The sequence below is a fragment of the Macaca mulatta genome, chromosome 10 (assembly GCF_049350105.2).
Source record: "Macaca mulatta isolate MMU2019108-1 chromosome 10, T2T-MMU8v2.0, whole genome shotgun sequence".
In the NCBI taxonomy this organism is placed as follows: Eukaryota; Metazoa; Chordata; class Mammalia; order Primates; family Cercopithecidae; genus Macaca; species Macaca mulatta.
Window position 1 is genome coordinate 73,996,876 of NC_133415.1, and position 487,587 is coordinate 74,484,462.

At 38.9% G+C, this 487,587-nt stretch overlaps 2 protein-coding genes and 1 long non-coding RNA gene across 3 annotated transcripts; 1 reads left to right on the plus strand and 2 right to left on the minus strand.

The window, feature by feature from the left end:
* Window positions 1-16,590: 16,590 nt before the first annotated feature.
* Window positions 16,591-40,923, minus strand: LOC107000470 (uncharacterized). Its single transcript, XR_001447595.3, has 2 exons — window positions 40,495-40,923; window positions 16,591-21,110 (listed from the first exon to the last, which is right to left on the minus strand). It is a non-coding gene; the product is annotated as an uncharacterized LOC107000470 (long non-coding RNA).
* A 121,625-nt stretch (window positions 40,924-162,548) lies between these two features.
* On the plus strand, window positions 162,549-464,111 carry PAK5 (p21 (RAC1) activated kinase 5). The gene is given in 10 exon segments (NM_001260987.1): window positions 162,549-162,698; window positions 294,291-294,440; window positions 357,156-357,370; window positions 419,197-419,982; window positions 434,321-434,812; window positions 437,676-437,809; window positions 443,524-443,650; window positions 456,787-456,912; window positions 458,544-458,678; window positions 461,888-464,111. Coding segments are annotated over 8 exon segments (2,160 nt in total). The 5' UTR covers window positions 162,549-162,698; window positions 294,291-294,440; window positions 357,156-357,166; the 3' UTR covers window positions 462,044-464,111.
* A 6,591-nt stretch (window positions 464,112-470,702) lies between these two features.
* LAMP5 (lysosomal associated membrane protein family member 5) lies at window positions 470,703-486,912 on the minus strand. Its single transcript, NM_001194698.2, is given in 6 exon segments — window positions 470,703-471,587; window positions 483,295-483,483; window positions 485,157-485,262; window positions 485,387-485,518; window positions 485,896-486,068; window positions 486,623-486,912. Coding segments are annotated over 6 exon segments (843 nt in total). The 5' UTR covers window positions 486,687-486,912; the 3' UTR covers window positions 470,703-471,408.
* Window positions 486,913-487,587: the final 675 nt, after the last annotated feature.

Here is a 487,587-nt window from a genome sequence, read left to right on the forward strand (position 1 = left end):
TTTCCTAATATTTGATTATATTTAAATTTACCGCATCAGCCTAATTTTTATAATATGTTAAATCCCTTGTAATAAGTATTTTAATCAAACTCTCCTTATATTTGTAGTAATTTTTAATTAATGTATTTTGTGGCCATACTCTTTGTGCATATAGATTTATGTCATCTGCTTCGTAACTTTTGCCACTGTAACACTATGTCATCCTTTTCCTTAGGGAATGCCCATAACCTTGAATTTCTCCTTGTTTAATATTTATTTCTTTTTACTTGCCTTGCCTCAAATCTCTTATTTTTAATCTTTCATTGTCAATTGGTTTATAAGAATATTTCTTATAAATAGTACATAGCTAGCTTTTTGTTCTTATTTAATCTAATTTGACTTTCTCTGTTTTTTAATGAGAGAATCTGGTGTATTAATATTTAGTGTAACAAGTGATATACTTGATTTTATTTTTTCAGTCTCATGTATTGTTTATTATCTAGATTATTCTATGACATCTTTTTTTTTTTTTTATTTTTATCAATTTGGTCTTCAAGTCCTTCCTTACTAATTTGAAGAATCTAATGAACTTTTTCATCCCATTAATAATCACCTGCTGTTTTCAGGCATTAATAGTCAAACATCTATTTTTTTTTAATAAAATAAAGTAACTCTTTGTGCCCATTTTAGATGCTTGATTCTCCCAGTCCTTTCCCAACCTAAAAAAACATTTTGTCTTCTACTTCCCCATTTTGTTTTCTTCTCCAAGATGAGATCCCGAGAATGACCTTACATCCCTCCAACCTTCTACCCAGCTGTAAGTCTGCAGTTTTGCCAAGATAAGTTAGAACTTCTAATTCCAGATAACTATGGTACTATCACTGGCAGTATGAAAGCTCCATGTGAATGCGTATGCCACATTTGAAGGGACTCTTTCTTTCTTTTTTCATTGAAAAACAGATTCACATTGTGGTTATGAGTTTGGGTGCTCGTATCAGACTATATGGATTTTTTTCTCAAAGATGTTGCCTGCTAACTGTGTACACTTGGACAAATTAAATTCTTTGTGCTTCAGTGAAAAGAAGAATTATATTGTGGTTGTTCAAAATATCCAAACGTTCTTCAACTCCCCCCAAAAAAACTGAAACCTCATTCTCCTTCACTTTTCTGTTTGGTGAATTTAGTCTCTCACTTCTGGTGAATAGGATACAGTGGAAGTGACAGCGTGTGACATATGAGATGAAGTCATAAAAGACATTGTACCTTCTAACTCTCTGTCTCAGAATGTTCACTCTGGGGGAAGCCAGCTGCCATGCCGTAAGGACACTCAGGCAGTCCTATGAAGAGGCCCATGAGGTGAGAAAGTGAGGCCTCCAGCCAACAGCCATGTGAGTGGGCCATTGAGGAAGCAGACCCTTCTAATGCCTGCAGCCCTGACTGGCATCCTGACTACCACCTTAAATGAGACCCTGAGCCAGAGCCACTACTTCCAAATTCTTGACCCACAGAAATTGTAAAATTATATTTGTTGTTTGAAGCCACTAAGTTTTGGGAGTAATTTGTTATATAGCGAAAGATAATTAATACATTCACTTCCTAAGATTATGGTGAGGAATTAAGGATACAGCATGAAAAGAACTTTGCTATTATTTTTATTATCTGATCCAATTTATGTTGAAGGGCCTTCAATACTTTCTTCTTTTACTCTCTCTATCTTGACATTTGTCCAAATCATTTTTGTTTGTTTGTTTGTTTGTTTTTTAGAGATGAGGTCTTGCTATGTTGCCCAGGTTGGAGTGCAGCAGTTACTCACAGGCACGATCCCACTACTGATCAGCACGGGAGTTTTCAACTGCTCCATTTTCCACCTGGGAGGTCATCATGTTGTTGGCGAACTTAGTGCGGGCACCTGATCAGCATAGCGCAGTACAGCCCAGAACCCCTTGGCTCCAGCGATCGTCTTACTTCAGCCTCTTGAGTAGCTGGAACTGCAGGCCCACACCACTGCACCCGGTTAGTTTGTTTTACTTAGAGTTTTGTCTCTAGGATTTTCCTCAGCTGAGTACTTGAAGGCTAATTTCTCCTTGTGAATCTGCAAATATCCTTATTTTACCCTTTATTTTACCATGTATCATTTATAGGTAAATGATATCTTAGCTGTGTATTGAATTTCTAGGTTTTTTTTTTTCTCTTCAGTACTCTATAAATGTTACTCCAATATCTTCTAGCTTCTCCCGTTTTCTCCTAGTGAATGGTTATTCTGCTCTTATCTAGCAGGTGATAAATCTGTCAACAGATAGTTTTTCCTTTTTATGTGTAAGTTGTTATTTCTTCCTTAAAGTTCGTAATCTTTTCCCATTTATTCTTTAAATTTTAGACTATAACCAGGAGGTGTTTAGGTTGATATCTTTGCTTATCAATTCTGCCTGTAAATCGGGAACCTCTTCCAATATTCAGACTATGTTTTCAGCTCAGAATAATTATTTTATCATTTGTTTGATTATTGCCTTTAGTTGTACTGGATCTTAGTTAAAATGCCCATTCTGATTCAAAGTATCTGGAAGACAAATATTTGTCAACTAAGGGAAAGGTGACCACGCATCAGTGGTTTTACTGAGACTACCTGGTTTACACCTTCAGGCTTTATACTTAGAAAATACTTCAGTCATCTTCTGGTCATGAAGTTACAAACTTCAGGACAAAAGCTAACCAGCTAAGACCAGCAGAACAAATTCCAAGAACTCGGGGCTTTAATTAACTTGAATTAATTTGGACTTGCCCTACCTTTAACTTCATACTAAGTGAGATAATAATTCCCCATATTTTCAAGCCATTTTTGAGATGAGTCTCTTATGGCCAAAGGCGTCTTAATTTATACAACATCCTTTTGGTACCTAACTAAATATTCACCAATATTTGGCACATTTGTTAAATCTTTTGGTGTCTACCTCCTCTATGTAATATAAATACAGTCTGAATATCCATTCAGAAATTATAGTTGATTTGTAAAAATAACTACTATATAGCCTATATTAACTGATAGTTATTCCTTCGCTACCTTCTTTCACTCTTCCATATATATGCAGAGTAAATCTACATCATTATGTTGATTAAACAAAATAGCAATGAAATCAGGAAGTTACTGCTCATTGTACACTTATTTCAATTATAGAAAAAGCCAAAACTTTACTCCCTTATTTAACACTTCTCTAGAAAAGCAGTTGAAATAACCTAGTGTCATTCTAAAATGATTTGTATATTATGTAGACCGGAATCTAGGGCTATATATAAATGAAATTATTTTAGAAGTTAAATCTTCATGAGAAAACAAATTAAATGGTTTACTAACCTCAAGCTGATTAAATGTTTTTATTAAATGCAGCCTCAGCCAGCACCTCTTTTCATGGCTGCAATAATTAAGTATAATAAATATTCAAATCAGTAATTGAATTTGTTAAAAAAACATGCTCAGCTCACTGAAGACTTTCTAATAAATAGAATTCAAGTACCATATTTTCATACTTCATGACACTTGCCTCATCTTAGTTTAATGACTGCCATTTCTTGCACTATAACAAGATTTTATTTTTCTTTTGTTTTATGCTATTCAAACAAATACATTCAAAATCATGGCTACACCTATGTATAACCATATTCTGGGAGTTGGTTTATGTGTTTCTTTATTTTCTCACAAGTAAAGATAGGTCAGATGTTGCCAAATTAGTAAATAACTAAACTTGAGATAGGAAATACTCTAGAGACACAATCTGCTTAGTTTTGCATACTTTTAGTCACTTCTCCCATTACTCTGTCCAGTTTTCCAGTAATACCCATAACATCGCCTTGATTTCATATGACCATGCAGTAAAGTGATTACTGCACTTAGAATTTGGTTGCTTTTCCTATGCTAACAGCTTAAAAGTTTAAAATAACTGATGTTCAAAACAGTGAAGATTTCCTTTTATAAACAAGTCGGAAAGGAAACTGTTTTTATGTTATTATCCTCAAGTATTTTAACTAATATAAAATGTCTTTCAGTCTTTTAGGCAAACCATTTAGACAAAAAGTACAAATAATAAATTTACATTGTGTTAAGCTGCGATCATATTTCTTTCTCTTGAATTACTTTTGACATTATCCTTATGCACCTGGTGATACTGAAGGATGAGTCCAATAGTGTAATACAATAGTTCAATATGAACTTCTGTTCTAGTTTCCATTAGTTGCATCAATTCAAATTGCACCTGAAAAAGATCTAAGCATGACCTAAAGCCAAGACAGCAGATGAGGGCAGACAATAATAGTATTTAGATCTTTTTTTTTTTTTTTTTTTTTGGAGATGGAGCCTCACTCTGTCACTGAGGCTGGAGTACAGTGGTGTGATCTCAGCTCACTGCAACCTCCACCTCCCAGGTTCAAGCGATTCTCCTGCCTCAGCCTCCTGAGTAGCTGGGACTACAGGTGCCTGCCACCACGCCCAGCTAATTTTGATATTTTTAGTAGAGACAGGGTTTCACCATATTGGCCAGAATGGTCTCAAACTCCTGACCTTGTGATCCACCCAATCTTCATTGCATCATTTAACTTTCATTGGTATCACAGTAATTCACTAACATTCATTCCTTACAGGCAGTTGTGAATAATTGAACAATTTTAAACATCATCTCATAGGCAAAAGAATATTTATTCATTGGCTTAGCTTAACAAATCAATATTAAACACCTACAGTGTGCCAGGCACTGTTCTAGACACTGGGGTTACAGCAGTGAACACAATAAATACGCTCTCCATTCTCGTGGAGTTCACATACTGGTGCAGGGAGAGAGATGCATACAAACAAAAATGCATATATAGTAATTCACAAATTGGTAGGCGCTATGAAGAAAAATAAACCGTGGTAAGGATGACACAGAGTGCTGGATGGACGTTTTAGTACATATAGGTTAGCCAGAGAAGTTGCCATTTAAGAAGAAAAGGGAGTAGGCTCAGTGGATTCGGAGGGAAGTATAAGTTCAAGATTCTGAGTCATTCATGTCTTTGGCCGATCAATGAAGAAGCAGATGCTATGGCTGGAACTCAGTGTGCATGTTGGGGCAGTGGAAGGAGGCTACAGTGGTAAGACAGGGCCACCTCCCATAGGGTCTTGAAGATCATGGTAAAGACTGTGGCATGTCCTCTCTAGTATTTTGAGCAGAGGAATGGTAGCATTCTACTTAGGATTTAAAAGGGTTGCTCTAGCTGATCTGTGGAGAATAGGTTTGTAAGGCAGCATAGTGAGTGAAAGGAGAAAAGTTAGGCGACTGCAAACATCCAGGTGAGAGTTGATATCAAACTGTATTGGTGTGGCAGATGCATTTCATGTGATGGGCTCAATTAATGGCCTCCCTATTTCAGCCTTCTCTTTCTTGGGACTGGCTCGCCTGCTGGAAGGTGAGGAAACAGCCTGTCATCCCAGCTGAGGCCATCCTAGATCAGCCAACTGTTGGTTGCTTGTGTGTGAGCGAACCCCAGCCAAGACCAGAAGACCCGCACAGCTGAGCTCAGCCAAGATCAGCAAAACCTCTCAGCTTATAATCATATAAACTTAACAGTTTAGGTGTGGTTGCGACACAGAATTATTGTATTATTGTATGCATTGTAAGCATTATATATTACACATGGGAATCATAGAAACAGTGAAAAGTCAGTAATTTCTGAAGTATGTATTGAAGTTAGAGCAAATTGTGTGAGGTAGAGAAGCCACATACTCCAAATTTCTGGTCTGAGAGATTGGAAGAATGAATATGGATGATGGAGGCAGACATTGAATCTGAAACAAATTTTTCATTTTGTGAAATTTTGTGAAATTTCATTTTGTGTTGAATATCTTGTGACTCACTGAAATGAAAATTGTAAAATAAAATTTGTCCCTAATGCATAAAATTTTATAATGTTGTTCTATTCTTTATGAAAAAATATTCTGACTGGGTGCGGTGGATTATGCCTGTAATCCCAACACTTTGGGAGGCCAAGGCGGGTGGGTGGATCACTTGAGGTCAGGAGTTCAAGACCAGCATGGCCAACATGGTGAAACCCTGTCTCTAAAAAAAAAAAAAAAAAACTATCAAACATCAGCATAGCTTTGGCTAGAGACACAACAGAAATAAAATTCCAGTTAAAAACCTGCTTCTCTTTAGTCACTCTGCTAGAGAAAAAGTATCAAAGTGATGTAGCCTAATTATTTTTTAAAATGATAAATTAGTGGAAAAAATATTTATCCACTAATTGTGGAACTGGACCTTGGTACATGCTGGCCCTTTACCTGATCAGTGCAGTGCATTTTCCCCCAGCTGCTGTGAGTGCTACTGCTAGCAGCTCACAGCCATCCACTCTCCTGGGAAATGTCCTTGGCCAGTGGGGCCCGCCTACCAGGAGATGCCTGGGAAGTTACAATCCACTCACCCATCAACTGAATAGTGCAGGGGTACAAAAGTCCAGCACCTTGCCTCATGGTTGGAGAACTCAATTTTGTCTATCATGCCCAGAGAAGTCAGCCTTGTCATTTCCTCCTAATTAATAAATATTTCACACTAGTTTTCCATTGCCCAGAAATTAAAACCCTATAGTATCTCATTGCTTCCTCTTACCTAAAAACATTTAAGTCACTGTGTTTAGTATCCTTGGTTCTTGTGCTGTTTTCTGTAACTATGCTGCCTCAAGTCACTTCTTGTTGAAGAGCTAGCAGTTATGGGACAGAATTTGCTGCGTGGAATGTCACTTGAGTTCAGTTTGTCAATAGAAAAGCACTTCACCATTCGCAGCCAGAGCTGCTCTGGTAATCAGCAAAGGCCAGATTCCAGTTGGATCCCCATCTCTGCTCAGCCCCCTTCTCCTGTCTTTTCCTGTTATCCTCAGCCTCTTACCGGTTCCTCTGAGAGCACTTCCTCAATAAATCACCGAGCAAGAAAGAATCCCTGCCTTGTGCTCTATTTCTAGGAAGCCTGAAGTAAGACAAGGCTTTATTAAAATTGCAAAGTACATCTAGGGTAGTGATGCCATAGGAAGATGAATATTGTTAAATGCCTCCAGTTTGGTGGCTTTTTACAAAAACGTTCACTTTATCTTTGAAAGGTATCACATTAGTAGCCTTTCATGACAATGCAGGTTTACACACTGATTTTTATAAAATTATTATTGTGAAATTTAGGGGGAAGATGAATATTAAATATACAGAACAGGGTTAATCTGGCTGGGGGAAGAGAGTCTTACATGTAACTAAATCCCATGTCAACTAAATTTAAGAAATCATGCATTTGTTTAGTTTGTTTCATTGTTTCCTAAAACCACATTGCAAGTTAAGAGAATATATTGTCATGACTATAAATGCTTTGTTGAATTTGATCTGTTTTTGTAACTATGTATGAAAAATGAGACCTAACAGCCTTTATTCAGAATCATACTTTATATTGCTTATAAGTGGCTCTGTAACAGTTCATAAAATTATATAGCATGTTTGGATATGATGAAAAGTTAGCATTATCTAATGTAAAGCCAAAAGAGAGAGATGTTGGAGAAATCTAGTCCAATTCTTTTATTATTCAGTTGAAAAAATTGTAAGTTACAAATATTAAGTGGTTTGTCCAAAATCAGAATGGTAATTGGTGTCAGATCTGGAACCAGAAAGTAGAACAGGGTTTAGGAAACATATTCATTATGAAGTTTAACTGTTGTAATTGTGGCTATTATTGAAAAAAGAATAAAAATGCATTGAAAATGAAATGGATAATTGACAATTATCAAAATAATTGTTTCAAATGACTCACTTATCTACATAATTCAGACAAAAGTCAGCATTGTAGTTTCTTCCTAATTAAATAGATATTTAATACTAGTTTTCCATTGCATGCAAATTAAAACAGAAAACCCTTTAGAATCTTATTGCTTCCTCTGATTTAAAAACATTTAATTCATTGTTTTAAGTAGTATCCTTGGGCTGCCTCAAGTCACTTCTTGTTGGAGAGCTAGCGGAGTTACGGGACAGAATTTGCCAGTGCTGTGTGGAATGTCACACGAGTACAGTTTGTCAATAGAGCAGCACTTCACAAACTTAATGTTCATAAGAATCATCTGGAAGTCTTGTTAAAAGGCAAGTTTTAAAGTGCATGGCCACAAAAATGAAATTAATAAGATTTCAGAATTTTATTATGAGAATTATATAATCAAGAATAAATATTTGGAAACAGTTTAACAAAAGAAGTGCAAGACTTGTAACTGAAAACAAAATAATTGAAACTGAAAGCAAATCATTATTGACAGAAATTGAAGAAGATCAAATAAATGGTAAACTAGTCCACATGCATGAATGGGAAGATGATGTTAACATGGTAGTACTCCCAAAATTGGACTACAGATTCAACACAATCCTATCAAAATCCTAGCTGTCTTTCTTGCAGAAGTTGACATCGCTGATTATAAAATCCATATGGAAATGCAAGGGAGGCAGTAAGAAGAGCCAAATCACTCTTGAAAAAGAACAAAATTAGAGAACTAACACTTTAGAGTTCAAAATTCACTACAAAGCTACAGTAAACAAAACAGTGCGGTACTGGCATAAGGATAGAGATATAGGTCAATGGAATCTAATGAGAGTACAGAAATAAACCAATACACTGATGATCAATTGAATTTTAGCAAGGTTGCAAGACGATTTAGTGGTAAAAAGAATAGTCTTTTCAGTCAATGATATGGAGACAACTGGATATCTACATGCAAAATAATAAAGTGGGACCTCTACCTCACATCTTATACAAAAAAAAAAAAAAAAAAATTAACTCAAAATGGACCAAAGACCTAAATATAAAAGGCAAAATTATAAAACTCTTAGCCAAAAACATAGCAGTAAGTCTTTGTGACCCTGGATTAGGTATAATACCTCTTAAATATAATACCTAAATACAAGTAATAAAAGAGAAAATAGATAAACAGGACATCATTCAGAAAAAACTTTTGTATTATGAAGAATACTATCAAGAAGTAAAAACCCGCAGATTGGGAGAAAATATTTGCAAATCATATATCTGATAAAGTTATAGTATCCAGGATATGTAAAGGACTCTTACAACTCATCAATAAAAGACAAGTGACTCAATTAAAAAATAAAAGATTTGAATAGACACTTAGCCAAAGAAATAAATAAATGACCAATAACACAAGAAAAAAATCTCAACATTATTAGTCATGAGGGAAATGCAAGTCAGAATTACATTGAAATACTACTTCACACTCATGAGAATGGCTCTAATCAAAAACATGGACAATACCAAGTGTTGGTGAGGATGTGGAAATGTTGGAACCCTTAGACATCGCTGATGGGAATGTGTAATAGTGCAGCCATTTTGGAAAACAGTCTTGCAGTTTCATTTTGAAAAACAGTCTTGTAGTTTCATTTTGAAAAACAGCCTTGCAGTTTCTCAAACGTTTAAACATAGAGCTATCATATTATCTAGCAATTCCCACTCCCAGGTGTATATATACCCAAGAAAATTGAAAACATATATTCACACAAAAACTTCTTTTTTTTTTTTTTTTTTTTTTTTTTTTTTTAATTTATTTATTATTATTATACTTTAAGTTGTAGGGTACATGTGCATAACGTGCAGGTTTGTTACATATGTATACTTGTGCCATGTTGCTGTGCTGCACCCATCAACTCGTCATTTACATCAGGTATAACTCCCAATGCAATCCCTCCCCCCTCCCCCCTCCCCATGATAGGCCCCGGTGTGTGATGTTCCCCTTCCTGAGTCCGAGTGATCTCATTGTTCAGTTCCCACCTATGAGTGAGAACATGCGGTGTTTGGTTTTCTGTTCTTGTGATAGTTTGCTAAGAATGATGGATTCCAGCTGCATCCAAGTCCCTACAAAGGACTCAAATGAGTGTTCATAGCAGCATTATTCATAATAGTCAAAAAAGGGAAAAAAGCCAAATGCCCATCAATTAATGAATGAACAAAATGTGGTATATCCATAAAATAGAATATTAGCTATAAAAAGGATTAAAGTAGTGATACATGCCACAGCATGAATAAATCATAGAAATACTAAACGCAATGAATTAAATGTTTTTAAATAAGAGGAAGCAATAAGATTCTAAAGGGTTTTCTGTTTTAATTTTCATGTGTAGAAAACTAGTATTAAATATCTATTTAATTAGGAAGAAACTACAATGCTGACTTTTGTCTGAATTATGTAGTTAAGTGAGTTATTTAAAACATTTATTTTGATAATTGTCAATTATCCATTTCATTTTCAATGCATTTTTATTCTTTTTTCAATAATAGCCACAATTACAACAGTTAAACTTCATAATGAATATGTTTCCTAAACCCTGTTCTACTTTCTGGTTCCAGATCTGACACCAATTACCATTCTGATTTTGGACAAACCACTTAATATTTGTAACTTACAATTTTTTCAACTGAATAATAAAAGAATTGGACTAGATTTCTCCAACATCTCTCTCTTTTGGCTTTACATTAGATAATGCTAACTTTTCATCATATCCAAACATGCTATATAATTTTATGAACTGTTACAGAGCCACTTATAAGCAATATAAAGTATGATTCTGAATAAAGGCTGTGAAGTCTCATTTTTTATACATAGTTACAAAAACAGATCAAATTCAATAAAGCTTTTATAGTCATGACAATATATTTCTTAACTTGCAATGTAGTTTTAGGAAACAATGAAACAAATTAAACAAGTGCATTGTATATACAGTCTGTTATTGAACCAAACTTTGTTATGCAACGCATGACCGTATTTAAAGTGTACAATGCAGTGGAGTTTCTTGTATATTCACCATATCATATGATCATCACACTACCTAATTCCAGAATATTTTCATCACTCCAAAAAATAAATCCTGGACCCATTAGCAGTCACTCCTCATTTGCTCCTTCCCTAATCCCTAGGCAACCGCCAATCTCCTGTCTCTATGAATTTGTGGATTTGCCTATTCTGAACATTTTATATACATTCATGTAAATTTCATATAGGTGAAATAATACTTGGCTTTTATCACTTTAAATAATATTTCCATGAAATTTACATGAATTTTAAAAATAGAAGAAAGCTTATAGAATAAGGGTATAAAGCATATGTAACAAACCTGCACATTATGCACACGTACCCTAGAACTTAAAGTATAATAATAATAATAAATTTTAAAAAATAAAATAAAATAAATAAATAAAAGAATAAGGGTATAAAGAAAATATGATGTGTTTATGTTTTAAGCTGTTATTGTGACAGAGTCAGAAAGTTTTAAAAAGTTAAAATATATAAAGTTTACACTAAGTTAAGGTTAATTTACTATTAAAGAAACAAAAACATGTTTCATAAGTTTAGTGCAGGCTTAGTGTACAGTGTTTATAAAGTCTACAGCAGAATATATATACAGGAATGTCATAGGTCTTCACATTCACTCACCACTCTCTTGTTGACTCACTCACACAAACTTCCAGTCCTGCAAACTTCATTCACAGTAAATGCCCTTTATAAGTGTACCATGTTTTGTTTATTGTACCATCTTTTTACTGTACCTTTTCTATATTTAGATTCACTAATACTTACCATTGTGTTATAATTGCCTACGGTATACGGTAAAGAGTATAGTAACATGTTGTACAGGTTTGTAGCTTAAGGGCAATAGGCTTATAGCCTTGGTATATAGGCTATGCCATCCAGGTTTGTGTGAGTATGTATCCGATATGGTTTTGCTGTGTCCCCACCCAAAGTCTCATGTTGAATTGTAGTAATCCCCATGTGTTAAGGGCAGGACCAGGTGAAGATAATTGAATCATGGGGGTGGTTTCCCCTATTCTGTTCTTGTAATAGGGAGTTGCCAAATGGAGTGGTGAGATACCCTAGAGTTTACATATAGGAGGAAACTACTAATAGCCCTTCACTGGAAATCAAAGGAAAGTGCTGTGTTAAGGAAGTCTGTGGGCCAGGTTATACCTAAGAAATTGAAGCCGCAGTGAGTCTGTCTGGCAGGAGCTGGAGACACAGGAGGACACAGCTAGAGGCACCACACAGAGAGGGGAAGAGACACCCTTTCTCCCACCCTCCAGGTTCCTGGAAGAGCCTCCCACTGGATATTGGGTGAAGCTCTTTGGGAACCAGCTATCTCGTGAGCCTAGGAAAGAACCTATGGGTATCTATCCCCCAAAATGCACTACCCACAGCAAGGAAAGAATAATGGTTTGGAGGGCAAATAGGCCAACACTGGCATAAGACCATTAAGGATAAGGTGCATTTGTAATTTACCATCATAAATGCCAAGGAATAACAAAATGGAAATGGCTACCTTGAAAAGCTATCAGCCTTCATGCTTCCCAACTTTGGTTGCACGTTAGAATCATCCAGGGAGGTTTTGAAAATTCCTTGCCCAGGCAGCACCCCGGACCAATTACATCAGAATCTCTGGGGATGGAACCCAAGCATTAGTATTTATTAGAGCTACCCATAATATTCCAACATCCAGCCTAGGTTAAGAACCACCACTTTAAAAAAAAGAGATTGTGCATATAATATTTCTATGTGACTTACTACCAGGAATTATAATAATAGAGGTCATCATTTTTCTATTAGCCTTGTATTTCAGTAGCAAAATAACTACAGCAAGAGGAAAAAGGAAGGAAATAAGGATAGACAAGGAATCTTTGCAAATTGAATCATTTTTATGGTGAATATAATATTGTAGAGAGACACATGTAAAAGGTAAGCAAAATGTTGGGGCAGCAGTCTATAGCAGAGGAGCAATTCAAAGGGAGAGTCTGATTAGGAGGATGGAAAACATCAGTCTAAGCTCATGGAAACAAGAGAAATTGAGGTAATACATTCAAGAGAAATTGGACAAATCAGCCAGACACTGGAAAGAGAGCCACAAAGAAGAGAAAGGGCAGAACTGGGGAAAGTGAGAGGACCCAAGCACATCATAGAAAAACTACAAGTAGGGTTGCAGTCAGTAGGCATGTGCATGTGCTAGTTCTGGTTGCTCAGGCAACAGAGGCCCTTTCCTCATGTTAATGGCAGTATAATGAGGAAAGCCACATGCAGATGTAGTAAAGAATAATTAGAGGTGAAGTCACACCTGGTCCAGGGAGCGTCTTCCTTTGGGGAATGCTAAGTAGGAATTTGGGTGAGATTTATGTGAGAGGTTGTGAAGGTGTAAAGGGGAAAAATTTGATTTTTGTGTGAAAGCAGGAAGCTGAACCTTCTGTAGAGTGTCTGGTAATGGGGTATGAACCATGTGTCTACTTCTCCATATTGTTTCCTGATGCACTGTGTAAGTTCACCTGGGGATGGGGAAATCCAGACATCTGGGGCTTGGTTGGCTTTTCATTCAGGTAGCAGAAACACGCTGATTTTAGATGCAAGAGGGAAAATTACAATCTACAAAGATCACCCTGGCGTTCTTAAGATACGTATTTTTTTTTTTTTAACTCAGTTGTCCTGCTTCCCAAGTTATGGGAAAAATTCTAATTTTGTGTTTAACATTTGAACATTTAAAACTATTGTTTAATATTGTGAAACGACTATCTCTACAAATTGTCTTTGGTATTTGAAGACATTTTCCAGTATTTTTTTGTGTATTATACAATAAATTTATGAGATATGTTACTTTTTAAGCAGTTTCTTTATCAGTGATTGAAGCAGAAGACAAAATGTTTAAAATCTTAGAGGAATGTTTCAGAAACTTGAATGTGCATAAGAATCACCTGGAAATATTATTAAATTTCAAATTCCGCTGGTCTGAGGTGCAACCTGTCATTCTGCATTTCTAAGTAGCCCCCAGGTAATGCTGTTGCTGCTAATCAAGGACCTCACTTTGAGTTGCAAGATTTTAATTGATTATGGTAGTTACTAGAATCTATAAATGGTAATTTGATAGTTAAATATTAATCAAACATAATATTTTTGTTTTATGAACTTTTTTCATTTGTGGAAACAATTTTTGTCTGATTTATTTTCCTTTTATAAATTATACAAGTAACTTTTTTTTAAATTCAAAAATTATAGAAATATATAGAGTAAAAGTAAAAGTCCATCTTTATTCTTCATTGAAACCTTTTCTCTTTTCTAATTTCTCTTCTCTGTGGATAATATTTTGGTACAATAAGCATACATATAAATGTGCACAAATACACACATATGAAAATAACTGAGAGTAGTATAATGAATACTTTGGTATTTATAGAGAACTTTTACAATGCATTTAGAAGTGGATACACACATGTGCACACATCCATGCATATAAAATAGAAAAGAGGATCACATTATGTGCAATTTTTTTCCATGTGCTTTTAAAAAACTTCAAATTGACATTTTTTCATGTCCATGTTTATTTAATTTTGTGACTGCATACTATTCCATTCTATTGATTAAGGTTATTTCCATTGGTCACTTTTAAAAATAACAATCATTTTTACATGTATTTTTGCACATATGTGAGTATTTTAGTAGGCTAATGGCTAAGTTAAATTTAATTTTTAATTTGACTAGCAATGCCAAATTGATTTCCAACATTGTGGAGTAGGAAGCTATTTTCCTACTTCCTCATGGAACATTGAATATCAGAACTCTTTAAGATTTTTGTAAACTTTATAAATGTTTGTTGTTATTTTTAAATTGCATTTCCCCAATGTGAGTTTGAACATTTTTTCATACATTTACTCACCATTTTTTCTTTTGAAAATTGCTTATAGACCCTATTCCCATTTTTACTTTTATTGAGTTGTTTGTTTTTAATATTGATTGGTGGGAACTTTGTATGTGATGGATGTCAATCTTTTGTCCAATATTTGTATACACACATGTATATTTTTGCCAGAGGCAGCATAGCATGCTGGTAAGTAAGTGAGGAGCATTGGCTCTGAGTTTGCATCTTGGTTTCACCACTTGGCAGCTATGCGATCTTTGACAGGCTATTTAACTTCCCTGTATTTCAGTTTCCTCAACTGTGTAAAGTGTAAATGGAATAATAATGGTATGTACCACATATTTAAATACCATTTATTTATTCCTTTTCTACTCACATGAATGCTATCTTTATTATAATATTTCTGGCTGTTCTTATGCACTTACTCTTAGAGATAGCATTTTGAATCAACTGGAATAGCTTCATTTAAAATTACCCTTAGAGTTTTAATAGGGATAATGCTGAATAGATAGATTAAGAAAAAATTTAAAACTTATAAATGTGAGACTTCCCATTTCAAGCCATGTTACTCACTTTCTTATGTTTAGGTTTATTTTTCTGACCTTAAATATGACTTTTTAGTAACTTTAAGGTTTTGTGGGGAAACGGGTATTATGCTTTTGTTGTATTTTGAATGGTATCTTTTTGTTGATGGCTCATTGTTGCTATATTGAGATGATGGTTTTTGTATGTTTTGTTATTCCTAGACATCTTGCAAATCTATTTCTTTAATGTGTTTTTATTTCATTATTTTAAATTTTAATGTGAAAGGATTTATTTTTTTCTAGTATTTATCAATGTTTTGGTCTCTTTTTATAGGACCCTCAGGAGTATTTTGAATAATGGGGATTTGTGGAATTATTGCCTTGCCTGTGATTTTAATGAGAATAAGTAACATTTTATCACTGGTTTGACAGTTTTCTTGAAGGCAATCTGTCAAACTTAGGAAATGTCCTCTTTTTCCCAACTCCCTGAGAGTTTTTAATTTTTTAGACAGCGGTGGCTAATATAGTCTGTCAAATACTTTTCCAACGACTGTTGAGATAGTATATGTTCAGCTCATTTATTCTGTTAATCCAGTGCTTTAAGCATGCATGCATTTCCTATTACTACAACATTCTTGCATTCCTAAAGTAAACCTTCCTTGATCGTCATGCGTTGTTAATACTTTAAGATGTTGTTACAATAAATTTGAAAATATTTTATTCATTATTTTTATTTGCATCGAGCTTAATGTTTATTCTCTTTACTGGTGCTCTCTTTATTGGGCATAATATTAGCATTTGTCAAGCCACATGTAATTATTTAGGAAGGTTTTCATCTTTTTAGTGTTCTGGAATAGATTATAAATGTCAAAGGGATTATTTATTCATTAAAATTTTTATAGAAATCCCTACCCATAAACCAGTAAGACTTGCTGTCAAATTAGGGAATATGGGGATGCAAAGACTAGATCTTTGATTTTCATCTCAAGTTCTTCAATAATGTTGATTTTCTAAGCTGGGCATGGTGGCTCATGCCTGTAATCCCAGCACTTTGAGGGGCCAAGGCCAGCGGATCACCTAAGGTCAGGAGTTTGAGACCAGCCTGGCTAACATGGCAAAACCCCATCTCTACTAAAAATACAAAAAAGTTAGCCAGGCATGGTGGCAGGCACCTGTAGTTCCAGCTCGTTGGGAGGCTGAGGCACAAAAATTGCTTGAACCCGGGTGGCGGAGGTTACAGTGAGCCGAGATCATGCCACTGCACTCCAGCCTGGGAGACAGAGTGAGACTCTGTCTCAAAATAATAATAATAATAATAATGTTGATTTTCTAATTTGAAGTATATTGAAATTCAATAAGCAAACATTCAAAACACTCGTATGACTCTCTTGAATCTTTATTATTTAAATAGTTTTCTATTGTACTTGAAAAGATTCGAGGTATATCCCTCTGTGTCCAAAAGGTCAGTATAATATTATGTACACATTATCTTCATAGCACAACTATTTGGAATAAGCTTTTCTTCAGAGATGTATTGGCATAAAGGAGCTCTGATTTGTTTAAATATTTTAAAAGGTATTAAAATATCTTTTCGTTTGAGAACCTCCCCTGTATACTCAGGAAAGCTCACCTTTTCAAAACCTGAGTGTTAACTATTTCCAAACATTCTGTAATGTTTATCAAAAACAAAAAATAATGAATACAGATGAACATTATTTTGGAGAGCCCCATTGTCTTCATCTACTCAGATCATCCACAATCACTGGTGAGGAGGCAGAATTTTGTCACTGGGACAGCAGTCACTTGACCCAGAATCCTCTACAGATTCCCTCCAGGGAGCCCTTCCCATTGGCTCTTTCCTAATCATTTCATGTTTTTTAGTTTCCTCAGTAAACCCTTGGTCTTAGCAAGAGTCTTTATTCCCCTATTATAATTATCACCCTAACTACAGGCAAGAAAAGAAAAATAATCTGCCACTTATATCAGTCAACTATTGCTGCTATAATGCTACGTTATAGATTCACCCACAAATTTGGTGGTTAAAATAGTAAGCATCTGCTCTCATGCTTAGGTTCTCGAGTTGACTGCTATTGACTCATTTAGAATACGCTTGATTGGGCAGCTCTATTTCTGTACTTAATGTTCCAAGACTGAAGCTCTTGGCTATGATGGGTTCAAGTTCGCTCCACGTTTCTTTCCAGGGCCTAGGCTAAAGGAGAAGACATAGCAGCCCATGGGACATGTTCGTTTCATGGATGATCACGATTGCCAAGAAGATAAGCCAACATACAGGTTATGCTATGGCTGCTAACAACTTCTTTTCCAAAGTAAGTTAGATGGCCAAATCTAGAATCAACGGTGGGGCAGTTCACTCAGTACACTAGACAGAGGTATGCATTTATAACTTAATTAAGAGGAAATGAAGAATTGGGGTGAATTTTAAAAATCTATGATACCACTGAGAGTATTTCCTTTCTAGTTTCTCTCTGCTCTGCCATGCTTCCAACCCTGGTGAAATCCACTGCGTTTAAGACCCATTTTCATATTTTGTCACCCAACTTTTCTATCAGAAAGCACTCATCTTTGAGTGGCTCCGTCTTAGTAATGAATCAGAACAATGACTAGTAAGAGAAAATTTAAAAATACCCATCAGTCCCCATGTGGTCTTCACAGAAACAGAGCCAAACTGTTGTTATTTAACCTAGTTCAGTGAGGTTCTTGGTTTATAGGTGAAAGCAATAAACATGTTGATTTCTTTTCTTTCCTCATTTGTTCTTCAGCAACAGCAAAGGGGATTTTCATTAAAGGGATCCAATTCCAGTTTAAAGATTTGGTCTGCAAAGTTTAACAAATAGTCTCAGTTTCAGAGTTCATTTTAACTGCCTCTAACCTTTTACTAATTAACTTATCTTCTTTCCTTCTAGATGCCAGAAGAAGGCTGTTGCTATTGTTTTTCTCCGTGCTTAAGGATTTTTGTCCTTCACAAAATAATCTCAGAGTGTATCATAGAAGCAACTGATGCCCCAATCTATGCCCCTCAGCCAAATGTGTGGATTCATTGCAGTTGCGCGACACATCCGTGTCTTTCTACCTCAACCATCCATGCCTCTCTGCCTGTGGGGCTTTCTTGGCACTAGAGGAGTTTGCTCTGCCTGTATGCAGGGCAGCCTAGAAGTGTAATGGGTTTAATTTCCCCAGCAGCAATTTTCAACCAGTGAGAAACTGGAACTGGTGCAAAAACAGTCCAGCTTCCCTATCCCTCTTTGGGCCACACTCCCAGAAAGCTTGAGATAGCAGTAACCTGCTCCCTTGTGCACACCTTTCATTGGCTGTCTTCCCTTTTCTACTTCACTCCTCACTCCCTTGTTGCACTTCCTGGGATCACCTCTCAAACTACCTGGGGCATTGTGACAAGCATCTGTAGTCCCAGCTACACAGGAGGTTGAGGTGAGAGGATCACTTGAACCCAGGAGTTCTAGTCCAGCCTGTGCAACATAGCAAGACTCCTGTCTCTTAAAAAATAAAATAAAATACATGTATCTACATCCTTTTCTCAGGATTGGCTTTTGGAGGAGCCTAAAGTAAGACTGTAAGCAGGAAACGCTGAGAGCTCTCCCTAAAATGTACAAAACTCAGAGAAGCTAAAGCAATAAAGCAACTTAATTTATGTGTAGATAAAAAGCAACTTAATTTATGTGTCTCAGAGATGGCATTGTTCTGTCAGAGCTGGCAAGTTAAAAAGCAGCCAAATACAAAAAATGTGCACAGAAGAAAAAGAAAAACACTCATCCAGGTGTTGGTCTGTGTTTAAAGCACAGAGAGGTGCAGTTTGGTCTTAGGCTTCTTCTGTACCCTGGTACATCAGTCTGTTCTCACTCTGCTATGAGGACATACCCGAGACTGAGTAATTTATAAAGTAAAGAGGTTTAGTTGGCTCACAGTTCAGCATGGCTGGGTAGGCCTCAGGAAACTTACGATCATGACAGAAGGGGAAGCAAACATGTCCTTCTTCACATGCCAGCAGCAAGGAGAAGTGCCATGCAAAATGGGGAAAAGCCTGTTATAAAACCATCAGATCTCGTGAGAACTCACTATCATAAGAACAGCATGAGGGTAACCACCCCCATGAATAAATTGCCTCCCACCAGTTCCCAGCTCCAACACATGGGAATTACAATTCAGATTACAATTCAAAATGAGAATCTGCGTGGGAACACAGCCAAACTATATCAACTGGCTTCTTCCACTCCCTAGCTAGTATTACCAGATCTTTTCTCTCTATGGGTGCCCCTTTCTCTGACTATTGCCCAAAAGGGATGAATATGGTCCTTTGCTCATTATTTCAAGAACAATAGATTTGCATGAGACTCATGTGCTTCTGAGAGTTGATGTTGAACCACTCTTGTGTTGTAGCTCACATCCTCTTGGCCACATTTTTACAGCAACCAGCTTTGTGATAGTGTCACCGCCAGCACCTTGCATCAGTTGCAGCACTTATCTCTTGCTTCTCTGTTACCATCTGTTAAGATGCCTTCTGCAAACTACTCAGCCATTCTGAAGCAGGTGCAACCTTTGAAGTCCAAGATTGTGAACACCTTCTGGGCCAACATGACCAATGGTAGAAGAGAGCCAATGGATCATCCTTCCTCTCATTTGTCCTTCTGGTGGACAATTTTGAAGTGTATTCTGTGTAGTTTCTCAGAGTGTCCCCTGGAGAACTGTGTCTCGTTTGCTCACAGCATTGTTCAGATTAACACATCTTCGTGGTTTTACTTTTTCCTGCATGTACACACTTGTGTCCAACCCAACTTTCTGGGGAACACTATGCTGCTTGGGTCCACATTTCCCTGTTTCTCCCTTCCTAGTGGCTCCTCACACACCCCTGGACCAATTGTTCTGACATCAACATGGTCTCCATCCTTAATGGTCTCCACCCTTAAAATGTAAAGTTTTAAAAATGAGAGTCGCTGCTGACTCACTGCTCTGAAGGTATTAACCATGTGTAAAATTTTGAACAAATGTTTATAACTCTAACTTGTTGAATACTTGTTGACATACTTGTTGAATTTGTTAAATTTTAAAAAACTTCCTGATTATACTTGTTAAAATTTTGAGAACTCTAATTCTTCCTCAAAATTGGTCCTTCATTCATTTTCACTTCTCTTTGGAATGTACAGTATTTACAACTATGGCTACAGATTTTTTTGGGGGGTGGTTATTGATTCAGAAAAAAATGCTTATTAATATGTCACTTGGGCAGGCACTATTAAGAATACAGAGTGACTAAAATGCAGTTGCTAAAATTTAAGGATAATCTAATGATGAAATAGGAAAAGCTTTACAAATAACCAGAGCAAGTGAAATACAGAGTATGATCAGCATAATGAATAAAGTGTTGACATAATACATAATACATGAAGTCCTAATACATAATGTTATGGTGACAAGAGAAGCCCATCTGGTCAGAAGCATAGACTGCACACTGTTTTTCGGTTGGCTCGAAAAACATGAAGGATGCTCCTCTTGGTCTGTGCTGAGACTAGCAAAGGCAATTGGCGAGTTGTTTTTTTTTTTTCCACAATGACAAAAATGTTTGTATTTGGTTGGCTAAGACATTTTGAAGAAACATTTTTCAATTTAATTGTTAAGAACATTTTGATGGCTCTCAACATCTCAAGCTCCAAGGATATTTCAACAAGTTTCAGTGCTATGTCATCAAACAGCATGTTTCTCCTTTCCAAGGTTGAGCTTTTAAGAGTTATGGGGTCTATTTTTCCTGAGGTCATGAAGTCCTAATACATGCACTTTTGAAGCATGATGACTCTTCATGCCTCCTGGGTATTTCTGCTTCTTTATGAGAATTTCATTGTTATTCATGTGTGGATGACAGTTTGAATGACCTAGAAAGAACAAAACATAAAAGTAATGATTACATAATTCATGCCTTCTCTAATTAACTATGTTTTATTTTCTAAGAGCTGCAGATGTTATATTACTCATAAAAGTCTGTTCATATATTATTTATGCCACACGAATAAAATGTTAGCTTGAAACACTTAAGCAAATTCTCTGGGTTTCTTTAAATTAAAAAAGCAGGTATGAGGGTATACTAACCTTGTGTCTTTTGATTTTCTGTATTCTGAAGGCTTGACATCCAGGGCCTTGCTCCTGCCTCACAGGATTCACTGATTTCTAGAGATAGTAAGTCAACAACTCTCCTGCTAGCAAACCTTTCAAACGCAAACCAACCAATTCAGAGCCCAATCACTTCCTTATCAGGTCCTTCTCATACACCAGTCTCTCCACCTGCCCAAATCTCCCCAGGTACCAGACAAGGAAGGATGAGCCCTGTGCTCAATATTATTTTTACAAGATAAGCCCATACACATTTCACAATAAGTCTAAGAAGAACATGGGAAGAACAAATATCAAGCTCTGAACAGTGGTGACCTCAAGGGCAGAGTATTAGAGAACAGATTTTTAAGTTCTCCCTTTCATAGGATTTTTTTTTTTAATGTGAGAATATAGCACATTTTTATTTTTATATTTTTTCACTATTTTCAAATTTTTAAAAATATAAAGAGAACTGGTGAAATTAGTTTACTTAAGCACATACTTCATAGCTTTGTAAATATTTTTATATCCTCCAAAGTTTCAGTCTCCTTTCTAAAATAAAATGAATACAATTAAATGAAATTTTCTCCTTGTAATTACGCCTGTAAGACTGATAAAAGGTATGAATTTGGTGGGCAGGAGGAGCGTGCGAATTATGGTACCAAGTTGGGAAGAAGGAAGAACACAGAATTCTATCCTATTTTTTCATTTTAAATTAATGCCATTTGGAAGGGGAGGGGGACAATCACATTGAGGGAAGAGACACCCTACTGTGTTTTCTTTGATTTGAGGTGCATAAATTGTAAGTAAATAAATACTGTCTTAAAAGTTTTTTATGACACTCTTTTGAAAGACATATTTGAGAGTTCTATATATTGTCTTTCTCCCCTGAGCCCCACCTGTCCCTCCAGGGATCTTTGACATTTAAGGTTTTAGGAAACAAGGCACTTGAAAATGAGAAACTAAGAATACTGAGCCAGGATCAAGATGCAAATAATTTAGTGAGAGCCTTAAACAAAATTAGGAAGTGACCAAAATGAAGAAAATAGAATGAAAAAATGACCAAACTCGGTCAAACATTTGGATATATTTTTAGTGTTTATTTTCAAGGATTCAAGTGGTATTATCTTTTAACCCTGCAACTTCTCGCTGTGGCTGCATGTGGAGATTACATCTGGAATAGGATGAGGCCTGCTATAAATGTGAGGCCTGAACCCTGCCTCTCACCCTCCCCATGGCAGGCACTGATGGACAGACCTCACTAACTCCTCCATCACTGAGAAACACAGAGTGGAAGCTGTGAGTCCACTGTACTATGCATGTGCTTAGAAAATGTCCAGTATTCATTTCCATATTTCTTATGATAATGAGGCAAATTTTATCTCACTTTCATGAAGTAATAAATTTAAAATGAAATTAAATGAAATAAAACGTTCTTATCTGTTGGGGAAGCTATGAGCAAAACCCAAGAGAAACTGTTGCACCTTTCTTATGTGGGGTCAAAGCAGTGCAGTGAGGAAGCGATGAATGTATAAAGTATTTTCACGTTTTAAAACACTCGTCTATGCTGTGTAAGTGTCTCTAGCTTAGTGTCTCCTAAATTGACATGCACCTGATAAATGACTATTGATTGAAAAGATAAATGAACAAATACATGATGCAATTTTGGGGAGGAGGGGACCATCTTGTAAGCCATCCAAGAGGACTGAAAATTCATGTTGAAGTAGGTTATTCAAATATTAGTTTAAGTACTATGTACTTGTAGGGAATTCCTTATTCCTACTGGTTATCAAAGACAGCCGCACTAGTTATCATGACAGACAAACAGATCAGCATGGCGATGGTACGATTCTTTCTTTTGGCAATATTAAATGCTTCTGTGTCTCTCACTACTTATTGGGAACCCAAATGTGGTCATATATATCCATGTTGTAGATAAAATGAGGGATGACCGTGCTATTTGAAACTGGCTTCCTTCAGCTGTGATCGTATAGTGGTTAGTAGTCTGCATTGTGAAACTGACGTTCTTCAAACTTAATGGGAAAATCTAATTACCACTCATAATAGAACCCTTACAAAGATATTAACCTTGATGCTTTGATCTAAAAATATTTAAGTATTTAATTTTTAATGCAATTCTCTTAACATTTAAAAATAATCTAGAACATGCTAGGTGCTACAGATTTCTAAAACAATGAAACATGGCCCTGACCTTGTGAAGCTTGGGGTTTAGTAGGGGAGTCAGGGCTATATATACTATCACAATACAAAATAATGCTATACTTAGGAGTGTCAACAAAACAATATTAACTCATAGAGGTGGTGATGATATAGGAGTTAAGAAAAAATTATTTAGGCAGATAGTGAGGGTATGGAAATCCTTGGTAAAGTTTTCCTTTTAATGAAAACTAGCCCCCAAATCATTTTCTTTTCTAACAAAGAGCAGCCTGTAAAATCGAGCTGCAGACATAGACAAGCAAGCTGGAAACTTGCACAAGTGAATGCCAGTAGTTGTGCCAAGAAGAAAAGTCTACCTGGGACTAGGCATGTTCAAAATGGTGACTCCATGTTCCCTTCTTTTGCCAGCTATGCGTACAGTAAGGAGCAGACAAGATGGCCCCAGCCAAATGAAAAGCTGATTTGCATAATAAGATTAGGGTGGGCTGGCCAGCCTTCCTTGTGCACTGTGTAAATGTCACACCTGGTCCAACCAATCTGTGGGCCCTAGTAAATCAGACACTGCCTCTTCAAGCCTGCCTATAAAATCTGGTGCAGTATGCCACAGGCTGGTTTTTCCCTTTCAGGAGCCCCTCTGTCTCACAAGAGAGAGAGAGCTATTCTCCTTTCTCTTTCTTTTAGCTAGTAAACCTCCACTCCTAAACTCCCTCCCCCTGTGTGTCCCCTTAATCTTCTTGGGGGAGAGACAAACCTTGCGTAGTTACCCTGGATAATGGCACAGCTTCAATGAGGTCACTAAAATGGAGAAATTTTAATTTGAACTTATTTATTTATTTATTTTTAGTTTCAATCTGTTTTCGAGTTCACTGGTTAAAAAAAGAGAAGAAATGAATAAGTGAATAAATAAACGTAATGCCTCTAAGAGACAACAAGGGCAAAGGCAGAGAGGAATTTAAAAACATGGTATCACAGCACACTCACTGTGCAGTAGCTGGAAATAGAATATAAATCATACATTGTTCTTCAATGTCAAATTACTGAAGGCCATATGGTATCTATTTGGCTTGTTTAAACTGCACTTTCAAATACAAGAAACAAAACAAATTGTATTTCAACTTACTTGCTTCTTTCTTAAGGAGGAACCTACCTACCCTTTCTAATCTCCTTGTCTAGAGGGAACAAACAGGTTTGCATCAGCAGCTATTCTGTTGGTGTAATATGCATGTCCAAAAATAGCACCAAATCAAATAGTTTTAATCCTCAATTTTGTTAAATAGCTGGATATACTGGATATTTTCCCAAAATAAATCTAAGTAAATATTGAAAAACAAATACATATACCAACATGGTATACTTTGGAACTCTGAGTGACAGTCCATGGGGTAGCCAGGCAGGTGTAGAAACAGATGTTGCCCAGCACAAAGTCTCTGGGTCTGTTTCTTCCAGCCTCCACCCATCATCACTCTGGCTGGACTGTTTGATCATCAGCCTTTGTGTTCTACTCATGATTGTACCTTTTATTCTTTATTTTTATTTATTTATTTATTATTTTTTTGAGACAGAGTCTCACTCTGTTGCCCAGGCTGGAGTGCAGTGGCACGATCTCAGCTCATGGCAACCTCCGCGTCCTCGAATCAAGCAATTTTCCTGCCTCAGCCTCCCAAGTAGCTGGGACTACAGGCACCCGCCACCACACCGGGCTAATATTTTTTTGTGTGTTTTTAGTAGAGACAGAGTTTCACTGTGTTAGCCAGGATGGTCTCTATCTCCTGACCTTGTGATCCACCCGTGTTGGCCTCTCAAAGTGCTGGAATTACAGGTGTGAGCCACTATTCTTTGTTTTTCTCCATTTGTCTTACTACAAATAAATATATAATCTAATTTCCCAATAAGCCCATATTTTTAAAAAAATCATATATGGACATACAGATAGTTCAGAAAGGAATGAAACGAAAAAGGAACTTCTCTCCTTCCCCTGCAAGTTTCTTTCCCAAAGAAGTAATTGGTATCAATTTCTTGTGATTGCTTCTAGGAAGCGAATGTGTAAATATGTGCTACATTCTGCGACTGGAGTCAATCCTGGGAATTCTGTTTTTCAATACAATCCTCAATATCAGGAAAAATTTCCAATTTATTTGTAGTGTGCACCATACTTTCTTTGGGTAGTTTTATGTTCCTCTCTGTTTTTGGTTATTCTTCATTTTCAAATTTTAATATTGTGTTTTTTCCTTTTGGTGACCAGGTTCATTAGCAAGTTACTTATAGACAACTTCACTCTTAGTTACTTATTTTCAATCTATTTACCCACTTTGTTTCCTAATTAATTAATTTTGCTTTTATCTTTATTATTTTCTTCCTTTTCTTAGGTTTATTTTGTTATTATTTTCTAACTTTTGGTCTTGAGTAGCTAAATTCTTTTGTTTTTATTCTTTCCTGCTAGTTATATAGATATGCAAGGGTAGGTATTTTTCTCTGCTTTTAATTTCTAATATTTATTGTTTTAATTATAATAATTTCTAAATACTTTGCAATTATAATTTTGATTATTTCTTTGATCTTAGACATTTATAGGAAGAAAATTACAAATTTCAGGGTGGTTGTAGTTTTTCTCCCTGATTTTCATTATTATCTTTTACGTTATCTTTTATGTTTTGTGTGTGGTTGTGTATGCGCATCAAGAACTATTTCTGCTTTTCCCCTAATATACAGCCAATTGCTTTATAAATATAAGTGATTAAAGTGAAGTATATTCTATAAGACTATAGAATTTAATATATTTTCATTATCTTACCTTCAATTATTTTGTGCAGAATTTCAAATTTTTTCTTATCTATATTTTTTTCCTAGCATTTCTTGAAATTTATGGTTTTGTCATTGTTTTTGCTACGTTATTTATTGTTATCTTATTATTTAGGTAAATGCGTGTTCTAAATGTTTCATCTTTATGTGTTTAAACTCTTTTAGACTCTTCCTTGAATTCAAACTTCTCTGACATTAGTATCATACTTTCAAATTTGTATTAATATTTTCCTGGTCTGGATTTGTTTAAGCTTTGAAAGTTTTTACCCTTTTAGAATTTCCCTATATTATCCATGTTTTATAGGATATGTGTTTGCTCCTTTTTTTTTTTTGAGATGGAGTCTCACTCTGTCGCCCAGACTGGAGTGCAGTGGCGTGATCTTGGCTCACTGCAAGCTCCACCTCCTAGGTTCACACCATTCTCCTGCCTCAGCCTCCTGAGCTACTTTTTAATTTAATTTGTGAAAATTTTTTATTCATTTTAATGTATATCTTGACATGTTTGAGAGCAAAGTTATATTTAGACTTAGTTCTGTCATCCTGACATCTTTTCTGCTTTCGATACTATATATTCAATTGAACTAGCTTTTGAATCTGCAAACTAATATTCATTTTAGTTTTGTTTTTATTTTTTCCTCATTTGGACTCCAGCTTTTGGTACTGGCAGTACTATTTGAACAAAGCATTTTGCTACTTTGTTTTTACTGCTTCTTACTTATACCTTCTTTCACTATTTACTTTTTACTATGTACAAATTTACTAGTTAGCTAGTCTAAGGTATAGGACAACGAGACAAGAAATTCATTTGCTTACTTAATTCAAACACATTTTACAGAGTTTCTATAAATGTGCTTAAGTCAATGAATTATCTCACAACTACAAAACCACTGTAAGTTTGATTAAATCTAGCATGAAAACAGCGGTTTCTGTGGGGGGAAAAATTAAAAGTTTCTTAGAAAGCACTGAGATATTCTAAAAAACACTGCACCCCCAGCATGAGTTGGCACAACTCAAAAGCAGTAGATGAGAATGATAAGTAGATATTACTGCTTATAAGCTTATGGGTCAGCTGGATGTTCTTGTGATCTCACCTGGACTCCCTCATGCATCTGTGGTTCACTGTGGGTCAAGTATGCAGCTCTGCTAAACTCGGGAGCCTCTCTCCATGTTTGGGAGACAGGTGGCTATAGCTGGTCCAGGCTGGCCTCCCCTGGGATGGTTGCGATCTGCTCTTCATGTGCTCCCATCCTCTAGCAATCTTCTGAAACTTGTTCCCAAGATGCTGGCAGGACTCCAACAGAAAGGGAGCAGAAGTGCCAGGTCCCTTGAGACCCAGGCCAATCTCAAGCTGGGTCTCTTGAGATGCAGGTTTAAATCTCTATTGGCCTCACCAAGTCCAGAGGCCAGCCCAGATTCAAAAATGGAGAAACATATGCCACCACCCTCTGCAGGGAGGAGTTTGTTGTAGTGTCACATTGTCAAGACCACAGATACTTGAGGAATTGAAATGCTTTGTCAATGGGCGCTCCATATACTGCTACTTGGAATTAGAATCCTTTTGTCTTCATGCTACCCTCACCCTGACTCATGCAGGCCAGGCCTTGTCAGGGCCTGGAGCATTTTTCATTAAAAGGAAGACTGTTTCATCACTTTAAAAAGATAGAATGAAGTCTGCTGTGTGGCAATTCATTTGGGGGCTCTTATTAATGTGTTGTTCTGTGACCTATGTCAGTATGTTCACTTTGAAGTTTCAAGATGATCTCCACCCTAGGATAACTGAAAATGTGTACATACCAATTTATGAACTTTGCAAAAGACTATGCTTTTCAAACTAAAGACAAAATTGTTGGAGAAAATTTATATTTATTCACATTTGTATTTTATATTAGTGTTTATAAAACATATATTTAGGAAAGTTGGATTTTATACATAACTGCTCATTGATTTTATTATAGTCATGTCTATTTTCAGGGATTGTATTTTTCACTGAATGATTAATTTATATCTCTGAGATCTGTGATATATAAACACAGTTCCATGATTCCACAGCAGTTATGTTTATATTATTTTTCTCGAGCATACTGTAAGTTCTCTCCAGTTAAATGAATCTAGCTCTAAGAAACATAACACCTAGGAATAAAAAGTCTTTCCAAATACATTGCCTAAATTTGGCAGGCTTACTTCAGAAACATAGTCTTGTTTGTGTGTGTGTGTGTGTGTGTGTGTGTGTGTGTGTGTGTGTGTGTGTTTTAAGACAGAATCTCGCTCTGTCACCCAGGCTGGAGCGCAATGGTGTGATCTCAGCTCACTGCAACCACCACCTCCTGGGTTCAAGTGATTCTCCTGCCTCAGCTTCCCAAGTAGCTGGGACTACAGGCATGGTGCCACCACACCCAGCTAATGTTTGCATTTATAGTGGAGATGGGATTTCACCATGTTGGCCAGGCTGGTCTTGAACTCCTGACCTCAAGTGATCTGCCTGCCTTGGCCTCCCAAAGTGCTGGGATTACAGGCATGAGCCATTGCTCCCGGCCTAAGTCTTGTTTTAAAATAAAAATGCACTTGGCTCTTTTGAACTTGTCAAAACTACCAATGACATGAAATCACTTATTATTATTTGTTATTATTATTAATTTGTTATTAAATAAAATCCCTAAAGATCAAAATTCAAAATGAAAAATAAATCCAGGATATATGTCTCAATCATTTATTTCTTTTCTTTTCAGCAAACCATTCACACATAAAGTGAAATGGAGAATTTTAGCAATCCTTAAGTAGTTTAACAGGACTACTTGACTGAATTTTAGTAAGTCTCAAGATATTTATGGAGATAATTATCACATATATTAAAAATGAGGAAAAAATTACTTGATTCAATGGGATATTTCCTTTGTGGTCAATATCTATTAGGTGGTATTATGCAATGGAAAATTTGAAACAATTATTGTGTACCAAATGATTCATTAAATGATTAGCTAATTGATCATATTTATTATAATCTATTTCAGTCAATGGTCTCTAAGGATGAGAATTAATATAGGAATGCCATTAGCCATTTATAAATGAAAATTTTTGCTTTATTCTTAATGGCAACTGACTACTAGCTAAAGGCAAAGTACATTAAGTAAGTAAACCCAGTAGAAAAAAACTAGAATCTATAGAGACTGTAGTCTAGACAAATTGCAGTTATGTAATTTCAAAACTACCTAACAATGTTTTAGTCAACAACCACATATATGACAGTGGTCCCATAAGATCAAAATGAAGCTTAAAAATTCCTATTGTCTAGTGAAATCGTAACCAACACAACATCACAGCACAATGCATTACTTAACGTTGTTTGTGGTGATGCTGGTGTAAACAAAGCTACTGTGCTGTCAGTTACATGAAAGCATAGCACATACAATTGTATGCAGTACATAATAATGTATAATAATAATAAATATGTCACTGATTTATGTATTTACTATACTACAGTTTTTTTTGTTGCCTTAAGGCACACTTCTTCTACTTATTAAACAAAAAGTTAATTGTAAAACACCTTCAGGCAAGTCCTTCAGGAAGTATCCAGAAGTAGGTAGGCATAGTTACCATAGAAAATGACAGCTCCATACGTGCTATTGCCCCTGAATATCTTCCAGTGTGCAGGCAGAAAACAGTGATCTTGATGATCCCGACCCTGTGTAGGCCTAGGTAAATGTATTGTTTATGTCTTAGTTTTCAACAACATAAAAATGAAAATAGAATTTTTTTCCAAAAATATGGATACAAAGAAAATATTTTTGTACGGTTGTATGCTGTGTTTGTATTTTGAGCAAAGTATTATTTTTAAAGAGTTGAAAAGTTTTAAAAATTAAAAATGTTTAAGTTATAACAAGCTAAGGCTATTATGGAAGAAAGAAAAATATTTTAAATGAATTTAGTGTAGCCTAAGTGTACAGTGTATATGACGTCTACAGTGTACAGTAAGGTTCCAGGCCTTCACATTCACTCACCACTCCCTCGCTGAGTCAGCCAGAGCAACTTCCAGTCCTGCAAGCAGCATTCATGGTAAGTGCTCTTTACTGGTATATACCATTTCTTATCTTTTATACCATATTTTTACTGTACCTTTTCTAGGTTTATTTATGTTTGATACCTCTGTGTTACAATTGCCTGCAGTGTTGAGTGTAGTAACTTGCTGTACCGGTTTACAGTCCAAGAGCAATAGACCATACCGTATAGCCTAGGCATGTAGTAGGCTACACCATCTAGGTTTGTGTAGTACACTCTATGATGTTTTCACACAATGATAAAATCACTGAACAATACATTTCTCAGAAATGTATCCCCCTCTTTAAGTGACATGTGACTTTGGTTGTATACATAAGGATATCTATTTTATAATTAATATTTCCAATTTTGTTTTCTGATAGTATCTCACGTAATGAACACAGCAACCCATTAGTCAGTTCAGGCAAGTTTTACTAAATAACTATATAGACTTGTGAGTTTACATGACTTGGCCTAAGTTCAGAGCCAGTCTGTGGTTGACTCATTTTCCTTGCACCAAAGCCCCTGTTCTCTCTACCAAGACAGTACTGCATTTGGCCTCATCTGTGTGCACTTCTGGGAGAGCTTAGCCATTATGAGGGTTGATGGAGGAAGAGAAAGAAACTCAAAGAACGTATCGTGGAACAATTTCCAGCCTTGAAAAATGGCATAGAAAGAACTCAGTTTCTTCTTTCCAGTAAGTGGACCTGATTTCTGTTCAATGGAAGTCATTAAAAAAACTCAAACATTTAAGAATATGGACTTCAAATCCTATATCAAACTTCACTCAGGCAATGTTAAGCCTGCATTTTATTTTACATAAAATAAGAACTATTTAATAATATTGGTAGTATTATTGATTATGAAAAATTTTATTCTGTTACATTTTATGGGTATATTATATTGTTGTTCAGCAGATATATATTCACCACCTCCCTCCATGACTTCTGTAGACAGCATGCACTTCTTTGCCCCACTGATGTTGAGCCCAGTCATGTGACTTTCTTCGACCCATGGAACATAACCCAAAGTGACAATGTGCCAACTCCAAGTCTGCACTGTAAAAGTCAACATGTGTCCCTATGTCCTTCTTGTGCTCCAGCCATCCATCACAAAGAGAAGATCATGCCTCATGTAGCTGCCAGTTCAAGAAGGAAGGGGGACCTGTGGACCAGGCATTGGGCCCAACCTGCAGCTTGGAGCCCAGACTAGCCACATTTAGTTTAGGTCAGCTGAATCTCAGCAATGCATAGTGAAATCATTGGTAATAAGGCTGGAAAGATAGTGTCTAGAAAACTAAGAATACCAGATAAAGTTATTCACAATTACTCTATTTTAGGTGAGTGAGAATTATTACAAGTCTTTGAGCACAAATTTTGCCAAGATTATTCTGGCAACAATGTGTAGGGCATAGGGCCAAGACTTCAAATGGAGTCTACGTCTATAGCTCCCAGAGAAGAAATAAACCATGCCGTTAGTTTGATGCTAGGATTTTGAGCATGCATGAGGCAATGTGAAGAATAAATGGGCTTTGGGAAGAAGTCATGCTTGGAAATTTACAGCATGATGGCTTAATACCCAACAGAAATAATGAACCTGAATCTCTGAGAATATGGTTGTCACCTAGTTCAGGAGTCTCCCTTAAGAACAATCACATAGTAAATATTCTGCAATTGTTTTATTTTGTCTTTACTTTGGTATCTCTTGATAAGAACCTTCAGGTTAGGCTTTCAGGTCATTGTTGTGTTTTTACATTTGAACAATCTTCTTAAGAATTAACTGCCATTAAGCATGAAGTGAATTGTTGACTCGCCTTGTTCAAGACTGAAAGCAAATCTGATAAATGTGCTACTGAATTGTTATGAATTGTTTTTAATTTATCTAAGAACATACCATACTTATTTGTAGGATTTCATGGTGTGGCTTACTAACATTGAATTCTTCATTACGAAAAGCTAGCTAATCAATGTAAATATACTATGGCTTGAGTGTGTCTCTCAAGATTCATGTGTTGGAAACTTAATCCCCCATGGTAACAGTGTTTGGAGGTGGGGCCTAACAAGAGGTGATTTGTTCATGAGGGCTCTGTTGTTATAAATGGATTAATGTCATTATTGTGGGAATAAATTAGTTATAAAAGCAAGTTTGGCCACATCTCTCTCTTGCTTTCATGTTCTTTTGTCCTTCTGCTTCTGCCGAGGAATGATGTAGCATGAAGGCCCTCACAAGATGCTGGCACCATGCTCTTGGACTTCTCAGCCTCCAGAACCATGAGCAAAATAATTTTTTATGAATTACTCAGTCTCAAGTATTCTGTCAGAGCAACACAAAACAAACAAAGATAAGATACTTCATGGTTATCAGTGCCAAGAACAAACCAAATGATCAGACTAATATAATTCAATGACTGAGAACATAGGGCAGTAGTTTTCAATTGTAGCCACAAATTACAATCACTTGGTGATGTTTTTAAAATCTCCATGTCAAGGCTTTACCCTAGAACCAAAAAACTATTATTTTTAAATACCTTGCTGGTGATTTTATTATGCAGCCATTGTTGAGACTGGGCATATATGTCCTATCCAGTTTTTAAAAGCCAAATAATCTGGAGAGTTTACCTATACAAAATACCCCTGTGAAGACCATCATTCCCCATAGCCTAGTTTTTATAATTAGGCAAAAAAATAAATTATATATACAATTCAATTACATAATTGAGTTATGCCTATATAGATAGATATCTGTTATATCTGTATATAGGTATCATTATATTATCTATATTATTATCTACAATTATATATCTATAATATAATTATATAGATAATTTAACATAATATAATTATCTATATACAGACAGATATAACAGATATCTATCTTTATAAGTAGATATATTTATATCTACATATATTATATACATATAATGAGATTAACCCAACACAAAAAATGGAAAAAATATGGGGAGGTGGACAAAACCACAATTATTGGGTGGAAATTGTGCTCTGAGTGCTTCAAGGTAACTGGTTTTGAAAAAAAGTCATTTTTTTTAAAGAAAAATAATTTTATAGATGTTGACACAGCTGGCTAGATTATTGGGATTTTGAAATGATCCTCTTTAAAGTCAATTTGGAGACTTGTCCTGTATTTAACAGCACTGCAGCAATAAATGTGACATTTTATAATTATAAAAAAAATGCCAGGGCCAGGTGCAGTGGCTCACACCTGTAATCTCAGCCCTTTGGGAGGCTGAGGCAGGCAGATCACTTGAGCTCAGGAGTTCAAGATTAGCTTGGGCAACACGGTGAAACCTTGTCTCTACAAAATAAAAAAATACAAAAATTAGCAGGGCATGGTGGTGCACACCTGTAATGCCAGCTACTGGGGCTGAGGCAGGAAGATAGCTTGAACCTGGGAGGGCAAGACTGCAGTGAGCCGAGATCACACCACTGCACTCCAGGCTGGGTAACAATGTGAGACCCTGTCTCAAATAATAATAATAATAATAAAAGCCAGAATATAATTGATCTAATTTCTTTTTTATTATTTTTTATTGTGTTCAAATATACAGAATGTAAAATTTCCGTCTTAGCCATTTTTCAAGTGTACGGTTCAGGGACATTAAGTTCATTCACATTGTTTTGCAACCACCACCACTGTCAATCCACAGAACTCTTTTTCTTCGGACAAAACTGAAATCCTGTACCCATCAAACAACAATGCCCCACGTCCCCCCTCCCCAATCTCTAGCAACCACTATTCTACTTTCTGTCTCTATGAATTTGACAACTCTGTATACCTCATATAACTGAAATTATATGGAAGTATTTGTCTTTTTGTGACTGGCTTATTTTATGTAACATAAAGTCTTCATCCGGGCACGGTGGCTCACACCTGTAATCCCAGCACTTTGAGAGTCCGAGTTTGTCAGATCATAAGGTCAGGAGATCAAGACCATCCTGGCTAACATGGTGAAACCCCGTCCCCATCTCTACTAAAAATAAAAATAAAATAAAATAAAATAAAAGTTAGCTGGGTGTGGTGGTGCATACCTGTAGTTCCAGCTACTTAGGAGGCTGAGGCAGGAGAATCTCTTGAAACCAGGAGGCCGAGGATTGCAATGAGCCAACATCGCACCACTGCACTCCAGCCTGGGTGACATAGTGAGACTCCATCTCAAAAAAAAAACAGTTTTCAAGATTTATCCATGTTGTGGCATGTGTAAGAATTTCCTTCTTTAATGCTGAATAATATTTCATTGAATGAATACACTACATTTTGTTCATACATTCATTCATCAATGGACACTTTAATTTCTTCTGCCTTTTGGTGTTGTGAGTAATGTTGCTATCAACTTTGGTGTACAATATGTACACCAATATGCTTTCAATTCTTTTTGGTATACGCCCAGAAGTGGAACTGCTGAATCACATACACTACTTTTTAATTTTTGTGGAACTGGCATGCTCTTTTCCACCGTGGCTGTACATAAAGTGGCTGCACCATTTTATGTACACAAGAGTTCCAATTTCTCCCATTCTCAACAAAACTTATTTTCTGCTGCTCTTTAAAAATAGTAATCACTCTAATGGGTATAAGGTAATATCTCACTGTGGTTTTTATTGAGCATCTTTTCACGTCATATTGGCCATTTGTATATCTTCTTTGAAGACATATCTATTGAAATCCTTTGCCCATTTTTTAACCAAGTTTTTATTTTTGTTGTTGTTGAGTTGTAGGAGTTCTTTATACATTTTGGATATTAATCCCTTGTTAGACACATGATTTGCAAATCTTTTCTCCTATAATGTGGGTTGCCTTTTTACTCTGTTACTTGTGTCCTTTGATAAAAAGTTTTTAATTTTGAAAAAAAATTCACTTTTTCCCTGTGTTTTTGGTGTCATACCCAAGAAACGAGTGACAAATAATTCATTTACTTTTAGCAAATTCTGTCTGATAAGTCAAAAAAGATTATTTACAATGCAAAACAATTAGATTGTCTGGCTTTTCACATTCAAAACACAGGATATTAAAAATAAACAAAATCGAAGTTGGCAAACTCTGGGACTTTATTGAAACTTTAACTTTTGAAAAAACATTACTTTTTTTTGTTTAGTTAATTACTTTACCTGAGGTTTATAGTTCATGTTTAGTTCATGGATGCTTTCAAATAGAAATAAAATGAGAACTCTTTTGAAGTCTATATCTATGTGTTATGTGTCTTTGTTTTGCCAAACCCCCTAGTAGAGTTAATAGCAAAGAATAGCTACTCAATATACCCTTAAAATAATATTAACCCAGGTGGTACTCTTTGATAGTATTTACACCATATATTCATTTTATAGTTGAACAAATTGATATCTTGGGAGGCAAAATAATCCAAGTGATTAATACTGAATATAAAACAGATACCTTGCTTGTACATAGAACAAAAATACTTGGGTTTAGATGTTTAGATAGCCTGTCTGAACACACAGGACAATGGATACCTGTGGGATGTAGGTGTGCATATCATGTTGCACTTTAATTGTGAGCAGGTGGTGCAAGGGGGACATGAAGATAAATGTCGGGCCCCCAAGAAAATTTATTCTAAGAATTTACCGTTAGTCCTATAAGTGCTCCTGAAAACTCTTACCCTGCCCCTTGAGGCTTCCCACAACTCATGCATTTCCCAGGTATTAGCAAAGTATAGTGACAGATGCTGAGAAACCATCTGTGTAAATTGCCCTCTTGGCCGACCAGGTGTCTTTTCTTCCCCCCTCCCCCCGCTCCAAGATGAAGTCTTGCTCTGTTGCCCAGGCTGGAGTGCAGTGGTGCAATCTCGGCTCACCGCAACCTCCCCCTCCCAAGCAATTCTCCTACCTCAGCCTCCTGAGTAGCTGGGATTACAGGTGCACATCACCATGGCCAGCTAATTTTTGTATTTTCAGTAGAGACGGGGTTTCACCATGTTGACCAGGATGGTCCTGCATTCCTAACCTTGTGATCTGCCCACCTCAGCCTCCCAAAGTGCTGGGATTATAGGTGTGAGCCACCGCGCCCGGCCAGCATCTGACTTTTAAACTCATTTTGTTTGATAACATTTATAGTAGTTTAGGCCTTAAGGGGACTTCCAAGGCATTAGTTTCATATGTCCTTCTTTTCAGATGGAGAAAAAGAGGCCAAAGGAGGCAGTCACTTGATACAAATAAACGGCCAGTAAGTGGTGTGGTCCAGATCCTAAAGGGACTCCCAGATCCAAATGCTTTTACTGTTATCCCTCTGTATTCATGGGGGATTGGCACCAGGATCCCCAGTGTTGCCAAAATCTAAGGATACTTTAGTTCTTTATATAAAATGGCATAGTATTTGCATTTAATCTATGCACATCCTCCTGTATACTTTAAGTAATCTCTAGATTACTTATAATAGCTAATACAGTGTAAATGCTATGTAAGTAGTTGTTATACTATATTTTTAAAATTTGTGTTATTTTTGTATTGTTCTTTTAAAATTTTTTTGAATATTTTTTCATACATGGTTGGTTGAATTAACAAATGTGGAATCCATACATAGAGAGAGCCAACTGTATATTGCTAGAAATGTCACCAGAGGCAGAAACAAAAAAGGGACTATAGATATGCATTCCAGGAACTGACTTTCTCCTTGTCTTCTAGAAGCTTGCTCACCCTCAGCCTTCCACAAAGGCAGAAAATCTTTGGCTTCTAGCACTCTGACTCTCCCAAACCTACTAATAAAGCCATGAGGATCCTGAACATGGGGACTTCCTTACTCCAGCCCCAGGGCCTCTTTAGCTGAATCCACTGCCACCAGAAATGTGATGGCTGCACTCTTTCCTAATTTTCTCCACTCTCAGCTACCTTTGATGAAGGGGGCTTCATTCTGTAAAGATTAGCATAGCTTGCTACTGGAGGTTTTCCTGTTGCCGTATTCACAAAAAATTGTATTGGCAAGATTGACAATTTTCTAAAATGCTCAAATTTATCTGACCTTACAAATAACATCCACTGGAAAATTATCAGACATCTGTGAGAGTCATTTTGGGTTGAATTAAATTTTTGATGTGCTGTGAAATTGGGTCAGTGCATTAGAATTACATTTTAATAGTTACGAATGCACTCATAAAATGTTGTTCTTCCGTGCAAATTGGCAACACTCCCAGACTTGAGGAAGCTTTGAAGAGATGAATTTCAAAATTCCTGATTAGCAAATATGTGCAAGAAGTCAAAAAAGACACATCAAGAATTTTTTAATAATGTACACAATACTTCTTGATTTATCTTACTATTATGATCTTAAATGGGGTATTTGCACTGAAAAAGGCAACATTATTCAACGCTTTGTGTAGAAAGCAGGAAATTTATAAAAGGAGAAGCTGATCTTTCTCCTTAGGGTTTGTGGTTCCTGTGAAGTCATTGTACTTAGTCAACTGTTTTCTGGATTGCTTAACAGAGTAAAAATAGGACAAAGCAATGAAAGTTGTGGAGACTCAGATTTCCACTGTATGTTATAAAGAACTTCTTAACAACACACTGCCTTGTGAGGGAAAAAATTGCAGCTCATGCAGAATGGCTAAGCAGAAGGTGGACAACTATCTTTCAGGGATATTATAGAGGAGGAGTTTCCAATCTTTTGGCTTCCCTGGGCCACATTGGAAAAATAAGAATTGTCTTGGGCCACACATAAAATACATTAACACTAATGCTAGCACATAAAATACACTAACATTAGCACATAAAATACACTAACACTAACGCTAGCTGATGAGCAAAAATTATTTAAAAAATTTCATAATGTTTTAAGAAAGTTTATGAATTTATGTTGGCCCACATTCAAAGTCATCCTGGGTCGCAGCCCCACAGACCGTGGGTTGGACAAGTGTCTCATAGAAGATACCGCATAATATTGGATGAGAAGTGGACTCAGTGACTCTCAAGACCCTTTTGAATTTTAAGAGTGGGCTGGCATAGTCTAAAAAATAGAGCCAAAAGGTTCCTAGGTTGCCTGGTGGAATCACTGATGAGTAATAAGTCTCAGAAATGAATTTTCACCTAACCGAATTTATAAGTTAGTAGTACTAAACTTACCTTTCTGGAACCCACATAGAAACTAAGGGACAGACAGCTTTGGATGCAAAAATAACTCAAGTGGAGCTGGAGGAACCTGGCAGGTTACACAAACTTAAACTCCTTGCAGGGTCAGCAGGTCCTCTGAAGCCAGGTATAAGACAGGAGTGTAGTGGATGTTGAGGACCAGCTTCAGAACATGTTCAAAACGTAAAGCATTTTTGATTTCCTTTCTTAACAAATCATTGCCATCAACCCTAATCCCTTACATTAGAAACACATAGGAGATAAACAAGAGAACTCTGGAGCAAATGGCCAAGACCACACAAGAAATCTTTGTTGGGGTCCAACCATGACCCATCCCCAGTGAATGTTAGCACAGTAGAGTGTAGAGTTTTCTTCAGTTTCTAAAAGCTTACACAAGGCAAAGGTGAATGTTCACCTCGGTGCCCTTCAATTTCATCACATCCTGCATTTACATCATGTCTCTTTTCCATACTCCTCTTCCTTACCCCTGCCCCTGAGTTCTTCCCCGTGATACCTGACTTCACCAGTGCCTCACATGCAGGACCTATTCTTCTGCCTCCTCTGAATCAACATTTACCTAAGTTATTACTCATCCCTCTAGTCCCTCTACATATGTTATGGAGTAAAATAATGGCAAGATTTAAAGACAAACAGAAACATACTCTGGGCGCCTCTTCCCAGATATTTGCATAGTAATCAAGTTTTCTTATAACTGAAAAACCATTTCATTAAGTACTGCTTCCATAATTGTAAATTCTATGCAGGTAATCAGCAGTTAAGGGTAATTTTTTTTTTTTTTTTTTTTTTTGAGACGGAGTCTTGCTCTGTTGCCTAGGTTGGAGTGTAGTGGCGCGATCTCCCGGGTTCATGCCATTCTCCTGTCTCAGCCTCCTGAGTAGCTGGGACTATAGGCGCCCACCACCACACTCGGCTAATTTTTTTGTATGTTTGGTAGAGATGGGGTTTCACCGTGTTAGCCATGATGGTCTCGATCTCCTGACTTCGTGATCTGCCCGCCTTGGCCTCCCAAAGTGCTGAGATTACAGGTGTGAGCCACTGAGCCTGGCCAGGGCAATTGTTTAAGGTATTCTTCGGTTGTGCATCCCCCATCCCACCAGGTAGGTCAGCCCCTCTACTTCTGTGCATAAACCTGGAAATGATGCAGTGGAGATGATTTTAAAATCCCTTACTACAATCTGTACTCATTCAACAAAATTTAATCAGTTTCTTCTGTGGAGGAGCTATTGTACTCTTCAACAAGCAGCATTACTGATCTATGGATAACATTATTATACTAAAGCACTTTATTTTTTTTCTAAAAGTTTATGCATTTATGGCCTCTGAGGTTAAGCCTATTGTTTTTCCTTCACTGAGTATGATTTTGCTATATTTTTAAAGGAATTCATTTAGGTGTTATTTGACATTTAGACTGAAATGATTTTTCAGTTTGTTTGGAAGAAATACTTTTAAAAAGTTAAGAAGTCAGAAGTCTACAAGTCAATGGAGATAAAATATGAAAACAAGGACTTGGTTTTAAGAAGTTGTAATCACAACTGCTAAAATTAAATCAACTTACTAGAACCTTCTGAAAACAAACATATATGCAAATACTGTAAAATATATGGATTTATACCACAAAAACTCAAACACAGGGAACCTATGGTAGCCATTTTTTCTATCAAAAACCAAGGCAAAACTGGTCTAATTTGCTTCCATTGAACCAAAGTTATGAAATAGAATAGGGATGATCAAAGCATCCATTTTCTCAAACTTTCTCTTACACCAAACCTTTTAGCCAAACTGCTAGAGAAGATTAAAACCGAAGTTTCATCCTCTTTTTCCCTTTGTCTAATCAGTGCTTGGGAGAGAAAATAACATAGGTAGGATTCCTTGGTTTGCTGGGTAATCGAGACTCTCAGCTAAAAACAAAAACTTTTGTAGTATTTATAGAGGATGACAACTCCAGTTTTGAAATCTAGAAGGCAGTGATTAAAAGAATTTGTTTTTCTCCTCTCAAGAATGTATCGTACTTGCATTAAGAAGGAAAATGAAGCTCGGTGTCTAACATGCTCACCTTAAAAAGTACCTCTCAGTCAGGTGGGTGCAGGGTTCTGGGAAGTCCTCACATGCCTCCTCCACCGCAGGGAGCTCCTCGCTCTTCAGAAGAGGGGACCACTCTCCTTGGGCAGGGAAGACCCTTCTCCTACAGCTGGAAAATGGACCGGAAGCAGCTTGGAGCTGACTTTCTTTGCGCCGCCTGCCAAAGGCTCCTCAGTAGCATTGCGAGAATCCAGCGCCCAGAATCAGGGCTGGTTGAAGTTACAGTTTTTTTCCATCTCCGCTTTGAAAATACAGAAAATGACCGAGATGAAAATACCAATGACAGCCATTAAATAAAAGATAGTAAAAATGGCCAAAGCAAGCATGAGATCCACAATGAAAATAATCAGTTTTGCCAACATGTTGGCATTTCTTCTCGTTCACAGAATGTATTTCAAAAGTCCCAAAGGCACCTACCATGTGATTATGTCTTTGTAAAATGTGGGCAGGAATAAGGACATTTCTAAACATGCTGAAGAGTGTTGTAATTCTTCTAAGTATCTACCAGGAAGGCTGGTTTAATGAAAGTTTTGATTTCCCAACTGGTACAAAACAGTGGCTAAAGGTAAAGTGTGGAATATTGATTCGCTGTGGGGACTCTAATGGGGAGAAGTCCAAGAATTTATTTCATCCTATAACTGTGTAATTACTGATTTTAATTTCCACAGGGTATAGACACCCTAATGTGCATTTATAGCATAAAAGGCTATTATAGATACCTGATGTTTCTTAGAAAATTAAAATGTGCCAGTCCAGTGTAAAGGGAAAATAAAGCCATTTTCAAACATGCAAAGCTTCAGAAAGTTTATTTCTTTTGTGTATTTTTTTTAAAGTTACTAGAGAATATAATTCAATAAATTATTTTGCTTGCTGAAAGAGAAATACTTGGCATGTAAGAAACTGCAAATTTAGCCAATAGAGCAATGAAATTAAATCCCAGAATCATAGCTCAGCAGCAGACATAAAGGCAATAAATTCAAATTAGGAAAGGAACTTAGTGAGCTACCAGAGATAGTCTTTAAGAAGACAGTCACTTTCGTATGTTAAGTGGTATGATGAAAAAGCATGATGATCTAAAAATAAAATGGCCAGTATATATCTTAGTTAACGAGGTAAATGAAAGGTAAGAAGAGAATTCAAGAAAAACCACAACGTTGAATAATGAGCCATGATCCTCATATGAAACAAACTAAACTGAAGCACAATTCTGAGAAATTGATAGAATACAGGAAATGAGACTTTATTTGTCCTTAATATTCAGAATGTTTCTTCTTTAAGTAGCACAGATTGAGAGTGGGAGATTGTACTTCCAAAGGGTTCAATCACACTGCTTGATTGTACAATGAAATTGCCAAACTCATAATATTTCAAATACTGTCACATGTTTTACATTTCTAAAGACCTAAAACAAGACAAGAAAATTAAACTTATTAAAGTGATAGAACAAAATAAAAAGGTTATGAACTTTAACAATTTAAAAGTAATGATATAGCTTGACAAAAGTTGGGAGGCATGTGGGAGAGGTTGAGAGAAGTGAGGGAATATTAGTTTCCACACCTTGCATAGCTGGAATTCAAAGGATATTGTCTAATACTAGTGTAAGAAAAGAAGAGTAGGTATAGTTTTCAAAATAATAAAGAAGACTGATGGGAGATCTAAAAATACATATTTAATGAGATTTGTAAGATAGAATGCGTTGCACAAGATGTTGAATTCTTCATCTTTTTGGCAGGAAATTAGCAAATACTGTTTAAAACTGCTAAACAAAAAATTTGATTTATTTAGCATATTATCTAGATCTTTACTGTCCAGTATGATAGCCACTAGCTACATGTGGCCATTGAACACTTGAAATGTAGCTAATCTGGGGCCGGGCGCGGTGGCTCAAGCCTGTAATCCCAGCACTTTGGGAGGCCGAGATGGGCGGATCACGAGGTCAGGAGATCGAGACCATCCTGGCTAACACGGTGAAACCCCGTCTCTACTAAGAAATACAAAAAAAAAAAAAAAACTAGCCGGGCGAGTTGGCGGGCGCCTGTAGTCCCAGCTACTCCGGAGGCTGAGGCCGGAGAATGGCGTGAACCCGGGAGGCGGAGCTTGCAGTGAGCTGAGATCCGGCCACTGCACTCCAGCCTGGGCTACAGAGCGAGACTCCATCTCAAAAAAAAAAAAAAAAAAAAAAAAAAAAAAAAGAAATGTAGCTAATCTGAATTAATATGTGCTATAAGTATAAATACAGTTAAGATAAAACATAAAATTTAAAATATTCATTTTTAAATTTGACTATGTCGACTATATGTGAAATAATAAAATTGTGGATAAATGAGATTACATAAAATGTATCATTAACATTATTTTCACCTGTTTCTTTTTACTTTTTAAAATATGGCTACTAGACAGATTAAACGTGGTTCACACTATGCTTCTATTGAACAGCAGTGATTTAGAATTTCCAAGCTAATCATCACAAGAACCAAAACCAAAAAATGTTAAACATAGTCCTCTTTGCAAAATAGGACAGTTGTAGGGATAGAGAAAGACTTCATATTTTTATTTTGTGCTCTTTTGCATAGCCTGAATTTTTATTATCAAGTCCATGCATTTATTGACTGAAATACACATAAAATATAATGTATAATGAATAAAAATTATAATACATTTTTAAAGAGTGTATTAGCGGGGTGAACTGAAAGCAAAAATCAAACAAATGAAATAAGAAGAGTAATTTAGACAAAATGTAAAAACAACACACCTATAGGAAAAGAACAAAAGGGAAGTGTAGATAATTATAATTATATTTTAGATACGTTTTAGATATTAAATTTAGATTTTAAAATGTATTATAGTAATCAATAGTGCATTTTTTTAAACTTACCATCCAGTTTTAGAAATCACTGGGTAGTTTTCTACATATTGGATTAAATAATAATTTTTAATAGCCAGTAGAAGATGGCAATGTAATGATTAATACAGTGTACTTAGCATTATGCTTAAGTAATACACACATGCTCCAATTTAACAAAGAGATAAATTTGGCAGTAATCGTTCTCACTAAGGAAGCTTGTCCTCAACTAAAAGAACCAATGAAGAATTTCAGAATTGAACACCCTCAAGTATTACCTCAGCTTCCACTCCCTAATTTCACAGAACTGCTAGAGAAGTAACAAAGGCAGGGAAAGGATCTAGATTTTTCTAGATCCTTTCTAGATCCTTAAAAATTGCAATTTTTAAGGATAGAATGAAAGTAAATTCACATGCAACATTTACTAAAATCAAATGTAGAGTCAACATTTCTCAGGAACATCAAGTAAAACTAAATAAATATTACTATTAATTGGAAAAAATACTGAGTTCAGTCTTTCATAATGAAGAGCAAATTTTTAGAGGTCACTGGGGAGAAAACTCTGTTCCTTTAAGAATTTGTTCCATCAAAAATGCCAGTAAAGTTGTGAGAGGAGCAGACAGAAATGTAACATCCATATGAATCAGTGGTCCTTTTGAATATTTGTTTTTAAATTTGCTTCACTGTGTGATTTTAAAAAGAGAGGAATATATCCCACTTTCACTTTCAGTTGTTTTAATTTCCCTTTAGATCATCCTTCCTTTGGCCAAAACTTTGTTTTCTACTGATACTTGCATATGATGGCCTATGCTAGTAGGTTAAATATCCTCAGCCTTTAAGGTATCTGACGGTGAATTTTAATTAAAAATAACTTCTTTTAAAGAATAGATTTTGAAAGAAAAGATAGAAAAAGATGAAAAGATAGGAAAAGAGAAAAGGGGAATTGAGGCATTAAGAAACATCATGAGGCCGGGCGCGGTGGCTCAAGCCTGTAATCCCAGCACTTTGGGAGGCCGAGACGGGCGGATCACAAGGGCAGGAGATCGAGACCATCCTGGCTAACACGGCGAAACCCCGTCTCTACTAAAAACACACACACAAAAAAATTAGCCGGGCGAGGTGGCGGCGCCTGTGGTCCCAGCTACTCGGGAGGCTGAGGCAGGAGAATGGCGGGAACCCGGGAGGCGGAGCTTGCAGTGAGCTGAGATCTGGCCACTGCACTCCAGCCTGGGCGACAGAGCGAGACTCCGTCTCAAAAAAAAAAAAAAAAAAAAAGAAACATCATGAAATTCAAGGCCGGGCCCGGTGTCGGAAGCCTGTAATCCCAGCACTTTGGGATGCCAAAGCTGGAGAACTGCTTGAGTCCAGTTTGAGACCAGCCTGGGAAACATAGTGAGATCCTGGTCTCTATAAAAAATAAAAAAATAAGCCAGGCATGGTGGCTTATGCTTGTAGTCCCAGCTACTTGGGAGGCTGAGGTGGGAAGATCACTGGAGTCCCCACTGCACTCCATCCTGGGAGACAGAGGGAGGCTCTGACTGAAAAAAAAAAAGAAAATAAAAGAAAGAAAAAAAGAAAAGAAAACGATACAGGAAGAGTTGGGCTCAGAGAAGATTATAGCAAACTTCACCCCCTCTACAGATTTGGAACTCCAGGTGCCTGGCTAGTGTGAGACCATGAGGGCATGAATTGGAATTGTGGCTTTTAATGTCCTTCCACATAAAAACTGGTGTGATTTCAATTGTAGATTGATTTGTGGCTCAAGACTAAAAGGATCACAGAAATTCTTTTCATCAAGTTCAAGAACTTTGGGTTCTTATCATAAAACAGATTTAAGAAAAAGTTTTTAGATCTAGGACTAAGTATGGTAGAGAACAACAGTGCTTTAAGATATAAAGAGGTTTGCTGACATGTATTTTATTGATGGATGAGTTTTTTCTGAATATAAATCAGATCTTATTTTTAACTGCCAAAAATCACGTTTAACTTGTCACCCTAAAGAGCTCCCAAAATATACTTCCAATTATTTAAAATGCATTTTAAACTAGTAGCAATGAAGGCTGCAGTCCATTTAAAACTACTGCAGTTGACTATTGCAGCTAAATCACCCATTTAATATCTCTTACTTTTCAGATCATCAAATGCCATAAGACTTACTATAAATCTTTTCACTTCCACCCCAAAATGATTTCGGCAGATACATTGTGAATTAAATGATGCTGTAACTTGATTTATGTACATCTGGACTTTCAACCCAATGGCTTCCCAGAACTCAATCAATCTTTATGAAGTCCTGGTAACGTACTCGAAAAGGACTGCAATGCAGTGAGTTATAAATGAAGCCTGGATTTTTGCCAATGTTACTAAATAAGGAGCTGTGCGACCTGGCCCGTGCTTTATAGCTGCTGATGGAGGAGCACTTCCACTTTGGGCTCAGCAGCTCCCTGGGCTATGTTTCCTGCCCTCTCAAGTCAACTACCATGCCCTGAAATGACTTTTTATTTTTTTCACTGTGCCACTGCTGAGAAAGGTTGAGAAGAGTTTCAATGCTTAGACTCCTTGAATTTTTATTTTATAGAGTTAGTTGAAGTTTCTACAGCTTGCTTGTATTTTCACCCTATTAATTTATTCAGATAGGAGCCTCCTTATGCCTAATATAATGTAATTCAGTAAGTCTGATCATTGCATTTTCATTCCCAATATTAGGGGACTCTCCATTCTTACAAAGGATTAAACTTTCCTTCCCCATTGACATCAGGCTTGGCCACATGACTTGCTTTGGCCAATGAAATGTGGTCAGAAATGTCAGAAGCCAGTTCTGAGCCAAAGCTCTAAGAACCACTCTGTGGTTTCACATTATTTTCTTCTCACAGCCAGTGGCCCGGTAGGTCCCAGGTAGGGGCTGCTCATTCAGCCTGCGTGGGTTCCAGATACAAGAGCCTAAGTCAATCTATGATTGACATGTAAAATGAGAATGAAAGAAAACTGTTTGTTGTAGGCTACCAAAATTTGGAGGTGGGGGTGTCTTTGGTGACTTTAGCATAACACAGCACAAGCTGACTCATACAATAAGCATCCCACATAGAAACTGTAAGAAACGCTTGAACAGGAATAAACCAAGAAAGCTCAGCAAAGCTTTAGCCAATGAGAGTGGTATCTTATTTTCTTAAGATTTGAGACTTCTATACTTCTGTCCTATCATCCTTACGTATCCTTGGGAAAATATTGGAGACTGCTCAAGTTGCTTTCAGGAATGCTATATTGCCTATACTTGAAGGCATCTAGTAATCTCCTTTTTCTTGCCAAAGTGAAGACAGGTCTGAAATCTTAAAGTCTGAAGACCACTCTCTTTCCCCTTTTTCCTTGAAGTCAGCATTAAACTGGCCACTATAGACTTCTCAGACAAGAACTTGTAACTGGGAAGAGTCTTGGAAGAGCAGGCTGACTCTATTTATTCTGAAACCTACAGAGATGGGTAGGCATGAAATTCCAGATAGCACAGTGGTCAAGTGCAGAGAAATATCTGTGGTAGACCAATCTACCACAGTCTGTGTGTAGATCAGTCTAGATGGCACTTATATTCAAGGGAGATGTAATTTCTGGCAAGTCAGGAATTATCCAAAGAAAAATGAAATGTGATTCAAGGAAGATCATCAGGCCACAAATCATTAATGCCTTGGTTCTAAATTCAGTTGCACCTTTAATAGCTTGTTATATAAACTTTAATGTCCATTTTTGCCTCTAAAAATGATATGCAATGATTGTGTGAGTTTTTCAGACGATCTGAGTTTTAATTCCAGCTAGCTTAGTTGTTGTATATCCTTGGGAAGCAACTTAACTTTTCTCTATTTTAGTCTCTTTTGTTGGAAAAGGGGGAAAATAATAGTACCTACCTCATATAGCCATTACAAGATTAAATAATTTAATAGGTATAAAGTGCTGGAAAAGTGCCTTAAGTATTCAAACTTAAGCTGGCGTTATTAGCGATCTTTCCTATCTTAAAAAGTTGCTTAGATTATCAGGTGCGTAGAAAGAACTTTATAAACTTTATGAAGCATTATTTTCATTTTTTGTATATATTTTTTAGAGAGAGAGTCTCACTGTGTCACCCAGTCTAGAGTACAGTGGTGCAGTCATAGCTCACTGCAACCTCGAACTTCTGGGCTCAAGCAATCCTCTTGCCTTAGCCTCCCCAGTAGCTGGGACTACAGTTGCACACTACCACACCCAGGTGTTTATTTATTTAAAAAAATTTTTTTAGAGATGGAGTCTTGCCATGTTACCCAGACTTGTCTCAGATTCTGACCTCAAGCAATCCTTCTGCCTCAGCCTCCAGAGCTGCTGGGATTAGAGGTGTGAGTACCATGCCCAGCTGAGGCATCATTTTTGTTGCTCCTTATTTCTCACTTTACTGTACAATGCAACTTCTTTTTCTTTGTTTGCAACTCTTCGAGGGGTAGCAATAATTGAAGATACTTAATGAATTAGTTTGAAGAGGCTGGTATCTTCTTGTATGTCCACTGGAATCAGAAACAATTTATCTCCACAAATCAGTCTGAAAATTCATGTCAAATATGGTAAAATATTCTTAATTTGGTTGATAATTTGTGTCAAATTTTAATCCCAAGGTGACTTCCTCTTCACAACTGGACATCTTTCCAAACCATGAAGACTGATTTGACTAAACTAACACTAGGATGATAAATACCATCACAGATAAAAAAAGAAACAAATCCATTCTCCATGCCTAAAGCAGTACTTTATTTTTTATTTATTTATTTATTTTTTTGAGATGGAGTCTAGCTCTGTTGCCCAGGCTGGAGTGCAGTGGCCGGATCTCAGCTCACTGCAAGCCCCGCCTCCCGGGTTCACGCCATTCTCCTGCCTCAGCCTCCCGAGTAGCTGGGAGTACAGGCGCCCGCCACCTCGCCCGGCTAATTTTTTTTTGTATTTTAGTAGAGACGGGGTTTCACCGTGTTAGCCAGGATGGTCTCGATCTCCTGAACTCGTGATCCGCCCGTCTCGGCCTCCCAAAGTGCTGGGATTACAGGCTTGAGCCACCGCGCCCGGCTAAAGCAGTACTTTAAAGAGACTTTGCTATTTATTAACTATTCATATTGCTGCTTTTTCCTGTACCATAGCTAATGCTTCTTTTGAAAACTATTTTTAATTTTATGGAAGTTTATTGCAAATTATCTTTTTATTTTATAAACTGTATTAGTCCATTTTCATGCTGCTATGAAGAAATACCTGAGACTGGGTAATTATATAAAGAAAAGAGGTTTAATTGACTCACAGTTCCACATGAATGGGGAGGCCTCAGAAAACTTACAATCATGGTGGAAGGGGAAGCAAACATGTTCTTCCTCACATGGTGGCAGGAGAGAGAAGTGCAGAGTGACAGGGAGAAAAGCCCCTTATAAAACCATCAGATCTTGTGAGAACTTGCTCATTATCACCAGAACAGCATGAGGGGACTGCCTCCATAATCTCCCTCCCACAAGGTCCCTCCCCCAACATGTGGGGATTACAATTAGGATTACAGTTCAAGATGAGATTTGAGTGGGGACACAGAGCCAGATCATGTAACAAACTTCAAGAACTATTTCCAAATAGTTCTCTTCCCCCCACCCCCAAAAGATAACTGTGGAATAATTCTACCAAATGTTATGGAAATCAAATGTATTCTGAGGAGCTTCTGAATATCCTCTATTTGCAAAGACTCCTATTCCAGTGGGTGTATTTATCTCCTCTGCATGTGGATGTCTTTTAGGATCAGCTGAGCAATATGAGAGATCTATTGAATCCTTGCAACCTTCATATAAAAACGACATGTTGGCCATAGCTTTGGCCTAGAACACAAAAATTGAGCACTTCAGTTCAACAAGACAGTGATAAGTGGTGGAGCTCAGACAAGAGAGACAAAGAAATGACACTGCCACCTTTTGGAGAATTCAGAAGTTAGGGAAATGTGTTTGTCTTGTGCTCTTTCTGGCAAATATTTTCCCCCTATGCGGCATCGTGTCTTTTGCTGGGCATTACACATAGCAATAGCACCACCTATTGCCTATTCTGTTGATTTGCTGTCAGGAGGATTTTCCTAACGACTCATATACAGATACAGAGGATGCAGCTTACAGTTTGGCATTTATCACCCTACCGTTGTTATCTTAATGAGCATCTTTGTTGTACAGCAGTTTTATGGTTAGCTCACCACTCTTAAAAAGACATTTTAAAATAAACCATTTCTTAGCTCCTAAACTCTCTCTTCTTCAAAATAACAAATTGTGTCAGTAGAGGGTGACTAAGTGATTCATCTCAGGAGGTATCTAAAGTTAACTTTAATAACACAAGCTAACTAACTAACCTAATTCTGTTTTATTTCCTTAACCTCAAGTACTGTTTCTGCTTTCAGGAATAGACATGCTAGAGTTATGAGTTGATGTTAGCTTCTTTTTTTTAAATGCAACTACTCTTTTTTTAAGTACAACTACAAGTTGTACTTGGTATTTGTATGCAGTGGAATCTTGGGAGAGTTTTATGAATATGTTATTTATTTAAAGATCCTTATTGGAGAAGGCATGGAAATTCTGTTTTATTCCTACTTTTGCTGAATTGTGAAACTGACTGGATGAAATATGAGTCAAGATGGTTTTGAAGTTGTGTGTAATGATCTTCAGATCCAGAATGACTTCTAAAGAAATAATTAAAGTGAGCATGAATAGTCTTACCTACAGCTTCGTGATGTTGGGCTATATTAAGGCAATGATGCACACACAGTAAGGGATGTGAAATGTTTGAAAAACCAGGGAAGGGAAGATGGAATTAGTACAGAGATTATCGAATCACAGCACATGAAGTGCAGGCTCAAAGCAGAGCCTAGGACAGGGATCCCTGTGTCTGTGTGATGTACTGAGAAATCACTCTTCAGGGTAAACCCCCAAGGGGATTAAAAGAGATGAGGAAGGATTGCAAGGATGTGGTCTCAGGCAAGGTCTAACCTCAGGCAGATCCCAACCTGAGGCAGATCCCATGGGGGGAGCTCTAAAACATAAGCCCCACCACAGATTTATGTCCCCATATCACTCAGTCATTGCTGTTTGTCCATGGTTATGTAGAGGGAAGACAAAACTTTCCTGGCAAGACACCCCTTTTGCGCTGAAAGTAGTCCTCTGGGGAAAGAGTGCCTGGAAGCCATTTGGCATCTAACCTTCACAGCAACTGGGTGATGGGCATATGGAATGCCTAGGAACTGAAGGTAGACTTCAGACAAGAGTGCAAGTGGAAAGAACCCAGGCTGTTGCTGATGAGCTACATGAGGCATTAAATGCAAAAGACAAAGAAAGGACTGATGGGAGAGACAACTGCTTTTTATTCTTACCTAACATGTGGACAAAGCAGGGGTTAGGGAGACTGACCCCTGCACAGTCTAAAATCTGTGTATGACTTTAGACTCCTTCAAAACTTAACTACTAATAGCCTACTATTGATTAGAAGCCTTTACTAATAACATAAACAGTTGATTAACACATTTTGTATGTTATGTGTATTATCTACTGTAGTCTTATAATAAAGTAAGCTAGAGAAAGGAAAATGTTATTAAGAAAATCCTAAGGAAGATAAAATATATTTACTATCCATTAAGTGGTACTGGGTCATTATAAAGGTTTTCAGTCTCATCATCTTCACATTGAATAGGCTGAAGAGGAGGAGAAAGACAAGAAATAGGTCTTGTTCTCTCAGGGGCGACAGAGGACGAAGAGATGAAGGAGATGAAAGGGGAAGCAGGAGAGGCAGGCACACTGAGTGTAACTTTTATTGAAAAAGCATGCATTTAAGTGGACCTGCACAGTTCAAATCCATGCTGTTCAAGCGTCAGCTGTGTATTATCAGCCAGTTACGTTTAAAATAAAATTTTGAAGCTGGATATATAATTCATTGCAAACTTATTTCTAATTTAACCAGACTAGTTAGAGTTATAACCCCTCACCCCAGAGATTAATTAGAACTTTTTCCTGCCAAAGGATCATGAGCAGGTGCCTCAACCATTTATTCTGTAGATAGCTCTGAACCAAGTTGAATCTTAGGCTAGGAAGCAAGACAATATAGAAGAATGACCCTTGTATCTAGAATCACATAACTTATTTCAGCCTTGACTAGCGCAATTTAAAATGGGTATAACAAAACTGTATTAATCAGTGTCCCAACATAAACCAAATGGAATTCTCACGATAGGATAATTCCAAGAAGTTTTAATAAAGGGGCTGTTTACAAAAGTTTGGGTATAGGGGAACCATAATAGAGGGTGAAGTTGGTTGCAGCCACAATGATGAAGGAAGTGAGTGGTTCCCAGAACACAGAAGGAGAGACTCCTGTAGAGTTTGCTGCCTTGCAAGGAATGGTGACTTTTAGTAGATGGATGGAGCTAGCCCAGGATAATCTGTCTCTTCCCTCCCTCCATTTTTTTGGGGCTCCCAATTGGCCCAGAGCAAACAAACAAAGTCAGAGGACACAGCAGTTCCACAAATGTAGCCAGCATAGGTCTGACTTCCGGGGAGGAGAGTAGGATGACAGAGGAAGAGAGAGGATCTTTATCTTAAGGGGCAAATGGAAGATGTCAGGCACAATTACTGAGGTGTCACAAGGTCCAAACTTCAATCATGAGCATCAAAGCATTTTGTAATCCACAGATGGCTATTGATACATGGGATAGTGGTTACTTGGTTGTTGTTTATTATTATTCTTGGCAAGCCCCTTCTGATTTAGGAAGCAGTTGTTTAATAGATAGGAGATTCTGTGGAACTTAAAAGAATAAGCATTTGTCATCAACAATTGAGAGAGTTGGCTTGAACATCTGTAGAACTTGCCTCAATAATGAGCCATATTTTTCCAACTTTTTCAGTATCTATTGATTCTTTGTTTTCAGAACTGAGCAAATTAGTGTAGAAAGCATGCATTTATCTCCAGAGTTTAGGAGATTACATTTCTAAATTTTGTATTTATAATCTATTTTGCAATCATAATGTCAATAGAGATTTCGTCTTAGTTTCATGTTTAAATGCATTTGAGATTTACTATCAATCATTTTATTTAACATTTCTATTCCTGAGTTCTTCATTTTTTTTCAACTCCAAATTGACTGGACTTGATCCTCAGGAATTTCTTTTTTTCCAAAAAGAATTCACGAGCATGATAGGTTGTATACTTGAAAGGTTTGTTTCATCTTTACATTTGAAGGGAAATTTAGGGGGTATAAAATTCTTGGGTCACACGTTTTTCTTCTCAGTGGTTTATAAATATTACTCTAATCCTGTGGTACTTATTATTTCTGGAGGGAGACAGAAGCTAACCTTTTTCCCATGTATGTCACTTACTTTTTCTGTCTATAATTCCCATATGATTTTTTATCTTTGAAACACTGTAATTTCAGCAGGATATATGTTGGTGTCTGTGTTAGTTTGTTTTCACGCTGCTCATAAAGACATAGCTGAGACTGGATAATTTATAAAGGAATGAGGTTTAATGGACTCACAGTTCCACATGGCTGGGAAGGCCTCGCAATCATGGAGGAAGGCAAAGGAGAAGCAAAGGCACATCTTACATGGTGGCAGCAACAGAGCTTGTGCAAGGGAACTCCATTTGTATAATCATCAGATCTTGTGAAACTTACGCACTACCATGAGAACAGTATGGGGGAACTGCTCCCATGATTCAATTATCTTCACCTGCCCCACCCTTGACATGTGGGGATTATTACAATTCTCAGTGAGATTTGGCTGGGGACACAACTGAACCATACTGGTGTCCATGGGAGGCTGACTGATGCCCCCTCTCCCCAAAGACAACCACATCTTAATCTCTAAAACTTCTGCACATGTAACCTTATATGGAAAAAGGACTTAGTAGATGCAATTAAGGATTTTGAAATAGTGAGATTGTCTTAGATTAATCTAGGATGTGTCATCACAGTGTCCTTGAAAAAAAAAAAAAACAGAAGGGGACATGAAGATGAGAGCAGGGCTAGGGAGAAATTTGAAGATGCTATACTGCTGGCCTTGAAGATGAAGGGGCCCCGAGGCAAACAATTCAGGCAGCCCCTAGAAACCAGAAAAGGCAAGGAAGTTATTCTCCCCCGTAGCCTCCAGGAGGAAAGCAGCCCTGCTGCCTCCTTGATTTTAGCCCAGTGAAAACCATTTTGGGTGTCCAACGTCCAGAACCACAAGATAATTAACTTGTATTGTTTTAAACTGTTAAGTTTGTAATAATTTATCACAGAAGCAATAGGAAGCCAACAGAGTCCACCAAAATGTATCTCCCTATAGTTCCCTTTGTATGTCTTCTGTAACTATCAATTCCTTTATAATTGTTTTCAATGCTCTTTTCCATTTTGTTTTGTGTGATGTTTTTCAAGCCTGTCCATCATGATTTTGATTACACTTTCCACAGTGATGTTTCAATACCTGTTGTTACTAGTGGGCCCTTTATCTCAGGAATGCTTTTATATTTTCATTCTGTTTTTTCTTTAGGCTCCACAAGTTGATTTTTCATCTACTTTGTCTTACAATTTTGTTGCTTGAACTCTTAGCTTTTGTTTGATGACATCCCTTAAAGGGGTGATGTTTTTTCTTTTTGTTTCTTTCTTTTGTAGTCATCATGGTACATGTCATTTTTTTGAAAATATGGGGACCTGTAAGTTTCTCTGGGACTCCTCTTGTTATACACCATATTTTCTTCATCTGCCTTTTACTTACATTATATCCTTTCCTTATTTTTATTTGGTGGTGTCTGTTAACAAGTCTCAAACTGGTACCTAATTGATATGCATTTTGACTGAGTACAGATATATGCTACATAATTTGTAAGGGAGTAAATCAGGGAGGTTCTGTGACAGTCTGGCTCTAATAAAATCTGTTGTTTCTGGCACCCTTTTAATACACATGATTTTCCTTTGGGCCTTTCATATATATCTCTACTTACAGCCTTCAAGAAATTGATATGGTTCACAACTAAATTTTTTAATTGCAAGCTGTCATTTGAAATTGACAATCACTTTCTCTTTTTTTCAGCATCGCAACCAGAGTTCTTGTATCTCACTTTAAGACTGGTAATGCAAAGCCATGTTTGTGCAGATTTCAGTTTGGGGCAACTACATTTCCATGGTTTGAGGTTGTAGCTCCCTTTTCCTTTCTTTCTTTTTTTTTGTACAGTTTTAAAAATTGAGACAATTAGCATAATATAAAATTCACCTTTTTAAAATGTACAATCCCAGAACATTTTTATCACCCCAAAAAGAAACGTTACACTTGTTGGCAATTACTTCCCATTCCCTCCTCCCCCTAGTTCCTGGCAACCACTAGTTTACCATCTCGATGTATTTACTTATACTGGACATTTTGTATAACTGGAATCACACTGTGTGTGTGTGTGTGTGTGTGTGTGTGTCTGGTTTTTTTCACTTAGCAGAATGTTTTCAAGGATCATCCACATTGTAGCATGTATCAGTACTTTATTTTTATTACCAAATAATCCTCCTTTGTGTGAATATACCACATTTTATTAATCTATTCATTTTTTGATGGACATTTGTGTTGTTTCCACTTTATGGCTAATTATAAAGAGTGATGCTACCGTGAACATTTGTGTACACATTTTTGTATGGATATATTTTTAGCTCTCTTGCATACTCCTTTCTCTTTTGAACATTTTCCATCTCTGTTTATTATTCTTTTTTGATACGTTTCAAGAGGGAATTGAAATAAAATGTTTTTACTTTTCCATCCTTTGTCAGAAATATCCTTATCTTATCTAAACCACAGTTATGAAAACCAAAATCCAAAAGCTTACGTAAATTGCTGAGGGGCATCAGTCAGTTAACAATAGAGCTGGGAATAGAGGGCTTTTTGACTTCAGGACAGAGCATTTTATTCTCAGTTTCCATTATGTTCCCATAATATCTTGATTATTTTCTCCAAATCCTTCAGTTAGCTATTGCTGCATAATAAAATATCTTTATGTTTAGCAACACAAAACATAAACCATTTATTATTTCTCTGGAGTTTTCAGGTCAACTGTGTGGTTCTGCTGATCTGAGCTAGGTCTGGTGGGTCTCACTCACTCATTTTGGTCAGCTCTGCTGGTTGGCCAGGTAGCTTCATTGATGGTTACTGTGCTCTTTGACATATCCAGGATCTTGGCTGGGATGACTTTATTGCTGTTTCTCATGACCTCTCATCTTCCAGCAAGCTAGCCTAGACTTGTTCTCATGGCAAAGGCAGGTTTCAAAAGAGAGAAGAAATATGCAAGTTCTTTGAAGGCCTGGACTCAGACCTGGCACACCATCCCTTCCTTACACTATGCTGGTTCAAACTAGTTACATGGCCGGGACCAAATTCAAAGGGTGGAGAAATAGACTCCACCTCCTCCTGATGGGAGGTGCTGCATCTTAGTCTGTGTGGGTGTTATAGCAAAGTACCATAGTCTAGGTGGCTTATAAACAGCAGAAATTTATTTTTCACAGGTCTGGAGGCTGAGAAGTCCAAGATCAAGGTACCAACAGATTCAGTGTCAGCTGAAGGCTCACCTTCTGGTTCATAGAGGCTGTCTTCTCACTGTGTCCTCCTATGATAAAAGGGGTTGAAACCACATTTGCAAAAGTTATATCAGTGAGAAAATTATAACAGTAAGCTAAGATAACCCAACCCCCATGTTGCCTTCCCTTAATTATTCCTGGGCTATTGGGCCAAGCTAAATTTGGAAGACATTTAGGCTGTAGTGTAAATGATAATTGGCCTTGCTTTATAAAGCTAACGGGAAGCCATCAAGCTGGGGGAAGGAGTGGAGCCTGAGTCCTGCTAAGGTGCAGACATAAACAATTGTCAGCCATTTTGCTGATGTTATAAGATATGCATCTTCTGCAATTACTCCTGTGAATATCACCGTTATTGTAGGTTGGCCTTTTGAGATAACTTTCCACTTTTTTTGCATGTCTGACATCTGTGGGTCCACTTGGACTGCCAACCCAGCTCCTATGGCCCTACTCAGAAGCCATTCAGCCATCAGGAGGACAGCTTCAACCTCCTGTGATTTCATCTCCTCCTCAACCAATCAGCAGCAAGCACCTGTTACCGGGCCAACTCCACCCCTTCCACCAAAATGCCTTTGAAAAACCCCTAACCTACGAACTTTGAACAAGATGCTTTGAGTACGAACTCCATCTCCCACATGGCATTGCCAGCCTCGTGTCTATTAAACTCTTTCTCTACTACAATGTCTGGCCTTTCTTTATGCAGTGGGCAGGAAGAACCCCTCGGGTGGTTACAGGGTGACTGAGCTCCCTAGGCCCGTTTTTAGAAGGCCACTAATCCCATTGCTGAGGGCTTTGCCCTTATACCCTAGTTACCCTCAAAGGCTTCCCCTCCTATTACCACCACTTTAGGGGTTAGAATTTCAACATATTAGTTCTGTGGGGACACAGATCATAGCAAGTTGCATGCTCCCATAATGTGGATACAGGAAGGGGTGAAAAATTGGGGTCATTTGGCAAGCAATCTACCATAGTGCTTGTACTAGGAATTATCTTGCCAATAATCATATGACAGTTGACAGGGAAATGGCAAAGAAAAAATAGTTTGAAGAAAAATAAAACTAGCACTGTGTATGGAGTTCTTATTGGAGTCAAATACCTATTTAGGGTTTTCTAGTAACACTTTATTCTAGATAGGCTGGTATGCAGGCTGTCCTTCAAATCTACTCCAATTCTCCTGGTCTCCACCATGGTTTTGATGGTGCTTCTTGTATGGCATGGTGTTCTGCCTTTCCAAATTCCACCAGCTCTGGACTCTCAGCAGCATCTAGAATGTTCCTCTTATAACACATGTGGAAGTTGATTATACAAATTGTGCCATTGTTGTCACACCCAACTAAATCAGAGTTGAGGGGCCAGGAATAAAAAGCACATGAGACACTTAGCACCTGATCCAAAAATTTTATTTTCCACAGGCCCAGCTGCTGAAACAGCCTGCTGTAGACCTAAGACCAGTTTTACCTCATAGCTACTGAAATGACCTGCTATGATTCTAATACTAGTTTCACCTACAACCCTCACTTACCATTAAGAACCTACCAGCTCCCAAAAGCTTCCCTAGTGCCAATGAGCTTTCCTTCAAAACAGCGTACAACATTTCCATTTCTAATAAATGCCCCAATCTTCAGGCATACTGAAGGCCACCCAGTCTGTGTGTATACCCCAAACTGCAATTCTGCGATTCCCAAATAAAACATTTAATTTAGAGATTTGTCTCTGTATTTTATTTTGACTTTGACACACATTCCTATAATAAATTTACATGTCTGCTCACCACATCCTGCCCCACTAGACCAAAACTCCTTGATGACAGAAGCATTGCCTAATACCATTTTGAATCATCTAGACTGTGGAAGCAGTTTAATAAATGTTTGTGAAATTAATAAATTAATGAATGAAGCCATAGCTGCCTTCTCTGACACATTGCGATTTTTCTCCTATGGCTTATTTTATCTGTATTACTCCATCTTTTTCCCGTTGTGATATATTGTACAATCTGTGTGTATACATACATATATGCACACATATATATACACACATGCACAAATACACACATTTGTGTATGTATACATCTTAATACATACGCCTACATTTTTGGTCTTGTATGGTTATTTAATTATTCCATTGTTGTTTGCTTTAATTAACTAATAATATGTAATATTCTTAACTCTAATTCTTAATTTATATTCTACATAATTTTAAAAAGAATTTGAGTTGACTTTTTTAAAGATATAAAATCGGTCATTATAGGTAAATATTTTTTGAAATGGAAGATCCTTTTAATGGTAGCAATGTTCTGCAAACTCAATTTCATATCATTGCTTTAGCAATTATAGTAAGTAGGGAAAAAAAACTAGAGATCATATTTACAGAGAAACTCTTCTAAGAGGAATTGACATGGCTGCTTATATAAGGAGTGTCATGGAATATAATCAATATCATCTATAAAAGTAGTTTTGTAACATAAGCAGAAAATTGCCTCACATGGCCATTTTTCACACTGACCTTCAATTAAACCCAAAGTATTAAACCATAGCTTAATGAAGGCTTTCTGTGGAGAGCCAAGCTCAAGTGGCCCGGGAGAGCTTTTTTCAGGTGTTCCAGCTCAATAATGGTAAGGCTTAAAGAATACAGGATAACAAGGAACTGTTACACTCCTGAAGAAATGCCCTCAAGAATCTGCAACCTTCCTTTCTAATGGAACGATTTCAAGATCAATGAGTTTAACATTGAACTCTCTAAAACATTCCAGAAATATAGGTTTTCCTTATTGATTGAAGTGTGATCCACAGTAAAGTTCAGATACAGGTTACTAGAATATATTACTGACATATTGATAAAAATTAGTTTCACAATAGAGGGCTTCTAGCAAAATACAAGAGGATCAAAGAAATGCTTCCAAGATATATTTAAGCAGGTATGCTTTCTCGCATATCTCAATGATCTGCTCTTTATGAGTAAAGCTTTTTCTTTTGTTTCCCCAAATTTAATAATGCAACCAATGAATCCATGCTGAATACATGAATGAAGACACTGGAAGCTAGGATTTTGCTACAGTGGGGCCATTATTGATGCTAAAGATGCAGGGAATAAGGAAGGCAGATGCACTGGCCATTTTCTTTTGCCCTCCTTCCATATCCATTCTCAGCCTTCTCTGCTCTGCTCTGTGCCCCGGGAGGCTCATGACTCTAAATGGCAATACCTGCCTCCCTTGCACCTTGGCTTTCTTTTGGATTTGAGCAATGGGAGGCCCTTCTGGAGATCCCATGGTGAGAAAAGAGCTCAGAGTCATTTCTTCCCCACTCCCTGTCAGCTTTGACTTTCCAGTTCTAGAAATGGCTGAGTCCTTGCATAACTATAGCATCTAACTGACAGTTCATCTTCCATGGCTCCAGCTCTCACTTGGCTGGATAACTTCATCACTGCCCTGCATCCTTTCAGATCTATGGATGATAGCCATGGATGCCTCATCTTTCCTCTTTTTGGTTCCTTTAACGCTGCCCATGCCTCTGTTAATAGATTCTTCATTTGATGTCTTTCACTAAATCATCTGAATAGAGTGCTGTTTCCTGCTAGAAATCCACTTACTAATTATCTATTGCAAATTTGTATTCAATTGTCATATCCTATCTCCTGTTTTAGTAGAGTTCTAGCAAGGAAACAGTGATGAGGAGTTTAATGTTATTTATAAAATTATATAACCTGATCATCTGTTTAGAAAATAAAGGTATATTTCAGAATATTTGCTAGGCCACCATAGAGTTAAAGTGTGAGTGGAAGGCAAGATTTAGGTATTGCAATTAAAAGAATAGTGGGAATAAAGATGCAAGTCAGCTCCAACCTGGGTATGATGCTGTAGATATGTGCAGGTGTGCGTGTGTGTGTGTGTGTGCGCGTGCACGCTCATGTGTGTATGTGCATATGTGTGTGGTGTCTTTGCATGAATCAGATTAGGTGAGGGGATGAGATAATCCAGATATATGTTTTCCTGCAACAAACACTTGGCTAAGTATTTTAAGGTAGATATCAGGAAAAGAAAGCATATGAATTCCTATTTTAATTTCATAACCATGACAAAGGATTAAGTGGTAAATAAAGACCCAATGAGAATTAACTGGCAAGACGGTGGCTTCAAGGGAGAAACCCGTATTTTTGGTTTTTCTAGGAGCCAGAATATACAGGCTTTTCTTTCTCTCCCAGGAGCTACCACTACCGTGCCTATCAGGACAAACTTTTCTTTATAAGCCTCCAACTTCATCTTTCACAGAGTGATGTAATCAACAGATGGAGTTAATTGAAGGCTGGAGAGGAGAAGGGACTTCAGCAGAAGCTACCAGTCACTCTTTGATAGAGTCTGGATCCTGTCTGTGTGCTCACTTTTGCCTCCTTATTGGACATTCTTTCCTTTCCAGGGTTACAGTTAAGATTCATTGAGACAATGTTACATGAAAGCCCTCAACACTGTGCTTCACCTGTAGAGGGCAAGCAGTAATTTTATTTTTCTCTTCTGTTGCGAAGGATGATGATGGTGTAGTGTCTGAGGACACAGATCTGAGCTTGAACCCGGCCTCTGTCTTTTTAGCCCTTGTTAGCTAAGAGATCTTGAGCAGATTATTTAACCTCTCAAACTTTCAGTTCCTCATTGGAAAAGTGAGAGATCAGAATACGACTGGATATGTAATTCATGTGCAGCAAACACCATGTCCGTCTAAGCCCGGGTTTTCTCATCACGATAATTATCCTGATTCCATTGGATTGTTGCTGGGAGTAAATGAGATGACACATGTGCCAAGAACCCTCAAGGTATGTTAGTCTTAACCCTTTCCTCAACCCTCATGACTTTGATTTATGAATGAATGATTCTATGCCACACAGAAGAGCCCAGTGGCAAGGCAGGTTTGTGTCCAGTTAACTTGAGTATAGGAGGCCCACCAGAGTATTTTAGGCATTTCATTTGGCCCTAAAATTTTTTTTAAAAAGGCAGAAATGGGTAAAGGCACAAAAATGGGAAAGCACAAGACCATAATCTAGTGTTTTTGCAGGGAGAGAGCAGGAGAAATATTGAGGAATGATGACTAAAGCCAAAATAGGAGGGATGACCTTGAATGCAAGGCCAAAAAATAGGTTTTTATTCATTAAATGGTACAGAGCCATGGAAAGTGCTTAGGACAGTCAAAGATCTGATCATACTGGATCCAGGAAGGAAGTCAGGCATGAAGAGGGATCATACATACTTCCACATTTTGAATGAAATCATTATTACTGTCTACTGAAATGTGAGAGTATAAGCGAGTCCCACTGAGTCTCATCAACGTGAGTGGGAAGAGAGGGGTGGGTGGTGGGAAGAGAAAAGATTATTTTGCTAACTGTTGTGTCCTCAAAACCAGCATGAAAAAGGACCTTGAGGTGACTTCCCCACGTGCCACAGCAAACATTCTATAGGTTACTTTGCAACTTATGTTCTATTTGCTCACCTTCCTCCCACCAACCAGACCCACTGTTTGCCCTTTCCTGCCCTGTTTTAGATACTGGGAGGGCATGCTGGTAATGGTGTCTATGTACTTCCTGGCCTAGACTCTTTTGTCCTCTGGTTTCTAGTTGGATTTGAGAGTCAGCAGCAAGAGACAGGATGGTAAAAGGAGAGAGGGAGGTCAGGGCATTTATTCCCTTGACTCCCTCTCTGTCTTTGCTGTTTTTGTGGCAGTGGTTGCCGTGAGGTCCCTACTCTTATTAGCTTCATTACCGCTGCTTCCTCCCCTTTCCCCTTCAGGCCTATGGTGGTAATAACCTCCTACCATGGCAAGTCCCTGGATGCCATAACAATCCTGTGGTTTCCCTTACCCTACACATACCTCCTAAGAAATCTTCTCATTAAAGTCTCTTGAGCAATCTTCATTAGGTCCTGTTTTCTGTTTTTTTTGTTTGTTTTATTTTGTTTTTGAGATGGAGTCTCCCTCTGTCGCCCAGGCTACAGTGAAGTGGTGCAATCTTGGCTCACTGCAACCTCCGCCTCCCAGGTTCAAATGATTCTCCTGCCTCAGCCTACCGAGTCAGTGGGACTACAGGCATGGGCCACCATGCCTGGCTAATTTTTGTATTTTTAGTAGAGATGGGATTTCACTGTGTTGGACTGGCTGGTCTCGAACTCCTGACCTCAAGTGATCCACCTGCCTCGGCCTCCCAAAGTGCTGGGATTACAGGAGTGAGGCACTGTGCCTGGGCTCAGGTCCTATTTTCCAACAGGATCTTGACTTACACAGTTGCTAAGCCCTGATACTGATATTAGTGCCAGGACATTCAAACATCCAAGAGGTTTTGCATTCATCTCTATTTATTTCCACTCACACTTCCTCTTGTCTTGACTATCTCAGTAAATGGTTCCACCACTCACTCACTTGTTCAAACCCAAAGGAACTATTATTCTGGTTCTCTCCACTTATATTGGCCAATCAATCTATTGCAAAGTACCGTAACCTCTTTCTGCAAGGTATATCCTAAATCTGCCCATTTCTCCTCATCTCCTCTGCTAACAACTTTGTCCAAGCCTCCATCATCTCTATCCTGGAACGTTTCAGTGGCCTCTTGACTGTTCTCTTTAATTCTTCCTTCCAATTCATTTTATACCCAGCAGCCAGAGGGACATTTCTAAAAAGTAAATCAGACTACATCATGCACCCCTGCTTCCTCCAAAGCCTTATGTTGCTCTTAGATTAACATCAGCATCTTGGCATGAAATAAAAGTCCCTGCATCATCTAAGTTCTTAAATAACCCCTTACCTCCCTGCCTTTTTCTTCCTGGGATGCAACTACCGAAGCCTTCATTCTATCTTTAGAACACATCACATTTGTGTTCTCAGGGCCTTTGCTCTTGCTGCTTCCTCTGCTGGCATCTCCACCCACAGCTTGTAGGTATCTGGCTCCTTCTTGTTATTCAAATCTCCACTTAAATGTATCCTCCTAGAAAGCCACTCCCTGATGGATCATCCACTGGAATTCACTGCCCTTCTCTGTTACTATCACATCACATGTTCATTTTCTTCATTGTCTCAAATTCTCATGGATGCTTTTTGAAATTTCCTTGTTTTTTTATTAGTTTATTTCTTGCCTCTCTCAGTTTCTCCAGAATACAAACTCTAAGGGAGCCATGGTGTTTGTCTGTCTTGTTCACCACCTGCACTCACAATGCACAGAAAAGGGCCTGGCCACAGTGAGTAATCTATACATATTGGTTGAATGTGCAAATGAGGAAACATCCTAAAAATTAAGAAAAAAGCAGAATATAAAACTCAAGTGGCCAATCAACAGTTTAAAAGAAACTGAATCTGATTACTTTTCAGAAAAATGCAAGAATTTTTAAAAAAAAAAAGAAAGAAAAAGAAATGCTAAACTCATCCATCTGATGGGGAAATTTTTTTTTTTTTAATCTGCTAAAACCAAGTCTTGGCAAAGTATTGAAAACAGTGAAACTTCTAATCATTGCCCTGAGAATGTCAAATGAGACACCCATTTTAGAGAGCTATTTGGCAGAATAAAATTGAAAATGTGCTTAGCATTTGACTTAACAATTCCACTTCTGAGAATTCACAGTAGATACATGATTGCATATATGCATAAGCAGATGTTAGGAGAGTGTTTATTGCAACAAGTGTACATTACAGAAAAATTAAATCAATCTAAATGTTCATTAATGAGGAAATAAATGAAATATAACCTATTTATATGGTGAAATACTATACAAAAACCAAAAGAAATGACTGTTATGTGTATGTACATACATGTATAAATATATGAAAATCAAATTGCTAGATCTCCAAAATATAATTTTAAGAAGAGGCAAGATACACTTTGATACTATTTATGTAAATAGTAAACACATATATTTTATATTCTATTTATTGTTTATGTGTAAAACATGGAGTGGAAAGAAATCCACCATTGACCATTGTTCCCTCTGGGGAAGGAGTTAGAAAAAACCCAGGAGATTTCTGACTGAAAGGGACCACGTTTCTAATATTTTATTTATTTCTGAAAGCAAATATAATCAAATATTAATAGTTGCTAATTCTGGATAATAACTATATGGGCGTTTTTACCATTTTAAAAATCATATTTAGTAATTTTTAATTTATAAAATTAAAAATAAAATAATTACTGTGACATAATAAGAAATATATAGGTAGTCTCTGTCCCCAGTTCCCGACACAGAATTCCTAAAATCCTTGTAATTCTGGGGGACAGAAGCAACTTTTGTACTAATGAGGTGGCTCTTAAAGGTTGAGGGCTGATCACCCCAGGAACCAACTATATGATTCGAGGGTTGAAAATTCCAGCCCCACTCCTGACCTCCAAGGAAAGGAGAGGGGCTGGAGATTGAGTTAATCTCCATAGTGCCAATGATTTACTCAATCATATTTATGTAAAGGGGCCTCCATCATAACCCTAAACAAAAGTGTTCAAAGGGCTTCCAGGTTGATGATGCATCCCCATGCTGGGAGGGAGGGTGGTGCACTCCAGCTTCACAGAGACAGAAACTCCTGTGCTTCACCTCGCTCTGTGCCCCTCCCCATCTGGTTGTTCTTTTGCATCATTTATAATAACCGTTTTAAAAAACAGTAAGTCAAGTATTTCCCTGAGTTCTATTAGCCATTACAATAAAAATCCTCTATTAGTAGCCAAGTCAGACAGAAGCATGGACAACCTGGGGACCCTTTACTAGTGATTGGCACCTGAAGTTGGGGGCAGTCTTGTGGGACCGAGTCCTCAATTTATGGTGTCTGCACTAACTCTGGGTAGTTAATGTCAGAATTGAATTAAATTGTAGTACTCCCTGTTGGTGTCTTCAGAGAGTTGGAGAATTGGTTGTTGGTGAGAAAACACACACACACATATTTGGTGTCAGAAGTGTTGCAAGTAGAGAAACAATTTTCTGTTTAAATGCCGCTAAAAATGGAGTAAATTATTTGGAAGTGGAAGCCGATGAGACAGACCATCAGAAAAAAGCAGAGACAAAGAGGAGCTGTGTCAGGCTGTTATCTGCACTGAAGGGTCTGGGAGGGGATGCTACTAGGCCTTGTGCCGTTTACTGGCTGGGCCCGTACACCCACGAGCCTGTGCTGCCTGTCCATGGCTGCACAGTTGTCCTGTTTTCTGTAGCCTTGCTTGACCTTGCAGCCCCTGAGCTGGGTTACAGAATACCGGAGGCCATTCTCAATTCTTGTACTCTTCATAAGGTCTGGATGAATGGCTGAGATGACAGTTCGTATGTCCATGGGGATTTTATTTCAAATACTTCATTAAGTCTTCCAGTACTTAAGGTGACTTCTCCGAGCTTTTCCTTAGAAAGCCTAACCCAGTGAGGTCTGTAGAAGAAGAATGGATTCAAAGTAGTTCAAAGTGACAAAAAAATAAATTCTAGACCCAGGAAGGAAAAGATCCCTTATTTTTACCATCCATCTGATCTCAGTTTGTTGAGGCCCCCTAACCCTAATATGAAACAGATGCACTCATTCTACAATTGCAACAACAGCAACACAAAGTGTAGTGCCAAGAACCAGGAAATGTCAGTACATTTAATAGTTTGACTATATTCCCCCTAAAATTATAGGATTATGACTGTCTGATCATCTACAGGGAGAAGATTTGAAATCCAGAAGTCAGCTGGACCCTGCAAGGGAAGCCAAGTGCACTGCCTAGTAAAGTGAACCCATCTGCCAGAGACACACTCTGCTATCTAGACCATGTTGCCAAAGGCAGGCCCAGTACCTAGACAGAGAAAAGCTGTGTCCAAAGACCCCTCACCGTGCTACCTGGAAAACCATAGTAAAAGCCCCTGCCCCTATCCAGATTCATGATGATTTTTATATGGAAAGTTTCAAAGAACTAGACAGAATTGGACAGAATACCGAGTTCCACCATTGAGTAGCTACCGTGGGCTATGAGTAAATTACTTAACCTCTCTGGGCATTTCTTGTTTTGCATGTAAGATGAGATCTAGAAGTTGAAATAATGCATTACATGAATCCACACTAGGCATGTTGTCAAGGTCAGTTCCTTTTCTCTGAGCCAAGGCAGGCTTGGCTTGGCCTTAATGGCAATACCTGCTACTCCCTTTGGCCAGGGCCTGCCTTTATGATGCAAGATGATGGCTGTAGTGAGTGCATTGATGATCCCCTGTCCCACCACTCTCATGAGGTTTCTAGCCCTGAATATGCTGCCAACTGTCTTCACTACCCAGGAACTTAGGCTAAAGTGAGGCTATGGGCCATTTTTTCAATACCATACTCAAGCACTTAATTAAAAAAAAAATTTTAGACGTATGTGTTATTTAAGAGCTTGCAGTTGCTCTTATCCTCCATCCATATGTAAAGTAGCACAATCACCATAGCTTATCACCAGGAGAGGTTGGAAAATTACCTTGGAAAAAAATTCAATTCCCTTTGCTTTCTCCGCCCATTCCAGAGTGGCTGCATGTTTGCCTGATATAATGCATTTGGTGGCAAACAAACTGGTAGATGTTATCTCATGTAATTTTGGGATATTGTTTCATTAGTGGGTCAAACAAGGATTGACTGTTTCCCATTTTCTCCCTCATATCTTTGCCCAAATTTATTTATTTTCCTCCTATTTACTCTTTTGCTGGAAATATTTTGACATTTCAACTTCCTAATAGAGATGGGTGACTGAACACATTCATTTTCTGTACCTCTGTAAACCTTATTCATATAACAGTAAACTAATTTTTTAAATTATACTTTAAGTTCTGGGGTACATGTGCAGAGCATGGAGGTTTGTTACATAGTTATACATGTGCCATGGTGGTTTGCTGTACCCATCAACCCATCATCTACATTAGGTATTTCTCCTTAATGTTCTCCTTCCCCTAGCCCCCCACCCCCGACAGGTCCCCGTATGTGATGTTCCCCTCTCTGTGTCCATGTGTTCTCACTGTTCAATTCCCATTTATGAGTGAGAACATGTGGTGTTTGGTTTTCTGTTCTTGTGTTAGTTTGCTGAGAATGATGAGTAAATCAATTTAAAAAAAAGGAGGCCGGGCGCAGTGGCTCAAGCCTGTAATCCCAGCATTTTGGGAGGCTGAGACGGGCGGATCACGAGGTCAGCAGATCGAGACCATCCTGGCTAACACGATGAAACCACGTCTCTACTAAAACAAAAAAATACAAAAAACTAGCCAGGCGAGGTGGCGGGCGCCTGTAGTCCCAGCTACTCGGGAGGCTGAGGCAGGAGAATGGCGTAAACCCGGGAGGCAGAGCTTGCAGTGAGCTGAGATCCGGCCACTGCACTCCAGCCTGGGCGACAGAGCAAGACTCCGTGTCAAAAAGAAAAAAAAAATAATTAATTAATCAATTAAAAAAAAAAAGAATGCAAAATCTCTGTGAATTTTGTAAAAAACAATTTTCATTCTGTGATGGCCTTCATTGATAAGCATCTATTTGAAGTTAATCTAGCACTGAGCGAGAGTCCTTGCTTTCTAATTTGCTTTAGTTTTTCAAGAAGCATTTTTAAATTCCAAGTTGCAAAAATAGAGATGCAAACCTGTGCTTGTGATTCAACGGTAACTATTTTAGCAATTTATCATTGTTCTGGTAACATGATCATCAACTTTTAAGGCAATTAGGCTGTGTAGAAATCACCAACATAAAGGAAAAGAAAAAATGAACAGCAGTTGGTCTTCAAAGCATTTCTCTTTTGTATGACAAGGACGATGTGGGCTTAATCAATAAATTGGCATAATGAGAAAAATTGTACCTCCTTTAACTTCGAGGGCAAAAATTATTTTGGCACCTCACTTGGAACTGCTGTGGAATTTTTAGGCATAAAATGTAATGAAATCACATAGGCTTATAGGAACACTCTAAATGCTGTTTTGGGGACAAGTAGTTAACCTAAGCATTAATGCTGGCAATACCAAAATACTAACATAGCTTCCTAAGTATGTTAATTTTAAAACAGTTGCTCAACAAACATTTTTTGATTACATGTTATATTTCAGGCCTAAAACTCACTACAATACCATAAAGATCAATGAGTCATTATTGGTGATGTAAATTTATAAATGTATCACATGTTATTTTTAAGTCACAACTTTTCCTCTGCCCAATACTCAGACCGTACCTGAGTAATTAAAATAAATAGAAAGCAAAGGTCAAAGGGAAATTTAGTATGCCTCCTTTCCTTTAAAATTTCTGATTGCTTAGTTTTCCAAGGAATCTTTGTAAGTTAACACAGTGTGCATGTGTACAAAGGAAGCACAGTCATTTTCTTGGTGGAACAGGGAATGAAGAAAGACTCCTGGGGAAGAATATGGAAACTAAATATTGCTAGAGACAGCACAAATTTTAGAAACTGGATGAAATTAGGGTAATATAGTTTCTGGTATCTTATAAAATTTATCTTATAAAGTGGAGAAACCAGAAAAGGCATACATATCTGATTCCAATATGTATTTTAATACAAAAATAAGACCACCCAGTGCATTTTTAAAAGCTAACTGGGGCTGAAAGACAAATCTCTGTTTGCACAGTTCAATTCCCATTTCTGTCTTGCCCTGAGATTGTACATTTAATTCACTGAATTCTTAATTATAAATTTAAAAGGTACTGTTTCACTAGATCTTTAAACATTTGAAAGCTTCTATATAATTGTCATCTTAGCAGAAAAATACTCTTCTTTCTACAGATTCTTAATCTCCAAATTGCATGTGGGTATATATATATACTTGTGTGTGTGTGTGTGTATGTATATATATATGTGTATATATATATAGAGTCCACTTTCTATATATCATAGGTTTGGAAAAATACATCAGGAAGCCATTTGTGTTAGTTATTGCTACTGATGGAGTTCAAGACATACTACCTCAAAATATGGCACCTTGGCATATTGAATTTGTGAAGCTGAAGGAATCTGAGGAAAGGGCAGAAGCCAGAAAGTCATTCTCACCTTCACCTCACCATTCGTTCCTTAAGCAGGTCATAAAATCTAGAAAGAAATATCTGACTTTCCCTTGAAGCAGATCATAAGACTCCTATTTGAGAGATGTCCTCTTCATACTCAACTAAAAGAAATATCTTTATCTCTGAAGATGCAGCGTCACAGAGAAGAATGTGAACAAACAGGGCTTGCTAACTTCCCCCCAGTTTATACCACGAGATTATACCCCCTTGTCTATTACATTTCTCTATTACTGTCCATTCTTCAACAAACAGCATAAAAATATACAAGTTTAACTGTTTAACTGTTTCTTTGGGTCTTCATTTCCTTATGTAAAACCTATAGCTGATGGGTTTTTTTCCTCACTAATCTGTCTTTTGTTATAGGGGCCCAAGCCATGAACCTAAGATAAGTGAGAAAAATGTTTTCTTCCTCTGCTACATGACCTAACAACCATCTCAGAACCGAGTGACTTAAAACAACAATCATTTATGATTTGTCAGGCCTCTACAGGTGGGTTGGGTGTTTCTGCTGATGCAGCCTAGACTCAGCAAGGCTCACTTGTGTGTCTGTGGTCAGGTGTGGGTCAGCTAGGTACTTGTGGTAATCTTAGTTGGACTCTCTCACATGTCTGTCCCTTGGTTGTCCTAACTGGGCCAACTCAGCCTGCTCCTTTAGTCTCTCATCCTTTAGCATGCTAGCATACATGTTCTTGTGGAGAAGGCAAAGGACCAAGAGTGAATGTGTAAATGTAAAAAATACTTTTTCAAGTCTCTGCTTGCCATTGTCCCATTGACAAAAGTAAATCGCATAGTCAAGTTCAAGACCAGCATGGGAAGGTGTAACAAAAAGAGAAGTTCAGGAGAGAATGAGAAAAGGAGTGTGACCTTCGGTGGAGGAATTCCAAAAGTCTGAAAAAAAAATCCCACAGAAAAAGTAACACAGAGAAACATACCCCAAACTCTAGGAGATTTGCTTTGGTGAGCATTCTGTCAGCCTAGAATGCTGCCATTTGGTTTCTCTCACTCAGGTCTCAGTTTGCATGGTCTCCGTTGAAGAGGTCTTGCCTCACTACGCTGGCTAACTAAAGACACTTCTCCCTTTTTATGGTTTGCTATCACAGCACCCTTTTGCACCCTTTACTAGCTGCCAATAATGAAATAATAATCTATCACAATATTTATTTCCCCATTTGGTTATTGATTTTTCCTGTTTTCCTTACTAGAGCATCAGGTCCAGTGACATTGGAACTGGCTTGTAGCAGCTCCTGAGGACCAGTTGCTAAATTTCCAGGAATTCTGTGAGGGGTTGACATCATGTTCGTAACCTGAAATAAGGCACAGTGGGAATATTTATTTCATTGAAAGTGGCACGAACTACAAAGCAGTTATTTGATTCTGGGAGAGGTGAGTGAGGAGAGACAGATGTTACACCTTTACCAGCACATTTTGGTCATACTTGCATGAAAGCAGCAGTGGTGTGTCTTTTTCCTCATCTCCTCAGTGTCTAACACACAGCCTTCACATATTAGCACTCAATAAATATATGTTGAATAAGTGAATGAATTGATAAATTAATGGACAAATACACGAATGAGTGGATGAATGCCAAAGGGCAAATAGGTAGAAAATGGTTCTAGGTAGTAGATTTTCTGATTTCTAATCCTTTGAGGGCTCTGATAATTTTGTAACATTGAGAATTCCCACCTATCTGACACCCAATGGGCCTTGACTTGCCATAGTGCAGCCCTCCATGCCTGTCATTATGATTATCTTAATTAACCTTGTTTTCCTGGAGGCTATACTTGTACTGACTCAACTACCTGCATCTCTCCTAAACCCCACCCCATCCTGACACCACAATATGTGATGACATATGTTCTGATGACCCTGTTACTCTAGTCTGGGTGATCTCTGGATTCTGCCTAATTTACTCCTCATCCTATTGGGACTCTTTAAGTTCACTTCTTCATAGGAAACTCAAGACTCTGATGATCTTGCATCTCCAAATATGTTTTGAACCCTTCCATGTTCTCAAATCTCTACTGACACCACCCCAGTCTTAGCCACTGTTATCTCATGCCAGGACAGCTGCTGGATGCTCCTAACTGACCTATCTCATTCACTATTGACCATCCTCCATCCACACTCTCTACTACCACCTTAACACCCACCTATCCCCACCCCAAGTAAAAGATTCCCAGACCCTCCTGCTCCTAGGATGAAGTCAGTGCTCTGTATGATGGCCAGCAAAGCCTGTACCCTTGGGGCCCTACATACCTTGCTAGCTCTTGAACTGGGCTTTTTGTGTTTCAGTCACTGGAGTCTTCTTTCAGGCTCATAAATTGTCATACTTCCTCCCTTCACAGGCCCTTTGACATGTTCTCCTCTCTGTCTCTAATCCACTTCCTCCACTTTCCCTTTCAGATAACTTCTACTCGTCCTGCACCATCAAACTTGACATTGTCTTCCCGGATATGTCCAGCTGCAATTCTATGGATTAATAGAACCATTTTTCTCTCTGTTTCAGAGAGCATTGATCACAGGTGCTGTTTGTATGAGTATTCGTTTTCATTATTAGGTTTTACAAGCATTTGCTTACCCTCCATTCTCCTTACTGGATGGCTACACAGTGAGAAGTTAGGTGCAGGAGCCAGACCTGGGTTTTCTCATCATTGTCTTTCTCTTACTCGCTTTCTCTCTCTTTCTCTCTCTGTCTCTCTCTCTCTCTTTCTCTCATTTGCTGGCTCCCTCTCTCTCTCTCTCACTAGATCATAGAATGGATGAAAAAATGATGGGAATGCCACAGAGATCAACATAACTAGGTTATCTATTAACCCAGGAACATTTTATTTTATGTTTTCTCACAGGAGTATAAGACTATTCAAGAAACAGATCTCTCTGATTTCCTCCTACCCCTCATATAAACATTCCCACATTCTAATCCTCCCCAGTTACAGCTCAGACAATTGCTGTTCAGCTTGTGTCATCCTTGCTACAATGAAATCTCTCTTCTAAGTTCGTCAGTGCCCCAATTTTGCCAAGCCCATAAATCTCTCATTTCTTATCTTTAGAGACTTTGTCATAGCATTTGACACTATTTGTTATCCTCTCTTTTTTTTTCCACTGTTAAAAAATTTGATTATAGTAAAATGCAAATAACATAAAATTTATCATCTTAACCATTTTTAAGAGTGAATGAATGACTTTTACTTCAGTAACTTATGTACGGTTCATATTCTCATGACAATAGTGCCAAGTCAACAATTAAACCCTGTAGGATGCCACTGCTTATGCCTTCTTTTTATGCTCTTTCTTATCTGTTGATTCCATTATACAGGAATAATGCAGAATTAGAATCATGAAAATGATTATAGAAAGAATATTTGAGCAAAACTAGGACATACTGTGAAATGGTCACTTTAATATAATTATATGTTAGGTCATAGAATTATGGAATGTTCGAGGTGACAAAGATCTAGGTATCACCAAGTCTATTTCAGTCACTTTACAGGGAAGGAGGCTCTAAGCCAGGGAAAAGATGCAACTTGTCCAAGTTGCATAACTAGTTGGAATCAGAAACCAGCTTTTCCTTTATGTCTGAAGTGACAGTCATAATTTTTTAAATGGTAAGTAACAGCAAACAATTGACACTAACTTCTGGAAAATTATCAGCAATGCGATTGAGAAGCTGGTAGATTGCAGTCATGGCTTGATCTAGGGCTACCAATAGTTTTGTTTCATTCAACTTTCTCTTTTTCTTAACCATTTTTAAAGTGTATTGCTCAAGAGTTTTCAGTCCATTCACATTGCGCACCTAATCTCTACATCTTTTTGATCTTGTATAACTGAAACTTTATACCCATTAAACCATTCCTCATTTTCCCCTATCCCCAGCCCCTGGAGACTATCATTCTATTTTCTATCTCTATTACTTTCATTACTTTCGTTACCTCATGGAAATATCTATGTCCTTTCCTTTTTGAAATTCTTTACTCTTTTGCCTTCCATGACATCAAACTCTCCTGGTTTCCTCTACAGCCTCTCTCCAAAGTTCCCCCTTCTTGGCACTTGTTTTCCTATGATAGTTTGGGTTTCCCCACAAGCTGACCCTGAGATAAGAATTTGAGTGCAGTAATTTATTTCAAAGGGCAATCCCCTAAACAGTGTTATGGAAGTGGAGAAGTAAGACAAGGAAGGGAAGCACTGATAAAATATGTATTATCAATAAAAGGTACATTTGTAGACATTTGGAGCTCAATTCCACTGGGGGCTCTGTGAAACAGTGTAGGACATAGTTCAGGGTTGTCCCAAGCAAGCAGGGAGGAGGCTGGGGGAAATCTATCTACCAACAACTCCCAGCTTTCACCAGCTGAGGGCTCTTCCTAGGGTAATTAATTCTATGGCATTTCCAGCCTGTTCACTGCATGTGCAACCATCTTCCAAGTACAGAAAGGCCTCAGATAGAGGGTGTAAGTGCTAGGAGAGGAGATCTGAGGGGCACTAAAAATATCTGCTCATGTCGCCATTTGTTCCTTACCCCTTTTTCTCTACACATGGTTTTGGCTGTTGCATCTTAACAATGCTCCTGTCTTCCATTACCTTCCATTTACTGAAAACTTCCAAATCTTTGGCCCAGATTTTCTTCCTACGATCTGACCTCTTAAGTTTATCTGTTTACATCTACTTCTGGGGAGCTTATGGCATCTCAAAATCACCAAATCTCCTCCTCTAATTCTAACTTTGGCTATTGGTAACCCTGCTCTGGTTCCTGCCCTTCCCCCAACCCTGGCTAATGGAACTGTGACTCTGCTGGTCTTTTGGGCCTCAGCATCCCCGCTGCTCACAGCACTTCTTAAGGATAATCAGTTATTAAGACCTATCTATTCTAATTCCTTAAAAGCTCTCTAATCCATCTCTTCCACCACCACATTTATTTTCTTAATTCAGGTTCTTATCATCTCTCACCCTGACCACTGCGGTATTCTCCTAACTGGACCTCCTCCTACCTGTAATTTAAACTTCATCCAGTCCATACCCTAAGTAGCGGGAAGAGTGACTTTATTTTAAGTTATAAGAATTCAATTGTTGCAAATCAGGTCACATCACTCTCCTCTTTTAATTCTTTGAGTGTTGCAGTCATTTTTAAACTCTGTTTTATTTGATCAATTACAGAAAGATGGCCTTTTCTCTTTTGCTAGTTTCTAGAGAAAGTGGTAAACCATAGACTTAATCCTTTCTTAAACGTTTGGGAGATCATACTTATAAAACCGGTTGGATCTGGGGGCATTTATGAAGAGGAGGTCTTTTCTTGAATTCTTACTGGTCCATTTTAATTCTCTCTGATTTGTGACAATTTATATTTTTCTAAGAATTTGTTCATGCCATTTATATATTCAAATTTAGAGACAATAATTTACAGTATTCTTTTTTATTTTACATTTCTGTTGCATATATATATATATAGTCTATCCTTTTTACTTTATGGATTTGTTTATTTGCAAATTCCCCCTTCTCCTCTTCAGTCTCCCCAGAAATCTGTCCTTTTTATTAAGCATTTCAAAGAGCTAGTTTAATTATTGCTACTTGCCATTATTTCTATTTTTCACAATTTCATAGATTTCTGCTATTACCTTTATTTCTATGTCCTTGCTTATTGGATGTGCTTTCCTGCAACCTTTCCTTACTCTATTTGAATGTTTGACTCACTTTTTTTCTGACTTTTTGGTTTCTTAATACATGTTTTAAGCTACACATTTTCTTCTGTGTTCTACATTTATGTTCCCAGAATTTGACATGTGGTGTTTCATTCATTCCTAAATATTTAATTCAGGTGTTTTGTAGAGTAGGGAAGTAGGAGTGAGCAATCTAACCTCTTAGATTCCTGAATACTGTCAAAGGAGGAATCTCTTGAGCAAGATTCTAGGAGAACAAAGCAAAGAGGTCATTAGAGACACTGAAAGCTAAAATATCAATTTCTTTCATGTGTTTAAATGTAAGCAATTGTTTTGGTTTCTCAACCTTCATCCCTAGAAAAGGGAAGAAAAGGACCTTTGAATGAATGAAAATGAATCTAATTCATTTCACTTTAACTGGTCTGTTTTCTAGGATTAGCCCTTGTTCTGGATACAAATCAGAGGTAACATTTTGTGAGACTTCTTTCACATTTGTTGTTATTAAATAAGAGAAATAAAACCTTTTATCAAATAATATCATGAGCTATTTATCTTGATTACAGTAACCTTATCTGGTTTCATCTTACAAATGTCACATTGTTTTTCTTGCAATTAAAATAATTAAATTATATACTTGCTGTTAGACCAATTTGTTTTTTAGCAGTTTCTGCTTTTCTTGTAAAGTAAATACATTGAGAAAGTTCAATCATGGGATCTAATAAAATATAAGAAATTCTTTCTAATTTTTAATGCAAGTCTTACTTCATTAATCTCAAAAACAGAACAGCAGAATACAACATGCACACAAACACAAATATACTCTCATACATACACACAAGTCCAGATGTGTAAATAAGTATATATTTCAAAGAAATGGCATGTTTTCTCTCATATTTCATTGTTTATAAATAATTCATAATTTTAGCTACATTGAATAATTACAAATTAAGTAATGGAAAATAGTATATTGATTTGTCATTTTCATTTTATAACATCATAATTTTTTCTCATGTTTTTGGTAATATGTACCTCAAGATACATTCTGTAAGACAGGTGTTTTCATATGTATCATAACATACCTGTTTGTATTGATTTTTGTTTTTTTGTTTTTCGGGTTTTTTTTTTTTTTTTTTTTTTTTGAGATGGAGTCTCGCTCTGTTACCAGGCTGGAGTGCAATGGCATAATCTCGACTCACTGCAACCACCGCCTCCCTGTTTCAAGTGATTCTCCTGCCTCAGCCTCCTGAGTAGCTAGGACTACAGGCATGAGCCACCAAGTCCAGCTAATTTTTGTATTTTTAGTAGAGATGGGGTTTCACCATGTTGGCCAGGATGATCTCAATCTCTTGACCTCCTGATCCGCCCACCTTGGCCTCCCAAAGTGCTTGGGATTACAGGTGTGAGCCACCACGCCCAGCCATCTGTTTGTATTGATAAATAATGTCCCACTTTTGCTGACAGAGAAAATGGGTTTGGCTAATAAGTTTTAAAATTAGGCCTAGCTTTGCCAGTTAGGTCATTCAGGGGACTTTTTAACTCATCTATCTATACCTCTGAGATTTTGATGAAAAAAAATGTATTGAAGGCATGTGATATCTTAAGACATTTTAAAAGCATTTAAGAAAATGCTTTTTACAAAGTACAATATAAAGTACAGAAATAAGCAATATTTTGATTTTCCAAAGCTTTTCGGAGTATATCTCTGGTTGAAAGAGTAATACACCTTGTAAATAGTAGTTGATTAGCCTTTTTGCTATTTCTCCCAGATATTGGGATTTTGAACTATTCTAGGGATTGGGATAGAAATCCTTTTACAAGTCTGAGGATTTCCATTTATGAGCTTTCAGCAAAATTGACAGAGGGCTTCATAAAGCTCATAGCTGATAGAACCATTAAAAGGGTTGTATGATGGACAACAATGTGATTTTGGCATATATTTGGAAAGTTCAAACAATTGAATGCCATTGCTGTATTAAAAATCCCTTTTACTCTTATGTACTTGTTTATAAGAGCAAGCTTTCACAGTGACTATACATATATATACATGTAATAATACAAATAGAGTCCATGATTAGACCTGTGTTCTTTTCGCAATAAAGAAATATTTATGGGCCGAGTGAAATGGTTCACGTCTGTGATCCCAGCACTTTGGGAGGCTGAGGTGGGCAGATTTCTTTAGCCCAGGAGTTCACGACGAGCCTGGGCAATGCGGCAAACCTTGACTCTAAAAAAGAAAAATAGCTGGTGGGGTGTTGGACACCTGAGGTCCCAGCATCTCATGAGGCTAAAATGAAGGATTTCTTGAGCCCAGGAGGTGAAAGAGGCTGCAGTGAGCTATGATCACACCACTGTACTCCAGCCTGGGTAACAGAATGAAACCCTGTCTCAAAAAAAAAAAAAAAAAATTGTAACCTTTATAGATATCCACAAATACATGAATTGGGAAACGGTCCCATTTATCTCATTAAGAGATACATTTCTGATAAAATTTACTTTTATGTTTAATACTTATTTATCAAAATTTGTGATAGTTTTATAATACTTTTATCAATTGTGAATTACTAATAATTATAATTTTATTTCAATATATTTTAAAATATTTCACACTTTATGATCATCAACAAAAAACTTCAATTTGTTATATATATTTTTGATGCTCATAAGAATGTAGAATGACTAAAAACAATTTTCAAATGTAAAATAAATTAGGATAAAACTCTGTAGGGGAATCATACTAAAAATTTGATTTCAGGTAATAAAAGAAATGATGTAAATTTTCTGACTGTCATTGGAGAATTTGTTCTTTTTGATGAATGATGCTAAATTTTAAAATGTCATTTAGTATTGGGATTCCTTTGGGTATATTTAAAATATGATGTAAGAGTGTTATTACATCATTGAATTCAATTTAAAAAGTTGTGAGAGGATCTATACCTTTTCCAGATTAGTTTTGGAATATGGCAACAAAATATTTAAACAAAGCATGAGGATTGCTTGAGCCAAGGCATTTAGAACCAGCCTGGACAACATAGTGAGACCTTGTCTCTACAAAAAATAAAAAAAGTAGCATGTGTGGCACACACCTATAGCCCCAGCTACTCAAAAGGCTGAAGTGGGAGGATCGTTTGAGCTTGAGAGGTTGAGTCTGCAGTGAGACCCTGAGTGAGACCCTGTCTCAAAAATTTTATTTTAATTTGGAAAAAATAACATTCAAAGACCATTATTTTGAGATGCCACTTATAGGGAAACAGGCTCACATGTGGGCAGTATTAGGGCCCATACAGCATCCCAGCCACAAGTGGTAAGAGTGCTTTGAAACTGGGATGAGTCATGGTAGAAGTTCCATGCAAATATCTCAGGAACAAAGCCCTTTGGCATACTGGCTGCCAGCACAGCCAAGCTCTCATCTCAGTTTTCATGACTCTTCAAGTGAAACTCAAGTTCTTACAATTCATGGCTCCTGCTATTATGAAAAATTATCCAAAACTTTGCATTTTCATGTCGTGCTACAGTATTATTTAATAAACCTGCCTGCGGTTCATCTGAGGCTCTAGGGCAGTGTGGTCCAAGAGAAATCTCTGTGATGATGGGCATGTTCTCTATGGGAGCTGTTACATATGGCTGAACACCTGAAATGTGGCTAGTTTCGCTAAAAAACTGAACATTTAGTGTACATAAGTTTAATTAATTTAATTTGAAATTTAAATAGCTACATGCAACCTGACTACTGTATTGGATGAAACAGCTCTGGCATAATGTACCTTTTTTTGATTCACTATTTCCAATTGATTAGGGCCCAGACTGTAATCAGAAAAGTTAAATGTTAACTTCTCAAAGACTGGTAAATTACAAATGATTTCTGTCCTGTACTACAGGGCAATAAAACAGGGCCACAATTGTATTTCCCTGTAGTACATTAACTAGATTTGTATCTAATTAACAATCTTATTTCAACATTCTTTCACTGATAATATGTGCTTCAGTCTATCTAACCCTCCTTTGAACCAGGTTTACCATCCCACTGTTTCTGCCATTAAGGAGTTTCTGCTACAAATTGACACACCTTTCCTATGTATTTATGAGAAAGTAGTGCTTGTGAAGTTTTCGGAAATTATACTCTGGTGTTGCATCCCATCTGACTTCACTTACTATTTACTGAGTTCTGCTAGTCCTCACATTTTGCTCCTGGCTATGATCCTGAAGCAACCGCTAATCACTTAGATTTGCTTGGGACTCAATTTCTATTTGCATTTGCTAGAGGAAAGAAAGTGGCTTTAGAAGTCAGATAGAGTGGATTAAAAATCCAGCTCTGGGTGGGTCGCAGTGGCTCATGCCTGTAATCCCAGCACTTTGGGAGGCTGAGGTGAGTGGATCACCTGAGTTCAGACAGCTTGAGTTTGAGACAGCTTGGCCAACATGGTGCAACCCCTTCTCTACTAAAAATACAAAAATTAGCCAGGTGTGGTGGTGGGCGCCTGTAATCCCAGCTACTCAGGAGGCTGAGGTAGGAGAATCACTTGAACCCGGGTGGCGGAGGTCGCAGTGAGCCAAGATTGCACCACTGTACTCCAGCCTGGCTGACAGTGAGTGAGACTGTCTCAAAACAAACAAACAAACAAACAAACAAAAAAAAAAAACAAAAGAAAGAAAGAAAAGAAAAAAAAAAAAAAGAAAGAAAGAAACCCCAGCTCTGTTGCTTATATCATTGTATAACCTGAAAAAAATTATGATGGTAAATATAATAGGAACTGTCTAACATGGTTGCTATGAGGAACAAATGATGGTAATTTGCTCAGTGCACTGCCTAGCAATTGTAGGTGTTCAATGAAAAATACTGCTTCACTGGTTTGAAGTTTCTAGCCCTATCTCCTTTCTCCATATCCACTGGCCTTTTGCGTTGCAGAGTTCCCTCACTCTGGAAGCTTTCTTCCATCCCCACTTTTTTCTGAATGGCATTTACCAAAAGTCACCGTTATGGTCTGAATTTTGTCCCTCCAAATTCATTTGTTGAAGTCCTAATCCCCATTACCTCAGAATATAACCATATTTGGAAATAGGATCTTTAAAATGGCAATTAAGTAAAAATATGATCATTAGGGTGGACTTTAATCCAGTATGACTGGTGCACTCATAAGAGGAGAAAATTGGGACATAGGCATATACAGAGGGAAGGCTCTGTAAAGACATAGGGAGAAAATGGCCATCAATGAGCCAAAGAGAGAGGCCTCAGAAAAATCCAACCTTGATGACACTTTGATCTCAGCCTCCAGGGCTGTGAGAAAATGAATTTCTGTTGTTTAAGCCACCTAGTGTATAGTACTTTTTTATGGCAACCCTAACAAACTAATTCTGTTTAAAGATGAAACATCTATCATCTCAGTTAAAATGTAGAGGTCTGTTAATAAGAAAAATACTTTGTCTATTAATCGTTTATACTATACCATGAAGTTTAAAGGTTTAGGCCAAGTATTGAAGTGAAAAAAATCAGGGAAATGAGACAGGAGACTTCGGTTTCGAAAGAGTTACTGCAGAACTGTCATTGGGTTAGGGGAAAGGTCCACTGGTGGGTCAGTTTGAAGCCTCTGCTCTAGGATGGCTTTGACCTGAAAAATTCAGCTCTCTTTCTAAGGGCCTCTCATCCTTTCGCAAGCTAGCTCAGGCTTGTTCTGCTGGTGGTAGCAAGGATGGAAGAGTAAAAATGGAAGTAAAGTCTCTGGAGGCCCAGCCTCAAAACTGTAACACTAGTTTTAGCTCATTCAATTCATCAAAGCCAATCCCAAGGCCAGTTCAGAGTTACTGGGTGGGGAAATCTCTTGATAAGGAAGAGTGGCAAAGTCACATTGGAAAGATAGTGGATTCAGGAAGGGGCAGATAATTAGAATCATCTTGTAATATACTAAAATATAAGCTGATTATATATTACATTTTGATGTTTTTGGAACTTCTGCACTTTTTTTTGCGTCAGTGCCTTCATAATATATCTTTATATGTCCTTCGAACAAGATGTGCTTTGAGAGATGTGAAATGTGGAAAATTAAAAATTATGCAGGTTGAATTCTCATTCTCTTCAGTGTCCACCTAATGCAAACAGTTATTTTAAGCATGTCAGAACTGCCAACAGATAAGGATTGTGCTTGTTTTTATAAAGAAACTGAGGCTTTGATACTTTGCAGGGAGAAAGATAGCTCAGGATATGGGTGAGAATGAGGGCAGAATGAGAAATTCCTCAATGGACATCCTTTGAAAATGTTCACATTTGAACCTAGGGAGGAAATTAGTAGACCTACTAAATACCTGAAGGTGATATCCATGAGTCCAAGCCCAAGAGGGCATACAGGAAATCAGAGAATGACCCATCAGGGCCAGGTACCAACCTACTTCATTGGAGCAAAGAGTTGCACTTATTACTGAGAAAGCTGCAGAGCAGAGGTCTGCAAACTGTTTCTGTGAAGAACAAGGCAGTAACTATTTTCATATGGTCAGAGGTCTTATGGTCTCTGCCACAATCACCCAATCCTGACCTTATAGTGTGAAAGCAGTCATAGACAGTAGGCAAATAGACTGGGTGTAGTGTCTTGTGCTTGTATTCCCAGCACTTTGGGAGGCTGAGACGGGAATATTGCTTGAGCTTAGGAGTCTGAGACTGGCCTGGGCAATATAATGAGACCCTGTCTCTACAGGCTACAGTGCAGCCTCAAACAACTGCACCACTGCACTCCAGCCTTGGTGACAGAGGGAGACATTGTCTCAAAAAAAAAAAAAAAAAAAGAAAGAAAGAGAGAAGAATGAAGACAATTTTCAAACTAATGGAGATAGCTGCATTTCCTTCATTTGTAAATTTACTTACAAAACATTATTTATAAATACACTTCATTTACAAAAATAGGTGATGGGGCCAGATTTGGCCTATGAATCATAGTTTACCAATTCCTGCTCTAGAAGAACATTCTTCTGTCATTGAAAAATACCTCATTGAGAATGCAAGAGACTTCTGATACTGAAGACTCAAGTAAATAAAATGAATGAGAATAATTAATCAACAGAAGAAAATAAGAGTCCTCTAGAAAATGCAGAAATTGAGGTAACACGTACTTGAAAGGTGGTTTCGACATGTTGGGAGAGGCTAGTGATTCTATGAGAACTAAGAAACAACAAATACAGAAACAAGTAAATACAGAAGAGCAACCATGTGTTTCAGGCATGAAGAATGTGATTCTTTCAGGCAGGCCTGAAACAATGGATCGTGGGATGCCACAAGCTACATTCTCTGTAGACTGCAGGGCAACCCTGATTCTCATGAAGAGCCTTGTGAGTGAATAACTCACAGTGCCTTATCAAGAAATTGTTCATCAGCCATTTTCTTCTGGAGGATGTTTCTTCTAGAAAGAGACAAAATGAAAGACAGCACAACAGTTTCATCAAACTTTAAGACTACCTTAAAATCAATAAAAATTGTCAAATATGAACAAAAAAAGCAGCAAAGACTTTTTGGGGGAGTGAAGATCAAGATACAAAAGAAAAACCTCTATGAAGAAGTTTCCAACTGGAATCTTTTCAAAAATGAATAAAATAGCCAGTGAAATGCTGGTAGGAAGTGTACTTGTTGTTTTTGGGAAAACTGGAAAGTATAAAACACAAAAGAAAACAAATAAAACAAAATCAAACAACCAGAACAAGGTGTTGGAAGGCAAAAAGTTGATAAAATATCACAAATATTTTCAAGGAATTTTTTGAAACTTTCAAAGCCTTAGTGAAGCTAAGCTCAGCAAAGAGAAGGTGAAGTCTGGCCTCTGAAGGTTAAAAAGAAAAATCTAAGACCTAAAGAGGGCATGGAGCCGTACCACAGGAAGCAGAAAACTGGATGAAGGGAACACTTGACAGAGAGAACTAATCAAATTACAGTTTATTATAAAATTCGGAAAGGCCTAGAGGAAGCTTGTTTTTTTTTTAACCACACACAAAAAAGAATTTGACATTTTGAATAATTGCATTGGGCAGCTGAAATAACTGGCAAATCACCAGAGTGAGAAGATAAAATAAATCAGAGATGACGGATGATATATATCTCCTGGATAGAATCTTCGTTAACAATAGCTAGAGAAGATTGAGGCCATTTCCCATCCAAGCTGAAGGATAAGGTGTCAACCAAGCATGGACTGGAAGAACAAATAAAGAAAGTGAGTTTTGCTCACTGCGTTCAGCAGAGCTCTCCTGGAAAATGAATGCAAAACCTTGCAGCACAGTGTAGAAATCCTGAAGGGACATAAAGACATACTTCTGTAAAAGCAGCTGATTTAGGAAGAGAATACATGGAGAAAGAGAGCAAAAGCAATCAGCTACAAAGGAGATACAAATTATAGAGGCAGAGAATTCAAGAAAGAGAGGAAGAATTGCAGAAATTAGCAACGTCCGTATGCAATTCATAAGAAAGCCCATCATTACTTGAGATAAAAAATAATACCAATGCATAAAAAGAGAAATACTCCGAAAACCACAGACTCTAAAACTCAATCCAGGAATACATAATCATGACAATCCCCCCTGCAACAAAATTTCTAACTTGGGGGACAAACTATATTATGCATTAGAATCACCAAGAGGCTAGGGCTAGATGAAACAAGGATGGTTGGTCCTCATTACACGTTTCTGATTCAGTAGATCTAGGGTGAGGTCTGAAATTTTTAAAGAAATTCTTGACCAGACGCGGTGGCTCACACCTGTAATCCCAGCACACTGGGAGGCCAAGGCGGGCAGATCACAACCTCAGGAGATTGAGACCATCCTGGCCAACATGGTGAAACCCCGTTTCTACTAAAATACAAAAAATTAGCCCGGCGTGGTGGCGCGCGCCTGTAGTCCCAGCTACTTGCGAGGCTGAGGCAGGGGAATCGCTTGAATTCCGTAGGCGGAGTTTGCCGTGAGCCGAGACGGGGCCACTGCACTCCAGCCTGGCGACAGAGTGCGACTCTGTCTGAAAAAAAAAAAAAAGAAAAAAGAAAGAAAGAAATTCTCTGGTGATGCTTATGCTGCTGGTCTAAGAACCACACTTTGTGAACCACTGCTGTAAACCAATCCTGGTCACATATTAGAGTTACCTGGACCAGTTGCACACCTATTAAATCAGAATCTCTGTGGGCGGGGCTCAGGTATGGATATTTTTTGAAGCCTTCATAGGATTATAACACAGCCAGGCTTAAGAACCACTGCAGTCAGCCAAGTGTATTCGACCAATACACTAAAATTGGAAACATATTTGCTGTCATCCCTACTGGTGACATATTCACCTTTGATGTCTTTCTTTTCTCTTAACAGAGGAAATTTATCCAGAAATGAAAGTGTCCAATGCATGATCCTCCACCTAGTCTTAGAGAATCATCTGATTTGTCAGTGAAATAGTAGCTGCCTCTGATTTGCGTTCTGGTGAAGCTTCAATGAGAAACTCAAGGAGCCACTTAGAGGATAGATCATGGATTTAATTCCAGTGCCAAGTCCCCCACCTCCTTAGCCATCCTTTCACCCTTTCCTAGGTATGCTGAGATCTCACCAACAGGAGGATGCCCATCACCTTCTGACCTATCTAAACCTCTTCCCAAAGCCCAGGGAACTCATCTGTTTTCACTCTTTCTTTCACCTCTGGTTTTTGCTGTGCATTTATTTCTAGACCTAAGTAAATTACCTGGGCTTTGACCTGAAATAAAGAACTTGCCTTTCACCCCTGTGAGAATGGATTTGAGCATCCAAGATTTAGATATTCAGACTCTCCTGGTTCAAGAAAGTGCATTTTGTCTTATCTTGGATCAATATCTCTAACTTCAATCCGTAGACAAAATCCACATAGCTTTTCACCTCTACCTTAGCAAGATCCTTTTCAGCTTTGGGTTTATCCGCATCCCTACCACATGTGTGAGCACATGCATGCACACACACAACACACTCATCCACACTTCATAGCAGTGCAAAGGACAATTCATAGGTCTCCCTCAGGCTTTCTCGTTGTTTAAGACAGTACATAGATGATTTGAACATTTCACTTGATTCAAAAATCTCATATTTTTTCACTTTTCTTGACGTAAAATGTATAAACAGAGCAATGCCTAGCTTTTAAATACAAAATTGGATGAATTTTGACAAATGTAACATTACCCAAATAGAAATTTTTGTCATCTTAGAAAGTCCTCTTATGCCTCATTTCAGTCAATTCAATAAGTAACCTGTTCTGATTTCTATCACGATATATTAATTCTCCCTGTTCTTGAACTTCATAGAAATGAAATCATACATTAAGTACATGTTTGTGTCTATCTTTCTTTGTTCAGCGTAATGATTATGAGATTCACCACATTGTGTGTCTCAGTAGTTCATCATTTTGTGTTGCTGAGCAATATTTTATTATGTGAATATAACATAATTTATCCATTTTCCTGTTGATGGACATTTAGGTTATAACAGATTCTGGCTGTTATAACAGGTTCTTACTGTTATCAATAAAGCTGCTATGAAAACTCTTGCACAGATCTTTTTGTCGACACATGTTTTCATTTCTCTTAGATAAATTTTCTTCCAGGAGCATCAGGTTGTAAATGTTTTAACTTTACAAAATATTTTTCTTTTTTGTGAAATTGATTGTACCATTCTATATCCCAAAACAGCAATGTGTGAGAATTCTAGTAGCTCTCCATATATTCTCACTAACATTTGGTGTGGTTACTCTGTTGGTTTGGCTTTTTCTTCTTCACTTTAACCACAGTAGGTGGTTTGAAGTGCTAAGCTTTACTATTTTTGCAGAATTTTTAAATGTATGCTGACCTGAAATTGTTCGTATTTCAGCTGAGAAAATAAATTTTGAGGTTCATACTTAGTGTTTACAATTTTGCTGTAAAGGCATAAGGATGATACAATGGACTTTGGGGACTTAGGGGGAGAAGTGGGTGGGGGCAAGGGATAAAAGACCACAAATACAGTGCAGTATATACCGCTTGGGTGACAGGTGCACCAAAATCTCACAAATCACCACTAAATAACTTACTCATGTAACCAAATACCACCTGTACCCTAATAAGTTATGGAAAAAAATAAAAATAAAACTTAAAAAAATAAAAATAAATAAATAAAACCTAACTGGGTACCATGCTCAGTACCTGGATGATGGGTTCAGTCATACCCCAAACCTCAGCATCATGCTGTATACCCAGATAACAACCCTGTGCATGTACCTCCTGAATCTAAAAGTTAAGATAATAAAAAATAATAAAAATAAAACTTTGCTTTATATGCAAATCATCTTTTGAGTTTCAGTCTCCCTTATAATATGATTTGACTGGCTTAAATTTAATTATTTAGATCTTGCAATAGTAAACTATGTACAGTATTATAGAAATACATAAATGCCTTTTAAATAAAGATAACTTAAATGGCCAGAAAATGGAGCATGGACTGGAAGGGAAAATTGGACTATAGAGCGTAGATGAACCTGATTTAAAGGTAAAACTTGGCACTGAAGACTAAATAAAGGAAGGTTGTGACATTCTAGATCAGTATTTGGTAAATGCCTATTGTGAGACTAACCTGCAAGTTCCATGAGCATTTCTTTATTGCTTCTTCAGCATTAAAACACAACGAAAAGTTTCCTAATTAGATTAATACTAAAATAGTGTTAATTTGTTTTGTAGTACATGCTTTCTATTTTCTTTTATTGTTTTTATTAACTTTTTGAGTGGTATGAATTTAAAATTATTTTTCATAAGTGTTCTGCATGAAACAATTGCTCAAAGTGAGAAAATCTGGTGTGCATGATCGGCAGTAGTCATCCTCCAACTTCAGTGAATGTCAGAACTTAGTAAAAATACAAAAGCTCCAGCCCTGTCCTACTTCAGGAGACCTGGTCGTATTCTTTATTAGTTGTCCGGGGATTCTGGGTTTAATAACTACTGCTCTAAAGCATGTTCCAGCAGGAGACCGCATTGAAAGAAAACAAAATACAGCTTAATTATGGTGTAATGTCAGCAGTGGCCGACAGGTGGAGCACTCGTTCACAATGCTAGCGAAATGGGAGTATTAGCATAACAAGCCATTTCCAGAGAAAAAAGTTAACAAGTGAAAATAAAAAGTACAGCTATATTTGTAGAATAATTAAAATGACCTTTCTTCTTTAATGTCTTTGAACTTGTGACTCCTAACAAATCTTCTAGAGAAACATGTAGGGACTTCCACTCTTGAATCTAAAAGTATTTCTTTAGACTTTCAACACCAAAAGTTTCGCCGTCATCTTTCCTAAGAAAAATTCAGTTGTGTCAAGATGAAATCATCAAGAAAATACTCCATGCATTATCCTGCACTTAACTTCACCAACAGGTCAGAAAGTGGTTCATTCTGCTATAGTTGTGGCTCACTAGGCTGATTAGCCTGAAAGGCTCACACTGGGAATTACTTCGAGGATTAAAAGGCTGCCTCTTAGGCCTGGCTTTAATAAAACTGATCAATTGTGGTGAGTCTGGCCACACAGCTTGCTTTGAGTTTGCTGAAAAAGTACATGCTAGGTGGAAGAGCACAGATTATTTTCTGGGCAACAATAGGCAAGGATAATGACTTTACTCCAATGCCCCAGTCAAAGGCAGTGATTTTCCAGATATGTGCTTGCAGGTAGAGTTCAAATGTCCAATTCAACTTGGAATTGTTCCGCATGCTCATATTTTCCAAATAAAGGGGTCGAATAAGCCTGGGAAATACACTTTGTTTATTCACTGATCATGAGTAAACATTTGCTCTGCCAGACAATGAGTAAGAGCTGAGCATTAAGATATAAAAGATATAGCTTAGGCTTGGAGAAGCCAAGTGATCAACTTGCAACAGTAGAGTGACACTCCTCACCCATGTAACTGATCATCCATGCCTGCCTTTTTCACTGCTCCATCCTTTTGGCCTAGCATAATGCTTAGCCCATGGCACTTACTTACTTACTTTCTCAACTATGTAGTTAATATGTTTATAGAAGGTATCCCAGATCTGTAAGAGAGCACAAAGGACAGGTACATAACTCAAATGTGGGTGTGAGACCTTGAAGATGTTCCCGTGGATTAGTTTCCTTTGACTGGCTATGTTTATAGAACAATCTTTACATTTGGGATTTTATAGTAAAACGGATATTACTATGCCCATATTCCTTCAACACTCAACTTTTATGCTACAGACAATTTACCGGGAACATCAAACATTCACCACCTGAGGGCTTCTTCCTGGTTTTGGAACACACCCAATTACTGCCTCAGTTTCCCCAAAGAAGCCCTCAACCAGCGACTTACAGGACTTGGTGGATAAATATCCCAACTTTCTGACTTTGCAGTTGAGACAGCTCTGAAGTTGTTCTACACTGTCCTTTAGAGCTCCTCTGCAGGACAGAGTTTCTCTTCTTGCCCATAGTGGTAATTGGTTTGATAACACACACTTTATCAGATTCTTTCCATTCTCTGTCTCACTTCCCTTTTCCCTACTAGTGCTTCCTGGCATTAACTCCCACATTAAAAACTCACACTCAAGTTCTTGTCTTAGGATCAATTTCTGGGGGAACCCAACCCAAGGGTACTTATTAGCTATCCTTAGGCAGGTGTATGAGAGTTTGGGAGGTGTTGGGGACATGCTTACAAACAGAAGCATGAGGGAACTTGAGATTGTGAATAGTTTGCAATTGACGGAACATAGGGCACAAGGGTTGTAAGTGATAGTAATGGATCCTGCATGCTAATCTAAAGAATTAGGTGGGCGGATCACGAGGTCAGGAGATCCAGACCATCCTATCTAACATGGTGAAACCCCGCCTCTACTAAAAATACAAAAGTTAGCCAGGTGTGGTGGCAGGCGCCTGTAGTCCCAGTTACTCGGGAGGCTGAGGCAGGAGAATGGCATGAACCCAGGAGGTGGAGCTTGCAGTGAGTCGAGATTTTGCCACTGCACTCCAGCCTGGGCAACAGAGCGAGACTCCATCTCAAAAAAAAAAAAAAAATTTGCATCTTAGATGATGCAAAATTCTAAGAATGGAGGCATTGGGGATCCACTGAAATATTTGCTAAACTAAGGGAAAAAAACATGTTATGACCAGCTATAAGGTTCAGGCAAGTATATATGAAGCTTCCAAAGTGAACAGACAGCATGTCATTCACTCAAAAACAGACACACAGACTGACGGAACAGAGTAGAGAACCCAGAAATAAAGCCACAGCCGTCTGGTCTTCAGCAAACTTGACAAAAATAAGCAATGGGGAGAAAACTCTCTATTTAATAGATGGTGCTGGGATAACTGGCAGAAAAATGAAACTGAACTCCGACCTATCACCATATACAAAAATTAACTCAAGATGGATTAAAGATTTGACTGTAAGACCTCAAACTATAAAAATCCTAGAAGAAAACCTAGGGAATACCCTTCTCAATATCAGCCTTGGCAAAGAATTTATGGCTAAATCCTCAAAAGCAATTGCAACAAAACTAAAAGTTGACAAGTGGGACCTAATTAAAGAGCTTCTACACAGCATGAAAAACCATCAAGGGAGTAACAGACAACATACAGAGTGGGAGAAAATATTCACAAACCATACATCTGACAAAGGGCTAATATCCAGAATCTATAAGGAACTTCAGCAAATCAACAAGCAAAAAAACAAATAAATCCGTAGAAAAGTGGGCAAAGGACACAGACAGACACTTCTCAAAAGAAGACATACATGTAGCTAACAAACATGAAAAAATGCTCATCATCACTAATCATCACATAAATGCAAAATCATAAACACAATGAGACACTATCTCACACCAGTCAGAACGACTTTGTTAAAAAGTCAAAAAATAAAAGATGTTGCTGAGGCCACAGAGGAAAGGGAAAACTTATACACTGTAGTAGGAATGTAAATTAGTCCAGCCACTGTGGAGAGCAGTTTGGAGATTTCTCAACTAAGAGTTGAGGTATCCTTCAACTCAGCAATCCCATTACTAAGTATATCCAAAGGAAAATGAATTGTTCTACCAAAAAGATATAGGCAAGTGTGTTCACTGCAGCACTATTCATTTGATAGCAAAGGCATGGAATACACTCAGGTGCCTATTAATGGTGGATTAGATAAAGAAAATGTGTTATATATACGCCATAGAATACTAGGCAGCCATAAAAAAAAAAAGCAGAAAAACAAAATCATGTCCTTTGCAGCAACATGGATGCAGCTGGAAACCATTATCCCAAGGAAACTAATGCAGAAAAAGAAAACCAAATACCACATGTTCTCACTTATAAGTGGGATCTAAACATTGAGTACACAAGGACATAAAGATGGGAACAGTAGATAGCGGGGACTACTGGCGGGGCAGAAGAGAAAGGGCTGAAAAATTACCTATTTTGTATTATACTCACTATCTGGGTGATGGATTCATTCATACTCCAAACCTCAGTATCACACAATATACCTTTGTACCAAACCTGCGCATATACTCCCTGATTCTAAAATAAAAGTTGAAAAAAGAAAAAAAAAAGTGAATGGACACAGGGGTACTCCTTTTAGAATGTGATAAAAATTGTCATTTTCTCCACATAAAAATGCGCATAAACACATACATACCATCTTGTAAAGGAATTCCCAGATGTTCACAGATCCATTTTGAAGCAGTCATGGACCGCCTCGAGGTTTATGGAAGGGGGAATAAGAACTCTATGAGCTGAGTAAGAAGACAAAGGAGGCCAAGGAATTGAGGAATTGAGAACAATAACCTCCAAAGTATATACAGGAATAAAGAAGGTGGAATAAAAAGCTGCCATACAACAGGAAAAGACTCAAAGCAGAGTCTTACAGAGAAAACCAAAAGATTCTCTTGATTGAGCTACTTTTGAGTAGTAGATTTTGGAAGAAGATGATAGAAGACTATTGCTCTTTTGTTCTCTCAGTTTTTTAGTTGCTCACTGACAGTGAAAAAGAATGATAATTACCAACCAGGAAATATTCCATGGCAGTGGACACAAACCAACCTTTCCCAAGTGAAATTCAGTTAATAGAAGTATGCACTGGCTCCGATAATGTTAGTTGTTGTTAGGCTATCTGTCAACATCTAAAAATAAGGAAGTTTTAGATACAATTTTGAATCTCCAGATTTTTTTTTTTAGGATTAAGTATCAAAGTATCAAGGCCAGCATTCCCAACCAGTTTTCATGATCTGGGAGAGCTGAAAGGTTTTGGCCCCCATAGGCTATTGTATGTTGCTCTCCAGTTGGCCACAACCACTTTTACTTGTTGACATGTTCTACCTGTCTCTTATATACTTTAAATCTTTTGAGTCTTTGCATTCTTACAGTAAACATTCATATCTCAACAGCCACCCCAGTATTCTTTAATTCATTCAGTTATTCATGAGCATTTATTGAATGACTGTTTCATGCAAGAAACCATTTCGGATGTTAGAAATACAAAGACAAAGCTATTTATAGAATGCCCCAAGCTGTTTATAGAATAGCCAATAGTAGCAAAAAAGAAAGAAAAAAAAAAGGAGACTAACAAATCCTGGTTGTCATTTGTACAACAGGGCTCAGGGCACAAACTTTATATTATTGTGCCTTGATCACAAAATTTAAATGTCTATTCTTTCTTGATAGGCCATTACTCATTCACAGGTTGGGTCAATTACTGAAAGAATTATACAATCACTCATGTCTTTCAGGAGTGGAATGAAGAAGAGCTTGAGAAGGAGCTCTTCTGAAGGAGAAGAAGAAAGTAATTATTTAAGAATACTGCAAGGCGTTCTCACTTATTTGTGGGAGATAAAAATTAAAATAACCGAACTCGTGGAGATAGAGATAGAAGGATGGTTACCAGAGACTGGAAGGTTAGCAAGGATGGGAGTCTTGGCGGAAGTGGGGATGGTTAATAGGCACACAAAAAAAATAGTTAGAAAGAATGAAGAAGACTTTTATTTGCTAGCACAGCAGAGTAACCACAGTAAAAATGTAAAATTACATTTTTAAATAATTAAAAGAGTATAATTAGATTGTTTTTAGCATGAAGGATAAATGCTTGAGGTGAAGGATACTCCATTTACCCTAAAATGGTTATTATGCATCACATGCCTGTATCAAAATCTCTCATGTAATTCATAAATGTACACACCTACTGTATACCCACAAAAATTAAAAATAAAACAGAATAAAGAATAAAGAATAATGCAAGATAAAGCAATCAGGAAGTTTTCCAGGATGGAAAAGAGAAGGGAGGATGCTTTTGGATCTTCACAGTCAGGCTGGCGCACCCATCTGCCAGGGTACCCATACCTCAAGTTCTGTAAACATTGGTTGCCAATGATGCATGACTGCCCTGTTCTGCACAGAACTGCCCTTGGCCAATGGGAGCTGCCTTCTACAGTAGGTTATAACCCTTCCTTCAGATGGAAGGGGATATCCAGCAGCCATGGGTATGACAGATCAGGATAGAAGGGTACAAATCACACTGCAGAACTCCATGTGGGATGAGGCTGAAGCCGAAGGCCAGTTGAGAATGTGTCCTTGCTTAAGTTTTTTCTCACGTTCTGACCTGTTCCTCTACTCCTTTTCTCCTAAGAACACTTCCTCAGTCACCTAGTCCTGAATCTCTGTCTCAGGCTCTGCTTCTAGGCAATTCTGGCCAAAATGAAATACAAAGACCAACAAAATATTTGTTTCTGATTGTATCATTAGCAGAAAATAGCACAATATCAGCATCTTAGGATGGGATCAGATTTTGTGAACTTAGATCACAACATGAAGATATGCTAATGGAACTGCTTGATTTATATAACACAAACTCAAAATTAAATGTGTAGTTCTCTTTAGAGACAATAGTATACTGTCCTAGGATTATGTACATTTCCACATTGAAGATGAGAAGTTGTTAACTTTAATTTCCAATGAGAAAAATGTGCCAGTCGCCTTAGGGTTCTGAGGGACTTCCTGTGAAAATGACAGCAAAGTTGATGTCTGTTTGTGCTGGGCAGATGGATTAGGGTCCTAGGCAAAGTCAGTGATTATTAGCTCTGGCCTTCTTATTTCCAGCAAATGCTTGACCTACAGATCATCTAGATTCTCATTAATTCAGTAGATGAGGAAAATGAAGTCAAAATGGAAAAGGCTGCAAGATCATGTTTTTAAACATTAAGGGAAGTCTTCATGTCCTTGTGCAAAAATTTTAGCAGCCGCCTCATTATCTTTCCTTCTACTGCTTTCAAATCTCCTCCTACTTCTCTTTCCACCTCCACTTATTTTTCAGACCACATGATGCTGGGAGGTAGTCTGCATTTTCAAAGGACTGAGAAGAATTAGAATTCAGTATTTAGAAATTTCCATTTTTGACCAAATAAATATCAGGATTATCTTGTCTATTCCAGCTTTTCTTAAATGCACTTGCACATCTGGAGTATGCACCCAAGCTCCCACACACACTCAATTACTCACTTATTCACATTCTCTTCTCCAAGTTGGTTTAAAAAGGTACAATCCTATTTGAGCAAAGAGGCAACTGGGCTTCTGCTGGAATGACACAAAAGCCAAGCAGAAGGAAAAGAGAAGAAAAAGCAAACCAGTTATTGTCCAATTGGAACTGTTGAATATCAGATGCGCAGACAAGTACATAAAAAATTCTTAAAGTTGTCAAGCATCATGTAGAACATTTTCTGAAGCGTATCAATCTTCTGTCACCAGGTTTTGCGTCCATTCCCAGAGTAAAAGCATACGTTGACAGTCTCAGCTGGGAAACAAAATTTCCATTATTTGCATTCTTACCTTTTTCAGGTAAGTATCCCATTCCTGCTGTGATGGTTAACACTGAGAGTAAACTTAATTGGATTGAAGGATGCAAAGTATTGATCCTGGGTGTGTCTGTGAGGGTGTTGCCAAAGGAGATGAACATTTCAGTCAGTGAACTGGGACAGGCAGGCCCACCCTCAATCTGGTGGGCACAATCTAATCAGCGGCCAGCAAATATAAAGCAGGCAGAAAAACGTGAAAAGGTGAGACTGGTCTAGCCTCCCAGCCTACACATTTTTCCTGTGCTGGATGCTCCCCGCCCTGGAACATCAGACTCCAAGTTCTTGAGTTTTGAGACTGGCTCTCCTTGCTCCTCAAGCTTGCGGTCAGCCTATTGCGGGATTTTGTGATTGTGTAAGTTAATATTTAATAAACTCATATATATATATGTGTGTGTGTGTGTGTGTGTGTGTATCTCTCTCTTTTTTTTTTTTTTTTTTTTTTGAGACAGAGTTTTGCTCTGTCACCCAGGCTGGAGTGCAATGGTGCAATCTCAGCTCACTGCAACCTCCACCACCCGGGTTCAAGTGATTCTCCTGCCTCAGTCTCCCAAGTAGCTGGGATTACAGGCACATGCTGCCATACCCAGCTAAATTTTTGCATTTTAGTAGAGACAGGGTTTCACCGTGTTGCCCAGGCTGGTCTTGAACTCCTGAGCTCAGGCAATCCACCTGCCTCAGCCTCCCATAGTGCTAGGATTACAGGCATTAGTTCTGTCCCTCTAGGGAATCCTGATTAACACACCTGCCAACATGATCCCCCTTGTTCATTTTAATTTCTCCATAAAACATATCTCTACCTAACCTGTTATTTTATTGTTTGTTGTTTATTGTTTGTCCTCTTCTCCCACCATAAGAATATAAATGCCATAAACCAGGGATATTGTCTGTTTTGTTCACTCTTCCATCCCCAGTCACTAGATTGGTTCCTAGCATGTAGTAGGTGCTTAATAAATAGGTGCCAAATGAATGCACAAATGATAATGGCAATCTCAGATGTATGGATTGCAAATTAGAAAAATGTGGAATGCAAGAACAACAAGTAATAAAAGAAACATCTTGAAAAGTATCTACACCATTCTAGAAATATCTTTATCCCATTTTCTAATTGTTTAGACAGATGCCAGTGCATTCCTTCCTTGTACTACTGAAGCAGATCATGAAAGCAAATCCTGGGAAGGAATTTTTTTTTCTTCTTAGTAAAGAGTTAATTCTTGGGGCCAAAGTAAGCAGACCATACAACGTGCTGTTTTCAGTTAGGCGCTGAGGGTTGGAAAACAGTATGAAATGGCCTATGGCTGAATATAAGCCACATCTCTTGTTAGCTGTGAGACACACTTCAGTTAGGTAAGTCCAGGCCCAGAGTGAGAGGAAATCTAAAATGACTCAAATAGCACTTACATATTTCTTTCTTTCTCATGTAACAGCAGTCTGGAGCTACTAGTCCTGAATTGGAAATGCAGCTTCAAGGTCACCAGGAACCCAGGCTCTTCCTATTTTTTGGCTCCACCATGTTAGCATATGGCCTTCATCCCCAAGGTCACCTTGTGGTTAAAGATGGCTGCCAAAGTTTAAAAACATCGAGTGATCATAGAAGGTCTGACAAAAGAAGGGAGTCAAAAGGGTGACAAGTTCTTATCTTATAAATTGCTTATTTGCTTGAAGTCTCAGCTCTCATTTTCCATTGTCAAGTTCTATACCACCTTCCTGTATACATCTCCTTGGCTACATGCTAGTATCCTGGCCATACCTACCTTCAAAAGAGGCTGTTATTTTTATTTTTCAAAAATTTTTGTAGAGTTGGGGTCTCACTCTGTCACCCAGGCTAGTTTCAAACTCTTGGGCTTAAGTGATCCACCTCAACCTCTCAAAGTTTTGGGATTACAGGCATAAGCCATCATGCCTGGCCAAGAGAGGGTTTTAGCTAACTGCATTGGTACCCTACATGGAACTGAGTCTCTATTGCAAGAGAAGAAATGGAGAATAGGTATTGGATAGCAAATTGTAGTCTCTCCCGTACCTCAGGTTAAGTTAGTTATTCTTTTCAAGCCTCAGTTTTCTCATTTGTAAAGTAGGAATAAGAAAGTTATTGAGAACACTGCATGAAATAATGTATACAAAGTCTGTTCAGTGCCTGACACATAGTAAATGATTCATGTTAAGGATTAGTGTTAATTGATGGAATTGTTTTTGTTATTACTATCCCTGGCCTTCCAAGAGTTTAATATTTTCTAGGAAAGACAAGTCAAGCAAAGAAAATATGTAAATGACAGTGAAATTCAGTAGAGAATTTTATTTCTGAATCGGTAGGGCAAATGAATATTACAGGTATGAGCAGGGACTATGGGGTTGGGGAAGCTTTTAGCTGTGTCAAGCAAAGCTGGTAAGGTGTCCCGAAATGTCTTCAACAGCACTTTTCTGAAAAAGCCTTTTTATGCTTGTGATTTAGTTTGCTGAGGATAAGTCAATAACATAGCATCATTGATAAGAGTCATTATATTTACATTCCTAGTAAGCTAGCAGCCACTTTGTGATTGGATAAGGAGGAAAGGGGTTGTTTTGCTATATTTTTCTCTCTGATTTTTCCTGACGTCTTTAAGGAAGAAAAAAGGGTGAAGAAGCTGCATCCAAACAGAGAATTTCTTTATAGAAGGCAGTCACAGAATAATTCCCATAATTAAGAATCCATAATAAACAGCTGCGATATACTTCTACCCTGATAAATTGATCTACCTAGAGTTAGACCAGTGTTACTGAAAGTGTGGCCCATGGACCAGCAACACTGGCATCATCCGATAGGTTGTCAGAAATGCAGATTCTCAGGCACCATCCCCGACCTGCTGAATAGGAATCTGCATTTTTCAGGATCCCTGTGTGATCTGTGTGATCTCAGTTTGAGAAACACTGCTATACAATACACTTCTGCTTTCCAGAAGTTCACATTTGAGGAGAAATAAAACATAAAAATTAGCAAAAATAGCAAAACAGGAAATGCACACAAGCTTTCAAGTGATTCCAGGATAACAAAGGATCCAAACTGATCTGATACCAAACTGATGTGAACATTTAAACTGTGCCAATCTAAGAGAATTTCATTAGGAACAGCTATTGTTTGTTTGCCTAATATCCCTTACTTTTTCTGAGAACTGCAGCATTCCCTTCTGGCAACTTTGGCATTCACTTTATCCACATAGTCCTCATGTTGTAAACAAAGAAAGCCTTTTATCTGACAGCCTCAGCCCCCAGCCCTGTTCATGAACCCACACTCCCTGGGAGGAACCTGTGCTGTGGAGAACAGTCCTTCATTAAGAATAGGAGAAACGCCAGGTCCTTGTTGATGGCTTCTGTTTGCTTTACTAGCATTGTCTTCAATCCAATTTTCTCTGGAGGGAAACTATATAAGCCACTTGTCCATTTTACATGGTTTTATTTTGTTATAACAAGATCATCTATAAATCACTTAAACTGGCACCTGTAAACTCAAATCTGTCATGACACACAGAAGTCCAGCAGGGGCGCTATTGCCAATTCCTCAGCAATGTAGCATTTCACTCTTTTTCCTTGGGGTACTTTGGGTACGTGTGTGACGCTTGACCTTCCTGTGGGTACATGACATCTAAACCAAGGGAGGGAACCAATGCAAATGGGCATATTAAATATTTTTGTTTCCTATATTTTCTTCTGGCACCCAGTGGATTGTTTTTAGCAACCTCACAGCCCCTTAGACGCCTCTGGTTTAAATTCCAAAACACTGCCAGTCGCAGCACTCACGGGTACCTGGGAGTAGCATAGCTTGCTTATAGGAAAAGATCCTAAGGAAGTAAATGTCTTTTTGTGTGCTGAAAACATAAAGCTTGTTAAAAAATACTGCCCAGAAGTGGATCAGGAAGCGTAAGTGAAGACTTTATCAGATGTGAATAATTGTGTCTTTGTTCAAGGGAGTGTGAGAGCTGCAGAGACTGTGGAACCTCATGTTGTCAGCTTGGACAGAATAAATTATCTTCTGAAAATCTGTGTATGTAGGTGTGGCCGAAGATGGTGGTGGTGCTCCAGAATTAGAAGTGAGAACAATGTCTGTCATGGAGCTGAGAAGCTGGAATAGCTGGGGTATTTTATAACAACATACAGCTCATGTGTGGCCCACATATAGGTACATAGAATACTTCAAGCTTTCACAAAACTTTTTGCTTTCTCTCAGTGGACTCGATATCAATGATTTTTTTTTTTGAGCTCTGATAGCATTGCACTAAATTCTGAATTTACTGTAGATCCCCCTAGAAATTAATAAGTTAATCAGGGAAATGAACTTCACCTTCTCATCAAATTCTAAAGTGTTTTATTGCCTATACTTGGCATAGATTTTTAAAATTAAAAAACAGTATAATTGGCTCTCTTTCTGGTGTATACTTCTATGAGTTTTAATACTGTATAGATTGTGTAACTACCACCACATAAGGATACAGAACATTTTCTTCTCCCTAATGTACTCCCTGAGAGAGATTTCTACAGCCTCTCCCAAGCCAAGATAATGGCTTAGATTTGCCTTAGACTTGTGCATTCTACCTTCACAAAGATTATGCTCCTCAGTGCCTACAACATCCCCTCGTCCATACCAGTTGTTGCTGCTACCCTGTCCATGAATGGCTAAGTTACCTAGTCTCCCTGTGACTTCATCCACCTATTTAGATATACCCTAATAGCTTTTTAAATTTGTTTCCCCACTAAACAGTAAGCTCAGTCAGGGTAAGAGCTATATCTGTCTTGGGTATAGCTAAACTTTAGACCATCAATGTCTATATAATAAAGGAACAAATAAATGAATTCTATTTTAGTGGAAACTATTCAAAGTCCTCTCTGTATTTACCTGACAATTACTATGTGTATCAGTTAGCTATTGCTGGGTAACAAACCACCCAAAAGCTCAATGACTTAAAGAAAGGGTCAAAAAGCTTTTCTGTGAGGGCCAGAAAGTAAACATTTCAGGCTTCGCAGGTCAGTCTCAATTGCAACTACTTGTTGCAACTACAGTTATAGGTAACTCTGCCATTATAGCATGAGAGAAGCCATAGTCAATACGTAAACAAATGAGTTTATCTTTTGCTATGGTATGAATGTCTGTGCCCCTCCAACATTCACGTTGAAACTTAATCCCCAGTGCAGTAGTGTTAAGAGGTGGGTAATGGCTACAAAAATACAGTTAAACAGAAGAAATAAGTTCTACTATTTGATAGTACAGTTGGGAAATTGTGGTTAATAATAATCTATTGTATATTTCAAAATAGCTAGAAGAGAAGAATTTCAGTGTTCCCAACACAAAGAGAAATGTTTGAGGTGATGGATATCCCAATTACCTTGATTTGGTCATTACACATTGTATATCAGTATCAAAATACCACATGTATCCCAAATATATGTACAATAGTATTAATGCCTTATAAAAGGGCTTGAGGGACCAAGTTCATCCTTTCCATCTCTTCCATCCCTTCCACCATGTGAAGATACAAGACAGCATTCACCTCTTCTACCGCGTCAGGATGCAGCAATAAGGCACCATCCCTGAAGCAGACAGAACAACTCTCACCAGACACGAAATCTGCTGGTGCCTTGGACTTCCCAGCCTTCAAAACTATGAAACATAAATGTCTGTTGTTTAAGCCACCCAGTCTATAGTATTTTGTTATAGCAGCAGGATCAGGTGAAGATAGCTGTGTTTCTATAACACTTCATTTACAAAAAGAGGCAGCAGGCCAGATTTGGCCCATGGGCCAAGGTTTGCTAATGCCTGGCTTAAAGCAACAGCCATGTAATTATTGCTGATCAATTTATGGGTTGGTTGATCTTGGGCCACTCATTTGTCTGTGGTCAGCTTGTGGGTAAGAAGAGGGCTGGATTTCTCAAGGATGGCTCATTGGTCTGCCTGGGATTTGGCCTGGCTATTTCTTAGAGATGCGATGACAACTAGCTTAAGCTTGATCACACAGCAGAAGTAGAACTGAGAGAGAGAGCACACTAAAGTGTACCAGGTCTTCTGAATTTTAGTCTCAGAAGTGGCGCTTGATCACTTCTGCTGCATTATGTTGGCTAAGTAAAAAAAAACTCCACCTCTTGTTGGAAAAGGCTTCAAGTTTACATTACAAAAGGGATGGTGAGATTTGGAGCCACTTTAATAATCCACCTATCATATTATCTCAGGATGCTATCCATAAAGAATGGCAACCCAACCTTGCAAGCAGCAGGACTACTCCTCGTGGTTGCTCACTGCAAGGTCTGTGGCCATTTGCCACCCAGATCATCCTTCCTTGACATTATTTCCATTAATCGTTCCATATCCATTAATTTTACTACTATAATTAATCCAACAACTCAAACTGCCTCTCAAGAAGAAAGAGTAAAACATGTTTTGAATGTGCAATAATTAATGGAATATTGTTCTCAAAAGCTCTTCTCAAGGAGCCTACTAGCAGACGAACTTTGGTCACCAAGAGCTAGATACATACCCACTCACATATAAAATTAAAATAACTGACAATAACTTTGGCAAGGATATAAAAGCATAAGAACTCTTATAATTGCTGATTCGAGTGTAAAAAGGTGTGTTTTGGGAAAAGATTTGACAGTTTGTTATAAACTACCCAGTAATTCCAAGGAAAATAAAAATATATGCCCAGAAATGTACTTGTACACATTTATTCATAGCAGCCTTATTCATGAAATCCCACCATGAAACAACCCAAATGTCCATCAATAGAATGGATAAAGATATAATCATATAGTAGTATGCTACTTAGCAATATAAATGAACAAAATATTGATATGTATGACAAAATAGATGAATGTCAAAATGAAGTACAGTGAAAGCAGCCTTACGCAACAGAGTACATACTGATAGACACATTTCTATGAAGTTCTAGACCAGGCTAAACTAATCCATGATGAATGAATCTGAACACTGATTGTTTCTGAAGGTGAGGGAAGGCAAGAAGGAATTTATGAAGGATGGAAATGTTCTATAACTGGATAGAATTTTAGGATACTTGGGTGTATGCCTTTTCCAAAATCCATTGCTAAGATCTGTGCATTTCATTGTATGTAACTTTGCCTTAATTTTAAAATTAGAATAATTAGATACTAGATCAGATGAGGATGATTGCTTATATGTCCAGATCTGACAGTGTGGAATGCTCTGTGGCCAAAATCGAGGGCTGACTCCCAGCCTGAAATGAACCCATCCACGTGCCATGGGCAAAGCAGCCGGAAACTGCTGCCTCTCCTATGACAGGGCTTGGGAGGCCCTGCTGAGTTACCATACCATACAGGGGCAGCAGCAGAGAAAACATCCAAGGCTCTCAAAGGCGCTGGTCCCAGAAGACATCATCAAAAGGGTCTGGACAGCACATAACAGTAAGCTTTTTGCTAAACAGATGTCATCTGTCAGAGTAAGTGAGAAACAGAGAGATGGGCAGAAAATTTCTCCCAATGCTTCCAAATGGCTGACATTCCTCTTAGGGATTGAGGCAGGATCAAAGGCAAGTGGAGAAAATATTTTTCTCCACAGGTTTCTACCAAGTTAGGCTGCAGAAGAAAACTGCACGTGTGTCTTTTATACCATTAAAAAGTCAGATTTTGGAATGCCACTTAGGCCAGTACCTCTTTTATTTGCTTTAGAACTGCTTCTTCTCCAAGCTTCTTCAAATCTTTGCTACTCCTGAGAGTTTGCTGCTCAGTGAAAAACAAAACTGAGGCCATCAAGCAAGAGTCCCTTGCCCTCACTTGCCCCCACAAAACCTTCCTCCCTCCATTCTCAAGACAGGAAGCATTGCTTCTCTCATCCAAGACTAAACCTTCTCCTTATTATCTTACTCCCATCCTCTTACCTATTTCAGCCACTTCCTTCATTTATTCCTTTTCTCTTCTGTAACTTCCACCAATCCTCTGTGTTGGTTCCTTCCTCTTCATCTATAAACTTATTCCATTCTTTTCTATCCTAAAAAAACCCTCCCTTAATGTTGCATCCTCCCCCAGACACTACTCTTCTCTTTCTTGTCACAGCTCAGCATCTCCAGAGTGTTGAATCCTCACAGCTACTCCTTCCTTTCCATCTGTCCACCCACTGACCCACTGCCTCCTGCCTCCACCATTTCACTCTAACTGCTATCCTGTGGGTGAAAATACCTCCCACTCTCCAGACCCAGTAGATTCAGCATTTCAGCTATTCCTGACCAGAAGACAGAAGCAGAGTTTCAAGTCAGAATGTTAGGTCGGCATCCTCACTCAAACACGAAGTAGTAGATGATGTAATCTTAGGCTAGTTAGTTAACCTTAGCCTCGGTTCTTCTTTTGTAAAACACTGATAATAATGATGAGTTTGGAGTGGTATGGTGAAGATTAGCAATAATTTATGCAGTAGGTGCCCCATACTTTTTATTATTATTGTCATCATGATTATATCTTTCTTGACCTGCTATGACATTTGACTTTGTAGCTATCCCTTCATACTTAAAGCTCCCGAATGGCCTCCAGGATATCACACGCTACTGCTTCTCCTCTGATAATCATTATTTTGTGTTTTCTAGCTGAACTGTCTTCTCTTCCCTGGCAGTTAAATAACTGGTGTTTTCTGGAATCTCTTCTTCACTCATTCTAGGCATTTTTCATTGCAATTTTCCTTGTTCTTTTGGGCTTAAATACCCACTTAAAAGCTATACCCAAAGGTCCCTAGCCCTTATTAATCCCTAGGGATTTAAACATACAGGTAGAAATTCCTCTGGATATACCCACATGATTGTTCAGGGGGCATGTTTTCTGAAATGTTTCAGTTGACATCAATGTTTGCACCATTTCTTGTCCGTACCCCAGCACCCACATCCAAGTTTTCTGAACACAAAGGGTTGAATTTTCAAAGGAGACTCACAGAGTTATAGATCCTACCCAATATTAAACATCACTAATAATTCAAAGGAAACAGAAAATCAACAGGCACAAGTGAAATGTGAATTTCTTGGAGGAATCTGACAAAGTGAGGCACAGATCCCAAAAGGCTATTTTTCTTTTTCATTTAATTGAATATTTGTTTCAGGCAAATTACTTCCTAAGCAATGTGTGTAGAGAAACTATTCACGCAAAGAGATCCATTCCTGTGTTAGAACAGTCCATTTATATTCTCTCAGTTACAGTTTATGGTATGACCCTTCATTTTTCAGCCATTCATGACCTACAAATACATAAATTCCAATTTCGTGTTATGATAAATAATCAAGAGAAACCAGACATATCCCATTAAAAAATGTATAAGTCAGGACTCCCTGGTATCATTCCACCAATCAACACCATTACTATGTTTACCAGGGGGTCTTGTCTTGGAGTCATTACCATATTCACATGAAGACTGGACTGAATTCATTACTTCTGGATGTCTCAAGCCTGCTGTTAATCTTTTCATTTCCATAACAGATCTTGAAATTCCACATTCTCCATTTGTCACAGTTTTGTCAGACAACAAGAAGCTAAGTGCTTTCTTAGAATGGGCTCCTTAATTTAGATTATTAAAAGTTTATTGAATTTTTCCTGTGAGAGAGTGGTTTTGTAGGGGACAAGGGGAAGAATTCACACATGTTTGATACCTATCATAATGTACACACCATTGTTCTATATACTTTATTAATTTGCTTTCTTTGAAACAGATTAATGTAATTAGAAGATTTTAAAATCTTTTGGAAATGAACTCATTTTCATAAATAAAATAATTACCTGCTTTGAAATGTGTAACTCCTCAGAAAAGGTAGTTCTATTGTTGATTGCAGCGCTTATCAATCTGTATTTTAACATACCACATCCCCTGCCACTACTGATTTTGATATACTTTCAAATTGAAGAATGGTTAGAAAACTTTGTGATATGATTTCAAAGGTGTAAGCAATCTCCAATCTTGTTTAAAATTCCAAATTAATATGTTAATTCACTTGAATATTAACTTAATCAAAAATCAATATTTAAAGTCATATCAGGAGTGGGGAGGGGAATGGGAATGAGAATACATTTGTGAAAAAGGAGCACCAAGAAAGCCACAGAATAAAATGAGACAACATATGAATTATGATTTGTGGGGAGGAGCAAGAAGCCAATAGCAGATCATTGCCACTTCCTAGAACAGAAATAATGGATGACCAAATAGCACTGTAGGAATAGAAAGAAGGGGTAAGAGACAGTAGATATTACTCCCTAGAATTCAGCACCAGAGCAGTGGGGGGGCCTTAAGCCATCAATGTAATCAGTCTAATATATCTATTATTTGTGAGTGGTTATTAGTAAGCAAATATTCTTTCCATTTAGGGATTATCCCCAAATAAGTATAATGCAAAGCCTAGTTTCAATCATGGAAGACAAAAGGAACAGACATTCTCTTCCATTCCCTGGAACCTAGGGCATGATCACGTGGCCTAGTTTGGGACAACAGGATGATCCCTCCCAGATTTTGAAAGACCCAGACCATGGCTCCTATGGGAGTGGGGGCCAAAAGTTCCCTGAGAAGTGTCCAGTAGTCAACAATGGTGCCCTAATAGGAGTCCATGATTTAGCCATCCGCCTAGCTACCCTTGACTACTGTTCATTTTTCAAACTTGTTTCTCTAGAACTTTTGTTCATTCTAAAAGCTAACCAAGATATTTCAAATACATGAATTTTTTTACTTAAGTTAGCTAAAGTCATATTTGGTAGTTTTCACCATAAAGTCTATGGTCTGCCACCCCAGGTCTTCCATAAAGCAACCCACGTGGTCCTAACTTCTGTGGAGCACAGTCATTGCTGTGTTCTGAAAGGCCCTGGGTAAAACAGATGTTTCTCCAGAGCAGCTGATAGCAGCTAGGTAAGGAGAATCACCACCATATAATTAACAAGATGTGCACGTATCTTAACAGTCAGTTTTAATTTTCAAATCAAAACCTACTGACACAAAAGAATCTCCCATGGAAAAAATATACACATACATATAACTAGCTAGCTAGATAGACAGACAGACTGATTGATTATTCATCCCACATTTATTGTGTTCTTACTATGGACCAAACTGCTTAGGCCTTAGGCATAAAAAAGACAAACAAGATACCACCCCTCCTTTTCAGGAGCTCACAATCTTGGTAAGAGACTGAAATGTGACGGGGTTATGGCAATAACTTTTCTAGGTGCCAAGATGGCAATATTCTTAGAGGACTCAGAATGTCACAGTACAGCTGGGTGCTGTGGCTCACGCCTGTATTCCCAGCACTTGTGGAGGCAGAGGTGGGGGGCTCACCTGAGGCCAGAAGTTTGCGACCAGCCCGGCCAACATGGTGAAACCGTGTCTCTACTAAAAATACAAAAATTAGCTGGGCAGGGTGGTGTGTGCCTGTAATCCCAGCTACTCGGGAGGCTGAGCAGGATAATTGCTTGAACCTGGGAGGCGGAGGTTGCAGCCTGGATCGCACCACTACACTCCAAACTCCAAACTGGGTAACAGAGTGAGGCTCATCTCCAAAAAAAAAAAAAAAAAAAAAAAGAAAGAATGTCACAGGACAGGTGACTTTTCAGCAGGGTTTAAGGGAGTAAGAATTTTTCAGATGTGCAAGAAATGGTAAAAATATTCATGAGTACAAGAAAACACTTTAAAGGAAATGCACTTTTCAGTCATACATAGGGCCATTCATGCACTGTTTATTTGTTGATATTTAAATTTCCATTTTCTGACCTCTAAATCAGTGATTCCTCAAGAATTCTCCGTTTAATAGGGATTAAATGAGAAAACACAGAGGAGGTACCTGAGATGATGTGGGCATTTACTTAACGTTGGTTCCTTTCTTTTGTTATTGATGTGTTTAAGAACACTCTTCATCAAGGCTGTGGTCAGATTCCAAGGAAGCCCAGTGCTTGTTTTATTGATGCATAGTATTTACACATATTTACCAGGTGCATGTGATAATTTTGTTACATGCATGGACTGCATAGTGATCAAGTCAGTGTATTTGGGGTGTCCATCACTTCAAGTATTTATCATTTCTATTTGTTGTGAACATTTCAAGTCCTCTCTTCTAGCTATTTCGAAATATACAATACATTGTTGTTATAGTCACCCTCCTCTGCTATTGAACATTGAACTTATTACTTCTATCTGAATGTTTGTATCCTATTAATCAACCTCTCTTCATCTTCCCTCCCTCCCTGACACACACCAAACCCTTTCTACCCTCCAATATCTATTATTCTACTCTCAGTTTCCATGAGATCAACTTTTTTAGCTCCCACATGTGAATGAGAATATGCACATTTCATTTAATACAGTGACACTTGTTGCTGCAAATGACATGATTTCATTAGTTTTTATGGCCGAATAGTATTCTATTGTGTATATATAGCACATTTTCTTTATCCATTCATCCTCTGATGGACACTTAGGTTGATTCCATATCTTGGCTATTGTGACTGGTGCTGCAATAAGCCTAGTAATGCAAGTATTCCCTTGATATACTGTTTTACTTTTCCTTTGGATAAATACCTAGTGGTAGGATTGCCAGATCAAACGGTAATTCTATTTGTAGCTTTTTGAGGAATCTCTACATTGTCTTCTGTAGTGGCTGTACTAATTTACATTCCTACTAAAAGTATATGAAAGTTCCCTTCTCTCCACATCCTCACCAGCATCTTTTTTTTGTTTTTTTTAATAGCCATTTTAACTAGTGGGAGATATTTCATTGTGTGAAGTTCATTGCTTTATAGAAAGTCTTTTCCTTTTTCTTCTGTCAAAACAATTAATACATTACCTGAAAATGTTTTTTAAATGCATTAGTCAGGTAGAAGAACACATAGAAGGACTTGTAACTGAAAAAGTATTAAAGTAAATTATTAAAGAGGAGGACAAGAAAACACTGGAAGTCTTTTATGTAGTTACCAAGTTAAAGAATAGCACCCCTCTACTATCCAGGATCAAGTTGGATCTAGCACTCTCCTTGTTTTATATGAGGAACTAGGAGCTGGAAACCATGCAAAGCACAGCCCAAGCCTCATAATATCTTCCACTATTTTTCTTCCTCTAGTTTTCAACCTCACTGCTATAGGAATTTTAATCCCCAGTGTTGGAGGTGGGTACTGGTGGGAGGTGTTTAGATCACATGGGTGGATCCTTTGTGAATGGCTTGGGCCATCGCTTTGGTAATACCTGAGCTCTTGCTCTGAGTTCACAGGAGAGCTGGTCCTTTATGTGGCACCAGATGGGTGCAGGGGCTCACACCTGTAATCCCAGCACTTTGGGAGGCTGAGGCGGGTAGATTACGCAGTCAAGAGATTGAGACCTTCCTAGCCAACATAGTGAAACCCCATCTCTATGAAAAATACAAAAATTAGCTGGGCATGGTGGCATATGCCTGTAGTCCCGGCTACTCAGGAGGCTGAGGCAGGAGAATTGCTTGAATCCAGCAGACAGAGGTTTCAGTAAGCTGAGATTGTGCCACGGCACTCCAGCCTGGGTGACAGAGCAAGACTCCATCTCAAAACAACAACAACAAAAGAAAACAAACAAAAAACCTGTGGCACCTTCCCCTAACTCTGTCTCTCTCGCTTGCTCCTGCTTTTGCCGTGTGACATGCCTGTTCCCTCTTCCCCTTCTACCATGATTTTAAGTTTCCTGAGGCCCCCCAGAAGCTGAGCAGATCCCAGCACCATGTTTCCTATAAAGCCTACAGAACCATGAGCCAATTAAGCCTCTTTCTTTAAAAATTACCCAATCTCAGGTATTTATAGCAATCCAAGAATGGCCTAATATACCCACCAATCCCAAATCATTTCTTATTTCAAAATAAAAGCTGAATGGAATCCAGAAATGTGATCACAGAGCCGGTATGACAGTGTAGAATTTTTTTTTAACACGAAATTCTGGAAATGCTGCTTTTCTTTAATGTAGGAGGAAAATAGCATTTGGCTTAAAATTGTTTTCCTGACATGTTACTTTATAATAATAATGCTCAAATACTTTCCAAATGATTAAAATGAAACTATTTTAATCCTTGTCACTTAACATTAACATTAACATTAACTTAACATTAACTTTAGTCCCTGTCACTTAAATATCAGGCTGCTAATGGTCTCTGTTTTTCATTTACTACCCTTTACATACTATCTGTGATTTCTATGCTACTCTCTTCCTTATAGTAGTGTTTATAACCAACAAAAGCTTAAAATTAATGAAAGCAAATAAATTGAATATTAAAATAGACAAGACTTTTAAAAGTAGAAATGGAAAATGATATGCTTCTTTTAACAACAACAGGAAAATTAATTTACTAACAGCGTCTAATCTCCACATGCCTTCTGATTTTATTCTTACACATAAGAGGTATTTTCTAAATGGAAAACGTATTTGGCATAATGCAAGGGCATGTGAGATTTTACTCTCTGGCACTCCTTGCTGAAGTATTAACATCAGCTTTTATACGGTAGGAAATCAGATTAAGGGTAGAAGAAGCAGTACTATGCAGGGTGAAGTCAATAAAACCTCAAAAAGTTTAAGTATGTTTAGATGAAAACCACTTAATTTACACAAGTCTTAACCATGGTAAGTCTGGCATCTCCTTAGCTCCATTTTCCCTAAGTCATTTATGAATGTTCCAGCACCTCGGCTGTGTGGCATTACAAGGGGTAAGCCCATTTTCTCCAGCTCTGCTATGCAAAGCACAAAGGCATATCCTCCAGAGCCAGTCAAGACAGAAGTCTCTCATTGGCTGCAGTTACTGGATAATTCTTACTCTCACAGTCTTCTACATAGGGCAGCAGAATGTGGGATAATTTCTTTTGTCTCTTGGATATAAAATGGTCATTTTCATCCTCTAGTGACAATAAACGATCTTATATGCCTTTCAAAACTGACAGTTAAAAGTAAAACAAAAAAAAAAATTTTTTTTCACCTTCTAGGCATGTTCAAATATTTACGATAAAAGAGAAAATCAGAACATGACAATTCTTTTAATATCCTGTGTTAGGGAATTTTCCTATTGAAAAGGTTTATTAAAGGAAAATCTCCTTTACTTGCTGTCTTTATTAGAACTATATCCTTTTTCACAATGGAGGAACCAAGGAGACTAAGAGTTATCAGCATAGTTTTATTAAATTAAAACGCATACAGCTAAAATGCAAAATTATCATGATGTTGGGGGTATATTCATTTAACTATATTATTCAACAAAATATATTTTTATTATTTATAATAATACATATTATTTTATAATAAAACTATTATCATTGTATTAGTTATCAATTACTGTGTAACCAATCACCTCAGAAAATATTTTAGTATTGCTTGATATGCTTTGGCTTTGCTTTCCCACTCAAATCTCATGTCGAAGTGTAATCCCCACATGTTGGAGGAGGGGCCTGGTGGGAGGTGATTGAATCATGGGGGCAGACTTCCCCCCACTTGCTGTTCTCATGATAGTGAATGGGTTCTCATGAGGTCTGGTTGTTTAAAGGGGATAGCACATCCCTCTTAACTCTCTCTCCTGCTGCCTTATGAAGAAGGGCTTGCTTCCCCTTCCCCTTCCACCTTGACTGTAAATTTCTGAGGCCTCCTCAGCATTGCCTCTTGTATAGCCTGTGGAACTGTGAATCAATTAAACCTCTTTTCTGTATAAACTACCCAGTCTCGGGTAGTTCTTTATAGCAATGTGGGAATGGCTTAATACATTGCTGTTCAAAAAATAACCCTCAAAACTTAAAACAAAAAACTTTCACTATTTCATATTTTCTGTGAGCCAGGTATTTGGGAGGCTTAGCCAGTCAGTTCTCGCATGGAGTCATTCATGAGGTTGCAGTCCAGGTGCCATCAGGGTTACAGTCATCTGAGGGCTGGACGAGGCTAGAGGACCTGTTTCCACGATGTGCACTCACTTGACTGGCAACATGGTGCTAGTTGTTGGCCAGAAGTCTTAGTTCCTCACCACCCGGGCCTCTTCATGGATCTGCATGAGTGTCCTCACAATATGGTAGCTGGCTCCCTGCAGAGCCACGGATCCAAGGGAGCCAGATGGAAGCTACAATGAACTCTATAACCTTGCTTTGGAATTCACATGCAATGATTTTCTGGATATCCTTTTGGTTATAGAAATCAGCCTTATTTGATATGGAAGAAAACCACAGGAGGCCATAAAGACTAAGAGGTGGGGTTTTGGGGAGCCATCTTGGAGGTCAGCCACTATAGCCATTTACAAAGGAAAGGAGATTTTTAAATGTGTATTCTATTTTTTCAATAATACTTACAATTCTATGTTTAACTGGTTTAAATATTCATCATTAGATCTCTTATGCCATTACTTTCCCAGTCTGGAGATGTTTTTATTTTTTTCAATTCTCTAGTGTTTTCATTTTTCCAGAAAGGGTATCATGATATATAGGCTCTACATCCTTGCATAGAGGAGAATGTCTTTCTCTTATCTAATATACATTGGAGGTTTTGGCATTCATTTCAACCTCCTTCTAGCTTACTGAGAGGTATTTTATACAACAATTTTTCTCAAATTATCCATGGTGCATAACAGTTTCTTTTCAATCTGCCACAGACCAATACTTTTGTAAAATACGATAAGTACTAAAAAATAATAAAATTTAAAACACAAAAATAAGCCTCATTTAAAAATTATTATATTCAACAGACTCTACTACTCTGTTAAATAGATAAAAGATTTCTAAAGAGCTACTTTTAATTACTGTGTGTACCATTTCTTTGACAACTAACAAATTGAGACCTGTTGCCAGTCCATGAAACACATTTTAAATAGCACTGCTATGTGGCTAGAAAGCTGAATACTGCATTTCCCAGACTTCCTTGCATCTAGGGTTTTGCATGTGGTCTTCCTGTCAACCAGAAATACCCTGAGATATGAAGAAGTGAAAATGAAACCATAATTCCATGGACACATGGGAGACAGAAGAATTTCTGGCAAGTATATCCCAAATACAGCAGACACAGAAAGGCAAATATTAGATGATATAACTGATATGGTTTGGCTATGTCCCCATACAAATCTCATCTTGAATTGTAGCTCCCCAATCCTCACGTGTCATGGGAGGCACCTTGTTGGAAGGTAATTGAATCATGGGGTGGGTTTTTCCTGTGCTGTTCTTATGATAGTGAATAAGTCTCACGAGATCTGATGGTTTTACAAAGGGCAATTCCCCTGCACGTGCTTTCTTGCCTGCCTCCATGTAAGACATGCCTTTGCTCCTCCTTCACCTTCCGCCACGATTGTGAGGCCTCTACAGTCATGTGGAACTGTAAGTCTATTAAACCTCTTTCCTTTATAAATTACCCAGTCTGTGGTGTGACTTTATTAGCAGCGTGAGAACGGACTAATATAATCACCTATATATGGAATCTAAATATGTAAAATGTGGTGAGCACAGCATGGTAAATAAAGTTAGCAGTAATGTATGGCAAATGGTAACTATCATTAATAATAAAGTATAATAAAATTAAAATTTTCTAAGAGAGTAACTTGCAAGTATTCTCACCACACACACATACTTGGAAACTACATAAAATGATGGATATATTAGTTTGATTGTGGGAATCATTACAAGAGGTAATATGTACTTCCATCAAAAAGTCATGTTGTATACCTTAGATACATGTAATTTTTTATTTGTCAATCCTACCTCAATAAAGCAGGGAGGGGCAAAGCATGGGCATGTCTTGTTTTATTATGGTTCACTTTACTGCACTCCACAAATATTGTGTTTTTTACAAATTGAAAGTTTGTGGCAACCCTGTATTGAGCAAGTCTGTCCATGCCAGAGTTTTCTTTTTTTTTCTTTTTGAGATAAAGTCTTGCTTCTCTGACCAGGCTGGAGTGCAATGGCGCAATCTTGGCTCACTGCAACCTCTGTCTCCCAGGTTCAAGCAATTCTCCTGCCTCAGGCACCTCAGTAACTGGGATTATAGGCATGTGCCACCACTCCTGGCTAATTTTTGTAGTTTTAGTAGAGACATTTCACCATGTTGGCCAGGCTGGTATCAAACTCCTGACCTCAAGTGATCCACCCACCTCGGCCTCCCAAAGTGCTGGGATTACAGGCACGAGTCACCACCCCCGGCCATCTCCGTCCACACCAGTGTTTCCAGTGCCATGTGCTCGTTTTGTGTTTCTGTATCACATTCTGGTAATTCTCTCAATATTTCATACTTTTTCATTATTATTATATCTGTTGTGGTGATCTGTGATGTTGCTGTTGTAATTTTTTGGGGGGTGACGCAAACTGTGCCCATGTAAGATGGGGAAATTAATCGATAAATGTTGTGTGTATTCTGACTGCTCTATCAACCAATGGTCCTCCCATCTCTCTCCCTCTCCTCAGGCATCTCTATTCCTTGAGACACAACAATATGGAATTTAGGTAAATTAATAACCCTAAAATGGCCTTTAAGTCTTCAAGTTAAAGCAAGAGTCACACATCTCTTACTTTAAATCAAAAACTAAAAATGATTAAGCTTAATAAGGAAGGCATGTTAAAGGCTGAGACAGGCCAAAAGTTAGTCTCCTTGTGCCAGACAGTGAAGTTGTGAATGCAAAGAAAAAGTTTTTGAAGTAAATTAAAAATGCTATTCCAGAGAACAAATGATAAGAAAATAAAACAATCTTCTTGCTGGTATGGAGAAAGTTTGAGTGGTCTGGATGGAAAATGAAACCAGCCTCAATGTTTCCTTAAGTCAAACCCGAATCCAGAGCAGAGTTCTAATTCTTTTCAATTCCATGAAGGCTGAAAAAGATAAGGAAGCTGCAGAAGAAAGGTTGAAGCTGGCAGAGGTTGTTTCATGAGGTTTGAGGAAAGGAGCTGTCTCCATACAAGTTATCCAGATCTAGGTAAGCTCATTGATGAAGGTGGTTCTCTAAACAAAAGATTTTCATTGTACACAAAGCAGCTGTCTATTGGAAAACAATGACATCTAGGACTTTCATAAGGAGAAGTCAATTCCTGGCTTCAAAGATTCAAAGAACAGGCTGACACTCTTGTGAGGGACTAATGCAGCTGGTGAGTTTAAGTTGAAGCCAATGCTTATTTATCATTCCAAAAATTCTAGAACTCTTAAGAATTATGCTAAATCTACTCTGCCTGTGCTCTAGAAATGGATCACAAAGCCTGGATGATAGCACATCTGTTTACAGCATGGTTTACTGAATCTTCTAAGCCAACTATTGAGACCTATTGCTCAGAAAAGAAGATCCTTTTTAAAACATTACTGCTCATTGACAATACAACTGGTAACCCAAGACCTCTGATGGAAATGTACCAGGAGATTAATATTTTTTTCATAACTGCTAACACAATATCTATTTGGCAACTCATGATTCAAAGAGTAATTTTGATCTTCCAGTCTTGTTAAGAAATATGTTTTGTAAGGCTTTATCTGCTATGGATAGTGATTCCTCTAATGGATCTGGGTAAAGTGAATTGAAAACATTCTGGAAAAGATTCACAATGCTAGATGCCATTAAAAACATTCATAATTCATAGGAGGAGGTAAAAATATCAACATGAACAGGAATTTGGAAGAAGTTGATTCCAACCTTCATGGATGACTTTGAGACTTTATTGGAAGAAGTCAGTGCAGATGTAGTGGAAATAGCAAGAGAACTAGAATTAAAAGTGAAGCCTAAAGATGTGACGGAATTGCTGCAATCTCTTGATAAAACTTTAATCGTTGAGGAGTTGCTTCTTATGAATGACCAAAGAAACTGGTTTCTTAAGATGGAATCTACTGCAGAAGATGCAGTGAACATTATTAAATGACAACAAAACATTTAGAATATTACATAACTTAGTTGTTAAAGCTGTGGCAGAGTTTCAAAGGATTGACTCCAAGTTTTTTTTTTTTGTTTTTTTTTTAAGAAAAAAACAAGAGGTATATTCAAACTACAAATACTTGACTTGAAGGAAAAACTATGTAAGATTCTTATTTTTTTTAGAGTAACGTATCCCTACTTAAAGACAGATGGTCCTACATATAACAGCTATATACAAGACTAGTTGTAAAATTGTTATTGGTTTTACAGTGATAAATGTAAAACTGAAAAAATCTGTATGACTCATTTTGCTGGGATATACACTTTATTGCAGTGACCTGGGACTGAACCCATAATACCTCTGAGATATGTCTGTGTGTCACAGGAGGACTCAGATCTGAAACAGATGGATCAGAGACACTGGGGTTCTCTTTCTACTGTATAGCTGCCAAAGAGTGGGTGGGTGTGGTTAGTTGTTTTCTCTGACTGCGTGGTTCTTGAGTGTATGATGGTCCTCCCAGAAATTCTGTAGATGAGCAAGGATCTTTTAGCAAAGGCTTGTCTGCTAAAACTCCCTAGAGAAGATTCTTTTGTCTGCCACTAAGAAACCTTATTGATGTAACTGGCTACCTGAGTCTTGCATTAGTCTTTTCTCCATAAGCCAGTGTAAATAATGCACCATTAGTTTCCGATTTTTAAAAGCTGTAGATAAGTCATATGAGGAATTTTCTTTTTTACTCACTATTTTATTTTTATTTCCTCTTTGATTCTTGTAAAAGTTTGTTTCTCTCTCCTTGAAATGAAAAATGCCACCAAATATATATATTTCTTACATATTTTTCTTTAATTTGATCTCATTTATTATAACCTCCTTAGAAATAATGATTTAATTTCTCCTCTGGCTTTAAAAAGCAAATAACTTTTTTATTTTGTCGTTATAATTATTGTTATTTTATTTTTTTTTGAGACAGAGCTTTCCTCTTGTCACCCAACCTGAAGTGCAATGGCACGATGTCGGCTCACTGCAACCTCTGCCTCCCAGGTTCAAGTGATTCTCCTGCCTCAGCCTCCCCAGCAGCTGGGATTACAGGCGCCTGCCATCACACCTGGCTAATTTTTGTATTTTTAGTAGAGATGGGATTTCACCATGTCAACCAGGCTGGTCTCGAACTCCTGACCTCAGGTGATCTGCCTGCCTCGGCCTCCCAAAGCGCTGGAATTACAGGCGTGAGTTTTTTTCATTATTTAATCTGATTTTTTACATTATAGATAATAAATTATTGGGTTGTTTGCTTTCTTTTTCTTCTTCTCTATCTCTTTCATTACTCGTCTTTTTATGTCCTAGAACTTTACCTCTGCATTCTTGGGGTTTTTCTATTTAAAGACTTGCTTTTCTGCAGTGTCTTATTATTTTTAAGAAGGATTATTTTATGACTTATTGACATGGAGTATTTTGAACATTTTAAAACTGGATAGAATTGCATAATGAGCCCCCATGTATTTCATCCATCCTCAACATCCATCCATCCATCTATCTATCCATTAATGCCTTTTATTATCTCTTATCTCTATTTATTGACTAAGACTGATTTTAATTATCCTTTATAGATTTCTCTAAGTTCTTACCATATTCTCGTCTTTTACATTTTCTGTCTTCCTTTAATCTATTTTCTTTCTACTTGGACTCATCTTACCTTATATTTGAGTTTTATTTTTTAGAATGTATGATTTCCTGAATGTCATTAAAGGTGTAAAGATGATACTTTTCATCTTTATGTTTATTTTCTAGACTTTAGAGTATTTTTTAAGTATACGGGCTTGCTCCATATCTTAGAGATGATACATCTAATCTTTTATTTACTCCATCTTTTTTATAGCCTCTTTTTTTCCTGACTAGTCATCCCTGAATGTGGACTTGTCCATGAAGTTCTTCTACTGCCCAGAAAGAGCGTGCACACTTCCTTAGTTCCCATCAGCGTGGTGGGAAAGATATTCCTACAGAGGCTGAAGAAATAACGTTCTGGTGCTTTTTAATGCTTATCAGTGCAGATCTTTCACCTGGGGAACAATCTGTTGTTCCCACTACAATAAAAAATATGGCGTTTCTTTGATAAAAAATCTTAATTTGTCCCTCCTCCTCCTCCTCTTCCTCCTCTTCCTCCTTGTCCTCCTCCTCCTTCTTCCTCTTCTTTGCTGGAAGACATGCATATCTGGCCCACTGTAAATATGTGTGTCAAAAGGTGCTGCTAGAGTCTATTTTTTCTAACTGCTCAATTCAGAATTCAAATATAATCACCATCCTCCATCCCTCAAGCCCCACCTGCTTTCATCCTCATGTTTATTACTTTGGTGCACTTCGATTTAGTGCCACAAATCACTATTGTAAACATCTTAACACCTTCATGAGGGTGGGGGTGACATGAAAGGGCTCTGCTAGAAAACAGCTCCCATGTAATAGCTACATGGGTGGAGGTGGGGGCTCCTCCCTTTAGGGACCAAATTCCTTCATCTGTAAGTTAGGTACAGAGTGGGGATAGACAGGGAGAAATCTTTTTCTTTGCTTTTCCCCTAGATGGCTCCACCATGCTGCTTCACACACTCATCCTAGCTTTGGATAAAGCAATCTCCTCCTTTAATTTTAAGATTAGTGTAAAAATAAGATAGTCCAAAGTGATTAATAAGACTCATTATAGGCTGTGCTCTATGCTACGCATTATTCAAGGGTCATCTCACTATACTCCCACCCTATAAGGCAGGTACTATTATTATCCCCGTGTTATAAGTGTGTAAGCTGTCACTTAGAAAGATTAAGGATGTTAATCAGGGTCATGTAGTCTTAAAGAGTAGAGGAAACTTTCAAATCCAGTGAGCCCACTTTGGCAGCTCAGGCTCTTTGTTGTTGTTTTAACTATGCTAGGCACCTTATATACATTTTCATGTTTAATACTAATAATCATTTTTATTTAAAGACTACAAAATTTTGTAATGTTAGCATAAGTAGGCAATATCAAAAAGTCTCCTTATTATCCTTAATGACTATATGGGCCAAGCGTGGTGGCTTATTCTTGTAAACCTAGCACTTTGGGAAGCTGAGGTGGGAGGATCACTCGAGCACAGGTGTTTGACACCAGCCTGAGCAACATAGTGAGACCCTAATCTCTACAAAAAATAAGAATAATAGCCAGGCATGGTGTTGCACACTTGTGGTCCAAGCTACTTGAGAGGCTGAGGCAGGAGGATCACTTCAGCGAGCCTAGAAGATTAAGCTGAGTTGAGCTGTGGTTGCAGCACTGCACTCCAGCCTGGGTGACAGAGCAAAACCCCGTCTCAAAAATAAAATAATTTTTTTAATTTAAAAAAATGTAAAAATTGTATCACTCCATTATTCTTCCATTTCAAGTGGATCATTTTGAGATATATATACATGGTCTACACCTCATTTTTGTCCTTCAACAATAAATCTTGGAGATTTTTTTCACTCCAAATCATAAAATTCTTTACCCTGATACCAAAACCAGACAAGGACACAACAACAAACAGCAACAAAACTATAGGCCAATATCCCAGATGAACATACATGCAAAAATCCTTGAGAAAATACTACCAAATCAAATTCAACAACACATCAGAAAGATGATACACCATATTCAAATGGGATTCATTCCAGGGGCAAAAGATGGTTCTACATATGCAAATTGATCAACAGGATACATCACATCAACAGAATGAAGAACAAAAAGCATACAATCACTTCAATAGACACAGAAAAATCATTTAATAAAATTGAATACCCCCTTATGATAAGAATGCTAAAAAATTTAGAAGGAATACACATCAACACAATAAAGACTATATTCAACAAACCCACAGCTAACACCTTACTGAATGGGGAAAAGCTGAAAGCCTTTCTTCTAAGAACTGGAACAAGAAAATGATGCCCATTTTCACCACTCTTATTTAACATAGGACTGGAAGTCCTAGCCAGAGCAATAAGGTAAGAGAAAAAAATAAAGGGCATCCAAATCGGAAAAGAGAAAGTCAGATTGTTCCTTTGCAGATGACATGATCTTCTACCTAGAAAAACCTAAAAACCAAAATTCTCTGGAAAAGGAACAATGAATGCAGCAAAGTTGCAGTACACAAAATCAACATACAAAAATCAGTAGTATTTCTATACACCAATAATAAAGTAGCTGAAAAGGAAATCATTGTCTTTATTTCTTTTTCAGCTACTTTATTATTCAGCTACAGGCAATGATTTCCTTTCCATTGGCAACCCAATGAAAGCAATCCCATTTACAATAGCTACAAAAAATAAAATACCTAGGAATAAATTTAACCAAGTAGGTAAAAGGCCTCAACAATTAAAACTACGAAACATTGATGAAATAAATTGAAGAGGACACAAACAAATGGAAAGGCACCTTTGTTCATGGATTTGAAGAATTAATATTGTTAAAATGACAATACTACCCAAAGAATCTAAAGGATACTAATGACATTCTTCAAAAAAATAGAAAAAGCTGCAGTAGCCAAAACAGCATACTATTAGTATAAAAAGAGACACATAAACCAATGGAACAATATAGAGAAACCAGAAACAACTCCATATATTTACAGCCAACTAATATTTTACAAAGATGCCATGAACCTACATTGGGGAAAGGACATCCTCTTAAATAAATGGTGCTGGGAAAATAGATATCCATGTGTGGAAAAATGAAACTACATCCGCATCTCTTACCATACACAAAAATTAACTCAAAATAGATTAAAGACTTAAGCATAAGATCTGAAACGATAAAACTACTAGACTGGAAGAAAACATAGGGAAATGTTTTAGGACATTGGTCTTGGCAAAGATTTTATTGCTAAGATTTCAAAAACACAGGCAACATAACAAAAATAGCTAAACTAGACTATATCAAACTAAAAAGTTTCAGTATAGCAAAAGCAACAACGGAGTGAAGAGACAAGAGATAATCTGTTTAACAGGAGAAAATATTTGCAAGATATTTGTTCAACAAAGGACTAATACCTAGAGTATAAAAGGAACTCAATATAACAGTAAAAATTTTTTTAAAAATCAGATTTAAGAGTGGGCAAAGGATCTGAACAGACATTTCTCAAAAGAAAACACACAAATGACCAACAAAGATTAATATAAGTATATTATAGCTTTGATATATTGAATGTACTTTTTAAGTGCTCAACATGGGCCAGTTGTGGTGGTTCATGCTTACAATCCCAAAACCATGGGAAGCCAAGGCAGGTGCATTGTTTCAGCCAAGGAATCTGACTGGGCAACATGGCAAAATCTCATCTCTACAAAAAATACAAAAATTAGCCGGGTGTGGTGGTGTACTGCTGTAGTTCCAGCTACTCAGAAGGCTAAAGTGGGAGGATTGCTTGAGCCTGGAAGGTCAAGGCTGCAGTGAGCCATGATCACACGACTGTACTCCAGCCTGGGTGACAGAGCAAGATTCTGTCTCAAAAAAAAAAAAAAAAAAAAAAAAAAAAGTGTTCAACACCACTAATCATCAGGGAAATGGTGCAAATCAAAACCACAAAAATATATCATCTCACCCCAATTAGAATGGCCACTATCAAAGAGACAAAAAATAACATTTGCTGACATGGATGCAGAAAAAAAGAACTTTTATACACTGTTGATGGGACTGTAAATGGGTATAGCCATTATGGAAAACAGTGTGACGGTATTTCAAAAAACTCAAAATAGTGCTGCTATATGATCCAGCAATCCCACTAGTGGGTATCTATCCAAAGGAAAGGAAATCAGTACATCAAAGGGATTCCTGCACTCCCATGTTTATTGCACACTATTCACAGTAGCTTAGATATGTAATTAACCTACATGTGCATCAATAGATGAATGGATAAAAACAGTGTGGTATATATACACAATGGAACACAATTCAGTCATAAAAACAGAATGAAATCCTGTCACTCGTGGTAATGTAAATAAGCCTAAAAGATATTACGTTAAGCAAAATAAGTCAGACACAGAAAGATAAATACCACATGTTCTCATTCATATGTGAGAGCTGAAAAAAAAATTGAGCTCATTGAATGTGGGTTACAGAGGCTTGGAAGGGTAGGTGGGAGGGAAGAGTGTGGAGAGGTTACTTAATGGGTACAAACTTACAGCTAGATAGGAGGAATGAGTTCTGGTATTCTGCAGCACTGTAAAGTGAATATGGTTAACCATAATTTTATGTATATTTTCAAAAGCTAGAAGACAGGATTTTGAATGTTCAAAGCACAAAGAAATGAAGTGTTTGAGGTGATCGATATGCCAATTACCCTGATTTGATCATTACACATCATATACAGGTATTGAAATATCACTTCGTATCCCATAAATATGTACAATTATTACCTGTCAACTAAAATTTTTTAAAGCATAAAATTCTGCCTCATTCTTTTTAATGCCTATACAATATTCTATTTATGGGTATACCATTATTAATAGTGCCTTATTCTCATTTTTCAGCTATTGTAAACATTAAAGCAAATAATAAACTTAGACATATGTCACTTCACACATGCATACGTGTAACTGCAGAATATATTTCTTGATGTACTGATAATCAAAAGGGTGGGTAAAACCCACTTGAGCGTTTTAGTAATGGTGCTTGGGGGTGAGGCAGAGTGTGCTGATTACAGAGGTCATGGAAGTACTGGGAAGACACATGGGAATATGTAACAATCTGAGATTAGCTGCAGCAGGAAGCCGCTACCACCCTAGGCTGATGTGAGATAGGGAAGAGGCAGTGTTAGTGGAACCCAAGGGATAGGTGTTCCCGTACAGGTTGGAACCATCATGGCATAGAAGAGCTGGAGCCACACAGGGAGACAGGGCTACTAAGATATCATCCGCTCAAGAGGAAGAAGGATGACAGAAGGACCCTTCCTGCACCTTTCTAACCACCACCAGTGCCACCATAGGTGAAATCCCATCGGAGGGGGCTGGCTGACCCATCCTGCGGTATAGAATCTGCAGGAATCAGCCTCGCCTCACCTCTAATTCTAGGCAGAACGACAAAAAAAGGGTTACAGGAGAGATAAGGAATATATCTGTAGACTGTCAGGCCCAGGTCTAGTACAGTCAACCTTTGTATTTTTTAATTCACCATGCATGTTCTCTCCAGTGAACATGTATACATTTCTGCTCATCAATCCAGCCAAGGAAACACAAAGTTCCATCAGACATGGTATTCACCTCATGTTCAGGATTGCCAGACATAAGCAATCTTCCTAGATAGGTTCACATGTGGCTCTTTATGATTTTGTGAATTTGACAGTCTTACAAAATAATAGAGAATATTGAAGGGGAAAGAAAAAACCAACTGATTAATATAGAGTTTTTTTTCTTTTCCTTTTTTTTTTAAGAGATGGAATCTCTGTTCTGTTCCATTGGTCTATATGTCTGTTTTGGTACCAGTACCAAGCTGTTTTGGTTACTGTAGCCTTGTAGTATAGACTGAAGTCAGGTGGCGTGATGCCTCCAGCTTTGTTCTTTTGGCTTAGGACTGTCTTGCCAATGCAGGCTCTTTTTTGGTTCCGTATGAACTTTAAAGTAGTTTTTTTTCCAATTCTGTGAAGAAAGTCATTGGTAACTTAACGGGGATGGCACTGAATCTATAAATTACCTTGGGCAGTATGACCATTTTCACGATATTGATTCTTCCTATCCATGAGTATGGAATGTTCTTCCATTTGTTTGTGTCCTCTTTCATTTCATTGAGCAGTGGTTTGTAGTTCTCCTTGAAGAGGTCCTTCACATCCCTTGTAAGTTGGATTCCTAGGTATTTTATTCTCTTTGAAGCAATTGTGAATGGGAGTTCACTCATGATTTGGCTCTCTGTTTGCCTGTTACTGGTGTATAAAAATGCTAGTGACTTCTGCATATTGATTTTGTATCCTGAGGCTTTGCTGAAGTTGCTTATCAGCTTAAGGAGATTTGGGGCTGAGAACAGAGGCCTCAGAAATAACACCACACATCTATAACCATCTGATCTTTGACAAACCTGACAAAAACAAGAAATGGAGAAAGGATTCTGTATTTAATAAATGGTGCTGGAAAAACTGGCTAGCCATAAGTATGTTTATTGCAGCACTATTCACAGTAGCAAAGACTTGGAACCAACCCAAATGTCCATCAGTGACAGACTTGATTAAGAAAATGTGACACATGTACACCATGGAATACTATGCAGCCATAGAAAAGGATGAGTTCATGTCCTTTGTAGGGACGTGGATGAAGCTGGAAACCATCATTCTCAGCAAACTATCGCAAGAACAGAAAACCAAACACCACATGTTCTCACTCACAGGTGGGAATTGAACAGTGAGAACACTTGGACACAGGAAGGGGAACATCACACATTGGGGCCTGTTGGGGGGTGGGGAAAGGGAGGAGAGGGGAGGGATAGCATTAGGAGATATAACTAATGTAAATGACGAGTTAATGGGTGCAGCACACCAACATGGCACATGTATACATATGTAACAAACCTGCATGTTGTGCACATGTACCCTAGAACTTAAAGTATAATAAAAAAAATAAAAATAAATGAGATAGAAATAATAATGGAATTATAATATCACCAGAACAATAATTATTTTAGGCAGAAGCATGAACTATCATTAAAAATACTGAGTAAAAATTTGAAAATAAACAGCGTTTCCCCAAAAGATGCATATTAAACTCAGAATGGGAAAAAAGTAGCTTTATAGTGCAGAAACTTGGCAGATACCATCTTAACTGAGTGATCAAAGTCAAAATCACCATTAATGATGGTGTGTCTCCTGATATGATGTACTGAGAAGGCAACAGCACCTCTGAGGTTGATACAGTTTGGCTCTGTGTTCCCACCAAAATCTCATATGGAATTGTAATAATGCCCATGTGTCAAGGGTGAGACCAGGTGGATGTAATTCGGTCACAGGGGTGATTTTCCCCATGCTGTTCTCATGATAATGAGTGAGTTCTCATGAGATCTGATGGTTTTATAAGCATCTGGCATTTCCCCTGCTGGCACTCTTTCTCTCTCCTGCCGCTCTGTGAAGAGGTGCCTTCCACCATGATTATAAATTTCCTGAGGCCTCCTCTGCCATGCAAAACTGTGATTCAATTAAACCTCTTTTTTTAAAAAAAAAAAAAAGAGAGACATGGAGTCTCACTCTGTTGTCCAGGCTGGAGTGCAATGGCACGATCTCGGCTCACTGCAACTTCCACCTCCTGGATTCTAGCAATTCTGCTGCCTCAGCCTCCCAAGCAGCTGGGACTACAGGCACACCCCGCTATGCCCAGATAATTTTTTGTATTTTAGCAGAGACGGGTTTTACCATGTTGCCCAGGCTGGTCTCGAACTCCTGAGCTCAGGCAATCCACCCGCTGTGGCCTCACAAAGCGCTAGGATTTTTAAAAAAACACACATAGTGTTATACTCCTTACTTCTTTAACTGGCCTTGATGTACAACCTTAAGGTAATTATTTAAAGTTTCTTCTGTACCTGTAATTATTTCTTCCTTGTCATTTCCAGAGTTTACCTGTGTTTGCTTTCTACTCTTTTCCTTGAAAGTCAGCTAAAAGTCTCTCTCTCTCTGGATTTATTTATTTCGGGATTTTTGCAGTGTGATCAGAGCATATTTTTGTTAGTTTTACATTTCAAATATTACTTATATTTTTCTCTAAAGTATAATATTCGATAACTTCTGTGAGTATTCCTGGGGTGCTTATCTAGAAGAATTAATATTCGGTTTTCAGGCAAGAAGCAATGTGTATGTATATATAAACATGCATATGAACCCATGCAATCAATTATATCGTTTAAGTTTTATAAATTTTTATTTTTTTCTACTTATTCTGTCATGGAATGAAAGAAATAAATAAAAATATTAGATTATAAAATTTTTATGTCCATTTCTCAGTATTATAGTTTCAGCTTCTAAAATGTAAGTACTACATTATTTGATGCATACATATGCATACGTCTTAGTTCTTCATTGTGGATTGCACATTTTGTTATTATAACGTTCTATTTGGGAATTATCTAATATATTTTAAACAGTTTTATTGGGATATAATCACGTATAATACAATTCAACCATTTAAGGTGTATAATCCAATGATTTCAGTATATTTACAGATACGTGCAATTATACTGACAATTTTAAAACATTTTTATGATCTCAAAAAGAAAGCCTGAAATCTTTAGGTATCACTCTCCTATTCTTCCCTGCCTCCCTTCTCATCTGAGCCCTAAGCTACTACTAATTTACTTCCTGTCTCTGTAGATATACCCTTTCTGGATATTTCATAAAGTCTTTTGCAACTAGCATTTTTGCTTAGCATAACGTTTTCAAGATTCATCATCCATGTTGTAACATGTATCATTCCATTGTGGTCAGAGAAGACACTGTACTGTCTGAACTTTGTTAAATTTAGCAAGGTTTATTTTTGGCCCAGCATAAAGTCTATTTTGGAGAATGCAGAAGAATCAAGACAAATGTGTGGTCTACTGTTGTTAAGTGTGGTCTATAAATGTATGTTAAGTGTAGTTGGTTTGTAGTGTTGTTCAGGCCTGTTTCCTTGTTGATCTTTGGCGGAACTGTATTCATTGGAATACAGTAGAATATTCAAGTTTCCAAGTGTTTTGTTGTTGTTAACGATGATGATAAACTCCCTATTTCTCCTTTCCTTTCTGTCAGTTCTTGCCTCTAGTATTTTGGTAGTCTTTCATTGTATACAAGCTTATAATTGTTATGTCTTCCTGATGGATTGACCTTTTTATCATTATTAAATTTTCGTTTTTATCTCCAGTAACATTTGTTTTTGTTTTAGAGCCAAATTTGTTTGATATTAGCACAGTGACTCCAGCTTTCTTATGGTTGCTGTGTGTATGATTCATCTTTTTCCAACTTTGATTTCCAGTGTAGTATTTTTGAGTCTAGAACGTGCCTCCTGTAAATAGCATATAATTGAATATTTTTAAAAATCCCATCTATTTCTGTCTTTTTATGCGGTTGTTCAATCCATTTACATGTAATGTGTGATTATTGATGTAGATGAATTTACAACTGTCATTTGACTTTTTGTTTTCTAAATGTCTCATTCTTTTGGTTCCTCTATTTTCCCTTTATTGCTTTCTTTTGTATGGAGTGAATATATTCTTATGTGACATGTTAATTTCTTTAGTGATTTATTTTACTTTATTTCTTGAGTTATTCCTTTTGTGGTTGTATCAAGACTTTAATTATAAACACCAAACTTACCAAAACCAGCTTCATATTTATACTAACTTAATTCCAGTGACATAGTTTTTGTGCTATTATAACATTTACAAATGTTACAAACCCACAATAAATTGTTATAAACAGAACTTTATGATTTTATGCCTTTTAAAGAAACTAAAAGAAGAAAAGAGAGCAAGTATATATTTATAGATATTGCTATATTAATCTCCTCATTTATCATTTCTGGACCTCTGTTTCTTCCTCTGGATTCAAGTTACCACCAGTAACTTCTTTCACCCACCTCCTTTGTGCTGTGTTTGGCAAATACATTATTTTTTTTATGTCATAGGTCAAACAATTCATTATATACATATTTTTATACAATTACTTTAAAAATAATTAATAGAATAAGGGACAGAAATACACATTTATAGTATTTATAATTACAAAATTATCATCACCATTGCTCTTTATTTCATCATGTGAATTTGAATTACCATATGGTGTCACTTGCTTTCAGCCTGAAGAACTTCCTTTCGTATTTGTTATAAGGCAGACCTCCCAGCAACATTTTCCCTGTTTTTTTAAATGAAAATTCTTCAGTTAACTTCCAGTTTTTGAAAGACAGCCCTGCTGATTATAGAATTCTTGATGAACTATTGTTTTCATTTTGAGCACTTTGAATGTTTTCCCATTGCCATCTGATCGCCATTGTTTCTGACGAAAATTCAGCAGTTAATTGCATTGGGGGTCTATTTAAAAGACAAGTTAGTTTTCTCTTGCTGCTTTCAAGATTTTCTTTTTTCAGCCATCTTCTTGTCTTTGGTTATTAGCATTTTTACCATGAGGTGCTTGTTTGTGGATCTCTTTCTATCCTACTTGAGATTCTTGGCTATATAGATCAATGTTTTTCAATAAATACTGGAAGTTTTTAGTCATTTATTCGATCATTTTTATCCTCCTTCCTATTTATTCTCTCCTTCTGGTTCTCTCATTATAGATATGTTGGTTCCCGTAATAGTATCACACATTTCTCTGAGGCTCTGTTCACTTTTTAAAAGAATAATTAATAGACTTTATTTTTAGTACAATTTTAGGTTTACAGAATATCATGCACGTCCGTGTGAAGAGACCACCAAACAGGCTTTGTGTGAGCAACATGGCTGTTTATTTCACCTGGGTGCAGGTGGATTGAGTCCGAAAAGAGAGTCAGCGAAGGGAGATAAGGGTGGGGCCGTTTTATAGGATTTGGGTAGGTAAAGGAAAATTACACTCAAAGGGGGGTTGTTCTCTGGCGGGCAGGAGTGGGGGTCACAAGGTGCTTGGTGGGGGAGCTTTTTGAGCCAGGATGAGCCAGGAAAAGGAATTTCACAAGATAATATCATCGCTTAAGGCAAGGACCGGCCATTTTCACTTCTTTCGTGGTAGAATGTCATCACTTAAGGCGAGGCAGGGCATTTGCACTTCTTTTGTGATTCTTCAGTTACTTCGGGCCATCTGGACATACACACGCAAGTCACAGGGGATGCGATGGCTTGGCTTGGGCTCAGAGGCCTGACACAGAATATTTAAGGATATAATACGAAGACTTCCATATACCCACTCCACCCAATTCCTCTACCCTAGCACACAATTTCCCCTATTATTAACAGTTTGCACTGGTATGGCACACGTGTTACTGTTGATGAACTAATATTCGTACAATATTATTAACTATAATCAGTAGTTTACCTTAAGGTTCTAGGAACTCCAAGTTTAAAACTGTTTATACTTTGTGTTATACAGTTCCATGGGATTTGACTAATTATGAAACATATCTATTACTGTATTTTCATACAGAATATTTTTACCACCCTAAAAATCCCTTGGGCTTAACCTGTTTATCTCTATCCCACCTTCCACCAAACCCCTGACAACTACTGGTCGTTTTAATGCCTCTATTATTGTTTTGCCTTTCCCAAAATGTCATATAGTTGAAATCATAATATGTAGCCTTTTTCAGAGTGTCTTTTTTCTTTCTTTTTTTTTTTTTTTTTGAGACGGAGTCTCGCTCTGTCGCCCAGGCTGGAGTGCAGTGGCCAGATCTCAGCTCACTGCAAGCTCCACCTCCCGGGTTTACGCCATTCTCCTGCCTCAGCCTCCTGAGTAGCTGGGACTACAGGCGCCTGCCACCTCACCCGGGCTAGTTTTTTGTATTTTTTTTTTTAGTAGAGACGCGGTTTCACCGTGTTAGCCAGGATGGTCTCGATCTCCTGACCTCGTGATCCGCCCGTCTCGGCCTCCCAAAGTGCTGGGATTACAGGCTTGAGCCATCGCGCGTGGCAGATTGTCTTTTTTCACTCAGCAATATGAGTTAAGTCTCCCCCATGTCTTTTCATGGCTTGATAGCTTATTTCTTTTCTCCCTCTGTTCTTCAAGTTGTGTAATCAATTTTGATCTATCTTCAAGTTTACAAATTCTTTCTTCTGCCGTTCAAATATACTGTTGAGCCCCTCAAGAGAATTTTCATTTTCATTTTATTTTTCCCTTCCAAAATTCCTACTTTGAAAAATCATTTCTCTTTATTGTTGTTTTTTATTTGATACTACATTGACATTGTACCTTCTTTTGCTCTTTAAATTGTGATTTCGGTTTTTTTTTTTTTTTTGGACCATATTTATAATGGCTTCTTTGAAGTTTTGTCTGTTAAATCCAACATCTGGTTTATCTTACAGGTATTTTCAGTTGCCTGCTATATTTTCAGCATATTAATCATGCTTTGCTGTTTTGTTTTTGGTTTTGTTTTGCATGTGTTGTAATATCTTGATGGAAACTGGACATTTTAGATTATATATTGTAGCCACTCTGAGTACCACCTCTACCTTTCTAGGGCTTATTATTGTTATTTTATTGTCTGTTTATTTAGTAACTAGATAGGCTATTTTAGCGGTATCTATTTTCCTCTCGTATTGTTAAACTTATGATAACCTTCAGGGGCTGCAGCCTTGGATGGGCCTATGGTCACCTTGGGATAACTGGCTCTAACAGAGCTCTCTTTGTCTATCACTTCCCTAATCATGCCCAGCTGTTAAGAGCCTTTAATTGCTGTCTGATTGCTCTGTTGTTTTCAATAGTATTCTAGGGCATAAATTGTTCTGCATACTAACACTATCAAACTAAAGTCAGTGTTTTAGATTTGCTCTGACCTTAGGAAAGATTTTTCTTAGATGTCTCCTTCCCCATTTTTCTGGAAAATCACCTCATCCACAGTTTAATCTATATCTCCAATGAGTAGCTACTATTTTCCCAATACCTTTCACCACGAACTTTATCCTTCTTGAGAATGCCCTCAGGATTAAACATCTTCACACTCTGTTGCAAATGAAGCCACTTGCTTTGCGAAGAAACTAGGAGTTACCTGTTTTAAGGCCTACTTCGACCTTCAGGCAGAATCACTGAGCCAAGGCTCTGGAAACTGGCAAAGGGTAGCAGATAGTGGGCAGTATGGAACAGTGATGTACTACTCTCTAAGTGACATCCTGCTTTAGGAGCTGAGCTTTAAGCAGAAGAGGAGACAGTAGTCTCAGTTAACCTCTGCTTGCTTCTCCTAGCATGAAACCATGGCTTTACAAATGGAAACAAGGAACCCCAGTAGTCTCAAAGGTGCTGTGCCCCAACAAGAGCCTCCGTCTGACCAGTGGAGGCTAGCAGGAGGAGGGAAACCTCCCTCTTGGCTAAACGTTCAAAGAACTTAGCCTCATCCACAGGTAGCTGAAGGCAGGGTGAGTAAGGCTGAAATTCTCCCCTTTCCAGGAAGCTAGCCTTCCAAGCTAGGAACTGGGGGTAGGAGGAGCCTTGGGTTCTTGGCTACACTACACTGGAGTGAAGTTTTTGTCTTGCTGAGCTGATGAGGGAAGGAGAGAATGGTCTTGGTTCAAATACTACAGACTCTCACTGTTTTTAGTGAATTTTGGCAGAATATCTTGAATAGTTGTGTCATTTGCTGTATACCCTTCGAACCATTTCCAGAGAATGTAAATAGTGTGTGTGTGTATATATATTTTATATATATATATATATATACATGTATAATTTTTACCAGTGTCACCGGAGAGTAGTCCCACAAAGTTTCTCATGTCATGCTGAAAGATGACCTTGTAATCATCCAACAGGTTCTTCCTGCCTGCTGCACAGGAAAAAATTAATTCATGGAGACCATGGCATTGCCATACAGAAAGAGTTTAATTGAGGAAGGCCAGCCATGCCACTTAGGAGGTGGCATTATTACTCAAATCAATCTCTCTGAAGACTCAGAGGTGTTATAAATACAGTTTTGGTGCCGCAAAAGAAATAGCACTTGAATATAAAATTTTCTTTTTAATTCTCAGTAAAGCAAGTGACTTCTCTAGAAGGGTGCACCCTTACAGATGGAGCAATGGTGAGCACACACTTGGACAAGGGAGGGAAAGGGGTTCTTATCCCTGACGCACGTGGTCCCTGCTGCTGTGTCTTTCCCCTATTGGCTAGGATTAGACTGCACAAGCTACCCTAATTCTGATTGGCTAATTTAAAGACAGTGACTGGGTGAGTGGTTTGGTGGGAAAAATGGTTATGACAGAGCAGGTAACTGGAATGAGTCAGAGTGGAGTAGGTAATCAGAATGAGTCTGGGTGGAGCAGGTAAATCAAAAAAGGTTGCTTTACGAGGAAGTTAAGTTTAAAAGTAGAAGGCAAAGAATTGAACATACTGACATACTGATTCTTTGAAAAGAAATTGAGAACTCATATCTAACAGAGGTTAGGGGTTTTCAAGGATAGTTTGGTTGGCAGGGGACGAGGGAATGGGGAATGTTGATTGGTTGGGAATAAAATCATAGGGATATGGAAAACAGTCCTTGTGTGCTGAGTCAGCCTCTGGGTGGGGCCACAGGAGTAGTTGAGTCATGAGTCCAGAGTCCAGGTGGAGTCAGTCTGAAATATATCTCAAACAACCAATCCGCTGGGCATGGTGGCTCACGCCTGTAATCCCAGCACTTTGGGAGGCCAAGGCGGGTGGATCACAAGGTCAGGAGATTGAGACCATCCTGGCTAACAAGGTAAAACCCCATCTCTACTAAAAATACAAAAACAAAATTAGCCGGGCATGATGGCGGGCACCTGTTGTTCCAGCTACTGGGGAGGCTGAGGTGGGGGAATGGCTTGAACCTGGGAGACAGAGCTTGCAGTGAGCAGAGATCACGCCACTGCACTCCAGCCTGGGTGACAGATATAGATTCCGTCTCAAACAACAATGACAACAATCTTAGGTTTTGTAATAGTGATGCTATCTATAGGAGTAATTGGGGAAGTCACAGATATTGTGACTTCTGGCCACATGATTCCTGAGCAGTAAGGGATTATAGAAACTACACCCACATCTTAGCAGAATTCGGGACCCTCTCATAATCCTAACCATGTGGTCTTTCATTCGTTTTACTTGCAAAGGTGGTTTATTAGTAGTTTTGGAAAGGGCTATTATGGTCTTTGCCTTAAGGTTAAACTATAAACTAAATTTCTCCCAAAGCCAGCTCAGTCTACACTCAAGAATGACCCATGATAACTTGAAAGTTAGAAGCAAACTAGAGTCAACTATGTCAATTTCCCCTACTTTAATAATTTTACAAAGGAAGTTTCAATCTTTCTCTTATCAAACTGATGCTTTCATCTGTAAATTCAACTTTGCCTGGCATTAAGACTGTGATTTCTGTTTTTCAGTTTGGATTAGCATTTTCTCATGCTTTTGACCCTTTTTTATTATTATGTTTCAGATCTGTCTTATGTATGCTACAGATAGCTGGATTTTGTTTCTTGGTCTTAATGTATAATCTTTTATTTTGAAATTTTCCTTTTATCTTCAATACCTAGCACCATACTTAGCGTTTATTAACTGTTTAAGGAAGGAAGGTTGATTTCTCTCCTGAGTTCTGGGCAGGGTGGGATCCCTCTAGGCCTCATTGGAAAGCCCCATGAGTAGCTAAATGCTGGATGCTGCTTAGAGATCACTAAGATCGACGTCTCTGAAAAAAAACATTAACAGTCTTATCGAAGTATAATTGTCATACAAGAAATGTCCCTATTTAAAATATATAATTTGATAAGATCTGACATACATCTATATGTCACATACACACACACACACACACACACACACACACACCAGGAAACAATCACCACAATCAAGACAGTTAACATGTCTATTGCCCCCAAAAGTTTCCTTGTGTTTCTTCCCAAATGAATCGTAACCACTGCCCTCATGTAGCATATGTGCTAGTGTTTATTTATCTTGATGCTGTATATATCTAATCAGGTCCAAATACAGAATAGCTCAATCAGATCCTTTGGTGTCTTATGATATAATTATTTTAATGTCTTAGCCCAGTGGGCTGAGAGAAGAACTGAGTTTGTTTAAGGACTCAAGATCTATTTTCAATGACCTTCCCTAGTACTGGGTAAAATAATTAATGAAATTGTTCAATTCATCCATTTTTCTAGGAAAATGAAATCTCATGTATTTGATCTTACTACTTGCAGAACTACAACCCTCTGTTTCTCCTGACTTTTCCATATTTTAATATTTTCCTTTTGTACTCGTCTGAATGATTCTTTGAAAGAGAATGTTTTCGTGAGAATGAATAGGGGAAATAGGCGCCTTGTTAGGTATTGCCAGCTGCTCAATCTAGTTCTCCAAAGCCTCCAGAATAAATATATTTTTAAAACCTTCCAGAACATATTTGTTGAGAAGCGTCATGGCTGGCTAAGCTTGCCTATTTAGTATAACAGATGTTAATTTGTTTACCCAGAATAAAGGAAAAATCTAAGTATATTTGTTCATAGTGTCCCATGTGGATGACACAAGCATTTTTATTAGTCCAGACAGAGTTTGTATTTTATTTTTATGAGAATATTTTGCCTAATACATTTTATGTTCAAATATTATGAATTTATGGCATATTTAAAAAAAAACTAACAGGAATATGTAAAGTAGTTCTACTGAACCTAGAGTTCTCTGTTATGTGTAATTAATTTCAAATCTTGGTGAGGGTAGAGGGGAGAGCTACTATTTTAATTGGCCAAGTGCACAGACTCTAGAACAAGATCATCTGAGGTATGATAACTATCCTGCCTGTTACTACCCGTGTGACTTTGGGCAAATTGCTCAACATCTCTGAGAGATGATTCCACATCTTTAAAATGGAGACAAAACCTACCTCACAGAGTCTGTTTTTCACACTGATATAAAGATACTATCTGAGACTGGGTTATTTACAAACAAAAGAGGTTTAATGGACTCAGTTCCTCATGGCTGGAGAGGCCTCTGGAAACTTACAGTCACGGAGGAAGGTGAAGGGGAAGCAAGGCATGTCTTACAGGGTAACGGAAGAGAGAGAGCACACAGGGGAAATGCCAGGTACTTACCAAACAACCAGATCGCAGGAGAACTCACTCACTATCGAGAGAAAAACATGGGAGAAACCGCACCCCCGCATGATCCAATCACCTCCTACCAGGTCCCTCCCTCAACATGTGGGGATTACAATTTGAGATGAGATTTGGGTAGAAAATCAGAGCCAGACCAAATCTCAGAGTAATTAAGAAAATGAAGTGTGATGATACATGTACAATACTTACAACAGTGTCTGGATCACAATAAGTGTTATTTATGTTAACTGTTATTTTGTGTATAAAAATAATGCTATTTGAAATGAATGTTTTCCTTTATGTCATGATTCAAAAAGCAAGCCAAGTCAGTTATACATTTGAATTTGGAATTTAGCTTTGAATATACTAATATTAAAATATTATTATGTGTTTTACATTATTGTTGAATGTTTTTTCATCAGTTTGGGACACAGTGACAACTCAAAATATATTAGGCAGTGAAAGTTAAAAATAGTTGACTATTTGGAGGGAGCTCTGTCCAAGAATGTTGAGTGAAAAAAAGAAAGCAGATATTAATTATTTCCTGTTGTTCTACTGAATACTTGTTACTTAGGTAAACTCTCAGCTTTGTGGTCAGAAATCTTTGTTTTAGGTAGATCTGGCTATTTTTCCCAGTATTTCTTAGCCTAATGCATACATATAAAGGGCCTTTTGTAATCATCTGTTGACTAATTAAAGTGGCATGTTCCTATGCTCCTTGATCCTCTGTACCCCTGAACCCCATGTGACCCTGTATGAGTAACAAGAGGAGGAGGGGCCATGATGGAGAATGTGGCAATGGTCATAAACATGTGCATGAGCTTGCTACTTGCTACTTCCTGTGATGACCATGCTCTGGAAATGGTCCCTTAATTCCAGAGGGCAGATGCTTATCAAATGGTACTAGTGGCCAAAACAGCAAGTACTCATCTGTGACCATTTCTTCATTTTTTTTTGGCTCAAAGCCACGTTATATCTCCCAGCCTCCCTTTCAGCTAGCTGCAGTCATGTGATGAGTTCTGATCAATGGGATGTGAGTAGAGGCTGTGGATGCCTCACCCATTAAAAATATGGCATTCTTGATACTCATCCTGTTTTTCCCATCCACTGACTGAATAAGTGGATTTCAAGGACCTAGACAGGGGACACATATGGAAAAAGTCTGGCTTCCTTAAATAACAGATTAAGTATCTGATCTCTTTCAAATAATGCTCACCCCTTTATCACGGCTATTAGGAAGACCGTATCCAAGTCCATTGCTGGGTAAAGTTATGAAGAAAACAACTTCTTATAAGAGAAGACAACTTTTTTTTCTCAGATTCTCTATACTCTTCTCCCTTTGATGATAATAATTAACTCTTATTGAGTATGTATCAAACATTATGCTAATTTGTTTGTTAATTCTAGATACCATGACATTTACCCTCCATATCAACCATATACAGTATTATGCACACAACTGAAGGAATGAAGCACAGAGAGGTTAAGTTATGGATCACTAGTGGACGATGAAATCAGGATTTGAACTCAGAAAATTCACACCTAATCACCAAACCAAATGACTCACCAATACACTCTAAGTGTCCAGTTTCTCTAGTTGTGCATATTATCTACAGGACTTGCTGTCTCAGATGACTTCCCAAAGCACATAACTTTCCCCCTGTTATGTCCTTCAAAACACCCTACCCTAAATCCCATTCTTCAAACATTTATTATGCAAAGAAATTAGTGGATTAATTAAAATTCTATTTTGAGCACTCACTATATTAAAAGGATTAGTGTTAACTGTAATGGGCTTGATAAACTTGGCAATATTATGATTTGCTACCTGAATTCCAGAGAATTTCAGTCTCTTTATCATCTGGCCATCCTATGCTGATCTAAAACCAAGAAAGTTAGAGTCCTGGGGTGGGGTTTGGAGAATCTTCAGCCCATTATTCTTACGAGTAATATAAACTATATCCAAAGGTATCAGAGAAGTAGGTCCAACTGAAGAGCAAAATGGGAGGGTCAGCAGTGAGTGGTGTTGGGAATCCACAATGAAATAAACAAGAGTTAGAAAGCTGGAAGTGGGAGAACAAAAACATGCGAAAAGAGGTAGGTGGTCTGGCATAATTCCAGAAATGAGTTCACAGTGCACTATACATTTTTCATCATCTCCTGGAGTATGTCTATATGACGAATCTGGGATTGCTCGAAGGGTCTGGAACAGGTATGGGAAAATGTCATATAATTGCATAACTGGTACATAGGGGAAAAGTAATGAATATGCTGATGGAAGTTCAGATAATGTAGTATGAGGGTAAATGTCTTCTGTCTGAAGGATATCCATACAGATTTTTTGAAAGAGGTAACTATGGTGTTGGGTTTTCCTGAATGCACAGAATTGGGAAAGTGGATATTGGAGAAAGGGCAAAAAAGGCACCACAATAGGTAGTGGAACCTGTATAAGCAAAGGCATAGAGATAGAAATGTTCAAGCTGTGCAACAGAAATAACACACTGTAGAATTTTCAAGTGTAAATTACACAAGGGGTAACACTAAGGGACAAAGGTGAGAGCTAAACAAGGGAAATGGAGAGCTGACAGGTTATCTGCAGTCATAGTGGATCCTATCAGAGAAGAAGAGCTCCTCAAGTAAAAGAATTTAGGGAAAGAAGGAAAGGGGCCAAGGATAGAAGAAAACTTTGGGAGAAACTTTAAATGTATTTGAAAAAGAGCTAAAGAAGAAGGACTCAATGGAGATTTTTAAGACATTGGGGTGGGGAGAACAGAAGTTGCAAAGTGCTGACTAGTACTTTTTCATTGAACATTCAGCTCTCACCCGCAAGTGACTGGAGCTGTACCATGAACTGGATATAAAAGGCTTTGCACCAGAGTTCTTCCATGAGGCTCCATCTAAGGCCAGAGGGATTAAGAAATAAATGACAATGATGAAGTGGAGGTGTGGGTCGAGGCTATTTTTCTCCAGGGAAATACTTAGAGGCTCAGAGGAATTGCATAAGGGAGAGCAGATGCGTTTTTAATTTAGGGAACACTTGAACAGGTTTCCAGCCAGGAGAAAGATAGATGGCACGGAGGAGAAGGATAGAAGAAGATAGTTGATGGAGGAAAACAGAGAGTGCAATTTAGCAAGAAGGAATCACGGGTTAATATAGAAATCCCATTGGTGGAGAAAGTGCAATGGAGGAATCCAAAATCACATATTTGACAGGACATCAGGTGTCCTCAGAGAAGAAGGGGTTGAAGGTTGGAGCCCAGGAAAATGGAGAGGTTTGGCATAGGATTTGGAAGAATATCTGCAAAGATTGTACTCAATTTTAGTCCATCAATCACCACATATTTATGAAGCATCTAGTCTGTGCCCAGTGGTGCCCTGGGTTGTACATTGCAGCTTTCCAAATTGCTGGCAGTTGCTGCCAACTTGGCAATATCAGAAAATGTTGAAAAATGTGTTCTCTGCTCCATCATGGAAGTCACTAATAAAAATAAGGAGTAACTTAGGATCAGGCCCCTAAAGCACCCAACTTGCTCTTTCTTTCCTGTTTAAGACCAATGCACTGAAGGCTCCATTTTTAAGTCAATGTTGTTTTTTGTGTTTTTTTTTTTTTGTTTTTTTTTTTTTGAGACGGAGTCTTGCTCTGCCGCCCAGGCTGGAGTGCAATGGCCGGATCTCAGCTCACTGCAAGCTCCACCTCCCGAGTTCACGCCATTCTCCTGCCTCAGCCTCCCGAGTAGCTGGGACTACAGGCGCCCGCCACCGCACCCGGCTAGTTTTTTGTATTTTTTAGTAGAGACGGAGTTTCACCGTGTTAGCCAGGATGGTCTCGATCTCCTGACCTCGTGATCCGCCCGTCTCGGCCTCCCAAAGTGCTGGGATTACAGGCTTGAGCCACCGCGCCCGGCCTTAAGTCAATGTTATTTATAGTGCTATTTCATTGTGACCAACATTTTGCATGCTTGGCTATGAGTTCATCTTCTTAGCTTTTTATCACAACTGGGCATAAAATCATGCATGGTTTCACAACATATTACTCTCTCATTATAATAAAGATATGAAGTTATGAGTGTTCAGTGGTACAGAAATTACCATTTTGACTTGAAGATCAACGAATTTGTGGATCAATGATTTAGTTAAAATGTAACAATAAAAGAAAATTAGAGATATGGGGCAGGAGTTGAAAAGGACAAAATTATCAAGATAGACTGAATAAACTTATAGAAATGGTGAAATTGAAAATATTGGAGGACGTTAGAGGGCAACAGACACTGTCCGTTCTTTACCAATATCCCTTCAGCATTCACCTTCCCATTGCACTCTGAGGCTTTCTCTGGTTTCCGGGGTATCACTGGCTAGAACACAGGCCAGGCCAGAAGTGCTATGAATTAATGCCCATGGGAGAGTCCTTCAACCAATAATGGATATGATTTAGCATATAAATATTCCATGTTCATCATCCCCAAGGTGAAACAACTCAAAAGCACATTCTACCTCATCTCCTGGAGGTTCCCAGTAGGTTGAGCCCCAGTTGCCCACAGTGGCAACCTATTCGTCAACACATATTAGATTTCTTTCACTCCCTTTCTTACTGCCCTCTTCTCTACTCATTTTCCACATTGGCTTCACCAAAATGATGACTTGCATTTAAATCTTTGTCTCAGGGTTTTCTCTAGTGGAATTGAGCCTAAATCAGAGAGGGAAACCAAATTCCTCTGAAGAAGAAAAAAAAAAGAATCCTCCAACATGTACTATTTCTTCCCTGGTAAACCACATCCTGTTGAACCACCATCTACACAATTCCCCAAGATAGAAACCCTAAAATTATCATTGAGAATTATCTCTTCCTTCTATCTTATATTCAAATCATTGACAACTTCTACAGATCTATCCTCTAAATATCTCTCAAATCTACTTATTTCCATCTCTGTCTGCACAGCATAGGTCAAGCTACTTCATCTCCCACCCAGACCTCCTAACTGGTTTCTATATTCATTTTTATTTTCTTCCAATTCTTTCTCCACTTAGCATCCCCAAAGCAAACTTCTCGAAGCTAAGTCTAATTTTTTACATCCCACACCCTGCTTAAAACCCTTCAATGGCTTTCCATCTGTCTTACATTACAGCCAACACTCCTTAACACAGCCTGCAAGATTTTACATAGTCTGGACTCCCCCTACTTTCCACATTTCCAGCTTCCCCTTAAACCACACTTTTTTTTTGCTTTAAACTTTCCAGCTCTCTACTCCTTCTTACATTCAATGCCTGTAGGTTTCCTGCTCCCTTGCACCAAGGGATGCAGATTTTCTTAGAAAAGTCTTTCCCTGCAATCTTTCCCCTCCCGTGACCCCTTGTCTAGTTAATGCCTACCTTGTCTTCAGTTCTCAGGTTCAGAGTTACATTCTCTAAAAATTTTCCAAACATCTTTTATTAGGTTAAATATCTCTTCTACGGGCTGTTATAGAAATATGTTACTCTACTTTTTTTCCACCATTGCAATTTTTACATTTAAATTACTGATTATTAAAGTTAGTCTCCTTGTCTACACTTTAGCCTCCTTGATGCCAAGGAAGATAAGCCAATGAATGCATGCCTGTGAATTTTATATTTATCACTGTAAGAAACAGGAATAGTCTGTGGGGGAAAGGAACGTAGCTTCTGGGGAAACAAAAAGGACGCATGAAGGGGAATCATGCACAAGCTCTCATATAGGATAGCTTTGCTGTTCTGCCCTAACGTTGGTAAGATTACAGAACAGAAACTTGCAATGAGACTAATATACTTGCCTCTTTAACATTCTCCAACAATGTGGTAACAGGATAAAAATAAAGCAGATTATCTAATGCTAGGGAGAGTAAATACAGCAAATTAGAAGGCTGTGGGTGTGTAGGATGTGGTCATTGTCTCTTTTTTCCAAAAAGAAGTAGAGACAAGGTCTCGCTATGTTGCCCAGACTGGTCTCAAATTCCTGAGCTCAAGCAATCCTCCTGCCTCAGCCTCTCAAAGTGCTGGGATCACAGGCATGAGCCACCATACCCAGCTCATATAGTCATTCTCATATGTGTTGCTAATGTATTTTTAAGATGTTTTGTTTTCTCTTTCCCCCTTTCTGGGAAGAGATCTTCTTTAGCATAAAATTGTCCATAAGCTATGCTCTAAGAGTTGATATATATTCACGAGAGAACATTTTCTTGATCTTGGAGGCATTTTTCTGGGAGAGAACTGGAGGACCTGAAAGCTGCCTCCAGAAGCTTTGCAGTATATAAATGACCTAATAGAGATTCATCTCTATGGGATGGATGCAGGACCAGAAAGAACCTAGTGATGGAGAAGTGAGATCCTGGTGGTAGGTGGCCCAGAGGGAAAAAACCCATGGAAGGGTCCAGGAAACAAACTATGAATGAGGGAGACCACCTAACATGTACCTAACATGAACCCTGGAAAAACCAATGAGAAACTTGATAAGAAAATTAAAGCTCTGTTTTTCACAGAGATTCGGACTCTGTGTGTACTTGTGTCCATCTAATAGTGACTTTGTTGTCATGGATTTATTCCATGTCCTTTTTTGAGACTCTGTCACCAAACTGGGGTGCAATGATGTGATCATAGCTCACTACAGCCTTGAACTCCTGGACTCACTCAGTCCTTCTGCCTCAGCCTCCCATTTAAGGATATAACTAAAGAATTGCATGCACTTAAAAAATCTTGCTGAATGAGTGAATACAACATCATGTGGCCATTTCAATAAGCACAGAAAGGATGCTTCAAAAGAAAGATTAAGGGATTTGGTTAAGTAAGTGGAAACCTTAACTTGAAATATCTTCCTTGGGAGAATAGGAAATACAGTAGATAAAAAGGTTCTTTTGTAAGAGTTAGAGGAAACTAATTTGGAGACCTAGAAAAGTGATAGTAGGTGATTCACTTGGATGATTGTGATCTACCACCAGGATCTCACTTCTCCATCACTAGGTTCTTTCTGGTCCTGCATCCACCCCATAAAGATGAATCTTTATCAGGTCATTTATATACTGCAGAGCTTCTGGAGTATATTGAGTAAGTATATAATATAGGGTGGGATGGAAGTCAAGGATACAGAGGAGTGGCAAACCAGTATTAAAAATGATAAAGACGAGAGTAGATGAAAAGAGATATAACGAAGAAAAAAATACAAACTGAAGTAAATACATAAAAGGATGAAGATTTGAGGTAGAAGATAGTTGCAAATACATGAAGTCAAGTATTTTTACATTTTATATATAATAACTAACATTTTATGATTGAGATGGTTCATTTGCTTTTGTGGCATAATAATTAACTTTTTAAAACTTATTGCTCATTAATATACACTTATTTTCAAGGTGCCTACAAATGAGCCTTTCATGAATTGTTCCAAAATGTTTCCAGATACAGAGTCATGCTAGTGTGTCTCTGTTTTCCAAATTTAAAAAAAGGAAAGTACTGCGGATATTTAAGAAACTTTCTCTCCTAATATGGAGGATCCACAGTCATAAAAAATCTGGAGCTAAATCATGAGAGGAAAATTATATTTCAGGTCTCCAGTAATATTATACTTGCAAAGAGCACCATTGGTGGATTATGATAGAGAGAACTGCTCCATATCATGTGGTATAACTCCATCTGCTGTCTTTTAGCAAGCATCCAGATGGATTCCGTTTCTGGTCTCCAGAAAAACGAGACCAATCAACAGGAAAAGCTGTGTCTCTGATTATCCATCACAATCATCCAAGGAGAATCACATTTTTTTTTGTTTTGTTTTCTACCCATCTTTCTTGTGAAGAGACCTGTGGTTTTATTTTTAACCATGAAATCCGTCTGTGCATTGATGAGCAATGCCAATGCCAATGGTCTGTTTTTCCCCTGGATGTGTTTCTTATGGTGGTTAGGAAAGCCTACCTTGAACATGTCTTTCCTATTCTCTTTCAAAAATCTTTAATTCAGTTTCCTGAGGGACTGTTTATGCTTCTGGTAATTATAAGACTTAAATATACTTATGATATTACTATGACTTGAAGAACATTGCAGATTGAGGAACCAAACAAATGGCTTGAATTGGAATACAATGCTGATGAGAAATAAGACTTATAAAAACAAACTCATGTTTGAGAATTTTTATTTATGCACTCAAAGTATTTATTTATGTTATCTCTTTTTCACATCAGTTAAAATTGTATCACCATCTCTATAACATGGCTGGTATCAAAAAGAAAGAACTCTGTAGATTTCTAACTTACACATATTCACAGACATACATACATCCCCCCCACTTCTCTGGGATAGATCCACACTGTTAGTAAATTTAACATATTTATTTTTTAAATTGATAACATTCTAACCAAAGTTTAGGAAGAGTCTAATGAAAATGCTTATTTTCTTTTATGTCCCAATAGTGACTGCTTTAAGCTAAAACTTTGTTAGAGGTTACTTGCATTTTAGATTTTTAAAAATTCCCATTTCTTTTTTTTTTTTTTCCGACTTCTGAGAAAGAAGAGTGACTGTTGCCACAAATATCTTTCCCCCTTCTTCTCTTTCTTCAATAGTAAAGCTTTCATTTCAGTTGGGCATGTGGCTAATTGGAATAAAGATTTTTTCCAGCCTCCCTTGCAGCTGGGTCTCGTCATGTGACCAAGTGTTTGGCAATGGGATACAAGCAGAGGTAGGGTGTGCACTTTCTGAGAAGTGCATTGCATCTCTGCTTCGATCCTCACACCTTCCTTAGGCTGTCACGAGAGACTGGATTGGTTGGAGCTCCAGCAGCCATCCTAGAGTATAAGATAAGTCTGAGAATAGAAGCCATGCCTGGCGGAGCAAGATAACAGTGCCTTGGGTCTTTAACACCATGGAGCACCATCTTAACTCTGGATTGTCACCCAGAAGACCTATTGAATGAATTTCTGTTTTAGAAATAATAGCCTTATTATTTTGGGATTCTCTATTACCCAGGGCCTATTATATATGTTTTTTAAAAATTGGATAGTGTCCTACTAATAAAAGATGATTCTAGCAGATGTCATTGCCAACGGTGGCCCTAATACTGATACATATATGTGCAATGGAAATTTTCAAGAGCACTAACTCTTTTAGTATTATCATTAGGCAGTCAAGAACTTTTAACATAAAGAAAAATTTAAAAGAAAATGAAGTTGTATGCGTGTTATTTTATCGTTAAAGATTCTTTTCTTTTTCAAGTTCCCCTTCCACATTCTATCTACTAACCTGAACTTATGTAACTCAGCACCAAAAACTCTGACTTCAACTGCCAGCACCTGTTAATGCTTGCTTGTTCGGGAAATAGAAACTGCTCTTCTTAAGAGAGGGGCAGGAGAGATGTGTTGGAAAATTAACACACACCTCCCAACTCAGGAGAAGCCCTGACACAATGACTGAAAGGACACCATGTATAAGTATCCCAGCTCCTTTGTTCTTTGAGTGAATTAACTCAGAGTCCTTTGTTCTATACTTGCTCGCGGAGTTCTCCACTGGGATTGAGATCAGAGTGGTGACTGACTTGCTAGCATGCCCTTTGTTATTTTATTTATTTTTATTTTTTTTTTTGAGACAAAGTTTCGCTCTTGTCGCCCAGGCTGAAGTGCAATGGCGCAATCTTGGCTCAATGCAACCTCTGCCTCCTGGATTCAAGTGATTCTCCCGCCTCAGCCTCACGAAGTAGCTGGGATTACAGGAGCCTCCCACCACGCCCAGCTATTTTTTTTGTATTTTTAGTACAGACGTGGTCTCACCATGTTGGCCAGGCTGGTCTTGAGCTCCTGATCCACCTGCTTCGGCTTCCCAAAGTGCCAGGATTACAGGCATGAGCCACCACATCCGTCTGCCTGCCCTTTGTTGACAGCCTTTTTTTCCTTTGCCTCAATTCTCTACTCCTCTATGCTTGTTTTCTGGGTTCACATCCTAAATAAACTATTACATGTGAATCTTTATTTAAGGATCTGCTTTTGGGGACTTAGAAAAATGCAGACTCATTTGGTGAGTATTTAATATATTGTGGAGATGGAAGTTAGGGAAACAGAGGAGTGGTATAACCAATATTAAAGGTGATAAAGACAGAAGTAGATTAGGGGCACTGGAACAAAGGCATAATACTTACATATTGTGTGAGTGGCAGCAAAAACATTTATGATCAGGGGAATAATATAGACAATGACATGACATAGTTGCATAGTAAGCCAAGAGTACTTTTGCCTCTTTTTACTTCAGTCTTCAACGGTAGAACAGAGCAAAACTTTAACCACACCCCTACAAAAAAAAAAGGATTAGTAAAGTCTTGAGAAAATGTAACCCTAAAGCCCTTAGAAGAGTAGGTTTTCACATCCTTTAAATAAGATTAATTGGCTTAGGATGAAAGTAAGCTACAATAATTTCTTCAGAAGAATATAAACAGGAATCACTGTGCTTAATATTTTCCCCCAGTATTGACAAAGTGTCCAGATATATAGCAGTTAACTAATAAATATTTGTTGAGTAAAGTATGGTGGAGAGGAGAGTGAAATAAAGTTAGCAGACTGGTTAATCCAATGCACTATGTTAGTTATGGAAAATCAAACATTGCAGTTGGAGAATATATTTGCGATACATAACCAATAAAGGAATTAAATTCAGAATATGTAAAGAATTACAAAGGCATTAACCCATAGGAAAAACATGGCCAAAATGTACTCCACATGATCATACCTAAACGGTCAATAATCATGTGATAACATGTTCAACTTCATCGGTTATCAGAGCAATGCAAATTCAAACAACAGTGTAATGCCACGCCTTCTAACTAGATGGATTTAAAATAAAAAGACAGTGTAAAGTATTGGCAAAGCTGTGGAACAGCTGGAACTCTCATATACCACTAGTGGAGGGGTAAACTAGTACAACTAATTTAAAAATTTCTTTCGCAACATTTACTAAATAAATGTCAGCATATATACCTCCTATGGTCCAACAACTCCACTTCTGGGTATACAGCCGACAGAAGTGCATTCATGGGTTTATCAAAAGACATGAACTAGAACATAATGTAGCAACAATATCAATAATAATCCCAAACTGGGGACAACCCAAATGTCCATCCACAAAGGAATGAGAGCATAAATTATGCTATAGTCAATGGACTGTTCTACCATAATGAAAATGAATGAACTACAGTTGCACACAGCAACATGTATGACTCTCATAAACATAGTATTTGAGTGAAAGAAGTCAGATACTAAAGTACAGACTGTATGATTCTAAATACATCAGTTCAAAAATGGCAAAACTACTCTATGCGGCCAGAAGTCAGGATGGTAGCTATTTTTGGGAGAAGGTAATGATTTTAAGGGAACAAGACGGGGTGCTTCTGAAGTGTTAGTTATTTCAGTAATTCTTTGACCACTCACTAGTTTGGGAATTTGCTGGAAGAACTAATAAAATTCAATATAATATTATAGTCATGGTTAAGATTTATTATAGCAAAGGATACATGCAGTAATAACAAACAATAAAAAGATACTATATGGGCAAAAGCTAGAAGGTAAGTAAGTAAGAAGGTAAGTAAGGACAAGTAAGTAAGCTTACTTGTCCTCCTTCTCTGAGGAACTCTGGATACATCTCCAGCTGTGAACTGCAGGGATCTGTGTGAGATAACCATGCCCAAGAGTGCTTGCTTGAATTTTGTGATCCAAAGTACTTAAATGGAGTTGGTCACATTCCTTCCACGTAATCAGCCATGGTGCAAACCCTACACCAGGTCCTGGGTGCACATCACAAACCTTCATGTTTTTCATGTTTACTGTAAACATGTTGATAACTTGGTTCATCTTGACCCATTACTTTGAGCATGTAGATTAGTGTCATTAGCCAGTCAGTATGTAACATTCCAGTAGTTTAATTCTCAGAGTTGACCAAGAGTCATTGCCATGGCTACAGAGATAAATGAAAATTCAGTGAAACACATCCACTGCATAAACTCCTTCTGTTCACTTTTAATGCTGTCTTCCTTGCTTTGGGACTGATTGTATTGGTATGTTTAGTTTGTGGTTATGAATGCAGATAATACTGAAAACACTATTTAAAGAAATTATTCAGATACTAGTAATTCAGAACCATCACTTAGAGCTTGTTCGAGCAGATAAATGTTTTTTTCCCCAGGTTCCTGTGAGATTATTGAGACCCTGGGAAGTTATCAAAATAAGTTTGGGAAGCCATTGGGTAATATCAAAAAACAGAGGTTACTCTAAATATAGGAATTATTAAAGTGATGTGAAGACAAAGAGAAAGAGAATTAAATTTGTGATGTTGAGTTTCAGAATATGTTTAAGTAGGCATGTGGTAGTAATTTTGTTAAAACAAAAGATTGTATTTGGATGTTTTGGCTATTCCTTAATATGTTTGAAGTGACCAAATAATCAAATTAAAAACGAACTTATGATCCAGATGTAAACCTTTATAGGAATTTAATTGATTGCATATTCTGCATTAAAAGTTACCAACAATGATTTTTAATAGATTTTATTTTTAGAGAAGTTTTAGGTTCACAGCAATACTGAGCAGAACATACAGAGATTTCTCATATACCCACTCCTCCCACATATGCACAGTCCCCCCATTATCAATATTCCTCACCAGAGTGGCACATTTGTTAAAATCGATGAACCTACCCTGACACATTATCATCACCCCAAATTCGTAGTTTACATTAGGGTTCACTCTTGGTGTTGTACATCCTATGGATTTGGCCAAATTTATCGTGATTTGCATCCATCACTACAGTATCATGGCAGAGTAGTTTTAAATGTTTATGTGTTATGTTTATAATTTTAAAATTGAACATTAAAATATATATGCAATAAAAAGTCGGTAGTTCTGAGTTATGGCACCATTTTACTACTTATTAATGTTATGACTTTAAACAAGTTTTTTAACCTTCTGCTTTCTTATCTGTGCAATAAACAGGGGCAATAGTGTCAATGATATAGTCTACAGGGTTTTTCTAGCAGTACAAGTTTATGTTTTAATAAATTACTGCCTCAGTACCATTGACTAATCCAACAAATAGTTTGTGTATCCACTATAATGAAGGAGTTAGGCTGAGTGATATGGGGAAAAAAAATGCTGGAAAACAGGATTTCTGGTTTTGAGAAGCTAAATTTGGTGAGCAGGGCACCCAAACACCACAACTTGTAGCAAGGGAGTGAGGCTAGCATGAAACTGGAGAATTAAGAAAGACCACATTGTTCAGGTAGCACCTGAAAGGAAACATCATGAACCAATAGGATTTTAATAGCGAAAAGAAGAGTAAGTTCATGTCAAGGGAACACTTAAGCAAAGGCTTCCATCATGAAAATGCTTAAACAGAAAATAGTCCATTTTTTTCTGACTTGGGGATTGAGAAACAACTACAAGGAAATGAGGAAGGAAAGAAAGATTGATATCAAATCGTGAAAGGCCTTAACTTTCATGCAAAGGATTCTGCAGTCAATGAAGACTTAAGAAGGTTTTTTAGGATGATGAAGAACATAATTAAATCTGGTTTTCAGATTCATATTTCCCAAATGTAGCAGGTTGGGTTGTGCAGAAAGCAGACTTAGAGCCGGAGTTTAGTGTTTAAGATGTATATTAGGAAGTGTCCTTGGGACACAACCCCTAAGGATGGAGAAAGAGGAAGCAGACATGAGAGCTAAAGGCTGCCTGCCAGTCACATTCCCAGGGGCAAGAAAACAAATCCTTCCTTGAAGGGGTATCTATGTGGTACATCAGGGCATCTGCCACATCAAATTTGTGCTTTAGAAGCACTCAGGGACTGTGAGAGGCCCAGGTTTCACTCTGAATTGGTAGACATCAAATACAGTCAGACACTATTATTTTAAATAAACTTCCCAGATGATTTTGATGCACAGAAATCTGATAACTACTCTTTTAGACATTCATTCAAAATCATTCAGTGAAGACTCCGAGCCAGGACTTTGAGCTTTGCTTGTAGGACACGTCCTCTGCCTTACGGTACCTTCCTTTGATACAACAACTCCACGAAAAAAGCAGAACTGACATCTGTATTTTGCAAATAAGGAAACTAGCTTAGAAAGCATAAGTGACCATGCCCAAGGTCAAACAGCTGCTAAATATTATTCAGTCTCAAACTTGCCCCTTCTCACTCCGAGTCTTTCTCCCTTTCCCTCTCGTTTCCTCTCTCCCTTTTCAATATATTTTAAATTTACCGCTGTATAGGTCATAATGTTCTTAGAAGAAAATGACTGTCCTTATTATCCTTAGAAACATTTCCAATGTTATGTTTGTTGCCCATCTTACAAAAATAAAAGTTTGTCCCTGTCATGGTAAAAATAGACTCTCTGCTATATTCTATCTGGCATAGATGGCCATACAGTCCTGGCTTTTCATCCTGGCAACAGCTTTTGCTTTAACTCCCAACACCAGATACTGAAAAGAAGGTGCAATACTCTCTCATCTGTCTTCTCTGAATAAATCCTTCTTAGATCTTCATAAGATTCTGATGGATCTTCATAAGATTGAGTTGAGTTTTCCAGAAAAAGGGGAGCCTTTTAAATTCCCTTCCAAGAGGCAACTAAGGCTTTAGGTGGCATCAGTGAGGATGTGCTTTAAAAGAAAAAAAGTTAAAATGAGAATAGGATGAATTTAATGGGCAGAGAGTCTGTTGTTGTTGTTTTTAATGTGAGTATGTGATACCTTCTTCAAATCTTCCATCAATTCCTTGATTCTCTCAAAATCACTGCACTTGTGCAAAACAGAGAGGTGCCCTACAAACCCTCCAAATGAATCCATGCTGTTCTTGATGCTGACAGCTTTACTAAATGACAAATGAGTCTTAATTTTTCATCAACTGAGCATGGCCTAGGGACAGTGATGAAGATACTCTGGATACACCATTGGTAGATGAGGTTGTGCTTTATTTTCTACCCTTCTAACTCAAAATTAAACCATGGTTTGGAGACATATTAGGGGACAATCTTTACATGGCAGTGTTGATGATGACGTTTTTCTTCTTAGAGAAAAAAAATGTCCAGTACTGATGTTCATCAGCATGCTGGGATTTTAGCAGGTTAGAAGCAATTAAGTACACTTGTGTATTAGCAACTTACACAACAAAAGCTCTTAATTGCTTGTCTGGCACAACTTGAACTTTCTGAGCTATGACGTATAAGCAGTGAATGCTTTAATGTTTCAATATCTGGCAATCTCATTCAGAATTCCTAACCTTGTTCTGGAGTGAAGTTTGACCCAAATCATTCAAGGGCATTTCATCCAGATTTTACAGACTCCCACTGAAGTCCATGGCCTTAAAGTTACATGGGTTTATTTCCCTTTCGGAAAGAGGATAGAGCTCACCAAATGGCATAAAGTAATTTACTGTTGCTTAAAGCCACAGGCACATACGGCTCAGTTCTACAGAACTTTAGCTATCATCTTTAACCCATACAAATATATTTTTCTTCACTGATTTATAATGCCACCCTTATTATAAACGAAATTCTCAAATGTATTTGGGTTTATTTCTAGACTCCTCTGTTCTATTGATGTCTGCCAATTTCATATGCTGATGTCAAAATATTGTGCTGTGTGTGTGTGTGTGTGTGCGTTTGTGTGTGTGTGTATGTAAGAGACAGGGTCTCACTATGTCCCCAAGCTGGAGTACAGTGGCACCATCATGGCTCACTGCAGCCTTGAACACCTGGGCTCAAGCAATCCTTCCACCTCAGCCTCCTGAGTAACTGGGACTACAGGTGAGTACCACCACACCTGGCTATTTTTTTATTATTATTTTTTATTTTTGTAGAGACAGGGTTCCTCAAACTGGTCTGGAACTCCTGGCCTCAAGAGATCCTCCCACCTAGGTCTCCCTCGTAGTTAGGACTACACGCATGAGCCATCACACCTTGCCTCTAAATGTTTTAATTTTGGTTTCTCTCAGGCTAGAAAGAAAAGAAGGAGAACTGTATGAGTATTTGTGAAAGTGGACTGACTCCTCCCTGCTCAGGACAGCAGCTGACCCACCCGCCTTCTCTAGGCTGCTTCTGGTTTTCTTCGTGTCACCTCTCTAGGCTCTCTTTCTCAATGTCCTTATGGTCATTTCTTCCTCCACTCACCCCTTTCATGTTGGTGCTTGCCTGAGTTACATTCTTGGGCCTTTCTCATTTGATGTAGTTTTCCTGGGCAATCTTAACTCTATTTTTGGTTTCAGGTAGCACCCACGCTGGTATGTCTTCCACGCTTCCTTGCCTGGCCCCAGATTTGTGCTTCTTACTGCCTCCTTGACTGGTCTGAGACTTTGGGGGTTTCTCAGGCCACTCAATCTCAACATGTTAAAAAAGTAAAGCCCTACATATTCTACTCCAAACTCAATCTTTCTCTTTCATTAACTGTCTCTGCCCCAGTAGCGCCACCATCTAGGAGCTATCCCAGTCAAATGTTTGGAAGCTATCTCCAAGCATATTAGTTGTGACCCTATCATCTACATCCGTTTGGATACATCTTCCTGATCCTACCTCTTTAATGTTCATTAAATCTATTTCCTTCTTCCCACTCCTACTTCCACTGCCCTATTTGAGCCATTAGGTATTCTTCTCAGGGGCTACACCTGTAGCTGCCTAACTGGAGTCTTGCTGTATCTAATCCATTGAGAGGCAAGTGGTATTTTATTTTATTTTATTTATTTTTGAGACACAACCTTGCTCTCTTGCCTAGGCTGGAGCACAGTGACATGATCATAGCTCACTGCAACCTCAAATTCCTGGGCTCGAGCTACTCTGGCCTCAGCTGCCCAAGTACCTGGGATTATGGCGCACCCCATCACACCCGGCTAATTTATTTTTAAAAAAATTTTTGTAGACAGACTCTCACCACATTGCCCAGGTTGGTCTTGAACTACTGGGCTCAAGCAATTCCCATTCCTCAGTCTCTCAAAGTGCTGGGATTATAGATTTGAGCCACTGTGCCCAGCCTGCAAGTGATATTTTAAAGATGTCAACCTACTTATGTTGTTCTTAAAACACTTCGACGTTGTCTATAATCTTCATGATGAAATTGAAGTGCTAAGGCATGGCATCTGAGGCGTTCGCCATCCAGACCCTCCCTATCTCTCTATATTCACTGACTCTGCCCTGGCTTACCAAATGCTTGCCTTTCCTGAATGTCCTTTCATGTCCGTGTGCCTTTATAAATCCTGTTCCCTGTACCTGGGACAGTATTTCTCCCAAATCACCAAAGTCAAGAGGCTTTAACTCACCCGGCTTACATTAATTGCCTTGAAGACTCAGCTCAGGGTATTTCATTTTGCAAGGATTTTCTCACGACTTTAACTCCAGCTAGGTCAGGAGTCTCATCTTTGAGACATAAAATAAATATGAGCAATCCTACTCTGGCATAGGGTTTAGAATATTGGTATGTTTATGAGCCTCCTTTAAATAGACTTAGTTTCTGGAAGACTCGTGTTCATTTTAGGGTTGCCAATACCTTTCCTAGTAATTGACTTATAGGACTGTGCTGCCCAACATGGTAGTCATTAGATACATGTGGCTATTTAGACTTAAATTAAATAAAATTAAAAATTTAGTTTCTGAGTCACACTAGTTACATTTCAAGTGCTTAGTAGCCACACATGGCCAGTGGCTACTGTATTATTCAATGAATATATAGAACATTTCCATTATCACAGAAAGTTCTGTGGGACAGCATTGACATAGGAAGTGCTCAGTAAATGTTGGTAAAGTAAGTTAGGGATATATGAATTACTTGTGTTTGTTTGTTTTGAGACAGAGTCTTTCTCTGTTGCCCAGGATGATCTCGGTTCAATGCAACCTCCACCTCCCACATTCAAGCAATTCTTGTGCCTCAGCCACCCAAGTAGCTGGGATTACAGGCATGCGCCACCATGCCTGGCTAATTTTTTTATTTTTAGTTATGTTATGTTATGTTATGTTATGTTATGTTATGTTATGTTATGTTATGTTATGTTATTGAGCCTGTTGCCCAGACTGGAATGCAGTGGTGTGATCTCGGCTCACAGCAACCTCTGCCTCCTGGCTTCAAGAGATTCTCCTGCATTAGCCTCCCAAATAGCTATGATTACAGGCACCCACCACCATGCCTGGCTAATTTTTGTATTTTTAGTAGAGACAGGGTTTCACCATGTTGGCCAGGCGGGTCTCAAACTCCTAGCCTCAAGAGATCCCCCTGCCTCAGCCTCCCAAAGTGTTGAGATTATAGGCGTGAGCCACTGCACCTGGCCATGAATTACTTTTTAATTGAAATTCTTATTGAGATAATTGTAGATTCCCATGTAGTTCTAAGAAACGCAGAAAGAGCAGTGTATTCTTAATCTAACTTTCCCCAACATCTTGCAAAACTATAGTACACTATCACAACCAAGATCTTGACATTGATGCAATTCAGTAATCTTACTTAGATATCTCTGGTTTTGCTTGTACTCATTTCTCTCTCTCTATATATATACATGTATATCTATATATATATGTATATATGTATAATACAAATATATGTATTATATATAGTATATAATATGTATAATATATTATTGTATATGCATTATATATAATATATAATATGTATAATATATTATATCTGTATATTATATGTATTATATATAATGCATATATAAGTATTATATATTATATATAATACTATATTATATATAATACATTAATGTTTAATACATGTATGTATATATAATAAGTAATATATACATATATGTATATATACACATACATATATAGTTAACTACACACACAGAGAGAAATACATACACAATACAATACATACACAAATACATAAATATATATACACACATACATACATATATACATACATACAGGTGTGCACCACCACACCCGGCTATTTTTGTATATGTATATGTATTTGATGTATATGTATATGTATATGTATGTATGTATGTATTTCTCTCTCTGTGTAGTTCCACAATTACACCCCATGTGTATTTCATATAGTCACCATCACAGTCAAGACATAGTTCTATCACCACAGGATACCTCCTGTCGCTATTTTATAACAACATCCACCTTCCTCCTGCACCTCTCATTCCCTCCTTAACCCCTGACAACTATCAGTCTGTTCTACATTCATAAAATTTTGTCATTTCAAAAATGTTATATAGATAGTATATAACCTTTTAGGGTATTTTTCACTAAGCATAATTCCTTGCAGATTTATAATCCATGGTGTGGCACAAATCAATCACTTCTTTTTATTGCTGAGTACTCTTTCATGGTATGTATTAATATGTACCACAGTTTGTTTAACCATTTACCTATTGAAGCCTGTCTCCAATTTTTGGCTATAATAAATAAAGCTGCTCCGACAATTCTTGTTCATGTTTCTGTGTGAAAGTGAATTTTCAGTTTTCATTTCTCTGAGAGGAATGTCTGTCTTGGTTCATTCAGGCTATTATAACAAAAGACCAAAAACTTCTAACAAAAGATACAAACAACATACATTTATTTCTCACAGTTCTGGAGTCTGGCAAGTCCTAGATGAAAGCACCAGCAGATTCAGTGTCTGGTGAGGGTCTAAGTACAGTGGTCTTCTCTCTGGAATCTCACATGCAGGAAGGGGAAAGTAGCTTTCTCAGCGCTTACATAAGGACACTAATTCTTTTCATAAGGGCTTCACCTTCATGACCTCATCTAATCCTAATTATTTCCCAAAGAACCCATCTCCTAACACCATCAAACTGGCATGTAGGATTTCAAAATATGAGTTTTAGGGGGATGCAAGTATTCACCCCATAACAATGCCCAGAAATGTAATTGCTGGATCATATGACAACAGTATATTTAGTTTTGTAAGAAACTACCAAACTGTTTGTTCAGAGTGGTTGTACCATTTTACATTCCCACTATCAACGAATGATTTATACAGTTTCTCTGCATCCTCACCAGCATTTGGTGTTGTCACTATTTTCTATTTCAGCCAGTCCGATAGGTGTCTAGTGACATCTCATTGTGGTTTCAATTTGAATTTCCCTAATGTTTAATGACATTGAACATCCTTTTGTGTGCCTATTTGCCATCTGTATATTCTCTTGGGTGAAATGTCTGCTCTTGTCTCTTAACCATTTTCTGTTTAGATTTCTTTTTCTGTTGAGATTTGAGAGTTCTTTATATACTCTGTATGTCAGATAGATAGTTTGAAAGTATTTTCTTCCAGTTTGTACCTTGTTCGTTCATCCTCTTCACATGGTCTTTCACAGAGAATACGTTTTTAATTTTGATGAGGTCTAATTTATCAGTCTTACTTTTTATAGATCATGGTTTTGGTGTCAGGTCTAAGAACTCTTTCTCAGACCTAGATCTCAAAGGTTTTCTGCTAATTTTTAGAGCGTTATGTTTTACATCTAAACCCATTTTGAGTTAATCTTTGTGTAAGGTATGAGGTTTAGGTTGAAGATTTTTTTCTGTTCAGTTTGGTTTTGATTATAGTAAAATATTCACAACATAAAATTTAACATTGTAACTATTTTTAAGGGTACAGTTTAACGGCATTAAGTACACTCCCCTTGTTTTGCAACCATTACCACTATCCATCACTACAACTTTTTAATCATTTCAAACAGAAACTCTGTATCTATTAAGCAATAACTCGGCATTCCTCCCTTTCCCTAGCCTCTGGTATCCACTAGTCTACTTCTTGTATCTATGAATTTGACTATCCTAGACACCTCATCTAAGTGGAATTACACAATATTTATCCTTCTGTGTTTAGCTCACTTAGCGTCATGGCTTCAAGGTTTATCCACGTTGTCACATGTATCAGAATTCCATCCTTTTCAGGGATGAAGATTATCCCCTTCCATGTGCATACCACGTTTTGTTTTTTCATTCATCTGTTGATGGTTGGGTTGTTTCCATCTTTTGGCTATTGCAAATAATGCTGCAATAAATATTGGTGTACAAATATTTGCTCAACTCCTTGCTTTCAGTTTTTTGGGTATATACCCAGAAGTGGAATTGTCTATGTTAATTCTATGTTTATTTTTGAAAAACTGCAATAGTGTTTTCTATAGAAGCTGTACCATTCTACATTCTCACCAGCAGTTCACAAGTGTTCTAATTCTCCACATCCTTGCCAACGTCTGCTATTTTTTGTGTTTTTAAAGTAGCCATGCTAATAAGTGAGAGGTGGTATTTGTGGTTTTGATTTGCATTTCTCTGATTAGTGACGTTAAGCTTCATATCAGGTGCTTATTTTATGTCTTCTTTGGAAAAATGTCATATAAGTTATTTGCCTATTTTATATTAAAGTTTTTTTAATTGTTGTTGAGTTTTAGGAGTTCTTTCTATCTTCTGAATGTTGATTCCTTACCAGATATATGATTTGCAAATATTTTTTCCCATAATACGGGGTGCCTTTTCGCTCTGTTGATTGTGTCTTTTGCACAGAAGTTTTAAATCTTATGTAGTCCAACTTATCTAATTTTTCTTTTTTATTCTACACTCTTGGTGTCGTACTAAAATTATTGCTAAATTCAAGGTTGTGTAGGTTTTCCTTTATGTTTTCTTCTAAGAGTTTTATGGGTTTGGCACTTATGTTTACATCTTTGGTAAAAATGTAGCTAATTTCTGTATATGATGTTAGGTAACAAAGGGCTCATCTTCACTTTTTGCAAGTGGATGCTCAGTTTTCCCAGTGCCATTTGTTAAAAAGACTGTTCTTTCCCCATCCTGAATGGTCTTGGCAACCTTGTCAAGAATCATTTGACAATATGCAAGGGTTTATTTCTGGGCTTTCTATTCTACTTCATCAGTCTATGATTTAATGCCAATACCATACTCTTTTGATTATTGTTGCTTTGTAGAGAGCTTTGAAATAAAAATGTTAGTCTTTTAACTTTGTTCTTCTTTTTCAAGGCCTGTTTTGGCTGTTATCAGTCACTTGAGATTCCCTATGAATTTTAGGATAGATCTTTCTTCTGCTGCAAAAACATTTGGATTTTGCTAGGGATTGCATGGAATCTGTAGACTGCTTTAGGTAGTATCGATATCTTAACAATATTAGGTCTTCCAATCTATGAACATGGGATGTCTTTCTATTTATTTATGTCTGTGTATTAGTCCATTCTTGCATTGCTATTAATAATTACCTGAGACTGGGTAATTTATTTTAAAACGAGGCTTAATTGGCTCATGATTCCACAGGCTGTATAGGAAGCATGGCTGGGGAGGCCTCAGGAAACTTACAATCATGGTGGAAGGCAAAGAGGAAGGAGGCACATCTTACATGACCAGAGCAGAAGGAAGGGAGTGAATGGGAGGTGATACACACTTATTAAAAAAAACAAACAAACAAAAAACAGATTTCACTCACTATCATGAAAAGAACAAGAGGCAAATCCACCCCCATAATCCAGTCACTTCCTACCAGGCCCCTCCTCTAATACCGGGGATTTCAATTCGACATGAGATTTGGGTGGGAACACAAATCCAAACCTTATCAGTCTGCTTTAATTTCTTAAGAAGTATTTTGGGCCAGGCATGGTGGCTCACGCTTGTAATCCTAGCACTTTGGGAGGCTGAGGTGGGTGGATTACCTGAGGACAGAAGTTCAATACCAGTCTGGCGAACGTGATGAAACCCTGTCTCTACCAAAAATACAAAAAAAAAAAAAAAATTAGCGGGGTGTGGTAGCACACGCCTGTAATCCCAGCTACTTGGGAGGCTGAAGCAAGACAATTGCTTGAACCTGGGAGGCAGAAGTTGCAGTGAGCCGAGATTGCGCCACTGCATTCCAGCCCAGGCAATAGAGTGAGACTCTGTCTCAAAAAAAAAAAAAAGAAAAAAAAAAAAAAGAAGTATTTTGTAGTTTTCAGCATACAAGTCTTTCACCTCTTTGGTGAAGTTAATCTCTAGGCATTTTATTCTTTTTAATGCTATTGTAAATAAAATTGTTTTCCTATTTTCCTTTTGAGATTGTTCAGTGTTACTGTATAGAAATGCAACTGATTTTTGTGTGTTTATATTGTGTCCTGCAACTGGGTTGAATTTGATATTAGTTCTAATGGGGGTGTGTGTGTGTGTGTGTGTGTGGACTTGTTAGGATTTTCTACATAAGAGATCATGTCATCTGCAAACAAAGGTAATTTTAATTCTTCTTTTTCAAATGTGGATGTTTCTTCTTTTTTCTTTTTCTTTTTATTTTTTTGCCTGATTTCTCTTGCTAGCACTTCCAATACCATATAGAATAATAGTGGTGAACGTAGGCATCTTTATCTTTGTCCTGATCTTAGAGGAAAAGCTTTCAGTCTTTCACCATTGATTGTAGCTGTGAGGAGGTTGTGTTTTTTGTTTATTTGTTTTTTTTTCTTGTGTGTGTGTTTGTTTTTGCCTATATATGTTCAATTGTTATAGCACCATTTGTTGAAAAGCTATTTTACTCCAATAAATTGTTTTTTCACTTTTGTCAAAAATTGGTTGTTCATATTTATATGGGTCTATTTCTGGGTTCTCTATTCGATTCCATTGATCTATGTGTCTATCACTCTGCTATTACTATGCTGTCATGATTACTGCAGCTATAGAGCAAGTCTTAATGTTTGGATAGAGTGATTCCTCCTATCTTATTCTTCCTGGTCAAATTGTTTAGCTATTCTAAACCCATGCCTTTCCATATAAATTTTAGAATAAATTTGTCTATATCTATAAAAATACACTGACAATTTTGTAGAAATTTCACTAATTATATAGATCAGTTTAGGAGAAATTGATACCTTTGCTATACTGAGTCTTCTAATCTATGAATATAGTATGCCTCTCCATTTATTTAGGTCTACTTTGACTTATTTCATTTGTATTTTGTAATTGTCAGCATACAGATACTGTATATAATTTGTTAAGTTTAAACCTAAGTATTTCATTTTTTTAGGAGCAATTGTAAATGGCATTGTGTTTTAAATTGTATTTTCTGTACGTTCATGATCAGTACACAGAAGTAAAATTTTGCATGTGTGTTGATCTTTTATGCTGCAACTTTCCAGAACTCATTTATTATTTCTAGGAGTTATTTGGTCGATTCTTTGGCATTTGATTCCTAGACAATCATGTCATCTGCAGATAGAGACAGTTATTTTTCTTGCCTCATTTCAGTGAGCTAGAATTCAGCTAGAATTTTCATTACCATATTGAGTAAGATTGGTAAGAATAGTCATGCTTTCCTTGTTCTACATCTTAGGGGGAAAGCATTCAGTCTTTTCACCTGTAAGTTTGATGTTAGCCAGAGGTTTTTTGTAGATGCTTTTTATCAAGTTGAGGTCATTCCCCTCAATTCCTAACTTGCTGAAAGTTTTACTCATAAACATGTGTTGGGTTTTGTCAAATTTTTTTCTGCATCAATTGATGTGATCATATTACTTTTTTTCTTTTTCAGTTTTTAGTATGGTGAATTACATTATTTTTCAATAGTAAATCTGCCCTTAATTCCTGAAAGAAGCCCCACTTGACAATGTATAATTATTCTTATACATTATAAGACTCAGTTTGGTATCTTTTTTTTCGGGATTTTTGCATCTAAGCGGTAGCACATGCCTGCAATCCCAGCTACTTGGGAGGCTGAGGCAAGAGAATCGCTTGAACCTGGGGGGCGGAAGATGTTTGTTTGTAGTTTTGTTTTCTTTCCTACTGAATTTGTTTGATTTTGGTATCAGGGTAAGAGTGGTTTCATTAAATGAGCTGGGAAATATTCTGTTGTCTCAAGAAAATTGTGAAAAAAATGATGTAATTCTTATTCCACAGTTGGTAGATTTCCCCAGTAAAACACTCTCACTAAATTATAATTAAACACTTCATATTAAGAAAAGTTTATAGCCAGATACCTAAATAGACAATATCCTCTCAATTGCTGATTACAGGTTATTTGTCAAGTTTAAATCTCTGGATATTTCATTTTGGGGAGCTTTTAAGTTATGAATTCCAATTTCATCAGTGGTTCCGGGACTATTCAGCTTACGTATTTTATCTTACTTGAGTTTTTGTTAGTGTGTGGTTTTCAGAAATTGTCTATTTATTGTAAGTGGTTGAATTTATGAACACAAAGGTTTTCCAAGTATTTACTTAAACTATCCTTTTAATGACTTCGGGATCTGTACTTTTAGTCCCTATTTTATTCCCAATGCTGGTGATTTGTGTCTTCTCTTCATTTTTGTCTAAATGAGTAATTTTAATCCAGACTTATTTTAATTATCTGTTTTCATTCCATTTTCATACTCTGTAAGGCTTTTTTTTTTAATTAAAAAGCTATTTTTAGGAACAAGGTCTTTGTTTTTCAGGCTGGCATTGAACTCTTGGGTTTAAGTGATCCTCCCACCTCAGTCTCCTGAGTAGATGGGACTATAGGCATGTACCCCTGCACCCAGCTTTCTGTAAACTTTTAATACATTAAAAAAAGAAATAATATTTTGGGATATTTTGAAGAAAATAATGGCTTATTTTTAAAACACATACATTTATTGTCTAAAATTTCAAGCAATTCTAAGGAATATAGAGAAGCAAACAATCAACTCAAAATCTTTTCGTCAAAAATATCCCTTGGTTTATAATATTCCATAAATCTTCCTGTATAGAAAGAGATAAAAGTATAAGGTAGGATAAGTTGACAGATATACTTTTTCAAGTATCATCCATATGTGGATGATAGCACACAAGCTACTTTAAAACTAAATTATATTTAATCTTATTAAAATTAAATAAGAAAAGAAGCTAAAATGTGCCTGTAGTAATTTCTCAACTTCAGAAAAAGGCTTTTTTTCATATCAAGGGAGATAAGTTTGAAACATATTTCCTTAAAGGTAAGAAAAATAGACTGAAAAAAGCATGATGAGATTGGAGGTGGGGTTTTCTATCTATCTGCTGCAACTTTAATAATGTACATTGACCACTTGATGAGGAAATTATTATACTTAAACATCCTTACAACTCCCTTCCTTCTACCTTCAGGTTTTAGTAAGTTATCCAATGATATTGACATTGTCAAGGTTTATATTTATGTTCTGATTTAAAACTGCCAAACACAGTGGTTTAGTCTTAGATTTATTTTAAAATAAATATGATTATCATTATCACAACATTTGACCACAGCTTCATCGTTCATGAGATTTATGTTTTAAATTTATCTCTTAGTTGTATAAATTTGATGATGAAGTAGAATATTATAAAGGTTTTTGTCTGCTGTGTATACTGATTTATTTTGTTTGAGAAAAATTGACTATTGCCTTGAAAATCTGAAGAACACCAGTGTAGGAAAACAAACATTCTTAGGTCACCCTTTCTTTCCCTTAGAACACCCTCAGGCATTGCTTGATGCTGTGAAGAAATCTAAATGTACACTGATTTTCTTTTTCTTATATGTAAATTGCCTTTTCTGTCTGGATATTCAGAACATTATTTGTCTTTGAAGTTCTGTAACTTCAGTAGGATATATTTTAGGGTTAATTGTTCCAGATTGATTCTTTTTTTTCCCTGAGACAATTGTGTTCTTTCGTTCTGCTGATCTAACACTCTCTATTTCAGGAAATTAACTTTTGTGCTTCCATTATATCTTTGATCACTTTTTTCTTTTCCATTTGATCCTTTTTTTTTTTTTTTTTTTTTTTTTTTTAACAGCAAAGGTTGTAAAAAGTAGTGTTCTGGTAGATATGTAATAATCAGTTGTCTGAAAACAAACAAACAAATAAACAAAACCCTGATTTGTAGCATTTGTCCATTTGTGTGGGGGTAAATACTTCCACAGTGGCTGATTTCAAGCTGTTACTGAAAATGGAGTTAGGAAGCACTACATATCCCCGATCAGCTCTTGCAAGCTGGTGCAAGCCAGCTCCTGCATACTACTGGTTGTACATGTGTTGGATCTCCTTTGTTTGTGTTTCATAAAAATGGTCTGTGATTTGTTTTATACCTTATTTGTTAGTAGCTAAGTACTTGTCTATCTATCACTGTGTTTTCAGTTGTGGCTAGTCTTTTTTTTTTTTTTCCTATTCTCTTTCTCTCTTTCTTTTTCTCTTTCTTTCTTTCTTTCTTTTTTTTTTTTTTTTTTTTTTTTTTTGAGACAGAGTCTCACTCTGTCGCGCCCAGCTTGGAGTACAGTGGCGCAATCTCAGCTCACTGCAACCTTTGCCTCCCAGGTTCAAGTGATTCTTTTGCCTCAGCCTTCGGAGCAGCTGGGATTACAGGTACCCGCCACCACACCCAGCTAGTTTTTTGTATTTGTAGTAGAAACGGGTTTCCCTATGTTGACCAGGCCATTCTTGAACTCCTGACCTCAGGTGATCCACCCCTCTTGGCCTCCCAAAGTCCTGAGATTATAGGAGTGAAACACCATGCCCGGTCCTTAGTCTCTCATCTTTTGAGTGGTTTAATGACTTTTATTTTTCCCTGAACTCTGCTAGTTTATCTTTCATTTAGTCTTATTGTCTTTAAATCCTTATATTTCTTTATGGTGCTTTTAAAAAACATGATTCACATTATACTGCCTTTCATTCCTTTGAAACTCTGGGAAAAATTATTTGTCTGAACCTTTTTTTCTGTTTCCTTGGGGGAATTCTTCTTTAGAGACCTATACTTCATATGTTTTTTGTTTATGTTCCTTGAAACATTCTTTTCCATGTCCTGTTCTTTCCCTACCTCCACTATCTGAGCAAATGTCCTGTTTCCATTCTAGACTCCATGCTGGTTCCCTAATGGTTGTGGATCATCTTTCAAGAATTCCAGCCATTTGTAGATGCATAGCATGGAGAAGGTAAAGAGAATAAGTCGGGTAGTCTGAACCTGGGTTCCAGCATGCTGTCTTACATCCCTGTCAGACAGTCTACCAAGTTCTCCACCCCTCGGGTTCATCTTGTCACAGTTTTTGGTGTTAACGAGATTTGTTGACATTAGTTTCTCATGAAATTTTTACTAGTTGGTAGCTCTGTTTTATTGAAAAACACACTTCTATTTACTTTCAAACACTTATTCCTACCCCATTACAAATTATAAATACAGATTTTGACAGTAGAGAAAATTATGTCTTAAATGGTAGACAATAAATACATGCCTGCTCAATAAATCATAATTAAACTCCTCCTATAAAAAATGCATACAGTCAGATACCTAAATAGATAGTATACTCTCGAAGGCTGATTATGGGTTATTTTCCAACTTTTAAATCTTTGAGCCAGAGAGAAAGTCTACTACTTATTTAAAAATAAAGTTTTACAATCTCTCTGACAAATCAGTAGAGTTCTACTTTGTGTGTTCAAAAGTGCTGTATTCAATAAATATATCAATGTGGTGGACAAAGTAATGTTTTGCCTAAATTCCCCTTAAGTGAAGGATTTGTTACTGCAGCTGTAGGGACTACAGCTGACGGAGGTCTTTAGCTGTCTTTGCCTTTAAGGATTGCCAGAGCTGCCTGTCTTAAGTTCATGCCCCTCCTAGGAACAGCCCATGCTCAATGATTGATGTGGATATAAAAGACTGACTATCTCAGACCAACTCATGGTCATTCTGAAGAATCATCCTAGCTAGTGAGCTCCCTAAGGGGCTGACAAAGACTGCAATTGGCCTGCATCACAGCTTAGCTTCCACCTCTGCCTGCTCCTGCTTCCTGTATCACTCCCACCCACAGATGTTGGTCGTTAGTCAAATACTGCAGACTAAACTCTCAAGAAATGACATTACATACAAAGAAAACCCTTAGGAATTCATGCAATGCAGTATTTACAGAAATAGTATTATTATTCATCTATAATTTTTACCTTGCATGCTTCCAAAATAAATTTGAGGCAGCTAACAATCATCATCATATTTAACTAGCAGAAACAAACATACGAACACAAACTTTATGTATAACAGGAAGGCTATTTTAAGTGATTAAAGTTCAACATTCCAAATAAAAATTTTAACTGATACTAACCAATGACAAACTCTATCTCAGTAAAAATATGTTCTGGCTTTTGCATCTATGTGAGCACACATATAAGAAAATCAAAAGTAGAGAATACTTATGCATATAGTTGTGGGTGTGACAGTGGTGGCAGTGGGTAGGTTGTTAGGGCTGTGTGCAGCTTTGAGAAGGAAGAGATGAATTTAGAGGCTCTTACTCCTCTAAATGGAAAAAGAGAGTATGATACACAAGGACACAGGACTACTGAGGGAGAAAAGTAATCATCCATTTATCCTGTGGTTTCTGTTTTGAGATGGCCAGTACGATATTAAAGGTACTAAGTGAATGGAAAACAAGCAAGGGGAAATGATAACTGTTATACTATTAGCTAGAAAACTGTCTAAGGTCATTGAGTATAGTAGGGAATGGCAAGATACAAATCCTTATTTTGTAACCTGCTATCTAGTTATGGGATCAGATTCCGTATCCACTACTAGCTCATAAGGGTACCCTTGTGGCAGCTGAAGACAGACAAGGGCGTGGCTTCTTCATTTCCAAGGGTGAAACCTCAGGACTACTTCGTGAATGTCTTTCATTCACTAGAGTCTTGATAATGCTGGAGACTTCAAGAGTCTGGGAGGTCAGTAGGCAACTGGGAAGTTTAAGTTGAACCGCCAAATATCATTGCAAACTTCAGCCCAAACATCACTCAACACAAAGGCTTGTCATCTCTTGGTCCAAAAATGCGCTATATGTTTGTCATAATCTGTCAGTTTTCTTAACTGGGCAAGCCCAAGCTTGCTATTAGACAATAAACACTTTGATGCCCAGTCTGAGTTTTTGTCCCAGCTCAGGAAAGGCAAGGGGACAGCCAAGGCAGACTGGTTCAGACTTGATCAGGGCAGCTCAACCAGCAACTGGCTTACTAGTCAACTAGCAAAGTGAGCATGAAAAGGTCCAGGAATCCTTCTTCCCCTGGGCCTTAAATTGTAAATCAGACAGCAGCCAAGGAGAAGCTGGGTGGTCAGAAGCTTCGTGGAGCCTACCCCCACGAAGACTCCTTCCAGGGAAGGCCCAGCAACCCCAGGCTAGAGGAGTCTCTGTGGACACCAGAGACCATTGCTGGGCTGGCGGATTGAAGGATGACCACTCAGAGGTCACAGATAAGGGGTTATCTAGATCCTTGCTATTCAGAGTGGTGGGAGGGCCAGCAGCAGCAGCATCACTTGGGAGGTTGTTAGACTTGCAGAATCTCAGGACACAGCCAATTGAATCTGAATCTGCATTTTAATTCACAGGCACATTAAAGTTTGAGAAGCACCGGTCCAGGTGGTGGCAAAGCAGCCAACCCGATGTTCTGCTTCTCAGCCCCTCCTCCTCCCCACCTCTGCTAGCCTCTTAAGCAAAGCTCAATCCTGCAATGGTCCTGAACAAAATTTCTGCAAATCCCGAGTGCTGGGGGAGAGGGCGTGCAGGAGCTGCCCCCGCCGGGGACCGCTGGGAGTAAGCGTGACTGGATTGGTCGCCTGCTCCAGCTCCCGGCTCCTGCACCCGGAGTGTAGACACGCCCCCCGACCCTCCCCCTCACCTCCACCCCCGGCCGCAGCTACCGCCTGCCTCCCGCCGGCTGCAGCGAAAACCCGGAGCAGCTGCGTGCGCTCATGGACAGTCCTCCGAGGAGCGAAGCCGGGCAGCTGGGCATGCTCAGTAACTGGGGGAGGTTTGGGTGGAGAGTAGAAAGCTGTGGCTCTGCCTCCCACCCCCTCCCGCTGGCCCCCGCCCCCCTTGCCCCTACCCAGCCCGTAGTAGTTCCCCAGCGTGCGCCCGGGGAGACCGGGAACATGGCGCTGGGAGCGCTGTAGCAGCTGAGAAGGGGCTGAGGCACCGCCGCTTCGCTGACAGCCGGCCACCAGGTAGGCAGGCGCGCCTGTCGGGGCTGCCTGGGTGGGTGTCCGCGCGAGGAGAGGCGCCTGCGGGGATGCGCGCCGCTGGTACCCGGAGCATCTCGCTTTGATGGGAGAGGATGCGAAGAGGACCTCCGTGACAGCGAGATCATGCATCTCCTAGGAGATGCAAAGGCTAGGGACCTGCTGCCTGGAGGGTAGGGATAGGGGACCGCCCACCCCCAACCCTTGCGCTACTATCCAGCCTGGGCTCTCTACGGGTCAAATAAAGGATAGTTCCATTTTGCTGGGCGGGAGGGCGTGGAGGAGAACCCCGGATTCCAGCCCTGAGATCCTGCTGGTACCCCGAACCGCTCGCAAGCCCAGCACCAGTTCTTTGTGTGTATACAGCCGCGCACACCCTGGGGGTGTCACGGCGCTGCTTTTCCCGAGGAGTGCTGGACATATTGCCAGGGCAGGATTCCCGTATGGTTTTTGTCTTTTGGCAGGTGTGGACTGGAGGATGCAATAGCTGAGCCTTTATGGGGCTGTGTTTTCCTTTGTTATTTGTGTGTGTGTGTGTGTGTGTGTGTGTATGTGTGTGCGCGCGTGTGTGTGTGCGCGCGCGCGCGTGGTGGGTTGTAATGGAGAGAGAGAGAGAACTTCTGCTTGTGGGCACCCTTGTGGGCAGGGCGTGGAAGAGGATCTCGGTTCCAAACTCTTGTCAAAATTGTGTGCCATGTCAGCCTCCTAGAGGGTAAACTTGAGAAGTCCAGGGATCATCACTGCTCAGTTTGGAGGATAAGCGCGATCGCCCTTCTTGAAACCGTGTGTGTGTGTATATGGAGCTTTCAACTCGGGCTGAGTTAATTTGTCAACATTAGATATCAATTAAGGAAACCTGAATCGCTGAGGCTATTTATGGTGATCTTTTTATGGCCAGAATAATAAACAAAAAGAAAAGTTGGCACAAAGCCAGAGGAAAGTGTCATTGTTAATAGTTGATGACAGCTTGAAAGACTGAACACACTTTTAGGGAAATCAGGAAACCTGGCATTCTACAGAGTTCTACCAAGATATAGCCACAGGGTCTTAGGTAACTCACAAAATCTCTTAGTGCAACCGCTTCTCTTTTGGGGCTTGGAGGCTGTAGACACTCTTTTTCTTACCTGATACAGATGGACAAGATGCTTTTTAGAAGCCCCTCCCACACTAGAATTATATGAAAATGACACCCTATAATAACAGCTCTGCCACCTTAGATTTGTGTATCTGTTATATTCAATAGTACAACAACTCAATGTTGGGGAGAAAGGTAAACAGGTTAGTTAGGGAGAAAGGTAAATTTAAAGTATGGGTTTATCTTTTGCTTTATAATATAAAGGATAGGCATCTTGGATATGAAGTTTGGAGACAGTTTCCTCTGCACTCGTGCTATTTATTTTTATAGTCTTGTTAGGTGGCGAGAATGAGTCAGTATCATCAAAATGAAGTGGAGGAATACATAAGGAAAATGCATTTAAGTAAATCAAAGCCATAAATGTCCAATCTGATGATAATACCTTGACTTGGAATACATATGTGCAAGGCAGGTGCACTGCTAAATGGAAGCAATAGAAGCCAATGGCAAGTTCCTGGGTAATGCTGACCTTAGACTAAAAATTGTGTGTTCTTCTGTGAATAGGTAGAGATTGTACTAGGTCTCTGCAGCTTGTTATTTTATTAATAATGTGAGTTTTAATTGCTATTAATTAGATATCAATTGAAAATTGATATCTAAGCATTGAATCAGTTAATATCTAAGCACTGAAAATCTAGTCTGGCAGTGCCTTTCCACTCTGTCAGGGCCTGCTGAAATGCTGTAGGTATGGGAGGCAGGCATTTGAAATCTGACTCTTCTGTGTTTAGCTTTGTGATTCTGGGAAAATTACTTAACTTTCCTAAGCCTCAGTTTCCTCACTTATAAAACAGTCCTGGGAATAGTAAGACCTACCTAGATGAGTAGATGTATGGATTACTCATAATTTAAATCACCAGGAAAATGGTGATGACCATTATGAGTAAGAGGGAAATGGATATTTACTGAATCTATACTATGTGTCCTATATAATGATTCAGGCTCAGTTAATTCCCTTAAATTTCCCAACTATATTAGTTTCCTAGGGCTGTTATAACAAGTTACCAAAACTGGGTGGCTTAAAACCACAGACATTTATTCTCTCATAGTTCTGGAGGCTAGAGGTCCAAAATCAAGGTGTTGGCAAGGCCGTGCACCCTCCAAAACCTCTAAGGGAGGATTCTTGCTTGCCTTTTCCAGCTTCTGGTAGCCCCAGGTATTCCCTGGCTTGTGGCAGCATAACTCCAATCTCTGCCTCTGTCTTCACATGGCATCTTCCTCTCTGTCTCTGTCCCTGTGTCCAAATTTCCCTCTTCTTATACGGACATCATTCATAGTGGATTTAGGACCTGTTCCTTATTCAGTATGACCTCATGTTAACCAGATTACATTTGCAAAGGCCTGACTTCCAAACGTCATATACACAGGTTCTGGATGGGCATGAATTCTTGGGAGACACTCTTCAGCCCAGTACACCAACATCCCTCTGAACTGTGTTTAATGACCACATTAACATTATGTTAGCATAAGAGCAGAAGGTAAAGATAGAGTAGCATAGGTTCAGAAAATACTTTAAAGATTATTTAAGGGAACTAACCTATTTGAGGCTTTATATACACAACCATGGTAGGGAAGAGCAGGGTTCAAAGGTACCTCACTTATACATGTCACTTACCTGGGAGCCACGACAACCCAGGACCTGGGTCTTCTAGAGTATCTCAAACATACTCTGTCCCCAAATGATTTGTTGATGTTGCTTTCCATCCTTTTTGCTACCCTTCCAAGCAAATGCAAAACAAACAAAATGCATTAAACAACAAAAACAATAATAGCAACAAAGATAAGCTAACAACTTTCTAGTCCTTCTTAACCTGGTAAATGGCACCACTATCCATGGAGTTGCTTTAACCAGAAACCCAACCAGAATCACCTTTGACACCTCCATTCCCTTGACCCTCCACATTTAAAACCATCATATAGTCTCATAAATGCTATTTTCTATATAGATCTCTAAATACATCTTAATAAATTCTTTCTATCCCCGCCACCACCACTATCAAACTTCAAGCTACCATCTCTTACCTGGACCACTAGTATAACTTCCTAACAAGAACCTTGGTTCCTTGCCTGGCTCTTCTAATCCTTCATGCAGAGCAGATAGGATAATGTCAGTTCCCTACATAAAATACCACCCACATACCTGGGACAGATTCCAGAGACTCCTAGAGCCTTTGGTACTTGGCCAGCCTCATCTTGTGCATCTCTTCCTCTTGATGCTGTCACACTGACCCTCTGTCTGTTTCTGAACATCCCCAACCATCTTCCCTCTATATTTTACCAGTGTGGGTCATACTCATCCCTTGGGCTTCCTTGACCTCTCTTCCCCACCAACCCAACTCTCTCATCATCCTTTTACTTTTATTCCACACACTTATTCCAGTTTGCAATTGCCTGTTTGTTTGTTTGGCTATGTCTGTAAGCTCTATAATGGCCATTTATTTTATGTCTTATATGCAGAAGGTCCTCAATAAACATTTGGCGAATGAGTGAAGGAACGAATACTCTGCCTCATAGCATTTTCCTGTGCCAACTTAAAGATCTGATTTTTAGAAGGTTTTTTTTTTTCTAGTGTAGAAAGAGCAATTTAGAACCTTATTCTGACTTCAAAAGGGGAGTATTCTTGGCTTTAACAAATGCATCTTTTAAGAACTGATTTAGGCTAGAAGTTAAGAATTGAGTCAAAATATTTTTTTGGCAACTGAGGTTTTTGTAAAAATACATCAATCAGTCAACAAATATTCTGCAAATATTTATTGCATGTGTATATTTGCCATGCTAAGGCCCTTGGAAGACAATGGTGAGCTAGACTTTCAGTCTTCTGGAAATTTATAGTAAACAATAATTAATAATCATTATGTATAATAATAAATAAATAATACACTTAATTATTTGTTGAGCTTCTGTTATATGCCAGTGTCTCTTCAGTTCCTGTCCATAATCATCACTATAGCCCTCTAATCTTTCCCAATAACACAGAACCCCACACTTACTAGGAGCACAACAAATATTTTGTGAATTAATGATTTGTTGGTACTATTATCCTGATCTTTTGAAACAGGAAATGTATGCTTATCTGGGGAAAAAGGTATCTGCTCATATATAGAAGAGCATGCAATTGCTTTCTCACTATATATTTTATATATATTTTAAATAAAACATTTAAAAAATGTTTTATTTAAAAAATCATCCTGGCCATTATCTCTGGAGTTAAATTAGGAGACAAATTACTCTTTATGTGGCAACAAGTTGCTGGTGTGTTTCTGTCAAAATTCTGAATTGTTTTATTTTGTTTAATTGTTTTAATTTGTCCTGTTTAATCCAAGTGAGAAGTGACTTAATGTCTCTCATTCAGAGCCCTTTTTGTAGTTTTGAATAGTAAGACTGAGTGCCCAAAGAAAATGAATGTAGTTCAGCAGAGGAACACGTGTTATGTTTTAGATTTCTAAAGTGGCTTCAATTTCAGGTCTTTATATTCATCTCATAAAAGGGTGATTTTAAAAAAATAGTAAAATAGTATTTAATGCCTATGCTTAAGTGAAGCTTCTCATATAAGTAACCAAAAATTAGACAGTGTGTCTTGATTTTGTTTAAAAGTGATGGATACACCATGGGATCAATTAAAACCTAAAGGAACTGGTATGAAATTTCAGTAAGGTTGTTTGTTATAAAATACATGTTCAAAAATCGATGGCCACCCTAAATGCCAGTGTTTTATTAACTAAAAAGTAGAAGGGAAAATGATTCTATTCATGAATTAACTAATATATAAATTGAGTAGGAACAATAGAAAACGAACATAAAATACTTGTGAATAATAAGAAATATATAAAAGCCTTTGTAGAAAGCTATACAATTTTACTCAAACCAATAAACTGAGAAGCAAAAAAAGAAAGATATACCTTATGCTTTGGTGGAAAGATGAATATTATGAAACGGTTATTTTTCCCAGATCAATTATATAGTTTTATTACATTGGGATTTGGGAGAACCTTACAAAATGATTCTAACATCCATCTGGAAGAATCACTATATAAAAATAAAAGAAAACTTTTCCAAAGAATAGTAGTGGTGGTGGGGAAGGTGAGTGGTGGTGGTAAGATGGGAGGTGGTGGTAAATACAGGTGGTGTGGGGAGTGGAGTTTTGGGGATGGTGGAGGTGGGGGAAGTTTGACGGTAGAGATGAATACATGAAGGTGGTGGATGAGGTGGTATGGATGGGGGTGGTGGGTGGTGGATGTGGGTGGTGGGGTGAAGGTAGGTAAATGGGAGTGGTAGTGGTAATGGGTGCCATTGTTGAAACAAAAATAAATTTGATCATTGAACTACAATCATTATAGCAATGTAGTACTGGTGTAAGAATTGATTAATAGCTCAGTGGAGTAGAAGAGCCTGGAAACAGATTTAGGTCATTCTTAGAACCAGAAATATGACAGAGAAAGCATTATGAACCAGGGAGGAGTATTTGACGAAAACGTCATGGAACTTGGCTAAGTGTATAGAAAGCATTCAACTAAGAACCTCTGTTTACATGACCCTCCAAACGAAATTCCACATAAATTTTAAGTTTTTATGCAAGGTGGAAAACAAAGCTAGAATAAAATATTTAACTAACTTTAGGGGAAGTACTTTTTAAATATAAAATCAATGGGAAGAATCACAAAGCAAAATGAAGATTTGAATATATTTTAAACTTTCATATGCAGAAATGCATGCATTTTAAAGCAGAACAGAATCATGGAAAACAATATTGACACCAAACGTGATATGACAGTTCATGATAGCCTTGAGAAACTCTTGCAAATCAGTGAGTAAACAATAGAATAGCACCCCAATAGAATTGTCCAAATATCTGAATGCATAATTCAAAAGGAAGAAATAAAAGACCAATGCACACATTTAATAAATGTTATTACTATTAATCACAGAAATGCAAATTAAAATAAAAATGAGGTGCTGTGTTTTATGTATTAAATAAGTAAAAAATACAAAAAATAAACTCAATACTGGCAAGGATGCAGTGAGAAGGACAATCTCTTTCATTACTTGTGGTGGGAGGGTTACATAATACAACCTTCCTACAGAAAAGTTTAAAAATACTTATCAAAATGTCTGCCAGGCACGGTGGCTCATGCCTATAATACCAGCACTTTGGGAGGCCAAGGCAGGTGAATCACTTGCGGCCAGGAGTTTGAGACCACCCTGGCCAACATAGGAAAACCCCTTCTCTACTAAAATACAAAAAAAAAATAGCTGGGTATGGTGGCACACTCCTGTGATCTCAACTTCTTGGGAGGCTGAGGCAGGAGAATTGCTTGAACCTGAGAGGTGGAGGTTGCAGCAAGCCGAGATCGCATTACTGTGCTCCAGCTGTTTATTAAAATAAACAGCTGTAATTGAAATTAAAATGAATGACATTAAAATTAAATGAAATTAAAAAAAATTGTCAAAAGCTTTTAAAAGTTCTAATTATTTGATGTGCTATTCCGCTTGCTTTTTATTTTATGTTTGCTTTTGTCTTTGGTAAAGAAGTAGATGCAGGTAAAGTTGTGTATTATAATATATTTCATAGTAATAAATATTAAAAAGAACCTATATAACTAGAACTTGGGAGCTTGGTAAAGATATTTAAGGTCCCAAGATAACAGACTACTATATAGGTATTAAAATTAATCATTTTGAAGATTATATAGTGACATGAAACAACCTTCACCACAATTTTAAGTGGAAAAAAACAAAATGCACTACTACATATATTGTATTGTTAATACGTGTTTTGTGAAATGAAAACGTCATGCAAGTATATTAAAAAAAAACAGAACAAATTCAAAAGTTAGGCAATCTCTAGTGGTAGAAGTATGGATGGCTTTTATTTTGTTATACTTTTCCAAATTTTAAAACATGTAGTAGGTCGGGCGTGGTGGCTCACACCTGTAATCTCGCCACTTTGGGAGCTTCAGGCAGGTGGATCGCTTGAGCTCAGGAGTTTGACACCAGGCTGAGCAACATGGCAAAACCCCTTCACTACAAAAAATACAAAAGTTAGCTGGGCATGGTGGTGCATGCCTGTAATTTCAGCTACTCAGGTGGCTGAGGTGGAAGGAATGTCTGAGCCCATGAGGTGCAGATTGTAGTGAGCCAAGATTGCGCCACTGCACTCCAGCCTGGGCGACAGAGTGAGGCCCTGCCTTGAAAAAAAACAAATTAGCCAATGATGTGTTGTTTTATGAATCAGAAAAAAACCCACTATTTTACAAATAAGCAGTGATATACATTTAGGTTGTAATTATTCATTTATGTAACAAACATTCATTGATTCTCTCTTGTGTCAGGGGCTCTACCAAGTGTATCAGCAATGACTTTTAGATTGCACGCAAATGAAGGAAACTCTGCCTAACTCCAGCAAAAGGAATTTACTAGAAGGATATCAGGTAGCTAAAAGAATTGCCAGGAATGTGGCGGAGGGTAGGGAATCACACACACACACACACACACACACACACACGCACGTGCACACACACACACATCCCAAAACAGCTTGGAAGCAGACGAAGCTAGTTAGCTCCAGGTCTAGATATCAGGAGCTTTGGAAGAGACTCTAGCCAAGAATGACTTGTTCTGAGCTTGACCACAGTCCACTGGTTGCTATGCTTGGGGTTCTTCCCCTACACCCAACCCACTGGGCATAGGATAGGAGTGGGAGTACCTTGATTAGTAGGCCCACTACCCTTTTCCAGTGAAAGAAACACAAGAGATGTGATGGGTGCTAAAAAACCAAAACCAAAACAAAACAAAAAAAGACAACAGAAATGCCCATTACCCTAGGACTTAGGGGCAAACAGGGTTGAATACCAGTCATCCCTCTCTTCCCTTCCCACAGGAAACATTTGCTATGACATGGGGGTTTAACTTAAGGTTCATGGTGTAATGTTCACTGTGATGTGCATCATTGAAGGTACAATATGGGTGCCCCACACAGAACGTACTTTTTCCTCTTGGAGCCAGCAGTGACATGTCAGGAAGAGTGTGGCTTTTCAGCTTGATCCTCATATACCAGCAGGAATTTTGAAAGGAAGGTCCCATTTTCTCAGGTAAGAGAAAATCCTAGAAAGGTATAATCTGAAAGAAACAGTGAAGCAGAAGCAAGAGATATAATTTGGAAATAGATCAGGCACCAACACGGGTCTGGCCTTCTTTTCTGAATGATCTTACATTCAGCAAGCCCAATAGTCATGTTTGAGTTTAGTTCACCATGAATATGGCCCTCTTGGTTCAATTAGCTTTGGTTAATAAAGTTATTATTAACTAAATATGAAAAGATCATACTCAGATCAGTGCATATTCTTACTGTAGCTCTCATGATAAATAGGAAATGTCTGTGGCTGTCCAGGTAACTTAACAATCATGTTGTTGCTTTTATAACTCTTTATAAACTTTTCTGTGAAGAAAGATGATTTGTAAGTGGAAGAGAAAAAGGAGGTAATTGTTCTTCATTTGCACTAAAAACAGGACAGAAAAAATAATCTTAAACTAGCAAGAGAGGTACCTGTACCGGTCCCTGCATATTAGAGGGCTCTGCTACTCTGTACTCCAACTTCTCATCACCTGGACAGCCCTGCTCCTCTGCAACAAAGACCCCACGTTTCCCCTGGAGCCCTTTGCCTCCCTCTGAGTCTTGCTCTGCGTAGCTGGGACCTTGGAATTCACTGCTCATGGGGCTCCTGGGCCCCATGGGGGCTGAAAAAAGACTGTTGGTGGGAGGTGTAAATGGAGCTTGGACTTGTGGACTTTGTAGTCTCCACACAGGTGCTGAAGGCCATGGTTGAAAGAGGAAGGGATGGGGAGGGGACCAGAGACTGGGTCTCCTTGCTTTGCTTTGTTCCCAAATTTAAGTATTCTAAATTTAAATCTGGCTTCTAGGTTGTTAGGAAGGGATTATTTGTTAAGCCAGGAAGATATAACACGTTTAAATTAACATTTTTTAGCTTGATTTATAGTATTTAAATATTGAGATCTGTAATATGTGGGACTCCTTTTGTACTCTTGTCTCTCAAATGTTAGGATCAGGCCTGCTCAGGTAACTGTTTTAGAAAGGTACCACTCAATTGTTGAGACGCACATGCATAATTAGCTAATTGTGCAATGGCAATGTAGATGATAAGAAAAATATACTTTTTGTGATTATAGCTAACATATTGAACAAGATGTGTTAAGCCCACATCCAAGTGTTTTACCTGTGTGTATTAATTAGTCTTCATAAGAGCCCCATAAAATAGGTCACTCAAGGCAAAATATCATTCAGCTAGATAGAATCAAGAAGCTCCGGATCATCTGAATCCAAAGGCCATAAACACTGTGGTATATAACAATTCAATGGATAAGAAAAGTTTTGTTTGAGGTCCTTGAACCTCCAATAATTTAAAAGTCATTGGATTAATCAACCCACTTTGACTCTCCAATACTGTCAAATCCTCAGATTCAGCATTCCTGTTCGTGTAGATTTCCTCATGAAAAGGGAGAGTAAATGCATGGACTGCCTTGCTGTGTTTGGTATTATGATTAACTGAATGTTCCAAACCAAAAATCAGTATTTCGTTGCTTGTATAAGAAGCAAATTTAACTTACCTTTTAAAACAGATGTCCAGTTGTGGGATTTCCTTTGCTAATTTTCAACGGAATTGCCATTGTGTCATTGATGATAAAGGTAAATTGGCCATAAGGTAAATTGGCACTGGTTCATGCCCCTACTACTCTTCTATTACCCTATTGTCCAACTGAACCAAGAAGACTTTCTGCAATCGATATTGGTTCCATCACTCTTTTGATAACAACTTACATAATGGGAGAAGGAAAGGAGGAAGGGAGGGAAGGGGAAAGAGAAAAACACAGAGAGAGAAACTCCCACCTTTGGTTCCAAATATGAGATCTCTGATAGACACAACAGTTATTAGCTTCATTTCCAATTAAAATTCAAGGTTGGCATACGATTAAGAAATTATTTAGCTGTTTTCTAGTGGGAACTTCCTGTGTTTGTTTCTAATGGTCACTGGAATTGTGCAAATGGTGTTTGTATAATACTGATTTTTTAGCTAATTGTTTTTAGCTGTCAGCTCTGTTGCCCCCTTATTTTATAGCTACATTACAGTTTACTGACCCAGGAAGTGAACTTCCTGAAAGAATAGAACATTTACACTTTATTTGTTTAAAAGAAAGATTCTTCCTCTAAAGTAGGAACAGTTGTTATGTGGGTATGATTTAACTTCTAAAAATAAGAACACTGATGGAGGAGGGGGATTTAAAAAAATTTTACAGAAACACAACTTAGAGTTTTTCTCATCCTGGTGGTTTTTAGGACAATGTTCTCTCTTCTTTAGGTATTAGAGATAGGGAAACAAATAAAAAAAAGAATTTGCCAATAATATTTGAATAATAGTTATTCATGCCTTAAGTAGTGGTTTAATCCTTTTTGAGAGTTTTTAAGATAACAGCTACCTACCTGCAAGTTGTGTGCTATCTCTTTAGGACTCCAAGTAGAGTCTACTCTTCTCCCACCCTCACAGCCAAGCGGTATCTAAATTGCAACTTGGTTGGGCACGGTGGCTCACCTCTGTAATCCCAGCGCTCTAGGATCACCTGAGGTCAGGAGTTCGAGACCAGCCTGGCCAACGTGGTGAAACCCTGTCCCTACTAAAAATACAGAAAAATTAGCTGGGCATGGTGGCGCACGCCTGTGATCCTAGCTACTCGGGAGGTTGAGGCAGGAGAATTGCTAGAACCCGGGAGGCAGAGGTTGCAGTGAGCTGAGATTGTGCCACTGCACTCCAGCCTGGGTGACAAAGCAAGACTCTGTCTCTAAATAAATAAATAAATTGCAACCTAAAAAACACTTTTTGCATGTGCCCTTCCCTGTCTCCACTGCCACTCCCCTTTGCATCTCTCAATTAGATCTTGTGTCAGCCTCCTATCTCTTCTCTTTCATTCCTACCCCCAAAATGATCTTCTGTTATCTGAGTATCACCCCTTCATTGAAAAGTTTCTGTCCAGCTACCACCTTCTCCCACCCCACCCCTATCCCAAAATCCTCCCACATGGTTCTGGATTGTTCCTCTCAAACAGACATCACAATGTTTTGTAGATTTTTTTTTAAACTTAACTCCCTTCTTGCACTAAACTGGGAACTCTTCTAAAGCAGGCATCTTGTTTCTTCATCTTTGTATCCCCAGCACCTGGCTTTACACCTACACATGTTAGGTCTTTAATAAATGACTATGGATGAACGGATATTACCCAGGCTAAAAAATTTGAATACGAATGAGAAAGGGTGGTGCCATGATTTAAAGGGCCACTCAAGGCAAAATATCATGCAGTTAGATAGAGTCAAGAGGCAGAGTCAAACCCTGTATCATCTGAATCCAAGACCATCAAAGCTATGGTATGCAGCAACTCAGTGGATAAGAAAAGTTCTGTTTGGGGTCCTAAACAAAAGTTGGCTAATCTAAAATTAACTAATCTGAAAGTTATCTCATCCATTTTCTTTAAAAATACACAAACTAGTTTCACACTAATATTAGTTTTCTATTTTCTGTGAATAAAAAAGAGGCAGAGAGAAAGATTAAACCCTCTACCTGTTTCTGGTTGGAGAAAGACAAATATTCCAATATTGGATGTGGATATAAGGTGGAGATTCTAAACACATGGAAAAGAGAGAAAGTGATGAAGCAAACTATAAGCTGAGAGCCGGCTTCCCAACAATAGAGCAAATAAACTGAGCTTCTTGAAAAACATTGAGAATAATTATTTGATTGCTAGATGCAGCTTAACACCTACTGCTCTATTGTCCCAAACCTGGTATGAATATGCCTAATTGGTGGTGTGATTCCTGCTCAAATATCACTTGATTTGTGTAGTGAAAGGTGGGGTTTTATATGGTTCTGCCCAAGTCTTCGGCACCAATGTTTCCATAGCAACAGATGCACTATGAAATGAGGAAGAAATCAGAAAGTTTGGGAGAGAAATAAATCAAAGTGAGTGATCCCAGCAAGGGGTTCCCCAGGGTGAGTCCCAAGGGCTTTTCAGGCTTCTGGTCAGATATGTTTACAGCAGAATTCTCGGAGATAGAGGATTCTAGGATGATAAATGCCAGGGATTTTTTAAAGCAATATATGGGTACTATCTATGACAGCAGTTACCTTGCGTGCTTCAGCTTGGATTTCTAAGGCAAGGTCCTGTGTTGGGATATTAGGAGTCTATACTCGTTAAAAGAATCACTTACCATTTAGAGCCTACTAATCCCTAGGTAACAGGATATGAAAACTGGAGATTTTTACTGTCTTTTAAATCGAATTGAGCTATTCTTCTAAAGTTGGAAGGTGTAGAACACTGAATTCTATTAGGTACTAAATATTTGACTATGTCAATTTAGAGCAGTATCTAATTTTGTGGTATAAATGTGTTCTGTTTAACACAGACAGTGTGAAATTTCCCAGAAAAAAAAAATCTAGATTTCTGGCTTCTCTTATTCAAAAAATCACACACACAAATACACACACATACACATAGTTGCAAAATTTGTCAACACTGACCATGTTTCTTCATGACAATCATATGCTGTAGCTGAGTAGCAGCTGCCTCTAACATGGATTGGTCATGGAGTCTTCACTTTGTCACAGTCCCCATCACTCCCTACTGCCTATAATCAGATCATTTTAATTGTTTATATTACCCTCTTGGTCATTAAAGTATTGAATTTATTACCTTTTAATTTGAGTGAGTATTGCTCTATATTTTTTGCATCGTTTTATCCTTATATATTGTACCTTCTTAATCTCGCTTTCCAAAAATGTGGACCAACTTATTTAATAATTTAAATATAAGGCAAGTGACATTTTAGAAAGATGCATTTAAAAAATTTTATCCTAGAAAACAAATTTAAAAGTAAGACTTTATGCTGGTATGAAGTTTATTTAAAAGCAAAGAGTTTAGAGATATTTGGTGAAAACATTTGCATAGTTAGATAGGCTTCTGCAACTACTTTTTCAATATTTCTTTCAACACTGGACAATTTTTGAAAAAATTTCTGTTGTGTTTTATTTGAACTAAACTGAAATGGAAAAATAAATCATATGATTTATTTTTTGAGCTTGAGCTTGCTGGAGGTAGGGATTATCAAAACGCAAAAGGATGGTATCATGTTTCATATGATATTATCATCTGGAAAATATAAAACATTCACAACGCAACTGTGCCCACAGCAGTGAAGTAGAACCTTATAAATGATATGCATTCTATAGAATGGCTGGAAAAATCTCAAAATCATTATTGGAATCACCCAGGGTGACTAAGAATAATAATATCACTGTACCTTACTAAAAAATAATGAAAAACGAGTCAGATAGAAAATTCCAGAGTTGTCCCTAGAGTTTTTATTTGCTTAGGAAGGATGATAGCAGTAACTTCCCATTTCTTTTCAGACCTCAATTTTATTTTAAACACAGAACACAGTCCACCCGCTGAAAAGAATTTTCTTTTCTACAAAGACCAGGGTGTGCAATGACTGTGAATATCACTGTAAAACAGAAGAACATTTGGCTCTAAGTTACTCACTTAACTAGTCGGATTAAAACAGGATAATTGGATCTGTCTATTAGGGTGGTGTCTGTTTATGTCTGCTTTCTCCTGTGAAGGCTAGATTAAAAAATAGGAAACAGATATTACAATGAACATTCCCAACTAGTCACTCACCCATTCAGCAGCTACACCTTGAGTACTACTCTGCTTACTTCAGGTGGCATGTACCATGAGGGGGCACATCAATGAACATAGAAGATAAAAATGTTCTTCTATGAACATAGAAGATGCAAAAAGAAGGAAAGACAGGCAGGAAACAGCATAATAAATAAATGTATAGAATGCCAGAAGGTCATCAGTGCTTTGATAAAATAGAGTGGGATAAAGGAAATCAAAAGGGCTACGATGGGTGGCGGTAAAGGGCGTGATTTTAAATAGGATGGTCAGAATAGGCGTAACTGAGAAAGTGACATTTGAAGGAGGAGAGAAAATTACCATGTAGATACACATGGGACAGCATCCCAGGTAGGGATGGGGACCATTTTTGCACTGCACTCCAAATTGCATATGATTTGTCTCCTGCAAAGACTCTCACGTTTTTTCATTTGGAAGTAGAATTTTAGTGCTGGTTCAAACCCTAACCTCATTCTAATGCTGTTAAGGACACCATTACTCCAGTCCTGCCCGGTCTTCTCTAGATAAACCATAACTGCCTTTGGAAATTTTTTTTAAGAGACAAGGTCTCACTTGTCAAGACAAGTGAGACACTCACAAGACAAGGCCCAGGCTGATCTTAAACTCCTGGCTTTAAACAATCCTCCTGCCTTGGCCTCCCAAAGTGCTGGAATTATAGGTATAAGCCACCACACACAGCCTTCCTTTTGGATATTTAATATTTTTCCATTTTGGTTTAATTCAAATGAAGCAGAACAGGGTTTTTTTTTTGTAATTGTCTAATGTTTAAAAAGTATGAAATTATAACACATACTAGGTACTTGATAAGTTTTTTGTTGGGTTATAGAAAGAAAAGATATGCCTCAGAGTTAGAACAATGATTGTAACAGTAACCAAATTCTTTGAACATGTATTATATGCCAGATATTGTGTTACATGTTTTATAAACACTATCTCATTTGATTCTTGCAGTAGGCTTATAAGTTAGGTGTTATCATTATTCCATTTTATGGCTAGTAAATAGATTGTGCTGCCTTGCTCTATTGATTAAAATTAATCTTCTACAAGCATAAAAAAAAGGTAAAAAGTATTTTCTCAAGTTCTAAGTGTAAGTCCTTTAACTTCCTCTATTTTAGTTAGGAATCCCCCCCAGAAACAGACCTTGAGGCAAGGATTCAATAGCAAGTAGTTTACTTGGAACGTTCGTGGAATACCATTAAGAGAGAAGGAAAGTAACACATGGAAGGAAAGTTTATTAGTCTGTTCTCACACTGCTAATAAAGACATACCCAAGACTGGGTAATTTATAAAGGAAAGAGGATTAATGGACTCACAGTTCCACATGGCTGGGGAGGCCACACAATCATGGTGGAAGATGAAGGAAGAGCAAACGATCATCTTACATGGAGGAAGGCAAGATTACTTGTGCATTTATAAAACCATCAGATCTTGTGAGACTTATTTACTACCATGAGGCAGTATGGGGGAAACCACCCCCATGATTCAGTTATCTCCACCTGGCCCCACCCTTGACACATGGGGATGGGGATTATTATAATTCAAGGTGAGATTTGGTGGGGACACAGCCAAACCATATCAGAAACTGTCAGTCCGTTCCTGCTACTATAACAAAATACATTAGACTGGATACTTTTTAAATAATAGAAATTGATTTCTCGTACTTCTAGAGGCTTACAAGTCCAAGATCAAGGCACCAGCAGGTTTGGTGTCTGGAAAGGGCTTCTCCTCCACTTTAAGATGGAATCTTGTTGCTCTGTCCTCCAGGGTGAAAAGAATGAATGCTGTGTCCTCACATGGCAGAAGGGTAAAAAAAGGGATAAACTTGCTTCCTCAAGCTTTTCTATAAGGACACTAATCTCATTCATGACAGTGGAGCTCTGATGGCCTGATCACCTCCTAAAGACTCTTAATATTATTACCTTCAGGTTTAAGTTCCAACATGTGAATTTCAGAGGGACATACACATCTAAATCATAGCAGAAAAGCTGCCAACATTGGAGTATTAAAATAGAGAAACTGGGAAATGGTATAAAACTCATGCCTCCAAATCAGTCCACCCAAAGGGGAGGGAACTGAGGTATTTATACACCAACTCCCATCAGTCATTAGTTGAAGGCTGCTCCCAGAGAATGTTAATTTCTCTGTACTTCCAAGCTTCCATGATTTGGAAAAGCCCTTAGGAACACAGATACTGACTGTTGGAAGTCAGTAGGCATATGGGTGGATAGTAATCGGGCTTGCTACATCTATACCAGTTGCCTCCCTGGTCATGTGCCTGCCAAACTTCAGAGATCCTTTAGAAGTTGTTGTAAGAAAAGAAAAATTTATCTTCTTGATTGGACTATTTATTAGTGTAGATAAGAACACCCCAGGTACAGTGGGTAAAAGAGCATTGAGCCAGAGTGTTAAGTTGCTCTCAAAGTCATTTCCAAATGAACAAGATGATGTAACTATGGGTGCTCAATTGTACATAATTAAGCATGGAGCTGTTATTATAAATGCATCTAATGTTGAAAAATGAAACAGAAGTAAGGCTACAACTGACCTTGTGATGAAACAGAAAGATGAAATATTCCTGAGAGTAAATCATTTGCCCGTGTAATGTAATTGCTTTTTTTTTCTTTCTTTCTTTCTTTCTTTTTTTTTTTGGAGACAAAGTCTCACTCTGTTGCCCAAGCTGGAATACAGTGACAGGATCTCGGCTCTCTGCAACCTCTGCCTCCTGGGTTCAGGCAATCCTTCAACCTCAGTCTCCCAAGAAGCTGTGACTACAGGCATGCACCACCACACCTGGCTCATGTTTTTTATTTTTAGTAGAGAAGGGGTTTCACCATATTGCCCAAGCTGGTCTCGAACTCCTGAGCTCAGGCAATCTGCCCACCTCGGCTTCCCAGAGTGCTGGGATTATAGGTGTAAGCCACCATACTGGGCCTGCATTCTTGTAGGATACTGGTGGACCAGTCGTTAAGCTGTATCTTCCATGGCATTATTTGGGAACTCTATATCCCCAAAAATGTTGTTCATGCCCATGATCATTTTTAGGAATAGCTATCTTGAAACTTGGGAAAGCTGGAGAATATATAATACAAAATGATTTTGAGTCTGTCTTGCAAGAAACCACAAACCAAAAATAATTTTGCATGGAGAAAGAAGAGAATGTAACAAGTATGCTGAGAGCAGAAAGGCAAGTGTTAGTCCTCTGTATGTGTGGATAAACAGTAAATGTCAGTGAATTTTAACTGAGTGATGAAGTGCATTTGATCAGGAAAAAGTAAAGAATGGATGTTGGGCAGTTACCAGCCTGAAGTGGGATTCAAAAATAACCCAGATGGCTTTCTTGATGAGAATGTATCAGTTGAGGTAGTTTAGGATAGTAGAGACAGTGTTTTAAAGTTAGCCACCTGCTTCCAACAATTGTGGAGCAAGAAGGAGATTCAAATTTGAGGTCGTATCAGTGATTGCCAATAGGATACTCAGGTTAGGCAGGCTACAAATTATTGTGCTCTGAAAAGAATCACAGTTAACCTTGGATTTGAGATACATGTTGGTTTTAAGAAACTCATCATCTTTTTTTTTTTTTTTTTTTTGAGACAGAGTCTCACTCTGTTGCCCAGGCTGGAGTGCAGTGGCATGATCTCGGCTCACTGCAACCTCCGCCTCCCGTGTTCAAGCAATTCTCCAGCCTCAGCTTCCCAAGTAACTGGGATTACAGGTGCCCACCGCCACACCCAGCTGATTTTTGTATTTTTAGTAGAGATGGGGTTTCACCATGTTGGCCAGGCTGGTCTTGAACTCCTGACCTCAGATGATCCACCCACCACAGTCTCCCAAAATGCTGAGATTACAGGTGTGAGCCATCGCACCTGGCCATTATATTGGTATGGACAGGAAACCTGTTTTTCACACCAGAGGGCACCATGGGTGCTAGAGTTTCCCACTTGGAGTAACAGAATATTGTTCAAAATTTCTGGTGTTCATAAATATTCTTTATTCTAAGAGAAGAAATTTGGGGAGAGCTATCAGGGCTGGAGGAAGAGTGGTGCTTAGGGGCTTTGCGTCACCAACATTGAGCCTTCCTTTACCACTTTGGATTGCTCTAATTGTTGAACCTGAGTGTTACAGTTCTGCTTTTCCCTCGTTCTCATTTCAGGGCTCCTCATTCAGTTCCTTTAGATTCAGGGCCTCCATGTTACACAACTTCAGAGGACAACATTCACATCTGAGGTGATTCCACTTTTGTTGACCCTGCCTTGGTCCATACTTTGTAAAATGGGTCACCTTGCTTCTTAATTATGTGTGTTTTGTTCTCTTTTTTTGTCCCATTGGATGGCAAGAGGCTAAATTTTATCTAGTTAAGTTAAAGCATCTTGCATAGCACCTTCCACGTAGAATTGCTCAGTAAATTTTTACTAAACAAATGAGTTCAATAAGAATGCTGTGACCTACCGAGACTTATGTCTCCTTTAATCCAAATAGCAGCCCCAAGGGGTACATATTGCCTTCATTTCTCCTTGGAGGAGATGAGGTATAGATCAATGAATGGAAGCAGTGAGTAAAAACAACTCCATCAAGAATTTTGACATGAAGGACTAAAGAGAGTTAAGAATAGAAGGTATAGCTAGACTAGGATGTGGAGTTGACGGGGAGAAATTTATATAAAGGTCAAGGGACTTGACTTTAAAAGTTGACAGGGACGATTCAGTTGGGAAGATGGAAGATATAGTTGAGAGTACTGTTCATTGACATTGTTGAGAAGGTCCACAGAGAAGAATCCAGAGGACACAGAGGGAGTAGCCCTAGAGAGGACTGTTCTACTGGAACAAGAGGACAGGAAAGAGTGGAATAGACTCAGGGAGATTTGGTGGTGAGAAGTTGAAATTCCCGTCTGACATCTTTTTAATCTTTGAAGAAGGAGGCTGTATTAGTCTGTTCTCATGCTGCTAAAAAAGATATACCAGAGACTGGGTAATTTATAAAGGAAAGAGGTTTAATGGACTCACAGTTCCACATAGCTAGAGAGGCCTGACAATCATGGCAGAAGACAAAGGAGATCTAAGGGATGTCATATGTGGCAGAAGGCAAGAGAGCGTGCGTAAGGGAAGTCCCCTTTATAAAACCATCAGATCTCGTGAGACTTATTCACTATCATGAGAACAGCTGAGGCAGAGCCAGGGAAAAACCCACCACCATGATCCAATTACTTTCCACTGGGTCCCTCCAAAGACATGTGGGCATTATGGGAGCTCAAGAAGAGATTTGGGCGGGGACACAGCCAAACCATATCAGAGTCAAAGTCATTTATTGAATTTGAGGAGGAAGATCATGGTTTTCATGACAGTGGTGATAACAGAGATTTAAGTAGAGTGGAGAAGGTATGAAATAGTCTCTTCAGAAATTCAGAAAGACTGAGTCAATCAGAGACCTGAGCATTTTTATGGACTTCTGTCAGTTTGTATTAATGAAACCACAGTGGCAAGGTAAAATTCTCTAGTGCACATTTTCTTTGGATCTATCAGAAAAATAGGTTGTGGCCCAATTTAATTAGACTCTAAAGTAGGAGAGGCCTTCTGCATATAGGGGAAATCTGAGTTTTATAAAATACATTTAAAGAAAATAAGCTTTCCTTCTCCTTATTTCTAACTCTCGCTTCATTTTCATGACAGTTGATATTATGAGAAGGAAATAATGAATAGATTTTCAATAGATTAAACTTGTCTTTGCAGCTGGATGTTATGGGAAGCGGAGAGTATCTTCAACAGGATTCTTTTGTTTGAAAGGGACAGAAACCCAACTCAGAGTGGATCAAGAAAACCAGGAATTTGTTGACCTGTATAGCAGAAATATCCAAAAATACAGTTGGGTCAGGAGCTCAAAAACATTATCCTGGTGTCATTTCTTCCCCATCTTTCAGCTCTGCGTGTTTCTGTATAGGTTTCTTTCTCAGGCAAGCTCTCTTATTTTTCTGGCAACATGGACAGCCCCCCTACAGCTCTTGGGTTTAGATCCTACTGATCTCAAAATCCAGCAAAAAAATACTCTCTAGCTGAACAGTTCTAACAAAAGTCTCTGGATTGAATTTCAGTGGTTCCAATATGACCTTTGTGGGTCATGTGCCAGTACTGGTTCCTAGTCTAATTACTGTAGCCTGCGGAATGTGTGGCTTTTGTATGCCCACCTGGGTCAAAACCCACCCCTAGAGTCAGAAATCAGAGTGGAGTTACTTTCTCCCAAACCACCTTGACAGAGAATGGGGGTAGAGAGGATGTGCAAGGATTATCAGGAGGCCATTATCAGAAGCATAGCAAAGAATGTGGTCAGTCAGGCAAAAAAAAGAAAAAAAAGTTTTTAAATGTTCATTAGAGTAGGTAAAAGTAAAATTGAGCAATGTAATTATAGTCTCCACAAAGATTTCTGACCCAGTGAAATTTCTCTGGTCACGTAGTTTGTTGGCCCTAATTTACGGGACTGATTGCATTTGAAAATATCTATCTTTCCTGGAAATGAACTATAAGTTACCAAAGACACCATACAGAGATTCTTTAGCCCTATCCTCTTGTGATCTTAGCTCTTCATCTTTGTGTCCTATTTTGCCATTGTACTGCTGCTTCTATTTTGAAACCTTGGTAAGAAATAGATTTGTGTTGGTATACTGATTTAGTCTGAAATTAAAATGAAAAATCATTTGCATATTCAGAACCTAACTTAATGGGAGGAAAATCAGTGATAAAATTGCATCCTAAACATTTCTCAGGGAAATGAACTTATAGTGAGTTAGTGAGGATATATTGTCATTACAAGGTAACATGAAATGTATGCACCCAAGCCCTCAACTTATCCTGATGCTTTCTTTCTTTGGCTTTCTCATGCAGAGTATATTTTCTCTCAGTGATTTAAATGATTTGGTATTATTTTGTCCTATATAGCTTCATGTCTTGTTAGATGAATTCAACTTTTGGACAAGACAAATTGGAAAGTAACTTTGATAGTTACTATATGTTATTAGGCCATTATTATTTAGTTGAAATGATGTCCAATACCCTTGTTTGTTTATATTTGCAGTCCTTCATGCCAGCCTGTGTTCTATTTTTACAGTGATACAGCTATCATTTTGTTTGGTTTTGGATGTTCATGCATTCTAGAGAAAGTGGAAAACTTAGAATCCTAATTAATGATAGTCTTCTGGACATCTGAGACCATGTTTCTAGTGTTTTCCATGGAATATTATCAGGTGTATACTTTATGATAATTTTCATCCATTCAGAGATTATATATTAAATTGCCTTAGGAATATTAGGGTCTGTGTGCATCTGTTCAGATATATTTGCTTTCCCTGGAATGCTTTGAATTCTTGGTTCTTGCAGATTATCAGTCTCCTCCAAGATTCATCCTTGTGAGATACTGTTCCCATGTTGATGGAGGGTGTTTCAGTGATACTCGTTAAAGCAGAGTACAAAAGACTTTATTTAGGACCATCATGATAGGTAGAGGGATTGAGCAATGAGATTTTGCAATGAGGGACAGAGATTGAGCTTAACTCTGAACACAGCATGGACAGGTAGGAATTTATATTGCCAAGGAGCAGAGTGGGAGTGAATGGAAAATTACCAAGAGGAAATATCTGGGTAAGGAGGATGGCTAAACTGACCTAATGGGATTCTTGCTTCAGACAGTCCAGGATGATCAGACATACCTGAGGAATAGTGGAAGATGAGGAATAATCTGATCAGATATGGGGAGTGATCAGATGTCAAGGTGGGGGGACTTTGCTAAACTGAGTTAGCAGGGTATTTTGTTAAAACTGGATTTTATAAGGAAATGAACAGATACCAAGGGTGTTTATTCTGAATTTGCATTTCTTCTTTTGTGTTTCTTGTTTTAAAATCCTTCTTTGATTTTACAACAGAAGGAGTTAAGTATTTGTTTTAGATAAATAAAAGCTGGATTTTATGTAACAAAGATAGCTGATGACCCCCAGTTGCTCTGTGTTCCTATGAAGAAAGTCCCAGTGCCAGAGATTGGTCATGCCTGGCCTTCACCAGGTGTGACCTCATTAACTGAGAATTGATAGCTTTGGAATTTGACATAAATCATAGAGTATGTGCAAAGGCAGTTTACGTAATAGGTAAGAGATTGGATTATGGACTTGGCAAGCATGGATTGCAGACCCTGTCCAGACCACGAGCTGTGAAAATTGGTCAAATTTATTAGTTTCTCTAAGCACTGATTTCCTAAGCATTAAAAAATATTATTAGGTACCTGGTTGGGGCTGCTGTGCGTTGCCATCATCCCCATCCAAAATGTGACTCTGATTTACTTTCTACGTATTTTTTTCACCATCTGAAATTATCTCATTTACTTATCTGTTTATTTTTTGTTGTCTTTCTTCTTCCCCAGTAAGATATCTTTCGCCCGAGATTAAGGATCTTGCCTATTTTGTTTGGCCCTCTATCTCCAGGGTCTGGCACATATTAGGAGATCACTGTTGTGTGTGTTGAAGGAAGAAATGAATGAATAAATCAGGCTTAGCATAGAAGTAGGCACTTAGTAGGTGCTCAATAAATGTACATTATGACATTTGCTGATACCTGAAGCTCTTAAATGTGTAGACTTGGAAGTCTTTCATTTGTATAGGATTTTTAAAAAAATTGTACGTATTTAAAATCATGGAAACTGAGAGCTTGAAATTGTAGTTTTGAGACTTCAATTCAGCCAAAAACTTATTATGTTGAGTGTTCTTATTTACATAATTCTTTATTTTAATTTTTTGTTATTTATTCATTTAGTTAGGTTTAGAGACAGGATCTCACTATGTTGCCCAGGCTGGACTCAAACTCCCAAGCTCAAGTGATCCTCCTGCCTCAGCCTTCCTAGTACCCGGGACTATAGGTGTGCACCACTGAGCCTGGCTTCTGTAATTCTTAAACTCATATTATACCATAAGTTTCCTCCTGTAAAAGAAATACTAGAGAAGTCAAGAGATTTGTTCAGGTCTCAGCAGTTAGTAGCAGACACAAGATTCCAGGCATCCCATATTCTCCATACCTTGCTTGCATCATCTGCATGGTAATGGTTATAGTAGAAAAATAGAACTAATACCAATAGTAACAGTCATGGCTGCTGTACTAGTCAGAGTTCTGTGGAGAAAGGAGATTTATTATAAGGTATGGTATTGGCTCACATGATTATGAAGCAGCGAAGTCCCATGATGTGTTATCGGCAAGCTGGAGACCCAGTCAAGTCAGTTGTGGGGTTCAAAAGCCTGAGAACCAGGATGGATTCCAATCTGAGTCGGAATACCTGAGAACCAGGAGTGCAGAGGGCAGGAGATAAGACTGATGTCCAAGCTCAAGCAGTTAAGCAGACAGCAGATTCAACCTTCCTCTGCCTTTTTGTTCCGTTCAGGCCCTCAGTGGATTGGATAATATCCACTCGTGTTGGGGAAGGCAGTTCACTTTACTCAGGCCACTGATTCAAATACAAATTTCTTCTGGAAACACTCTGATGGACACACCCAGGAATAACGTTTAACCAGATATGTGGGCATTCTGCGATCCAAAGTTAACACATGATGTTAACTGTCACAGCAGTTAACCTGTATTTCACTATTAATGTGACAGATAATGTACTCATCATAACCCTATGAAGTTAGTACAATTGTGATTAGTGTATTTATTTTTTATTTTTTGTATTTCCTAGGAACATAGATTCAAGTTTCCCTGAATATATGCTCCCTATAATCACATATTTCAGATGGCAAAACTGCGGCTTTAGAGAAGTTAAGCAGTTTGCCCAAGACCACACTGCCATTTTCTGAACCCAGTCAAATCTCTCTCCAGAGCCTGACCTCATAACCCTGAAGTACTGACCCCAGAGTTCCAATCTGCTATAATTCAGAACTTTCATGAAATCAGACTGACGTTTAGACACCAATGACTCAGAACCAGGGGGTTCTATTGTAGTGTGATTTTGGAGCTCTCTGAATGGTGCACGTACTTTCTGTTTTACAGAGCAACCTTCGTTATGAGAAGCTGTGTGTCTGGCCTGAAGGAAGGGAACACCAGAGAAGGGGTTGGTTGGTTTGAGTTATGTGAGAGTCTGGCAGGAACTGTCATTTGGCATGTGAAATAGAAGTGTATTGGATTTTATTTTCCCCTGAGTAGGTTGGTGGGATTAAATTTAATTACCATTTTAATAAGCAGAAGAAAGGAACGATTCCAAATAGTAGAAACAAAAAGAATTGCTATGGTAGACCACTAATCATTAGAAAGACTTATTTTTGAATCATGAGGGACCACAGTGAGAAAAATAGAAAATTCAGAACACAGAGATTTATAACCGATGGGACCATTACAAAATTATACCTGAACGACAGTTTGACCTATAAAAGTCATTACTGTTCCATGTCAGAGGTGGGGAGGGTATGTCTTAGGGGATTCAGCAATGAGGATGGCCCAAACCTGAGTGTATGGATTCGTAGAGCTGCTTCAGAAGGGAGGGATGGCCCAGTAATGTCAACTGAGGCCTAATCATGCCTTTCTTCCCAAGAAACTCCAAGGGCTACACACATGCATTTCAGTTTTCACTCTGTGTTCCCGAGGAATGATGGCAGGCATTCATATTCATATCTTCAGGGCAGATATTAAACCAGATTTATATGGTGCTATGGTTTGGATATGGTTTATTTGGCCTTGCCAAGTCTCTTGCTGAAATTTGAGCCTGAGTGCTGGAGGTGGGCCTGGTACGAGGTGTTTGGATCGTGGGGGCGGATCCTTCATGAATTTCTTGGTGCCATTCTAGAAGGAGTGAGTGAATTCTCACTCTTATTTCCTGCAAGAACTAGCTGTTGAAAAGAGCCTGGCATCTCCTCCTTTCTCTTTTGCTTCCCCTCTTTCCACGTGATCTTTCTCTTTTGCTTCCCCTCTTGCCACATGATCTCTGTACACACTAGCTCCTCTTTGCCTGCCACCATAAATGGAAGCAGCCTGAAGCCCTCATCAGAAGCAGGTGCGGGTGCTATGCTTCTTGTACAGCCTGCAGAACCATGAGCCAAAAAAACATTTTTTTCTTTATAAATTACCCAGCCTCAGGTATGCCTTTATAGCAACACAAATAGACTAAGACATATGATTAGCAGTATAGATAGCAAAAGCATCACATGATTTCCAGGTGTCCACCCTCGTGTCATTGCTGTTGCCTGCACAAATGCTCAAAATATGGCATTTGAGGGTTCTGAATCCAAAAGTGATTCACAATAGTCAGATTATGAATGGACAGACATTTTAGTAAGAACTTAGCTGGTTTGTTTTTCTTATATATTTATCTTTTATGTATGTATTATATGAAAGAGTGGCATATGATGTAAATCTCTGACTCAGTAAATCTAAAAGAACCCTTTTACAAGGTAAACTAAAAACTCTAATAGTTAACAGTGTTGTGATATTTTAATTGGCAACTCTTTTTTCTTTCTCAGTGATTCTTAAAATAATGGTGCATCTTGCAATTCTTGGTATCTTGGTCAATGAAATTCTTGGTCAATGAAATATGGCAATGTTAACCACAATCATTTTTTCAAGGCATGCTAGACACAGTATTAAGCCCTTCACGTACATTGTATGATTTATTTTCATTCTCATTTCACTGATGATGAAACTGACTCAAGCAGCTAAGAAACCTCACAAAGACGCCCATCATTTCATAACAATTCCTATGTAGAATCTTTCAACGGCCTCACTTTGGATCTAAATAAAATGTAAACTCTTTGCCTTATCTATAGTACCCTTTTCTAACATTGTCCTACCTACTCCTCCCACTTCATCTCATACCATTCTCTACCTGGCCATCCTGTTTATGTCCGCTGCAATTGCACTTGCCATTCTACCTGCCTAGAATGCACTTGACTGAGAACCTGATGGATCCAGCTCATTCTTGTTTTTCAGAGCTCAGCTTATATGCTTCCTATTCAGAAAGGTGTTTCTGACATCCATCCTAAAATAGCCAGTTAATCTCATCTCTATCCTATCATACGGGTTCACTTTTATTTAAAGTAATTTTTTGAAACTTAACATATACACAAAAAAGGATACACATTTTAAGGATATAAGTTGACGAATTTTCACAAAGTGAGCACACCTTTGTATAAGCACCCAGAAGCCCTTGTTGGATTTCCTTCTAGTTGTGCGCTACACCCAAGGGCAAATGCCATCCTCAGCTCTGTCAGCATCGATTAAAATTGGAATCGTAAAGTCCTCATTTGTGCCTGGCTTCTTTCATTCACTATGTTATTAGTAAGATGCATCCATGTGGTTTTGTGTAGTTGCAGTTCACTTATTCTCATTGCTATATAGTATTCCATTGTATGAATACACCACAGTTTTTTCTGCTCTTGGTGAACATTGGCTGGTTTTCCATTTAGGGCTATTACAAACACTGCTGCTATGAACATTCTTGAATATTTTTTGGTGAACGTCATGTGAATTAATTTTAACTGTATTACTTAAAACTATGTGGTATGTATTTACCTATTTCAACTTTTTCTGTCCAACTTTACCCCCATCACAATGTTATTCCTAAGACGGTAAAGACCTTGTTTATATTTTTTCTTATTTTATTTTTGAGCTTTATTGAGATATACTTGTCTTACAATATACACCCATGAAATTGTTACTGTGGTTAAGAAAATGAACATATCTCTCACCCCCAAAAGTTTGCCCTTGTTCCATAGCAGTCCCTCTCTCCTGCTTCTCCCTGTAGCTCCTGTATCTCCTACCCTAGGTCCCTATTGCTCTGCTTTCTGTGATGTTCATTAGTTTGAATTTCCTAGCATTTTTTATATAAGTGGAATCATACATGAGGTACTCTTGTTTTGCTTTCACTCATCACAGTTATGTTGAGATTCACCTATGTTGTTGCTTATATCAATAGTTTATTTCTTTTTATCTGTGAGTGACACTCTACTGTAAGGTTATACTATATAATTTGTGGTAGATTTCTTTTAGCTTTAGATTACTATTAAACTTTTTTTATTTTTATTTTTATGGATACCTAATAGTTGTACATATTTGTGGGGTACTTGTGAAGTTTTGATGCAAGCATACAATGTGTAATAATCAAATCAGGGTAAATGGGATATCCATCACATCAAGCATTTGTTATTTCTTTATGTTAAGAACATTCCAATTTCACTCTTCTAGTTATTTGAGATATACAATAAATTATTGTTAAATGTACTCACCCTATTGTGCTACTGAACACTAGATCTTATTCCTTCTAACTATCTAATTTGTTTATCTATTCATCTGTTGATGTGCATTTGAGCTGATTCTAACTTTTGTCTATTAGAAATGATGCTACTGTGGACATCTATGTATAAACTTTCACATATATGCCTCTACTTCCCTTGGGTATTCATCTAGGAGTGTAATGGGTGGGTCATATGGTAGGTGCATGTTTAACTCTACAGGAAACTGTCAACCTGTTTCCTGTCTGAGAGTTCCAGTTGTTCCAATAATTTATAGTAAGTCTTTTTAAAATTTTGCAATGACTAATGATGTTGAACATCGTTTTTATGTGTTACTTGCCATTTGTACATCCTCTTTGGTGATATTGTCTATTTGAATTTTATGTTTATTTTAAACATCTTTTTTCGTTATTGAGCTTATGAGATTTAAAAATAAATATTCTAGATAGAAGGCCTTTTTAAGGTATGTTGTTCAAATATTTTCTCCCAGACTGTGGCTTGACATTTCATTTTTATAACAGTCTTTTATTTTAATGCTGTCTTACTAGGAACTGGAGTAGTTGGCACATGTTGGTGCTCAAGAATTTTTTCTTGAAAAGACCTAGTGAAAGGTGATCCTCTAGGAAATATCTTAGATTCTAAAACAGGTTTGAGTGACCCCATTGCCCCTAATCTTATCAATATACATTACACAACTAGGCATGTATATGATGTAGGTGCTATAATTCATTTTCCTTATGAGAATAAGGAAACTGAGGCAGATGGCGATAAACTCACCTTATTCAAAGTCACCAAGAGAGAAGCCAGTGTTTGAAGAAGGCAGTCTGACTCCATAGTTTTTGGAGGGTATGGTTTGCAGAAGGGATATAGAATGGTTAGAAGGAGCATAGTAACTTCTTCCATTGTCCAACTTTGCGTTGTTTCAGCAGTGGGGTGAAAACATGTTATTCCTAAATTTTGGAAGTGTGCTTTAAAGATAATATTTTAAAAGAATACATGTGTTAAAGTGCTGGACTACATAATTTGAATGTATAGATAGATACAAGATTGACTGAGTTTCTAGATGTATAGACCAGCTAGGTTGAATGCAGCCATTCTTGTTCAGTTCTGTGGGCTGTCCAGTCTCAGGCAGTCACGCAACTTTTACCAGAGTGAAAGTGGTTGGCCTCTGGTCATAGTGCCACTTCTCCCTTCTGTTCTCACTCCATATTATTAGACTAATATCCTCTGCATGGTAGAATTTGTCCTCAACTGTTCCTTTTTAGTAAAAACAAAAACAAACCAAAAGCTTTCTTTTTTACCCCTGAATTCTAGGAATACATATTTCTTTTTGGGGTGGGGGAGAGAGAGAGAGAGGCAGAGAGAGAGAATGTTTTAGTAGTATTTAGGAGTTACTGGGCAGCCTTTGGAAAGTGGCATCCAAAGGAGAACTGTGAGGCAGTATACAATGTCACAATGATAAGTACATTTCAAGAAATCAAATTTGATCACATTTTGGGGCAGATTAATTCATAAGGAGGGGATCATTGGCCAATACTTTGTAAACAATCTGGTGCTCATTTTACTCAATTTAAGTATTCCATAGTCATTAAATAGATATTCAAGTAGTGCTTAGACAGCAGAGAATATATGAAAGTCTGTAGCAAATCATACTATCCACATAAACTATTATACTGCTTCTGTGGCTGATGTGGCTGCCAGATGTCTCTTTTGTGAGCTGACTTCCATAGCGTTTTTCAAATCTCTAACATTATTTGGATAGTTACTTCTTGAATATCTAGCAACTGTGCATGCATATGTATATATATATGTATGCATGTGTGTGTATATATGTCTGTCTATGTGTATGTGTGTATATATACATGGTGAAACTTAACTTTGCAAGTCTTTTATTCATTTCTGTGAGATATGGTAAAACATGACCTTGTACATTTTTATTAATGCAGGTTGGGAAACAGATTCTCCATTGGGGTAATAGCAGAGAGGGTACATTTTGGGTATATTTTGCAATTAGACAATTTTAACAGCTACTGGTCAAAGTATTATTTAAATTTGGCATCACACTTTAGAAATATAAACTGTTGTGTCTAAATTAAGCCTAGTTAAACACTGCCCTTGATACATTCTTTCTTTCTTCCTTTTCTTTGGAGACAGGGTCTTGCTGTGTCATCCAGGCTGGAGTACAGTGGTGTGATCATGGCTCACTGCAGCCTCCCACCTCCTGGGCTTAAGGGATCCTCCCAACTCAGGCACACACTGCCTGGCTAGTTCTTTTAATTTTTTTATAGAGACAGGGCCTCACTGTGTTGCCCAGGCTGGTCTCAAACTCCTGGACTCAAGCAATCCTCCCGCCTCAGCCTCTCAAAGTGACTGGACTACAGGCATGACCCACCACGGCTGGCTGTTTGATACATTCTTGGTTTGCCTTGCTATTTGTATTTTCCTAAAAGAGCATGCTGGGGTCACTTTTGGTGCTTTCAAATGTATAACCTCTGGATCCCATTCCATGTGATTCTGGTTTTACTGATCTGGTGTGTAGTGCTGAAGACCTTCCAGGAGCAGAGGAGGTTGGGAACCACTGCTGCACAGGTCGAAGGAGCCTGGAGGGGCATCTGTGATCACGGACTTAACTCTGACAAAAATAAGGTGGTAAAATGAAAGGAATGAGTCTCTGGAGGATGTAGCAATGTAATTTTAGCATTGGAAGGGAGAGCTTCGGCATTAGGAAAATGCTTACAAAATGGAATGTCAGAGGAAAGATAAATAGAATCCTATGGCCAGAGTCTTTCCAAAGTTTGACAACTTAACAGAATGGAGAGGCTTCCTCAGAGTAAAATTCTGACCTTGCAACCATTCAAGTAGTATTCTCCAAAGAGTGGTTCTGGTAAACCTGATATGTTAGGTAGTTCACAAGCTTTTAAAAATCAGTGACAGCTATGCACTTATTTAATACCTATTAAACGTATAAAAGGCACATCAAACGTGATTTAATGAAGGTATTTGTAATAGGTGAGGATGATTTTCAAAATGAGTCAGTATGAAATTGGTTTAAGTGAAATTGTAAATAAATAATTGTATGGGTGCTATGTGGTAGAAATAAGGAAGGTGGGATGTGAATAGTTTAAAAAATGTTTGAGAAACAGCCATTAAACACAAAGCATCTTAAAAAAACTAAAATGACAGCACGAAGAGCTCCTGAGCTCAGAGTTTTGAAGGAGTGGTGCTTATAAATACACCCAATTAAGTCTCTGATGGGAGGAAAAAAATCTAGTTATTTGCCTGAGTGTGATCATTCAGTTGTCTCAGCTGTTACTTTCTAAAAGCAGATATTTGTGGCCTCATGGTATGTTCTTGTTTTCTCCTTGTAATTTTTTTAAACACAAAGTTATTCCCAAACCCTAGAATTGGAGTCATTATCATGATGAGCCTGCCAAAAAAAAAAAAAACAAAAAAAAAAACAAAAAAAAAACAATTTTGGATTGCCTCAACAGAAAAGTAGTATCACTTGTTCTCTAACCGAATTGTTCAGCAAAATCACCTAACCATTTTTCAGGGTCAAGTTGCCTTTCCAGAGAGTCTGATTTGAGAGATCTGGTGTGAGGCCCTGAGATCTATATATACTTTTTTTTTTTTTTTGAGACGGAGTCTTGCTCAGTCGCCCAGGCTGGAGTGCAGTGGAGCTATCTCGGCTCACTGCCAGCTCTGCCTCCCGGGTTCACGCCATTCTCCTGCCTCAGCCTCCCAAGTAGCTGGGACTACAGGCACCCGCCACCGCGCCCAGCTAATTGTTTGTATTTTTAATAGAGATGGGGTTTCACCGTGTTAGCCAGGATGGTCTTGATCTCCTGACTTCGTGATCCGCCCACCTCAGCCTCCCAAAGTGCTGGGATTACAGGCGTGAGCCACTGCGCCCGGCCGAGATCTATATTTTTAAGTAAGCCTCATAGGTATATCTGGTGCATGCCAAAGGCTCAGAATGTTGGCTGAGAATTTGGAGATGATGGTGATGTTTCCCACACTGGCAAGGACACCCATCTCCCTTCCAGAAGTATCATTTAAACAAAATTATAAGCGATTTCATCACATACAAAATAGAAAGAATAACATAATGAACATCGATATACCCACTACCCAGTGTAACCAATAGCATATTACTAATATACTAGTTGATTCCTGCATACTTCTCCCCAGATTGCATTACTTTCTCTTTTTCCAGAGATAATCACTCTTCTCATTTTTTAAAATAGCAGATTTACTGAGTTATATTCTTATTGCATACGATTAAAGTATACAATTCAATGATATTCACAGAGTTGTACAACCATCACCACAATCAATTTTAGAGCCTTCTCATCAACTCAGAAAGAAACCTAGTCATCACTAGCAATCATTCCCTATTCTCCCCTACCCCACCTAACTCCCAGCCTTATACTCCTACCAGTTTACTTTCTAACTCTATGGATTTGCCTCTTCTGAACACGTCAGATAAATGGAATCATACAATACTTATTCCTTTGTGAGCACTTCTTTCACTTAGCATAATGTTTTCAAGGTTCATCCATGTTATAGCATGGATCAATATTTTATTCCTTTCTGTGGCTGAATAATTTTTGTTTAGCCATTCTTCAGTTGAAGGACATTTGAATTGTTTCTGCTTTTTGGACATTATGAGTAGTGCTTCTTTCATGAACAGTCATGTACAAGTTTGTGTGTGAACATACATTTTCAATTCTCTTGGGTACATACCTAGAAGTGCAATTACCAGGCCATATGGTAACTCAGTTGAGGAACTGCCAAACTGTTTTCAAAGAAGCCACTCCCTGGGTGTTGATACTTCTTATTTTCATACATTTTTTTTGTACTTCTCCCTGTGTATTTCTAAACAGTATGTAGAAATGTTATGTATTCCTTCAAACAATGTAAGGAATTTCATTTTATATTATATATAACCTGCACCTTACTCTGCTTTTCATTGTGTTTGTAAGTTCATCCCTGGGTACACACAAAGTGCTAACACATTCAGTTTCACTGGTGGTACAATATTCAGTTGTCTAAACACACCTCAACTTGTCTATTTTCTGTCTTGTCTCTTTGTTCATTTTACTGTCAGAGTAAATAATACCATCTCTGTTAATACAGATTCCCAAAATCCACAATAAAATCTTTTGTATCATTCATGTGAAGTTCAAAGTTAATGCTTCTGGCTGGGCACCTCTCCTGCATGTGCTAACTCAGGGATCTCAGGTTTCTCCATCTTGCATGATTGTCATTTTCTAGGTCTTCCCCTGAGTGTATCATCCAGCTGTCTACTGAGCTAGAAGGCAGGGTTACATGGGATTTATTATTATTATTATTATTATTGTTATTATTTATTTTTTGCCAGAAGGGAGTCATTATTGTTGCCCACTTTGCATTGGCCAAAACCTAGCCACAAGGGCCCCAAATTAACTGCAAAGGAACCTAGAAAACATGGTCTTGCTTTGTATTCAGCAAGGGAATGGGGAATGGTTAGTATCCCTGCCACATCGATTTATAAGTTTATTCCAACTTTTTGCAGCTGTAAACAATGCCACTAAACTTTTATTTTTCTTGTTCATGTGGGTCTCAGTTTCTCTGGAGTATGTATATATTTGTGGGATTGGGTCACAGAGTGTGTTAATGTTGCATATTATTAGGTACTTTCAAGTTTTTCTCAAAGGTGTTTATGCTAATTTAAGCTCCACCCTGCCGTATGGGTGCTTCACTTTCTTGCCAACACTGAGTATTTGCCAAACCTTTAAATGTGGGGCACCAACTGTTAAAAGGGAGATGACAAATGGCATGGCATTTGAAAGGGAGGAAACTAGGATACTAAAAATATAGAATAGTGTATGTGGTAGACGGAATAATGGCTCTTCAAATATGTCTACATCTCAATCCCCAGAACCACAGAACACATTTCTTTATATGACAAAAGAGATTTGTGGATATGATTAAGTTAAGGATCTTGAGATGCAGAGATTATCTTATGTTAACTGAGTAGGCCCAACGTGATCACACAGGAGTCCATATAAGAGGGAGGCAATAAGGTCAAATCAGAGGAAATGTGATGACAGAAGCTGAGGTTGGAGTGATGTGCTCTGAAGATGACGGAAGAGGTCACAAGCCAAGGAATGTGGTGTAGACTGTAGAGGCCGAAGAAGGCAAGGAAATGGATTCTGTCCTTGAGCCCTCAGAAAGAACTAGTTCTGCCAATACATTGATTTTCATGCATAAGACCCATTCTGGACTTTTGACATCCAGAACTATAAAATAATAAGTTTACGTTGCCTTAAGTCATAAGTTTGTGGTGATTTATTACAGCAGTGATAGGAAATTAACATAATATGAATAATAATAGCTGGCATTTATTCAGTCACACACAGTCATGCTAGGTTCTCTTCTCTGTGGCTCATTTAAAGGATAACACACTCCTTAGTGTCACCATTTTAGAGTTGAGGATGCTGACTTAGAATTGGAGAGGACTCAGTGAAAAGAGAATGTAACTTTGCAAAGAGCTACCTCTTTGCAGGACAAACTCACGTTCGATGGGAAAGCCCACACAGTGACAGAGCTCTAAAATACAGTGAGTTACAGAAATAAGGGTTATGGGTACAGGAGGTAGGGTCTTTATGTTCTGTCCCTGGTTCTGGGAGGGCTCTCAAAGAGGTGCCTTTTGACACAGGGCTTGAAAGATACAAATGCTCTGCCTTGTGTCTTGAAAGAAAAAGAAAATTCAAGATGCAGGAACTGGAGCAAAGCTAAGGCCTGGCAAGTTATTTTTACCACATCATTCTCGATAATATTAAAGACCATATCTACTGGCTGGGCACAGTGGCTCACGCCTGTAATCCCAGCACTTTGGGAGGCAGAGGCGGACAGGTCACTTGAGGCCAGGAGTTCAAGACCAGCCTGGCCAACATGGTGAAACCCCATCTCTGCTAAAAATACAAAAAAAAAAAAAAAAAAAAAAAAAAAATTTAGCCAGGCATGGTGTTGTGTGCCTGTAGTCCCAGCTGCTTGGGAGGCTGAGGCACAAGAATTGCTTGAACCCAGGAGGCAGAGTTTGCAGGGAGCTGAGGTCATGCCACTGCACTGCAGCCTGGGCAACAGAGTGAAACTCTGTCTCAAAAAGAAACAAACAAACAAACAAAATATCTAAAGGTTTTGTACTTCTTTTCTGCTTACAACAAGCTTCATTCATTCATTCATTCATTCATTCATTTAAACCTCATCATAACTTTGTGGCCTAGGCTTTGATAATGAGAAAACAAATCTATACAATGAAAATATTAGGAGGTGAAATTATGTGACCTGCCCAAGGTCTCACAGCTCATAACTATCAGTATTAAAAACCTTAGTCCAGTAGTTTCTTATCTTTGCCTCCCACTTGTCTATGAGACATTTCCAAAAGAGCAATATGTGCATTTGCTCTTTGCATCCACACATCCACTTTTGGAGAAAGTTGGGTGAAAACGGATCTCCAGGCTTGGTTGCATGCTATGGGATGCTAATGTAATGGTGGGTTTTTTTAGACACTCCTAAGATTCATCAAGCCGCTTTCCAGCTTACACTTCAGCCTCAGTCTTGAATAGTGCTCTGCTGGTCACACAAACCCAGCTTTGGAATTAAGAGATTTGGAAGCTGTATAACGGCATCACCTTCTTGGCTAGATGCCCAGTCTTTGTTAAAAATTGTCTGCAACACTCATGTGACAGAGTTGTAAACTCTCAGCGCCTCATCCATCTCTCTCGCTTAGCTATTAAACCATTAGTGTTTTCTTTGGTAGTACTACTACCACAACTGAATAAAAAAGGATTTGCATGAGAACTGCACCTGATTTTGATTGTTAGACTATTGAAAGAGTTCTGCAACCAACACTACTATCTAATTTTAGAACATTTTTTATAATCCCCAAAAGAAATTCTATGCCCATTATCAGAAACTTTCCACTCTGTCCTCCCCCAGGCCCCTGCAAACACTAATCTTCTTTATGTCTCTATGAATTTGCTTATTTGGGATACTTCTTATATGTGTAATTTATATCTAATGTAAATGGAATAAGTGGTCTTTTGTGACTGGCTTCTTTCACATAGCACAGTGCTTTCAAAGTCCATCCATTTGCAGCATATATCAGTATTTTGTTCCTTTTTATGGTGGAACAATATTCCATTGTGTGAATATACCACATCTTGTTTATCCATTCATCATTGATGAACATGTGAGTTGTTTTCACTTTGTGGCTTTTATGAATAATGTTTATTCTATGACCACTTTGTATAAGTTTTTATGTGAATGTAAGTTTTCAGTTCTCTTGAGTATATATATACACCTTTAAGTGGAATTGCTATGTCATAAGGTAGTTTTATATTTAACTTTTTGAGGAACTGCCCTGTTTTCTAAAGTGACTGTACTTTAGACTCTCATTTTATATTTGCCTGAGAGTTTTGATTTCTCCACATCCTTGTTAACACTTGTTATTATCTGACTATTCGATTCTAGCCATCCTAGTGGGTGTGAAGCGGTATCTCATTGTGGTTTTGATTTGCATTTCACTGATGACTAATGATGTGAAACATCTTTTTATGTGCTTATTGGCCATTTGTATTTTTTTGGGAAAAATGTCTATTCACATTCTGTGTCCGTTTTTAAATTGAGTTACTTGTGTTTTATTGTTGAGTTGTAAGAGTTTTTCATATTCTGGATACTAGGCTATTATCAGATATAATATTAGTATTATTTTCTCCCATTTTGTGGGTCACCTTTTCACACTCTGTTTTTTGATGGCTGTTTTTGTTTGTTTGTTTGTTGTTGTTTTTTTAAATAGTGACAAGGTCGCACTATGTTGCTCAGACTGGTCCTGAACTCCTGGCCTCAAGCAATCCTTCCACCTCAGCCTCCCAAAGTGCTGGGATTACAGACATGAGCCATCACACGTGGCCCACATTCTGGATAGTGTCCTTTGCATGAAAGTTTTACATTTTGATGAAGTCGAATTTACTGTTTTTCTTTGGTTGCTTGTGCTTTAGGTGTTATAAGTGACGGACCACTGCCAAATTTGATGTCTTGCAGATTTGCTCTTATGTTTTCTTCTAAGAGTTAGATAGCTTTAGCTTTTACATTTCAGTCTTTGATCTATTTATAGTTAAATTTTGTATATTGTGTGAGGTGATATGGTCAATTTTATTATTTTGTATGTGGACGTTTAATTGTCTCAGCACCATTTGTTGAAAATATGATGTTTTCCCCTATGTATTGTCCTGGCATCTTTGTCATAAATCAACTGACCATAGATGTATGCATTTTTCTTGAACTCTTAGTTTTATTCCATTGATATATATGTCTATCCTCTGTGCCTGATTTGAAAGATTACTTGAAGCATCTACATGGCTGATTTTGGAGAGTCAGTAAGTTTGAAAAGACACTTGAAAATATGTATTTTATCATAAGCACTACCATGTGACTCTGGGGTCAATATTGAGAAACTAGGACAGCACCTCTCAGACTTCAATGAATATACAGATCACTGGAGCTCTTGTTAAAATGTAAATTCTGATACAACAAGTCTGAATTGGGGCCTGAGATTCTACATTTCTAACAAGTTCTCAGGTAATGATGATGATCCACAGACTACACTGTTGGTGGCAAGGGGCTAGGAGGTCTCCCACCACAGCACGATCCTAGGCCTTCCAGGTGGGCCTCTGGAGGAATCACTAGGCTTAAATGAATATTTGAATTTTTTTTCCCATGTTAGTTGTTGCCTTTATTTACTTTTATACCACCAAGATAACAAACTTCTCTAGCTCATATATGGTACCTTACATACCTGATTTGAGGGGATGAGTTTTTGAAAAGGCTTTAGGATTTTATTTCTGGATTTACAGAAAAAGACATGGAGTTAGTAGTGCTTGATGGAAAAATGAATTCATTGGATTCTAATAATGTTCCCACTTGTTTAAATGCTACTTTTTTCCAGAAGGGGTATATTAGCAGGTTATTTTTCTCTTACAATGATACTTTAATGCAGATATGTAATTGCATCATGTTTGCCTAAAAATTGGTTTAGATAAATCACAAGTGCCAGGTTACATCAACTTTTCCAACATCCACTTGATCTACCTTTATTTCAAAGGTTTGTTTAGAAGGCTGACATGTTCTTAGACTCCTCTTTTTCTGCTGTTTGCTTTCAGCAAGTCATTCCAATTATTTGCATATAGAATATCTCCATTTTCACATAGGGACCCCTTATTTGTCCCTATATTCTCTCAGGAAAACTGCTATTTCTCAAGTACTTTGGTAGAGGATTGCCCTTTATAGTTCTCAAATGTGTGCTCGGATGTGCCCTTGCATATCCTTCCATGCTTTCTGGACTTGGCGTAGTAAGTGGTCATTGATTTTCCGTTCAAGGGGTTTTGTAGTTTCAGGCAACTGCAGCTGTTAATTCTGGATGTCAATTTCTGGTAAACCTACATTTATAAAATGAGCTGCTCTTGTGCAGTGTTTGCTTTCGTAACGCTAGCCATGTTCTCAGTTACAAGCACTTGCTTTGTTTGCTTGTTTTTGTCCTTAATTGTTTTCTAAACATTTCCGGAAGCTTGGGTGTTCTTCAAATGATAGTGTCTTAAAGTTAGTGGTGATTTTCTGACTCAAAATATTTTTGGTTCAGTAACTTAGTGGCTCTCCATTTAGCTTGTATTTGAGACATGGTTTAGAGCTTTTTTAAAAAAATTGTACTAAATAGTGTTTTTACTATACACACACACACACACACACACACACACACACACACACACACACATATATATATATAAAAGTACAAAAGAGAATAAAATGAAAATTAACCCCGTTTCTAGTTCCATTCCTTCTGTTGGTTGCCACTTAGCTTTAAGCAATATTTTGGCATCTCTGTTTGTTGATTGATGCAGCCTCTTCTTCAACTACTCCTAAAAATGAGGGATGCAGAACAATCACATCTCCTAACTTTCCCACCCCTCTCCAATGCCCAGTTTTTCTCTACTTCCTGAGGTTATATTTTTCTTCCTTGTGATTTTAAAGTATGTGCTTACATTTTTTTTCACAGAGTTTCAAAATTATTTAATTCTTTGAATGGGAAACATTCATATTCAAAACAATCAAAAATCAAATCACAAAAATGTATGCAGCAAGTCTCTTTACCTCTTTATGTATGAAGTTACTGCCTCCAACAGATAACCAATGGGAATTATTTCTGGGGTTCCCTTCCAGATGCTTTCAATGCGTAGGAAAGCAGATGTGTGTGCACACTAAGTCCCTTCTCCCATATTTATAAAATGTCTGTGTTTATCATTGTTCATATGCCCTTCCAGTCATCTTGCCCTCACTGTCTCTTCTTCCAATCACTGCAATGACCACTAGCCCATTAAGACCTCCAGCCATTGTCTCATGAGTACAACCCAGCTAACCTCACATGATGCCTAAGCCATATGCCCCTTGCCTCCTGCCCCAGATTGTCCTTGTTTCTAGCCAAAGCATGGGACACCATGAGATCCCACTTATTGACCACAAATGCACAACCCAGATGTATGAGAAGTTCATGCCCTATTGGGCTAATCTTTGACCCAAGGGAAACAAAAGTTGGTTAAAAAAATTATTTCTCTTTTACTTTCCTAGACTTACTGTCCTAAGAAGCATTTCTTATGGATTCTCAGAAGATGGTTCTATATGATCAAGCAAAATCAGCCACCCTCATTGGTGGCCAGCACCATAAAGCATTTTTGTATTGACTCTTTGCTTTCTTGTTTTAGTTCTCCTGTCCCTCACTCTTGCTTCCTGAAACAGTACTCCCAGATAAAGTAGCAATACATGAACCTCTGTGCCCTTTTCCTAGTTACTTTTATATGTGGAATTAATTTTAAAGTATCTCAAGCTATTTGGAATTGAGATAATTTAACTCATATTGGCCTTTCTTACTAGAATGAATTAATAAATTTTTATATACTGAAATGTTAATTCTTACCAATATCATATTTAATTAAAATAAATTTGAAATCATGATGAAGATGGAGATAGGAAGAAAAATTTTAGTTTTTCTAGTTGGCAGAAATAGTTTACCTGGTTATATTATATATTCTATAAATATAAAAGTCTATTAAAATCTATTAAAAGCTCCATATGAACACATGATTTATATGTATATGTGTGTGTATATATAATGTAATGTGTGTATATATATATATATTTTAAGTCTCACAGTTCCATAAGAACAGAAGATTTCTAGGCAAAGCAAATTTCTAGACAAACTTCTTAGACAGTTTCTTAGTCACCTGGAAAAAAAATCTATGACACAGTTCTATAAGAACCAGATTGAAATATATTTATATCTATGTAAATTTTTTGACATTGAAGGAATTAGCTGTGTGTGCTATGCCTAATATTTTCCCCCGTGGCTAGTAAATATTTATAGATAGTGTCCCTTTTCTCCTTCTAGGTTGCAGTGAAGGAGAAGAGTGACCCACTAAATTACTCCAGCCATGACTTGAAAAAGTTACATGGGAGGTTTTCATGATTTGTTTTCTCATAGGGACAACAGTAATATTGAAGTAGGAAACTTCTGTCTATGTCTTATTCTTTACTGATTCCATATCTTACTGTAAAAATAAAAGCACATAAGAGTGAACAGGAGAACTAGATATCACCCTTAACTTACCTGAACTATTATTAGCAGACTTTTGAAACTCTCCTGCAATCTTTGAATTTTCGGAAGATGCCTTTATATTTATTTCTTTCACTAGTTAGCTTCTGCAGTGCATCTTAGCTCTCAATGGTGTCTGTCCATCTGGAGCTGGGAATGTGATGGAGAATCTCTAACTCCTTAGTTGGGGGAGCTTTGCAGATGAGAGAAGCCAGTTAGTCGTGTTTGTGATGTTGGGTTAATCTCTTTAGGAAAAGAGCAGGCTGGCAGCAGGTTGATGTTTGCAACTTTGATTTACTTCTTGGAAAGTAGATTGTGGAGGTTGCAAGGTTGTTAGGCCATAATCAGTCATTTCGTCAGCCATGGAGAAGTTGGAAGTAAATCTACCAAAAGAGTCACAATGAACTGCATTATTGTAAATTCAAACAGTAGTACCAGTGTTACATGTTAATTTTTTTACTTATTGGTAATATTTATCATTCTGTCAAAACTCATCCTGCTGCAAGAATGTTGGGAACTGAAAGGTCTCTAAGTACATTCTTCTTGTCATCCCATAAGCATGAAGTTCAAATAGATGTTAAATGCCACAATAAATGGTCATAAATTTAAAAGATGTTTTGATAGTGGTTAGCTAATAAAGTCAAAGTTTAACAAACAAAAGTGACCTTTAACTCTGTGCTTGAAGCTAAATGAGAATATCAAATCATTTGGTTGGAAAAACAAGCTATGATAGAAATTTCAATAGGAAAACAGATAAAGTGAGTTATCTCTATGAAAATGAAGCTTAGAACCCTCAAAGCATCATGAATCTCAAAGTTAGAGAAGAAGGTAAAGATTGTTGTTCTAGTGTTCAGCTAATATCATTCAACCTTGGCTAAGAAGCCTAAAGGACTAGCGAAGACAGTTCTATTTTATTAGGAAGGGTTTTTATAGATTGTAATAAAACTTGTCTTCTTATAAATTCTACCCTTGAATCTTTTAAAAAATTGTGATGATGAAGACTACACTATCTTTCATTTGTCGACTATTCAGATCTTTCTTTCTTTCTTTCTTTCTTTCTTTCTTTCTTTCTTTCTTTCTTTCTTTCTTTCTTTCTTTTTCTTTCTGACAGAGTCTCACTCTATTACAGGCTGGAGTGCAGTGGCATGGTCTCAGCTTACAACAACCTCCACTTCCTGGGCTCAAGCAATCCTCCCACTTCAGCCTCCAGAGTAGCTGGGACTATAGGTGCACACCACCACACTCAGCTAATGTAAAGTTATTTTTGTAACAGATATTTCTTTATGGGCATCATGCTACTTTCTCATTTCTTTATTCTCTTCCTTTCACAAAAGTCTATATTCTAGGCCAAATGTTCCCAAAACATTCAGCTATACCTCATGTTCAGTGGCTGTAGAAAGGCACATTATCCTTAGAGTAGAATTTTAGATTATAAATAGCTGTCTCACACTGTGGTATCCAGAACTGAATATAAGACCCACAGAAATCTTCCCAGGACAGAACTGAGTGGAAATATCACTGATATTCAACCGCACACACATTCTTATTAATGGAGCTATAATCATACCATTGACTTGTTTCATGTTGCAGTTAAAACTCTTCTGGTCCTTTTCTTACATGTTGTTGAGAAGTAGCTCTATCCTTTTCATGTACATTTCATTTTAGGGACATAAGTTCAATAAAAGATAAGCAAACAAATAACAACACAAAAACAACCCAAAGATACCATTGTCACCTATTAAGTGGATAGCAGTGAAAAAAATTGTTGAGTAAGCATATATTACAGTGGACGTTTTTTGCCCTATGGATGACTTTGTAAAGTGTTTGGAAGGCCATTGTGCAATATGTATTACAGTTTAAACTTGCACACCTTTTATTCAAGAATCATACTTTTTAGAATGTATTTTTCTAAAAGTGGCTGAGATATCTATAAAGGATGCCTTCACTACTTATCTAGTTTTTATTCCATGGATCATCAGTATAATCATGGTCTTGCAGATACTTTTTAATTCTTTCCTTTCTCTCCCACCTTTGTGTTTATGCAAAGCTCTCCCTAGATTTATCATTCTCAAACGTTTAAGATCATCAGAATCATTTGAATGGTGAATCTTGTTAAAAAATATTGCTGTGTCCTATACCCAGGTAATCTAATATTAGTAGATCTGGGGTGGGGCCCAAGAATTACCATTTTTAGTAAGTTATCAGCTGAGGCTGATGCTGCTGGTCCAGTGACCATGCTTTGAGAACCATTGTCCTTGATGAACCCAGCCACTCATGATTGTTGCTTGCAAGAGTCACTTGGCAGACTGATCTCACTACAAATTCACGAGCCCCAAATTTAAATGGACATAAAACACTACCCGGAAATTCTAGCAAGCTACTTTTTCCATTGTCTGTATAGAATTTTAGACCTCACCTTTCCTCTTCAAACTTACCTGTTCTTCTCACATGCACTAATTGCACGGCTTTAAGCTGATGACTTGCCTCATGCTTTCTTGAGAAAACAGAAACCACCAGAGGGAAGATTCCTGACATCTTCTTATTACAAATGTGTAAATCAGCTGGTGTCTGAATCCTGTTTTCTCCTTCTTCCTCTTTTTTTCCTGGAGAAAATCAAAGGCCAGCCCTGTACTTTGAATCCCATACAGTCTAACCACTACATTCAGTAGTTTGCCTGTTTATTCCCCTCTCACTATATTGAATTATTCCCATTAATATATAAATTTGCTCCAGGATTTCCCATCTTTACATTACACATGTAGCAATAACTATGAACCTTTTTTTTTTTTGCCCCATAACTCATTCAGTTACTCTACTTTTTCTGCAACCTTGCAAAGTCAAACTTCTCCTAAGAATTGTCTTCCTATACTTTCTATTCCCTAATAACTGGTAAACCCATTCCAGTCTTGCTTTGGCTCCCACATTGCCAATGAAGTAGATTTTCGTTTGGTCTCCCAACCTCTCAGTCTGACAGAGTTCTTAGTCCTCCTCTGTGTAACATATGCCACAGCTAATAGTTCTACTGACTTCTTTTCCAGAACAGCCTTCTCTAAATGGTCTCCACAGGTTGGGGTACTTCTCTTCTCTCAACCTACTTTTCCCATGCATTCTTATTCATCTCTCTCTGGATGATGTACAACCGTTCATATACTGGTGAATTCTTTATTTTATATCTAGCACAAAGCTTTATGCTGAGATCCAGACCCTAACATATACAGGTGCCTAATTGGCATCTCCACTTGGTTCTCCAAAAGGCAACCCAAAACTGACATATCCAAAGTGAAACTCTGAATTTCCTCATAACTCACTTCATCTCCTCTCCTTCTTCTCCCATTTTAGAAAAGGTGCTACCTAGTTGCTAACAGTCTGGAAGGAGTAATTTAACAATTCCCCATCTCATCTGCTACATCAAATCTATCACAAAATTTTGACCATAGCCTTTGATCTTCCACACATTTCCATTTCCACTGCCCCCACTCTAGACCAAGCCCCACCACTGTCACTTCCCTGTTTCCTGTGATAACCCCAACAAGTTTCCTTGCTGGCTTTTCTCCAATCCTTTTTTTCCTGCAGCAGTAAGAGTGATCTTTCAAAAATGCCAATCTGATGGTCACCTTCACTTAGTAATTTCCTACTACATTTGGAATATAATTTAAACTTTTTATTTAGCATCTTACAAGATCTGTTAATCTTCCATCTCTCCAGCCTAGCCTTGGGATACATGCTGTATACAATAGCCATGTCCCTTGTCTTCCAATTTCCTGGAACCAAAGTCTCTCATGGGGGCATTTGTGTCTGTTGTTCCCTTTGCTTTGATGCCTCCCATCTCTTTGCAGCCTGGCTCTTTTTCATCTTTTAGTTCCCAAATTATTAGTTACATCCTCAGAGGGACCTTCCTACCCATCCAATAGAAGCCTCTTCTGTTGTTCCCTCTGTTCTTCTCCCTCATAATGCAAATTAATATTTGAAAAGATATGTTCATTTTTGCTTTTTTGCTTGTCTGTCTCTTCTAGTAGATCTAAGAGTTCTTTAACTGTCTGAGGTTAGAGATCTTAGCTGATTTGTTAATGTCTAAATTCCCAGTCTGGCTCATTGTATGGCACATGGTATTTGTTGGGGGATTGAATAATATTTATTAGAGAATTCCTTTTAACAGTATAAAATCAGGCTATAGTGTAAAGGTCCATCAGTTTAATGATTAAGTTACAGGATGATCCATTGTAAAGAAAGAAGTAAGTTTATATATGTTGATATGGACATACATTTAATAAATATTAAGTGGAAAAAAGCAAATTGCTAAACCTCATATAGAATAGTACCATTTGTTCTTAAGTGTATTTCCACATTTATATCTGCATGCTGCATGTTTCTTTCTCTTCCTCTCTCCCTCTGTGAGTTTCCAGGATTTCTACTGGGACTTCTTCCAGGTAATGGCAATACAGAGTGACAAGAATTTATTTTATTTTACTCTTTCTGAACTATTGGATTTTTAAATTTTTATAAGTTGTGTGTATTCCTTTTATAACATCCTCCTTTGAAAGCATAAAGATGTTTTAAAGTGTAGTACAAAACATTATGTGTGTTCATTCACTCTGCAAATTTTATTCAACATCTACTATACACTGTGTACTGCTAGAAGCTGCATATATAGTGAGATCCATTTATTGTATATAATTGGGTGTCTACAAAAGGTAACTTTATGAGGGTTTGTTTCTGGCAGTGGTGAGATTATGGTTGGATTTCATTGGACCTTCTCATTTTCAAATTTTTGATGGTAAACATAACTTTGAAATTACAAAAGTTATTTTTAAAGACATTTAAGTATTTATATGGAAAAATGCTCAATCATTTTAGAACAATTGACTTGGACAGGTGAATACTTATCAATTTAATGGAAAAAATAATTGTATAAATGCCCTTTGTATAGATGCAATTATTAAAATATGTGTAGTACATATAGCTTAGAAAGTTTATAAATAGGTGGTTGTTTCCAGTAGGAAACAGGATACTCAATCTTTCTTTTCTTTGCTTATAGACTGATTTCTTCAACATGGCCTAGTCATGAGTTCCTCTTGGAAAATGAGCAACTAGGAGAGATTCAAGGTTCTGGTTAATGAGTTAATATTTGTAACATATGCCTGAGGGTATTTATGGAAACCATGTATTGAATCCAGAAGGGCAAAACTCTCTGGGTGGTGGAAGCTGAGTTGTAAGCAGTGTGTGTTGAGAGGAGGCCTAGGGGATAGAGACTGTCATAGCTTCATGGGAAAAAAAAATTAAAATGTGCTGTAGGAAAGGGAATGAGAGTGAGAAGAAAAGCCGTCCAGGGAATCTCATATACTGAAAGTGTGGTTTTTCTTTCATCGAATGTATTATACTTGGAGGAACAAATAAAGATAATATCAGATTTGAGAACTGTTGCCTTAAACAATAGATTAAATGCTGACTTTCTGCAAATATCTTTATGACCAACTTTCCAAAAACAGGGAAACTCAATGTGCCTATGTTTTTTCCTCTGGTTTCTTAATTCCTTGATGTTCTCATTTCCAGTGACCTTTTTATACCCTCCCAAGATCACATGTTGTATGCTATTGTAACCAGAAGTACCACCACGTCCAATATCACAGTGCATATGTCCTGCTCTCTGACTAAATGTTCTAACTCACCTGCTTATTTTCTCCTATAAGCAACATTTCTCCTTCATCAAGACCACAGCCTGCTAACCCACATTTTCCCTCTATTCTTTAACCTTGTCCTATTAGTCTTCATTGCTTATGCAGAGAGATTCAATGATTTACATCCATTTTCTAGCTCCTCCATCAGTTCTTGTCTTTTTTGCTTGTTTTAAATTTTTTATTTTTTTCTTTAAGTTCTGAGATACATGTGCAGAATGTGCAGGTTTGTTACATAGGTATATGTGTGCCGTAGTGGTTTGCTGCACCTATCAACCTGTCATCTAGGTTTTAAGCCCCACATGCATTAGCTATTTGTCCTAATGCTCTCCCTCCCCTTACCTGCACCCCCCACATGTCCCAGTGTGTGATGTTCCCCTCCCTGTGTCCATGTGTTCTCATTGTTCAACTCCCCCTTATGAGTGAGAACATGCAGTGTTTGCTTTTCTGTTCCTGTGTTAGTTCGTTGAGAATGATAGCTTCCAGCTTCATCCATGTCCCTGCAAAGGACACGATCTCATTCATTTTTATGGCTGCATAGTATTCCATGGTATATATGTGCCACATTTTCTTTATCCAATCTACCATTGATGGGCATCTGGGTTGGTTCCAAGTCTTTGCTATTGTGAATAGTACTGCAGTATATATACATGTGCATGTGTCTTTATAGTAGAATGATTTACAACCCTTTGGGTATATACCCAGTAATGGGATTGCTGAGTCAAATGGTATTTCTGGTTCTAGATCCTTAAGGAATCACCACACTGTCTTCCACAATAGTTGAACTGATTTACACTCCCATTAACAGTGTAAAAGTGTTCCTATTTCTCCACAACCTCACCAACATCTATTGTTTCCTGACTTTTTAATAATCGCCATTCTGACTGGCATGAGATGGTATCTCACTGTGGTTTTGATTTGCATTTCTCTAATGATCAGTGATGATGAGGTATTTTTTTTTCGTATGTTTGTTGGCCACATAAATGTCTTCTTTTGAGAAGGGTCTGTTCAAACAACCCCATCAAAAAGTGGGCAAAGGATATGAATTCTTGTCTCTTTCTCCCTCTGGAACTTGTTTCATAATTCTAGAACACTCTGAGTCAGCTCTCTTTCTACCTTAACTGACCAACCTATAGGTAACCTATTGGTGTAGGTAGCCTGCCCAGTGTGCTACTTTGTAACAGCATACATTGATACTATTTACAAAATTTTATCTTTTAAAAACATGTATGTGTTTACCAATTTGTTTTGTACTTCTGTTATGAAACAGTGAGATTCATAAAGTCAATAATATAGTTCATGTCCCCAGGAAGTTAGCACAGTATCTTTTGCAGTGTGGATGCTTAAATGATGGGTGAATAAATGAATAAAGTCAGCTCCAAAGAAAGAACTGAGAGGTAGAGGGAGTGACCAGTGTATTGATATGATGCATAAACTCTTCTGCCCACATGGAAAAAAGATGGCATCCTGGTTGTGCTGTGCAATTGATGAGTCACTACCAGTTATTAGAAAAAAACCTTTCCCCTTAAGTTTTCAAGGTATTCTGCTGAGGCAGTGGAGTGAGCTTGACTTAGTCCCTTTTCTCTAAATGAGCATCATCTCAGTTGCCTGCCTGTTTGCCTGCCTGTTCACTTTTTGCCAGAATGTTTGATTGATTGAGTCATATCCTTGCTTCATTCCTAGAAGGATTCCAGGTGCCAACTTCCACTTGATCCAAGGTTAAATATACCTCCTGTAACATAGGAGTCTCTCAGTCTTGCTTTCTGCTGTTGGAGAATATTACCATAACATGTAGTAAAATATAAATGGAATATCAGTCATCTCTGAAGTGGTAATATATTCTCCAGCTTTTTATTCAAATATTTTTCTTTGAGCTTGTTTCTTTGGGATCTGTCATTAGATATTCTCAAAAGGATTGCCTCCACTTCACATTTCTTGAAAATTAAATTGTAGATGTGTTCATAGATGTGTCTGCCATAAGTTACTGTCCCGCTTGAAAAGTTCCTGGCAATTTTTGGATACTTCCTCATGCGAAAATAACTCCTGATACTGTCATGGACTGGGGAGTATAATTCCTACAAATAGCGCTTCTGAAAAGCACTTGGCTCATGGCTGTGTTGTAGAACTATTATGACTTCTTGACAGAAAGTGTGTTTTCAATTTATAGGCCAGGGCCAGAGATTTGCTCACCATAATTACCAAACTTCTCCCACAACCCTTTGACATGGTATCTTAGATTGTATGACTTTCTGCTTCTGGTTTTCTTTAGTGAGAGATGGTTACTTGGAATGATCCTTAAATATTCAACACATCTTCACTGATTTCCCCTGCTAATATGAAGGTGTTAAAAACATTTTCTTTTTACATTGTTAGCTCATTTATTTATTTATCCACCTAATAAATAAGTATAGCATGCACTGCATGCAGTGGGGAGCACAATAATCATTGAGTTACCCCTCAAGGTGCTTACAGTCTGGTAGGGGGAAAGGCAGGCAATAAATAAGAACAATGATGTGGCAGAAGTTCTTAGATCAGGAGGGAAGAGTGTGTTCTATCTGTGAAGGAGGTACAGATAGAAGAAATTCCATAAATAGGGTTTCACATGGATTTAGTTCTCAAAGACAAAGTCTTGCAAAGACATGGGAGGGAATCACTCCGGCTGGAGTCAGCAGTTTGAGTGAAGCCCTGGAGATGTGACCCAATCAATAAGGAGGCATCCTTGGGACTGACTGTTGCCTCTATGAAGCTCATGGGTCACCTACCAGATGCCTTTTTAAAGGAGTCTTTTCTTTGTCTTATCACCAGCCCATTGGCCTTAGCTATAAAGCAGATTTATGCAAAGTAATTATAATAGAGCAGTTTGGTTTAGGCACCAGTGTGCTGTTTGAGCTATATTTTCTAAAAGGATTGGATCACCAGTGCCTGAATTATTTACTGCTCTCGTTAAGAGTCAGGTCCAAATTCAGCCTGATGCACAGGTGGGAAAAGAAGGACTCAGTGGTCAGAGAAAAGTCATCAGAGAGATGAAGGGGCCAGCACTTGGAAGTCTTATATAGGTCAAGCAGACATTGTCCGGGGAGGGGGTGGATGTGACACACGGCACACACCTGCCCTGTTGGCACTTGTCGGAAAGGCAGGAATCCAAGTTGTGCCTAAGGTCCTGCTTTAGGTGACTGGGTGAGTGGTGGGTCTTTTCCTACAACTTCAAATGGAAGAGAAAGTGGAACATGCGTGTGAGGACAGACAAGGAGTTCAACTGTAGACAGACATATGGACTGTGAGGTGCCCAAAGGCGCCCTGCTAGGTCTTTTCAGGAAGCAAGGATTTTGGAGTGTATGCCCAGGGCTTAAAGGTGATGTCTGGACTAGAACTTAACATTTCTAAGTCATCTACAAATGAGTTGTGACTAAAGGTGATGAATGAATATGCTACACAGTGAGAAAAGAAAGGTGAGAGAATGATGCTGAATATTGGAATTTACCGCCATGTAAGGAGAAGGCAAATGAAACAGGGACTGAAAACTGATGTCTATGAAGTAGGAGCAGAAACAGGAGAAGGAAGGTCATGGAAGCCAGGGAATGTAACCCATTCCCAACACCCATTCCCAGTGCTGTGGAGAGGCCATGGAAGATGAAGACCAGATCCCATTACAGAGTGGATGGTACAGAGTGAGATATCTCCACAAGTGCCTAGTACCTTCCCCCTTTCATATTTTTTTTTGTTCAAGATCAAACTATAAAATAACCAAATTCAGCTGGGTGCAGTGGCTCACACCTGCAATCCCAGCACTTTGGGAGGCCGAGATAGGAGGATCGCTTGAGGCCATAAGTTTGATACCAACCTAGGAAACCTAAAGAGACCCTGTCTACGAAAAATAAAAAAAATTAGGTGTTGTGGTGTGCACCTGTAGTCCCAGCTACTAAGGATGCTGAGGTGGGAGGATCACTTGAGCCCAGGAGTTGGATGCTGCAGTGAGCTATGACCACATCACTGTACTACAATCTGGTCAACAGAGTTAGACCCTGTCTCTAAAATAATAAAAATTCAACTCTTTATAAGCTGGCTTTTTTAAAGAGATCATTCTACTTTTGTGTAATGTCCCCAGACCAAACTTTCTATCCTCCCATTCCCCTGGGCCTTGGAATAGTTTTCCCTCTCCCCTCTTTTCCTCTTTTCATGTATTATCTCAAAATGTAACTTTTCTGGGGCCCCTTTATACCATTTGCACTCTGACAAGCAAACAAATTTGATTAATTTGTTTACATAAGATGCTATAGCTTAATAATGGCATAGTGTGTCTTCGGCACCAATAAGATTTGTATTGTACTTGATTCTGAAAGCCTTGAGATAAAACAGTAGATTGCGGGAACTTCAAACACAATAGTAGGACCTGTAGAGGAAGTTTTAGGGGTACAGCTTACTTTGCTTCTGCATAAAGTAGGCTCTTTGGGCTGTCATGGAAAAGCTGTTTGGGAAACGGAGTAGACGATGCTGGAGAATGAAACTCCTTAACTAAACTCTGCGAGCTCTCTCCTCAATGTCTTCAAGTATTTGCTCATTCATTTGCTTGCAGCTGAGCATAAAAAGGCCTCTCCTTTCCTGACCTGCATTAGCATCTTTCTGCAGTCCCCTGTGGTTAGAATTAGGGGGAAATGAGCCACTTCATCTTGTTAGTATCATTCCTGGGGCAATTTTTGACTGATGCCAACCCATATGGTGATCAAGAGTGACTTTGTAACAATCACTGGAGGTTAAGGGAGAAGGGATGCTTTATTTCAGCTTCTCCTAGAATGTCAGCAAGAAATTCAGGAGACAGTTTGTCTCGCCCCAAACTCCTGGTCTTTCTCATCTTCCCCAGACCATCATATGTGGAACCAGGGAAAAGGATCCAGATGTGGAACCAGCAATGTCCACTAAGTGTCGTGGATCCTTCCTGGTCTGAGATAGGTCTAGCTTGTAGTGCTCTTGAGGTCACCTCTAATATTGACTCTTAATAATGGAAAAAGTAAAAACTGTATATAAGCAATGTTTTTAGAAAAATTAGAAAAGAATGGCTGAAGGGAAACTTTTTTTTTTTCATTCAAATAACTGAGAGTTTAAGTGAGTTTTTAAACTTAACGTATAAATGCTGACACCTTGAAGAGCCAAGCCTAGTTTTTCAGTTTGAATTGTGAGGGCATCTGGTGTGTGTTCTGAAAGGAAGAGCAGTTTGATAGCCATCTGTCCCCAAGAAAAATGCAGCCTTGGAAGTAAGCTGAAACAAGAATGACACCTGCTTAAGCTAAGAGTTGTGAATAAGACATAACTTCTGTTACATACAGTATTTTATAAAGAAGAAAGAAAGCACACCAAGTAGAGATCTTACAGAAACTTTCAGATGTACTTGAGTCACCAGGGGCTTGCCTTCATGGCAGCCAGTACAAACTTCTACAAATAATTGATTTACCCTAAATGGCATACTGAGAACTTCCCACAGAGCTCAGCTAGGAACCCTCTTTACACCTTCCAGTGGAGGGAGGGGCTTCTATCTTCCATTGGGTGTATCTTTGCAAGTAAACCAAGACATCTTTGTGGATAGTGACTGGTCTTTATTCACCTGCATACCTTGTACATCCATAGTGTGTGTTTGATGGTTGTTGAAAGCTCTAAGACCTGAAATTCACCAACATGGCTGTGTTCCCAGCTGCTTTGCTCAAGGTAAGTTTTACTCCCCTGGGTTTAAATACTGGGCTCTCTGCTTCATGGAAGGAGAGGCTGAAACTCTAGGATTAAGTTGAATCTTGGAACCCCTTTGTTATCCAAGACAAGAAGAATAGGAAGAAGGTCTTTCTGTGACCAATAGAGTTATAGATAAAATTGTGTCCACATATCCAGTTTCAACAAACGTGAAAGTACAACAGTGGCTTTGATAAGACCAGAAAATACAAAAAGACAAGGCACTGTATGTGATGCTGTTTTTTGCAAGGTAATAACCAGGTGTATCTCTGCTCTTCATCTGCCAAACAATACCTTTTATAGAAGAGATTTTATCTTCCAATTCTAACACTGTAGGGCTTCTCTCCTGTTTTCATCATATTCCCTCTTTGGAATTTAATATAGTTGAAGAGGGTTAGCAGTTTAGAATCTGGGTGGTAATGGGGATGAATTTCATCCTGACCTCAATTTAAAGCTTATCTGAATCTGTAATGATTTGAGTATGTGCCCTGACAAGTTTCTGGAAACCTGTCAGAATGAGGTATCAGTAAAGCCACCAGGCATCTAGTATGACCAAACATTCATCAATGGTAGGTTATAGCCTTTTTACTGGAGACATATTTGCTGTGGTTCCCTGGTTGAGACGTCTGTGTATTTCTTAGTTTAACGTGTCTAGGATTTTCTGCACATTACCATTGAAGCTGTTACTATAGTCCTCTATGACCATCACTGGTACAAAATCTCATTGAACAAAGTCAATGCTTTCTTTAATTTGTTTCTATTTAGAGAAAACAAAGAAAATATTGTGACTTTCCCCCCCATCAATAGCACTAGCTTTTGTTTATTCAATTGTATATGTGTACACACACATGCACCACACACACACACACACACACACACACACACACACACATCTGGGCTGGAGACAGCTACTTTTTAGCTATTATTAAAATTAAATTCTATAAACATACAATTAAATAAGTTTTGTTATAAAACAAAGAAATAAACCCTTAAAAGTCACCAATTCCGCATTATTTTAATACATTTACTATTATCTGTGATTATGTGGTTATTTACATCTATTGTATCTGTATGGGGGAAATACTATACCATCGTGTCTACCGCAAATCTATTCCCAAATCTGCACTTAGCAGTACCAAGAATTTTTTTTGGAAAGCCAGTAGTTAAACATTTACCAGCACACCACTGTAAATTTACACACACACACACACACACACACACACACACACACACACACACGCATGTCCTTTTCATAGCCATGCAGGGTAAGAATTAGTTCTTCTATTTTATAGATGAAGAAACTTAGGCTTAGAGAGTTTAACTTACCCAAGAGACCACTCCCATGCTTTAGCTCTCCTACTCTAGAAATATAAAATAAGAAGCACAGGGAATGGTTAAGGATGACTGAAGATATTGGGATAGAATTTAAAAGCAGAGGTTTGCTAGAAGTGAGAGCAGGAGAACCACGTGGAAATCTAGACAAGCACTCCAGGCACAGGGTACTGCCAGTGCAAAGACCTGGAGGTGGAATTGTCTTGCTGCTTCTAGGGATAGTAAGGGTACTCTCAAAGTTGGAGTAGAGAGAGGGAGAGGGAGAATAGGAAGAAGTGAGGTAAGTAGGGCATGATTGCTAACTACCTTTATGAAACCATGCAAGTAACTTGACCCCTCTATGCTTTATTTGTCTTATCTGTAGAATGTATCACTTCATGCTCATGGTAAGAGTATATGTGAATTTACTGTGCTTTAGGTAAGTTATTGTTACTAAAGCTAAACCATCACTGTTGCCCTACTAGTGCATAAATATAATTTTAAGGAAGAATAACTTTTTCTTGCCATCTTCAGCAGCTGTATGAGGAGTGATTCAGAAATACTTAAATCTATCCCTTGCAAGTACCTATTAGCCTATTTTAAATCTATTTAAAATCCACAGTGCAATGCAGTTTAAATTCATCTGGGATTAATGGGCCTTGCCTTTAGCTGTATTACTGATGGCATGATAGAATCCCAACAGGAAACTTTTGTGACATTTTTCAAATGTCCAGTCTGATGGATTATACAAGACTAAAATTCTGTATTTTGAAAACCCAGATGTACTGGTTTTGACAGTCATTACTTATTCATAAAACAGATTACCATATCTTCTTATCCACATATCAATTATATAGGTGTATCTTAGAGTATATTTAAGTAATAGCATGACATAAATATCATGAGTTTTTGTGGCTTTGATAACTTTCAGTTTCTTCTTAAATGATGTGTTCCTTTTTCAAAATTGATCAGGCTGTACACTTAAGTTTCATTACTTTTCTGTATATGTGCTATACTGCATTTTTAATAAAATTTTTCTTAAAATAAATGAGTACAGCTTTGAGAAAGGGGAAAGTGTTTGCTCTTCTGGATCAAGGAAGCAAGGTACAAGATGAGATGAGGCCAGCATTAGAATGAACATGGCATGTGTGTGTCACAGCCAGGACACAAATCATCCATGACATGTAAATATTTGTTGAGCACTTCCTGGGGGTCAGTATGGAAGATACTATAAACTGGGTACCCTAAAATCGTTCTCAGCCTACTTCTTCCTTGAACACTCAAATACTCAATTTCCCAGCCTCCCTTCCACCTGGGCATGGGAATGTGAAGTTGTTGAATATGCTTCTGGAAAAGCCTCTTAAAAAGGGACACTCAAAGAATATACTTCTTAATTATTTCGTCTTTTGCTTTCTGCTTTCTTCATCCTGCTGGAATCAGGCTGTGATTCCTGGAAGCAGGTCAGCCATCTTTCAACCACAACATGACAAGCATCAGGACAAAGGCTTATGTACTAAGAATGGAAGATGGACAGATGGGAAGCGTGAAGGCCCCTGGAACTGTGCCACTCATTGGTTGGGGGTCTGACTGATAGGCAGGTGGGGAGGGTCAAGGACGTGTGGGTCAGTCTATTCTAGGACACTGCTTTTCTGACCTTCAGGCTACCCAAAAAATTGCCCTTTGGGAATTTTGACTTCATCTACAGACACGCCACTTTAACAGTTATTTGTTTGTTTTGACATACTGGACATATTCTTGAAAGGGACAACACGTGATCAAATTAATCAAAGTTTTGTTAGTTGCCAGCTTTTTCAAAGTTACTAGCAGAAGATCTTCACAAATACAAACACTTTCCTATACTTTAGACATTTTTTCCCCTCTAAGATGGTAATCTTATGTCATCCTCATCTTTGAGCAGTTCTCTGTAAAATGAAACCTTTGCAACATTTCCATATCTGGAGATAATACTTTATCTTCACTTGGAGACTTGATAATTTTCCAAGGAGATACACTCAGAGGGAAATACAAAGAATGGAAAAGAATTTATTAACTTGAAAAGTTGGCAAAACAGATGTGCTGTGATTCTTTCAGTTGAGCTAGCACATTTCAGCATAGCCATTTTGAAATATAACATTAAAATTCTGTGCTCAATGTCCCTTGTCACCACACCTTTTGTTTCTGTTTGCATTTTGTTGTTGTAATCATACACATCATAAATGAGCATAACTAAGGCAAGTGATAATGTGTATAATAAAATACAGTCAATAATAATTTGCCACCTTTGGGGTGAAAAATGATTTCCATCTGTGTAATAACTATGGAATAAATATTCTACATCCTTACCTAAAATGAAGTATTAATGTCAAGAATTCTTATGATGATCATAGGCTATAGACTAGAAAAATAGCCAGGGGTTATGATATTTGATTAAAGTTTTAACTTGATACATGTGTTTTAAAAGCCAAAAGATACAGTGAAAATTGAATTGAATCCAGTATAATATGAAGACTTACTGAAATTATTGGAAAGGAGGTACTACATTAAAATAAAGAAAATGTCTTCCTTTGAGATTAAACTGCCATTTTGTTCAATTTGATACACACTTGATCCACCTATTTCTTTGCCTGTAAAGAGTAAGAGCTTAGGTAAGGCAGACTGAAATTCAAAGCCACAGTGTGGCTACATGTTTTTTGGCTTCTTCTCTTGTTTTTTTGCATGTGATCCTGCCTTTCACTTCACAGAGAATACAATCCATCTATGCCTGACGTCTTCCCTTCATCCTGCAATGAGGCTCCTATATTAATAATATCAAACCTCCTGCAAAAGTTTGATGCTTAGATCTCATGCATTCCTACCTGATCTAGGACTTGGCTTCTCCAACTGAACCCTACATTTTACTTGTATATTCAAAACATTTCTTTCTTGGCTTGTCCTCAACCCACAAATACTATTTACAAAGAAGATTTTTCTCTGCCTTTATCTACAGGTTTCTGTCTCCCAGTATAATCATATCCAGCCCCATGGCTCTTACTGGGGCCTCTAAAATGTTTATCACCAAATCTGTGTCTGCAGTTCCAACCTCTTCCCTGAGCATCAAAGCTGTATTTTCAACTTTTGCTGGATGCCTCTATCTGGGTAATATCTTAAGCTGAATTTATTCAAATATATATTCAAAATGGAATTCATTTTACATCTTCCTCTTATCTTTGAAGCTACTCTCATCCCCAATCCTGTATCTCAGCAGTGGCAATCCTGTATCACAGCAGTGGAAGCTAAACAAGTTCCCTCATCATATGGTAGAAGTACAACCAGAGCATCAAGAATAGTCCTTTTAATTAAAGTTTAAGCCAGTAAAAACCTATTTTATCTATTCTGAGATTCCCATTATTTCGTTTTATCATTGTAGATTATTCAGAGGACACTGGCATCTGCTACTTAATTTTATTTTTTTTAATATTTAATGAGACTTAAATTACAGTCTCATGGTAGAATTGTAGTTAATTGGTGTACCTTATTTCTTGCCAAGATTCTGTTTTAAACAATTTGATTAATGTATTGAATGGCATGAATACAAAACTTGGGTTGGTTAAAATAATTTTTACAGATGGAAGATTTTTAGCATGGTTAAATCTATTAAATGGGGAGGTAAGAGCTGTTTTGGCCTTCAGGGTCTTTGAGAACATCGTGTTAAGTGAAACACAATCACTGTTTCTAACTCTTCTTTCTTAACTTACTGAGAGTTACAACATTGTATTGCAAATTATAAATGGGATCATAGAATTAAAGAATTTAGACTTAAAGGTGTCACGTATTTTTAGCCTGTGTAATAAATATCACTAGACATTATTTTAACACAATGTTCCGTAAAATATCTTCATAGGAGAAAACAAAACAGACAACTTTCCTGAGGGTGAAGTTAACCTTCTTGAGAGTTATTTAAGCAAAAATAGAATCGAATATGTTGAGATAGAGAGGTTCGTAGAGTTCCCTGCCTCCTTGGTTAGAATTGATAAAACAGAAATTCAGAACATCACACGGTGCTTAGAGGCAGAAATGGAAAAAAGAATCTGTTGCCCAAATTCATACTTCAGGTAGGAGGCAAGCAGCTATCTGTACCTTAAATCATTCTCTTGATTGATTGATTGATTGATTGATTGATACGCAGCAATACTTTAGTTGGATACATTATTTGGTGCCTCTTACATCAATACCCTGATGTTTTCCATTTTCACAGTTTGGAAATAAGAAAAAGTAGACAACCTTGGCCGGGCGCGGTGGCTCACTCCTGGAATCCCAGCACTTTGGGAGGCTGAGGTGGCTGCATCACCTGAGGTCAGGAGTTCAAGACCAGCCTGACCAACACGGAGAAACCCTGTGTCTACTAAAAATACAAAATTAGCCGGTTGTGGTGGCACATGCCTGTAATCCCAGCTACTCGGGAGGCTGAGGCAGGAAAATCGCTTGAACCCAGGAGATGGAGGTTGCAGTGAGCCGAGATTACGCCATTACACTCCAGCCTGGGCAACAAGAGCGAAACTCTATCTCAAAAAAAAAAAAAAAAGAAGAAGAAGAAGAAAGAAAGAAAAGAAAAAGTAGTCAAGCATGCCTACTCTCTCTTTAGCTTTGGAAGTGTTTGATGATGGTGGTGGGTGGAGCCTCCTCTGGGACCCCTATAGTCATCACAGCAGTTAACACATTATAATTCAATTTCTGATTCTTTGTGAGACTTCCTACTAGACTGAAAGTTCCTTTTGAGAGCAGGAACTGTTTTCTTTTCTGTTACTGTATCTACAATGCCTGATGCAAAGTAAGTTCCCAGGAAAGATGAGTTTAATGAATGAAAGGGAGAATGGAATCAAAAGTCAGAACACCCAGGGACCCCTCTCCTGTCATCCTGTTTTAACCCTGTGTTGGAGGTAAGGAATGATACTCCCAGATAAACACTGCCTGCCACCCACATGTGGATTCCAAGGTACACATATTTTTATATTTTAACATTCCTGACATCAAAATCTACCTTATAATCAATAGCATGTCATAGTAAGATAATGATATGACTCACAGTTGATGGCTTATTGGATCCAGTGAAGAGTATTATGTTAGTAGGTGATAAGCCCATACATAAATGAGAACAGGTAAGAATCATTGGATGGGCTGGGTTGGAGTACAGTGGTGGAAGGGGGGTTGCAGTAATAAACAGGATGGCCCAGGTGGTCATCATTATTAGGGACATGAGATTCAAGAAAGACTAGAAAGAGCTGAGGGAGGGGACATGTACCTATCTGGGGGAAGAATGTTCCAGGAAGAGGGAATAGATGATAGTGCAAAACACAAGTGCACCTGGGACCCAAGGAACATGACAGGAAGCCACTGTGGCTGGAACAAGAGGAAGGTAATAGAGACAATGTCATAGAGAGAAAGGGAGGTGGGGAGTAGATCACATAAGGCTCTGAAGGTCATTGCAAAGACAGATTTTACTCTGAGGGACATGTAGGGCCAAAGCAGAGTTCTGAGCAGAAAGTTGAAATGACTTAATTCCCTTAAAAATTATTCGGACTGCTGCGCTGAGCACCAACTATATTGGGGAAAGGGGAGAAATTAACAGACCTGTTCCAAGATATTGGTATTGAAGCAGGAGAGAGTGGGTGGTGGCTCAGGACAGAGGTTAACAGTGGAGGAAGTGAGAAGTAGTTGGAATCTGGATATTTCATGAAGATAGAGCCAACAGGATTCCCTGAGGCATGGGATGTTGGTATGGGAGAGGGGGAAAGGTCAAGGATAGTGCCAAGGTTCTTGGGACGAGAACTAAAAGGAAGAAGTTGCCATCCCCTCAATGGAGACAGGTGTGGGTGGAATTAGCTTAGGAGGGAAGATCAGGAATTCAGGTTTAGGCATATTGAGTTTGAGTTTTCTGTTAGGGGAGTATTCCAAGTGATATCTAGAAAGCTGTTGCATATTAGAGTCTCGGTGTGGGAAAAGATGTCCGGTCTTAATACTAGTTAACCACAGCATCCCAATTTAAACAAATATAGTGTGTGATATCTTCTTATCTTATTTGCCTCTCCAGGCTCCAGACCAGGCAAACACAACATCGTTTTAACTTTCCTTTCTCACAGTGGCCTTCTCTGGGTGAGCCGTCACATTGAGACCTGACCCACATAAACGTTTCTAAAATTTATCCTTCTATTTCTTTATACCTTATTTTAGGCAAATGGTCCATTCTATCAGCAGTAAATTCATGAACAATTATGCATACCTTTCTCTCAGGCCTGCCCAATTCTGTTCCTAAAATCTACAATTGAGACAGTGATGGAACCCATTTAGATGTGTAGTCAATTAAGATTTAATACTCTAAAAAAAGAGGCTTCATTTGTCAAATGCTATACAGTTGTATTGATAAATATCAGTGATAGCTGCCAATATTAAAAAAACCCATATATTATCTATTTGAATATTTTTCTCTATTCCTGAGGATGCTATATTAGGCACTGCTTATTTCATGAAATAGACATTCAATCTGAGACCTCTGTCAGTAAAGGAAAAATAATCACCATAATATCTAGATAAGTAAAGGCACTAGCACATTAGGGTTTTGATGATATATGAGAAGATAAAATAATAACATATATAATTATACATTTCAAAGTGTATGACATGAATATAGAACACACTCAAAACAAGCTAAATCTCTGTCTACTTAACATTCAAATGGTTATAGCATGTGAAAAGATTTGTTCAGAGAAAACTACTATTCAGTGTTTCAATGGTTTAGAGTAGCAACTTCCGAGGGGGGTGTGCACTATATGAGAAAATGGGTGTGGGAGGAAAATAACTAAGATATATTGTTTTAAGTATTTATATATATATTTATATGAATATAGAAATCTTACATTTAAAATCTTAGTCATAATACATGTATACATTTAAAAATAAATATAGATATGTTTATGAACAAGTATGTATAATAATGAATTATACTCCATGTCAATTCTAATACACATATCCTATAGTAAAATGCATGCTTTAACATATTTAAGCTAGACTCCCAACTCTCAATAACCCAGTCTTATTGGGTATATAAACATCTCAGCATCTTCCAAGACATGGATAACATTTTGCTTTTGATTAAGAAAAATATGATTTAGATTCAAACTAGAAATGGAGTTAGCAAAAGAATGAATAAACTTTGCTTTGAAAATGAAAGCTCAAGAAGCAAAAGATGAGCCGTTTTTTCCTTAGTAAATTTTGGCCTAACTTTCTAAATTGCACCCTATTATGTCATATTTATTTCTGATTTTAGCTATCATTTTCTTCCTCTGATTTAGTCTTTCACACAAATAAACCAGAGGTGAAAAGGGTTCTAGAAGTGTTATTTATTGTGTATTTTTCATCTAATTTTGCCCCATGTTAATAAAAGCTCACTTAGAGCTACCTTCTTACCACAAATCTAGAAAAGTTATTTTTGGTCCTTGGACCCCCTAGTCTCCAGAGCATGCAGAAAATGTGTCTAGTGATGTCAGTAGCTTCATGGGAGATTTTTTAAAGAAATGTTGTTATTGAGAGTTGGGAATCTAGCTTAAATATGGTAGAGAACGCATTTTACTGTAGGATATGTGTATTAGAATTGATATTGGGTACAAATCATTATTATACATACTTATTCAAGATTTATGCATTTTGTGCTTTGATCTATTAGTAAAAAGCATATGATTATAATAATTATCTTGGTTAAGGTGCATTAATACATTTGCCCTTTGCTGCTAATTGAAAACAAGGGTCTTTAGTAAAAAATCTTCTACTAACAATGCCATTAAGTGTTTTAAGTTGTAGTAATAGTTCTAAGGGGCTACAATTAATTTTGCCTGTATTATTAAATATAGTATAAATATAATTAGAAGGAATTATGTAAAGATGGGTACTGAGCTCTCTATCCCCCTTCCTCCCCAACTAATGCCAAGTTCTTAGAAACTGACAGAAAAGTTATAATCAATTTAATGTAGTAGCAACCAAAATACTAATATAATTTTATGAACCATCAAATCCAATGCTAGGATGTATCTGGAAAAAAAAATGCTCAGGACAAAAGCCAAGAAAAATGTGAAAAAAGAAAAGTACTGAAAAATCTAGCCCAGATATCAGAATGTATTGTCATAATTTTAAGTGAACTATAAATTTAATTATATTTTAGATATATATATAACTATATATATAAGACATATTGTCCATTATATCAGCAGTAAATTCTTGAAGAGCCATGCATAGCTTTCTCCCAGACCTACCCAATTCTGTTCCTAAAATTTAGAATTTAGACAGTGATGGAACCCACTTAGATACATAGTCAATTAATATTTAATACTCTAAAAAGAAGAGGTTTCCTTTGTCAAATGCTAAACAGTTATATTGATAAATATCAGTGATAGCTGCCAATGTAAAAGAAAGCCATGTCTTGTCCATTTGAATATTTTTCTCTATTCCTGAGGATGCTGTTCATTTCATGAAATGAACTGTTCATAGGCACTGTTCATTTCATGAAAAAAAGAGATGCTAAACCTGAGAGCTCCATCAGTAAAGAAAAATAATCATCATAACACCTAGAAAAGTAAAGGAACAAGAAAATAACTATCCCAAAGGCTAGAAGAAAGATTACGTGTAGGGAAGGGCAAGAGGTTATACATGGCAATGGATATTCTGAGGGTTTAGAGGGGCTCAAAATGTTCTCTACCTCAACTTACATTGTGGTTTCCTGAGAGTTCACTTTATAATTATTTATTAAACTATGCATGTATAGTTTAATACATACTTTTTTTGTGGGTGGACACCTTTTCTGTGGGTGAAAAGGGTATAGAAAAAGAGTATGGTCTAGCCACAGGAATAGACCAACATGTCACTGGAAATAATTGGTAGTCCAGGAATCAACTCATGTCTATATGAAAACTTAGTATTGGTAGCATTTCCAATTAGTATGGAGAAGGGGAACTATCAAATGGGATAACTCCCTGCCTCATTCTACATACTACCATAAAAGTTAGGTCAAGGAACTAAGTGTAACCTAAAATCTCCCAAAATATTGGCCTGTCACGGTGACTCACACCTGTAATCCCAGTCCTTTAGAAGGACAATGTGGGTGGATTGGTTGATGCCAGGAGTCTGAGACCAGTGTGGGTAATACGATGAGACCCAGTCTCTACAAACAATTAAAAAATTAGCCAGGCATGGTGATGTGCACCTGAAGTCATAGCCACATGGGAGGCTGAGGTGAGAGAATCACTTGAGCACAGGGGTTTGAGGCTACAATGAGTTTTGATCATGCAATTGTGCTCCAACCTGAGCAAAAGAATGAGGTCCTATCTCTTAAAACAACAACAACATAAAAACCTCAAAATGTAAAAATATTGAAAGATAGCATTGGAGAACTTACTCATCATCATGGGGCAGTTATACACATGAACATGGGAGATATTATGAAAGACTCAAGACCCAAATCAGTAAATTAAAAATAACACAGAACACAAGTAGTGTTCTTTTGGTTAATATTTTAAATAATAGTTAAATAATTGAACACTAGAATGCATTTGTGCAGGGAATTTTATTCTACTTATGAGTACCAGCCAGGCCATTTCCTCATTCTCATGCCCACAGAGCTTCACATTAACCCACCCAAGTGCTCAGCCTACATCATCCCTTCTTGTCATGATGCAGGAAATATCATTCTTGTCTAACCCCTAATTTGTGCCTCTGTTTGCACATCCTCACCTTGGTCATTCTCTCCTTTTTAATGAGATTTTTCCCATCCTCACACATGCATAAAAGAGCAGCAGCACCACTGTCCTCATCAATGATCCTGGCATAGCCCGTGCTAGATTCCCCACTACTTTTGTTCTCCTTTCTAGCTAGTATTTCAAGAAAATGTATGTATATAATGATTTTACTTATTTCTTTTCAGTTATCCTTTATTTTACTCTAATTGGGCCTTGATTTCTACCACTATGCTATAGCTAGTTGTGTAAGTCTGTTCTTATGCTGCTAATAGAGACATACTCAGGACTGAGTAATTTATAAAGGAAAGAGGTTTAATTGACTCACAGTTCCACATGGCTGAGGAGGCCTCATAATCATGGTGGAAGGTGAATGAGCAGCAAAGTCACGTCTTACATGCTGGCATTGCCTGCCAGGGGAACTGCCCTTTATTAAAACATCAGATCTTGTGAGACTTATTCATGATCATAGAGCAGCATGGGAAAAATCTGCCCCCTTGATTCAATTACCTCCCACCAGGTTCCTCCCATAACACGTGGGGATTATGGGAGCTACAATTCAAGAGGAGATTTGGGTGGGAACACAGCCAAACCATATCACTAGTCTTACCAAGGGAACCAGCTACCTCTATGCTGCCATCCAATGAACAGTTCTCTTTTCTCATCCTTTATATCTCGAGTGAAATGTTCTTGAACTCCTGGGCTCAAGCAATCCTCCCATCTCAGCCTCGCCTCCTGAGTGGCTGGAACTACAGGGATGAGCCATGGTAGCGGGCTTCAAGTGAAATGTTAAACTCTCAGAGATGCCTTCTCATACCTAAAATTGCAGTAATACCTTTCCATTTCTTTCAATCCTTTGTTTTCTTCCTGGCACATCTTATATTATTAGCTTACAGTGAATGTATCTTTATTTATCTATTTAATTGCCATGTAGCAAATTACTACCATGTTTATTGGCTTAAAAAGCATTTCTTATCCCATAGTTTCTATGGATCAGAAATTCAACAGCAACTTAGCTCGGCGTCTCTGGCTCCAGTTCTTTCATGAGGTTGTAGTCAAGGATTGATCATGGCTACAGTCTCATCTGAAGATTTAACTGGGGCTTGCGGGTTGGTGGGAGGTCTGCTTTCAGGCTCATTCACATGGCTCTTGGCAGGAGGTCTCAGTTCCTCATTTCATGGGCCTCTCCATAGGCATAGGACTGCTTGAGTATTCTTATAACATGGCTGCTGATTTTTCCATCACAAGTGATCCAAGAGAAAGTCACGTGTGTTAAGACCATTCCTAGAAGTGATATACTACTTCTGACTTACTCTATTTGTAACCAACAAGTCACTAAGTCCAGTTCACACCTAGGGGGAGGGAAATTAAGTTCTACTTAGTGAAAACAGGAGCATCATATAATTTGTGAACATAACTTAAAGCCACCATACTCCCCATTAGAATATAAGCTCCCACAGTTCAAGGAATGGGTTACTGCTTACGCTTACATCATTAGTGCTTAGAACAGTAGGCACTTTGATAAACATCTGTTTAATGAGTAAATGGATGAATGTCTCTTACTCTTGGGCAGCAAAAATATAGGCTATGGAGTTATCTAGACCTGGTATGAAATTCTGACTCTACATTTTACTAGTTCTGAACTTTGGACATAACAGTTTCTATGAGCCTCAGTTTCCTCATCTGTCACCTGTGCTATATTCCTGCTTCACAGGAATGCCATGAGGATTAATGAAATTGCATATATAAAGCACTTCTTCAAGCATTCAGCACAAGATAAACATTCAAATTCTAGTTTTTCTGATTTTTTCCATCTTTCCACTTTCCCCAAAACCTTCAAGAATCACTATTTCTTTACTACATGATGTCAAAATTTTCTATTTAACTTTCTCATAATGAATTAGTCATACGTTCAATTATTTACATGTCGAAGAAAAATCAATTTATCTTAGATTTAAAGAATTTTTTCATTGGTGCATAATTTCTATTAGCCGTTTCTTCCCAAGAGAATTCTGATATATACATATGGAGGGGAAATTAACAAATGGGCCGGTTGGAAGGAAGATTCCTTAGTATAGGAGGTACAACTGCAATTTAGATTCAATATTTGGTCTAAAAGAAAAGTATGTTACCCCATAAATATATATATACCTACTGTGTAACCACAAAAATAAAAATAAAATAAAAAATAAAAGTGTGATATTTAGTACTTGAAGGAAAGTCACAAGACTCATGTGTAGTTGCATCATTTTTTCTTGTGGAAAATGACAGCAGAATGAATTTGGGAAATTATTTTGTGGAGGGAAAATGAGGCCGTGGGACCCTGTGGGTGGAATGAACAGTACTGCTAAACAGCTTTTGTTGAATCAGAAACTGCAGCAAAGAATTTACCAAGCTGCCCTGAAACTTGGTATCATTATGAGTGAGTCTACTGATGCAGCTCTTTTTTTCCCCTTAAAAAATTAGGTGTAATTTACATTCAGTGAAAGGCACAGATCTAAATTGTATAGCCTTATGACACATATATAAATATGTATAACCCACACCCCAACCGAGATAGAACATTTCTATCACTCTAAAATGATCCTTGTGTCTCTTTCCAGTCATTTGCCACCACCCCCAAGGTAACCACGGATCTGACTTTTACCATCATTAGTTAGTATAACCTGTTTTAGAAAGTATGCACTTCTGCGCTTATTGGTTATGCCTCTGAGATCCATTGTTGTATGTGAGTAGTTTTTGTTTGTTTGTTTGTTTTGTTTTTGTTTTTTGTTTTTTGAGACAGAGTCTCTCTCTGTCACCCAGGCTGGAGTGCAGTGGTGCCATCTCGGCTCACTGCAAGCTCCGCCTCCTGAGTTCACACTATTCTGCCTCAGCCTCCCAAGTAGCTGGGCCTATAGGTGCCTGCCACCACACCCGGCTAAGTGTTTTTTTTTTTTGTTTTTTTTTTTTTGTATTTTTTAGTAGAGACAGGGTTTCACCACATTAGCCAGGATGGTCTCGATCTCCTGACATTGTGATCCACCCGCCTCGGTCATCTATCAGTTCCTCTAGTGAGTAGTTCTTTTTTACTTTGCTGAGTAGTATCCCAATGTATGACTATATCAGAGTTTGTTTATTCATTCATCTGATGAAGAACATGTGGATTATATCCAATTTTTAGCTATTATGAATAAAGCTGCCATGAACAATCCTGTACATTTTTTCTTTGGGATCAATACTCCATTATTTCTCAATGTAAATTCACATTAACCACATTTACCAAACAAAGGGAGTAATGCATGCATGAAAAGCAATCATGCTGATTTATTAATATTCCATGAGAAATACAACCACCAGAAATCCCAAGTATGTGTGCTCTGACAGCGGCAGCTTCTTTCTGGTCATATCCAGATGAGAAGCCAGGTTATCTTCACAAGGAGCTGGTGACATGAGCTTCCTGGCTGGTGTCATTGCGCTCTGTGGACCAATGGCATGCATCCCCTAGCGGGTATATTCCTTCATAGGGATGGGCTACAGACTCCTGCAAAAACCCTCTTTCTTGGATTTGACTCTGTTTTTTCTTTTTATAGACACCTTGCTGACCATCCTTCTCCTAATAGTGCACTTTCTTATCTGTAAGAATTATATTTATAATCAAAATCCAATTGTACCTCCCCCAGATCGTCTTATTTTAGTTTTGAGGGTCACCCCTAATCGCTTGGTCATAGCTCTAGATGGCTGCTCTCATCCATTACCTTTGGATTCTTTATCATTTCTTCACTAGAGGTTAAATTTAACCTCAGTTCTAGGAAATTTGTTGCTGTTAACTCCCATAGCTGCCTGCAGACATTTTCTTGATAAAATAAAAAAGTGAGTATAAGAAGTGGGCAATAGTTTATTTTTATTTTTTATTGTTTTGAGATAGGATCTCACTATGTCACCCAGGCTGGAATGCAGTGGTGCGATCTCTGTTCACTGTAACTTTGGCCTCTTGGGTTCAAGCGATCCTTCCACCTGAGCCTCCTGAGTAGCTGGGACCACGGGCATGTACCAACACACCTGGCTATTTTTGTATTTTTTGTAGAGATAGAGTTTTGCCATGTTGGCCAGGCTGGTCTCAAACTCCTGCTCAGGTTGATCCACCCTGCCCAGGACTCCCAAAGTGTTGATATTACAGACATGAGCCACTGTGCCTGGATGGCAATCGTTTATTTTTAAAATATTTTGAATCATTAGATCAAGTGTGGTAGCTCATGCCTGTAATCCCAGCACTTTGAGAGGCTGATGCAGGAGGATTACTTGAGGCCAGGAGTTCGAGACCAGCCTGAGTGTGGTGGCACATACCTGTAGTCCCAACTCCTTGGGAGGCTGGATGGGAGAGTCCCTTGAGCCCAGGGGTTTGAGGCTACAGTGAGCAGTGATTACAACACTGCATTCTAGCCTGAGTGACAGAGCAAGACCCTATCTCAGAAAAAAAAAATTAAAACATTATAGATCTCTGCTCTTTCTTGACACTTTGCTATAGTAGAAAGAAAACTGGAATACGTTAGGTTGAATGACATGAAGTTGGCAAGATTCAACCATTTTTGACATATAAGAGGTCAATTTCATATAGTTCAGCCAACATAAAGACAATAATGTTCCCTATCAAAAAGTGAGTCAAAATATCTCTGTTAGGGCTATGTGGCTTTTAAGCAGATCCTCCCACCTCTCTGGGTCTTAGTTACTCACCTGTAAAATGTGTTTGACTAGATAAATTATAGGAGCTTTCCCACAAGTTTTATGAAGGTTGGTCATTGCTATGGCTGCTGTAAGAAGTCTTGTTTCAAGGATGTTTTTTCTTGTTGTGACATCTTGCTTTCTTATATTCACGTTCTCTTACGTTTATACCCAGGAGTCTCCTCTGTCCTTTTCTAATCTTTCTCTTGCTGGACAGTTTTTTTTTTCCTTAACACAGCTCTATCTGAGTTGTTTATCCCTATGGCAGCCATAAACAATAGAGTAACTATCTTTGCTGTTTATCTATCCTTGACAACTTGATACCCAACTTGGCACTGAGGATAACTTTTTGAGGGCTCATATTTCCTTTAAGGCCTCAACTCCAACAATTCTTCAAACCCACTGTGACCTGAAGTCCATGAATACTACCCCCTTTCTGTTGTCTCTCACCCTCTTCATGTCCCATGTCCCAATTTTCTACTGTTTCAGCTCAAATTTTACTCTACATTACTTTAATTACTGTCTTGCATTTTCTAGGCACACATTGCTCCTTTCCCCTTCCTTTGTAATCACTTGGCAAAAGTCTAGCCCAGATTACATTCAACTCTTCATGCACACCTTGCCTAAGCTCACCCAGATGAAAACACAGACGGAGAGAAATACACCAGTGTGCTGGCTGGTTTCACTTTACAGCCATGACTACAAACCAGGCATGGGTCCTTAGAGCTGCTGAGTAGTCAGATTATGTTTCTGGAGCCCATTCACATTCCTGTTCTTTTAGGTAACCATTTTATACCTTATCTTCTCCCTCATTTTCACTCTCAGCTGATTTTCTTGTTTCTTGTTTCTTCAAGAAAATAGAAGCCATCAGAATGAGACATCCCCATGTCCCCACCATCGCACTGTCAACCTCACATCTGCACTCATCTGCACTCATGTTCTCTGCCTTCATTTCTTTTTCTTAGAATGAACTGCCTGCACTTCCTGCAGAGTCCAAGCCCTCCTCTTAGGAAGTCGACCATCCTCTCTTGCCTGCCCAAGGACATCACACTGGCAGCTCTTCCCCCTCTCCTGCATTATCTGTTGGCCTTTCTGTGTCATACACATAGGGTCTATTTTTTCCCCATCTAAAAAAGAAACTCTTTTGACTCCAGGCCTCTCCAGCTACCACCCTACTTTTCTACTGCTCTTTAGAGAAAAACTCCTCAAAAGACTTATTCTCACATTTCTGCAGGATAACATCACACATTCTCCTAGTTCTATATTCTTTTACTAACTACTAATTTCTTTGTACCATATTTAGTTTTTAAAGAGCTTCTTTCTCTATAAATATTTCATTTCAATGCCAGAGGTCATATCAGATGGAGAATGGCTGGTTGGTGGTTTAAAAGCGATTAAAAGAAGAGGAAAAGCAGCCAAATATTTAGAGAAAAGGCAAAGCCATTCCATTGCATCACCTTTGTTGGAGCATTTCAATTTGCTCTCTACCTTAGATGTGCTCTCTAGCCCACAGCTGAGCTAAAGGTATATTAAGTCTGTCTAACCGGGCTTGAAGGGAAGCTGGAAGACCATTTGTTCTTTTAAATCTCTTTAGTTTGCAATTGTCAGATTCAATTTTGAGGGGAAGAGTTCAGAGCATCATTGAAAGTAAAAAAAGATGGGGGAAAGTGATAGCCACATGATAAATTATGTCAAAGTCAAAGTCATCACCCTATGGCAATTTTTGCAACGAAGTATTTTTAGCACTGATAGCCAAAGGGTAGAGCATGTCACAGGGACACCTGTGTAGTTATGCATACTGGCAGGGTTGTAGAGGAACTATTAGAACCCCTGCCTTGTGTATCAATGGCATATTTTATCCATGGGCAGAATTAGCAGATAATATTCACTATACTGATTAGGAGAGAAGACAGTTTCATCTCCACACAGCTGGAAATGTGTCCTGCTTCAATGTCAATTTGTTTATGCTGTGGGCCAAGTCATGCCCCCGTATGCCTGTATTTTCACATCTCTAACAGATATTAATTGCACTAGATTTGCTCTGCTGTACTTTCGATTAGTCAGAAGTTCGGCCTAATAAGTTATAACTCTGGGTTCTCACTGTGTTAAAGGGATGCTTGTCATTGTATTGTTTTGAAATTGTTTAAAAGATACAGTTAGGGAGGAATAGTCCTTGATTTTTTAAAAACCCTTTTAAAGAAATGAGCGGGGCAATTAGAAAAACTGAAAACTTATGGACTTTTATTGTTTAATTTTTAATTACTACGAGAACATAATAGTCATGTATTCTTTCATTCTTTTTTTTTCTCCCTTCTTGTTTAAGTTAGGCCACAGTCCAGTTTTCTTTACGTTTTTTTTTCTTTCTTTCTTTCTTTCTTTCTTTTTCTTTTTCTTTTTTTTTTTTTTTTTGAGACAGAGTCTCACTCTGTCACCCAGGCAGGAGTGCAGTGGCGTGATCTTGGCTCGCTGCAACCTCTGCCTCCTGGATTCAAGCGATTCTCCTGCCTCAGCCTCCCCAGTAGCTGGGACTACAGCTGTGCGCCACCACACCCATATAATTTTTGTATTTTTAGTAGAGACAGGGTTTTGCCATGTTGGCCAGGCTGGTCTTGAACTCCTGATCACAAGTGATCCACCCACCTTGGCCTCCCAAAGTGCTGGGATTCCAGGTGTGAGCTACCACGCCTGGTCACTTTATTTTTATTTATTTTTTCTAATTTCAACTTTTGTTATGGATACAGGGGGTACATGTACAGGTTTGTTCCATGGGTATATTGCAGCAGGTATGGGCATAGTACCCAACAGGAGTTTTTCAACCCACAGCCTCCTCCCTCTCTCCCCCATCTAGAGTCCACAGTGTCTATCATTCTTGTGTTTATGTCTACGTGTACTCAATGCTTAGCTCCCACTTATGAGAATGTGTGAGATTTGGTTTTCTAAACCCTGCACATGTACCCCTGTGTCTAAAATAAAAGTCGAAATTAGAGGAAAAAAAAAAAGAGTAAAGACTCTGGTTTAACTTAAACAGGAAGAAAAAAAGAATTAAAAATTATATGACTATTATGTGCCCATAGTAATCAAAAATTAAAAAATAAAACTTGTCCATAGGTTTTCAGTTTTGCTATCTAATTGCTCTGTTTCTATAAGAGGATTTGAAAAGATCAAGGACTATGCTTCCCTAATTGTATCTTTTAAACATTAAGTCACTTAGGGTAATGGCCTGCAGCTGCATCTGTGCTGCGCAAAGGACGTGATTTCATTCTTTTTTATGGCTGCATAGTATTCCCTGGTGCAGATGTACCACATTTTCTTTATCCAGTCCACCATTGATGGGCACTTAGGTTGATTCCATGTCGTTGTTATCACGGAAGTGTTTCAACAAAACTAGGTGAAAAAATATCCCCTAGAATCCCAAGTACAAGGAGGAGAGGACAAACACCCGATACCACTGACCTGCATGGACTATATGTGGCGGCAAGAAGCAGAGGGAGGCAAGGGGGGTGACTGAAGAACCAGAGAAGGGGGGAACCCCAAACTATCCAAGAAGTACTCTGCAGAAAGCTTAAATATTGCCTGGAAATGGGCACTTTTATGAATTTCCCACTCTGCTAGGCTCAGTTTTAGATACTAGAGAGGCCACATTGAATGAAATGGGAAAGGTCTCTACTCTTACAGAGCCTATGTCCTAGAAAAGAAACATAGACAAATGATACCATTTCAGACACAAAGATGTGCTGAAACAAAGGAAGGCAATAGAAGGAACCCACGTGGCTGGGTGAGGAAGTTCTGCTTTTAATGAGGAGGTGACATTTAAGCAGACAGGTGAGTGGATCTTAGCAGACCTGATTTAATAAATAGAATGATGAGGATAACTTCGTTGATTATTTGATCCATGATTGAACATTATTCACTTAAGTAGTTTAATTATTCTCCTTTATTATCTCATCTTTCAAAATTTTCCTCAATACAATATCAAAGGTTGCCTGTATCCAAAATCAAAATGAGTAATTTTGATGACATAACTGTATGTGGCCTGATAAAAATTGTCCTTATTAAAATGAAGTCTGGAAGGGGTCCCAAGGTGGGTGCAGTGGTTCAGCCTTGCTGCCAAGGATCCAGCTCCCTGCAGTGGGTCGATGTAGACCCTCAGGTCTGTGTATTTTGGCAGAACGTGGTGGCCATGGTCAGGCATCAGCATCTCATGTGAGCATATCCTAATATTGGAAGGAAAACAAAGTTCGTCTCTTTTCTCTCTTGTCTCTTCTCTCTCTTAAAAAAAGATTTTAATGAAGAAATGTGCACACATTGTTAAGCATATACAGCTTGATATGTTTTCACCACTGAATGCATCCAGCATGCAAATCAAAAAGCAGAATATCATTAGTACCTAAGAAGTCTCCCATATGCCCCTTTTCAATGACTACCTTCTCCAAATGTAGTTAGTTGCATGATTTTAAGTTTCTAACATCTTAGATTAATTTCACCTATTTTAACTTTTTGAACTTTAAATGGAACTTCACACTATGTACTGTCTCATGTTGGCTTCTTTTACTCATTATGTTTGTGGGATTCACAGCCATTTTTGTGGGTAAATTATTTTTATTGCTATAGTATTCCATTGTCCATTCTACTTGATTTTATATATATATATATAATATATACATATATTTTCCTTTTAGAGATGGAGTCTCACTCTGTCACCAGGCTGGAGTGCAGTGGCACAGTCTCAGCTCACTGCAACCTCCACCTCCCGGGTTCAGGTGATTCTCCTGCCCCAGCCTCCCGAGTAGCTGGGACTACATGCACACACCACCACACCCAGCTAAATTTTGTATTTTTAGTAGAAACAGGGTTTCACCATGTTGGCCAGGATGGTCTCGATCTCTTGACCTCATGATCCACCCACCCAGGCCTCCCAAAGTGCTGGGATTACAGGCATGAGCCACCGCGCCCAGCCCATTCTACTTGGTTATCATTTTAAACAGTAACCAGTTTGGGATTATGAGTAGTGCTGCGGTGAGCATTCTAGTGCATGTCTCTTGGTGACCATATATACACATTTCTTTTGCATATATAGACAGTTTCAAGAGAGAAGACTTTATTGAAGTCCTGTATCTAATTTCCTCTCAAGTCTTCTTGGTCAACATTAGGTCACATGCCCTTCCTATTTGCAGTAGAATCTGGGAAAGAAAATATCTATGAATGTGCTGTTAAATGTTCAACAACTAGCTCTTAGCAGGAGGGTTGGGCAGGGGGAAGCAAGGAGAGGGTGGCTTGATGGGAAGAGGGCTGATTTGTAGCATTTGCAGTTTCTTGGTGTAAATACTCCCATCATGGCCAATTTTAAGCTACCAATGTTATATCAACCACATTGCAAAAACAGCTCTCATAGAATTAGTGTAAACCAGCTCCACGATGCCACAGAAAATAGTTAATATTTTCACTTTTTATAATTGGAATTTGCCTCTGCCAGAAAAAAAAAAGGAGGCTAGAGAGGGATAGGAAATGTTGTTCCACAGGCAATCAGTATTTTTCACAAATTATTGAGTTACTACCACAAATAAATTAATAAACTACTATCCTAACCCAAAGATTATTCTTATAAATTTTAGATTATTGGTGAAAGTGAAAACTGGCTTTTAGATACTGTTAAAATAGGCTAGATTTATACTGTGGTTAAAAAAAAAAAACCCAAATTCTAGCAGTTCACACATAGGAGTTTATTTTTCACTCATGCAAAGTCCACTACAGGTCAAGAAACTCGCTGTTCTTCATGCAATGATTTAGCAACCCGGACAGCTCATTATTTCAACACTCAGTCTCCATGGTCACTGCTGGAGCGAAGGAGACAGGTGAGGGTTATACATGTGCTTGTAATACCTCCAGTGCAAAAGTGATTTATCAGTTCCACTCATAGGTCATTGCCTAAAGCTAGGTACTGGGTCCCTCCCAACTGCAAGGACAATTGGTAAATCTATGGGTATACGATGTACTATAAATGTCTCTGCCACAGAGACCATCCACTCAGAGCCATCTGTTATTTTTTAAAGGTCCTAAAACGTGCCTTTAAACATATTTAATTCTATGCATTTCCACTCTCACATATATCCCGTTACTCTAGAAAAATAATCACAACTGTATTCACGGTTATCCACCAGTAATGCATTATCTCAGAAAATAGAAGAAACTGTTTCTTAAGCAATAACAGGATCAATCCTAATTAAGACTCTTTTCTATATATGAGTTAATTGGCTTTTATATTGGACTCTAATCTCCAGTATAGGTAATACCTTCAGCCATAATGCTTATTTTACAATCACCATAGTAATAATTGATGTAGGCAAGAGTCATCAACAGATGCTAAAACCACTGGGCTAAAGGTCACTGAGAAAGAGAATATTTACATAGGCTTCAAAGTGTCACCCACAGAGTATTTATTACTTACAAAGGGGAAAAGGTTGCATTAAAATGGAGAGATTTGGCAGACATTGCCTCTTCCAATTGATCAAATTTAATATTGCCAATAATGGGGCAAACTAAAACCATGTGCCCCATACGATACACTGAGAAAGGGACCTAATGTCATCTATACAGTATGCCTACCAACACTGTTAAATATGAACATACTCTGAAGAAAAAACTCAGACAAATCCTAATTTAGAACTGTTTTGAAAAATCTCAGCTGTACTCTTTTAAAATGTCAATGTCATGGAAGCCAACACAGTGTCCTTGATGAAAGGAGATCAAGAATAATGATGACTAAATGCAGTTTGTGATTCTGGTTCAGATCCTGGAAAATGAAACTATAAAGGACATTATTGGTTTAGGGTGGAGATTTTGATTATAGACTATATATTTGATAATAATATTGTATCAATGTTAAATTTCCCAAATGCAATTAGTATGTCCTAGTTATACAGGAGAATGGGTTTGTCTTATGAGAAATGTGTTGATTAGTGGTGAAGTGTCATACCTGCAGATACGTTCAAGTGATTCAGAAAAAAAAGATATGCATATATTTATATGTGTATGTGTGTGTAAGTATATGTGTAATTATATGTACATATAAACACAATATACACACATACAGAGAAAGCAAATGTGGCAAAATGTTAATCTTTGAAGAATCTAGGTGAAGGTTGTCTGGGCATGAATTCTTCTACTCTTGCAACTTTTCTTCAGTTTGAAATGTTTCAAAATAAAAAAAAATGGGAAAACACTGTTTGTTCCATTTTTCCTGCAGTTTTGCAACTCAATTCACTCTGTCATATTTTGCTAAAACATCAGTCTTATTGGGACCAACTTCATTGTGTTGCTTAATCTGCACTGTTTAGTCATCAGATGAGAGTTGAGCTTCAAGATTCTTTTTTCTTTTTTGTTTTTCATTTAACAGCTTATTAGTTTATGTGTCTGTATCAGTTAGGATAAGCTAGGTTTTTTAAAAGCTACTTTTTTGCAGTATAGTTGACATGTAAAAAGCTATACATATTTAATGTATACAACTCAGTGAATTTGGGGGTAAGTATACACCTGTGAAGACATCGCCACAATTAAAGACGTAGGCATATCCGTCAACTCCCAAAGTTTCCCCTCACCCTGCCCCTCTTATTATAATTTCATGTGTGTGCATGTGTGTATGTGTGATAAGGACACTCACATTCTACCCTCTTGGTACGATATAGTATTATTAACTATAGGTACTATGCTACATAGTAGATCTACAGAACCTATTTATCTTGTATAAGTAAAACTTTGTGCCCTTAACCATTGCTTCCCCATTTCCCCTTCCCCTCAGCCCCTGGCAATCAGAATTCTACCTTCTGCTTCCATGATTTTGCCTACTTTAGATTCCACATATAAGTGAGATCATACAGTATTTGTCTTTCTGTCTCTGGCTTATTTCACTTAGCATAATGTCCTCTAGATTCATCCATGTTGTTGCAAATAGCAGGATTTGTTTCTTTTTTTAAGGCTGAAAATATTTCATTGTATATGTACACCACAGTTTAAAATCCACTTTCCTGTTCATGGGCATTTAGGTTATTTCCATATCTTGGCTACTGTGAATAATGCCACAGTGAACAAGGGAGCACAAGTATCTCTTCAGCATCCTGATTTGAATTTCTTGGGATAAATACCTAGAAGTGGGATTGCTGGGCCACATGGTAATTCTATTTTTAATTCCTTGAGGACCTTCCCTTACTGTTTTCCATAATGGATGTACTAATTTACCTTCCCATGAATGGTGTACCAGAGTCCCATTTTCTCTACATCTTTACCAAAACTTATTATTTGTTGTCTTTTTTATAGGAACCATTCTAACAGGCATAAGGTGATATCTCATTGTTATTTTGATTTGCATTTCTCTGATGATTAGAAATGTCGGGCACCTTTTAATGTAGTAGGCCATTTGTAAGTCTTCTTTGGAGATATATCTGTTCGGGTCCTTTCTGTGCCCATTTTTAAATTGGGTATTTGTTTTATTTTATTTTGCTATTGAGTTGTCTCAGTTTGTTATAGATTTTGGATATTAACACCTTATCAGATATAAGATTTGCAAATATGTTCTACTATTCCATAGGTTATCTTTTCACTTTGTTAATTATTTCCTTTGCTGTGCAGAGGCATTTTAATTTGATGTAGTCCCATTTGTTTATTTTTGCTTCTGTTTCCTATGCTTTGGGTGCTATATCCAAAAATTAACTGCCAAGACCAATGTCAAAGAACTTTTTCTCTGTGTTCTTCTAGGAGTTTTATATCTTCAAGTGTTACATTTAAGTCTTTAATCCATTTTAAGTTGATTTTTTTGTGTGGTGTAAGAGAAGGGCCCAATTTTATTATTTTATATGTGAATATTCAGTTTTCCCACCACTGTTTATTGAAGAGGCTGTTCATTCCCCTTTTTGTATTCTTGGTGCCCTTGCCAACAATTATTTGACTTTATATGCGTGGGTGTGTGTCTGGGTTTTTCATTCTGTTCAATTGGTCTATGTTTTTTTTCTTTTTAAATTTTCCTGTGCAAAAGAATTATCAACAATTTATATGACTACTCTACATTTAAGGAGGTGGAGTATGACTCCCAGTCCATTTTTAAAAATTTAAGGTATGCATTTAAAATATACAATGTTATGGGAGATGTATAGATGGTAAAATGATTACAATAGTGAAGAAAATTAATATATACTTCATCTCACATAGTTACCCACTTATGTGTCTATTTTTATGCCAGTGTCATGCTGTTTTGATTACTATAGCTTTGTAATATAATTTTAAATTGGGAAGTATGGTGCCTCCATCCTTGTTCTTCTTGCTCAAAATTGCTTTGGCTATTTGGGGTCTTTGTGGTTTCATATGAATTTTAATGCTGCTTTTTCTACTTCTGATGTTAAAAATTGCATCTATAGATTGTTTGGGGTAGAATGAACATTTTACCAATATGAATTATTTCAACCCATGAACACTGAATATCCTTCCATTTATTTACATATTCTTTAATTTCATCAGTGTTCTGTAGTTTGTGTACAGATATTTCAAGGGCAGGGATTCTTAATCATCACCACCTGATTCTAAAGGGGCCTGTAAAACAGGAAAGAGCCCACCCAGAAGCAGAGATGACTTTCTGTGTTTTTGGATTGGACATTCAGTTAATACAGCATCATGCCTGGAAGATAATATTTATTTTTCCTTGAAAAACAGTGGGATCAGGAAAGCAAAGCTAAAGATAACTTTCTCCTTTTAAACTTCTGTTGGGTTAGATTAGCCTGTGGTATTAGAGAAAAAACGTATTTGTCTACTCTGAAATGACACTAGTGATACTTTATATGCTTATGCTGTAAGGAAAGCTACTTAGCATAATCTGTAGTGTTAAATGAATGTACTGCCTTCTTAGAACAGGCCCTGTAATTTTGTGAGTAGAGTACCAATGTTTCACTTTGGGAGGCTGAGGCAGGCAGATCACTTGAGGTCAGGAGTTTGAGACCAGTTTGGCCAACATAGTGAAACCTTGTCTCTACTAAAAATACAAAAAAATTAGCTGGGCATGGTGATGCATGCCTGTAGTTCCAGCTACTCAGGAGGCTGAGGCACGAGAGAATCACTGGAACTTGGGAGGTGGAGGTTGTAGTGAGCTGAGATCGTACCATTGAACTCCAGTCTGGGTGACAAAGTAAAACTCTGTCTTAAAAAAAAAAAAAAAAGAATATAAATGTCAGATGAATTGATATAGATGATGAACTTCAAAAAGAAGCTAAACTCAAATATACACTTTTTTCTCAACCATCAAAAACTTGAAATTCTCTGTTGAGAACTTCTGGGATCTTTTCTAACCATTCTGTCAGGAGCAGCTCAATAGATTTGTAGAATTAATGTTGACACTTCACGCCTTTTATGAGTCCCTATCCAAATGGGAGAACAGCAGATTTATATGAGACAGTTTTGCTGAGAATTGAAAACAAGAGCCATTTTTTGGCTGTTAACCAGAATGAATTGTTGATCAAGTCGATCATTTAGCCCTCAATACTGGAACTCTTGATGAATAGCATGGACAACTAAATGATAAAGTTTCAAGATTTTTTCACTATTTTGTCATTGTCCTAGAAGTCTGGAATGAGCTTTTTAAGTTTCTGTCTCTCTTTGTTTTTGGTTCTAATTTTTGACATCCCCCCACAAAACAAACTAGTCCTTCAGTTATTGAAAGCCATTATGATTTGCAGTATATATGTCTCATGTTGCTATAACACTCTGGTGGTCACAGCTACCCAATAACATCACATGGGAAGGACAGCTACATGGTTCAATTTAATTACAAATATTTACACACTTTCAATATAAGCCCTGGAAAAAATTAGTGTAGGGGGCCCCCTCCCAGTAGGATAGCAGCTTATCATAGCTCAAAGCTGTATTCTTTCCTAAAAGGTTTTATTTGACTAAATGGCTGACAGGCGGATATTGAATAGAGAATGAGATGGTTGGTATATGTTACGACTTGAATGTAACCCTAGACACAGAGTTTAAAATAGTCTCCTGGTGTCTTATAGGGACTTGTTCCCCATGACCCAACATTCCTGAGACCAGGCAACATTCTCTTCTTGCCTCCAGGGAGTCATTTCTCAGCTGGGTTTGGGTAAACATTGTGGGTTTCAAAAGAGCCCCATGCGTGGGACCAGGAGAGCCTCCTTTTCCGACCTTGCACCACAAGCATCACCAACTACTCAAGATGTAACATTGTTCAGAGCAGGGCTACTCAAAGTGAAGATCCCTTTCCTTCACCTGGGAGCTTGATAGAGATGTAAATTCATGGACTCCTCACCTACAGACTCTGAATCACTGGGGTGGGGCCAGAAATCTGTGTTTTAACAAGCTCTCCCTTAAATTCTGTGAAATATCACAACTTTAGATTTCCCATAGGTGTGAGGCAATAGCAGACATTAGCTGAATACTTCTCAGAAGATGATCATGATCATCTGTTCACCTTGCCAAATAAAAGTTTCCCATAAAGCGAACAGATGAACTTATCTATAGGATACGATAAGAAACAGGTTCTGACAAATGTAAATGTGCTACAAAGTAATTTTATTAAAACATGGTGTTATCAGATGTTTAGCAGTGAAAAGAGATAGTAAAATTAAAAAGCACAGCTACATTCTGCATCATATTACATAACTCGGTACCCTTTCAATTAGTATTTTTTCTGGATTTGTTATCTTGTAGGACATAGTGTCAAGTGAAATCTTCCTTATTTGATTGTGTTCTCATATTGAATGCTTGCTTGCTTTCTCAGTAAGAGTTCCTAGGAGCCAAGCAAAGATTACATTAGTGCGTAATTCCTCCAGGGACTGTGTTGTGGCTGGAGTCACAAGGGGTTCTGTCCCCTTTGGAGAGTAGACCTGGAACTACACTCAGTGGGCTCTGAAACCTGAGTCCCAGGGCCTGTTTTGTTGGTAAAAACTTTGCTGCCTTTCTTTTCCTTAGACCATGGCCTCCAGGAAGAAGACAAAGTAGACAATTTATAAAGAAGGGAGCCTGTGGATGTCATAGAGGCATTTCTTATCCTTACTGGGGCAGGGACATAAATAGAACACATTTTATTTCTATAAGCTGCTATGTTCATTTTAGTTACCACACATTTAGTGGTGAACTGGTAAATATTTAACAACCTACACTCCAAGGGGGAAAGCCCCGAATTTTAGCATTGGCAAGTTTTCAAAATCTACATACCATGGCCAATTTCAAGCTACCAATGCAATGTCACAAAGTCACTGTAGTGGGGCTGAAACAAGAGGCTGGCATTGTCTGTCACTATTCTATGCGAGCTGCCTTCAGCATACCACTACCCAAAGTACTCCCTTCCAGGTACTCACTGAGATAGAAGATGGGAATTGAGCTAGCCCATGGCGGGCATGGATAGGAAGGAGAAATCACTATTGTTGCACAGGCTTGGCATGTGGAGAGATCTGTTGGTGTTCAGTACAGGAGAAAACATGCATGTGTTTGATGCCACTCCCTTGTATGCTAATGTTTTGGCCACCTGTGTTGGGGAGGTAAAATGCTGGACTCTATGCTTCTGTTAACAGCACGATGAGTTCGCCACAAAGCATAAGGCTAAAAAGGACATCCATACCTCAGATCTTCAGATAAATGACTTAGCAACACTATTATTCCCTGCTAAGGCTGCCTCAAGAGCAAAAGCAGGCATGCACACAATTCTTTGTTGCCCTAGAAAGTATCGCATACATTTGCTATCATAGGAAAGCATTAAAAAGCTTGCAATCCAAATAAGGCTATGAAGTAGCTCCCAAGGGCAGCATAACTTCTGAAGCAAACTCCTTCTGCAAAGAATCTTGTTATTTATATACCAAGAGCAACAAACATCCATTTTTACTTTTGTCTGTACCTGAATTCAACATTTGATTGTTCTTGTCACTGTGGGGCTTGGCGTCTAAAACACTGTAATGACAGGTAATGCAGGGTGAAATAATAAAGAGTGGGTGCATTTTATTCTATTACTACCAAAGTATTTTGAAAGAAGAGGTAGAGAATTCAAGTAGAAGTTTAAAAATAGAACAGCATGAAGGAGATCAGTATACATGTGCATAAAAGTGTTCTTGGAAGACCTGGAATATGGAACATTTCATTAATGTATTCATCAGTACATGGTTGTTGAAATCAGGCCATTTTATGAGGGAGAAAATGTTGAAGCGCCTGACCTAAGGATTCAAGTCCATGCTGAAATATGACAAAACCCTCTACTGAATCTCAGAATCTCAAACTCTGGTATTTCCTTGAAAAATCCAGAGCTTCCCAAACAAAATCAAAGAAGAGGACGGAGCTTTAAAGTCTTACTAAAGACGGGGCTGAGTGGAAACCAATAAAATATCTAGAGTGGGGTTAAAGTCTGTATTTGATCTGATTAAATCTAACTTTTATATTTTCTTTTTATATTCATCATATTTTATTTTCAACCTATCTTGGATAAAGCAGGAAAATAGGTCTGATAGTCATAAGGATATCCCTACACTTCAGCTTTAAGAAGTTGTTAGGTTTGGCTGGGCGTGGTGGCTCACGCCTGTAATCCCAGCACTTTGGGAGGCCGAGGTGGGTGGATCACGAGGTCATGAGATCGAGACCACGGTGAAACCCCGTCTCTACTAAAAATACAAAAAATTAGTCAGGAATGGTAGCGGGTACCTGTTGTCCCAGCTACTTGGGAGGCTGAGGCAGGAGAATGGCGTGAACCTGGGAGGCGGAGCTTTCAGTGAGCTGAGATCATGCCACTGCACTCCAGCCTAGGCAACAGAGCGAGACTCCGTCTCAAAAAAAAAAAAAAAAAAAAGTTGTTAGGTTTATGAAGACTTGTAATAAAACTCCTTGATGAATTAATTAAAAGATGTGGAATATATGTAATAGAGGTGGGGTTTTTTTCATATTGTCTTAGTTTGGGTTGTTCCACAAGTAAACCTTGAGAAAGCATTCTAACACTTTATTGAGGAAGTAACCCCAGGAAATACCTAGGAGAGGAGAAATGAGACAGGGAAGGGAAAGAATTCTGTGAAAAGTGTGTTTTCAAAAGTGAGTTGCCATTATGGACAACTGGTGCTCAATCCTACTGGGGAACTCTAGGAGACATTGTAGAACATGCCCCTGAATTGTCCCAAGCAAAAGGCAAGAAAGCTGGTGTAACCAGTAGCTCTTTTTCTGCCATCAGTTAAAAACTGTTTCCAGAATCATGAACTGTTTGACACTACTGACTTGCCTTGCACTAGGGCTAGATGTGTTCCTAGAGTAAGATAAAAGCCCTCTGGGTAATAAGTAACAGATGTTTGCAGTAAGGGGCCTTTGCTGTGTAGAGAGAGGACATGCCTTAGTTCAGCACTGTCCAAAAAATTTAATGTGAGCCACTAACATGAGCTACATATGTTGTTTTAATTTTTTCAGGAGCCAATTTAGATGTAAAAAGTCACAAGAGAAATTAATTTTAATAATATATTTCTTAACCCAGTACATCCCAAATATCATTTTCACATGTAGACAATGTAAAAAGTGTTAATAAGGTATTTTACTTTTGTCCCAGAACTTTGAGATTTGGTGTGTATTTTACAACACATTTCATATTTCAACAGATGAGCCACTTTTCAAGTGCTCAACAGCTGCCGAGATAGGGGGTGGGGGTATGTGGCTACTGTATCAAACAGTGCAGTTGTAGGGGAGTGCACCTGTGCTTGCTTTGCTATTTACTGGATTTGGGGCATGTGTCCCAATTACCCTCTGGGCTACCCTGAAGTCCAGCTCCACCAATGCATCAGAGAACCAGATACGTAGATACATTTTTTGGCTCAACCAATGCTTTACTTTCTCAACTAGATTGTGCTCCTCTCATTTCTGAAGACATAAAACCTGGAAGATGTTATCTTCCACATATTTTATAGAATATTAACATTAGTATTTTGAAAACTGACATTTTCAGTGTCTTCACAAATGCATTGCTGCTGTTTTTATTAGTATAAGTTTGGGATTTAATTAGCACAAATTCGGTCCTCACTTACTCTCTGTTTCTCCCTTCACCCACCAAATACTTATTGAACACTTCCTGTGGGCCAGCACAGGCCCTGTGACCCCTCAGTGATGAAACAAAACCCTGTCTTCATGGAGCTATGTTTCCGTGATGGGGAAGGCAGACAGTAAACAGAATACCATATCCATATATAAGAGCCATGAAGAACAAGTTCTTGGCAAATTGTTTCTGCAATGAGTTGCCAGGCTTTCTGCAATGGGTTGCCATCTTACTTTAATCAAACGCCATATGGAAAAACAAACAAGTTGGATAGTGGTTATTGGTTTTAAAAGAGGATTTCTCACTTTTTGGTGCGTTTCATCTCAGGGTTCCTTTCATGAGAGCCTTGATTTGGATTCTTGCTTTGAACTCATTTACAGGAGACTTTTTAGGAACTGAACTGAATTATAAAATGAGTTGAACTGTGTCTGGTTAAGAGGGTTGTGTACACACACTGCCGTATTTTGCATCTCTGCATGCCTAATTTAAGGGCAGCTCACACGCCTAATTTAAGGGCAGCTCACACCTCTTCCCCACAGGCTGTCAGATGCATGGCTGAATCACGGTTTGTGTCATCTTCATGGCATAAACTTTACAGACCTTTGAAAACTAGCTGCCAGCAGGGCAGGTCAAAGACTGTGTCTTTGCATATCTCCAGTGGAACCCTATGAGGCATTTATTTGAGTTGCTAATGTGAATGAGGCTGTGATCTCTCTATTAATTAGGTCTGTTTTATTCATTGGGTGAAATGTGAAAGCATTTAATAATTTAAAGACTTGATGTTTTCAAAGCAGACTTTTGAGGTTCAAGACACTAAAAAAAGGTTAACTTGAAGCAATGGCACTTGCAAAGATTTTACTGCAGCTGATTGCACATGCAGGATATTTCTGGAGTCATATATTATGCCAGAAAGATTCTTTCAGGAGGATTTAACTGCCTGAGTATAATAAGTAGGGTGTTTTATTACATAATAATTGCCTTTAATGGGTATGGGTATTTCATTTGGCTATTGAAATCATGCTAATGTAACTGTAATTGAAAAGATTACATTTACTTTTTAAACATCTTTGTTAACACATCAGATTGGGTCAGCTGATGCAGTCCTTAAAATCATATGTTTCATTTTCACAGATTTAATTTTCTGGGATATATTGCCTCTTGAAACTTTTTAAGACATTTCCCGATAGACAAAGATAGTTGAGTTCCTTTCTATATAACTTATTGAAGCTGCCTTTGCAAAAATTTCAACACGGAGAAAATTGTGACAGTGAAAGAAATCTGACCTAACCAACTCCATCTTCCTTGTAACCTCCAAACTGTCCTTATTCATTCCTGGACACGGGCCTAACTTTGGGAGGAACTTAGTTTATAGTCTAACTTTGAAACAAAGATGATAATAACCCTTTTCTAAAACAAACCTCCTTCTTGCCTATGAACCAGACTGCCTTTGTAGGACTCATAAATTAACCACAAGATTATAAATTATGGTTTAGGTGTCATGAAGCTAGAGGCCACAAGATTCTAAACCTCCCCAGTTGCTCCTAGGGATAACACGTCTCTATCGTCAAACCTAAGACTGGTGTTCAAGATATTTTTCAGACCTTGCACTCAATGGATCACCTGGCGCCACCCAAATCAGTAAACTAGTTCATCTGGTCTTGTGGCCCCACCCAGGAATGGACTGAACAGAAGAGGACAGCTTTGATGCCCTATAATTTCATCTCCAACCCGACCAGTCATCGCTCCCCACTCCCTGGCCCCCTACCCACCAAAATCATCCTTAAGAAACCCCAGTCTCCAAATTTTGGGGGAAACCGATTTGAGTAACAATAAGGTGAATTAAACTTTTTCTCTATTGCAATTCCCCTGTCTTGATAAATCCATGGTTGTATTAATATCTGGGCAGCGGGCAAAATGAACTCATTGGGCAGTTACATTATTTCCTGGTTTTCAACGGTTGCCAAAAAAGAAAAAACTGACGCTGACTATCTTGAGCAAAAATAAACTTTCTGGAAAGCTGTGGGACTGGGAGAATTGATCAGAGCCTTGAGTACCAAACTTTGCAAAAAGGCATCTTAGGTAGGAGCCCCTAGATGCAGACCTGAGATGTAGATTCTTTGTGCAAATGACTTACTGAGGGAATGCTCTCTGGAGAAAGCTGTAAAGGAGTGAGGGAAGCTGGATAGGCAGGAAGAGAAGCCAAGCACAAAATAAGGGTTCAGGTGAAGTCTAGCCTCTGGATCCATGGGGCGCATTGGAGTTTAAATAATAACATCAGAGAATTGTTTCACTGTGAGGCTAAGGGCAGCCTCGGTTTGCTCCTGTGTCAGTCAGTCACTGGCTGTGGACTGCCCCTGGGTGGAACATAACCTGCAGGTAGCAGTATGCACATACGGTGGCTTACTGGGGCTGTGAGGGCAGGGGTGAGGGAACCAGATTTGTAGCACTTGCCAATTCCCATGGTGTAAATACTCCCACGTTGGCCTATTGCAAGCTACAAATGTGAAGTTACTAAATGTGGAGTTGGGAAGAAGTGTGCATAATTCACTCTTGAGAGCCAGTCTGAGCTGGATTTAGCAAGTCACTTCTCCCAGGCATCTCCTAGAGATGGGGCTCCTTTCTGATAAGGGCAGTTCTTTGGAGTATGGAGGCAACTGTAAGGTTTTAGCAGCCAACACTCACAGCAGCTGGGGATGGGTGCACTGGGCCACTAAGGAAGATCCAGGAAACTATGAGGGGCTGACTTGTCCTCAGGGATCATGGTGAACCTCAGTAGCAGCAACTCCCACAGCTGCTGGCCTCCTCCTTTGTTATCTGTTAACTGCTCTTGCATCACTCACTCAAAATTCAAAATTCAAAGTCCTGAAAGAAGGGCAAATTTGATTCTGCCTAATGTATCCTCTGGTTGTACCAGGAAAATCTGAGGGAAGATTTGATCCATTGTGCTTCGTGTTAGAAGGCAAGCACTAACTTCCACCGAAACCACATAATATGAGGAGAATGGTGATTCCCAAAAGGGAGACTGGGAACTCTTACTGATGGGAAGTGGAGGCTGCATAGCATCAATAGCAAATATTTACTCCATATGGATAGAGGTTGGCAGAATTGGAACAAAAAGAACTAACATTTATTGAGGTTTTTTGTTTGTTTTTGCTTTTTGAGACAGGGTCTCCCTCTGTCACCCCGGCTGGAGTGCAGCGGCATGATCATAGCTCACTGCAGCCTTGAACTCCTGGGCTTACAGGATCCTCCTGCTTCAGCCTCCTGAGTAGCTGGAACTACAGGCATGTGCCCTCATGCCTGACTAAGTTTTTAGTTTTTTATAGATGGGGGAGTCTCACTTTGTTGCCCAGACTGGTCTCAAACTCCTGGCCTCAAGCCATCCTCCTGCCTCAGCCTCCCAAATTCTGGGATTAAATGCATAAGCCACCATGCCCAGCTTGGGTATTTTTTTTTACTTCAACATCAGTACTACTTCTTTTCCAGCAACTGTTTAGCTATTCCGTATTCTGTGGCAGAAATGTTGGTTGCTTCCCCACCACACTTTCTTCCAAAACTTCCTTCTTGATGGCAAAATCCTGATAACTAACATTAAAAAAGTTAAAATGCTAGCTATTGATTTTTCCAGCACCCTTACAGAGCACAGGCACATGACTCAATTCTGACCATGGGTCCTGAGGGGAGGTCTTTTGGGAGGTGCGTGTTCTAGGACAGATTTGTCTCCCTTATGAAAAGAGAGATGGATAAAGGGAAAGTCCAACCTCTTTTCTTCCTGCTTTGAGTGATGTCATGTTAGAGCATGATGCTTGGAGTTGTGGCAGCTGTCTTGCGATAATGAGAAAAAACCCAAAGAAATCACAGAAAAGCTGATTTGTAGCCCTGACACCGTATTGTTAGTTTAACTCTGAAACCTCATCTTTTTTGGTGTTATTGTTCCATGAAATCTTAAAAACTTCTATTGTTTACTTTTTTGGATTGGGGGCTCAGTTACTTGATATTCTATATCATTTACTTTTCACAATATGCTGGGAGGGATATATTTTTATTTTTCTTTCACATATGTGAAAAGTGAGGCAAAATCATTAAGTAACTTGACTGAGGTCTGTAAGACATTCAAACTTTTGTCTGACTCCAAAGTCTACACCAAGCAGGTTTTCTAAATATCAATAACATTTCACATTTACCATGTTCTGTATGATGCTATCCTCTGTCAGTTCTTTTATTCTGCTTTGATTCTACTGACATCCAATCAGTTACCGCAGTGAAACCTGAGTTATTCAGAAGTTATTCTCATGGAGATCCCAGGCTAGAGGTAAGGATTACATCCTGTTAGCAAGAAAACCATCTCGGAAAGTAGGGAAACAACCAATGAATATCAAATTCCATTAGAAGAGTTCTAAACGAGAGTGGAGTGGCCACTCCCAACTCGAGCTGTGATTAGCTGTGACCCAGGTGGGAGAAAGGCTGATTCATGGATGAGAGTTTCAGGTTCTAGTGTGGCATGGTCTTCACTGCTCAGTACTTCTCGGTGTTCTTGAAGAAACGGTTAAGGTGAGGAAGTTCTGGTACTTGATGAGAAAGCTCTCACTTTTATAGAAAATTCAGTGCTCCAGAATGGCAAAGTAATTACTCAGTGACGCCAGCATTTGGAAGGTTTCTTGTACCTGAACACAAATTCTGTAATTGCCACCTTCTCCTCTGAGTTTTGCTCTTGGTTATGTTTTCATTGCAGACTTAAACGTTTCTCTTTTCTTTTCTACAGTAGTCCAGATTATTTAGGTAGAAAGCAGAGCAGCAGTTACTCCCTCTGAGCACATGCCCAAATATGGTATTAAAACAACTTTAGGTAACATCGGTGATATGACAGTTGTTAACATGAAAATGAAAAGACATTGGAAAAGGCATTGTCAAGCACATGATGGAAACACCTGGGGCTAGAGTTTGAGTCACACGGAGAAGATATTCAAAGGAGAGTGTGATTTTTATGTGCCCGCTCCCCCACGAGCTGAGGGTACAGTAGTGTCCCCTCTCACCCCCTACATCCTAAGATTAGAATGTGGCTCCTTTTTCTTCATGCCCTTTCTTTCTGCCTTTCTTTGGGAAAGTTGGCAAGAATCTAACTTTTCCTCAATTCCTTTTTGTTTATTTCATGGGATTAAGCTAATACTGATACTCAGTTTAGACTGAGACCTAGACTAGAGTGAGACTTTGAGATTTAACTTTGGAATTTTCCTTGGCTTTATGTTGTATCCCATGTAAATTATTGATGCATGGGAAAGGTAAAAGACTGTGAGCCTGCCTATTTTCTAGGCATTATGCTAGGTGGAATGTGTTGGTGTGGGACCCTAATAAACACAGGGTTCTTCCTTTGTGGATATGCGATGTCAGAGTTGGGACATTCGTTGATGCTATACTATTTTTAGAGATGAGTAAATTATGTTGCAGGGAAAGGAAGTGAGCTGGTCAAGGGCACGTTATGGCCCAAGTGCTTGTCTCTCTGGTCTTCTTCCAGTGTTCTTTCTCCTGCAACAGTCTACAGATGAGCACCTACTTGGGATCATGTTTTCAGTAGGCTTTGACAAAATATAAGAAATATATTTTGCTCTTCGTTAGCTTTTTGATTAGGATTTCCCTTGATGGGGTATCACATTTCATACAATGGTGGGATTAGGAGAGGAACATGAGTATGAGTGAGCATGTGTGTATGTACAATGTCCTTGCTTGGTAACATAAGAAGTTAAAACTGTATGTTATTGGCCCCAAGAATTAAGAAAAAAATACTCCTCTGTGAAACTCTATATACACTCCAGCATTCTTACTTGGCATTATCAATGTGACACTTAAATAATAGGAATTTATCATAAAGTTCATTATCAGAAGTCTTAATATAGACCCAACCTCAAACAATACATTACACTATATGCTCAAGTAGCATGGCCTTTTTCTGATGATAATAAATCTTAACCAAGAAAACAAATGCAAACTTTCTTAAGTAGGGTATTGCACTTTTATAAGTTCTATAGAGTAAACATACTTGATTCTTTACTTTCCCGTTGTGACAATAGATTATTGCTATGTAACACACAACTTCAAAATTTAGCAATTTAAAACAACAAGGATTTATGTCGCTTATTGGTCTGCAGGTTGTCTGGGGAATTATTGTGCATCTAGGCTGAGCTGGGTTGTTGCCAGCTGGTTGGCTCATGTGTGTGAGGTCTGTTGGAGATCAGCTTGGAGTTGGCTGGTCTGGCTTGCCCTCTTCTCAGATGGCTAGAACTTCTGGGATAACTGAGGTCATTTTCTATGTAGTCTGTCATATTGCAGAAGGCTTGTTCTCATGCCAATGACAGGGTTCCAAGCGAGAGTGGAAGCTGCAAGGCTTCTTGAAGCCTAGCCTCAGAAATTTTGGGGTGCTTCTGCCTCCTTCGATTGGTCAAAGCAAATCACATATCCAAGCCTAAATTCAAGTCATGGGGACAACAGCTCCACCTCTTGATGGGAGGGGTTGTGAGGTCACATTGGAAGGGCTTGGATACAAGGAGGGATGGCAAAATGTGGTCATTTTTGCAGTCTGCCTCATGCTGATTTCCTTTGTTAAATCAGTAATTCTTACATGTTTTATCATTCAATTTCCTTAGTCTTATTTTTAAATGTTTTTAATTGATAAGTACATATTTATGGGCCATGTGTGATATTTGATGCATGTATACAATGTGTAATGATCAAATCAGAGTAATAGGATATATACCACTTCAAAAATTTATCATATCATTAAATTTTTTAAAACATTCATCTACCTCTTACCGCTGCTAATCCAAGCTACCATTATCTCTCCCCTGCTAGACCACAGTAACTTGGTAACTTATCTCCCCACTTCCACTCTTGGCCATCCCTAATCTGTTCTTCACACAGCAGGCATGATGATCTTTTGAAAATATAAAAAAGTTTCTGCTTCTTGCTCTTAGAATAAATTTATGCTCCTTTCTGAGGCCTAAGAGTTGCCATAGTGATCTGCCCCTTGACCAGCTCTAGCTGGTATTACCTGTGTCCTTAGAAGTCCTGGAACCTAACGAGCCCCTTCTGTTTCAAGGACTTTATGATTGCTCGACCCTGCCTCTGGCGTGTGCCTTCTGCAACTTTTCATATGATTTATTTCTTTTCCTACAACCAGATCTTCCTGAGCCACCTATGTCAAACAGAACTCCCCTGATTACTTTCCACAGTGTAGCTTTGTGTACTTCCTTCGCAATACTGTTCAGTTTGTCAATTTGCATGTTTATTGCCAATCTCTTCCACCAGACATGTGCTTCATCAAATCAAACACAATATCTATCTCAAGACGTTTGGTCATTTACCAAAAAAAAAAAAAAAAAAAAACCCAGCATCTGATTATGCACATCATTGCACACATTAGTTGCTAAGTAAATGTTTGTTGATGTCTTACAGAGCAGACTCCCTACATGAAATTTTTACTAAAAACAAAACAGGAATCCTTGTAAGCTTTCCTTTTAAAACGGGTTTTTTATTTCCACATTTTCATAGCAACATCATAAGTATTGATCATGACAAATGGTCTTTTGTTCTGGAAATAGAATTGGTATGGTCCAAGGAGTTAAAGGCAGATGTCTTTGATGCTGTGTCTATAGTGATGACACTTACAAAAGAAGTGTATTAGTCCATTGCTTACTTGATACAACGTAAGCAAACATTTTCAGAAAGGGGTCTTTGCTAGAAAAAGGCCTCAGTGTTCAGAGCCTCATTTTCCAAATGGAGAAGAAAGTACTGTAAAATTGAATTTTTTTCGTGCTTCAGAGAGAAATGAAATCTCTCCATCATGAAAAATGAGTATCAGGTGCTTTGGATTTCCTTTTATCAGCTGCTGATCGGAAGAGATGAGGAGAGAGAAGCAAGCTAATGAAGAAACCAGTCGTTTCAAAGACAGTTGTATTGTAGGAATCTTTGTGATTGTTAATTAGATGATGGCCTTGGGAAATATATTGTGAGGGAGAGAAATGGAGGAGGAAGTTGAATATTGCAAAGCCTCTCCTGAGATGGAAAACATCTGAACGTGTTTGTGCTAAAATGTTTTGAGTCATAAGAACTACATTTTGAATAAGACATAGTGTTTTGAAGACACTAGAGGACCCTTTACCTCATGGGTTCTGTATTCATTAGTAATGATTTATATCTATACAGTAGTAATTATTCATGTAATCTCTTAGCATGAGTAATTTGGAAACACGTTGCAGTGCACATTTGTAATTTTGGGAAGCTACCAAATATCTGCAATCCCTTTTCTAGCTGGGAGAACTCCTTGTTTTGGGAGTCTGCAGAAGCCAAAAATGCCCTACACTGTCAACTTTCTTTGTAGCTAGGGCACAGACATGTGGCCTGGGCTTGGGAAATCAGATAAACCTACTCTAGACTATGTTCTAAAGAAGTGGAGCAGGAGAGAATCCATTTTATTGGTGGAGGTGGTATCAATTGGGACCATAGGGATGGTAGGAACTACGATGAGTACTGATGGTGGTTACGGTGTAAGCTATTGTGGCCCTTAATAGCACATGTGTATCCTCATTGGGCAGGTTGGGGTGGAATTCTAGTCATAGAATCTACTGCTGCTGTAGCTTCTTTCGATCCTTGCTGGTTCTTTAGGCAACACTGTGAGCTATCTGTTATCCTTTCAATAAGTTCCATAAATTACTTTATTCTTCTAGAAAGCAAGGTAACTTTTGGTTGCTTATACATAAGAACCATGACTAACTCACTCCAATAGAAAATGCTAACCATTTTTGAGTACCATATAATGAGTAGTTGTATTTCATCAAATACATAGTGCTTTATACAGTTATGTTACCCAGCACCACCCAAATATTGAGAGGATTTATTTAGAAGGATTTAAAAGTTTTGATGCATTGGCTTTCCAATTCTTCTTTTACTAATTTAAAAAACCATTACCATGATTTTAAAATTAGAGCCTCCTTCGTCAACGTTATGCTTCATGCTGTCTGTTTAAAATGATGTCACTATTATCTTAAGGCAGAGTTTTGTTAAATAGAATTAGACTATTTAACAATATTTCTGCTGAGTCTGATCATACTCCTTGTATGTGTTTGGAGGTGTCAGGGAGGCAAACATTTGCTGCCACCAAGAGAGTAGTAATTTCCCTCTGGTAGAATGTTTAGACCATACATGAAAAAGGGTGGTGCACTCAATAACTGAAGATCTATGTGGCTCAACAACAAAAAATATTTTATTGGATATTTACTAAACAGCCAGAAGCTATAAAACACTGAGAAGTCAGAACTGAATAATGCTTGGAAAATTCTTCTTTACGTAATGCAGCTTTTAAGAACTGATAACGTAGGGCAGTGATGCTCAAAATCTGGCCTGAGGACGTGTGCGATCTGCAAAGTGAGTATTACTGGTCAGCAAGGAGATATGGAACTTGGGCCACCATGTAAATCATTTAACACCCTGTCTAGCCCAGCTAAACTGTAGTCCAGCTGATGCTTCTGTCACATAAGACTTCCTTGACGAAGGAAGCAATGAATTGATTTACATCCTTGTGCAGATTCCTTATTTTGTCATGGATCAGAACAAACAGTTTGTGTAGTGGCTACTTCGAGTAGCAATAATTTAGTGGGTAATAAATATTATAAAAGGCAGGAAATAACTATGATTACGTCAATCTATGGAACAGCAATAATATGACTTCCCATTAACATTCATTTCAAAACAAGCATTTAAATTAGTACTTATTTCAGAACCCTCATTTATTATTCTTTGCTTTCTATGAGTGAACCCTGGACAGGTGCTATGTACAAAACAGTTTTCTGTATTTTGTCAGATCTAAAATAATCATTGTCCTCAGGATTTTTCAGCCTCATAAGTGGGAAAAGGCATAAAACCAATTGTATACATTCAAATATCAGATATGTTTTATAAGAATTATAGATTATTAGAAAGTTCTCTGTCTATATTATTTTAAACGAATACTAGATAAGTTGAAGTTATATTTTTATTTGAATTGTGTGTGTGAGTTGGTAGCTCTCAATGGATATTTCAAAAATTAATTACTGCCAAGTGAGAACTAGTAAGTATTTGAAATAATAATGCCAATGATAATAATGATAGTAAAGGAAGATGTTGAGTTTTCTTGTGCAAAGCTATGGGGTTATTTCTTAATTGTTTTCGTATTATTCATCCAAATAAAACACCATATCTAAGAAACTAAAATGTGTTTTCAATCACAATAAATTTAAACTAAAGATAGCCAAACTAACCTGCAGTAATGGAGGCCAGAAGAGGAGTTAAGTTTGGAGGATACTGGCAGGAACAGGGCACGAGAGAAAGTTCTGGGGTACTGGAAATGTTCTAGGGTTGTGCTGTTCAACATGGCAGCCACTAGCCACTGTGGCTATTTGAAATTAAATTAATTAAATAAGTTTCTCTGTCACATTAATGAGATTTGAAGTGTTCATAACACTGTGGCTAATGGCTAATGAATTAGACAGTGCATAATTATGTTTTTTTATGGAACATTTCCAGCATTGCAGAAAGTTCTATTGGATGGCATGGCTTTAGATCTTGGTCTGAGTTGTTGTTACGTGGGTGTCCAAATATGCCAATATTCATTGAGCCATACACTTAAGAATTGTGCATTTTACTGTAGTATGTTATATGTATTGTAGTAAGCCATATGTCAATTTGAAGAGTACATTTTTAAAAAGTTAGAGATTTGGTACTGTTGGCTTTTCTGGTTCAGCTCAAGAAATGTCTGTGCAGTTCCTGGACAAGAAAGCCTGGGCAGGGATGTAGGTGATAGAGAAAAGAAGCGTTACAAGACCTGCACCGCCATGGTGCAGGTGGCCCTCGATGGGAAAGCGCCTTAAGGGGCAGGTGTCCAGGACGTGTGGGGCAGGGCAGGGGTATGGCTGTATGAAGTCTATCAGCCACAAGGGGAGTGTCTGTGAAGTTTCTCCTTTGGATAACAAATAAAAGGCTATCTCAGTCTTTAGAAGATCATTACCAGGTAAGAGAAGATTTTATTCTCTATATGGGAGATGAGAAAGTTTTGGGGACATTTTTTATTAACATTGAGTTTTCTCTGAGTCATTTTTTAAAACTTTCTTCTCTTTGCTGCAGATCCTCTCTTGACTATTGATTTTTAGGGGAGAAAAAGCTGAGGCCACAAGTACTGAGAAAACAGTGTATATTCCACCAAACTGGATTCATGTTTCTCTTTTGCTTTTAGTTGTTACATTGGCATTCCCCCTTCTTTTATTATCTCATTTTTCTTTTTAGATTTAGAGGATTTAGGCAGAATTAACTCTCTTTTCTGTTCTTCATTCATTTAAAGCTTTACTACATAAAATGTAATCCGTGGAGTGGCAGCATTGGTATCACCAAAAGCATGTTAAAATGCAGATTTTTGGGTCCTACACCAGACCTATAAAGCTAGAACCTGCATTTCAACAAGACATCCATGTACACATTATAGGTAAAGAGGCACTAGTGTGGAAGTGTAAGATCAATGCATGAAAATTATACAGAGTACCCAGAATATCGCAATACTAATAAATTAGGTTAATCATTTTGTAACCCATTCATTAGCCAAGATGAGTTATAGATATTAAATTGACCACCTATTATTTGCTTAATTTAATAGCTGTAAAGGAATTTTTCCTTTTTGTGGCACTTCTCATTTCACAAACTGAGTCACCAATGTCACGGTTCTACAAGCTTGTTCTAAGAGGATGAACTGTGACACTGGTGATATGTCGAATGTGTTTCATATATTAAAAGCAAAAATTGCTTTTTGATATGGTGTCACGGCAAAAAAAATGACATAAAAAAGATAAGTGCACCATTTTCAGCTTTTGATTAAATGATGGCAATTTAGTAAGAAATAATTTGATACTGACAACTTTCAATTAATGGCTAAGATTGAAAAAAGAAAAAGAATGAATGAGCCCCAATGTCAGGTAATAAATATTACTTATAGTTAGCTTCGTAATGTATGTTCTGTTTACTTTTGACTGGGGATGGCTTCATCTCAAATCAAATACTAAGAACGTACTCTGAAAATGGGACTTGGAAAGAGTGAAGTGTCTGTCTACTGTCCTCTCTCTATCCCAATTCTCCTGCTGTTAAAACTTTTTCAGCAGTTTATACCATGGACAACCTAAACCACTCGTTTCCCAAGATGCCTCTCAGTATAGTTTAAATGAGCTGATTTTGCTGAAACCACAGAGCAGGAACCAAATCACAGTAGCATGAAAAACAAAACTTGAAATTTGAGAGTGACGTGGAAACAAAACAAGAACCAATGCTGAGTGCTGTGGGTGTGTCAACCATTACCCCAAAGGCAAGAGGAGACAGGCGGAAGTCACAGTATGCACAACCTTGAGCTGGTGTGGAACATCATTTAAGCTGGTGGTTGACCACACACATGTCATTCATGTGAAGTTCTGCCGTGATGCTGTGTTTCTTCAGGGAGATAATCCTAAGAGTCTGCCAATTTTCTATTCAATCCACAGTCCCCCATTTAGTCAACCATTGCTGATGTTTATTCCAAACTCTTACTTTGTTAATATTTTAACTCACTTATCCACTTACTAAACTTATTTTAAAGGTCTATGAAGACTGGGAATACCAATGTCATCAGAAAAGTCTTTGTTGATAATGAGCTTAAATGGTCTAGCTCTTACATTAGGAGCACAAGCCAGTTTTGCCAGTTGAATGAGCTATTAGGCATAAATTATTTGTTCTAGAAGAAGCCATATTGCTTTCTTGGGTTTTTGTTTATGTTTAATGAACTGATATTGCAGAGTCTTGTATTAATCTTTAGGCTTTGTATTCATTTCCTATGACCACTGTAACCAATTACCTCAAACATGGTGGCTTAAAACAGTTGACATCTATTCTCTTACTCTGGGGGCCAGAAATCTGAAGTCATTATCAATGACCTAAAAATAAGGTATCTACAGGGGTCCACTTCCTCCAGAGGCCATAGGGGATCATCTGTTCCTTGCTTCTTCCAGCTTCTGGTGGATTCCAGCATTCTTTGGCTTGTGGCCACATGCTGCTGTCTTCAAGACCAGCATCTTCAAATCCCTCTCTTCACATTGCTATCTCCTGTGTGTGTCATTTCGCTCTGTCTCTCTATTGTACAGACACATGTGATGGTATTTAGGGTGTACCTGGATAATCCAGGATTATCTCGCCATCTAAAGATCCTGAGCTTAATCACACTTGCAAAGTTTTTGCCATGTAAGGTAAAACTTATGCGTTCCAGGAATGAGGACGTGGATATCTTTTGAGGGGCAATTTTTCGGCTCACCACAGACTTCAAGGAATTAGGGTATTTCCTTTGAAATTTTCACTTATTCTTTAAGAGTAGATATTGTGACTAGCACATTGTTGCTCCACAAAGCATCATGGACCCTACCCAACATTGAAATGTCACCGATAACTAGCAAAAAAAAATATGAGCGAATCATAAGCACAATCGCAGTATTCCAACGTCTATTTCTGAAGGGGCCTTGCACCTCTGATGCACTTCCTAAAGCTCCCCTTTTCTGCACTGGGATGCATTTTGGTTTAGGAGTCACTGACAGGCATTACCTAAGAGTCTGATACAAGTTAGTTTAGATTAAGTTATTTAGATTTAGGGCTTCTCCAGGTTGTTTGTTTTGTTTTTTTTGTTTTGTTTTGTTTTTGGCTTGTTTGCTTGTTTTGAGACAGGATCTTGCTCTGTCCATCACCCAGACTGGAGTGTGGTGGCATAATAATGGCTCACTTCAGATTCAACCTCCTGGGCTCAAGTAATTCTCCCACCTCAGCCTCCCAGGTAGCTTGGGCCACAGGTGTTCAAGACCACGCCTGGCTAATATATTTTTTATTATTTTTGTAGAATCGAGGTCTCCCTGTGTTGCCCAGGCTGGTCTCAAACTCCTGGGCTCAAGCGATCCTCCTGCCTCAACTTCCCAAGGTGCTGGGATAACAGGCATTAGCCACCATGCCTGGCCAGTTTTTTATACTTTGTTAGTCACACAGGTAGGGAGCCTACATGAATAAAGTCCATTCTCCAGCAGACTATGTCTCATAAATTCCAGCTAATTGCCTGAAGCAATCAAGGCAGACCAGGAATAACCTGCTAAAACCTTAGAGAAGTTTCTGGGTTTATCGTCCTGTTAGTAAATTGCATCACAGTGTTTACAAGGAGATCTAGTCTTGTCTAGGTCAATGCTTCCTCAAGGACATCCCAAGGAGGAAGAACAAGTGACAGATCCGCTGTTAATTATTTTTCCTACATGTGAATTATGTTTTAGGCACGTTTGAGGAATGTTTGCTTATGACTCTACCCAGACATTGGTGGCACTTTTGAAATCTTACCATTTGGAGACCAAGTATGTAGATAAATCCAGATAACCAAATTTTTTTAGGTCCATCCTGAAATGAGAGAGAGGGAGTTTTCTGCAACAGGAGTACAGGGCAAACAGCAGAAATGAAAGAGGACTATGTAACAGCAAAGGTTGTGAGTGGAATGTCTGCAGTTTGACCGGAAATTGATATATTTGCTTATAATGAAGATGCCTCAGGGACTTCAGCCAAGAGAGTGATCGTCAGTGTGTATAATTTATTTATAGGATATTTAGATGCTTTTATTGCATAAGATTAAAACAATTAAAGCCCACTTCCATCTGATTAATGAGAAAGTGACTTGGGTGGAATAACGGGGCTCTTATTTTTATTATGGGCAGATCTGCTTCAGTTTCACAGTTAACCTGTATATGGAGACAATAATAAAAGTAAGATGATTCTCTTTCACTTTTTATTTGGCTTTTGCATAGAAGAAGCAGTGTACACTTGGCACCTGCTATTTACAGTGCCATCTGTCTGTTGGTTTTCTTGCTGTGCACAGATTCACAGTAACATTGGGGTAGGGGGAGGATCCTTATTTGAATCTTCTCTAAGAAGGTCAGCTCTGTGTGGCACCTGAATGCCCTTGGGTGGTGAGGGTTGGATAACACATGACTATATTCAGCTCTTCCTGCTCTGTGCCTTAAGAAAATCTGTTCACCTTGGGACCACTATTAGCTTCCAACCTCCATTTATATTTCCAAGGTGGGGTTTAAAGTAAGGACACAAAGGCAGGATCCCTGAGTAGCTACTTCCAAGGGTAGCCTGATATTTTTCCAAATATTGCTTTCAAGACAGGAAAGAGGGAGGAATTTTTTTTTCTATGCTAGATCATTGGAATCCTGCTTAGTGTTGCTTGAAGAAGTGCATGTATCAAAGATTCCATGGAAGACCTTGAGAGATCCCCAGGTCTTAACTAAGTTAGTTACCTTATCACTTCCCTAACAAAGACCTTTGCCCTTAGCAACTGTCCTCATGATAGAGCCTAACATTTTCTGAAGCACGTTAGGGTTTTTAAAGCAGTGTTACAGATGTCACATTTTCTCCTCAGAGTGACCCTCTGAAGTAGTCTGGACAGGTATTAATCTTAAATTTATAGATGAGAAAATTGAGGCTAAAAGGGGTCAAGTAGCTTGCCCAAAGTCATATCATTCTTAACCAAGAGAGTGGAGACTTGAGCTCATTCCTCCAAAAGCTTAATCCAAAAGTGTTATTGCTAACCATGCTAGACATACTTAGATTCCTCCTGGGACTGTGTGGATAATGTAACTGAGTGAGATTGGCTGGGATAAGAAAAATAACGGTGGACTCAAGGGTGATCTAAAGGAGTGTGCACAATTTGTTAAGGTATTGGATTGTCTTGTTTCCTTCTTATTTCCTTCCTTCTTGTGTTTCTTCCCTCTTTTCTTTCTTTCTTTCTCTATTCTCTGTAAGCAAATGGAAGCTTTACGGGGTCTCATGGAGCCATAAATTTGTCACTCCTGTCTTTCAACTTTGCAGACAATTTAAAAAGTAAAGGCACAAATCTTGTAAATTATAATTCTCCAGCAGATGACTTTGCATAGATAAGTTTAACTTAGAGGCAATTGGTAGGGTAGAGTTTCGCAGTGCATTCTGTGATAGGTACGTCTAAGGTGACAGAGAAACGATTTTGATGGGTCAGTCCAAGACCTTGTGTTGGTTCAGTTGCAGAAGGCTGAGCTATATGGCACCTGAGAGACCACCTAGTTAAACCCTTTCATTTTCAAACATTTCAGACAGCATGGGTGCCCTATCAGTTATCTACTGCTGTAGTCAAGCTGCATAACGAACAACTACAAAACCTTAGAGGCATATTGCAGTAAATGTTTATTGCTCATTGATTTTTGAATCAGCTCTTATGATCTTGGCTTAGCTAGGTTCACTTGCATTTTTGTACTTGGCTGGCTATTGGGTGATTGAGGCTGGCCTCAGCTGAGAAGACTGGGGCCACTCGAATCTGCTCTGTCTCTCATCTTTCAGCGGGCTAGCCAAGGTATGTTCTCAAGTTGAGGGCAGTGGTGCAAGAGCAGAAGAGAAAACACACAGGTCTCTCAAGATGTAGTCTTAGAGGACAAATACGTTACTCAGTCTGTTGGCCAAAGCAAGTCACATGGGGTAGAGAAAAATACCTACCTTTTGGGGAGCCACTCCAATGTTACATGGCAAAAGGTATAGGTAAAAGGAGGGTGAATGATGGAGGCATTACCAAATCTACAGGTTACCTAGCAGGTTAGGGATAGAAAAAAGAGCTTCTGTTCCACCTCCACACAAATGCCTTTCACATCGTTTCTAGAGAATACCAATTTGTATTAGACATGGCCCATTCCCCAAATAAGCCCCTGGTATTTAGAGCCTTCACAATGCTGCCAGGCTCCCTTCTAATCCTTCACTTGTGCTAGGGCCTTGTCCTCTGCCAGCAGTCACCTAATCCCTGCCAAGGTATTAACACTTAATTAAGGTGTTTGCTGATAAAGTCCAGTAGTGGCTCCAACATTTTTCCACCAAAGAACGCTTTTAATTCCCTTTCCCTGTAGACTCCATATTTGGAAATTGCTTTGTACCAGAGTTCTTAATAATTATTTCTCCCTTTAAAATATAAAATATGTGCAACAACGGCCAAATATAGCTTCTGGTTGGCATGAGATACTGAACTGAGCATGAAAAGCTAGACAGAAGCAAAAACTGACTGCTTTAGTGATGACCTGTGTTTTCATGGGTAGATGTCCAAGTTTGATTAGGCCTTTTGACCCTCACTTTTATCTTAACTGATTCCAAATTGAGAATTATGGTGAGAAAATATGCTTGGTTCTTGAGCATTTTCTTGTAACTGGACTTCTCTGAGAACAAAACATTCTTCTCCTCTATCCTTCAGTCAGTCTTGTATACTCTCAAATTATGCTTGGAAAATTATTGATTATTCAAAAAAGATTGATTATTCAGTCATACTCAGGTCACTAATCTGACTCCTGAGAAGAAATTGGGGCAGAGGTACAGGTTCATATCGAAAATTGATGTCATTTAGTTTTTGGAAAAGACTATTTAAAAATCAAAATAAAGTATAGCATAAATTAAAAATGGTACTGTCCCTTGGGCAGGTAATTTAGTGTACCTGTTTCTGAATTTCTAGTGATTTGAAATTCAACTCCCATAACATAAACTAAAGATGATGTTAGAAGTGCCAGCAATCTCAGTTTAGTAATATATTTCACAAACATGAGTTGCACTCCAAATGCATGCAAGTTTCTCATTATCTCTGTATAACAAGAGAGATTAAATACAGAGATCATTTTACACAGCTGGAATGTTTGGTCATTTCTATAGCTCTAGCCAAGTAGAGAAGTCAATGAGCACTTAGAAAATGGTTGCAAGCTGTGATTTAAAAAAAAAAAAAAAAAAAAAAAAAAAAGCAGAGAAAGAACCTGTGTTGATTCAACTACAGAAAGACAAATTTTTCACTGTGGTGTGGCATCATGATCTTTGAGAGACTTTGCATATATTACAGAGTACTGTGAACACTGGATAAAGTACCTGAAGCATTTGTGAGAGGAAGAATAATCCCTGTGTGCTTGTAAAATTTATCATTCACTTATTAAATACAGTAGAGGAGTTAGAACAGTGGTATCTAGAAGAACTTTCAGCATTAATGGAAATGTTTATATCTGCACAGACCATACAGTAGCCATTAGCCTCACATGGTTATCAAGCACTCCAAATGTTACCATTGCAACTAAAAAACTGAATGTTTACTCTCCTTAAAAAAAAGAACAGCATTATTGCATTATAACTGACACACACGCACACAAAACTGCCCATATTTAAAGTATACAATTTGATACATGTTGACATATGTATACCACCATGAAGTCATCAATTTAATCAAGATAGCAAAGATCTCCATCGCCCTAAAGTTTTATTACAACCTTTTAAAATTTCTCACTCATGCCTTTTCCTATCTGCCCAACCTCTATCCCCAGGAAACCACTGATCTTTTTTCTGATACTGTATGTTAAGTTGCATTTCCTAGAATTTTATATAAATGAAATCATTCATTATGTTTTTTCCTCTGGCTTCCTTAACTCAGTGTAATTATGCTAAGGTTCATACATGTTGTAGCATGTGTCAATATTTTATTCTATTTATTGCTTAACAGTACTCTATAGTATGAATATAGCACAAGTTGTTTATACATTCACCTGTTGATGGACATTTGTGTTGTTTCCACTTTTTGGCTATTAAAAATAAGTTTATTATAAATGTGTATATAAGCCTTTGTAGGCATATGCTTTCATTTCTCTTGTGTAAATACCTAGGCATGAAATGGCTGGATCATATAGTAGGCATATGTTTAACATTATTAAAAGCTGCCAAACTGTTTTCCAAAGTGGGTTATACAATTTTCCATTCCCACTGAGAATGGGTAAGAGTTCCAGTTCCTCTACATTGTTTCTTATTTGTTGTTGTTCATTTGTTTTTTGTTTTTTGAGATGGAGTCTTGCTCTCTGTCACCAGGCTAGAGTGCAGTGGTGCGATCTTGGCTTACTGCAACCTTCGGCTCCCAGGTTCGAGTGATTCTCCTGCCTCAGCTTCCCGAGTAGCTGGGACTACAGGCATGTGCCACCACGCCAAGCTAATTTTTGTACTTTTGGTAGAGATGGGGTTTTACCATGTTGGCCAGGATGGTCTCCATCTCTTTACCTCGTGATCCGCCCACCTCGACCACCCAAAGTGCTGGGATTACAGGCCTGAGCCTATACAGGCCGTGCCCAGCCCTAATTCCTCCACATTCTTACTAACACTTGGTCTGGTTAATCTTTTTAATTATAGCAATTCTAATGAGAGTATAGTGATACTCTGTTTTGTTTTCATTTTACGTTTTCCTAATGACTAATGATATGGAACATATTTTTATGTGTCTAGATGTTATCTCTAAATATTCATGAAGGGCTGTTCATTAAAGGCTTTTCAAAATCTTTTGCCCAGTTTTTAGTTGGGTTGCTTGGTTTTTTTAATTATTAGTAATTACTACTGAAATTAAAACATTTTCTGTCTATTCTATCAGTTATTGAGATAGCATTAAATGTTCAATAATAATTGCATATTTGTCTAGTTCTCCTTGCAGTTCTATCAGTTTTTGCTTTATGTATTTTGAAACTGTTTTTAGTCATATAAACATTTAGGATTGTTTAGTCTTGATGAATTTTCTCTTTTATTGTTATGAAATTTATCCTTGGTAATATTGTTTGCTCTGAAATCTACATTTTTTGATATTAATAAGCATTCCAACTTTCTTTTGGTTAGTTCTAGCCTATCCTTTTCCATTGTTTAGTTCAATTTATTTGTGTCTGTCTATACACTGTGTTCCTTATGGGCAGCACAGAGTTGAGTGTTGCTTTTTTATCCAAACTGATATCTCAGTCTTTTAATGGGGTTTATAGACCATTTACATTTAATGTGATTATTGATATGGTTCAGTTTATGTCCATCACCTTGCTATGTCTTTTCTATTTGTTCCATCAGGCTTTTTTGTCTCAAAATATCTTTATTTCACCTTCAATGTTGTAATATGTTTTTGTTGGACATAGAACCCTAGATTGATAGTTTTTTTTTTCTTTCAGTAAAGATTTATCTCTACTGTCTTCCTATTTGCATTGTTTCTGATAAGAACTCTGATGGCAACTTTATTTTTCTCTGTTCATATATTTTCCCCCATTGGCTTCTTCTGAGACTTTCTTATTATCATTGTTTTTGAGCAATATAATTATGATGTGTTATAGTGTCATTTTCTTCATGTTTCTTGTGCTTGGAGTTGTGAATATAAAATAACATGGAGACCAGACTTCAGAATTCTCTGAACAGACAAAGCCAATTAGGCCACATAAACGAAACTTAAGTTATTTCTTGTAAACACCTCTGATCATCATAAACCAAGCTTACGTTGCCTTCTAAAGATGGTATAAGATGAACACTTTCAACTAATCCTCTGTGATCCTGAAACTTTCATGATAAAACCCATCATTTTAAAGGTTAAAGGTTAAATAACCCATCATTTTAAAGATCTTCTGTGCAACTGGGGCAGCGCTCAATCTAGGGTAATTATTACCATCTATTTCCGCAAGACCTTCCTGAATACTTTACCTAACGTCCATGAAACTTCAGCCTGAAGTTGTGATCTTAAAAGTTGTTTAACCTTTAAAAACTTCCCCATTTTTGCTGTGTAAGCCAGTCTGTAACATCATGCCTCTGAGCTTCCTCTTATGACTGGGCTTTGGGTCACCTAGTTCTTGAACTGTTATTTTACATGCACAATACACTTTAAAAATTTTTAATTTGATCTGATTTTATTTTTGACAGTATTCACTGGGCTTGTTAAATCCTTAAATACATTACTTTCATTAAGTTTGGAAATTTATTCAACCATTATATTTTCAAATGCTTCTTCTGTCCCTTCCTTTGTATCCACTTCATTGGAAAATCCATTGACACGTACATTAGGCCACTTGAAGTTGTTCCACAGGTTGCTCATATGTTGTTCATTTATTTTAGATTATTTTTCTATGTGTTTCATTTTAAATTGTTTCTACTGGCCCAGCGCAGTGGCTCATGCCTGTAAACCCAGCGTTTTGGGAGGCTGAGGTGGGTAGATCACCTGAGGTTGGGAGTTCAAGACCAAGCTGACCAACATAGAGAAACCCTGTCTCTACTAAAAACATAGAATTAGCCAGGCGTGGTGGCGCATGCCTGTAATCCCAGCTACTTGGGAGGCTGAGGCAGGAGAATCACTTGAACCTGGGAGGTGGAGGTTGTGGTGAGCCAAGATCATACCATTGCACTCCAGCCTGGGAAACAAGGGTGAAACTCCATCTCAAAAATATCTATATCTATATCTATATCTATATCTATATCTATATATCCATATCTATCTATCTATCTCTCTCTCTATATATATAGTTTCTATTGCTATGTCTCAAAGTTGTATTTTTAGTAGAGATGGGTTTTCGTCATGTTTACTGGGCTGGTCTTGAACTACTCCTGACCTCAGGTGATCTACCCACCTCAGCCTCCCAAAGTACTGGGATTACAGGCATGAGCCACTGCGCCTGGCCAGTGCTGGTTATTTTTATAGTCCTGTAAATGTTCTTGAGCTTTGTTTTGAGACACAGTTAAGTAATGTGGAAGCTGTTTTTTGTTATTTTTGTTTCTGTTTTTTGGGGTTTTTTTTGGTGTGGCTTGAAGATTTCTTCTGTGCAACTGGGGCAGTGCTCAGTCTAGGGTAATTATTTCCATTTATTTCCTCAAGACCTCCCTGAGTACTTTACCTAACATCCATGAATCTTCACCCTTTCCAGTCTTGCTGATGAAAACAGAAACTGTTATGGCCTTGTGTGAAGGTTGGCCACTGTAACCTCTAAACGTTTTAGGTGGTTCTTTCCTCAGCCTCAAGTAGTTTCCTCACATGCTTGAATTGATCACTACTCAGTTGAATACTTGAGGGAGACATTGTACAAATCTCTGATTCTCTGGAATTTGTATTTTTTCCTTTCTCTTGTGCCTCACTTTCCCCCTACCCCAGTCTCCAGCTCTCTCCTCTGGTATTCCGTCTTGAAAACTCCAGCTACTTTTGTCTCTTTGGTCTCTTAGCTCAGTCAACAAACCTCAGGGAGCTGATCTTTTTTGGGTTCCCCCTCCATGCACCACTTCCTGGAAATTCTGTCTTAGGCCTTGATTTTTTTATATGAAAAAATGAAAGTGTCTACAACCAATTGGTAGGGTTATTTTAAAGAATGAGATCTGATCTTTAAAGCACAAAGCTAATAAATACTCAATAAATGAAAAACCCTCTTCCCATACATAGCATTAAGTATTATATATACTTTCCTCAAGAATAATTTTGACAAATGACGGTTCATTCACCTCTTCTGAGTCAGCCACAGGGAAACCTGTTTCTCCCTTTTTTTGTTGTTCTGGGGCTCGTGTAGCCCATAGCATCATCTCTCACCAGTGTGGTTGTTCTAGACTGGTTACCTGTCTCTTCCTTCATTTCTGCAAAATACCTCTAATGCTAGGGGAAATATTTGCTAGCTGACTTGAGATTTACAGAGAGTAGTTATTACACACAATGAGAGAAAACTTTTAGTTCAGTGTTGGTTATTAACATTTCTGAAAGCATCAGACATTTTTAGCTACAGGGAAATTCTCACTGGCTGTGTGAATTATTAGCAGGTCCTGGGGTTTTTCTCCAACTCCCACCCCCTGGCCTGTGTGTATGTGTTTGTGTGTTTGTGCGTGTGTGTGTGTGCACGCACGTGCATGTGTGTGTCTATCAGTCTTTTTCTCTCTCCTCTTGCTTTCTTCTTATATCTTTCTGTGTACATATTTCTCTTTTGTTTTTCCTTCTATTCCCTAATGTCATTTTCTGTATCTCTGTCTGTTAGTCTGTCTCTCCCTGTATGTATCCCTTCTCTTATCGTTCCCTTTTTGATTTATTTAATTTCCCACTCACCATTACCAAATTCATTTTACTCTTCCATGGAGGCCATCCTACCTCTTTGACTTTTCCCAAACAGACCTTTGACCTACTTTTGCATATACTGACACTCAATATAGAGCTTCTGGTAAACAAAGACCCAAACATTTCCCCAGGTTTTCAACTTTCCTCATACAGAAAGCTGTCAGCAACTTTGATATTACAGCTTTTCTTTTAGCATATCTGAGATCAACTTCAAGCCCATAGGAGAGTTAACAGGATTAATTCATCTATTACCACAGAAAATCTAATAGAAGCTTCCCCAAGTCACCTTCTTCTCTATGATGGCCTTTGGAAGGATTTCTACTTCACATTAAAAGGAGAGCATCCTCATGTTAATGATCCAACCTTAGGAAGCCATTTAAAATGTGTTAAAACCAGTATAGGAACTCTCCACACAGATCATTGTGTTTGGGCTTTATTTTTAATTTTTATTTTTACTTTTGTACCACAGTGGTATGCTTCTGAGCAGAGAATCAGGTCTGGAGAGATGGGTAGAGAACTTCCTGAATTCTTGCCAGTCTTTCAAATGACTAGCCATCATGGCAAGAATGAAGATGAGTAATGTTGTTTAAAAAAAGAAAGAAAGAGCCAGGTGGGGTGTCTCACACCTCTAATCCCAGCACTTTGGGAGGCTGAGGCGGGTGGATCACTTGTGGTCGGAAGTTCGAGACAAGTCTGGACAATATGGTGAAACCCAGTCTCCACTAAAAACACAAAAATTAGCTGGGTGTGGTGGCACCTGCTTGTAATCTCAGCTACTTAGGAGGCTGAGGCAGGAGAACTGCTTGAATGCAGACGGCAGAGGTTGCAGTGAACCGAGATTGCGCCACTGTACTCCAGCCTAGGTGACAGAATAAGACTCTGTCAAAAGAAAGAAAGAGAGAAAGAGAGTGAGAGAGAGAAGAAAGAAAGAAAGAAAGAAGAAAAGAAAGAAAGAAAGAAAGAAGAAAAGAAAGAAAGAAAGAAAGGAAGAGAAAGAGAGAGAAAGAAAGAAATTGGTAACTATGTGAGGTGCTGAATATGCTAATTAGCTTGATTATAGTAATTAATTCACAATGTATACATAAATTATCAATTATACCTCAATAAAGCTGAATAAAAGTAATGTGTTATCTCAACATCAATATTCACGCCTCCAAATAATTTTTCCCAGTGTATAATTATGTATGCATTTGTTTAATTGATTACAAACTATCTTCCTTATTAAACTATTACTTCTGTGAGGTCAAAAGACCATGTCTGATTTGTGCACAATTCACTATCCAGTCCCTAGCCAGTATCTGCCCTTTTAAACAACGGATACATATTTATTATTGAATCTAGTTGTGAGAAAGTAGGTTCTTCCATACACAAATTAGTGTCTAGTAAAATACAAAGTGTTATCTTTATCAGCTAGTTCCAACAGTATTGGTAAGAGAGAGAAGTTGATGTTTTCTCTGGATTATACTATTGTTTTGGGATTGTAAATAATCAAAGATGATAATTGGTGTCTCTATGGGGGGAGTTCCTAAGCACCATTTCTTCTCAAATCAGGGAGAATTACAAATCTTAGAGCTAACTGGAAGAAAGCATGTCCAGACAGAGGTCTTACTATTTTGGGGATTTTGTTCGGGAAATGATTGAAGAGGATGGAGTGAGAGGAAGAGCAAAACAGGAGACGGATACTGACAGACCAACCCAAGATTAGAGAACCCTTGAACTCCCTATAGCCCTTGGGTAGACAGCTGTGTAGGAGAGGGGAAGTGTGTGGGTATGTATGTATCAAGTGGAATTATCAGAGTTATTGAAGGAACCAGATCTACAAGAGAGCTCACATGAGTTTATTTTATCACAAAGACTTGGCAGTAATAATTATGCTAATTTAAACCTGGAAGGATGTATACTAAAATGTCAACAATGTCTTGAGTACTGGGATTCTGAGTGATTTTTTTTCTACTTTGTGCTTTTATGCATTTTCCCAATTTTTCTACAATGAACACATGAATAATATAGAATCAGAAAGTTTTAAAAATGTATAACGTTTTCCGTTTATGTTTTGTGCAAACTATTTGTTTCATAATCTCCTGGAATGCAAATGAAAATTTATCCTAGAAAGCACACACTTTAAGTATTACTGAGTTATCAGGTAATTTGGCAGCCTTAATGCTTGAAATATTTTATTGATGTTACAGTACTTAAGCTATTAAATTTTTTTTTACTTAAACTGTCAGAAGAGTGTGTTTTTTCCATTTTTGACACAGTACTAATTTTTGGCTAGAAGTTTTACAGCTTAACATTCCACCTGACCTCTGTACCTTCTATTTGACCTAATGTATCTATAGATCATTTAAATGAGCTCATTTGACTCAAGAGAAAATCCTTACATGTCAATTTTCGATGTAAATGAATTCTGTTCTAAAGACTAATAATTTCATTGGAAGCTGATTATAAAATTGTGCTATTAATTTTGACATTTTATATTCACTTCAGACTTTCTATATTATTATGTTTTATTATCCATGCTGCAGAATATAAATAAATGTGTTTTATTATTTGCTTGGGATTTTAACTAAGGCTTAATGGATTTTATTCTGGCATACTTTAATGTCCCCAAAATTCCTCTACTTGCAAAGTACTTTAGTTACAAATGAGCCAATTTCCATTAACATACTTCCCCTACACTGAAAAGTATCTGCTTTAGAACAGGCATATTTTTAAACTAAAATAAAACCCCAACTAGTTGGTGTCAGCTTTTGTCTTGCTAGTATAATTTCTATCAACATGTTTTAGAAATTTTATTAATCTGTTATATTTGAAATGTCATTGTTTTCTTCTCTGGTTACTACCATTCCAAAGATCCTTTAACCATCACAGTAAATCACAAAGTTCCTCTAGACTTGAGTGCCCAATACAGGAGCCACTAACCACTGTGGCTATTGAGAACTTGAAATGTGGCTACTCCAAATTGAGATGTGCTGAAAGCATAAAATGCATACTGGATTTTAATGGCCTATTATGGAAAAATGAATGAAAATGCCTTACTGGTACATGTGGAAATGGTGATATTTTGTTAAATAAAATACATTATTAAAATTAAACTCAACTCTTTATTTTTCCCTTTTTAATGCAGCTACTGGAAAATTAAAAATTATATTTGTGACTCACATTTGATTATAATGTGATTATAAAATTGTGCTATTAATTTTGACATTTTATATTCACTTCAGACCTTCTATATTATTGTGTTTTATGGTTCACATTATGTTTCTATTAGACAGTGATACTTTAGAGCTTGTTTCTTCACCAAGGAGACATGCTCAACCAAAATGTGTTGGTGAATGAAGCCCCCAGTCCCTACATACATCAAGCCTTGTCAAGATAATATCCACCTAAGCTTTCTCCCACTATGTCAGTGTTCACTGGACCTCACTGAAGTTTCTTGCTGAACATGGCAGCACAGGAATTTTCTCCTGTCTGACCTTTGGATTTGCTTTTGAGAAACATTTCCTGTTAACCGTTGGCAAATGTGAATCCCAGGCATTTTTCATTAGATGAGGCTGAGTCCTTACATAATAGATCAAGGGTTAGCACAGCAAACCAGCATACAAGAATTTGAAATCAGCAATCAAGAGCTTAGTGAAACAGAAAATCACTTGCTTGGGCTAACAGTGGTTGCTTGTGTCTGCAATTTAGTGTCTGTATGTGTATGCCTTCAATCCACAGGAGTCAGCATGACATGTAAGAACACACCCATATCATCATAGCTTCTCCAGACTGTTGTCAAGAGTTTTTACCTTTTACAAAGAGTCTTCAGAGCCTGAGACACTTGTAAGCGTGCACATATTCTTGCTTTTTTGTTAAAGGTTTGTGATGCAGAAGAAATTATAAATACCTAAATTGAAAACAAGGGCTTGACATTCTTGAGTTTCTTTTGTAACCGAGATATTGTTTAAAAGCAGAAGGTTCCACAGAAGTGTACTTTTAAAAAGTTTATCTGAAAACATAGCAGTATAGGAACACTAATAAGTTGAAACAGCCTCTTGTCATGGTAATTTTATTGATGAAAGCTGGCATTTAGTTTAAAAATAGTAAATATAAAAACATCAATTTGAATTGTACTACTTTTTATTAGAGATATAAACTGTTAATAGCTCTTGAGTATTTTAATTTATAGGTTGTCACTTCTAATATACTCTTAATACATACTTCTAATATATATTTAATAAAAGTAATCTTAAATCTTTTAAAATCTGCTATTATATAAATAACTAATTAATTATTTTACTATTTTTATTTAATTATTATTAATAATAATTATTAAATACTAATTAATTATTTAGTCTATTTTTATGACTGTTTTTAAGAGAACATGATTTAGCATTTGTTTGAAAATTCTAATTCTCTTTCCTTTTTGAAACAATTCTCTCTCTCTCCTTTTTCTTTTTTTGCTCTATTGCCCAGGCTGGAGTGCAATGGTTACAATGGTGTGGTCACAGCTCACTGCAACCTCCACCTCCCACGTTCAAGCATTCCTCCCATCTCAGCCACCAGAGTAGCTGGGACTACTGGCACACACCACCACACCTGGCTAGTGGTATTTTTGTATTTCTTGTAGAGACAGAGTTTTGCCATGTTGGGCATGAGTACAAGAATATGTGGGGAAAAGAAAACAAAAACAAAAACAACAACAACAAAAAAACAGCAAATCTACCACAGGTTTCTTCTATCTTTGAGTTCTACCTGAAGTGGGGATGGATACATGAGTTCTTTCTCACTTCATGGTCCAAGAGGACTGCTGAAACTCCAGTCATCACATTAATTTACTAGACAAGAATCAGTAGAGGCGGGGAAGGTCAAACAGGGCTCATTCGGCCTGCCGTCTCATTCTAAAGAGCTTTCCCTAAAGTCTCACTAAAACACTTGTACTTACATTCCATTGACCACCTGTGGGTACGAGAGATACTGAAAAATATGGTCTTTTATATAATACCTCGTGCCTATATAAAAATCAGGGTTCTGATGCTATGGAAGTGGATATTGAGACAATAAGTCAGTATCATACATATTAATCAAAGGTACCAACTTTCAGCTTGCTCTGATTGTTGGCCAGCATTATCAGACATCCTGATTTTTCAAAAGAAACAGAAATTGTTTGTGAAATCTCCTGTATTTTAAATGTTAGCATCTCATTCAAATACTTTTAAAATTTTTATTATGAATTTTTTTTTTGTTTTCTGAGATGGAGTTTTGCTCTGTCGCCCAGGCTGGAGTGCAGTGGCACAATCTTGGTTCACTGCAAACTCCGCCTCCTGGGTTCACACCATTCTCTTGCCTCAGCCTCCCAAGTAGTTGGGACTACAGGCGCCCATCACCATGCCCAGCTAATTTTTTTTGTATTTTTATGAAATAATTTTAGGCCTACAGAGAACTTGCAAAAAAATGGTATGAATATTTCCGTGTATTCTTCATCCCTAATATTAGCATTTTGTGTAACCATAGTACAATTACCCAAAATTGGAATTTTAAATTGGCACAATACTATAAATGACGAATTTGTATTATTCTGTAGTGAGCCAGATAGGAACTGTTTTAGGTGTCTGTCACTAAGACTTAATTCCACTATTGTAGTGAGAAATTAGTCACAGACAATGCATAAACAAATGAAGGTATCTATATTCCAATAAAATTTTACTTATTAAAAAAAAAAAAACAGATCTAGGAAGGATTTGGCCATGGACTATAGTTTGCCAACTCCTGCTGTAAACTAAACTTATAGACCTTATTTGATTTCATCAGTTTTCTCATTAACATCCTTTTTCTGTTCAGTCCAAGATCCAAAATGTGTTTAGTTGTTGTCTCCTTAGTGTGTTGCAATCTGAGTTATTTTTCCTTCCTCTTTTGTGAATTTGACTCTTTTGAAGTGTACTATTCAGCTATTTTGTTACATATCCCTCAATTTGGATTAGATTCTTGTGATTAGATTGAGGTTGTCTATGATACAGATGTGTACACATGCATGGGTTAGTATACATATGTATATTTCCTAACTCTGAGAGAACCTACAGTTAATGACACTCCAGTAGCAAAGAGCACACCTCTCGTTTTAGTTTATTTGTGCACTATAACAAAGAACCTGGGATTGGGTGACTTAGAAACAACAAAATTTATTTTGCGTGATTCTGGAGTCTGGGAAATCCAAGATCAAAGCACTATCAGGTTCAGTGTCTGGTGGAGGCTCCTTCTTCATCGATGGCACCATCTCGGTATCTTCACAGGTGGAAAGAATGGAAGGGCAAAAGCAGCTCTCTGAAACCTCTTTTATGGTCATTGATCCTGTCCATGAGGGCAGGGCCCTCATTGCCTAATCACCTCCGAAGGGCCCCACCTCTTAATATTATCGCCTTGGGGGTTAAGTTCTAATATATAAATTTTGGGGGAACACATACACTCAAACTATAGCACTTAGCACCCAGACTTTGGTGGTTTCTAAACACCATTCTCCAACAAAAGAAAACAAGGTTCCTTGAAGAGTGATTGATTCCATGACTGGGGCAGGGAAACTATGAGAACTGCTCAGAATTTTTGTGTCGCCAAAAAGGAAGGTAGCACTCAAAAATAATAAGAACATGTACACAGGACACGGAAACCAACATGCAGGAGCTCCAAGTGGCCGAAACTAGAAAAATTGGGGCAACCAAATATAAAATTGTTTTGCATTATATACAAGAATTTTACATTTTAACCCTTAGAATAAAATAAATATCCACATGTACATGCTGATATAAATAAATAATTGGATAAATAAACAAATGGGGGAGAAGGGACAGCTCTCCTTGACTGAAGAATTCTAATTAATAAACATAGAAGGAATGAGAGAAACAGAAAATTACCATTTGTCAAAGAGTATAGTAATAATTGTGGCAGACACAATCTACTGACAGATACTAAAAATATTGGGACAAAGTTTGTAGAGAACAGGATGTTTGCATAATCTTGAATGTCATCCTCAAGATATTTATTGATTGCAAAGGGAAAAATATAGTAACATTTTACTGTGTGACAGACCACACCTTCAAATGAAGAAGGTTAATGTCACCAGTAATAACACATGACATCATGAACCTCCTACTTCAAACACTGATTTGGTTAATCAGTGAAAAGATTTTGCCCTTGGGTCATCAGTTTGCAACATTTACCATATAGTACACTTTTGATAGTACTTGATTTGCCACAGCTTTGCCATTACAAAAGTAAAATAGAAATAACTTATGCTTTTCTACCACTTAAAAATAATGTATTTTTTTTTTTTTGCCAATTAGAAAAATGTTGAAGTATGACTCATTTACAGTAGGTTAAATGAAGTATATACATGTTTGATACTCTTTGTATTCAAATGCTAGGATTGGTAGAATTTCTAGAAAGAAAACAAAGGTCATACAACTTCAGTAACTACACTAGATTTAAAAATTATGAAGAATCTAATTGGCGAAGCCTTTGGACCAGGCATTCCAAACTCACAACTTCTACTTTTACTATTCTGTTGAATTAATCATATCCCAGGGCATACCTCTTTGGTGTCTAGCATACATAGCTGATCATCATTTTTAGTCACTAATACTTTTTTTCTTTTACTCTAAGTTCTGAGATACATGTGCAGAACATGCAGGTTTGTTACATAGGTACACATGTGCCATGGTTAGTTTGCTGCACCTATCAACCCGTCATCTAGGTTTTAAGCCCTGCATGCATTAGGTATTTATTCTAGTGTTCTCCCTCCCCTTTGGTCACTAATACTTTTAAATACTTGGTAAAAACCCTTATGCCTTTCCCCTTCAGCCATATAATCAAAGTTGTATCTATACTTTTATTTGCTTAAAAAAAATCCCTGTACTCAATTTTGACCTGCATTTAGTTAACATCATTTTCACTTAGAACCACTTATTCTTATTAGGATTTCAGTTTATTGAACACTACACCCAAGGTAGATGAATTTCAGAAGTTAAATCGCTATATGGAAACCATCACAAATATAGACAGAGCTGCTGAGCATATTACTTTTTGACTATGATGTTTCTAAGTCAATTGAACTGTCGTTGTCCTTTATATATATTTCAGTTGACTTCTTAAATTTAAACTTCTAAGCAATCATATCCAAGAAAAGTAGCCAATGGCCCACCAAACAGGATCCATAAACCTTAAAAGACGTGAGTTTAGAAGTTGCGTCTGTGGATTCTAACTTAGTTGGGAATTTGTTTAGAATGGGAAAATTATTTATGACAAATTACCAAGTTATAAAGCTGACAATGCAAACATCACAAAATCAGAGAGACAATGTACCTTTATTAAGAAACTGCCCACCCCACCTCTATAATACCTTGACTCCTACAAATATGGGCTGTAAATGTTTTGATCATCTCTCTACCTTCAAATATAAAAATTATTTTGAAACATCCTTCTATAGAGAAAATAGAAATATAACACAGCCATTCCTCTAGGATGTCAGATTACATTTTTTTCTTATTACTGAAATTTTTAAAAATGCCTTTTGGTATCATAACTTGTTATTTGTAATGGCACATACTTTTTTTAGAATTATCCAACTCTGGAAAATCTTTGTTGCATTTCTTGACTATAACATATCAGTGCACTTAAAATTTACTCGTGTAATGGTTAGTTTTAATACTCTTTAAACTGATGAACTACATCACCAGTTGCTCATCAATGTCTTCCTTGTTCTGACTATGATGTGTTTATGTTCTCTTCATACTTGTTATATTTTGTGTCAAATCTGTAAGAATTTAAATATTTCCCCATGTTCATGATTCACTCTTCATTAATTAAATTTATCAAATAAGAACCAAACCGTTACTTCTATTCAAAATTTTCCTTCTAATAAATTTTTGCTTTTGGTGTGTGCTGAAAATTCTTTTGCTGTTAAGGGCTTCTTGATATCAGAATAATTTTTATCGATTTAATCATTCGATTGTTTTTTCATGTTCCATTCTTTCTTAGCTTTTCTTTCATTATATAATAAATAAATTTAAAGATGACCAAAAAGGTACAGTCTTATTTTTATGCAATCAAAGCAGAAAAGTTTAATTTTTCTCTTGTTTTAATAATAACCTTCAAAACATCTTTCTTTATTGCAGTTAAATGATATATTCTAACCTTGTCAATTTTCTAAAGCAATTTTTTGTAATTACCTTCTAGCATCCTTAGCACATAGTTGCACCCGTGTTGCAGGGCTTATTAAGCTATATAAAAGGCAGACTTCCTCCAGGCACATACATCTAGTGCTGCAGGGCAGTTATATGCAATATGCCCTCTTGTCCTGCATCCTTGTTTTTGTGTGTGTGTTTCATTTTATTTTTTAAATTTTTTAAATTTTTAATTTTTGCGGGTACATAGTTAGTGTATATATTTATGGGTTATGTCAGATAGTTTGATACAGGCATGCAACGTGTGATAATCACTTCTGGGTAAATGGGATATCCAACACTTCAAGCATTTATCCTTTGTGTTTTCAACAATTCAATTATACTCTTAGTTATTTTAATATGTGCAATTAAATTACTTTTTACTATAGTTATACTGTTGTGCTAGCAAATACTGGCCTTTTTCATTCTTTCACCCTGGATCTTTGTGCTGTGATGCCGGTTGAGTCAGCACACGGAGATGCTGGAGAACTCCTAGAAGCCATTCCTACAGTGGAATGACTAGCAAGGATGAACTATAGTGGAAATTGAGTGCAAAAAACATAAATATATCCCATTCATTACAAACCAAATGCATCACCAACAACCTTCCTTTTAGCTGTAGCCCCCAAATAACCATAGCTACCCCAACTCCAAGCAACACCTAGAGAGAAATGTGATACTGAAAGCTGGACTGGAGAGACAGGATTATCTTAACCAGTCATTGTTAAAAATTCTTGTTTTTATACATTTTGTGAAGATATATAACCATGTGAATATATTTCTAGGGTTTTTCCCAGGCCCATAATGTCCATGAACAAGTGAGTGGCCTTGAACTTTTGGTTTCATTGGCTTCATGCAACATACACCTCGGTTGCTTATTGTGGAAGAGAATATCGAAAACCAAGTCAATGAGGACATTGATGACAAATAAGTAGCTGAGGGTTGGCGATTCAAAGAAAACAAGTGCCTTGAAACCTTGCACTTGATAGAAGTTTGTCAAATTTGACAATAACTTTTAAAAATATAATAATTTGGTACTAAAAACATAAATAAACATTCCTAAACTACAAATTAAAAAAACTTTTTTTTTTTTTTTTAATCAGCCAAGCTGGACCTTTTTTGGAATAGGCCTGTGGAAGTAAATAACCTGGATTTTGTGGTTTAGTCATTCATTTATGATTCAGTTTCTGTTACAAATTTTCTGATACATTTGCAATGTGCAAACAATCTAGAATGGAAGGGCAGTGCTCTGTTTTCCACAGACTAAGATCAGCTGACATGAGGTGCTGCTGCATTACTCATATTTGGGTGAAGAGGAAACATCCTGAGTCAGGTCTCTTTTGCCATGAAAATATTACATAACAAGAAGCCACACATTTATTTATTCATTTATTTAGCTCACAAACCTGCGAGGTTCAGCTGATCTAGTCTAGACTTGCTCATGCATCTTCAGGCAACAGCAGTGGGTAGACTAGATAGCTCAGGTGCTTTGCCAGGGTTTGTACATACTTGTCAGGTGACTGTTCCCTAATCTAGGAATGCCTTTGGCTGGGGTGACCAGGGCCACACGGCTTCTCTTCTTATGTTTCTCATTCTGCATCTGCCAGCCTGGACATGTTTTCAGGATGATGGCAGAGATGCAAGAACAGTTTGAAATGCACAAGTATTTGAAAATATGGGGATGTCGGTAATGTCCCATGGAGCAAATCAAATCACATAGCTAAACCTAGAGCCAGAGAGGGAGTGACCTATAATGTTACCTGAAAAAAAAGGATGTATACAGTGAAAGATGAAGAATTGAGGCCATATTTTACTTTTATAATCTATCATGGCATCTGGAACTGAACCCTTGATTTTTCTAACCAACACGTTTAAATCTGATTCTCTCCAGCTCAGTAAATAGCACTCCCATCCATCTTGATGCTCAGGCCAAAATACTTTCCCTTGCACCTCAAAGTCATCAATGAGTCAACTAAAGTTTCAAAATACATCTAGAATCGAACCACGTCTCACTGTTCCCACTACTACTACTGCCCTTGTGCAAACCCGCTGCCATCCTTCACTTGTGCAAACTTGATAGCCTCTTAACTAATATTCCCACTTTCAATTTTTCCCTCCTGCAGTGTTTCCACCAATTCCAGGACAATTTTTAAAATGTGAATTAGGTCATGCACCTGCTGCTCCAAGCTCATCAATGGCTTCCTCATTTTATTGGACTTTATTGTAAGACCAATAAAATCTTCCAACAGATACCAGGCACGGTGGTTCACACCTGTAATCCTAGCACTTTGGGAGACCAAGGCAGGAGGATTACTTGAGGTCAGGGGTTCAAGGCCAGCCTGGCCAATATGGTGAAACCATGTCTCCACTAAAACTACAAAAATTAGCCAGGCATGGTGGCACACGCCTGTAGTCCCAGCTACTCGGGCAACTGTGGCAGGAGAATCACTTGAGCCTGGGAGGTGGAGTTTGCAATGAGCTGCGCTCCAGCCTGGGCAATAGAGCAAGACTTCATCTCAGGACAAAAAAAAAAAAAAAAAAAAAAAAAAAAATTCTTCCAAGGGATTCTACTAGACTTAAAGTAAAATCCAAAATATTTACTGTAGCCTGAAAAGCCATACGTGGTCTGGTCACTGGCTACTTACCTTGCCTTGTTTTTATACCTCTCTTTCCTCACTGACTCTGCTTCAGCCAAACAAGTCTTCACTGTTATTTATAAACACTGATGACCTCAGGACATTTGTACATGCTAACTCACTGGCCTGGATGACTGTTGACCCTGCTGCTGCCTATAACACTCACTCACTCAGCTTGTTCAAGTTTCCCTTCGAATCCCAACTCTTGGGTGCCTCCTTCTTAACTTCTTTCTCTAGTAATTTTCCGTCACTCTCATTCTAGACCAACTCTTTTTCTTTCTTAATAGTACATGTTAATAGTGGATATTATAACATATATTTGTTGAATTTTTAAAAATAACCTAAAGGAATAAAGTTCTAGAAGCATTACACCTAGAATGAAGATATTTCCAAATCATGATGTATGGGAGAAGTGACAGCACAGCAAAACCCTACCACTGAAATATTAAAGTCTATTGCTTCTGGACATTTTAAATATGTAGTTTTTGTGATAGCTAAGTATTGCCTTTACCTGGAAAGCTTTTAGTCATGCTCTATTTTCTGTACTATATTTCCCAGTTAATATTGGAAGTACATTTTAAAAACACACACACAAAAAACTATGCATGGCTTTGATAGCAAGCCTTGTGCTACATTATTTTTTTTTTTTTTTTTTTTTTTTTTGAGATGGAGTCCTGCTCTGTCACCCAGGCTAGGAGTGCAGTGGCGTGTTCTCAACTCACTGCAACTTCCGCCTCCTGGCTTCAAGAGATTCCCCTGCCTCAACCTCCCGAGTAGCTAAGATTATAGGCACGAGCCACCATGCTTGGCTAAGCTATTTTTGTATTTTCAGTAGAGATGGGGTTCACCATGTTGGTCATGCTGATCTCGAACTCCTGACCTCAGGTGATCCGCCCACCTCAGCCTCCCAAAGTGCTGAAATTACAGGTGTGACCTACCACGCCTGGCCAACATTCTTGCTCCTATGTAACTGTGGAGCCCTCAGGGAGCACTCTGGCTTGCTAGGAAAATCTGGATCACTGTTAAGTGATGCCAAGCCCCAGTCCTTCAATTGAGCCAAGGGAAGAGGAGCCCATATAATGGTGGGAAACCGTTTATATCCAGGGTTTAATCCTTCTGCTGTGCTACAGAGGTCTTTGGCAGTCTCCAGAAGACCAGGGGTCAATTTTTAATGTTTTATTTTGCATGTTTATTGAGATAAAATGTATGAAACATAAAATTAACTCACTTAAAATGAACAACTTAGTGACGTTTAGTACATTCAAAAAGTTATGCAACTACCACCTCTATCTAATTCCAAAACATTTCCATTTCTCCAAAATAAAACCCTGTACCCATTAAGCAGTTACTCCTCATTTTCCTGTTCCGAAGTCTCTGGTAACCACAAATCTGCTGTCTGTGTCTATGGATCTACCTATTCTGCATAGTTCATATAAGTACACTTATAAAATATGTGACTTTTTGTGCCTGCCTTCTTTCCCTTGACATGTTTTTGAGGTTCATCCACACTAGCATGTATGCATACTTTATTCCTTTTTATGTTGAATAACATCCCACTGATTGGATATACTACATGTTATTTATCCACTCACCTCTTGATGGTCATTTGAGTTGTTCCCACCTTTTGGCTGTTATGAATAGTATCATTATGAACATTCCTATACTACATTTCTGTTCAGTGCCTGTTTTTCAGTTTTTTGGGGTATATACCTGGGAATGGGATTGCTGTTATCACAGTGGCAACATAATTTTTTACTGTGTAAAATAAAATATCTAGGATTATTTTTAAAAGGCAATAATGTCGATACAGAGCTATCAAAACATGAAATAAAATAAATGTGTGTTATGGTGATATATATTTCTTGATTTTGCAGTATAAGAAGATCTAATGGCAAGTTTACTAACTGCCTTGCATTAAAGTATACATGATATTTCAAGGCATCTGCAACACTTGTAATATGAAAGGGTTTGTGTTTTTTTGGTCATAGCTCCTTCCAGTATTACTGGGATTTGTTGCCTGTTAAAGACTAATAAAAATAAAAATAATTTTTTTTCTATCCAAATTCATGGAATCCTTGAAGTCTATCTAATTGGGCCCAGGCACAGTTATGACCCCCAGTTAAGAATCCCTGTTTTAAAGAAGGAGAGTGGAGGGGCAGTTCCAAGATGGCCGAATAGGAACAGCTCCAGTCTACAGCTCCCAGCTGAGCAAAGCAGAAGATGGGTGATTTCTACATTTCCAACTGAGCAAATGGCACACCAGGAGATTATATCCGACGCCTGGCTCAGAGGGTCCCATACCCATGGAGCCTCGCTCATTGCTAGCACAGCAGTTTGAGATCGAATGGCAAGGTGGCAGCAAGGCTGGGGGAGGGGCGCCTGCCATTGCTGAGGCTTGAGTAGTTAAACAAAGCAGCTGGGAAGCTCGAACTGTGTGGAGCCCACCACAGCTCAAGGAGGCCAGCCTGCCTCTGTAAACTCCACCTATGGAGGCAGGGCATAGCCAAACAAAAGGCAGCAGAAACCTCTACAAACTCAAATGTCCCTGTCTGACAGCTTTGAAGAGAGTAGTGGTTCTCCCAGCACAGAGTTTGAGATCTGATAACGGACAGACTGCCTCCTCAAGTGGGTCACTGACCCCCAAGTAGCCTAACTGGGAGGTACCCCCAGTAGGGGCAGACTGACACCACACACGGCCGGTAACCCTCTGAGATGAAGCTTCCAGAGGAATGATCAGGCAGCAACGTTTGCTATTCAACAGTATTTGCTGCTCTGCATCCTCCACTGCTGATACCCAGGCAAACAGCATCTGGAGTGGGCCTCCAGCAAACTCCAACAGACCTGCAGTGGAGGGTCCTGACTGTTAGAAGGAAAACTAACAAACAGAAAGGACATCCACACCAAAACCTCATCTGTACGTCACCATCATCAGAGACCAAAGGTAGATAAAACCACAAAGAGGAAAAAACAGAGCAGAAAAACTGAAAATTTTAAAAATCAGAGTGCATCTACCCTCCAAAGGAACGCAACTCCTTGCCAGCAACAGAACAAAGCTGAATGGAGAACGACTTTGATGAGTTGAGAGAAGACGGCTTCAGATGATCAAACTTCTCCAAGCTAAAGGAGGAAGTTCGAACCCATCGCAAAGAAGCTAAAAACCTTGAAAAAAGATTAGACGAATGGCTAACTAGAAAACCAGTGTAGACAAGTCCTTAAATGACCTGATGGAGTTGAAAACCATGGCATGAGAACTACGTGATGAATGCACAAGCTTCAGGAACTGATTTGATCAACTGGAAGAAAGGATATCAGTGATTGAAGATCAAATGAATGAAATGAAGCAAGAAGAGAAGTTTAGAGGAAAAAGAGTAAAAAGAAATGAACAAAGCCTCCAAGAAATATGGAACTACGTGAAAAGACCAAATCTCCGTCTGACTGGTGTACAGAAAGTGACAGGTAGAATGGAACCAAGTTGGAAAACACTCTGCAGGATATTATCCAGGAGAACTTCCCCAACCTAGCAAGGCAGGCCAACGTTCAAATTTAGGAAATACAGAGAATGCCACAAAGATTATCCTTGAGAAGAGCAGCTCCAAGACACATTATTGTCAGATTCACCAAAGTTGAAATGAAGGAAAAAATGTTAAGGGCAGCCAGAGAGAAAGGTCGGGTTACCCACAAAGGGAAACCCATCAGACTAACAGTGGATCTCTCAGCAGAAACCCTCCAAGCCCAAAGAAAGTGGGGGCCAATATTCAACATTCTTAAAGAAAAGAATTTTCAACCCAGAATTTCATATCCAGCCAAACTAAGCTTCATAAGTGAAGGAGAAATAAAATCCTTTACAGACAAGCAAACGCTGAGAGATTTTGTCACCACCAGGCCTGCCCTACAAGAGCTCCTGAAGGAAGCACTAAACATGGAAAGGAACAACCAGTACCAGCCACTGCAAAAACATGCCAAATTGTAAAGACCATTGATGCTAGGAAGAAACTGCATCAACTAATGAGCAAAATAACCAGCTAACATCATAGTGAGAGGATCATGTTCACATATAACAATATTAACCTTAAATGTAAATGGGTTAAATGTTCCAATTAAAAGACACTGACTGGCAGAAAGGATAAAGAGTCAAGACCCATCAGAGTGCTGTATTCAGGAGACCCATCTCACATGCAGAGACCCACATAGACTCAAAATAAAGGGATGGAGGAATATCTACCAAGCAAATGGAAAACAAAAAAGCCTGGGGTTGCAATCCTAGTCTCTAATAAAATGGACTTTAAACCAACAAAGATGAAAAGAGACAAAGAAGGCCATTACATAATGATAAAGGAATCAATTCAACAAGAAGAGCTAAGTATCCTGAATATATATGCACCCAATACAGGCACACCCAGATTCATAAAGCAAGTCCTTAGAGACCTACAAAGAGACTTAGACTCCCACACAATAATAATGGGAGACTTTAACACCCCACTGTCAACATTAGACAGATCAATGAGATAGAAAGTTAACAAGGATACCCAGGAATTGAACTCAGCTCTGCACCAAGTGGACCTAATAGACATCTACAGAATTCTCCACCCCAAATGAATGGATATACAGTCTTCTCAGCACCACATCACACTTATTCCAAAATTGACCACATAGTTGGAGGTAAAGCACTCCTCAGCAAATGTAGAAGAACAGAAATTATAAAAAACTGTCTCTCAGACCACAGTGCAATCAACCTAGAACTCAGGATTAAGAAACTCATTCAAAACTGTTCAACTCCATGGAAACTGAACAACCTGCTCCTGAATGACCACTGGGTACATAATGAAATGAAGGCAGAAATAAAGACATTCTTTGAAGCCAAAACTCCTGAGACTAAACCAGGAAGAAGTTGAATCCCTGAATAGACCAATAACAGGCTCTGAAATTGAGGCAATAATTAATAGCCTACCAACCAAAAAAAGTCCAGGACCAGACGGATTCATGGGCAAATTCTACCGGAGATACAAGGAGGAGCTGGTACCATTCCTTCTGAAACTATTCCAATCAATAGAAAAAGAGGGAATCCTCCCTAACTCATTTTATGAGGCCAGCATCTCCCTGATACCAAAGCCTTGCAGAGGCACACACAAAAAGAGAATTTTAGGCCAATATCCCTGATGAACATTGATGCAAAAATCCTCAATAAAATACTGCAAACCGAATTCAACAGCACATCAAAAAGCTTATCCACTATGATCAACTGGGCTTCATCCCTGGGATGGAAGGCTGGTTCAACATATGCAAATCAGTAAATGTAATCTAGCATATAAACAAAATCAAAGACAAAAACCGCATGATTATCTCAATAGATGCAGAAAAGGCCTTTGACAAAATTCAACAGCCCTTCATGCTAAAAACTCTCAATAAATTAGGTATTGATGGGATGTATCTCAAAATAATAAGAGCTATTTATGACAAACCCACAGCCCATATCATACTGAATGGGCAAAACCTGCAAGCATTCCCTTTGAAAACTGGCACAAGACAGGGATTCCCTTTGAAAACTGGCACAAGACAGGGATGCCCTCTTCCACCACTCCTATTCAACATAGTGTTGGAAGTTCTGGCCAGGGCAATCAGGCGTGAGAAAGAAATAAAGGGTATTCAATTAGGAAAAGAGAAAGTCAAATTGTCCCTGTTTGCAGATGACATGATTGTATATTTAGAAAACCCCATTGTCTCAGCCCAAATTCTCCTTACGCTGATAAGTAACTTCAGCAAAGTCTCGGGATACAAAATCAATGTGCCAAAATCATAAGCATTCTTCTACACCAATAACAGACCAACACAGAGCTAAACCATGAGTGCACTGCCATTTGCAATTGCTTCAAAGAGAATGAAATACCTAGGAATCCAACTTACAAGGGATGTGAAGGACCTCTTCAAGGAGAACTACAAACCACTGCTCAACAAAATAAAAGAGGACACAAACAAATGGAAGAACATTCCATGCTCATGGATAGGAAGAATTAATATCGTGAACATGGCCATACTGCCCAAGGTAATTTATAGATTCAATGCCATCCCCATCAAGCTACCAATGACTTTCTTCACAGAATTGGAAAAAAACTACTTTAAAGTTCATATGCAACCAAAAAAGAGCCCGCATTGGCAAGATAGTCCTAAGCCAAAAGAACAAAGCTTGAGGCATCACGCTCCCTGACTTCAATCTATACCACAAGACTACAGTAACCAAAACAGCATGGTACTGGTACCAAAACAGAGATATAGACCAATGGAACAGCACAGAGCCCTCAGAAATAATACCACACATCTACAACCATCTGGTCTTTGACAAACCTGACAAAAACAAAAAATGGGGAAAGGATTCCCTAGTTAATAAATGGTGCTGGGAAAACTGACTAGCCATAAGTAGAAAGCTGAAACTGGATCCCTTCCTCACACCTTATACAAATATTAATTCAAGATGGATTAAAGACTTAAATGTTAGATCTAAAACCATAAAAACCCTAGAAGAAAACCTAGGCAACACCATTCAGGACATAGGCATGGGCAAGGACTTCATGTCTAAAACACCAAAAGCAATGGCAACAAAAGCCAAAATTTGCAAATGGGATCTAATTAAACTAAAGAGCTTCTGCACAGCAAAAGAAACTACCATCAGAGTGAACAGGCAACCTACAGAATGGGAGAAAATTTTTGCAATCTACTCATCTGACAAAGGGCTAATATTCAGAATCTACAAGGAACTCAAACAAACTTTCAAGAAAAAACTACCCCATCAAAAAGTGGGCAAAGGATATGAACAGACACTTCTCAAAAGAAGACATTTATGCAGCCAACAGACACATGAAATAATGTTCATCATCACTGGTCATCAGAGAAATGCAAATCAAAACCACAATGAGATACCAACTCACACCAGTTAGAATGGTGATCATTAAAAAGTCAGGAAATAACAGGTGCTGGAGAGGATGTGGAGAAATAGGAACACTTTCACACTGTTGATGGGACTGTAAACTAGTTCAACCATTGTGGAAGACAGTGTGGCGATTCCTTAAGGATCTAGAACTAGAAATACCATTTGACCTAGGCATCCCATTACTGGGTATATACCCAAAGTGTTATAAATCATGCTGCTATAAAGACATATGCACACATATGTTTATTGCGGCACTATTCACAATAGCAAACACTTGGAACCAACCCAAATATCCATCAATGATAGACTGGATTAAGAAAATGTGGCACATATACACCATGGAATACTATGCAGCCATAAAAAAGGATAAATTAATTTCCTTTGTAGGGACATGGATGAAGCTGGAAACCATCATTCTCAGCAAACTATCACAAAAACCGAACACCACATGTTCTCACTTATAGGAGGGAATTGAACAAGGAGAACACTTGGACACAGGAAGGGGAACATCACACACTGGGGCCTGTCATGGGGTGAGGGGAGGGGGCAGGGATAGCATTAGGAGATATACCTAATGTAAATGACGAATTAATGGCTGCAGCACACCAACATGGCACATGTATACATATGTAACATACCTGCACGTTGTGCACATGTATCCTCGAACTTAAAGTATAATAATAAAAATAAAAAAGAAGGAGAGTGATGATGAAAAACTCACTTCCTAGTAGCACATTTATCTCTGTATAACTCTGTCACCACTCTTCTCCCACCTCATCTTTTGTCTTAGGAAATCTAAACTCAGCAGGATCAGCTTGGACAGATGCAGATTCACTGAAGTGAAGGTTAGCGAATTCACACACTTCCAAGACATTACGATGCAGCTTTAAACTGTTATCTTTTACCATTTTAGGTGTCAGATTAAATTTAAGTTAATTTCCGTATAACTTAAACACAGGAATTAAAATAGCTTTCTAAACCTAATGTTGTGTAGTACCTTGGAGTATCTAAAGTTCTCGCACACACATCATTGTATTTAATCCTCTGGAAATTGTGTAAGTAGGTGTTATAGAGGAAGTACATGCTGTTATTACATTGGTTTTAGGATGAGGAAGCCCAGAGACAGATCAGTTTAGTCAATTAAATTTAAAAGGCAAGCACAATGGGCTAGAACCTGGGTCATCTAGTTAACACAGGCTTTAAGTGCTTTTTCTATTGGAGCAGAAAAACCAATACATCTAAACATAATTGTTCACTTGACTTTTCAGTGTAAAGAAGAGTTACTCCAAAAATAAAAACCAACACATTATAAACTGCTCTCTAGATGGAAAAAAGAAAAAGAGTAGTAATGTGAGAATATTATAGTTCATAGTCCTAGAAAGCTCAATATTTCTATTGTCTCAAGGGAAATGTCTCAAAGAGGCCAGAAACTCAAACCAGATATTTTCCTGTAGAAAAAGGTGAGGATGTTTTCAAAAACTGAGTTTTATTATTAGCTGAAAAGAAAAATAAAATAGTGCTCAATCTGTATTTGGGGAAATCCCAAAACAGCCTATAGTTCTGTATGCTCTGAGAACTTTCTCTACAGGGGATTTCCTGCAATTGACAAACACATAAATAATTTCTGCAAAAATGCAGTCCCATATGTCACAGCGTTCTTGTTTTGAATGAAAGAAAATCCATTTGTGAGTGGGTTAGGTTTTCTACATACCAAAAGTTATTCAAATTTTTAGAGTTTCTATTATGTTGCTTTCTCCTCTGGATGCAGAACATACCTTATTTCAACAGTGAAGGAAAAGATGCTGAGCTCTGGCTATAAATATTTTATCGTATATAGAGACAAAGATCACAGAGGGGCAGATGAGTAGCAGGAAATAAATGTGATGTTGTTTTCAAATCCTCAGAGGAGGTTTATATTAAACTGTCTCTGCCAGCTTGTTTTCTGCTTGGCTTTTACACTGTCAAACCCGGTAATGGAACCCTTTTGTGTACTTGGAGTTCACCTACTGGATGAGGAATGCAGCATCTAACTGAAAGTGTTAAAATTATCCTTGTTATAAAGTATACACACAGAAAAACTGGCAGAGTGATGAAGACATATTTCTAAGAAGGATGATCCATAGTGGATTTTCTTTTGGAAAGGTTCTATCCTAGTAAAGACAATAGGTTAAAAAATATGTTATATGTTGAGTTTTCTCAATTCAGTTTCTTCTTTTTCTCCTCTTACTCTAATGTCTCAGAGTTGTTGGAATGTTTTAACTCAATGGGATTTAGCATCTTTCATGATTTCATAACCCACTGGAGTTTATTTGGCCAGAACTCAATATTAATGAGGGCAAGGTCTTGAGCCCATTCTCCTTGAGGGGAGGACAAAGTCCTATTTTCCTAACATAATGGCACAGACCACGCATCAAACCTACTACTCACAAAATTGCATCTCTGGATATAAGGAAAAGTGGATGAAAGGGTGAGTAATACACCAGCTTTTCTAAAATTGCAGATCTGATGGAACCCTTCCTGTCTCTAAATTACCTTGAAATGTATTTGCATAAGGGGCTGCCATCCTTGAATGTCAGAAGGGGAAAAAAGAATGCAGAGACTGTTTATACTAGTAGAGCTGATAGTAAATCTTCCTACTGTTTTATATACAATAGAATTTTAGAGTTTAAAAATTTTTAAGTTTAAATTTTAGAGTTTTAAAACTCTAAAGTTCTATTGTATATAAAACAGAAGAAGGTTCATTAACTCTGAGATATGGATATATTATTTATATTGGTCAATTACCAATGTGCCTAATAGTATATTCATATCTCAGAGTCGGGTGCCATATGTTTTGAAGGTATATTATGAATGAGCATCTGATGGCCAACATCCCCAATATAGGAGTAAAATGTCCAGAGAATCTGTGTAAATAAAGTACAAAATGGTGGCCGGGCACGGTGGCTCAGGCCTGTAATCCCAGCACTTTGGGAGGCCGAGGCAGGTGTATCACCTGAGGTAAGGAATTCGAGACCAGCCTGGCCAACATGGTGAAACCCTGTCTCTACTAAAAATACAAAAATTAGCCAAGCATGGTGGCAGGCACCTGTAATCCCAGCTACTCGGGAGGCTGAGGCAGGAGAATCACTTGAACCTGGGAGGTGGAGGTTGCAGTGAGCCAAAATGGTGCCACTGCACTCCAGCCTGGGCAACAGAGTGAGACTTGTTCCTTGGTCTCAAAAACAAAACAAAACAAGAAAACAAAAACAAAGTGGCATAAACTTATGTGAAAGCTTAGTTATGCTTCTCTGATGGGTGTACCCCTTTTTATAACACACACACACATATCAAACCATAGAGATGCTTATCTTACATGTAAGTCAAAATGTGGGTAAGCTAGGACATTTAGGATTGTTTGTTTGCTTGTTTCTGTTTCAAATTATTCACAGATATCAGGCCATTGATTTTTGGCTTGAAGAGCTAAATTCAGTGACTAAAATGCTGCTTGGAGTGATTTTGTACTTGGTAAAAAATGCACACTAATTTTTTTTACTATTCATTATTGGCCAGGTACTCTGTGTAGGCTATTTTATAGGAAATGGTATTCATCTCCATCTTTCAGATGAGTAAATAATCTCAGGGAATAATAAATTGCCTCAAATCGTGCAGCTAGTAAAAGGTGGAGCCAGTCTGTGGATACAAAGCCAACTCCTTACTCTTGAAGGTTGGAAATGCAAATACTAAATTTAATTGACATCTGTACCTTTTGTTAAAATGTGCATTATCAACATGTTCAGAATGGTATAGCTGTTGTCTGAACATAGTCTACTAACATTCAGCATTCAGATTTCTTTCTTTCTTTCTTTCTTTCTTTTTTTTTTTTTTTTTTTGAGATAAGGTCTGGCTCTGTCACCCAGGCTGGAGTACAGTGGTGTGATCTCAGCTCACTGCAACCTCTATCTCTCAGGCTCAAGCCATCCCCCTACCCCAGCCCTCCCAAGTAGCTGGGACTACAGGCGTGCACCACCACACCCAGCTCATTTTTGTATTTTTTGTGGAGGCGGGGTTTTGCCATGTTACTCAGGCTGGTCTCAAATTCATGAGCTCAAGTGATCAGCTTGCCGCTGCCTTCCAAAGTGCTGGGATTACAGGGTGAGCCACCACACCCAGACCCCAGATTACTTTTTAAGTCAGTAATGGTAATATGGCTTTAGCAGAGGTATATGGGTAAGGGCTTCTTAATGGCATGTTTTAAGAGGAAGAAATATGAGAGGAGAGTTTTAGTGATGATTTGAGAATGTCTTAACGTAATTTTATGATATCTAATATTTCTTTGATTAATTTGGCTATTTGTAGTGTAAATAGAAAATTAAAAGTAGTACGAATTCTTAGAAAATAAACTCAAAATGGTTATATAGAAAATGTAATATAATGATACTAACAAAATACAGAAATTTACAAAATGCATTTAGTTTTATTTTTCTGGATCAAAGTATTACTTCTGTCAAATATGTTGAATTATCTTATCATTATGCAGTAGACCCACACGATTATATCAATTTTAAAATTGCATTCCTTGACAAGGTGACTTGTCTGCTGATACTCTAAACTATTTGAATGGGGTATCGAAAGATACAGAAAAGAAATTACGTCTACTTGTATTTTAGCCTATTTTGAATTAATTTAAAAGCAGCTGTGTGAACCATCCTTCTAGAATTTCTCGTTGCCTGTGTAAGGCATTGCTTTTTACTAAGCCCTACAGATCCTAGCGATAATAGTTTAAAACACAGAGCATGTTTTTGAGAAGATAATTTTAGCAACAAATTACTTTCTATGAAGTACAAGTAACTCAATGTTAAAGGTAATTATTTTAAAATACTAAGAAGTAAACTAAATTGGAAAATATTTCTAAGGGGGCCTTAAACATTTTTCAAATGCACTGGAAAATAGACATGTAAAGTGTGATCCCTCCATTGTACCTCTCACAGAGTACTTGCATTTTTACAGAAAATACAAGGAACTAAGTATGAACCTTCTGTACTTGCAGTTAACTGGTGTATATAATGAAATAAAAGCTGTTTAGGTTGACCTATAACGGACAAGGCAAACTATTAACCTATAATTATTTTCAGGGAAATTTTCTTTGAACTTGTCTGAAAATTGGAGGAGCAATAATTAATATCATGCAGAAGAAAATACCTGGGCTCTGGAATTTCATTTTTTATAGATATGTCATAATTGTACATATTTTGGGGATATATGTGATGTTTTGATATATGTATACAATGTGAAAATAAACTCAAGGTAATTGAAATATCCATCACCTCAAACATTTATCTTTTCTTTGTATTGGGAACATTACAATTCTTCTCTTCTAGTTATTTTGAAATATACAGTAAATTACTGTTAACTGTAATTTTCCTACGGCACTCCCAAGTATTAGAACTTATCCCTTCTATCTAACTGTATTTTTATACTCTTTAATCAAATTCTTCTCATTTCTCTTGCTCCCTACTTTCCTTTCCAGTCTCTGAAAGTCATAATTCTACCATCTACCTCCATGAGGTCTACATTTTTTTAGCTCCCATGTGTGAGTGAGAACATTTTCTTTGCCTGGCTTGTTTCACTTAATGTAATAACCTGCAGTTCCATCCATATTGCTGCCAATGACAGAAATTAATTTCTTTTTATGGTTGAATAGTATTTAAATGTATACATATACCATATTTTCTTTATCCATTCTTTCAGTGATGGAAACTTAGGTTGATTCCATATCTTGGCTATTATGAATAGCACTGAAATAAACATGGATGTGGAGATATCTATTCAATACATTGATTTTCTTTCTTTTGATATATACTCAGCAGTGAGATTGTTGGATTGTATGGTAGTTCTATTTTTAGTTTTTTGAGAAACCTCCATGCCGTTTTCCATAATGGCTGTATTACTTTACATTCCCACCAACAACATACAAGTATTTCCCTCTCTCTGCATCCTTGCCAGCATTTGTTACTTTTTTTTCTTTTTGATAATAGCCATTCTAACTGGATTGAGATAATATCTCATTGTGGTTTTGATTTGCATTTCCCTGATGATTAGTGATGTTGAGCATTTTTTCAAACACCTGTTGGACATTTGTATGTCTTCTTTTGAGAAATGTCTATTTGGGTCTTTTGTCCATTTTTAATTGGATTATTATTATTTGGATGGTTTGCAAATATTTTCTCCCATACTGTAGATTGTCTCTTCACTTTGTCAATTGTTTCCTTTGCTGTTCAGAAGTTTTTTAGCTTGATGTAATCCCATTTGTCTACTTTTGTTTTTGTTGCCTGTTCTTTTGAGGTCTTACCCCAAAAATCTTTGCCTAGACCAATGTCTTGTAATGTTTCTTCAATGTTTTCTTCCAGTAGTTTCATAGTTTAGGTTTTACATTTAAGTCTTTAATCAATTTTAAGTTGATTTTTGCATATAGTGAGAGAGAAGGGTCTAGTTTCACTTTTCTGTATATGTATATCCAGTTTTCCTAGCATCGTTTATTAAAGAGACTGTCCTTTCCCCAATGTATGTTCTTGGAGCCTTTGTCAAAATTAGTTGCCTGTAAGTGTGTGGATTTATTTCCGTGACTTTTATTCTGTTCTATTCATTGGCTTGTCTGTTTTCATGCCAGTACCATGTTGGTTTGGTTACTGTAACTTTGTAGTATAATCTGAAATCAAGTACTTGAATGCCTCCAGTTTTATTCTTTATGCTCAGGATTGCTTTAGTTATTTGGAGTCTTTTGTGTTTATGCATGAATTTTAGGATTCCTTTTTCTATTTCTGCAATTAATGTTATTAATATTTTGTTAGGATTGCTGGAATTTGTGTTTTTAATAGGACAACAGAGAATATAAGAAATAATATTTGCTTTCGGTTCCTGGGTCTTTCATGAAGAATGTAAAATCTGTATGTAGTCCCTTTCTACCCTAACTATAATATTTATTATTTACTCATTTAAATGGCAGGGGTATGCTGAACCATAAACAAGGTTGGGAATTTGTATAATCCTCATATAACTGTGATTCAGCCAATATGTATATAGTTGATTCTCATTATTTGTGATTTCATATTTACAGATTTACCTTCTCATAGCTTTTACATTTTTGTGCTTAATGTTGGTGATTCCATGGTTTGAAATGGCCCCATAGTGTGGGTTTGACATGCTGTCTCATGTTCCTAAGCACAATAGGCTGTCACGTGCCTTATGGAGAAAACACATGTGTTAGAAAATCTTTGTTGAGGCATGAGCTACAGTGCTGTTGATTGTGAGTTCCATCTTAATAAATCAACAATATGTATACACACTGACACACATAAAACAGAGTTATGTATTGATTATTTGACAAAAATATTGGAGCCAGAGACTTGCAGAAACCTAACCCTCTATTTCTCCTAGGAACAATGCTTCAGTATTTGCTAACTTAGTGTTTGTGGTGACTTCATAATCATAACTACTGCAAATATCAAGAATTGACTGTATTGAAAATGTATGATTACCAGTTTGTGGGCTAGGCCCCAGAGATTCAGGGAGCAAACAAGGTTCGCCATCTATTGGAGAGATGGATTTGTGATAGAATAATTATTCATAGTGGAGAAAATGCTGTGGTACAGATGCAGCCAAGGTACTAAGAGGAGTCTAATCCTCCCTAAGGTATCCAGGTAATAATACACAGATCTGTAGCTGCATGCCTGAGAAAATGACAGAAACAGTAAAAAAGAATGCACTGCATGTGGGAGAATGTAAAGTAAATGTGGCTATATGTTTTGTTTATTTTTAAGCACAGCATAATGTTAGTGGGGTTCTGAGTAATTTTGGTACTATATTGTTACAGAAATACATTGTGGTGAAATGCTTCCACCTCTTGCCAAAATGAACACTGAGAAAAAATGAAGAAGACTGACAAGCACCAACGAAAAGCTGCAGAATAGAAATAGCCACACTCCTCTGGAGTCTTTAATTCATCCACAGCCATCATATAAAGGTAGGGGAATAAATTACCTTATGGTTTTGTCCTTTTAAAATGTATTTTAAATTAAACAGTACTAAAAACACGGAAACATGCATGTATTGATTCAACAATATTCTCTGGGTGACTACTATAGGCCTGCAAACTATTGTAGGCACTGGAAACTAAAAGGGCAAGCTTATGACCTTGCAGAAACTGACATTCCAGTGATTTCAGTGGAAAGGGTAAGTAAATAAATGAAAAGGAAACTGACAACCATTGATAATGTTTATGAACACGACAAGCAGGTTAATGAGATAAGGGATGAGGGACTACTTTAGTTTGACTGTCAGAGCAGAACACTTAGAGAATTTGAGCTGAGCACTGAGTGACAGAAAAAATCCAGCTGAGTAGGGTTTGAAGATCATACCTTCCATGTGTCACGAACCAGGATCCATGTGGATATATTCAAGGTTTGGAAACCAGGCCAATATCACTTTAAGAGAGGGGCTTTGGAGAAGCAGGATGTACGAGATGAAGCTTGAGAGCTGTTTAGATGTGGGAAAGTGTCTTCGTTTTATTTTAATAAAGATGGAAGTTATTGGAGAGTCATTAGCAGGTGAATGAAAGAATTTATATTTTTTAAAGGCCATTCTTCTTTATTATAGCCAACTAGTATGAATGGGGTTGCAGGAGCTGAAAACAGGGTGCTCTTACCCACATAAAAGATACTGCTGACTTGGCTTAGGGATGTGGCAATGGAGATGGATGAATTTGAAAGATATTTGGGCATAGATGACCACCCAAGCTCCTTATGAATCTCCAAATATAATTCTAATTTCCATATGCAGGGTATGCTGTCTATTGGTGTTTTAATACACAATAGTCAGATTATAATTTATTCCACTATTTCAAAGAACTGTTTATGATGTATATGTCTGTGGCCTGCTTCTGAAACTTAGAGGGTGTTGATGTCAAATTGTGAAAATAAAGAAAATTCTGCCCTGAAATCTCATATTGTAGGTGGGTTATCTTGTAACACTCAGAGACTTGAGCATTCCAGATGCGTTTGTAGCTCTTCTCCTGCTTCCTGGATGGCTCCTGACTTCTAAGAACATTGTTGCTCAAGACACTGAGAGGCAGCCTGTGGGAAGGGTGTCCTTCTAGATGAGAAACAAGAGTTTTTTGAGGACTAGTGGCTTAGGTCAGTCAAGCATAACTTCAAGATTAAAACTTTCATACTGGGTTATTCATAGATGCAATGTTGAAGGGAAAATTAAAATCCAACTTCAAATTGGTGCTTTAAAAAGATGAGAATATATGGATTTAAGCAATGGTTACCAGAGAAACGTATCCTCTGTGCAGTGAGGGTTTCACATCTTGGATTATGTAACCATTGTGCAATGTCCATAGGGGAGGGAAGGGAGGAAAAGAAATGTATGCTATGACCTTGTAGGTCCAAATTTGCAAGAAGCCAACAGCTACTGTTGGAGGGTGGACAACCCTAAAGTCTGTGCTCAGAAGAGTTATTCTTGATAGCTCAACTGAACAGTATTTTAAGATCTCAGCAAAGTGCAACTTGCTTTCCAATATTCATAACTGTCTGAAATGGTTCTAAACTTGTATGGTGCAGGAATTCTTCCTTCCTCCACCCCAGATCCTTCTGTAAAGATTTTGGTCATTAGAAAACAACCCCAATGCAGCAATTAAACAGTGCTGGATAATTAAAAAGTCTCGTGAGACCCTACAAGTTCATAGGAGAGCCAAGGCTCAAGCTTACTGAGGGGTATTTTGTACCACACAGCTCAGGTAGCTAAACGCAAGCTTTGTTAACAAGTAAACAGGTGCAAACCATCAATCAGTACAGTTTTGATAAACAGCATAGACAAACTGGTACAGGATGCTGGTGGGGTTTTAGACTTTTCACAGCACCTTATACATCACTAGCTAGTACATTTCACCTCTGACTTGGCCAAAATCAATACCATGTTTCCAGGTGCCCATCAAGATCTGCAAAGAGCTACCCACGGTGCACAAGTTAACCCTTTTCTCATATACTTAGAGAATTGAGCCAGGATGAAAACAGAAGACCTAAATATGACATACCCCATTCTGTGATTAGTCTTGTCATCCACTGGACTAGATAAATATCTTTGATTAGCTGGAGAGATCATTAAGAGGCTAGGCCTTTCGAATGGAAGTCAAAGTTCCTTAAGAAATGATTGGATTCTGAAGCAACAAGACTAACATAAACTAGAAAGAGTAATGGTGCCTTAGGTTGATTTGTTCAGAAGCAGAGAGTGAAACAAAAAAAAATGGAGTGGTGTTTAATCGGAGGTGATGCCAGCATACATTTGTAGGGTAGTGCAGATGTGAGACAGAGGAAAAAAGGAAGACAAAAAAGATGCCTTATCATTTCTGTGATCAAGAGGGGTATAATCACATTAGATAACTTTGGGATACAGCACAGAACATAACTTGGATTTATCCCAACCAAAGGCATGGAAATTAGGGTATTTAGCTATCTTCTCCCATCTATCTCAACTAAGGGCTGCTCCCTTAGGTGGAGGTATGGAGTGTTAACTCCCTGGTATTTGTAACTTACCATACGTGTAGACCAAGAAAACTCTAGCAGCCAGAGGAAGCCCTCAGGCAGAGTCCCAGATGTTTGCTATTGAAAGTCACCATCAGGTCAACTTGCACAACAATAATAACTGCCAATGAGGTGAGAACAGAGCACCTACAGTTTCTGCTAGAAGAAGTGACAACAAAGATGATGGTGATGATCATGATCATATGAATAGAGCTATCATTTATTGAGCAACTAGAAGCCAAGTCCTATATTAAATGCTTTACATGCATTTTATCATTTAATTCTTATCTGTTGGATATCCACTCTGTGTCAGGTGGAGATATTTATGCATGATTATATATCTATATAATATCACAGTCTTGCAGGATGTATATTATTCCAGTCTTTAATTTAGAGATGACCACACAAGGCTTATCAAGGTTAACCAAATTGTCTGAAGTAACATTTGAAGTTTGGGATTCAAACCTGGGTTTGTCTGCCTCCTAAAGAGTCCCTTGGCTTAGACAACATTATAATCCTTAATTAACTAATTAATCATTGATATTTTTCTGACATTCATCTATTAAAAAGTCAGCAGGCACTATTTAGATTCTGAGATACAAAACAAAAATTGTCCTTGTTCCCAAGGAGTTCTGTGTTTATGGAAGAGAAAGACAAAAAAAAAAAAAAAAACAAAAAAACTATAGTATTATAAGAGCTGTACTAGAAGTATGTTGTAGCTATTGAACATGATCAAGAAAGAGAGTATCACTTGTTGCTGTATAACAAATAGCCCTATAACTCAGTGACTTAAAATAATAAGCATGTGTTATTGATCATGAGCCTGTGGGTGAGCTGGGGACTTCTACTGACTTGGACTAAGCTTGGCTGATCTTAGCTAGGTTTGCTCTGTAGTCTGCTGACACGTTGGCTGGGGCTGAATAGTCTCAGATGCTTTACTCCCATGTCTGGTGATTGACTGGATGTGGCTAGGGAAAGTCACTTCTCCAGCAGGCTAACCAAGAGTTATTCAATGGCAACTGAGCCATGTGGATCACTCATTCAAGAGAATAAGTATAAGTGTGCAAGGCTGCTCAAGGCCTGGCCTCAGAACAATCACTTCTACAACATATAGACCAAAGAAATTCACAGGCCAGCTCAGATTTAAGGGATGTGGAAATAGACTCTACCTCCTGGTTAGAGGTTCAAAGTCACATTGCAAAAGGACATTGATAAAGGAAGGGGAAGAACTAGACTGCAAACGATCTACCAGGAAGAAAATATCTGGATAAAAGATTACAGAGTAAGTAGGCATTCCCTAGCCAAATAAGATAGGAAGAGAATTTAAAGCAAGAAGGGGCTGGGCACCATGGCTCATGCCTATAATCCCAGCACTTTAAGAGGCTGAGGTAGAAGGATCACTTGAGCCCAGGAGTTTGAGACCAGCATGGGCAATATAGACCCTATCTCTACAAAAAAAATAAAGTAAATTAGCTGAGCATGGTGGCACTGCCTGTGATCCCAGCAGAGAGGTGGGAGGCTGAGGTGGGAGGATCACTTGGGCCTAGGAAGTAAGCTGTGATCGTACCACTGCACTCCAGCCTAGACAACAGAGCAAGACCCTGTCTCAAAAGAAAAGAGGAAAGGAAAGGCAAGGCGAGGGGAGGCGAGGCGAGGCGGGGCGGGGCGGGGTGAGGCGGGGCGGGGCGGGGTGAGGCGGGGCGGGGCGGGGCGGGGCGGGAAGAGAAGGGAAGGGAAGGGAAGGGAAGGGAAGGGAAGGGAAGGGAAGGGAAGGGAAGGAAAGGGAAGGGAAGGGAACGAAAGGGAAAGGAACAGAAAGGGAAGGAAAGGAAGCAGGATAGTTTGTATTTAAAGACACGGGAACATAGTGTTCCATAATGCTGTCAGGTTACTTGGGAATTAAGGCATCTAATGGTGAGGGAGAGAGAGGAGGATTAAAGACAAGAAATCTGTAAAATGTACCAGAATTCAGGAAAATAAAAGTTAACTTGCAGACAGAATAATATGTTTATGAAAAAGTGACAGGCAAATGGGAAGATGAACAAAGTTAGGTCAATGGATGAATGAATGGTTGATTGTACAGACTATTGTGGTAATAGGGTTACCAAAATTGTTAAGATTATATCTTAGAAAAAAATTTGTAGGTTGGGCTTGGTGGCTCATACCTGTAATCCCAGCACTTTGGGAGGCTGAGGCAGGTGGATGACTTGAGCTCAAGAGTTCAAGATCAGCCTGGACAACATGGCGAAACCCCATCTTAAAAAAAAAAAAAAAAAAAAAAATTAGCTGGGCAGGGTGGCGTGCACCTGTAGTTCCAGCTACTGGGGAGACTGAGGTGGGAGGATCACTTGAACCTGAGAGGCAGAGGTTTCAGTGAGCCAAGATTGCACCAGTGCACTCCAGCCTGTGAGACAGAGCAACACACCCTGTCTCAAAAAAAAGGGGTTTGTAGAATGTGTATTTATTTCAACAAGAAAAGAGGAGGGAGGAAATACCTTTATAAGTGATTGAAGAAAATAATGTGGTTGAAAGCAGGCCTGAAGGAAATAACTTTTCAGCATTTGACTGTGTTCGAGGCTTCACGGAGCTATTGTGATGATGCAGGTTGCATGATAGAAACTCTTTCTATGAGACAACTTTTATAAGCATGTTAAGCATAGTGAGTAGGTTTTTGTGAAAACTAATGAAGAGTTTGGCTTATGGTCACAAGCAAATTCCAAGGCTCTAGATTCTCATAAGGCCAAGTCTCTGTGAAGACTGTTGATGTCAGAGATATATTTATATAGAGATTTGTGCATGTGTGTGTTTCCATTGGGGTATGTGTGTGAGCTGGTAATTTTCAATTCATGGATTTCTCCACTCTAAGACTGAGTTGTGTAAATTGAATAGCAGCTCTATTCTACAGTTTTCCAAAGCCACTTTCATTGTACTCCTGGGTCTGCGTTGCAAGTGTGGAGCTCGCCCAAGTCACCAGGTGCAGCAGATTTTACTGTGAAGCATAACAGGCTAACATTAGCATCTCAAGCTCCTCAGAGGCAGAATAGAAATTTCGTAGTTCATTTTCACAGCTAAGTAATACTACATTGTGTTAATATATCACAGTCTATTTTTCTGTTCTTTTATAGATTGATATTTCTGTTGTTTCCATTATCTGCTATTATGAAAAATGGTACTATGATCATTTTTGTATCTCTCCTGGTGCCTGAGCAAGAGTGTTTCAGGGAAGTATATGTAGAAGTGGATTCCTAGGATGTAAGATGTGTAGGTAACCAACCATCTCGGTTTGCCTGGAACTGAGGAGTTTTCCAGGATGTAAGACTTTTGGTGCTAAAACTAGGACAGTCTCAATCAAAATGGTATAAGTGGTCACCTTAAATACACATATGATCAATTTTACAACATAATACATATTAAACTCTTTCCCACAGAATTGGTAGCAATTTACACTCCCAACAAGTGGTATATGACTATTCCCTTTGAACACCATTCTCTTCATGCCTAGTGTTCTTGATATCTTAATTTTTGCCAATCAATTGAGGGTGAAATGGAATCTTGCTGTGATTTGATTTTCCCTGGTAACTAATGAGGTTCGGCATCTTTTCGTGTTTAGTTTTCCCTGTGTGTGTTCTCTTCTGTGAAATGCCTTCCATATCTTTCATCTTTTCTTGTTTTGTTTTGTTTTTTTTTAAATTAGACACATCTAATTTATCTCTTCAGATTTTCTTGATTTTTCCAGCACTTAGATTAGGGTCTCTCAACGGCAGCAGTGATGGCATTTTGGACTGCGTAATTCTCATGGGATACTGTCCTGTGCCTTGCAGCACATTTAGCAGCACCCTTGGCCTTTACCCACTAGGTGCCAATAGCACCCCCAAGTAGTGAAAATAAAAAATGCCTCTAGACATAAAACTACCTCTTGCCAAATGTTTCCCTAGGGGCAAGATTGTACCTGGTTGAGAGCATCTTGCTCCTGTGGGAAAGAGAAGGTAGCCAAGCAGGTAAATTCCGTTTCCATTTCTCTCTCTGATGAACTCTTTCTCAAGTACAGCATGTCTCTGTCCAGCATGTTTAGAAGTGTCGCATGTCACATAGCAGATGCATTGCTGAACCACTGGCTCTATTTCTTCATGGTAATGCGGTGGTCACAGCAGTAACGTCTCACTTTGTCTTGCTGCTCACCCTTCCCTGCTTCATTTCCTATCTCTTCTCTTTCCCACCTTTGGATTGCATATTCCAATTAAAACCTCAGCACTTAATGCATGTCTCAGGTTCAGTGTCCTAGGGAAACTGAATTAAAACAAGTAGTTACAGACAAGATGCCCTACTGGTAGGACTTTGGAATTTGATTACTGACGTGTCTGAAAGCAATAGGGATCATATATTTAGTTGTAAATTGAGATGAAAATAAACCCTAGCAGGCAGCAGCATTAAAATTACTTAAACTCTCATCTGTAGTAAATTGGGATATGGCTTAAGTGGGAGGTCAGGTGTTAGGAGACCTAGTAGCTGCAACACACAGTGGCTATTAAAGCACTGATAATTATGCAGATTGTGAAGTAGATGGCTACTTTTGACCTGAAGAAAGAAAATGTTAAGCTGAGGATGGTTCATTGCCTACTTAAGGCATGCTCTGAAAGCCAGAGGGCATCTATGGCTACTTTAAAGGAGACTAATCTCTGGTCACTGCAGGGCAGACTGTGATGTAACCCAGGCCCAGGATCTGACTATAAGGCTGGTAGGGCTGCCAAGGAGACAGGATACACAGCTTTGTAAAATCTCCTATTTCAAACTCAGGGCCATGATCGGAATAAGGAGACGTGGGATGAGTTCATTTGGATGGATGAGATTGAGGACCTTAAACCCCTAAGTTCCCTTAAACCACCCTGGAAGACAGGAGTCATCCTTCTTTTTCTGACAGAGAAGAACAGCTTTCCTTGCCCAACAGTTGTGTAGGAATCTCACCTGAAGCAGGTGCCTTATGAAATCGTTCTTGCATGCCTTAAGATCTTTCTCTGCCACTGCTCATTGTTTCCATGCTGATAACTAGAGTGTAGACTCAGCGGAGAAGTACCAGCCACCTCCAGGGGGAAATAGCCTACCCACTGAACAACTGAAGTACCTTGAAACCCACCCGGACTGGACCTTGAGTGTATTAGAGTGGAGAGGAGTATATATGTTGTGCTGAACTCCTATTGACTTCAGTGGGGATGGCACCAGGTTCAAGAGGCAGAAGAAGAGACCCAGAGCCAGTAAACACGACATGGGGTCTCATGAAGGGCTTACATACAGGGGAAAGAGTCCAGTGGTGGTGAGCTGGACAAGAGAACCACAACCACTTGCAAAAAGCATGCAGTTTATATAGCATGTTCACTTAGCCCCCCCCCCCCCTAATAACCTCTACCTGGAAACCTTTTAACCCCACACACAGGGCCTCAAACCCCTGTACAGCCCACATTCCACAGGACAGGATGGGACCCAGATGTTCCTCATAGGAAAGGAATAGCTCTCTGGGTTATTAATCCACTCCTGGATTCCCTAGCTCAGAATTCCCAGCTGCATTCAGGTGCACCATACAGGGTCGTTCTTAGGATATGCTTAAGTGATTGTTATCAGGTGCGTTTACCATAGAGTATAATGCTAGATCAGAGGGTGTTCATTGATATAGAGGCACTCACTCATAAGTCAAGTTTCAGTTGTTTGTCAAGGACACTTGGAGCTGATCCCAATAGTTTTCTGGGATGGTTCTTCAAATTCTGTATGTTCTGATGGCCAATAGCAAATGAGGAAATGCCACAAGTTCTTTAACAGTCTCAATAAAGTGTCCGATAGCTCAGAGAGGACGGACGTTAGAATGCATGTTAAAAAGGTTTTAGGTACAATCTTCAAATCTATCACTTGACTATTTCTAACGAAGAAGACCCAGAGGACACTCCCTTCACAAAGACAGTAAGGGATCCTGAAGAGGAGTGCTGACGCATTTGAGAAGCTGGTCTGAAAAGGCTGCCATCTATGGGCTGGGGTTGACATTTGAAGAAGCTGTCCAGGAGTTGATCTTCCTAATATTGCTCGGATGATGGGGCCCAGAACAACAGAGGCTAAGTAGTGGTGCTTACTATTAAGAGTTAAGGTGGCCTTAACTACTTATAATGCGTAGCAAAATTGAAGTAGCAGTCAGGGTGCCTTGAGCCACAGGAATCTAACAGTGGCTAAGAGATCCTGGAAATCTTTGGGACAAAATAATTGGGCAGCTAATAGATCTGCAGTTTGGATAATGGGAAAACAACTGAAGGGTTATAAACTATGGAATTTCATGGACCCTTTCCAGGTTTCCACATCTAAGTCGGTTCAGAGATGGCAAAGGAACCGTGGCAGTCAGCTCGTGTTCATGTTTCATGTTTATTCCATTTTAAATTTTTTGTACATTTTACACATCGTTATTGCATATCTACCTGCGAATTCTAATACATGATGTATAGTCGGTTGATTGTTATTTGGTCACCTGGGGCTCTGGGTGACCAATACTCTCCACGTTTCCCCATGGAGAGTATTTCTTTGTGTTCTCTAGGAGTCAGGAATATTGGCTGTCTTCCGGGATTCCACGCTAGGGAGGGGCTGACTCTCAGGCTTGGCTGCTCTGCTTTCCATTGCCCAGGGCCTAGGCTTTGTCTTTACAGCAGTGTTGTTTTCGTCATATTCCTTTAGAGCTACCCAGTCATTTTCTTTAGTTTAATTCCTAAATCGTTTCTCTGGTATTATTTCTCTAACATTTATTTTTGTGAGCAAAGGTGGAAGGAAGCTCAAATATTTCATTTACTAACTACTGAGCCTAGCATAATGTATTACTTCTTTAAAATTTTTTTTTGAGACAGGGTCTCTCTCTGTTGTGCAGGCTGGAGTGCAGTGAAACAATCATAGCTTACAGCAGCCTCAAGCTCCTGGGCTCAAGCAGTCCTCCTATCTCAACTTCCCAAGTGTCTGTGACTACAGGTGCAGGTCACCACACCTGACTAATTTTTTTATATTTTTAGTAAAGATGAGGTCTTGCTGTGTTGCACTGGCTGCTCTGGAACTCCTGGACTTAAGTGATCGTCCTGCCTCAGCCTCCCAAAGTGTTGGGATTACAGATATGACCTACCATGCCAGGCCATCAGAATTGATCATTTTATAAATGTATCCAGGATATATTTGCATTTTAGCATAGGGATCCTTTAAATTACCTAGACTGCATACTACCAAAAATGAAGTAACTTTGTCTCTCTACTTGCCTGAAAATGACTTAGAGCAATTAGCAATTGCCCAGTGCACCAATTATAACGGCATTGAGTTTGGTCCAGGAAGTCTTTAATTGAATGAATCAGAGGGGTATTCTTATCCCTTGTTCAGTATCTTTTTCACATGGTTAACAGGTATGGATCAGAAGACTGGGCCTGTAGGCCTAGATCCTGAGTGACGTTTCTCTAGTCAGAGGCAAACTCAGCTGGTCCCCTCTCCACACATTCCTTATTTATGGAACACACACATTCAACATGTACTGAGCTGTCCCTCTTATTTAGTCATTTTTTAGAAACATGATAGTAAGTGGTACATTTCAGGAAGATTTTCACACATTTCAAAGTTTGACATGCACAAAGACAAATTTTTAACTGTTCAGAACACTTTCATCTTCGGAACTGCCAAGTCTCTATATTTTATATATAGAGAGAAATGTGAATGACTTTGATTAACTGGTCAAAGGGTAGAGCAGGGTTCTCATGCCTATGGAGACCGCACAGTGTAAGGGAAAACTGGCAGGGGGTGAGAAGTTTGCAAAGAGGGAAACGTAGGCCTGTGTAAATGCAATGGCTCCTACCTATCTCCAATCTGTAATTGCTCTATGGGAATGTGGGCCAGATATTCTGTTTTTTTAAAGGAAACTGGAAGCTTGAAAGCTAGAGTTTTCTAATATAAAACCTCCTAATTTTTAGACATTGGTTTATTAAAAAACAAAAATAGGCAAACAACAAATGACCTGATTTTCTGGGGGAAAAAAACATGTTTGGGGCACCCTATGTGCTGAATCTAGCCTGCAGACAAGTTCAAATATGCAGCATGTAGCTTGAGATGGATGAGTTTCAAAATGTAAATCCTATCTACACTGGCAATTGGATTATTTTGTGTCAAGGAAAATGACTTTTTTGTCTTAAGGTATTTTTGCTTTTGATTGCTGGTTTTATTGCTTGGGATTTTCTTCTCCCTGGTATAACTGAACAGCCTAGTGGATACTTTATCATCTAAAACTACATGTAGGCCTATACTATGATCCAGCAATAGCCCCCCTAAGTGTATGCCCAAGGAAAACTAGTGCATAATGGATCTATTCAAAGTAATACAAAACTGGAAACAAGCTAGAAGTTCAACAACAGAAGAATGAGAAATAAATCTTGGTTTATTCATTCAGTGGAATGCGGTACAGTAATAATAACACACTTTTGTTTTGAGACAGAGTCTCACTCTGTCACCCAGGCTGGAGTGCAGTGGCACAGTCACAGCTCACTGCAGCCTCAACCTTCCAGGCTCAAGCAATCCCCTCATCTCAGGCTCCTTAGTATCTGGGACCACAGGTGCTTTCCACCACGCCCAGCTAATTCTTTTATTTTTGTAGAGACAAGTTCTCACTATGTTGTCCAGGCTGGTCTCAAACTCCTGAGCTCAAGCAGTCCTCCCACCTCAGCCTCCCAAAGTGCTAGGATTACAGCTGTGAGCCACTGTGCCTGGCAGAACATGCTGTTGATACACACAACAACATGGATGAATCACAGACATTACGTTGAGCAAAAGAGGCTGGACCCCCCAAAAATGTATTATGTGTGATTCCATTTATACGGAGCTCAAAAACGGGCAAAATTAATCTTTGGTGTTAGAACTCAAAAAACTAGTTTGATATGTTGAGTTAGCTGTCTCCTTTTGCTGCTCAGGGGTAACTGCTTAGTAATTTGAAGGAGGTTCTCAAGTATCCCTGTTTGCCATAGGCATGAGGGGACTGGGTGCTTGAAGGTCCACCCTTCCAATCCTTCACCAACTGAGACGTCTCCATCACAATGCACGCATATACAGGGGAAGGCACTCTGATTCCCCATGTGACATGATATTTCACTTTTTTCCCAAGTCCTCCAGGTTCCCTATTTGTGAAATATAAGTTTTTTTATCTATCATAGAGATGTACAGTTTTTTTTTTATTCCTACCAAGCTTGAAGGAGTGGCTCTTTGTGGAGTGTTACTTATGTATATGTTGATTTCACATCTTCCCCAGAGCATCCTAGTCTCTGCACATTAAAAAAAAAGAAGAAGAAGAAGAAGAAGAAGAAGAAGAAGAAGAAGAAGAAGAAGAAGAAGAAGAAGAAGAAGAAGCAAAATAACCCTTCTCTTTTCACTCACAAGCTTAATATTTTTTTTTCAAGTTTCAAAAGGAATAGACTAAGGGGAAGAAAATACACACCCAAGGCTATTTCTCTACTACTAGGAATTGGTGTTTCCATACAGATGGTTTCTCATACCCCGGGGACTAGTAAGTGCAGCCTTGAAAGGAAGCAATTGGAAAGTACCTAAAAGAAGCTCCCAGCCTATTTTATTTGGCACCTGCTCTCTAGGGCAGAAAGTGAGACGAGGAGAGTCTACAGTAAAAACCAAAGAAGTAACTGAAGAAGGGGAAACATACACTGAGCCCTTAAGCTAGAAAGACCTCTGATATTACAACCAGGACTGTGTATTTCAAACACACGTGTAAATAGTGGTGGCTTATCGCAGCTGATAGGGCACGAAAGACAGCAGCCAGAGATCTGGTTGTAGTACGGGGGATGCAGAGGAGGGTGTTGTGACCATTCTTTAAGGATTTGTTCCTTATTCAAAGTGTCCTATATCCCTGCATTATTCAAACATCACTACTCAAAATGGAAAACATGGAAATAACTCAGAATCTATAAAGTGCTTCACTTGCTTATTTATAATGCAGGAAAGATAGGGAAAATTCAAAAAATGGTTTTGTTAACTTCCAGTTGTTATGTCTCTGTGTTTTAAAATTAAGTTATATCTCATTACAATAAGCTTCATGGGAAATTTGGCATTTTATTCCATGGAATTCTCACTGGTCAAAATCAAAGGTACTTGACCTAGATGGGAATCAGGTGTCTTCAGTCATGCTTAGCTACATCACTTCTAGATGGCAATGCAGTCTTGAGTTTACTTCTTAACCTCTCTGAGCTCCGAGTGAAGCAAGGTGAAATCCATGCTTTGTCTGTTCCTTAAGTTTGGTATGAAACAAAACCAAAGGCATCCTAACAAAGTGTCAAGTGTGAGGTGAATGGGAGTTGTAATCATTCTTACCCCCGTGGCTTAGAAAGCAAACCAAATGGCATGTCTGCAAACATTCCTTAGATGAAGTGCTTTTTGATTCTTGTAATTCATGTTTGGTTTTTATTGGAAAATGGATGTAAGTATCATTGGTTATGGGAAAGAAGTTAAAGACCATGCATTCGGAGGGAGAAAAGGAGCTATACAGTTGCAATAGAAAGCAGTGGGATTTATTCTATCCTCTCTTTCTGGCCGGCCAAAGAGTATAATTCCATGGAGTTGTTTTTCCTTATATCTAAAATAGAAATACCAGTATCTACCACCCTGAACTACTTAAGAGGAATGTTGTAAACATCAAAGGAAATCATGTGTGAAAAGGCTTTAAAAGTTCAAATAACATAAAAGAGTATATAGCTGAGGGGTTATACCACTTTTCCCTCTTGTTCTCAGAAAGGTTTCTAAGCGTTATATTGAAGATTCTGGTAAGCTTAATCAAGCCCTCTCCCACTTGTAATGCTATCTGATTTTTTTTCTTCCTTTTATAAATCTAAATAAGTAAAGATAGTATCTAGCAAAAGGCATTGTATGTGTCAAATTTATCATATGGTTAAACAGTTCTAACATCATGGGCTCATGTCAATTAGCTCATGTCAACATTTTATTGTATTAAAACATTGGTCAATGTTTTACTATATTAACGTTGGCCATAACTTGGGAAAATGTGTATTGTCCAAACCAAGACTGGTTTGAGAGTAAAAAGGAGAGCTGTTAATAATTATGTCAGCCTAACAATAGTCAACTGAGACTGTTCTTGGAAAACAATTATTGTCTAAAAGCTTCCTTTTAAAAATAAGTCATAATTATGCCTAATATGTTCTACAGACTAATAAAGGCATGGGGAAGATTTTTTAATGAGCAAACTAAATGTATTCCATGGTTCTAGCCTTCGAGAAGCCACAAGTCTATATGGTAAGAGAAAGCTTATGAAATATAAGGATGCAAAATTAGTAAATGAAAGGCATCATGCTAGCTAACATGTGTTGGATTAAGTGGAGTAGAATCTTGGAGATTTAGACACGACAATGAAGATTCAGACAACCTTGAGTTGTTGGGGAGCTTCTCTGAGAGGGCCAAAGTCTTTAACTGGGTCTGGAAGACTGGTGGGATCTCAGTAGATACAGGGAATAGCATAGTTGGAGGTATTTGGGGCAGGTAAAACACTGTGGAGAAACACACAAATGGATGAGTTTCCATGGCTGTGTGTAGAGGGGAGAGACAAAAGGGCTGTGATTAAATTTTATAAGGATAAAATCTATTGTTTCAACAAATAGTTATTGAGTGTCTGTTACATGATAGGCAGTGTTCTAAATTATAGAGATATAACAGTGAACTAAACAACATATTTACCCTTATGGAGTTTATACTCTAACAAAGGAGAACTTCCCTTAAAATCTGCACCTTCTTTAAATGAACGTTTAGATGGCAAGAAGTCTTTTGGGGAAAGGGGGACTGCTACTTAAAAAGCAGAAAATGAATGATTCAGGTCATTTTCTGTTAAAATAATAAGGGATTTCTAGCAATTGAGCTAACTTATCTTCCTTAGCCAGAATCTAAGACATGGAAAAAGGTTTATTGAGCATCCATCTATCCATTCATTCATTCAACAAATGTTTATTGAAAACCTACTAGGTGTCTGGCTCTTCTACGTGCTGGGGATACAGCAATGAGAAGTTTGGAGAAAGTTCCCTGCCTCTGCAGAGATATTCATCTAGTAAAAATGGATCCTCCCAGATCGTATATTCTAATCCACAAAAATGAAAATTAAAAAAAAAACTCTTCAAGTACTTCTTTACATATTCACTTTCTACAAACAGAGCTAATAAGATGAAAGTGGTTATTTGCTTTTCTCTATAATACAATTTCCTTGCTCTGATTATTACTGTGTGGGTCCAAGTCTTCTTGGAAATGTAATAGATGCCTGTGGCAATTGAGAATCATTAGGAAATAGAAAAAAGAAACTTTCTCCCACACGTCTGTCTCAGAGAGTAGTAGACCATTTGTCATGCCATGGACAGCCCTATTTGGAAGATGGGAGATGATAACCTGACTATGAGGTTAAATACTCCCCCAAAATGCTTCTGCTTCAGGCAAGACAGTATATTTACAATGTCATAATACAGAGTTAATGTCACTGTATAAAACAAAAATGTGGGTCTGTTACTCCTAATTTGAAAACTGGGGCACATATGAGAATAACAGAAACACAGATTGCTAGACCCACCCACTAGAGAGCCTGATTCCAAAAGAATTTTCATTTCTCCCAACCCCCGGTGGTGATACCTATGCTGATGGTCCAAAGGTTGCACATTAAGAACCACTATGTTCTTCTTTCAATATGTGGCTGTCATATAAATATAACATTGATTGACCTGTAGATAATGTAAATTGTAATATTTATAAAGGAGGTCATTGTATTCATGTAACTGTCTATGGCTGGGCTACCCAGTATGGTAGCCACTGGCCACATGGAGCTATTGAGTTCTTGAAGTGTGGCTAGTGCCATATGTTGAAATAAAAATATTTTGGATATTTTATGTTAAATAAAACATATTATTAAAACTAATTTCACTTGATATTTAATTTCAATGTGGCTACTAGGAAATTTAAAGTTAACATGTATGGCTCACATTGCATTTCTACTAGATAACACTGGTCTATGGAGCTTTTCTAAACATGTATATGCTGAGGGTTGGTTTTTATAGAACTGAGAAATTTTTGTAGAACTTAAAAGTTGAATTTTTTTTTTTTTTTTTTTTTTTTTTAGAATTTAAGAGTTACCAGCAGAGGAAAAGAAGGTATTGTGCTTTCTTTGTAAATAACTTCTCAACAATATCTTTTTTATTCACTTGCTTTGAATAATAGTTAACAAGATAATATTCACTAGAAGATGACTTCAATAGAGGTTTGCCAGCTCTCACATCTTAATTAATGTGGCTGTTGGGTCTGTTTCTCCTAAGTTTACCTCAGTTCCTTGGAAGTGTTAAGAAATGCTCTCCTTCAGAAGGAAGGGTTATTAAAGGTCACTGCATTTCCCTTTTTAGAATCCATTCAAGCTCCAGTTGCAATACACATAGATCAATTTCAGATAGATTGTAAATCTAAGCGCAGGATAATGCAGTATGAACTTGGTGGGAGTAAAGACTTTTTCAACAGGACATAGAAGGTAATAAACATAATGGAAAAGATACATAAATTGGTCTAAACTAACATGTGTTCATCAAATACATCTTTGAGCATGAAAAGGAAAACCATAAAGTGGAAGAAAACATTTCAGTGCATTTGTTCAACATATCCAGAATTTATAAAGAACTCCATCAAATGAGTAAGAAAAAGGATGAGAACCTAATGGAAAATGGGCAAGGGACTTGAACAGATATTTCACAAGAGAGGAGATCTGCATGGCCAAGGCACATGAAAGAAGCTCAAGCTCATTAGGGAAATGCAAAATAAAGCCACAATGAGATGCCACTACACACCCACCAGAATGACAATCATAAAAGGATTGACAATTGGAAATGTGGATGAGGACGTGGAGCAACTCAAACTATTGGCAGGAGTGTAAATTGAGCACTTTGGAAAGCTGACTGGAGTGCTCTACTGAAGCCAAATATACTCATATCCTTTGACACAGCAATGCTACTACTAGGTATGTATATACCCAATAGTAATGCATCATACATGTCACCAAAAGACATGTACTTGAACATTCAAAGCAGCATTATTTTTTAAAGTCCCAAATTAGAAACAACCCAAGTGTCCATCAACAGTAAAATGAACTTATAAATTGTGGTAGAGTCATGCTATGATATACTAGACAGCAATAAGAAAGAACATGGCCTATCACGACATGAATTAATCTCACAAATACAAAATGTTGAATCAAACACACTTAGAATTGTGTGATGTAATGATTCTATTCATATCAAGTTCAAAATCAAGCAGACCAATCAATCTCTGGTGAGAGAAGCCAAGATAATGGTTTGCCTTTGATGGAGTTGGTTACTTGGGCACAGCTTGAGGAAGGCTTCTAGCATTTTTCTCCTTGGTCTGCACTGTGGTTTCAGGAATGTGTTCCCTTTTTGAAAAGTCTTTAAGCTGTACCCTTTTCTGTACACATGTTATACCTAAATAAAATGTTGAACAAAAAGAGAGATGAAATACAAAGTCGTACCCCATGACCCTCCCAGAAAAAGTAACTCACCTCTTTGAAATACACACACACACAGACACGCACACACACACACACTCACTCACACATGGCCATCACTGTATCTCACTACTTAAAACTTAAAAACAATATAGACTTTTGTTTTATACTTAAAACTATAGTTTGCAGTTGACAATCAGAAGTTGTTTTAATATAATAAGATTTTTTGCACATATCAGTCCAATTTATTTATCTTAAATTCCTCATTGGACATATATCATTGAAAATCAAAACTAGAATTATAGTGTAAAGTTAAAGTGTAAGTAGTATATTGTTCTATATTCAGTTAAATGTCATCTAGCTAATAGAGATCTTATGTGATTCAACCTGTCCTGAAAAACCTTAAAAAAAGGACCTTGATGATAGGTAGGTTCTAAAGACCATAAGATTTGAATAATTCTCTATAGAGTTAATTCCAAAGATTTATGACAATGATAAATTTATGCAACTGACATACAATTATTTACATTAGATTGAAGTGAAAACTAGATAGAGATATTATTTTAGAAGTATACATTGTTCAACACAGCTTATGCAAAAGTCTTTATGAGTGCATGGTTATATTCCTTACTGGTAGGAAGCTGCTCGTAATGCGTATCTTTGTGTTAATGAGGTTTATTATATGACTCAAAATTTATTTGCTCAAAATTTATTTGCTCAACAGCATTTTTGGTTTTAGTGTGTAAATGTATGATTACAACACAGTAACATATAATATCTAAGCATGACTATATTGAAATGCTTCATTACTGACAAGTTTCCACTAATGTGAACTATATGGCTCTTTGAGTTAGAAATGTCTGTAATTACTGTTCTTTGGCTTTATTAGGATTACTTACGGGGAAATTGTGTAGTGTATGTGCATGTGTGTGAGAAAGAGAGAGAGGGGAGAGAGAGAAAGGGAGGGAGGGGAAGATGGAAAGGGACAGATAAAGGAGAGATGAAGAGGGAGAGAATGGAAGCAGAAGGGAGGAAGGAGAGAAACTACTACAATGAATCAAACTTGTGTTTCTGCATTGACTTTTTGCATTTGGAGAATAAAAAGCCAAAACCGTTTCTCCTTGCCATCTGTGTTTCCAAGTATCACTTTAAGAGGGTCTTATCCCACTCTTAGATTATCAAGAAAAATGTCAGATTTACAAGGAGTGCCACTTTTATCCCTTTCCTGAAAGAGGAATATCTATTGCCTTCCCAAAGGATCAATTGTATTCTCTTATCATAAATGACTTATGGAACCAGGAAAGTTGCCATTCTTCTTTGCTTAACCTTAATTCAATTCAACTGCAAGACACATAGAATAAAGTGGAAATATATTATAATATTCACCCATGATTTACTGGTAGAGGAGAAACTAGCATTGCTACAGTGGCAGTCACTTTATGTACTTTATTTAATTCTTTTAACAAACCCATAATATAGACTTTTTGTTTTGTGAGTTTGTGTGTTGGTGGGGAGGGAGTAATGTATTTATTTATTTATTTATTTTTAATGAAGAAACTGGGGATAGAAGAAATCCAGAATTTGTCTGTCAGGCTCACACAGCTGCCAAGCTGATATTGATTGGCCCAAGTGAACTCTCACTCCTTCTAGGATAACATCCTTCCTCTCAGTTTTGGAACTTTGTCATGACCATGCCTACATCTTTTAAAATGCCAAAATTTCCAAAGTTTGTGAAGATATATTTTACAACTATTTAAAAAGGCATCATGAATACTTAAAAACTAGGGTGATGATTACTTTCCAAAATTTCCCCTCTAAACTAATTACATGAATGACGTTGAATCATGTGTTTTTAAAAAAATCACTGAGAGTTGGAATTCCTTTAGTGTCAAACACCTTAATTTAAATTATATTATATAGAAGTGTATCCATGGAATAAAACATAACCTAACTGCCAATTGAAATAAAATTGAGGCTGACCCTTCCAAAGTTCTGTAGATGAACTCCTATGCATACAGTAGCGAGGATGAACACTTAACACTCCTGAATCCCATTCTGAGAGCATATTTGCAGTTTCATATGGAAGGTGTGATGCAAACAAGTAATTTCAAAAGCTAATTATAAAAGCCATCTTTAACCTTCTCATTACTTTCACACAAGGAATGTGGCTTTAATATTTCTTGATGTTACTGTACAGCGATACTGATGAAACAGGTCCTCTTATCTGGCTGTTTTCTTTTACATGAAAAACTCTGAATACGCTCAAGTACTCTAACAGAGTGAGCAATTGCTTCGATATTAATTCTCTGGAAGGAAGAATGTATAATCAGCAAAGTTTGAACAATTAGTGATATATGTACCACTATGTACCTGGGCACGTTCAGTGATTTCTTTGCACATGGATTTAAACATGATGCTGCATAATAAGGTAGGCTTTGCAATCTTAGAAGCTTATAGAAGCTTTAATCCTAATAACAACTTTTCTTCTTTACCCTCACTCTTCCTTTCCTCACTCTCTCCCACCTCTGTCTGAGTGTCCTCAGTAATCAAGTGCTTTCCTCTTTTGGTACAGATATTATATGTTGGGACTCTGGGTTTTATCCTGGTAACTCATGGCCCCCTGCATTTGAAACACCTGCATTTGAAACAAGTGCATTTCTTCTTAGGCGTGTCCGGGAATATGTTTCTAGGAAACTAGCAGGCAGCTGCAAGGAGCACAGATGTTGTTGCCCTGCCTGTAGCCCCTTGGCTTTCTCTGGCTGCTGAGCCTGTGTGTGGGGGCAGACAGAAATGCTGAGGAAGGTTGGGCACAGTGGCTCACACCTGTAACCCCAGCACTTTGGGAGGCCAAGGCAGGTGGATCACCTGAGGACAGGCGTTCAAGACCAGCCTGGACAACATGGTGAAACCCCATCTCTATTAAAAATACAAAAAATTAGCTGGGCATGGTGGCAGGTACCTGTAATCCCAGCTACTCGGGAGGCTGAGGCAGGAGAATCACTTGAGCCCGGGAAGCAGAGGTTGCAGTGAGCCTAGATCATGCCATTGCACTCCAGCCTTGGCAACAGGAGTGAAACTCCGTCTCAAAAAAAAAAAAAGAAAAAAAAGAAAGAAGGAAAGAAATGCTGAGGACTACCCCTGGGAGAATCTCTCAAACCTCTCAAACCAGTGATGGATAAGAGCTGATGGACAAATGCTGCAGTGTCCTAGATCCAGGATGGGAAGCAGGGGCTAGCAGTGGTATCAACTCTGAGGTACATTTACCTTCTCTCCAGAGAAGGTCCCCAGCAGGATGGAGGCCCAGTTGCCCACTGCACTCACTTGCTTCTTCACTCACCTTGCATTGACAGTCTTCCTTTCCCTGAATTATTTCCCTACATCCCTACCGTTGCTTCCTGGGACTAATTCCCAGATAAACTACCTGCACTCAAATCCTCATCTCAGAGTCAGCCTTCTGGGGAAACCCAATCTAAAACACATATTTCTTCTTTCAAAAATGACATGATATACCAGACCAATGCTGATTTTCATTAGAAGGTAATTGTCCCTAGGAATTAGCAGTCCACATTGAAGAACAGCGGCCACCACCCACCCCATGTGGGGGCATTGTAAATGGTGTGTCGCTGTCAGCCTGCCCTCGGCACAACTCCACCTGGCATTTTGATTCTTCTTCCTGTGACCACAGCTCTCCTTTGCCTTTCTCACTAGGGACAGTTCTACTGACAGTTTTTCTATCAGCTGACCTAAGTGAGTCAATTCCTATTTTTATGATACTGTTGTCTGACTGGCTGAGCAAAGAAGATTGTTTTTGTGAGGATGGAGAGGGGTATGTTTTTTTTTTTTTTTTTTTTTTCCCAAATATCTAGAGCACAGCATCTTGTTATCCTCAAAGAAGAACTGATCTTCATGTGAAGGCATCTATATGTAAATGTTCTTATGAGCTCTGATGCCTGCAGGCCTGCTTGGCAATCATGTGCCTCAGAATGACCCAGAAGCCCAGATGTGTTCCAGTTATCTCCATGCACAACTATAAATAAGCACATAGGAGTCTACACATGAATTCGCAGAGATATCTAAGAGAGATTTAACTGTTAAACTCCTCTACTCACTCTAATACCAAGATACTTCAAACCCCAAGGTAATAATTATGGATATAGAGGATCAGAAAGCCATTTCAGATAAAGACTTAGAATCTGAATACTCTGTTTTTCTAGCTCAAGTTACCAAAATAGCTTTCTCCAAGCCAATCTGCAGATGTCCCTTGCTTATCAGCAGTTTCATTGCTGAGTTCCAAATCATTAAACACTTGAAGCATGAAGGCCAGGGAAACGAGTAATTATTGGTTTGGTGAAGTTGCAAGGGAGGTTAGGAAACCCAAGAGAGAGTTAGGCTGCCGGATATAGACACAAAGGAAGAAGAGGGGTGAGGGAGGAGAAATAATTAAGAGTCTGCTTGCAATCAATTGAGTGTCCATCTGCTATTGAAGTCGTCGTAACACCAAATTCTGGTAATTGGTATTTGGCTGAGTAGACAATTAGGCTGGCCACAGAATGAAAGGAAGCCAAAGACTGGTGAGTCTATCCTGCAACCTTATTTCCTCCTCTTTCTGAAGCAGAGTTTGAGGACGGAGAAGTGGCAGACAGAACCTCCCACGGTTTCTGCAGAGGGGAGCGTGTTGCAGAGCAGTGACACCTCCTGACTCAGAAAACAAATGAAGCAGTACCTGAGGAGAGAAATGTTCAACTACAGACGTTAATTATTAAAACAAAGGCAATAAGGGCTGGCGGTTCTTTGGAAACAGTTTGAAGTATCACTTCTGTTATATAAATGAAGTTGTTATTGTGATGGAACTATTTTCTAATGATTCAGAATACACATTTAGAGTCATATGACTGAGTCCACATGAATGCCACTGCATCTGCAGTGATGAAGCTACATTGGTGCAGTGGTACTTTATACTTAATTGAGGCTCCTATCACTTGGTAATCTGAGAATCATCATTGAGTAGGACTAACTAGAAAAATGTAAGTTAGAATTTATATAGCCCACGTTTTTGCCAGGCACTGTCCTAAATTGTTTTATATGACAACACGTTTAACAACTCCAGATTTTTTTTTTTTTTGCTGATGGGGAAACTGAGGAATAGAGCTACACAGGTGAAATGTTGGAGTGCCGCTGACTTGCTCCCCACCCCTATCCTGTGTTCATGCTATGTGAGCTTCAACCTCTTAGAGTCCTGGGAGGAATTACCAATGTTTCCTGGACTCTGCTTGTCCCTGGCTTTGCTTGGATGACAAGAGGAAGGGGCCATCAGGGGAAGACAACGGTGCTATCAGCAGCAGGAAAGAAGCAGGGGAGCCCTGTGCCCACCCAGGACAGATGGGCAGTCAGCAGGAGAACCAAGGACCTGAGTCAGAGTTAGTTACCAATTAAGTGGACACACAGGCATTTTCCCTCCGTTCCTATAGGCCTTGGAGTATCTCAGGTCTCCTTTGAAGAAGCTGCTCAAGTTTAAAGAGATTCTCTGTGCTCTCCTAAATAATACAAAGTGTATTGGGGGGGTGGGGGAGGGGGAAGCAGAATTTGTTTGAAGCAAGACATTTCCTGCTGGCTCCTCATGGGACTCTCAGAAGAAGTCTAGCTTGGAAATAGGAAGGAAACAAAGTCTGCCCTGTGTTTAAATCTGCATTTTCACCCTGTGCCTGCCCTTGGTTTCCACCATGGCTGTGCTCTGGCCAGTTTTAGACTACTCCTATTTCCCCAAAGGGCTCTGGCCTCTCACCTTGGTGTCTGCTTAAATATTTAGCACATCCTTATACCAGTCCCTGCCCCCACCATCGCCAATCCATCCAACCCTTTCCCCACATCTCAGAGCCTTCCTGGGCCCAGCATTCAATTCTGGAATGGATAATCCCTACACGCATACACACAGATGCACACACATAACACACACACACATACACACACACACACACACACCTCCCTCTCTTGGCTTCTCTTTATCCAAGTACTTGTTACACCCCAGTGCAATTAGATCATTGCTTTTTCAGGTAATTGTTTCTCTGAGTGCTCATGGCGACAAAGATTCCCTACTCTGTGCATCTATGTGCTGGGCACCTGGTGGACGCAGAATAAATGTTACTGAATGGAAAATGAACTCACCCTAGTGCCTCAAAGAAAGTGTTTGGCCATATCTGAAGCCGAAGCCACGATGTGCAGGTTTCAGACTCACCATGTATTTCTATGTCTGGCCCTATACTTTTGAAAAGCATGAAACCTGGAGAAACTCTGACTCAGTTAATATCCAAAGAGGCCCCTGTATGATGAGCGGCATGTAAAGTAATATTTTTGATAGGCAGTGAAGGAAATCAGAATTCAAAATGACATGGTAAAATTGGAGTTTTAGAATAAAATCCAGTAAAAATAAAGAGCACAAGGGACCATGATTGGGCAGGGGAAATACTTTACAAGTTAGACGGAAAATGATAAACTACAAGTTAAAGTGTCATTTGAAGATATCCAGGAGGAATGATATGACTCAAGCTTCCTGAAAATGAGAATCTTGGCACTGTATCTAAAAAGAAAAATATGCAGACTTGATATATGCAGTAGACGCTCTCTGAGTGCCACCCATATACATTGAGCTTTTCCATTTGCTCTCAGCTGCCAATCTGGGCAGCCTTGGGACTGAGGCCTCTTTTTTTCCATCCTGAGCAAAGCTATACAGTCTGGGCATAAGATAGGCTAGAGGCTTCAGTGAACTAAAGCTCCCCAAGAGCAGCTCTCTGCCAGTTAATCTCTCAGGAGCGGGCAGCTCCTTGGCCTCTTAGGTGAGATAATTTGGAAACACTTGTTTTGTACCTATTCTCAGAGTTCCCTAGCAGAACTGAGCCTCGGTCACACACTATTATAACTGGCTCACCAGCTCACCCTTAATTAGCTTTCTTCTCTTCCACATATTACATCTTTGCTTCCCTAACAATGGTCCCTGTACTTCCTAAATAAACTCATTGTACTAAATGCTTGCCTCAGGATCTGTGAGAGGGGCAACTTTGAACTTCAAGAATGTATCAGTCAGGACACGGGTAAGAAAGGGAATCCATCCCAGGTGGTTCATGTGAAGGGATCTCAATGCAAGGGTTACCTGCAGAGGTATGGAAGCAAACAAAAGATGTTGAGGCCTCCAGGGACTAGCAGCAGCAGGAAGCCTTACTGTTCCTAGGTTGAAGGGGATAGGGGTTGCAAGTGTTTTGTCCGGAGCTGTAATCATAGAGGGATGCAACTATTTCCAATGTGCCAAAGTGAGCTGCAGGGGCTCACACCTGTAATCCCAGCAGTTTGGGAGACAGAGGCAGGAGGATTGCTTGATACCAGGAAGTCAAGGCTGCAGTAAGCTGTGATTACGCTACTGCACTCTTGCCTGGGGTGACAGAGCAAGAGCCTGTCTCAAAACAAAACAAAACAAAACAAAAAAGATACCAAACAGGGAGGGAAAAGGAAGGAAATACCCTGGCCTATGTCTCCTCCTGCCCTCACAACATCTACCAGTGCCTCCCGGTGACCGAACCCACTCAGACACCAGTCACCAAGGGAGTGTCTGTCAAATGGTCCACATGGGTCAGTTTCCGAGGCACAGAGAAGGGCAGATACTGGATTTGGCAAAGCACACAAATAATGAATAGCCCACATGGTTTTCCTGTTTATTACATTGGTGACTTGGCTCCTGCTGGCAGCACATCAGATTCTAGATTCTATTACTGAAGAATTTGGAGAGCCTTTTTTTGCCACTATAAAGATAATTAAAACATTAAGGCATTGAGACCCATTAAGAAAATTATTTAAGGCTCATTTAGCTCAAAGAAAAGCAGTCTGAAGGACCAATTAATATTGTTCATTGCATGTAGCAACACTTTGCTAATGAAGAAGATGGGCTCCAACATAATAATTTTTTAATCAGAAACTTCCAGGCCAGGGATGCAGGCAGAATAGGGCTGTACTTCATAATACAGAGGATGTCATTGACATGACATGTTCAGTAGATAAGTACTAGCAGAAGTAGTACCAGCTAATATTGAGCACATGCTATGTTTTAGACACTGTGTTATGAGTACCATATCACATCTTGAAATTCTGAGAACATTCCAATTATACAGATACTGTTATCTCCTTCGTATTCCTTTTCTGGGGCTACTATAACAAAGTACCACAAACTGCATGACTTAACAGAAATTTATTGTTTCCAAGTTCTGGAGCTGGAAGTTCAAGATCAAGGTGTCAGCAAGGTTGGTTCCTTCTGAGAGTTGTGAGGGAAAAAATCTGTTCCACATATTTCTCCTAAATTCTAGTTGTTTTCTGGCAATCTTTTACTCTCCTTGGCTTGTGGATCTCTTCTTTCATGATTATATGTGGTTCTCCCTATGTATATCTGTGTCCATATTTTCCTTTTCTCTAAGGACACCAGATATATTGGATGAAGGCCCAACCTAATAACTTCATCTAAGTTAATTACATCTATAATGACTCTATTTCCAAATAAAGCCACGTTCTGAGACACTGGAAGTTCAAAATATGGACTTTAGAAGAACACAGTTTAACCCATGGCACCACTGTCAGATGGGAAAACTGAGTCAGCAAAAATCGAAGTGACATAAGGTTTGCCCAGTTAGAAAATGCTTAAAAGATATTCAGTGTGCTAGAAAATATGTGTCATAAGCCTGCAACCAGTGCTATGGAAAGGCAAGGGAAGAGTTGGATTCAGATTTTTAGAGATGTTAAAATCAACTATATTCAAGAAGGAAAGAGATTAAATGAAGGACTGGAAGGAGAGAGTGCATTTATAGTCATGAGAAGTGGGGACTGGAAAGTGGTCCTAGGAGAAGGAAGGGAGAAAATCTGGTTAGATCCTGTATACAGCAGCCTCCTCTGAGAATGAGGGACATTTGCCAAGGCAGGCATATTCCCCACTTCCACCCCAAAGATACCCAATGGACATCAGATCTGCCTTCCAGCCAGCTTTTAGTCTTAAGAAAACCTTCCACCTATTTATTGAAATTCCTGGAAAAGAGGAGAAAATGCTATCTATTAAGAGGCTTAAAAATACTAATGCCTAATTGAAGAAACATTCAGCAGGAATGAGTGTAATCAATTTGGTCATTAGTTTTTTTGATTGAAGTGGAGAATAGAAAAAAATGCATTTATAAAAAGCAACAGAGGCCATGCAGGATGCAGTGCAAACATCTAAATGTCCCCGGGAGGAAGGAAAAGAGGGTCATCGTGTTACATTAGCAAACCAACATGCCCACATGCTTCATAATAAAGAAAACTGGCAAGTTATCAATAGCTTTTCTTCTGCACATTTCTAAACCTTGAATACTGCCCTTCCTTGAAGTCTTTCATGTCTTGACTTTCATATCTTCAGTGCCCTCTGATTTAATCTGAGCAGGCACATCACTATAATGAACAGCTTCAAAATTCTCAGTGATTTAATGCAATAGGAGTTTCTTCTTCATACCCCAGTCCAGTGTACATTCTGGAACCATAATCTTTAGGGAGTTTCCCAGGGTCACATAACTAGTATAAGTGGCAGAACCATAATCTGAGCCCAAACAGTTTATTTTCAGAGAGTCGGTGTGCTCCTAACAACTACAGCTCCTGGTTCCGGTAGCTCTATAGTCACAGTTGGCTACCTTCTATGACAAACAGTTCAAATTCCCAATGGTTTAGCACAATAAAGTCCTATTTCTCATTCACTTCACAGACCAATGGGACTAGTTCTGGTTGGCAGTCTTCTTCCACATGCTCCATCAGGGACCCAGGCTTTTTGTGAGTCAAGATTCCACTCTCTTCTGTCCACAGAGAACTATCTATTCAACTGGCATGTGAGGAGAAAGAGAAAGCTAAGATCAGTCAGGGGAATTTTGTGGGCCATTCCCATAAGTCAAGTAAATGCACTACATTCATATTTCATTGGCTTCAGTCACATGACCATATTCCAGTACTTTGGGAGACTGAGGCAGGAGGATTGCTTGATCCCAGGAATTCAAGGCTGCAGTGAGCTATGATCACGCTACTGCATACCTGCCTGGCTGACAGAGCAAGAGCCTGTCTCAAAACAAAACAAAACAGAACAAGAAACCAAACAGGAAGGGAAAAGGAAGGAAATACCCTGGCCTATGTCTCCTCCTGCTCTCACATCATCTACCAGTGCCTAGACACAAGGGAGACTGGGAAACATAATCCACTATATGCCTAGGATAAAAAGGGAAACAGATTTGGTCACAACTTTATATCTCAGACACATCTATGTGTAAGAAGACAACAAGGAGGAGGAAAAAGAAGAGGAAGAAAGAAAAAGAAGAAGAGGATAGATCCCCCAGGTTTTACAATATCCCGTAAGGAGTTGTATTTACCTTCATCTGGTCCTGTATTAATGGAAATTACATTGCAGCTGCAAACAGGCAGCATCACTTTCTGAAATTTCTGAGAAATACAGATTATCTTCAACATGAATGAGCTAGTTGTAGAAACTTCATTCCCAAGAGAACAGCTAATTGGGTCTCACTCTATGTAAAAATATAATTATTCACCGACTGTGGGGCATGTATTTTTCTATTCCTTCTGAGAACAGAGCCAGAGACAGGAACCTAAATTGCAGCATGAGATATTTTTGGTTAAATAGAAATTTGAGGGAGTGTGTGTGAATATTTGAACAGCATTTCTAAGAAGGTTTGTGGAATTTGCTCTGGAGATTTCTAGTGAACAATATAGAATCACTTCAGTCCCTAAAGGGAAGAGTTTCAACCCAACTATTAGTATCCAAGTGTTCCGAGAGTGCAAATTACTTAAGTGCTAAGTTTTAAGCCCTAGCGTCCTAATGTCTGGAATGGAGTTAGAGTAAATCCTACAGCTTCTTTCACAGAATATATAAAGCTACCTCCTAGAGCTTGAACATTGTTAGACATTTTTACTTCATCTGTGAATCATCCCATATATAAGATGTTGTCATTCCAATGGGTGAGGAGCTGTACACAATATGCCAACCTCCTCTTGCCTCCTTTGACCATCAAAGGGAATATATAGGCAGAGACTTCCCTTCTTACACCCATTTAAGAACATAAAGAACTTGTGTAAGAACATAAAGAACCTCAGGAACATAAAGTGGCACAGATTGTGGGGTTCACCTCAATATGTTTTCCCTTTCCCCAGGACCTTGGGTCCCCAAGTGTTTGTAGTCCTAATATTCAAGTTGTAATTCCCCAGACCAATAAAACCATTTCAAGCTAAGTTCAGTGTTGCAACGTTTTGGCCACTGCTTTGTGCTTCACTGCTTGGGTTTTGAATCTGTAATTCTTCTGAGTTAGGAAATGCCTTGAGAGGAAATGAAGCTCAGAATGTCAGATTCACCTCACATCTTTCTCTTCTCAGCAAGATCCTCACCTATTGAGTTCTGGCTGCCCTAGTAGCTTTCTAGTACCTCTCAATATAACTTCAAAATAAATTGTCAAACTCTTCTCGTTGTAGGTGGAAGGGTTTGTACAACACCCTTTTCAGACAATAGAATTACATCTTTATGTTCTGAAAGGAAACCTAAGACTCCCTATATAGTGAAGAAACCTCCAAAAATTAAGTAAAATGGAGGTGTTTATGGACTAACAAAAACAGGGCATTTTTCACCAGGAGACCTGAACTGAAAGGAGAAATTTAAGCAGAGAGAAAATTAAGAGGGAGGGATACACAGACATGCAGAAAGGAATAAAGTGTAAGAAAAATAACAAATGTAAGTGAATATTAACTATATTAAATAATAATGTTTTAATAAATGGCTTTCAGTTTGTAAAGTATTACAAAAGATAGTATGAAGCAAATGCAATTCCAAGGCTCTTAACATCAAACACGAAATAGTAAGCTTACTAACATATAAAAGACTACAAAGAGATAAAGACTTATGTTGCCATCTCCAGGGAAATTATTCAAAGAAAAGCAAAATAATATGCAATTATCTAGCTAATAGAAGGGGGAAAAGGAATGATAACAAATACTTGATTGACCCAAAAGGCCAGAAAGCAGAGAAAAATAAAGATAGGACAAGTTGGGGGAAACATCTTTGAAGCAAGATAGTTTATTTAAACCCATCTATATTATATTAAATATGAAGGGACTAAACACTTCAATTGAAATTCAGAATGTATAACTGGATTAAATAAAAAAGAAATAAGAAACATATGTTGCTTACAAAATACATACCTTAAATATAGTGATACAGAGAGGTTGGAGGAATAATACTAATAAAAGAGACCATGCAAAAAAATAAAATTAAAAAGCTGAAACAGCTAAGTTTACATAAAAACTCAAGTGAATTTTAAGGCAAGAAGCACTTTTAGAGATAGAAATGTATTATACTTTATTGAAGAATCATTCCACCAGAAAGATATGATTTGTAATATCTATGTACCAAATAATACAGCCTCAACATGGATGCAAAAATTGATAGAATTCAAAGGAGACATTGGCAAATTCACAACTCTTGGTAACTGTTAAACAAACCAAAAGGAATAAGAGAAGATTTGACAAAATCGTTTGCAAACTTAAACTAATTGACATATATAAAACACCACACCTAACAACTGCAGAATACACATTCTTCTGAAGTGGACATAAAACATTTGCTAACGCTGATCCTATCCTAGGGTAGGAATGTTCCTTTTTGAAGACACCTCTCAGGCAGCCTGTCCTTGGGAAAACCTTCTTTGGCAGCACCCCTGCTCTGGTCTGGAGCAGACCCAGTTAGGACTCCTTAGCATTTAATATTCTGCTACATGTCCATATCTTCTTCCCGCAAACACTAGGGATTCTCTCCTGAGGACTTTTTCTGGTCACAGAAACATGCTCAGGGCCATGCACACTTCAGGGTAGAAACGCCAAAGAGTTAATGTGTCAGATGCAGTTCCCAACCCATAAAAATGGGAATTGCTGAATAAACATCCCACTTCCTTACCCTTCAGATGGGACCACCCTGGGGTACATCCTATACTACCTCTCAGAAACCCTCATCAGGACCGAGCTCCAGTTGCTGACAGTAGTAACCTACTGGAAACATACTCTGCACTGGCTGCTTTTTTGGTCCTATCTCACTTCTTCATGTTCTTACCATTCCTCCTGAGATATCTCAGGTAAAGGACTTGTACTCAAACTCTTGTTTAAGGATCTGTTTCTGAGAACCCAAACTAAGACAGGGCCCCATCTGTGCTCGCTAACATAACTTTAATTTACTAAATTATAGTGATCCACCTTCTTTTGTGAGCTCTTTGATGGTAGAGACGATGCTTTTATCTCTGTGACATAGCGCCTGGCACATGACACATAAGAAGTGCTCAACTAGTGCTCAGTTTAGCCATTGTTTAATCAATGACTGAAGCCTGATTTGAAACTCACCATCCATCAGCTCTCAGCACAAGGCTGCCTGAACAGATCACATAGATAGGTTTTGAAAAAGAGAGAGTAGAGACAAATCTGAACTCTTAGGAGGACAGGCCTAGATTACGTGCCACAGGGAATATCCCTAAACATGCTAGTATGTCCAAAGAACCCAGAGGACCTGCTATGCAGATGCACATGGCACCTTCATGGAAGAAAATCTAGGCTGATGAAAAGGGATGTCAGCATTCCTGAGATGGGCTTTTGTCCATCACAATTTTGCCTGGAGCCAGCCCTGTTTGTTACATGAAGACATGCTTTGTTCTGTTGGTATTTTATTTGAAATCAATTCTTAATTTGATTTTAAGGGAGGCAGTGATGCTGGAAAATGAGAGCACCACATTATTCTCAGAGATTGTCCTTGAAACTAAATGGGTCTACCACACCACTGCATGACTCTACTGTTTTGCCCTATTTATAATGCTTTATTTATCTGTTGTTCCCAGGAAAATAGCCTTACCCTGACCACTTAAGCATCTTTTGAATGTCAGCAATATGAGAATTACTATGCCAGGAGTTCGGAGATGAGAAAATAGGTGTTTACCATCTAGAAACATAAGGTGTAATGGAAGAGACAGATGCACAGACACAAAATGTTTTCAAGATTGCAGATAAGGCATGTACCAAGAATCTTAAAAGCACAAAGGAGAGACAGTGGACCCTCGAACAATGTGAAGCTTAGGGGTACTGACCTTTACACAGTCTAAAATCCATGCATAACTTTTGACTCCCCCAAAACTTAAACTACCTATGGCCTACTATTGACTGGAAGTCTTACTGATATCAGAGTCAATGACACATATTTTGTATGATGTATGTATTATATACTGTATTGTTACAATAAAGTAAACTAGAGAAAAGAATATGTTATTGAAAAAATTACAGGGAAGAGAAAATGTATTTACTATTCATTAAGTGGAAGTGGATCATCATATATATCTTCATCCTTGCTTTATGCTGAGGAGACTGAGGAGGATGGGGAAGAGGAGAGGCTGGTCTTGCTGTCTCAAGGGTAGCAGAGGTGGAAGAAAATCTGCATCTAGGTGAACACATGCAATTCAAACCTGTTTTGTTCAAGGGTCAACTGTATATTCAAACTCTGCCTGGAAATATTAGCTAAGGCTTCTGATATGGTTTAGCTGTGTCCCCACCCAAATCTCATTTTGAATTGCAGTTCCCATAATCCCCATGTGTTGTGGGAGGGACCCAGTGGGAAGTAATTTAATCATGGTGGCGGTGACCTCCATGCTATTCTCATGATAGTGAGTGAGTTCTCACAAGATTTGATGGTTTTATAAGGGGTTTTCCCCCTTTTGCTTGGCACTTCTCTCTCCTGCTACCATGTGAAGAAGGATGTGTTTGCTTCCCCTTCTGCCATGACTGTAAGTTTCCTGAGGCCTCCCCAACCATGTGAAACTGTGAGTCAATTAAACTTCTTTTCTTTATAAATTACTTGGTATGTCTCGGGTATGTCTTTATTAGCAGTGCGAGAATGGACAAATACAGCTTTTTCAAACTTGCTTTTTCTAATACATTCTCAAAGGGCACAATTTCCCACAGAAATAAAGATCCCAAGGAGCTATGAGATCAAGATACAAGGTTGTGAACAACCAAAGACTCTTTTGGAAAAAATGAGCATCTTGTTAGAGCAGAAACATAGAGAAGGTAGAGAGGATTGGTAGAAACTGAGGCTAGACAGGTTCTTGACCTTTGCTTGTGCCATGGGGTGGCAATCTGATGAGTCCATGTTCCCTTCTCAGAATAATTTCAACTATAGGTCATTGAGGTTTTCAGAAAGTTGAAAAAATTATAATATGATAGCATATATGCTTCTTTATTAACACATTAAATAACAAGACCTAGCTGTAGGCCTAATACCTACTATAATTTTAAGTAATGATGAGCATAAACAGTATTTCAAGAAAGCCACCATACTGTCCTATGATATTTAAATACCTTTATTTCCATGAGTGAAAGAGTCACAGGTACTGCTACTATTATTGTGGTCTGTTGCTTACATGCATAGTTTAGGAAAATATTAGTTTCCATTCACAGTTAAAAAACATAAAGTTAACTTTTCTGGTCAAATCTCACAGCCATTCTGGACGAGGTTAAGAACACATGGGTAAGAAACTGGCTGATGTTCAAAAGAGTTCAGACTTTTATTTACAAGTAAATGGAAACTAGTGAATGTTTACAATGGAGGGATTGTTGGAATCAACATTGTTTTCTAAACTTAAGTGTGGTCACACCCAGGGTTTCATGTCTAAGGCCACCTGCTGCAGCATAGGGTGCAGGCCCTGCTCATAAAAAATCAAAGTAGAGAAAGAAAGAAGAGGCCAATATATCTGAGAGTCTACAAGCCTGAGCTGCTCAGCCTTAGCTCTTCTACTCCCTCTAGTAAGGACAGAGCGTTATGCTGAGGCTGGAGTGCAGAAGCCAGGGTCTGAATGTGATGCCTCCTATTAGAATGCTGAGTTACATTAGATTTGTTAGAAGAGAGAACCCAAGTGTGGAGGAAAACCTGAGCTTCATATTAAAGCTGAATACATTATGAAGTGAAAGAGTATATTTTTATTGCTTTAATTTTTTAAAAAAGACATTCCTTTCCTTCTGTCCTCCATGCAAAATAATAACAGCACACACACACACACACACACACACACACACACACACACACACACACCCCCTGATTTTGGTTTCCCTGTGGTTTTCAGGAAAATATATTTATTTTCCTCTGTCTTTAGATATCCTTCAATGGTAAAATGTTAGGGTCTCTGAAATGCTACCCAACACCCTTTTGGACTCATTATTCTCTAATTTTATTGTCAGAATATCAGATACACATTTAATGCACAAAACATAAGCATATTAAATATCAGCAAATATACAAAACTGTGAACACAATAGAGAGTGCTTAAACAAATTTCTTTGTTCTCCTGGGAACTGAATTATCACCAATCAAGATGATTTCATATCAAAGCCAGGACCGTGTTTCATGTTTATGTACATATTTATATATATGTGTGTATACTTATCTATCTTTTCAATATTCTCCTAAAGACTTTCCTTTATTTTCATATTGAGAAAAAACAATTCAGAATTCACAACCAGTTTCTTTCTCCCTCTATTTCACTTCCCAATCATATTTTCCAGCGAAGCTGAAATTGAAACTATCCTGTTTTCTTTCCTGTTTATTAAAAAATGACATCGATAATGTTCATCCAGTTCCCAGGAATAGGATCCTAATAAACTCTCTCTTATTTTTCTTTCTGTAGAAATTGTAATTGTAGTTTATTAGGTCCTTCAAAAATAATAAATCATAATTTTAAAAAATTATCAAGTGTAATATTTTAGTATTCACATTAAATATATAGATTGACCCAATTTAAATAATTCATATATTGCCTAAAGCAGTTTGATATGGTTTGGCTGGGTCTTCACCCAGATCTCATCTTGAATTCCCACGTGTTGGGGGAGGGATTCAGTGGGAGGTAATTGAATCATGGGGGCAGGTCCTTCCCGTGCTGTTCTCATGATAGTGAGTAAGTCTCACGAGATCTGATGGTTATTGTAAGGGGGAGTTTTCCTGCAAATGCTTTTTTTGCTTGCTGCCATCCATGTAAGACCTGACTTCCTCCTCCTTGTCTTCCACCATGATTGTGAGGCTTCCCCAGCCATGTGGAACTCTAAGTCCAATTAAACCTCTTTCTTTTGTAAATTGCCCAGTCTTGGGTATGTTTCTGTCAGCAGCATGAAAATGGACTAATACACAGTTTTTGTTGCCTTACTTTACCAATTTACAATTATAGCTATGTTGTAAGGAAGTGTTACAGAATTAAAAATTAAACATTGCTCATAACAAGTTGTCACCAAATAGCCTTGTGACTAACAGAATAAGCAGCAAGACACATGGTATCAGTTGACTAATTTGTTTGTTATCCATAAATATTTTGGCTGACTATATAGTTTGCTTTTCTTCTTTAAAAACATGCCTTCCTCTGGTAAATGTTAATTTTAAAAAATGTGAACTGAATAATGTAACAGAATGGGGAAGAAATGAATATTGGGAACAATTATTAATTGGAGATGGGCATGGTGCCAGGCACCTGTAGTCCCAGCTACTCAGGAGGCTGAAGTGTGAGGATCACTTGAGCCTGGGAGCTCAAGACCAACCTGGGCAACAGAGAGAGACTCCATCTCTAAAATAAATTAATAATAAATAAATATATAAAATTAATTATTAACCTGTGAAGTTTTATCCATTCATTTATTCAAATATTGAACAAATATTTAAAAGCACCTCCTGTGTGCCATGCCTTGTGCTAAGTACTGAAGTCCTATTTGCCCTTTTGGTTTTAAGTTAGAGCTTTTGTCACCGTCAAGCTGTATTACCCTTATCTTGTTGTCCTTGCATTAGAAAAGAATCTCCTCTGTGCTTCTGTGAGTATGCAACTGGACTGCTTTAACTCTTCTCCTCTTTGTATTTTATTTTTTGTCATACATATTTAGTTCTGTCTACTCAGAAAGCTTCTAGGATCTCCATAGCCTTGCAATTCTCAGTCTGAGGAAACCCCTTTACTCAATTAAAATACAAACAATTTGTAAATGTACTGTTTTCTCCCGGGAGCCAGAGTTCCTGTTTAGGAGGAAGTGTGCAGATGTTGTAAGTGGCTCACCCAGATCCCCAGTTCCCCCTCCTTGGGCCACCCCAGCTGCTGTGAGTGCTGACCACTAATGACCTGCAGCTAGCTCCTTCTCTGAGGCATCACTCTCAGCCAATGAAAGCATCGCCACCCAAGATGCTAAACTCACAGGCGATGACTGACATGGGTTACAAACATGACTGACACGAGGTACAAACTCCTTTTGCCTGGGAGGCAGCTAATGCTCCAGAGCTCCCTTGATATTAGGCTGAGACTAGACTCCAGCTCAGGCCACAGCCTGTTCAGCTCCCACTCCCACCTGCCCTGCTTCCCTGAGAGCAATCCCTCAATAATCTCGAGCATTTAAATCACTGCTTCAGGCTCTGCTTTTGCATACCCAACTTAAGGCAGCAAGAATCCTGCCAAATTTTGCCTTCCTTTGTCTGCCAAACCAGGACATCTCAGCCTGTTCCATATAACTTTCCTCATATTCAAATAACAAACTCAGTTAAGATTCCAGTGTCAAAGAAATGTCAAAGATTATTCCCCAGCAAGATCTATAGAGGGAAGAACCTCAGAGGGAAACATGTAAGATAGCTTATATCTTATTCTTCCTCTAGTATTGATCCCCAAGTACATTGACTTAAGGACACATGGGGTCTCAAGTTCTTTTTTGGGGAGTAGGCAGGGAGAGGGTTCAATTCCACATACGCCTCTTGAATCTATGTATCTTAGTAAGCAGAGACTCTTGGATTAGCTCAGAAAAAAAAGGGTGAGGAGTCATTGTTAGAACTGTGGGTCTCAAGGATAGCTAAAAATAGGCCACAGTAGAAGCAGACTTGGAAACTAAGTCTTACTCCCTTCAGCAAAGCCATGCCATTCTCGTTCTGTTTATGCCACTGGACTTCCTGGCTTTGGGGGACTTTTCTTTCCTCGTAATTCCCATTTACATGGGGTCATTATGCAGCCCAGAGTCTTCTGTAGCACAACACATCAAAATGTATTACATCAGTCCCATTTGCATGCTAACTAGCAGAATCTCCTAGTTTTCTGATTCTAAATCCGTGTTTCCAATTAGCCCAGTTTAACTTTTCTCACCAGATTTTAAGCTCCTTATTGGGCAGCTTATGAGTAGACTGCACTGGGATCAGTGGCCCTCCTAGGAGTGCTGGGGGTTGGTAGGGTAAGTATGTTGTCTACAACAATTAGGCTTCCATTCGGTAGGATTGTGGGCAAGGGAAAATTGCCCAGAGGGGGTCTGTGGGCAGAAATGTCCCATCAAAACTGTAATACAGTATACTGATGGACAAGTAGGAGCTCGAAAAATAGTTTCAACTTGATTATCGTGAGAACAGATAATGGGAAAAATTAGGAGACAGATAAACTGCCATTAAGTCAACCAGATAAATTATAGTAGAATCATTTATAAATACTGTTGACATCTCTTCAGATAACATATAACGTCCAAGGCTTTAGAGATGTACTATCCAGTGTGGAAGTTACTAGCCACATGTGGTTATTTAAATTGAATAAAATTAACGAAAATTAAATATAATCTAAAAAATTAACTTTGCAATTTCAGCAGCCACATTTCAAGTGCTCAAAACCTCCATGTAGCTCATGGCTACTCTGTAGACAGATGTTGACACATGTCCAGCACATATATTATTGAAAAAAGTTCTCTTGGAATGCACCTATTTTTAAAAACTATTGCTTTTATTTAAGGAAAGAGATTTGAGAGATTCATTTCTTTTTTAATTCTTTTTTTTTCTTTTCCAGTAAATATGATAATAAACACAATTTGAATCCCTTTCCTGGAAACACATTAAGGATTAGGTGCCAGGTTTCTTCCATCTGTTATAACAGGAAGGCCAACTGGTATTTTGTAGTTATTTTAAATGTAATAAGATGTCAAACACACTAAAAACATTCTATGTCTGTCACTTAGCGTTAAGATTTCTCTCTTGCCCGTGTTATTTTTCCCCTTTTGTATGGGCAATGGTTTTGCATAAAGATGGATAGGTAGAGAAAAGAGGAGGTGAGCATTATTCTTTGAGTCTCTGTACCTTAGAGTTAGGAGGGACCTCAAGGATCTAATAGACATTTCCCATCTAATGCAGGAATTGCATTTGCTGCCTCCTTTATAGGTAAAGTTATTTCTGCTCAAGAATTACCAAATGTAAACTACTGTTCAAGAGCCATCTATTTGTATCTATACTTCCTACCTGGATATGTGGGCAAAGTGAAAGGAAAGGAAACATATTATTGTAATTCTGAGATTGAGCAGATTCTTATTTTTAACTTTTTGCTTTTTAGGATTTACTGGGTGTATTAGTCTCTTCTCAAGGTGCTAATAAAGACATACACGAGACTGAGTAATTCGTAAGTGCAAGAGGTTTAACTGACTCACAGTTCCACATGGCCGAGGAGGCTTCACAATCATGGCAAAAGGCGAAGGAGGAGCGAAGTTACATCTTACATGGCGACAGGCAGGAGAGCGTGTACAGGGGAACTCCCCTTTATAAAACCATCAGATCTTCTGAGACTTATTCATTATCATGAGAACAGCACAGGAAAGACCCACCCCCATAATTCAATTACGTCCCACAGGCTTCCTCCCACAATACACGGGTATTATGGGCGCTACAATTCAAGATGAGATTTGGGTGGAGACAAACTATATCACTGAGTGTCTAGTATGTGCCAAGATTTCACATGTATATTAAATAAAATAACCTTACACACTGAAATATATCAGGCATTCATTAAATGTTATTTACATAAATGGGTTGCATTTCCAGTTTTTCCAGTTATTGTTGTATAAACATAATTTGGAGTAAAACATTTTCATGGAAATTATTTTTAAAATTGATGCATTAGTTCCTAGGCTGCCTTCAAAAGCTGAATTAATCTATAATATATGGCTATATCAAGATTACCTCTGTAGGAAAATCTAGTTTTTTCATCCTTCCTCTCTGATTATCTCTCTTCCTTCTTTCATTTGTTCATTCCTTCAACAAATTCCACATTCAGAGACTAGGAGCAAAGCTCTTTGTTATCTAGATTTCCATAGGGTGTGGCTGATTTTCATCTTAAGGATCAGGAGTGCTTTGACAGGAACAGGGCCTATTTTAAACTCAGGGGTACCTATATAATAATTTAGGCTTGCCTGGGTTTCTTCTTATAGGGTAAATTAGAAAACAAAATCGGAATTAGCTTGTGGCCGCTTCTCAGCACCCAAACCAAGGCAGAGATGCTCTCAGCTTGGATATTCCCTAGATGATGATAGATAAAGCCCTTCTCTCTTTTCTCCAGAAAAACAATATTACTTTTTTATATACCTTCCTACAAAAATCACCATGAGAGATTTATCCAGATTTTAATTCAAGAAGAAGTTCTAGTCCTAGCACAGTAGAGGAGGACTTTTAACATGATTGCACCTAAATATAGAAGAAAAAGCATATGTGAACCACGTAAAAATAGCATAATCACTTAAAATAAAAGTTAAAAATGGAAATTTGGTTTCTTTAAGATATTTCTAGAAGGAGGCTTGTTATATATCTAACACTGTCATGTATATATAGGTAAGTATATAAGAAATAGAAACTAGCAAGTAAATATATTAGTAATCTGAGTTTAAGAGAAACCATCCTAAATACACTTTTTATTAGATCTAAAATAAAAACCAAATGACATTTTACCTCCAAAAATGGATATTGCCCACTGTTTGAATATTTTCTATGTATGTCTTAAAAGATGTATTACATATATTGCATTACAACATGTGTAATTATGAATACAACCATATTTATTGTAAATGGCTTTTATTATAGACATGTCCACTGCTTCTACAATCAGCACAATGTTGGATTTTGTGTTCCATTATACATTAAAAATGTCTCTTATGATCCTTTGGATCCAAGGAAAAGATCTCTCAAATAGGCCATGATATTGGGCACCGGGAGGCCACTGAGTCAGTGCTGATCTGCATGCAGGCTCTTCGTGCCTTCCCTAGCAATGCCCAGTATAAAAGTGGATATTCCCTTTTATTTCTGTACTTAGTTAACTGCCTTAATGGACGCAGATCAAATTAACAAAACTGAAAGCATGTTAATAAAATTTATCAGTAGAACAGAGATGATGATGTCAGTGAAGTAAATGGCACCCTGGTATCCAGGAACAGCTAATACCACTTCTAAAAGTTGCTTTTGTTTATTGGTTTGAGCATGCCACTCCAATGTGCAAAAGTGTGGTTCTCGTTCTCAGTGTTATGCTCTCATAAAATTCACAGGTTCCCTTTCCAGGTGGCCAGTCCCCTTGTTACTGGTCCATCTGTTGACTCCCTTATCTAATCCTGGCTATTTTCCTTCATTATAAGAAAGGGCAAAGGAAAAAGAGTGGATGACTCAGCCTTCACGATCTGGCATCCTGCTGAAGGCAGGTGGATATCATCTTTGTGTATAAATGTAACATTATATTTTCCATCTAACCATGAAGGATTTAAATTCAGGCAAGAATGAACTCCCTTACACATTCTGCAGGCAACATATCACAAAGGAAAAAAATGAAAATATTCCATTAGGCTCAAGATTTCCTCTGAAAAAAACAAAGACATAGATGTGTACATGCTTTATGTTTAGGTTTCTATCACCACTTCAGTTGGATTTATGTGCTTTCAGTATGAATTTAGGAGTACCTGTGCTATTATCTGAGGTTGTATGAGACAGCTATGAATTTAAGTTCTTAGAGGGATACCCCAACACATGACTTAGAGAAAAATTTTGTGAAAAAGCAATTCTTAAGGAAAATAGTTCTTTCCTCTTGTTCTTAGTGGAGGCTATCATGACTCAAATGGTTCAAGGAGATTCTACTCAAATTTCCATTTCTCAGCTTCTGATCTATTTGGTATAATTATAAACTGTATATTCAAAAACAAATAACTTTAATACTAGTAAGCTAGTATTACTAAGTGATTTTAGATACTATTAAACACGTTGGGCAGGAAATGTTTTGAAAGGGTATTAACAGAGAATGCAACAATTTATCGTTTCATATGTGAAACCATTTGGAATAAACACACATATATAAATCTGCATATATACATTATGGGCTTTAAGTTAGGAAATTCTATGTTCTAGTGATCTACTGCTGTGTAACAAACTACCCCAAAACTTAGTTGTTACAACAAAGACAACTTTATGATATCTCATGATTCTGTGGGTCAGGAGTTTGGTCAACATTTGGTTGGGTGATTTTTATACTCCACAAGGTACTGTTAGAGCTTCCCCAGTGGTATGCAACTAGAAGATGAACTTTCTGGAAAATCCAAGATAGCTTCACATATGTAGACCTTGGTGGGAACAGATGAAGGGTTGGGCTCAGCTGAGACTGTTGATTGGAGCACTTGTACATGGCTAATGCAGTGTGATGGCCTCAGGGTAGTTGAACTCAATACTCCAAGAGCAAGTGCTCCAGGAGGTAGTAAATGGAAGCTGCTAGTCTCTTAGGGCCTGAACATACTGGCAAAACATAACTCTGCCACAGTCACTATAGGCCTTCCAGGCTGAAGAGGAGGAGAATTATACTCTACAATTTTTTTCTTTTTTTCTTTTTTTTGAAATGGAGCTCTGCTCTTGTCGCCCAGGCTGGTGTACAATGGCATGATCTCAGCTCACTGCAACCTCTGCCTCCCAGGTTCAAGTGATTCTCCTGCCTCAGCCTCCCAAGTAGCTGGGATTACAGGTGCACACCACCATGCCCAGTTGATCTGTGTATTTTTAGTAGAGATAGGGTTTTGCCATGTTGGCCAGGCTGGTCTCAAACTCCTGACCTCAAGTGATCCACCAGCCTCAGTTTCCCCAGTGCTGAGATTACAGATATGAGCCACTACACCCGACCTACTTTACATCTTAATGAAAGAAAGGACACAAAATTTGCAGCCATGTTTAATCTATCACACTCTGTCCTGGCTGAGAAGGAGAAATGTGGCATCATGGTTAAGAATGTCGAAGACTAGATCTGTCACTGATTCACTGTGAGGCTGTCATCTTTTCATCTAAAACTAAGAATAATAACAATACTCATCCATATCTCATAGAGTTATGCTAAAAATCAATGTGACAATCTACATACCTATACATACACACAGATACAAACACACATACAAAGCACTCAACAACTTTTTGCTATTTTGTTTTGTTTTGTTATGCATTTTGTTTTGTTTTTCATTGTTCATCTGAGCTTATGGTGGTGGAAGTGGGGAGATACTGTAGCCAGAAGTAAGAAGGCCACTTGGAGAACAAGGAAATGGGTATCATTGATCAGGCAATCCAATGTCATAACTCAAAATGTAGTATTTCCGACTTGGTTTTGCTTTTTGTTTTGGTTTTTGTGTTTTTTTCTTTCTTTTTTATTCTTTTTTTCTTTTTTTTCTTTTTTTGAGGCTGCCTTTTGGTGGTTGTGCTTTTGTTGAAGTTTTTTTTTTTTTTTTTCCAAATTCCCACTGCATTGAAGAATGATGCCTGCCCTTTCATTCTTTCTGTTATTCTCACTGGACTCCAGCTTACTGTTAGTGGCTTCGTGTGGGCAGTTAGGAGGCTATATCATGCTTCTTTCAATACAGTAAATCGCCAATTTCAATTATATGACTCAAGTTATGTCCTCAAAAGGAGTGCATGTGTGTAAATATCTTTGTTAAGTTATATTGGATTCTTTCTTATTTCTGTTATTCTGAGAAATAGTGCTGAACTCTTTTCCCTTCCTCCTTCCTTTTTTCTTCAGCTCATTTACAACTAAACAGAAAGTACTTTCCTGGCAGGCTAGTTAAGGAAAAGACTGAGATATTATAGCAAAGAGTCTTAAAACATCCTATACATTAAAGATGGAGGCTTATTTCTCTTTCTTAATAGCCTGGGCCATGGAGACAAGTTCTGTTCCACAACATAAACCAGGGGCTCAGTCAAACTGAGAGGCTCTGCCGTCCTTAAGATATGGTTTCCAAGGCTCTTCTAATTATCACCATTTCTAAGCAGTGGGAAGGAAAAATAGGGACCAAGTCCTGGGCAAGCATTTCTGTAACTTTAGAAAGATGACCAGCCATGCACAGTGGCTCACACCTGTAATCCCAGCACTTTAGGAGGCCAAGGCAGGAAGATTGCTTGAGGCCAGGAGTTCAAGGTCAGCTTTTGGACAACATAGCCAGACCCCATCGAAAGGAAGGAAGGAAGGAAGGAAGGAAGGAAGGAAGGAAGGAAGGAAGGAAAAGAAAAAGCGAAGCCTGGTGAGGTACACCTGTAGTCCCAGCTAATCAGGAGACTGAGGTGAGAAGATGGCTTGAGCCCAGGAGATTGAGGCTACAGTGTTCTGTGATTGTGCCACTGCACTCCAGTCTGGGTGACAGAGCAAGACCCTGACTCAAAAAATAAATAAAGGAAACCTAGAAGTCACACATAATTTCCACTTATCTTAATGGCAAGAATTTCACCACATGTTCACAGCTAGCAGCAAGGGAGTTTGAAAATTAAAGTTTCCAGCCAGCATTCATGGGCCAGGAGGAAAGGATTTGAGGGCCTGGGGTAGTGGGTGGATGAAATATTAAATTGAATGCCACATTTCCTGCTTTATCAAATAACTCTGCGCTTTAATAACTAATACACAATGGTGACTATCCAGTTGTCAGTTGTCCCTTCAAGTCTCACAAGTTGGCCAGGCACAGTGGCTCATGCCTGTAATTCCAACACTTTGGGAGGCCAAGGTGGGAGGATCTCTTGAACCCAGGAGTTTGAGCCCCGCCTAAGCAACACAGGGAAACTTCATCACTACAAAAAAAAAAAAAAATAGAAAAAATTGGCCAGACATGGTGGTGTGCACCTATAGTCCCAGTTACTTGGGAGGCTGAGGTGGGAGGATCACTTAAGCCTAGGAATTCAAGGCCATGATCATGGCTCTAGCCTGGGCAACAGAACAAGACTCTGCCTATTAAAAAAAAAAAAAAAAGAAAGAAAGAAAGAAAAAAAAGAAGAAGAAGAAGAAAGAAAAAAGACTCACAAGTTGTACTACCAAAATATGCTTCCCATACCCATTTTTGAGGGATTCTTTTTTTTTTTTTTTTTAGTAAAATAATTAGACATTTATGGGTGAAGGCAGCGTCTCAATGGATGTTTTTCTGATTGTAATGTCTTTTAGCCTTGTATTTATGAGGCTATAATATGTAATATGAAGCTGAAGGCTGTGAACCATTTTTTGTTTTTTTTGGTTTTTTGTTTTTTGGTTTTTGGTTTTTTTGAGATGGAGTCTCGCTCTGTCGCCCAGGCTGGAGTGCAGTGGCCGTGTGAACCATTTTTTAAAACAATAACTATCATCCAAGCATGAATATTGCCTTTGGTACTACTAAGGACACAAGACTATAACTACAGAAGAATGTGGGTGAAATAATTAAAAACAACAGCAGCAGCAAATCTCTTGGTTATTTTGTAAAAACAAAATGATGTTCCCTAAGGTTTAAAGGATATCTGACAAAGTTCCATTGTGCAACCAAAATGTTTGTTTCTGGGTAGATAATACAGTACAGATACTGTAATATTGCAGTTTTTCAGCCATTTTTGATACATGCCTTGTTGATTTCCACAGTCCTGATTCCCAAAACAGCTAAGAATCGTAGAATTTTAGAGCTGGATGGGACTGACTGAGGTCTGATTTACTGGAGGGAACCATTGGAGGTTGAAGCATTTCTTGTGATGACTTTTCTCATGTTCTTTATAAAGAGGGTGTCAACCCATTGAACAGTTTAGAGAGAAAAGGAAATGCTGAGCTCCTTTCAATTTACATTAAAGCTCTATGCTCTTGGTTAGGATCTATGGAGCCCTGCTCAGGTGAGACAATTGAGCCCCAGAGAAGAGACTTCACTCTATGTTGACCATTCTGATATGTCGTCTGGGGCTCTTTCCATAGTACAGTGTAATCTTGATGGAAGGGACTTTCTGCCTGTGACCTATTTATAAAATCCCCCATCATAAGATAAAATATGCACTTATTTGTAGCTGCCTTTTTTTTTCAATCAACTTTATGTTTGTGGAATTCATTGAACTTTTCCAAATGGTTCTTTCTCCCTGCTATGTAGCATTGCAATGTAGGAATATACCCCCATTTATTTATGCATTTTACTACTGATGAGTCTATGGATAATTTCTAGTTTGTGATTCTTAAACAGGAGGCAACAAAAGCCAGTTACACATAGAAAAGTAGAAATACAAAGCAATATCTTTAAACACTCTTGTTATTCAAAAAGTTCGCCTCTTCTCCTACTGAGGGAATATATTTTAAAACTGACCCTCTCAATGGTAGTGTAAGGTTCCTTATCTTTTACTCGAGAGCTCGGAAAAGCCTGCTGGATATGGTCTCGAAAGTGTAGTCCTGTCTTACATTTCCAAAGGGAAGGGTAATTTTTGCTAAGTTTACATATTTTATAAATCTGACATTATTGAAAGTAGGAGCAATAAGCCCCTTTCCTTTTTAAAAGAGACTGAGATCCCACTGTTCTACCAACTTACCCAAATTAAACAGTAGTATTAAGTTGGAGAGGGAAATTAATTTTGGCATTTTTCAAAGATTTGAATTTCAAAGGTTTATTATTATGCATAACAGAGGGAGGGAAATGACAATGCTATTTAATAAACTTCGCTAGAAACTTCACATTAAATACCTCTTGGACACAGCTTCAAGTACAGAAATTAGGAGTTATTATTCTAGCAATATTTCCTTCCTCGAGATTATTTTACCAGACCAACAAGCTGCCAGTCACATGGTGGGATTGCTTCGTAGGAATGTAAAACTTCTAGACTAAAATCAAGGTTGGGTAAAAACAAAATATTGCCCCAAAGCACTTCAGATTTTACCATTGCAATGGTTTTGCCTTCATTGATTTATACATTTAAAGGAGCAAAACTTAAACTGCTGTAATATATTACAATAGAATCCATCTTCTAAACTATATGATAATTTTATTAACAACTCTGTTGACAGTCTTCCTTAAAAATGTTACTGCTGAAAATTCACATGGTGGCTAATAACCACCATTGTTGCCATTTTATATTTGCATTTCATTCTTTGGCTCACTAAATATAATGTAATAAACATATATTAAGAGCCAAGGGAGTTTGACATGAATCCTGTATCTGCCACTAGCTAGCTGAGTGACCTTAGGCAAGTGATTTCATTCTGATACTTAGATTTTTTTCTCTTTGATGTGAGGCTAATGCCTCACTATGCTGACAGCATAGTGTTGTTATCAGAAAAAAAAATGACAAGTGTATTAGGGTAATGCCCATTGTTATAACAACTAAACCCCAGAACTTCATTAGTTTAGTCCAGTAGAATTTAATTTCTTTCTTGCATGAAGTCCAGTGCAGGTGCTCCTGGTCAGCAAGTGGATCTCCTCCATACAACAGTTGAGGGATCCAGCCTCCTTCTACCTTGAAGTTTTACCACCACCCCTGCACTTCATTCTTCTCTGCATCCAACCAACATAAAATCCCTAATCTGGAAGCGGATTACTGCACTTCTGTGCACATGCTATTGGCCAGGATGAGTCACATGGCAATACTTGGATGCAAAGGGAGCTGGGCACCTAATTTCTAGGGTGAGTTCTATATTACAGAAAGGAGAGCATATGAAATCCATATACATTGTGAAGCTTTTTTGGCTGTTGTTGCTGGTGACATTTCAGGTAGTCTTCTTGTTAGCACCATCATCCTACACTGGCATTCCCATAATCATATTGAACATGGTGAATATCATCATGTTATCTTAGAAAAAATGACCAAGAAGTGATCACAGTTGGAAATGCAATTGCTATTAATTCCCAATTCATGGTGTATAGCACTGACAATATTTTGCTGATTTTCCCATCACATAGGCACCAAGTTATGCTAAATTATAAATTAGATATATTAAAATTCCAATGCCAAAATTATTCAAGAATCATAGTAAAAGACATCTACAGTAAACCCAAGTTTTTACTGCAGCATATAGTTATCGGAAGGGCCTTCTCTCTTCCAGGATCAGCTATTGTCCAGAGAAGAGCCCAGAGGGGCTGAAGAAAGTCCCCAGGAGACCATGCTAAGGAGACATATCCTAAATGATCATTTCACTGTGCTATCTTTTGTGCTGTAGGAGCCATAGGCTTTTGACCCCTAAAGATTCACTGAAAAATCACTGACATGAGGAAGATTGACTAGAGAAAAGACATACAAATTTATTTAATGTCTTCCGTAGAGGCATTAAATAAATGCCTTTAGAATGAAGACTCCTCTTCCAATAGGTTACAGAAACTTATATTTTATCTTGAGGTTAAAGAAAGAATGGGAGCTTGTATCCTGGTAAGACCAGTTATGAGAGGTGGGAGAAGAATTCTATTGAGGGGCAATAAATGATAGAATGGGGAATAAATATTAATTTGTAAATAGCCCTCTCTGGAATTTAAATAATCATTGGAGACAATTCATTATGCCCATGAAAAGGTCTGCTCAGGTGTGGTCACATCTTGCTCAACTTTTCTGCAACAGATAATGAGATAACAGGGAAAGGAAGAAAAAACAATTGTTCACCTTGGTGGGTCTGGATCTTAGGCAGATAAAGGAACTTCATCTTCTTTGGGAGAGACTTTGGGTGGTGGAGGGAGGCCAGAGAATCCTTGAGGCTTCTTCAGTTCAGCATGTCAAAATGCCATATTTTGGGTTATTAGTCTCTGAGCCCCAACATTGTCTAGGAAAATAAATATACCTGGAAAACATACAATCACTTAATTACATCAAAACTCAAATCTTTGTTTTAGATTAAGTAATTAAAAATCAAATCAATTTTCATTCCACTCAGAGAAAAAAATCTGAAGCCCTGCAGTGGCAGCTGATGCCCTCAATTACTGCTTCTCAGACTTGAGTGCACATCAGAATCATCTGGAGAGCTTCACTGAAATGGATGGCTGAGGCTCCCTGCCCCACCTCTCAGAGCTGCTGAGTCAGTAGGTTTGTGGTGAAACTCCAAAATTTGCATTTTAAAACAAGCTCCCCAGTGATGCCAATGTTGCTGGTCTGGGACCACACTTGAAGAACTACTGCCCTATGTGGTCTGACTTCCTTTCTATCTCAGTCTCATGTCCCTCTGTTTGGCTCTTTGCTCACCCTTCCTCAGGTTCCCAAGCCTCTTTGCTATTCCTTGAACCCACCAGGCATATCCACATCTCCAGGCCTTTACACTTGCTGTTGACCCTTACTAGAACTCTTTGGCCAGATACTCTAATAAATTGTATCCTTTCTATCTTCAAATATTTGCTCAACTATCACCTTCTTAGGGACATCCTCTCATCCCTAGCCACACAATATAAAAATTCTATTCCCCTGCCACAGCATTCGCTATTCCATTTTCTGCTTTATTTTTTTTCTCCCGGACTTTATCATCTTCTAATATACTACGTAATTTGCCTATTTACTTGTTTATTGTTTTCTCTCCTATCATGAGAGCCCCATAAGGGTGGTAAGGATCTTTGTCTGCTTCCCTGTTGCATCTTCAGTACCATGGACAGTACCCGACTTCAGCGGGTGCACAGTAAAATATTTGTCAAAGAAACGATGGAGAGAGGCCTAAGGGAAGAAAGAATGGAGAGAAAATTAAAATAATCTTAATCTACCACAGATTTTTGCTTGGAATGCGAATCACTTCTCACTTGCACACAGCCAGTTAACCGTGTAATCCACGTGCAGTGCCTCTGCTTTGCTGTATAATTCTGAAAGCCTTTAGTGCCCTGGTTGCCTTTATCCCCCTCATGCCAGCATTATCCTCAGGTTCTTCTGGGGTTTGAGAGCCTCAGGTGGCAGGCCATAAGTGAGGATCTGAAAATATTTTACAATAGAAGTGGGCAACTTCAGATTTGGAAGGGAGAGACAGTCAGAAGCTAGTTATTGTTGTTTTTGCTGCTCTTATTGGGACTCTCAGTTCGTCTGACTTAGGCTGCACAAACCAAGCCCATTCTTGCCCTTCCCCTTTGGCTTACCTGCTCTTATGGAGAAGCAAATATGAAGAAAAGAGCCAGAAGGTGAGACTTATACACTATAGCAGGGGTTTCTATGTATGGAAAGTTCAGTTTGAAGCTGACATGTCAACAGGACTACCATTTCTATTTGCTCAGAATGTTGGATTGTTTGGGGACAAGGCAATATCCAATGATAGATTCTAGTGGTTTAAAGAAAGAAACAACAACAAAAAAAGCCCAAGAACTGTGATTTTTTTATCTAAAATTGTACTACAACTTTTTAGTATTTAACTGCTAAGAAGATTCCGTTCTTTACTCATAACAGCAAATTCCTTTCTTATTTGGCCCAGTCTTTTTCAACAGGAAAGTTTCTTACACCCAATACTCTATTGTTTAAAATTCATACAGTCAATGACATTAAAAGTGGCCAGCTTGGCCAGGCGCGGTGGCTCACGTCTGTAATCCCAGCACTTTGGGAGGCCAAGGTGAGCGGATCACGAGGTCAGGAGATCGAGACCATCCTGACTAACATGGTGAAACCCCGTCTCTACTAAAAATACAAAAAAAAAATAGGCAGGCTTGGTGGCGGGCGCCTGTAGTCCCGGCTATTCTGGAGGCTGAGGCAGGAGAATGGCGTAAACCCGGGAGGCAGAGCTTGCAGTGAGTCCAGATCGTGCCACTGCACTCCAGCCTGGGAGAGAGAGCGAGACTCCGTCTCAAAAAAAAAAAAAAAAAAAAAAAAAAAAAAAAAAAAAAAAAAGTGGCCAGCTTGACAACTTATTTCTCCCATAACTTTAAGAAAATATACAGCTCTGAGGTTTTCAAACAAATGGTAGCAGTAACTTATTTTTGGAAATAAGTCAAACACAATTGCAGTTGCCCATATGAAGCCCATATTCTCACCAGGAGGTGGTGCTAGCATATGACCCTCAGATGGAAAAGAGCAGAATTAGGCAACTGTTTGTGTGACCCATTTGACCAATCTAAATAAAGCAAAATTAAGGTTACATAAGGTTATTTGGCTCGATGTGAAATTCCTATGCATCAGTTTGTATCTTCTTGAAGACTGAAGGAAAGAAAACAGGCTCCGATGTTGTTAAACTTGACAGTGTTTCCAATTATGATTTATGGAAGGTCTCATTTTGATTGCCAGCTGTGTGTACACCTGCACACACACCCACAATACCATTTTCAATCACCTGAGAAGATTGATAATTAGATGAGAACGACACCTGCCACGTATCTCATAGTTACTGTTGCAGACTTCTAAAGTCTTTATAGCCAATTATTTGGGGGGCTTTTTACCTGTTGCTGGGACATGTAGCTCCTTGAAATTGCCTTTTTAAGAGAGGGCAGAAGATCTCAGTGTGGTATCTTGAGTGGTGAGTTCCAGTAATTACAGCATTCCTCTGCCAACTACCAGAATTAGAGTTTATTCTTAGTGTATGCTGGAGCTGGCTCACATGAGTTTGTGAGAGCCAATTGTGCTCATCTTTAAAAATATTGTTTTCAATTAAAAAAAAATGTTCAGCAATGTCACAATGGTAGCTTGAAATTAGCTTTGTGAAAGTACTTGCACCATAAAAGTTGACAGACATTACAATCAGGGTTTGTTTCACCCTTTTCCAGAGCCAGTTTTTAACCACTTAGCAGCATGCCACTATTACTTACTGCAAATATAGTCCTAATTCTCTATGTCTCACAGTAGCCAATCATTGGCAATGTGACATTGAAGCTCCTTCCTTTGAAAAGCAGACTAATTTCCCCACCCATTGAATCTGGGCTGGTCTTATAGCTTGCATTGGTTATAGAAGCTAGTGGAACCAATCTTACGTGCCTTTTCCTAGCCTAGGTCTCAAGAGGTGTTACATCTGTGCTCTCTCAGAACCCTGATACCACCACAAGAACAAGCCCATGCTACCCTGCTGAAAGATGAGAGTTCATGTGGCCATCCCAGACCAGTCAGTTTCCAGACAACCCATAGCTGACCACAGAACACATGAATGAGCACAGGCAAGACCATAAGAACCACCCTACTGGACCCAGCACAAATTATCAGCCCACAATATTTGGGGCCAAATAAATGGTTGTCATTTTAACTCACTAAGTGTTGGGATGGTGTGATATGCAGCAAAAACTAACTGATCAACTAATCTACTCATAATTCACAGTAAGTTTTAAACAAACAAATAACAGTGATATTTCCAGGATTAAATTATGGGCCAGTATCTGTTTGGGGAAACCCTACTTCACTAAAAGACTTACTGTGAAAATACTTTATCAAGTTTTCCTATTCATTACCTTCAGAAAGTAGATGGGCGTATTTGGATATTAGTGTCATTGATGTAAAATATTTTTAAAAACTGGAGACTCTGGGACTATCTATACAATGTTTACAAACGGTGGACCACTTCATTCCCTTCTTAAATAAGTATTGCTTTAGCCACAGGAGCTGCTTTTGTTTCTTGAACAAGGTAAATCCTTTTCTCTCTTGAGTACTTTATCCTTGGTTACTTTTGCCTGGAATGCTCTGTCTCAAGTTCACAAGACCTGCCCCTTCTTATCCATAAAGGCTGAACTCAAAGCATTCTCAACCCAATATCTGTATCACAAGTAGGCATGCAGCTGCTCTCCTACAAGTTACATTTTCATAATGCTATCCAGTAGAAATATAATATAAGGTACATCTTCAATTTTAAACACTCCAGTAGTCGTATTTTGAAATATAACAGAGGTAAAACTAATTTTAATTAATCTGTTTCATTTTATCCAAAATGTTTACCACTTTAATATATAACCAATCTAAAAATATTAGTAATACAAGTGATCAAAAAATAACCTGTACAGTATTATTCATACCAGCTTTATTTGTAATAGCCAAAAACTAGAAACAACCAAACTATCCCTCAGTGAGTGAGTGGTTTAACAAAGTATGGTACATGCATGCCATGAAATACTACTCACCAATAAAAAAGAATGAACTATTGATACACGCAACAACGTGGATGGAGTGTAAGGGCCTTGGGCTGAGAGGGAAACAGGACCATCCCAAATGGTCATATAGTCTATTATTTCATTCATATAATAGTCTCAATATTATGCATTTGTGGAGATAGAAAACAGATTACAGGTTGCCAGGACTTAGCGATGGTGGGGGTAGTGAGGGAACATGTGACTTTAAAAGGATAGCACATATTTGTGGGGATAGAACAGTTCTATACACTGATTGTGCTGGTAGTTACAGGAATCACTACATGTGATAAAATGGCATAGACATATATACATACATTGTACCAATGCTAAAGTCCTGGTTTTGATATGATAACCCTAACTATGTAAGACGTAACTATGGGGGGGGGTACAATTAAAGTAAAATGTACACTTATATGTGTACTTTTTAAAACATTACAAATTCACAGAAAGTTGTGAAGATAGTATGGAGAGATTTGTGGGCCCTTTATCTCTGTAACATTTTATTTCTTTCCTTTACAATAATAATAGCTAACAATTATGGAATGCTCATTCCGTGCCAGGCAGTGTTTCATGTGCTTAACAAGTGTTAACTCATTAAATATTCACAACAACCTTTTGACACGGATATTAATTAGTTGCACTTTATTAAAAAGCTGAGGCATAAAAAGATTAAGTAATTTGCCCCAGTAAGTAGAAGAGCAAAAGTTTGAACCCAGAAGACTGACTCTAGACTTCACTGTGCTTGTTTTTTCTTCTCCCTTCTACTCTATAAGGTCTTGATCACCACTGCCTTGCCTATAGTGCTTGGTATACAGCAAGTAGTTAATTAAAATTTTTAGAGGAGTGATAAAAACATACGAGGAAAAAATCAAAAAGGACTGGGTCCTCTCTCTCCCACTCTGTCCCTGAAAAACTGTGTGTTTATCTGGGTTCCTTAGAAGCATTTGGGATGCATTCCTGTCATATGCTGTTGATCTCACCCTGTGTGCTGCCTGCTTGTTAGAAGCCAGTCTGCTTGAACCATGAATTGTCTCTATCAAGGGAAATGTTTTGTCTCAGTGACTATTCATTCAACAAATATTATTGCTTATCTACTATGTGCCGGGCACAGATAAGATCAAGATGACCTTAAGGAGCTTATTACTTGCTAAGGAAGACCAACTTTGATTTCCAACAATGTTGGTAGGAAAGGAAAGTATCTAGGCTTTCTGAAAGGCAACTTGCTAGCATTTTAAAAAGTTTTGAACATGCTTGCTTTTATGGGATGAATGCCGTCCACCTCCCAAGTTCATATACTGAAATCCTAACCTCCAATGCCTCCAAATGTGACTGAATTTGGGAGGCAGGGACTTTAAACAGATGATTAAATTAAAATGAGGTCATTAGTTTGGCCCCTAATCTAATATGGCCCATGTCCTTTTGAGAAAAGGAAACTTGGACACAGTCATATATAGGGGGAAGACATCATCTACAAGCCAAGGAGAGAAATCTCAGTCTCAGAAGAAACCAACCCTCCCGACACCTTGATCTTGGACTTCCAGCCTCCAGAAGTGAGAACAAAATTTATCTTGCTTAAGCCAACCAATCTGTGTTACTTTGTTTTGGCAGCCCTAGGAAACTAATACATATGCCTTTCCTCCATTATTTCCACATCTGACAATCTATGCCACAGACTTGCTTGTATTTATGCAGAATGATACACCTAGCAGAGTTCTAACAGCAATGGTGTTTTTTAGAGCCCCAAAACTTAAATGTTAATCAATAGAAGAATCAATAGATGAATTATAGTACATTGCATTTTATAAAATGCTATGGAGACTTTAAAAAGCAAGTGTGATATGTGTGCTGATATGGAAAGATAGCCAAGGTTTGCTTTTTTATTTTTTTTTTAACATAACACCCAAAATAGGCTAAATGACTCAAAAAAAAGCAAGTCCCACCCAGTGTACTTAGAGTGGTCATATATTTATGTATAAAAAATCAAGATGTGTGCAGGGATAACACAAACAAATAGAAAATGGTCTGAATTTGAAACTTTGCAATAAGAACAAAGTAGTTCCCTTTTAGCTTTTACTTTGTGTGCTTCTTTTTGTTTGAACCATCCACAACTGTGAGCTTGGATAAGGGGTTTGGATTTGTGTGTAATGACAATGAGAAGTCATAGAAAATGTTTAGGAGAGCGAGCATAATACAGACGTACATTTTAGAAACATTGGTCTCCCTACAGGGTGGAGAACTGCTTGGGCAGGTAAGTCTAGTGGAAGGGAAACTGAGCTAGACAACTTTGTAGCAGCCTAAGAGAGAAATGATGGTGGCGTGGACAGGGTAGACAGAATGTGTTCATGTGTGTCTCTAATTTGAAATAATCTTTTCTCTAGCACAATAGACAAGGAACTGTGGGAGCACTTAAGAAGAAAGGTATTCTGAGGTCTAAAGTGTCCTCCCTAAGGAAGTTCCATTTGATCTGAGGCCAGAAAAGAGACTTTGGCTGAGGGCCAAGATGAGAGGGTAGAGACAGGCAGGGGAGGGCGAAGTTGGGGGGCATGGGGGATTTTAAGGTAATGGGGGTGACTAAGGATGGTAAGGCTTAATGAAAGGGAGAAGGAATTTATGCAGTTAGAGAGGTACCAAGGGGTGGTCCCGAGGAGCCTTGTAAGCTCTGATAAGGAGTTTGGTTTTGTTTTTAAGGTCAGTGAGAAGTCATAGAAAAGGTTTAAGAGAGAGACAGCATGATACAGACTTATATTTTTCAAAAGATTGATCTGCCTACAGGGTGGAAAACTGCTTGGCAGGGGCAAGTTTAGTTGAAGGGAAACTGAGCTAGATAATTTTATAGTAGACTAGGAGAGAAATGATGCTGACATGGACAGAGCAGTGACAGTGGGTGTGGTAGACAGAATAGTGCCCTCCTTGCAAAATGTCAGCATCCTAATCCCTGAAATATGTAAGGGGAATTACGGTTGCAGGTAGAATTGCTGTTGCTAATAAGATGACTTTAAAATAGGGAGATTATCCAGGCTGGTCCGATATAATACAAGAGTCCTTAAAAGTAGAAGAGAAAGACAAAACAAGCGAGTCAGAGGAAAATGGGAAAGATGAGCCAGGCACGATGGCTCATGCCTGTAATCCCAGCACTTTGAGAGGCTGAGACAGGCAGATCACCTGAGGTCAGGAGTTGGAGACCAGCCTGGCCAACATGGCAAAACCCCATCTCTACTAAAAATATAAAAACTAGCCAGGCATTGTGGTGCATGCCTGTAATCCCAGCCACTCGGGAGGCTGAGGTCAAAGAATCACTTGAACCCAGGAGGCGGAGGTTGCAGTGAGCCAAGATCACCAAGATCACCAAGATCACACTACAGCACTCCAGCCTGGGGGGTGGGGGGTGGGGGCAGCATGTGACCCTGAGAAAGAAAGAAAGGAAGGGAAAGGAAGGGAAGGGAAGGGAAGGGAAAGAAAGGAAAGAAAACAAGGAAAAGAAAAGAGAAGAAAAAGAAAGTGGGAAAGATGGAATAACAGTCAGAGAGAGATGCAGTATCAGCCGAGGAATACAAGTGACTTCTAGAAACCGGAAGAGACAAGGAAATGTATTCTCCTCTAGAGACTCCAGAAAGGGACATACCTCTGCCAATGCCTTGGTTTTTACCCATTGAGACTCATGTTATACTTCTGACTTCCAGAACTGTAAGAAAATAAATTGCATTATCTAAGCTGCTAAGTTTGTGGAAATTTGTTACTTCAACTTTAGGAAACTAATACAGTGGGAATTCAGAGAGAGGTATAGATGTAGTGAACATCTGGAGAGCAGATGCAATTTAATGCAATGTGGTGCTATCTATATAAGGATTAAGATATGTATGAAAGAAAGAGGTAGAGCAAGTAGGAGATCATGAGTTAAGTTTTGGAGATGCTGAGTGTCAAAAATAAGAATAATCCAAGAGGAGCTTTGGAAGAATAGACACGGAGCTTAAGAGAGAGGTTTGGGCTCTGTCTCCATATTTGGGCTGATTGGCATAAAGAAGAAGTAAACTTATAATAAAGAATAAAACCATGGTGAAGTAGTGGCTTTTGATTGTTATATTTAACACATTTCCATGCAGTTTTTCTGAGTACTTACTGCATTGATGGTACTCTAAAACCCATGATTTTCTTCTTGCTATTATCTCAATATTACATTGTCATTCTGACAATGTGAAAATGATTGAAATTTAAATATGTTTTCCTTAAAGTGTGCCTTTTGTCAGTACTGGATATTGGATAGCAGAAAGTTGAGAAGGATGAGTTGAAGCCAGGGTGAGGAGTTGAAGCCAGGATGAGGGGTTGAGTTAGAGCAGAAAGGTATGATGATGTTGAGGGTCTAGAAAGTGTGCAGTTCAGATGGATGTATATGCTAAATCTAACTGTGGGCACAGATTTCAGAATCAGGGCAGAATCAGAAGGCTTAGATAAGTAGAAACCAGCAGACAGGTAAGATTCAAGCGTCATGATCAGAGGGAAGGGTCTAAGACATTCACAGAAGTAGAGAAGGACAAATAAGAAACAAAGATTCAGGTATGAAGTCAGGGTTTACATCCCAGTGGTAGAAATTAGAAGCCAGCTCACCCGGCTAGTTTTTTGTATTTTTTAGTAGAGACGGGGTTTCACCAGGTTAGCCAGGATGGTCTCGATCTCCTGACCTCATGATCTGCCCGTCTCGGCCTCCCAAAGTGCTGGGATTACAGGCCTGAGCCACCGCGCCCGTCCCAACTACTCGGGAGGCTGAGGCAGGAGAATGGCCTAAACCCGGGAGGCGGAGCTTGCAGTAAGCCGAGATCCGGCCACTGCACTCCAGCCTGGGCGACAGAGCGAGACTCCGTCTCAAAAAAAAAAAAAAAAAGAAAAGAAATTAGAAGCCAGAATCAGATCCACAAAAGAAAAAAAGGGGCTACAGCTGTTTCTACACCTGTGGAGAAGGCAAGTGTGTTTGGATTATGACACAGGTCAAAAAAACAGGCCCAGGTCACAAAGCAACTGAATAATGAGCATCCGTACAACAGAAATGGGGACCAGGTACAAGGATAATCATTTTGTTAACCCAACAGGCTTTAATACAGTTTCTTCTGGAGTGGGAAGCACCCAGTGGAATATAGTGACTGTCCGATGGGTCCTGTTAGGAGACACTGCAATAGATGAATCCAAGGAGAGGAAACTATGTCATTTATAACAACTTTGACACATAATGATATTTTTTTTTAGAAAACAACTTTATTTTTAGATTATATGATGAACCCATCCCAAGATTTTGTATTTTCCTATGGATCCCAAATATGTAATCCAAGTTGTATTTTCCCTAAAATCAGCATAGCTAAAAGCCTGGAGCATCTTTTGTTCTTGATTCTGAGGCTATAATGAATGTACACCTGGGCAATGACATCTCAGAAAGGGGATGGTGTTGTTGGTGCCATCCCCTCTGTAATGTGATTTCGGAAACAGCCACCTTTCTCCCATAAGTGACTGGTCAGTCATTAAATCTAAATTATATGAACACAGGTATGTATTTCTAAAGTACTTAAATTTCCGTTATTACATTTACCAAGTTCTGAAAAAATAGGTCTGAGACTAAGAAAAGAAAAATCTCTCTTCATGAGGGAGTCAATAAGAAAAGACTCACTCTTAAGAGGTATGTTAAAGTCACCATTTTAAAATTCTGCGGTCTTATTCTCTCTACTATGTCTCTAGCTGGCTGAATGACTGGAAACCTTAATAGTTCAGTAATTACATTGACTCTTCACTTTATTAGACCAACACCGTTTGACATATTTCTTTCTTAATCCCAAATGTTATATTACAATTTGAGATTTTTGAGGGGGGATATGAACAAAAAGATTTTTTAATAGGTGAACTCCTGCTCTGCCTGCCCCACCACACCCTGTGCCTGCCCCAACCCATCTTCAGTATGGCTCCTGCCTGCCAACTACTTCCTTCCATGCAGTCAAAGCTCCTGGGGCATATCCATGTCATTATCTTTTATTACTATTATTATTATCATGAAATATACAAAACAAAAAATTTACCATTTTAACCAATTTTTATTGTACTGTTCAGTGGCATTAAATACATTCATACTTTTGTGTGACCATCACCACCATCCATGCCATTAAACTTAAAATGTTACCATGGATGGGACACAGGACTGAGCCATGAGTCATTGTTTTGAAAAGGTTGAAGAATGCTGGAACCTTCTCGATTTGTAATAGGGGTCAAGTAGCTACTCCTCTACCTCTACGTGTCCACCTGATGTGACGAGAGATGGCACTTCAGCCACTGATTGGACCTGGCTTGTAGTAGGGTTCCTACTCCATTCCCTAAAATCCTGATTTGGATTGCATTTGCTAGGAGCCAGACTCTTCTATGACTTAAGACTTACCTTTCATAGAAGAACATAGGGTGACTGAAACCATCCATCAAAGCAGTGTTTGCTGTGAGTTTTGCAATAAACTTTGAGAAATGAGGATTCTGGGATCTGTTTACTATCCTCCTCTAGGAACTAAACTAATATTAGCATAATAAAGACCTTGAAATGTCCCACAAAAGGACCTTATGTAATTAATTGTTTCCCAAACTTAGTTAGCTAAGGAACCAACTTGGTTAATGCTGAATCAAACTGCCAGGTGAATGTTCACATAATGAAACAAATAATAAAGTGTTTAATAATGAAACAAAGAGATGGATAAATATTTCACATTAATTCTTGAATTGCCTACTTTTCAACCTGTGGCTAACTTTCTGTACTGAAAGATACCTACCCAGCTGTTAGGAAGTAGATCTGCTGGACACGGAGGAGTGGAAGGAGGTATGCTGTGCCCTTGGTTTACATGGGTGCTGAGCAGCAGGGATCTTTTCTTCTATGGAAGAGGCTGCTCAGCTTCACCTGCTCAGTGACACAGTTTGTAGTTTCTCAGAAAGCGCCTTTCTGGAGAGACGTGACAGGACCCAAGAAACCTCACTATCCGTACCAACCGGATTCCCTAAGAAGGGTAGGATGGTGTAACTGGCAGAGAAGGTAAATACAGGGCAGCCATACATTGCTCTCACAAGTGATTAAAAGCTTGTGTTTTGAGATTCTAAATCTCCAGTTTTACAAGTTTCTAACCTGGGCTCTGAGCATCTGTTTCCTCTTCTATGAAAGGGCGATGATAATAACACCTCCTCTGCAGAAAAGAGTTAGTCTAGCAGGCTTGAGGATGCATATCCTAGAAAAAAGCCTATTTGCAAGGTTGGCCCTTGGTTGGCATCTGGGAACTTGGATTTTAGGAAGTTCCTCACCATTCCCTGATAAAGAATGGCTTATTGTGCCTAAACTGTTTATGCAAAAAAAAGAAAAAGAAAAAAAAAAGGTTTATGTTGAACTCCTGTTTTCCTCCTGGAATTTAAATATGGACTAAGCAAGGGTGCCTATGTGACCAGTATCAAATAAAATCCTCAGGCCCTTCATCTCTGATGGGCTTCCCCGGTAGACGGCATTTTACATGTGTTGTTACAATCAGTCCTGAGGGAATTAACAACAATCCGTGTGAGTTCTCTAGGAGAAGACCTCTGAAAGCCTGCACCTGGTATCCTCTGGACTTGGTCCCGTGCCCCTTTTCCCACTGCTAATTTTGTTTTGTATCCTTTCACTGTAATAAATCATAGCCATGAGTATGACTGTATGCAGAGTCCTATGAGTTCTCCTGGTGAATCATCAAGCCTGGAGGTGGTCTTGGGGACCCGTGACAGAGGGCTGCCATGAATGTGGGATAAGACGCATTGAACTTTTAGTGCCCTAGTAGGTAGACTGAGCATGAGCACATTACAGAGAAAAAATCATCTGCCAAGCAGATCTTCACTTTCCTACTAGGCGTCCCTCTGTCCCATGGTGCTAAAAGGCACTAGGACCCTGTCTCTGTCTTTTACCTGAGTGTGGGCCTCCTCCTTGCTAACAGAGCAGTAGACACTGCTGATAGAATGTCACGATCCATCTTGGAGATTTGTCTCTGCATCTGTGAACTTCCCAGGAATAATTGCTTCAGGATTTAGAGCTGTTTTGTGTTTTCCTTTTAAGTTGTTCCTTTGTAACTCTTTAACTCAAATTTACTGGAGAGATAGAACTGTTTGTTTGACCATTAAAATTATAGTTGTGTGGTGTCACAGGATGTAGTGTATGTAGACTAATTCAACTGTGAATTTCCTCTCCACAACTCTCTTATTTAAACACAGAAACAGTATTAGTTCATTGATATTTTCTTTTGAATGCTGTCATTGAGTGGCATAGCAACCACTGGGAAATTCACAATGAGAAAGGGAATAAAAAGACATTTCTATTCTGCCTCTAAAAATATTTGGCCTAGCATTTTCAGTGTTTGTTCAGGTATGAATACAGGCCAAATAACTCTTCTCAAATGATTTTTCTGAAATAATTTCTGTCTTGCTTTTTTTAAAAATGGTCATAGCTAAAGTTTCTTAAACTGTCAAGCAGACTCAGCCAACAAATGGCCAAATTATATTTTCAAATGTATTTTATGCTCACTAAATAATTCTGAGAGATGGTGTATAGAGCTAATTATTGGTGTAATTTCCTGCCACTGAAAACGTTCCAGGTCTTCAACCAAATAGTAATATCACAATCAAAACTCCTTTGAGTTAGCACTCAATTGTGTAGCAGCTAATATAGTTACCCAGATTGGATGTTGTTACTTGAAACTCTGAAGCAGCTAAAATAGAAACCTAAAAATGGCAAGCATCTGAAGATGCAAGGTAGAGGATGATAATCAGGGTTTTTATTATGTTGGCTTTTTCTGTATAGCAGTCTACTCCAAAGCATAATGGTTTAAAGCAAAAAAACATCTATTTGTGTCTTGATTCTGTACTTCTAAGTCCAACTGGGTAGTTCTGCTGGTTTTGACTAGGCTCTGTCATGTGGATAGCTGCTGGTCAGCTGGGCAGCTCTGCTTCTCAGGGTCGACTAGTTGCTGGCTGGGGAGACAGGTAACTGGGATACACAGCCCCTCATCTTCCAGCAGGATAGGCTGGCTTTGTTTTCATGCTGACTGCCGTTTCCAAGGACAGCAAGAGGGCGAGCAAGCCCCAGTGTGCAGGCACTGTGCGTATTGGTGTCATATTTTCTCTTGTCTCATTGGTCACATCAAATTTTATATCCAAGTTCAGAGTCAGTGTGGGAGAGGCCTCCTTGAAGGCATGGATACCAGGAAGAATGAAACATTGTGGGCCATTTCTGCAGCAGTCTGTGACAGCAGGGTCCCTTTACTTCTTTACACTTTGGTTTGGGTGTGCCCGAGTGTTTAAGGTCAGCTCACTTGTATTTGTTGACCTACTTGTAGTAAAGTACTTATAGAATTGTTTTAAATTATAATTATATTTTCCAGGAAAGATAATGTATCAAGGTAGTTGAAGTCCTTATAATCTTTCATCCATTTTCATTACAGCCCTTCCAAATTAGTCTGAAGTAACAAGCAGAATGAATGTGATGGGTTTTGATGGAGTCCAGGGAGTGAAGGCTGTGAATGATCTGAGCATTGCTGAGAGAATATTTATGTAGGTAGAGGATGGAAAAAGAACTTGAGAAAACTGGAAGGCATGGGAAGACCCTGCTTACTACACAGGGACAAGTGTTTAAAAGAAATAACAGTTTTAACAGAGAATGAAGGGAGGTAGAGAAGGAACAATGGGGAGAGTGAGAGAACACGGAGCTCCAACCCCTTGTGCTATTTACTGAATAAATGTGCTGTTCAGGGTGATTTTAGTCCATCAACAAATGTTTTGTGAGCCCTACTATAGGTCAGGCAAACAGTAATGAAAAAGCAGGAAGCATCCTTTCCCTCATGGATCGTACATTCTAGTAGTTAAAACAGACACTGAGCACACCATTACATGTAATTAATTACTCACAAGTGGATAAATGCTGTGAAGAATATATACATAGAAGTGTAGGAATATGGGCGCGGTGGCTCATGCCTGTAATTCCAGCACTTTGGGAGGCCGAGGCGGGCAGATCATGAGGTCAAGAGATGGAGACCATCCTGGCTAACACGGTGAAACCCCGTCTCTACTAAAAATACAAAAAAAAATTAGGCGGGCATGGTGGCGGGCGTCTGTAGTCCCAGCTACTCGGGAGGCTGAGGCAGGAGAATGGCGTGAACCCGGGAGGGGGAGCTTGCAGTGAGCCGAGATTGTGCCACTGCACTCCAGCCTGGGCGACAGAGCGAGACTCTGTCTCAAAAACAAAAAGAAGTGTAGGAATATATGACCCACTATTCCAGTCCAAGGACTGAGATAATCTTCCTCAGCAAATCAACATGTAGGCCAAAACATCATCTTTTACAATGCCCATGGCAGTGTTGTAAGGATTCCCAAAATGATGATTGTTCTATTCACAGATGAGTAGCTGCAGAAAGGAAAACGCAATTACCTGGGATCACAGTGAATAGGTGACCTACCTGGGATGCAAACCCGGGTTACCTTATGTGTTTGCAACATCACAAAGCATACTTTGCCTATTTTACATATTTTCTGGAGGTGTTCTAGTCACTGGCTATGTTTCACCTGGGTAAACGATGTTGTTTCAAACAGGCAAAGTACACTGTAAAAAATTGTAAATATAATATGCAGTGAAAAGTGAGTCTTCCTCCCTGCCTTCTTCCCCTGGTTCCCTTCTCTGCAGGAAATATCAGTCAGCTTTCTTGTATATTTGTCCAGAGGTGTATAATTAATACTTGAAGTAATTACTTTGTAACAGATGTTTTTCTAAGTGCTTTGTAAATATTTACTTGTTTGATCCTTTATGTGGTGACTATCATTATCAACCCATTTTTCATGTATGTATATATTTTATTCCACACAAATGTTTTGGATTTTAAGTACACACCAAAGTTTGAAATGTTTCTTCCTGTGTACTGGTCAGCTTTAATAATGCTATATAACAAACAAGGCCAAAATCTCAGTGGCTTCATTACATACATTTATTTCTCATTTGCGAGTCAGCCGTGGCTCAGTAATTTCTCAGTTGGGCTTGCCTGGTCTTGTCTTCAGACTGGAAGCTGGGCTTGTGTCTGCCCTCTTGCATCTCTCCTTCCAAGACCTAGGCTGAGGAAGTGTCATCTACCTGAGAGAGAGATCTTTGTGGCAAGAGACAGGAGCACAAGGAAAAAGTGGAAACATACAATGCCTCCAAAAACTTCTGCCCTGAACTTGCTAACTGTCTCTTCCATCCACAGTCAAAGCAGGTCACATGGCCAAATCAAAGTCATTGCGGCAGGGAACTATCATCCACATGGCAAGTTTAAGGAGAGAACAAAAAGATTTGAATAAAATTATTTAATTTACACACCCTGAAAATTCAACTTTTATCTTTTGCAGCTGGGATCTAGAGGAATAACTGAAAAGATGTTGCCCTGAATGAATTAACAATAGCTTTCTCATGGTCTTCTACTGGCAAGATATAAACAGCTGACTCTTTTCTATTTATATTTCCCAGGTTTTGGCATCATGTTTGGGAAGAAAAAGAAAAAGATTGAAATATCTGGCCCATCCAACTTTGAACACAGGGTTCACACTGGGTTTGATCCACAAGAGCAGAAGTTTACCGGCCTTCCCCAGCAATGGCACAGCCTGTTAGCAGATACGGCCAACAGGCCAAAGCCTATGGTGGATCCTTCATGCATCACACCCATCCAGCTGGCTCCTATGAAGGTATGGCGAGGGTTCCATCTTTGGGTGGGTTTAAGAATCCTGCTCTTATTTGATGCACTGCATCAGCTTTATAAGCAAGCTATAAAATGCCTAAACCACATATTTTTTTTAACATTCACAGATTATTCACAATTATTCTTTCATGATTATAATTTTCACCATTTCTTATAAATTGCAGCACATGAAAAGGAACTTTGGCTTTAGATGTGATTTTTAAAAAATCAGACACATAAAATGCGATCACAAAATAGGACACTTTTATTTCGGCTTTAAATGGTGTTTTTGTTAGACTTTATACTGAAGCGTATTATCCATCCACTCTGGTTAATATTGGCAATAGCCTCTGACCAACATTAGACCACATTTTGTTGTTTTCCATTTGCTCTCAAAATATTTAAACTTTTCTTTCATATAAAATTTGCTGCCAATGGATTTTAATAATAATATTTATAAATATATATACACATGCATATATAGGCATATACATATATATGTTTTATATGACCAAATAAATATGTGTATATATATACACACAAACATATACACACATATTTATTTGTCTTTATAGCTTTCAAATTTGTCTTTATAGCCTAAGAGAGAGCTATTGCAAATAAAAGCAAGTAATTTGAGTCCTAGAATAAGATATAATTTATCTTAAATATGTAGCTAGGAAATTTTTGGCAATAAATTTTCATAAAAGTAATTACATGTAAGCAGACAGCAGACCCAAAAAAATTTCAGTTACGCAAAGTTACTACAAAGAAAATCCAGGAATTGCAGTTTTCTTCTGCACTTCAGAATGATAAGAATTCCATAGACTATCAGGCAATTGCCCAAAAGTTCTCTATGGGAGTTAAACATCATTGAAAATTATAATGATATTATCCAGTGGATCACTCCAGAGTTTCATGATCTTTACAAAACTTGAGTTCAGATTCTTCCCTTGCTCATTATATTAGTAGATATCTGTGCTATTTGAATATGTTATTCTGCGTTAACATGAATACTGCATAAACTGTATTTGAATAATATGCAGAACAAAACTGAATGCATTTTTAAAGGGATGCAAAGAAAGAGTGGAGCTGATACATTATGGGAAATGCTTATGAAATATCACCTGACCTGACTAAATTAGAACTGTGAGTCCATTGTTCATGCATAGTGCTGGTCATTCTATTCTGGTATTGAACATATGAGTCTGTTCTGCCCAAAGATTGATACAGAGTCTTATAATTCTGCATTTTGTGAGTTTGATTTTCTGGTAGAATTTCAAAACTTTTCAAACCAACTAAAATGTTAAGTACACACACACACACAAATGGATATTTGAGAAGATAAAGCTTTGGGAACAAAAGGAGGCTGTCATTTTAAATAGATATCAATTGATATTTATTAGAAACTGACTAACCAACTCTACTAGTTTGTATCTAGCAATATCCTACCGTTGAACATAATTTTCTCCCTAAGAGAAGGCTAACACTTAACTAATGATCATATAATAAGGTGGACCATATCTTTAAAAAGTTGGGATTAGAAAAAAATCTGCTTGTTTAGTTTCATTATTTTTCCTATATCCCAAGTTTTTACACAACCCAGAAAATGGAATGAGCAGTGTGCCCTGAAAAGTCTTCTACTATTTATCACCATGGTGAAGGAAAAATTCTCACATGAAACTAGGACTTATTTTCTTACCCTGGAGTATCATTATCATTATCATTGGATAAGAAACATTCTAGACAGAAGCAGAGTCTTAAAGAAACATTCTAGCTGAAGACCCAGGACATGCGCCGTCTTGTTAGAGTGTATGCATTATTTGGTCAGGACTAAGTGTCATTTACTTCACCATGGTTTTTCACTTGTCCAGATCCTAGCAGGTCCTGTTTGGGAGCAAAGAAAGAGGCTCTCGTCTTAGTGATAACACATCATGTTCAGTGGATGTGGATTTAGTAGAACCTTCGACTTCATTTCTTCCATCTCCTAGGTGGGCTGGCTCGTTATCCTTTCCTCTCTGACAATCATTCCCACTGAGAGTTGGAGCAAGATTTAGCAACTTCTAAGCTGCTAAACCTTGTGCTTCTCTTACTCACTAGCATGGGCTTTCCAGCCCTTGTGCCAAATGCATGAGCATTCAGTCCATATGAAATGAAAAGACTAAAATATTAGTTATAGACACTTAAATGTTCACTGGGTGATGACTGGAAGATACATCTCAAGTATAGATCAGGTCCTGGATGTCTGCAAATGAGACTTCAGGCACAATTGTACCCCTCAGGGAAAAAATAAAATAAAAACAGACAAGGAGTGACAAAAACAAGATCCAGCTAGGTTGGATCTCACCCATAAAGATTAAGATTAATCAAATCCATTTAACTGAAGGACACCCAAAAAATCCAGCACCTCATACTAACACTAAACTCCCATAAAGCAAATCTTATCTTTCTCCAAATATGAGTATAAGTATTTCACCACATATGAGTTCAGTTAACACCATTAGCAGACAGTAGACGATATTGGTGGTCAAACAGAATCCTGTGACTACCAGACTCTTACAATAAGTAAAAATTAAAAGGTTTAAGGGGCCAAACTATGTCATATAGTTTGTATGATCCAATTTTTCAGAAATGGCTTCTCTGGAAAAATCTTACAAGTCACCTAAGAATGACATATTATAAAGTATAGAGAATATATCTCAGAAGTCACAAAAGTCCTTGAAATAAGAAGTAATGAATAAATGGGCAGAAAAGACTGAATATAGTCATGCATGTTTAAAGCCATTTTGGCAAAATTATTTAAGTTAAATAGAACTAACCATTCTAGTTGGTTTGGTCAAAGTGTCCTTTAAATTGAGAAAGGAAAATGAGAAAAGAGATCATGACATAAAAACAGTCAGTGGAGGAAGTGTGTCACCCCGGATGTTGTGGAAAATACCAGTTCTTCAGTACTTGTCAGCAAGCTTCAGCAAGCTAGTTCCGAGTGGAAATCTGCCGTTGCCACCAACACTCTTCCTTGATTAGTTAGGATTTCAGCTGTTCCTGTTTAGAACCTCGTGCTTACCCATTGTCACGCTTACCAGGACATACCTCTCCTCTGTGTACACTTATTTAGGCCAGGGTTTCTCCAACCATACAGAAGATCAGAATCACCCAAAGAGTCTGATAAAACACAGATTGCTGGGCTCCATTCTCAGAGTTTGTGATTCAGTAGAACTGGGATGGGGCCCAAGAATTTGCATTTCTAATACGTTTCCAGGTGGTACTGATGCTGCTGGTCTGAGGACCACACTTTGAGAGCTTTGATTTAAGTAGTATAAAGGAATGTACCCACATAAGGTATAATCAATGTGAGTTTACACTGGCCGGGATTTCCAAACTGTCAGAAATTTAACCAGAAGCCACAAGTTAGCTTGTACTTGTGTCAAAAGTTTGTGTGCCCAAACTTTTGGGCTAGCCATGTAGGCCATGTAGGCTAGCCAACATAACCTGAACACCCGGAGGGGGAGGTTCCCTTTAAAACATTTGGCAAATATCATTGAGAAATTCCTTTAATATCTAATGTGATTCTGTCCATGAGAACATCATAAGCAATATTAGCAAAATCTGTGCTGAATTAGATGCATTACGTAAAGGGCAGGTTGAATGGTTATATTTGTTTGTGATTGCCCAGTAGTTCTCAAGCTTAGACTTTCATAAGAATTTCCTTGGGGGTGTATTATAGCTCACATTTTCAAGCCCCACCCTAGGGATTTTGATTCAATATGTCTGGAGTGAGCCTGATAACTTGCTTTTCTAACACGCTCTCAGATGCTGCTGGTGCTGCTGATGGATAGACATACTTTAAGAACTGCTGTTCTAGGTGGACTAAAGCCACGACATAATGATCACCCTTTCCCTTTGTTACAGCCTAGAAATCATTTGAAATGCTAAAAAAAAAAAAAAAAGAAGATAATATTTAAAAGCTTTTGTAGCTTCTACCTAAAATGAAAAAAGCATATCTTAACATTTGCTTCATATTTCTTTTTAATTTTCAAGTAGAATTATATAAATAATGTTAAATAGCTTTATTTGGCATATCTGAATTTTATTAAGTGATGTCATAATGTATATAATCTCTAACTTACTTTTTTACTTAATATTATTTTGAGATAAATTCACACTGATGTGTAGAAAATGAGTTTATTTAAAAATTACTCTAGCTTTTTTTCAACCTATCCATTTCTCTACTAAGGGATATTGTCAAGTATTTGCTACTATAAATATTAATAATATTGTCATGGACATCTGTGTTTGTGTCTTCTTGGGCCTATGGTGAAAAGTTTTCTTGCAGTGGTTCTCAAAAGTGTGGTGTAAACCTATGGGGGTTCCTCAGACTCTTTTAGGGAGTCTACAAAATTAAAGTTTGCTTTTTTTACTCTCGTTTCCTGTGTATACAATGGAGAAGCTATATTACAAGTGATAATGTCATTGATTGATGGATGCTTAATGGATCGTGTGCTTTATATTCTTATGTTTTAAATTTTCTTGACTGGGCACAGTGGCTCATGCCTGTAATCCAGCACTCTGGGAGGCCAAAGCAAGATTGCTTAAGTTCAGGGGTTTCAGACCAGCCCAGGCAACATAGCAAGACCTCATCTCCACTGAAAAAAAAAAAAAAAAAAAAATTAGTCAGGCAAGCTGGTGTGCACCTGTCATCCCAGCTACTCTAGAGACTGAGGTGGAAGGATCACTTGAGCCTAGGAGGTCAAAGCTACAGTGAGTCGTGATGGAACCGCTACACTCCAGCCTGCATAACAGAGCAAGACCCTGTCTCAAATAAATAAATATATTTATAAGTTTTAATATCTAATGCAGTGAATATTAATAGATATAACATAAACTAAGGTCTCTTTTAGGTCCTCAATAATTTTAAGAGGTTTTTGAGACAAAAAGGTTGAGAACGACTGTTTTGGAACTTATATTAAATGTGATTGTCTGTGACTTCTGCAACTTACCTTGCCCACACTACTGACTTTTTTGTTTTTTTAAATGAAAATAGAGACTTTTGTCTTTTTTAGTTGGCCAGCAATCTTCTAATCTCTACAGCCTTTTCAAAAATTATTGAATACAATATTCCATCCCTTTTTGTGTATACTATATAATTTATCTGAACCAGCTGTTTTGAAGTTTTTTAAATTGTTAGATCCTTATTTACCATTCTTTTTCTAATTTTAGCCTTCAAAGCCTTCCTAACAATCTTCTTTTTATCTTTTAAAGATTGAAGAGTCACAGAGAAGACCAGTGCAAAACTGGCTCTGACTTAGTTTTCTTTGTCTTTGTAGTCTTCGGTATTTTATAATCTTTCAAAGCTGAGGTTCCGTCCCTTCCTTTTTTTATCGACTGCTGCTGACTACTGCTTTAAAAACCTCTCTATTCACAAAAGCAGGTAAAATCAAGAGAGGTAAATCTTTAGGTCTGGCCATCCCATTCTTGAAGATCACTGTTTCATTTTCTCTCCTGTCGTAATCTATGTTGAAAGCTCATCCAAGATGGAGTCTACTTTAATTACTCTGAAATTCTCTACCTTTCTCTATTTTTGTGATTCTCAATTTTGCATTGTGTTTAGAGCTATGTCTTTTTTCTTAGTTTTATTTCCATGGGATTCTCTCTTTCCTTGAATAGTTTTTAAAATCTGCTTTCCCAAAATACAGGGCAACTATCTGACATTTTCTAGCAGTATTTCCCTTTGACCTAAGGTAACAGTTTTCCCAAAGGTTCCTCCTCAATTACACATAACTGATGTGCTCTTCCTTGTTACTCAGAGTTAAGCCAGAAGGAGTTATTTCTTTTAGTGTCTCCTTTACTTTCTGAGAGTTGCTGCCAAGCAGTTTAAACTGTTTCCAGATGTTTGCCATGCTCCTAGCTGAGTGAAGCTCCCAGCCATTCTGAGAGCTGGGGCTGCCCCCTCATGACTTTTCTGGCTCCCTTAACAGGTCTCTTCTTAAAGTTCATAGATTAGATTCCCCATTACTTTCCTATCCTCACAAATCAGTGTTTTTTATTTGCTTGGTTTTTGTTTTTTGTTTTTTTTTACTCTCCCTTCTTTTAGACCTGTTTCTGCTAAAATATAATGTTGAGCCTAGAATCATCTTTTTTGCAACATGAAGTCCAATGCCTTCATGTTCACTGAGCTGGGTCACCACTTTTCATTTCTAAGTTCTCATCTAGGTGAACATCAGGACACTTCTAAGAGATAACAATGGAGCCAGGAGAAGATCTTGGAAAGAGATATATTCAAAGGAAGGAGGAAGAGCTAGTCCCAAGACCCTGTGGCAGGAACAAGCTTGAGGAGTTTAAAGGAAAAACAGATCATCTGTTGGGTAGAGCAGAGCACGATGGGTAGAGACGTGGGGGATACGGCCAGATGGACAAGTAGGGATTGGATGGCACGGGGGCACTTTTGGAAGCCACAGTCATGAGTCTGCTGTTTTGTGAAGCCTCTGTGCATGAAGGACACAGATCTCAGATGAAGAAATGGTCCTATTACGAAATGAATTGATTTATTTAAAGGTCAGACCCAATGTATAGTGTACCAAATATATTGATCTGATGTGTAATCCTGCAGGTGTTAGAAGTATATTAGTCAAATAGTTGTGAACAGCTGGGATGCCGGAAGTCCTTCCATTTTAATGATTATCAGAAGACATTTAATAAAAATACAAACCTTCTTAAAGAGGAAAGAGTGTATATGTTATAAAGATAGTTAATTTCACTGCTAAGCAAAATGTAATTATAAAATGAAACCCATTAGGCAGATTACCTATGTTTTAAAACCTCTCGTCAAAAATGTCACTTCAGAACTGCATTGAGTTCTTCAGAACCAGGGCCCTCAGCAGGAGGAGAGATTGCTGATCCTTTGCTAAAGTTGTTTATGTTATCTTTATACTTGCAAAACCAGTGAGGACAACGGACTTGGACACTCACATTTCTCTCAGTGACTATTACTTCCTGGAATCCCTCATTCCAGTGTCAGTATGCCTTTTCAGCCCTCCCACCACCACAAAGACTGTGCAGTAGGAACATCACATGGGCCCCCATTTTCTCATTTGCCTAAATTCAGGAGATGTGGGCAAGGTACCTTGTTTCCAAATAAAAGAAGAAACCCAAAACCAAAGCCAGATTTATCATATTTCTTCATTTTTACGATCCCATCCAATCTGGAAACTTCAGCAAAGCAGTTTTTCATTGTATTAATGAGGTTATTATTTGATGTGTACCATGTCAACACACCATCTTTCCCCATAAATGTCTCTCTCTCACACCCCTTTAAAAGTAACAAACTACATCAGCCACTAATAAGAACCATCTTTGTTTCCATCAGTGTTTTGCAGTGTTTTACGTAAGTCACTTTAAGGTTTCCTTAAACTTTGAACAAACTTGAGCTCACGTGGTCTAGTTGTTACTCTAAAAAACAAAAGCTGATGTTTTCAGAGAAGACAGTATCACCCCAGGGAATTTATCCCTGCAGGTAGCCACCTCTTCCTCCATTTGGCGGAGGCCAGTGTTAACCACACACCTCCAGGCGTCTTGGCAGGGCCATCCTGGTACCCAGTGTGACGGCTCTGTAATCACAAATGGGTGATGTCACAGCTGTCACACCTGCAGCTCCCTGGAACCAGCAGAGAATAACTGGACATTCATGGTCCATGATCTTGGCATTTGGAAGACAGCTCCTAGGCTCCCAACTAAAACTGGGTCACTGAGACCCTATGAATGAATGCTCTCAGTTACTCCCCATCAAGGAGTAACTGTAATCTGTTGCCAAGGATAATTAGAAAATAATCCTTCTAAATCCAAAGAAAAAAGGCATGTGACTCTCTGTGACTCCCACTCATGCTTGGAACTTGAAAGATTTAATCTCCTGCCACCCTCAAGACCAAGGTAAACACAAATTGAATGTACCATTTTAAAGCAATTGTCAGTTATAGGTTATATTGAAAACTTATTTACTACCAATTGGTGGTTAGATCTATTCCTGAAGCCCTCTTCTCATGGTTCAAAATGCCGTTCCCAGCATTCCTGCAGTGGCTGTGTTCCCCTACTGTAACTCCTGGGAGGAAGCGATAGAGAAGAACCCACACAGGGATTGCATATACTGAGGGGTCCTGTGAGTACCTCCACTTGAGTGTTTTAGCCCAACTCTACTCCCAGAGCGGAAGCTGGTGTGAAGGCAATGCAGGTGTCAAATCTATAGTAATCTCTAGTTTTTGTTGAAATCTCTTAGGCAACAGGCCTGACCAAAATCAAGAGTATGGTTACCAAACATCGGATAGTGTTTTACAGAGTACAAAATATTTAAGATTTATTCTTTTGTGGCACTTATAATAACAAATAGTTTTAACCCAGTTGTACAGATAAGTCTTGACTGAGTATGATTGATTTGTTCAAATTCACCCAATTTCTAAGTTGAACCCAGGTATTTATTTATTTATTTATTTAGAAACAGGGTCTCACTCTATCACCCAGGCTGAAGTGCAGTGACACGATCATAGCTCACTGCCACCCTTGTATTCCTGGGCTCAAGCAATCCTCCCACCTCAGCCTCCTGAGTGAGTAGCTAGAACCACATATGCACACCACCATCCCTGACTAATTTTTTATTTATTTTCTTATGAACACTGGGTCTGGCTATGTTGCCCAGGCTGGTCTTGAACTCCTGGCCTCAAGCAATCCTCTGGCCTTGGCTTTCCAAGTCAAGAACCCAGTTCTAATACCATAAACCCAGATGCATTTGGTTGCTACATACCCATTGTTTATAACTCCTGTGCTCTTCTTCCCTAAAGTGTTAATGATTACTTTGTGTATTCCCTCCCTCAAAGTATTTGCTTTCGAAATGAGGAGCATAGGAAAAAGACAATCATAATTCCAAAAAGAGAAACTTATATTGCAATATCAGACAGGTAAGTGGGATGGTGGTATTTTTGAGCAGGGAACATTTTCCAGTTTGCCTCAAGTAGCACAAGAAAGATTGATAGGCCTGGAGAATGTTGGCAAAAAAAAAAGACATAAGAGATATCACTTATTACTCACGGCCCCATGTACCACATGCTGTGTTCCATAGGTGCTTCACATACACCATCTCTGTAGACTAAATTATTAAACTCGATTTTTTGGCTGGGCATGGTGGCTCATGCCTGTAATCCCAGCACTTTAAAGGCCAAGGCGGGTGGATCACTTGAGGCCACGAGTTCAAGACCAGCCTGGCCAACATGGGGAAACCCTGTCTCTACTAAAAATACAAAAAATAATGGGACATGGTGGCATGCACCTGTAATCCCAGCTACTCTGGAGGCTGAGGCATGAGAACCACTTGAACCTGGGAGGCGGAGGCTGCAGTGAGCAGAGATCACGCCACTGCAATCCAGCCTGAGTAATGGAGTGACACCCTGTCTCAAATACTAAATAAATAAACTCAATTTTTCATTCTTCTCACCACAGCCTCATAAAGGGCTGAGTTCTTCCCCACCCCTTGAATTTGCATGTGACTTGCATGGCCAATGGGGTGATGTGAACAGACTTCTAATGGACAGCTAAGATTTCCCTCTGTGCTTATGCCAACATCATAAGAATATGCCTTAGATGACAGACTGCCTGCATCTCTGAAACTTGAAGCAGAGCCACCCAGCCCAACCTCATTGTATGAACCTGAGTGTGGGTGGTTTGTTGTGCAGCCTTATAGGACAACTGACTGATACACTATCTTACTTAGCCCCATACCAGCCTTTTCAATTAAAGAGTAGTAACTCCATCTTTTGGGTAAGGAAAGCAAGTCTTAGAAAGGTTAAAGGATTTGTTGAAGATCCCACTTCTGTAACTGGAAAGGCCCAGGACTCAAACTTTAGACCTATCTGACTCCAAGACCCGTGCTTATAATCACCACACCACTGTGCCTCCTGGTAATAAGTATGTTTGGGCATGAAAAACTGTTATATGCATAAATGATGCTAAGTCAGAAAACAAAATTGCTTCCTTCTTACCTTTTCACCTTGCAGATTGTGTAACTGAGACTCAGGTAGGCACAGTGGTTTTTCCTAAGACCGCAGAGCACATCAATGTCAGACATTATTTCTGTGGTTAAGGAATGCTTTTGATTTGATCATGTAGAAATTCCAGATTTAGCCCATGAGCTCTCCCTTGAGAATCTGAAAAGGACATCATTATAAACACCTACCTGACTATGATTCCCTATCATTACTGCCATATGACTTTATTTTTCAGTTGTAGAGTACTCAGAGAGCTTTACGGAGTCTTTCATTATACATGTAATCCATGCAGTCTTCTCAAGTGAATTAGGCAGAATATTTAAATAGGAAATGTCAATGAAATCATACAATGAGAAGCAAATGAGTGAACTTTCAAATGTGTGCCGCTCACTCCTGCTCCACTATGACCTCGATGCTCCCTGAGCTCATCATATTTTAGGTCAAACAGCACACCCTCCAGATCACAAGCGTGTCTCCAGAACTGTGTTGGTTTCCCATAGAGTGGACCTCTCTGAACTTCTGACAGCTGAACTCATCAAATAAGGACAGCTGTGCTTTGATAGATGGGAAATTCTATGTAATGTGAAATGATATTTTCGGGGACATCTTCTTTTCCCCAGCTCTTCTCTCCCAGCAGTAGTGACCTAACTGAAAATAATCCTTCTAAATGAAAAGAGAAAAGGCATGTGGCTCTCTGTGACTCCCACTCATGCTTGGAACTTGAAAGATTTAATTTTATCTCTCATTTAGCATCATATAGAAATTGGGACAGTAAGATGGCAGCTAGAGGCTGCTTTAGTGGAACTATCAAATCCTATCCTTTTTAATGTTTTATTGTGTAATTTTAAGTGGAAGCATTATGCTGCCAACTTTATACTGATGATAAATCTATCACTTTAAAATCATTTCCAAGCAGCACATCATTATCTAATTGATTGGCTGCTACTACTGTTACCTTTAAGATTAAAGCCTGCCCAAGAAGGTACCTAAGTGTTTGCTGGAATCACTGAATCCATCACCTGTTGAGAATCTTCCTATCAGCTTTCTATTACTGTATGACAATTACCACTAAGTTAATGGCTTCAAAGAACGCATATTTATTATCACAGTTTCTCTGAGTTCAGATTCTAGGCATGGCTTAACAGGATCTTCTTGCTCAAGGTTTCACAAGGCTGCAATTAGGGGGCCAGCTGGGCTTCATTCCCATCTGGAGGCTCAAATGGGGAAGAATCCACTTCCAAGCTTATTTAGTCAGAATTCTGTGGGCAGAATTCTTTTCTTTGCAGCTGCAGAATGCGTGACAGCTTGCTTCTTCAAAGCTAGCAGGAAAGCAAGAGCTAGTCTGCTTGGGATATATATATATATATATATATCTCATAATGTACTCACAGAAGTGAGATCCCATCAGCGTTGCCATATAATGCAAGGTAACCATGAGAGTGACATCCCATCACCTTTGCCATGTAACATAACACAGAAGGCACAGCCTGTTACCTTTGCTGTATTCTATTGGTTAGAAGCAAGCCACAGATCCTGCCTATACTCATGGAGAGGGGATAATCAAATGATCACTAGGAGGTGGGAAACATTGAGGGGTCACCCTAGGGTCTATCTACCCTGGTTCCCAATGTCATTCCCACATGCAAAATACATTCATCCAAGCCCAAGATCCCAAAATCTCATCCCATTGCAGCACCATCCCAAAGTCCAAACTCTCATCATCTAAATTGTGATTAGGTATTGATGGAGTGCTTGGGAGTCATCTATTAAATGTAGCTGCTGGGGCACAATTCCTCTCCATCCATGGACCTATGAAGCTAAAGAGACAAATTATATGCCCCCAGCCTTTCCAACATATAATGGCAGGACAGCGCAGGATAACAGGTGTAAAAATTCTGATTCAAAATGGGGGCAGGGGGAGGGCAAGCAGGTGGAAGGTAAAAAGGAATTACCGGTCCGTGGCTCTTCTGAAATCCAGCCAGGCAAATGTTAGGAGTTCTCTGATTACATTTCAAGGCTTGGGAATGGCCCTCTGTGGCTTAGGCTCCATCCTCAGGGTTCTTGGTTCTGCCCTTCTTTTTCATGAAAGGCAGCACATGTTTGCATCCTGAGTAGTTTTATCAGCATGCTTTCCAATGCTAGTAGAATGGGAAGGTCTGAAAGCCTCCTTTATTTCATACTCTTTTTGTCCCTTTCAGGCCAAGTGGTCAGTATTCCTGATGAAACAATTTCTTAAGAACTTTGTAGAGTTTGTATGGATTCACTGCAGTTCATTCCACTAGGTGAAGCCATATCCACAGATATTTTAAAGATAAACCTCCCTATTCCTTGGCCTCCTTCTGAGATGACTGAGGGACAATGCCTATATGCTTCCTTGAGGTTTTCTGGCTCGATTAAGAAGATCTATAGGGCAAACCCTTAATTTCTTAAATGAGCCTTTCATATAGCTGCATACTTTTGTCTTCTGATCTTTCTAAGTTTCTAACAAAGAGCTGTACAGTCACACTCAGACTTTTCCCTAGTGCATGCTCTCCTGAGAGTGAATCTCTTCATTTTAGCATCTGTGCCATCTAGAGATCATCGGAATTTTTTACATTGTCAGATTCTGATTCGGTTTTTTAAGAAAAATTGTCCTCCCAATTTTCCTCTTTCTTCACACATTTTACTATAAGCAGAAAGAAGAAACCAGGGGGTTCCTTCAACACTTCTTAGAAATCTTTATACAGCCAAGTTTATCACTTTCAATTCTGCTTTCCAGATAACCTCAGGAGACTATTTCATCAAACTTTACATTACAAAAAATTCTCCTTCCTCCTTCCTTCAGTTTCCAGTGAGTGTTCCTCACTTTTGAGCCTTCACCATCAGCATCCTCAAAGTCCAGATTTCTGCTCTGAGTCTGTTCATGTCATTTAGGCTTTTTCTACCATATTCCTCAAAATTCCCCCAGCCTTCACCCACCTGGTTACAAAACCCCTTCCACATTGTTATGGATTGAATTGTGTCCCTCCCAAACGTTTATGTTGAGGTGTTAACCCCCAATGTGACTTTGTTTAAAGATACGGACTTTAGAGAAGTAATTAAGGTTATGTGAGGTTCACAAGGGTAGGACCCTAATCCAATAGGGCTGGTGCCTTTATTAAAAAAGGAAGAGCTCAGTCATGATGGCTCACACCTGTAATCCCAGCACTTTGAGGGGCCAAGGCAAGAGGATCACTTGGGTCCAGCAGTTCAAGACCAGGCTGAACAACATAGCAAGACCCTGTGTGTATTTTTTAAAAATTAAAAAAGAAAAAAAAGAGGAGGAGGAAGAGACACCAAAGGTGCCCACCCAGAGAAAAGGCTATGTGAGGATATAGGTAAGAAGGCAGCCACCCCAGTCTGTGTTATTTTGTTATAGCAGCCCAAGCAAACTAATACTCACATTTTTAGTAGTTCCCCACTTCCAGGTATCAAAAGCTATATTAGTTTTCTATTGCTATGTAACACATTACCATAAATGTAACAGCTGAAAACAACACACATTTGTTAATATCCTTGCAGTTTCTATGGGTCAGGAGTCTGGCACAGCTTCACTGACTCCTCAGGTCTCAGGATGCTGAAATTCAGGTGTCAGCTTGGCTACATTCTCCACTGCCTTCCCATCCAGAGGCTTGACAGGGCAAGAATTCACTTCGCAAAATTCATTTCCTTGCAGCTCTGAGGGAATGGGGTACTGAGGCCAGAAAGGAGAAGAAGCCTGGTTTGTTGATGAACAGGCAACCCCATAGGCAAGCAGGCTCAGTTGTGCCAGGGATGCTCTGAGACCATGTGGAGCACACCTCACAAGTAGCCCAGCAAGGAGCAAGGAAGCTGGGACATCTACCCACCAACTCCAAGCTTTCTTGGTTGTGGGTTGCTCCCAGGAGTTAATTCCCTGACAACTCCACACTTGGTCGTGCATTCCCCAACAGCCAGAGGACACCTTGTGGTAGAGAGACTCAGGGAACCCTCAGCATGGATAGGAAATGTCTGCAGGTGGCCTCTGGGGTGGACTGAGGGGATAAACGCACGACACCGGTGGCAACTGCTATCAGTATAATATCAACTTTCATTTCCTTAACAGATGTTTATTGTGCACCTACTATGTTCTGAGAGAAAAAACAACAGTATTTGGTCTTCATCTCCATAGCGTGCACAGTCTAGTGAGGGAGAAAGAATTGTAAAGACAAATGAAAACATAATGTTATAACAGAAGTGTACATATTTTGTTATGAAAGCTTTGAGAACAAAATGACTATACTTCCTAGAAAATTTTGAGAAGATATCACTTTGGATTTTATGGAAGAGTATAATCTTATATTCATACCTAATGAATGAATACTCCTATGTAAACCAATAGTAACTTTACAAAGAGGCAATGACAATGTATTGCTTAAGAGCCCTCTGGAGCCAAACCGTCCAAGAAAAATTAAAAATCTTGATTCTTCATATTCCGGCTATATGACCTAGTGCAAGTTACTTAACCTCTGTGAGCTTCTGTTTCCTCATCTGTTAAAAGTGGATATAACAGTACTACCTCACAGGGCTGGAGTAAGGATTGAATAACTTAATACATTAAAACATTAGCAGTCAAGAAATAAAAAATGAATCAAAGCAAATGGTCATATGTACAAAGTATAATGAAAATTCCCTTTTTAAAGAGGAGAACAATATTTTGAGTTTTTCTCTCTCAATTAATAAAACAAAAAACGTACATGTCTGTCTTCATCATTTTAGGAATACTGTTTGGAATTATTTATATGTTACTCTCTAAACCATACAAGTGTGAGTTCTTAGAGTCCTTATAAATTTGAATGGAAAGGCCAGGCGCAATGGCTCATGCCTGTAATCCCAGCACTTTGGGAGGCATGAGGCAGGAGGATCACTTGAGGTCAGGGGTTTGAGACCAGCCGGGCCAACATGGTGAAACCCTGTCTCTACTAAATTTACAAAAACTACCCAGGGGTGGTGGCGAGCACCTGCAATCCCAGCTACTTGGGAGACTGAGGCAGGAGAATCACTTGAACCTGGGAGGCAGAGGTTGCAGTAAGCAGAGATCGTGCCACTGCACTCCAGCCTGAGTGAAAGAGCGAGACTCCATTTAAAAAAAAAGAAAAAACATTGAATGGAAAAATACCCCAGATCTCTTTCACTCGTGGGTGCATTCAAGTGTGAAGTTTCTAAGGGCAGGCTTCCAGTGCTATCTTTCCCCTGAAACCTGCAGGCTGCTGCAGTGCTGCAGGCCATTGCTCCCACCTAGGAGCAGGAGGCAGAGCAATGACTGCTTGCAGCAGCATCTGACATCAGCAGCCCTCACCTTCCGCCTCATGGGTCAGCAGCATCTTTGCATGTGAGTTGTGAGGCTGGAAACCTCATTGGCTGGAAACCACAAGCCAAGTTCACTTTCTGAAGTCTGTAGGTGTGGGGAAAAGGAGCACTTTTTAAACAACACTAAGGAGAGGTGCATGAGGAAATAGCTTTCTTCAAATCTCCATGTCCTAAAGCCAGATCTCACTTAGGTTAGAGCAGAAAGCTGGAGAAACAGCTGAATGTGATAAACCTTCTCTAGAAATGAAACCCTGTGGTATGTTTAGCAGATATTTTTATCTATAGAAGAAAATGTGCTTCCTTTGAGAGTTATTTCTAAAAACCTTTCATTTTTATGTTTTCACCACTTGAGAGCACTAAGTATTCATCATAGGCAGCTTAGCAAAATTAGAAAACTACGGAGAAAAAATAAAGACCGGTCATTTTTTTTGAATTTTGAATTTTGATGTATTTCTTGCACCATTTTAACATAGACACATGTGCGTACACATACACGGAAAAATGAGATTGTTGACTATATTTACGCAGTTTTGATTTCATTTTTTCACCAAATTTCAGGGGTTACCAAAGTTTCTTGGTTCTCAGTAACTTGTCACAGCACCTCCTAGAAAAATAAATAAATAAAAATAAAAGCCATTCCATTTATTAGGTAATTCAGTCCAAACTGTATGTCATAACAACAAATACATGTAAATTGCAATTTGTAAAATACTTATATTTCATTCTGAAACACGTGTGAAATGTGCAGGCCTGCTGGACACTGCCTCACTTCTCCAACCTTGGAACCAGGCTGGATACCACACCCTCACCCTCATTTCCTGTTCCACATTGATTTTCACACAGGACTTTCTGTTTGTTTTAGGTCATGGCAACTGCCAGATACACCACTTTACATTTGATGTCATCAAAATACATGTAGTATAATCTAATGTTGAAAGATGTACTAGTAATTTAGAAGGTATCTGACAAGTTAAATGTTGTTTCCTTCAAAATTTTAAAATAGTCTGCCACACCATTGTGAGTTTGCTTCAGTTCCCTGGGTTACCTTGGCATATAGTTTGGGAACTACGAACTTAGTCTCATTACACTGACTGCAAGATTATTTTTATTATTTTTTTTTCTCTTTCTGTTTTTGTTTGTTTGGGGTTTGCAATATTATTTTTAGTGGCCACATTAGAATTCTACAGATGTGTCATAATTTTAAAACCCTCTTATGGTTGGAAATTTATGTTGATTGTTAGTTTATTTTTTATTGATAATTTCATTGTCTTCAAATGGGTAAGAAACTCCATTCTTTTATGTAAAGGTAGAGTCTTTGAATCCACAATTACTACCCATAGTTATTTGGCCTATTTATATTCTTACCTTGCAGTTTCAGAGCCCAGTTAGCCCAATTAGCTGGTGGCACCTGCAGTCTTGAATGCTATGATTATCCACCTTCTAAATCCTATGATCTTCATGGTTTTGTCACTGATTTGATTTGGGGAACAATGAGCCTAAAACAGGAAACTACTTTTTAACCCATCAGCTGTGCTTCAGATTTTCAAGTTAATGAATAAAAATAAAGCCAAGGAATTGACAAGCCTATAAATTGTCAGCAACCAGAGAGAAATTAAACCTAGGAGAACACAGGGAAGAAATGAAGACAGAGCCAGGCACAGTGGCATGTACCTGTAGTTCCGGCTACTGGGGAGTCTAAAGCAGGAGGATCATTTGAGCTCAGGAGTTCAAGGCTGCAGTGAGCTAGCATGGTGCCTGTGAATAGCCACCGTACTCCAGCCTGAGAAACATAGAAAGACCCTGTCCCTAAGAAAAAGAAAAGCAAAATATATGAAGACAAATAAAAATCATTGTGAAATTCAAAAAAGTCTTACTTTTGGTAACTTCTTTTTTTTTTTTTTTTAATTTTAATTTTTATTTTTTTTAAATTTATTTATTATTATTATACTTTAAGTTGTAGGGTACATGTGCATAACGTGCAGGTTTGTTACATATGTATACTTGTGCCATGTTGCTGTGCTGCACCCATCAACTCGTCATTTACATCAGGTATAACTCCCAATGCAATCCCTCCCCCCTCCCCCCTCCCCATGATAGGCCCCGGTGTGTGATGTTCCCCTCACTGGCCATCAGAGAAATGCAAATCAAAACCACAATGAGATACCATCTCACACCAGTTAGAATGGCAATCATTAAAAAGTCAGGAAACAACAGGTGCTGGAGAGGATGTGGAGAAATAGGAACACTTTTACACTGTTGGTGGGATTGTAAACTAGTTCAACCATTATGGAAAACAGTATGGCGATTCCTCAAGGATCTAGAACTAGATGTACCATATGACCCAGCCATCCCATTACTGGGTATATACCCAAAGGATTATAAATTATGCTGCTATAAAGACACATGCACACGTATGTTTATTGCAGCACTATTCACAATAGCAAAGACTTGGAATCAACCCAAATGTCCATCAGTGACAGATTGGATTAAGAAAATGTGGCACATATACACCATGGAATACTATGCAACCATAAAAAAGGATGAGTTTGAGTCCTTTGTAGGGACTTGGATGCAGCTGGAATCCATCATTCTTAGCAAACTATCACAAGAACAGAAAACCAAACACCGCATGTTCTCACTCATAGGTGGGAACTGAACAATGAGATCACTTTTGGTAACTTCATACCAAAAACCTGGGCACAGCACTGTGTCCTACACCATCCGTGGGTACGGTGCAGTGAGGGAAGATGTCAGGGTAATACCCAGGACGGTGCATAGCTTCTTGGCACAGTGTTGTAGAGTGGTTCATATTTGAAATTAGCTCTTCAATTAAGGGTAGATCCTCGATGGATTATTATTCCATTAGCTTTAAGCTAGCACGAATCAAGTCAAATGAGAGGGCATCGGGGGAGAGAGTGAGAACATCAGGATAAAGGAGTTCTCATCAAATATAAGGAGATGGTGTTGAAGCTAGAGCTTATGAAGGTGGTGGAGGTCATTGATGGTGGAGGAAGAAGTGGTTTGGAGGTGATGGAGGTGATTGAAGGTTGTGGAAGTGGTGGTGGAAGCTGTGGAGACAGTGATGTCAGTGGAGATGGTTGGTGGATGTGGTGGTGGCAGTGGTGGTAGTGGTAGTAATAATACTTTTTTAACCTTCATGAAAGGCTACTTGTAGATGTAAATGGCCCACATCTATTTTATGCCCAGTTATAAAGTTCTGTTGCCCACAAACCAATGTGAAGAATCCTTACGGAATTGCTTATAACAGATTCATTGTTTGTTTGTTTGTTTGTTTGCTTCTGTGAGATGCGAACTCACTTTAGGATACAGGACTGGGGCTCATAGTTAGTGACATATTTGAATACATATTACCTCATTTAAGCCCCTGTGAGGTAGGTATTATCCTTATTTTATAGACTGGGTGATCTGAGGCTCAGAGAACCCAAAGGACTCACCAGTAGTCACACAATTGTCAAATGGCAGAGCTGAGGCATGCTCCACCCAGCTCAGGAGACTCCAGAGCCAGGGCCTTGCCACAAAGCACAAAGTTGTGTTTGAGATGGCTGTGAGTTGTCAAGGGTATAATGGGAACACTAGCACATTATAAGAGAGAGAGGTAAGGAGAAAACATGAACCTTAATTTCAAGAAAACAGGTAAGTTGGAAGAAATTCAGTTGCCTTTATCTCTATAATATTTCTACCCCATCCTGGACATGGCATAAAAATCTTCCTAGAAGCACCTTCCAAGTGTTCAAATTCTACTGTTTTCTAAGGTACTCACCATATCAATACCTTTGTTAGGTATTCAACGTTCAATTTGTTCAGCATTTTTGAATACCCAGCATGGGCTAGGCATGATGTCAGTGTTTGCTGGGGTGTGAAATTGAGTATGTCAGTGACTGAGATATTGATAACCAGGAGAGGCTAAAATTTCTATAGGACTGGACAAAAGTTGCATTTTCTGATACATTTCTCCTATGCCTTACTTATTTTTATACCAAAAACTGTTTCTGCCAAATTTTGAGAGAAATATGTTTAAGTCTCTCTCTAGAATTGTGATTTTTCCTATGTTTTTCTTACAGTATTTTATTGTCTAATATTGGGCTTCATATTCAGCATTGGATTAAAATTGTCTTGACTACAAGACATACCATGACCCTAAAGTGAAATTGCTGGATCATAAAGCATTTGTACCATTGAATTTAGTAAGTACTGACAGATGGCTCTCCAGAATGACGGTACCAGTGTACTCCCCATCAGTAAAGCACAAGGTTGCACATCTTACATCTTCACCATGCCCTGGTATTATACACTGAATATTTGCAGGTCTAAGGAGGATTTCATTGTGGTTTTTATTTCCTTTCTCTTTTCACTATTGTGTTTGAGCATCTCTTCATATCTTGTTAACTGTTGGACCATTCATTTGGTGAATTGCCTATTCAAATCCTTTGTCAACTTTCCTGTTGTTTTGCAAGAATTCTTTCATTAGTAAGAGTTTCTTTAATCATTTCACTTTAAGTGCCCCCTTGTCTTATACTTTCAAACCTGATTTCTTTTTGTTTCTATCTATCTTAGTCTAATACTGTACTTTTATTTGGGTATCTGTAAGTATTTTCTTATAAACAGCATATTGTTGTTTAGTTTTATGTTGTTTTGTCTTTATTCAATCTGACAGTTATTGGAATAATTTGGTACATTTATATTTAGTATCATAACTCATCCATTTGATTTCATTTCTTCCATATTACTTAATGCTTTATTTAATGTACATTTTTATTTTTTCCTCTTCCTTATTTCTTGCTGATTTGATCATGTTGCTTTTCATTCTGTTCTTCTCCTTTATTAACTTGGAGTTTCCACTTTTCCATTCCACTAATGGATTCTCCCCTTTCTGTGCTCTTATGATCAGATACTTTCCTTTTTTACTATATTTTTAAACAAACTCCCAACTAACTCCCCCAATAATATTAACTTATCTCTCCCCACAAAATGCAATATGTCCTCCCTATTTCTGATTCCAATAAGATGAGACAATTAGAAAAATGTCATCCATTCGTCTTCTTCCCTTTCTCCACTCCTTGTGACAAACAGACTTTGAAAGACTTTTATTTCCCTCCCTCCTAGATGTTGATGAACTCATTTTATACGTACAGCACTAAACTATTATTAGAATTTTCTGTACATTATGTTTTAAGAGCCCTTATTTAGCAGTTTTATAATGCATCATTCCTAGACAGTCTTACTTATCCACTCAGAATTAATTCAATAAAGAGAGAGAGAAACAGAGAGAGAGAGAAACAGACTGAGTGCACACCAGATGTGTTGCTTAACACAGCTGTCCCCAACCTTTCTGGCACCAGGGACCGGTTCTGTGGAAGACAGTTTTTCCACAGACAGGGGTGGGGATGGTTTCAGGATGGAAGTGTTCCACCTCAGATAATCAGGCATTAGAGTCTCATAAGGAGCGCACAACCTAGATCCCTCACATGATTGGTTCACCATAGGGTTTGCAACCCTATGAGAATCTAATGTTGCTGCTGATCTGACAAGAGGCAGAGCTCAGCTGGTAATGCCCACCCACCTGCCACTCACCTCCTGCTGTGCGCCCTGCTTCCCAACAGTCAGCAGGCACTCCAGGTATGAGTCTGTGACCCAGGGGTTGGACATCCCTGAATTAACAGGTGTTCCCCTCCACCTCATATTTACTTCATCTTGAGGTCAATGTCTAGATTAGCACTATTCCGTAGAACTTTCTGTGATAATGTAAATGTCCACTAGGGTAGCCACCAGACACATGGAGATATGGAGCTCTGGAAATATGATGAGGATGACTCAGAATTGAATTTTTGATTTGATTTCATTTAATTTAAATAGTCACATCTGTCTAGTGGGTACCATATTGAAAGGGAAGATCTAGATCATCTGTTATTTGGATATAGTCTTCACTGGCATTACCTCTAAAATGGTTAGAGATAATTGTAATATATGATCATGATTTGCTTTCTTAAGTCTAACATATAATCATGTATATATTTCTTTTGGTTTTGCTGATAAGTGAATATATTGTGGTTGAGTATAGGTTTCTCAGTCCTTTCCTCTCAGGTAGGGCTTCCCAGAAGAAGAACCTCAGACCGGGGTTCCTCTACAAGGGACTTACTGAGGGAGATGTCTCAGGAGGCACCCATGACAGAGTAAGGTAGGCAGGACAGTGCCGAAGAATATTATGGACAGAGCTGTGATTTCAGTTCCAGTCTAACCTGAGCCTGAGACCATGGGAGCTCTGGAGTATCAATGGCACCATGGGGTTGTCTCACCTGGAGATAGCAATTCTGACTTTTATTACCATTTTTCAATAAGTCATTGGCTGAGACCACCCCCAAAGAAGGGCATAACACCCCAGGCCCTGTGCATGAGGCTGTGAGCACTTTCTGGATAACTGTGGGCCATTCTCAGGAGGCGTGGCCTGCCATTGCCCGTCAGCCACCACACTCAGACCTAAGTCAACTGCAGGACTGTACTTACTCAAACTTCAGGTTTTTAGATAATAAGCCCATTAGTATTCTCATTCTTTCTTGGAAGTATATAACAGTTTTTTTCATTCTTAAGAATTAAAGAATTTTCTAGGATATGCCTATGTAAGTATTTTTTATTTTTTTTCAAATCGGCCCATTAATATTCTCTCTTTCCTGGAAATATGTAAGAGACTGTTTTTATTCTAAGAGTGAAAAATTTTTCAGGATATGCCTAGGTGTGTCTTTTTTTTTTTTTTTTTTTTTTTAAATCAGTCCTGCCCTGAACCTAATGACATTTTTTTAAACTGCCTATTCAGGTCCTTAGCTCAGGGAAATTATCGTCCATTATTTGTTAAATTATGCCCGCCATCTGTTCCTTTTTATTCTTCTGACACTTCCTTATTTTGCATGTTAAGTCTCTTTTTCCCCTGTGACTTTCCTTTCTTTGTATTTTTGCACAGGTTTTGAGACATCTCTTCTACTTGTCAGTCTCAACCTCATGTCTCAGCAGTGACCATCTTCTCCTTCAATCCATGCTTTGAATTGCCCACTTCCAGACATTCTCTTTTGTGTCATGCTTGAATCAACAGAGATGCTCTTGTTGCTTTTTACATTCAAGTTGTCATCTGTCTCTTCCAGTAGCTCTGTTTTGTTGGGCATGGTTTAATCTGTTCTGAGCCATTGTCCTCTCTCTCTCTTTCTCTCTCTCTCTCTGGGTGCTGAATATCTTTGGTTATAATATATTAATATACATTTTTTCTGGCTACTTTCTTTCTCTGTGTGGTAGTAGTCCCATGATTAGAGGAAGACAAAGTGGAAACTACACCTGGGGACTGATGGCATGATGCAGGCAGACTGTCAATTCCCCATTGAGATGCATGGAGGAAGTCCCTCTTTTCCTCCACCATCTCTCAGACTCTCCCAGCCTCCAGGGCAGCGACTCTGTATAGCTTCTAAGCACCACCTCTGCAGAGCTGGGAAATCCATGCTGCCATAGTTCACGGTCTTGGGTCCCCATATCACTGTGAGCCATGTTCTTCCCAGGACCTGAGCCTGCTGTCCACCCATGTGCACCTCTTCCCCATCCAGGTGGAAGCAAGCCCACAAGCTCTCTCTGTCGAGATGTCCTCAGCACCCAAGCCTTGTTGATCCAACTGCCCATCAGCCCCAGATGGCATTTGTTCAAAAGAAGTGGACACCCTGGAGTTGAACATGGAGGAGAGGGAGAATTGTGTAGGTCATCATGGTCCCAGAATCCTCCTGCTTTCTGCAACCCTTCTGAAGAGATATGAATTCAAATGTTCATTCTTCCCTTTCAGGATCTTTGTTTCAACAAATGCCAGCCACATACCAAGCCCAGTGCTGAGGACACAGCATTGAATAAATTGGGGATGAGTCCTTCCTTCCAGGAATGTTTACTCCAAAGGGGAAATAATTATCCATGTGATCTAGTTCTAATTGCAGAGTGTTATGAATGGGCAAATAAAGGCTGTGGTGGAAGGGCAGTGTTGCTGATTCATATTTCTGCCCTCACTTCCTGTATCCCCCCTTGTTACAACAGAACTTCCTGCCATGTTATCTGTACAATAAAGGTGTCCATTTCATTCCATGTCATCCTTGGACAATGTTTAACAAGTTGCATGTGAAGAAAGGTGGCTGAGATGATGGAGAATCTAGAATTCAGGTGATCCAATGATTGGCTGAGAGCACTGATGACTGGCTGAAAGCCCTGGTGGTCTTCTGTCAAAGAATCAAGGGAGGGAAGTAAACAATAGATTTCTTCAAACACTGAATGACTGTCCCATAAGAGGGGAGTTTAGTAACCTCTAGGAATCCCCTGGAAAGAAAAATAGGAAGAGGTAAGTGGAGGCAGCACAGAGAGACTCCAGTACTTCACCTCAATAGGGCAAGACTTGGAAATGTGTTCTCCAGCAACACAAGGGGCTGCCTTGGAAAGGTGAGCTCCTCATCTTTAGGAACATTCAAATATTGATCCAACGGCACCCGTAAAAGGGACCTGAACACAGCAGACAGGGCAGGAGAAAAAGCCAGGAAGAACTGGGAGTTGAGAAGTTTGTTAGGGATTTGGTGTCTGAGAAATGAGAGTATTGGGCAATGAAAAAGGGTAAGAGAAGTGTGGCCAGGATTGCCAAGTGTGTCTCCTTCAGAGAGAAGTGTGGAAGGAGTAGAATTGTTTTTCAGTTTTATCTTGCCATGCCCTAGATAATAACTAAGTTTCCTAAAATCAAAAACAGCCATGGTTTTTTTCTTCCAAACTTTCTTTGTTTCTATTTTCTCTGGTTTACCTGAAGTAAAACAACAGTAAACAATAGGATCTGGCCAGGCACGGTGGCTCACACCTGTAATCCCAGCACTTTGGAAGGCTGAAGCAGGCAGATCATTTGAGCTCAGGAGTTCCGGACCAGGCTAGGCAACAAGGAGAAATCCTGTTTCTACTAAAAATACAAAAATTATCCAAGTGTAGTGATATACACCTGTAGTCTCAGCTACTCAGGAGGCTGAGGTGGGAGGATCACTTGAGCCAGGGAGGTCAAGGCTTCTGTGAGCCATAATCCGATCACTGCACACCAGCCTGGGTGACAGTGAGATAAAAAAAAAAAAAGAGAGAAAGGAAGGAAAGAAGGAAAGAAGGAAAGAAAGAAGGAAAGAAAGAAAGAAAGGAGAGAAAAGAATCTGAGAGAAGCCATTTTCTACCTTCCTTTCTTCCTCTTAAAACCTCCAGTCCTGAAACATATGATATGTTATGAAAATATCGATTCATCTAAGCTTTTCCTTAAGTTGCTTGTACTTATAGAACTGTACCTGTCACCGTGCTCAATAAATATTTGATGATTGAATTAAAATAAGTTCCAGCTGGGCGCAGTGGCTCACGCCTGTAATCCAAGCACTTTGGGAGGCCAAGGTGGGTGGATCACGAGGTCAGTTCAAGACCAGCCTGGACAACATGGTGAAACCCCGCCTCTACTAAAAATACAAAAAATTAACTGGGCGTGGTGGCACATGCCTGTAATCCCAGCTACTCAGGAGGCTGCGGCAGGAGAATTGCTTGAACTCGGGAATCAGAGGTTGCAGTGAGCCAAGATTGCGCCATTACACTCCAGCCTGGGTGACAGAGCTGTCTCAAAAAAAAAAAAAAAAGGTTCCAGCTTCCAGCCCATAATAGTCTGTCTTCTGTATCAACATATGTCTCAGCAATAACACTGGGCAGGGGATCTTAACAGAAAACTCTGTAGCCACGTGGAGTGGAGCTATGTTTTATCAATTTGATTATAATTTTGTGGGCTGATAAAACTTAGGGGGTACCTGATTTTTTGGAGTTATGTAGTATTTACTGTATCTTCTTCTGGCACTTCCTAGAGCTGTTCCTTTTCCCTTGATAGTATCGCCCCACTCTGTATGTTCCTTGGAGTATGCTGTCATCTAGTTGCGTAAGAGCCACATTACAAGCCTATTTGTCACATACTTACATAATGTTTATTTTTCCTTATACTAATATTAGCTCCACTGAATGTTAATTCATTGTAGCATTTCTTTTGATAGGTTCGACCTTTTCTTCTGAGATGTATCTTCAATTTCAGGACACAATTTAGAGGCTTAAAGGTATCTTTGATGCTTTGACAACAAACCTCATGTAAACTTTCACTTCTTTTACTTTTCATGCTTTGGTAGAAAAGCTGTTCAGATAAGAATGGGGATTCTTGGGTGTCATCCCTGCAAATTGAGTAAATCTCTCAGTCTCAGTTTTCTCATATTATTACAATTAAGCACTTAACTGTGCTAGCTGTTTCCAATGTCATCACATTAACCAACTGGTATAAAAATAAAATCGTCTGGGAAGAATTACTTACAGTACAAATCTGGGGCCCAATCCCCAGAGTTTTGACTCACTGTCTTTGAGAACCACGGGGCTAACTCGTTTCTTTCCACTGATTGAAGTTTTAAATGGCTAAAGCAGCCTGGCTTTGTCAAGAAAAGTACACGGGCGCCACCTAGTGTCCTTGAAAAGTTCGTACAGCTCACTCATCGGATGTATTCAAGCTTTAACTTGTCAGGGTTACCAGTTATAAATGCAATCGAATTTGCATTTTAATTAGTGAAGTCGATTATGTATTGAGATAAACAAATGTTGTGCCATCGACTCATTTGGAATAATTAGTTAGATCTCACTTTTGATTTATGACTTGGCATTTTTCTGGACTCAGTTATGCCTCAGGCTTATTCTGTCTGAATCACACACAATTGCAATAGTTCAGCTTTTTGCAATTATTTATATTTTTGTACAACTCCAGGAACACAAAAGTGAAAGAATAAACAAAAAGACTTTCCCAGAAGAAAACGGCAATTTCTAATATCTTCCTATGCCTATTGGCATCATGGGACAGACTGCCGAAGAATTCAACCACATTCCATCCACCACCCACCCCTGGACTTCTATCCTTAGACTCTCACTGCCCCCAGAATAGGGAAGGTTATCAGGCCCCCTAAGGAAGGAGGCATGCTTTGCTTGGGTCTTCGGGCCTTGTCTGGGCACTGCACCCCAGTGTATTATCACCTGCTGTGCCATAGAGCCCCACATCCCACAGTGCAAGCCACAGGCTAGCAGCAGCAGCATCCCCTGAGAGCTTGTTAGATGTGGAATCTCTGTCCCCAACCCAGCCCTGAAGGATGAGAATCTATTTTAGCAAGATGCCCCGGGGATGTGTGCAGGTGTTAAAGTTTGAGAAAACCTATCATAGAGAACACAAAGGCTTTAGCCAAAGAGAATGCCGATTCCCTTCCCAACGTGCTACTTGTCTTTGCTGTGTTTCCAGCAGCATAAAATAGTCTGGAAGGATGAACATCGGGCACATCTGGCATTGACATTAGAATCTGCTACTTGCTACTGACGTAATTTGAGCAAGCACCTCAAACTCTCTGTGCTTCCAGTTCCTCATCTGTAATATGGGAACTGTCCTTTTTAATGTGGGAAATTGTTGTAGGCTAACATGTGTACTGTATTTGACATAATGCCTGGTTCATAGTGATAAATATTAATTTCATTTCTACCCACCCCCTGCTTCCAGGTAGAAGTACAATGGAGTATAGTTTCAACATTGCTTTATTTTAAAAATTAGCCACAGTGTCTTTGACATGCTTCCCATCAGAGGTGGTGTCTACCTTCCCTCCCCTTGACTTGGGACTGGCTCATGATTCTCTTGTAACCAAAAGAATGGGGAAGAAGTTACTCTGAGGCTTCTCAGCACTAGAAAAGGAAAGGTCGTGCAGCTTTCACCCAGTTTTCTTGGGTTGTTTGCTGTAGGGGAAGCATGCAGCACTGAGAAAACTGCCGTGCTGGAGAGGCCTCATGTGGTATTCCAGCAGACCGCTTAGCTGTGCTGTGCCCCCAGGCAAGAGTCACCGTTCACTGCCAGCCCACATGAGCGAGCATCATGGATGTCCGGCCCTTGTGCCCTCAGGTGGCTGCAGCCCCAGCCAACATCTGACTGCAGTGACTGACAACTGCCCAGCAAATGCCCTTCCAAAATTCCTGACCCACATGATTATGCAAAATCAAAGACTTGTTTGGGGGTGATTTTTTATGCAACAACAGTAACTGAAACACACTTTGGTTGGTTGTTTTTGTTACTGTTTTTACTCCTTCAACAAAGAACTTATTCTAAGTCAAGATTCGACAAACTGTAGCCCTCTGGCCAAATCTAGCCTACATCTGTTTTAGGTTATTGTGAATTTTCTTTAATAGACTTTGTTTTTCAGAGCAGTTTTAGGTTCACTGCAAAATTAAGTGGAAGGTACAGAGATTTCCATATGCCACCTGCCCCTACACATTCACAGCCTCCCTCATGATCAACATCCTCTACCAGAGTGGCACGTTTGTTATAGTCAAAGAACCTCCATGGACACGTCATTATCACTCAAAGTCCATAGTTCACATCAGGGTTCACTTTTCATTTGCACATTCTATGGGTTTTGACAAATGTCTGACCTGTATCTACCATTGTCGTATCATAAGGAATAGTTTCACTGCCCTAAAAAAATCCTCTGTGCTCTACCTGTTCATCCCTCCCACACCCTAACCCCGGACAACCACTAATCCTTTTATCGTCTCCTTAGTTTTACCTTTTCCCATGAGTCCCATCATTGGAATCATGCATTATGTAGCTTTTCTCAGATTGGCTTCTTTTACTTAGTAATATGCATTTGTTTCCTTCATATCTTTTCATGGCTCGGTAGCACATTTGTATATATGTTAATACATTGCTGCTACAATTATTTTGAACAAATTGATCTGTTACATTAAGAATAACAAGCTAAAAGTTTCATTTTACCTTCACTTATTTCTTCTCTGGTGTTCTTTCTTTTGTTATGTAGATATGAGCTTCTGACATATAACCATTTTTATTGCCTTAAAGAACTTCTTTTAACATTGAGTAAGGCAGGTCTGCTGGCAACAAATTCCCTGAAGTTTTGTTTGTCTGAGAAAGCCTTTAAGTCTCCTTTATTTTTGGAGGATAATGTCACAGAGTAGAGAATGCTAGATTGGTGGAGTTTTTTCCTCAACACTTTCACTATTTCACTCGACTGTCTTCTTGCTTGCATGGTTTCCGTGAGGTCAGATGAAATTCTTCCCTCTGTTCCTCTAAGGAGGTAAGGAGTTTTTCTCCTTTGGCATTTTTTGGGGTTTTTTTCCTTATCTGATTTTTCTGTAGTTTGAAAATGATATGGCTGGGCTTAATTTTGACATTTATCATGGTTGGTGTTCTGTGAGCCTCCTGGATCTGTGGTTTGGTGTCTGATTTTCAGTCATTATTGTTTCCAACATTCCATATGTTCCTTTCTCTCTGTCTTCTCCTTTTGGTATTCCTATTAAACATACACCTTTTATAATTATCCCATAGTCCTTGGATATTCTGTGCCTTTTTCATTCAGCATTTTTTTCCCTTTGCTTTTCAGTTTTGGATGCTTCTACTGAGATATCCTCAACCTCAGACAGTCTTTCTTTCCTCAGCTGTGCCAACCCTACTAGTGAGCCTGTCAGAAGCATCCTTCATTTCTGTTAGTGTTTTTGATCTCTCGCATCTCTTTTATTCTTTCTTAGAACTTTGATCTCTCTGTTTACATTGCCCATCTGTTCTTGCTTACTGTCCACTTTATCCATAAGAGCCCTTAGTACATGAATCATAGTTATTTTAAATTCCCAGTCTCATAGTTCCAACATCCCTGTCATAGCTGAGTCTGGTTTTGGCATTTGCTCTTTTCAGACTGTGGTCTTTACCTTTTTGTATGCCTCATGATTGTTTGTTGATAGCCAGATGTGATGCACTGGGTCAGAAACGGTGGCAAATAGGCCTTTGGTAAGGTGTGGGGAACGAAGGGTTCCATAGCCCTGTGATTAACACTCAGTCTGTAGACCTGTGATTAGGACCCAGTCTGTCTTGAGCCTGTGCCTGGACTGTGAGCTTCAGCTTCTCAGTTTTTCCCTGAGGTGGAACAGGGTGGCTAGAGGGGAAATGGAGTTGGGTTTTTCTTTTCCTCCAGGTTCATTAGGCTCTGCAAAAAAATTTTAAAACCAACAGTTTGGGCTCTGATAAAATGATTTCTCTTGAGGGAAGGCCTTGTTAAGAACTAAATGCTATGGCATATTTTTAGGTGGTTTCTTTTTCCCTCCTCTTGCCAGAAAAATGAATAGATTTTTCTCTGATAGTCACTGTGAGAGCCTGGTTAAGCTCCTGGAGATAAAACTCACAAAAGGGTGGCTGCCCCCTCAGACTGGGCCCTCCTGGAGATTTTAACTATCAGACATGTGCACACTGAGCTCCCAGCAACTCCTCAATCCCAGTTCAGATTTCCCACCCAGTACTGGTTCCCATGGACGGTTCTGCCTGTGGGTTTCTGCTCTGGTAAGTTGTGATCTTCTGTATCTTCCTCTCTGCCTTTCCAGATTTGGAGGAGCAGTTTGTCCTGTGGCCTTACTTCTCTGACAGAACTAAGAAGATTCTTGAAATGTTCTGTTTAGTTTTTAAATTATTGTTAGGATGGAATGACAACCTCCAAGCTTCCTACGTGTCACTGGAAAATGGAAGTCCCATCCGTTTTTGTCAATAAAGTTTTATTGGAACACAACCACACTCATTCGTTTCTACATTTTCTATGGCCGCTTCTGTGCTGTGGCAGAGTAGCTGAGTAGTCGCCACAGAGACTTGATGGCCCACAAAGCCTAAAACATTAGCTCTTCGGACTTTTGTAGACAATTTTTCCTCACATCTGTTCTAGGTAATAGGGATTGATTTATATGTAAAATAAAGTCTGTTTTTAATAGATTGTATAGTCTAGTGAGGGGGACGATACAGTAAAAACTAATAAACATCAGGTGGTAATAAATGTCATGAGGAAACTAGAAAAAAGGAGAAAAAGTGACAGGGTAATAGGGTGGTCTAAGAAGACAAAGTAACGTTTCAGCAGAGATGCTGAATGGGTCAGAGATGAGAATGGGTCGAGGGAGTGCCTCTGGGGGTAGCTGGGTGATATGGTTTGGATCTTTGTAACCTGCTCAAATCTCATGTTGCATTGTAATCACTCATGTTGGAGCCTGGGCCTGGTGGGAGGTGATTGGATCATGGGGGTGGATTTGTCATGAACAGTTTAGCCCCATCCCTCTTGGTACTATCCTCATGGTAATGAGTGAGTTCTTGCAAGATCTGGTTGTTTACAAATGTGCGGCCCCTCCCCACTCTCTCTCTTGCTCCTGCTCTGGCCGTGTGACGTGCCTGTTTCCCCTTTGACTTCTGCTGTGATTGTACATTTCCTGAGGCTTCCCCAGAAGCTGAGCAGATGCCCACACTCATGCTCCCTGTACAGCCTGCAGAACCTTGAGCCACTTAAGCCTCTTGTCTTTATAAATTACCCAGTCTCAGATGTTTCTTTATAGCAGTGTAAGAATGGCCGAATACACTGATAAATGTTCTGTCTAGATGGAGAGGACGTTAACAGGAAAGGCGCTAATTGTGCCAGGAGGAACAACAGCCAGGGCCCAGTGAGAACTGGAGCCATGTGTAGGAGCTGAGGATGGGCCCCAGAGGATGGGCCTCGTTGAGAGCATTAGATTTGGGGGTCTGCTGTCTGCTCTGTTTCAGTGTCTAGTCAGCACATATCCCGGAAGCATTTTCCATGGGGGACCAGGCACCCTGTGCCTCGGGGGCTTGGGGGTGGCAGAATAACATTGTTGTGCCTGTAAAGAGGAGAACAGAGTTTCTCAGGATGGCTCCCTGGAAGAGACATTACAGCGGTAATTCCTGCACAAAGGGTTTATGGAGGAAGTGTTCCCAATAAAAACTGGTAATTAAATGCAGGAAATAGGCAGGAAAGGGACAAAAGTGAGTAATGGAGAATCTCAAGTAAGTTCCCACCTCTGTCTGATTCACAGGAAGCTCTGTAGCATAAATAACTCCTTAGACTTTCTTCTTTCTTGAGGCGGAGTTGGGCTCTCACACTCCCATATAGTGGAGGAAAATCTTTTTCCTCTCTCCTCTGGGTGCTTTGGCTGAGGCTCTGCAAATTAGACTGATGAAAGACAGGTTAAGAACAACAAAAAAAACAAACAGACAGGCTGAAGTTTATTAGCACGTGTAGCTCGCACACATGAGGGAGAACTCAGTGGTGAGTAACTTAAAGGGGTGATTAGAACGTGGGGCTTATATGGCATCTTAACAAAGATTGATAATTTTGTAGAGAAGTGGCAAGAAAAGGGTTTTTGACGATTGAGGTGGCAAATTGTGGGAAGGTAAATATATGGGGAAACAAATAAAAGATAGCGTTAGTGAGTAAGGTGTGTTTGTGTAGACTCTCTCAGTACCATCTCATCTCTGGTAATAAGGCCATTATCCCCTTCCTGGAGTGGGAATTTGGGTGGGGCGGGGACACCTTCACAACAGGACTTTATGTTCTGTTTTTGGGCAGATAGGAGGAGAGTAGAGAGTTCATTCTGAATCCACTTTTTTCTCACTTGCCTCCACTCAAAATAATTCCTATTCCAGAGTGGCGTATTACTCCCTGGCATTACCACCTCTCTGCCTGTGCAGGCTAATGGATCCCAATAGGCCAAGGACAGTCCATTGAAGATGAATATCTTGGTCCTTTCCTGCTGCTGTAACAAAATACAGGGATAGGAAAATTTACAAACAATAAAAATTTATTTCTTGCAGTTCTGGAGGCTGGAAGTCTAGGATCAAGGTGCCAGCAGGTTTTGTGTCTGGTGAAGGCACAGTCTGCTTCCAAGATGTCCATTTGAATGAGCAACGAAGGATAAATAGGCCAAAGGGGGCAAAGGTCATGTCCTCTCATGGCAGAAGAGATGGAGGGGAAATGGTCCCACCTAGGTCCCTTAATCTTTTATAAGGGTGCTAATCTCATTCAAGAAAACGGCACCCTCATGACATAGCCACCTCCTGACAGCCCCACCTCGCACTGGGATTTCACTCCCAACCTGTGAAATGTGGAGGGACACATACATTCAAATGACAGCAATAAATTATGGGCACAGACTGTAAGAAACAAAGCACACAGATGCCAAGGGAGGGACATGCCAGAACAGTTAAAGAAATCCAAGCCCATCTATGCAGCCTATCAACAGAGTCTGCTACAAAGACCAAAAAGGAAATACCTTAGTATCTTTTGCATATGTCGACGTCTTATATTTGCCTATTTGTAATTCAAACATCAGGTACACCCCCTGTTTGCTATTTTGCTAAATATATTAATATATATGATCTTAAGTAAGAATGCTGCAAGCACACTGCACCATGCAGAATCGGTCTACAGTCATGGAATGGAGCAACATCAAAACCCCATGCCTGGCAATTTTGTTTTAGAATGCCAGAGAAGCACAACAGAGATAGCTGCCAGTACAGGCTCACTGTGCAAGGCCACATTCAAGCTCTACCTAGGGGCAGCGTACAAGGGAAGTGTTTAGTAATGAGTATCTGGAGGATGCAAGCTAATTCTTCCATTTCTTTGATGCCTTCCATAGTGGCTATACCAATTTATTATTCTGAATAAATTCAATATAAAAGTAACTGTGCAGTTTATTAGCCAATTATATACATTCGGCTTTGTGTATAGCAGTGTGATTTCAGCTCTCACGAAGATACTTTCAGGAAGATGCCTTTAAGCCCTTGCGGTTGCTTTTATCTATCGTCCCACCAGGGGGCAGGCTTGAGTCGTTTTTACTTCCGTTGTGGGCTGTTCTTAGAGAACAAAGGCTGTGTCTTATTTAAAACAAAACAAAACAAAACAAAAGCTACTACACTTGGTTACCTCAAAGGAAAAGTACCATTTGGCATTTACTTCTACCGTCACAGGCTGATTACAGACCTTCCATAGAATGGATTCGGAGTGTTACATATCCATCTGTCCTGTCTGGATTTCTTTCCACTCCATTTGGAACCGTTTTTGAGGATCTATTTGAATTGTAAACAGGAAGACATACTCTCTATGCTTACGTTCCACGGGCTAATATACAGGTCAAGGTTTCCAAATTCCTAAAATTGAAAATTTGTCAACATTTATGGTCATTTTTAATGTTTTGTGTTGCCGGTGTAAAGTCTTCCAGGATAGCATGGCCAGTGGCCAAATGCAAAAACACCCTCATGTTCCTGCCTCTGACGGTTTTCACCGCTGGTGGCTGAGGGTTGGCAGCAGAACTCCAGGACTGTGCCTCTGGTGGACTCATTTGCCCCATGTGACCCCCACCATAAGCGCAGGCCTTGCAGAAGGAAAGGAAGAGTTTGCATCTCGGCCTGCTCTGTCCCTTTCAATGTCTTTGCCTGGAAAATATCAGTGTTTTCACACTTATGTTTTACCCTGGACCTGGATATGTGGGCACCTGTGCAAGGTTAAACTGTGATATCTTTCATTTTCATCAATCTGGAAAGTGGTGGCACGAGCTCAGTTGCTTAGGGCAGGACAAAAGAGGCTGCAACTGTAGGTGACATCTTCATTTGACTCATGCTCTTGGCTCTGTCTCTAACTGAAAGCCAACTCGTCAGCTTGCAAATTACAGCCACTGAACTGCGCTTGGGTAGGCAAAGGCACGTCTGTCTTCATTACTAGAGAGGCTGTGTAAAGTGCTTTCCCCTTTCCACCCCAGCATCACGTGGTTGCCAATGCCCTGTTACAGAAAGCTGAGGTATCTGACTGCAAAGAGAAGTGGTTCTCTCATCCCAAGTCCTGCCACCAGGGGGTTGAATTCATATGTTCCCGATAATAAGTACAACTTGGTGAAGAGGCATCACTAATTCATGAAATCTGTAGATACGTTGCTTTATTCTTCATCTTTCCATTACCAGCTGCATTAGATAGATGAAGGAGCAGCAGCTGGACAGTTTAATTTATTAGGGTTGTCAGGGCCAATCTACTGCTGATAATAGAACACAGTGGAAGTGGACCTGTCCAGTAAAGCACATTTAATCTAAATGATTCAAATAGTGTTTCGGCAGCTTCCTATAAATTAATTCATTTTAGAATCCCCTATTAATCTTGCTTTTAATTTCAGAATATGTGCACATTGCACACACATTTTTCTCTTAAAAATACCCTGTCTGGTCATGCAGAGAAGATATTTGATATTTTAAATATTTTTCCTTTGATTTTGAAAACAAGATTGAAAGTCAAAATAAAAGACATCACTTGAGATCATGGGTGTCTGAACACCGTGTCTTACCTAGAGACCACGGAGGATTACTTGTCAGTTCAAATCCACACCAGGAAGGAATGCTTCCACTTCATGTTCTTGGACTGCCTGGCTGTCCTCCAAACTCTGGAGTCCTCTTGTCTAAGGCATTCATAGAAACTTCCTTACTTTTCATTATTTCAAATAATCTAAAATTTACAGAAAAGTTGCAAGTACCATATAAAGAACTTTGCGTCCTGAATCTATTAAGTTGCCAACCTGATAGTCTGTCACTTCCAAATACCATAGTATGTTACCTACCTGCTATAGAATGAATACTTGTATCCCTCCAGAATTCATATGTTGAAATCCTTACCCTCAATGTGGTGATGTTTGGAGGTGGGGCCTTTGGCACGTGATTGATTAGGTCAATGAGAGCAGAGCCTTTATGAATGGTATTGTGTCCCTATCAAAGAGACCTCATACAGCTACCTTGTGTGAGGTTATAGTGAGAAGATGGCTGTCTATGAACCAGGAAGTGTGACCTCACCAGACACTGTACATGCTAGCACCTTGATCTTGGACTTCCCAGCCTCCAGAACTGTGAGAAATCTATTTCTATTGTTTAAAAGCCACTTGGTCTGTGACATTCTGTTAAAGCAGTCTAAATAAATTAACAGTACCAAAAAGAAGCATCATTTTTTCTTTCTTTCTTTTTTTTTTTTTTTAGACAGAGTCTTGTTCCATTGCCCAGGCTGGAGTGCAGTGGCATGATCGTAGCTCACTGCAGCCTCATCCTCCCAAGCTCAAGTAATCCTCCCACTTTAGCCTCCTGAGTAGCTGGAATTGCAGGCACGTGCTACCCACCATGCCTGGCTAATTTTTTAAAATATTTTTTGTAGATACAGGTTCTCCCTAGTCTGGTCTTTAATTCCTGGGCCCAAGTGATCCTCCCACCTTGGCCTCCCAAAGTGCTGGGATTACAGGTGTGAGCCACCATGCCTGCATTTTCTACACAGCCACATGCCACCATCAAAATTAAGACATTAACATTGAGACCTTACTGCCACTTATTTCTCAGGCCTCAAGAAGGTTCTCCAGTTGCCCTAATAATGAAGATCCAATTGAAAGTCACATGTTGCATTTTGTTGTCATATCTCTTTTTAGTCTTACTGATTCCAGAACAGTTCCTCAGCCTCTCTTTGTATTGGCCTTGGCACTTCTGAAGAGCACAGGCCAGTTGTTTTGCAGAATGCCCTTCCATTTGCCTTTGGCTGACACTTCCTCATAGTCAGGTTCAGGTGATGCACCTTTGGCAGGACTATCAGAGAAGCCATGGTGGGCCTTACCATTGTTCCAGATTCAGTGTGTTTCACGGCTGGCGGTGCTTGCTCTGATCACTCAGTCAAAGGTGGTGTCTGCCAGGCTTTTCAGCTCCAAGGTTACTCTTTTCCCTTCTGTAATTAGAAGGTATGGGAGGAGGAGGAGGTTAGTAGAGAATATGAAATATAGACTTTCATTTTTAAAACTTAAATCAGCAAAAGATCCTTTATATAAAATTTTAGTTAATTTTCTAAAATTGATTGGCATTCTTAAGTCTCTTTGTTTTAGATGCATGCAGAAGAAATTATCTCTTGGTGTCTCTATGTTTCTCATTTCATAGGCAGGCAGGTCCTACAATGCTTGAAAGCCAAGGCCTATACTCTTTCACCCCTATTTGTTTAAGTTTTAATTGACATTTAATATATTTTTTAAGTGCACAAGTTATTAAGTGTACAGCCCAACACATTTTCACAAAGGAAACACACTAGATCAAGAATCATGATGTTATAAACCCACCCCAGCAGATTCTCATCTTGTGTCCGCTTCCATTCTCAATCACCCCCATGGGTCACCGATGCCAACTATACATTTTGCTGGGTTTTTAACTTAATTTTCATGGAATTCTCTAGTACCTGTGCGATTGTGCCTGATTTCTTTCACTCAACATTATGATTAGGAGATTCAGCCTTCTTCATGCCACTGTATATAATTGTAGTTATTGCCCCTCCTGGGCTACTGTCCACATGTGGGGTATTTTACTCCTTCCTTCACTCAACAAGCACTTGTATATTAATCCATTCTCACACTGCTACAAAGAAATAACTAAGACTGGGTTATTTATAAAGAAAAGAGGTTTATTTGGCTCACCTCCTCTGCAGGCTGCACAGGAAGCATGATGCTGGCATCTGCTTGGCTTCTGGGGAGGCCTCAGAAAACTTACAATTATGGGGGAAGGCAGAGGTGGAGCAGATACGTCACATGGCCAGAGCAGGAGGAAGAGAGGGAGGCAGGAGGTGCTACACACTTTTAAACAATGAGATCTTGTGAGAACTCACTCATTAACATGAGACTAGTACCCCGGGGATGGTGCTAAACCGTTCATGAGAAGTTCACCCCCATGATCCAATCACCTCCCACCAGGCCCTACCTCCAACACTGGGGATTACTATTTAACATGAGATTTGGGCAGGAACGCAGATCCAAATCATATCAACCTACTAATTATCCAGAAATTTAAGCAAAGTGAGGAGCACTGGTGCTTACACTTTTGACCATCTAGTCTGTCTAAATTCTCTTCACTTTTTTTTTTTTTTTTTTTTTTTTTTTTTTTTTGAGATGGAGTCTCACTCTGTCACCCAGGCTGGAGTGCAGTAGCGCTATCTCGGCTCACCACAACCGCCACCTCCCAGGTTCAAGCCATTCTCTCACCTCAGCCTTCCCAGTAGCTGGTATTACAGCCACATGCCACCACACCCAGCTAATTTTTTGTACTTTTAGTAGAGACGGGGTCTCACCAAATTGACCAGGCTGGTCTCTAACTCCTGGTCTCAAGTGATCCACTCCCCTTGGTCTCCCAAAGTGTTGGGATTACAGGCGTGAGTCACCACACCTGGCAATTCTCTTCACCTTTAACCCAGTGGGGAAGCAATAATAGTTGTCTACTGTATACCTGGCACTGTACCAGGTGTTAACACATACCATGTCTCACTTAATCCTCCCTCCAATCTAGCAATATATCATTATCTCTGTTTTTTAAGGAAGGAATCTGATATTTACAGAGAGGTTTCCATAGTTCGCATAAGACCTTATTGTTAGGTGACAGAGCAGATATTCAAACCTACATCTGTCCATGTGCAAAGCTGGCTACAGCAGTCATGAAGATGCCGTGCTTCATATCCCCTGAATACACCTGAGTTTAACTGCCGCTTTGGTGGACTCATCTCATGCACACTAACAGCTTCTCTTTGCTCTGTGTCCAAGGGCTTTCTCTGACCTAACGAGTCTGCCCAGAAATGCCAGGGAATGAATGCCCCCAGAGGTAATCCTCAACCAATGTGGAAAGGAAGTTCTTGGATAAATACCCCCACTTCTCTGACCTGCATTTGACATGGCTCTGCAGGGCATCTGCTGCAGCAAAGAGGCCCAGTTGCCCATAGCATTAACCAGCTCACTGGGGCACCCAATGTGGATTTCTCTCATTTTCGTTGCACTTTCTTCAGTCTCTCATGTGGCTTTCTGGAATCTCCTCCCAAATAAAGAACCTGCACTAAAGTCCTTCTTCCTTGGGTTACTTTCAAGGGAACCCAAATTAGAACACCTATCCTCTCTACAATTCCTTGCACGGGATACCTAGTGCTTCTGAATAAAGCTGCATCCCAGATAACGCCCCGGTAAGGAGTTGTACAAGCCTGGGCTTTTCCTCCCTGTCACAGAATGCCTAGCCTACAGCATCCCGTGGCCCCTCTGGAGGAGGAAAACTGTCAAGACAACCAGGTGTCTTTTCTCTAAATGTCTAAAGAGGTATGAAAAAGAGGTGCCGTTTTGGTGTGTAGATGGCAAAGGGACAAAGCAGATCAATCTGAAGGGACTCACAATGCAGGAGTCATCAGGGGTCACAGGTTTGGATGCAGGGATGTGAATAAGGATTTCTAGCTAAGAGAACAAGCTTTGGCTCTAGAGAGGCCTGGCTTCAAAATCTGATTCCTCCACTTAAACTATAGCTTTGTGACCTTCACTGAGTGACTTATCCTCCATACTTCCGTATCCTCATGCCATATGCTGTTGTGTCAAATCTCTGTTAACCTCAATAGCAAAGGGACCACATTCAAGAGGCCAGAGAAGAGACCCAGAGCCAGAAAATGAGACATGGGGTTTTATTAGGGGGCTCACACACAGGGGAGAGGGTTCAGTGGCAGGAAAACCGCAACTGTTTGCAAACAGCATGCAGTTTACATAGCATTTTCACTTAGCACCTTCTCCCTAACAACCTCCAGCTGGCAACCTTCATTTAACTCAAAACTCAGGGCCTCAGTGCCCTAGACAGCTTGTATTCCACAGAAGAGCCCATGGGCTCTGATGTTTATCACTGACAAGGAACTAATCAGGTTGGCCACTCCCAGATGCCCTAGCTTGGAACACACATTCAGGTGCATCTGCCATACAGGGTTATTCTAAGAGTATGCTTAAGTTATTGCTATCAGGTGTGTTTACCCTGATAGGTGGTGTGGTGATAATAATTCTGCCAATCTTATGGGATTTTTGAGTGGATTAAATTTGAAAATATACGTAAAGTTCTTAACATAACTGTCAGGAAGTAAAGCATTTTTTATGATGTTAGCAATGTGAATGTAGCAGTTAAGGTGTGGGTTCTGTAGCTAGATGGCCTGGGTTCAGATGCGCAACTTTTCTACCTCCTGGCTCAAGACTCAATTTCCACACCTGTAAAATGGGGATAAAAGTGGACATTTCATACGGTTGTTATGGGGATTATATACAGAGAGAGAGGGAGAGCATGCACTTCAAAGAGTGTGTGTAGCAGCACAGCATACGCACTCTAATGTTATCTGTAAATCTAGAAAAATAACTTGAATCCATAAGCTATCTGGAGTCAGGAAAGTCCAATCATGGGGTGAGGATGTACACAGCTTTGCTTAACTAATGTACAGCTCATCAAGAAGACCAATATGGAAAGACAGTCTTAAATGTTTTTCTCAGGCAGAAGCTGTATGTAAACTGGGGATCAGCCAGGGAGAGGCAGAAACCTTAAGGTGCCAGGAGGAGCTGATTCTCTGATGTAAGTAAGGCAGAACTTGGAGTCTTCAAGGAATGTGGTGGAATGAATGGAAGGGATTCACAGAAGCAGGAAGAAGAAAATAGAGAAGGTGGAGTTGACACAGATAAAGAAAATGGATGGCTAACTCCTCTCTACCAGGTAAAGCTTGCTGCTGCCAATATGTTCTCCCTCCCCAACTAGAAGCACTTTCCAGGAAAGGCCAAAAGTGCTTGCATTACTCCCTGAGAACTCCATCTACCCCGAAAGCCACTGAGTCATTGGCAGGTAGCTTGTAGGTCATGTGGCCATTTTCCACACTGGAGGTGTCTGTGATCTTTCCCCTCCAGGGCACCATTCCTTCCAGCTTACTACACTTCGTGATGCTTCCGTGTTGAAAGTAGTCCCTTCCGCCTTCCTGGGTTCCTTGCCAAGATAAAATGAAGCAAAATAAATCAACTTGGCTTTCCCATCAAAGCCACCTCTGTCTCAACCATCTGTGACTTACAGGCATTGGAACTAAAATTCATGAGTGATGACATCTTATTTTTGTTTTGTTTGCTTGCTTTTTGGTTTTTGTGTTATTTTCTAGTTAGAGTAGATTGAATAAATGGATCGTTTTGCCTGCTAAAGCTCTATTACATGTACAGTTCAGGCAAGATGGGGACTATCCTTGGATTCAGTTCTAATTATTCCCTCAGAGGAAACCAAACTTTGATTGATGAAAAGGGTCCTTTCTGTGTTCAGCTCAGATGCTGTGGTCACATTTGACTGATTTGGAGCAGCTCTGAATCTTGGCTCTGTCAAATATTGCATGTAAACCAAGCTTTTTACTAGCTACTAATCTAGCATGGAAAAGTCCTGCCGTGCAAAATGAAAAGAATAGAATGATCTGCAAAAAGAACTTTTAGATTCTCAGAAACTGACTGACCAATCAGCCTGAAGCACTAGTCATAAAAATAATTAATGCATGACAGGTGAGCATCTGTAATAAGCACATCCCAGACACCAAGAGGCTGTGCTCCACCTGAATACGAGGCAGCTAGCCATGGGCACTATTATTCCCTAGATTGTACGATAGCAACATTAGGAGCAAGGGGTCTGCAGTCAGACATTCCTGGAGTTTATTTTATTTCATTTTATGTATGTATTTATTTATTTATTTATTATTTATTTTTGAGACGGAGTCTTGCTTTTTGTCACCAGGCTGGAGTGCAGTGGTGTGATCTCGGCTCACTGCAACCTCCGCCTCCCGAGTTCAAGTGATTCTCCTGCCTCAGCCTCCCGAGTAGCTGGCACTACAGGAGTGCACCACCACGCCCAGCTAATTTTTGTATTTTTAGTAGAGACAGGGTTTCACCACGTTGGCCAGGATGGTCTCGATCTCTTGACCTCATGATCCTCCTGCCTCAGCCTCCCAAAGTGCATTCCTGGAGTTTAATCCCGAGTTCACCAGTGTATTAGTCAACTATGGTTGCAAAAATGCTACATAGCAAACAACCCTACAAATGCTAATGACTTATAACAAACATTTCTTTTTCTTGCTCATGGATCTTAGGCTGGTGGGGTTACTCTGCTTTGAGGTTCAGGTCACTTAGAGTTGGCTGCGGGTTTTAGGTTGGGTTCAGGTCTGTTCTGGACGCCTCTTGGCATTTGTTTTGGACCAGCAACTACCCAGGCCAGGTTTTTTTCAGGGCAGATGGCAAGGACTCAAGGAACCAGTTAATATGTATAATAGTCTCTGCTTCTGTCAGTTCACCAACATTCCACTGGCCAAAACAAGACACATGACCAAGCTCAAAGTCAGTAGGTCCCACTCTACTGGGAGACTCTTAAAAAGTCACATGCAGTGGGTGAGATATATCATCATCACAGGGAAGGAGGGAAGAAATGAGAGAATATTTCATCTACTACAACCACTAAAGAGCTATGGAACCTCAGGCAATGCTTGTAACTTCTTCTTTCTGATTTGTAAAATGAGGTGTAATAATAATATGTATCTCCTAGGGCTATTGGGAAGATCAAATGCAAGAGACAGATGATAGCACATAAAGATAAATAAAGGGGAACTTTTTTGTTATAGAACAAACCCTTTCTGTTTTAAACCTTTTTGTCTCCTGACCTCTTTCCTTCATTCTGGTAGCAACTCCCTTCCTCAATTTCTGAAATCTTGGAAATTCTGCTTGCTTTCCTTTCATCTCCAGGACTAATTCAAATTATTATGCTTACACATGAGGTTAAGGCAATGTGAATATCTTTGCAGACTCTTCCTTGTAATAGGCTGTGGAAAAGATAGATGGGAATCCAGATATCAGCTTTATTATTATAAAGCCCCATTTACTAAGGAGGCCTTGTACAATATACACCTCCACCTCACCCTCCAGCTTAGATATAAGAGAGAGCTCTGCGAGGCTGATACTGGTCAGCCTGCTACAGAGGAGTCACTTTACACACACTTGTCACCTGCCCGTTTGGGTCAGAGTGGGACGCTTAACCTCCAGAAGAGAAGTTCTGGGTCCTCACCCCATGGAAGTAGAAAACACAGGCTATGCAGACAGGAAAACTCTCCAGAAAAAATGAAGAGAAGGTCCTTCCAGCCATGCATGGGCCCTGACCGTTCTCCTTTCTCCCCTACCAGATAAGCCACACTCCCTGTCACATGCAGATGAGTAGGGGAGGTGTGAGAGAGCAGAAGTATTATTCCAGTGGAAGACTCTGCAGGGAAATGTGAGCGCAGCAGAGAAGCAGTTCCCCTGACAACCTGTTTTGCAGATGAGAAAGGTTAATCCCTTGCTGGGAGCTTTCTATCCAGTGGAGAAGTCAGCAGCCTTAGAGTCAGTGGCCTGGAATAATATCAATAATGGTCATCTATGATCACAAATAAGTCTGTGTAACAAAGCACTCTGAAGCTAAAGAGCTTAAAACATATGCAAACTACAAAACATTACTGACAGAAAGAAGGCATAAATAAATGAAAAGACATCCTCTGTTCATACATTGGAAGATGTAATATTGTTAAGGTGAAAATGCTACCAAAGTGATCTATAGGTTCAATCCAATCCCTATCAAAATGTCAACAGTGCTTTTTACAGAAATCAGAAAACCATCCTAAAATTCATATGGAATCCCAAGGGGCCTAAATAGCCAAAACACTCTTGAAAAGAACAATGTTAGAAGATTCACACCTCCTGATCTCAAAACTTACTACAAAACTACAATTAAAACCAAAATAGTATTATACATGCATAAGAACAGACATCTAAACCAATGGGATAGAATATAGCACTCAGAAACAAATCCTCACATATGCAGTCAGATGCTTTTCTACAAGGCAGCCAAGACTATTTAATGGAGAAAGGATAAGCTTTCCAACAAATGACACTGGGAAAACTGGATACCCACAAACCTAAAAAGTGAAGATGGCTCCTTATCTTATGCCATATACAGAAATTAACTCAAAATGGGTCAAAATGTAACCATAGAAATTAAAACTATAAAACTTTTAGAAGGAAACGTGGCGAAAGCTTCATGACATTGGATTTATTAATGATTTCTTCAAAATTATACCAAAAGCATGAGTACCAAAAGAAAAAAAATGATAAATTAGACTTATCACAATGTAAAACTTTTTGTACTGAATTACACTGTTAAGAGAGTGAAAAGCCGTAGAACACAAGAAAATACTTACAAATAAGATATCTGATAAGGGATTAACACCCAGAATATATAAAAATCTGTAACAACTCAGCAACAATAAAAAGAAACAGCCCAACTCAAATATAGGCAAAAGATATAGCTAGCTATTGCTCCAAAGAAGATACATAGATGGCCAATAAGTGCAAGAAAGAAACTCAACATAGTCTGAGAAAATGCAAATCAAAATCACAGTGAGATACCACTTCACACCCATTAGGATGGCTGTTATAAAAATAGTATTTTTAATGGAAAATAACAAGTGTTTCAAGGATGTGGAGACATTGGCATCCTCATGCAGTGCTGGTGGGAATATCAAATGGTGCAGCTGCTGCAGAAAACAGTTTGTTGATTCTTCAGAAGGTCAAACATGCACTTAACTCTAAGACCCAGCAACTCCACTTCTCTGTACATCCAAAATAGTTCAAAACAAGGACTCGAACAGAGTATTGTATATCAATGTTCACAGGAGCATTATTCACGACAGCCAAAAGGGGTGACAACCCAAATGTCTGTTGACAGATGAATGAATGGATAAACAAAATGTGGTAGATATTATTCAACTTTTAAAAGGAATGAAATTCTTATACATGTTACAACATGGATGGACCTTGAAAACATTATGCTAAGTGAAATAAACCAGAGACAAAAGAACAAGTCTTGTGTGATTTCACTTATATGGGGAACCTAGATAGGCAAAGTCATAGAAACAGAAAGTAGATTTGAGGTTACCAGGGGCTGGAGGGAAGGGGAGTTATTGTTTAATGGGTACAAAGTTTCTATGTGAGATGATTAAAAAAAGTTCCAGAAAGGAATAGTGGTGATGGTTGTACAACATTGTGAATTGACTTAATACCACCAAATTTTATACTTAGAAATAGTTAAAATGGTAAATTTTATGTATATTTTACCACAATATAAAAGAGTTTAAAACAATAAGCATTTATTCAAATTTAAAAGAAAAAAACATACAACCCTATCAAACGTGGGCAAAGAACATGAACAGACACTTCTCAAAAGAAGACATTTATGTGGCCAACAAGCATATGAAATAAAGCTCAACATCACTGATCATTAGAGAAATGCAAATCAAAACCACAATGAGATACCATCTCACACCAGTCAGAATGGTGATTATTAAAAAGTCAAGAAACAACAGATGATGGCAAGGCTGTGGAGAAATAGGAATGTTTTTACACTGTTGGTAGAAATGTAGATTAGTTCAACCATTGTGGAAGACAGTATGGTGATTCCTCAAGGATCTAGAACCAGAAATAGCATTTGACCTAGCAATCCCAATACTAGGTATATACCCAAAGGAATATAAATCATTTTATTATAAAGATACATGTGAGTATATGTTTCTTACAGCGCTATCTATAATAGCAAAGACATGGGATCAACCCAAATACCCTTCAATGATAGACTGGATAAAGGAAGTGTGATATGTATACACCATGGAATACTACACAGCCATAAAAAGGAATGAGATCACGTCTTTTGCAGGGACATGGATGAAGCTGGAAGCCATCATCCTCAGCAAACTAACACAGGAACACAAAACCAAACACCACATGCTCTCACTCATAAGTGGGAGCTGAACAATGAGAACACATGGACACAGGGAGATAGGCCAGGAACACAACACACACTGGGGCTGTGGTGGGGGGAGGGAGAGCATCAGGATAAATTGATAATTCATGCAGGGCTTAATGCCTAGGTGAGGGGTTGATAGGTGCAGCAAGCCACTATGGCACATGTTTACCTATGTAATAAAACTGAACGTCCTACACATGTATCCTGGAACTTAAATTTTTTTGAAAAAAGTATTTATTGTTTCTCACAATTCTGCAAGTTGGCAGTTTGGCCTGTACTTGACCCATGTTTCTTCTAGCCTCATCAGGGCTCACTCACATCAGCTTCTGAGTTGGCTAGAAGCTGGCTGGCCTAGCATGGCCTCAGCCGGAAAGACTGGTCTCTGTTCCTTGTGTCTCTCATCATTCACCAGGCTAGTACAGACTTGTACACATGGTAACCAGGCAGGAGTCAAAGCTGCACAGCCTCTAGAAATATAGAGTTGAATAAGCACAGCATCATCTCTGCTGTATTCCATTGGCCAGAGCTAAACCGAAAGTCAAGGGAAAGGGAAACAGACTCCATCTCCTGATGGGAGGAGTCGCAGGGTCACACTCCAAAGGACATGTATACAGACAGGAGAGGAGAATTGGAACCACTTTGGCATCAACCTACTCGAGTTTGGGTTTGACATTGTTAAGAAGGTGTCAGGACACCAAATGGCATGTGGCAGGATGTACTCATGTAAGTAACCTAGGATTTGTTCATGTAAACGGTCAGTGCTTGTTTTAGGAATTTAAAAGTGAAGGAAAGCATATACAAACCTCAGTTCACGCATATAATTTTGTCTCCCAGTAGGTAAGCACCCGTCAGATTGTTTTTCAATCAAGCCAGCTGCTTTGCACTTTGTAGGAGCTGTAGCTATCTGGATTAGCTGAGATATGGAGCTGAGACATAGAGAGAACCTTCAAAGCAACAGAATTTTGAAGCTATAAGGGTGCCAGGGAAACTCTCTCAGTACAGACAAGGACCATAGCCCCAGCAGGGGAAAGTGATTTGGTGAAGGCCTCATAGTTGCCACAGACGAAACTTGGACTAGAATCCAGATTGTCAGATTTATAATCCAGCACTCTCTCTCTGACACGGTGCTGATTTCATTTTCCCTGGAACATGTAAACCCCAGTTCAGCCACCAAGGGAACACAATCTATTCTTTGAGACTTTGCAACTAAGAGCATGCTCTGCAGCCAGCAGTATTAGCCTCACCTAAGAGCTTGTCAGAAATTCAGAATATTGAGCCCTGTACCAGACCTGCTCTCTTGGAGGCTGCTGTTTAAGGAGACGCCTGGGGCATTTATGTGCCAAGTAGGGTTTAATATGCACTGCATTAGGACACTGGTTTTCAACCTCAAATACTCAGTGGAATTGCCTGGGAGAGGTTTAAAACTACCACTGCCTAGTCTTTACTCCAGAGATTCTTATTTATTAAATATTTGCTCTTGGGTACAGTCTGGGCTAAAGGATTTTTGAAAGCTCCTCAAGCCACGATTTCTCTGTAGTCTATTTCTAAGATGCTGAAGACATTGGCAGCTTTTTATATGGTTTTTCTCTCTGTGCAGTGGAGTAGTATTTTCCTAAGGAGTAAACAGCCTTCAGAAGACCCTAGTTGATGAACCTGCTCCAGCATCCTGGGTCAGATGTAGGATCAAGGGATTTTAAAGTTGCTGACTATTTAAATATGTTTTCATAAGGGAGGAAGTTAAAGACCAGAAGTGGTCATTGAGAGGAATTTTTAAAAAATCAACTTTGTTTCCTAAGTGGGATAGCATTAATGTACAATGAAATTCCATATCATAAAGGTGTGGCAAATTATATAGTTCAACAGTGAATGCCAAGAAACATGTAAATCATGGAAGAAAGAAGAGACAGAAGGGAACGCAAATAGACTACAGGCACACATGAACAAAATCAATAATTAAACTATAAATTTGATTTTTTTTAAGCCTCTGGGGAGTCCAGTTGAAACAGTTACTAGATTTCTATCAGCAGAAAAGGGGAGTGGGAAAAGCAGAATTTCCTGTAGGAGAGCCAAGCTTTCTAATTCTAATTTGTAAATAAATGTGTCATGAGGCCTTTCTAGGGAGACACTTAATGAAGTAGCGAACGATGTCTTCAAGAACATGCCTGGGCCAAAAACACCCCTGGATTTTATGTTTCTTGTAGTGTCTTTTGTTAAATCTGTGGTGTTTATGTGAAAACAACTGATAGAATACAGTTTTGGAAACAGGAAAGATAATGTTGTTTGAGTCTCTTCTGATGTGTTTTTATTGCTTTAAGATATAACTAAGCTTTATCTAAGATATAACCAAGAGAAGAGGAGCTTCAATTTGGCAAGGCAGCTTGGAGAGGAAAGAAGTGGATTATCTCTCTTTATTGGTACAAGGGTTCCTGCTGTTCTGTTAGTATCATTGAGGGAGTCAATGGGATTATTCGGTAAACTCTTTTCAGAGTCCTGCATTCTAGACTTAAACTTGCCCTCTTGGATAAACACATGGGATAATTACACTCCATCATTCAGTCACAGAATGCATTCTAGGAGCATAATGTCCAGAGGTGCCCTTGGCGTTGTGAATCAATCATTTTTCCCTTTCTGTTTTGAATTACTGTTTCTTTTTCTATTAAATGAAAGAATGACCCTATTAATCTGGAGTTTAGGGGCTAGATTTTTTTTTTCTTCAATACCATCTCTCTCTCTCTCTCTCCATATATATATATACACACACACACACACGTATATATACATACATACACATATATGTATATGTATATATATACATATATACACACACATATCTAAATACACCTAAATATACATATATCTAAATGTATGTGTATATGTGTTTATATATATCAGTAAGCTCTCTCTCTGTAATAAATATATGATTTTATATATACACAAAGGGAATGGACTAATTTTAAAATCCCTATTGAGTTGAAATGGTTTGGGTCATGAAAAGGGGACCTTAGGAGTAAGGAGTAAATCAAAGGCGAATGGTTGTTGACCAAAATTAGGGCTGTCGAGGCAGAAGTTGATAAAAAAGGTTTATTGGAAGTCAAATGTGAGAACTGACCTGGGAAAACACACCAGCAAAGTTGGGAATGATCCAATGTCTGTTACAAGTTGGAATATTTTATAAGAAAGTTTGGGAGAAAGGAGAGGGACTCTCATATCAGAGTTGTCTTTTTTCATTGGAGGGTACAATACAGGGGTTATTGTCATTGTCTACAGATTGCATCATACAGGCTAACACATCTATGTGCAAAACAATCAGTGAAACTTCCTGATTCAGATACAAACCAGCAAAACTTCATAATTCAGAAACAAATCAGCATCCTTTTCAATGTCAGTAGGTTACACATTAATCAGTGTGTCAACAAGTAAAGGAACTCGGATACAATTCTTTACTCAGGGATAGGATGTTGCCAATGAATCACAAGACCTCCCCAAGGCAGACTAATTTGGAAGTCTGCAAATGTGACCTGCAGGTTGTCTTGGTCGACCCGTGCTGTCCAGACTTTAATGTACATATTAATTACCTGGAGATTTTGTTAAAATGCAGATTGTGATTCAGTAGATCTGGATGGGGCTGCAATTCTGCATTCCTAACAAACTTCCAGGTGATGGTTATGCTGCTGGCCTCAGGACCAAACTTTGAGTGGCCAGGAGAAGTTCTAGCAATATGGTTCCCAAACTTGGCTGCCCATTGGAATCCCCTGAAGAGCTGCAGAAATTACTGAACCCTAGAACCATGATCAGAGATGTAATTGGTCTGGGAAGAGACCTTGGCCTCCACCCTGATGATTCCAATGTGCATGACCAGGAGCCACTGCAATTGAAGCTGCCAGATGAAGCAGAACCTCTTACTGCCTTAGCCTGTCCTAGGGGTTATTAGAAATCCTCAAGGTGCATTCTTAAACCTTCCATTGGGTTTCAAAGGAACAAAATCTTTTAAATGTGAACACATTTCTTACCACGGAAAGAGAGAGAGAGATGTCCTTGGGATAAACGTCTCATTTTGCAAAAAGAAAAGACATGATTTGATTCTGTATATAGCTTATCTAAATGAAAGAAATGTTGCAGAGTTAGCGTTTCTGCTGTGCAAAAGGAAAGCACCTTAAGGAATCGCCACACTGTCTTCCACCATGGTTGAACTGAGTTGAATAATGAGAACAAATGGACACAGGGAGGGGAACATCACACACTGGGGCCTGTCTGGGGGTGGAGGGCAAGAGGAGGGAGAGCACTGGGACAAATACCTAATGCACGTGGGGCTTAAAACCTAGATGTAACAAACCTGCATGTTCTGCAAATGTATCCCAGAACTTAAAGCAAAAATTTTTTAAAAAAAATTAAAAAATAAGAAACGGAAAGCACCATAGACTTGCAGGTTTCTCTGGGTAAGCCAAGTTAGTACATAGGGAGGCATCAGGCTCCACTGGTGAGACTGGTAAAGAGATTGAGGATAAAGGGAGCTTAACCTACCAACTCTTTTCTTTCTTTTGATACAGGGTCTCACACTGTCTCTTAGGTTGGAGCACAGTGGTATGACTATAGCTGACTGAAAACTCCAACTCCGGGGCTCAAGGGATCCTTCCACCTCAGCCTCTTGAATAGCTGGGACCACAGGCACTTGCCACCATGCCCAGCTATTTTTTTTTCTTTGTAGAAATGAGATCTAGCTATGTTGCCCAGGCTGGTCTGGCAGTCCTGACCTCAAGCAGTCCTCCTGCCTCAGCCACACAAAATGCTTGGATAGCAGGTGTGAGCCACCTTGCCCAGCTCTGCCAACTCCTAATAGTATGAATAGCATCATTTCTTTGGCATTTGCTAAGAGTTACTGGAATATCTCAGCTACAGGCTTGTATCTCTGATTGGGTCTAAGAGATGGGATTTTCTTCCCTTCTGACCCAGCCACCCACCCATAGCCACATCCCACAACACCTGTTCTCTCTCCCTTAGACCTTCAGTCTTTGACCTTGCTGCCTGCTCCTTACTTATCAGCACCCTCATTTAATAATCTCCTTTCAACTTAAACTGCATGGTTCATCCACATTCTAGTGCCCATTGCTACCTACCTACCTGCATGACAACTCCCTGGCAAACACCCATTCTGAATACATCCAATGTCCCACCTTTGCAGAAGCTGCCCATATTTACTGGAAAAGTCAAGCAATCTTTTGGTTTGGTGCAATTCCAGTGTATTTTGACAAAGGAATCATTTATGCGTAATAAGAGATACAAATCATAAATGTACAGTATGCCAAATTTGTGTGTATGTATGTATTTGTGTAACCACAACCAAGATCAAGATATAGAATATTTTCATCACACAGAAAGTTCCCTTGGGCCCGATCCCAATAAGCACCTTTCCCCTAGGGGTAACTAGTATTCTGACTTTGATCACCAAAGAGAAATTAGTAATGAATGTCAAGGAATGTTTAGTAAAGCTGACTAAGGTACATGTGCTTGTTATTACATGGATATTTCATGCATAGTGGTAGGGGTTCTGCTTCTAGTGTACCCATCACCAAAATGTTGAACATTGTACCCAACAGGTAATTTTTCAACCCTCATTCCTTATCCACCATCCTCCATCCCTGCTTTTAGAGTCCCCAGAGTCTATTCTCTCCATCTTTATGTCCATGGTGACCTTAATATTTAATGGGGTTAGAAGTTTCAAATTTCTGAGACATATGGAAGACTTGGATTGCAACTTTTCTCCTCTAGTTTTTGCATAGGGCATACTTTTTTCTTGGCATCTAAGAACAGTCAATTTCTGAAATATGAAGTACAGTACATAGTTATAATACCAAATTTATATTTTAAAATGTTATTTGACTGCCTGCCGGTTTTATTTCCAGATTAACAAGTTTCTTAACATTTATTATGCCTCCAAGAGATAATTTCCACATTTGTAAAGATTGCTTGAAATGTCAGGTAAAACAACAACAACAACAGAAATTTAAATTTAGGACATGCAAAGGTAAATTTTTCTTGGCCAAATTTAAAATAAATATGCCTTATGCTATATTTAAAATAAATATGCCTCGTGCTCTATGAGAAAGCAATTAATAGTGGCCCTTAACATTGCATATTAGCAATATTTAAAGCATAATTTAATCAGTTGGTTGATTTGGGGAGGTAGTTGCAATTGATATGTAGACTACATGTTTTATTAGTTATTAAATTTTTAAATGTCAAAATCTTGAGTAAACGCAATGTAACATTTCCTTTGTTACAGAGAAAGAATTTTCAGGTTGCATTAAAGACTAATTATTTCAAAGACCAGTCAACTTATTTTTCCCCAATTCCCATGAATTCTGAGTTTTAAGCACCCTTTTTTAAAAAACTTTGTTTCTGGAAATAGTTTATATTCTGCCCCCCATAGAATATACTTACATTTCTTTCATTGTATCTCAGAGAGTCTGGAGCTTGTCCTCCTGAGCTTTGACTGTCCTTTCTACTCCTGGGAGTTAAAGTTGAGGATGCTGACAGGGTGTTGTGGTTTTCACATTCTATAGAGAGGCAGCATTTGTAACAGGTAGGTGTGAACCTTGCTTTCAGACCTTCCACCTGCCGGCTGAGTGACACTTGGAAAGTTCCTTGGCCTCTCGGAGCCTCACTTTCCTCCTTCTTATAAAGGGATAATAATGCCATACATTGGAGTCATATTATGATGATTATATATGGGAAAAATACTTCTAATCATCTTGGCACACGACAAGTGTTTAATCCGTGGTAGTGACTAGAAACTCTGTTAAACCAATTTATGGATTGGTGGCAGTCATTTTATTCATCAGCTCACAAATTATTTAAAGTTCAGATCATATGGAGATGTCCCCCCATTTGGGCATGAGGGAGGAAATGATGGATTCTTGTTTATGCCCACAACACCTACTGTTGCCTAAGATGACCTTACCACCCAGCAGGAACTTGGCCAGTCTGCTTCTCAGATTGCTGTTCCAGAAAAGCTCATTTGCGAACAGTGTTGGGTTGTTTATTTGGGTTGTTTATTCTAGTCAATTGACTTGGTCAACAAACTGCATTTCTTCAGGAGTGGAGAGAACTGTATTTCATGTCCTCCTCTGTCACAGAACTGCAGACAGTAAACCAAGTGATGCCTGTGGTGCCATATGATGCTCTCCCTCTAAGAAAGCACATTCAGCTTTTGGGGAGGCTTCTTTCTTTTTTTGGCACAGCCCATGAATCAAATACTAGAAGAGTTTTCCCTCCAAAGATGAGACCTGTATGTCTAGATCAGGGTGCAGCAAACTTTTTCTGTAAAGGACATGATAGTAAGTATTTTACACCTTGTAGGCCATATGGTCTCTCTTGCAACTCAACCCTACCATTGTGGTGCACAAATCTAGCCATACACTCACCATATGTAAATATTGACAAAAACAGGCAAAGGGCCATGAGCCACATAGCTTGCCAACTTCTGCTCTAGATCAATTCTGCTCAATGCAAATAAGATGCAAGCCACATATTTAATTTTACATTTCCTAGTAGCACATTAAAAACAATTCTTGGCTCATACCTATAATCCCAGCACCTCAAGAGGCTGTTGCATGAGATCACTTGAGGCCAGGAGTTTGAGACCACCCTGGGCAACATAATGAGACCTCCTCTGTACAATTTTTTTTAAATCAATCAGACATTTTGGTACATGCCTGTATTCCTAGCTACCCAGAATAACTTGAGCCCAGGAGTTTGAAGCTATAGTGAGCTGTGATTGCACCACTATACACCAGCTTGGATGACAGAGCAAGACCTTGTCTTCAAAAAAAATTTTTGTAATATATTAAAACATCTTGATTTTTAAAGATAAAATGTTTTTAAGTCTTAGAATAGAAAGAGACAGATGCCTTACCTTTATGAGTAACCTAAATTTGCTGAGACCAGCCTAGCCAACATGGTGAAACCCCATCTCTACTAAAAATACAAAACTAACTGGGCATGGTGATACATATCTGTAATCCCAGCTACTTGAGAGGCTGAGGCAGGAGAATCGCTTGAACCTGGGAGGTAGAGGTTGCAGTGAGCCAAGATCACACCATTGCATTCCATCCTGGGCAACAAAAGTGAAACTCCATCTCAAAACAAACAAACAAAACAAACAAACAAAAACCCAGAAATTGGCTTTTTGGATTCCATGTGATTAAGATTATTACATAATTTGTTAAAAAGGGATTTTCTGATTAGAATCCCTTACCACTACCTCCACTCTGAAATATGTTGCCTGAATTCTCTTATTTTCCAGTGATATGTGATTCTCAAATGTTCACCCAATTACCCCACCCACTGTTGTTACCAAATGAAAGATATATATAGAGAACTGAAAGAAAATAGATGAAATATCTATTGATAATATCAAATGAAAATATTTATTGAAAATATCTAATGATATTACAAAATCCAAACAAGAGTTACCATTTCTTCCTACAAGGATCTAAGTAGATCAAATCTGTTTGTTGTGATTATGTTCCCTGATGTTTCCAGCTACCTCCCTTAATAAAAACAAGGAAGCCGGTTCTTTACCAACAGGGTAAGAATTTAGATAGACAGTTTAAAAGTACATACATTCTGAGAGAATCTTGGTTTATACTTCAGTTGTGGAAATATTTAGCTTATTAACCTCCTGAGCTGTATTTACCCGAAAGACAAAATGAAACACATGTTTGAGGCACACAGAAGATATTGCTTTTGAAAAAGAGATGTGAGGTCCTATTAGGGCAAAGCTGTTAATTACACACTTCATTATTGTCAAGGTTAATACAGTCTGTGAGAGCAGAGGCACTTTTTCATCTCTTTTCGGGGAACAAGGGGAGACAGCTGTTTTCATGGACAGATCCATTATAGCTTATCACTAGCCAACAGCCTGCGGAAGGAGCACTGTGAAATATGGCCACTGTCACTGGGAGCCTGAACAGATGCTGAGCTGGTCCAGGGTACAGTGAAAGACAATGAGCACCATGGCTTCAAACTCAAATAGATTGGGTTGCATTGATTTTTAATGCCTGGAGGTTCCGTGGTATAAAATCCACCAATCCTCTTGCAGTTACTGTATTATTGATCTCTATAAAAATGCACAATTTTGCTTTAATAAACATCAGAGACAGATAATAATAACGAGTGGTTCTTCTGTTTGGAAGCCTGGTTAAACCGTGCTGGAAAATTCTGCATGTTTGAATTTTCATTATTACTGCTTTGCCACTTATGAGTCTATAAAGTGAAACCTGTATCAGCAAAACAAATACTGCCTTGGTTCTGATTTAACTGGTCTTCTTTTCTTTTACTTTTTTAGGTGGGGCAACAGTTTGTTTTTAACAAACATTTACATTTTGCAAGCCCCTGATTATTAACACCGAATTAATAGTTTTCATTGAAACAGAAGAGTGTGTGCTTTATTTAAAGTGTGATACATTTATACCATCAACAAACATTTTCAAATGTTAAATATGAAAATGAAATCCAAGAAAAGACTGTCTTAGGACATGCCTTAGTTTCTTTGCCCTTTTGTTTGTTTGGTTGGTTGGCTTTTAGATTTTGCTTTCATTTTTTTACTGTTGGTTGATTAAAATTTCTTCTTTCCAAATGTTTGTAACCACATCATATCTTTTGTAGTGTTCAGATTTTGTTCATCAATAACTCTAAGGCTTATAGCCTTATAGTAAGGGCATGAGGCTAAAAAACAGGTGTACCAAAATGTGAAATACATGAAAGTCATCGTTTTGGTTAAGCTGAAGAAATGTTTCATCTTCATAGGGAATGAGAAAATGAACACGCAATTCCCAATGTGTATATATAGTGTAAATATACTTAGTGCTATGTATGTATATATAGAACACAATACATATAGTACATTTAACACTATATTATATATAGTTAAGAAAATGCTTATTTAATACAATTATATATTTGTATGTATATACATATAATGCTGACTCTTCTTGTACAGAAAAGCATACTTCAGTCTAACTTTTTTATTATAAAGGTAACCCTGATTGTAGAAGATCTAGAAAATGCATTAACCTTATTGTATACACAGTGTAACCCTCAGACCAGCATCATCCTCATCACCTGAGAGCTTTTTGGAACTCTGGCATCCCAGGCCACACCTAGACCTACTGAATCAGAGTCTCCCTTTAACAAGATGCTTGGGTGATTTGTGTGCACTTTAAAGTTTGAGAAGCACTGGACTAAAATATAAATCACCATTAGCCTTCCCACCCTGAGATGACAGCAGCTATCAACATTTTACTATATTTCTATCAACTTTTCTTTTCTATACCTATCTTTCCATTTAAATCTTGAAAGTCTAACTTGGTTAACTTTTCTGACTCATACATTACATTTTTAAGAAAAATAACTATAGAATGTTGATTATTAATTTGAAAGTATTCCACTTTTTAGATCTCGGAAGGAGTATTTATGTAACAATTGTAATTAATTTGAGATACATCTGTTTAAATTCAAGAAATATGTATTTTGTATCTAAAGTTACTAATAGTACTTTAAAGTCTCCCACATCAATTATCCCTTTTTTCCCACCATATAAAGCTAGATTTGTTTCTTCTAGCTGTTGTTTGTAGCTTCCTTTCTTCTTCATTTATTATCAACCTAAATTTAAAAGTAAAATTTACCACCGCCGCTCCCCATCCCACCCTAGCCAATAGTTAAGTGACTAGCACTTAAAGTACTTTGTATATGTCAGGAATCATGCCAAGTTTTTTACACATATTACTGTGTTAAATAATCACATTAACCCTGTGAGGTAAGGATCTAGTCTCAATGATTTATGGATTAAGAGACAGTGGCTTAAAAAGATTAGATAACACTTAATATTACCTATCTCATAAGTGCTATAAGCCTAAGATACAAAATAATGATAATAAATACTACATTTTTAAGCAATGTTTCTTATAAATTGGTAGTCTTTATCGTTTCTTCTAAATAGCATTTAGCTCATAGCAGTATTAATATTTTCTCTGTATATGTGGTGACAAGTGCACAGATACAGCAGGTCCCCAGTTCTGAGGCCACACATTAATTTGTGTGATGAAATAGTGACCCTCTATTCTCCTATAGAAATGTTAATGAACACACTTGGGAGACAAAAATCCCTATGAAATTGTTATTTATTCCTTTTGTTTATTAATTTCCTAAATATAAGATATTTATAGCACAATTAGTGACAGAAAAAGCTCTATTTAATAGGCCTTCATTATGTTGTTCTTAGTGGTTTAAAAATATTTATAGATAGTATAGGCCTAGACACATAGATACTATAGTTCTCTTTTTTATCCATCTACAGATATTTTAGGATAAATAGATGCCTCTTTTTGACATGTAAATTTTATTATTTCAGTATTTCTCAAAAATGAACTATTAGTTTAAAGTCTACCCAATCAACTCATGAATGAAATTGGAAGGGTTTTAGTGTAAAAATAGGGAGATTTAAGGGACCCAGAACTTTCAAAGGAGGTATTCAATAATGCTCTTTTCTCAAAAGAATCACACAGGGAAGGTTTTTTTTCCTCCTAAATTATCTGTAGTGATAATTTACCTTGTAGTGAATTTCCAACACTAACAGTCTACCCCCCATCATAGCCAGTTGTTAATTTGTGAAGATGAACTAATAGGTTTTTTGGACATAAATTCCAAACAAATAATTGGGATACTAATTCGATATGAGCAGAGAGCCTTTCTTCTGTATTCACAATTGTCATCCCGACCCCAAAGATGGTAGCATCTTAAGGCATATAGATCACCTCTGAGCCTCAGTTGTCCAGTAAATGATGAGCTGGTGATTATCTCTTTTTTCCCTCCCTCTAGTTACATCTATTGCTTCCTCCTAGATGTGCTTCATAGTTCTATTCTTCCAGAAACTTTCCCTAGACTTTTAGCTTTTCTCTGGTCGTTTTTAAAATAATCTTCATGCTTTTCCTAGCCTTCATTGATGAATGTGTCAAAATTTTCTAAACTCATATCATATTTACACATTTCTGTCATTGAGGGCATTAGGATGTTTTAAAATTGTTCTGTAGCCCCTCCTTCCATCTGCATCTACAATTCCAGGGGGAAGGGGATCACTAAATACCATCAAGTGATAATATCTCTATTACCAATAAGAGAATGGGTAATGAAATAGAGAATGAAATTAAATCACATAGCAAGTGTGTACTGAAATTGAAATTGGAATCTAGAATTATCCATATTCCGTACATTCAACAACTAATTTCTGAGAGTGGAGTGCATGATAGAAATATGCACCGCAATGACCAATGGCCAATTTGCTGGGTCATGATGTCACACGCCAACATTGCATTGCTTACTGGTACTATTTTGTTTAGCTCAAAAGAGTCTAAAGCGTACCATAGAAAGAGACTTAGACTGGGGGAAAGAAGACTTGGGTTCAAATCCCAGGTTTGTTAAATATTGTTGGCAAAGTCAACTCCAGGTTTCAGGTTGTACTCAGTAAAAAGAAGAGGTGACCTAGACTCTTTCCGAAGTTCAGATGCTGGAAATGATTCCATAGTACCAGATTGAGTATTTTGTGTATTCAGAGATGGGAAGGCATGGGGGGCAGACAAGAAAAAATAATTGGAATATTGTTTAAGATGGATAGAATTTAAAGAAATAATATTTTTCTAGGATATAGAGTTAAAGGTAACATTGAATACGAAAAAATCTAATATAGTTAAGTATTGTTTATTAAGTTCAGAGAAAGTCTAGATAAGATAAGATTTTTGCTAAAGGACTACCTGAGTAGGTCCAGTGATTCAGAAGTCCCTTTAAGACCTTGGTGTCCCTCACACTCATTACCCATGTGGCACTTCTGTCAACACAAACGCCTGGGATTAAATATACCAGGAAGCTACTTTTGGAGGAACCATGAATTCCTGATAACATTTTGTTTGAGTAACCTGCCTTTTGTTCATAAAGAGAGAGAGTAGAAAATGTGCAAGAGAGTAATTTCTGTCCAAAAGGAAATACTTTTAGTTGATACACTGTGATATAAACAACCTGTTTCTGTTTTCTTTAAAAACAGTGCAAGACATTATTGAATAGGAAAGGAGGTCAGAGTTTAAATCCATAGAAGGTAGCAGAGCAGATGTCTAAGAGGGCTTGAAAGCCACCCTGAGAAAATAGAGAAGTGGTAAACAAGGCCAAGCGCGGCGGCTCATGCCTGTAATCCCAGCACTTTGGGAGGCCAAGGTGGGTGGATCATGAGGTCAGGAGTTTGAGACCAGTCTGACCAACACGGTGAAACCCTGTCTACTAAAAACACAAAAATTAGCCAGGCATGGTGGTGGGCACCTATAATCCCAGCTATTGGGGAGGCTGAGGCAGGAGAATTGCTTGAACCTGGGAGGTGGAGGTTGTAGTGAGCCAAGATCATACCACTGCACTCCAGCTTGGGTGACAGAGCAAGAGACTTTCTCAAAAAAAAAAAAAAAAAGTGGTAAACAAGGAAGATACAACTGAAATGAAATAGGAAGCTGTTGAAGTAGACTTGATATTTTTAAGGCTGAGTTGTAGCCGTTTCATCCTTTCCTCTGCCAAGACTGCTCATCTTTTCCTCTTCACAGTTATTGTTTCTCCCAAGTTAATCTGTGGGGTGAGCATGGAGGTTGTTCCTCTGAGGAAAGGTCCCAGGTTATATACATGATTCTTTCTTTCTCTAAGGGTGGCTCCAACAGAGCATCCCCTACTTTGGCAATCAATCCATCAGTTTATGCACCACCCTCAAAAATGACTACATTCCATATAATGAATTCCACACTGTGGAATAAAAAAGGAATAGGCAAAGAAAAGAAAGAAACTAGGCTACTAGTTTGTGAACATTGACTATATTATGCTCAGTGAAAGAAGTCAAACTGAAAGGCTCCAGACTGTATGATTCCATCCATATGATATTCTGGAATAGACAAAACAATAAGGACAGAAAACAGATCAGTGATATCAAGGGTTTGGGGAGAGGGTAATGTTTGACAGAGGAAACTCAGGAGATATTTTTGCAGCTGGTGGCACTAATTTACATGGCACTCTAACACTGAATGCACGATGCTTTGCACTTGTCTATACCCATAGAGCTTTGCAGCACAGAGAGTTAACTAATGTATGCAGTTTCAAAAAACAACAACAAAAAATAAACCAGAAGATCAGAGGATCCTGGGACAGAATGCAGAGTGTGACCAAAGAATCCAACAGCTACACATATATGACATAACCTCATTGAAGGGGGTGCAGGAAAGAAGACACTAACTTAAGGAATTTTGGAAACAGTGCTTTGAATGGAAACTCTAAGTGTAAAGTAATTTTAAAGAACTAGACGTAAACACTGTACTGGAGCTGACAAAGTTGTTTCTCATGGTAGAGTGGGTTAATCTGAAACTGCTGAACAGTTAGCACTGAATAAGCAAATGAATGGCAGATGGTTGGGTCCATGTTTTTTACTGTTACAGAGCGAAGTTACAGGTAAGTAACGAAATGGCTAGAATGAACTATGTGGTACTTGATCAGATTCAGAGACATTAATATGGATTTATGCTTAGGTTAATATAGATGCAGATGGACAGATATAATTATAGGTGTGTGAGTGTATTCATGAGTTAGTCTACAAACATATTATTTCGGAGCTCTGTTTGCTGAGGCCTGGCAGTGATACCCAGTAGCAATGAGTATTCCCGGAACCAAATCTTAATTTCTAATACTGTTGGGGTTCCTTGGAGAAATGCCTGATTTGGGGGGAAGGGCAGGGAAAATAAAAGATAAACCTGGAGCTTCTTGTAGTGACAGAAAGTCAGGAAGTGCTCGAAAAATAAAAGGAAGAGGGATTGTGAAAGGGACACAGCAGGCAGCCTGAGAGAACTCTCAGTGACAGAAGCTGGAACCACTTGAGCAGCAAGGCAAATAACATAGTTTTGGCTTATAACCCAAAGTATAAAATAAATAACCATGAGTCCATCCATCCTTATAGATAAATAGATAATTGAATAAGTAGGTAAATGGGAGCAAATAAGCAAGTCTGTGCAGAATAATTCCAACTACTTTATATAGATACCCCGCAACATACACACACACACCCCAGAAGACAGAGCTTAAATCCCTGCCCTTTGAGTAGAGGCTACACTTATTGACTTGTTCCCAAATAATACAATATATGGAAAGCTAGGGGAGGGGAGTGGGACTGTGTGTATAAGAAACCTGGCAAATACGACCTCACCCAGGTAGTCAGGGCTAACATCATCATTACTAAGTCATGTCGATGTTATGTACCCTGAACATCATGTGATGAAATGTGACTTTACTCTCTGGTCTTCCTCTTCAAACCAAATAACCTCTGTTTAAACATGGGAAAAACACAAGAAAACCCCAACTGAGGAACATTCTGCAAAATACCTGACCAGTACTCCTCAAAACTGTCAAGGTCATCAAAAAATAAGGAAAATCTGAGACACTGTCAGAGATCAGAGGAAACTCGGAAGACAACAAATAAATGTAACGAGATATCCTGGATAGAACTCTGGAACGCTAGAAGAAAATTAATGAAATCTATAGGAACATGGAGTTTCCTTAATAGCAATGCAAGATATTAACAGAAGGGGAAACTGGATGAGAAGTCTATGAGAACTCTGTATTCTCTTTGCAACTTCTCTGTTAATCTAAAACTATTCTAGAACAAAAAATGTATTTGAAAGAAAAGGGTATAGAACAAAAGCATTAGTCCAGGACTCTGAGAGAAAAAAAAATAAAGCCTCTGTTTCACCATGGATAGATTTATAAAACATCAGCTCCAGGAAAACTTTGACTTCCTCCTCCAGTTTGAAGTCTTCTATTGTACCATCCAAGATGGTTTTGAACTCCTTGCTAGTTGCTCAAAGGTATTTTTCTCCTAAAATCCTGGAAGTCTGAAGTCACAACACTTTGTTCTTTGTTCTTTTATCCACCCCCATCATATTTTCCTGCGAATCCTGTCATTGTCAAGGAACAGCTGACGGTTTTGTAAGTGGTTTGCGATGTCTTTCAGTTCCTGGTATTCTTGTGTTATTTAGGTTCATTAAAGGGAACAATTTGTCACTAAGATCCAGGTGCAACCATCATTACTAAGCCACCCAAAATTCAGCGATGATGTTACGCAGAAGTGTGGCCAGAGCAAACAAGCTGTATAGTATAAGTATATATACTTAATAAGAATATCACATTTCATCATAAATCACACAAATAATCTTCAGGCTGTTTCCTAATTACAGTTTCAAGAAGTGCCTTCCTCATCTATAAAATTTCATAACCTCAGTTATTATGTGTCTTCCATATAAGGGTAAAAAATGTACACCCATTTCTAGTTATGTTAATACTTGGGCGACAATGCCTTCTGGTTTTGAAAATCATCTGAATAATGAATGTAAAACAGTAATAAATATTATTTTTTATTACCAAACAGTTATAGAGTGTTAAATTGTAATTATCAGCTCATCTATAGATGGTTGGGGCTTATTATTTAGGTAGAAGAAGCAGGGGGAAGGGATTTGCCTGTAAACTGGTAAATGAAACAGTGAGAGCCTATGTAGTCTCGTACATGGCTTTTTGGTGGTTAATTGATGTCTCTATTGAGATAGGTAGGAAGAAAATTGCAATTTGAGATTATTGTCTACTATTTCATTTATTTCACCACTACAGTTAATCAACGATTTTTTCTTTGTCATTTTGTATTAAGTGTTCCTGGGGTCTTTTTCCTTCTGTAGTTTAATTTCCTTCTGGATGGAGTGGGGGTGGGATGCCGCCGTCAACTTAAAGTCATGAAATATTTTCCTCAAACAGTATTCCTTTTATTATCCCCAGACAATCGTTAGAGGAAACAAACCCTGCAAGGAAACCTCCATCAACGGCCTGCTAGAGGATTTTGACAACATCTCGGTGACTCGTTCCAACTCCCTAAGGAAAGAAAGCCCACCCACCCCAGATCAGGGAGCCTCCAGCCACGGTCCAGGCCACGCGGAAGAAAATGGCTTCATCACCTTCTCCCAGTATTCCAGCGAATCCGATACTACTGCTGACTACACCACCGAAAAGTACAGGGAGAAGAGTCTCTATGGAGACGATCTGGATCCGTATTATAGAGGCAGCCATGCAGCCAAACAAAATGGGCACGTAATGAAAATGAAGCACGGGGAGGCCTACTATTCTGAGATGAAGCCTTTGAAATCCGATTTCGCCAGATTTTCTGCTGATTATCACTCACATTTGGACTCACTGAGCAAACCAAGTGAATATAGTGACCTCAAGTGGGAGTATCAGAGAGCCTCGAGTAGCTCCCCTCTGGATTATTCATTCCAATTCACACCTTCTAGAACTGCAGGGACCAGCGGGTGCTCCAAGGAGAGCTTGGCATACAGTGAAAGTGAATGGGGACCCAGCCTGGATGACTATGACAGGAGGCCGAAGTCTTCGTACCTGAATCAGACGAGCCCCCAGCCCGCCATGCGGCAGAGGTCCAGGTCAGGCTCGGGGCTCCAGGAACCGATGATGCCATTTGGAGCAAGTGCATTTAAAACCCATCCCCAAGGACACTCCTACAACTCCTACACCTACCCTCGCTTGTCCGAGCCCACAATGTGCATTCCAAAGGTAACGTTTGCTACCTCCTTTCCCTGAAGTGTACAAAAACCTCCACAAGGGTGGTGCTGGGATGATCTTTTTATACGATCAGATTGCCAACTACTTGTTTGCCTTTTAAGGGAAAATTAATATCAAAACCCACCCTGTCTCCACTTTTGAGGCCCCAGGGCAGAAGATTTAGGATAAGGCATATATATTCATTAAAATCAAAACCTATCTTTTGGGCCCTCCTACCTGGTTTCTCATTAAAAGGCAAATAAACTTATTTATTTGAAAGATATTCTGATATATGAGTGATAAATATGATGTGACTGTATTTCACTAAGTTTCCTGTTAAGGAGTGGATCAGTCATATAAAATCATAGAGCATTAGATCAAGTCATACAGTGGTTCCTATATCCTGGCAAAGTTTGCATGGACCTGCCAGAAAGGAAAGAAACTCAGGATGACATGGTAATTTTTAAATAAAGCTAATTTTATTCAACTCAGGGGATGGTCCTTCATATTAAGAGTGTGTACTTTTTACTATATTTGATTTGAAATATTGGTTTTTGTAAGAAATTTGGGGGTGACAGATGGTTGCTGGACCGCTGGAGCGTTTTTGTCTCCTTTTTACTTTGTTTTGTTGTAATTCCTCTTTTAAATTTTGTTTAAATGTTAGCAGATCCAAGTGTGCTTTCAAATTTGACTGGTCCATGATATCCTAAAGTTTGGAAATCACTGCCAGAGAAGTTACTGAAACTAAATCACAGACAAAGGTCTATGGGTCCAAAGGTCTGAAGTCTTGGAAACTTCCTTTGAGAATGTGCAAGTGATTTATTTTTCCCTGTCATTTAGAAATGTTTTTGCTACCTTACCTGTCCAGCAAAAGTGAACATGGAGCATTGGGTGTGGATTGTGGATTACATAGAGGTCTTGAAGCAGGTGAGAGGGACGTGCCTTCTCACAGGGCAGTCATGTACCTTATTTATACCAAACTCTCGACAGTTTGGTGAGCAGCACAGAAAACTCTGCAAGCCAAGCCTGCCTGCATTCACCTGCTTTATTGATTATAGATAGTCGATATTTTTCCTTTGCTTCTTATTTCTCATTAACCTCATCCGAGATGTTGAGGAGAAGTCATTTAAGTGTATTGTTGGAGCTACTTCAGCCATTCTTTAGAAGAAACAAAAAAGCTACCATCTTAGTTCCCAAGATATAGAATGAAAAACAAATTTTGATAAATAAAGGCCTGAGATATGTTCCCCATTTCTTGTGCATATCACTTGTGCATTTCTGTGAGTGATATGGAATAAATAAGTTAACATGTTCGATAGCTGAATTGAGTTACATCCTCAGGCTTTGAACATTGGTGGTTATTTTTTATCTAAGATTTTGTGTGTGTGTGGCTTACTTGCATGTTAAGCTTACTTGCTTACTTGTGTGTTAGGGAGTTGTTTGGGGTCATAGTCACAGAGAAAACATTGCCCAGATGATGCTGCTTTTTGGCCCTGGAGGCTTATTTGGCTCCTCCTGGATGTTGGAAATGAATATTGGGTGGGCTACACCTGTCCATAGTCCAAATAGTTTTAGAGGTCAAGAGTTTTAGAGCTCTTAATTTGGAGTTTCAGTCTTCTCTCTTTTTAAATTTTTTTTTTTAAAGGATGAACTGGTATCCCTGAGTCCACATTTTCACATAGCATGGGCTTTTGAGATTTAATGTCACTGCCAGCAATCCCCGCGCACTCATTTCCTAGAAGGGGAAACTGAGGCCCAGAGAGCCACATGACACACTTACAGTTTCACAGTTAGTTGTTTGCAAAACAAGGACAATAACTCAAGTCTGGTGTTTCTCTCTGCTCAATATTTTCCTATTACTTGGATATATGTTATTTCGGGGATTCAACTGCATTTGCCAAGAAAATCTGTGAGAAGTCCCAGTGGCCACCAGAACTTTAAGTGATAGAAGAAGGAGGGTGAGAGGGGTGATTCACTTTAATACCCTGCAGGTTCCCTCTATCCTGCAGACTTCCAAGTATAAGACAAGGCAGACCTGCCCTGAAATCTGGCTCTGCCAGCCCAAAAACAATGCAATGCACAAACTATTACGGCTCACCAAAAAGAACAACAACAACAACAACAACAACAAAAACCGCATATTCACTCATGGGAACTTCTACCAAGGGTGTTCAGCCCTTATAATCAGAAATACAAAGAAGCAAGCTGCTGCTCCATGTTTCACAGGAAACTCACGAGAGATTCATGAGCAGGTTTTGTGTTTTGTGGGAGGATAAGAGGTGGGAAGCAGGTTAGTAATTAAAACGTTTACTTGATTAAAAAGATAACATTTCTCTAAAAAGACCATGGTCCCTGTGTCTTTAGAACTGTACTCTTAGAAAGTACCAATCACATTTGGATTTCCAGCTGAGGGAAGAAATAGCGGTCACGACTCAGATGAGTTGGCCTTGCATTGCAGAGACTCCTAGAGGAGGCTGGGTCATGTTCTCACCTCCAAAAATAAAAGGAAGCACAAAACTTGTGGAGGTCTCCAGATAAAGCAGAAATGAGGAGGGTCGTGTGTATGTGTGTGGGTGCACGCACGCATGTGTGTGTGTTTGACACACAGTTTTACATTTTGTCCTGAAGAAAAAAAAAAGATTAATGTTAACCCACAGGAAAAAAAAAAACTCCTTCAATATTATCTACCTACTTAATTTCCCTGCTAGCATGACAGGAATCAAGAATGTTATGAGTCTGTTGATGTTGGCCTCCTCTCACTACATTTAAGTGTATTTTGCTGGAACTAAGCAGATGAAACCCTGGGGTTGGGAGGGTGGGAAACAAAGCCAAACAAAAACCATATAGCACCATACCCACCATAAAAATAAAAACTGCCAGAAGTGGAGAGAGAATGCTTTCCATCCTCGCCTGCAGACAAATCTGCCTTCCAGGGAAGGAAGCTAGCTGGAGAAATTGTCACCATGTATTTGACTTTGCTCATTCCTGTGCTCTCCAGGGACCAGGCAGCCACCTACTTGTGTCTTTGTATTGGCCCAGCACATCCGTTCCTTGCGGCAGCCACTGAGAAGCCCCCAGCATAAAAATCCCACCAGTGCATTAAGCATTTGCTGTGTACCAGATACATGCCATGTTTTCTTGAGCCTCACAGATCTGTAAGGCAAGAATTCTTGATCCCTTTATACAGATGAGGAAACGGGTTTTGAGAGGCTCAGTGTGCTCACAGCAGAGCTGGGATTCAATTCTTTGAGCTTAAGCCTTTCACCAGACATTGCATGCATTTCCAGTAGCACAGGGGCAGCTTCTGAGGGTGCAAAGCCTGCAACCTGCCTGATTATAAGCTCCTTTTAATACCTGAAGCAATGAAGTTGCATTAGCAGTTAATTAGCAATTAATTTCACAATTAGGTTGCATCATCCCCTTTCACTCTGTGGCACAGTCCACCACCTTGACACTATGAACATTTTGGACCTAGTAATTCTTCACTGTGGGAGGCTGTCCTGTGCATGATAGGATGTTTAGCAACATCTATGGCCTCTCCCCACTATATGCCCATAGCATCTCTCCCTCACTCATAACAATCAAAATATACCCAGATACTGCCAAATGTCCTACAGGCAGAGGACAGTAAACTTGGCCCAGTTAAGGACAACTGTTCAATAGCTATCATTTATCAAGCATGTTTTGGCAGTTAAGGGTATGGGTTTTGGAGATAAACTGCCTGGGTTTAAGTCTTGACATTGCCACTTACTAACTGGGTGAACAAGTTGCTTAACTGTGACTCCACTTCTTTATCTACAAAATAAGGATAAAGACAGCCCATGTCTCATTATATAGTATGAGGGTTAAGTAAGTTAATAAATTACAGCATCTTAATTACTAATATGAGTAGTCTACACATCAGTCTACCTGTGGAGCATGTAGATGAATGGTGGCAGTGATGTGAGGGTTACTGTGTTCCAAGCACTGTGCTAAGCATTTTGCAAACATGACTCAACTTAGTTTTTGCAATTCCAGAAGAATTCAGAATCACCTCTGCTCTACAGTTGAGGAAGTTGAGACTCCAAATCTTTATGGACTTCCCCAAGTTTATAAAGGCAAATAACTGAATATAACTGAATCAGGACTCCAAACGAGGTCCCACTGACTACAAAGTCTATGTGTTCCAGAATATTCTCATTTCCACAGAAGAAAATCCAGGGGCAGAAAGGTGGACATGAAGTCTCCAGGCCCAGACACAAATCCTACAGGCAGCCTCACCTTGCTGGTGAAGAACGGGTGGTGACTGACAGGTGGATTTGCAGTGCCCATGGAGTGCTATTTATTCTTCCTGTTCTTGGTAGGATGGAATCCTTGAGAAGTTCCTTAATGTCACCCAGAGTGTAAACTGTGGGCAAAAGCTGGAACTATGGGCTGTAAAGGAAGCATTAGGTACAGAAATCCCTAAGGGACTCACATGTCTTTATTCAACCTTAAGTGGTAGCCTTGTTTGATTTTTTAAACGATAATCCAGTTTTTCTCACCCATTACAGAAAAATGCAAGTTCTATAATCAGATTCCCTGGATTCAAGCCCTTACTAGCTGTATAATCTTCTCCGTGCATCAGTTCCATCATCTGTAAAGTGTTTCAGTACCTACTTTGAAGTTGTCCTGAGGATTAAGATTAATAAGCCTAAAGGAGTTAGCACATGGCAAGCACTCAGTGTTAGCCATTATTCTCAGGAATATTCTGGTTAGAAGACACATCACCCTATCAGCTAACACCAGCCATAGGAACGTTCTCTCTGTGCCATCTTTTACATATTTTCAAAATATGGGAACAAATTCTGTCACTCTGTGCAGCCTATAAGTACAACTGTTCTCACTTTAGAAATGTGAGTCTCAGAAGGCCAGAGTCACAGAGTCACTGTGTGACTTGCTCACCTCCATGTGAAGCTTCAGCGACTGAGCTGGCCTGAGGACCCCAGTGCCACCCCAGTGATTACTCTGCTCTCTAGAATGGAAATAAAATTCTCAGGCTTGCATGGAAGCCAGATGCTAAACAAGCAAGAACTGACATAGCTATACATCTCCAACCAACCCCTCCACTTCAACCCTGCCATCTCTATAATGCAGGAAAAGTGACCACAGCTGCAGCCTAGGATATCCCAAACAGATGGCGTAGTAAGAAGTTCTGAGTGAAGAATGAAGGATGTGCTAAGTGCAGTGGCTTACACCTGTAATCCCATTACTTTGGAAGGCCAACATGGGAGGATCACTTGAGGCCAGGAGTTCAAGACCAGCCTAGGCAACATAGTGAGATCTGGTCTCTACAAATAAAATTTAAAAATTAGCTGGGCATGGTGGCACACATCTGTAGCCCTAGCTACTGGGGAGGCCAAGGCAATCCTTTGAGCCCAGGAGTTCAAGGTTGCAGTGAGTTATCATTACACTAGTACACTCCAGCCTAGGCAACAGAGTGAGACCCTGTCTAAACAAAACAAAACAAAACAACAATAAAAAAGGGTGGGAAGAAAAGGATGGTGTGATTTCCCAGCACTTCCTTCTGGGGTCAACAATACAATGTATTTTCACTGCTTAGCTATCACTTTGCTTTCCCTGGAAGGAAAAAGCACTTGAACCAGTGGGCCCAGTCTTCCCGCATCAATAATTTAATGATTCACTGTTCTTTGTGGTACTTGCTATGTCCAGATTCAACCACAGCTCCAACAACAAAACAGCAACTTCTTTTCTACTGAAGATCCCTGCAGAACTCCATTCAGAGATCCATTCGGGGCTTGATGGGTTATGGAATGACAGTGCCTAGTGAAAACTGATGGGCTGCACCAAAAATCTGACGGGGAAAGAGAGAAGAACTTGATCCCTTAATATAACAGTGGATATATTTAGATTTGTTTTCTTTACCTATAGGGTGTTCATTAAGGCTCATAAAACATCCAAGGACTGACTGAGTGCACTATCTCTAACATCTGTCCCTTCTGATGGAGACTTTAGGTGTCCTTTGCATATGAATGGACACTTCTTCCCATGAATGCTCTTGTGACTCAAAGTAAATTGTATTTCGGTCATTATGAATGGGTTTTCCCATTACCAAATTAAAAACAAAATGAATTTAACCTAGCATTGTCCGTCCCTACCTCTCTCGGAGGCCCTGACATATTTGAACAATATTCTGAGGCCGCAAACCAATCCCCAAAGACGAAAAGTCCCTCCACATCACTGCAGGCGATGACGGATCGCAGGCCAGAGCAATCTGCTGTGTCTCACTGCTCTTGAATAGAAGATGCATTCTTTGAGTTTGAAGCAGCAACTGCGGGGGGTTAATTGGATACGCCAATTCAGAGGTGGAGGAAGAGCCTGGAATACCCGTATGCCTGAGCCTGCACATCTCAGATTTATTCAATGCTTCATATAGCTAGGCTTTGCTTGTTTGTAGGGTCATGACTTGTCCAACTCTCAGTGTGCATTTGCAGGGCACAACCAGAGAGACAGATGAGTCACAGGGTTTAATGAATCCCATTCCCCTAATTGCCAGTCTCTATCGTGTCCCTACAGAGAATGTGAGTTAATGATTCTCTCCAGACTTCTTACAAGCAGTCGTTTTCCCTTCCCAAAGCCAAGCCTGGTCCTGTTAAATTTTCTTTTGAGTCAAGTCAGGACAATTTAAGATGCCCTTTCCATGCTCAGATAATAGAGGACTGTGATTCACTTTTATCTTGCATTTGATTTATGGAGAGCAAGCAGCACCCCGCCTGGCGTTTTCATTTTTGAGATGAGCAGTCTTTGTTTTATTGTGCTCGGAAAAGGTGTATTGGAGCATCACATTCAGGCTCTGGAACCAGCTGCCTCCCACTCCCTATAACTCACCATCTTTCACGCAACATTCCGAGGTCCTCATTCTGTGGGCGCAGACCCACACCATGGCCGTGCCCACACACCCCAGTTGAGCACACTCCAGCCATGGCCCCCCTGCCCTCACAACAGAAGGCCACAGTGACAAATAGATGCTGCTGCAGGATTTTTTTTCCTTCTCTTCTTTCTCCCACCCTTCCCTCACCAAGGTTTTTCTCCCCCCAGCCTTGGCATAAAATGGTCAAATTATGTTCTACTGCAGAATTCAATTTCACAGTTCAGTTAGGTCCTTGATTACACTGCCAAATTCAGATTAATGTGCATTTAACTAACATGGATCAGGGGAATTCTGGCTGACAGCCAGCTGTAATCGGAGCAATTGATAGCTGTGTGGAGTTTTATGCCCCGTCCACCCCAGCGTACCTCTGGTGAAATTGATTGATTAAACGAATTCATTGCTATAATTATTTATAATTTTGATACATCACAAGCCTGTGTCTGACCCTATCTTTAGAGATGTTGAGCTCATTGTAGAAAGGTAGTCTGACTGAGTTGTTAATGGGGATTATTTATTCCCTTATATAATACAACCTCTCTTTTTTGCTCTTTTTCTTTTTTGATCATGTTTGTATAGAGACATGACAAAGCACAGTTTTTAAAGAATTACTTTATATGGTATACAAAAGAGTGTCCGGAAGCTAAAAAACAAGTGTATGTTATTAGCCATTTCAAAAAAAAAAGAGGAAATCACAATCACGACTCCTTGTTCATTTTGTCAGTATTTCTAAAGATTCCTGTAGAGAGAATTCCTTGTTAAAATGGATCCAATTTTCAATGACAATTAATGACCTGGTAACCCTGCAGCTAAGCAGTTTAGCAGCCTGGGTGATAATTTGCAAGACGATTGATCTGGCCTTCTCTCATTACATCATGCCATATGGAAATTCCCCTGAAAACTTTGCAGACCATGGTCTCCTTTGTAAGGAGTTAGTCGTTCACAAAATCACAGCACTGTTCTCTTTGGAGGGATGAGAAGAATGCCTTTGTTGTTTTTCTCTTACATTGCAGTTTCCCACCCTTGCTCTGCACCCCGTGCCCTTGCTGTAAGGTCTGCAAGGGTAAACTATGTACATAAATCTTTTGGAAATGGTTTGGATCATGGGTGATGAGAGATACATTGGATTTACTTATTAAATGTCGTTCCTTTCACTGGTCCAATTCCACTGCATTGTGGTTTCACTAAATAATCAGATCTCAAATTCCTTTCACAATACCAAAGATAGGTCTGCTTCATTTTTTTTTTCTAGAATGTGTTTGTCAATCAGGTCATAGAAAAGATTGCACAGTTTAAGCTGGACTGCTTTGCACATCTTTCTCATGTATATGAACATGTGTGTGTAAAACAGTGGGAATAACAAATTCATCATTTATGTTTTCCGCCTTCCAAATATAGGCTATCACGAGAAAGACAACTTAGAACAGGACACTTACATGATTATGAAAGTCCAAGAGCGATGTGAGAGGGCAAGGAGGTCTCATCACAGAAGAAAGTTTGCACTTTCTTCCTTGAAAGAACTTAAAAGAAAGCCTGAGTGGTTTTGGAACAATGCAGATTTCTGCTTTGACCAAAACAAAAAGGAAAATGATGAATGATGTACATAGATAATCAACTCGTTTTGCTGTGATGACTACTCTTTTTTTTTTTTTTTTTGAGCTCATTTCTCTAAGCCAAAACTGTTCAAAACAAACAAGCCAAAAACAATAAGAACAAAACAAAACCCTTAATTTGTCTTTCATCCCCTCTCCTAGACATTATCATCCATCATGCTCTGGTCCAATTCTTGCATTTTGCCCCAGGCTGCCCAGACATCTGGGCCCCTAGTGAAACACCCTGACCAGGCTTTATCTCTGTGGTTGTCGTTATCCCCCGCTCTGCCTGCCTCTGTTAAGACCACATCCTCCCACCCCCATCATTGACGCCTGTCTCTGTGAATTTATCAAGGACCCAAGTACTGAAGCAATTCTGTCTGGATTTGAACCCCAGTTCTCCCTTCTTTGTAGCTTTGGGACTTTTGCATGACCTACTTAAACCCACTGTGCCTCAGTCTTCTTATCTGTAAAATGGAGGAATTGCAGAGCTTATTTAATTGTCCAACTTGAGGTTTACATGCAAGAATGTACATAGTGTGCTTAGAACAGTCCCTGGCATGTAGAAAGCACTCAACAAATATCAAGCATCATTATTCTTATAAATATTTGTTACTACTGCAAGGATATACTTCTAACAGAGCAGTTGCTTGACAGAAGAGGCCCCATGATGGCTCCTAGGAGAACCCCTGTGCATTTTAGTGAGGAGAGAATGCCCAGCCTTGATTATACAGACCAGGGAGGTGACAACGAAGGTTGGAAATGCCAAGGCAGGCAAGGGAGCCGGCTTGTGGGCCAGTGTGCTGGGTGCCCTCCCACTGGGAATGAAAGACTGACCCCGGCAGATAAACCAGGTTATGTCGTCCCCTTGGAAGTGTGGGGCTGTTTGCCCTGGATTGCTTGGGGGCAGTTTTATCTCCTTGTGCCTCCATTTTATCAACCACAAAATGGGATTTAGTTGCCCCTTGCTTGATTCCCAGAATAAAAGAACAAGACCTGTCGAAAGTGTGTGGGCCGGTGATACGCACCATCATGGAACCCGCATGTGGGTTAAGATCCAACAGAAGGCAATGGTTCAGCACCTTGGTGGCCCCAAATGGGGTCACCCATGCATTTCTCCTTCACAGAGTCAGCTCTTTGTCCTCTGAGGGAAGACCACGTGTTCCCTCACTCGAAGTGAACAGTTCGTTCCCTGATGAGTATGCCTTGAGTTTTATTCAAAAAATTGTCTCTTGTGATACTGACTGTTCCTCAACCATTGCTTTTTTAAGAGTCTGCGCCTCTTACCAGCAGCCATGAAAGACAACAACACCTTTTTGTCTCATGGCCTAATTTTGAAGATGGTTAGCTTTCAGCAAAGAGCTCTGCATTCCATCTTTGCCTGGAAATTGTCCCCTTGGTGCAGGCAGACTTCTTCTTTATGCCATACGCCGGCTGTTAAGTGTGGACTCTGATAATGCTGCTGACAGGTGATAAGAAAGAAAAGTGGCCTAAATGAATGCAAAGTGGTGTTTGTGATTCCTGCAGGATGCAGCTTGCCCATTTTTAATATATATTCAGAGATCAATTATACATGCTTGTGGGGAATGAATTCTTTCGTTGAAAGTATGGGAACAAGTCCTCCAAGGAAGACACAGGGCGATAATGGCATCTGATGGCTCCCAGGACACACTTTCAGAAATAAAAGCCAAAAACCCTATTTCCCTTCACACCCTGCCTTGCTGACTAGCCTAGACTTGACTAATCCGAGCTTATTAAAGGAAGAATCCAGTTGTTTAACTTACACTGACACTTCTTTCTCCCCATTCCATCGTACACACACACGCACACACACACACATCTTCCTTGTGTAGCACAAATACAGAGGCTTTGAAAATAATCAGCTTGTTTTTGAATATTTTAACTATACATTGTTCAATATATTACAACTAAAGATACCTTGTCTTATTGCTTTGAGTATTAATGTATAGGAATATATATACCACAGGGGCATTGTATGTCTTCGATAAATGCTAGCTAGTTTGATAATATTGCAGTTACTATTTATTTTATTTTGCATTCTCATTACTGTATAAAGTGTCTCATCACTTTATGTAATAATAACACCAAGTAGAACTTACTGGCCAGTCATTGTTTGAATACTTAGGTGTGTATTTGATCCTTTAGAGTTCACAGTGACCAAAGGAAGTAATTATTGTTATTATTCCATTTTACAGATAAGGAAACTGAGACTCAGAGAGACTGATTTGACTAAAATTATCAAAGTCAGAATTCATCCCTATGCCTCTCAAAAGCATGTGTTGTCTCTGCAACCAGGGCAGGAGGGCAACTTAGCAGCTGCCCTGGTTCCTGCTGGTTGATGTCAAGGCTGTCTGAGTGGTGAATTCGCCTAGTAAAGTGTAGTGTTTTTGAGGCTGGAAGAGCTGCATTGCTCAATGTTCAGCAGGCCAGGCACTGTCATTGTAGAACCAATGGGCAGTGTGGGGGTACTGAGAATGGTGCTATGGTAGCAATTTTAAAGAGCCCACTGTGTGCAGTTCTTGCTCCATGATGTGATAGAACAAGCATCTTCTTATGCAACGTGATGGGGTTGGAGCTTGAAACACCTATTTGCCTCTACCATGTCACCAGATCCGATGAGCAACATGCCCCATCCCACTTCTCAGTGGCATTTGACAGGATCCATTAGCCCTTCCTTCTTGAAATACTTTCCTCCCTTGGCTCCAGGACACCTTGCTTCCTTAGTTTCCTTCCTATAGCACTGGTCACTCCTTCTCTGCTCCTTTCTGCAAGATCCCTCTGCTATTTCTGGTATCTAGACATTGGGGTCCTCAGACCATCTCTTACACATTCAGCATCATGACTTTTAATATGAACTAAGCACTGATGACTATCAGATTCATGTCTTTAGCCTTAAGTCTTCCCTGGACTTGGGGCATGTCTAAGTCTCTTAAGTGACACCTCCACCTGGATGTCTAATCACTCTCTCAAACTTAACATGGCTAAAAGAATTCTTGATTTTCTCTCATGTATTAGCTATCAATATTGCTGCATAACAAATTATCCCAAAACTTCATGGCTTAAAACACACTGCCTCATGAAGCAAAAAATAGTGCTGTTCAACTATTTCCCCCTAAACTTTAAATAGCAAACATTTACTATTTCACAGTTTCTGTAGGTCACAAATTGAGAGGGCTTAGCTGATTGGCTCTGTCTTGGAATCTCTCATGAGGTTGCAGTCAAGACATCAACCAGGGACACAGTCATCTGAAGGATCAACTGGACCTGGAGGATCCACTTCCAGAATGGCTCACATGACTGTTTGCTAGAAGGCCTCAATTTCTAGCTAGCTCTTAACAGGAGTCCTCAGTTTCTTGCTGCATGGACCTCTCTATTTTATTATCATTATTATTGAGACAGGGTTTCACTCTGTCACCCAGGCTGGAGCACAGTGGTACAATCATAGCTCACTTGCAGCCTTGATCTCCTGGGCTCAAGTGATCCTTCAGTTTAGCCTCCCAAAGCTCTGGGATTACACGCATGAGCCGCTGCACCCAGTCCTTCCAGAGGATTCTTGAGTGTCCTCATGACATGGCAGCTGGTGAAAGCCAAAATAAATGACGTGAGTAGGAGACCAAAGGAGCTTGCCATCATCTCTGCCTTATTCTTTGATCACTCAGATTAATTTCAACGCAGTGTAGAAGAGGACTACATGGAAATATGAATGTCAGGAGGCACATGTCATTGAGAGCAATTTGGAAGCTAATTACCACACTCCACAAGCCTGTTGCTACCTCTGGATTCCTTATCTCATTAAACACCCTGTTGCTCAGGCCAAAATCCTGATAGCCATCTTTGACCCCTGTCTTTCAAGATCTCATCCAATCCATCCACAAATCCTGTCAGCTCCACCTTCAAATCTTGCCTGAGATTTCACCGTTTCTCACCCCATCTATGATAACTACCCTAATCTCAGCCCACATTAACTGTGATAAGCGGTTGGCATCCCTGTTTCCACTCTCGCCACCAAAGTCTCTCCTCCGCAGCCAGAGAGAGTCAGACCGTGTCACTCCTATCTGCTTAGCAATCCCCAGTGCTTCCTACCTCACTCGGAGCAAAAGCCAACATCCTTGCCAAGGTCTTCATGATCTGCCCCTGGCAGCTTCTCCGTCCATCTTCCTTAGCTGACACTCTCCACTATAGATGAGCTTCTGCTGTTCCTCAAACACTAAGCCTGGGTCTGCCTCAGAATCCTGCATGTGTCACTCCCACTGCCCAAACCACCCCTCTTAGGAGAGGGATCTTGCTTTTTCCCTCACTCAGCCAGGCTTTTGCTCAAACGGAACGCCCTCGGAGAGTCCTTCTGTGACTACCCTATCCAAGATGGCATCTCGTTACTTTCAACCCCCTCACTCTGCTTTATTTTTCTTTATATTATTCATGACTCCTGAACCACACACTGTGTATTTATTGGTTTTCTTTATTATTATCTGTTTCCTTCTCTGGAACATAAACCCCAGGAGGGCAGAGATACCATTCATTTTGACTCTTGGTGGACCTTCCCCCCTCACACCTAAAACAGTGCATAGCACATCACAGTTGCTCAAATATTAATTTTTGAAATAAATGAATGAATGTGCTGCATGGGAAGAATCAATTCATCTAGAATAGTGTCATCCAATAGCCCTTTCTGCAATTAGGAAAATGTTTTATATGTGTACTGTGTGATGTGGTGACTACTGAGTTCTTAAAATGTGACTAGTGTGACTGCGAAACTGAATTTTTAATTTTTAATGGATTTTTGTTTACTTTAAATTGGCACGCGTAGCTTGTAGCTACTATATTAGAGTAGATCTAGGTCCTTGGGGTGGATGTAAGGGGAGTAGGATAAGTTAACGCCATTCCATTTACACCCAGTAGAGTGACAGAGACTTTCTGGGGCACTGCATTAAGAAACAGCCTGAAGTCCAATCAACAAATCTTTTCTGAGTACCTTCTATGTATCCAGCACTGTGTTGCCATCAGGATCTTCCAAAACAGAGTGCATTGATGGATTAGCACTTTCTGCCCTGGGCAAGGAGCATACCACATGACAAGATGTGGTATCTTTACCATCCAGGCCTCAGCCATTCCAAGAGTGGCCAGAGCTCCTTCCTGATTCTTTCCAGGAAGTGACTGCCGGATCTACACATAGTATCATATACCAGTAATCCCCTCACTGGCTTCCCCACTCTCCTCCACAAAATCCCCTCATCCCACTCTTCCAAGTCAGATGCTGGGGTCTCTTTGGGGTCTAGCCTCACTTTCATTTCACACATACCCCTGCAAAGACTGGTCACTCTCAATTTTATTTGTACTTATTTGGTGAGAACATTGCACATGTTCACCCTGTGGTTCACACCCTTAGCACAGGGAGCCATGTTTTCCCCTGTACCTACATCTGCTGTGTTATACATATGTTATACATAAATGTCCATACCAGCCTCTAGTATTTGAATTTAGAAGCATGGGAAAAGGCCTCCTACCCCGGAAGTGTCTCCCCAAAATGCTAGCTGAAAACTAATGTCCTTTAATGAGGGATGAGATTTTTCATTCCTGAACAAGAAAATAAGGCTTATCAAGCAAGCACACCTTGGATAAGATACACGTGAGCTAACCTCCTACTGTGGTGCACGTGTACCAGAGAAGGCCCTTCCCTAGGTGTGGCCAGTCCTGTTGGTGCCCCAGGCAGATCCTCTCATCCCGCACTGGTGATCCTCATTCTGCCAGCTGTCGGTCAGCTCACTCACCTCCTGGCTGTGGCATTCAGATCTAGCATGTGAATATTCTCTATCCATGTCTGTCTTCCCAGGTGGATTATGATCGAGCACAGATGGTCCTCAGCCCTCCACTGTCAGGGTCTGACACCTACCCCAGGGGCCCTGCCAAACTACCTCAAAGTCAAAGCAAAGCGGGCTATTCCTCAAGCAGCCACCAGTATCCGTCTGGGTACCACAAAGCCACCTTGTACCACCACCCCTCCCTGCAGAGCAGTTCGCAGTACATCTCCACCGCTTCCTACCTGAGCTCCCTCAGCCTCTCATCCAGCACCTACCCGCCGCCCAGCTGGGGCTCCTCCTCCGACCAGCAGCCCTCCAGGGTGTCCCATGAACAGTTTCGGGCGGCCCTGCAGCTGGTGGTCAGCCCAGGAGACCCCAGGGAATACTTGGACAACTTTATCAAAATCGGGGAAGGCTCAACCGGCATCGTGTGCATCGCCACCGAGAAACACACAGGGAAACAAGTTGCAGTGAAGAAAATGGACCTCCGGAAGCAACAGAGACGGGAACTGCTTTTCAATGAGGTAAAGGGTGTGTTTGGGTCATCCTTTCTCTCCTTTGTAACATTTATTTCCCATTTCAAAAGTTATACACGTGCATTTTAGGACATTAGAAAAGCACTGAAAATATAAAGACAAAAATAGCGTCCCCTGTAATATTTCCTTCTAGTCTTCTTTCTGTGCACATATATGGCTGTTACCTCTATAAGGTACTTCATGTGTGTCAGCCGCTGTACTAAGCATTAATCTAGTTTGATCCTCACAACAATTCTGTGAGACAGAAATATGTTATCATCATTTTAACAAGGAAACCTGGACTCAGGTAGGTGAAGAGACCGGCCCAGAGTCAAGCAGGTTGACTGCAGAACTAGGACCTGAATCTCTGTCTAGCAGACTCTAAATCTTATGCTACACTGTATCTGTGTGGATTTGTATATATTTTATACTATTATAATATCATAATATACCCTCCATAAACAATTTTTAAAACAGTAGACCAGGGTCAGTTTACCAATGAACTATTACTCTTTGGGAACTTTAAAATATTTTTCCTAACTATAAAAATAATGAATTCTTCCTGTAGAATATTTGCAAAGTAAAGAAAATGTCCCACAAACATCCCAGTCAAGTAATAGCCTACATTAATATTTCAGTGTTTCCTTTCTATATATTTCTATTTACAAATTTCTTTTGTTTGAGATAATCCTCTATATATGTAGTTTCATAACTTTCTAAATTTCAATTAATATTAACATGAATACTAATAAAATTAATATCAAATAAAATATATTGAGCTGTATTACTTATATTTATTACTGTAAAATAAATTTAATGACCATTGTAATGGCCTTATAATCTTCTATCATAGATCTGTATCAAATTTATTAAACCAGTCACTGATTTAATAAATTTGAGGTAACTTTATAGTATGTGGTTTTGTGACTTTCTAAATTTCACCTAATGTTAACATTAATACTAATAAAATTAATATTAAATAACATATATTGGCATATATTACTTATTTTTATTAATGTAAAATAAAATATATTAACATATTCTATTAGCTACATGTCAAAACGCACTTTTAATAATCTTCTATCATTTACACGTATCATATTTAAAACCAGTCTCTGATTTATCCTGTTTCCAATTTGTCACTTTTATTATTTTGCAGTGAGTGTTGTTACACATAAGTCTTTGGCTTCATATCTGATAATTTCTTAGAGTCCTAGAAATAGGATGAACAGATCAAATGATATGTAAATGTTTTTAGAGAAATGATATACAATGTTAATTTCCAGAAAGTTTGTACCAATCTAGACCCTCACTAATAGTACTGTTTCACCTTCACTAGCATCGTTGATACTGTCATGTTATCTCTGTTCATCTGCTAGACGTGAATAAACCTTACTGTTTTCATTAGCACTTTTATTACTAGTGTAGCTGAATTTAATTTTATGTGGTTATAGGCCATTTTTCTTTCTTCACTAAATCATATGTTCTGTATACAGTTTTCAATTAGGGTGCTAGCATTTGTTTTCTCGATGTGTAAGAGCTATTGATATGTTAAGGAATTAACCCTTCTCTGTATATTTGTTGTACTTTAACATTTACCTTCCACTTTCTCATTTACCTTTTAAACTTATCACTTAGGAGCTCTCAAATAGGTGGGGAAACATGAGTAATTATGTTAGAAAACACATAAAGTATTTTGGAGTAATATTCTTTTAGTAATTTTATGAGAGCACTGAGGGGAAAGATAAGTTTTTGTGGATGACAGATCTAAGTCCTAAAGATATCAAGTCAGGATATCAGTGTTAGATGTCAGTCTCCAGGAAAGCATGTACAATCCACATCTTCTAACTCCCAGAACAATCTATGGCTGCTTGACCTCTTCGTCTTTCTGTTGTAAGCACTCCCATTCTCTGAGAAGTAAGAAGGTGTTTGGTCCATAAACAGGCACTGTACAAATACACTCAGCTACAATTTCGAACTCTGTTTTTCATGGAGGCTCATGTGAAGGCCCCAGTGGCCTCCACACATCTCCAGCTCCCACAGGTGCTTATTTCTTACACATGCTCCAAATCTCACAGAGAGTTCCAGGTGACTGGGCTTCAGCATCTTCCCAGTCCACCATTCCTGATTTCTGGAATTTATTTTCCAAACCATAATGCCAGAACACACAGAGCAATATGATGTAGATAAACAATTCTGTAATTTATTATTTAACACTAACTCTGAAAACTCGAGTGGAAACAGCCACAGGGCAGCAATTTCTGGAAGCTCTCTCCAGCAAGCAGGCTCCTTAGCCCTTTTAATGTCTATGCCATATTTATTTTTATCTTCAACATATATTCTTTGAATTCAGCCCAAATATCTCTCAGGTTCAACCCATATCTTCTTCTAAGGAGAAATTAAGTTGGTCTTGTGTGGCTCCAGTTCTAATAGATAGTTTACTTCATTCACTTGTGGGACTCGTTCCCTCAATTACTACAAATTGGTGACCCTTTGCTAGGATAACCAGCAGAGGACTGTGAACAGTGCATTCTAAAGGAGATCCTTAGGGATATCTGATCATATCCCCAGACTGTCAACCAAACTCCCTCTTGTGAATGCAAATCTTGCTTTAGTTCTACTTGTTTTCATTTCTCTCTCTGTGTCTCTCCAATGTCAGGGTGACCTGCCATTTTCTCTCAAATTTGTTACCTCGATTCCTTTTATTTCTACTAGTTACCCTTGATGCTTTTTGTCTATAATAGATTTCTGAATAAACTTCCCCACAGTCAGTACCTCTCAATCAGTTTACTTACAGTTGTAGGTGTGGCCACAAGAGAACAAAAAGCAACTTCATCTTCACAAGTCAAAAGTATCTTTCCCATTCCCCCAGGTCGTGATCATGCGGGATTACCACCATGACAATGTGGTTGACATGTACAACAGCTACCTTGTTGGCGATGAGCTCTGGGTGGTCATGGAGTTTCTAGAAGGTGGTGCCTTGACAGACATTGTGACTCACACCAGGTAAGCTTCTTTATTATCCAAATAATTCGAGGTGCTTCTTACTCTTCTCCGGGATAAAGCCTCAGTGACTATGAACTCTTCATAAATTGTGGGCACTTTGGAGTCAGGGAATATAACTACCCTTTTCCCCACATTCCCTGGAGGGCCCATTATGCTATCAGGCATGTATAGTTCATTCATTCGGTTAACGTTCTCCCTGCCTTCAGAAGGGCATTAATACCCATTGATTTAAAATAAGCAACCTGCTAAGAATGAAGCTTCAGTGACAAATAATAGAATTTCCTGTCACTACATAGATTTAAAAGCGGAATTTCATTCTCCCGAGTTACCCTACCATTGCTGCGTGCTAAGACCACCAAGGATGCCAGGGGAAGGAAGGGACAGGGAGAGGATCACTTGAAGTTTTGTATCAAAATAATGAATCGACGAGGCACGCAGAAATTCTTCAATTGTGTTTTAAAATATTCTTGCAAGTAACAATGGCTAATTACAGCCTATTGCTTCAGCACCTCCCTGATGTGCCAGTTCCAGCCATTTCATTAAGTATTTATTGAGCACATTTTATGTGTCAGGCTCTTTTGTAAGTGCTAGAGATGCAGAAGATACAAATGTATATGCCTCAGACATATCCCCTCAGGGACATCACTGATGAGAAAAACATTATAATACCTATATTGATGTATTTTGATGTATATTGATCTATATTGATGTATATTGACCTATATTGCTGTATATTGATGAGAAATACATATATATGTATATATATATGCATATATATACATATATGTGTGTGTATATATATACATATATATATGTGTGTGTGTGTATATATATCTTTCTTCCTAATTCTGCACAGGTATTACAATGTATTTCTCATATATATGTGTATATATATGTGTGTGTGTGTATATTTATATATATATATATATCTCTAGCATAGAAGGGTACCTAAATGTCTCTATCAGAAAGAGTCAAGAAATATTTCTATTTAATATAAGGTGACATCTGAGATGGATTTTGAGAGACGAATAGCAGTTTACTAAGAAGGCAAGTAGGAGGAAAAGGGCACTGAAGACAGAGGAAAGAATATGTGCTAGGACAGTGCCTCTTCAATTTCGTGTCCACATAAATCACTGTGGATCTTATCAAAATGCATATCCTGACTCAATAGAGAGGGGTGTAAGACTCTGCATTTATGGCAAACTTCCAGGCAATGGCAACGCTGCTGGTTCATGGACCATACTTGGAGAAGCAAGGTTCTGTGGAATAGACATACAAAATAGCATGTTACATTTGGGAAACTTTAACTTTGGTTTTGATGGTAAATAAAATGCCGAAAAGTTAAGAAAGGGTTGTCATGAGGAAGAGGTATTGAGTGTTAGCTGCTGTTATTGAAATGGTGCCTGAATCAAAAGTGGATCCAGGTATCTAATAGGTGGAAAGCAAGATAACAAAGTACTGGGAAACTCTGTGAGGGATAGAACATGCTGCTTTTTCTCCACTAAAACGAGAGGTTTCGTGACTCTACAGTTCTCAGTCTGGAGTAGGCCATCTCAAAATGAAGTGTTGTGAGTGAAGACACTGAACGTTTATCACCAACAATTTAGCTGGCAGACTCTTGTTGGTGTAGCAATAAGACATGCCCAACAAAAAAACATGTAAGATCATCTTAATTGGTAGAAACAAATATACTGGAAAGATCTAAGCCTAAGGCAAATATGATATACATTTTTTGCTTTTCGCATATAAAGCAAAAAATAAAAATATGTTCAGGGGAGAAGCTTATTTCTTGCCTTCCGGAGCTTCATGTAGCCACTCAGGTCTCCAGCTCTACCTTTGTCAAGGTTCCTTTCCATTCTTATTTTGTATCGGTGGAAACCACTCAAGAGAGTGTGTCCCTAAAATCCACTGTCTTTTCTAATTTTCTCATCCAGGATTGTCAACTAATTTCCCTTTTAAAGACCCACTAACTCCAGAGACAAAACATTAATTGTGTGTCAAGGAACACCATGAATATTTGGTATTCGAAATCTTCTTTTTTTTTAATTTTATTTTGTTTTTGAGATGAAGTCTCGCTCTGTCGCCCAGGCTGGAGTGCAGTGGCCGGATCTCAGCTCACTGCAAGCTGCGCCTCCCGGGTTCACGCCATTCTCCTGCCTCAGCCTCCCGAGCAGCTGGGACTACAGGCGCCTGCCACCACGCCCAGCTAATTTTTTTGTATTTTTAGTAGAGACGGGATTTCACCGTGTTAGCCAGGATGGTCTTGATTTCCTGACCTCGCGATCCACCCGCCTCAGCCATCCAAAGTGCTGGGATTACAGGCATAAACCTCTGCGCCCGGCAGGTATTTGAAATCTTAAACTGATAATTCAGAGAGTTTCTTATAGTAGATGCTGAATAACTGCTTTAATGAATGATTTATTGATCGGCTGATAAAACATGTAACCCCTTGCAACTCCAAGTGCTGTCTGAGGACCTGGGAGCTTGTTAGAAAAGCAGAATCTCAGGTCCTACCCCAGACCAACCAAATGAGAATCCATGCTCTAGCCAGATGCTCAGGTGTTTCTTATACATACTGAAGTGTTAGCACTAACCTAACATCTTGTTAAGTAAGATCCTTCTAACTTCCAGGAAACAAAGAGTTCCAGAAGGGAAACGAAAGTGCCAAGCACCATCCAGCTTTTTATATATTTATCATGTAACCATCACATATTTCTATGAGGCAGATGCTGATGTACCTGTCTGCCAGGTGATGAAGCTACAACTCAAAGAGGAAAATTATTCTTGGCCAGGCATGGTGGCTTATGCCTGAAATCTCAATACTTCGGGAGACCAAGGCAGGAGGATCACTTGAGGGCAGGGGTTCGAGACCAGCCTGGGCAACTTAGAGACCTTGTCTCTATAAAAAAATTTTAAAAATTAGCCGGGTGTGGTGGCATGTCCCTGTAGCCCTAGCTACTCAAGAGGCTAAGACAGGAGGATCACTTGACCCAGAAGTTCAAGGCTGCAGTGAGCTATGATTGCGCATTACACTCCTGCCTGGACAACAGAGCAAGGCTCTATCTCAAAATTTTTAAAGGTATCCTTCTCAAGACCACACATTTAATAACTGATACAGCCAGGATTTGAATTTGAAGTTACTCTAGAACTGAAGCATTTTTATTCCATGCCAAACTTTTTTTCTATACAAAAGAAGTAGAAGTAGAAATACACCAGCCATTCTCCAGTTGGCAGTGTTAATTTCAAAGGCATTGGATTAGGAAGTATTTGTCACATGTTCCAGTCAAATGGGATATTTCTGTTAGTGACTAGGGGTTAGATTCAAGTAATTTTTGGTATAGTCGACCGGTAAACAATCTTTATACCTGCTTCAGGTAACTCAAATTTCATGGAATTCAAGAGAAAATAATTTTATTAAAGATGGTGGTTCTTGGTTCTGAATTAATTTGAAGGTATATGTGAGCTTGTCCCTGCTGCAGATACTCTAAACCTCTGAGGAATGTGTTTTTCCACATGTGAAAATGGTCATGTGAAAACCACTCAGGATAATGACCAACATACCACAGAACACAGAAGTTGTCAGTTTCCTCTGTTTCAGGCAAGAACATTTCTTCTCATCTGCCTTCATATGAGACTGGTGCTGTGGAATCCTCTTTTTTTTTTTTTGAAACAGAGCCTCATTCTATTGCCCATGCTGGAATGCAGTGGTGCACTCTCGGCTCACTGCAACCTCCGCCTCCCAGGTTCAAGCAATTCTCATGTTTCAACCTCCGAAGTAGCTGGGATTACAAGCACGGGCCACCATGCCCAGCTAATTTTTTGTATATTTAGTAGAGACAGGGTTTCGTCATGTCGGCCAGGCTGGTCTTGAACTCCTGACCTCAGGCAATCCTCCCACCTCAGCCTCCCCAAGTGCTAGGATTGCAGGCATGAGCCACTGCACCTGGCCAAATCCTCCTTGAAGGGAAGGATGTGTTTCTTCATACTCATCAACTTTATACCTTTGATATTCTCCTAATTGGCTACCTCTTTATACCATCAGGATTTTCTAGCATCAACTAGACTGAAATGAAAATTCAAAGCCATTCATTTCCTTATTCTGCTGACCTTAGATTTACCTGGGGTTACTGGAGTTTTACAAGGTTGTCCTTAAATTTGGGCTCCGGTCATTTATATCCTCTGTCTCTCCTGGCAGCCTCCTCTGTTTGTATGATAGTTTGCTTTAGGACCTCTTTTACTTTTATTATTTAACATGGAATAGGGAGGAAGTTTTGCACATAGATGAGTTAGGCAGCTGCCAAAATGAGTCATTTTGAGGGCACTGAACAACCTGTGCCATCCAAATAATTCTCACCTAGATTCCTCAGTGGCTGAACTATTTCAGCCATTAGGAAAATCCATTCTTTCGAGTGGTGAGGGCAGTGTGGGAAAATGGGAAAGTGGGAAAGCGTGGGTTCTGGACTAAAAAAGAGGTGGGGTTTGAATTGTGACCTGGCCATTTCTTAGCTGTGCAACCTTGGGCAGTTACCTGACCTCCCCCTCCCCCTCTAAAACTATGGAGAAGGAAAAACTTTCTCCACAGGAGTGCAGTGATGAGATATAGGAGGCCATAACCAATACTTCACTTCCTTTCTCATTCCCATGGTCCATTTATTAAAATACTATCCATTCACACTTAGTTATTAGTAACTTCCTAGGTCCAATTTCCTTTTGAGAGAAGGGACCTGAAGCAACAAAAACCTCTAGCTCCTTGGGGGAAGAAGAGAGAGGGTGAATAGGAAGTAGGGTAGGTCCCAGAGGGAGGATTAGAGATGCAAAGACCACTTTGCCTGAGCTCAGCCTTGAAAACTGTAGCTCTCCCCATTTCTAAGATGAAGAAAATGAGGCCCAAGGAAATTAAAGGATTTGCTTATGATCATTTAACAGCCACGCCTGAAATCTTCATCCACCTATTCAATGTGTTGTCTCTGTGGGACCTGGAGGCTTGTTCATGCCTATGGAATGATCTGTTAAGAGTTCATGGGGCCTGGCACAGTGGCTCCTGTCCTAGCACTTTGGGAGGCTGAGGCAGGCAGATCACCTGAGGTCAGGAGTAGTTCAAGACCAGGCTGGCCAACATGATGAAACCGCATCTCTAAAAATACAAAACCCCATCTACTAAAAATACAAAAATTAGCCGGGCATGATGGTGGGCACCTGTAATCCCAGCTACTTGGGAGACTGAGGCAGGAGAATCTCTTGGACCCGGGAGGCAGAGGTTGCAGTGAGCTGAGATTGTACCACTGCACTCTAGCCTGGGCGACAGAGCAAGACACCATCTCAAAAAAAAAAAAAAAAAAAAAGAAAAGAAAGTCAAAAAGGAAGACTGCACTCCAGCCTGGGTGACAGAGCGAGACTCCATCTCAAAGAATAAACAAATAAATAAATAAATAAATAGAGTTCCTGGAAGTGCATTTGCATGAATGACCAAAAAGCTGACAAATAGTGATTTCTTTCCTTTCACTTATATTTGGTCCCTGTCATATTCTCGGTGCCAAGCGCCTTTGTTCTGGGAGTCAGATCCCAAAGACTTCCTTCCCTTGTCTGCAGATTTTTTCAGATATGGGCTGGAGCACGTGCACTGTTTCATTAAAGCACAAGGGAGCTGCCTCTCTTGAGCATTTCAAAGATGTTCTTAAACCTGTCTTGTTCCTTAAATGTTATTTCCTTTCCAGAATGAATGAAGAACAGATAGCTACTGTCTGTCTGTCAGTTCTGAGAGCTCTCTCCTACCTTCATAACCAAGGAGTGATTCACAGGGACATAAAAAGTGACTCCATCCTCCTGACAAGTGATGGCCGGGTAAGATGTTCATGTTTGGGCCCTTCATAGTTTTTCTTGTCACTCTATCTGTCATGGGCATAATTTTTTAGAAACACTTTTTTATAACTCTAATTTTTCTGAGTCACAAGTCACCCACTTCTCTTCCCAGAAGGCTTACAAAAAAGAAATTACCATCCCTTCCTCTGTGTCACCTTGTTAGTCAGAATTGCCTGACTTTGATGGATAATTTGCCTCCTTAACAATGAGTATAGGAAGTAATGGAAACTATGGCTATTTCTTTTCCTTTCTGCCACATCCATTTTTGTTGGAGGAGAAGAGCTGACTCTTCTAGGGGTGCATCCAGCCTATTCACATGAATACATGTGTCCCCAGTACCTTCCAGAGCCCCTGCAGGTAACAGATGATCAACTCCACTTGGGTAATTTGAGGATGGTGTAATAAAGGACAGTTTACAAAAACGTAGGCAGATATAGAAAAATCATAAGGAATAGTGTATGAGAATTAGTTCAGTACTTTAGAATGGAACATTACTCCTACTACCCCATGCCTGAAGCGGTGAGGTGAGGTCCTGACTACTAGAATCTGGAAATGGAGATTGCTGTAGATTTCGGGGCTGCCTGACGGGAGCTCTGATCTTTGGTAGAAGCCAAACCAAGATGAACCTGCAGGATGAGAGCTGAGAGAATAAATCCTCCAACCTCACTCTTCCTCCTTCTAGTTTCCTACTGATGCTCCCTATTGACTGGAATTAGCTAGGAGCCAAAATGCAGTCAATATAGGTTAGTTTCCTAAGACTTAGAGGACGGAGGAAAATGGATCCAGAAGGACAAACAGTGGATGTTTATCACACTGGCATACCTCAAGGCCCAGATTTCTGTATTTCATATCACCGCAACCTGCACAAGGGATTCTGCTGAAACTCATCAGCCACCCCTGGGCAGAGAGCATGGAATATAACAGCCAAGGAAATAACCAGTTTACATTCCAAGGAAGGCTTAGTTAAATGGAAGAGTTTCAAAGCATAGCTCTAAACCATTAGGCTCTTTTGAGTCCCCTGAAACTCCCACCGGAGGCAGTGGCCTTGGCATGAATGGAGCCAACCATTCCTTTGATGTTCCTCTCTTTTACACCCAGCAACCCCTGCCATATGGAAAATGTTTATGTCATATCAGAAATTGCCCAGGAATGATCAGAGGGCAGCCAGAAGAAACTAACCAAGCACTTTGGCTTTTCTTTCTTGTTGTTTTAAAAAGATTGTAAATATTATTGTAGAAAATTTAGTAAACTCAAAAAAGTATAGAGGATAAAACAACGATCATTCCTAATCCCATTACCTATTTTTCCCATATTTCCATGTACCTGTATATACAATTTACAAACTTGGGATTGTATTTAATGGGGAGTTTTAAGACTTGCTTTTCACATTGCTCTAACCATTGCATTGCTTCTCTTAAGAAAAAAGGGTACAGTAGCATGTATCAGTCAGGTTTTGCTACATCCACTCAAAGTGACTTAAAACAATCACCATTTATTTGCTCACAAATCTGTAAGCCACCGTTTGGGCTGACTCTACTGGGACGACTCGTCCCTGCACCAGCTCATCTCTGCATCATGTGACATCAGCTGAGCTCTCTCTTACATTGTGATCAGCCTATGCTGATGGCCTTACTCATTTGCTTGGCAGTCAGCTGGCTCTCAGCAGGGACAGTGGAGGTAACAGGGCCAAGTATCACTCATCTCCCAGAGTCACCTGGACTTATTCACATGGTACCTGTGGCAAAGTTCCCAAGGGCACCAAAAGAGGCAAACCCTGATGTGTAGGCCCTTTTAAATCTTCTGCTTATATTATATTTACTGAATATCTAAGACCATACTCAAGGGGTGGGGATATAGACTCTCCCTCTTGATAGGAGAAGATGCAAAGTCACGTTGCACAGGGATGTGGATACAGGGAGAAGACTGTATGCATTTTTTCTCAGTCTCCCATATAAGTGGGGCAGCTATGAGAAAAGATCAAGAATCCTCCCTGTCCAGACTCAGGAAAGCTCCTATGCAAGGCTCCACGGTGTCAGAATGCAATTTGCAAAGCATTAAAATGGTCTACCAGAGCAATTTCAAGCCAGACTTTCTTTCCTTGTTTCTAGAAATTTATGTTACAGGCTTCCTTGCTGTAAGAACATATCCAGTATCAAAATCCAGTATCAAAATGAGAGTAAGATAAGAAGTCATTGTTTAATCAACTTACTTAAAGATCACCCCTCCCGTCAATGAACAAGATTCTTAAATCATTCAGTTGTCATTCTCAAGAGCAGAACCTTTGTCTCGAACACCTCCTGCACCTTTGTCTCGAACACCTCCTGCACCTTTGTCTCGAACACCTCCTGCACCTTTGTCTCGAACACCTCCTGCACCTTTGTCTCGGACACCTCCTGCACCTTTGTCTCGAACACCTCCTGCACCTTTGTCTCGAACACCTCCAGCAAAGAGCTCATATAAATAGACACATTGTAGGTGCTTTTAGTCCTTATTGGTTTGTTCCCTCATTCATTTGCTGAATATTTGCTGAATGTCTACTACGTGTAACAGACAGTTCTAAATCTTAGGGATGAACAAAGCAAAATCACTTCCTCTAGTAAGCTTATTTGTGGGCTGGGAATGTGATAATAAACAAATAGATAAATAAACAAACAAAATCCCCACCAAACAAGGGTTGATAAGTACTAAGTGTCCTAGGATTAATTTAGGCATAGTAAGGAGAATGGGGAGTGATTGGAGGGGTGGGGCTCTATCATGGAGGCTGATCAGAAGATCCCTCTGATGTGGTGGCATTACAGCAGGCACATTGGGGACGGGACCCTGTGGCTGCCAGAAACAGGAGCATTCCAGACAAAGGAAGCAACAGCATGTTGGGTGGATCTTGTGCCTCTTGGCCATTTTGTCCAGAGTTTACCCATTCATGTTCAGAACAGTGCATCTTATTGGGTCCAGTGGTTTCTCCAGTGTCTGTAGGAAAAGGAAACTTTTCTTTTAAAAGAGAGCAGAAATGGAGTATGGCTACTCCAAGAAAAGGCTGAGAGTACGTTTTTATACTAGTCTATTAGTGTACAACATTATATAGTAGAGAAGACTTTTTCAATTATCTATCGCTATTATAACGAAGCATCTCAACATTTAGAGTCTTAAGTCAACAGTCACTTTAGCATTGTCTCTTACAGATCCAAGAGTTGGCTAAGCTCAGGAAAACAGTGCTGCTCTGACTTGTGGTTAGGTAATGCCTGGGGCCAGAGTCATCTGGAAGTTATCCTCGCTCACATGTCAGGTAGTCAGTCCAGGCAGGCCAGTGGGAGCTGTTACCAGAACACTTACAACGTGGCCTCCCCATGTGGCTTGAGCTTCCTCATGGCATGACAGCTGGGTTCCAAGAGTGTGTCCCAAGAAAACGAGGTGGAAGTGCATGGCATTTTTATAACCTAGCCTCAGAATCATATGACATCACTTTCACCATGGTCACAAGCCCTTCCAGATTCAACGAGGTGGAGTATAGAATCCTCCTCAGTGTGAGAAAAATTAAGTCATATTGTAAGAAGAGCTCATGGGATGGGCAAAATTATTGTTGGCATTTTTGGAAAATACTGTCTGCCACACAAGATTTATTAGGTTCTCTTCCTTTTTGGAGATGTTCAACATCATTAGCCTTTGAGAAATGCAAATTAAAACTACAATGAGCTATCACTGCACACATATAAGAATGACAAAATGAAAAATAGTGATAACAACACTCATTCATACACTGCTCATAGGAATTTAAAATGGCATAGCCACTCATGAAAATACTTTGGCATTTCTTTTTCAAAATTAAAAATGGACTTGCCATACGACCAGCACTTGCACTCTGAGGCATTTATCCAGAGAAATGGAAACTTATTTTCCCACAGAAACATGTACACAAATGTTTATAACAGTTTTCTTCATAATAGCTCCAAAGTGGAAACTACCTAAATGTCCTTCAAAGGGCAAATGGTTAAACAAACAGTATTAATATATCATGGAATACCACTCAACAATAAAAACAAACAATTGATACACACTAGAACTTGGATGAACCTCAGGAAAATTACACTGAGTGAGAAAACACCAATCTCAAAAGGAAACACACTATAAGATTCCATATATATATATGTGTGTGTGTGTGTGTGTGTGTGTGTGTGTGTGTGTGTGTGTGTATTCATGAAATAACATAATTATAGAAATACACAGCAGATGAGTGTTTGGCAGGGATTCAGGGTTGTGGGAATGTGTCTATAAAGAATAGCACCAGGGAGTCCTGTGCTGATGGTAAAGTTGGGTATATTGATTTTGGTGGTGGTTATAGTAGGTTGGTGCAGAATCAGTTGTCATTACTTTTAATAGCAAAAACCACAATGACTATTGCACTGTTCTATACAGTCTCCCAGACTTTCTCAGCAAGATCAAGTTCTAGTTGCCCACCATAGTAACTCTTCAGGTAACTAGCCTCCTCCTGGTTAGTTGACTAGTTGGCAACACGTGATAAAATTTCCGAGTATACTTACATACACTACACACACAATGAATTCATTTGTAACTAATGAAATTTGAATAAGTTCTATAAATTGTACCTAATCAATTTATTGGTGTTGATATTTTACTGTAGCCATGTAAGATGCTAATGCTAGGGAGAGATGGGTGCACATTGCCACTTCCTGTGGATTTATCATTATTTAAAAATTTTAAAAGTTGGCTGGGCATGGTGGCTCACATCTGTAATCCCAGCACTTTGGGAGGCTAAGACAAGAGGATTGCTTGAGCCCAGGAGTTCAAGACCAACCTGGGAAACATATTGAAGTCCCATCTCATCTCTACAAGAAAACTAAAAAATTAGCTGGATGTGGTGGCACTTATCTATAGTCCTAGCTACTTTGGAGGCTGAGGCAGGAGGATTGCTTGGGCCCTAGAGTTTGAGGCTGCAGTGAGCCAAGATCATTTCACTGCACTCCAGCCTGAGTGACAAAGTGAACCCTGTCTCCGAAATAATTAAAAAATTTTAAAAGCTTTTAAAAGTTAGGAAAAATGACTGAGAATTGCTTGGTTTAAAAGAATGAATACTTTCTGTCCTCTCAAAAGACTAGACCAATTATCTTCTATCAAGTAAAAGTAAATCATTCAATTATTATCTATGACATAAATAATATCTAACGAGTCACTAATTTGTGTTAAGAAGGGAGAATGTGGTGTTTGGGATTTGAAAGAGGAAAATAAATATATTTCATAGAGTGGCTTAGGAATTAATAATGTAATTTGTGTAAAACCTACAGAAGTATACCAGGTACAAGGTAGATGCTAAGTCAGAAGGCATTTCTTCTGCTCTTGTAATTAAGTGTTGTGTAGAATCATCATGACCTTTCCTTGGCCTAGGGCCAACATTTGATAAATGAATTACTTAGGGGCCAGTAAGCAGTGAGTGACTGACTTTTGACAAATTCATTGGCCGGAATTCAAACCCATGACCTACTAAGTCCAATTAGTTTATGGAAAAGAGATGCACACAAGTGATCTTTATGATCTCTTTTTCTTTTTACTGTAAATTGATTGCCACAAATCAAAACTTGGAAGATGTCATATAAAATTTCAGATTCCTGTCTTCCTTGAAAAATCAAAGGGTCTGGCAACACTGTGCCTGGATTCACACATGGTGATAAGGGAAGTGGTATAAGAACGGTGAGTTGTACCATAGCAAATGACGTTGGTGCCCCGCCCAGATCTTCCTGGAACTTCCTATTCCAGCGATCATTAGCTTCACCTCCAAATACCACCATCTGCATCTTTATGCCTGAAGACATTTTCTGGCCACTGTTATCTGCTTTTTCCATAAAGTTCTCAAACTTTACTGAGCATCAGAACCTGCTGGAAAGCTTGGCAAGAAACAGATTCCTGGGCCCCACCCCCAGAGATTCTGGTTCACTCAGGCTACATGGTACCCAGGAAGCTGCATTCTAACAGGCTCTCAGGTGAGGCTGATGCTACACACGTTGTACATTGAGTGTCATTGCCTTATAAGGCACACAAGCAGCCCTCTTTTGCATTAGCCAAGACCCTAGAGCAGGCACAGAATTCTTTAGAGTGCATGCAATTTACAGAGCAAGGGTTTTTACATTCCGTCTTTAAACCTGTAGCTGCCCTGTGGATAGACTCTCTTTTGCCCACCCTCACTACCCCGAACCCTCCACCATTCATTTATGGGGACCCTGACTCCTGGCCAGGACACATGAGAGATGGATAGGATCTCACATTTAAATAACAGCTTTGTCTGAGCTCTTAACTAAAGTTCCTTGTGTAACAAGCTACATTTTCTCATTTTAGGGGGCGGACAACATACTAGCGGTAGTTCCTTAGCCTAACTGCATTAGTGAGACGAAGGTGGTTTCCTAAGCAGCCCAGTTGCACAATTCTACCCAAAGTAAGGCTCAGCTTAGCATCTATGTGATTTGCTTTTAAGATCTGCCCACAGTGCTTTATTATACTCATTACTTCAGTTCTCATTATCTACTTGCAGATTTATTTGGACAAATGTTGTGTGCAATTATGTTCTTTTAGAAAATTGTCCCTTTTATGTACTTGGATGAGTAAAGAATCATGCAAAAGCACTTATACTCCTACAGCAGAAGAACAGGCCTCACTTTCAAGTGTCGAGTTTCAATTGCTCATCTCACATTTTGTCAGGGAGATGGTTATTAGGATGCCAGATTTTGAGGGGTTTGGATATTTTTCAAGTCAGCAAAGAGAAACCCACACTAGAGATGTTGAAATTTAAAACTGCCAATAGCAAAATGCTGATACATTCACCTCCTTAACCATGCAGGTTTCTTAAATTTATAGGCAAACAAAATTGATTGGAACGTTTGTTCCTCCTCTACTCTCTGTGTATTGGGGTTGCAAATTTACTCACACCCTAGTTTTGGAAATACACACACACACACACACACACACCCCCCACAATTATAGTTTCTATATTTCCTAAAACTAACCCATACTTCTTCACAGAGTCCTACTGGCTAGATTCTTTTCAAAAACATCTATTTTAATTCAATGCGTTAAATTTAGTTGGCTTGAATAATTTGAACATTGTCTATCAAAGTTCAACTACATTATTGAGAAGTATAAATGATACCTTTATAAACTCAGCCTTTCAGATTTAACCACCACCTACTCCCTCCTCTCCTCTCCACCACCACTTATTCCCAAGATGGAACGCAGGTGAAGGAGACAAGCATGGCTCATGGAACCTCAGGGTGAAGGAGATAAGAAGCATCTTCTTGTCCTTTCCCCTCCCTGCCTTGCTGTCATTGGACTCTCCTGCTACCCGGACTGGTGACCAGGTAGCAGGATTGACTGGTCCTATCGGTGGCTGGGCTATCCAGGGGCACGCCTCTGCTCTACTTCACAGTCACAACCTCTTCACTCATGGGTTGAAAGGTGCCCTACAGGCTGCCTCCTTGTCCCAACCACAGGCTTGTGCCAGACCCTTCCCATTCCCTCACTGAGATTTAGAGGAACCTCTGAACCCCTGCACATCCCACACAGGCCATGGAAGCCAGTAGCATTGCCGCAAGCTCATGTCCACCCACACTATTGTACCGTGTCTCCATGGAGTACATTTTACATGCTGGTATAAAATGAAACAATATCTGAGACATGTGTCAATCAATTTAGAAGTTTATTTTGCCAAGGTCAAGGACATGTCCAGAAGAAAAAAAAAAAACAAACAAAAACATGGATTCATAGAAACTGTGGTCTGTGCCTTTCTCCAAAGATGAATTTGAGGGAAAGGGGAAACGTGGGCTGGAGGAGAAAGAGGGAGGGTATGGTCATCCACTTGTTGCAAGAGAAAAGGAGCAGGTGGGAGAACTGTCAATTATGTATTGATCTCATGCTCAGCAAATCGGCACTTTACAGAATATAATGTGAACATAGAGTCACTACCTGTGAAGATATTTACATATGACCTGTAGCTGTCTACTTAGAAACAAAACAGAAGGCAGCTTCTCGCAGGACTCGGCTTTTAGTTTGATTTTTCTTCTTGGCAGAGTGAACTGGGGTCCTGAGTTTTTAATTTTCCTTTCACACTGGGTGTGGCCAAGGCTGGTGTTCAGTCAGTTTTACTAGCATGTCTACACCCATTTTAAAAATATTGCAAGCTTTTCATGCTGATTGGTTGACAGTCACTGCTTTAAGTCCTTAGACTATCCCCCATCACTCCAGCCACTTCCCAAGACCCTCCTCACCTCATTAAAAATGGTAATCCTTCCCAGGGTAACTCTAGGACTTTGCTTGACTTTCTATCTAGGTTCCAATTGGCCTACATTAATCTGGTTATTGAATATTTTGAATATGACCTCTGAACCCATGCTTGTGGGACTTCTCCTCTCCCTTATTTGTATGGGAATGTATGCAACACAGATATTTCCAAAGCCCACCACCAACTGCTTGGAGTGAAGAAAAGTGGTATATCATAAGGAGGTCAGGACCTCACATAGTCAACATCACTCCTCTTTCTCCCCTTCTGTAAATTATCGCAGACTACAAGGGGTGGACTGTAGGATGTTTACTTCTATGCATTATTGACTCCTCTTGTAATAGGGCACCAAGGATTATGGACCAGGTATCACGACTACGAGACCCTCTTTTTCATACACATGTGGAATTCTATGATCTGAGTCCTCTGGGATTGATTCTTATTAAAAAATTGTGAATATCACGTCTCTACTAAACCAGCTTTCTCCAGCATTTCTTTGGGCATAATCTAATCCCTTCCAATTCAAATCATACCACCATTGGTCCAAATCACTGGCCTTAAGACGATTAGTGAGAATATCATGAAGAAGGAAATTTTAAAAATCACATTGATAATTTCCAAAATGTTACTTTCATTTAATCTGTGTTCCAACTTTGATTCTAGCAAGAGCTATCTTCAGTATGCTTCAGACGTTTTCAGAAAGAGCTTCAGTGTGTCTTCTGTCACCCGGTGTACTATTATGTACGTGTGTCAATATAAAATAAATCTAGTAGCATGTGTTTTCTGAGTTTCTACTGTTTGTTTGCCCAGCTCTTAAGGAACACAGTAAGGCTCTGCAATCAGAAAGCAGAGTTGTTGTCCCCAAGGAATGTCATCTCTAGCTAGAGGCGGAAAATCAGCACCAGAAAACAGTTCAGGATTGAATGCTTGCCAAATTCTCTGAATTTGGAAAGGAGAGAGATCAACATGGGCTCCTGAGAAGAGTTCTGGAGAATATTAGATTTGATGAAGCCCTTGATGTATGCCTGAGAGTTGAATATGCAAGAAAAAAATCATCAACGAAAACTCAGAGTTGGGAATGGACTGTAAGGTGACCACCTCTTTCTGATTTGCACAGAACTTTCTGAGTTTTAGCACTGGAAATCCTACATTCTAGGAACCGTCCTGGTCCCTAAGAATGGTTTTAGTGTGTGCAGAAAGCCATGAAGAATGAGGTTGGCTATGTGAAAAGGCACCAGATTACAGAGGACTTTAAAAGCTGTTCAGGTGGACTGTAGTGTGTTTAGCTCAGCAGGAGGAAGACGGTGTGGTGAAAATGTTAAGGCTTTTGTCAGAATGCTAAAGAGATTAGACTCTGTGCAAACAAATGCCCCTTCATCCCCACCTGTCCGTGTGACCTCCTTCCTCTTCTGTTTCTTGGCTGAACTGTGATCTCCTATGACTCAAACTATAATGTGTACACCAATGGCCTGGGGATCTTGTTAAAGTGGAAACTGTGACTTCAGCAGGTTTGTGATGGGGCCTGAGGTTCTGCAAATCTAACAAGCTCCCAGGTGACATTGCAGCTGCTGCTATTGATGAAGATGATGCTTTAAATAGCAAGACCCTGGATCCTGTCCCATCGCTCCTACAGGGATGCTTTAAAAACCCTATCATCAGTTACCCTCACTCTCTCCTCTTTCTTCAACATCTACCACTCCAGTAACTCCCTTCTTTCAGCCTGTAACTTTGCTCTTCAGTACAGAGTGGTGATTAAATTCCTGAATCCTGGCTCTTTCCATTACTAGCTCTGTATCCTTGGCAAAGTGGCCTAAGCACTTCTGTGTTTTGGCGTACTTCTCTGGAAAATGCAGATAATAATATTTCCTACCTTGTTAGTTTCTTGGGAGCAGTCAAATGAGATAATACATGTAAAGTGTTTATAGTGTTACCTGGCAGGTCGTAAGAGCTCAGTGAGTGTATTCGTTTCCCAGGACTGCTATAACAAATTGCTACCAATTGAGTGGCATTTTCTTCTCTCTGCATGAAATGTATTCTCAAGGTTCAAGAGTCCAGAGGTCCAAAATCAAGATGCAGGCAGTGTTGATTCCTTCTGGAGGCTCTGAGGAAGAAGCTTTATATACCTTTCTCCTGGTTTCTGGTGGTTGTGGCAATCCTCAGTGTTGCTTGGCTTGTAAACTCATCCCTCCAGTCTCTGCTTTACCTTCACATGGTCTTCTTATCTATGTGTCTGTGTGTCCTCTCCTATTTCTATATCAGTCATGGGATTTAGGGCTTGTCCCCAATCCAGTATGACTTCACCTTCACTAATTAGACCTGCAAAGACTCTTTTCCAAATAAGATCACATTCTGTGGTTTGGATGGATGTGAATTCTGGGAGACATTCAATCCACTCTAGAGAATAGTGATAATTATCATTGTCATCATTATCATATTCACCACATTTGTAACTGCTGGATGTCTTCTATCTGTAAAATACATCTCATTTCTTGAAAAGCAGTCCAACTGAGATCTACATGACTACTCTCTGGATTCCACCCTGACTCAACCTGAAACTAGAGGCTACTAGGGATGCCCTCATTGCCAAGCACAACAGAGACTCTCAGTTCTTACCTGGTTTCATCCCCCTGTTGTGTCCTAGCTGCTGCTATCCCCACCTTGGCTTTCCCAATTTATTCTCCATTGTTTCTGATTTCTTGATATCTTTCCCTTCAGTCTCCAGTAATGCTTCAATTTCAATCACCCCGGGTGCCCAATATTTCGTATTTGACTGTCTTGTTTTCTCATGCTATGGCCCTTCAAGGGTTTGACTACCACTCATATCCCACTGATGTGAGCATCAGTGCCCTAGCAATGGTGTTGCCCAGATCTTGGTAGTACTGGGAGGTCAAAACTCATCGCATGATAAACCTAAAGTGTGTACATTTCACTCTATATAATTTTTAAACTGTTAAAAATAAACACACATTGAACTCCAGTTAATGCTCAATTAGGAGTGAGGTGTACTGCTGTCATCAATTCAGTTTGAAATGCATCAAAAATTAGATGATTAGATGGATGGATAGAGTGATAGGTGTATGATAAAGCCCACACAGCAAAACATTAATAATTATAGAATCTACTCATGCATATAGGGATGTTCACTTTGTAATTCTTTCAGCTTTGCTGTACGTTTGGAAATTACCATAATAACATGTGTGGCAGGTGGAATCTTGTCTTTGGTTCAGACCTCCCTGCTGAATCCTGGTCTTTATAATATATTAATGCACTTGTTCTTCATTTGCAGAGGCCTCTTTCACTTCTTATGATTAAGGCTCGTCAATTCATGCAACAATTTTGATTTTGAAAACCTATCATGGGCAAAGCACTATCGTGGGTCCTGAAGCTACAGAGATAGTTTTTTTTTAAACTCTAACCAGGAAGATTTGGAGCGAGATAGAGAGAAGAGTCAAGGATGATTTTCATGGATAGATGTTGGTGGATGTTGGTGTCATTCACTAGAACAGGATTGATGGAAAAGGGGTCAGGTTTTGGAGCAGAGAGAGGGATGCTGAGTTTGGAAGTACTTGTGGTCATCCATATAGAAATATACGCTAGTTGGAAATACAGGTTTTGAATGCAGGAGAGAGGTCTGAACTAAGCATAGAAAGAAAAAGAGTATCCAGTAAGAGAATCTAAGAAGAGAAGATGTGAGAGAGGAACCCAGAATCCTAGGGAACCCCAATATTTAAGAGGTGGATGGCAGAGGTAGAGCCAGGGAAAAAAAAGGTTGAAAGAGGAAGTTCGGGGAGGTGTGAAGAGAATTAAGAGAGAATTCATACCTTGGAGACTGTACTATTGATTTAAAAAATTTTTTTAACTTCAAATGGTCATTCTGAACCATTCTTTTCTTTTGTGTTCTATTATCACCAACAATTCTAAGTGGCTCTTTGATATCTCTTTCATAAGGCTGTTTGAAGTTCAAACCAGGTCATCATGACTAGAAATTAAGGCTTCCAGAAATAAACTGAATCCTGGTCATCTAGAATTCATAAACCAGCAGGGTGCTTAACTGTGCAGTATGTTCTTAAGAGTACATGAGCTCTGGGAAAGAAATTTCCAAGTCTTTTTTTCTCCTCGATGATATCTAAGGTAAATAACATGTATATACACTGAGCCCTTCGGATGACCACCTTAAACCCCTTACAACCAAGTGCTGACACCCGGTTTCTATGCCTATGTTTCCACTTCCATTGATGTTCACCTTGGTAGCTTCAACTGTCATGGACAAAGGGTCAAACCAAAAAGGGAAGGGGATCCAATACTAAAAGTGACATTTCCACATCCTGAGTAAACAAAGGCCTTGCAATATTTCAAATATAGAGAAGAGATGGTTCTTTGATTTGCCTCACGGTACATAGAAATCTGAATGTGCTCAACTCAAAGGAACCTAAATTTTATCAGTTTGTTCAAAATTCACATTGAGAATAGCAATTTACGTATATGAAAGCATCATCTGTTATATTACATTAAACTTGTGGGCTTGGGATGTAACAAATTTGTTGTTTCTGGTGTATTTAATTTGTAAAGTTTTTTGTTTTTGTTTCATCATTTTATAGAAGGAATGTAAGCAGCAGGAGTTTAGACATTTGGAAGTTGATCCTGGTGGGCCCAGGAGAAGTTTCTCCATTAAAATGGACCATGCCTTTCCAATAAAAGGGTCTGACAGTCCCTCCCCTTATATGACCAAGGCCTGTTGATGAGACTGTTTTGTTTGAAATTTGAAACTCTCTATGTTTGTATTTTCATGTCTAGCAGACATTGTTTTACAATTGCTAGTTTATTGCATTCCTTTCCTTTTCAGATCAAGTTATCTGATTTTGGTTTCTGTGCTCAAGTTTCCAAAGAGGTGCCGAAGAGGAAATCATTGGTTGGCACTCCCTACTGGATGGCCCCTGAGGTGATTTCTAGGCTACCTTATGGGACAGAGGTAAGGGGGTCACAGTCATAGTCAGGAGTGGCAGGACTGGGACAGGCACAGGGTTCTGAGATAGTTGGTGACCACAGGAGATGGGGGCAATGACTTTTGACTCCACATTGGATCCCCACTCACTAGAGGAGGCACAGATGTAGGCTATGGCAGGAGGGAGCCTGCCCACCCCTGGGGTAGATCACTGCAGTATTTATCCAAGGGCTCTTTATTGCAGTCCTACAGTGGACACTGTGGGGAAGTCACTCCAACTCTGATCCCACTCTCAGTAGCAGGCACACACAAAGCAAGACAATGCAACTTGCAAAGTGACTGGAGACATGCAGATGAGCAGGCATGAGGATTCAGAGGAAGGAAAGAGGATCAAAGAAAGTACCACAAAACAGAGGTGATATTTAAATGAGCAACTGTTTTCAACACAGTTTACATCTCACAGTGAAGGACCTACATAGTGTTTTCTTATAGGAAAAAAATAATATGTGACTCATAGTCAAAAACATGGCACAATTTCTGTTCCCACTGGAATGAAAATAATCACTCATAATCTTTTAAGGGGTAGGGCCTGGAAGTGTAAAAATGCAGGGTCAGAGGGAGTAGAGGAAGGGCCTTCTTGGGAGGTAATAGCATGGGTGGAAGCTCAGAGGCACATAAGGCTACATACAGGTGGAAGCCAAAGGGCATGCTTCGGCTAGCCATAGGGTTTCCTTCCACACTTTGTAGTCTGGATGGTGATTCTGGGAGAAGAGAAGCATGAGAAGACATGGCAATGAACTAAGGACATCAGCATAAGTTATGGCAGAATCTTTTTCTCTTGTTTGCTTGACCTTGGATGAGTCCTCAACTTTTTTTTCTCACTGTGGTCCTGAGAGATAAATTCTCAGTGAAGGTCACTGCAAGGGGTGATAATAGCGATACATTCATCAGATAAGAGGTATAAAGAGGCCCTAACGGGGAAGTGAGTGGAACTGGGAGTTTATAGCACAGTGATGGCTCCTCATTGTCCTGACTTCCCATTCTTTACTAATTGCTTGTCATCTCTTCCTTTTCTTTTCTCCAATCCCTGAAAATGCTTTTGTAAAGCGAGGTTTTGTGCATGCTGTTTTGAAATGATAATAAAAAGTAGGGGGAGGAAATCCCCAAGTAGGGGAGAAAAGAACTATTTTTAAATCTAATTAATAAAAGAATCAGAATATATTCTGCTTCCTGCAAGGTAGCCCTTTGCAGTTTGTTACAAATATGTCAAAACTTTCTTGTTTGTTTATGGTTTAAATACAACCTTCTTCTCCATTCTCATAGCATTAAACTGGAAGATTTTCTCATCTGCCCTAATAGACAGTTAACTACTAAAGTTTACAGAGTAAAAATTAAAGTGCTAAACTTTAGAACGTTAAGATATTCATTTATATCTGAAGGGTGGAACCCTTACTGAAGTTGTCCATAAAAGGCAAAGGTTGTTAGCAAAAACTCAGTTACCCAGCAGTTTAGCCTATAAATCAGTATTGTAAATGTTGAGAGGTTACAAATACCATATTCATTTGTGAATGAATATGAACGTCTTGGGTTCTGTGGACGCACTTGACATTTCAGAATGTTCTCCTTGCCCGAGATAACCAGTGGGATGTGCCCAACAGGTGGACATCTGGTCCCTTGGGATCATGGTGATAGAAATGATCGATGGTGAGCCCCCCTACTTCAACGAGCCTCCCCTCCAGGCAATGCGGAGGATCCGGGACAGTTTACCTCCAAGAGTGAAGGACCTACACAAGGTGAGAAGCAGCAGCTATTGCTGAAGTGCAGAATGGTTTTTGGATTTTTCCATCTCTCTCTGGTTTTTAAGACTGACTTACCACATCCAGCAGGGAGATCCTGGTTTATGGGCATGGGTTTTGGAACTAGTCACTTAGGTTTGAATCTCTGTTCTTCTATTCTTTTACTGGGCAAGTGTCTCAGCCTTTCCTACCCCAGAGTTCTTCATCTATGAAATGGGTTACAATTGTCCTCTATCCCAAAGGTTTGGTTAGAAGAGTAAATCAGGTGCTCTATGCCATACTCATTCATTCAGCATCTATTACATGCTGGGGACATCTAATAGCTTGGGACGTCACCATGCATGACCCCAGATTTTCTGACTCTGGGGTCTAGACTCTGCATTCTAGTTGGGGAAACAGATAATAAACCACAAACAAACAAATAAAATAATTTCAGTGTGGTACATACTATGAAAGAAAAACATACTGTGATGTGATGGAGTGTGCAGGAGAAGGGATTGAAAGCTGGTTGTGTGAGTCTGTTTTTACACTACTATAAAGAAATACCCAAGACTGAGTAATTTACAAATAAAAGAGGTTTAATTGACTCGCAGTTCCACATGGCTGGAGAGGCCTCAGGATACTTACAATCATGGCAGAAGGCGAAGGGAAAGCAAGGCATGTCTTACATGGTGCAGGAGAGAGAGAGAGCACAGGGGAAATGCCAGACACTTATAAAACTATCAGCTCTCATGAGAATTCCCTCACTATCGTGAGAATAGCATAGGGGAAACTGCCCCCATGACCCAATTACCTCATACCAAGTCCCTACCTTGATATGTGAGGATTACAATTTGAGATGAGATTTGGGTGGGGACACAGAGCCAAACCATATCACTGATTTAAGCTGAAGACTGAAGGAAGCCATTTCTAGGGAGGGATCAACAGAGCTGGGACTTGAATAGGAAGAAGGTACAAGGCATGTAAAGATCTTGGAGAAAAAGGTCCCAGGCAGGGGGAGCATCAAGTGGAAAGGCCTTAAGAAAGAAGGCCTATATTGCAGAGCAAAGTGAGCAAGGGGAAAAAGGTAGGCCTTGTTGGAGAGAGAGGCAGGAGCTAGATTGTACAGGGCAATGAAGGTCATGGTTAATATAATGCTTGTAAGAGACTGAGTGGAGTCTTTCCTGTTTTCCAAGGATTGCCAGTTAGGACGAGCTCAGAAAATAATGATGCTTCATCCAAGAATCACCACTGTAGGAGCTGCGAGATTTCCACTCAGAGGATCATTTCTGTAGGACTACTACTATAAACACTGGCCCCATACACACCTCTCCTCCTATCTATTTTATGACAGTAAAAGAGAGTGTGTGGCTGCCTTTTGGAGGAGAATTGTTTGCAATGGTAATATCTCCTCCTTCCTCACCCCTAAATCTTAGGGAAGAGCCCCAGTGGAATCACTCATATAGGTTATGTGGACCTACAAAAACATAAACAACAACAAAAAAAAGAGATTGAAATTTTTACTGGATTGGACTAAGTTTAAATAATGAAAAGCAGCTGGGCGTGGTGGCTCACGCCTGTAGTCCCAGCACTTTGGGAGGCCGAAGTGGGTGGATCATGAGGTCAGGAGATTGAGACCATCTGGCTCATTCGGTGAAACCTCGTCTCTACTAAAAATACAAAAAATTAGCCAGGCGTGGTGGTGGGTGCCTATAGTCCCAGCTACTCAGAAGGATGAGGAAGGAGAATGGTGTGAACCCGGGAGGTGGAACTTGCAGTGAGCCAAGATTGCGCCACTGCACTCCAGCCTGGGCAACAGAGTGAGACTACACCTCAAAAAAAAAAAAAATTGACTAAAAATATATCATATGAAAATAGTCTCATACCCAATGAGATGAGTGCCAATGTTCTTTAAAACCATGTACAAGAATAACTTTAATCCTAATGGTTTCAAAAAACTGGAAACCAGCCCAAGGTTGTTTCCCAAATGGATAAGTAATGTGTGGTATAATTGGACAATGAATACTACACAGTAATGTAAAAGATATAACTTTTGCCACACATCGGGGATGAATCTCACAGATACAACGCTGAGTGAAAGAAGCCAGACGGAGAAAAAATCAAATATATGACTCCATTTTGGTAAAGTACAAAAGTAAGCAAAACTAAGTTATGCTATTAGAAATTAAAATAATGACTATGTCTTGATAGGAGTGGAAAGTAAATAGGGGTAAATGTATGTAAAAAATCCATTGAGCCATACGCTTAGTATTTGTGCAGGGGAACTTGAGCATGCTGGCACGTGCTTGTACTCCCAGCTACTCAGGAGGCTGAGGTGGGAGGATCACTTGAGCACAGGAGTTTGAGCCTGGGCAACATAGTGAGCCCTCATCTCTAAATATATACATAATGTAAGATATACCTTTAAAAAGTAAATTACAAGACCTTTAAAGAAAAATAATGAGATGTATTAGATATCCTTACAAGAGCTTGTTTCTCCTTTTTTTTTTTTTTTTTTTTTTGAGATAGAGTCTCGCTCTGTCACCCAGGCTGGAGTGCAGTGGCGGGATCTCAGCTCACTGCAAGCTCTGCCTCCCGGATTTACACCATTCTCCTGGCTCAGCCTCCCGAGTAGCTGGGACTACAGGCGCCCGCCACGTCGCCCGGCCAGTTTTTTGTATTTTTTTTTAGTAGAGACGGGGTTTCACCGTGTTAGCCAAGATGGTCTCGATCTCCTGACCTCGTGATCCTCCCGTCTCGGCCTCCCAAAGTGCTGGGATTACAGGCTTGAGCCACCGTGCCCGGCCGAGCTTGTTTCTCTTAAAGAAAGGGATTCCACAGAGCCTGTGTGGTTGCAGTTGTTAGAAAAATAAAATGGCTCCCTGTTTTCACCATGCTTCATCAAGCATGTGCGACCAGCACCTGCACATACTAAACATTTTGTAATAGCTGTTCTTATCGCTGTGATTGCCACTGTTATTGTATTTAGTAAATAAGTTTTCATTCTTAGTTGATCTGTCATTTACACCTATTATTTCAAACTTGAAAAAGGTAAGGAAAAAGTGGAATTTTAAAGGCAAGACCTGCTTTTGCTTTCGTAACATCTTTCTCCTTAAGGTAACTTTCTGGAATTAGAAGTTGTTGATAGGATGAATGGGGAAAACATTTTGGGGACTGGGTTAGGTGTCTGTGTTAGTCCTCAGATCAGTATCTGTGTGTTTCCACAGGTTTCTTCAGTGCTCCGGGGATTCCTAGACCTGATGTTGGTGAGGGAGCCCTCTCAGAGAGCAACAGCCCAGGAACTCCTCGGACATCCATTCTTAAAACTAGCAGGTCCACCGTCTTGCATCGTCCCCCTCATGAGACAATACAGGCATCACTGAGCAGAGGATTCGTGTAGGTGGCAAAGCTAGATGAGGACATGAGAATAATTCAGGAGAACAAAAGGAAACACAGAACATGCAAAAGGCCTGTGCATTCTAGACCAGCCAATTGGTGGGACAGTGTGATGACCGGCAGGGTTCGACAGACCAGGGCATCTTCTTGTGTCTTAAATAGGCATCTCTCCACTGACAGCTGGCGTGGTCATTTGGAGCACGGCTTTAATAAGTCATTAATATATTTTTCAGCCCTTCATCCAGCAAATCAGAAGGACTCAGTACAAACTCCGTTATGATATATCCTAGCCACATGCAGGGTAACATGTAGGATTTTCTATATTGAAAGAATACTTTTCTGGCAAAAAAAAAAAAAAGAAAGGAAAACAAAAAGCACTTTTTTCTTAATGGTAGCAGTATAATGTATTTTGCAACGAATTTGTAATTTTTCTGTACGATAGTTTTGATAATTTATAGTACTTTGATGTCATGTAGCCATTGTATCAGTTGAAGTAATACTTGTTTACTAGCAGGAGTTTGAACAAAGCCTTTCCTACTTTTTTATCCCTTTAAGAGAACCAATGATTCTTTAGGAACTTTGAATACTGAATGACTCTCAATCACCGTCAGCTTTAGTAAAATATCTTTCTTATCCTAACAAGTGTCTTATTTGATGGAAGAAGAATTAAGAGTGATGGTGATAGTGTGCACGTTTCATTAATCCAACCAAAAATAATGAAATAAAATTTGAGCCACAGTATACCACTCCTTGGGATAAACCTAAATATTTTTAAAAATCACGTTTTCCGTCAACGCCTCTAGTAGCAAACCATTTTTTGCACACCACAATGTTTCCCTCAGTGCCCTTTCTCAAATGGGTACAATGTTCCCTTGTGGCCAAATTTCCCTCCCAGGGAGCAATTTCAGTGCTAGGATCATTGGACTCAGTTCCCAAAATAGAATGTTTCAGTGAGACCGTGAGAATTCCAGGCTCACAAAGGGAAAGGAGAGAACAGGGCAAGACGTTTGGTTTCGTTCGTCACCATTTTTAAAACTCTGTATGCTAGCACACCAAACTCTTGTCTGTATTTACCTTTGTACCACAGTATTAATCGCTATTGTTCATGTATCGTGCTGGAAGTCTGAACTGACTCTAGAGGACGAATTAGCAAGAGGGTATTTTACCAGGTATGATCTGACTTCGGTTGTGCCCATGTTATAATGTGTTTCCGACATAGGAGAGTCGTGCTGCTGTCTAGATCTTCTTGAATGTTGATAAAATGAATGACTACTACAATACATTTTGTGTTGCTTGTTGGATGAATTTGCATGTTAATTGTAGGCCAATATAGATTTGCCTTTAAAACTCTGGAAGAGCTACATAGTCATCATTAGTTTCTATTAATTATGCATCAGACAAAAGCCATTTGTTACCAAACTGGAAAAACAGAGGCTTTTCTTAACTATTTCATATACTGTAACAAATATGAATTTAAATTTGTGATAGCGCTCTCGTTGCTCTAAGCATAATTAAGAACTTTTGTAATTACTAGGTTGCTAATTATTTATTACTGCTAAAAAGGAAAAAAAGGCATAAAATGACCTTCTACTGATTAGATTTTCAGTTTTCCTTCAAACTGGAAATGCCTCCATAAATAAGATCTATGATTTTGTTTCATAAAACACAGCAAATCAATGTTTTATGTAAAATATTAAAGTATTAATATAAATATGCGAGAATAAAAACAATCTAAATCCAGAAAATTGCAGTCCTAAATGTTCATGAGACAGATTGTATTAATTTAACCAGGACTATGTAGAAGTAGAAAGAAAAGAAAAAGAAAATCTTTTTTAAACCAGAACAAATATTAAAAACTATTGCAGAAAATAGTGGATTTTGGATTCCAAACATTTTCGACAGTGTAATGGAAATTTTTCTGTAATTTTCTTACCATCAGGTATTTTTTAAAGTTCATTGAGTTTACCAAAAGTTACTGTAGCTTAAAAGGTTTTGTGAGCACTAACTATTGGCAGAAACTGCATTTGCAAATAAAAATAAATGTTTGCCTTTTCCCCATTGTGTTACTGGAAACAGTGATTTCCCAAATTTATTTTCTTGAGTAACCAAGAATGATTTCTTTGTGATATCGGGGAGTGCAAATGAGTTGGTACAAAGTTGTATGTAACATTGTGATGACATGACCTAAAGACAAATATATCCATCCCTAGAGATTGTAAAGAGTGTAAGATGGTGATATCGATACCACTACTGAAAAAAAAAATTACTAAATTCTGGAAGGCCAAGTTCAAGGAAAACCAGGTTCAGGGCTAAAGACTCTCATTCTACTTCCCTGTTCCAAAGATGCAAAACTGATCTGAGGGATATTTATTTATTTATTTATTTATTTATTTATTATACGTTAAGTTCTGGGTGACATGTGCAGTACGTGCAGTTTTGTTATATAGGTATACACGTCTCGTGGTGGCTTGCTGCGCCCACCAACCCATCACCTACATTAGGTATTTCTCCTAGTGTCATCTCTCCCCTAACCACCCACCCCCTCACAGGCCCCAGTGTGTGATGTTCCCCTCCCTGTGTCCATGTGTTCTCATTGTTCAACTCCCACTTATGAATGAGAACGTACAGTGTTTGGTTTCCTGTTCTTGTGATAGTTTGCTGAGAATGATGGTTTCCAGCTTCATCCATGTCCCTGCAAGGGACATGAACTCATCTTTTTTATGGCTGCATAGTATTTCATGGTGTATATGTGTCACATTTTCTTTATCCAGTCTATTATTGATGGACATTTGGGTTGGTTCTAAGTCTTTGCTATTATGAATAATGCCACAATAAACATACATGTGCATGTGTCTTTATAGTAGAACCTGGATTCAAGAGGGTGTGGTGAGAATTCTCTGGGAGCCTAGAAGAGAATGTTGGGCTCTTTCCTCCACTTTGGGAGACAAGGAGGATATTAATATTGATCTCATGAAGTTGGGGGGTGGGGGAACTTGTATATAAACAGCCTATTTCCCATCCAGAAATGTTGGAAGGTGAAAACCCTCAGGGAGTAGTCTGAGCTAGCAGGATGAAAAAAAGGTATTGTCTATCGCGTACCAGGGCAGACAAAGGCGGAGGCAACCTTCCCTGGACTGATCTCCTCTGCCTTTACTGGGCATGGAAGAGACATGGAGTTCCCTCGAGTATGTTTGATGGGACATGGAGAGGACAGCAGGGAATGTGTCAAACCACTTAACTAAGTAACAGGATGCCCAACCTGCAGAGTGATTTGGAGGAGTGCACCATGGGGGCAACCGAAGGGAGATATGGTTGCTTTTCTGCATGGAGACAGGGTCAAGTTGGAGCTGACCCTTACTCTAAAAACCACATATGTCATCTACACAAAGACCACTCCAAAAAGCAGAAGCTGTAGTTTTTAGTGGAACCAAAATGAGACTCAGGCCTCTCCCTTTCCTCCAATAGCATCTCCAAGGCAGCTGACTACAGCCAACTAGGTTACTGGAACCTCCCTTCCCCACTGGTCCACATAGAATAGAGCCATGTGTTAGTGTGAGACCCCATGATTTGAAGAAGGTGTTTAAGAGAAAGAAAGGGAGAATACAAGAGCACACCCTGTATCCTGCCACTACCTCCCAGTTGCTACCTCTTCTTCTAGTAGAAGTTTAACTTGAGCAAAGGAGAGATGTATTATCTTTGAATTAGAATGAGATTGATTTTTAAACTAGATTAGACAGATGGAATCAGACTGAGTTACAGTCATGTCCTCTTTATCCCTGGGGAAGAACACATTTAGTAGCAATCAGTGGAAAAGTAAATCATACCATGAAGTTAACAACCCAATGAGTTCGGACTGCTTGGTCAAACTGATCAAATGAACAGTCCAGTGTCGTCGAAACAAAATGGTAATGAAATTCCAGGCAGAGAAAAGATCAAATTGATCTGAAGCAGATACAAAATGTACAAGCAGGAGAAATTTTGTGGAAGTGACATGACACAGTACAAATCCACATTGTGCAGGAAAATCAGTTCATTTGATCCGTGAAATGTGTGCATGTTGAGTTGTGTTTCCAAGTCAGATGAGTACATTGTCTTGGTGTAGATGCTACCAAAAGAAGAGCTCGAATAAAGACTTAGACAAAAATACTTCAAATACTTTATTTGGGAGATGATCCCAGGAATGTCAACATGGCAGAGTGAAGAAATAAGACAAATAGGAGAACAAAGTCAAGAAAGTGTGTTTTAATGAATGGGATACCACAATGCAACTGGGGTTCAATCCCATTGGTGACCTTCTGAGAGACACTTGAGAATTGTCTTTCTTGAGGGGGGCACTGGTATATTTAATTATCTCCTATCCATCATTAGGTGAGAATTGTTCCTGCAGCATCAACTCTCCTTGCACTGCACCTGGGCAAAGTTTGTTGCCTTTGCTAAAATTGACGCAGCAATGACCTCCAGGAAGGGCTGAGGGAACATGAGTGGGACCCTGAGAGAATCTCCTACATAAACCGACCAAACTAAAGACAAATAGAGGACATGAGAAAGTCTACGGGTTGCTGATTTCTGGATCAAAATATGCTGTTCTAAAAGCAAAGAAATTTCTTATCCTGAAAGATTTTCTCGCAAGACAAATGTTTTGATCATAATGCCTCATCATTGTCTGCATTTCTAAAAACTTAAAGCTAGAAAAGACTTCAAGATCTTATATGATTCACTTAGACTGGGTTAACCAAGGCCCCAAAGAGTTAGGTAATGACAGCACATTAATCATAATACAGGCTGAGTATCCCTTACCTGAAATACCTGGGACCAAAAGTGTTTTGAATTTGGAATTTTTTTCAGATTTTGGAATATTTGCATTATATTTACCAATTGAGCATCCTAAATCTGAAAATCTGATATCCACAGTGCTCCAAGAAGCATTTTCTTTCAGCATCATGTTAACATTCAAAAAGTTTTGAATTTGGAAGCATTTTGGATTTCAGACTTTCAGATTTGGGATGCTCAAACTGTACCTAAATAGACAGGTATACACACATGCATGTGTGTGTACTTACACACACACACACACACCCCCCCCCCCACATATTTCAGTTCCATGAGGACAGGAGTTCTTATGTATTTTGTTCACTGCTATGTCCCAGTACCCAGAGCAGTGTCTAGAAAGCACAAGATCAGTGCTAAGAAATACTTATGATCTCATCTGTCATGTGTGCCTTTGTAAACCTTCACCAGCAAACCACCTGACAGGCTCTGTCACTTTAAATGACAGCTGAAGTACCATTGACCCTGGACCCTCTTGGCTGTCTGAGCTTATAAACTCCTTCTCAGAAAAGTTTTTTAATGCGTAAAGTAAAATACGTAGGCTTACAAAAAAAAAAAAAAAAAAAAAAAGAAACTGATTGAAGTATCATTATCACAATTTTAAAACGTGGCTATAATGCCTTAAATAACAAGATCTTTTGATGGGTCAAATAACTACCATAATTTCGAAGTAATGAGTATAAATGATTCTTTTGAGATATAGCTGGCAAGTGTAATGTGGCTATTTCTATTGATGACAGATTCACAGATTTGCCTATACTGCAGTGGTTTAATGCCCACGTTCACCACTGAAGGAAATTCTACCTTTCGTTTGAGGTTAGTAAAAACTGGAGGTGTAAATTTTTCCATCCAAGTTCATAGACTCTGACAGATCCCCTCACCCCAAAACTGACAGCCCCTGAGTGATTTACTGAGCTGGGGTAGAGGGGAATCCCTGTGTAAAAATTCTCTGAATCCAAAATAAATTGACACAGAGAACTGTGGAAGTCAGATTTAAAACTCTTGTGTTAGTCCCTTTGAATCTTTTGTGACCTCTTGTTTGGCAGGTAAAATTGGAACATACATGTTAAGAATTGTGCTAGCAAAATGCCACTAATTGTAATTTTTAGAGAGCCTCTCCAGTGTGACAGGCATTGTGCTAGGGACTTCCAGGTGCTTCATGAGTCCTCAAATAACTTTGCAAGGATAGAGGAGTAAGCTTCACTTTCAGATGAAAAAACATGAACCCAGAGAAGCCCAATAATTTGGATAATGTTGCACATACACTGATAGTACAGGCTTTTTAACCAGAAGTCTTCTTATTTCTCCATCAACATTATCTGGGGAGCAGAGTAAAGCTACAGATTCTAGGGTCTCACCACCGAGATTCTCAAATAATGTCTGGGATGATGCCCTAGAACTAACATCTTTCAAAAGTTTCCTAGGATGATTCTAATACAGGGTGCCTTTGAATGCACTTTGAGACACAATGATTTAAAGTTATCTCTGGCCCAGGTTGCTTGGTATTTGTTCCAGGGAAATGTTTGAGCACAACACCAGTTTGAACCGCCTGCCTGGTAAAACCCACCCCTATACATGCAGCGTCTTCACCCAGACACTGCAGGTCACTCCTGTCGTCTTTCCTCCCTTTTCTCCATTCATGTTTCTCGGGTGTTTCTTCCCACACCCACGGGGTTTGCCAAGTCTTTACTAATGGAAAGATTGGACAATTGGCAAAAAGAGAGAGATGATAGTTCGGAGGGCATTCTCAGGCTCCAGATAAGCAAGTGCTCCCTGCCCCTCTGAGGCTGTTTCACTGGGAACTGTTTCCTGGGACTGAGGGAATCCTGCAAAGAACCATGCTCTGAATTTAAATCAAAGTCACCCTCCCTCAAGAGAAATCCACGTATGGTTCATCTGGTCTGGCTTTTCCAGGCAGGCATACCCAGCAACCAGGCCCAACATCCTCTTGTGCCCACAGGCATTTGTGTTTAAAATCCCAGTAAAAAAGAAAAATGACAGTTCAAGGGGTAACTGAGTGTCTGTGGTTTATCTATTTGTTTTCTTCCCTGTCTCTGAAGCTTGAGAAGCAATGCAGACAAATGGGTCATTGCCTCAGCCTATTCCTGGCCCAGGAGCAGCTGCAAAATGTTAGGACAATGGCAATGACAATGGGTATGGAGAGGGCCCAGAGCTGAGGCCCAGGGTGGAGTCAGTCTCCCTGGACACCCTGAGTTGGGAGAATGCCAGGCACGGATGTGTCCAGAGACCACTGCTCTTTCTGTATGTTATGAGGCTCCCCTTTATCGTGTTTAGTTAACGATAAAGATGAAGACATGGCTGAGAGAAGTAAGGCGTGGTTCAAAGTCAACTAGGCTGAGTTTGAGATATAATTTTAAAATAGCTAGATAAAAATGGCATAGTAAACAATATTGATAGTCATAACAGTAATCGTAATAATGGCTTTTCACACATCCTGCACATTACTTGTGGAAAAATCACTGTTATTTGGATTCCGGAAAGATTGAAGTAGATGAGACACAGGGATGTGGTCATGAGCCAATGCTTTCTAAAGAGCCACGGCACTCTGACATTTTTGAAAATGACATATTTGTTGTATGTTGTTTGTTCTCTTGTCAGTCCTTCCTTAGAGAAACTAAGGCCAAGTTTATTACTTTATAGCACTACTGAGCCTGTACTCAATAGGTGCTCAAAACAATAGTAGGTGTTATGTATATTTACATAACAATGATGTAATTACATGACAATTCCAAAACTAATAATAAGCCTTATGTTTTGTGAAAGCAAGTTTAAAGAAAAACATACACAAGGGGGTTTTCAGACATATGACTCAGAAAGGTTTAAGATTTCTTTTTCAAAAAGGTTGCAGACGGGAATGATAACTCACTGTGAAGTCCTAAATAAATCTAAATGTCCATTTCTCCCCTAAATATTCAGACAGGTCCAAATAAGGAATATAACATTTAAAGAAAATACTGCGATGCTAAAATGGAAAAGGTTTGTCAAGTTTGGGGAATGTGGGTGAGAAGATCACAGACCACAGATGAGTATAAGAATGGAGTTAACCATCTTTAGAGTTTTCACCAAAAGTATTTTTTTCCTTGTGCAACATGGAAACTTTAGGAGGAATTGGAGATTTTCCCTCACTGGTAACAGGCAGACACTGAAGAGAGATCATGAAGACAAGAAGATTGTGGTTAATAGAACAGCAGACAAATGGGTAATACGACAGCAACTGGATGATACTTGGTGAGATTGCTGGGATAATGAACTTCTGAGGATACCCTATTGTGAGCAGTTTGAAGACTTAGGGAGAGGAGTTTAGGAGCTGCCTCTCATATGGTGGAGACTGTATATGTGGAGGGAGAGAATCCTACTCTAAAACCAAAGAAAAGATTTTTCCCTACTCCCACTCAGACATTCTGGGGAAAAAATGACTATTTAGAAAGTGAATGAAATTCAAACTATGTGCATTTCTCTAGGAATTTTCCTTCAAATAGAACTCAACTTAGGCTACTACGTCCAGTCCACCTTTTTAATCCAAAGTGAAATGCCAAACTCAAGACCAAGAAGCATCAGAAGCAATATTAGATCAACTGGTCAAAAGGGCCATTATTAAAACTATTTATATTTGCCAAAACAAAAATCCATGTTTTTTTCACCTAGAGAAGCCAACTTCCCCCTCATTGTTTCCCTGCCCTCTCTTTACTTTTCCTCTTGCAAACATGCAAAATCCGTCTTCATCTTTTCCTCTTTCTCATCTGGATGCCAAAGAAACCATTTTAGCTTTGTTTTCTTGTTTCAAGAAAGCAGCCGAAGGCCAGAGAATAGTGTGTTTTAATTCATTTTGAAAAACAAACTCACACAGATTGATTCTTCAGGTCCCCTGACTTGGACCTGGCACATTAAGAAGTCCAAACAACTCTGCATAGTTACATTAATCGTGTTCTTGTGCTGCAAAGTCACTGGATGCGGGTAGCAGTGAAACATTCCCAAGACAATCACTAAACATGCAGAATGCCAGCCAGAAGCATGAATCACTTTCAGGGGTCTTGCTGCAGGGAGCATGAGGTTGTATTCTGTGTGCATTGACAACTGTATAGGATAAGCCAGCTGTGTCCGAGGGAGCAAAGCAACCCCTGTTCTTCTGAACCTAAAGGGGTTTCCTCCTCAAAGAACCATGTTTTCAATCCCTAAACTTTGGGGCCAGATACAGCTCCAAGTGGCATTTGTTGCTCTTTGGAGAGTCAAAGCCAAGCCACCATGAGCATGAAAGCTGTGTGAGCCACTCCTTCCCTCCTCCCCAGCATGGAAAGAATAATTGCCATTTCACCCTACAAATCCAAAAGAGTCTTCCCCATCCCTGGGTTCAAGCACGGACACAAGCCAAGCAAGCCTCGGATACCCAGGCCTGTTTGATTGTAGCTATGTTGGTGTATCTCGTGTACGAGGTGGGAAAGTGCTTTTGTTGTTCTACCTGATCCAGTTAGGGGAGCAGGACTAGGGGGTGCCTGCCTAATGGTCCCTAGCCCATGTGCTTATACTGGGATCTGTCCCGAGGGATCTGCACCTGGTTGGCAGTCATTTTGTGGTGGACGTGGTAAATTGCGAGTGTTACCACAATGACGAGGCCCAAGATGAGCCCCAAAATCAGGGGCAAGGTTTCTTCCAGTTGCTCCCGCTCATCCACTGGGCATTTATGCTCTGAAATGGGAAAGAAGAAAAGCAGTAAGCTCTGGTCAAAATATTCTGAATCATAAGTTCTACAAAACAAAAAGGGAAATGGAAGTAAAAAGATTTCTCAAGGAAGCTTTGGGACTATTTTTCAGAAACAGTTTTCCCTAACCAACCCGAAGGTTAACACTTAATCTTTCTACATAATGTATAATAAAAATGCATCAATTAAATAGGACAACATTTAATTATTGGATTCCTGGCAGATGTCAACAAACCATCCAGGTAATCTATTTAAAGGTTCAGAGTTTCACCATTAGACACAATCATCATCATTTTTATTGTTGATTCATTTTTAACTTTTTATTAAAGTAATATGTACACATAATACATTGTATAAAAATATATAAGTTTCAAAAAGACTGAAAATACCAAGTGTTGGTGATGATGTGGAATGACTGGAACTCGTAACACCCCTGTTGAAAAATGTCGTGACCACTCTGCAAAACCGTTCGATAATTTCTAATAAAGACAAACATACGCAGCATCCCATTCCTAGGTATTTACCCAAGGAAAATGAAAACATAAAGAACACAAAAAGACTCGAACATAAATGTTAGTAGCAGCTTTATTCATAATAGCCTAAAACTGGAAACAACCAAAATGTCCATCAAAATGGAATGGATAAATTGTGGCATATAGTCATATAATGGAACACTAGTCACTAATAAAAAGGAATGAACTATGGCTACACATAACAAAATGAGTACATCTCAGAAATATTATGCTGACACAAAATTGCCAGACACAAAAGAGTGTATACATACTGTATGATTCCATTTATATGAAGTTCAAGAACAGGTAAAACTAACTTTGTGGTGATAGAAGTCAGAATGTGCTTATATCTGGGGAAAGGAACACAAGGGAACTCTCACCTGTGATGGAAATATTGTAGATCTTGATCTAGGTGATGCTCACATGATTGCAAATATAGGTACAAAAGCATTAAACCATACATTTTAGATTTGTTTATTACTGTGTTATTTTTTATTTATACACACTAATCATACATTTTTATGGGATACATGTGATATTTTGTTACATGCATACACTGTAACGATCAAGTCAGGGAATTTAGGATATTCATCACCTCCAGAATTTATCATTTCTATGTGTGGAGAATGTTTCAAGTCCTCACTTCTGGCTATTTTGAAATGTACAACACATGGTTGTTAACTATAGTCACCCTACTCTGCTATTGAATATTAGAACTTATGCCTATCTAACTCTATGTTTGTACTCAATTACCGACCTCTCTTTAGTCCATTCTCCCCAAAACACACACACACACACACACACACACACACACACACACCCATATCCTTCCCAGCCTCTGGTATCTCTCTACCTCCCTGAGGTCAATCTATTGAGCTCCCACATGTGAACACATGCAATATTTGTCTTTCTGTGTTTGACTTATTTCACTTAATGCAATGTTCCAGTGCCATCCACATTGTTGCAAATGACACGATCTCGCTCTTTTCAATGGCTGAATAGTATTCAGTTGTGTATACACACCACATTTTCTTTATCTGTTTAAGTGTTCATCTGTTGATGGACACTTAGTTTGATTCCATAACTTTGCTATCGTGAATAATGCTGGGATAAACATAGGGGTGCATGTAATATATGTAAATTATACTATAATTTTTAAGTAAGTGTAGAGCTTGATGAATTTTTACAAACGAACATCTCATGTAACCAACGTCTAGATCAAGAACACAAATGTTAGCAGCACCTCAGCATTGATTTATTTTTCACCCTCCTAAAATTCAAGATAGCTTTGTAGTGCTGAGTCTCCATTTTTTACATAGAACCACCAACAACAAAAAACTATTCTTGGGAGACATTCTAGTGGTCAGTTTGTCAGGCTAACCAGAATTGCATTCCTAGAAACCAGAACAGGCTCATTTGCTTCTTGTGGGTAACTGGTGTCCTTTTAACCAAAATCAGGAGCCACAAGTGAAAAATAAACAAGCTTTACATGTCTCTTCATAAAGTCCAAGTTTTTAAAGTCCAGATGACCAAGTAAACATTTATTAAGTACCTACTGTATGCCAGTCTCCTCCAGAATCTCTATTGACATAGTCCCTTCTCTTACCTTGCCTGAGATCAGCAGAAAGGAAAAGGGATGAGCTTTTCTCTCTAATAATAATTAGTGGAGACTTACTTTCACATATACAGCTTTTGAAAACTGTATACTTGACATTCCTAGTCCCTAAATTAACAGTCAGTTCTAAGCACAAAGATTATCTGGTTAACCCTCTGAGGTACACAATATTATTATACTCATTTTACACATAAGGTAATCAAGTCATAACGATGATAAGTGGTTTGCACAGGGGTAAATGAAGTCTGATCTGAACTCAAACAACTTAACACTATAGTTGGGGCAGCACTTAACAGACCTAAACTACTGGCATTAAAAGGCTGCAGAATCCCAAGGTGGAGCAGAAAGGAGAGTTTGTCAGTTCGGTTTCCTGATCTGCATGCTGGTTGCAGAGGTTCATCCAGCATCTGAAAATTCAACGAGCTGGATACTTATTACAAAGGGGCACAAGGAAGCTTTCCAGGGTGATGAATATGTTGATTTCTTGATTGTGGTGATGGCTTCACAGGTGTATTCATAAGTCAATATTTATTAAATTACATGCTTAAATGCATACAACAATTGTACCTAAAAACAACTTTTCATATGTGTATGTGTGTATAAAAATACATATATGTATATGTATCTATACAATATACATATATATAATAGAAAAAGACATTCTTCTAGAAATAGCTTTTTTAAAAGATAGTTTGGCAAATGGTAAAGAAATGTTAAGGACTTATTAGGACTAAACTGAGCCTTTCTTCTTATTATAACCAAAAGGTTGGAAAAGAATTTGCAGGGAACTTTTTCCCCCACTATTTGATTCCATTCTAATGAGTCCCAACACTTTGAGGGTCAGACTGGACCGACACATCCATTGCTCCAGGGACAAGACCTGAGATGACACAGTGTATAAGAAAGAGTGGCAGACCTAGAACTTCATGATGCCAGCATTGCGGTCTTCTTCTCCAATATGATACCATATTGCCTCTTTGAAGAGAACAATGAATAGAAATGGGATCATGTGGGGTAGGAATTTTGTTAACAACAAAGGTTATTTATTTTCCTCATGATAACACCCTGTTGCCCATGTAATGTTAACACAGATTGCAGGGTTTGATTGGTTTGCAGGCGCTAGTGGCAACCTCATGCAATTTTTTCTTACTTAATACAATACATTGAATAGAAGCAAATAATTTTTAAAATATTAAGAAGAAATACACTGATTTCAAATTATTTAGTAATAAGGCTAAGTCTGTTTTAAATGGTAAAAATAAAAAAATAAATTATCTCACAAAAAAATAGCAAAGACCTCAGGACCTTCAGACTCTCTTCTGTGCACCATTCCAGGCTGCTACTTGAGCAGACCCCAGGCATCTTTACAAGGTTGCCCTTGTGGCCCTATCCTGTGTCTCTTCTCTTCTTAACTCTCTCCCCTGCAGAGCAATTTCATAGTTACCCAGACTGTCAGACCATGGTTTTAGCTCACTTCTCCCTGCTTACACTCTAGTTGCCCAGGCACACAATCAGCCAGGAGCCCCAAATACAACATCTATCTCCCTAGGCAGAATGGGAGAGGCAATGGAGAAAGAGTTGTGTCTGGGAGCAAGAGCTTACGTAGCAAAACCACTGGAGAACATGGACAGGTGGTGTTCTGTGTGGCCCCAACTACAGGTATTCAGGACAGGGAGGGTGGTGAGTTAAGAAAGCTTCAGGAGGAAGGGAGGTTGGAGTTGGATTGGGAAGAATCCGGGAATGGGGCACCAAACGACCTTGACCAATTTGTAAAGTCATGTTTTCTCTTTTCTCTTGGTTTGTACCATAACAATGAATAAATAGATATACAGATAGATATAGTTGTAGAAATAGAGATATACATGAACTTTTAGTGGTTCCATAGATCCAGATTATCACATCAAGAGGGAGTAGATGTAATGGAACATTGTGAGGGAAAGAGATGATAGTGGGTTCAGATCCCAGATCTTCCACTGTCACTCTGGGCGAGTCTCTTAATCTACTAAACTTCAGTTTCCTGTAAAATCGAGATGACACGTACTTTACAGGGTTGCTGTGAGTGTCAAATGTCATACTACAGAAGGCCAAGCACAGTGCCTGGCACAGAGTAGCTTTTCTATCATTGTTCACTATAAAAATAGAAGTCTTACACATTTAAGTCTTCTATGTACTTCTTTTAAGTACGGGAGCCTTTGGAGCTCAAGTACCAAATGTATTGTTTCTAAATGGATAGTAAAAAGAATGTCTCATATCCCGTTCTTCAAGAAAAATAGAGAAAAGTTGATACAGTATGGTAAAAGAAAGGGAAAGAAAAAATATGCTTAGAATGCTATCATGATTTATTTCTCAGATGATTATCTTTTTTTGCGTTAGGAAAAAAATAGAATTAATCACACCACAGAAAAGGGCAATATATAGAGGATACCAACTACAAAGATGTCAAAAAGTATCATAGCTAATACTAAATCCCTCACTTACCAACCCCTATCCAGTAAGTGGTCAAATAAAAAGGAATTCCTGAGCCCACTCTCTTATCCACTGTTTCAAAATCTGCAAAGCTCTGAAAACAAAAAGTACTTTGTAATCACTTGTTTGGCAGCAAAACCTGACTTAGTCTAATGTGAGGCTGCTTGCAGTTTTCAGTCATCCTACTTAGTATGACGTTTCACATGTTACACCACAGGAAACAGAGATATTAGTATGTTTGATTGCATGGGGCTGCCCTGACTCTTCTGTGGTCTTATGTAATCTATAAACTGTGCACTGCATAGTCTTCCTAAAGTCTAAAATATTCTGAATTCTGAAAACCATCTAGCGCCAAGGTTTTTTGTTTGTTTTTTTGTTTTTGTTTTTTTAGTTCGATCTGGGTTTTAAATGAGGGATTATGAACCCATAAAAGCAGGACATGCTTTTCTCTTTCAGGCTTAAGACAGTGCTTTTAATCTCTGCCTATGACCCATGGAAAAAAAAAACAATATTTTACGTGGCAGCTTAGAGCATATGTACACACAGAGACCTAAAGCAGAAGTTTGACAAACAATAGTTATCCTTGCTTTATGCATCTAATAATTTCTGCTCTATTCTATTCTGTTTCATTTAAAACAATGCTGTTCATGACCTACTAAGAAAAGGTTGTAATCTTTTTTGTGCAAGTATAATAAAACTAAGGACCCCTTCTCAGAATAATGTTTATGAATACATAAAAAATAAAATAAACACAATTACAAGGGAAAGTGAAATTCAGTCATCACATATTTTTAAAAGAATTTCAGATACAGCAACATATGTACTTCCTTATTGGAACACATACATGTTGGTTACGATTATAAAGTGGTGAGAAGCATAAATGTTACTTTGCAAGATCTGCACAAACTAATGTGAGATGAAAATACCTATGATGTCTATTGGTGACAGTCACAGGTACTGCTAGTACTACTGTGGTCTGTCACCTTCATTTGTAAACAAAGGAAGTGCTAAATATTAAACAGAAGTTAGTGAAAATAAAGATAGAAATCTTTTCCTCTGAATTCTACCTATAAACCATATATACCCCAGAGTTAAAATCTTATACTGTAAACTGATTATGCAACCCGCAGATTACAAAACAAGCTTCCTTGTTTTGTATCTGCAGAAATCTCCTCTGATTTCTGCCAGGGAGAAGAATATCTGTTGGCTTAGCCCGGACCTCATCTGGCTTCTGCTCTCCCTGAACCCCTGACTCCCTGTCCACCTCCACAGGACTTAGGGTCCCTCATGCCTCTGCTCTTGGTGGACTCAAGGCTCCAGAGTACACACAACAGGGGCCCAGGGTAAGTGGCCTTGGCTGGAAGAGACAAAAACCAGCCTCATCATTGGAAAGAACCAGATGAAGACAAAACAAACAATAAATTAATAATCTGTGGCTGCCAGTTGCCAACAAAAGTCTTCTCAACCCTTAACCCAAGCGTACCCACTAAAATCATAATTTATCTTAGGTACTGGTTGCTAGATAAGTGTTTTATTTCACGACAGCATTTTAAAATTATATTGACTCCCTCAGATAAACTACAAGAGTGCTTCATTGCACCCCCAATGAACAGCTTTGGGATAGGCAAGGGAAGCAGAGGCAAGCTCTCTGCTTCCCCAGGCTCTCCTAGCACCATGGACAGAAACCGTTTGAAGAGGAGGGCAAGCTTTTTGTGGGCTGTGCTTCTCTTATTGTTTGGCAAGGCAAGATAGAGAAAGGGTTTGACCCTCTTTCCGTATGTTCCCTGGGCTGGCTCTGGACTCCTGTCACATCAGCCAAATGTATTTTGTATACTGAGAAGTTGTTAAGGTGAGTGGGCTGTCGAGACCTTTGACTGGAGACAAGCTGATACCCTCATTGAGATGTAAGCATTCGCTAGACACAGTGGCATCACCACCCAGCTATTTGGGAGACTGAGGTGGGAAGATTGCTTATGCCCAGGAGTTCAAGGCCAGCCTTGACTCCCATCTCAAAAAAAAAAAAAAAAGATTTAAGTATTGGAGAAGAAAAAAAATAATAAGAGCAAGCATTGTTTGATGCCACTGTATGCTAGGAACATGACTTGCACTGTATACACCCTATCCCACTTGCATTGTATATAACCTATCCCACTAGACTGAAAGTTTCAGCGAGGCAGAAAAAGTTCTTATATCCCAGTACCTAGGTGTAGTGGACACAGACACTGCCCAGTCTTCTTTCGGCATTCACCAGTCCCATATATCCCAATGGGTTTTGACTACAGAGTAGGTCAGAAGTCCCAGGGAGTTCATGCTTCCACAGTGACCATCAGTGATAGATGGCACTTGGTGGGTAAACACTGGTTTTCTCACCCTCAGGTGAGATAATTCTGAGACATATCCTATGCTGTCTCCAGAGGACAGTATCCGAAGCAAGAAATTCTATGACTGGCTAACTCCATGGCTGAAGGCTGGGGCTCCATCTTGGAGTCCTCAACACAATTCTCAGCTGTGTTCATAACAGATTATTTCCCTTTGGCTGCTTACTCAGGAAGCCTTGAGGACCAACTGTCTAGGGTAGCATGTGTCTTGACAGGGAAGTGCCAGGTAAATCACAGGTCTACAAAACTTTCTGGATCAGCAAACCCTTCATGCGTTTGTGACATGACAGCTTGCCACAGGATGCTCTACTGGGGGGCTGGTGGATAGAGAAACGTAAGCCATGTTCATTTCCACTAACACTAAAGTTCCCACAGATCCAGGTAAAATACAGATTAAGTGGCATTTCCCAATCATGATGCTAGAAACAATATTAAAAAGCTCATGAATTTGCGGTACCCAACAAACTCTGTAAATGCCTCTCACACTCACATGCTGATGATAGCTACTCAGCAGGAGCAGCTGTGGCCCTCAGATACTAAGGACAAAAGCTCTGATACTCAAAGACAGGTTCTAGGAGGGAAGCCTTCACCAATCACTTCACCTCCCCGAGTCTCAGCTGCTCCATTGTAAATGGGGATCTCAGTATCTTTCTGCAGTTCTGTTTGTTTGTTTTGGTTTGTTTTGTTCGCCCCTTGAGAGATAATTAAAAAGGGACCAACCTATAGGTGATGTCTTTTAAATGCCTGATAGACCTGAATCCTGAATAAAGGGAAATAGAGGTAGCCTTCCTATTCTATTATGTTGTTTCTGACATAGTACATAAAAGTTTCTTTTTACTCAAGCTATTAGAATACTCAGGCTGGTTTGTTCCCTCCCAGCGACACATCCCCCATCCCATCTCAGCCAGAAATCACATGGGGCTCTCCAAGGGAATTGCGAGCCTTTGATGAGGCCCTCAAGAATTAATTGTGGAAGAACAAGGTAATCAACCCCAAAAGAGAAACAGAGTGCCTCAGATTGCAGGGGTGATAGCTTCTATTGCAGGGGTGATAGCTTCTATTGCAGGGGTGATAGCGTCTATTGCAGGGGTGATAGTTGCTGTACAAAGTGTATTTGGTAAATAAATGAGCCAAAGATGGCCTCTGTGTATTGACTTGTAGGTGGTGTATTTCTTCACTGCAGGCTGAGACTTTAGCTTAAAAGCCTGTTGGCACCAAACTCCCACATTTTTACACATCCAATTATTTTTAAAATAGCTTAAACAAGAAAATTTGCAGCTGTTTAGAGCCTGCCTGCTTTGCATACTCCTTGAAACCTCATGCAACAGCTGTTACCCATTGAAAAGACAGGGCCTTGGAGTTATAAGGCCCCAAGGCACTGCTACCTCTAGAAGCTCTGGGACCCATGGACTCCCTGCTGTGCCGCTGAGCAGATGTCACCTAGACTCATAAACCCCTCTCCAAAGCCCCTCTGCTTTGGCCATTCCCTTGTCCTCTTCTTTTTCTGGATGGCGGTCCCATAAGCCTCCCTCTGGACAGTCTCCTGCTGTGAGGGGCTTCCCTTCTCATAAAACCCTGTCCAAGTGTCTTCCAAAGAAGCGTATTGTGCCCTTAATCCTTCAAACTCTCTATAGTGCTCCATGGGCCAGCAGCATCACCTGAGACCTTGCTAGCAACAGAGCTTCTTGGGGCCCACTCCCAGACCTAAGTGAACCCAATTCTGAGTGCTAACAATATCACCACAGTCATTGCACGTTGCAGCTGAAGGTTCATGAGCAGATTGCTGGGCTGAGACTTTTGTTTGGGGATCAGTGTAGTAGCCAAGTACAATGCACTAAAGGGACTCGTGTGATAAAGATGTCAACCTCCATTTGGACTGCTCTCAGCCCTTGTGAGTGTCCACATACTGACTTTATGGACCCTTTCTTGATTTTCTTATAAAGTCTATTCAGTAGACAGATGTGAAGACTGCCAGGTATGACCCCCTTACACAAGGAATAGACTCTTTGCAGGAAACCATTATGCTGTGCTGGACAATGGCCACGGTCCAAACACATGAACACACAAACACACACACAAACACATACACACACGAACACACAGACACACCCCTGCAGTAGGTGTGCAGATATATGACATAATACTCCCTCCCCATGCAAGCATATTCCACTCACACACACACACACACATACACTAAAAGCCCCCTGAGCTTCTATTCTGGGGACAAAGGCCCAGTGCTAGATCCTGAAAAGGCAACCAAAAGGAATCTTTAAAATTCCACCAAATCGAAAATAATGATCTCTTACAAAACACAGTCGGGGCAGGTGCTGAGAGGCACAGACAGGAGGAGCCAGGAACAAAAAAAATGCAGTCACACAAAGGCACACTGATCCAGTGTGCGATTCTGAATGAGGCTTGCCACCTCCCAGGAATGTCAAGGGGTAAGCCCGGGGACACCATACACAAGAGAACATCCTAATTATTAGCCAGAAAAGCCTGGAGTGAGACAAGTGTCATTTGCTTGTGACTTCTCTATTCGCATTTAGGAAGTTATATGTGGTTATAAACTCTCTATCTATCCAGCAGCCTTCCCTATCTAGGACCTTGAAGTGGATCAAAATTGGTTTTAAAAGAAAAGATACCGTTTACTCCATGCAATGAATTGTATGGAGTTTTAGGAAAGTGGCTCTGCTCCTTATTCAGTGCTTATTTATTCTTACTTTATAAACAGTTCTAAAAATCTATGAGGTTTGATTTCTCAGGCCAGAGCCTGTTTGGTGCCATCGGGCTTTTGAGCTAAAGTCTCAGCCTGCAGTGAAGAAGCATTTTCTCACTCTAAGAATTTCTCATTCTAAGCAATGACTTAGAGATAACACAGAATGGTAAGGAGCTAGGAGAAGCAGCAATTATAGCAGCAGTGGTAACAAGAAGTAAAGAAATGCCTAGTAACAGCTAATCAGCAAAAACTAGAAAGTCATTATAAACTATTAAGAGTACCCATATAAACTCAAAAACATTTATGGCAGGGTCCTGGGCACTAGGAAGTGACATTACATAGTCCAATTATTTTCATAATAAATTCCTTGTCATCAATAATCATAATAAGTCAAATTATATTTGATTATGCTTAATATTTTCAGTTTAAGAAAGACACTATTACATTTTATAAATACTTCCATAAACAAAAGGATTTTAAAAACCTGTTAAGGTCTTGACACAGTTTAGTAGCTCCAACTTTATAGAAAATACATTAACATGGGATAACCTAGCCTTACACCTGAACAGGTAAGTGTGACACTGCTTTACTAAATATATGACATTCTGATTTGCATGATATGGCAGCATTTGGAAGTCTCTACTAATTAAATCCACACCGTCAAAATATAAACTCAGTCAGAGTTAACTGGATATCTGCAATATGCCAAGCACTGTGTATTAGGTGCTAATAATATAAAAATGAATAAGAAATGGGCCCTTTTCTTGAAGACAATTTAACTTAGGACTTCTTAAATGCCTTCTCAATAATCAAGGTGGAGGGTGGTGCATTCTGTTCAGTAATAGGTTGAGTGGAAGCTGCATTTTTTGAAAGCTAGATACCTTGGAAAATGATCATAGATGAAAAAGGTGGAGATTCTCTAATATCCTGAACATTGGAATTGTTGTATTCACCGGGGGTCTCCAACCCAAAGAAAGGCACAAACAAAGCAATCAAAATTTTTTCTGATTTTTTTATCCATGTAGAATAAACAGAATATAAAATGTAATAACCTCCTTTGTGAGGGAGAGAGAATAAATGACATGAATCCACTTATCCCACACTTGCCTAAAGTAAATTGTTGCCGGACTTGAGCAAATTGCAGAAATTTTGACTCCCCTTGTGCCCTACCTCTGCGGGGGTGCTGAGAATGAAAGAATGTGGTTGACCTGAACCTGCCACAGCACAGCTGGGTCCCCTTTCAGGGGCTGCACACACTGAGAGACAGCCTTGTTCCACACTCTCAGCAGAAGCAGCTGGGGTTAAATGGCTCAGCCTTCAGGAACCCTTCCCTCCCTGGAGCTTAAGGACATCCTCCTCCTGAAGGTGCTTGGTGGAAAGACTTCTGAGTCTAAGACCTATGCATACACACCCACCCCTACTGCATTCTGGATGCACAGAAACTTGGACTCACAGCAGCAGAAGCTTCAGCTAGAAGTATCCAAGAGAACAAGAAGAAACTGAAGCCCAGAAAGGCAAAGACCCTTCCCCCATCTGTAGCTCTCTAGATTAACTAACTTCTTAAAGATTTTAGCTGCTTTCTCCTTGGGAAGTTTGCATCAAAATTACAGTTTTTTTCCAAAGTGACTTTTTAAATCTTTCTCCCTATAAAGGTTCATCTTTTGACAAAGGAAAGAAGATGGGGAGAGAGGGAAAGATGAAATATAAGAAGGAAGGGAAGAAGGTAAAGAAAAGAAGAAGGAGGAAACAAAGGGAGATAGAGAAGAAAGGACTAAAGTGAAGGAAGACAGGGAGGAGGTTGGGAGGGAGAAAGAAAGAACTACTGAGAAAAGTTCATACATTCAGCTTATTGTTTTTTTAGTCTTTGAAAATTATTAAAGAGACAGGCAGTGTCATTTCAACCTAGAGGAAATCCAAGTGGTAACATCCTGGGGCCCTGGTAGGTCCCTCTCCCATCCTTCCTGAAATAAACTAGGTCTTCTTCCCCTCCATCCCCCACCAGCTTACCTTCACTGAAGACAAAATCTGAGATAATGTCAAAAGGTTGGATGTGGACCGCAGACAGGATCATGGTGACCATCTTCTGTGGATCACTAGAGGCTAGTGAAATGGTTTGTTGAGCTTGACACTCATAGGACTTCCCAGCGGGGGTGACCAAGGCAGAGAGGTGGTGCGAGTTGGCTGTGTGCTTCCCAGCTACAGCAAGATCCCAAAGCTATAGTTAGGCCCCGCTTGCTGGCAGAACTCTCATTGTTCCTAACCTAATGTGCCAGAGAGGTGGTTGTTGCCTCTCAGTTTCAGACCCTACACCCCTCCTGTCCTCTCTGTTCCCTTGTAGGGCTAAGGGCTCTACAAATGGCATCAAGTGGTGATGAAAGACAAACACACCTATTCTCTTGAGAGCCAGGGCTCTTTCAATATTAATTCAGAATTCCTGTTTTGAAGAGGAGAGTGATACCTAAAAACTCAACCCTTGTTACTGAATAATACCTAGGCCGGGCATGGTGGGTCCTGCCTGTAATGCCAGAACTTTCGGAGGTCAAGGTGGGAGGATCGTTTGAGCCCAAGATTTCTAGACCAGCCTGAGCAACATAGTGAGACCCCATCTCTGCAAATACACACAAGAAAACACACACACACACACACACATTACAAAATTAGTCTGGCATGGTGATGCAGGCCTATATCTGGGGAAACTGGGGTGGGAGAATCTCTTGAACCCAGTAACTCACTCCAGGCTGCGGTGATCTATGATGGTGCCACTGCACTCCACCATGGGGACAGAGTGAGAACCCATTTCAAAAAAGAAAAAAAAAATCCCTAATGATGGAGATTCCAAAGACACAGAAGGAACAGTGACTTGGTTTTCTACATTTCACATGGGCCTGACAAAGCCGGACAGATTGCTGGTCCACTGGATGCTTGTCCTTACACACATACATCCCCTCTGAAGGCCTGCGTCCCATTGCTCATTTTCTGACCTAAGTTTGAGTTTTCCTTTTTCCTTTTTGGTCGAATTTAACTGGGGGACATCCTGCATGTAAACTTTGATGAAAAAGAAAAAATCCTCCTTTTACTGTGATGACAAAAAGGGGTGAAAAGGGAAAGATGACACATGCATTTTTATGTATTTATTAAAAATCCTTTCCCAACTCAGGTGCCTGGGTGATGAAAGGCCTCATTAAGAGTGAAACAGACAACTTATAAAGAATAAAATAAATTTAAATGTGGTCTTTGATGGTTTCTGCAGATAAGAATATTGTTATTTGGGGGATGAACGCTCCTTTTGCCGAGGAGGATCTGGGTGAGTTGTCAGAGGGATGGGCCAGAAACGCTAGTAAATTATACATGGTGCAGAGTCCACTCTCAGCTGGCTGCAGTCGATGACTGAATATCCCGTGCGAGCCACGCTGCCATGCGCAAAAAGACACTGAAGGCCGTCACATCCTGACCGAAAAGGAAAGTCGCACTGCCCCCTTGCAGTTTTAGCGCATAAGAAACAAAACCAGGGTGCGGAAGAAAATTAAAATGCAGCTTTGCCCTTCTCCGTGGTCCTTCAAAGGCCAAATCATAAGAGGTCGTTTTGAAGCACCAGGGAACGGCAGATCTTCAAGGGACTTCTCATCTAGGATCAGGCTACGGGTGACGTTTGGGTACCCATGCCTGTGGTTCCTGGCGGATCTGCAAGGCCTGAGACCCAGAAGACTCATGGGCACTCCTGCCTCTTCCGCCCTAAAGAGCAAGCCGAGAAAGACTTGGCCTCGGAGCGCAAAGCCTGGAACGGTTTCCAAAACCCTGAGGAATTCTCTCTCCAAGTCTGCTCTGCGAGTTCCCAGGCTCCTTCCCCAGCCATGCCGGCCTCTACTCACCACTGACTGCATCTTTGAAGTGGGTCTTCTCGGAGGAGTCGTAGACAAACTGCACTTTGCTCAGCCTCCAAGTCGCCTCAGGTCCCTTGGACGTGTTGTGGCTTTCCTGTTGAGCCAGGGAGGCGCGCTTCAATCGCCCCCGCAGCGTTTGGGTTCTTAAACCCGGGGCCCGCCACTTCCCACACCCACGCGCAGCCTGCGTCCCCTCTGCCCGCTGGGCTCGGAGTTACCTTTACAAAGAGCATTTTGAGTGCGTAGGCGCGATCCACCCAGAACACTTGCAGCTCCGACTCGCTGTGGCCACAGCGGCCCTTCACCTCAGCTCCCCGGGTCAGTGCGATATCAGCCTGTTCTGTGATCAGCTGGGAACACAGACGCCCCGCGCCCCCTCAGCTCGCCCGGCCCTGGGGCGGGGGCTGTAAAGGGCGGCGCGTCCAAACTCTGGGTTGCACGCTTGGGCGCTCCTTTGCGCGCGCGCATCCCAGGTTCCAGGAACATGCAGTTAGATGCTCTACGTGCAGCCCCGGCCGATAGGGAAGCGGAGAGAAGGGGGTTTACTTTCAAAGCAGGCAGGGGAGCAGAAGGCATTACAAGCTGGAATACCCATGCAGCATTCAGGGAGCAGCCTGCAGGGGTGTGGGGAAGAAGGCTGGCAACCCAGGTTTCCGAAGGGCCTTGAGGAAGGGTGCCCTTCGCCCTGGAGCCCTAGGAGGAAGCTGAGGGGGAAAAGATTCCTTACATCTACGTAATTGCTGGCCCACACATCATAAGGTACAATAAATTTGGCTGCAAACTCTGCCATGAGACACGTCGTCCCATTTTCCCGCACCACAAATATATCTTTTTCAGGGTTAGTGGAAAGGCCTGAGAGATTTTCCACTTCTTGTTCTGCCATGATTTGAGCCATTGTATCTGCGGAACAAACAAAACAATTCCATCAGTTCAGGACTCAGAGAGCCCAGGCGCCTCGGGCGCTAGTGTGGGGAAACAGTGGTCTGCAGGCTTTGGAGTGACAAAGTTCTCTGCCAGCAGCTGTGCGCTCTACGAGCCTTTTCTCTAGCCCGGGTCTAACAAGCTTCATTCCTTCCCTGTTAATTAATAATGAAAATACGATTTTAAAAATAATTTAAAAATCATGACTTTGTTTGTAATATAGCTGACCGTTTTCTACATCTTGGGATTTTAAACTAAGTATTTCTTGCCAATGCTCTGACTTCACGAAGCTGGCCTGTCTAGGCTCTGTCTGCAATATGCCACACAGGTGTATGGCTCTCACGGGAATTCCCTGCCACCGGCGGGGGAGGCCCTGCCTCCTGCCCTAAAAGAAAAGAAAAAAGAAAAAAAAAACCCAGCAAAACATTAAGGGCCATATTTTTTTATCTTAAGCTAATTGGCTTTACTTTGCCGGCTCTGTTCTCTGCACAGAGTGCATCCTGTCCTCTCCCCGTCGCCAAATCGCTACTCACGGAACAACATCAGGAGAACTCGAAGTCTGTCGACGCTGGGGACCGCTCTTCCTTGGAGATCCATACTCGCAGTGCAGCGAATGAGGCCAGCTGTGCTACTGCAGAGGCCGCCCGAGAGGGAATCCCTCAAAGTCGCCGCTGGAGTGGGCCGGGGTGAGCGAGGGGCGGGGGACAGAGAAGGAGGAGGGAGGGAGCGCGTATTCTGTGAGCGCTGGCTAGGACTCCGTGTGGAGTGCGGCACCGACAGCTGCTGGCAGAGCAAATCAGCTCACTGCAGAGGAAAGGACCGCGCGGCGAGGGAGCTGTCCACGGCTGCGAGTGCTGAAAGCGATCCGATTGTGTGGCAGGAGTGGCTGTGGCTTGGCTTGTGCGGAGGGCCAATGAGATTTGGGGGTACCTAAAATTCTCCCTGGTTCTGTTTCCTGTTCTGCAATTGCATCCGCAAATATGCGTCTGTTCTGAGAAACTTAACACCACCCTCAGACTTCTTAAATCTCCTTATCAGGTACAGTTATTACATGGTGTAGATACCATACCACTGGAATGGTATCTGGTTCCTGAAAGAAAATGCATCTGGTTCCTGGAAGAAAACGGTGGAGCAAAAATTGTTGCTGCTTTGAGGGAGGAGGGCTATGTAGGAATAGAGAAGAGAAAATGCTATGGCAACAGTTTCCTGAATTTGGAGACATCCCTTTCTCTCCCTTGCTCTCAATGAGCTCATGGGTTTAAAGTAAAATTGACGCCTCCTCAAACGAAGCCATCAGACAATGCAGTAGCTCCATGTGGGCTTATTTTCCTGTAAATTTTGCTCCCGGGAGCATGAGGACTCTGAACTCTGGGATCACCTATCCTCTTGCATTATACCGTGACCACTCAGCCAAGAAGGGATGCAAGCAAATCAGAAGTTTTTGAGAGTTATCTATTATCTCTTAGGACAGAAATTTTAGAATTATGCCCTAAATAAT